The sequence below is a fragment of the Microtus pennsylvanicus genome, chromosome 18 (genome assembly GCF_037038515.1).
Source record: "Microtus pennsylvanicus isolate mMicPen1 chromosome 18, mMicPen1.hap1, whole genome shotgun sequence".
In the NCBI taxonomy this organism is placed as follows: Eukaryota; Metazoa; Chordata; class Mammalia; order Rodentia; family Cricetidae; genus Microtus; species Microtus pennsylvanicus.
In genome coordinates this window covers 486527-1063242 of record NC_134596.1, presented here as the reverse complement: position 1 = coordinate 1063242, position 576716 = coordinate 486527, and the positions used below count along the sequence as shown (strand labels likewise).

Genomic DNA, 576716 nt, shown 5'->3' with positions numbered 1-576716 from the left:
GGCTGAAGCATGGTGCAGTGTAGTGATATTTCATTTTATTTTAGTAAATAAAGCTTGCCTGAAGATTAGAGAGTAAAGCAACTGCCCTGATAGGCCTTACAGGCTAGGCAGTGGTGACACACAGCATTAATCTCACCATCCACACTAGTTTGCCATAGAAACCTGGCAGTAGTGGTGCACACCTTTAATCCCAGCATTAGAGAGAACTATAAGACAGGGAGAGACAGCTCCCGGCCAATCTCATTCTGAGGATTCCTGGAGACAGGATTGCCATTTCAAACTGAGGTAGAGGTAAGAGCAAGTGACTGACGGTTTTGCTTTTCTTGTCCATTTACCTGAAAAAAGAAAACAACTTGTTACAATTCCCTGTCACTGTCAATCCCACTCACTTATAACACAAGTCAGTGAAGCCCCCACCCTTGAGAACGACTCTCATCTTCCTACCTCACCTCAGTGTTTCATCACCTTTACTGATTTTCTGTGTGAAGCACGATTAATAAAAACTTAGAGACAGATATCAGGGTTCAACCTGAAGACCAGAAAAGCAAAGCAGCCAGCCACTGGCTCTTACCACAACTTCAGTCCAAAAATGCTAATTCTGCCTCCAGGAAACCTCAGAATGAGACTCAGACTGAGAGCGGTCTCCTCCTGTTTTATAAACCTCTCTAGTTCTGGGGTTAAGGGTGTGCACCACTACTGTCTGGTTTCCAGAGCCAGCTAGTATGGCTACTGGGATTAAATGTGTACGTTGTTGCTGTGTTGTTTATAAGGCTGGCGAGTGTGGCTATTTTACTTTTCTGAGCCTCAGGTAAGCATTATTTATTATAATACAAATGAAATGCTACTACAATGGGGTGCTGTTTAAAAGCACAAATGATTAGATGAACCCAAATTGCCCCCCTCTTTTTAGAATTAAGTCAATCTGCCTGTCTCCATGCCTCATGCCTGCAGTTCTGCCTGCCAGCCTACATGTTTTTACTTTGTATGTGATCCTGGTTTGAACTTGTAGGAAGCCTCTAGCCTCAGTTTGCCCGTGACTGAGTTTACAGGCTTTAGTCGCCACGAAAATAAATTTTTCTACCTATAGCATTGATGTGGAGGCCTGAAAATATGACTCTGTTTTCTTGTTGACCAAAGGTCAGAGAGTTGGAACTTTCCTCTAGTTCCTTTAAGGTTATTGTGCTTTTACCTCAAACAAAGATCCCACCTAGTTGTTGACCAGAGAGTTCTCTCCCAAGGTTAGTGCCTACAGGTGTGGCTAATATCCAGACCCCTGCTCTAGGAAGAGAGAAGTAGATTTGTTCCTACCCTAAACAAAAGTCTAAGGATCCAACTAAGTTCCAGTTCCCTTTATGGAGATGACTTGGTGGAAACCCAGGGAGTTTGCCTACAGAATGTTTTGGTCTAGGATATAAGTGTGATTTGTATTTTTTTCTAACAACAAAATATTTAACTATGAATGTAGTCCATGACTTTCAATTGGTATGTTCATTACCTTGTATCATGTTAATGCAGTCTTTTGTCTTACTCCTATCTTTTGGGATCAGGGGTATTTTAAGCAGGGGAATTTTCAGTACTCACTGGAATTCTCTCCTGATACTATCTTATATATTTCTCCATTTTATTATTTTCATTTATGTCTTCATAGTCTTTACTATATTTCTAAATCCCCACACCTCTACCCTGGCAAGAGATAATTTTTGTTGAGACTTGTCCCCAACACACTGAGGCAAATCGCTCAGTTCAAGGGACTCTGCAAAGCAACCAAATACAAAGTCATCAAATTCAAAGAGGTCAGTGTTATGGTTTAAATAAAATGTTGCAGGCCCCCAAAGTGGCTGTGGTGGACAGCAGGCCAGGAGACCACACCACAGGTCCCCGAATTGGTGGTGGGCAGTGAATCCTGAGAGCAGTCAGTCCCAGGCAGAGAGCCCCAGCCCCAGCAGGTGAGAGGCAGAGACAGATAGGCATGCCATGCAGAGTGACTTTGGATACTTATTTAGTGGGTTATGGAGGGGAAAGTGGAGAAGGGGAAAAGGGAGAGAGATGGGGAGAGAGAGAGAGAGAGAGAGAGAGAGAGAGAGAGAGAGAGAGAGAGAGAGAGAGAGAGAGAAACAACAGAAGGAAAGAAGGGGAAAAGGGAGAGACAGAAACTGCCTCTTCAAGAGAGAGATGGAAAAGAGACTCAGGGTGAAAGCTGAAGGTCAGTTTGCTTTGGCAAACAGGGCAGGGAGTGGAAGTCACTTGTCTCTTATAGGGACAGGACAGACTATTACAGTCAGTCCTTGTCACCTATGTTTCCTTCTGTAGAGTGATATGTATGGACTCTGGCCCTCGATAGGTTTTCTGGGAGTCCTGGGAGACAAGGGAGAAAAATCAGTCTCAGGTCAGGAATCAGTTTTCATATGTTTACCAGGGTACCATATAGTACACCACACATTTCTATTTGTTTTTTTTTTTTTTTTGGTGTTCATCCATGCAGAACAGAGGAACTGATCATAAAGATCCTTTGGAAGGGCCATAGGGCAGAGGCCTTTGGTGTTCTGAACTGCAATGGAAAAGAGAGAGAAGATTGAGGTTACAGGGCCTGGTGTCCCTGAGCAGAGATCATCCTGGTGTCCTAGAGGAAAAACACAAAATCATTGGGACTCTCTCCATGGTGGAACCACAAAGCAGACAGGGAGTGTCTTCTTCAAACTCTGCCCAGCAGAATGAGAGCTGTATGAAAGACTTCACTGTCAGCTTAAGTGTGTGGAAGAACATATTTCTGGGTGTGACTGTGAACTGACTCTAAAGAAATTTCTGTGTGGGTTCACAAACTCAGTGAGCAAAGTCTGCTCTCAACTCAGGTGGGTAACATGAAGTCATCTGGGAGCTAAACATGACAAACAGGTGGAGGAAAGGTAAATTTGCACTGTGTCTCTTCTGGGACAGACATGTCTTCTTTATCTGTGGTTCAGATCTGCAGATCTGCTAGCCTGTGGACTCTCAGGTATGGATTTTTGTTTCCCTGGGTCCTTGTGGATCTTGAGACTGGATCTCCCAAAAGTGGCTTCCATTATCTGTGCCTTTCAGACATTGACTGAATCAAACTACTAGTATCTAAAATTTTTACCTTGATGAAAACCTGTTGTGGGCATGCTCAGTCATGTAGACTATTTTCCCCAAGAGCTTTGAGGTCACGAGAAACCCCATCAAATTTTAAGAGGTTGCAGTTGCAAGGAAACACACACAGAGACTTTCTCAAGGTCATACAGTTTTGATTCAGCCACAGACTGACACTTCTGGGTTCACGTGCCAAAAACAAAGCCCTCAGGCAGAAGTGCCTAATGGCCCCAGGAACCTTAAAGGTTCCTGGTGTGACCCACATGCAGCATGGCTGCATCATCTACATATGATACAGCTGCATGAGCATTTGCATACATGCTTATGATGTAGCCATATCATCCCCCTGCACACATGCGCTAGGCAGCCTTTAAAACCTGGACACACCATCTTCAGCTCTCTGTCTCTGTCTCTCTCTCTCTGTGTGCACCAACCTCAGCAGGTTTGTCCACACACCCCCAATAATCTCCTAAGCGGGTTTGTTGCATGTTCCCTATTTCTGTCTCACTCGCACCAGGTAATTTCGCATACCACCATAGACAGTCACAATTGTGCTGGGATTAAAGGCGTGCACTACCGCGGCCTGGCAGGCCTCAAACTCACAGAGATCCGCCTGCCCTTGCCTCCCAAGGGCTGGTATCAAAAGCGTGCACCACCATTGCCCCGCCAAGTCATTTTGTATCAGACCAAATCTGCCGCTGTGGCAGCTTTTGTTGCAAAACCGCAGGTACTTGAGCTTCTGCTAATTCAGGCAGTGGGGTTCCGCTGTAAAACTTAGCCAAGGCAGGCAGAATGGGCCTGTGTGGCCGAGTATGTCTCAGACTTGGCACTGGGGCCGGAGTCACGAACTGAAAAACAGCACCCGGGAGGGTGCTGTGTTAGCTAGCGGGCTACCCGCTTGAGTCGGGGGCAAAATAGCCCGACGTTGGAAGCCAAAATGTAGCGGCGTAAACGAATGCAGACAGATTGTAAAAATATATATAGTTTTAATGTAGAAATAGACTTACAGAACCACCGTTCCAGTGGAGACGAGGAAAGCAGAAGGGCCAGCTGGGAGCACGCTCGCCAAATTTATAGGCAGACATTAGCCCGAGGCGAACACGCCCCCCAGGGGGCGGGACTTATCCCTACACAATAGGACACCTGTGGGTAGGGGAGACCCTAGAACTACAGGGCAATCCATGTGCACATACAACATAGATAAGTTGCAGCCCAAGACTCCAAGTGTGAGTGAAGATGCTTCATTAATTCCAACAAAGACCCAGGGACAGGTTGTTCAACTTAGCTGGGACCAGTCATCTCTTTCCTGATTGTTTCTCCCAGTCCAATAGGAACTGAAGAGTCTACTCCTACTCCTTCAATATACTGTGCAGATGTGTAGATTGCTGAGTGCACAGGCTCAAGGCTCGCAAGCTGACTCTCTCACCGGCATTTGGAAGTGTGTGGATTGCTGACTACACAGGCTCACAGCTGGGGAAAAGCTGACTCCCTCACCTGAGTCTAATTGAGATCCCTGAACTTCAAAGATGGGTGCGTGATATAGATATGCCATTTGGGGCTGAACACTCTAAGGTCTCTGATTCTCTTGCCCATTGACTAGTTGTGTGTTTCTGTGTTGGTTGCCTTATAATGTAAGAAGAAGCTTCTCTGATGAGAGTTGAGCAATACAGTAAACTTTGTAGATAGTAATCTGTCATTAGAAGTCATTTTATTTCTAAGTCAATAACAGCAGATTAATAGCATATTTTCCGTAAGTCACATATCTAGCCTCAGATTCTTGGCTCCATTTACAGTATCAGATATAGTGTCCAGATCATGGGGCAGACCTAAAATCCAACCAGAAAGTAGGGGTTACGCCCATATCATTTGTGCCCTTACTGCACCAATGGACACATCTTGCCAGGCAGGTTGTTGCTGCATTCCACAGCCTTGCCACTTGTGTTAGAATGACGACTATTTTTTTTTCCTTTAGAACCATAGCAGCAGCTTCCAGAACTATAAATGCTAACCAGAAGGCATGAAGTTTCTAGTTGATCAATGTCTCAATTTCTCTATGTGTTATAATGTAAGTATATGGCATCTTCAGCAATGGGGTCTTAACAGAAATTTCTGGAGAGTGGCCATGAGCACTGATATGAGTGTCTGTGCAAGTGTCAAGGACAGCAGCAAAACAACCTACAGAGAGGAGAAACGGAACTCACTTCCGGAGGACTTAATCGGACTGTATCAAAATTTTTGGAGTCTAGGCCCAAATAGTTTATTTTGTTCAGATTTAATCAGGGTAAAACATTGGAAGATAGTTTTTTCATGATAATTATCATGACAAATATTAAAGCATGGCTACATCGAAACTCCTTTGTAAAATACATCTCTTATGTAGAGAACCTCTGACCTCTTCCACAAGAATGGAGTCTACTGACAGAGAAACAATTCTCAGGACAAGGGCCTAGGGAGAAGGAGTTGGTAATAAACATAAGGATGGGTTCTGTTTACTAGGAAACAATGCTCATAATAGGGATCTAAGGGAGAAGTGCTTGTAATAAGCATTATAGCAAACTCTTTTCAAAGTACCTGGGCTGTCTTACATAAGGATGGGTTCTATTGACTGAAAAACAATGTTCAGGCATCTGGGGGATTTGGATGAGGGCTGGCAGAAAGATCACCAGCCTATTGAACAACATCCATTCCAGCCTTCTGGATGAACAGATATCAATTTCTTCCACTGAAGGAAATTGTCTGCATGTTCGACTATTCTGGTTTCTTCAGTGCTCTCTGTAAACACACAGAATTCATGCCCTCCTGCACATTGACAAGAGGCTATAATGTGTGTGAAGGGGGTTCTGTAGGTCCCCACAAGCAACAACTCAAATGATCATAACTGATTCTTAACACTGCAATCTTTATTTTGTAATACACAATATATAGTTGGGATATTGCCCCCTTATTCTAGATTAACTCTCATTTAAATTCCTTTTACATCTGTATATGTTTTAGGGAGCTTCTAAAATAGTAGTATCCGCATGTCTTTTTAAAAAAACCTTTAGTATGAATTATCCTTCCCCATATTCCTTCCTTTCATTTTCACACATTTCTGTTCTATTTCTCTCTTTATCCTTTATAACGTTTTTCTTGACTGTGCTGCAGCAGATGGCAGACAGAATTTCCTAGAGAGTCAGGAATGTCCTGTCCAGAGGTCAGGAGTTCTATTACATTTGACAGCATTTATGTAAGTAAAACTTCTCCCAAGGAAAACATTAACACGATCAACATTCCCTATGTCTTTTACTATGTTTTTGTATTAATAGTCATATTGCATTTATATAGTCAGCTAATAAGAACACTTCTTCCCTTCTAGGTTTCTTTGTCAAGTATTTTGTTACAGTACCAAGATAAGTAGCTACATGTCTACAAAACAAACATAAACCATTTCACCCCTTCCCTCTGTGGTTCATGTGGTGGGGAGCTCCAGTTATATGGGTATTTACTCTCCTGGTGTTCCCTGGGCATGTGGAAAGTGCACTTAAAGAGTCACAGGAAACAATACTAGTAAAGTTTGTAATTTCATCCTCTAGGGAGGCTGAGGCAGGAGGATCTCATGTTTGAGGTCCTCTTAGGATACAGTGGACTCAACCTTAGCCTGTGCAAGTAATAAAGAACTCATCCCCCTAATAAAACATAAAAGAACAAAAGAGAAGTGAATATATCTCAGTGGTGAGTGCTTGTCTGATGTGTGTGGGGACGTGAACTTGGTCTCCAGCAATGGGAAAAATAGAGAACAAAGGACAAGCACAAATAAATAATTAAAAAAAATCACAAAAGTCTTAAATGGACCATTAACATAAAACTATTTAAAATGAAATAAATCAATAATTAACTTAATTTTCTACCCATAAATAAATTGCTAAAATAAAATCACAACTGAGGTAACATTCTGTATTCTGTTTTCCTTTTCTCCTGCATCTCTTCTATCTGCCCCTGACAACCCTTCCCCTCCACTGACCACTATTTCAGCTAAGCATCTCAGGCAGTTTCTGTAGCCTCCCTTTCTTCATCTGCACATTTGGAAATGGAACAGAAGAAAGGAGGAGATGAAGGAAGGGACTAGGACCTGCAAACAGCACGTTGTTTTTCTCCCATTGAAGGATTGCTGACAGGACAGGGGAGTGGATATACCCCTCCTGGGAGTCTGGGGCACAGACTAAAGAAAACCCAGACAAGCACCAAAGTCCTTTGAACTCTTGGTGACATCAAAAGTAAGATTTGTACAGCATAGCTGTTATCCTGATTTTTTAAAAAAAAGTAATATTGAGTGTTAATTTGTTTCTATAGTGTTCCTAAATTAAATGTTAGACCCAAATTAATTCCAATAAGGCATTTGCATGCCTAGAATACCTTAAGTATTTCTCAAAGATGGGAATGTAAACTTCATATCTTACCTGACTAAATCAGAGACATGAGCGGTCTCCATGCTTCTGATGCACTGCAAATCACAGGCTCACTATGGGGAATATAACATGAGGTGAAATATACAGAGTCTAGATTTCCTACCCATATAATTAAGAGACATTTGTTTTTATCTGACATCCACAAAGATTAAAGAATAGTTTCAGCCCATCAACCTTCTGTTTTGTTCTAAAATTGCTCCAAATGGTTAGTCTTTGTTGTTATTAGATTCATAGAAAGTCATTATTTATATATATATTCAGATCCATCTTCTCTGGTTTTGGAATTTCTGTAACACTATTTTTATATCCCATTTATATTAAAATAGTAGTGACTGCTTCTAAATATATATATATATACATACATACATATATATATAACTTTATATATTAAATTATCTATTTTCTAAAATTTTCTTCTTTCCTGATTTTCATGGCAAGTAAGGAATAGATTACATGTATAAGCTTGTGAAACTTCTGCTAGTGTTTTATTGTGATTGTTTTAATTGTAAAGCAGGTAAGTCTCATTGTAAAGGCTGAATTTTTATGCTATCTTTTTTCTACATGGATTTGATCCATTCTCCAAGTTGCTGTATTTTTTTCATTTTTAATCTGAGAATGTCTAGATTGTTGTGAAATATTAGTTTAAGATGTTTTACATTTATTTATGCTATGGACTATTTTTTTTATGAAACAAAGATTGCTGTTGGGGACCAAGAAGCCCCCCGACCTAAAGTATTGGCCAATTTTCCTCATCCTCTCTGCAAAAACAACTTGCTGCCAAGACAGCTTGCTGCGCAGACAGCTGTGATACAGTTCTCAGAATGATCTGACCACAAGGTGCCAAGACACAAGGTGCCAAGACACGGCCTAACCACGTAGATGTTTCTAGAGATATATTGCTTCCTCCCTGGCCTAGGGCGCGATAGTTTCCGCTCCCCTCTAACCCTACCCCTCCCAATCAAAACCACTCTGTAAGAATAAACCCCTGCCTGCAATAAACGGAACCTAGACGCATCTCAGACTGGCTCTGTCATTCTTTATACGCGCTTGGTTCTCTTTCTCTTTCCCCCCATTCCTACCCAGGTGATCCTGAACTCGAGGCCCACGAATTACGTGGCCTGCTGAACAGGTCAGATTGCTGCATTCTCTTATGTTGCATTTATTTAACTCTGTGAAGCTGTGTTACTTCACCTCCCTAAAGCATCTGATTGGTCTAATAAAGAGCTGACTGGCCAATAACTAGGCAAGAGAGAGAAATAATTGGGGCTGGCAGGCAGAGAGAATAAAGAGAAATAAGGAGAAATCAGGACTCCAAAGAAAAGAGATGAGGGAGGAGCAAGAAAGCCAGGGTAGGAGGATGCCACCCAGCCACCAAGCCAGTCATGGAATGTGAAGGAAGGAAAAATATATAGAATAAAGAAAGGTAAGAAGCCCAGAGTCAAAAGATGGTTAAAGAGAAACAGAATAATTTAAATTAGAAAACTGACTAGAAAAAGCCAAGCTAAGGCTGTGCATTCATAAGTAAGAATGAGTTTCTTTGTATTTATTTGGGAGCTGGGTGGTAAGCCCCAAAGGAAAATAAAAACAACTACACTGGATTACACATCGAGATTAACTGGGAGTCCTGGGACAGCACATATACAATTCCACATGCATGGAGATTAACCAATATTTCAATTTGCCAGGTTTGTAACTAACTCATAAAATAATATATCACTTTTGTTATAGTCTATAAATGTGTGCGTGGATGTGTGTGTGTGTGTGTGTGTGTGTGTGTGTGTGTGTGTGTGTGTTTGTAATTTGCTATCTGGTCTAGATGTTTGGCACTAGAGGGGTTCCAACACATCAACAGAAAGTTGAGGGAATGGTGGGATTCATTGATTCCCTACTTAAATGCTTCTCATTTAAATAAAGATCTGCCTTTCGTAACAGGTTCATCTCTTATTATTAAGTAGCATTGTCATTAAATAACTAGATAGCACATGTTTATTACTTGGCCCTGAATTTTAATTAAGGATTTTTAATTTTGTGAAGTATCATTGCTCACTCTAGATCATAAAGCATCTTTTTCTGTGGCTATACAGAAAATGAAGGCTTTAATTAATGACTATCTTCAAATCGCAGTGCTCTTGGAACCTGCATCCATCAAGTACAGTTGTTAATTTGCTCTTGGGATCAATTCATAGCTATTTGTCATCAAACTATTACCTGATATTTTGTTGCTCATGTTAGTTTAGGACATTTTTACTATGATTTTTGACATGAGCTTTCATGTTGCTTGTATTATTTTAATAACATACATGTTTAATAATGTTTTAGCTTGATTATGTAATGTACTTTGCAGAAATTTTGGTATTTCATTTTGTGCATTGTTATTACTGATATGTTAATGTGCACTATCATTTTAAAGGTATTTTAAACTGCTGGTGTCTTCTCAGTGTTTTTGTAGTTTTCAAGATTATTTTTATGAGAATGCCCTCACTATTTCTGTTACTGATTTTTGTGGAATCTCATTGGAGATTAGTGTGTGGTATAAAGTGCAGCAGGGTTCACACATCACTCGGGTTTATTAAAACAGTGCATCTTTTATCATCAAAGTTCAAGGTTGATATGCCATATAATTGGTCTGAGATTAATTACAGGAGATGGATTAAAGTCAATGGTAATGAGTATGCCCACTACCTTTTCAATCTTTTCAGTAAGTGTCACTGCATTTAACAGGTTCCTAATAAGAATTCCCAAGCACCATCCGTTATACTTGTTCTGTTCCTGCTACACCAAGCACACCACTGGACAGGTTCCAAAGTTCTGTCTCAATCCCATGCACACAATGCCATTTCTTCATCTTCACTCCATCAGACAAGCATCTTCTCTTTGTCTCCCATGTGACACTAGTCCTTATTACTACAAATGTGGGGTCCTTCAACTGTGGAGGGATTCCCTACTTAAAGAGGTACAGCTTTCTATAAATTTCAGTTTACTCCTGCAGTCCCATCTCTGTCTCCCAAACAATCTACTCATCGACCTCCTCTATTTCTATCTCCCCAACCCTGTTCCCCTTTATCCCCAACTCCTTATTTCCCATCTCTCCAACCCATCTTTTCCTATCTCCTAGCCTTCTCTATTTCTATTTCTAGGTCCTCTGTATCTCTATCTCCTGACCTCCACTTTCTTTTTCCCTTCTCTCTACTGCCATCATTGAGTAAGCCCTCTTGGTGGGTCTTAGCTATGATTCAAAGCAATGATGTCAGCTAACCAGAAATGTAAATCATTGACACCAGAATCCAAAATGAATCTCTGCTACCTTAATGTGATTCTATCCAGGCTCTCCTATAAATACTGTGAGTTATTGATTCCTTCCACCCCCACACTAGTGCTTCTAAGAAAGTTAATGAGATTAGGACATACCTATATCAATAGAATAATCTTGGGACTATTGAATGTGGACATGCAAAGGCCATGGGAGTCTATTGACATGGAATGCACACACACACACACACACACACACACACACACACACACACACACACACAATTTTTCGAAACAAGATTTCTCGGTGTAACAGCCCTGACTGTCCTGGAACTCACTTTATAGACCAGGCTGGCCTCATACTTACAGAGACCTGCCTGCCTCTGCCTCCCAAGTTTTTGGATTCAAGGAATATGCCACCACCACCAGGCAACATGGACTATTCTTATGATGTTGCCCCCTACTAAGTTTGTATGTCTTAAAGATGAGAAAATGCATGTGAGCCAAAATTATATATCAACAAACAATTTTGAAGTGAATTAGAATAATTACATGTTACATAGCAAGCAAACCAAGTTATAGAAGAAAGCATTTAACTGGGGGTTTCTTATAGTTTCAGAGAGTGAATTTATTATTACCATGGCAGGGATTGTGGTGACAGTCAGGCATCGCACTGAAGCAGTAGCTGAGAACTTAATCTTAATCTGAAGGCAGGAGGAAAATAAAGAAATCAAGACTTAACCTGGAGTAAGCTTTGAAATCTCAAACCTACTTCTCCTCCAAAAAGAAGGAATGACACAGCTCCAAAACCATATCCTAATCTTTCCTAAATGGTCCACCAACTGGGAGTCCAACATTCAGGGTCATTCTTTATTTTATTTTATTTTTGAATACAAGGTTTCTCTGTATAGCTTTGCCTTTTCAAAGAGAGACTGAAGAACTGACATAGTATTGCCTAGAATAATACTCACACAACTGAGGACCGAAGCTAGCTGTCTGCTGTACCTGTTCTGTACCTTCTAGATCTCAAGAAAAGGGAACACATGATCAGAGTTATCCTTCTGGACTTTCCTTTCATAGTGCTGAGTCTATTAACACCAAGTTCCTGAGATTAAACACAAATTTGGTGCAGCAAATCTGGTGAAAGAGAACAAACCAGGTTTTCTTTTCTATCAGTGCTTAGACACCTTTGGAAAGAAATAAAGACAAACAAATTTGTCAAACCACAGGGGAGCTGTCTACTATTCCTTGAGTGAATTTCTTTCTTAGTCCCTTCTTACAGGATACAGACATCAATGGAAGAATGGAATGTATACATATTAGAGTACTACTCAGCAGTAAAAAACAATGACTTCTTGAATTTTGCATACAAATGGACGGAAATAGAAAACACTATCCTGAGTGAGGTAAGGCAGACCCAAAAAGAGGAACATGGGATGTACTCACTCATATTTGGTTTCTAGCCATAAATAAAGGACATTGAGCCTATAATTCATGATCCTAGAGAAGCTAAATAAGAATGTGAACCCCCCAAAAAAACATATAGTCATCCTCCTGGATATTAACCTTCATTACACGATGAAAGGAGACAGAGACAGAGTCCCCCATTGGAGCATCAAATGAGATTTTCCAACTTATCCACTATGCGAATACACGGCTCCGCCCCTCGATACTGCTCTTTTGTCCCTGCCTATATCAGTCTTGTTGGTTGTTAACAGTCTGAAGCCTAAGACTCAAATTCCTGTGGAAATCTCCAGGCACAAGGGAAGATCAGAAAATATTTTCCAGGCATAGATCTTGGCTTCATCTACAACTCCTTCTGACATTTAAGGTAGACCAGGAGCAGGGAGGTAATAAATGCTTTTCTATATTTACCCTCTCCTTCAGAAACACCATGCAGCTCTTAAAAGTCTAATAAAACACTACAGAGTGTGCTAAGCCACAATTTCTGCACCCTCTGCTGTTCAGTTTTGACTCTCTAGAAAACTCTGTAGACCTCTGTTAAAGGGTGGATCCCTAAATTCCACCCCAGGGATTGCATGCCCATGGTCTGCTGTTCTATGCATTGGAATCAGCATTTTAAGCTCCTTGCTGAGTGACCTGATGCAAGTACATGAGAAGGCATACATTTTAACGGCAGCATTTTTTGAATTTAGGATGACTTACATGCTTGAAAGATTGCTTAGGTGTTAAAAATGCACGGGCACCTACTGTGCTTGCAGTTGACCTGAGCTGGGTTTCTGCACCCACAAGAGCACGTTACAGTCTCCTGTAACTCCGGAGACACCACATCACTGCTTTCCATGAATACCTGCACTCACTAATGTGTAGAAAATATACACACATACACATAAAATAAATTTTGATAAACGACTGGATTTTATAAAAGGAACTTCAAGTCCAGACTGTGGGAAGATGGGGTTCAGCCTAACTCACTTGCACGGGGATACAGTGGTCATCTGGCTCTGAGGTTGCTGCTGCTCTTATTGTTACAACAAACAAATGCCTTAGGCAACCTAACTGTACAGAAAAGAGGGGGATTTCTCCCAAGTTTGGAGGCTTCAGTTCCAAGACTGGGGATTCCTACTTGTTTTGGCCTCTGGTAAAGTTTAAGCACTAAGTGATCACACAGCATGGGAACACATAAGAAGAAATCTCCTAAGAAACTGGAAGCCAGTAATGGTTGAGGGTAGGGGCTGTCTTCTAACAGGGGTTCACTCTAACCAACCCTTCTGATTGCAGCTCCCAAGGACTTCAGGAGTTCATGGTTGCTTTGACATTTTAAGCATCCTCTCCAGTCAGAGTTTTCACAGGATCTCCACATTTAACCCATATGCAAGCTATCACATCAATGAAAAATAAAAGATTATAGCCCAATGGAATGTTGTTGGAGGGAGGAAGGTGCTTGTTGGTTCCTGGCTTCCCGGTTAGCTTAAACCTGAAATAATCACTCAGAAACTGTATTAATTAAATCACTGCTTGGCCCATTAGCTCTAACTTTTTGTTGGCTAACTCTTATATTAATTTAACCCATTTCTATCAATCTTATATCACCGTGTGGCTGTGTTTTACCAACTAGGTTCCCAGCATCTGTCTCAGATGGCTCTATGGCTTCTCTTTGACTCCACCCTTCTTTCTCCCAACATTTAGCTTAGTTTTCCCTGCCTCGTTCTGTTCTGCCCTTGTCATAGGCTCAAAGAAGTTCTGTATTCATTAACCAATGAAAGCAATACATAGACAGAAGGACCTCTCACACCAGAATGTATTTATACATGAACTGTAAAAAGCTGATTAAAAATACATAAGGAAAAGATGCTTAATGTTAGCTGAATGTGTTTCTGACTGACAACAGAGAATGTGAGAATTATAGGAAGAAATGCATGAAATGGGATTAATACTGTTATCATTATAGTGAAGACTTGAAGAAAATAAGGGCAGAAGTCAGAGAAATATCTTGGACATGAATGCCCTGGAGAGAGACACAATTAACATAGATGTTGGCACATTCAAGAAATAAAATAGTAAGGCCTGGGGGTGGGGAATATAGCTCAGTAGTACAGTATTTACCTAGCACGCACGAGGTATATGAGATATAAGATCAATCATCAGTATATATATGCAGAGAACCACGAAGTTAGCTCGGCCTAGCTGCCTTGAGAGGCATGAAGTCATTGGTTTATGAGGTTAGAATCTATGGCCCTTGCACCACAATCTGCCTTCCAGTTCCTGAAAGACCAATGCACTCCCTCATGCTGTGAAGAATTCAGGTCAGTGTGTGTTTCTCTGCATCTTCCCTTAGTAGTCAAGGAATTATGAAGGCTTGGCAGGATAATTGGTCTTAGACATTAATCTTGTGGACCTTGTATGACTTGCAGGCTTCACTGTATCCTGGCAACTACAACTCTAGTGATTCTGGTAATTACCATTGTACTCTATTTCTGATAAAGGTATAAAAATCTGATTGCTTTCAACAGTCTCAGGTGTACTGTGGCCCCTCCAACCCAGTCTGTTTTTATTCCTTGAAGTAACTTGTGGGTACCATTGGCCATGTAAGTAAGGGCAAGTGTATGCCTACACACACACACACACACACACACACACACACACACACACATGCACACACACAAATTACTATGATCAACTTCCCACAGATTTACATTTTATCAAAAAAGAAAAGGTATTTCCTTCCATGCAACAATCTGGGCACAGAGTGACATGTAGGATGAATGTCACCAGCCTCACACGTGGGAAGACAAACAAGCTCACGACTGCAGTTGACCTCTTCGTGGTAAGAAGACAGCATCACCGGTGTCTACTAATCTGCGGCCATCTGTCCCTGGGTTAAGGCAATGGCATTATGCCTCTACAGGGTACTACCAAACCCTAGATGGCTGTGAGCTAATTTTCATGGTTGCTCTACAGCTGTTCCTTGTTTGCTTGTGAGTTTTATTGAAACGTACATCTTGAAAACAGTTTTCTCTCCACCCTGTTAATCTCTTCCTCACTTCTCTTGTCTTACAGGACTCAGCTTGTGGAGTTCCCAGCTGACCAGTGACAGAAGTTAGAGTGGGAGGCATGGGCTCCAGACTCCTAGCAGAGCCTCTGATTTTCAAGAGGAGAACCCTGAACAAGCCTGACCTCTCAGAGATGACATCACTGCCATGCTCTTGCATGGTCCAGGCCACTGCTCAGCAACTGAGTTCATCCCCACTCAGAGCTTACATTACCTTTTCTTAGCTTATAATTCTTTCCTAGCTGTAGAATTTCTAAACCCAAACAAAGATGAGAGAGAGAAGTGAGGAGTCCACCTTCTGGTGGGAAGTATTCCATCTTAATGATGGATATATGTTCTAGTAGAAGTTGACAGCAGGAAAATACTTCCCAGTTTGTAAATTTCTTTTTCATTATGAGTACATACAGTAATACTAAATTGTAATAGTCAAGAAATAAATTTTCTGTTAATCTTAGAAAGCCACTGAGCTTCTGCCTGACAAATAATTTCCCAGTTACGGAATGCACAGGGTTTTGTTTTTCCTCCTGCTAAGCAGTACAGAACTTCATGGAAAGACCTCTTCTCTGCACTCTACCTGTTGAAGGTGATGGCTCAACTATCCCCCTTTCAATTCCTTCTCCTTCTTAGCTCAAGCATTTCCGTGGTGACAGGCATCATTTGGAGATGTCTCTCATCACAGCCCTAAAGCATTTAAGGGTGCTTGATCATTCTTCATAGCACAAAGAACACTTTGCATTATTAACCAACCACCTTTACAGAGAAACTTTGTCTCTAACAAGTGCAATGCACTTGATGCCTCCTTCTGTATAATTTCTGCCAGTTCAAAAGGGATTTGTTCTTTTATTGTTTATGACTCTCAGCTGAATATGCTAATCTGTGTCAGAACTATGACCTTCAAAGCACAGATAAGAAATCTTGGAGGAGGAGAAGCTTATTCATCCCAGTTGCCCAGAAACAAAATAATCACACAGAAACTGTATTGATTAAATCACTGCTTGGCCCATTAGTACTAGCTTCTTATTGGCTAACTCTTACATCTTAATTTAACCCATTTCTATTAATCTGTATATCACCACGAGGTCATGGACTACCAGTTTCAGCATGTCTACCTCAGGCTGTGGATCCATGACAGCCCCTGACTCCGCCCTCCTTTCTCCCAGCATTCATTCCAGTCCTCCCAGTCTACCTAATTTCTGCCCTATCAACAGGCCAAAAAAGTTTCTTTACTCATTAATGGTAATCACAGCACACAGAGGGGACTCACACATCACCCAAAAAAATGTAATGTTCTTGAGTTTAGAAAATGAGTATTTGTTATAAGAAAACAAGAGTACATTTGTTCTAACATTTGTGATTCATGAGGATATAAAGCAGATCTCAGGATCAACAGCAGAGTTGGGGATGCAGGGTATGGAAGAGGAACTCGTGTGCACAGGATCCCAGATATAGGGGTCCTTGATGGCTCTGGGTTTGGCACTCCTGGGCCTGATGGAAGAGTGACAGCCTGAAATTCCTCCAAATGGCCAATTTGTGGGTATTGTTCCTCATAGTTCTAAGGTTGCCCCCTTGTGGCAATCCAAGGTATATGTTTGGAACATGCTGCTTCCAAAATCCAATAAAGGCCAGGGAAGGAATTTAAGACATGAGGTCTTTCTCTAGGAGGAATATAAGCATGATCATGCTTTACCACAGAAGAACAGTGGTTGTGGGGGAGGGGTCAGAGAAAACTGTGACCAAAATTGACATTTTGCTGCATTGTGTTGAACAATCATTTAGCTTCTCTTGTCCTTTAAGTTGTGAGTCAAAGCTGTTAACAGGGGAGCCATCTTTCCGCCCCCACACTTAGTGTCTCTAATCCAAGCCACAGCATCTGTAAAGTGTTACAATAGCACTTAATTCGTCTCATACGACTCTTGTGAGGAATAAGTGAATTAGCACGCAGAGACGGGAACACTCCTAGTCATATTTTAGCATGTGAAACAACAGCCCTCTGTAGTGTTCATCCTCTCAGCTGCAGCTCAAGTCTGTCCACCTAATGCATATTTTCCAGATCTTTCTGAAATAAGATTTAAACCGAAGATTGAGGAAGTAAGAGGTGTGTCTTAGTTCTGCATAATTCTGGAGCGTTTAGTGGTCTAAGGTGTGACTGCACAGTCGGTTCTGTGCGACATAGGCCCTGGGTGGTGACAAGGGCAGAGGCTGATTGACACAAGTGACATTCAGACATTCCACAGTGCCCCACTATCACTGCATCAGACCTCTTTGAATTGTGTGATTCAGACATTCCACAGTTCCCCACTATCACTGCATCAGACCTCTTTGAATTGTGTGATTCAGACATTCCACGGTACCCCACTATCACTGCATCAGACCTCTTTGAATTGGGTAATTACAGTCCAATGCCTTGGGAGTCTGCCACTGACATAATTCAGGTGTCTGTCCCAGGCAGCAGGCGTCCTTAGGAATCCAGATCAGAGCAACCACCCACCGCCCCCGAACAGTGTCAGCTGCAGATGTACTGCAGCAGGATGGGCCCGTGTCCAAGCTGCATGGCTCCCTAAATATGTTCAGTCAGTCTTTCTCAGACTGCAGGGACTCATGGATCAAAAACCATTATACTGAAACCAGAGAAACGAAGTCATCCAAAATACAGACATAAAATGAGAATTGGGACAAATATATTCTGGATGTAATGATTTGCCTATTTTCTTACTGTCTGTAGAGTAATAAAGAAAATTCAAACCATCAATTCCTATGCTTTGGGTTTTCCCTGTATCATATGTGGGATAAATACAGACTGCATTTCCTTTGATCTAAAATTACTACTTTTCTCCCATTTAAATGTGTTTTAAAATTATGCATGACATTTTAATGTGATAATGTTCATTTTTCTTTCTGAGTAAAGCCTGTTAATAATTCAAAGCTGCATTTATAATCATTGATAGCATTTCAGATTTAAAATTAGAAGAAGAAAAACTGACGCTGAGTATAACACAGTACGAGGGATCAAATGAAAGTCTTTCTGGGTATTTTCAGGTTATAAACCCAGCAAGAGATGTTTTCAATTTGTGGAACTCTTTGGGATTTTAAAATGTACACATCGATTTGCTCACAAATGTACACACGCAAGCACACACACACCAAGAAGTAGATACACTTCACATGTTCTCAAACCACTTCTATTGCTACTGATGCCAACCCCAAATCCTCGTGTGAGATATGCATGTCTTTGACCATGGTGTAGACCTTAGAGAGAAGAGAAACTAGACGAAAAGAAGCCGCAACTTCTTTTAATTTTCAACACATCGGGACATTGAGAAATCTGGCTAGGTGAGTCCTCTAATGCATATGAACAACATGGTCCAAGGTTTGGACAGTTTAGTTTTCTCCCTTATAACCTTTGGCCAAAGCTTGAGTTCCAGCGAGAAGAGTCAGACTTCTGAGAACTCTCAAGAGTATACTACTGCCTCTGACTCTTCCATGGACCTTTCCTCACTTTCTGAGTGAAGAAGTAATGACAACATGACAGTGTATTAGAAAGCAGGGGATGGAATGTTAGAAGTAAGTGAACATTTTCTCGGTTGCATGAACCTGTGTGGGGTATATTCTATATGTCCTTATGTGCCAGGAAGAAAAAGAAGGGACTGTCTCAAGATTTCCTGTCAAGATAACAACATTCATAACTTCGACTACTTGTACATCATGATCACCTTCAAGGCCAACCTCTCAATCTGACCAAGATGAAAAATAAGTTTACACTTGTGGTCTGTGCGGACCACAGACCACAGAAGGCCATACATGGGAATACCTCTCTCTTTCTCTCTCTCTCTCTCTCTCCACACACACACACACACACACACACACACACACACACACACACACATTCTTCTCATGTGAGCTACTGTAAAAGAATAAAAATGCTGGCTTGCCTGATGCTTTTCAGAGAGAAATGACAATATCCCAGACATAAGTTGCATGCTTACATGGCTGATGCCCTACTGTTGTTGACTTGAAATTCTTCAGCTGTTTCTCGAAACTTGCAGCTTTCTGCTTGGTGGTGGGTCAGTGTGCATGTGGCACAGGGATATTGCATACCCTGTTCCCACTTCCTGTAATTGGAATCTGCATGCATCATCCATGATGCTCTGAGCAACAGATTATGCCGGTTGATGAGGCCAGTGACCCCAAAGGTCAAGTTGTGTGTTACATGTTCTCAGTCTGTTTTGGATGGTAAAACTATACTTACTCAGAAAGAAGGAACAAATCAACTTCATGGGATCTATTGTTCTTCACTTGGTATTACTGTAGTAACCAACTGCTGATGTAGAAATAGTTATAGAGAAGAAAGAAAGAAAGACAAAAGAAAAAATGTCAACCAGAACTCATTTCTCCTCCAGAGATCAAAAAGTAAAAGAAATCACTAACTTAAATTGGTACAATTCTACCATTGCATAAAAAAATCACATAGGGATAAATATCTACATGTACTTGTATATACATATGAAAAGTATATAGACATTGAATCTATAGGAGCAATTTATATCGGCTTATAATACATGCTGTACAATTTCAGCGGTTTTGTATACACCTTGAATTTTCTAATTTAAAAGTACCATCAAATTTTTTAATTATTAAAATATGAAAGATTTAAGTTAAAGCACTTAAAACTAACACTACGTTACAAAGGTTGGTGGCAAATAAAATTAGTATTTTTACTTCAAATACTTGTAAGTAGCAATTAAATGCTAAAAAAAGAGAGAAGTAAGGAAAGTTGGTGCTCTCTTGCTTGCTTGTTTTTGTTTTATCTTTATTGAGGCAATAGGATCTCACTCTGTGGTCCAGGCTGGTCCTCAACCCTGCAAGATTTTTGCCTCCAACTCTCTAATGATACAGTTGCAGACACATGCCCCTCTGTCTAGCAAAAAAAAAAGTTTTCTAATTTAGTACACCTGACATACCTTTTTCCCTCCTGATGAACTCAACACTTGGCATTGCCATTTTTTTATTGTGCCCTGTAATTATTTTTAATGATGTTTAATTTACTGTTTTTAAATTTCATGCATTAAATTCAATGTACCTTGACCATATCCACTTCTACCCTACCTCTAACTTTCTCCAAGACCATCTCTTTGTGTGTGTGTGTGTCTCTCTGTCTCTCTCTCTGTCTCTCTCTCTGTCTCTCTCTCTGTCTCTCTCTCTGTCTCTCTCTCTCTGTCTCTCTCTGTCTCTCTCTCTGTCTCTCTCTCTCTGTCTCTCTCTCTGTCTCTCTCTCTCTGTCTCTCTCTGTCTCTCTCTCTGTCTCTCTCTCTCTGTCTTTCTCTCTCTGTCTCTCTGTCTCTCTCTCTCTGTCTCTCTCTCTGTCTCTCTCTCTGTCTCTCTCTCTCTGTCTCTCTCTGTCTCTCTCTCTGTCTCTCTCTCTCTGTCTCTCTCTGTCTCTCTCTCTGTCTCTCTCTCTCTGTCTCTCTCTCTGTCTCTCTCTCTCTGTCTCTCTCTGTCTCTCTCTCTGTCTCTCTCTCTCTGTCTTTCTCTCTCTGTCTCTTTGTCTCTCTCTCTCTCTCTCTCTCTCTCTCTCTCTCTCTCTCTCTGTTTCACTCAGGATAGAATTCATGATCAATATATAAGAAAGAATACAGGAATGCCAGAAATGCCAGAAGAGAAGTAGAAAACATCTATTGACTTACTTGCTGGCTCAGATGTCTCTGACTTCTCTGCCTCCCACATGCTCACCTATAGTCCTCTTGATGTTCTATCATCTCATCTGGCAACCAGTGATACTACTAGGCTCATGGGTTTTATGCTTTACTTCAGAAGACTTCGTGGTTATCTTTACTGATTCAGTCCCAGGATAGCCTGAAGAAGAGGTAGCCCATTCACTCTATTGAACCCATTGCTGATAACTTGCATCTGAAGATTTGTTGGAGGCAGACTAAGCAGTGTGTGACACCTATGTCTTGTATACACTTAGCTCCTTTAGTATCAGGGTGAGGTCAATGAAATCAGTGAAAACACTCAGTGCCCATTTGTTGCATCTAGACATGACGAATCATCACAGACAACTGTCATAAATGGGTGCCTTTGGCAACAGTGGAGATGACATGAGTTTGGGCATCATCCATGATTGCTCTTCTTAGGTAAGCTAACTATCTTCTGAGTACACTTCTTCCTTAATGGGGAGTAGAAAGTCTCACAGGACAAAGTCCTCCACTGAAAAGTGAAACACATTGTATTTACCGTCTCAACCTTTTTTACAATAAAGACATGAACCAGGACGCCTTCTTTCCTGCATCCATCCAGTATTCTGAGTAATATGCTATTCCTGTGAATGAATGAGCTGTATCCAGATTCTTTCTGCAAAGCGTGATCATTCCAGAAGTCACACTAATCAGCAGAAGCAAGAGTGGTGGTAACAATAAAGCCAGCTAACCTGACCTGAGGTCACCAGGGGACTGAGGGCAAGAGCCCATGCATGGTGTCAGTTGGGATGAAGGCTATAACAGAACTATGTACTAAGCTCTGACTGGTTCTCTGTCCCTCCCAGACTCTGAGAGCTGCCTGATAACCTTTGAGTAAATGTTCCGCTTACATTAGCTGGGGCTCTCTCTGACACTTTAGCTCATAACCCAATTGAAGCCTCAGTTAATGTGTGTATGGTGATGCCATCCCAGGAAGTCTTGACAAATGATGTGGAAACAAATAATAACTCATTTCTGAGAATGTTGCTCTACTCTTCTTGGAAAGGCCAGCCAAATCTTATTGATGACAGTGTTCTGGAGAAAGAATGATAGATGCTTATTTCATATTGTGTTAGAGAAATGACTATGGCATCTGGATATGCCAGATCAGCTACAAAGAGATAAGTTAGCATGAGGGGAAGAATATCCTTTGCTTTATATCTGTGTGGATTATAGAACAAATATTCATGTGTGAAAGCATCATGATCCCCAAAAGGCATTTAAAGGAGCCAGTTTAAGTTCATTAGAACTCTCAGGAAAGGCCATTTGAGTTGATTTGGTTTGATGAAGTATGTGTGGTAGCCAGCTAGGGCTGCTATAGGAAACTACCCTATACCAAGTAATTTATAAAGAAGAGAAATCTATTTCTCATCATTCCATAGCCTCGGTCTTGCCTCTCCTTGGGTGTGGCATCATCGAGTTGTGCTATTGCAGTAGAATAGAAAAGAGCTCCCTGAAGTTTTCCTTTCAGGGTAACACAACTAACAGCTTCATCTACCCACACATTCTAATGATCTCTCAATACCACACAAATGAAAATTAGGTTCCACATGCCTTGTTGAGAGACACCAACGTGTAAACCACACTGCACAGCACACTAGGATGTCCTATACATACTCTTGTCAAGCCAGTTACTGCGAAATAATGAGGGTTTGACTGATGTGATTCAAGAACAACCATGAGGTATTATGTTTGGAGGTATCAGAGACCAGTGAGCCTTCTTCCCAACAGAAATCTGTGTGTGGAGTATAAGACACAGACAAAGGGACACTGGAATTTAACAAGGTCTCCACACAGTTCTCATAAAGTCTGCTTTGATGGAAGAATTACTCCAAAAGCATCAGCCTCGAGTTCCTGGGCCTCTGCAAAGAATTTATGTAGCTTTCTCACTTGACCTTTACTGTGGCACTGGCTCCTCTTCCAGAATGGTCTGTGTGATCTGGAGAAATATCTATTGTTAGGCTTTATATATAGCCCTTGGGCTTTATAAGATGCTACTTACTTTTTGTTTAAAAATTAGAGATTTATGTGAGTTAGAATGATGCTCTGACCTTCGCCACCCAGCACTCTCTTCCCTTCTGCACTGAAAATCTCCACTTCCTCTGAATCAGCTCTTTATTGCCAACAGTTCACCAGCCAAGGTCTTATCTCTCTCCAAGGAACAAAGATGGACGGGAATGGCTCCACATTATCAGCAAGGGGGGATTTGCCTGAAAGGAAAGATATCTTCAACTATTATAGGTCTCAAAAGTAAAAACAGGTGCCCTGCATCATTGAATAGAAAAATTTTAAAACTCTTACCATCACTTAAAAATGTTAGGTATCAGAGTATAATACATTATATCTTCCTGCAGATCAGCCAGATCTAGAAATAAAAGAGTTTGCAGTTTCTCTCCTTTGGGTCTTGATATCTCAGACACATCTCCATGCATCACAGTTTCAGAGGACAGCATTCCACACTGGGAGGCAGAGAAGAATTAGATGGCCTTCTTTTCATATACCTTTCCATTTTTCCTAGGACTGGCAATCTTTCTCAAAATCTAAGAACACCACTTTCAATACATATCCTTCTTCCAGAAAGATCACTGCCTTCATGTCCTGGGACTGACTCCTTCATACCTGAAAAGCAATCTGTATTTCATAAACAAGACATAATGTGTTAATTGTCTTTTAGGAAAACATACCTGACTTCTAGAAAGACAGACACAAGTGGTTCTTTTTCTTATGAGAAAGCCAGAGTGGTGAAACCAGGCACTTGGAAACGTAACTGAAAGGATGGGAAACAAGACTTACTTTTCGTGACTATGGCATAAATTGTGGAACTCACTCCAGTACCATGAAAATGCCTCCCTTTGCTGTCTATTCCTCATACTCGGGCCATAATGACAAACGGGGCTGTGGAGATGAGACATTGCGAGAAGAAGGTGAATCACATCCATGGATATTTCTTTTTCTTTTCAGACCTTTAGATGACAGCAGGTAAAGGGTGAGGAACCCATGCAGAGACAGATGAGTGGGAGGCAACTGTAAACATTGATATCTGTGAAACGCTGCCCTGAGAGCCTGTGAAGACATGCCCCATGGTGATAATGTTGGAAAAGAAACAGGGATTCAATTGGAAACAGTTCACACTGCATCATAAAAAAAAAATGCTAAGGACAGACCATCTGAAAGAGAAGGCTAGAAAGAAATCTGAGATAAGATGATCCTAGCACAGGAATACCTCAGCTCTTAACATCAGTGACAATCGTGTAAATGGATCACATTTTCTTTATCCATTTTTCAGTTACTGAGCTGTCAAAAAAAAAGAAAGAAAAAATGACATTGTGAAATTTGCAGGCAAATGGACAGAATTAGAAAAAGTCATGCAGAGTGTGATAATTCACTCTTAGAGATAAGCATGGCATGTACTCACTTATAAGTGGATATTAGCTGTAAAGCACAGGAAAATTGTGCTGCCATCCACAGACCCAGAGAGGCTAGATTAAGGATTAAGAGGGGATGAATAGCCGGGCGGTGGTGGCGCACGCCTTTAATCCCAGCACTCGGGAGGCAGAGGCAGGCGGATCTCTGTGAGTTCGAGGCCAGCCTGGTCTACAAGAGCTAGTTCCAGGACAGGAACCAAAAGCTACAGAGAAACCCTGTCTCGAAAAATCAAAAAAAAAAAAAAAAAGAGGGGATGAATAGATCTCCCCGGCCCAGGAAGAGGGAATTGAATAGATTTTTGCAGGTAAACTGGTAACAGGTGGGGATGGGAACAGGTAGAGGGTAGGGAGAAAAGGTACTAGGAGAGACACATGGAATTAAAGGACATTTTGGGTGAGGCGGAAACCTAGTGCAATGGAAACCCCCAGGAATCAACAAGAGGGATTCCAATGAAAACTCCTAGTAATGGGGACACAGAGCCTGAACTGGCCATCTTCGGTAACCAGGCAAGGAGAGACTGGGACACCAACCCAGCCATGAAATCTTCCACCTACAATTTGTCTTGTCAGAAAGATGTGTTGGAGTAAGGAGGCACAGGGCTTGTGGGAATGGGCAACTAATGGCAGGTCCAGCCTGAGACCCACGCTGCAAGAGGGAGCTCATATTTGGTACCATCTGGAGGGCCAAGAACCAAGGGCTGAATAACCCAGAGTAGAACCAAATAGCTCCTGCAGTGTAGGAGGGAACCAATGAAATGATTTTTAATAATACTCTTATATACTTGTAGACCAGAACCTAGCATAATTATCACCAGAAAGACTAAATCCAGCAACTGATGAGAGCATGTGCAGAGATCCACAGGGGAATCCTACAGAAGAAGGGAAGGAGTGTAAGTGCCAGAGGTGTCAAGGATACCACAGGAAAACTCACTGATTCAACTAACCAGGGCTCAAAGAGACTGAATCAATAATCGGGGAGCCTGTATGGGTCTGACCTTGGTCCTCTGATGTAGGATATCCTTCTGTACGTGTTACTTTATTGTTCGATGTATAAAGCTATTTTGGACAATGACATAGCAGAGTAAAGTCAGGTGGGAAATCAGAACAGAGATAGAGAAAGTAGATGGGGTCAGAGACACCATGTATCTGCCAAAGGAGACAGATGCCAGTAAACCTTACTGGTAGGCCACAGCCTCATGGTGATATACAGATTAATAGAAATTGGTTAATTCAAGATGTAAGAGCTAGCTAGAAATATGCGCAAGCTATTGGCCAAACCATGTTGTAATTAATAGAATTTCTGTGTTATTATTCAAGTCTGGGTGGCCAGAAAATAAATGAGCAGTCTCTGCTTACAGTCATCTGCATATATGTCATGGTTGTTTCGCTTAGTATTCTTGTGGGACTCCTAACAATGTTAAAGGGGGGCTGTCTGCAACTCTTTTGACTGCTTTTCAGACCCTTTTCTTCCTATTGGGTTGCCTTGTTCAGTATTCTAGGGAGGCCTGCCATTTTTGAAGAGAAACAGAGGAGGTGAGGATCTGGGGTAGAGAGAGTAGGGGACGGGGTCTGGGAATAGAGGAGGGAGGGGAAACTGCAGTTGGGGTGTAATATATGAGAGAAGAATAATTAAAACATGGAGAAACAAAAATCCATAACCATAGCAAACCTTATAGTTCAATACATATACAAATAAATATGGTTATTTGGAACCAATCCCTAATTCCTAACAGTAGAACCCTTTTTGTGACATTTGGTTCTTCTTATTGTCTGCCTCAGAAAGCTTCTTGAACATTAGTCATAATCTTAATTATCTGTAATGAATAAATTTGAAAAAATATCAATGTGATGTGACTTGTAATGTTCAAGCAACTGATGTTTAAGGAATTGGAGAGAGATAGAACTAATAAAGCATAAGGAAATCATTATTGATGTTTTGTTCTCCTAGAAGATATGTATCATTTCTTAATTTTTTTTTTGATGGTTCAGAAGATTTTTTTATTGAGCTCGACATTTTTCTCTGCTCCCCTCCTTGCCTTTCTCCTCCCCTTCAACCCTCCCCCAAGGTCCCCATACTCCCAATTTACTCAGGAGATCTTCCTTTTTCTACCTCCCATGTAGATTAGATCTATGTAAATCTCTCTTAGTGTTCTCATTGTTGTTTAAATTCTCTGGGATTGTGATTTGTAGGCTGGTTTTCTTTGCGTTATGTTTAAAAACCACTTATCAGTGAGTACATGTGATAATTGTCTTTCTGTGTCTGGGTTACATCACTCAAAATAATGTTTTCTATCTCCATCCATTTTCCTGAAAAATTCAAGATGTTGTTATTTTTTTCCGCTGTGTAGTACTCCATTGTGTAAATGTACCACATTTTCCTTATTCATTCTTTGGTCAAGGTGCATTTAGATTGTTTCCAGGTTCTGGCTATGACAAACACACATTCCTTAATCTTAATCGAAGGATCTTACTTCTCATATATTACCACTAATGAAAATAAAGTCCATATCTCTAAATAACAAAATCGAGCCTTATTATAAGTCCTCAGAGTTACTTGACTTGCATTTCTAAAGCAACCCGGTAGAGAAAACAATGTGTCACACAGTACACAGTACACTTTGGGACAGTAACAGAGTTGTTGCTGTTTTCCCTGTGCCTCAGGAGTCCAGACATATGAAGCCAGGAAATCAGGGTAAACAAAAAATTAATGCTGCTCCTGATTCAAAGGATAATACAAAAAGACTATGTAGAAGACTGATCAAATATTTCCTGAAGAGTTGCTCCCAAGGGAAAAAGGAAAAACAATGGGAACTCTTTTTTTAAGTTATCTATCATGTATCACTCCATTATCTATATATTTAATTTCATTTTATCATCTATTTTCTGACATTTTCATTCATGTGCATCATCTATCTTCTGTCTATCACCACTCTAACATGGTATTAAGATATGTAGGAATTGGTTTTAAGTTTTCTGAACTTGACAAATCCCAGTATTGTAACACCAGTTGACAGTGGGACCATGTAGAGGTGATGTTACATCTCCATATTGTACTCAGTTAAGATCAGGGCTTCAGAAATGCATTCTCTCTCACTGGCTCATTCCTCATGAGGTTCACTTCATTATGGAAGATGATTCACTTAGCTTACAACACACGGACACACAAGGACTTAAGGTTTAGATACATCTAAAGACGACCTTCAGAGAAACATCTGGACCAGTGTTTGACAATTACTGGGTATCTTGGCTTAGCCAAGTGGATACATAAAATCAATCCTCATTTAACAAAAGGAAGTGGTAAATTACACACTGAAAAGAACCAAGTGATCAACTTTCCATGTTGTTGGGTCTTACCTTCTTCTGTGTAATCAATGGCCAAGCCAGCTCCTCAGCCTGGTTATTAGATGTCTTAAAACTGGTGAATATCCAAGTCCTTATCATTACATAGGATAATGTACCCATTCCTCAAGCATGTTTATATATACAATACATCAAAGCGTAGTTAGTCACATGGCACAAACTATCCCAGACTATGGAGTCAAAAGAGAACAGAATATAGGATTTAATCCAGGTGAAAAGAGAAGAGGCCAGATGTTTCCATAAAAAATAATTAGTCCTTTCCTAACTAGCTCCAAGAAATCACAACACAATGTTTCCATTAAAGAATTCTTGGCGATCAGTTGATAAAGGTGAAGACTGTTCTTCCTGTAAAGTCTTTTATCATGGATAATTCCTAGGGCACAAAAAAAGGATTATTACCAAAAGTCACACATAACATGAGTTATGGAGAGCTTATTACAAAATGGCATATTCATATTAGGAAAGGGGATAACAAAGTAAGTATTGATTTAAGCAAATTCTATCAATAGAAACTGCAACTAATGAACTAACATTCAGTTTTTAAATGTCCAAATATCACCTAGCACTACACAAATATAAGGGGATGACCATGCACAGCAGATTGAACCAGTCTTGTTGGTTGTCCAAAAAGACATCAGGTGGTTTTCTTTCAGACATAAATTCTGTGGTCTGCTATCACTAGAATTTGTGAGCTTTAGTAAGCTACTTGCACTGTGGAGTTCTGTTTATTTCACTGGTCATTACATAAATTGGTTTTCACAGTTTCCTTAAGGATTAAACATGATTACACATGAAAGAGATTCAGAGCTTAGGTAAACACAGACAATAGTTCTCTGTCTGAGAGGCTGTGAGACTATTGCTATGCTTGCCATTTTATGTCCTTCACTTGCCCATATGATCTAGCTTGCTTCTCCATTGTTATGATGAAACACAGAGCAAAAGCAACTCAGGGAGGAAAGAGTGTATTTTATCTTGTAGCTTAGTCTATCATCTAGGGAAACTAAGAACTCAAGAGAAGCTGAGGCAAAGACCACTGGGGAATGCTGTTTACTGGTTTGCTCTGCCCTTTCAGAGTCAGGTACCTTATACAACCCAGGATCATCTGTCCAATAGGGGCACCACACACAGTGGGTTTGGTACTCTCTCATATGACTTTAATCAAGACAATGGCCCACAAACATGTCCACATCTCAACCTCACATGGTACTGCACAGAGGTAAGGACATGACTGAGCACAGCAAATTAAAGCCGTCTTGTTGGTTGTTCAAATGGCCCACAGACATGCCCAAAGGCATCATCACTGCAAACAGGCTCTCTTTCTCTCTGTCTCTGTCTCTGTCTCTTTCTCTCAGGCACACACACATTCACATACAAACACACCATTTCTAGCATAGTATTACAGTTCTGTTGTCTTTATTAGGAAAGCCTATGTTAACAATTTATTCTTAATTAAAGTAGTCTTATATTACCCAAAAAAGGCAAAGTATGCCTGAAACGTGGAATTACTTTGCATAGGAACAACTAGGCCCATTGAAAACACAGAAGAGGCTGTTGGAAATGCCACACTAAAAAGGGATGGGGCAAGCAGAGATGGCCAGTGCACCTGACCTGTGCATTGTTCACTTTGTGGCTGTTTCCTTTCTCTAGTCATGGGTTTGAAATATTTGAGACACTATGACTGATTTATTAGAGATCATTGTGTTCTCTGAAGCTGAGCAGCAATAGATCTTCACTTCTTTCTGGAAAGCAGAACTCAAATTTGGATAAATGTTACTAGAACACTATGTGAGAATGAAGAGAAGAAGAGAGGGTGAGAAACTGAACAGCCAACTCAGAGCTTTGTCAGCTGATACCTTAAATCTTTGGAGATGGATGAGCCCATTAAGCCTTTTTCCTTCCAGAACTCAGGAACATTAGCTGTTCACGTAAGATTAAACTGATTTCAGAGGGAAAGACTAAAAAGCTCTTTTTCTCATCTCTAAATCTAGGGATTGTTTTATTAATTGTTCATAATAAAATCATAGTTGAAAAAACAAAAAAATATTTGTTTGAGGTCAAAACTTTTACAGGAATGGAAATGAAGCATATTTTATATATAAGTAATACTTTGTGACTTTTATTTTTAAATTTTTACAATTGACAAGTCACCAATATTGAAAAAATTGTCTTTATTTAATCTTATGAGAGAAATGTTGGCCATCCTGACAAGAAAAAAGATTAAATGAGATGAATTTTTGGAAGTTTAAAATTAGAAGCTTCCCTGTCAAGAGTTTTCATCAAGTATCTTTTATTATAATGTGTAATGTTCTATTTGTGAAATGCTTGAATATGTAGAATAATGAACTAAGCACAAGCAGAGCACAAATTGTGTGTGTGTGTGCACATACATGCGTGAATATCAACAAACGAAGAAGATAGAGTGCTCAAAATTGGTATGCAGTGGAATAACTAAACATTGGAAACCATTTTTTGTGGATGACTTTCATCTTCACTAGAAGCAGCTGTGACTGCTCACAAGCATCTTTTTAGAGCCAACCTGGTGGCATTCCCTCGAGGAAAGAAGAGATGGCATTGGACATTAAGCCCTCCACTGAGATCTTAGCCTCTCCATAGCATGCTTCCTGCTGAGTGTATGTAATTCTTTCCCAGCAGCACAAGGTCATAATATCTTGGGAGCTGTCAGCTAATACATACCGTGGAAGGCTGACTGAAGAAGAAACACTGTCTATAAGTCTATCAGTAAGTTGACATCCACACTGGGGTGATACTTTACAGTAGTGCAGCTTTTTGGGGTCACACACTTTGGCAAGTTTCCCCTTCACCTATGCAATAGAAGGAAGACTAATAAACTTATTGTTAGATCTTGCAAGACTAGGGTGGAATCATTTCTTGGGTCTCATCATTGGCTCTTTCCATTGTCAGCAGATGTCATTGTCTTGTCTCAGGAAACATTTATATAACCACAACTCTCTGACTCTGTAAGTACTGTTCTTCAGGTATGCTCCTGATATTATCCACCGTTGTCTCTCCTTCAAGGAGGAATTGCATCTATGAATTAACTGATTAAAATAGAAGAGTGCACAGTACAGAAGATCGCAGCAGGGTTGACAGGATGAATGTTCGTGCAGACCTGCGTGTTCAGTTCCAGTCAGAAGATATGTTAAAGGCGCTTCCCAAATGTACAAGTGCTATATTTAGTTTCAGATCGTGTGACTCAGTACTTATATTTCTTTCAAATTTTAGAATAATTTTAAAACAAGTAAACTCTGTATTCATAAAAAGTTAAAGTAAGAATGGAGGCAATATAAAAGTTAATTCATCCAAGAAAGTCATTTTATATTTACTAAGAAATAATGGACATTTAAAACACAATTAATATGAATTTAAAATCCCCCCTCTCTCTCTGCTGCTTACATGATACCCCACTAGCTAAATCCCATTTCCACTTCCACTTCTCTCCACAATGACACACTCCATATCCTCATTGACTTTGGGAGCCACATACTGTAATAAAAGCAGTGAATAAGCAATTAAGGAAGAAGGCTATTGATTGGCTCTGTCAGAAATTGAATAGATATTGGTCTACTGAGGTTTCTCTGGGATTTGAAGTTTTCAACCTTGGTTTTTCTAAAAATGAGTAAAGATATTCTAGAATTTGATTATCGGTTTTGAAACACAGGCATATTGAAAACATTAGGCAATTGTTAACTTTACATCCATTTAACACATCTTCTTGGAAACAACTGTGTGCTTCATAAACTGTGTGATGAGGGTTCAGGGCACCTTCTACAGTGGAAACTCATTGGAAGGTAAATCTTAGACACTCTTTTCATGAAAACCCAGTTTAGATTCCAAAACTGAACCTCGGGGATTTATTTAAGAAGGAAAATTAACTGAGCCTCCTTTCTTATTTTATGTAATAGAAAACCTTCCTTATATAATATCATATATATAGGGATATATATATATATATATATATATATATATATATATATATATATATATATATACCCATAGTCTCATTATCATTACATGCTGTGTACAAGGCAAATACATTCAGATCAGTCCCACCCTGCCCTGTTTGCCCTTGCAGTTTCATGTATAGTAACTATAATATCCCTAGCTCTTTCCACATTACCTAATAATGAGTTCATCTAAAACCTGTGCTACTCTTATTAACCCTAGATTAATACACTTGGTTATATAATCCCTGCCCCTTTATCCCTCATGTGCCCACATTAATTCTACTTTATTAATTCTATTTTAATGTGATTTTTAAAAATTCATTCTAAGTTGTACATAGCCTTCTGTTCTTGTATGATTAGTTTCATTTCCTATGATGTTCTCCAGCTGAATCTACTTTTCCTACAGACAACACAATTTCACCCTTCTTTGTGACTAAGGGAGCTGCACTGTGCATGCGCACTGTTTTCTTTAGCCATTCGTCCACTGACAGACACCAATGCTGACTGCAGAGGCTGCAGCTGTCAGAGATGCTGTGATAAACATGGACGTGCAGGTGTCTCCCATGGAAATGGATCTTGGTGTGTGGGTGGACACCCAGGAGTTATTACAGAGCCTCTACTTTTTTGATTTCGAAGAAACCTCTGTATCAATTTCTCTAACATCTCAACTAATTTACTTTCCCAAAATTGTGTGTAACAGACTTTATTCCCCTTGCCTTGGACAACATTTGTTTGTATTTTTTTTTTCTCTTGTCTAAATAGTCATGCAGAATGGAGAGAGAATTTCAGGGTGGGTTTGATTTGTATCTCTCTGATGGCTAAAGATGAAAACAATTTCATATTTTTATTGGCCATTTCACTTCATCTAAAGTGTCTGTTCATTTTCCTGCAATTTATTGGATTATTTACTCTCTTGACATTTAATGTTTCGGTTCTTCTCTCTGCCTGTTGAATAGCTGGCACAGACTTCCTGCCATTCTGTTGTCTCTTTCTGCAATTGGTTGAGATTCCTTTGTTACACCAAGCTTCTCAATTTGCTGTAATTCCATTTGCCAATCATTATTGCAGTCATTCAGATTTTTCCTTAATATCCATATTTATATACTATGCTTCTTCAAATCTCTAGGCTTTTTGACCTGGGTTTTGAATAAAATGATAGATAAGGACTTAGTTTCATCCATCTACATGTGTATACCCCGTTTTTCACCATATTTTTTTAAGCTAAAAGGAAGTTTTAAAGGTTTTAAAGAGCAATGTATATTTTGGTGCCTTTGTCAACTTCCAGTGTGTGGGCTGTTCCAAATCTCCTCTTCCACCATCTTCTTGACCACTTTTGTGACAGTAAATGTATGCTAGTATGAGTAAAATATAATTTCAAACCAGATATTCTGATCTGAATCATGAATCAGCATTTCTGATTGCTCAGGATAACATTGGCTATTAGGGTCTCTTGTGTTTCCACATGAATGTTGAGGGCTTTATATTTTTCTCCCAATTTCTTTAGAAAATTTTAACAGACTATAAACGGAGACCACTCCTATCTCTAGATTGTTCTTGGTAATGCATGAATTTTATCAATATTAACTCTGCTTAAAAGATCAGCTTTTAAAGTACAGTTAGCTAAAGCTTTGCTGGTCTTGGATGATTTATTAGTCAGAGTATTGAAACGGGTGAGCAAAGGCAAATTGTAAACTGAGAATTCTGCTGGACAACCTTGTGTCTGCCCCACTACCTCAAAATTACAAGAGTGACTAGAATTAAGGCAAATAGTCTGGTATAAATTATTCTAGACTGAATAATTCCTAGATTGCCCATAACCACCAAAGAACTTAAAACTCAATTTGTTATTAATTCATGTGGTATATACATGTACACACATATGTATATATTCTTATTTCCAGTTTGTCCCTCTGCATTCTCTATATCTATAATCTCTATATTAGTAGTTGGTTCTATGGTTATTGTGAATAGTGAAGTCTTCCAATGAGGAATTCCCTCTAGAAAAGAGCATAGTGTTTGCTGACAACCCATGTACATGTTCCATCTGTGTTTTTCAAATCATGTGGAAACTGATTATATATAATACAGTACAAATTCGAGGTGTATGGTTGTTATACTGTGTTCTTCAGAGTATGAGATGTGTGGGAAAATGTCTTTACTTATTTACACACAATTTATTTTTCTGAAAATTTTTTATCCACTCTTGTCTGACTTCATGGATGAAGACAAGATATTGAAACCTGATGATACTAAAAACATGCCTTTTAGTCTGTCCATATTGCAAAGTTATGCACTATTAAAAGAAATACCAATATTCCTTTTTTTTTTTTTTGGTTTTTCGAGACAGGGTTTCTCTGTGGCTTTGGAGCCTGTCCTGGAACTATCTCTGTAGACCAGGCTGATCTCGAACTCACAGAGATCCGCCTGCCTCTGCCTCCCGAGTGCTGAGATTAAAGGCGTGCTCCACCATCGCCAGGCAAATACCAATATTCTTAAATGTAGTAGCTCTTAAGGTAAAATGAAGTGGTAGGAAATACTTGCTTTGGCCTTCAGAGCTTAATGCAGATAAATTAATCAATCAAAACCAAGTCTTATAATTACAAGCCCTTGTCCTAATATGCAAGGCTTATCACAGGCAGAAAATAAGGGTCAATAAAGGAGTGTGTCCACAACTCCTGTAAAAGAACTGTTGTTGGCATCAAGTCCTTCCTCCACTTGATCACCACCATGCCCAGAATTTTCTACCACTTTTCTCTACCTTGGCCACATATAAAGTCAATCCTGGGGTAGGGGGCAATCTTTCTAGAAGGAAGAATAGAATTGTCAGTCTATTTATTGCTTAAGTAAAACCAGACATTCCATAGAGTGCTGTTTCAAGAATTTCCTCAGGTTTTTAAATTGCACTGTAGACTTCACCTTTATGTTTAGAGTTCTTACATCCAAGGTTCTTTTGGTATATGAAACTTTTCGTTCTTTGCTGCTCTTCTATTTTGTTGTTGTTTCATTGATGTTGTTTGTCTATTCCATGCCCGTTTGCTATTTAATTCTTTCCTGTTTTCTTTCTGTTCAGGGAGAAGCATTGGGCCTTTTATACCTGTTGAGTAGCTGTATCCTTCATTCAATCTTTACTCTGAGACTCCAGAACTCAGTCTCTGGGGTCTAAGTTCCCCCTCCACTTGGGTGTTTCTCATGATTTGATTAATGTCCTCATGGAAAGATGGTGAGCTTCCCTTACCTAAAGCCACACATAAGATGAAAACTACTTTTATGGATTAGTCTTGTTTACAAAGCACACCATAGATGCTACACCTGATCTCTGGGAGATTCCTATGAAAAAGCATGAAACATAAGAAGCAAGAACAACTGATGGCATCTTAAAGCTTTCCAAAGTACTGATTCTAATTTGGGGAGTATCAGCTACTTCTAGACAGTAAGAAAGCAGCCTAGCATTATTCTTCCAGAGACACATTTATATCAGGAGAAATAGAGTGCGTTATTGAACAGGCGTGGAGCAAAGTGACGCAAACAAGGCTGGCTGGAGTTTGCCATGAGTATCCAGACATCAGGGGAAAGTGTGGCAAAATGTTCATATACAGAGGGATTTGTGCTCAAGATTTCTCTCTATGTGTCTCTCTGACTCTCAGTGTCTGTTACTGTTTCTCTCTCTCTCATGCACACACACACACACACACACACACACACACACACACACACACACATCTTGATTCTCCTTCCACCAACTCCCTTGTGCTAGAATTATAAGCATGTACGACCTTTATCTGTTTTATATATACTAAGCAAGAATTCTACTAATAGAGCATAAATGGACAGTTTTATAACCCAGACCAAAGTACTTCTAAAGACTCTCAATTAGTTCTAGACCTAAAACAGTATTTTCATTAAATAATAAGAGGCTTAATAAAAATGTGGTAATTTTTTTATATATGACTTGCTGTAGCAATGCCCTAGTATGACTTTGTTTCTGAAGAATCTGTGTTTGAGCATGTGCTGGAGCTGCTGAGATTATTCACCACAGGGTCATGGGGTCACTAGAATCCTTTATTTGACTGTGACTTAACTTTACATGGGATGTCAATTGAAGGTTGAATATTAGACCATCTCTACTTCTTTGTTTTAAAATTCACCAAGTTTTATTTGATCAAAGGCTTTCTTGAGTATTCATCAAGAAGTAAACAGCCTGAAGCAGATTTGGAGAAAATGCTCTGTCTTCAACATCAAAACTAACATAACAATGTGATATGATTGGATGTTTTTACTTCTGTTTTACGTCTATGCTCCAGAGTGAAAAAAATTCTGAGACCAGTGCCTTTACAACTTCAAATATGAAATTTTTGGGACGTGGTTATAATAAGGAGTTGAAAAGAATACATTAGGGAGTATTTCTAGCCCTTAAAATTCAAGGTATAGGATCATAATGAGTCAATTTGGGAGTAAAATAGATATCACAATACCTGACAAAAATAGATGAACTGATGTGTACAGTTTTTGAGATATACACACAAAAACATATGTACATTTTTCTTTCTCATCATCTGCAGTAAGCATCAATATTAACTATGGGTGCTGAGCTATAAATATAAAGGGCCCTCCACTAATGGAATAGTCAGTTTAAATATCAACCTAACCAACCTCTTGAGCTCTTGAAAGTTCCCTAGTAACTGGTAGAGAAACATTATGCCTAGACAAAGTGGGCAGAACAGCAAGGACATGTCCAACATGTCCGTGGGCTCATGCAAAGAAGAGGAAAGCAACCTTCGGTCAGGGTTTTTTTTGTGTGTGTTCTTATTTATTTATTTATTTATTTATTATGTATACAATATTCTGTCTGTGTGTATGCCTGAAGGCCAGAAGAGGACACCAGACCTCATTACAGATGGTTGTGAGCCACCATGTGGTTGCTGGGAATTGAACTCAGGACCTTTGGAAGAGCAGGCAACGCTCTTAACCTCTGAGCCATCTCTCCAGCCCCATTTTGTGTGTGTTCTTAAGTTTTAGCACTGAAGGTCTCATATTTTGGAGACTACTGGCAGATTTTATTATAGAAAGAACTATAAATTTACAGATTACCTACTTATGTTTAATTATAGAAAATTATCTGGTTTTTTTTTATGGTGAGACAGAGGATACGTTTGGTTTCTTACACTCTAAACACAGGAAACAGGAACTATGAGAAACACACAGGAAGTAGAAACCATCACTTACATACAAAAAATAGGAACTATTCCCTCAGCATAGGAAGTAACAACTATGCCTGAAACTCAGGAGGTAGGAACTATGCCTCAAACATAGGAAGCTTACTCTACCAGCACATGAGTGTGGCCCATCAAGGCTACAAGAATAATGGTTTTTATCAGATGATGTTGGCCAACTAATCAGATATCCAGGAGGAGGCCCTCTTACAATGGGAAAAGTTGTCCAATGAGCCTGGTTTTGCTGCACATTCCTGTCTTCCCAAGACAAACCAAAGGAGACGGATGGCAGCAGGCTGCATAGGGAAGTCACATCCTACATCATTTGCTATTGAAACTGACCGTGTGGATAGCAACATATGTTCGTGTTAGAATCATGTTAAATAATTATTACATACCTTGGGTCTTATGGAGGAAGAAGGGGAAGCCTGGCACTGAATACGTGAAATGACAGGGGAATTTGGTAACAAAACCTACAAACGCTATCAGGCTGATGCTATTTTCTTTTCCTGTTGAAAACAGACACAGGCACATTGGATGAAAACCATACAGACTTGATACCTTTCAGTTACGAGCTTAGAGGTTCAAGTCGGCCTCACTCAGCTAAAATCCAGGCTCCTTCACGTCTGCTCTGTCCCAGGGACTCTACAAGATAATGTGCTTCATTAATCTTTTCAATCCCTAGAATTGATGGCATTTCTCTGCCTCATGGCTCCTTCCTCTGTCATCAAGCCAGGAATACAAAATCTTCCATTTTCTCCAGACCAGCCTAAGAACACATCTCCCAACACAACTGACTGTTCCAACTTTTCTCTCAGAAAGACCCTGCTGATTTTATCAGAAAATGTGGATCCAACCCTCAACCCCACATGCCAGGGTATTTAACCCCATCAATCCCGCCAAGTTCATATCACCATGGGAGTCAAACTAGAAATAGGTTTGGACATTCACACATGCATGCATATCTTCTTGTTCTTGTGTTGGGCCAGGTATACACATGAAGTTTCCTTCCTCTATTACCCTGTGCCTTTTTTTGGCAATTTTTTTTTTTTGCTGGAACTTTAATTTTGCCTGCAGCCAGTAAGCCCCAGATATCCTCCTGTCTCTAAGACCTGCTATGCCCAGATAACAAGCATGTTCATGTTTATGCTCAGATTTCACAAGGGTGCTGCAGTCTGACCTTAGGTCCTAATGCTTGTGTGTAAGCACACCTAACTGCTGAGCCATCTCTATAACCCTGTGTTAATCACTTGAGGATAAGACATTATGATATAACAGCATGTTCTTATACCAAAATTGCCATTAAATTAACCTTTTAAAATTTGTTTCATTTCACAAACACAGTAAAAATAGAAATCGGAGTAAAGATTTTATTTTATTTAGTTACCAATTTTTTCAATGTGCATTTTTAATTTTCTTACTTTCTGTGAGTGCTTTTGCGCAAACACCTATAGGTAAACAGAACATGCAAGCACAAAGGCGTGCATATACATGCATGTTATCAGATAGTATTGATTGTCAGTTTGAAGATATCAAGAATTACCTAGAAAAAAAAGCAATATCACTAGGGATTACCTACTGAGGGTGAGTCTCAGGGCATGCCTGTGAGGGATTATCTTTGTTAGATTAACTGAGGTGGGAGACTGCCTTAACTGTGGGAAGCATTATCCCACAGACTGGGCAGAATAAACTAGAAAAATCTAGCTGACCATAAACATTCATCATTATGTGTGTCTTGATTGAAATGCAATGTTACAAACTGACTTGACCTTCTACTGCTGTGATGTGAGGCAAAAATAAACTCTTTCTTTTTCAAGTATCTTTTATCAAGTTATGCTAACACAGCAACAGGAAAACAAACATGACACACACAGACACATACACAGCTACAAATATACATACAATATGTGCACATGCATCCACAGCTACAAATATGCTCACACACACAATGTATACATATGGCCATATACACATTCACAAATGCAATGAACTCAGATACATAAAAGCTAGATGCCTTACTACATATACATACACAGAGAAAAGCATACAAAATACTCATTCATACATATAGAAAAGCATGCACACAATACAAGCACCTAGACACAAACATACTCTCACATACAGATACATACACATGAATGCACAGTTCATTTCTAGACACACGCACATACAGCTCCTGGTTATCTCCTCAGATAGAGAAAAAACATTTAGAATGCTAAGGGATCAACGTATTTTTTAATGAAAATTTAAGCACCAGCTAGTAGAGATTATGCTTATTTTCAAATCAAAGCCTTGGTTCTATTATAAATATATTGGTTTACATGCTTTAGAAACTCACAATTATACCAATCTTCATTTAATTGTCTTCTAACCCCATAAATATCAGAACATGTAGATCAGGTCACAAGTCAACACATTTCAATTTCTAGACTACTAGCTTTACTAGCTTAGAATTTTTGAAAGATAGGTTTGGATCATGTCACAATATGAAATTTCCTTCATCAAAGTCTATTTGATGATCTCCACAGATAGATTTTCACAGTTTTCTCGGGTGTCTGTGGTACTCTGCCACAAAGAAGCTCACAATAGAGTCCTATTAATATGCTCCGATCTGCATCATTGCCTGGGAACCTATGTATTTCAGTTTCATGTGCTTCAACACACTGTGTCTTATTAATATATTTCAGAGATGAGAAAATTATAATTCTGGCAATTTGTCACTTGTGCCGTCTTCCTTCCCATCCTAACAATTTTCATGTGAGATGTCTAGATACGACAGTGTAAATAAACACAAACACTTAAGTGCACTTGCCTCAGACTCATTTGTGCCTGAAGCGGAATATAAAGCTGTGGTTCTTAGAGAAACAAGCAGGCTCCAACCCAGGAATGTGTTTCCATGTCAGAGGCATGTCAGAGGAAACCTTAGGTCCTAATGCTTGTGTGTAAGCACACCTAACTGCTGAGCCTAACATGCTGGGCATGATCAGAGTCTCTGCCAAAACCCATGCCTTTTGACTCATGGGAAAGAGGCTCAGTGTGAATAAACAAGTTCAGAACAGATTAAAGGGCAACTCTCCATGTAGTCTTGTTGGGTCAAGCACACTTTGCACAAAGATATAGTCATACAGACAGGAGGAAGCCCAACCAAGTTTATTTTGTCCAGCAATAAACATAAAAGTCACTCAAGAAAGCTAGAACCTAGGAGGTAATATCAAATTATATAAAGATAATAGTGAGATTATCCAGAGGAACAGATTAATAGAATGAGGATATATTAACAGGGAATTTACTAGATTGCCTTACATGCATGGTCTGTGTTATCCTACAATGGAGCTGATATCAAAGTATATAAGAATAATAGTGGGATTCTCTAGAGGAACAAACTGATAGAATGAGGATTTATTAACAGGGGATGCTAGACTGTCTTATATGTATGGTCCATGTGATCCTACAATGGATGTCCTCATACTTTTCACACTGCAGATGCTGAGACCTGGTAAGTGTTCAGTTTGTAAAGCTGGATGCCTCCGCAGTACCAATTGTGGGAGTGGCCAACCAATGACAGGTCCAGCCTCAGATCAATGACATGAGAGTGAGACCACCCCTGACAAGCCGGGAGTACCAGAACCCAGAGACTAGATGGCCCAGAGACCTAGGATAGAACCAAACATGACTAGAAACATAATCAATGCAATGATGTCTAATGATATTCTGCTATACTCATAGATTAATCCCTAAGCCCAATAGCCATCAGAAAGACTTTAACCAGCAACTGATGGAAACAGATGAAGAAACCCAAAGTCAAACATTAGGTTGAGCTCAAGAAATCCTGCTAAAGAGAGGGAGGAAGGATTATAGGTGCCAGAAGGGTCCAGGACATCACAAGAAAGCCCACAGATTCAACTAACCTAGGCTCATAGGGGCTCACAGACACTGAACTGCCAACCAGGGAGCCTGCATGAGACCCACCTAGGCCCTCTGCATATATGTGACAGTGGTGCAGTTTGTTCTACTTTTAAAACTGCTAACAGCAGGAACATGGGCTGTCCCTAAATCTTTGGTTGACTTTTGAGAACCTATTTTCCGCTGGGTTGCCTTTTCCAGCCTTCATACAAGGGGAGGAGCTTAGTCCTAGTACAACTTGATATGCCATGCTTTGTTGACACCCATGGGCAGCCTGCCCCTTTCTGAACAGAAACTGAGGCTGAGTGGAGGGGGTAGGGTGTGAAGAGAGGAACTGGTGGGAAGGATGGGAAAATAGCAGGTAGGGGAACTATGACTGAGATGTAAAACAAGTCCATAAATTAAGTTTAAAAAAAAGACAGGAGGTCATATCATTTATGAAGATCATATGAATTCTTTAATTTTAAAGGTTCAACACTGTAATGGTGCCCAGAAGATAATATCAAGGATATATTCAAAAGAACTAAGTCTCAATAGAGAAATACAGAATTAGGCTGGTTGAATTTTGACACAGATTACAAAGATATTCCAGTGGAAAGTGTAGCTGCGAAATGAAGCTGCAGCATCTGAACATGTTTGCTCTGCACAACGACCCATGTCTCAAAACCCAGACTAACAACTGAGAGAGCTTAAGCTTGTCTCTTAGAACCTCTGTCTCTTCAGGGAAAATGTCGACACATTCAAAATAGCTCTTAAGCACTCCCAATAGATAAAGGAAATTGATAAATTGGACTTCATCAACATTTGAAAGCTTGTAAATTTTGAAAGATGTTTTTGCAAAAAGGCACAAACACCATGGGAAAAATGCTTGCAAGTCACAAACCTCACAATGTGCTCATTTCAAGCCTCATAAAAAACTCTCAGAACCCATCCAGAACACAGGAGACCCAGCAGACAAGAGTGAATGACTGGTATAAATGTTTCGCTGAAGCAGCTCTGCAGAAGGCAAGTAAGAACAGGAAAGGTTTGGACACAAGCTCAATGGAATGTGGCCACACTCAAGGAAAGAATCGGGACAAGTAAACAAGCCTTGACTTTGGTATGAGGCATCCGGGAATCCTGTGTAGAAGGGGTCATGGCCTCTGAAAACAGCCTGGGCTCTTCCAGTGGCATTAAGGACATGCTCCCCCATGCTTCTGAGCAGACACATTCCGAGGTATTTTGTTAATAGTATTGAAGACTCATATTCACACAGAGCATAATGGAAAGCCTATGCAAGTCTACTCACAATCACTGCAGGGAAACCAAGCTAAACTCACTCTGTTGGAGGACAGACAATGTGCTGTGTAGAGACTGGAATACTTGTGCCATTTGCACAATTAGCTGTCAAAAAGAAGCAACTACTGATACAGTTTACCCATGTTTCCATCTAGAAGATAGTTTGAAGCATGAAATTAGAAGAAAACAGACCAGTGACTGCCCTGTCCAATATGAAAGGGGACTGCCTAAATATGGAAATGATGGGATATTTGCTATATTTGCTGCAATTACACATCAGCAATCATTTAAGTAAATTAATCATTTAGGTAAATTCAAAGATCCATTCACTAAATACAGTGAATTAATTTTATGAAGAACTTTTAAAGTGTTATGACAAAAATAATATAAAGACTTTACCCCAGGAGACAATAACATGGTGCTCAGCATGTTCATTCACTCATTTATATCTTCATTCAAGCCAATAACAACTGATTAACAAGGAACTTGCTAAGGGTTTGCTGACCAATGAGTATAGGCAGCTGTTAGAGAATAGTGAGGGAGTAGAATTAGTAACCTGGAAGCTCAAAAGATGTGGCTTTCTATATAAAATCAACTCATCAGAAACAGAATGAGAGATTTCTGTCTTGCGCTGCATATATCCTGGGCAGGCATGCACATTGTCAAGATCTCTCAAACTTTATCTCTCCCAGTTATCTTAAGTCTCTGTGTTCAGAGGGTTGAAACTCTTAGACTCACTACCACCACCTAGGTTTGACTTTTTTTTTCCTCTGACCGAGACACACATTTTATTATGTAAAAAGACACAATATTTGATTTCTGAATACAAAGTATTCTTTGGATAGACAGTTCAGTAGGTATGCAGGATATGTAAATAAACCTTGTTGACATTTGTCTTAAAAAGGGCTCGATTTACTGCTCACACAAACCCTCCTCACATCCCTTGCATTCTTTCCTGTTCCTGCCAAACTTCCCAGCAGGCCACTGGACCCCATTTCTTCTCCACACTCCAGGAAGTGAATTTCTCCATGTTTTGCAGCATCATTCTAAGCACAGACAAGCACTCTCCAGGTCTGCTCCATGGCTGCTCCTTCACATGGCATCTTCTCTGTACAGCTCCATGATGACCCGAGACACTCTCTTCTGTTGCAGCCATGCTATTCTTGAGAGCTCAGGAGTCCTGTGGGCCTCCTCCCTGTTTCTTTCATAAGTGTCTATTAACAGGCCAGATCTCATGGAGTCCTACAGGTGATAACAGGCCACTATGATTCCAGATGGTGGTGTTCAATGCCAGCTTCAAGGAAACAGCTACGCAATGGGAGAAAATGAAGCCAGGTGTTTTCCATCACTGATGAGTTCAGGCCTTTAGGATGCTCTGTGGAGGAGTGATAAGGCCTGTGGAGCCAGGAAAGAACCTGCTTACAAAATGTGCAGCAGGTAACGGTCCCAAAACTAGGTTTGACTTTTATTTGACTCTGGAAAGCCTCTTCCATTTTAATCTTAACGACTGAAACTTCTGTCCTATAGTCCAGCATTTTAAAGTTTGGGGATATTGATTTTAGGTTGAAGGGTCGACCACTGAAGAAGGGACATTAACCCACTACATCTTAAGACTCTAGAAAGCCTTGACCTTCTCCCCATTCCCTTCGCCTTGCTAAAAAAAAAAAAAAAAAAATGGTTAGTCATCAAGGTCTATTCCTGCTTTTAGCCACTTCCTCCTCCTGAGTTTGAATACCAAAGTCCAGCAATCAAAAGCCTCCTTTGGATCATCTAATTAACATGCCTTAAAATTAAACACCTCATTCTAACATGAGGTCTGCCCCATTACCTTAATAAACAGACATTTGCCTATGTGGTGTGTGGGATTCCTTTCTATCCAGAGACAGTCCTTTGGGACAAATATCCCTGCCCCCTTCCCTTGGACTCTTACCTTTCTCCCTTGTGCCCTATCTCCTTTATCACTACATCCTAGCCTATTCTAACACAGACAGCCCCTTTCCCTCCTCCTAAAAATTACACCTGCAAGCCAGGTGGCAGTGGCACATGCCTTTATCCCAGCACTTGGGAGGCAGAGGCAGGCGTATCTCTGTGAGTTCAAGGCCAGCCTGGTCTACAAGAGCTAGTTCCAGGACAGGCTCCAAAGCTACAGAAAAACCCTGTATTGAAAAAATAAATGAGACCTGCAAAGATCATTTGCTGCTGTCTCCTGCCTGAGTCAGAAAGCAGCCACTTCAGTCCAAACTGGCTAGGCTCCCACAAAGCCAGCACATTACGTAGGATCAAAACCCCGTGCCATTGTCCTTGGCTTCTCATCATCCCTCATTGTTCGCCATGTTCAGAGAGTCCAGTTTTATCCCATGCTTTTTCAGTCACAGTCAAGCAGGGGGAGAGGTGTGGGGAGAGGGGGAGAAGGGTGGAGGAGGGGGAGAAGGGTGGGAGGAAGGAGAGAAGGCTGGGAGGAGGGGGAGGGAAATGGGAGGCTGGGAGGAGGTGGAAGCTTGTTTTTTTTTTCTCCTTTTCTCAATTAAAAAAAAAAGAAAGAAAGCAGCCACTTCAACTTTGCTTCCCTACTTAATAAAGGATCTCTCTGTGAAAACAGGTGTTTGAATGTGGTTTGTGCCTAATCTGGGGTCCCAGAGCAACCCCCTCTTTGCAGGGGTCTCGTTTGGGACTATGTTTTCAATGAATATCCTTTAACGTCTTGTCTGTGTGCTCCTGTTCTGAGTGGGCTTTTAACAGTCTCTTCTCTTATTTAATATTTTCCAGCCCAGAAAAATATCTTCGTGAATTTTCTTTTCAATCAGCCCAAATGTAAACTCATCCCACCTCTACCAATCCACCCATCCTCATCCAAGCCTCTGATGCCAGTTATGGATGTGATCGTTAATCTGATAGCCATCTAGGGACAATGAAGTTTTCACCTGTGATCTGTGAATGAATGGGGAAAGAGAAGCACTGCCTCTATGTGTCTGTTCATTAACCACAGAGGGGTGCAGTGGAATCCTATTGCCATTAACAATAATAATATTTGACAAAAAAAAATAACTACTGACCATGTCTTACACTGTAAAATCTGAGAAAAAATACAAGCTAATAAAATAACATAAAATATATCATTTTCAAAAATTAAAAATATTCTGACTACAGATACAACCAAAGTCTGACATGGTGAACCATGAGTTTCACTGGATTTACTTTCAGGAGTATTGAGTGAGGGGTTGCTTACAGAAACAGAAGTAACTCAAAGACAACTGCATCACCAAAGCACACCCCAGCATGGGTGGCAGTTCACAGCGTTGGGACCTGGAGCACATTGCACAGCCTACAGGCAGCTCAGCAGGTTGGAGAGTGTCCTTTCTAGTTTTCTCAGTTGGTTAAAACCTCTATCAGCCAGCTTGGTTGGTTTCTGGTTCTTCTGGGTCTGGTCTCTGAGTCTTCTTTGCAGCTTGGCTTGTCTGAGAGAGATTCAGCTTCTATTGCTTACTCTGGCAGGGGAGGGCTAGTGAATCTGTTCAGTTTCAGGGACTTCCTGAAGCTATTCTGAGGCGTTTACTTTCCTGTTTGAAGATCTTCCATGCAGGGCTGCAGGATGATAGATTGTTTCAATTTGAGAGAACACTATTACACAACAGCATGATAATTTATATTGACTGTATAGTAAGAACAATAAATGAAATGGAAAGCGGATTTTACCCCATGACTTGCATCTTTAGGGGAGGGGTGACTTGTAGCATCTCAATGACATAGGACCCTCCATTGAGGAAAGCTGGGCACAGGTTCATTCCTATCCCTCCTGTGCCTTCTCCAGAGTAAGTTGTTCTGTGTGTTTCTAAGGAGAACAAGCATGGTTCTCAGGTGAGATTCATAAAGAACCTGAGAATACTTCTGTCTTAGTGTTTCTATGGCTATGAAGAGATACCACGACCACAACAACTCTTATAAAGGAAAACATTTCATTGAGTGGGCTGGCTTACCATTCAGGGGTTTAGCCCAATGTCACCATGGAGGAAAGCATGGCAGCAGTCAGGCAGACACGTGCTGGGGAGGTATCTTAGAATTTTTCACCTGGGTGGCCTGGCTACTGGAAGAGAGAGCAATACTGGGCCTGGCTTGGGTTTCTGAACCCAAAACCCACTTCCAGCGACACAACAAACTTCCTCCAACAAGCCATACGTAGTCCAACAAAACCACACTCATTCCCTATGAGTCTATGGGGCTATTTTTGTTGAAACCACCACATCTTCCTTATATAAGAAATGAAGATTCAGTCTATCAACACTGGCTGAACAACTGCGTGACTGACACCTTCACCATCCACTGCGGCCATTGGTTCACCTGGCTCAAAAGCCTTTCTCAGAGCATTAACACTACAAAGGAAGGAATTGGCAGATTAGGAAAGGAAATAAATTCGTGTTCTCCCTAGAGCTGAGGAAAGTTCAACCCCCCATTATTATGCTTTCTCCAAAATAAGGGTGAGTAGAGGATTTAAAAACTGATTATTTATCACATATAAAAACCTGTATACTCAGTGGAGAGCATAATGTCTTGTTGGCTCAATAAAGTAATTGATTATTAGCAATAGCATTCTTTAGTTGGCCAACAAGCAACGATACGGAAAAAAATGTACTTGTTATTTTACGTATTTTCCCCTTTGTTAAGTTAGAATGATGAGAAAGCAAGAAGGGTACTAGTAGGGATGGATTTGAAGAGAGCACAACATAGGAATAGAAGGTGCATCACAAAAGAAAACTCATCCATCAGTGCAATTAAGGATCTCTGTGAGTTCGAGACCAGCCTGGTCTACAGAGCTAGTTCCAGGACAGGCTCCAAAGCCACAGAGAAACCCTGTCTCGGAAAAACTAAAAAAAAAAAAAAAAAAAAAAAGAATTAGACAATTGTGACAGAAATAGAGAGGCTTTTATAGAGTTGCTATGGAAATAAGAATATACAGGTCTGGAGAAATGGCTCTAACTGTCATTGTAGAAGACCCTGGCTTTCTTTTCAGCAACATTGTCTCACAGGATTTGTAAATTCAGCTCCAGGGCATCCAAAACCACCTTCTTGTATCCACAGGAAACAGCTACCTGTACACTCAGACAAAACACTCCTAAACATTAAAAAAAAAAAAAAAGATTTTAAAAAAGCTAAGAAAATATAATTGCCAAAGTCCTTAGCAAACTGAGAAGGGAAATTTTTCACAGTGCCATTTTAATTTAAAGATATTATTTTGTAGCATCTTTCTAACAAACAGTTCAACATGTTAAGTTCAAACCCAGGAGAAACAGCAGAGGTGCCCATTTAACATACCAAAGCAGTCCTGGCCACCAGATTCTCCCAGAATCCCTCGGTCCCTATCTGTCTCAGGCTATGATTAGCATAATCCAAACCATACCCTAAACTTCTCCAGCCCAGGGACTGGGCTGCCCTTCCCTCAAAGGCTCTTCCTAATGTAATTCAGACATTTTGATTACCCTCTCTTTTTCGACCTTTGTCCTTCCGGCTGCTGCACCTGGTTCCCCTCTCCCCACTTTGACATGGCCCAGGTAAGTCTGTCATGTCCACTCCGGACTCTCTCAGACATCCCTGCCTCTGACTCTGTTTTGTTGCATAAACTTGTTCTCCACCACACCTAGGAGTAGTAGTGTTCTTTCCTTTTTATTTCTTTTTTCATTCACAACACAATTTCAAATTTTAAAAACTGGAATGTTGCTATTGAAATAAGCTTACTTTTGGTAATAAAATTTGCAGCCTGAGGGTTTCAAAATGAGCAAGATAAAAAGGAACAAAATATCTAGATTAATTCCGAGAAGAAATGTTCTCCTTGTATGCCTGCAAGTTTCTCAAAAATTCGAAAGAATTCAGTATTTCCAAGAAATACCGTATTTTTTCTTTTTGGATAGAAATGAACATGAGAAATATGTAGAAAAGAATATATAATTATTTCAGAAAAAAGTATAGAAATTTTCTTGATGTGAGGCCACTTGTTGTAAGTGCTTCATTATCTCTATTTCTTGGCTCGGTCATCTGTTTTTAATTCCCAAATTAAAAATCTACTTTGTGTGTGTGCCTGTGTGCTTTAAAGAAAATGGCTTCCAAAGGCTGTGGCCCTATTAGGAGGTATGGCCTTGTTAGAGTAGGCATAGGCTTGTTGGAGGAAATGTATTATAGGGGTGGACTTTGAGGTCTCCTATGCCACAGCTATGCCTGGTGTCACAGTGCACTTCCTGTTGCCTATGGATCAAGGTGTAGAGCTCTCAGCACCTCCTCCAACACCATGCCTGCATGAAGGCCACCATGTTTCCCACCTCGATGAAAACAAACTGAACCTTTGAAGCTATAAGTCACCCAAATTAAATGTTTTCGTTTACAAAACTTTCTGTGGTCATGGTGTCTCTTCACAGCAATCGAAACCCTATTTAAGACATACTGAATGATTGGAAAGTGCAAAAAAAATATTTTAAAATATACTTTTGTGTCAAAGCAAGCAGGTCACTATCAGATCATTTCCTAATATTGCAGAGATTCATTTAAATAGTCTTCATATTTGTGAACAGTGTGTGATACAAAAAGTTGTATGAATTAATGCATATACATAAATAAGCTACATATGAATTAATATACATATTAATTCTCATCACTGCATTTAAGTAAGCTACATTTATGTTTAAGTGTCTATATACATATTCAGTAGAAAATAGTGTTATTATTTTATTTAATCTATTTTTGGCAGGTAAATACCCTTTAGTATTATAATTAATCATGTATTTTAATTAATCTGTTCCTTTAGCATTCCTTGAGACCAGAAATCATCACCCGGAACTAGGGCTAAACATTGAACCTAAAGCAATTAAGAAGTAATGAATTCAAAATACCTGCTTTTTTCTAAATTTTTTTTTCAAATACTAGAAACAGACTTAAAAAGATAGAATTACCCCCACCTCACCTTTCTATCAGGGAGAAGAAAGAATGACCTGGAACGCCGATGCTAGACCCTTATTGCTCAGGAGAAATGTGTACTAATGAGAGGCTCTAATCAACTCTTGCAGTTTATCAGCCTTCCCCCAAGTCTCTAGCCTTAGAGGCTCATAGCTCCCTTTCTTTGTTGTACAGTCCTTTCTGCTAGCCATGACACCCATGAAACACAGTAATCATCAACATGGCACGGTAATCCTAAGGCTGTATTTGCGGCACATATATGTTAGTGGAAAGCGGCAGCTCTCTAATTGGATGTAAAACCTGCTCAAAAATAAAAAGATTATGCTAGGCACTGGAAACTGAGCCAACCGCACCAGGCTTAAACAAACAGTCATGGATCATGACGGAGAACGTCACGTCTGCTAAACCAACATAGCTGCTAACAACACTCTAAATAGTTGTCTTTGGACCGACAGCTAAGTGTAGGTCTCACCCCTCATTAAGGAAACTTCTCTTTACAGCAGTGATCATTATAGAAATTCACAGCCAGCCAAAATGTAAAGTTGGGAAGACTAAAACCAGTGGGTACATCTATAAAACCTTTCCATACCTAAGACTCAGGGAGCATCATGGAAGACTAATATCAGTGGGTATATCTATAAAACCTTTCCATACCTAAGACTCAAGGAGCATCGTGGAAGGGTAGAAAGGCTTGAGAGTCAGAGGATAAAGGAGTTTGTTGTGAGACTGTCTCTCCTAGGAATGTCAGAAGTTATGTTCATAAAGCCTCTCAGCATGACTGTTTAAACACTGTTTGAACGGGGACACAAATGAATTGCCTGGAGGACTACAGAAAGCCCAGGAGGCCTCAGCCCTCCATAAAGAACTACAGGCAACCAAGGAATTCTGAGAGCAAGGAAAATAGCCTTTCCCAGGGAAGAGGACACTAATTGGTTTTCCAATACCAGTGAGGTCAGCCCTGAAAACATACGTGCAAGTAACATTATATAGGCTGAACAGGTTGTATTTAGGAATATATATGCATACACACACACACACACACACAAATACTCATATAACAACAATTAATGAAAAAGGAGGCCATGAATTTAAAAGAGACCAAGGAGAGAGAGGCTTATGGCAAAATTTGCAGGGGAGAAATGGAAGAGAGAAATGATGAAACCATATTGCAAATCTCAAAAATAAAAGAAAACAATGCACTCTTTCAGGAGATCCTCTATTAGGCAGGCATTCAAACCCACTGACAGCTTTTGTATTTTGGCCTCCTTTGTCTTTATCATTATTGCTTCACCATTTGCTTTTATGGACTGTGACAACTGAAAACATATGAAGGCTAAGGAAAAATTGCCATTCTTTCCCTATAGAATACATTTCAAACTTAAAGGATGAGACAGCATTGATAATGACCGTGAGATTTCAGAAGACAGCCAACGTTTTAGCAGACTATTCCAAATAAGATTGCGCCCGAAGCTAAAACCATTCTCATCTCCATTTCTCATCATTAGTATTCTAACTCGAATGTCAAAGCAATGCTGATTACCAATGACTTTGGTAACAAAACTGATCAGAACAGGCAGTTCCAGGAACAATTATGGAGCTTGCTTAATCAAAGTATGTACACAGAATTTTTCTTTGGCCTATGATGACATCCGAGACACTTTAGATGTGGTAAAGCCCTATCGACAAGAGCATGGTCTCTCTCTCTCTCTCTCTCTCTCTCTCTCTCTCTCTCTCTCTCTCTCTCTCTCTCTCTCTCTGTCCCTCCCTCGCTCCCTTCCCCCCTCTCTTTCCCTCTCTTCCTCTCCCTCTCTCTCCCCGACTCTCCTTTTCTCTCTCACTCATTTTTATTAATAGAGTTGAAAGACCCCTGGAGTTGGGAGATGCTCACTCAAGTCTCAGGATAACATGACCCCCCAAGTACTTGCAAGAGACCGTCCTTGTAATCACACAAGGTTTACTGACAGAAACCAACGTGCTGGGGCCAAGACTCATCCCACACAGGGGTAGAGGAGTTCGACCCTGATTAGCTGGGAGAAGGGGTATTTAAGAGAAGAAACCACAACCCAAAGGGGTTAGGGAGGGCGTCATTGGAAGATTCTGAAAAATACCTGTGATAATCACAAGGGGGTAACTCTGTTTTTCTCAAGATTGTTCTCAAGATTATAATTGAATTTTGTGGTCAGCCAGTTTCTGGAACAAAGTCACTGAACCGGCTAACCTAGATTTTTGGCGCAACTCTTCCTGCAAGGGTGTCTGAAATTTTTTTTTTTTTTGGATTTTTTTCGAGACAGGGTTTTTCCGTAACTTTTTGGTTCCTGTCTTGGAACTAGCTCTTGTAGACCAGGCTGGCCTCGAATTCACAGAGATCCGCCTGCCTCTGCCTCCCGAGTGCTGGGATTAAAGGCGTGCGCCACCACCGCCTGGCTAAGGGTGTCTGAATTTATGTTGGTCTTTCAGAGTTAGTGCCCATGGATGTTTGTTAAAGCAATTGATTTTGTCATATGTCTTCCAAGATTCCAAAGATAAAACTATATTACAACATAACATTCTTGGGTTTATGATCCTTCTTGGTTGCTTCTCTAATCCCAAACATAGGGAAAAATAAGAAACAATACCTCCTTGGAGGTTGTGTGCCTTTTCCCACATCTCTTTGTTCTTAAGTTTGAATCTTTGCTTTTATGATTGCATTAGGAAATAAATCTTCTTCTACAGACAAGTAACAGCAGAGCCAGCTGATGTGGACCATCATGTTCTGGCTGCCTGTGCGAATGTTCGCATGACCTTGTCTGCTGTTCAGACATGACACTCATCGTGGTGTGCACAGGATACTTCATGCAGCAAAAATCAAGAAAGTGTGGCACCCTGTGCTTGACCAATTAGAAAGAAAATCTCTGTGACAAATTTAAATCTCTTCAGCTCTCCTCCTTATGTCTCTCAGAAACAGCACCCTGTCAGAGAGCTATACATCACATTTTATTTTGACACTGTTTTCCTCTTTATACAGAACTTTGTAAATACGCCAGCTAACCAGCCTGTATTCCTCAGACACCAAAGCCAGAGACTTCCTCTCCTATCCGATAGCTCCATCCAAACTTTGGAATCTGTATATCAATGCATTTGAAAGCTCAACAACACATTAGGAAGGATTCAAGTCTGTGTTTGACTCCTTCTGCCTCTCAAGACTGATCATAGACTGTGACACTGTATCTGTGGAAAGTTAATAGATGCAAATTCACATTTCATGTGGTGTACCATAGCTTATTTTTGATGCCAAAATTGCTTTCCCTAAGCAATGTGATTTCAGTAAGATATAAAAAGTAAGCACAGACGTTCATTTGGAATTTCAATGGACATAACAGTGTGTGGTAAACTGTGAGTTAACTGTGAAACCACACCAGCAGTCTTCAATGAATGCACTTCTAGTGTTAAAACCACACCAGCAGTCTTCAATGAATGCACTTCTAGTGTTAAAAAAAAAAAAAAAAAAAAAAAAACAGAAAGCAAGTGCTATATCAGTGACAGTCAAAAGCCCTCTACTTAGTTTGATTTTCAAGCTGAGTTTTAAAAATGTTAGGCAACCAAACACTGCCTTACAAGAGCATTTTTCCTTCTGAAATGGTTGTCAGATATCGAATTCCCAGGGCTTTTTGCATCTCAGTTTATGAGACAAGTACTCAGTACCCAAATTGGTTAATTGTGCCCATTATTATTCACCAAATAGAATTAGGATCTCAGACACAAACAAGAAAACACCACAGACAGAGTGTCCTCTCCACTTTCTCCTTCCCTGGGAATGGCAGCATTGTGATTTTAATAAGTGGGAATTAGAATAATCCTTCATTTCCCCCATTGCCATCAACACAAAGGTTTTCTTTTCCAAAGGTCACAGCTAAAAGAACAATTTTGGCTCCAACTCTAGCACCAAGGGATACACTTGAGTGGCTTTTAACAGAGCAGCTTGGCTGGGTCAGAATGCCTGAGTGTCCTAGCCTATTAAGGTATTCAGACCCACCCAGCCATGAAGGAAATGCTGAGCTGCTTCGTTGTTATATTAAAAAGACACCCAAGGTTTGTTTCTTTGAACTTTTCTCCTTTCTATACTTGATAATTACATCTGTAAATTATTCTGTTGCTTAAATGAGCAAAAGTCAATATGAGCACAAACTTCATGCCTTATTGTTATTTGAATTTTAAGACTGAATCAAAAATTATATAATTGGATTGATCTTTATCTTTACTGTGAGCAACTCCTCTGTTTTAGAGACATAGAAATGGAGACTTAGAGATAGAAAATGATCTGGTCATTGTCAAGTGGCAAAGACTCTGCAGGTTTACCAAGACCTACCCTGACCCACATGTCCTTAATTGCCCTGTGCCTGTTTTGAAGCTGTGGATCCTGAGAGCTATCTCTGCCCCTCCCTCTTAAAGAAGGCACCTCTTTCTCCCCTTTGTTATAGGAGGTCATGAACTTCCCTTGCTTCACTTCTCTAGAATTCATTGTTACCTTCCCACAATTTTCAATATATGTAATATAAAATTAAATAAGGACATTTCCTTAGGAAGAATATTTTAAATCAAGTTCTTGTCTATGTTTGTGCCTTGATTATGTTACCTTGGTATTGAACTAAAGTTACTACCAAACAAAACAAAACCCAGCCGTATTAAGGATTCTACATGTTCCACAATCTCAGTTGACTGATGAGAGAGCACTATTTGCTTGCTTGCTTGCTTGCTTGTTGTTGTTGTTGTGTGTGTGTGTGTGCATGTGTGTTTTAAGATAGGACTTCACCATATAGGCCAGGTTGGCTTCTAATCCACAGAGCTCTGCCTGCCTCTGCCTCCCACGGGCAGGATTAAAGTCATGCACTATCATTTCCAGTTTTATTAAAACATGATTGTAAAGAATTCGAGTGCTGCAGATACACAGTTGAGTCATCCTGAGCTGTCTCAGGTCCTTTAATTGTGGCATTCATTGTCCACCTCTGTGTCTGACCTAACACTTTGTGACAACCAGGTAAAACCAGGCCACTGGCTTATTCCAGCAGAAATCTAAGCACACCAGCAGACAGCTTTGAAATCTACTGGAAAAAATTGTCCTAATCTGCTGTATTCTGCCTGCCTAATGTTCCTAACAACACAATGTATTTGAAACTGCCTTGTGGATTCCTTTTTGGTTCTGTAAATATGAAACTTCATATAACCTGTTTCTCATGGGAGCTTGTTGTTTTGGGAAACTTGGACCCTGTGTTCCCAGGATCTTGGTACTCAAATTTATTCAAGAATAAACTATGTCTTTCTCTCTTATAGGAAAGGGAGTCTTTTTGAATAGGCAATACACAGTAAGTAGACAGAAGACTGGAGGAAGATACATGAAAGACAGACATAGATGCACATATTAAAACGCAGAACATCAATCTGTACAGCAGAAAAACGATAAGATGACAACTTAAGAAGATACTAATTTTAGAATACCTTATACTACCTTCAAAAGTATTTAATCCTCTGTTCATGAAGGAAAGAAAGCATAGGATTGTGTTACAGACATGGGTCTACAAATAATCCCAACCCCCTTACACACACATAGCTTTTTGAGTCACATTTCAGTACAGGCTGGCATGGAACTCACGGTGATCATGTGCCTAAGCTAATGATGGGATTTCAGGCTTAAGCTACCATAGCTATCTGCTTTTATTTCTAAAGAGATTTTAAATACTGACTTTACTATTATATAGTCCTCTTCACTATACTTCTCCCTCGATCAGTGCCTTCCAGGCTCTAAGAACTTCTATCTGCAATGAGATCTGAAGATACAAACTTTTCTGTCTTATGTTAGCAACATATCTACCCCTGGCATTTGGGCTGGATTTGCATGCCTCCGTTATTGATGCTGACTGTGACATAGTGCTCATTCTCTCTGGCTATTGTAACACATTACCAGAAGTCTGGTTGCTTAAAACAACACAGATTTATTATTTTTCAGTTCTGAAGGTCAGAAGTGTGGCATGGGACTCTCTGACCTGTAACAAACTGTCAGCAGGACTGGGTTTCTTTCTGGGGCCCTGGAGTGAAGTGAACTCCTTTTACCTGTCTCAGAACTTAATGCCTGTCTCCATCTATTGGTTTATGAGACACTTTCCTCTTCAAATCTGCAGAAGCAACTTAAGACCCCACTTTGACTCTGACCTCTTTCTTCCACTTTTGTTTAGTTATTTTTACTTAGTTTTCGCAATTTTTGTCCCATATGTTTATTGAGTTTTGCACGTCTGTGAAGAGTCAAACCCTGCTTGGCTTTTGAGATGTTTCCTTCTTAGCATTATCTTTTCAAGATTTCCTCTTAAAAGCTACAGGAATTGGGTAAATTTCATACTTATATAAATCCATTTTGTTCTCTAATATAGAAAGCAAGTGTGAATCTCTCTCTCTCTCAACCTCTTCCTGCCCAGGTGGGTTCTGATTCTTGTCCTGCTGTCTTCTCCTAAAGTCAGCACATGCAATAAATAAAGCTGGAGAAAAGTCCCAGAGGCCAGAGGGCTCCTGTGTGCACATTTGTCTGAAGTCCTAGCACTTCACAGTTTAGTGTTCCTGTAGCTGTCTGTCCCCTTTACAGAAGGGCTTTGTATTTTATCTGATTTTTATCATTGATTCTGGTATGCATTCATTTAAGAATGAATATTGGAGCTGGCTTTTAATCAAATTATAAATGGTCTGTATTGATTATAATATGTTTTTATTTTCATTTTTTGACTCAGAATTTCCTGTTAGAATATATTTTTATTTCCCTGGTAATTTTTTTTAGCTAGTGCTTAATTTTCATGAATTTTACTTTTATAATGTCACTTCTGATATTATTAGTTAACAACGTACATTTAAAACTTAAATTTCCTCTCTTGAATGTGAAAGGAGGAGGACAAGAATAGCCAATATCTTTAAGGTCACACAGCAAGAGCCAACCAGTCCCTAGTTTGAACATTTTCTAAGATCCTCCTTTGTTCCGTTGGCTGAGGAAGGTGGGTTAATCTTCTAATGAAATCAAAGTCCTCATATCAGCCATCTATAAACACTGAACACTAACCCACAATTTATGCACAGTAAGATCCTCAGTGCAGATCAGTGTAATGACTGGGTTTTCTCTTAATTAATGTCTGATCCATGAACATGAAGAAGCAGGCATGGGTTACTTGTTCCAGAAAGGGCAGCCTGATACAAGAAAAAGTATATATATTTGAAAAACATTTGCTCCATGCCATTGAATGGCACTGAACAGGCACAGCCCACCTCTCAGCACTCCCATACTTCAGAGGCAAATCTGGACTTCAAGCCCAAACAGACTGTGAGGAGGCAATCAGAACACCCACCTGGATGTTGTTAGACAAAGTTGAATGGGAAACAGAACACTTATGGCCACTGAGAGACACGGAAGGCATGCATGCCTGAGAAGTACTACTGAAGGTCCCCGCAGGAGCCAGGAATTGTTTCTCTTCCTCCGTCTGGACACTAATGAGATGACCTTCTCACGAAATCATATCAGAGGAGTTCAGTGACCGCAGGATTCTCAGTAATGCTGCTTGGTGTGATGGAAGACATTGTCCCCAATCTCACATTGTCAGCCCTGGACTGTGGATATAAGGAGCAAAGATGATTTATCTGCTTCACTGGAGGATTCATGGGAGGCCACATGGGGCAATGTCTACACCTGCCTCATGAAATTGCATTGCAAACCAGCCATTCAACAAATTGTGCTGGTGAGCTGACAACCCAGGGCAGTAAAGATGAATCTTGCATAAGCCTCAAACTTTCTATTCAGAATGGATACTAAAATTTAAAGTAAAAGATATTCTGTGCAACTTTGGAAAAAGTAGAAATTCTACAGTTCAAACCCTCAGTTCTTTTAGTAACACAAGCACTATGATACATGCTTAAAAAAATGTATTAGCTGATTTTAATTATAAACATTTTTAAGATTTACATATTTATCCTGGATGGAATAAGCAGATTTCATTGGTGGACTAGGGCAGGAAGGTGGGAGAGGCTCAGATAGGGAAGGAAGATGAAGTTGAGGGAGGAAATGAAGGGAGAGATAACAAGAATTCAAAGGAATTTGAGGGGTAATAGGGAAACCTAGTGTAGTACAAACATCCTAGTAAAGTCTCCAAATAATAAAGAAATGGGGCCCCAACTTGTCATCTCTTGTCACCAAACAAAATTTCCAGTAGCAGAATCAGGTTACATCCAACTTTGCTGTTGACCAAAGGGGTCCCATGGAGATTCTGACCAGCCCAGACTGTTGCCTAGACAATAGGTTGCTCTCTGTAAACAACTCATTGAACATAAAGAGCCTACACAGGATGTTCACCCCGCTCCCCTATTCTAGCGTCTTTGGTTCACGAAATGGACTCTGCACGCTACCAAAAGAGAAATGTAGGCACCAATTTAGCTGAAAACCCTTTGGTCTACAAGTCATCTCTCCTGAAAAATATGCTGGGGCAATGGTGGTGCAAAGATTGTGGAAGTAACCAACTAAAGTTTGAATATCCACGCTACAAGAATGGAACCCATACCTCACACTACCAGGGTGACGAAGAATCATAGCCTTGATAGACCTAGGTCTTTGAACCTAGGGTAAACCCAAATGCTATTGATCTAACAAACAAACAAAAAGGTAACAATATAATGACCCCTGATGATGCCTTGTTCTGTCATCATCAGAGAGGATCATTCCTGCAACACATGGGAACAAATACAGAGAACCACAATCAGACATGCAGAGAGAAAGAGAGAGACCTTGGACTGCACAGCTCTTAATGAGATGTCTCCATCAATCCTCTCCCTTCAGAGCTCAGAGAACCCTGAGGAAGAGGAGGCTAAAGGAATTTGGGAGTTATAGGGGCTGGAGGACACCAGAAGTACAAGACCCTCTGAATTCATTAAGCAAAGCTCACATGAACTCACAGAGACAGAAGCAGCAAGCACAGGGCCTACATGATTCCAAGTCTTCTGCATATATATTATAATTCCCAGTTCAGTACTTTTATGGGACTCTGCTTTCCTTGTGCAGCTATGATGGGATGGTGTTGGTTTTATATAGGGAACCAGCCTCAACAAAAATAGCTCTTGCCAGAGGCATGGAGATTTAGAAATATAGTAAAGAATATGAAGGTGCAAAAAAAAAATAAGAAGAAGATGGAGAAACATAGGATAATATTGGGAGGGAATTCTAGTAAGTACTGAAAATCACCCACATTTAATTTCCAAATGCTTGAAATATCTTTGATCCCAAAAGGTAGGAATAAGACAAAAAACTACATAAACATGATACAAAGAAATGAACATACCAACTTAAGGTCGCACACTACATTTATAGCTAACCATTCTGTTGCTAGAACAAAACAAGTCACGCTCATACCCTAGACCCAAACATTCTATAGGCAAACCACTCCCTGGGTGGAATCCAAAGTTATCTCCTTAAGGGAACTGGAACTTAATTGGATCCTTATACTTTTGTTTGGGGTAGGAACATATGTACTTCTCTTTTCCTAAAGTACAAGGTCTGACTATTAGCCACACTTGTTGGCAATAATTTTGAGAGAGCAGAACTCTCTGGTCTACATCTAGCTGGAAGCTTTGTTTGATGTAGAAGCACAATAACATTAAAGGCACTAGAGGTAAGTTTCAACTTTCTGAAGTCAATGTGGAAATAGGCTTACATTTTTGGGCCTCCACAGTTTTATCTTTTTATATTTAAAATAAAATTAAAATATTTACATTTAAAATTTAATATACTCTGGTCTTATCTTTTAATATTTAAAATAAAAATATAGACCAAACCCCCTTTTTTTAAATAAAAAAAGCAGGTTGTTTAAGGAATGAGAAGAAAATCAGCAAGCAACTCCTCATGTCTTTTGCATCAGTTCTGGACTCTAGGTTCCAAGCCCTGCTGGAGTTCCTGCCATGACTTTCTGAAATACAGTGTTACTTGAGAGTCCTAAGAATTAATAAACATTGCTCTCTCCAAAAAAAAAAAAGACAAAAAGCAAAAATATTTACATTTTAAATTCTTAATTTACTGTGTGTAGAGAGATAAAATGGACAGGGTATGGAGGGGGCTTTCCAGGAGGGAGGTTCTGAAAGGAGAGCATGGACACTGTTATTTTGTTCTTCATTCTATATTTATTTTTCTGAGAAACTAAGAATAGTTCACAGTATATGTTATTTATTACAACTCATTCTATATCTACAATTATCTCTAAATAAAAGACATTATACATTAAATTTCTATAGAAGTATAAACAATGGACCCATGACAAAGAAAAAAATAAATATTTCTCCTCTGGTAACCCACAGAAATGGAAAATATCCTGAAGCATAAGTCATTTTGAAAGCCAAGGCAAATGCTCTTCAGTCTTCTGACTAGCCCAAGCCTAGCATCTTTTCCTTATCAGATTAGGTTTATGTGATCCTCGGAGATGCTGTGACAGTGGGGATTTAGAACTAGTGCAGGGAATCGGAGATTGTTCACCTTATGCATTAAACTAACACAACTGTATGTCCAGGAGAATATATCCACACAGAAGCTGAGGGGAAAGAAGAAAACAGAGAAATAGGAAGAAGATGAGCATAAGGAGGAGAAGGAGGGGGAGCATGTGGAAGAGGAGAGGATGGGGCAAATGAGAAACATGAGCTAAAGGAAGAGTTGATGGAGGAGGAGCTTGGGGAAGAAGATGGACAGAGGAAAAGGGGAGCAGTTAGAGAAGAGGAAGAGTTAGAAGGAGGAAAAGAAGAGAAGCACAGAGAAGAGGAAAAATGTGAGGTGCAAGAGATAGAGGAGAGAGAAAGATGGAGGAGGGAGAGACGTGAAAAGCTTGGTTGTGTCAGCTAACACAATTGATTGACACTGGGAAACAACACAGACACAGAATGTGGGCTCAGGGAGAGAATCAGTGAGCAGCAATAGCTGAAACAGTATATCATAAAACTGGATCATTAAAAAGAGAGCAGTTCCCTTATATATTTCTTTTTGCCAGTGTTAGTGGAATCAAGCTATAAAAATCCAGTGCCAAATATCAGCTTATTTCTGAAGTCTCATTAATCACAGAGAAAGTCCTTTCACATCTCCTTCACCTTCCAGATGGTCTTCTCAGACCCGCTGTCGCGGTGTCACTGAGTAACACATCACTGTGACTCGTGCTCCTGAGGAATTTTCCTGACAGATCTCTCAGGCTGTGTAGCCCAATTGTCCTGCCTGAGCCCGTAGGGTGCTGCAGTTACAGCAGGTGCTGCAGTTGGGTTCAGGCTTTGCAAGAACAGCGATGCATGTAACTGGGCTACCCTTTAACTGACTCATGTCCCTCATGTCAACTCCAACTACTGCTTAAGATCCTTCTAACTCTTCTCATGTTCTGAATGATACACATTTCTTTTACATATGAAAAGGAGGCTTTCATTGAGTAAGGAATCATTCTTCAACATTGAATGATTACAAGTATAGAAGAAAAAAAACCAGAAAACAAAAACAAAATGCTGGAAATCGACCAGGTGAATGGGATTTAAAATCGGGAGCTACACAGGTCAGACTTCTGCCAGCACATTTCACATGTAGGAGACAAATCCCCCTGAGGCCAGACAGAGGAAGAAAGACATGCTAATTTTCTCCAAGAGATGCTGGTTTTCAATCAGTCTGTTCTTTACAACGTAGCTTTAACTAAAAAAAAAAAGTGTTTACAAATATAATACAATTTTTATACTTAGAACATCATTAGTCATTTCAGATATATCGAATAATAGCACATGAAATTTTTATAAATTATTTTTAGTCAGTGTCAGTTACTAATAAAAAATAAAATAATGAAGCGAAGGGAATAGTTTAACAAAGCTTGATACTCAATCACAAGGACCAGATCTCAGCAACCATTTTGTTGGCTCACAAATTCCTGCTATTTGATGTTTGCTTGAAGCCATTGTGATAGTCCCTCTTAACACTGGACTAAAATCTTTGACATTGTGAGCTAAAATGGACTTTTCCTCTTTAATTGTGCTTTTTCTTTGGATATTCTTTCTCACTGGCAATGAGTTAAGGTAGGCCCCTAGCTAGTCTGCCTTCCTTAGACTTTTCAATGCCTTCTTATATTTGCTTTATGAATGGTATTCATATTTTAGTTACATTTAGTGACAGAAATACTGATGGGGTTTTAAGATATGTATATAATCTTCCTTCTAGGTAGGACTTAGAATCTTAGTAACAGACGTCAGAGCCAGGAGACCCGGTGTATGGATGGTGTGCATATCCTGTGTCTTGTGACTTGTTCACTTTGTCTTTTAGGGACTATGGGCAAAGGTCACTTCTGGAGTCACCATCAGATAGTATTTGAGTGATGAGAAAAGGCTCAGACTGCAACCCATGGACTTCTATCTTTGTTTGCTTTAAGTAAGAGAAGGGTATTTCTTTTTCATTTTTTAAATTTTATAAATACAAAATTTTATAAAGCAAATATAATGTTTACACATATATTGATAGAGATAATTGATAACATTTTAATATTAGCAAGGCAATAGATGTTAGAGTTTTCAGCAGTACCCACATTGGTCTTCAAGCCCTGATGAGGCTTTAGGAGATTTAATTTATTACGTGTGTTTATGGTTAAATGTTTTATTTTTTGAATATTTTGATTTTCTTTTTTGTCATTTTATTATTTTTTTATTTATTAAAAATTTACACCTCTTCCCCTCCTCCCATTCCCATCCCAATCCCCCAACTCCCCTCCCCCTCCCTCTCCATTCCTAAGAACAGTCAGGGTTTCCTGCCCTGTGGGAAGTCCAAGGTCTTCCCCCCTCCATCCAGGTCTAGGAAGGTGAACATCCAAACAGACTAGGCTCCCACAAAGTCAGTCCTTGTAGTAGAATCAAAACCCAGTGCCATTGTCCTTGGCTTCTCAGGCAGCACTCATTTGTCAGCCACATTCAGAGAGTCCGGTTTGATCACATGCTCCATCAGTCCCAGTCCAGCTGGCTTTGATGAGCTCCCATTAGATCAGTTCCATCGTCTCCATGAGTGGAAACACCCCTCACAGTCCTGACTTCCTTGCTCACATTCTCCCTCCTTCTGGTCTTCATTTGGACCTTGGGAGCTCAGTGCAGTGCTCCAGTGTGGGTCTCTGTCTCTATCTCCATACATCGCCAGATGAAGGTTCTATGGTGATATGCGAGATATTCATCAGTGTGGCTCTAGGATAAGGCCAGTTCAGGCACCCTTTCCTCTGATGCCCAAGGAATAAGCTGGGCACATCTCCTTGGACACCTGGGAACCTCTCTAGAGCCAAGTCTCTTGCCAACCCTAAAATGGCTCCAGTAATTAACATGTCTACTTCCCTGCTCCCATGTCCACCCTTCCTCCATCTCAACCATCCCATTCCCCCAAGCTCTCCCCAATCATCCCCTTCTCGCTTCTCTCTCCCCATCTCTCCTTACCCCCACCCTATGCTCCCAACTTTTGCTGGCAATCTTGTCTATTTCCAATATCCAGGAGGATAACTATATGTTTTTCTTTGGGTTCACCTTCTTATTTAGCTTTTCTAGGATCACGAATTATAGGCTCCATGTCCTTTATTTATGGCTAGGATCCACTTATGAGTGAGTACATACCAAATTCATCTTATTGTGTCTGGGTTACCTCACTCTGGATAGTGTTTTCTATTTCCATCCATTTTCATGCAAAATTCAAGATGTCATTGTTTTTTACTGCTGAGTAAAACTCTGAAGTATATATGTGCCACACCTTCTTTATTCATTCTTCAATTGAGGAGCACCTAGGTTGTTTCCAGGTTCTGGCTATTACAAATAGTGCTGCTATGAACATAGTTGAACAAATGCTTTTGTAGTATAATTGGGCATCTCTTGGGTATATTCCCAAGAGTAGAATTGCTGGGTCCTGAGGTAGGTTGACTTCCAGGTTCCTGAGAAACTGCCACACTGATTTCCAAAGTGGTTGCACAAGTTTGCATTCCCACCAACAATGGATGAGTGTTACCCTTACTCCACATTTTCTCCAGCATAGGCTATCATTGGTGTTTTTGATTTTAGCCATTCTGACAGGTGTAAGATGGTATCTCAAAGTTGTTTTGATTTGCATTTTCCTGATTGCTAAGGAGGTTGAACATGACCTTGCGTATCTTTTGGCCATTTGAACTTCTTCTGTTGAGAATTCTTTGTTCAGTTCAGTGCCCCATTTTTTAATTGGGTTAATTAGAGTTTTAATGTCTAGTTTCTTGAGTTCTTTATATATTTTGGAGATCAGACCTTTGTCTGATGTGGGGTTGGTGAAGATCTTCTCCCATTCAGTAGGTAGCCTTTTTGTCTTAATGACAGTGTCCTTTGCTTTACAGAAGCTTCTCAGTTTCAGGAGGTACCATTTATTCACCGTTTCTCTTATTGTATGTGCTACTGGGATTATATGTAAGAAGGGATCTCCGGTGTTCATGTGTTGCAGTCTACTTCCCACTTTCTCTTCTATCAGGTTCACTGTGGTTGGATTTATATTGAGGTCTTTAATCCATTTGGACCTGAGTTTTATGCATGGTGATAGATATGCATCTATTTTCAGTCTTCTACAGGTTGACATTCAGTTATGCCAGCACCATTTGTTGAAGATGCTTTCTTTCTTCCATTGTATAATTAGCTCCTTTGTCGAAAATCAATTGTTCATAGGTTTGTGGGTTAATATCTGTAGCTTCGATTTGATTCAATTGGTCAACATCTTTGTTTTTGTGCCAATACCAAGCTGTTTTCAATACTGTAGCTCTGTAATAGAGTTTGAAGTCAGGGATGGTAACACCTCCGGAAGTACTTTTATTGTATAGGATTGTTTTGGCTATCCTGGGTTTTTTGTTTTTCCATATAAAATTGATTATTGTTCTCTTAAGATCTGTGAAAATTTTGTGGGGGATATTGATGGGGATTACATTGAATCTATAGATTGCTTTTGGTAGAATTGCCATTTGTACTATGTTGTTCCTCCCAGTCCAAGAGCATGGGAGATCCTTCCATTTTCTGGTCTCCTCTATTATTTTCATAATGTTCCATTTAAAGTCTATTTCTTCTACTTCTTCTGGAGTAGGATGTTCAATTCTTGTTGCGTGATCCCTGGATTCTGGTGATGTCTTGTTGGCTTTCAGGTTGTTAGAGGAATTCTTGCATTGGCACCTGCCCATCTCTTCCTTCAAATGCAGCCAGGGGAGTCTTGGCATCTTGGTCCAGTCTTTGCTGTGACTGATTCTCTGGGTGGATCTCCTCAGTCCAGGAGCAGGAACTGTTCCTGGGCCAAGGACCAGTCTGGATGGATCTCCTCAGCACAGGAACTCCTGGTAGTTCAAGGGCATCATCCCCCACGCAGGGCAAACTTCCAGGGAGGGCAAGAAGACCCTGCAGCAGGAGCTGAGGGTGCCCTGCACTCCCTTGCTGGGAACTTCCAGTCTGCCTTGCTGGCAGACACTTGCCCCTCTGGGTGGGTAGCCTTAGGGCAGAAGCAGGAACTGTTCCTGGGCCAAGGATCTTGCAGACAACAGGGCAGGCTTTGGGGATGCAGGGTCGTATATAACAAAGAAGCCCCTGCAGGAGGAGCTGAGGGGGGCCTGTGCTCCCTTCCCAGACTATCCACCCTAGGAGAAGGGTATTGGTGAAGAGGACTATCACAGATATTTTTAGCAAGGCACCGAAAAATAAAAAGAATTCAATAAAACTGAAAGTTGCTGTATTTTTCCTTGTGGGTTTAGGAGAGTCGTCACTTAAAAAGGGTGGGAAGCCAACAACAGTGAGAGTATGGTGAAGAACATGGTTAAAACTCACTGCCTGGGTTGTGTACTGTTGAGATCCTTTCCCCAAATCCTCCTCCAGTATCTATTTAATGCCCCTCATCTCATCTTGCCCTATATGAATAAATTTGGTTTCTACTTTTTGTTAGTAAATCATAAATAATTCAATAGTTTAGACATTCTGGGGACATATATTTTTGACACACCACCTTGCTGTGTAGCCCAGGCTAGTCTCAAACTTGTAATCTTTCTTCTCTCTGTCTCCTGAGTTCTGGGATGACAGCTCTGCACCACTAAGCATAACACATTTCAGCTGTGGAAAATACTTCACAGCATCTTTCATGTTCACCTTGGCTTATATTCTCCTTTCTCTTACAGCGGCTTCTGACTCTTGCTTTAATTGGCTGTGGAACAATAGCAGAGTTGCAGAATACTTAGAATATTTTAGGACCTGCCACTTCCTGACCCCAATTCCAGTGAAGATTGTACAATACTCCCCATATTTGTAACTGGGGGTGGCTGACACAGAACTCTTCATTAGAAGTGGAAGAAGATTGATGTGTATGGATTTATTGGTAAGTACACTTATGCATTTCCCACTTTAAATGCAATTATATTGCAGAAAGACAGCCTTGAAATATTTACATAGAGCTTACTTTAGAGCTATGAAATACTTGCATAGCAGGGCCTCTGACTCATTTCAAATAGCTGCACCAAGTATGTTCTAGAGGACCTCTTGGCACTTAGAATTCTTTTTTGTTATTTACTTCCTTCAGAGGCAAGTGTCAAAGGTGACTATGGAAAATCTCAGTAGGAGCACTCACTTCTGCAAGCAGAATGGCTCAGGATGGTGAAAGACTCTTCATAGGCAAGGCTTAGGGAAAAGAATACATATCAAAATCCTAGAAGTCACTGCTGCAAAAAAAAAAAAAATCACAGTTCTCACCTCAAAGCAGACAAGAGGCAATAGTTGGCTATTTATTTATTTTTTGAACCACTATGAGTAACCATAGCCCAGTAACACAGATTCACATTACACCAAACTCTGTGCTCTAACATAGTAAGTCTGATGGGGTTGTACAGAAAGAGAGCAAAGGAGTCACAAGTCAAGGCACCTCTCAAATGCTTCAGTTGAGGTATTAAGAGAGTGGGTTAAAGCAAAGTGTGAAAAACCTCTGCTACAGGCTTTAGATGTGACCTGATGTCATCCTTAATGTCTGCCTGATAGGAGCTATGTGTCGTTTTGTACATTCTGAAGGATATACATAATGTTCATAAGAATGTTATCTCACACATAGACCAAAACAATAAACAACTACTTAGGAGGCTAAAGATAGCACAAGATAGTTTAGTCCTGCACTTGTGATGTTCCAAACTCCCTACAGTCGTTGAGGTTGTAACCTTGTAATTCTTGCAGAAGGTACAGTAGAAGGTGCCGATTCTTTAAGAATTCCCAAATTCTACACATCACATTGTCTGTTAATTCTAACACAGAAGGTCAATTGACAAAAGGCATCCTTGATGTCAGCTTCAAATGTTTATCTCTGTCTTTCTGTTTGACTCTAGGCAGGTTCCTACATCTTCCCAAGGCTTACATCTTCACTGTCATCAAGACAAGCAGCGGTGACACCATCATTGCCCTGGAAACTTCCAGACAGCCCTGGGCACATATACATGCAAGCAATGCTACGAGGACAAGCAGCGGTGACACCATCATTGCCCTGGAGACTTCCAAACAGCCCTGGGCACATATACATGCAAGCAATGCTACAAGGACAAGCAGTGGTGACACCATCGTTGCCCTGGAAACTTCCAGACAGCCCTGGGCACATATACATGCAAGCAATGCTATATTAAATCATTGGGTTGTATATGCATGTGTGCATATGCATGTAACAGCAAAGCTTTATTAAAAATGAGGTTGGGTTCTCAGTAGTCCTCATTGTCTGCTATGAGGACTACTGAGAACTCAAGAACAATGGCAATGGGTTTTGGTCCTACTGCACTTACTGGCTTTGTGGGAGCCTAGGCAGTTTGGATGCTCACCTTACTAGACCTGGATGGAGGTTGGTGTTCCTTGGACTTCCCACAGGGCAGGGAACCCTGATTGCTCTTTGGGCTGATGAAAGAGGGAGACTTGATGGAGGGAGGGGGAGGGAAATTGGAGGCGGTGGCAGAAGACAGAAATCTTTAATAAATAAATAAATTTAAAAAAATGAGATTGGGAGGAGAAGAGAAATAGGGGAGGAGATGGAGGGTAGAGATAACAGGGAGGGTGGATGCAATGCTTATGTTTGAAGCTCACAAAACACGTAAAGTATTCTTAAGGTGAAAAGAACAAAAGACTGAAAAATTCTGGTATATACCTCCTAGGATCCTGAGTACAGAAGTTCTTTTTGTTGGGTTTCCTTTTGAGAATTTTTTACATTAAAAATTCTATTAGGACTAGCAAAATGTTTAGAACTGTACTAGAAAAAAATACCCTCACATTAAAATAGAGAAGAGGGGAAACTTGAAAATCTGGTTGTTTTCTTAAGTGCACTTTTTTTTAATGCTACAGATTTTGATTTCTCCTCACACAAGTCCTCCCATTTCCTCCCCTAAGCCAACTACATGTTCTTTCTCTCTCTTAAACAAAATGAAAACTCAAACCAAAGCAAGACAATAAAAAAAATATACCTCATACAAACATTAAGTCTAATTTCTATTGGCTTACTACTTCTAAACAAGGGGCCTTCCCTGGAGTGTGATTGATATACCCACTGATTTTTCCTCTTCCTATAGCTTTAAACTGTATACAAATTTCTTGTTTATGGATGAGACTTTGTGTCACCTTCCGTTCTTTATGCTCGGAGTTTTTCTGACTTGCATGTTTGTAGTAGGTGAAGCGAGCAGGCCTGCTTTCCGTCCCACCCAGCTCCCTCATGGCTAGCTTTACACCCAAAATAACAACACACAAATTGTATTCATTTAAACACTGCCTGGCCCATTAGTTCTAGCCTCTTACTGGCTAACTCTCACATCTTGATTAACCCATTTCTAATAATCTGTGTAGCACCACGAGGTGGTAGCTTACCGTGAAGATTCAGCATGTCTGACCTGGTGGCTGGTTCCATCGCATCTGACCTCACTTCCCTTCTTCTCAGCATTCTGTTCTGTCTACTCCACCCACCTATGTTCTGACCTATTAGGCCAAGCAGTTTCTTTATTAATTAACCAATGAAAGCAACAGATAGGCATATGACCTTCCCACATCAGCATTTGTGTAGGTCATGTGAATGATGTCACGGTCTCTGTGAGTTTTTATGTGTTTCCTGCCTGCTGTGTTTAAAAAGACACTGTTTCTTTGGAGTTGTCTACCACCTGTGAATCTTATAATCCTTCTCTTTCCTTTTCAGCTTTGATACCTAAACCTTGAGGGGAAGAGAACTGCCATGGTTAACATGGCTAACGAAGCCAGGAGCCTGAGACTAAATAGGTCGTGATCCTAGGAGAAAACCTAGACTACTATCCTGCTAATGCATTGCAGTGATAAAATGACTCCTAATGGCTTATTGCTCTACCTGTAGATCACAGAATTACTCAGCCATCATCAAAAAAGCTTCTTCATGCAGTAGATGGCAAATACCACAGAGCTTCATAACTGTACAACATTTTCAACATTTAATTTTTGTGAAGTATGCGCATGCATGTGGTCATATCATACCTTGGGGCAGGGGGCTTATTTTCATCTTTTATTGTTTGGATTCTAGGAATAGAACTCAGGTCACTAAGTTTGGTGACAAGCACCTTTACCTGCTATGCCAGCTAACCAGCCACCTATCATTAACTCTTTTTTAAATTGATATTTATTGAGCTCTACATTTTTTTTGCTCCCCTCAATGCCTGTACACTCTCCCCTTCAGACCTTCCCCAAGTTTCCATGCTTCTAATTTGCTCAAGAGATATTATCTTTTTTTACTTTCTACTTCCCATGTAGATTAGATCTATGTAAGTCTCTCTTAGTGTCCTCATTGTTGTCTAAGTTCTCTGGGATTGTGGTTTGAATGGATAAGGAAAATGTGGTATGTTTACACAATGGAGTATTACATAGCAGAAAAATTAATGGCATCTTGAGTTTTGCAGGAAAATGGATGGAGCTAGAAAACATTATTTTGAGTGAGGTAACACAGACACAGAAAGACAATTATCACATGTGCTCACTCATAGGTGGTTTTTAAACATAAAACAAAGAAAGCCAGCCTATCACTAACTTTTACGACCATATACATGAAATACATCTTCCTCAGTTAGGTTGTCATAACATATCACACAGAGATACCCTTTAAAAAATAAAAGTATATACCATAGTGTTGGGGTTTGTGGCTTATGTATAGAATTCTGGCACCCAGGAAACTGCGGCAGAAATACCAGGCATTCAAGGTCATCCTCGGCTCCATAGTGAGTTTGAGATTAGGCTGGGGTATAGCAGACTGATTCTGAAAACAGTTATTAATGAACAGCCACAACCCTGTGCTCATATGTTAAATGAGTGAGTTCATAGTCCCTGGGCCACTTGTGGCCCACAAACACCAGTGATAAGCAAAAGTATGAACCAGTTCCCACATGGAGACTCTAAGGCTTTAAAGAGGTAATATTCCTTGTTCACACTCACACCAGGGAAGCTACAAAGCTATGATCTAAAGTCAGGTCCAAGTACAAAATCTATTTTGTGAGCCATAACTCTGTGTTTAGGTCCCTAAGTGCAATAAAATCCACCTTTATTGTGTTCATATCTGCCACATGTAATTTTAGATGGAGTTAATTAGTGGTTCAAATGTTTCACGATTTCTCTTTAATTTTTAGTATTTGTTAAATTTATCCAACTTTCTTTTAGAAAAATATAAAGGAATCAGCAAAAGCAAAGAGACCTATCACTTTATCTTATGTATTGATCTTACGTAAAGAATTGAACTTCATGATCAAATTTAAACCATTGCACAATTTCAATGGCTGAATCTATATTTTCCTCCCTCACCCAATCTATGATTTTCATTCTTACATACCAAGTTTTCAAGTGTACTCTTCACACAGTTCACATATTTTGTCTCTACATGATGTGGTAACTGAGTCAGTCTCAGTGACAGGAATCCAACATCATTTTGGCTGTGTGTTTCAGGGAAAGACCTTAATATGACCAGAATGTACATGCTCTATTTAACTGAACACACATTAGATGCTCATCTGTCTATCATTGATCTTGCTATCTCAGAACAGGGCATGGCTCAGGGCCTGCCATGTACAAGGGAAAGAAGTTCAGTATAGTGGGCTGGCAAAGCCCAGTGTCCATTGTACCAAGTGCTACAATAAGAAACAACCAGGTTTTCTTTGTAAGGCCACATTCAGTTGTAAGATTGTGAGAGAGGAAGGAAAAGGTTCATGAGAGGAGATGTGTGAAGTGGAACTTGAAGGGAGGCAGGCCTGCCTGGTCTGTTTACCCAGGGGCATCAGAGTGGTGTGCTGCACTAGGAAGCTCAAACCCTAGGTATGTATCACTTGTTTTCCTCTGGGCAACAGCTGTAGTGTCAGTACAGCCTACTCTGTAGTGAGATCTCACTGGGCTTACAGATGACAGTTTCATTGGATGTTCATGAGGCCTTTCTTTCCCCCATGTCAGAAAAGAGGTGTTCTTTCTTCTTCCATTAGTAAGGGCATGGATCCCGTCATGTAAATATACCAACACACTCCTATAGGGTTCCACCTCTAAAGGTCATGCCATCATGTGAAAGCTTTAATATATTAATTTTGAGCTGACAGAGGAACTCAATCCACAACCCTGGTTGTAATATCAGCAATGTGGTACAGTCATGAAGGAAGTGATATGTGCCATGTCTGTATACAGAGCAGCTAGTGTGAAGTAGGGCTATGTAGCATTCCTGAATTAAGATATTAGGTATAGTTTACAAAAAATCATTAGTAGTTTTCAATATTGTTATTTGGTTTGTTCAGAGATGAGGTAGCCCTTTATTCAAGGAGTAAATAGTTACTTGCAGAGGAGAATAAAACCTAATGGGGGTAATAATTTATTCTCCAAGTCAGCAAATCATGTTCCCTGAAATGGATTTGGGGTAGTGATCAATATTAGGCAGAGCCCAATCTAGTCATGTGAGTAGCATCAGTGTGCAAATGCAGATTGTTGGAAGAGAACCGAGAAGCAGAGCCGTGTTCTGAGGACATCCTTAGTGAGTGTGGGGTAAGACAGTGTACATGACGGTGTTAGAGGAGCTGTGTTACTAGTGTGTCTGCCATATGATCTTAGGTCCACACTACAGCTGCAATAGTACAGCCTTTATGATTGTACCCCAAGCATTTAGGACAAAGAATGAAAAATCAAACTTTTAGAAGTAGAAGAAGTTTCAGTGTCTCCTATCCTGTTCTAATTAGCTTGAGTCTGCTTGTGATGTTGAGTTTCAAAACAAAGTATAATCATTTAGTGCATCAGTGAATCTTTTGGTGTACAACAAAGTAGAAGGAAACAGACAGTGGTCTGTATCATTACACATAATGTCTCCGTCACTGTGTGGATTAAGTGCTCCCAGAAGCTTAGGCAACATTGCTCCATTGCTGTTCCCCAGAAGTGATTAGAGTTTAGCATTTTTCTCAAAGATTGCAATGGCAACAGAGATTGAGACTTTCTGTACTAGGACAGGAAAGTTACATAAAGAGCAGGTTTTGAGTGTTGTAAGCTGAGTGGTGACAGGAAAATGATGAAATCAATTTTATCCTCATTAAGTTTTTACTGATGGTGGTCACAACTGCCCGAAACACTGTTTCTGCAGGCCAAATGAAATCACTGCAAATGAGGCTATCATAAAAATTATAATAGTAATTTGGAGTCCTTGTAATCAGAGCCTCATCCCCTAGGGGGACAGATGGTCTAGAGCAGTGAATGTGGGCTTAGAGAAGCTCCCACCTTACTCCAGCCGTGGCTCTTTCCTGTACTCTCACCGTGAAATCAGGCTTGCTGAGAAGCCCACATTTATTTGCAAACTGCAACTGATACTTCATCTTAAGGCTTTGGCTTTGCTGCTTTTCAGTGCGAATCTTTGTTTCAGAACTAATAAGTCAGGAATCAGGGCTGAGACTCATGGTACCCTCAAATAAGCTAACAGGGAGAGTGAATTCCTTAGATGACTACTTGAAACCATTTGTTTTTTCTTGTTACAGAGTTTTTGTTTAGGGGTCACCAGACAAGTCATCCAAGAGCAGAAAGGTGCTGAATTCGCCTTAGCTACTATAAATTTTAGTAACATCAGCTCCAATAAGTGAGTTGTATCAGAGGCTTCATCTGGACAGACCTTGTAGCACCAAGGAGACTTCTGCATGCCTTTGCATATTTACACTTGTACGGTTTCTTTGAGACTTCAATTTCAGTTTTTATATATCCTGTGTACTCATTCATGACCCCATTCTGTCTTCCAAATCTCCACTGTTTGGGGGTATCTATTGTCCCATTGGTCACTAAAAAGGCCTCATTTCTGAGCCCCTGCTTAAGCTGGTGACCACCATGAGAAGGCCTCTGCCTAGAGCACAGCCATCCAACTGTCTGCTTACACAATTCTGCTTCTCTTATAACCCCCAACCCCATTTTTTCTTTTCATTGTTTTCAGACAGAGTCTCATGTAATTCAGGCTGGCTTCAAACTCACTATGAAACTTCTCTTAAGCCAGCTCCTCTTGCCTGTGTTGCTCATGTCCTGGGATCACAGGTGTATGCCCTGGTGTCTGACTTTCCTTCTTCTTATTGCGTTAGATTTGTTACTATACTTATGTCTTCCTGATAGTCCCATATCTCATAGCATAAGTTTCAGAAACTGGCGTTTTTATACTCATGGTATAGCAGCTATTTTGACTAAATGTTAAAGATACAGCCTAGTTTTTAAATGTTTTTTAATTGTCCAATTTTCAGTGACGTAACAAGAAATAAGAAAAAAGAATCCCGGGAACAAAGTGACCTACTTTTGTAATTATCCCCTCAACTCATCAGAACATATTCATGCACAGGGCCTGCATAGGTCTGCACCAGGTCCTCTGCATACGTTTCAATGCTGTTAGCTTGGTGGCTTTTGTGACCCCTAACATGGAAGCAAGTATAGCTCTGTCCCTTTTCCCTGCTCTCAGAACTCTTTCCTTCCTCTTTGGGTTGCCTTGTACAGCCTTGATATGAGGGATTTTGCCTTGTCTATAATATCTAGTTTTGCTCTGCTTGCCTGTCATCTCTCAGAGGCCCTCTGTTTTCTGATGAGGAAGTGGATGGGAAGTGGATCTGGAGGAGAAAGGAGGTGAGGGAAGCTGAAAGAATAGAGGTGGGAAGCTGTGGCCTGTATGTATTGTATGAGATAAGAATCAATTTAAAAATTAATAGGTAAATAAATAACTTACTAGTAAATGTGTGTGAAATATATATATATATATATATATATATATATATATATATATATATATATCAGAGTGTATTAGCAGCCACTCCAGGTAGCATGAGATTTTCTAATCTTTTTGATTTTCTGCTAGGAATAGAACATATGAAAACTGCAAAACTGTGTGATTCCTTTGATCTCTCAATAGTATTTATGTTAAATTTATTTTCCAACTGTTATAATCTATTTTATGGAAAACATTACACTGAGTTCTACTAGAAGTTTAAAAGGGGATTTTACACTATGAACATATGTGAAAAGAAATAATGAGAAAGGCAGGCAGAACTGGAACCTAGAGAATAATCTGTGCAATGAATCATAGAGGCAGCAAAGAACAGGAGAAATGAGAAATGTGCTTGAAGGGGAATAGGAACTGTAGAAATAAATCCGGGTGGGTCAGTAGGAAAAGAGTATAAAGAAACATATGAATAAGCTAAAACAGGTTCGTTTGTAAAATCATCAGAGGTGTTTGGTTTGGCAGACACTTGTTTGGAGAAAGAATCAATTTCTTTATGGGAAGCATAAAGCCATCAGTTAGTGATGATGCCTGAATATTGGCCAAAACCATAATTTATTGAGGATCTTGATGCTGGGGCAGATCACGACCAAAATGTTACTGAAAGAGTTATCAGTCATATGAAAATTTTGTCTTAGTCATATGTGAAAAATGAGCTGGAATCTTTCAAGGCACACCACATAAGACATTTAAACATTTAACTGTTCTGAAACCGGTATCCCATACCTCTTCTTTTCCACTTAGAATGTGGACATGGACCTTCTCTATAAGCCTATTAGTCAATGTCTTACTCCAGTGGTTTGGGGAATCTCCCTTCAGCTATAAACAAGGCCAAGTCCATTGACCAATGTCTCCTGTCCTTCCACAGTTTCTGAGTTGTTGCTGATGTAGAAATCACCAAAGTTCTGCTTTGCCCTTGTTCACTCAGAGATCCAGGGCAGGAATGTTTCTAGGGAGGGGAACTTTGTTTAGTGTGGATATTGAGTCAGCAAATAAGCTACTTTCCTTTGTGACTGTGGCTAGAGAATTCTGCAAAGTAGTAGGCATTTCTACTTAAAAATACTTTCTTTTCTATTGTGCCAGAATATTCCAGACTCTGAAGCAGGAAAATTGCCAGATCAAAGCTAACCTGGAAAACATGGTGAAATGAAACCCTGCTTCATTTAAAAAAGAAAAGCAAAAAGCAAAAACGAAAACCACAGCACTTTAACTTATTCCTATCATCCAGGCCGGTAACTCAAAACCTAACATACTAAATAATATTTCTAAAATTTCTGATAGCATAATATATGATTTTAAAATTTGTGACATATTATCTATGATACATGACAGTAAAAATTACTAACCATTTAAGATACCAAGTCTGTTTAATAGATAAGTTCATATACCACAATAACACTTTGGATGTGCCTAAGGCACATTGCTCGTGATGGGATATGAACACCATTCTTGTCAGGAACACTTTAATTGAATAGCGTTGTTTGAAGCAGAGTGCTGTGGAATTTGAATATTTTGAGAACAGTTTTCTCCACCTACTGTCACTGTTCCTTGGAACACTTACAAGTGAGCCCTTATGGAAACGTCTTTCAAACATAACTGCCATATACGTTAAAACAAACTGAAGTGTAACACAAGCTGTTTCTCCACCCTGGAATAGCTTTGTGTATGTGTAGAGAGCAAAGTCCCGGGTTATTCTGAAAATGATGAGGTTCAAGTTTTCTTGTATGTTAGCTCATGACTAGAAACTTCCACATCTGGTGGAGGAGTGGACGTCCTACTGGGTGAAGCTATGGCAAATGATCAGTTTGTGTAGAATAATGGTTCATGTTTGGAGTGTCTGGATTTCCATTCAGAAAATACTCACTTATGATTGATCTCCTAGAATTCCTGAGATCGCCAAAGGTTTTCCTCACAGTTCTGTAGCATCAAGTTGGACTTATGGTAATGGTTGGGCTAGCTTCAACAAAACCAGAACAACCCAAGCAAAAATTACCTCTGCTTCTCCACATTTTTGTTTTGCAAACGATACAGTTTTGCTGACTAAGTGAGGCTGAACATGCAATCTTTACAATTCTGTGTCTTATAATTCGGATCTGCTGGTTACTCTGAATTACTCAGGGAACCACCATTGTGCTTCTGTGTCAGAGAGGTCAACATTCCACATTACACAGGGACTACTCACCCTCCTAGGTCTGGCTTGTTTCACTGACCTTAATATCTTCATATTCACTCATATTGTCTACAACATCAGGACTGAATGATAGAATATTGCACAAACATACTGTATATGAGCAGGACCTCACCAGTCCATGGAAAATTAGTTTGTTTTCATAACTTGGTCACTAGATGATCCACAGGGAACATGGAGGAGAGCTGTCCACAGACAGGTTACTAGAGCTGGGATTGTTGAATCATGAAGTGGTTTCATTATTAATTCAGAGAATTCTGTAGTATGCTCCATCATTGATAAAATAATTAACATTCTCAGTAGACGTGTTTAGGAATTCCTGTCTTCATAGCTCCCCACTGCTGGTCATCTCAAGTCATTTTACTTTTCTGACCTCATGACATGAGTGACATCTCACTGAGGCAAGACCACTGCTACCTTGCAACTTTTAAGACCTTTCCAGGTCATATTTATATGGTTTTGTTTGTGTTAAACATTTATTTGCCACTTCATCCACTTTTAGTCAGGGGTTAGTATTGGATTTTATGACTTCCTTACACAATACACGTGTGCAGCTGGGTATTTTCTCCTACAGGTTTAGTAGTCTTCAGCAATTTGTTTCTTTCATTGTGTAGGAAGTTGCAATAAAATGTAGTGCAATCCAGTGTTTGCTGTGGTTCCCTCTGCTTTGGTGTAACATTAAAAAAAAGATAATGTTACAAAGACCAGTGGTGGGCTCTTTTTTCATATTTGATTTGGGGTTTTATATTTAAATACATATTCCCTTTAGAGTCAATTTTGTAAATGATGTCAACCACAGGGCTTACTTTCCTTCTCTGTGTTGGGAGACTCCTTTTTCAACAACCATCCTTACTGAGGTACATACCCTGTCTCTAGTGTGTATTCTTGGTCCTTTGTAAAAGACCATTAACTATGTGTCACAATTACCCTCAGCTGTCAGTTGAGTAGAAACTAGAGTTACCTGGGAAGAGGAAACCTCAAGTGAAGAATTCCCTAGATCAGATTGGCCTATGACCATATATTTTCTTTTTGTTTTATTTTTTTATTTAATTGAAATTTTACATATCAATCGCAGTTCCCACTCCCTTCCCTCCTCCCACTTTCTCCACCTTTCCTCCATCCCCCTACCCCCCACCCATTCCTCAGAGAGGGTGAGGCTTCCCATGGGGAATCAAGAAGTTCTGGCACATCACTTTGAGGCAGGATCAAGGCTCTCCCCTCTGTATCTAGGCTGAGCAAAATATTCCTCCAAAAAGAATGGGCTCCAAAAAACCATCTCAAACAGTAGAGATAAACCCTGTCCTCCACTACCAGTGGACCCTCATACTGTCTCAGCCACACAACTTTTACCTACATTCAGATGGCCAAGTTTGGTCCTGTGCTGTTTCCCCTGATGTCAGTCCAGAAACAGAGAAGCTGTTCTGTGGGTATCCCCAGCATGGTCTTGACCCCTTTGCTCATTTTATTGTATTAGCACAGATAAGCTTTTTCTGTGGGTATTCCCACCTTGGTCTTGACCCCTTTGCTTATATTATCACTCCTTCCTCTCTTCAACTGGACTTTGAGAGTTCAGCCCAGAACCTTCATCCAGCAACTGATGGAAGCAGATGCTGAGACCACACATTTTCTAAATTGGTCAATGATGTAGAGGGCCCAGTACACATGAGGTGTTAACATCCCTAGGCAGATGACCCTGGACTTTATAAGAAAGGTAGCCAAGAAATTCAGGACAAGTCAAACAGTCAAGCACATTCCTCCATGTTCTCTACTTCAGCATCTCAGTTCCTGCCTCGAGAATCTGACTTGAGTTACTGCACTGTTTTTCCCTTGATGACGGGTCGTGACCTCGGTAGTATAAGTCAAATAAACACTTTCCTCCCTAAGATGCTTTTGGTCTCAGTGTTTATCACAACAACAGGAATCAAGCTGGAATGCTCAGTTTGTATGAGTTTGTATCTCAGCTCTCCACAGTGATCGTTATGTTTACGGTTTAATGTCAGTGGCATATTGATTTGATTACTTTAGCCTTTAGTTTGAAGTGTGAAGCACTGAGATCCCCTGTTTTATTTTGCTTCCCAATGGTTTGTTGAGAAAATTTCGATTTTTTTGGCAACTCCAACCAAGTCTTATGATCACTTTTCTATGTATCAGAAATACTGGAATGTTCACAAGGATTGTAGTGATCTACAGATTTCTATGAGATTAATGTAAAGAACATTCATCACTCAGACACATGGTCACAGCTTGTATTTGCATCTTCTTCAGTTACTATCATCACTGTCTAACAGTGTCTACTATTTAGAATTTTGCTTCATTGGCTTAATCTGTTCCCAGTAAATTATTTCTAATGATATCATATATTGATTAGTGTATATTTGTGTTTTGATAGTTCTTTTTCAGTATACAGAAATACAATCAGTTGTTTACTTCTTGATAATTTTGTAGCCTCCAATATTACTAAACTTATTTTTTTTAATTTTTATTGAGCTCTAAATTTTTCTCTGCTCCCTTCCCTGCCACTCCCCTCCCCCATTCAACCCTCCACCAAGGTTCCCATGCTCCCAATTTACTCAGGAGATCTTTTTTTTTTCTACTTGCATGTAGATAAGATCCATTTTTGTCTCCCTTAGGGTCCTCATTGTTGTCTAGGTTTTCTCGGATTGTGAATTGTAGGTTGTGTTTCTTTGCTTTATGTCTAAAAGCTATTATGAGTGAACACATATGATATTTGTCTTTCTGGATCTGAGTTACCTCATGCAGTATGATATTTTCTAGGTCCATCCATTTGCCTGTGAATTTTAAGATGTCATTCTTTATTTTCTCTTGTGTAGTACACCATTGTGTAAATGTACCACATTTTCCTTATCCATTCTTGAGACAAGGAGCATTTATATTGTTTCCAGGTTCTGGCTATGACAAACAAAGCTGCTATGAACATAGTTGAGCACATGTCCTAGTGGCACCATTGAGCATCCTCTGGATATATACCCAAAAGTGGTATTACTGGATCTTGAGAAAGGTTGTTTTCTAATTTTCTGAGAAATTGCCACACTGACATCCAAAGGAGCTGTACCAGCTTGAATTCCCACCAACAATGCATAAGTGGTCCCTTTTCCCCACTACCTCTATAGCATAAGATGTCATCAGTGTTTTGAATTTTAGCCATTCTTACAGGTGTAAGATGGAATCTCAGAGTTGTTTTGATTTGCATTTCTCCAATGACTAAGGATGATGAACATTTCTTTAATTGTCTTCAGCCATTTTAGATTCCTCTGTTGCTAGTTCTCTGTTTAGGTTTGTACTCCATTTTTTTATTGGATTATTTGTTCTTTTGGTGACCAATTTCTTGAGTTCTTTGTATATTTTGGAGATCAACCCTCTGTCTGATGTGGGGTTAGTGAAGATCTTTTCCCATTCTGTAGGCTGTTGTTTTGTTTTGTTGACCATGTTCTTTGCTTTACAGAAGCTTTTCAGTTTCATGAGTTCTCATTAATTAATTGTTTCTCCCAGTGTCTGTGCTGCTGGGGTTATACACTTGAATGCATTGGCACAAGAGACCACCTCCTAACCCCAGCATTTTCATCTTTTTAACACAAAGTAGGGAAACAGCTCTAGGCTGCTCAAATAGAACCTTCAGTATATTGATGTATGCTCCTTCTGAACATAATTTTATGATATTATTTTTTAATTTTTATTTTAAGATTTATTATAAAAATCTCCAGACACAATTTATAATGAAATTAAACTTAGAACCCATCACTTATTTTCCTGTAAACACTGAGAAAGTATTATTACCAGCTTTTACATCCTTCTCTGTCATATCTGGCTAACTAATGAGCTTGTCAAGCCACCTTTCATCCACAGACAAGTCCTACCAGATGTTCTGTGCTTTTTTCTCAACCTACTGTGGTACTTTGCTTGTTAGTCCCATAGTAAGGGCTTGTGCATCTGTGCTTTCCAAGGATGCTGCCCTATGATAGGTTTCCTATTGGGTTCTTACTGAACCTTAAGGTGAGTATAATGGATATGAAGAATAATATGAGGATAATAAGGATATGCAGCTTTGTAATATAGGTTTGATACCATTTCAACAAAAGCACTAGCAAACTTTTCAACAATTCTTTAAATGTGTAAAGATTTCACCAGTGAAGTCATCTGCATAACCCTTTTGTTTTCTCCATCGAAAGGAAAGTAATTAACAACTCAGCAATCTTTATAGTAGTTGGTCTATTTGGATGGTCTGTTTCCTTTTGATTTAATAGGTTGTACATCCCAGGAAATAACCTATTTCTCCATTTCTAACAAATTTCTCAATTCGTTGTCATGAGATTCTTCAAGGAAGCCTCTTAAGATTCTTCAGATCTGTCATATGTTGTAATGCCTTGTTTTACTATAATAACTATATTTATTGAGTCCTTGTTCTTTTTTTACAGCGGGCAGTTTAGTATAACCTGTTGTTTGTTTAATTACCCTTTACAAAGCCTGCTCTTTGTCTCATCTCACCATCCTTTCTCATTTTCCTTCTGGTTTTTATTTCATTGATTCTGCTACAGTTTGTGTGCATCCCTCTGTTATCTTCGAAATTTGTTTTCTCTTCTTTTCCTAGATCTTTGTGGTCTGAAATTAAACTGTTTACTTTGTAGTTTGTCTTTTGTTCTTATGCACGTATTTATTGGATTGAGTTTTGTTCTTAGAGTCAGTTTTTTTACATCCTAGAAATTTGCTATGTCATGATTTCACTTTTGTTCCAGGTTCTTTTTAATATCTCTTTATTTCTTCTTTGAGTCTCTTTTTTGATGAAGACTGTTTCCTTTAATTTTTATGTTTGTGTTTATGCAAAGGTGATCCCAGCACTTGGGATCCCATGACTTTAACCCTAGCACTAGGGAGGTGAAGATGGGAGTGTTACAACTGGTGTAGAGGGGACGGAAGGAGACACTCAGCTAGTCTGAGGTTTGGTGGAGACAGCCGCAATATGATGATTGACCCTTCGGTCAGTCTGAGCATTGGTAGAGGTAAAACGTCTCTCTAGTGGCTGACCACACTGCTTCTCTGATTCTTCCACTTTCACCCTTTTATATCTGACTCTGGGTTTTATTTATTAGGACCAATTACATTCATGCTACAGATAAAGGAATGAAAACTCTGAAATGTGTTCATTTTTTTAGAGTGCATTCTGTTTACCAGATTTTTGAAGATCTGCAATTCAATATATGTGTAGTGTTTATACTGCATGGTAGTAGTAATTAGAGAAGCTCTGAGCTAGCGAACACAGGCACTGCTTTCAGGTTAAACACTGTGGTATCCAGTCAGGGACCCACTTGTCTCATCCATAAAACAAGAACGTGAGCTGGATAAAACTCTTAAGTCTCTCTACCTAGAATCCAATGATTCTAACTCCTTTGTGTGACATTTTAAAAAATTCGTTTGCAGAAAGAGAAGGTTTGCTATGGTGGCTTCCTTCAGTGGTGGTGACAATATGCTTTTCAAAGACATTGAGTGCTAGACAAATGCAAAGTAGTTGCAGGTAGGATTTAGATAAATGATGTTTAATGCTCTGTTAGCTTTCATAAAACTATGACAATATCAGAGCATTTGTTGTATTTCTTAGTACACATATATGTGTTATTAAATAAAACAAGAAAGTATTTAAATATGTGTCTTCTTGAACAGGTGCAAGACATTTGTTTATTTTTTCTGGCAAAAAATATAGAGAAAAATAGAAATTAAAACACACTGCTAATTTTAAAAATTCATTGGTTGCAGTTTTTCTCTTCCTTTTCCTGCTGCCTTGTTGAAGTCTAGAGAAGACTTCTCATGCTGGAGGTAGATTTCCCCATTGTTCTCAGGCTAACTTTGTGTTAAAGCTTGCATGGTCCCCTTCTGTATTTAGATTCTCTGTGTCAGTGGATTACTGCCACCAAGGTTCCTGAGTGCTTCTTCGTCCAGAACAGTTTAACAAAACAGGCTAAAAAAATTATGTAAATACTGAATTATAGAAGTAAAATTGCCTTCTGTTCTATTTAGGGATTTTTTGCTTAAGAATGTTCTTTTGTTGTTATTTGTTTGTTTTTCTTTTTCTTTTATAACTGCCCTGGCAAGTCATTGTGTTAAAACATTTGCATAGCATTTGTGAATCAAAGATCTTTCTAAAAAATGTTTTCTAAAGTAACTGCATCTTTTCTGTGACGCAAACAAGGGGGAAAAACTTCTAGAAACTCTTTCTCTAATGTGATTGCTCTCCAGCTGGTCATTCTCACACCTCTTGGCATGGTTCACTTTCTGTTCCATTAAAAAAAATAGTCACTAAACAAACAAATGTCAATTCATAGACTGTATTAATCCTCCATTAAGTTTTTAGGCACACAGAGAGATCTTGTTCACTGATGTATTTTCAGCAGCAGGGGCAGTCTGCAGGCTGGAGTAAATTACATATTTATTTATTTATTTATTTTTACATTCATCAGGAATTATTTATTGTATTCCCAGTCTGTACCAGGTCCAAGAGACTTATTAGGAAATACAAGGGAAAAATCCATAAAATGCAATCCATAAAATACCTTTTCCCACCTGTAGTTATTCTCCTGGTGGTATTGATGTGTACTTGATATAAACCTTGGTGTATTTATTTATTTATTTATTAAAGATTTCTGCCTCCTCCCCGGAACCGTCTCCCATTTTTCTCTCTCTCCCCCCCCAAAATGGATGGAGATAGAAAACACATTTATTTTTTTAAATCAAAAGTGGTTTATAGCTATCTATTAAGATTTTTGTCAAGATTATTAAAACTGTCTTTAAATTAGAGTTCATATAGGTCTATGCATACAAATAAATAAATAACAATAATTAATAGGGTACTGCTTTTTCAGTTTTGAATGTCTCATATATGGTAGCAATATACTTATAGGTTTGTTACAAAGTTTCTACTTGGAGGAGATATCAAGCTACAAATGTTTTTTTCTATAAAACTACTAAAATACTGATTTATTATGATACTAAATTTTAGAAACCACAGTGTCCATGAAATCTTTAAGTTCTTGTCATTTTATAAGTACTATTCTCTATCCATAACAGGTAACAAACATTCATGTGTAATAAAAGGGAGCTGTTCAAAGACAGCCTGTCTCTTTGTCCTACTTCTATGATGCATCATGGAAGTAGTCTTTCCTACGTGTATCTTTGTGTGTCCATAAGATGAGCTGTGTGCCTGAGGAAGGGACAAAGTTAGGTATCCATTTATTGTACATATATCCTGGAGAAGTGATCAAACAAACAACTCAGTAATTATTATTCAATATAATATCAAGAATGATGGTGACATGGAGGCAGGGAGGTATGAAGAAAGGCTTTGGTGATGGCAGTGGCTTAGGGCATTTCTGTACATGAGCTCAATCTTAAGGCATAAGGGAGATTGAAATAGAAATAAGAAAAGAAGGGGGGCTCAGCCAGAATGACAGAATATGTAAGACAGAAAGCTATAAGGAAGCACAGAATTTTGAATGTTTCTCAAGTAGTTTTCTAGGGCTAGGAGACCACTATATATAGATCTAGAGTTTGGGAATGCGGAAAGATATTGCAGAAAGATGGATATCTACCATCCTCTAGTATGAATGTTTGTCTGACCTGCAATTTCAAATTTCAGGGTTTGAGGAGAGGTAGTCTAGAGATGTCCTCTTCATTGGTATGAAAACATACTAATAGAAGGCAAGTTATTTATTTCTGAAGCACAGGCAGATCACCCAAGTATTGATGTGTAGGTTCAAAATCCTTGGAATTTCACATAAAGTTTTATTTGGGTAGAGTAGTGCATGTCTGTAGTCATGGCTATCAGTGGTGTTGAAGCAGGGGAATGGACTAAACTGAGATATTTGAGGCCAGCCTAGGTGACAGAGACCCTGTCTGAAAAGGAAATGAGGACTAACAGTTGGAAGGAAAATTATGAATCACTATTGAGATCCATGTAAATTATGATCCATGTAAAAAATCTGACTCTGGGAATAAAAGGGTCTACTAGAGCTTCTGAGGGCCAATGGTTGCCAGGCAACAGCTCCCACACAAGTTGGCTCTGTCTGTTATCATGGTCCCCATTACAGGACTCTGTCATCTAATGATTGATTGATGTGGGAAGAAAATCATTGTCCCTTCTTACCTCAGTATTAGAAAAAACAATAAAACAAAACTAAATGGTTGGTGGACTTTTCAGAATCACCACTGAGCTCTTCCAAACTATGCTTTATGCCTGCTTTTCCAAAGAGAAATCCTATTTGTTCTGATTTCTCTTTTAATTGTTTATGCTATTTCTGAAAACACATTTTCATTTTTATATTACTGAGCAATCTTTGCTCTCAGAGAGTATGTTTGGTAATCATTTTGATAAAGCAGATTTTTATGGGCCTCAGCTAAATCATAACATCAGGGTTTAGAAGTACAGGTCCTTCAAATAGTGGGTCTCTATAACAGTCTAACTGAGGTGAACGAATCACTGATACACCATCTTTATGAACCAAAGTGACCTTGAGGTACATCCTAACATATCACTGTTAGTGTGTGAAGACACATAAGTTTCTATAAATCTAATAATTCAATGGACCAGTCTGATAGTCTCTCTCAAAGACTTTAAAAGAACAAACAGCCTAAATCATAGAGACATGCCATGTGAATGAATATTTCTACCATCTTTTTATTTCCGTTAGTGTATTCAAATGCTAGTATAATTTATTTTATATGTGACTTGTATCTGAGTGATTTATAATAAATTGAGACAGTGCCTAGGATCAGAAGTCCATCAATACTGCTTTCTCTAGAAACACTTAATTTGCTGAAGAATTTAGGGAGCAATACCCATTTGCTACTTGCATCCCCCCAAATTTTTCATACAATTTCCCTTGGATAATTTATGTATTTCCCTTAAACAAGATAGCTATCATTTATTGAAGAGCCATTTGCTCCTGCCTTAGAAAGATATATTGTGAAAAATGCTCAGTGGCAAGATTACCACATAAATAGAGGCCATGTGCATACATGAAAATTGTTGAGAATACCTTGTGGAGAGAGTGGCCTTGAAAACATGATCTATGTCCTCATTCTGTCACTGATTAGATGCCTTGGGTTGTTGCCACAGACCTTGCTTTTAGCTTGACTTTTTTGTGTTGATTCTTGATCTTACAATATTGATCAAGCATCTCTATAAAATGTTGCATGACTTGTCTATGCTGCTGAAATTTTCTCAACTATTAAATATCATTAGGCTACAATGAGTAAGAATGCCCATCTGTAGAGTTCCTCCTACATGTGACTTACCTGAAACACTCTGTCTAATCCCCAGAACTCTACAGTGCTAACATTCTGCCTCCATGAAGGACTGAGCAATTTCTTCAGGGTACACAGTTTCTGTAGTTTGGAGCAGGAGTTAGAGAACAATTGACCACAGACCATGGCATGTTGAATATCACAGCTATCCTCTAGCATGAAGCTACAGATTCATCCACATGTGCAAATGCCTTATTATCACCGAGTTTATCCTTGTATACCTAGATTCTACACAGTACTTGCACAACGTTGGTCTTTGAAATCTATAGATTGTGTTCTCTGACCTCATATGAATTGTAATAACAATTAACATGTCTTGATTTACCTTCTATTATTAAAATGTTTATACTGGCATCTCATTTTAGAATGCTTATCTTAGAACAATAACTGCAAAATAGCACATTTTATCTATTTAAGAGGTTTCAATAGCTTTACAAATGTTTTGACGATTAATGGTCTGCTCCTGTCTTCATCATTCAATCTATGTTTCAAGTAGACTACAGATAGTTGAATAGGTGATCATCAGAACAGGTGATCCATTCAGTACCACAACCCACAGCAAGAAAAAAGAAGATAAAAGATTTAATAATTTTCAATTCTTTCCTAAGATCTCCATGTAATTATAAACCTAGAAACAGAATTTTATTTTTATTTAACAGACTTTAATTACAAAGTCAGATCCTCATTTGATACTATGCCCCTCTGATTTAGTAATGATGGGAAATGTGTTTCATATTTCATACCTGATAACTCTTCAGTTATTTTTATTGTATCATTTGATCTTCACAGAGCCCAGCAGTATAACTGTCCTCACCATTCAAGTAAAAAGAAGCAGAATAATATCAGTGAAATGATGTATTGTATCTCTTTCAATTCTAAAAGCAAATAAAAGTCAATGCATTAAAAAATAGTTTCCCTCTTCTATAAAAGAAGCAATTGATACAATACTAAGTAATTTTCTATACTTGGCTGTCAGCAGCCCCTCTATGTCTCTATATACAACACATGCACACACACACACACACACTACTATTATCAAGATGATGAGAGTGTTAGAATGGTTTCCTTAGAGATAGGGTGAGGCAAGATGCTGGTGTGGATTTATTGGGATGAACTCAGAAGGGATAATCAAAAGGGAAGAGGAAAGGAGGGCAGATTGGAAAGGTGCCAGGGGAGGAACTGACCTGCAGCATACCCGGAGCTAAGTCTTCAGCAGGTAAATTGGGAAGTTTGTTTTGTGAGTGTTGTCTTGTAGAATCCTCCCCACTTGAGGAAGGAAGCAAAGCCTTTGTGTCCACACAGGAAACTGTCTCTGAGCAATGGATGTTCCTTGGAACAGGGAGTAACTGGGTACAGAAGCCTTCTGCCCACAAAACAGTTCTCTTTGGAAGGATGACTCATGGGCAACTGATATTTTCAGCAGAGAGGGAGGAAATGCAGACCTTGAAGAGGAATTCTGAACAAAGCTTCTAAGCACTCCTTACAATTATTAAGGCAGTAGGCAGGCATTGTATCTGATAGCTCCTTGTGGACTCTGTCTTCATTAATCCACACCCAATAACCTTAAGATGTGAATCATGTCCTTGTCATCTTTATAGCTGAATATAAAAATATTTGCTCAAGACTATACAAGTGCAATGATATGAACTAAATCATCATTTTGCCCTAACCCCTATACTTAAATATATTTCTCTGAAATTCCTCAAGAATATCCACACCTCAGAGGTGAGCAGGTTCAATTAAATTGATTGAGACAACAAATGTATTAAATGCTGTCTGGCAAATAGAATTGAGCCATCAAGGGATATTTCATTTTTGTATCTGTTTACCTCACAGGAGTTGGCTTTTATTATAGCTTCAATTTGCAAAACATGAAGAATGTCAACCAATGTTATGAAGGGCAAAAGATATTTTTAAGCTCAATGATGCTCACTTGTTTAGACTATGAGTAGCCCTGCGTTCCATCCTCAGCAATGCAAATACATTAGTAAACTCACTTGCTACATAAACAACTTTTAATATGTTTCTGGTTGCCTGACACCTCCGGAATATTTTCATGTCTGTGGAGAGGAGTAAACCAGAAAGGGAACTCACGAGTAGAAACTAAAATCTTTCCCTCTCTCCCCCTCTTATAGAAAACCTAATGTTGATTCCATCCTTCCTCTTTTCTCCATCAGCTTCATTGTGGCCTTGAGAACAGTAACCACTTTGCTTCATTAAAAGATTTTGATATGTGTAGTTAAATTAGGCAATATTCTCTAAACAGAAATTGAAACTGAAGATAGAAGTGTACTAATTAGGAAACTTTAGTGTTGTCTGTATGTAAAACTCAACCTAAATTAAAACTAACAAAGAGAAAATAATACAAGGAGCTTCTTGCTTCTAACTTTGAGTGAAGAAGCTGTCTTAATGATCCCTGTGTTCTCTTCATCAGAAAAACCATCCACCATTACCTAGTAGGATTCATCCCAGAGATACAGAGAAGGTTCAACATGCAAAAATCTGTCAACAGAATCCACTATATAAACAAGCTGAAGGAAACAAACTGCATGATCATCTCATTAGATGCTTAAAAAACCTTCTACAAAATACAACATCCCTTCATGATAAAGGTCATGGAGAGAAGAGGGATACAAGGAACATGCCCAAACATAATAAAGGCAATATTCTGAAAGCTAGCAACCCACATCAAACTAAGTGGAGAAAAACTCAAAGCTATACCACTAAAATCAGTAATGAGACAAGGTTGCCCACTCTCTCCACAACTATTCAGTATAGTACTTGTGGTTCTAGCTAGAGCAATAAGACAACAAACAGATTTCACGGAAATACGAATCAGAAAAGAAGTCAAACTCTCATGATTTTCTGACAATATGATAGTTTACATAAGTGGGCCCAAAAATTCCACAAAAGAACTTCTACAACTCATAAATACTTTCACTAATGTAACAGGATACAAGATTAACTCAAAAAAATCAGTAGCCTTCTTTTATACAGGTAAAAAATGGGTTAAGATAGACATCAGAGAAACATCACCCATCACCATAGCCACAAATAACATAAATATCTTGGAGTAACTCTAACCAAACAAATAGAAGACCAGTATGACAAGAACTTTAAATTTTTGAAGAGAGGAATTGAAGAAGACATTAGAGAGTGGAAAGATATCCCATGCTCTTGGGTAGGTAGAATTAACATAGTAAAAATAACAATCTTACCAAAAGTAATCTACAAATTCAATGCAATGTCCATCAAAATCCCTGAAAATTTCTTCACAGACATTGAAAGAACAATACTTAACTTCATATAGAAAAGAACAAAACCCAGAATACTCAAAGCAATCATGTACAATAAGGAACTTCTGGAGGCATCGACTTCAAACTCTTACTACAGAACTGCAATATTGAAAACAGTCTAGTATTAGCATGAAAACAGAAAGGAGGACCAATTGAACTGAGTCAAAGACCTGGATATCAGTCCACACATGTACGAACACCTGATTTTAGAGAAAGAAGCAAAAAATATATATAAAATAAAAAAGAAAGCTTATTTAAGAAATGGTACTGGCATAACTGGAAAATAGATCCATATCTATTGCCATGCACAAAACTCAAGTACAAATGAATCAAAGACCTCAATATAAAACCAACCACACTGAACCTCATAGAAGAGAAAGTGGAAAGTATTATTGAATGAATTAGCGCAAGAGACTACTTCCTAAATATAACCCTAGTAATATACACACTGCGAGAAATAATCAATAAAGGGGACCTCCTGAAACTGAGAAGCTTCTGTAAAGCAAAGGACATGGTCAGCAAGACAAAACAACAGCCTACAGTTGGGAAAAGATATTTACCAACCCCATATCAGACAGAGGAGTGGTCTCCAAAATATACAAAGAACTCAAGATATTGGTCATCAAAAGAACAAATAATTCAATAAAAAATGGGGTACAGACCTAAGTAGAGAGCTTTCAACAGATGAATCTAAAATGGCTGAAAGGCACTTAAGGAAATGCTCAACAACCTTTACCATCAGAAAAAAGTAAATCAAAGCAATTCTTAGATTCCATCTTATACCTGTCAGAATGTCCAAAACCAAAAACACTGATGACAACTTACACTGGAAAGGATGTAGATTAAAGGGAACACTCCTCCATTACTCGTGGGAGTGAAAACTGGTACAGCCACTTTGGAAATTAGTATGGTGATTTATCAGAAAATTAGGAAACAACCTACCTCGAGACCCAGAAATACCACTTTTGGGTATATGCCCAAAGGATATTCAATCATGCCATAAGGACATATGCTCAACTATGTTCATAGCAGCATTGTTTGTCATAGTCAAGAACCTGGAAACCGCCTAAATGCCCCTCAATCAAAGAATGGATAATGAAGTTGTGGTACATTTACACAATGAAGTACTGCATAGTGAAAAAATATTAATGACATCTTGGAATTTACAGGCAAATGGATGGAGATAGAAAACAAAATATTGAGCGAGGTAACACAGTCTCAGAAAGACAAATATAATATGTACTCACTCATAAGTGGCTTTTAGACATATAGCTAAGAAAAATCAACCTACATTTCACAACCCCAGAGGACATATACAACAAAGAGGACTCTAAAAGAGGCATACATGGATCTAATCTACATGAAAAGTAGAAAAAGACAAGATCTCCTGAGTAAATTTGGAGCATGGGGATCATGGAAGAGGGCAGAAGGGGAGGAGGGAGGAAGGGAGGGGAACAGAGAAAAATATATAGCTCAGTAAAAACAATTTTAAAAAAGAAAAAAATCTCTGTGTTCTTTACATTGCCTAAAAGATGCTTACATGGCCAGTTCTCAATTAGAACAGACAGGAGTCTGACAGGGCATTTAGAATACTCCACTTTCATGCATCATTCTCTACCAAATATCCCAGATAGCTTACTAGTGTCCAGGGTAACCTTAGATGTCACCTACATCCTTGTAGTTAGGTTTTATGTCTACCATAACAGTGGTGCTTGTTTTTATTTGCTGTGTTCTTGGAGAGATTCAAAGTGCTGTAAGACCAGGTTTTATTACCCAATTACATTTTTATGCAATTGTAACAAAAAACTTGTACAATCAGTTTCTTTCATAGAGGTATATTCTCCATTTGAATCTGATTGATTTTTGCAGTGAATGGCTGAGATCCCTGCATAAATCTGTACAGTTGTTTAGTGGGCAGCCTTATTTCCAGAGACACCATGTAAGCAGAGCATAGTGGATGTGAGCTGGAGATATATTACTAAATGGAAAGGAAAGATGCTTGAACTGAATGCTTGAGACTTAAATGTTACTTAAATTTAACAGTTCCTTTCACATTTGGGAGCTGAAATGCTAAAGTACAATGAAGGAATACACGCCTTGGATAATTTCAATGGGCGGTTCTTAAAAACAAAAGAAATCTAGTAGTTATAGCTCCCCCCCCCCCAAAAAAAACCCAAGAAAATGTGGATAAAATCTTAGGGAAACTGTATGAGAAATAGACTATCAGGGTGACTGAATGTGACTATCAACAAAATCTTCCACGAAAGAAACATTGCATTCTGTAGCTTCAGGAAAAAACAGCATAAAGGTGGCAATGCATGTCTCTTTGAAATGACATGAAACCCATAAAAAGCATGGAAAATGGAAGTTCAAATATGGTCTGGAATGGCAAATGGAAATGGGATGGGCTTGAGTACTGACTTCGTGTTCAGTTTCTTAGTATCCACAGTAGGCCATGCTTAAGCTGATTTTGTGATCAACATATAGCACAGGGTAGTCAGCCAGCCTTGAGGGACACGTTTGCTTTTAAGCAACAGTATGAATTCATCCATCTTCTTGACACAAATTAGTGGAGCCGTAGTGTTTCTCCAAGGAGGAAATTCAGTATTTGCTTACACGCCCAGCTCATAGAGTCAGTCAAGAAGCAAAGAGTAGATGCAGACTGAAAGTGAGCATGAACCCAGACATTACACAGGGGCCTAGATACTCTAGGCTCGAATCCATATTGACCCCTCCACAGGTGTGAAATACTGAGCATTACAAAATAGTCCAGTCATGCCTGATTCACAAAGTGCCTCTAAGCAGCAAATTGTTTGGTTGCTATGGTCTTTAAGTTGTTGCCATTAGATGTTTTTGGATATGAAATGTTGGCTTTGGTTTTGCAGGCTCTGAAGGGTGTATGTGACTGTTGGATAAGATATCAGCTTGTTGATGTGAGGGGATCATTGCACATTCCTCTTTTACTCTTTGGAAGCAATGAACATGTGAAAGTTTTAACTTCTGAGTCTAATGGAAGGGGAAAAAAAGCAAAGCAAAGACTGGAAAATTGAAAACAGGAATGTTTATGGATATGCATAATGGGCATCTAATTCTACTCAAGCAGTGTCCCTACTCTGTGGCATCTTAATTATTCTATCTGATCTTCAGGAGTTCCAGAAGGCTACACTGTGACAACACAGAAATGGATGGAGACTGGGACATATTAATATCTTTAACAGAAAAATTTGGGAAAGCTACGTAAGTTAAAGAGGACCTGTGAGAAGTCCTGGTCAGCCTAAATACAGTGGGAAGGGCCTCGGTCCTGTCTCAAAGTGATTAGTCAGACTTTGTTTACCTTGTCTGTGAGTAGATGGGGGTGGGGTTGAGGAAGATGGTGGGAGGAAGAGGAGGGGAGGGAGTGGGAGAGTGGGATAGGTATGTAAAATAAGAAAGGATTGTTTTTTAAAAATAATTAATTAATTTAATAAAAAGCACCTATAATACTAATAGCTTGTTGCAGTTCTAATATTTGAGATATGATAAGTTTGAATAAAATTAAGCTACAAACCTACAGAAATGAAAATAGATTATTGTTGGGGGAAGCTGATTTTTGGTTCCTGGTCACTTAGCCCTGAAATAATCACACAAAAACTGTATTAATTAACGCACTATTTGTCCCATTAGCTCTAGCTTCTTATTGGCTAACTCTTACATATGAATTTAACCAATTTCTATTAATATGTGTATTGCCACGTGTCTGTGGCTTACCGGCTAAAGTTCTGGTGTCTGTCTCAGGCTGAGCTACATGATGTCTGTCTCATTCCACCCTTCTTCCTCCCAGCATTCAGCTTGGTTTTTCCTACCTACCTAAGTTCTCCCCTGCTATAGGTCCAAAGCAGTTTCTTTATTCATTAATGGTAACCACAGCAGACTAGGGACTCCCACATCAGATTATAAATTGTTTATTGTTTTTAGGTAATGCTAAATTTTCAGTCAAGTGGACAGATTGAATAAAACAAACTAATTTGCTTCTGGAAAAGGACAGTGATGCAGAAAAATAAGAGAAAATAGAGATTAACCCCACTCAGAAACAGACCATTGCAGAGGAGTTCCCTTTAGTCAACCGGTGACTAAAGCTTCAGTAGACATGAGTGCAAACCCAGGTTCAGACTCTAGCTCTTGATTGCTGCGTAATTCAGGGAAAACAATTAGATTTCCTGCGCTAAGATTCCATATGTATCCATCAGAGAAAAAAAATCCCTGCTCCAAAATGTTATGGCAGATATTAAATACATTGTTTTTAAAAAATCACTAAGCAAATATTAAAACGTAATATAGCATTTAGGACTTCTTGCCCAAGAGCATCTGTCCTAGAAAGAGGTTAATACACAGACCACCAAAGTTTTTTTGTACTTCTAAAATGCCCAAAGTAGGGTTGAAGTGTGAAAAAGAGCTAAATTAAATAGTACAATCTGAAACCCAGAAGTTTTAAGCACACATAGAGTCATGATACTATTTACTAACTATTGAAACCTGAAAAATTAGCATATGTGAGTCCCAGTCTCAAGTAGTCCAGGCTGGCATCTGTCAATCTCTCTCTTTCTCTCTCATGTGTGTGTATGTATATGTGTATGTGTGTGTGTGTGTGTGTGTATGTGTGTGTGTATAGCATATACACACATATGCACACACAGAAAGAAAGATAAACACAGATATGGATATAATTTGAAAATTGTTTCAAACTTCCAATCCTCCTGTTCCACCTTCCAGGAGCTGGGATTGCCATCCCATGTATCATAGCTGGCCAGGTGCACAGTGCTAGGACCTGAGCCATGACGCCCCTAAGTTCTCTAACAACTAGCTACAAACACAGTCCTGTCATTTTGGACAATGATTTAAAGGGCCCATTGTATATTTTTGGTATGTTTTAAAAAACAACATATTTTAACATATTTTACCATTTCTTTTTTTAATATTCATTTTTAAGTGTTTTTTCCAAAGATAAAATATACTTTATATTTTGAAATATTTACAACATTTTAAATAATATTTTAAAACTAATTCTCTGGTGATTTCATATCAGATGTTTTGAACATATTCACTCACCCAACCCCTACCATATCTTCCCTCTCTACCTTCAACGCCCTCTGTTGTTCTCTACCTGTGGGTCATGTGTCACCTAAGACCTTCAGAAAACACAGATATTTACATTATGATTCATAACAGTAGCAAAATTGCAGGTATGAAGTAGCAAGACAAATCATTGTACGATTGGGGGTCACAACAACGTGAGGAACTATCTTAAAAAGTCACAGCATTGGTAAGGTTCAGAACCACTGCACTAAACTTTTTAAGGTTTCTGACCTGCAATCTCCATCAAGTGAAATTTGTATTGCTAAACTGTTCTTGGAAAAGGGGGCCCTGAAGTCAAAGCACACTATTAAACAAATATTTCCTCCTTAGAAAGTGACTGGATTCTGCGTCTACCTCCCCTCCTCCATGGTGGTATTACTGCAAGTTCATCTGTTTATCCACTCTGTTGTGTTCAGAAAACACTATTCTCTGTCATCCATCTTGCGCCTCTGGCACTTTTTATTCCTCCTTCCTTGATATTTTTCGAATTATCGGGGTAGAGTTCCGATATCTATTTCCCGTTTTGGGTTGTCCGCCCAGAGTCTTTCTTTCCTTGACTGTGAACCAGGTGAGGGTCTCATCTGTGGCAGCTTTTCTAAAGTGTCCTAGTGAGAGTTACTGTTGTTATGATGAAACACCAGGGCCAAAAAAAAGCTGGGTAGGAAAGGGTTTGTTTGGTTTACAATCTTTAGTGAAGAAAGGGCAGGATGTGGAGACAGGAGCTGATTCCTCATGCCTTCCTCAGCGTGCTCCCTATACAGAACCACTAGACTTGGGGTGTAAGCACCCACAATGTGATGGGCTCTGTCCTATCAATCACTATTTAATAAAATCTACCAAAGGCTTTTCTGCTTATAGCCAGATTTTATGGAAGTAATTTCTCAATTGCAGTTCCCTCCTCTCGGATGACGACAGTTTGTGTTAAGTTGGTATGAAAGTAGTTAGCAAGTGAAGGAACTCTTGCTCCCAAGTGGCAGAATACTTGCCGCATGTTTTCAGCTTTTAAGTTTAAAGTGTTGTGAGCTACTTTTGATGAATGCACAATCATATGGGAAAAGCAGTTAAGCATTCATCTTTCACAGTTTTAAATGTTGTTTTCTTTTATTTTTTCTGTTATTTCTCTTTTTATTAAAAAAAACAAAAAAACTATCTTTTTAAAAAAAATTTACATACCAATCCCAATTCCCATTCCTCCCCTCCTCCTGTTTCCTCCACCTTCCTCTCCCCACCCCACCCCCATCCACTCTTCAGAGAGGGTAAGGCACATTGATACTAGGCCCTTCCTACTAGATCTAGGCTGAGCAAGATATCCATCCAAAGAGAATGGGTTCTTAAAAAGCCAGAACAAGCAGTAGGGATAAATCTTGGTCTCAGTGCCAGTGGCCCTGCAGTCTGCCCCAGCCAACTGTCACCCATATTCAGAGGGTCTAGTTTGGTCCTATGCTGGTTCCTTCCCTGTTTATCCAGAGTATGTGAGCTCCCATTAGCTCAAGTAAGCTGTAAGCTGTTCCTTTTTTTTTTTTAAAGATAACAATATAACGACATCATTTCCCATTCCCTTTCCTCCCTCTAAACACACCCAATACATATTCTTGGTCTGTTTTAAATTCACGAAGTCATTTTCATTAACTGTTGTTATATAAATAGATGTATATACACATCTATATTACAAATTGTCTAACTTCTAGAATAATTCTACATCAGAAAATGTTATTCTATTGTCATTATTTTGCCACTCAAGGTTTTATACAAAACTTTTGACTTCATATTTTAAAACAAGTCTTATACCCAGTCTTAGCTGTATGAGCGCCTCTCATTCTCACTGATAGTCTGTGTTAAAGTTCGTCTACATTAGTGATCGTACTTCTTCCTCAGATTCTATTTTCCCTCTGTTTCTCTTACTATCTAATTTGCATTAATGTTTCTATTTCTGTTTCTGTTCGTATTTCATCTCTATCTGGAATATTTTTTGCAAGGATTTCACTTTGATTTATTATTTACTCTGGTGACTACGTCACACGTTCACAGTTTCACACTCTGTCTAGAGATGATGTTTTACAGCCATGAGTATAATTTGTTAACCCATTTCTGCCCTACTGCTGTTACACACCTGTGGTGCATATTCAAATCCTACGATGCAACATGTCTGCTTTGCCTCCTTAAAGAATGAAATATATGTAAATGTATGTTTGCAGACATATACACAATCTCTGAATTTATTCACCCTAATCCATCAAATGCTGTTTTTGAAATATATTGTGTCTTGCAGCCTGATCTATGTTAGCTATCTTAACACTGATAATTTTTTTGGAAATCAATCCTTTGGGGTTTACTTATTAGGGAATGTGTTTTTCTCGTTTTTGAAATATGCTTTTGTTCACCAAAACTTTCTGAAGTAACAGCCTTTCAACCATTTACAAATGCTTTCTATCACTCTGGCACATATTTTGTTATTGCCAACCTCCTAGGCATGAATGTGGAGGTGCTCGTCTTTTCGGGTCTGTAGCTACCATTTAATTTACATCCTTTTTGAAGACTGATTATGCTATTTCTAGAGTGGTTCCATAAAGAATAAGCCTGCCCAAGTTTGGTAAAACTTCTTCAAAATGAATTTTGTTTTGATTACTTTAAATATACTGGTAATTTACTCAAAGTTGCTCAAATAATTTCTGTATTATAATAATTTTACAGCTGGACAGTGGTGGCGCACGCCTTTAATCCCGGCACTCGGGAGGCAGAGGCAGGCGGATCTCTGTGAGTTCGAGACCAGCCTGGTCTACAGAGCTAGTTGCAGGACAGGCTCCAAAGCCACAGAGAAACCCTGTCTCGACCCCCCCCCCCAAAAAAAAAAAAACCAGCACTTGAGAGGCAGAGGCATGTGGAACTCTGTGAGTTCAAAGTCAGCATGGTCTACAGAGCAGAGCACATGCCAGGGCAGGTTCCAAAGCTACACAGAGAAACCTTGTCTCAAAAAAACCAGAAATTCCCCTATTCTTCTAGAATTCCAAATGTGTATTTATCAGACAGTTTCACATTTCCTCAATTCAGTCAACACTTTTAAACCATTTCCCCCCATATCTGAAAAAGGCTTTATGTATATTTCCCCGGATCCCTCACCATTCATTCTTCACTGTTAACATACACTGTGATTTTTCTTGTTTTCTATTCTGGTTCTAAAGTGTTTGTGTTTTGCCGCAGCGGTGTTACCTGCACTGTTTTCTAACTCTGCTCATTCCAAGTCTAGGGCTTTGGATTTTGTTCACTGTTATTCTCTTTGTCCTTAGAGTTCATCCCATTCTCTCCTTGTCTCCCACAGTTCACTGCATGTTTGACACTGACTGGGCACAACATAGGCATTCTGTACCCTGACAGCTTTCTCCAGGGAAGGCTGAATTTCTTCTGTAGGTGAGTCTCGTTGTTATTTATTGTTAGACTTACCTCTTTTTTCCTTTTACATTGTTTCTATGACTCTTCAGGCAGTTGTTTCCTTAGCTCCCTGATAGCTCCTTTACAATAGAAATACTTTTTGTTCTAAAAGAGTCTTTCCTGTGTTTTATCTCAGCACTTGGCAGGTTCACACCAGTTCTTAGATGTCTCTGTGGCTGGGGGAGAATTTCAGTTCAGCTCCTAGCATTGTGCACACTCGGCTGGTGTGACTCTGTCTCAGGCAGCTGCTGGCTAGCCTAGTGAAGCCTGCAGGACCCAGCCCTCTGCTCACACAGTATGTCCTTTGGCCAAAGACCAACAGTGAGTTCCAGGCAGGCCTTCGGGTATTTTCTGTGAAGTTTGTTTTCTGTAGTCATCTCTCCCCCTACTGTGTGCACTCCATAGATCCTGATCTAACTTTCAGCTCCTTGGTGAGAGATGGTGCTCTCCTGCTCCCTTCCTAAGCCCTGGCGGCTATAAAGCTTCACTAGGAATTGGGTAGAAATGGCTTTTCTGTGAGCTCATTATTCTGGTTTCCTAGAAATCACAAATTGACACCTCCTATTTCTTTTCAAATTTTTCATTTTGTCCATAAGTTGAGAAAAACCTGTTATTAATTATTCCTTTATGCCTAGAAGCATAATATTATCATTAATTTTCATTCAAATTAAATACGAGTATAGTTAAGAGGCTGTCTTTGACAAATCACGTGACCAGTGTGTCAGGTACAGCTAACAAGTAGGGCTAAGCTTTAATGGATTTTTTTCGTTTGCTTATTTTTTTTTTGTTTTGTTTTATTTTGTTGTTTTTGTTTGTTTGGTTTGGTTTGGTTTGGCTTGGCTTCTCAAGACAGAGTTTCTTTGTGTAACCATCCTGGCTGTCCTGGAACTCACTTTGTGGACAAGGATGACCTCAAACTCATAGACATCCTGCTGAGATTAAAGTTGTGTGCCGCCACCACACGGCTGGTGTGTGTTCGTGTGTGTGTGTGTGTGTGTGTGTGTGTGGTTTTATTCATCACAGAATGGGAACAGGGAGAATTGTAACTTTAATCACTAAGATAGAAAAATAGATATGTAAAAAAGAAAACACAGAACTATCCTTATGAAACAAGAGATATTATTGATTCATAAATGTAGGCATAACTTAATTATTCAAAAAAATGGATAGAACAATTTTCTTAATCAAAATGTTTAAAAAATGTTATAGTACTCAAAATTAACTACTAAAGAGCTCAAAAAAAGTCTTGTAGCAAAAGAATATTTATGTAGTAAGGCATTTCTATGCTTATCAAAAGATTTCCCAAAGAAGTTCTCATTGGGAGTGATGTGCCCTGAACGATTCTCTGTAAGAGTTTTGACCCAAAGCAGATTTAAATTTACAGTGCAAGCCTTGCATTTGGGCAAAGGCTTTCCAGTATTTTAAACACAACATCATAAATTTGAAACAGATATATGGTCCATCCTTGTAAATTTAACACTCTAAAGGCTGAACAGGAGGATTGCCAGGAGCTGGAGTTTGGGTCTACATATTAAAATCCCCTCTTTAGCTGCCACCATCTAAAAACTAGTTAAAGACATAATTTTGTTTGTGTGTGTTTTCAAGTGCATAAACTTCATCACAAAAAAAAAATTGCCCATAGTGCTGCTAGCAAAGGAAGGACCCAGGGACCCGGACAAGGGTCAACAGAGGTCTCCATGCACAGAACTGTCACTCAAGAGCTCCTGCATCATTCATATGGACTGCAAAGACTAAAGAGGATGAGATTCAACAGAGTAAAGTCATCAGAGACTCATTTGAAGACACTGCATTTGGCAGGCTTCAGAAGTTTCTATTTTATTTATATGTGTATTTTTTTGGTTTTGCATAGAAATAGCAGCAGTTTGTTGGAATTCCATGTCCCCTCATGCTTTCAGGACAATTTGGACATCTTTTTTTTCCAAATAGGTATTTCATCTCCTTTGACACTTTCTTGTCAGTCTTAATTAGAAGTAATAAAAAAAAAGTGAGGCCAAAATCAAGTTTTCAGGAAAACAAAGAAATAAATTTTTATTTTTTAAGCTCTCCTTTCCAAGATTTACATATTCAACTATAGAAAATTAATAACTGGCTTACAGAAATGTACCAGATTATAGGTTTCTATAATACCATCACTTTTCTTAATGCTTAGAATAATTAAGAATTTTTTTTGTCTATTTTTAATACATTGTTGTTTGGTGAGGAACAGGAAAATGTGGTGTAAATACAATATCAATTCAAAATACTGCATGATATAGAACTTAGAGGGACATGTCATCATCAGTCAGTGGGTTAGAGGCAGATTCTAAATAAAAAACTGTGGTCTTGATAAGACATGATTGTCTTTGCTCTTTGGTGATTCTCTTTGCTCCTCGGGTATAGAGAGGAGGGAAAGAGAAAAGGGGAGATAGAGAGACAGAGACAGAGAAATTAAAACGTTTTATCAGGAAAACTTCTACAGATCTATCAGGGGAAACATTCCTTAAAATGAAACAACAAGGAACCAAAAATGAAGAGAAAAGTTACACACATGGAATCCAATATTTGAGGACAGGGTCTGAGAGGCCCCATAACTACTCAGATGTCTTCAGCTAAGTGAGCTTTGGCCAGAGTAATACACTTGAGCAAATCCCCTTGAAGGCCAGAGGCTTATTTATAAAACTAGGGATGGAGAAGCCCTGGGCAGAGCTGTACTGACTAGATGAGCAGCATGAATTAATATGTATAACCTGCACAATTAGGTGATCAATTACCCAAGAGACAGGGGCCGAAGGAAGTCTTGAATCTCAGGTTTAGAACTTGGGAGACTTAGTTAAAGAAATATTAGAAAGTATTCAGTGATAGAGGAAGGTTCATAAAAGGTTTTCATGTGATTGAATTTGTCTCACAGAATGCCAGGAAATATGTGTACGGGGTCAGTGAAGAACTCTGTGATGAAGATAAAGTTCAGATCCATAGCCATCCTGTGCAGAATAAAATCCATAAAAAGTAGCAAGCCCAACTCAGGAGTAAAACTATAGAATTTAAATCAGGAGGTCAAAACTGAAATGTTAGAGGTTATTGTAGTTTATGATATGGCAGCATAACATCCATTCCATCCAAAATGTAAGAAAAATAAAGTTGTGAGAGAGAAGAAGTAACACAACAATGAAACTGGAAACAGAGTAACCCTTTCAACAACTGAATGTTGGATCACTGATAGTAACAATGAAATTTTCAACAAATGAATGTTGGACCACTGATGGCCATGTACCATGAATGACCTTGGCCACTCCCATAAACCTATAAAAGTTGACGCTAAAAGGAGTAGAGATAAATTACACAGAGTGGAATGAAACCCAGGCCTCACAAAAGCCAGATCAGCGTGCTACAACTGAGCTTCACCCTTAACCCTTTGTAGTTTGTTCAGAGACAAAGTCCTGCTAAGTCTCTCACATTGGTCTCATACTTATTATCCCCCTACCTCAGTCTCTTGATCTTCAGTTAAAGACCCAGGACACCACACCTAGATGAGCCTACTTTCAGAACTGAAAACATCAGAATACTCACAGAGATCTACTTGCCTCTGCTTCCCTAATGCTGGTATTAAAGGACTTTTACAGGTGTCCAATAAAACGAACCGCAGCACATGGAGACCCAGCCCAAGCATTACTCGTATAATTCACTTCCTTAGTGGATAATTTGAAAATATTCCATTATTGTTCATGTAATAAAATTTATGTTAGAAACTTACATTATGTTATCATAAAATATTATCCCTTAAGAGTGTATAAGCCATGGAGTGATGTCAAAACAATTTGAACAGCCACTGCTTTGTGGAAATGACTGGTGACTAGTGTCAGGGATTGACCACTCTTAATCAGACACCTGGGGAAGAGGCAAACAGTGTGAATGACCACGCTAGGTTCATGGGGTGAAGACATTAAAATACTGAATGTGAACCTGGTGTATAATAAGCAGAGTGACCTACTTCAGATGAGTGTTAATTCTTGTTATACACATTTTTGTTATTATTGCAAAGTGGCGTACCCTTGTTAATATACAACTTAGAAAGCCACCTTTAAAAATAAGCATGGCAACATTCAAGAGACTGAAACAGGAGGATTACTGCAAATTTGAGGTTACACAGCAGAACAAAACAAAACTCCATAGGTCTCTTTCCCATTGAAAGCTGATCTTTAAATTATCACAGGACTATTGTTGTTGTTGTCTTTTTTCCTCCTAAAATACAATTTTTGTGTCTGACTATAGCTATAACTATTGTAGATGTTCCTACTGCCTAAGGGTTGACTTTCATTGAAAATATTGATACTATATTTTAATAACTTGAGATTCCCACAATAAATTTCTTCAGTCAGTGCACCTTTAAGTTTAGCCTCATCAGTAAGAAAACTAGAATAAAACAGTAAATTTGAAGAAAATACATCGTAGTTCCACACTTTTTAGAGTAATAAATGTGCTATTTTATCATCAAATACGTCTTCAATACTGAGTTTATAGCAGGTTATTCTTTGGAATTTCCTTCTTAATAGCTTGCCAAGAGAGAACACGGGTCATCAACTAAGCCCCTCCACCCTCCATCCTCTGAGACTTGCATGTGCCTGACTCTTTTAGCTCAGACAAAAGACAAGTTGTGACATTTACAGTAGCAGCTAGGACTTGGGATAGATACCTAGTTCTTTGCTTAGGAAACAAAAGTCCCGTCAAGACACTGGCAATCCCTGTTTTCCTCACATTTTTGTAGGAAAATTGTAGTGCTTACTTTAGCACTGGCTCTTGAGAGGAATGTTATGTTCACTTTCTTATAAAACACACACACACACACACACACACACACACACACACACGCATGCCCTATTATGTGAAGACCTTGGAGTTTCAAAGCTCTGTAGGTGAAGTCAGTCTTTCTTTTAAAACTGATTTTTCAAAATGGTAGATTGCTTTAAAGTTGTGCTGTTTCCCTTTTCTGGCAAAATTCCTATATAAAGCTTGTTAAACACTCGATGCTTGGTATGCAACATTTAGAAACTTCACCAAACGCAGTGGCATCTAGAATCCTCTGCTCCCTCCCCTTACCATAGAGTTAATAACGATTGTCTCTGTGGTCTTGCTCAGGTGTTTACCCACAGGAAAAGGATCCTTGAAGGTGCATGAACTTGGGCAACCAGCTGCACACCCTTGAGCAGCTGACAGGCGCAGAGACCAGAAAAAAGAAAACCCGGACGCACCAGAACCTAGAGCCGCGGACTTTGTGTTAGTCCCGGCCCCTTTCCATGATAGAGACCTCCTAACCTCGTGTGGGTAGGAGCCGGCTTTCTGATCTGCACTGGCTGCTGCTACTCTCCGCCCGCAGCAGGCAAACCATTACGCATCTAATCAGCGCAGTATTTTAAGCTTACTCTCCAGGCAACATCTCTGCAAAAACCTTGCAAGCTGGTGAGAGACGTCTGCTCCGGACCCTGAAGAATCTGGAGTCCTTCCCAGCGAATTGTCTCTCACCCTGCGGAGCACGCCAGCTCAATTACTGGAGAACGAGATTGGTCCTTGCCACCGCCCTCCCCTCCTGTCTTCAGTAGGAGCGGGGAAGAGGAGATCTGCTTCAGTGCGCACGGGAGTGACCAAGTGCAACTGGCTACCGGAGCAGCCACCTGGACTCGGGTCCTTTCCTCCACCCGCGGATACACCCTGGCCGTGCGCCCTGAGCAAAGGCGCTGGACCATCCCGGCAGGGCTCGCGGGTGACATCACTCCTGAAGATACCCGCTCTCTAGTCCTTGCCTTCACAAAGCCTCTATCAGTGTGTTTGTGGGTCTCTGGAGAGGGCTTCCTGGGGAGAGAGGACCAACCAGACCAGAAGAGGCAAGAGTAGCTGGAAGTGAAGGAGTACCCCAGAGGACAGCGACATGAAATTCAACGCTGCACACTACCTGCTGCCCCTTCTGCCTGCACTCGTCTTCAGCACCAGGTGAGTTCTGAAACGTGAGGCCCCAAGCCAGAAGGCTGAGCTGGTCAGGGGACAGGCACCTCCCACCTAAGCAAGATGTTAACTGAGTGCTTAAGACTCAGAATCTTTGGAGAGAGCAGAGCTCTTCTATAGTTCCCCCAGGTCCCTGGAGAAAGTCTTAGGATTGACTCCCTTCCGATATCAAGAGCTTCCCTCCAGAGCAAATGAAGACACCCCACCCCCAGGCCCGGGGCTCTGAAGTCTGGAACAGTGAACCTGCTGAAGTAGAACACCATAAAGAGTGGGTAGGTAGAGGAGGGAATGTCCCTAGGGAGTGCCTTATGTTTATATTAGACCTCAAGTAGCCCTGGAATGAATTCTAAGGTTCAGGGAGCCAGAGAAAGCAGAAGGTGCTAACACTTGTGCAGTAGTCCTCAAACTGCGCTGACGGCCTGGCTGCAGTCTTGAGTGGGCTAGTGGCAGGTGACTTCCTTTGGCTGTGTTTAAAGTTAGAAGACAGTACTGAAGCAGAGGAGAACCTAGCTGGAAACAATGGGGCACTGTGCTCCATCACTGGCCGTGGATGAGAATTTCAGCCCCAGTACAGAGGACCTATTTTTAGTGGAGATTTCAAATGCACTGACAGAAGTGCTTTGTGATGGCTGCTGGGATGTATCTCAAAGTTGGTGATGGTGTTTGCTTTTTTTCTCCCATTAGCACAGCACAAGGGTGGCCTGTTTCAGTGCCCAGGACTGAATTTATTCTGCATGCCTTGAGCACCCCACTGGCAGCAACCCTTTCCTTTGGCCTCTGTGAAATATAAAAACGCACACAGGGTGTGGGTTCTTTCAAATTCACATGAATGGAGACACTATCTGATTGTGTAATTCACCAAAACTAAAGGACAGACATACAACCATACAAGGTTCAGATGGAAGGGGTGAAGCAGGCTCACACGCTCTTTAAAGTGAGATTTGAATCCATGCTTCTGTTTCGTGTTCATGTTTCTTCAGGCAGCATAACCTACCTTTCCTTTCCATGGAGAAACTGCTCCATTTAGCTCCAAAACTTGATAAATTTTGCATTTCTTGAACAGAACCAAGTGGCTTTACAAGACTGAAATCAAACTTCAGTTTTATTTCTTCTAAAGATTTGCTTGTCATGGCAATTCATAGTATTCTTATGGTTTTCACAGAAATCCACTTTGGTTCCCATTGCTTCCTCAAACAGTGAGCTCCTCTGAACAGTACGATAGGTGCCAACAGAATAATAATCTCAGTCTCCGGGTCCTTGTCATCTGCTCCCGCCTTCTGCTTTAATAATTGTTTGTGTGTTCTTTTGAAGTTCTGAAATTTATATTTAACTTATATGTCAGCATATTCATTAAACAGTTAATGGTGGAAGGGAAACTCAACCTACAGTGGCATGCAGAACGGTAAGCATCTCCTGAGATCCCTTAGTCCATTTGCTTTTTAAACTAACTGCCATTGGAGTACACAAACTCATCAGTCTCCACCCAAAGTTGTTCTAGTTCCGTAAAGCAAGAGCCATCACTTTCCTATCTACGAAAGTGTTCATTTTTATAAATAGTATTAAGACTGAAGATCAATACATTTATTATAAAATATTAAGTTATTCTGATTTGAAATTAGATAGGAACGTTCTACAGTATTGGTATTTGAATTTTGCAAATAATACAAGATGGGACTTGGAAAGTGAATTTCCATAATTAGTAACCATTTGCATGATTGCTGTGAGCAATTTTATTGGACTAGTTCCCCAGGTTACCTTCTAATGGTTTACATACTTGAAAATGAGTGTGACACTATCAGTGTGTCACTTGCCAGAAGAGAATGGGCTTTAAAGGACCCTCACAGAATTCCATTCTTCTTCCAGTATTCAGGAGTTCTTACTGTCACAGGGCAAGCTTAAAGGTTATAACCCAGACTGTAAACCTCCATGGAGACTGTCACAGTAGTCAGGATGGGCCTGCTGTACTGTAGATCAACACAGCATGGCTCAACCATGGTCACTGGTGACAGGATTTTCTGCTAACTTTCTTAGTGTTCTTTATATGAAGCAGTTGCATCTCACATGCTTACACTACGTTGGCTAAATCTACGGAGGGTGACAATCTCCACGTGTTGATTCTAAAGTTCCTTCGCACATTGGGGAATGTGGAGCCGAAACTCTAATGTGGAAGAACATTTGCCCTGTCGTGTGTCTCTCCCAGTGGAGTTCCTCAGAACTGCCTGCTTTGACTGCTGTAGGCCTGGTGTTCACCTCTGTCTGGAAGGGAAAGAATGACTTCTTTGAAACAGATGCTATAGTTGGAAGAAGAAAGGTTTTTTACAGTAGTGTTCTAGCTACCTGGGTGGCAATTTTCAGATAATTCTGCTTTTTAAATAGGAAGGAATGGCAGTTGTCTGTTCTGTTTGCTCTCCCCCTTGTCATTACAATTAGAGACCCCATAGACATCAAACAGACATCCTATAAAGCCATCCGCATGAACAATATCAACACTCCTATCTTAGACTTACTTCATTTGTTCTCAAAGAAACATGAATGTTCACCTTCCTTATGACAAGCTTTTTCCTCTATTTCACAGTGAGCCCCATGAAGCTTTAAAGAAAAAAAAAGACCTTAATTTCCTGGCATATTGTCTCTGTTGTTTAGAAAGCACATAGAAATTCAAGGGTACAGTCAAGCTAATGGTTTGAAAATGTAGCTAATACAGAGATCCATTTAATGCGTGCACAAATGCATGTGGTCTAAGAACACAAATGCATGGGAAGGTTGAAGAGCTTTGGAAGAGAATGGCTGTACTGTTCAAACAGTTTCATTCTGCAGGAGGATTGAATTGCTAATCCAAGGCATTACCTACACTTCAGAAACAGGAAATGTGGGGACTGAAAGGATGGTGGGAGGTCACTTCTTTGAAAGGATCTGAAAAGAATCCCTGTGTACTGGAGGAAGCTTGGGCATTAGCTGCTGAACCTTGGTTCTTTGATGCTGTGCTCATGCTCCTGATGCCTTTGGAATGTGAACTTTCAAGTGACTTGAGGAGCAAGGTGTAGCAGGGGAGGAGTGATGGTCTACCAACTTCTGATGGTTCTCCATGGTACAACTTTGAGCAGATGGTCGCTTATTGTCATCCCAGTAGGAGTCACTTGTGAGGTCTCCACTGGGCCCTGAGCAGCAGCTGTACCCCGTGCTTCCGTGGGAACCTATTTCCAGCAATGTACGCTGTGAATGCCCAAGGCCCCCACATCTTCTGTTCATCATTCCAACCTCAGCATGAAGCTGTTGTATATGCCATAGGAAGAGAGGACACCAGAAAACTCATTTGTACACAGACACTTTTAAGGAAATGTGTTTGGTGTAGGAAGGAGTCTCACTTTAACTACAGTGAAATGGTGTGAGAGACTATTAGTTTCCCCACCCAAGTCCTTCACGCAGGGAGTCTGATGCACACACTTCTAAAGAGTTGGATCCTTTTGCATAATGGATCACAAAAGTGTCTTTCATGGGAGAGTGTGAAGGAGACTGTATTTGCTTCTGAGGCTGCAGTTCCAGCCCTAAGAACCTATTTCCAGTAGGCACTCTTTAAAGTGCCAGTTTTTGGAAAATCTTTGTAGATCACATTTTCTCTCTGACCAATGGCAGCGAGAGTTCAAACCTTTATGTGTTGATTGTGCAATTGTATCAAAACAAAATCCACACAATTGAAAGAATGAACGTGACCTTCCTACTTGGAAGCAAAAGGTATGTGGGATTGCTGAGCACTGATGTGACATTTTCTCCTGTGTGATTGGTGATATCATGTGTATAACTGTTGCTGAGTAACTATTAGAAGAGTTGCTAAAAGTCACTTTAGTAGTTGGGGCTCAATTATTGAAGATATCCCATAAGACAAGTAGTATTTAAAAGTATGATTTCTTCCATTGGAAGTTCATATGAACAGAAAACATAAGAACATTCATTCTTTTTGTATTTTCTGTGAAGTTTTATTTTCATAAAATGAGTTTTCTGTCTGTCAGTCACTCAGCACCTAAATCATTTCACCAATAAGGTAGATTAGTTATAGCTATGTATCTTCTATAAAGACATGCATGCAATTATTATATACACAAAATTGAATAAGTAATAGTCATCATTTTATATAAAGTTCCAAGTGTGAATTTGGAGACAATAAACTATATCAATACAAAAGTTTCAGCTGTAATATTTTCTTTCCAATGACAGCAAAATGAAGGGTGTTTTATCTTCAGTGTCAACATCATGGAGCATGTGGTAACAGAAAGACTTTAGACAGTGTTTTTCTTCATGTGCAGACTCTTTTATGTAGCAGAGAGCACTAATCATAGAACCTGCTGAACAAAGTTGTGAAAACTGAACTAATTCATGAGAAGAGTTTAGGGTATTCATGAAGGAAAGTAAGTAGCTCATGAAACTATTATCACCTGCAACGTTTCATAAAATTCTTATGTAGTAACATAGGAAAATAAGGTAAATCTGAAATGCATATCAGTTGGATGGCATCCAGTGTATGACTCTTGTCATCTAAAACAAAGGATGGTAGGCAGAGAGAAAGGAATGGGGGCAGTGACTGTGACTTGGTATTTGGGCCCCTGTACTCAGGAGCACTCTATTGTCAGTGTGTGGCTGGTTCTGTGTTCTCTGCTGAACATTATGAAAATTAGAGGTATTTACTTTAAACATGCAGAGTGTGATTTAGCTCAAAAACATATATTGAGCTACTTGAGTTTCTGTTTACGGTGCAATTGCATGTACACTTGTAAATCATAATATCAAATCAAAGCCATGAGCATAGGTGTCAGTGAATAACTAAGATAGGTTGTTTTCAATTCATGGGCAGATAGATTTTAAAAAATTGACTTCATTTTCTATTTGTTCATTGCTTTCATCATCCATTATTAATATTTACAATGTATAAACATTCAGAAAAATTATAGAAACATCACATCAAGAAATAATCTATAATGTAGAAAACGTTTTGAAAACCACTAAATGAAAAGAAGCCCCGTTATTCCAGTTCCTCAAAACCACTGTCTGCGGGTTTCTACAGTGACCAGCCGTCTGAGAAGATTTAGAGCAACAGTGTCCTTCTTAGTTTGCATATATGATTACTGAACTATGCACAGCCATGCTTAAAAACAGACATGAAAACGTTATCTTTTTCAACCTATGAATGTCTTAAGTAAGTTCTTGTTGCCAATGGCATGTACCAAGCAAGTGGACCATTGAACCGGAAGCAATGTGTGAACAAGAGAAATTAAAAAGTAGAGTTCACATTAAGCCTATGACAGAGGAAAGGAGACAGTCACAAAAACTCACATGAACTTAGTTTCATGAGAATAGGGAACAGACACAGAGTTGTCAACAGTAAATGACTCCACTCATACACAAACCGAAGGTCATCTGAGTGTCTTCTGCGAATGTGCTCAAAGATGCTAGCTGACGTCCTTCAAGGAGGGATGGGGCTGCACTGCAATTATGTCTGACTTGTGTCCTGTTGCTTTAGCGTGTTTGGGTCTGTTCACGTGTACTTTAAGAAGTCCACTGTTGGGAGTAAAGGCTCTGTTCTACTTCAAAGCTCTACATTTTAAAGACAGAACACTGCAGCTTAGAGTGAGATTTCTCTAAGGCCACAGGAAAATAACACAGTCCCCAGAACTAAGGGCTTTCCTCTGTCATGTCTCTCTGCTCAACCACAAATCTCTTTTGTTATCAGGGAACAGGATAACAACTGGTTCCTGCAATGTGTTAGGAGGATTCTATTTTCTATAAATATCAAACAGTGTTGTAAAGAGGCTGCTTGTTTGTTCCTGGCTGCTCAGCCCCAAAATAATCACACAGAAACTATATTATTTAAATCACTGCTTGGCCCATTAGCTCTAGCTTCTTATTGGCTAACTCTTACTTGTTAATTTAACCCATTTATATTAATAGGTGTATTGCCATGTGGCTGTGGCTAAAGATCCAGCATCTATCTCAAGTGGAGCTATGTTGCTTCCCTCTGACTCCGCCCTTCTTTCTCCCAGCATTCAGTTTTTCAATTTCGTTTTCTCCTCCTAATAAAGTTCTGCCCTATTAACAGGCCAAGGCAGTTTTCTTTATTAATTAACAAATTGTATTCACAACATACAGAGGGGAATCCCATACGAAAGCAGTATTAAAGGTCTGTCTCTGACCACACATCACCCTGATACATAGCAGTCTATCAGCAAAGGAAATTGCAGCAAGGAGAAGAGCCTTCTCATTCTGTGTTCTGTTAATTTTAGTAATGAAAGCTATCTCCAAACTACCCCAGGTCATTAGTACTTTTTCACTGCTGGACACAATTGACTCTGAAAAGATATGGCCAAAGTGAGACCCGTTGACCCTTATACTATAATGTAAAGCAATATTTTTATGCCATTGAGATCTGTTTGTTGAAACTACTTCGTACAGGTTGGGCACCAGATGTTACTAGAAAAGGGGGGTGAGGACATGAATCAAAGAATCCCCAGCTTGTTTCAATTATATTTCTTTGCTATAGAGGGCAAACTCATGGAATAGGAACGAGAAGTCCAACCTCAGGTGTGTAACACAGGAACCAGAGAGAGAGAGTGAGAGAACGTGAGCCCTGGGCGGGCCAGTCATTTTCTCTGGGTGCCCAAAAGTTCATGCTATAACCTGGTCCAACCTCGCTGATAGAGGTTCCCTATCACCACAAATGTGGATCCTAAATATTTGCACAAGTATTCCTCAAGGGTTAAATCTAAGGTAGTAATATCAAGATTAAGTAAATGATGTTTAAATATATTTCAGGGCATAGCATGTAGTTACACCTTGTCCCTCAGTAAATATCAAGACAGAGGTAGCTTAGGCTGCAAATCCGGTGTGTTGGTTAGGACATGCCATTTAGCATGTTTATTGAAACTTAAGATAAATGCGTATATTAATTTCAAAATTCTAGACAAATATAGTCTAATTTATGCCCATATTCTGCTCCAGGGGAGGAGATGGTGGAGGGCTTTCATAGAAATGTGAAGTAAACCATCTGATAGCTCCAAATAAGAAAACTTTGGACTCTGGATTCTCACCATTGTTGAGAACTAAAAAATTGAAGATTATGATCACTTGGTCTCCCACCTACACCTTCTTTTCAGTTGTACATCTGTTTCTTAGAGTGTCAGGTAGGGACTTGATTCACTGCCGCACCAGGGCTTTGTATCCCAACAAAGTAAGATGTCAGTAAGGATGAATGCAGAATTTCTTCATGTCTCCTATGGGGACTGTGCCTTCCTCCACCAAATCTTACGGCATCATTCCCAGGTCAACAAACACTTGCTTACCAGTAGTTTATTCATTAAATGGATGGCAAAAGAGAATGGTAAAAGGAACCATGATGCTTGCCCTATTACATGGAATTAAATTCTTAGATTACAAAATCAGAGGCTTATAATCACAGGAATTTAGAATATCAGTTAACATCTCTTTGTCACCTTTCTCTGGTCCATGGAAAGGTGATAACAATGCCTCTCTCATAAGATTGTCAAGAGGATCAATTATGATAATGTATGCAAATAAAAGTGGCCAGCTCAGAGAAACACAGTTCAACACACCACTATCATTATTATTACATGATTAAAAAGTTTTGTCAAGGCTTATTTTACCAAAATGACCTTGTAGTTTAGAAAGGATCTTTAATAACACCTTTCATACACTTGTGTACACACGCAAGTTATAACTGATGAGAAAGATATTTTGAAGTTCAAGCTTACCTCGATCTATGAAGATGTTTCTACCTTATCAATTAAGAGAACTATTGGTAATACGGTGCAGAGGCCAACTCTTTAACATCAAAACAAGTCCCACTTGAGAAGACTAATTTAAATATCTGGGATATTCTCAACGTAAAAGAAATCAAGATCACGTTATCCAGTTCAGGTCTAGAGCCTCCAAATTGTGTTTGCAATATGGTTAAAATTGAAAAAAAAATAAAGTTATTACAAGTATCATCTAACAATGTCTCATCAGTGACTTTAAGGAGAGTTCATTGGACAGAGTTCATTGTTCAAGCTCTCCTGATAATGGCAGACCCACAGGGTCTCACCATCAGTGAGGAAAAACATATTGTCAAGTCTAGGCACAGTGAGGACACTGACCTGCTCCTACTCAGTAGTTCCACGGGCAAGGCCCCATCTGAGTGTTGTCAAATGGTCCAGGAAAGGCTGGAGTGTCAGAGAGGATAGGAGCCCAGCACAGGAGAGCTTTTAGAATGCTGTGTGCATGGTAAAGGGAGGTTTGAATCAAAAGAAAAATTCACAGCCAATGGTCTTTCTGCTTTAAAAATAGAAAAGTTACTCTTTCCCACGCTCACGATCATTCCTTGATGATCTTTGCAGTAGCTGAGCCTTTGGCACTGAGTAAGATTTGGGGGAAAAAAATCTCTGCATTACAAAAGAAACACGAAAAAGTGTGAAAAATTGATGTGACATCTTGGCAAAAGGCAGATATGGTTGAGAGACCCAGTTATTATGGAGAGTGTCGATTTTTTCTTTTCTTCCACAGAGAGAAATGGACAAATAAATTCACAAGGAAAGTGGAAAATTGCTCTTTTCCTGACGCTATAGTTTGGAATGTTATAGAAATGTACTAAATCCTTTCTTTTTAATGTCCTGCACACATCTTTATTTCAGCTATCCACTTTAAAGCATTGTGGGTCATAGGGCCAACCAGCATGACTGAGAATGAAGCAAACCTCTGGAGATGTTAAGTACTTACTTGCTATGAGTTAACCTTGTGTTTTAGCAATATTCAAGCGATGCATGTTATGCAATTAGGGTGATCTAGTCTTTGAATGAATTGCAATGATTAGCCCATTTTCTTCTAAAAGGAATGTACACAAATCTCAGTCTGTTCTGAGAATAACTCCATCAGTATAATCCCAATAATACATAGAATCAAATCTCCATATAAAAACACATACAACACAAAAACAAAGAATAAAAGTATATTAGTAACCTACTAATGGGAGTTAGAAAGATTTCTCTGTGCTTAAAAACACTGGCTGCTCTTCCAGAGGTTCTATTTCTAACACCCACATAGCAGCTCATAACCTGTTGTAACTCCAGTTTCAGGGTATCCAATGCTCTTTCCTGGTCTTAAAAGTACCAGGCATGCACATGATAAATATATATACTGGTAAATTACCAGTCCATAATAAAAAGAAGTATGCTTACTAATAAGAATTTTGAAACTACTTAGTCTAATAAGGTGGAAAGATGCGTGACATTAAAATATTCTTAAAGTAAATAAAAGAAATACATAAGTTTGAAGACAGGACAAATTGAAGCTTCCATTAGAAATCCAAAATTCTCCAGGCAATTTCATCTCTCCTTGTCAGAGAATGTATCTGTCCTCTGATGAGTGATTCCCACAATATGCTCTTCATTGTGTGAGAATGAGCATCTCCTGGGGTGAATCTGAAAGAAATGGCTCCAGAGTCCTGTTAGGCATATCAGATCAGTGGTCTGAGAGAGAGTGGACTTCTACCTTAATGGAAATGCCTCCAGTGAACGTGAAAGTCAAGACATCACCTCTTCACCGAGTTTGGAGCTCTACAAATTCATTGGCATTAACTAAAAGTGAACATTGTCTCTCAAATCAGGGGGGTTGGGTACTGTGTGACAAAAATCACCGTTTACTGTGGATAATTGCACTTAGTAAGTGAATAGGTTATACCACACCAAAAGGCATTTATCAGTCAAGTTGCATGAAGATATTCTCTTCCTTGTGTGCTGTTCTCCAAAGAGAAAAAAAATTGGTTAAACATTATTAAACTACTGAGATGACGTCTCAGGGGCACTAGAAAATGAATGCAAGATTTTAGGTGAAATCACTTGGGAGCAGTGAAAAGTGTGGGCTTCAACTTCGGCACCACAGTCTGCAAGAGGGAGGCAGGGCCTGCAGCAATACCCACTCAGGGCTGCACGAATCATGTGCTGGGGTCTTCTACGCACAAGACGTCTGAATTTTCAGATCAGGCGCAGATGTGACATGACCCTAGTGAACAAGGCTTTTATCTGTCACAGACACTTTTTTTGTGATGTGGAAATCGTTGTATGCATAAATTTGCTGAGTTAGCTAGCAAGTGAAATCCTGCTAGACCTTCATTTTGCATTGTCCTTTTTGTCTGCAGTATTTGTTTTCTTTTGTTGTGTGAGAAGTAAAATAATATAGCAATATAATTTATGTAATAAATATGCCCAATCAGGATAATCCTCACAATCTCTTATGTGGCTCCAGATGTTGCCATAGATTATAGGTAAGGTAGCTGAGGCACACATGGATGAGACTGGACTCTTTTAAAGCTAGTGATACATTTTAATCCCACTGGTGCTATGTTTAATGCTGACAAACCAGTGGAATGACTTTAAACTGAATTTGCATCATTTTATCATGCTGTTTCCTTTCCCTCAAAACCATGAAATACAATGAAATCATAAAAGCTGAAGAGTGTAGCATGGATTCTAATTGTTCTTAATAAAAACCCAGAGTCAGATATTAGGAGGTGAAAGCCGAAACATCAGAGAAGCAGGGCATTCAGCCACTAGAGAGACCCCTTACTGAATCCTCAGACCAAAAGGGCAAACCTGTCCTCAGACAGTATTCTCTGACTGACTCATCAGACTGCATCCTCAGACTACCTTGAATGCCTGTGTCCTTCTGCCTCGTCGTCCTCTCTCTATCCAGCCATTTCACCTCCATCTTTACTTCCCTAGTGCTGGGATTGAAGGCATGGAATCCCAGTTGCTGGGGTCACCTTTGTGTGAGCTCTGTTTCTCTTTTACACAGATTTAATCTTTTGTAGCCCAGGGTGTCCTTGAACTAACAGAGAACCCTCAGCTTCTGTCTTCTGAGTTAAAGGTGTATGCCACCACTCCCTGGCCTCTAGGGTCTTATCTCTGTACTCTGATCTTCAGGCAAGCTTCATTTGTTAAAACATAAACAAAATATCACCACAGAAGAGTATACCTAATAAAGGAAGAAATGAAAATACAGAATTTCCTTTGAAATATTCTCTACCATGTCTACTAAAGTTAGCGGAAGGTGCTTTTTATAAGTTTATTTTACTCTATTTCCACTGAGAAAGAAGATAACCATACATCAGTAAAGAACCGCCCTTTCATGAGTGGCCTATTTTGCATAACTACCAATGTCTGCATTGTCCTCTCTCCGGGTGCAAGCGTTGTCCTAACAGTGACCGAGGGTTTGAACGGGTCTCTCCAAACTGAGTTGACAATGATATTTCTAGTTCTTTGGGTTTGAGTGATGTGATTCTGGGCAGTGCTGAGATTCAAGTACAAATGCTTAAAACAGCAAACAACAGCTAAAGGGGTTTTGTTTTTCTTTTTTTTCCATGTGTAATAATTTTCCTATAAATTTCTCTAGGGTTCCTGTATTTAATGTTTCTTCAGTGCCTTGTGGAGTCCTTACCTTATAGATTAAGATGTTAACGATCAGAGAAATTAATAAATTTAAGGTCACAGAATTAATAAAGAGCTGCCAAGCCGGGCAGTGGTGGCGCACGCCTTTAATCCCAGCACTTGGGAGGCAGAGGCAGGTGGATCTCTGTGAGTTTGAGACCAGCCTGGTCTACAAGAGCTAGTTCCGGGACAGGCACCAAAGCTAAAGAGAAACCCTGTCTCGAAAAAAAAAAAAAAAGAGCTGCCATATGAACCCGTGATTTAATGGACAGAAGCACCACGGTAGGAGTGCTTAGACAATAATGGCTCCTGGTAAAACTCGTGGATGGGAAATGCGTGCTGACTGATGGAATAGGCACCAGTGCCAAGACTCAGGGACATCCTTGCTCTCAAAGTTGTGTCCCGCTCATCTAGGAAGAGATTTAGCCTTTCACTTTACACATGCGGAACGTGACAACACTGTTTTTTAGTTTCTTTGAGTTTGAGCCTGACCAGGTCCTCTAAAACAAGTTTAACAATAATATAACCATGATAGCAGCAAGATACATAAAGAAGCTTAAGAACTCTGGTGTTGCACTTCTGCTATTGACCAGGAGATGGCATTGCGAAGCATTCTAGTCCTCTGGGCTAGACTTGACACACTAATCCCATATTTTAATCTTATTATCTTATGTATGTCCATACATATTCATGACACCCACATGAGACTTAGTAATAACCTCATGTTAGAGATGAGGGGACTGCGAGTGATGACAGCTACCTTGCACACACATGAGCTCTGGGTTCCACTTCGGCAATGCCAAGCATGCTACACATGTAGACAGCTGGTGAATAAAGGGATCAGATTGCTTCAAGTCTGAACCCTGTGCCTCACAGACAGAAGCCAAGATAAGCTTATGGAGCAGAAATCATGCCGGCTTTCATCATGCTGACTACTACATTAACGGTTTAAGATGGTGCAAAGCCTATAGTCGCCAGCATTCAACTGGACAACACTGTGCAGTGTTGGTGTGTTTTTCAACTGGACAACACGGTGCAGCGTTGGTGTGTTTTTCAAGTGGACAACACGGTGCAGCGTTGGTGTGTTTTGACACTTCTGTTTTCCATCTGTTCATAAACTGATGTCAGAGCCTCTACAGCTTGCCTACTTGATTGTTTAAAATACAGCTTTTTGTATATCTTGGTAAATCTCAGTCTATTATTATTTTAAATATGTTATAAATTAATTTCTTTCTCATGAATTTCAAAACAAAATATAGATAATGAAGAGCCAGTTAGTTCTTCAGGGTTGGAAAGTGGGTGATCCATACAGTTTTTTAGTTTGCACAGGCCTGAGATATTTCCATAGTCATCACCCTTCTTCTACCAAATGTGTATATACATATACATTGTCCTTGAGATGATGGCAAGAACTTGTGCTATCCACCATCACCACAGGGCCAAGCTGGTATGCATTTAGCAAGCACTGCCCTTCAACACACATTCATAGCGGGTGCTCGCACATTGTATGTATTCATTTTCAGCCAAGCATTTAATAAACTACATGAGCTATTCAGCAGTTTTAATATAGGCTTGGTGTCAGGACAAATGTTTTATTTGATTTGTTGTTGAAAAACTACCTACAACTGCTTAAGGCTCAGCTGTGGTGTTCATCAGCCTAGGTATATTACAAGTGTCTTTATTTTAGGATACAGTTTTATCATACGTCAAAGAGCATCTGTGAGTGTGATTGTACGTGTGTGTACATATATACATACACACATGTTCAATGCCTGTTTTGATATAAAAGATAGACAAATTCATATTAGCATGCATATATAAACCTGAATCATCATTTTGTGATTCTAATTGTAGGAGAAATTTTAAAACATTCTGGACTCTTTATTTTGAAGATCTTTCTTAGGCTGCAAGCAAAGGAAAGGCCCAAACTATGTTGTACTATGGAAGATCAATCAATTAATTCTATCAGCACCAAGTACACAATAAATTCTAGGCAGAAATAATGAAATTTTTCTTTCAGGACATCAGCATCCATTGTGCTCCTGTGACCTTTCAGAGAATGATTGTCGACAGTGCTTATCCCAAAGAACAACGGGAAAGTGATGGACTGAGAAAATAAGAGCTTTCCAGCTGAATAATAGGTGCAGGAACAAATGCGGACTGAACTGAAGCAGTGTTTGATGTGTGTTAGAAATGTGCCTTGGGCGAGTGCAGTCAGGGTTCCTGGGCCAGGGGCTGTAATAACAAGCTCAGATGGCTGGGGAATAGAGCAGTCTTATGGAGGCAGGATGTTTTAAAGATGAGTGGTGAACACTGCACTCATCAGACGTGTGTGGTGTGTCACTGATGCGGAATACCAAAAAGATGCTTCTCTTCTTTTTGTTCTGTCAATAAAAATGACAAACTGGCAGAGGCATACAGGAATAAGACCATAAAGGCAGACAAAAAAGAACTGTCTCGGGTTCCTCATCCGCAGTATAGTAGAATGATAAGAACGGAGTGTTCCTTTTCCCACATTGCTATAACAAGGTTTCAGACACCTGAAAAAGCAAAAGGAATTCATTAGGTTAGAATTTTGGAGACTGAAGTTTGAGCACTGTGCATGGTTTAGTCTCTGGTGAAGTCTAACTGTGGGTGACTTTTTCAAAAAAACATGAGTAAAGGGAGATGGTTTCAAAGAACAGGGAGCTAGAAAGAAGGGGAAAGGCTTGTCTGTTTCATCAGAACCCTCATAAGGGGTAGAGAGCTCTGTTAGGAGGTCACACTCTTTGAAACATATTCTCTTACTACAATTTATGTCCAAAGCAATAAGATTGGCCCACTAGAAAGAATAACTTGGCCATTGATTGGTCTATAATAAGTAAGTACATTAAAATAATACTTACTAAGAATCTACTAAAGGCCAAATAAATATTCCAGAAAATAACTTTAATTGCCAGGGATCTGAGATACATAACCAAAGCCCTTCTTGATGGTGGCTGCCATCTGAAGAGAAGAGTGGAATCCCTACCACTGGAGGTATGGAAAGAAAGAAAGCTATGGGAGATGCCATAGAAGTAGATGACTGTCAGACTTAGCTTCTCTCAAGGCTAAGAAGACTTTTTTTGTTTATTTGTTTGAGAAATAAATTCCTCAGGAAATGTCCGCTTGTTTAAAAGCTTTAAGAAGTCTTAATAATGACAGTCCCCAGTTGTCTATGACTATTATGGGTCTTATTGACTTTTAAAAAAAGGCCACAGACCTCCTATCTCAGCGTGGGTTTACATCTATAGCAAAGTTTGAGATCAAATTCCCAAAGAAAAGTTTTGTCTATGGAAGTTGGCCCAAGCAGAGGAGGCTAGACCAAGGAAAGGCTGGGCTAAAGAGGAAGTTGGCCCAAGCAGAGGCTGACCCAACCAGAGGTGAACCACTTACTGATGAATCTCAGTCTTTCACATTATCAGTTACGCAGTCTTGGATGACCTGTGGGTGTTTATTTTACTTGTACTGGGAAGGTGACCAAGTTGAAGTCCTGTTGTAAAGAATAACAGATATGTTTTAAAACAAACAACAAAAACAAAACAAAATTTAAAAAAACCACTTGTACTTGATTGGAGTATGCTGCAGTTGTTTAGCACTGAGTTATAGAAATGGATGCAAAATAAAAAACTATTTCTTTCAAAAATTAGTAGTAATACTAGCAGTCATTGCAGGGTTTCTGTGTGGTTTCTGTGTGTCTGCTATATGTGTCTCTGTGTGTGTCTATGTGTATGTGTCTATGTGTGTGTGTCTGTGTGTCTATGTGCGATGTCTTTGTATGTCTATGTGTGTGTGTCTCTGTGTGTCAGCCTGTGTGTGTCTCTGTGTGCATAGGAGAGGTACCAAGGTATCAGGCTTGTACAGAAAGTATTTTATTACCCATTGGCCTTCTCACCAGTCCCATAAAACTATTCATGTAGGGAGAGTGCAGGTCTTACATAGATATGATATATGAGTAAGTTATAATTTCTGCTGTGAAACTGTGTGAACATTCAAAAATAAATAATAAATAAATAAAGCTCTATGGTCCTGTACAAGCTCCAGAGCTTACTTTTATTATTCTCCTTTCTTCTTTATTATTTCTCTTTTCTCTCCCCTTTACTCTCCCCTCTCCCCTCCCCATTCTCTCCCTCCATCTTCTCTTCTTCCTCTCCTTCCTTCTTTAAGTTGCCTAGGCTGTTGTCTGGCCTTAGACTTCCAAGTGCTAGGATTACAGTCTTGCATACCAAGCTGGGTTTAGTAACTTGAATTTTAAAAGAACACTCTGGGAATTGTCTTGAATTTCTCACATTTCCCATGAGACTCTACTGACTTGGAACCAACAGGATTGTGATGAGGAAAAGATTCTTTACAGTAGAGCAACTAAGCCTTTCAGGTTTCATAATTATCACTAAACAAGCTTTCTTAATAAGTGAGATCAATATTATTGTAATACTTGTAAATGCGAGATATTATCTCATTAAATTAGTATGTTACATAATTCATCCTATTAATGCATAGTTAAGAGACTTGCATTAGCTTGCTGGTTAATGGCAAGATATGAAGTTAAGCTAATAGATGTAAAACCCTAACATATAAGTTCCTTATCATTGAAGTAACCAATGTTAATATCTTTCATTAGTTTGGAAAGAATCTGACTTTCCTACTTCTCCTGAGGCAGTCTAAACTCATAACTTTGGTGCACACAGATTATCACCCTGAGGTCATCCTTTGTATCCATGGCCAGAGAAAACTCCCCCTTTCCCTTGACCAACATCCAGAAATGCACTAACTGCAACGAAGCACATGTGTGTTGAATGCGCTTAATAGATTTTGAGAGTATCAAGTTGGTGATTGGACCCTCAGGTGACTGGTGGATTTTGTGTACATTTGTTAGAAATTTTTCTATCTAGTCTGCACAGTGCTTGTTTGTAGCAGCAACTGTGGGTGTCAGTTTATCTTGAAAATGCTCTATTTTTATTTGATTTCTTTAGTTAATCACATTCCCTGGCTTATAATTTTACTTCAGAAGCTACACAGTTAAGTGACTTTACAGGACTCTAACAATAAAATCCCTATATCTGGAAATCTTTAATTTGGGGGGAATTTGAATTAGAGGACTCTGAAGTCCTGAGTTCTCATAAGTGGTGAATCTGGTATAAAGAAGGCTGCAGTGGGATTACCACCAGCAGAATGAAATGAATAGCACTTGCTACTCTGCTCGCTAGTGAGTGACTGGAAATGGAATTGCCAGCGGAGGAAAGGGAAAGCAGAGCACACTGATAAATAGGGATGGCTGTGTGTGGATTGGATTTGAACAGCATTGAGAAGTTACCCTGCAGGACAAACCAGATGTGACGGTGGAGTTCCTGCCAGAGGAAGCACACAATAAGAACTTTGTATCATTTTTGAATATGCACAGTATTGTGCATGGAAAGCTAAGTTTCTGTAAGTCACTGAATAATAGCAGAACTCTGAACACTGGAAAAGAGTTGGAATATTTGCTCCTCGTTCTCACTCACATTTCCCTGTTTGTGCCCTATTCATCCCTGTTGAGGGAAGTGTAATGAATCTGCTTATATAAGAATTAGAATCTGGGCCACACTAGGTTTAGGAAACCCTGATATTAAAGCTTGGTTGCTAATAGCTCAGAAAGCTAAGGCTTTGTTATTGTTGTTTTATTTTTGATTTTTTCCCCCAACATAAAGCTCACTAATGAACAAACCCAAAAGTATTACTTCCATCTTGCAGAATAACAAAAGCCACCCATGGTGTAACCCGCCTGGCTGGTCAGTTTTTCCAGGGTCCCGAAGAGGCGCTATCTGAAAAGATATGGGCGGGAAAGAGGAACGAGGCCAAGCAAGATCTGTTATCAAGGCCTCCGTTTCTTAGTGTAATGGTTGTGGCTTATATAGCCCCTGGATGAGGAATTTGGCTTGGGATGGGGGCAGGGGCATGGAAAGGGCAGGAAGGGATCTTGTAGCAATGGTCACTAGTCGACACTTGGTCACAAGTAGGTCACGAGTCGACACACCTAGTGTTCTCTATGCAAGCAAAATTGTTCCTTTTGTGATTCCAACCACAAACAATTCTTCAGATAGTTGGAATGTGGGGTGGGTTCTGCTAACAGATAGCTCTCAAGATAGTTGGGTGTGGGGTGGGCTCTGCCAACAAACAGTTCTCAGTACAGTTGGGGTGTGGGGCTCTCCACAAACATCCCCAGGACAATGGTCCCCGCTATATTCTTTGGGAAAATGGCTCCTGACACCATGGTAAACAGGAAAAAAGATGGGATACACTTGAGTTCATTGCATCCCAGATGACCATTCAGATTTCCATATACTAGTGACCTATCTTTCTGAGTAGTGGAAAAGACACACTGGCATGTAGGAGTTTTGTCAAATGAATTTGCTCACTTCCTCTAGGAAAAGAAGGAGAAAGTAACGCTTGTATTAATCATAGACTGGCTCCTCCCAGGGCATGTCAGATCTTGATTGCACATTCCCCTTCCTCCCCATGGAAATCCCAGGTGGAAAGGAACTAAGCCAGGCAAGCCCTTTCCTGGATAGTTTCTTCTTCAAGTGTGACTTTACTTTCCTAGGAAGAGACAAGAACAAGGTCAGGGCTGCACCAGGCAGTTCTACCCCAGCTTGGAATCCTGTGTTTATAGTGTATTCTACAGTTATTGAAGACTATAATCAACAAAGGGAGATGAGCTAAATTGCTCTAAGGCCAGATACAGTAACAGCCTCGAGTCAGCAAGCCCCAAAGTGACTCACATTGGAATGGGTAAATCACAGGAACTAAACCAAAGGAAACTGAAACACAGCCTAAGGTTCTAAGGTCCAGTACCAACATGGAAAAGAGAAGCAGAATCATAAGGATGCCTAATAGTGATGTTGTATAGTATCTTTCTTATCTCCTACAAAAAGACAGCAGAGATAGCAAAACAAACAAAGCACCAGGGAAACCTCCATTGGTCTTTGTACCACCTAAAATCTCCACATTATTGTATTCTCTTAGCAGAAAATCTTAGCTAGAAATCTACACCATTACATCTCCAAGGTGCTACATGTAGGAGATTTAGACACATACCTGTCTGCAAGCATTCTACTTAAGAGCCTAGACTCTTTCCAAGATCCTTACAAGCTTGGAAATGAGAAAATGGGTAGTCCCGAGGAGTGACTCATTCAAGATTTAATTATCATCACCAGTCCATTGTGTGGAGGAAATTCACATAGTTGCTAGTTATTCAAATTACATCAAATTCCTTTCCTGTTATTTTATCTTTGTGGCCTTTAGGCCTTTATTATGCTTTGATTATCCATTATCCCTCCATTATCCTCTCTAACCCCCTGATTTCTCCAAGTGAATCTAGTCTGTTTCCTACTCCCCTCCCCCACCAAGTATCCCTCCTTTCACATTTTGTGATCAGCTCACTGAATTCGAATAGGGTTTTCTGCATGAGAATGGGTAAGAAAGTTATTTGCTGGAGTAGAGACCATGCACTAGTAGTGTACCAGGAAGGCATGTGACTCTGCCTCCCCCACCAATCATTAACTGGTCTGCAGCTCCTCAGGAAGGGGTGAGGGTTTATAAACCATGACAGAATATCAACATCTCCTGTCTTGTTCAAGTCTTATACAGTTAGCAACTGTTGCTGTGACTTCATGAATACCATAACCATACCTTGTATTGAAGGGAGCTTTTTACAGCACTCCTCTACATGTTAAACTCTTTCTACACCCCCTCTATATGTTTCATGAAATTTAGAAGGAATGATATAGATACTCTGTTTAGAGTTAAGTAATCAACATCTATTTTCCCCAACACTTTGACCTATGATGATTCTCTGCATTAACCATCCCCCACTGCAAAAACAAGCTTATCTTGCCAAGACTGAAAGCAATATAAGCATGTATGAGTATATCATACATATTTAGAAGGCAATTTGATGTCATGTCACATAAGAATAGGCTCTCTTCCAGGAAAAAGCTCCAGTCATGAATCTTTGAACTGGTTTACAATACCAGGCATTAATTTTTGTCTTGCCAATATTGTACCAGAAGGTACATTTTCCCCAGTAGGTTGATATTATAGCTTTAACAAACCAAAGATGGGTAAGAACATTGATAGCATTTTCTTGAAATAACCATCACAATTACCTATTGGCTTGTTTTGAGTAGTGGATGCTACATTCCAATAATGACCATTTTCTCTCAAAATTCCATGTTTTGATACCCAACTGAAACATTATACATTCGTAACACATCTACTTTGGTAAGAGTGTTTTTAGAAAAAAAGTTTGATGTTTGATATTCTCTCTCTCTCTCTCTCTCTCTCTCTCTCTCTCTCTTTCTCTCTCTCTCTCTCTCTCTCTCTCTCTCTCTCTCTCTCTCTCTCTCTGTGTGTGTGTGTGTATGTGTGTACATGTGTGCATGTGTGTATGTGTACATGTGTATGTGCAGGCACATGCTCTCACACATGTATATGCATGAGTTTGTATGAGAAATTTGCTGTAGAAAATGGATTCTAGATTATGGAGGCCATGTGGTTCCTGAATCTGCCATTTGCCATCTGTCATGTCCCAAATAACCAAGAAAACTTATACAATTCACCATGATTCCAAAGGTCTGGTAATTGTGCTAGCTTGATATGCAGTTAGATGATTATCATTTTAAGAGGTAGGAGTGCTTACATTCAAGGCAGTAAAAGATGATGTGAAGGAAAAAAAAGTATAATCAGACATTTTTATCAGGCTCATCATCTCTCCAGTAATGACACAGTCTTCTTATTAATTATAAAAACTTGGCTGATAGGTTAAGGTAGTTTCAAATTAGCCTTTATAACTTAAATTATCCTATTTATATTAATTTACTTTTTGCCGGATGACCTTATTACCTCATCTTTGTAGCGTCCATCCTGCTTACTTTATATCTCATGGAATCTCTACGCTTCTTATTCCCAGCATCCTTTTTGCCCAGAAAATCCTGCTTAACTATTGACATTTCCACTTCTTATTAAACCAATCTAAATGACACATCTTCACAATTACAGAAAGATTATTCCACAACATTTCCCCCTTTTGTCTAAATAAAAGGAAAGCTTTTAACTCTAACATAGTAAAACTATATATAATAAGAGCAATTATCTGATATTGTCTAAAGAGAAATGAAAGTTATTAACTTTAACAATTGAAACGATATGTAATAAGAAAAATTATCAAGTAAGAATTATATTTACGATATACAGATCATTTACATTTTGCAAATTTAGAGAAAATATTCCATTACTAATCCTATCTTGGTGAGTCCAAAGTTATATACCTAATTTGTCTTTTATCATAACTAAGGAAAACTATAATTATATAGTATTCAATTCTATCAAAGACTCCAGAAGAACATAATATTACCTGAGTAAACAGGAACAGCAGTGTAAGCCACTTTCAAAACTATATAACAGACAGAAATATCTGGATGTCAGGAAACTCATCTAAATTTACTCTGCAATGTTGGGGCATCTATCTTTGGCCTATAGGCCTAGAATATCTTTTCTATGAAGCAGTAATTTTGAAGAACTAAGCTACCTTGTTTTAGCAAAGTTTGGCAGTCTTTTTTTTGTATCCTACCTGTCTAGTTTGTACAGCATACTCTCAGCAGTCAAGGCAACAGCAGTTTTTTTTTCTCAAATGACTAGTTTTGACATATTTAAAACAAGCTATATATAGTATTCCTTTTTTTGCCCATCATCCTTTCTGAAGTAAATTGGTGTTGTCAGGACCAGAAGAATCTCACTCTCATGAAAAGCCTTAAGTTATTAAACATCTTAAATGCCATATTTTGTAGATCTTTGAAGTATTTGAAGATCACCTATATTTTTTCAAATTTATCTCTGTGTGACCATGAAAACATACCTATATGACTACAAGTTTGATTATTATAAATGACTATTAACTTGCATTTTAAATTATGCATTACATTTTCAAATAAGCCACATATGCACAATAATACACCAATCAAGAGTAGAAACAAACATTTAGTATAACAAAAATAACTTTGAATTTATATCAATATACCAAAATTTATACCAATGTAAAATATCTGAGACTCGTAGTTGTTTCAAAAGTAGACTCAACAATCTACCATTTTATCTAATCATTCTTATATTATATTTCACCTTTTCCCTTTTGAAAGAGATCCTTGAATCTATTCTCTTTTGCTTAGTTTTCTTCTGACCATGACCCATAACAACTTGTAACCAAATCTCTGTACATGATGACAAATATCCTTAGCCTTTTAAATGATCAAATACCTATTCCACCTCCTGAAAATGTGGGTGTTGTGTTCTCTAGACTGCTTCCTGTTGTCTGGGAGCACTGGAATCTTTAGGGGACCCTGAGAAAATTGAGATAATGCTCAAGCCCTGGGAGAGATAGTTCTGTCATTTGTTGTCTGGTCTCCATATAATGGGAAATGGCAGTATAACCTGCAGTCCTGGATGGAGTATTCTATGAGACTGTAGTATCTCAGTCTTGGAGCTGTTCTGGATGTAGAACTCTGAGGAAACTGCAACAGAGGCATTCTGAGAGGCTGGATCCCCTGAGCCATCCATTTTCATTGGTATCTGGGTCCCTTGCTCTGAAAACACATAAACTTTCAAAGATAACATACATATCTACATTAGCAAAAGTATGGGTTGTATATTGTGCACTAGCCAACCAAAGATGATTTTTTATTTTACGTGTGAGCAGGTAAAATATATGTCATATGTCTTGTGTTTTTTCTAGGTTTATTTCTTTATGTCTGTAGCCAGAATTTTCAGGATCTCCCCTGATCAAATCTGTCTCTGTCATTTACAGCCTTTCATTATTTGTGGAAACAAAAGCACACACCTTTTCCCAATGTAACATATTTTTTTACTTCCATTTTGAAGTTAAGACATCTTTCTTTATGATTTGATGTTTATCTTTAATTATGCCATTTAATCTTTAAAATATATAGGTTGGTTTAATTTAGTAGTTTTTATAATCAGATATCTCTCAACAGCTATTCATTAGTAATAAAAATATTTAAAGTCAATATAATATCATAAAGGATACAGACTCCATGTGGATTTCCCATCTCTAAACAACTTATTCTTCTTTACTATTTTTTCTCTTCAAAGACTATTAATTATAAACTACTTATTTTGTTTTTTATGGTTGACTATACCCATTTCCTTTTCTTTCTTAAGCCTACATAATATTTTAAAAAAAAAAACACATTATAAGCTGCTTAAAGTGGATCTGTCTCTACTGAGCATCTGTAGCATTCATTTCTTTATAGCATGCCACAAATCTTAAACTGTTACGTCAGCCACAGGTGCAGCTCAGCTTAGCACGTGGCCCCTATTGCTGGTGGCTAGCCCCACCCCAAAGTCAGTCTCAGTCCTCTGAAGCTACCCAAGAGACCTCAGTCACCAGGAAGCCATGCCAAGAAGCTGAGTTTGTATCTGTGTTTTGAACCTTTTCCCCTTCAGTCTGTATGTGAACAAACATGACCACATGTTGGATGCCATATGTGATCAAACACTTTTTGTCTGGACCATCGGCTCCCCAAAAATGACACAGAGCCTTCTTATTAATTATGAAAACTTGACTGATAGGTTACACTTGTTTCTAAGTAGCTTTTATAATTTAAATGAACTCATTTCTATTAATGTACTTTCTGCTTCATGGTTTTATTACCTTATCTCTGTGGTGTTCATCTTATTCTCTCTGCATCTCATGGTATCTCCATCCTTCTTCTTCCCAGGGTCTTCTCTGCCCCCAAATCCTGCATAGCTATTGCCAGTCAGTTTTTTATTTAACCAAATTGAGTGACGTGACACAGCTTCATCATATACAAAAAGATTATTTCACAACAAAGAAGGATGTTGTCTCTTTTTCCCCTTCTGTTCTATCTGAGCTGCCAGAATATTGAATAATGACTATCTGTAATGGGGACACCAGCTGCTTTGCACACTCTTGTGGACACCTTGAAACAAAATATTACATAGTGTCAGGACATCCATAATTTAGTTCATTTGGCACACAGAAGTAAACATTGCTTATACCATGTTTTAATGGACAATGCAACCACATCTGTGTGATGTCTCCTGAAGAGTTAACTTTTTCCATAGTGTCAGAATTGTCAAGACTAAGTATAAGAGTCTGTCACAAGGGTCACATGCACAGAACACAGCTCTTCCCCTCAGACCACAGCTAAAATCTATTGAACTATGATCCTAGTGGGAGCAAAGAGAAATACATTAAAGTAAGACTTATAGAAAATTTAAATTGAAGTAATCCATATATGTATATCAGTATTATTTTAAGTATCTTTATTTTAAGGAAATATATTTGGGAAAACATGAGGTAGAAATGTCAAAGAAGCCAGTTTCTTGTTACTGTGAGGTTTTGTTTCATGGAAGAAGGACTGATTTAATAGATAGCATTTAATAAATTGCTTTTCTGCTCCTAATTTTCTTCTAAGAGATTGCATAATACTATAGTTTTCCAATAATAATAATAGTAATAATAATAATAATAATAATAATAAGTTTGACTAGGAAATTATTACTTTTATTCTAAAAGAATCATTCTTAAATTACTTTAGGTTTGAAGATAAAATAGATAAGGATCCAATGTTTTAGGGCTATGTAACCCAGAAGGGGTATTTGCTTTCCCAGTACCTATCTCTAGCAAACAAACTAGAATATCTGAGAGGATAGGCATCTAAAACTGTTACAACGGTGTCAAAAATAGAGCGTATATTCTTATATAGAAGAAAAGACCAATCCAGAAATCTTTTTTCAAGACTGATACATATATGTCTTGTATGTGTGAATGAATTGTATATATGTGTACATCTGTTTCTAATGTTATGATAATGCATATTTTCCTCTCACCGATTGCTAGAGAGCTATATCACTAACCTGATAATCCCCTGGATAACTACCAAGCTTTTCAAGACTGCAATAAACTGAACGGCAGAAGTGCTGACTCTAGCATCTATGTGGTTAACTTCAAGGAAAAGAGCCCTGTGCTAGGAAAAGATCACGCATTTGGCATGCTTGTGAATCTAAATACATATGTGAATGAGTACTGTGGCTGCTGTAACATTCCAGGGAAGTAGACTTGTCTACAGCAGGGCACTTGTAGATAATGACAGCAGAATGATAAACGGAAGCTAAGTACAGAATTTCTAATGCAATCTAGAAAAATAACTTTCCAAGGTTAAAGAGAGAAAACTTGGCCATGAACTATGAAATCATTGAGTCTACCTTCTTCATTAATCATTCCATCATTGATGTCCACCTTGCTCTTCCACTATTGTGAAAGTCTCCGCACATGGTTTAATTAAGAGGAAATACATTTGGAATTAGCAGTTTAATAACTCTGCTCCAGAAAAGCAGATTACAAAAAAAAAAAGCTGCTTGGCCATTCACAACAGATGGCTCATTTCTTCATTTATTCAGGTTTCCCTTTCTGAAACAGCTCATCCACTGAATACCAGAAAAGATCATGCTATCAGGAATTCTGAGTGATGAGAAATGATGAGACATGTTCCTGAATGGATCATACTAGGAATGTGTTGTGGGATGCCATGTTTCCACTTAGCACTGACACGTAACCAAATGCCTCTTTATGTTTGTGGTTTGATTTTTGTTTGTTTGTTTTCAATAAAACACAAAAAGTTGGACAGTGCATAGAAACCTGTTTGGGATAGTTTAACATTTGGACCAAATTTCTGGGAGGTTTTCTAACTGGTAAACTTAGCTGATGGCAGCAGGGATATATGAGTTCTGTGCAGAGACCACCAAAGAAGTACGATGGTATAAAGATGCAGAATCAATTTTTTGTTCTTGAGACTTCTACAACATGTCTTCCTGATGTCTGTGCCTTTAAGTTATCATCAGAGAAAATGACATCCTTAATCAGGAGACAGAGATTAAGCATAAACATACAATTTTGTGTAACATTCTTCTTTTCCCTTTTTAAATTAATTTTTAAAAATACAATCCTTTCTTATTCTACACAGCTATACCTGTTACCACTCCCTTCCCTCCTCCTGCTTCCTTCACCTTCTTCCTGCCCCATCTCCTCATCTACACCTCAGAAAGGTAAGACTTCCCCTGGGGAGTCAACAAAGTCTGACACTTTACTTCAAGGCAAGACCCCTATATGTAAGCTGAGTAAAGTATTCCTCCCAAAAGAATGTGCTCTTAAATGCCAGTTCAAGCACTAGGGATAAATGCTAGTCTCACTGCCAGTGGTCCCACAGACTGTCAAAGCCTCACAACTGTCCCCCAAATTCAGTAGGCCTAATTTGGTCCTATGCAAGTTTGCAAGCTATCATTCTGATATTACTGAGCTCCCACTAACTCAGGTCAACTGTTTCAGTGGATATCACCATTATGGTCTTGACCCTTTTGTTCATATTATTACTCCTTCCTCTCTTGGGCTGATCTCAAGTATCTTGACCCAACTAAGACTCTAAGCAACAGTGGAGAAGATGCCTATATTGACCTTCACCTGTAATCTATGATAACTACCTTAATTGTCATCATAGAACCTTCAACTAGCAACTGATGGAAGCAGGCACAGAGATCTACATTGTAGCACTGTGGAACTGATTCTAAAGGATACTTTCTTTAAGTTTGTCTTAGCTCACTGAATTGTTGTTTGTTTAGATTTGAATCTTGGCTATGGTAAACAGTATTCACAGGCACATGAAGCATAAATGAAAACATTTTAGTTAAGGTCCCTTCTCACATTCCTGAATAAGTCAAGTGTCTGTGATCTTGGCAACTATGAAAAGCCTACACCATGACTTTATAATGTATTCACTCTGTTTTCAACAAGAAATACAGCTTTCAGTAAATCTTAAGTCTATGGGCAGTGGAGCATAAAATACTAGAGAAAATAAAAAATTTACATATATATCCATATATATATGTGTATGTATGTATGTATGTGTGTAGGTATGTATGTGTGTGTGTGTGTTAAATAATGCAAAATAAAATAAAGGCTCTTGGTACAGTCTGTTTGTGTCGAGCCTCCTTGAAAGTCCTGAAGTTAGGTGAGTCACAGAACAGCAATGAACAGCTGAGTGAGGCTCTGCTACTATCTCATGAATGAGTCACAATTTAATTTACCGTGAATATGGCTGCTGTCCAGAGGCTGAGACAAAATAAGGGTCTATTGTTCAAGTTGACATTCTTGGATACTGGAACTATTTCAGAAACCAGGCTGGCCAATTCTCTCACTTCCAGCCAAATGATGAGCAGTCCAGAGCTGCTTTTCATTACAAAACATATTGTATTAAAACACATTTAAAGAAAATAGTTGGTGCATGCATATTATAATTTGAGTCATGACCACTCCTGGTACCCAACACCAGTCACTCAAGACAATGCACTGTGAATGAAATGTACAGTTCACCCATGAGGAATCTATGTCTAAGAAGCATGAGGGTCGATAAAGATTTTCTTTATAGATAAAAGCTCTTCTTTGGTAAGCATCCATTTTATTGACTCTGAGTCATCTAATTGAAAAAGTTGTTTTTCTTCTAATTAGGAACTCAAACCCCTCAGAAGGAGAATGGACAATAATACCAACCCTTTACCTAATGTCTGTGGCACAGACAAGCATGAATTTCCTGAATCAGGGGGCTACACTGCTCAGAATTCAGATGATAACTTTTCTGGATTTCCTGATTATCATCTGCAGTAGAAGCAACTGATAGTCTAGTTACAAGAGAGTAGAAAACCCCTTAGTTATGAGACATTAACTGACAGGAAAACCTATAAGTGGGAGAGGCCAGGCCATGTCAATGAGGAATGAGAGGCTGATGCAGTTTGAGCACCACAGCATCTTAGAACTATTCTGATACTTAATGGACTTGATTGCAAGTATGTATATGAGGAGCCACACATGTGGGCCCTGAGGAGCCGCCCTCTTTTCTGTTCCCTTTCGATTGCTTTCTCTGCTTGTGTTCACAATCTGCACTTGTGCCTGCTCTGAGTAGGAAACTGTGCTGAGAAGGAGCTGCCAAAACTCCTGTCCACTCACATTTCATGTGGTTGGCTCACTGTCGTGACAATGCCATTTCAGGGTTATGTAAATGTGGATTGGCAATCACAGGCTGTGATCCCTACCCATGCTGCCTTCTTCCTGTAATTCAGCAACTGCACCGATTTTAGCTTTGTTTCTTTTATGATTAGTGTCTCAGCTAGATGAACTGACATCACAGACATGTTTAGGTACACCTGTGTATATATAATTATGTGCATATGCACAGATAGATAGTTATTGTAGTCAAGAAATCATAGTATTCTCTGTCACTGAAACAAAAGAATGTGCTTACAAAGGTTATAAGAGATAGTAGATTTAAACGTGATAAACATGATTTTCTTAATATCCTTTAAAAAGAATGATCCATTTGAGAATGATGGTCATCTCTGTAGTCACAGAATTTGAGTTGTAGGCATAAGGACCATGAACTCCAGGCCAGCCTGGGCTGTATAATAAGCCTCTGTCTAAACACAGTAAAAATAAATAATTGTTGATTTCTGTCTTTGTAATGCTCAATATTAACTATATTTGAAGCACAATTCACTTAGAGTACTAATATCTAAGCAAGGACTTGATAGATTTGGCACCAAAAATCTCATTTCATATAAGAAAAAATGATAATAAGCCCCATATGATCAATGTCTGAAACTTTTGTCTCAAGAGATACAGGAGCTACAAGTAAAAGAAAGGACTTGAATATTACATCCACTAGTAGGTTAGTATCTAGACATATAAAGAATGTAATAGAGTTTTTAAAGTAATGGGGGCCTTGAGTTCCAGCCTCAGTACCCCCTCAGGGCTCAGAATAGGATGTCTATGGCAAGTGAGAATCTGAGGGTAAGAAGTTAACTCAAGCACGTTACCTCTGCATGTTCTTTATTTTTCAGGCGAGGTGGAAAAAGTGAGGGAAGGGGTGCAGAGAAGAAGGAGTGATCTCCATGTGGTTTCTAGTTTTTACAGACAGAGTTGTAAATCCTGTAGGCGAAGACAATAATAATATGCACATCAAAATCACAAAAAGGGCAGGTAGATCCTGACACAGCAGTTCTCTGGAACAAGTGACCCCACCCAGGAAAAAGCCAGCATTCAAAGGGAAATAACGGACATCCCAAATCATTAGATAAAGTTACTAAACGTCCCTGAGTCCTGGATTCGCCCATTCTTCTTATCCAATATCTTTTGATAACCAACTTTGGGGTTGCTCAGATTTGTTTGTTAGCAAAGGTGGGGCTAGCTATCTTCCTGCTCAGTGCCTGTCTTCTTTAGATATTTCTAGGTGGTCTGTTAGCAGGTAATTTTGAGGAAAGGTTTCAATGTAAATATGACTGTTAGAACAAAGAGAGGATATTACTGTTCTAAGGCCTCATGGTCTCAAGGAATGGAAAGGTCATTTATTGCCCATGCAGAAGTTACACTGGTGAGGTGTTTTGGAAATGAATCCCATTTTGAATGGAAGAATCATGGCTTCACAGGTTTTTACAGATTTGACAGTGACTTTTTCAAAAGACAAGTGTTCCCATAGCTCTGCAAAACTTGTTATTCCATGTGTGGACATGTTTGTATACATTTCCTATGGATCTGACTATTAGTCTGTCAGCTGTACATTTAACTGTATAGTCTTATGGGCTCCAACAATAAAGTTCTTCATGCACATATTCAGATACATAGATTGATGACTTATTTATAGACAACAGATTGATAGATGAACATAGATGCATAGATGCAGATAGATGGTAAATTAAATTATTAATGGATTGATAGATGATAGATTTAAAGACAAGGATAAGTGATTGGATAGATAGATAGATAGATAGATAGATAGATAGATAGATAGATAGATAGATAGATAAAAGAAGAATGAACGTTGACACAGCAAGGGAAGGGGATATGTGGCATGCTCTGTGAATACTGCAAATTTAGCATGCTGTAAGCACTAATCAGCTAGTCACCATGCCAATTATACATTGCTAAGTTGTCTTAGTAACAAGGCAAAACAACAGCAATAAATCAAATGATGCAATAAGAACAATAAGTGAAACACAGAGACCAAAACACACTAGAACGAAGAGTGATGGATGGCAAATGAGTACAACAAGACACTCAGCATCGTAATCTATCAAGGAAGCATAAAATGATAACACTACACATCACTGAAAATAAATGCAATTGCACCAAGCAACACCACCTTCTGAGAAGGGGCCAAGCAACTAGATCATGTGCATATCATTAGTATGAGTGTTAAATGGCTACTTTTCAGGAATATAGCTTCTCATTTTTTTAAAAAAAGCTATCTTATAATTATTACCTATCCTATAACTGAGAATCTTTACAATTGCATTTTTAGGCATATTTCACAGAATTTAGGACTCATACTCACCCAAAACCTCTCCTCCTCCCCCCCCCACTCCATTTCCCCTCTGTCTCCAGTCTGAAAAGCAGTCCGGATTCCCTGCCCTGTGGGAAGTCCAAGGTCCTTCCCGCTCCATCAAGGTCCAAAAAGGTGAGCATACAAACAGGCTAGGCTCCCACAAAGCCAGTTCATACAGTAGGATCAAAACCCAGTGCCATTGTCCTTGGCTTCTCATCAGCCCTCAATGTTTGCCATGTTCAGAGAGTCCGGTTTTATCCCATGCTTATTCAGTCCCAGTCCAGCTGGCCTTGATGAGCTCCCAATAGATCAGCCTCACTGTCACTTTGGGTGGGTGCACCCCTCACGGTCCTGACTTCCTTGCTCATGTTCTCCCTCCTTCTGCTCCTCATTTGGACCTTGGGAGCTCAATCCGGTGCTCCAATGTGGGTCTCTGTCTCTATCTCCATCCATCGCCTGATGAAGGTTCTATCATCAGTATGGCTATAGGATAGGGCCATTTCAGGCTCCCTCTCCTCAGTAGCCCAAGGAACTAGCTGGGGACATCTCCCTGGACACCTGTGAGCCCCTCTAGAGTCAAGTCTCTTCATAACACTAAGATGGCTCCCTTAATTAGGATATATACTTCCCTGCTTCCATATCCACCCTTCCTTTATCCCAACCATCGCATTCCCCCAAGCTCCCCCCATCCTCCCCTTCTCACTTTTCTCTCCCCATTTCCCCTTACCCCTATCCCACCCCACTCCCAAGTTCCCAGTTTTTGCCTGGCAATCTTGTCTACTTCCCATATCCAGGTGGATGACTATATGTTTTTCTTTGGGTTCACCTTCTTATTTAGCTTCTCTAAGATCACAAATTATAGGCTCAAGGTCCTTTATTTATGGCTGGAAACCAATTATGAGTGAGTACATCCCATGTTCATCTTTTTGGGTCTGGGTTACCTCACTCAGGATAGTGTTTTCTATTTCCATTCTTAATGAAATGTTGTTGGGTAAAAAAAAAAATGGTATTGAAAGGCAAAGTATGAAGGGTTAATATCAGTGCTTCATTTCTTATTTTGATAGAATTTAAAATTTTCCTTTCATTTGGTTATTTTATATATGATTTTGTTGAACGTTATCATGTTTATAGAACATTCAAGAAGATATTCTTATCATTCTTATTTTGTGACAGTTACTATGATGAATTAGATGTGTATGATAAGCCTGGTCTTCAACAATTTTCAAAGTCTTGTCAAAATAAAGTGTCAGTTTCTATTTCCATAAGAAGTCACACCTTGACATCCAGAGATCTCAAGAACACAAGAGAAAGAACCCAATGTATCTCAGTCTACTGCCTTTGTTCTCTCATGGAAATGACAAGACTGATACGGGTGCTTGTCTTGGATATGGGCCTCTGCTTTATGCTCTGTGGTCTTAGACATGCATTATTCTAACTGACTGGACATGGGGTGCTGTGGTAGTTTGAATAAGATAGCCCCATATGCTCACATATTTGAAGATTTATTCACCAGGAAATAGAATACCTCGGTAGGGTTAGAAGGATTAGAAGATCTTGTTGGAGGAAGTATGTCACGGGGTGTGGAATTTGAGGTTTAAAAGCCTATGGCAAGTTCAGTCTCCCACCACCCCTTTAAAGACAGATATTGGGGTTCAACCTGAAGACCGGAAAAACAAAGCAGCCAGTCATTGGCCCTTACCTCAAACTCAGCCTGAAATGACAATCCTGCCTCCAGGAGCCATCAGAAGGAGACTAAGCCTGAAACCTGTCTCTTTCTGTCTTATATTCCTCTCTAATACTGGCATTAAAGGTGTGCACCACTACTACCTGATTTCTATGGCATACTAGTATGAATGCTGGGATTAAAGGTGTGTATCACCACTGTCTGGTCTGTATGGCTGATCAATGCAGCTATTTTACTCTTTAATCTTCAGGCAAGTTTTATTTATTAAAAGACAAATGAAATATCACTACATTTCCCCCTTTTGTCTAAAATAAAGAGACTATTAACTAATATAAGAAAAACTATATACAATAAGTACAATGGCTATATACAATATATACAATCAATAAATATATCAAAAATGTCTAGTCCATTTGCATTTGAGGAATTCAAATAAATATTCCTTACTTATCCTATCTTATACCTGTATGTCCAAATTTACTTTCTATTATTACTTGCTTTCCATGTCAGATAAACAAGGACATTTATAAATACCTAGTCTTTAACTCTGTAGAGACCCAAGAAGAAAAATATATTAATGGAATAAGTAGGAAGTGTGAGTAAATTTCATGTGGAGTTTTTCGTTGCTCATTATCTTCTCTGAAGTAGACTGGTGTTGACTGGAGCAGACATTTCTCTTTATCATAAAAAAAGAACCTTTGTTATTAAAGCATCTTAAGGACCATATTCTGTAGATTTCTGAAGTGTTTAAAGGTGACCTGTCTATTTAAAATATGCCTTTGACCCAGAAAACATCCCTAATGTGACTACAAGTTCGATTATAATAAGTGACTAGTTACTAACCTGCATTTCCTTACTACGCTAAACAATTGATGACAGTAATAGCTTTCAAAGACTAGAAAATGCATTGCATTGTTAAATGAGCTGTAAAGGTACATTACCTTGAACAAGATTAGAATCATATGTACAGTATGTTTTAACAAAGTATATCTCAAATTTGTATCAATATATAAAATTTGTATACAATATATAAAAGTCAAGTCCATATATAATATTTAAAGCTAATAGTTGCTTTTTAAAAGTAGATAAATAATCTACCTTTTTATCTTGCCATATCCATATTCTCTCTTTTTAATTTATAAAGTAGTTTCAATAATCTATTCTTATCTTATCATATCTATATCACTTTTTTCCCAAAACAAGAACCTTGAATCTAATTTTCTTTATTTGGCTTTTTTTTCTGACCATTACCAATAATAACTTGTAGCCAACCCCTCTAAACAATGAAAAATACCCATAATTCATTGAACAACCAAAACCATTCACTCCACCTCTTGGAAATGTGGGCATCATATTCTTAAATTTTCTTCCTGCTTTCTGGTTATGATAATATTGTTAGAGGATCCTCAAAAGAAAAACTTGGGTTAATTGTCAAATTCTGGGAAAGGAATTTTGTCCAGTCTATGTGTTATGGTAAAGTGCAGGACTTGTCTCAAGTACTGGCTAGAGAAGTCTACTAGCCACCTAGAATGCTTTCTGAGCAATTTGTGGTGCAGAGCCCATCTTTACGGGGTGCTATTAGCTGAATGGCATCATATGAACCAGGTGGAAACATAGTTGTAGGGCCCCACTTTGTCCTGGAGACATGAGAGATTTCTGTAAAAGAATTCAGTAGACATTCATCCAAAGGAATTTACCATAGAGATGAAAATAGGTATGAAAAGAAATAGAATTTTTGAAAGCAGAGTTTTGATAATCTTAGTCCCTAGATTTTTATTTTTCTTCTGTCCCACATCAGGTGGCTCTCCTGATAGATAGAAACTCTGAGTTTTTCTTTTAACAACATGCTTGGATATAGAGAAGAGAGCCACAGTCCTAGTCTAAACCCAACTTTGATTTTCAGGTGAGTTGGGACACCATTATATTGAGAAGCAAGGAGATATGTACGTTTAGGTAGTAAGATTTTGCCCTGAAGATTATTCTGGTATTATATGTCAGAATTTATTTGCTTGGTGATTTTTTCTGGATAGCTAATTTTTCTTCTTTAGGCATCTGGATGTCCAAGTTCTCTTGACTTCTTAAAGATAGGTATTTTCTATTTTCCTGCAAAGACAAGAACAGAACCCTGCCCCAACTCTTGTGGGGTTTCCTTACAATTTGTAGAATTGTCACCTCTGTGAATGAGCTGACATTTCTTTTTATCAAGATGTTTCTCTATTTCAAACCAAATCTTGATTAATTTTGATAATATAGCTTTTTTTTCTCCTGTGGAAACAAGAGAGAAATTCCTTCCTCAATGTAGTACACCTGGTTTCCATTCCAATGTCAACACATTCTTGAAGTACACTGGCTGATTTACTTAGAAGTTTTTTCTATTGTCCAGTGTCTCTCTGCAGCTCTGTTCCTTTCTCACTAGCAATAAGAAAATTCAAGGCCAGTAAAGCATTATGTAACCTATTTCTCCGAGTATTTGCCATTCCTTTTTATTTATTTAACATATCCTTTATAGTTTGATTTGATCTTTCTATAACTGATTATGTAGTATACCTGTAATATACTTTATAATATAATATGCAAAAACTGTTTTATTTTCTTAGAGAAATATGCTTGAGCATTGTCTATTATTATTTGTACAGGTATACCCATGATGGCTACAGCTTCTAGTAAATATATGATTACTGAATCAGCCTTTTCCAAACTCAAAGAAGTAGGTCATTGAAAACATGAATAGGTATCAGTGATGTGGTGTACATATTTTAATTTTCCAAATTCTACAAAATAGAACACATCTATATTCTACATTTCATTACTTTGAGTACCCTTTGGGTTACTTCCTGCAATTAGTATTATTTGGTTGTATAAAGAACAAGTAACATCTTGTTTTTTTAAAGATGTAAGAGCTATCTTGAAATAAGCCTGATCAATAGTCCAAACAGTCTATTCTTAATATAAGTCTCTTTGTTTTTGTTTGGGATTGATGACTCTGTGACTGGACAGGACAGAAACTTCCATTTTTCTCTTCCTACAGATTAGAATGTAGGTCTCAACCAGTTCTTCGATGCTCCTTGCAGTGATGACAATTGACTAACCTCTGAAACTATAAGCAAGTTCCAATTAAATGAGTCCCTTTATAAGAGTTGGCTTGGTCATGGTGTTTCTTCACATCAATAGAACACTGACTGAGATAGATGACAACTCAGAGACACTTGGAATAGTTAGATTCTATTGCACTGGGTGGCATTTCTCCCAATTTTACTTAAGGAATTAACAAAATCAGAGACAACCCTAACTTATGACTTAGGATTGTAGACTGCCTTTTGGGTGGGTTACTCAGTCTAGGGTTAGTAACCCACCCGGCAGTCAGTTATTCCAGGGTCCTGGAGAGGCACTACCTGGAAGATATGAGCTAGGAGACAGGAAGGAGGCTAAGCGGGGTTTCTTGTCAAAGCCTCCGTTTATTAGAGATGGGGTACAGCTTATATATGGTAAAGAGTTGGGGGATGGGCACAGGGGCCTGGGCTCTTGCCACGTGGTTCACGTTGGTCACATGGTCCTCGTTGGTCACGTAGGCAGGAGGTTATCTTTGGTCAGGTCACTGTAGGCCAAGAAGTCACGAGTTGACACACCTAGCTCCCTAGATAATTTGGAATGTGGGGTGGATTCCGCTAACAGATAGCTCTCATTAACAGCCAATTTGGGTGTGGGGTAGGCTCTGTCAATAGAATGATTCCTAACACAATTAGGGGGGTGGGGTTCTCTGCAGACTCCCCAGGGTGATGGTTCCTGCAATGATTTTAGGAGGAAATTGGCTCCTGACATAGGATCCTGGAAAATATAAGTCTATTTTCTAATTGAAATATTAAAACAAGCTATTAATATCACCATATGAGGAATATATTCTGAAAGTGAAGCACAATTAGTAAAAACACAGAGAGGGATGTTGGGGTTAAACAAGAAGATCTGTAAAGCAGTCAGCCACTGGCTCCTACCATGATCTCAGTCTGAAAGGTCGATCCTGCCTCCAGAATTCTCAGAATGAGACTCAGTCTGAGAGCTGTTTTTTCCCACCTTTATTTAAAATTGTTTTTATTGAACTAAATATTTTTCTCCACTCCCCTCCTTTTCTACACCCTCCCCTTCTACCCTGAACCATAAACCCCATGCTCCCAATTTACTCAGGAGATCTTGACTTTTTTTTTTACCTCCCATGTAGATTAGATCCATATATGTCTCTTTTAGGGTCTTCCTTGTTGTCTAGGTTCTCTGAGGTTTTGAATTATAGGCTCGTTTTTCTTAGCTTTATGTCTAAAAGCCACTTATCAGTGAGTACACATGATATTTGTCTTTCTGGGTCTGGGTTACCTCACTCAATATGATGTTTTCTAGATGCATCAATTTGACTACAAATTTAAGGATGTAATTAATTTTTTTCCCACTATGTAGTACTCCAATGTGTAAATATACCATATTTTCTTTATCCATCATTCAGTTTAGGAGCGTTTAGTTTGTTTCCAGGTTCTGACTATTAAAATAATGCTTATCTGAACATAGACAGAACTACAGTAATGAAAACAGTTTGGGCATAAAAATAGGCAAGAGGACCAATGGAACCAAATCGAAGACCCAGATATCAATCCACACACCTACAAACACCTGATTTTTGACAAAAAGTAAAAAATATAAAAAGAAAGCTTATTTAACAAATGGTCTTGGCATAACTTATATCAACATGTAGAAGAATAAAAATGATCCACGTCTATCACCATGCACAAACTCAAGTCCAAATGGATCAATGATCTCAACATAAAACCAACCACACTGAAGAGAAAGTAGGAAGACACAGGAGACTATTTCCTACATATAACCCCAGTAGCACAGACACTGAAAGAAATAATTAATAAATGGGACCTCCTGAAACTGAGAAGCTTCTGTAAAGCAAAGGAAGTGGTCTATAAGACCAAAAGGCAGCCTACCGAATGGGAAAAGATCTTCACCAACCCCACATCACGCAGAGGGTTGATCTCCGAAATATACAAAGAACTCAAGAAACTGATCATCAAAAGAACAAATAATCCAATAAAAATGGGGTACAGACATAAACAGAGAACTCTCAACAGATGATTCTAAAATGGCCGAAAGACACTTAAGGAAATGCTCAACATCCTTAGCCATCAAAGAATCGCAATTCAAAACAACTCTGAGATTCCATCTTACACCTATCAGAAGGTACAAGATCAAAAACACTGATGATATCTTATGCTGGAGAGGATGTGGGATAAAGAGAATACTCCTCCATTGCTGGTGGAAGTGCAAACTGGTATAGCTACTTTGGAAGTCAGTATGGCGATTTCTCAGAAAATTAAGAAACAATCTACCTCAAGATCCAACAATACCACTTTTGGGTATATATCCAAAGGATGCACAATCATACCACAAGGACATGTGCTCAACTATGTTTCTCCCATTTTATAATCATCTCTAGTTCTGGAATTAAAGGTGTGTACCAGTACTGCCTGGTTTCTATGGCAAGCTAGTGTGGCTACTGGGATTAAAGGTATATATGGGGGGGTGTGCAGGTGGCTGACGAGAGTCAGACTGCCTGTAGCTGGAGGTAGAGGCATTTTTGTGCAACCAGACAAGGATCTGGGAACTGAACTCCAGTTCTCTGAAACAAGAACGCGTGACCCCTGAGCCCTCTCTCCAACTTTATATTTGAGGATATTTTAAAATATTTGACTGTATGGATGATTATTTTCAGTGTATTACTTTACTACTACTAAATTGTAATGTGTGAACTGGAATGTTTGTGTATCTTTGTCTGTGTGTCTTTCCGTTCTGCTGAAGCCTCACATTCCAATTTGTTGGTATTTTCTGGAAAGTTCTCCGTGTTCTTGGATGCTCTCTACTCTACAGTTCTGCCTTTCTTCCCATGCACAAATACACACAATCCACACTTAACTCAGCCTTGAGAAAACCGACCTTATTCAGGCACGTCCTTCGTTTCTTATGAATTGGGTCACTCAGCAGCTCTGTTTCTGGGTCATGGCTTCATTTCCTCCACAGATTCTTTACCTCCTTTGGAGCTCTAAAATTTTCCCAGAGAAGAGTCTTAAAAAAAACTTTCAACTGCAAATCTCAAAGTACAAATGAAGCTGAATAGGGAATAGTTTATAATTGGTCAGTCATAGAGGATTTGGGCTTCTGTCTGTAGAGATCTGCAGCAGGATTTCACAGATTGACCCTGCTGGGCTTCCGTTCCTGGCTTCAAGTCTTTGCTGAGATCTAGCTGATTGCTATTGAGAATATGTCTCAGCCCTCTGTTCTTAGTAGGTACAGGAACTTTGCTTTTGTTGACAAAATAGAAAAGCTTCCTTTCATAAAACCTCAAGGCTAATTGAAAATGCAAAAAAGGAGAAAAAATCCTACAGTCAAACCCTTTTTTCTCAGTTTGTTCCACTGGGCACTACTAGCTTCAGAAGGCATGAACAGATATTGAGTGAACAAAGTCATTCCCACAGGAGAAGCACTGGCTTGTGAGATCCACAGATTTCTTTACCCCGGAGATTTTCTAGAAAAGAATAAATACACAAAAATTAGCAAATTAATTTAGCCAGTAAAGATTACACTATGGAGAACATGATTCTTTAAATCATATTTTATAAACCCTGGTGACATGCACACATTTAAATAGTGATCATAGTCACCATTATAGTCTTCACTGAGACATCCAACGACTTCCTTGGAGACACACCCACCTCTCATTACTTTTCATTAGAATATTGCACTTAATTGTCTCCAGCACAGCTCTTTTCCTTCAAAATGTCTACCGCAAGGCAGCTTGAACAATCTGTTTCCTGGAAAGATAATCTAAAGAATATTGAAATTTTCACTCACAGTTCACATCCCAACATAGACCAATGTCTCACAAAGCTTTTCTGCTCATATTGTAATTGCTGCTAAAACCATCAGCCATCGCCTACTGTCATAGTGAGCACTTTCTCTGTGAGATGCACACCTCTTCCATGCTGAGGTTAGTTTTGCATGGCATTGATCACATATGTTTTGAAGGCCCCTGTGTTAAGAGACACTTCCGCTAGGATAGCATGGTTGAAAAGCAGTGGAACCTGTTAAGGGGTGGGGCCTTCAGTCTGTGGCAGACTTATCCTTGGCAGGATGCACAGTAGGACCAATCCCTTTCTCCTCTTCTCTCTTCTGCTTCCTGTTCTGAGCTGAGTGCATTTGCTTCTTCCTGGTTATTCTGAATCCCGGCTGCACCCAAAGCCACAGGAACACCCAATTCCAGACTAAGACCTCTGAAACTCAGAACTAAACAACTTTCTTCCGTAAGTCAGTAAGCTATGTATTCAGTAACAGAAAGATGGTGAGCATTGGTGTCTGCAACAGAACACCGGCTTGTCACAGTTAACCTGTAGATGTACTGAACAGTCTAGGATCAACATATACCTATTCTCCCTGAGTGCATCTTCAGAGATGCCTGTGCCTGCTTTGCCTATTGGAAAACAGCATGGAATCTCCATTCTACACCGTGGGATACACTCTCATCTATAATTGTGTTTGTTTATTAGTATAATTTTGTGGGGTTTTCCTTCTTTGCCAGACATTTAAATTTTTTCATCACTGTGTGTTTATTCATGAGAGCTGGCAAGGTAACAGGCATAGTGTAGCTAGCTAATGATCAGAGTAACAGAGTGATTGCAAACATCAGATGCTGCCCCCATCCTGATTCTTAGTTTTGTGTTCATATTGCCTCACTCCATCATGCAGCCTTGAACTTCTATTTGCTTTCCAGAGCCTGATCTGTGGCTGCTAGTCACAGTCATCCTAAAAGTGAGCAGGTGTGAAGGGAATGCCCTCAAGTTTCTGGGGTCAGTGGTCTCTGAGAAGTGGTCAGGTTATATCATGAGCACACACAATTATTGCTCACCATTGTAAAGATGCACGATTTCTGTCAGCTATTATCAGCTCCCTTCAACATGGTTAATGTATGTTCATCTAAAATTTTCAATCCATATGCACAAGGCTTAATCTACCCAAAACTGAATTATATATAAATAAAATCATTAGCTTTCTCAAAACTCACAGGTTCTACAAGTTGTGAATTTTCTAATTAATAGAGACTGCGAGTATGAACATTCTATAAATATAGCATATAGAGAAAAATAAGTTATTGAACTTCAACTATGGATACTACCAAATCTATAGAAATTGCACTTCTAAATGCTTAAAAATGTCTGACACTTTATATTCTTTTTGAAAATTAGCAATATTTGCTTTCATGTACATGCAATATGTTGTTGCAGAAAGTCAGTTTTCCAACAATTTTTCCAGACAGGGTTTCTCTGTAACTTTGAAGCCTGTCCTGGAACTAGCTTTTTTAGACCTGGCTGGCCTCAAAGTCACAGAGATCCACCTGTCTCTGCCTCCCGAGTGCTAGGATTAAAGGTATACACTACCACTGCACAGTCTCCATAGTCTGGTTTTAAACTTAATATTGTACCATTCAATTAGTAAAATAAAAAGTATTATGACTCAAATATGGGGACATTAAAATATCCAAGTACAGTGTACATGTTGTTAATCTACCAAGGAGAACCTCTCCACTTTGGAAATACCCTCATTAAATGTCAGTCCTCAGCATTAGCATACACGACCCTACTTTCTTTGCTTGATACTTGCAGCGGTTTTCAGGTATGACTGTGAACTGATTTTGATCCAATTATCACTACCGTGATGAAACACCAGTCCACCACAATTTATCTTAATCTTTCTATCTGTATACAAAAATATATGCTTATATACACTCATAAATATTCATCGATATACATGTATAGATACAAAATGAAAGGATAATTTATTTGAAGCATAAGCATATAGTACCTTGGACTATAAAGAGGCTATGTTTGTGACTTAGATTTGTATAGATTCAAGTCCATTTAATAGTATTTTATGGGACATATAGGAAAGGAAGTTTCTGTGCTTGGCTTCCCATCACTTACCCATTCTCTGCTGAGTCTGGAAGGGGCCTCCCTCACTGCTCAGGTTCTTTAGAACGGGGCATTCTGGACTGTTCAGTCACCACTTTGTAATGGTCCTCCTTGTTTTTGAGCACTGAGACTCTGTAGTTGCTAACCCATGAGATCAGTTTATAAACATCATCTTCCTGTCTCTCTGGGGCCTCTCTGACAACAGGCATCCTCATTTTGCTTTGTTCTGACCAGTCCCACCTCTTCAATATTCAATAGTGTTTTTCTTCTCCATGTTTCCTCTTGGTATCTTGGCATTTTGGGTAATGTAGCATTTTTGGTTTAATTAACCCAGTTCATACCTAGCTTACATAAAATCTATGTTCTTGATACTGCTGTATTCAACTTTCTCGGACTCCCCCTTTGTCCACATGATGGCTTATCAGGCTAACCTCTTAAAGCCCCATCCTGGATCCTATCTAGGAACTGCCATCATCAGATCACCCAAACTACCTGTCATTTCTAGAAATCATGCTAACAAAAAAGGACTCCTGTGATTAAGATAAAATCCTCAGAATCATCACAGATCTGTGCTTGCTTCTGCTAAGTTTCCTATTTAGTTCATTAGTCCCTTCAAAAAAAAGCTTCCCCAAAACAACCCCAAAATGCCCAGGTCTCTTCCCACCACTACCAAGGTTCCAAGGCACACAATTTTAAATTAAAATTGGGGTTTTAATGATGAATATTAATGCTGTGACATTCATAATCTAATTGTACAAGTAATGTTATTTGCCAATGATCTCCAGAGGGATAGAAGAGGGATAGATGAGCAAGGGTTAGACGGAGAAACTGACTCGTACTAGCAGACTTTCTGTAAGTCAGGGGCTGCCGTGCTAGGAATGCTCTGCAGGAATGCCTGTGCAGGAATTTCATGCAAAAAATGCCACACAGCCGTGTTCAGAGGCTCAGGACCGAGGAAGCTGAGGATGCAACTCATTAGCTCAAAAGAATGCCCAAGAGTGTGGGACTCTCCATGCTAACTTTAGTAGCTAGCAATAACTTACAAGTTTTAGCTATATCCAAATATATGCACTGAGCTCTCTAAAATCCACTGAAATATTTCATGGCAATTTCTAGGTGTTAAACATTACCCACTCATATTTAAAAATCTTAAAAAAGCACAATGCAATTATTAGTAGTAATACTTTCATATTATTAAGTATGTAATCTTTGTTTAAGGCCTTGAAGCTATGGAAAGCATGCATATTGATGTGTTAGTCAGACTCAGATACTATTCTTTCTTTCTTAAATATTTTTTAAACCTCAGTAGTTCCCTCACTGTATTGGTTGGAGTCATATCTTGTGCTGCCTCTTGGATGGAATCACTTATCAGTGGATTTTTAGGTGATTGGCTTAATATGTTTATTGTGTTTGTCTGTTAACATCTAATCTAATGTTCCATTAATACCTAATATATTGCATGTTAGCACGATTGATTCTTGTTTGATCTGCTGTTTCTCTAGAGATAGAAAATGATGGTCTTCCTCAGAAGTTAATGGTGAGGTAGATGAAGTCGATGAAGGCTTTAATTTAATGGAGACTAAATCATTGATTCCTTGTCATGATGTCAGTTATTTCCTGAAATACCTGATTCCTAAGCTTCAAGAATAGACCATTGAGAATGGTATAAAGATGGTGGTAAAGCCACTGGTTCCCACTTGTTGATCAGCTTTCATGTGATGATACTGTTGTGGCTTTGCTACTGTAATTAGTACACTGGCATTGTCAAGTACAGTCAGAATCAGATTGTCACCTGTGTCCTTTAATCATAACCATTACAATATTTAGGAAAACCATATACATGGGTGTAAGCTTGAGGCATCTTAATATCAAGCAGTTACTTTGCATTCATTCAATTGCATTTTTATTGGTACTTTTCTCTCCATTTGTTTGTCTAAATACTGACCTACAGGACTCATCCAAAATTTTATTTAAAATGAAACCTCTAAGCTACAAAATAATTTTCTTTCCTCCTCAGACAATTTTCTTAGGTTGTTTTATTCTGATGTAGTTTAAAAACTATTCCTGGAACTTAAAATATTCTGTCCTCCTGATATAAAATATATAAGCATAGCAGTGGTTCACAGTGATTTGTAATATATCTCATTTAGCTAGTTTTTGCTTTATTTTCCCAAAGCCCACAGCAGGAGCCTCAGAGAATACTTTCAAAACATAATCTTTTGCTGTTGTATAGATTCCAGAGCTATTATTTAGCAGCATTTGCAGCAATTTATTTTAATGATTTGTCTCATTTTTAGTATGCAAAGATAAATAATTAAGTATAATGCAGTCTACCATGCTGCTGTGGCACACAGTAGCTGTATAAACTCCAGCATCTATTAGCATTCCCTGCCCTCCAAACTCACAAGCTGCTCCTCTCCTGCTCCATATGTAGACAGCCTCATAATCACTCCTTAAGCTCCATGAACAATGAGAGTTTGTTCAGATAAAACAGCAAATAAACATTCTCTACCTGTAAACAAACCATCTCTGTGGGACAAAAATAAAGTGGTTTTCTCTTGTCATTTTTCCATTTGCTTGTTGAAAACAAGTTTTCAAGTCTTTGTTGTTACTTAGAGCCAGGCTCATTTTAAGATTTTGAGGTAATTCATCAATTTAGTCTATTTAAAAATATTATTTTCTATATATTCTATTTTTTATTGAAAACATCAGAAGGAAATACATAACTACATACATATGTATATACACATACATGTACATATATATAGATACTATATATATATTTATAGTAAACTTTTAAACAAAATATACGAGTTCAAAGTCATATAATGTATATATTTCTACAATAACTATATGATGGAGGAAGGTCATTGGTTAAGTAATAAAGAAACTGCTTGGCCTCATTGGTTAGAACATAGGTGGGTGGAGTAAACAGAACAGAAGGCTGGGAGAAAGAAGCTGAGTCAGAGAGTCGCCATGATTCTCCCACTCCAGACAGAAGCAGGTTAAGATCTTCCTGGTAAGCCAGCTCGTGGAGCTACACAGATTATTAGAAATGGGTTAGATCAATATGTAAGAGCTAGCCAATAAGAAACTGAAACTAATGGGCCAAGCAGTGTTTAAATGAATACAGTTTGTGTGTTGTTATTTCGGGGCTTAAGCTAGCCAGGCCACAGGGGTGCTGGGGACGCGGCCCCGCCACTCCTTATTACAACAAGTATATATATAATTCATGTGTGCGTAAATATACATAGAATAAGTTGCACACATGCAGCCAACAGGTGGGTGCAATTTCATTACTGAGTTGCGCTTTTGTGACTTGTGTCTCCACTACTGCCCTGGGGTTTGTCCTTATTCTCTTCTATCTGCAGCCTATTGTAGATGCTGGGAACACTTTCCTGGGCGATGAATTGAGGAAATATCCCCTTCCTAAGGCTTTGGTACTGTACTTTTCATCCAATAAACTACGTTTATTGTTCTTATTTTTCTTGTTTAGCCAAAAGCTTGTGATCCATATAACCATGGACTTGTTTAGAAATAATAGATTGCCTGTGCCAGAAGACTTAGATGGAAGAAGCCATGTAGTCAAGAACAAAGCAGAGGACCTTTGGATACCTGTGATGCTCTGTGAACTGAGCCTTGGTAATCAAGCAAAGAGAATAAAACCACAGACACTTAATTCATAACAGAAAATTTTTACTTTGGTTTACAGTTGTGAGGAGTTCAAAGACTGGAGGGCCAATTGGGTTCAGTCTCTGGTCTCCTGTTAAGTAAAAGTGACACCAAGGATCTCATTTAAAATCTAGATGCTAAACTATAACATTCTAATGATGTTAATTGTCTTCTGAGTAGTATACATGAAAAAGGGGTAAGATAAAATCACCGCTAAATCTATTTTCAAGGAAGGTAAAATTGTCCTCAAAGGTTAAAAGCACTGTATGTAAAATAAAATTAGAAATGATGATTTAAGTATGAGACATTAGATGGCATTTAGTTTGTAAATATGAAGAGGTTAAGATAAAATATCCTAATGTATTTCATAATAGGTAAGAGGATTTAAGAGAACGTCAAGAGGCATGTAACACACCCTAAACTCAAGCATACATCAGAGGAAACTGTGAAGAGAAAATGACAGAATATTAGAGAAACAGCATCAGAGAAGTCCTAACTTGCTCATACTGACAAAGAAATTAATGAACCAAGCCAGCATTTCTACATCCGTCAAGTAGAACTTGTATAATTAATGGTTTACATAGGCCTATCAGAGTATACTTATTAAAAACCATAGGGAAAATTAAAGCAAGTTATCTTCAAAAGTTGTCCACAGCTGGGACAACAGGTGTGTACCACTGCCCTTGACAATGTTGATGCATAGATCGTGTGAAAAAAATATTCTATCCACAAATAGTATGTGGAATGCAAAGAAGCAAAAGTTCAGGCTTCATAGCCAGGCAAATAATATAGCTAGCACTCTCTTAGCCCTTATTTGGAGACTAATCATGTCTATGTGAATGTTTTTGGTAGCTTTCTTGGTTAGTCATGAGTAACAATCATTCTCATTCTTAAAATAGATGGTTTGTTATCCTTTGAAGTGTCTGACATTTTATTTTCAATTGGGTTATTACACATTTCTGATTAAGATCAGTATAAAAGGCAATACTTATTAGTCAATGTTACTACAGGAAATAAACTTTTATTTAGAGTTTTATAATCACTCCGGGGATAATTCCCTTAAAGTAAAGAATGCTATTAACACACACACACACGCACACACACACACACACACTCACACACACACGTACACACATACAAGAGAGAGAAAGAGAGAGAGAGAAAGAGAGAGAGAGAGATGAGCAAGTAAAACAAAACAATTCCAACAAGTGAATTTGAAATTGAGAAAGTTAAAGGACGGGAGGTGGAAAATTACACCACATCTGTGCATTCTGAGCCAATAATTATGATCAAAAAAGAACACACATCACCTTCTTGCTTGTGACCTGCAGGAGAATTAAAACACAGAATGTGCTTTGTTAGACATCTCTCCTGGTTTGAAAATTTATGACTTTAAGTATTTTTGTAAGATCAAGACATGGTGGGGGATGCCTGTAATTCCAACCCTGGAGAGGCTGAGGCAAGGGGATCACAAGTTTCAGACCAACATGGACAACTTAGAAAGACAATGTGTCCAAAAAATGAGTAAAGGGAGGCTTAGCCCTTTTATTTTAGAATATATATTAATGCAATTGCCTGATTTCCTTAGCAGAATTTTAAAAACCACGATGTTAAGAAGAAAATGTGTTTGGTTTCTCCAAAACAAGAAGAAGGCATCTATAAACAGAATGACTTGATTCATTCTAACTTTCTCAAGAATCTTCCATCACCTGTATTGGAAGCCATAGAAAAAGACTCATGCCAAAGGTCTGTTCTTTCCTAAAACCTACAGCGAACCTTTGATTTGTTCTCAAATAGCATGACTGTGTCTACATGAGCTAAAAGATATCCTAGGATGTGTGCACTATATGTATGAAGTCATACAGAGGCACCCAAAGAAAATGGAGCGCTCGTTCCTTCATTTGGAAATGGGTTATGAGCATAGAGAGAGCCAAGGGAGAGCCTGTCACCGGGACTGCTGGATTTACACACGGCTATGTTCAGAAACTGCTGAAACAGAGAAGGCTGAATGAGACAAATTGCATAACATTCAGTAGAGCCACAGAATGTTCCTGCTGTTGCTGTGGTGGGTGGGTGCACCCATACACTAAGGCTTAATGGGGTTAAACCATCTTTGTGTCAAATGGAGGAGTAAGAAGGGATGGCCATGCTGTCAGCCAGAAAAAACTTATCTGCACATACACAGATGAAAACTCACCCTTTGTGAGAATCATCCATCCTTAATGACTGTGCTTAACAAGTCTTAGGAACTGAGTAGGGGCTGGAAAGGAGAACTGTGGGCACATGCTCATGAATTAACTGCACTTGTTTCAGAGAGAGCTGCCAATCTTACTTCAATAATAGACCTCTCCCAAGGCTAATTGCTATGAATGATAGACTGCTAGAAATATTTTAAAATAGACCCTTCCTCCACTCACATATTAAAATAAAGCTAAGGAATATATTCACGATTAATACTGAAGTCTCATTTTATCATATTTAATATGTCTAGTCTGGTTCAGTGAAGAAATAAAGAATGAATGCCATCCCAAAGTTGGCTAGAAAAACTCTGAACAAGAAATGGGTACTGATAGCCAGGTGGTGGTGGCACACGCCTTTAATCCCAGCACTTGGGAGTCAGAGGCAGGCGGATCTCTGTGAGTTCGAGACCAGCCTGGTCTACAAGAGCTAGTTCCAGGACAGGCTCCAAAACCACAGAGAAACCCTGTCTTGAAAAACCAAAAATAAAAAAAAAAGGATACTGATGAAGGTTAATATTCAGGAGGATGCCTATATGATCTCTCTTTGGGATGACGAGGGAGGGAGACTTGATTGGGGGAGGGGGAGGGAAATGGGAGGCAGTGGCGGTGAAGAGACAGAAATCTTTAATAAATAAATAAATTAAAAAAATAAAAAATAAATGGATACTGTTACCTAGTTAAGGTGCTAGAATTTTTTAGAGGAAATTCTTTTATGCACTACTTTGATAGCTCTAGTGCAGATAATGTCTAAATCTGATGCATCGGAATAATGCCACATGGGTAGAAGCCCGAGCACTTTTTTTTTTTAAATAATGGACTGAACAGGTTACTCTTTCCTGTGTTTTTACCACCTTTTACTTCCTGGCCCTCATTCTCTACCTGATATTGAAGAGGTAGACATTGATGTTTCATGTCCCTATACACTGATTCTCAGAGAAATTTCATCATTTATAATATATCTTAAACCTAAATGAAAATTGTATTATATGCATTTAAATGAAACAGTAATCAAACTGAGCGTGAAGAGTTGGATCAGCAGTTAAGAAATTTTACCGTTTCATTATAAGAAACTGAGTTCGGATCCTAGATCCACAAAGCAACCAAGCTGTCTCCCAAGCACCTGTAAATTCAGATTCAACAAATCTGACATCCTTTTCTGACTTCTGAGCACACACAGCCATCCATACCTGTGTGCACAAGTGTGTGCACACACATGCACACTCACACATGCATACACATGCACGCAAATAAATATATAAAACATATTGATAGTTGTTATGATTTTATTTCAGCTTTTACAACATATTTTCCACACAATAGTTTTGATCACATTCTTTCTCCTTCCCAAATCCTTACAACTCCTCTCCATGCCCAGAACCAACAAACTTCCTGTTCTTTTTCTCTAATAATGTAGCGGCGTAAATAAATGCAGGCAGATTGTAAAGAATATATACAGCTTTAATGAAGAAATAAACTTACAGGACCAAGGTTCCCACGGAGCACAGGAAGCAGAAGGAGCGCGGACTCCTGGGCTCCCGATTTATAAGTAAACATTCGCCCGAGGCAAGCCCGCCCCCTAAGGAGCTGGCTTAACCCTACACAAAAAGATGCAAGATAAATGACAATAGACAAAAATATAAAAAATAAATTCAAAACATTAGCTAGAACAAAGAAAGAAAATCAGTAAGACAAAATAAATTATGAAGCAATAAGAGTACACACAAAAGATTACCCAAAAAGAAAAAGAAAAGCAACTAGAGTCTATTATGTGTTGGTCAAGTCGTCCTGAGCATGGACCATGATCTGGGGTGTGATTGATCTATCTATTGGGGGGAAAACCTATTTTCTCTTTCCCAACAGTTTACAATAGTAGTGTCATTGTTAGAGGCTGGACTTGGTGTTCACTTTCCCTTATTAGTGCTGGGATTTGGACTGACTTGAACCTGTGCAGGTCTTATGAACACTGTCACAGTCTCTACGTTCATAGGCATACCAGTCCTGTTGTAATTGGAAGATGCTATTTCCCTGGATTCATTGAGAACCTTTGACATTTACAAACTTTTAAAATCCCGGAGTAGAGGAGATTGACAGAGATGTCTCATTTAGGGCTGAATGCTTGCTCCAAAGTCGCTTTGCACAATAACCAGTTCTGTAGCATCTTGTAATTTACCACCTGCTGTAAGAAGAAGCTTCTATGATGTGGGTTGAGTAAAGCGTTGATCTATGCATATTGCAATATAACATCCAAAGTCATTTTATTCCTATGTTCTCTAGCAGAATAATAGCAGTAGATTTTTCACTAAACATATGCCTCATCTAGACTCATGTTCTTGACCATTTTAGCATTGTCAGCTAAAATTCTTGACCATTAACATCTATCCCTTGGAAGAAGCCTTAAATCCAATCAAAAAGTAATTGTCTACTCTAACAGCATTTGTATCTCTTTTGTACTAGTATATTTGCCAGTAGCTCTTGTTGTGGTCAAAGAATTTGCTTTCTGGTGAGGTGATACTGATGATCAATCACCCTTCTCCTCTGGTAAGGAGTAAAGTATCACCTAGCACCATGAATACTAGTAAATAAGAGTGAAGCTTCTAGTTAGGCAATAGCTTGACTTTTCCATGTTCAATAATGTAAGTAAGTAATTTCTTCAGCAATAAGCCTGGCCACAAGGTTATGGAGAATAGTTCGCAGCCTTGATGAGAGCCTGATATTTGGGGGTTTCTAGAGGAGTCCTTTCGCCAGGGCTCAATACAACCTATTCCTGAAATAGAAATTTTTACTTAATACCATAATATGTCTAGATGTTATATTGTCTCCATCATTTGAAGTCCTGCATTTCAGGTCTTTGACCCAATTTCAACTGATTTCTGTGAAAGATGAGAAATAAGTCTTTAATTAAATTCTCTTGTAAGTATCTTTAAGTTTTCTATCATCTATCGAAGATGATATTCTTATTTCTGAGGCGTGAATTGTTAAAATTTACTTTATTTTTATCCCTGTACGTGTATATGCATTTGTGTTGAGCATATGCCACGTGTGTGTGTGTGTGTGTGTGTGTGTGTGTGTGTATCCACAGAGGTCTGAAAGGGGCTGGAGTTACAGGTCTCTGAGGACCACTCTACTTGCATTTTAGATACTGAACTCAGGTTCTCTTAATTAAGCCAAGCCACCTACTCAGTACTTCTGATAAGTATTTCATCACTAGTCTGTCATACTTATTTTGTTCTGGCATCATGCTGTTCTTGTCACTACGGCTCTGTAGTAGAAATAGAGGCCATGTATTGTGATGTCTTCAGTTGTGTTCTCTCTGTTTAGGATTTCTTTATCTACTTTCAGGCTTTCATAATTCTACATGAACTCTAGGGTATTTTTTAAATTCTATGATGGGGGTTGCATTGAACCTGTAGACCACTTTTGATAATCTAGATGTTTTAAAAATATTATCAATCCATAAGTCAGGGAGACCTTTCTATCTTTTAGTGTCTATATTTTTATAAATAAGAGACATGAAAAGTAAAATTAATCCTCATTTAAATTGGCTATGATTAAGAAAATGAATGTCTCAACATTATGGTGAGAATATGTGAACAGAAAAAATCCTTCTCTCTTGGTAGTAATATAAATTGATACAGATACTATGGAGTTTCCTAAAAATGATAAATATGGAAATACTATTTGACTCAGCTATAATACCTCTGGGGATATACCAAAAGACTCTTAAGCCATGCCATAGGGATAACTGAGCAACCATATTTGTAGCTGCACTATTCATGATGGATACAAATGGCACCAACTTGAATGCCCACCAGCAGAGAATTGGAGAAATAAAATAAACTGCATAAACAATATGAAATGTTATGTACCCTTAAAGAATGGTGACATCATGGCAAAACTGGTGCAGTGATGGGAACTTGAAATTTTATGTTACTGAAAAATAACCTCAGAAATATAAATACGACTTTTTACCTCTCGCATGAAGCTCATATATTTTTGTTTGTCCTTGTGTGTATGGGTGGACAATATAGTTCATGAAACTGAAAAGGCTTATGGAAGAGGGAAGAAAGAGATTTTATGGGAAGCAGGGGAGTGCAAAACCTAGTAAGATTCCTGTCACCTGCACACAAAGAGGAGGCTACTGAGAAAAGGAAGGTAACCAGAAGAGGGTCACACAGATAAGAGAAGAGAAGGACCAATAAAACAATGTGAGTTAAAAAATATACCCCCATGAAAACCATTACGTGTGTGTGCATTTAAAGCTTTTCAAATCAAATGTGTGTTGATGCTTTCTTTGCTCAGACAGCTCACTATCCCGAGTGGCAGCTTTTCTTTGCTTTATGGGAAAGATGGATAAAAGTATCATTTTCATGAGCATCCTCCTGCTCTCCTGGGACATAGAGAAGTTGAAAAGTTTCTCCTTACAGTTCTGATGGGGGTACGTCTTTGCTCAGGTTCAACAAGCGAACTGTTTGCCCCTGGTGTATTTTTCTGCAGTTCACAGAAACTGGGGGCTTGATGTCTCTTTGTGAGGGTGATGCCAAAGAGGCAAACCTGAGCTTCAGTTCCTCTGTGAAGTCGAAAACGCCAAGAGAAAAAATTCACTCAAAGGGATAATTTAAAAATGGTAGGAAAAAATTGTAATCCCTCAGGTAGATACAAGCTTATTTGCTAATATACTTAATACAAATTAAGGATATATTACTTTCACCTTTAGAATATAAAGAATAAAATTTAGCAATTCTATGAAATTAAAATATATTTTAGTTTATATATTTGTACGTGTGTATATATATATGTATATGATGTGATTTTTCTGAGACATGAAACCTGTGGCTTTAAATTTAATGTTTATGTCAAAATTTTGAGAGAATTATGTGTTTTCTCTCACATTTGATTTACATGTTTAAAAATAAAGTGTATCCTCTACTTAAACTGCAAACTACTGAGAAAAGTCTCAGACTTAGTATTACAATTCTCAGTAATGAAAATTGATTGATTGGATGAAAAATGAAAAAAAAATTAAGAAATTTGTGGTTGTATTGCATAAGCCATTAAACTTGGCCATGGGAGTTTAGAATATTTTAATTAAAGAACTACTGGAATATGTCAAGAATATGTGCAGTCAAAAATAGTAAAAAATGAAACAATTTGAAGTGGCTCCTTAAGTTCATCTTATTTTAGTACTTTGTTGGTATTTTAGTGATGTAGAAAAGTGGTGAGAAGTACCTTATAAATATAAATTCACAAGGAAAATCTTTAGTTCTAGCCAAACATGTAGGAAGACATTCATGAAACTGAGCTTCCTGGGAAATTCTAGTGTAATTATAGGACATGAGTAACTATGTTCCAAATAATCTCAGTGGCAGACACACTTGGCCCTTAAGCAGTCAGTGGTGTGATGTATGGATCTGGGCAAAACCAAATATGCAGAAGAGACCGAGAAGAATCCTGTAAACTCAGGGGAGGGCTGGGGAAAGGGTTGTCATCATTATCATGAGTATGGCTTGCAGGAAATACTCAGAGAGTTGGAATAAAGAAATAATCTATAGATAGAAGAAACACCGGCTATTCACAGAAGAACATTCTTACTACCCTTTTTTGGAGAAGGTACTGAAACAAGTGGGTGGAAAATAAAACCCCACACAGTAAAGTGAATGCTTACTGATACTGCAGTTCCACCACTGTTCATACCTGCCAGTAAATATCTTTAAAATCCAAAAGATCACATAGCTGGAATATTAATTCCAGTAATAAAACAGTACCATAAAACACAGATAAATCCAACAGTGAAACAAACCTAACAATGATGTCATCCTAAACCAGTTCCAAAGTCATCACTCTAGTTTCCTACATGTTCTTAACATGCATGTTATCAGATGTCCTGTCTGCTGGATAGATTCCGGAAGACTTATATACTATAATGCTTAGAAAGGAAAGTCGTGGAAACAATTCCACAGCTAGTGAAATGGATCATAGTTCAAAGAAAGAATTTTATTATCAACATGCATCAGAATAAGGAAAGATGAACTTCTGCTTAAGAGCTAAAGAATCCAGTAACAAGAACATTTTAAGTGGCATACAAATAAAAATCTTTGAGGCCCTTTGTCTTGATTCATCTATTTACCTGTAAATTTCAAGATGTTATTATTCTTTACCACTGTGAACCATTACCATTCTTCAGTTGAAGGGAATCTAGGTTGTCTCCAGGTTCTGGTTATGACAAACAATGCTGCTATGAGCATAATTGAACACATGTCCTTGTGGTGTGACTGAGCATCTTTTGGTATATGCCCAACAGTGGTATTTCTGATCTTGAGGTAGATTGTTTCCTAATTTTCTGAGAACTTGGTATACTGATAACCAGAGTGGCTCTACAAGTTTGCACTACCACCAGCAATGGAGGAGCTTACCCCACATTCTCTCCAGCATAAGTTGTCATCAATGTTTTTGATCTTCGCCATTCTTACAGGTGTAAGATAGAATCTCAAGAGTTGTTTGGATTTGCATTTCTCTGATGGCTAAGGATGTTGAGTATTTCCTTAAGTGTCTTTTGGCCATTTTAGATTTGTCTGTTGAGAATTCTCTGTTTAGGTCTTTACCACATTTTCTTTTGGATTATTTGTTCTTTTAATTTCAAATTTCTTGAGTTCTTTGAATATTTTAGGTAACCCAGATGCAGAAAGACAAATATAACATGTATGCACATCTAAGTGGCTTTTACATAAAACAAAGAAAATCCAGCCTACAGGTCACAACTCCAGAGATACTAGGCAACAAAGAGGAACCTAAAAGAGACATACATGGATCTACACTGGAAGGTAAAAACGACAAGATCTCCTGAGTAAATTGGAAATGAGGGGATCACATGAGAAGGTGGAAGGGGAGAGGGGAGGGAGGGAGATTGAGTGAAGAAAAACATAGAGCTCAATAAAAATGACAAAAAATTAAAATATGAGGCTCATGTTTGAGAAAATAAAGTCAACTAGAAGAACTCTTAAAATGGGGACAAAATACTGAATATAAAAATTAATGAACTTTGTGTTAGAAGTTATTTTGCAAAAATGGTAAAGGTCAGTGTTGTGTCTGAAGTACCCAAAAGAATTTACTGTGTAGATTCAACAACATATTTGCAAAAATCAACCAGTAAATATGCACTAGTATGAAATTGTAGATATTATTAAATCTTAACAACAGGGGAGAAATAAGGCCAAGAGAAAAATCAATAGTTTCTGAAGGAAGTCTGGAACCCAAACGAGCATACCATCACACAAACAATGCCAAGAACAAAAGAGTAAGCAAGATTTTTTCACCTATGATCATACATCTTGAAAATTTGATGAAAATATTCAATTATGAGTTTAGAACTAATGTTAATGTGTTCTAAGGAGGATGAATCCAATTGGATCACATCCAGACATATCATCTGGGTAATAACAGTCAAAGTTATGAGACAAAAATCCTCCAAAAAAAGCATTGATTTTGTTTTATTCTAGCCATCTACTTCTGTGTATGTGGCCTGGGCTTGTGCTGTGTGTATTCTCACTGAGACTCCATCAGAGAAAATTGATTTTCCTTTGTAAGTAGTTATTAATCAAAGATAGCTCCTGGGTTAGGAATGGGGCTTGTGTCAGCTTCCTCTCCCAATGCTGGGACCCTGTCTAGTGTAGACCTTTGCAGGCTGCTGCAGTCTCCATGTGTTCATAAGTACATCGGTCCAGTTGTGTCCAGAAGACCTGTTTCCTTAGTATCCTCTATCCCTTCTGGTTATCACTATCTTCCCACCTCCTCTTCTGCAGGGTTCCATGAGGCCTGAGGAGACAGAATGAGAGACCTTGGAATGCTCAAACACATTTGAATTACTGAAAAACTAGCTTAAATGAGAATTTGTTTACAAGACTTTTTTTTTTTTTTGTAAAGGCGAAATAAGGACACTCTGTGCCAAGATCTTGTGAAGTCCTTACCATCAAATCTGCCTTTAGAAATTCCTGAAGTGGGGCTGCAGTCAGTTCACCAGGTGAAAGCATTTGTTGACCTTGTAGAGAAACTGAGTTTGATTCCCAGCACCCACATGGTGGCTCACAACCAAGAGATCATGATAGTAAAGTGGCCCATGCAATATCTTCAGATCATTCAAAATAGTTTCTATGTTTTACAGAATTTTCAGAGGCAAGAGGAAGAGTTTCTATAAGAAACAGACACTTTTATCTTAGATTTTAGAAAATGCTTGACACCGGATAAACCCTGTCTCTTAGTCATGGCTAACACAATTGAACCAGTTTCATGTTGAACTTCATCTTTATAAGGTTAAATGGTCTTTTGTAGTAAAATGCTGTTCATCCTTGGACCCCGGTTTCAATGTTGACTGATTGTGACTTTGGTCAAGTCTCTTCTTGCATTTCAACCTACCAGCATGATTTTCCTAAGAGAGAGCTCAGAATTAAAGCCACGTTCAGCAGTGGGTACAACAGATCTTTTTCTTTAAGAAGCAACACAGAAATTTAGATCTAGAAAGCTATTCACTATCAACATTCTGAGATTTCTCAAATTCTAGTTAATGAGGCTTTTCATTTTTTACAGTTATCTATGCCTGGGGGCTTTCAATCTAAGGTAGTCAACAGGGAATTCAACAGTCCACGCTTCTCTTACTTTCCACGCATAAACTAATGCTTTTAAACAATTCATTTTGAAGATGTGGGATCATAAAGACAGGTAAGAAAGAGGCTTCCCAGCATCATTTATTGGGGGAAGAAATGAAGCATTGTATGGGAAACCTGTGCTCAAATATTAGAGAAGTCATCCAAGAGAAAGAAAATCTGAATTAGATTTCAGACATTGAAAATGTCTGCTCAGGTCCCTTGGCTACTCTTATACTGTAGAACTCACATTTGCTTATTTTATCACAGGAAGGATTTTATTTCGTGTACTTTTGAAATGCACATATTATCAAATCTTTCTTTGCATGCATAAATTGTACTGAATAATTTTAATGATCTCTTGTGTTGAAGCTGTCTTTTGGTTGAAATTTTAGACACATGCGAAGTACCATTGTCCTGATTGTTCTCACAGTTTTGGTACCTGTTGGTCAATTTAAACTATGATGATTTTTGTGTTGGTCTAAGCCAGGACAAGTTCATTCTTCTTTATGTGGTTTTATAGTTTTCTTAGTAACATTTGCTGAAGAGACTATAATTTTCCCATTGAGTGTTTTCCCCATTTCTTTTAAGTGTTGCTTGATTTCTGGACTATTATTTAGTTTCATTTGTTTTATTCATTTTAGCCAATACGACTATGCTTTTGAAAATTATGTCTTTTATTATAGGTAACATATATTATATGTAACATAATTACATGCCCTATTTCCCTCTTCTTCCTCCAAACACTTCTCTGTACCACTTCCTGATCTCTTTCAAATTCATTTTCCTCTTTCTTGATTAATTGTTCTCTCTCTCTCTCTCTCTCTCTCTCTCTCTCTCTCTCTCTCTCTCTCACACACACACACACACACACACACAATTCTAAAAATACAACCTTCTCGGTCTCTATAATGTTACTTGTATGTATGTTTTCAGGGATGACCACTTACTAATGAAGGACAAAAGTGTGCTTTTAACTGAGGAAATCTATTTGTTCCTCTTTTGGCCTTCCATAATTTCTTGTAGTTCTTTGAGCAGGGAGGCGGCATCCTGGGCTTTCCTACATCCATGTTCGCGTGCATATCTATCATTGTTTCCCTTGCTCAGCTCGTATCTAGGCACTCATGTTGGTGAGAATTTATGGGTGTAGCCTGTGACATCCCTAGGAGAAAATCTCAGCGCAAACTCCCTCACCTGCTTGTTCTTACAATGTCTTTCAATCTTAGGCAATGTTCCCTGAGCCTTAGGAACCAGACTTGTTTTGTACGTGTAACCATTGTGACAGGACTTCGCAACTCTGCATTTTGATTTGTTGTAGTTTCTGTAGAAGTCTCTGCCTGTTTCAGAGAGAAGCGTCCTTGATGAACGGTGAGGACTACACTTTCTGTCAGTATATGGACAGACACTGAGGATGTAACTCGGGATTCTTCTGGTATAGTCTAATAGTGGTCACAGATTCTTTGTTTGACTATTCCTTTTCAGTAGAAAATGTCTTCTATTTCTATCAGTATAATCATTTAATTGATTGATTTACTTGGTTTTTATTTATAATGTGTTGTTTTAGGTTGCCAGAATTGTTAAGACTCATGATCCCTATGTTATATTCTGCTAAATATTAGTAAATAACATCCATGAGTAATTTGGGTTAGTTAAACATTCTAGTAATTGCTTTAAATTCATTGCACATTTCTTACACAAAGTATCAAAGAACATTTCATAGTTATTTTTATTCATTTAGTTTTATTTTGCACAGTGTGTCATATATTCTTCTCTGGCCTGGTACTAGCTACATATGAAGGATAACCCTAACCTTCCTATGTGTCTGGCTCTGCCTTGATTCCATTCTGGGATTCAAGACATCACCATCATTCCTAATTTAACATGCTATTAGGGTTAGCACTCAGGATGCTATTCCACAACCATGTATATTCTAGGCCAGTAATGTACCAACCAAGCTACATCTCTTAACCCCAAGGACACACATTTCCCTCCCTTAATAAGGGTTTGTCAAAAGAAACAGAAAGATCTCATCAGGTATTAGTGTGCAACTGTACTCCAGACCATCTTCTTTGTCAGTCACTTTCCACCGGGATTACCACACAGTGTTCACCCAGTGCTTACCCTTCCAGATTTCTCTTTCCAACGTGACTGCCTTCCTCCTTATTAAATTATTTTTATATGCTTTATTTTTTTTCTGTGATTTTAAAAAATATTTCCCTATAATATTCTACTGGTTAACAGACTCTAATTCAATTGAACTAGTTTTTATTAAGAAATTAATAATCTCTCTATTTTACAGGAATGATGCATATATGTTTCCTTTTAAATTGGTTCATTGCAAGAAAATATTTCTGTAGTAATTAGTTAATAGAAATAAACTACACTTAACCTGATAATGATGTATTTCCCTCACTAGGTTTTCATCATTAATCACACAGGAACTATAATATATATCTTTACTCAGATTTCACTCTGGCTGGGTGTTTTGTATCTGATATATTGACTTTGTGGAATAAGTGCTGTGATTATATGTTTAGAAAAAATAGGGAGTAAATAGATTTGAATTTACAATAAATATATGTTAAAGGGAAATGCAGTTTTAAAGATGATGCTTAATTGTCAATAGCTAAGACTTTTGTAAATAAGTGACTAAGTGAAAAATCACAAAATATTTAACTCACAAGAGGAAATAGGTCTTCAAGTAAAGTTAGAAGGAGAAAGTGGTGGGAGAGAAGTGTCTCAATTATTTTAGAGAATTAACTTTTATTTTGTATTCTGTAAAGACAGACATACAGTAAGAGAGAACTGGAATGCGCCCACTCTGTATGGTAACTTGAATATTTGAGCAGATTGTTATTATATTACATATGAATATTATTAAGACATTGCATTTTAGTCAATTTACAGAACTTAATTAAACTAACTACTATTTAAATCTCAATCTTACACTATAAAACAGAAAATAATTATTGTGTCTTTAAAAAATTTATGAACAATGGACATGATTTACTTTTGCCAAAACATGATATGTGTCCAAATGAACTTAGATTTGCCTCTTATAATTATTATCAAATGTACTATGGTGTTTACCTTTTTGAAAATATGAAGAAAAAAATCTGCTGTATAAATCGTACTGCCTTTTCACAGAGTCCTGCAAAAATCAAACTGTATTGTAACATGCAAAGCTTGTTCATTTTAGGACAGCAAGTTCTCAAATAAAAGGATCATTTTAAAATAATCATTTCAAGGAAACCTTAGTTCATTTTATTTTAACAAAAACATTCTATTGTGAGATTTGAACTGAGGCAAGTGTTCACTTAAAAGCCTTCTCCAGGTCTTGCCATTAGGGCACATGGTTCTGAAAAATATTCCTTTTGGGTAAACACATTGAATACCTTCCAAGTAGACAAGAGGACACAGTGTGGCTTACATTCATTATTAAACATGAAAAGAATTGACAATAATAAAATATCATTAATAATATAAAGTTAACCGAATTTTAATATACCATGAAATGCTAGAACACTTTCTTGTGTCAAGTGTAAGACATAAGGAAACAGTAGAAAGTCTTTTGTGCCTCACACAAAAACAAATTAAAAAATGAGGTACAAATTCTGTGATAGATATTTTAACAACTACTTTTCTCATTAACTTTTCCTAGTTTATTTCACTTCAAAAATTGTATTAAATAATTACTGTTCATGCATCTACCTTATGAATGAAGATCATGAAATTGGCAGATAGTCTGACCTACAGCCATGCCCTGGACATTTTACTCATCTGCAAATAAAGAACTTAAAAGTGGCTTGAACAGAGAGATTCATATGAGAACTTTGGAATAAGTCATCCCAGACCTGGAATATTAGGGTATTAGCTGGACCTCTCTGAAGCAGCTGAATTGGGAAACTGAACTATACATATACACTAGACTTGCTTATAAGATGTGTCCAGTCGGTCAGCAATGACTGACTCACACCTGAAAGGTTGAAAATCTGATAATTGTTCAGTTCACGAATCTGGATGTCTCAGCCGTCCCAAACAGTCAGCGACGTTCTGGAGGATTCCTTGAAGCTGCTACTCGGATGAGAAGAGTAAACTCAGTTCTGTACAACGAAGGAATGACTCAGCGGTAGGATAGATAGACTCGCAAGCAAGAGAGAGGGTGCGCAGGCTAAGCAAAGTTCCTTCTTCCACGTCCTTTTATGTAGCCTGCCAGCAGAAGATGCTAGCCAGATTTAGGGCAATGGTCTTATGTTAGATAATCTGACTAAAACTAAAACAAACAAACAGTCCTCATAGGAATGCCCAGCATCTAGGGTTTTATATGATTCTAAAACTGGACTCTCTGAACATGGCGAACAATGAGGGCTGATGAGACGCCAAGGACAATGGCACGGGGTTTTGATCCTACTTAATGTGCTGGCTTTGTGGGAGCCTAGCCAGTTTGGATGTTCACCTTCCTAGATATGGACGGAGGGGGGAGGACCTAGGACTTACCACAGGGCAGGGAACCCTGACTGCTCTTTGGACTGGAGAGGGAGGGGAGAGGAGTGGGGGGAAGGGGAGAGGAGTGGGAGGAGGGAGAGGGAAATGGGAGGCTGGGAGGAGGTGGAAATTTGTTTTTTTTTTATTATTCTCCTTTTATCAATAAAAAAAAAAAAAGAAAAAAAGAGAAAAAAATGTGCAAACATAGAAAATCCTAAATCTTTCAGAGGGAGAAGGGATTATATGAGTATAGAGGTCAAGATCGTGATGGGAAAACCCACAGACTATTTACCCCAGCTAGTGGGAGCTCACTGACTCTGGACTGATAGCTGGGGAACTTGCACAGGACCAAATTAGGCACTCTGAATGTGGGTGACAGTTCTGTGGCTTGGGCAGTCTATGGAGCCACTGGCAGTGAGATCAGGATTTATCCCCACCAGATGAACTGCATGTTTGGAGCCCATTCCCTATGGAGGGATACCTTGCTCAGCCCTGATACTGGAGGTTGGTGTGGGGGGGGGAAGGGGGCGGGGGGGGGCTTGGTCCTGTCTCAACTTGGTATGCCAGACTTTGTCAGCACACCATGAGAGGCCTTACCCTTTCTGAGTGGATGGGGGGTTGGGTGGAGGGAAAGTGGAGGGAGTGGGAAAACGGGAGGGAGGGAGAACTGTTGTTGGTATGTAAAATAAAAAAGAAACTTAAATAAAAAATTAAAAAAATAAAGTATTGAAACTTTTCATTTTAACTTTTATATTATTTTGCTACTTTGAACAATAAAGAGCTTGCAACATAAAATAAAAACTTTATGAGTGAATTGCAACTTACATTTCAGATGGCAGCTTTGAAACTTCAAGAGTTGGGGGAAATGTACTTGTAGGCATGACATGGCACCCTGGGTACTTAATGATGTCAAATGCTACAGGGGCCTCCTTTACACCGAGTGTTCTTTGAGCTTCCTGTTGTTGTAGCGCACAGAAGGACAGAATTGTTGTCAGGGCCCAGTCAGCTTCCATTGCCAAGTTTTGGCTCTTTGTTCTTCAAATTCACACTGAAAAACAAAATCATTCTTTATTGAGGTCAGGTAGAAATAAATAATTTCGAGAATGATAATATCAATTGATGTCCTCATGCGAAGTACCTTAGGAAGAGGTCCTGTGGGAATTAGTTGACCATGCCCACAAATGTAAATAAATAAGTTGACAAAAATCACTTGTCTAGAACATGATGGTATAGTGAACACAGTACATTCTCCCTATTATTTAGAAAATTTTTGACAATATTTATAAATTTGAAGAACTCATCTAAAAATTCTCATTTTATTCAGACATCTTCAACATGCTAATTGTGTTTATATTTTGAACTGAGGAGTCCTATTTTGTTCCCATAAAGATTTGAGGTATTGCTCATATTGTTGCAACCTCTGCTGGCAAAAGTGATATCTGCCCTTTACACCTAAGTCATAACATTCCACATAAAGACCAGCAAGACACGGCAAAAGATTATAGGTAGGAAAATTAGTTACCAACGGAAACTAATTGAAATACACTAGAACAAATGTAAATCACTCATCTTTTAATGATTCACAAATGAAATGAAGGTGACCCTGGCTGTTCTTTCTGCATAGTAAAACTTACTACTTCCCAAGACCCCTGATTTTGAATGCTGGGATGCGGTCCATAGAACTGCCTGCGGCTGAACACTTATCTCTACTCAGTTCTGAGAGACCGCTTAACTCGCTGAGACAAAAATTTTGACTTTATCACATTCTTATTCAGCCTAAGAGAAACATTGTATAAGTCCTTTCTAATTGTTAAAAAGTTGTAGATCAGGGGATTAACAGCAAAGCGGCTGTGTACCTGCTTTCTGTAATGCCCAGAGATTCCGTTTCCTTTCTGTTGTTGTCCCAGCGTTCAAATAGTCTGAGAGCTCGTCTGTGGTAACTCACTCTGTTTACTTCAGTGGGACAGTTCCTTAATTTGTGCACCTCGCCTCCTGTCACTCCCAATCTCCTTTTGTTGATTTAATTAGATAAAGCTCCATGTTAATCACTTTACAATTAAACTTCTGGAGTCTCGCATTGGAAAAACATAATCCTTCTATGAAACAAGAAATAAATAAATAAATCGAGCTCAGTAATAAAATGAATTTGCATTTTTGCAAATGCGTTAAACAGCTGATGAATTATTCAAGACTGGATGTTGATTCTGCAGACCTAATGAGCCTCTCTAATTTGACTTCCATACAAAATTACAAATTTCATTCCATGTTTATGAATTGAAAAGTGTTCATTAGCAAAATGTATTCATCAATGTCCCATATATTATTGCAAGGAAAGCTTTTAAAAGTTTGGACTAGTAAATTTTGTTCTATCATGATAAGAAGAATTCTTTCATAGATAAAAGTGTTTCATTAATGTATCAATTTTTACTAATCTATATCTTCTAATCAAAATATAGGTAAAAGTCCATTTATTTTTGTTATGACTTCTTTTTTTCTTACATCATGCACCAGGCAACTGTGAAGAAGCCAGCCATGTATATTTCTTGCTGCATAGAGGTATTTTACTTGATCTCGGTGATGTAGTTTAAAGTTTTAGTAAACTGGATTTCATTAAGATTCACATTTATTCAAAAGAAAAACACTTCTTACTCCTTGAATGTATCTTCTTTTCCTAGGAAACAGAGCCAATAGCTACCACTTATCACTGAATAAAATTATCACTGAGGGACTGGAGCGTTGACTCAGTGGTGAGTGATTGCTGCTTTGGCAGAGGACCCTCTAGTTTCCCAGTACTCACAAGCTACCTGTATCTCCAACTCCAGAGGATCCACTGCCTTCTTCTTACCTGACAGGCATTGAATTTGTGTGCAAACCCACACAACACACACACACACATATTCATAAATAAAAAATCATTAAAATAAAAATAACAATCAAAATTAACAAATGATCAAAAATAACATTCCATGTCTGTGTTTTTTGAAAACTCCATGTAGCACTTAAATTGCAGCACATACAAGAATAATGTTTAAATAAGAGGATCTGGTAATAGTTACTAACCCTATTTGCCCTATATTTGACTTAACTTATAAAATCAAATGATAGCACGTGTTATTTGTATTGTATCATGTCATAAAGAGGAAACAGAGACTTAGAGTTGAGCTAATGTCCCCAGGGGTCGTGAGTTTCTAATGGACTTCCTTCAGAGTTGCAGCCACTGTCTCTTTGAGGGATTGCTCACTGAAGATGCAACTTTGTGCTCTATCACATATTATTTTTATGGTTATTTTTAGTGTTTTTTTAATTGAAATAGGATCCCATTCCTCCTCATTTTTGCTCCTTCAGCCTTTCCTAAATGGTCACCCTTGAACCCCTCCCATGTTCCTACTACTCTCTTCTTAGTTATTAATATTATTATTATCACATTTATTATTATATATTATCATATATTAAACTGTATGTGTATATAATACATGGTTTAATTATTATGATGTATATGTATTATTCCATATAATTGGTGTGTGTGTAAATATGTATATGGTTTTAGTTATTAATATGTATATGTTTTCAGGGCTGTTCATTCTTCATTAGACAACCAATAATGGCGGTCATCCTCATGTGAAATGCTAATTCCACACACTGACATTTAGATAAAACAGTCCAATGCTATCTTTCTGTTATCTAACATTTTCCTATTATTTATCATGTATCCATCATCTGTTCTCTCTCTCTATATATATATATCTATTTTTCATATCTTTTATGCACCTGTGCATCATCTATCGTCGATTACCTGTTATTTTTCTATTTATTTTTGTCTGTCTAACTACTTTATTATAACTATGTCTAACCTGTTTTCTGTGGGATGCATGAGGTTGAACTTTGCTGATGATGGCTATTAATGCAGTCCAACATAAAACAAGTAAATTTATTTAAAACTTTAAGTGATTTAATTTTAAGATTTTCTTTTGTAACTCAGTTATTTGTTTTGCAAATGCCTGATCTAATTTATCAATCCATCCATCTATCATGTATCTATAGCTTTTAATCTGCCTATCGTTTAAACTATTTACATATAGACAAATATAAAGAAATGTCTATAGTGAATCATCAGAACCAGCTTATAAGATGAAAGTGGAGGAGACTGGAGGACATGACTAGAGACAATTTAAAATAGTGTGGGCAGGCATTTGTGGGTGGTTCTAGCGAGAGTTAGAAGATAGTTAATTCAGCAGTAAAAGCTATGGCAATAGAATTTCAGATGCAAATGAAGATCCCATTGGATTTAACTGAAACTTATTCTGTGATGCTTTGGCACAGACTGCAGGTTGATGAGTTTTGGTTATACCCTGAGCTTTAATATACTGGACTAGTTGATTATTTGAGCAACAACTAAAGCAATGGTAAAATGATACTTTTTGCTTTCCCGTGACAAAATACTCTTAAGATGCAATTTAAAGGAGGATAGGTTCATTTGGCTCACACTTTTAGGAGATGCAGTTCATGGCTAGAAAGTCAAGGCAGTAGGAATAAACAGCTGGGACGTCCACCTTACCTCATGCAGTGAGCAGAAAGAAAGAAGCTTAGGCTATATAGACCTCAAGTTCTACTCCAAATGACGCTTGGTCCAGGCAGACACCTGCCTCCAGGCTGACCTCCTGGCGCAGATCAATGGTTTAACACTTGAGCCTCTCTGTTCACACGAATACTGCAACAGTGGTGGATACTGACACCAGTTAGCCGATTTTATAGTAAAAATCAAGAGAAAAGTAAGAGTCAAATTATTTAAAAATTTTTCTGGTTGGTCAGAAATGAAACATTTTTGGGGATACAGGCAAGCAAAGTGTGTTCTATAGCAGTCACTGAAAATCGTCTCCAAAATATGTATTCCATGGCAGCCATCACAGGTTCAATGTTATACAAATACAGATTTGCCTTAAAGACTTTAAATAATGGAACCATTTCAAAAGGGAACCTAAATAGGCCTAAAACTCAGTACTGCTTCAAGACCAATGCCCTCGCTGTCACTCAGAAAGGCAGAGGACAGGACAGTCATGATTCATCCTCATGCTGGGGATGGATCATGATTTCCATATGGTATTGATTTTTGGACAATGTAGAAAGCAAGAGTTAAGGAAAGAAGGTGGCTTCCCCAGCTGTGAGACTAAGAAGCTCGCAGCAAGGTTGGAAGCCTAGCAAATAACAGTGAGAGTGGAAATAGAGCTACACTACAGCTTAAAGAAGCAAAAAGCCATAGCAATGATGAATGGCTGCTGAGGGAAGAGAAGGCAGTGAGAAAACTAGCCACAGGATGAGGATGCAAGGGTATGCTTATGATGTGGGATTCCCCTCTGTATGCTGTGATTGTGTTTTATTGCCATTGGTTAATATCGAAGCTGCTTTTGGCCAATAGCTTAGCAGAATACAGCCAGGCTGGAAAAGATATATAGAGAGAGCAGGCAGAGTCAGAGAGAAGCCATGTAGCTGCTGGAAGAGAAAGACGTCCATGTGCAGGTACCGGTAAACCACAAGCCTCATGGTAAAATATAAAATAATATAAATGGGTTAATTTAATATGTTAAAGCTAGCTAGAAAATATGTTTAATCTATTGGCCAAACAGTATTGCAAATAATATAGTTTCTGTGTGATTATTTTGGGTTTGAGCAGTTGGAAACAAATGAGCAGCCTTTGCCTACAGGTCTGCTCATGTCCATGGGAGACAACATCTTGTCATAGTGTATTCTAGATGGTAGACCATACCTCTGACAGAGTTGAAGATTTTTCCTGATGTATTTTGGTCTTTGTTTGAGCAGCTCTCCTTTAATATTTATTTACATCTCCTTCAGAATACAGATGTATAATGCTCTACCATTATCTCTTGAAATTATATAATTTTCCTTTGTACTTTCATAGGGTCTAATGATGGAATTTGTCTTGAGTACCACAGGAGAGTTCTGGTTTGGATCTTTGAAAAAAGCTGGGGGCTCTTAGAGTTAGAATAAATGTATTTTCCACTGTTGGAGTAGCCTAAAATTGGCATCTTCTGGTAGAACGCTATAGTTTGGATTTTGGTTGTACTTCAGAGTATAGTGGCATTTCATTTTTAGTTTAATAAATAAAGCTTGTCTGAAGATCAGAGTTAAACAGCCCCAGTGGTCAGCCTTACACAGTGGTAACTCACACCTTTAATCCCAGTAGCCACACTAGTTACCATCAAAACCAGGCGGTACACACCTTTAATCCCAGAACTAGAGGGGATTAAAAAACAGGAGAAGACAGCTCTCAGTCACAGTCTCATTCTGAGATTCTTAGGGGCAGGATCGCCATTTTCAGACTGAGGTAAAGATGAGTCAGTGGCTGGCTATTTTGCTTTTTGGATCTTTAGGATGAACCCCAATTTCTAATTCTGAGTTTTATTAATTATGCATCATCCGAGAATGTGTATTACTGTCAGTGGTTCTTTGGAGAAGTGGTAGACTCTTTGGTTAGGTGAGGCTTTTGTGGAGATTCTTGGGTCATTGAAGACAGTCTCAAATGGAGCTGTGGTTCTTGAAACTTTGTGGTAGGTAGTTATGCCACTGGGGACCGAAATCCAAAGGGAACCTAATTCAGAAAGCTTTCAGGGAGATTTGGGTCAGTGCTGACCTAGACTCAAAGGGCACTTTGGTGGCATGGCTCCTCCAGCTTTCCCCTTGCTTCCTAGCCATGACATAAGCATTTTTGGTTAACTACTTGTTTCTTTGTTACCACTTAGTTCCCCAAACAGAGGCCCAGAGTAAAGGTGCACATGATCATGCATGAAATTTCTGAAGTTATGAGGCAGATAGATAAGTTTGTCCTACGAACCATCTGTCATACACACAACATCTGAACTTACCTGAACACGCCATTTTCTTTTGACCTGTCCTGTACCTGAGCCTGTTTCCTTCAGGCTGGTCTCATACCTTCCCACCCCATTCATCCATTAGCATAGATTCTTGTATGATAATCCAATCATTATTTAGTACTCATGATATTTGAAAGCTGTATTTTTAATATTTTACTATTAGCTTTGGTGTTACAGTCAGCCACCATGCGTTCATGCACAGGAAAGGAGGAAACAGCTGAATACCTTCCTTTCTGCAATTACTTGTTTGATTTTCTGTTTCCCTATGTGGTTACTTACAGAAAAATGAAGTAATGCCTCACATCAAGCACTGAGCACATTGTAATGTTTGGGGGTAACAGCTTTACAAAAGTTGTTTAGAACTCCTCAGGGAAAGTGCTATATTGTTTGTTTTAATAACAAATCTGTCACATATGTGTGTATATGACTGTAGTTTATGTGTGAAGATGTACTATGAGAGGGCATATATGTATGTAAGGATACGAATGTGTGTGTCGATGTGTGTATGAGAAGGTGTGTATGTATAAACAGAGGGAGCATGTGCATATGTGTGTGTGAGCATGTGTGTGTCCATTTATAAGACTCAGATCATTAATAATGCCTTTAGCCACTGCAATATCTATCACAACTTCTCTACTGCTTATAATTTTGCACATTGAAAGTGGCTTAGAACAAAACCTCTGAAAAACTATGAAAGGAATTGAAACCCCAACCCAGAACAGTAAGAAAGACATCAGCTATTGATTCTGCATGACCCACGACTTCATAACCACCTTTGGTATTCCACATGGAAAACAATCGATGTTGTTTATAGTAATGCGAAATGAGCTCAGACTCACCTACAGGACACAAAGGAATCTAGTTTTACCCTTCTGAAAATTCTGGGAAAGAAACCATGGTGTTTTTATTTGTCGAGGTCTTATTCTTCCAAGATCATACACAGTGCGGATTGGAGATTGTATCTGAAGATTCGTGATTCCTACCGGCTGTCACCCATAGCCACACCTTATGGGGCTTTCTCTGTAGTTTGTTTCTTTGTTTTAATAATTTGTGGATTATTTTTCTCTAATTTTTTTCATGAGGCTTTTGAGAATGAAGAATTCATGATATTTGACAGCTATATTCAAATACAGCTTTCAACATTTTATCCATTTCAGAATTTGTCTCCCTTAAGCATGGGACTACCTAGAATGTCTGCCTACCGCACATATGTGCTGGCTTATGTTGACATGATATTGTCCTGGAAGGCTTACATTATGTTTGTACATCGAGGGGCGGGGGGGCAGAACCTTGAAGGAAGGATCAATTTATTTCCCATTTATTGAAATACAGTATCCATGATATTTAAATGTTGTATTCATTCATGAATATCTTCATCACTGTCCCCTTCCTCTTCCAATCTGCACCTCCTTTTCAAAAATTCAGGATGTTTCTTTATTATCATTGTTTATTTGCTTTGAGGCAGAAGCTTAGAAAAGATAATCCCAGGCAGAACTTGAAATTGTCATCGTCTTGCTTCATCCCAAGCGATGGGGTTATAGGACTGTGCCAACACACCCAGATTCTATGTTGGGTCTTACTTCTGAAACATTACAAGACCGCTATGCTCCTGGGAACCTGGGGTGAATAAGAAGCTGTTGGCCTTTTTTCCCTGTAGTTCCGGCAATTTCTGACTAGTTGTCATTCCTCATCCATAGAATTATTTCCCCGCCGTGTCCATCCACGGAAACTGTACTTGACAGACTTGCTCAGTCACATCAGCACATCTCCTTCCTGAGCCTGGCTTGTGGATCAATACCTGTCATGTCCAAACCAAGTTCTATTGCTACCGAGTTTTTGAGTCATCATTTTATATCCCATGACATTGCTTAAATCAACAGAAAGAATTATACTTGCTTAACACCACACCCTCATCTCTGCCCTTCACATGATTTATTTATCAAGCTTCTTTTAAGATAGGTACTTGCCTTTTTATTTAAGGATTCTGTATTATCAAAATTTTTTTTTTATATTTCCTGGCCTTTGTTGAAAAAATATTCTTAAGAGTCCCCAGGGGTACTTTTAGCTGAGAGATGAACAGTAACCAAAACTTATGTTGCCAAGGGACTTTTATTTCTTTTTCTTATGTTCATGAGATTGTACCTTCATGATGTTTCCTAGTTAGTGTTTTTAAAACTGTAGTGATTAGTTGTCCATAGAGATAAATTTAAGTGACCTTTGTTTGTCCCTTGCAATGCATACCAAACTTTCGTCTTATTTTGTGAACTACACCTGCTAATTCAACATGATGATTCTTCATTATCCCTTGTTTTATTTCCACACCTTTTATGCATATGCAAAGTCCTCAACCTCCAGATGAACAATGTCAGAGAGGAGCCAGTGCTTCCAAAGTTAGTTCTCTTTACTTTAGAAATGAGAAGTTGAGACAGGAGCAGTTTCTAGGCTCTGCCTCACTACGATGAGAAACCTGACCACTCCTCCGACATCAAACCCAAGAATTTCATGCCACATTTTGGTCTTCACCTCTGTTCACCCATCTCTAAACCCTGGCGTGTCTCCTTCAGGATTTTTTATCTGTTAAATATACTTGTTTCTTTTTTTCTTTCTCCTAAGGAGGCAGTGGCAGGGAAGATGTCTGAGAATTTTGATTTTTTTTTTTTAAAACAAATACTCGGGAAAAAAGTACCCTCTTCTAGACATAATGAACAATATAAAAATGACCCCATACAATTAGGATAATTTTAATAACCTTAATTTCAAAACTTCTATACTACTAAAAGACACAATTTTTCTTACAATAAGTTATTTTTCCTGGTTTTTTTTTTTTAAATTGAGTCATGTATAATTCAGACTGGACTTAAATTAGCTGTGTAGCTGAGAATGACCTTGAACTTCTGATCTTGCTGCTGCTTCTACCTTCTGAGTTCTGGGATTATAGACATGCACTACCATATTCGGATCCTTAAATAAATCTTTCTCTTTTTATTTATTTATTTTTAAAAAACAAAGCAAATTATTATTTTTTTATTTTACATATCAATCCCAGTTTCTACTCCTTTCCTTCCTCCCATTCACTCCACCTAGCCCACATCCACTTTTCAGGGAGGGTAAGTCAAATTGCTTTGGGGAAGGTCCAAGGCCTTCCCTACTATATCTAGGCTGAGCAAGGTATCCATACAAAGAGAATGGGTTCCCAAAAAGCCAGTACAAGTAGTAGAGTTAAATCCTGGTGCCACCACCAGTTGCCCCTCAGTCTGCCCCAGCCATACAAACTGTCACTCGCATTCAGAGGAACTAGGTTGGACCTATGCTTGTTTCTTCCCTGTCCAGCTGGAGTTGGTGAGCTCCCATTAGCTCAGGTGGACTGTTTCAGTGGGTGAATACATCATGTTCTTGACTTCTTTGCTCATATTCTCACTCCTCTCACTCTTCAACTGAATTTTGGTATCTCAGTCCAGTGCTCAGATACAGGTCTCAACTTCTGCTTCCCTCAGTTGCTAGATGAAGGTTCTATGGTGATATTTAAGATATCCATCTGTCTACAGGCAAAGCCAGTTTGGGCACCATCTCCTCTATTGCTTAGAGTCTTAGCTGGGGTCATCCTTGTGGATTCCTGGGAATTTCTCTAGTGCCAGGTGTTAAGTTGGGAGCAAAGGCCCCAGCCCCTCGCATCTATCCCAGCCCCCATGCCTGAGAGTTATATTGGTCTGTACTCCAAATCCCAGCAGGCCAGGTCCTGACCCTTCCCTGGGGGGAGGTCAGGACCACTCCCACAGAATATTTAAATGAACTCCCAAAATAGGAACACCTGGTCTCTTTTCCTTCATCCTGATGGTCTCATTTGTGGCCTCCCGGCTCCCCCTCAGGGCCATCCGACAGTACAGGAATCCCATTAAACCTCAATATTTTTTAATTTGACTTGGTTTAATTTGGCTTGATTGGGGATTTTGGGTCGGTGGAGAGCTTGCATTAGGAAATATTCCTAACACCAGGTTTCTTGCTAGCCCCATAATGGTTCCTGAATCAAAATATCTCTTTCCTTGCTCTAATCTCTGTCCTTCCTGTCTTGACTATCCCATTCCCTCCTTTCTCCCTTCCCTTCTCTCCTCCTCTTCCTCTTCTGCCCTTTCTACTCCACCACCCCCATTCTCCAAATTTTCTCAGGCAATCTTGTCTATTTTGACTTTCCAGGTAGAACTATGTATGTTTTTCTTAGGGTTCACCTTGTTACTTAGCTCCTCTAGGAACATGAACTATCAGCTCAATATCTTTTGCTTTATAGCTAGTGTCCATTTATGAGTGAGTACATACCATGGTCATCTTTCTGGGTATGGATTACCTCTCTGAGGATGTTTTTTTCTAATTTCATACATTTGCATGCAAATTTCAAGATGTCATTGTTTTTTTACTTCAGAGTAGTACTCTAATGTGTAAATGTGCCACATTTTCTTTATCTAGGTTGTTTCCAGGTTCTGGCTATTAGAAATAATGCTACTATGAACATAGTTGAACAAATGTCTTTGTAGTATGATTGAGCATCTTTTGAGTATATGCCCAAGAGTGATATTGCTGGTTCCTGAGGTAGGTTGATTCCCAATTTTCTGAGAAAGCACCATACTGATTTCCAAAGTGGTTGCACAAGTTTGCATTCCCACCACCAATGGAGGAATGTTCCCCTTACTCCACATCCTCTCCAGAATAAGCTATCATTGATGTTTTCGATTTTAGCCATTCTGACAGGTGTAAGATGGTATTTCAGAGTTGTGTTGATTTTTATTTCCATGATGTAAATAATAGAGCTAAGGATGTTAAAAATTTCCTTAAGTGTCTTCTGGCCATTCAGGATTGTTTTGCTGAGAATTCTCTGCTTAGTTCTGTACCCCATTTTTTAAATTGAGTTACTTGTGATTTTGATGCCTAATTTCTTATGTTTGCTGTATATTTTGGAGATCAGTCCTCTGTCTCATGTGGGGTTAGTGAAGATCTTTTCCCATTCACTAGGCTGCCTTTTTGTCTCATTAACTGTGTCATTTGGTTTGCAGTAGCTTTTCAGTTTCAGGAAGTTCCATTTATTTATTGTTTCTCTTAGTGTATGTGCTATTGGTGTTATATATAAGAAGTGTTCTCCTGTGCCCATGCATTAAAGACTACTTCCCATCTTTTTTTCTATCATGTTCAGTGAAGTCGGATTTATATTGAGGTCTCTAATCCATTTGGATGAGTTTTGTGCATGGGGATAAATATGGATCTATTTTCATTCTTTTACCTGTTGACATGCAGTTATGTCAGCACCATTTGTTGAAGATGCTTTTTTTCTTCCATTGTAACAGGAGCAAGTGGGCTGCTTGTCATCCCAGCTGCCCTGCGAGCTTACACCCGAAATAATCACACAGAAACTGTATTCATTTAAACACTGCCTGGCCCATTATTTCTATCCTTTCATTGGCTAACTCACACATCTTGATTTAACCCACTTCTGTTAAATCTGTGTTCACCACGAGGCTTATAGGGAAAGATTCTGGCAGCTCCATGGCAGTTCTCTCTGACTCTCCTTTCTTTCTCCCAGAATTCAGTTCTGTCTTCTCTGCCTACCTAAGTTCTGCCCTATCAGGCCAAGCAGTTTCTTTATTAATTAACCAATGAAAGCAATATACAAACAGAATGACCTCCTACACTAGTATAATTTTAGTTTATTTGTCAAAAATCAGGTCTTCTTGGTGTGTGGATTAATATCTGGGACTTCAAATTTATTCCCTTGGTTCACCTCTCTGTTTTTATGCCAATACCAAGCTGTTTTCTTTACTGTAGCTCTGTGATAGAGTTCAATGTCAGGAATTGATTCCTCCCAAAGTTCCAGTAATGTACAGGATTGTTTTGGCTATTCTGAGTTGTTTCTCCATATGAAGTTGATTATTGTTCTTTCAAGATCAATGAAGAGTTGTGTTGGGATTTTGAAGGGGATTGAATTGAATCTATAGATTGCTTTTGGTAGGATTCTCATTTTTATTAGGTTGATCCCACCTATCAAAGAACATGGGAGATGTTTCTAATTTCTGGTATCTTCTTCAGTTTCTTTCTTCAAAGGCTTAAAGTTCTTGTCAAATAGGTCTTTCACTTCTTTGGTTAGTGTTACCCCAAGATGTCTTGTTATTTGTGGCTATTGTGAAGGGTGATGTTTCTCTGATTTCTTTCTCAGCTTCTTTATCATTTATATGTAGGAGGGCTACTGATTTTTTTTGTGTTGATCTTGTATCCTGCCATATTACTGAAAGGTATTTATCAGCTGTCAGAGTTTCCTAGTAGAGTTTTTGCCATCACTTATTGTATACCATCATATCATCTGCAAAGAGCGAAAGTTTGACTTCTTCCTTTCCAGTTTGTATTGCCTTGATCTCCTTTTGTCTTATTGCTCTAGTCAGAATTTAAAGAACTTCGTTGAATAGATATGGAGAGAGTGGATAGCCTTGTCTTATTCCTGATTTTAGTGGAATCATTTTGAGTTTCTCTCTATTTAATTTGATGTTGTAGAGGACAAGGGATTTCCTTGAGTATAATAGCAAAAGAAAGACAGTAGAGAGGACTTCTGGCAATAGATATACCTTCTTTTTTAAAGAAATTTCTCCCTCATTCTTATTCAACCACACAGATATACCTTCTTGTTGTATGTTAAGAGTCTTAGCTTCCTCTGACTTTGCAGAAGCAGAAGCAGTGGACTGCCATGCTTACTCTCTGGCTAGTGGCTATTTTTCTGCAGATGTTATTAATTTGATAATTGATGCATTTCCTTGTCTCATTTATCTGTCCCTATAAAATCCATCCATTCTGAATGCCATGTCCTTAGATGTGCCATCTCAGAACATGGGAGCACACTCTAGCATCTGAGTCAAACCTAGAAGTCCCTTGGTCTCTCTTTGGTCATGTCAAACACCTTGTTAGACAATTCTGTGTTTAAGGTCCAATGCCCTTGTCCTTCTTTTTGACCTTTGTCTTTATGATATGACCCATCATTGAGTGCTTATCCCTTGCTGTAACCTAGTCACCTATTCTTTTTCACTGTTGCGAGGGTAAAGTGATATGTGTACAGTTTCCTTGGGGACTGTAACACGCTTGCTGTCCTTCACAGTAAATAGTGAGAAGTAAACTGTCTTTTCAAGTGTTCTAGCTGCCATCTGGTTCCATTGTCTGTGACTTATTAACTCGTAATTCAAGATGCCATGATGTCAGACTCTAAGGACCTTGGTTTCTGGCCGAGGAGTGTAGTGGCATTTCATTTGTATTTTAAGAAATAAAGCTTGCCTGAGAATCAGAAAAAATAGCCACATTGGCCAGCCTTAAAGACAGAGAGTAATCACACATGCCTTTAATCTCAGTAACCACACTAGCTTGCTATAGAAACCAGGTGGTCCATACCCTTAATCCCAGAACTAGAGAGGATTATAAAACAGGAGGAGACAGGTCTCAACACAGTCTCCTTCTGTGACTCCTGGAGGCAGATTCACCATTTCAGACTGAGGTCAGCTGACTAGTTTGCTTTTCTGACCTTCAGGTTGAACCCCAATTTCTGTCTCTGAGTTTTTCTTAATTGTGCTTCAAGAGAGATTATAGTTGGCATTGTATGAACTAAAGGAAGAAAATAAGACACCCAGAGGAGCTAAAACTATTTCAAAATATTTTTAGTGATTTTTATTTCCTGTGTGTGTTGTAGGGGAGAGCATACCGAAGCACATGTGTGAAGTTTACAGGGAAATTGGGAGAGTGATTTTTTTTCCTTTTACCATGTTGGTCCCAGGGACTGAACTTGGGTTCTTAGTGTTGCTGGTAAGAACCTTTACTTTCTGAGTCATCTTCGCAGCCCCAAATACTATTCCCCCACTAAAAGTAAAACTTAAACCATTGATTTTTGAAAAGACATCTCATTTTCTTCAAAGTGTTTGAAGTAGACTTGTAATTTTAGGCTATCAACGATAAGATCATATGTAAAATTACACTGAAATTTCCTCTTCTTGTCTAGTGTGACCTTGACCTGTAGCCTCATTTTTTTCCAGTTCAGCTGATAATTAGATTCTTTACAAGAACCTTTTCAACTCATCCAATCCTGAATGGAACATTGTTTAATTCTAATGCTCGATCTCATGTGGAAAATGGCAGCAACCATATTCATAACTCAACTGACTGCAGTTTAGAAGTGTTGGATATTTTCTTCAAAAAGTCAGTGTTCTACTTAAGGTTCTCAGCATAGGACCAATTTGAGTTTGATCTATGTGTGTACAGAATTGTTCTGTGTTCTATATTGGTTCATAGGGTACACATATTTACTTTCCTACTATATATGCCCACAATCCAATGTTTGGCCAAGAAATAAAAACATTTTGAGATTTCAGTAGAATTATTTTCTCACTCCTTCAAATCAATACTTTCATATATGCACAATGCTAACATTCATATTATATAACAGATCTGAAGCTTATATAAGCATATGTGTTTATGCTGCTGATGGTGTCTTATGGCTTATCATCAATAAATAAAATGTATTTATTCATACCATATTTTAATCATAAACTATTACCATCATTGCCTTGTGGCATAATCAAAGCTTTTTGAAAAAAATCATTTATTGTATCAAGTTATAATGATTAAGTTTATTCTTTTAAAGGACTCATTTAAGATATGTGTATATGAACAATACTATTATATAAATTTTATACGCACCATCTTTTTTTTAACTAAATGTAAGTGTGGCTAAGTTAGTTTTCCAGGATAATGATGAATCCAGAGTGGAGAACACAGGAGCTGTGTTCACACCACCTAAAACCAATCCTAAAATGTACTTTTGTACAGGAATGTCTTAGGGACTACATTCAAAATTTCCAGTGTGGAATATACATGTTCAGTTTTCTACAGCATTTGATCTTTGGTATGTGCAGAGATTCAACATGTCAGAATGATCAATAAATCATTTTTGAACTTTATAATATGGATTCTTCACAGAATTACAATGTATTTGGTCCTCAAAAATAGATACCCAAGTACTTTTTTCATTTTGGAAATTGAGAGAAGAAAACCCAAATTGAGCAGGGTGATATACAGGAAAGGGGGTATATGTAAAAAACTCAGGTGTTCCAAAAATTATGGCCAGGTGCTTTAAAATTTCTCCAAACTGCCTACCTGCCCTCCAGAGTTACATATTGACTATGTGAAGTATAAGTGGTTTCATGTTATTTTCCCTCACTTCAGGAGATGAGGAAGCTTGGTAATAATCCCTGATTCTCTTCGTTTGGTTGCGCAGGTAACTATGAATTATTGTAATGAAAATTTGTAGAGACTATGGCCCTCTGACTGAATGCTGGTCTAGTTTTGGCTTTGCCATTTAGTTAATTCTGTGAAGTGGATAAATATGGAATTTCTAAATCTGAAGCTAGACCACAAACTCAGATCAATTTTACAAGCTCGGGTAACATGTAATTTCCAACATCACTGGTGCCCAAAAAGATGTGATAATAATCAATGGCATTCTGTGGCATTTGCTAAGTCATCTCAGAGGCAGGCTGAGTGCTGACATGTGGCATTCAATAAAACAAAAGGCACGAATAACTGTTTATTTCATGGGAAAAAAAACAATCACTCCTTGCTCAGGATGTGCTTGTCCTTTAATGACAAGGACGTTCAAGGACATTCAGTTCACTTTGGCCAGTGGCAACTGTTTGAAGATATTCTCACTTATTGCATTTTATGAAAATTAGAAAAGGAACATGGGAGAAAATGATCAGCCTAGACAGGATCTGGAAAACTCAGACAAAGCATTTCATGTGCACTGAAGCTTGAGTTGACAGCACGTTCTGCTGTGAATTTATTGGTTTTTCTCCGAGTAAACATTAACGGCCTTAATTGGGATATTGTGCCAAGATCTTCAGATTTCAGTCTGTCTGACAACAGCTCTTTTTGCTCTGCCACGCTATATTCCTCCCAGTCAGATTTACTCTTTTCATGAATCTTTGTAATTAGAATTCAAAGAGCATTTCACATCTAATTTGAGAGTTTCGTTTTTCAACAACCATCTAGCAGAAGTACCATAGGCTTTGAGATATAGTTACACGCAGCCTTTTATTCCGGGAGTCAGCACAATGTGATGAGCTCATGAGGAGAGGCTTGTATGTTGTGATATTTACCTACTCCCACTTACCATTCACTGACTCTCATCGTTGATACATAAGTATGAGTATCACCTCATATTATCTTTGCTCATATAAATCACCAAAGCTATTTCAGGACCATTGCTCTTCTCCAAGTTTATTACCCTTGCATACTTTCTGAATGTTAAACCTTAATATTTGTAGCAAAGGCTAGGTCACCTGTCTAAAGCAATGGGCTTTGCTGGAGAGAAAGCCAGCACCAGTGTTACTGCCCTGATTGAAAAGGGATCACAGTAGAAATAAAATAATTGAGAATATAAGTATCCGACAATGTGAAAAACAACAGTAAAATGTTCCTTGAAAACATCAGAGCCGTATGCCGTGATGATAGGCAAAGGGAACTAGAGATGCAGAGGAGACTGTCAGCAAAGTGTGCTGTGCCTTTAAAAGCTGAATCCTTTAGATATCCACAATAGTCAACAGCACCACTCTTCAGCGGCTACATCAAATGGACTTCACACCCCTCCACACACACCCTTACAGAATAATTGTGAGTCTGATACTTGACCACCGTAGACTGATTATCCCTGCTCAATATTTAATGGGAAAGCTGTTGGTTCAAATGAGTTCTGTGTTGGAGGTATGGCATGTCCTTAGTTCTAAGGAAGACCTTGCATGTAATAAACCCCTGGGATTGAACTGGACACCCTTTCAGAGGTTCCCTCAACTTCTCTTCTTGCTCCTGTTCAGGCTACACACTGGATAGATCACTCTCGCATCCTGGCCCAACACTCAGTTGTTGTAAGGGAGGCTGGTTGTTCTTTCCCTGCTGCCCAGCCTCCTGAAATAATGACACAGAAAGGAGATCCCTGCAGGTGGAAACCTCGTTTTCTCTCCTTCTTCAGCACACTTTAGTCTTTTCTCATACGCTAACTGTAATAAAACTGAAGACCACATTGGAGTTGCCTACTTGTATGTGCTAACCTCTCCTAACTAAAGGACCTTTATCTGAGTATTGAATTTGATCGGTTTTTTTCTTTTCTTTTTTTTTTATTAAAAATTTCGCCTCCTCCCCGCCTCCCATTTCCCTCCCCCTCCCCCCACTCCCTTCCCCCTTCCTCTCCAGTCCGAAGAGCAGTCAGGGTTCCCTGACCTGTGGTAAGTCCAAGGTCCTCCCCGCTGCATCCAGGTCTAGGAAGGTGAGCATCCAAACAATGAACTTGATCTTTTAAAACATAAATTTGGAATTGAATGCATAGATTTTGAATCTACTTACTGATCCCCAAAAAATAGCTTTCTGTGAGTGGAAATAAACCCCCTCTCAAATTCTCCACAGAGCCATTTTTAACCTTTGTCTGTATGTAAGGGCAATTTTTTCAGATTCTCAGAAAAAGTGGAGGTCACAGTTTGTGAGCAGCTCTGACGGTTTCCATTGCATGGGCGAAACGGGTTCAGCTCTGTTGGGTATTGACGCCAGCTCCCGTTTACAGACCGGCTTGCCTTCTAATTGCTTTCAAATGTCAGGTGCTCTGAGCAGGGGCCCAGAAGCACCCCACTGAGGAAATAATTGGCACCAGGACAGAAAGCTTTTTCAGGTCAATGCCTTACATTAGGCTCAGGTCAGTTTATGAGAACGTAGCCCAGACACAGTTCAGATTCTTCAGAAGGGAGAGCCGTGCAAAAAGCAGAGTGCAGCTGTCAGCTTCTTGGCGCTGGAGGTTGTTTGTCTTTCAGAGATCTAACTTCAGCATCGAAATGTTGCATTGTAGGAAATGAATCGGTGCTTCGCAAAAGTCAGTTAGGAAGACAAGAAGTGATACTGATAAATTAGAGAGGCCTGAATACGAAGACTGCAGGAGTTTCTGCAGAAGGAATAAAAGGCTGCAGAAGATTATAGCTTTGTTCCTTTCAACGACGAGATGGATGAAGGTAGCATTTAAATGGTCGATATTCTTATCTTTTGCTTTTGGAAAGCTCGGGTTGAGCCTTAGAAGCAGTTATGCGCCACGCTTTTGCGCCTACAGCACTTTTCTCTCCAGCAACACAGAACTGCTTACTAACGATGATTGCTAAGAACGTTGCAAATTTTCAGTGAAGTAATTGTCCAGGTCTAAGACAGGAGACTCCAGATCTATGCAGGATTTTATTCCGAGATCCACATCCTGCCTGGAGTCGGAAACGAGTCTCTGCACTCATTCTGTAATGGCTCTCACATACATTGGGGTGTCATTTCCTCAGGCTCCACACCCACACTGGGTGTTATGGAAGATCTCACGTCCATACTGGATCATTATTTGATGCTCAACATTCATGTTCCTGTGTTATTCAAGCTACATATGCATGCTTCAGTGTTACTGAGATCTCCCACACACATCTGCCAACTGTTCTGTGGGTAATTTATGAGAAAATAATAGTACTATAATCTCACAGGCTATCTGGAAGTACCTGCTTTTTGTCCACTTAGTTTCAAACACTAGAGCAGACTGTATGGAATTCAAGGCTGCAGTCCTGTGTTTCTTGAGGAATCAATCTAATTATCTCACATCCACTCTGAGTTTTTCTTTTCCTCTTTATATAAAAATGTTTACTTTGAAGCATTTTTTATTCTTCAAGAAAAAATACACAATCCTTTATAAAATTAGAGTAACAAAGTCAGAGTTCAAGTTCAATTGGCATCTTCAGAGAAAAAAGATGAATATTGGGGGGGGGGTAATCAAAAATGGTCCTCTGAATCTAGCATCTTAGAGAATGGGCAGGATTCTAAACCTGTACCAGGATCTGCGTGGTATTTGATATTTACAGTTTAGTGAAGGCCCACACCTTACTCAATGAAAACAGAAATGCTGCCTATGTTGTGATGCATACAATGTTGATTAGTGGGAAAGAGGAAGTTAATGTCAAGTTAATAAATGGCTAGCCAAAGTGGGTTGGTGTCTTATTACAGAGATCCTCAGATGCTATTGAGAAAATACGGTCAGGACTCCACTGATGAACAATAGGCTCAGAATCCTTCTGTTAGTGAAATAAGAATGTTTTACGAAGAATATCTGTTGCCTGGAAACTCTAAGAAATGATCAAAATTCTTACCAAAGGTTCATCAACCGCCAGGAGACTTCTGTGGCACAGATTGTAAAGCAGGAAATTGCAGTGACCATCACATCACAACATCACAAAGAATTGCTACTGGTACACGGTGCTGCCACCAGAGAGGAAATAGGCTCATAGGAAATGGAAAAAAAATGATTTTAATCTGTTGTTCAGTAAAATGTCAAGGTATTGGGAGACGTTGTACAGTTGTTTTCTGTGATCAAGTTATGCCAAATGAAGATGGGAAACATTGCTTGGTGTATTTTAAGTCAGCAGGAGCAAAATATCCAGAATACAATACACAAAGAATTCAAGAAATTAAAGAGAAGAAAAATAATCAACCAATGTGCACTTAACCTAAACAGAGAGTTCTTATAGGAAGTGTGACTGGCTACTAAATATATTATAAAAATAGTTGTCCACAGAGAAATCCAACGCAAAGCCACTGAGATTCCATCTTACTTGAGTCAGGACTGCTATCATCATGAAAAACAACCAATGCTGGTGCGGACAGAAGTTTATAAATACATTATTAACGATTGTTGAGAATCTAAATAGATATAACCACTTTGAAAGTTAGGGGAGCAGTTTCTCAAGAAGACTAAAAACAGGTCTATCACATTTCCCAACCATACCGCTCAAAATATATGTACATATATGGTTCTCCATGAGGATGCTTCAAAGATGCTTGCATATCCATGCTCATTGAAGGACTATTAATATGTAAGCTGTGAAGTTGGCTTAGGTGCCCTTTTAGAAGTGGCTGGATGAGGGGAGGTATACATTTCAGGGATGGCATGGTAATCTCACTGAAGAGTCACCATCATATCTGATATATTCTGAATATTCATTTATTTTGTGTGGACAAGGGAGTGCACATGTCATAACTGGAGCATGGAGGTCTGAGGACAACTTGCTGAAGTCTGGCCCTCTCCTTCTTCCACGTATGTCTGAGCATCTAATTTAGGTCATTGGGCCTGACAGTGAGTATCTTTCGGCCATGCCACCTTGCTGGCCTCACAACTGTTATTCAAAAGATGAAGTGGTAAAAAGGAAATTAATAGCCAGGAAAATAACATTTAGTATAAAGAAGTTGTTAAGGGTAGGCACAAAGTGAAGTGTCAAATGTAGGTTATGCTATCACATGGGCATGCATTCATACGCATAGATCTATATCTATAATCTTTAACTGTCACCAGTATTTTCAATAACTTACATAGAAACTCTGCATATATGCTTTTCAGTTGGATTGTCCCTTGGTTCAGAGGATTACCTTAATTCGAACACACTATTGCTGAAGCACATTGCTCCAAATGTGATCAGACGTGGTTTTGTTTTCTTTAATATAAATCTTTATTCAGCAGGTACCCTGTGTGTTCAGAAGTTCAGTGCTTCCTATGTGACATTGCACTCTATGACTTTGAACATGTCTGTGGTCAGGAAAATGTGTGCATGAAAATGCAGACAGTCTGTAAACTAGAGAATGACAGATGATATACTTCTGAAAGAGATAATTACACTCGGTGTCAAAAATTAGCAAAGTTCCTGAGGTGTAAGGAATGTGCTAAAAGTCCCATCAAGATGTAGAGCAATACAACTGCATTATTTCTGCAATATCCTTGTGCACAAACTCTGTCTACTTTCCCCTATGTACCGTGTGTAGTCTTATTAGACCTCAGCTTAGACTACATGAAATGCCTGCCTCTCCACTTACTGCCGTATGAATATTTATCACACAACTTTTGTGTCTTATTGATAAAAGATTTTGGATTAGACACGAGTTTGGGAAGGGAAATAATATTTTCTTTCTCTTTTGTTTTCTTTGATTTTTCAGATTATAATATAATCACAGCATGTCCCCCCTTCCCTTTCCTCCCTCCAAGTTGTACCATTAACCCTCTTTGCTCTCCTTCAAATTCATATCCTTTTTAAAACTGATTGTTATTCCTAAACACAACCACAAGTTTCTTTCTTTAATAAGTATTTTTTGTCAAAAATGTAAATAAATGACAACTATCAGTAGAACACAGAAAACCCAGATATCAAAGCATACAAGGCTCTGTAGAACAAGTAGATAAACAAAGCCAGTAGCTTCTTTACCTGAGATTTTATCCTGAAATTGCCTAAATGTAGAAGAGTTTCCTAAGCAGGAACTGGAAAAGCAGAAGGCGTGAGGAATAGCTTCTCCTAGGAACAGAAGTGTGATTTACTTCTTCAAGTAGAATTAGAAACGGATGCACATTGGCAGACTGCGTGGAAGAGAGAGTGGGGAGAGACTAACGTGGGAATGACGCACCTCTCATGTATCGGGGAAAACCATGACAATTTTAAACGCTTTTGGAAAACAGGCTGATCACGATCAGAGGAGTGGAATATTATTTTACTGGCAGGAGACTTCAAGGCAGATGATCCTGTCATCTTGAGAAATGGAAGGTTTTGATCCTCGGGAATTAGCCAGTTCTCTTTGTGTCGTTTTGTATGTCAGAAGCTAATCCTTAGGAAGCACAGAGAAGCCGCAGCTGATGACAACACAATGGGTTGTCTTTGTCTCCAAGGCAGCAATTCTAGAGACAGGCGTGCACGAACAAATGGAGAGATTGGCGCAGTAATTGCAGTCAAGACCAGAGTGTCCAAAGAGCCGCATTTTTTCATACTTTCCACCTTTCAGCACACTTGCACATCTCTAAGTCAATGACCCAAATGGCAGACAGTTAGCCTCTTCCTGTATTAACTGGGTTAGCCACTGTGTTTAGCTGTCCAATGCTGGGCCTCCTTCTGAGCTAGAATGTGGTTTTGGTTGTTGTTGTTTTGTTTTTTTCCATCAATAAAGTGATAAAGACACAAGAAATCCCTATCTCTGAACTTGAGGCTTAGAAAAAAGAAAACACAGCATTTCCAGTGGGAAATGGGTTTATTTTAGGACTGAATAAAGCAGATGAGCTTTCAAAATTATAAATGTGGAAAGTGCTAACAGTTCCAACTCCCACCCCCCAGCTTCTGAGCTAATTCCTACTGCTCATGCCACCGCTCAGAGGATAGCTGATTGTTTCTGAAAGGTTACTCTCTACTTAGGAAAAGCTTCATCTGTGAGCGGCTTCAGCCATCCTCCTTTGTGCTGCCTAGGATGTGGTCCTCTTCTCCATGATCCCTCTGCCCACTAGGTGATCTGTTTTCTCTTAGCCTTCTCCCTGTCCCCCATGGTATCAAGGAGGACTAGCCTAAAGCACATCAAAAGCCAAGCAGGCTACCACAAGCTCATGTGTGCTTTCTGTTTCCTTTTACACGGTCTAACTCAAGAAAGTTAAAATGTTCACTATCATGCTTTTAGTATTTTAGTGAAACGACTAAGTTTGAGAAGCGCATAGGGTAAGTGAAATTGCTTGTATGAAGTCTTTCACAGGTAAAATTATTGGTTATTTATTTTCACCTGTCAGTCTTGCTTACACTGCTCAGATGAAATCCAAACTGAAACACTCTTCTTTGTATTCAAACAAAGTATTGTATAAACACATAAGCCCAAGCCTCAATATCAATTTCCTGTGAATGACCTTATTTGAAAATGGGGTTTAAGTGTGATTAACATTCTGCCATAATACTATTAAATGAGATCCTGTTTGCACCTAGCTCTGTGCTGCTCAATCTCTGATCTGCAAACTGTAGTTAATAAATGGAAATTTTAGTTACTAAGTTGAAAGAAAAGTAAAAATTCTGGTTTTCTGTTTTACTTCTGAGTTTCATGATAGCTTAATCTATTTTTGAGACTACGAAGTCACAGTTTTAACTTCAGTAGTTTGCCCAGATTATATTATCTATGTAATGTATCTACCACTACTTATCACATAGCCCCTATTAAAAATTTAAAATTATGCTTTAGTGCATGCTGTGTGAAAAATTTAATGAGTCACACTCTCAATGGTAGAAGCACTGCTTGGAATGTCTTCAAGTCCCATGACGTTAACAAAAGTGTAAAGGTTTGACTGGGATAACAACACAAGCATGCTTATATAGAATTACAAAATAGGACAGAAATAAATGCTCCCATCTCCACAAGAATTTAAATCACAGCACTATTCTAAGTGTGGTTTTTAAACAGTATACAACTGTAGTTGAATTAAGTATATTTAAAAGTCATGTGGAATATTTCCTTGTGAGGTAAATCAGAATCCGAATTTAGAAATTAGTACCACAATTGTTTCATTTCAAATATGAGTGTTGGACTATGTGGGTGATATTTAAATTCTCTCTAACCCAGAATCAATTAAACTGTAAACAAGAAATGAAAGTATCAACTGTCATTGTCATCATTATACTAAAGCATGTGTTTTTGATATATGGGCATACCTAGCCCCTCTCTCCTCCATTTTCTCTGAGGCTGAAGTTGCTCCTCTCTAAATAACTAGCTCTTCTTCATTGTAGGAGGCAGGAAGTGGATTTCTGGAAGGTAGTCATCGATTTCCATTACCTTTCAAAGGACCAAGTATTATTTTATGCTAGAATATCTAGTTTAGAATTATCTATTTGGTTTATCAACCATAATATGGACAGGACATCTAGCTTCCATTCCCATTATGCATTACAGTGACCTCCTACTTTCTATAGTAAGAATTATATAATATAACATTCTGCGTAATTTCTGTGTTGCACATTTGCTTTCAAGCAAAATATTTCTATAAAAAAACAGGATATTTTGTTCCTAGTGGTGTGAGGAAATCCAATGGCTGAGATTTGCAGTCTGAAAACCCATGACAATGTGTAGGTAACATCTACCTTTTAGGAGATGAGATGTTCCCTGCCTGTCCCTGCACATGACACCCTATTTATGTTTCTAAGCTACTTCTGAGTGACCCCCCGAAAAATCCCATCTTGGCTCTCATTTTCTAAAGAGAAGACAGTTTCTCTAAGGCCGAATAACTCATTAGCTTCCATGTCAGAAGAATCTTTATCTGAGCCTTCCATATGGAAATGTATTTGGAATATTTCAATATCATCCAAGTGAGTAACAAAAATGTGACACAGGAACTAAAAAGAAAATGTAAAGTCGTGAGAAACACTGAGTCTGTGGAATTGCAGAATAGTTTCCCACGGATATGTATTTACAAAGAAATAGTTTGCAAAGTGCACAGTAAAAAAACATATTACCATATCAAGGTTACATAGATATGTGTGAACAGAGGCAAATAACTATTAGTATAAATAACCAGTGTCCTCTTGTGTTTAGATTGAGTTGATAAATGATGTGTAATGTGGTTTATAACAATATTTCCCCCTTTTATTAAAAAAATACATTTTCTTATATAGTAAATCCTGATCACAGTTTTCTTTCCCTCTATTCCTCCAGTTCCTCCCAACATCCCCTCCCACCCAGATCTACCCACTTCTGTCTTTGATTAGAAAACAAATGGGTTTTTTAGGAAATACTGTAAAATAAAATTAAACCCAACACATCAGAGTTGGACAAGACAAACAAACAGAAGGAAAGAGTCCAAGAGAAGACACAAGAAACAGAGCCCCACCCATTCACACAGTCAGGAATTCCAAAAACCAAGAAACTGGAGAGCATGATGTATACACAAAGGACCTGGAGTAGATCTGTGCAGGCCTTGCGAGTGCTGCCTCAGTCTCTGTGAGTTCATAAACGCTTTGATCACATTGTTTAGTTGGCTTTGTTTTCTTTGTGTCCTCCATCCTCTCTGGCTCTTACACACTTTCTGCCTTCTCTCAGCATGGTCAGTTCCCTGAACCCTGAGGGGAGGGTTTTAATGAAGACATCCCATTTAGGGTTGAGTGTTCCAAGATGTCTCATTCTCTGCATAATGTCTGGCTGTGGTTCTCTGTATTTTTGTTCCTATCTACTGCAGGAGAAAGCTTCTCTGATAATGTCTAGGCAAGGCAGTGATCTTTGAGTTTAGCAGAATGTCATTAGGAGTCATTGCTGCATTTTCTTGGAACAGTAATGTTTGGGTTTACCTTAAGTCCCTGGCTATTAGCCTCAGGTTCTTCATCACCCGGTAGTGACAGGCAGGGTTCTGTCTCATGGAGTGAACCTTTAGTCCAATCAGATATTGGTTGGTTACTCTCACAAGGTGTGTGTGACCATTGCTCTTTTATATCTTGTAGGCAGTATACCATTGGTAGTCCAAGGGTTTGTGTCTGGGTTACTGTTTACATTTTTCTTTTGGTGATGTGCACAGTACTTTCCTGTACTGAAGATACTAGAATATAGGGATGAAGTCTCTATGAAGACACCAATTTGACTTCTCCACCTTCAGTGAATTGGGTGGATGTTATCCTCCTCAGCAATGGGACTTTGCTGTCAGTTTATGGAGATTAGTTTACAACCTTGGCAACAGTCTGAGCTGTAAACCACTGTTGTTACAAGATTTAACAAGGTCTGTTTAAACTAGCCAAGTATTGCTTTATTTTAACATATAACTTATCTCTTCCCTCTACCCACGAGTGAGTGTGTGTGTGTGTGTGTGTGTGTGTGTGTGTGTGTGTGCGTGTGTGCCCAGATCGGGTTATTAAGTGTGCACATGTGCAGTAGACATGTCTGAATCAGGACTATTCTGTTCTTGTTACCTTCTCTGTCCATGGGTCATTCATGCTGTTGTAGCTCTATGGTCTTTCTGATGCTCAAATTTATGGAAACATCCCATGGAAAAATTCCCTGGCTGGAAGATCTTGTTTTGCCCTCCATAGAAAGCTCCAGATTCGGCCTCCTGCTGTGGGTAGGCCAAACCTACCGCTCATCTCTAAGAATATCTGAGATTACATCACTCTATCTTAGTCTCTTCTTGCATCTATCACTTATAAATACTTTCTTAATTTAATAACCTCTTCTCTAAATCTTATTTGAATGTAGTTTTCTATGATCACAAACTTACTTGCTTTATACCTGCTTGACCTCTTCCCAGTTGTGAAGAATAGAGTGAAATATATAAAATGGCTGTCAACAACTATGTTTCAAACTGAGAATTCCAACACTTAATGGATTTTCTGCTCTTATTCTTATCTTCAAGAGTTTATAACTTGTCAGTAAACACACAAAAATCTCAATTGCTTTTGTAATTTGGCTATTCACTGCCACACAGACACACACACACACACATACACACACACGAGCTGGATGTACTAGCATGTACACATAATTCCAGTGCTAGGAGATAACAGCAACATCCTTTTGGCTCCCAAGCCAATAAGGAAATCCTGATTATAATAAAGAACAAGTCCAAATGAAAGATCTTTCAAAAAATAAAAAGATGAAGACTGATCCAAACAGACAAGTTAGCTTTGTCTTCTACAGGCATGTTCATACACATGTATTACCACAGACATATGGACATAAGTACATACATTCATACAAATCATTTAATTTTGAAATGCTAATGGGTAAATACACAGAAATATAAAACACCAGTTATCTGCAGACTTGTAACTCTATAGTATAAGATCACCAGAGAGTGAGATCTGGGTTCCTGAGGAGACCCATCATGACCTTAATACTCATATCTCTTTGAGTTATGTACCCAGTCTTAATCCTTAACCATGTCCACTACTCTTCCATTTCCATTACCCTGTAGGGAAGTGGTATCGGTAGAATGACGCAATATTAAATGTTTGAATTTGTTTTTTTTTCTCAGCATATTTTTAGGAACACTCTTCCAAATTTTGGTTAAACCTTAGTTTATACTTCTTGTAGTTGAGCATTTGTATGTGTGGTAAGATTATGTAGCCATTTATTGTAGAAATATCCTTGGGATTTTCTCCATACTTTCAGAATTATTAATGTGCTACTGTTGCTATGATGACATGCTGCCACAATTTTTGTAGACTTAGATATTTATGTTGGAAGGCATGTTCACACAAGTGCCTTGTGTGGGGGAAACCTGTGTAGGTTTCAGCAGGTTCCCAAGAAGCTGCGACTTGTGACCTTCTGCCAACAAAATAGAAACCATAAATACAAATGGGATTTCTGCCTCTGAGGGTTGCATGCTGATGACAATCACAATAACCCTTGTGATGTATGTATAGGCACACGATTGATGCTTTTACTTTGCCTTTCCTGAATTAATGATGGCAACAGACATTTGTGTGTGTGTGTGTGTGTTTAAATCTATTGTTCTCACTGTGAAATATTAACTCCAGTTTTTCTAGGTTTATTTTATTTTCTATTTATTCGAGTTTTTAGTTTGATATTTCCTCTGTTCACTATTCTTCATGCTAAATGTGATTAGAAAATGTTTTATCTCGATCTACAATTTATCTTCCTAACATGATCAAATATAGAGGTAAAAGTTTAATATTTTTACGCCCATCTTGTTCATTTTTCCCCTTTTATGTATTTCAGGCTTGGTGTCTTTGGTTTTATTAATTTTTTAATTAATATTATTTTTTGTGTAGAACTTAACAAAGAATATCCCTCCCAATGGTTTTGAATTCCTTCTTTAAGGTGCTAAATTATATTTCTGAATACATTTTTATAATGATTCCTTTTTGTTTATTGCCAGATAGCATGTTAAATTTTATTGATTAATTTTTCAATATTAAATGACTTCTGTTTATTCCTTTCTTTCTCGCTTCATCTTTTCCTTGTGATTTCAGGGAAAGTGTAGTTTTATAAAATGTCTTATCTAAGAATCTATATATAGGCTAGCTGTTTTTAACAAAAGTATTTTTGAATGATTAACAAGAAATTCTCTGTCAGTATTTGCTGGGAAGCTAGCTAAAAGCTCGTAAGAAATCTGCAAACAACTATTAATTTGTGCAGCTGCATGGTTCTCAATCATGTCTGTTTCACAGACATGGTGGCATCATTTCCTCAGACAAAACACACCTCACCAAACTTGTGATTTATGTCACTAGCTCTGTCTGTGATGCTGCTGAGCTGCTCTCTGTGGGTTACCCCAGGCTCCCTGTCATGTCCCAAACTATTTATAGGGGTAACTCATGACTCTCTGTGTTTCAGGCTTCCTTGACTTCTGCCAATTCTACAAACCTTTTCAGAAACCAAATAACTACTGCTTTGCATTTCTGTCCTTGATATTAACCCAAAGGCCCAGAAAAGACCCCTTGCATCCAACTTTATTTATTGGCATGGAAAATTAAACTCAACGTGTCGTACATCTTAAGGATACTTTTGACCCTTTGTTACTATTTGGACACAAAGATTTGATGAGTAATTAGACAGGCATTGAACTTGCCACTTCGCTGCCTCGCCTTCCTAAAGGCAGAGTGTGATCATGGTATCTCCTCTGCCAGGTAAGGGTGGAAGTGCCCCCTTCTGTGCAGCCATTCCCTCCCATTTTCTCTTCCCTTTATGCTTGCTTTACTGTTTTTCTATGTCATCTTGGTGAAAATTTAGATTATTAGTTTAGGAATTGGTGACTTACAAAGCTTGGCATGTGATATTTTTGTTTTTTATTCTTTAGAGTTTTTTGCATCTTAGGTCTGCATGTTGCCTGCAAGTGTGTTGGTTCCTTTCCAATTATTTGGAGGTTTACCTTTGTCTATCTCGATTTATGCTTAGACTCAGTTGTTGTCAAACAATAAACTATAAATAATAAATGTCCTTCTAAAGCTACCTCGGAATATTTTATGGCATAGGGAACGGTAAGTCTTAGGATGCACTTATGAGTACTTGAACACATTGTGCTGATTTTTGTGCAGTGCCTGCCTAAATATTTAATAGGACCTGGGATATCTTGATGTTGATATTGTTTTTATTTGTTTAAGTTTGGTGGTTCTTTTGGATATGGGTGATTTTTTGATTTCAGAATATTTTCTATATTTTGCTTTGAAAATTCAGGGCAAAGTAATAGCATTTATTTTAGCCAACCTCCCCTGACAGTTTTTAAAAGGGACATACAATGTGTTGTCACTGGCAGAAGATGACGCACGTACCTATCAGTATTGACTTGACACCCAGGGATTTAGGAATGGGCCCCTTAGTCCTGTTGGGCTAGGTTGTGAGTTCTCACAGTCAGTGCGACTCGACTAACATATACTGGGGCACGAATGAAAGGTGACACGTTTACCATAGTGTAGTATAAATTCCTCAATCTCCAAAAGTTCCCAGGTGATAGATCAGAGTCAGGAATGAAGTATCCTATTCCTTGATGGGATGGGCCAATCAGAAGTATACCTGTCAGTTATCCCTAACTGGAAAAGAGGGGTTTAGTGCATATATTGAAATTTTATGAAATAGAAACATAGTTAAATTTGTGTTACTGATTACTGAACATAGGTATAATTCTATAAAAGTCTATGAAACTTGTAACTGTGGTTCCATGCAGGTTTCACTAGGTTATAGAATGCTTCAAATTTCAATTTTTCATCTATGCACATGAATATATATCCTCATTTTTTGCATTTGTAACCATTTAGCATGTGGATTAATGTCTTTGCCATGGACATAATTTCACTGACCTTCCTCACAAATATAATAATTTCTGGATCAGTGCTCATAGACTTGGTTCTGTTCACACTAAAAACACCTGGCTAGATGTTTATAGACTGGATTCTATTCCTGCTAATAACATCTGGCACATTGCTCATGGACTGGATTTTGTTCATACTGATAACACCCGTTCTTGTGCCTTAATTTTAACTCCCAACAGTTCTAGCCATGAATGAGCTATTTATTCTTGTTGACACACTATGAGAGTATATAAAATATTGGAAAACTTTAGTCCATATTTATGAAAACTGGTCTATAAAATTCATGGTGCTTAGGAACAGACATGTTAGTGCATGCTTCTAATCCCAGTACTCAGGAAACAGAGGCATGTAGGATCACAACCAGCCAAAGTAACATGATGAGATGCTGTCTCAAAAACAAACAAAACTGTGGGTATATGTATACAAATGTACTTTATTTGTTGCTTCAATACAGCTATAACTGGCTCCGTCCTCCAGCCTACATGTTTGCTAATGTCTCAGAAACTAATTCCCGTTCACACTTTGTATAGGTTCACAGTGTTCTGTCATTAATGCTCAGGACAGGTCAGAAGTCATTCATGTGCATTCTCCCAGCACATTCTTTAACACCTGCACAGTAGTGGTTTAGTGTTACTCTCCTATTCCTAGGTTGCCTCTTCTTCAGGGTAGATCCTAAATATTGATCAACTTGAATGTTGTTGTCCTTTTTTATAATTGATTTTTTATTGAGCTCTACATTTTTCTCTGTTCCCCTCCCTGCCTCTCCCCCCCTGCAACCCTCCCCTAAGGTCTCCATACTCCCAATTTACTCAGGAAATCTTGTCTTTTTCTACTTTCCGTTTCCTTTCCCATTCCTTGTAGATTTTATCTTTGTAAGTCTCTCTTAGTGACCTCATTGTGATCAAAGTTCTTTGGGGTTGTGATTTGTAGGCTAGTTGTCTTTGCTTTATCTTTAAAAACCACTTATGAGTGAGTACATGTGATAATAGTCTTTCTGTGTCTGAGTTACCTCACTCAAAATAATGTTTTCTAGCTCAATCCATTTTCTTGCAAAATTCAAGCTCTCATTATTTTTTTCTTCTGTGTATACTCCATTGTGTAAATGTACCACATTTTTCTTATCCATTCTTCAGTTGAGGGCATTTAGGTTGTTTCCACATTCTGACTATGACAAACAATGCTGCTACAAACATAGTTGAGCACATGTCCTTGTGGCACAATTGAGCATCCTTTGGATATATACCCAAAAGGGGTACTACTAGGTCTTGAAGAAGGTTGTTTCCTAATTTTCTGAGAAATCACCACAGTGACATCCAAAAGGACTATACCAGCTTGCATTCTCACCAGCAATGCAGAAGTGTTCCCTTTCCCCCCACAACCTCTCCTGCGTAAGTTGTCATCAGTGTTTTTGATCTTGGCCAATCTCACAGGTAGAAGATGGAATCTCAGTGTTGTTTTGATTTGCATTTCTCTGATGACTAAGTATGTTGAACATTTCCTTAAGTGTCTTTCAGCCATTTTAGATTCCTCTGTTGAGAGTTCTCTGTTTAGATCTGTACTCCATTTTCTAACTGGATTGTGTGTTCTTTTGATGACCAATTTCTTGAGGTTTTTTTTTTTTTTATATTTTGGAGATTAGATCTCTGTCTTATGTAGGGTTAGTGAAGATCTTTTCCCATTCTGTAGGCTGACGTTTTATCTTGTTGACCATGTCCTTTGCTTTATAGTTTCAAGAGTTTCTATTTATTAATTGTTTCTCTCAGTGTCTGTGCTGCTGGGTTATATTTAGTTCAAAGACCTCAACATAAAGCCAGTCACACTGAACCTAATAGAAGAGAAAGTGCAAAGTACAATTGAATGCATTGACACAGGAGATCACTTGTCATTTTTGCAGCTCATGTTTAGGCAGTCATTTTGGTGAGAATTTTTGTTATATAAATACAGTCTCATAACAAACTTACTGATTCTCTGACTCTTATTATTTTTTCACCCCACTGTTGCATTGTTCTATGATCCTTAATTGTGGGAGTGTAGTAACATGAGGGCCGGCTTTTCTGTAATATGTGAGCCAGCTTGTTGGGGTTTCTGTTATGCCCAGTATGCCTTAGCTGGCAATCACCAAAGAAAATCACATAGAGATCTCCATAAGACTATAAACTGATTGGCCTGTTAGCTCAGGCTTCTTATTAGCTCTTGCAATGTATATTAACCCATTATTCTTATCTATGTTAGCCATATGGCTCGGTCCCTTTCTCAGCCAGGTAGATTACATCTTGCTTCTTCCGTGGTCTGGGCAGGACTGGAGGGAATGGGCTTTCTTCTTCCCAGAATACTCCTGTTCTCCTTGCCCTGCCTCTACTTCCTATCTGGTTGACCCACCTATACTTTCTGCCTTGCCAATCAGCATTTATTTAAAATATGATTGACAGAATACAGACAATTCTCCCACACCACTTCCCCCTCTTTTTTAAACAAAAAACAAAGGGAAATATCCATAGTCCATTTTTTTTGGGAATATAGGCATAGTTTTTCAGGCTACTTCCTGCCGGTTGGGGGTGCTGATAATCTTATGGAGACCTAAAGAAAATTTAGAGTTATGATCAAGTCTCGACTGGAGTATCCTGTAAGGCTTGGTCATTTCAGGCAGCATCTTGTATCTTTTCTGGATGTAGAGCTAAGACATCTGAACCATCTGTTTCTATCAAAGATTTCTCAGGTAGTCTTCCTTGATCGAACCTGATTTTTCTTAACTCAGAATGAATCCATAGCCACTCATTTCCTCTCGAAACAAAAGCAAAATCTCTTCTCCAAAGTAACATAGGTTCAATTTTGAAGTCAAGGCATTTTCAAAATACCTATCTTGGATTAGTTCAACAGCATTTATAAGCAAATATCTTTTAGCAGCTGTTGCTCCTTCCTTGGCATTCAAACTATTCAAATAGAGCATAATAGCATACAGTATCAAAATTCTCTGTGTATTTTCCATCTTTATGTGGCTTTACTTTAACCCCTATTTCTTTTATTTTTACTTTTACTTTTTGAGATAGGTTCTCTGTATATCTTTGTCCTGGAATAACTCTGTAGACCAGGCTGTCCTTGAACTCAAAGATATCTGTCTGTCTCTGCCTCTCCAGTGCTGGGATTAAAGGTGTGTGCTACCATACCTTGAAGTCACAGAGGTCAATCTACCTCTGCCTCCCAAGTGTTGGGATTAAAGTTCTTTCTTTTTTAAGAACTTTAACTTTTTTTCTTTTAAGCCTGCACATATTTTTAACACAATGTAAACCATTTAGAGGTTTTCTTTGACTTTGAATCTTTCTTTTACTGCATATCTCTCTTTTTCTGACTACACGAGTCTTTAATTTGTTAAACAGTATGGAGAGGATTAAAGCTGTGGTTTTGATGGCTAGATCCAGCCAAGCCATGTTTATCACCACAACTCTATGGTGTTTCAAGGTCGCTGCCAGCAAGCAAGCTGCAGCATTCTGCTCACAGACCACACTCAAATCCTCCATAGTCAGACTGCCTGCCTGAAAGAGTCAGAGTTTGCCCTGGCAGGACAGCCCAGAAAGTCAGCATTTTAAAACAGCACAGCTTTTTTCCTGCTATGACTGAAAACTGAAAAGCATATGGTCAGCTTTTTATCAACACCATTTAAGTGTTTCATGGCAGGACCTCTTAAAGAGCTGCAGGTTTTTGCAGTTTAAGCTGAGTCAGGAAGCCTCTCTTAAATGAGAGCACTTGGTTGCCTCTAGCAAGCAGAGCAGACCTGAGAAATTGCTGCTCACAAGAAAACATGCTTTACTCTGTTCTTTCCCAAGCTTTCTCGGCCTTTCTGTGGATGCAGTTATCCACGTGGGTGCCATTCTGTAACATTATGTTGGGCGCCATTAACAGAGTGTTTTGGAGAGTTATCAATTGGGACTGGCCTTCACAACTCTATATTTTGATTTTTTTGTAGTTTTCTGTAATGGTCTCCTTTTGTGTTAAAGTACACAGGGAAAGACGAGAGAACCAAATACTATACAAAGAACTACATGCAACTAAGGAATGCTGAGGGGGAAAGGAATAGCCTTCCCCAGAAAAAAGCATACCAATTTGTTAGACAGTACCAAATGCCCAGCCCTGAAAACATCTATACAATTAACAATGTACAGAAAAAGAACATTTTATTTAGAAATACACAAACATACATGCACATAAACACATTCACACGTGCATGCTGCTAACAGCAATTAATGAAAAGAACAAGCTATGAACTTGATAGAGAGCAAGAAGCAGTATGTGGGAGGATTTGGAGAGAGAAAGGGGAAGGATTAGATAAGTAATTACATTAGAATCTTAAAAAGAAAATAGATAATTATTAACAAAACAGATGAAGCAAATTCAGTGTATAGGACTTTAGTTTACAACTAGTTGACTGCTACACAGTGATCAGCTTTAACTTTGATTAAGTTCTGATCCTGAAAGACAAAAGAATTGATATTTAGAAAAACAAATAAAACTGTGTCAAAACTAGTCATTTGTTCCTGGAGTTGAATTGGAGCCTGATCCTCTTCTTGTCTCTTAGTCTGCTATCACCGTCCTTTGGCTGAGACAAGTAGCTCTGCTCCCTGTTAAATATATAGGTATTCACACCTCACTGAGACACTCCTATTAATCTCTGACTATTTCTTTCCATTGAATGGCTCACCCCAAATGAACCCTGGTCAGGAATATTCTACCACTGGAATTCAAATGGCGCTGAAGTTTTAAGTTCTCTTCATGGTTGAACCCTTGGGATAATTTACAAGTGAAACTTTTCTGATCTGTTTTTCTTTTGGTCTTATCTTTATCCAAGTCAAAATTTTCCTTCCAGATACAGCTTTCTCAAGCATTCTTTTCAAGTGTTCCTGAAGAGAAGCCTAGAGAGGCTATTGCATGAATCTGTAAAGTTGAAGCCTGGATTGCTTTGGAGACCCCAAAATGTTAGCGAGGCCAGAGTCACAGGATTTGTGCTAAGAAGAGCTGCTAACAGAGAGTAGAACCAGCCCAAGAGAAAGAATTGTGTTTCAGTGAGAAGGCACTGAAGATCTGAAAAGCATTTTGGTATCAGAATTGTAGACCAGTATTTCCTCACTATACTCCCTTCCCTATGTTTTGGAATAATAATATATATCCTGTGTCATTATATATTGGAAGTATCTGATTGGTTTTCTGATTTTGATTTTATAAGGTATTACAGTTAAAGATAGTGCATGAATTACAGAAGAGACTTTGAACTTGGACTTTTAAACATTGTTGAGACTTTGATAGACTGTGGGTACTTTTGAATTTGGACTAAATGCCATTTGCATTATGATATTTTTGCAATCTTATGGAGTCAAGGAGTGTAATGTGCTAGTCTGAATGTAATTAGCTCCCATAAGTCAATTAGGAGTGGTACTATTAGGAAGTGTGGCTTTGTTTGAGTGGGTATGGCATTGTTGCAGAAGTGTGTCACTGTGGGAGCAGGCTTTGGGATTTCCTATGCTGAGGATACTGAGTCCACTTCTTGTTGCCTTCTGATCAAGATGTAGCGTGCACCATGTCTGCCTGTATGCTGTCATGCTCCCCACCATGATGACAATGGAATAAATCCCTGAAACTGAAAGCTGCCATGTCAATTAAACTCCTCCATAAGAGTTGCCATGATAGTGGTGTCATTTCACAGCAATAGAAGCCCTAACTAAGACACCAACTGATCCCCTGGTTTCAGCTCCCTCTTCTACGCCCCAGTCAACCCATAACATCTGTTCTTTTTTTTCCATCTCAGGGAGATCCATATATCTTCCCTAGTCCCTTCCTGTAAACCTAACCTTTTTGGGTTCTACTGATTGTAGCTTTGTAATCATTTACTTAAAAGCTAATATTTGCATGTAAGTAAACACACCATATGTATCTTTCTGGGTTTGGGTTATCTCACTCAGGATGATTATTTTACTGGCTATATCCTCTTGCCTGCAAATAGCTTGATGTCATTTTTTAAGAGCTAAGTATTACTCCATTGGAATACTGCAGCACATTTTCTTTTTTCCCATTCTTTGGACATCTAGGTTGTTTTTAATTTGGGGCTATTATTAAAAGAGTAGCAGACAACATGTTTGAGCAAGTGTCCTTTTGTTAGGGTGATATATTCTTTGAATTTATGTCCAAGAATGGTATAGCTGTATCTTGACGTAGATCAATTCCAACCTTCTGAGGAACCACCATGCTAATTTCTATACTGGCTGCAGATGTTTGCACCTCCCCTAGCAAGGCAGGAGTGTTCTTATTATTCAGCATCCTCTCTAGCATGAGCTTTCACTTGTGTTATTGATCTTGGCCATTTTGACAGGTGTAAGATGGAATCTCAAAGTAGTTTTGATTTACATTCCCTTGATGACTGAAAATGTTGAATGTTTCTTCAAGTGTTTCTCTGCCACTTCTCTTCTCTTCAAGAGCTTCTGCTATTGAGAATTCTCTGTTTAGACCTATACCCTACTTTTAATTGGATTGTTTGCTTTTTTGATATCTAGTTTACTTAATTCTTTATATATTTTTGATATTTGTCCTCTATCAGATCTGGTGTTGGTAGAAAATCTTTTTTCCATTCTATATTGATGCAGCTTTGTCCAAACGATGTTGGTCTTTGCTTTAAAGAAGATTTTCAGTTTCATGAGGTCCCATTTATTAATTGTTGATCTTAGTGTCTGTGCTAAAGATACTCTGTTTGGAAAGTTTTCTCTTGTGTCAATGAATTCAAAGCTTTTTCCCACCCTCTGTTCTAACAGGTTCAGTGTATCTGGTTTTACTTCAAGGCTTTTTTTATCTATTTAGAGTTGAGTTTTCTACAGGCTTATAAGTATGGATCTATTTTCATTCTACTATTTGCAAACATCTATTTTGGCCACAACCATTTGTTGAAGATTCTTTTTTCCAGTGTATGTTTCTGGCTTCTTTATTTAAAAATTGTTTTCACACATGTGGATTTATGTCAGGCCCTATAATTTGATTCCATTCATCTATGTGTTTGGGTTTATGTCAATACCATGCTTTTTTAAAACTATAGTTTTGCGGTAGAGTTTGAGATCAAGAATAGTGGGGCCTCCTATAGTTCTTTGATTGTTCAGGACTGTTTTAGGAATCCTGTGTTTTTTGTATTTCCATATGAATCTGAGTGTCATTTCAAGATCTGCAAAGAGTTCAGATACACAGAGGGTTTTAAAAGGAGGATTATCATTGCTGTTATAATATTGACTATAATTATGAACAGGAAGTAAATGATAGAGGCTTATGAGTAGCTCAGTGGGTAAAGGCACCTACTGTCAAGCTTGTACACCTTAATTCAAAATCTGAAACCTACATGGAGGAAGTAAAAGACTGACCATTTAATTTTCCTCTGACCTCCACATGTACATTGTGATACACACACGCACACACACACACACACACACACACACACACACACACACACTCACACACACACAATTTTTTCTAAAAAGTAAAATTACCTAAAAGTTATTGTTGTGAAATGAAAATGTGAGGCTAGTAGGATCAGGTCCACTGGAAAGGAGAATTTGAAAAGGGAAGAACTGGTTTCCAGGGTAAGCATGTGGTACAAGGTAATTCTAGTGTGAAAACCTAGGTACTCAGTAAGGAACAAGAATATGATACCTTTATCTCTCATTGATAAAACAGCAAATCAAATTGCATGAAATAAATTAGGACTTGAAACTGTGAAACCAACAAGAAAAAATAAAAGAGAAGACTACCAACAGTGTTTGAAACAGTGTTAGTTTTTTGGGTTTGGGTTTTTTTTTGTTTGTTTGTTTTTTGATTTGGTTTGGTTTTTATGACTTCAAATGTTCAAGCAACAGAGCTAAAAGGAAACATAAGAGTTCATTGAAGGAAAAGGCTTTTGTACCATAAAGAAAATAGGCAAAAGCATAAAAAGACAATACATAGAATAAAAACAAAACTCAATAACATTGCTTATGAACACTGATCAAAACAGCACAGGAATCTAATGTGTAAAGGGAGGGAGCATACACACTGGGTATAATCTTGTTTCATAGCATCCAGACAATTGGACAACAACTGTGTGAAAAACAATGGCAATTATCATGATCATCAGGGAAATGTAATTCAAAGCCCAGTTAAGCATCACCCCATACCCGATTGAATGGCTGATGTCAAAGTGTTAATGATTTTTCAAAGGAGGCCTGAAACTCACGACTTAGTCAAAAATGGACATTTTTATTGTCATGTAAAGAGCAGTGTGCCTTTCCTTCAATACATTGAAAATGGAATTACGTTGTGATTTAGTAACTTCACTTTTCTGTGTGTGTGAGAGAGAGTTATGTGTTTGTGTGTCTGAGTATGTGTGTGTTTGTGTGTGTATGATTGTGCGTGTGTGTATATAAGCATATGTGTGAGTGAGTGTATGTATATGTGTGTATGTGAGTGTATGTGTGTGCATGAGTGTGTGTATGTGTGTTTGTCTGTGTATGTGTGTATGAATGTGTGTTTGTATGTGTGTGTTTTTGTGTATGTAGATGAGTATTTATATGAGTTTTAGAGTATGTGTGTACATGTGTGTGAGTATATGTGTGTATGTGTTTATGTGTGTTTGTCTGTGTATGTGTGTATGAATGTGTGTTTGTATATGTGCAAATGTGTGTCTTTGTATGTGTATGAATGTGTGTGAGTATGTGTGTGTGTGTGAGTATGTGTATGCATGTGAGTGTGTGTTGTAAGAGCTACGGGCTGCATTCCTGCTGCCCTGCTCCCAGCCGCCTGGCTAGCTTATACCCTGAAATAACAACACACAAACTGTATTCATTTAAACACTGCCTGGCCCATTTCTATTAATGTGTGTAGCACCGAGGTGTGCTTACCGGGAAGATTCTAGCCTACGTCCATCCTGGGTCAGAGCTTCATTGTGTCTGCCCCAGAGAGGAGAGCTATTGAGTGTGAGCTCACTTCCTCTTCCTCCCAGCATTCTGTTCTGTTTACTCCACCTACCTAATTTTCTGTCCTATCAGGGCCAAGGCAATTTCTTTATTTAATCAATGACCTTCCTCCATCAAGTGTGTATATATATGTGTCTGTGAGTGAGTGTGTGTATGTGTGAGGGAGGGAGTGTGTGTGTAATAAAATCTGTCTCAAGGATTTCATAGCAACATTTTTATGATAGTCAAGATATAGAAACAAATCCACATCAATTAATTAATAAAAAATCTATATTTTATGCACACATATATTTGTATAATATGCATATTTACATATACATACATAAGTACGAAGACATAAAAGGACATTTTTCAGTTTAGTGGGAAGGGGACTTTGCGACAAGTAAAAGCATAGATTAAACTGAAAACACTGTGCTAAGAGAAATCAAAATACACAAGAAGAGAAGCACTGCCAAACAAGCAAAGTCAATGAAAGAAAGCAGAGTGGTAGCTATCAAAGAAAAAATGCAGAAGGGAAATAGAGCGATGTTTATCAAATAGCTCAGTCTGTACTTATGCAAACTGATAGCCTCTGGAAAAGAAAGGCAAGGTGTGCTAGATACAGTTCCAAGATGACATGCACTTTGGATTTGGCACAAGAGCAAATCATAAGAGTTCTCATTGAAAAATGTTTACATGTCCTGTTTTGAAGTATCAACCTTATCATCCAGATAACTGCAATAAGTACTAAGTGCTTAATGTGAAGGGAGAAAAAAGGAGGTGAAGGGAGAGAGGAGGAATGAGGAATGGAGGGACTGGAAATTATGTGAGATGAACAATGTCCACATTGGTTTGGTTGTGTTGATAAGGTTGAAATGCATGCATACATCAAGGCATTATCAACCTCTTCACTTTCAATCATTTCCTGTGTGAGCATTTGCAGGGGATGACAACATTCACATGTTCTGTCTCTTTGCTGAAGGGAAAGTATCAGTCCTTGAATAAAAAACAGAGAAGCCTTACTTTAACAGTAATTTGTGATACTCACGTACATACGAACATTTTCATGACCAGAGCTTTGAGTTGACAGTGGAAATAAACTTAACCCACACACTTATTGATGGAGGCACAGAGAGAGTTTATTACCTGGGTGGCATAAAATACAGAGACAGTATCTGTACACAGCATTTTGGCATGGGGAGCAATGAAAAGAGGCCTTGTTTTTGTGGAAAGATGACATTTCTCACTGACCCTGAAATGTATATAGCAGGAAATCTAGATATAATTTAATATATAGACTGCCATATGTTTATATGATAACATTGAATAATATGCTTCAGGCTTTCTAAGTCTCAGCTTCTCCTATTAGGAAGTGCCACCCCCCAAGGCCTGTGTTCTCATGCTGAACATGGGAGAGAGCTTTGTTATCTGTCAATGAGCAGGTGACAGCTTCCTAATCACTCTTCACAGACAATGCTGAGACATGAAACCAGCCTGGGAAAAATCTGATTTCAGTCAAGAAGGAAGCAGTTGTGTGCTGTCAATTGAGCCTTCCTATCACCTGCACAGAAATTCAGGACCTGTGATTACAACATCCTCAGCAATCAGCAGGCTGTAGATCACCTGCCTATAAGCAGGAGAAAATACATAAACTACACAGCTGTGAAGTCTGAAAATGCCTTCTTAAATGTAATGCCACAGTGTATTACAGCAGCATTACTGTGTAGATGTAACAAGAGTTTACGGCCTTGTTGCCCACAGACTTTCATCAATAACATGGCTATCTTCAGCCAGCTTTCAGGATAGAGTGGAGACCATGCCATGTATGACATAGCCTTCACAATTGTATCCCCCACCCAAAGAAGAGCACACCAATTTTCAATCAAATGGCAGATGGTCAGTCTTGGAAACATGGATACAAATAATATGACGTGGACTCAACAGATTATATTTAGGAAAACATATCCATGTAATAACAACTGATGAAACAGAGGTCATGAACTTGACAGAGAAGAAAGAGAGGATAATGGAAGAAGGAAAGGGAAGGGAAATTGTTGTAATTAAAATACAATATCAAACAAGAAGAGTAAACAAAAATATTAAAACTGTGTTCAAATATTTGACTATTTATGTCACTGGTTTTCCTTGATGTGAGGACAAGCTAGCAAGGAACATTTCGGTAGCATCTTGAGAGCCAGCATTTGGGGTCCAAGCATTCTCTTGTAGCAGACAGGTAACTCATGCTCTGGCTGCAGGCACTCTTTCCTGAAGACATTATTAATTTGCATTTTTGCAGCAAAATGGGATGGCTTTGAAGTTTTAGTGGTTTACCTTGCAAGCCAGATCTGGGGCTGAGGAAACCTTGTGTTGTCACATTTTCTATGGTCACACCCCCATTGGGTGAGACACCCTGATTATCTCTTTTCAGTATTCTAAACATAGAACCTGGCTCACTTCTTTCTAAATTCAGTGCAAGACATCATACGTCCTATACTAATACATGTATGCATGTTTAAGCAGACTTTTTAAATTATTTTGAGATATTTAAGTAATCTGTCCTTGAGCAAAGATCATTAAACAACTTAAACCCTGAATTATCTGGTGTCTGGAAATTTTCAGTCTTCGCCTTGTGGAGAGCTGATGATAGTTTGTGCTTGATGAAGAGGTACAGCAAAAATCTTCCTGCAGGAGAGGGGATGAGTAGTACATCTCTGCTGTATATTTTTACATAAAGGGCAAAAATAATTTTCATAAATCATCTTTCTCACACATAGGTACATGTTCTTATATATACATGCACATGGTAAATATGGCCTGTTTATGCTTGCATCTCATTCTTATTGTTAGGATGCTGATAATTGGCCATTTGTGCTTTTTTCTGCTGTGTTTAAAGCATTTCTTAAACTTAATAATGGACCATGGTTTCCACGGAAATGAGAACTGGTTTCTTTCTAGTTTTTTTTTTTTTTTGGAGGAACATTAATAGACTTAGGGTCTTGCTGGGATCACAGCTTTCATCTAGCAGGTGCTTTCTTGTTTTCTCAGCTGAGTGACAACTAAGTGCTCATTTACTCATTAATTATAAAAAGCATTTCCTAAGTAATTAACTCACATCAGTAAACGCTACACATCAAAAAGTGGACTGAATGCATTATGTGAACAAATATATTCACATGAATCCCTAAATATACTTGCATAAATACATATATATAGAAGAATCAATACATTTATTGTATATAACATATTGTATGTGTGTGACAATAAATACAACATTATATTGTATACAATAAACACTATATTGTATGAGTAATGCACATATATCTAAGATAATCACCTCAACTGGCAATTTAAAGAGTTTGTAAAGTATGATGTAAATAGTAGATACAGTATGATCACAACTAATTTGACACAGATACTAGACAGTATGAGGCTGGTCCTATGAAGTCAGTCATGATAAAAATGCAGCAGAGACAGCCTCTAACTAATTACCATGGAAGTCAGACATCTGGAGACATTCAGGAACCATATCAGTATCAGACGATAGTGTTCCATGACGGGAATGTGTTGTGGGAGCTGCGGGTTGCATTCCACCACCCAGCTCCTGCCACCGGCTAGCTTTATCCGAAATAACAACACACAAATTATATTCTTTTAAACACTGTTTGGCCCATTATATCTAGCCTCTTCTTGGCTAACTCTTGCATCTGAACTAGCCCGTTTCTAATAATGTGTGTAGCACCCAAAGGTGCGCTTACCGGGAAGATTCTAGCCTACGTCCATCCTGGGTCGGAGCTTCATCGCGTCTGCCCGGGAGAGGGGAGCATGATGTCTGAGCTCACTTCCTCTTCCTACCAGCATTCTGTTCTGTTTACTCCACCCACCTATGTTCTAACCCATAAAATGGGCCAAGGCAGTTTCTTTGCTAGCCAATGACCTTCCTCCATCAGGAATGTGAGAGAAAGAACCACTGATTGGTACTGTGGAAGGTGGGCATCTGAAATATCCATCCCATATGTCAGCATTACAGTAAGAAGCTATGGATGATTGGTATACACTATCTCATTGACCACCTTAGAATGTGTGTCACAATAACATTATCACATAATATAAAAGTGTACATGTGTCAGGGGCCTATGATTTTAAATCTCCCAGGATAATTATCTGTATATTCAGATATTGTAAGAAGTGTAAGAAAGAATAGGCATTTGGGCAATTATGGAAGGGCTGGCCATGCTCTGAATCTGTAGGCATTTTCACCCGAGTCAAAACTAAACCTGGAACAATTTTAGGATTTTTTTGAAGTGCATGGATTTTGTGTGTAGGAAAAATGAAGCTAATGTTTATGTACTCTCTGCCCAAATCATTATTGTTACACTACAAGGAATGATCAGTATGATCATGATAGATAATGAAAACATATACTTCACAGTTTGCTTCCATAATCTCATCCATGAATTGAACTTTTTGTGAGATTCCTAGTGTCTTCCAACAGCTATCAAAACTCCCTCTGTGGGCAGGACAGTTATCCCCACAGCGTTAGTCATAAATAACACCTTATTTCATAGCAGACATGCTCCAAGGTCTATCACATTCACCTAGCATAGACAAGTAAAGTTATCAGCTAAAACAAATGCACTCTAGTCATAAAAGGAATTTGAAAATTTCTATTATACAACAAAATTCCAGATGCTGCACAAAATACAGACCAGTAGCTGAGAGCTTGACATACTCAGATGGGTACATATCAGATATGTGGGGCAGTAGAACTCAACTAATTGAAGGAAATATGATTTTAACTCCTTCAGTGAAATGTCATAAAATGATTGAAATGGATAGAGAGATTCAGACTACAGGACTACATTCAAAGACTGCTGAGTACCACTGTAGTAAGAACAGTGGAGTCTTGACAAATGCCAGCGACTAGTAAGTAACCCGAAGCAGATAATGCTTAGACAGATAATGCTGTGCTGATTGATTTGTGCATGCCAGCCATGCTCATTCCTACAACTCTCTCATGAAAGTCACGTGTAGAAGTAGCTTGGTGTCTGTGTGTTTATGAGACATTTTACAGGTATAATTGCATGTACCTTGTCTTAAAGTCAAAGGCATTCTAAAGAAAAACACAAAACCCATCCCAAAACAAAAACATAAATCTGTCAGAATGTTTCATACATTTAAAATTAAAGCAAGGAAATATAGGTTGATGTGGGATTCCCCTCTGTATGCTGTGAATACCATTGGTTAATAAAGAAACTGGCTTGGCCTGATAAGATGGAGTATAGCTATGAAGGGAAAACTAAATTGAATGCTGGGAGAAAAAAGGTAGAGTCAGGAGAAGCCATGAAGTAACTGCCAGAGACAGACGCTAGAACTTTGCCAGTAAGACACAGCCACATGACAATACACTAACTAATAGAGATGGATTAAAATTAGATGTAAGAGTTATCCAATAAGAAGCTAGAGCTAATGGGTCAAGCAGTGATTAAATTAATACAGTTTCTATGTGATTATTTCGAGTCTGAGCTACCAGGTGTCCGGGAAACAAACAAGTGGCCTCCTCCTACAATAGGTCATCATTAATTAACCCAAATACATCTGGATTTTAGTCCTGCTTCTACAGTTTCTTTACCAACAAATATGCAAAAACTGCTGCCCAACTATCAAAGAAACATCTGAAAGGCTGGTTTTCTTGATATAATATAATAAGCCCATTTTAAAAATTTTAACTAAGGGATTAGAGCCTTACAACACGCATGATCATCAAAATGGAAAAATGGAAAAACAACTGTATTTTTCTAAGTTACTTCTTAGTTCAAACTGTAATTGCAATGAACTTTCCAATATCTAGTCAGAAAATTTCAGGTAAGAAATACATTTTCAATCGAAAGATGAAAATCAAAATTCCCTTTTGCTGAGGTTATATAAAATAGCTCACATTGGTAAGGTGATTGCTTCTTTCAATCAAGATTTATAGTATCTACATAAATTTCTTACCCCACTCACAAAATGAACCATTATCTTTTGTGAAAATGACCTATACAATCTTAAAATCACGTACATTCCAGCCATCAATGTTGACAACTTTCAAACTTTAAAATATGTTATTTTCTATTTTAATGGGTAAAAGTGTCTGTTTCTACTAAAATAAAAACTTTGGTTGAATTATTAGAATTTTAGAGTATTACAGTATTAGAGTGTGGAAATGTTAAGGCAAGGTATCTCATACAGCGAGATGCAAATCTCACCAGGCTTTGCTCTTACTGGAATGTGGTTACCGATTCAGTTTTCATATAGAAGTGATCTCTCTTTTGAGAGAATTTTGAATAAATGAAAAACTTAGGTTCAAGAAAGTAGTAATAAAATATTGGTAACATAAAACCAGCTAATATACACAGAGAGTTACAAAATATAAATGGAGAAACGAATCCCATGTTAATTGCAATGGGGCACTAAAGCAGGCTTTGGCTTTGGTTTATAGTTTATCTGTTAAATAATTGGTCTTCACATGATTTCTTTTAGCTGATGCAGTGGGTAGTTTTACATCAAGAATATCATGCTTTTTGGGAAGACTTGAGTAAAGCATTTATGCTTTAGTTTCTCAAGTTCTGGCTATCTATCATTACCATTGTCGTTGGCCCAAGGATTATCTTCAAGTTTCCTCTGTGTGTAAAACAACAGCATTTCAAAAATAAATGCTTTTGAGGGGTGAATTTATGGCTTCATGAAAAAAGTAAAATGAGAAGTCCACTGGTAACGTCAAAATATACATTTTCAGTACTTAGTTGTGTTTCTACATATGTGTTCCCTGATTGGTACTTAGAGGTATTTCAATTTGCAGATTAGACATGGAAGAGGTTCTCAAAATTCAAGATTTGATGGCCTTTCTTTCCATGTTTTAACATCAGAGTGAAAAACATGCTTAATGCATCCATAAATACATAATGCTTTATGCATTAGGATGACTGTAATAAAGATGAATTCCATTTGGTAGAGACTGAATGGAAATACTTATATTCACCCACTTAAGACATCAACCTCTCATGTAACCTCTCCTATTTACTATAGTAACTTGATATACAGCATAAAGACAACCTTGGTTACTCAGCAACTATCTAGAAAAAGTACCATATTCTAAATAGATCTTCCATCTGAACTACAATAACAAAGTTTAAATGTTTATATACTAATACAAGGTAAAATATTAACATTATATTTCTATCCCAATAACCATTGCATAACACATTAATAACAAAATTATTTTTGAAATCTTAAAGTACATGAAATATGCAGAATTTTTTAATGAAAATGTTTTCTGTGGAAAGCTTAGGAAAATGGTTGTTTGCAAAATAAACCCAAGCTATTATTACAAAGAGAAAGAAATAGAAATAAAAATTCAAAATTACTTACTATGTGACTTAAGTGTAGTTTATATGATAATAATATTCAGTAACAAATATTAAATAGTCTATATAACCTTGAACATGGGAGGTAAAGTTATGGGATCAAGTGTACATGCTCATCATTTTCCTAGGGAGCAAAAGAAGTCTGGGCTATGTGAGAAACTGTCTGAAGAAATAATCAATTCAATGAATTAAAATAATACACCTAAACAAGAAATAGAGAAAAGATACTGAATAAATATTTTGTTAAATTAGGTCAATAAAAGTAATTTAATGACATCAAACTGAAGGACTATATATACTTTATACTCATTGATCTATATTGTCTTATCATACAGCTCTCACTATGCAGCAAAGAATCTCATGACATATCAGATGGAAACAGGGTGGGTGTTTATTAAGCAGTGCTGAGTGCATATTTATGGAGTCAAGAGCCTTAGCAACTACTCAGCAACCCACTGGCTTCTGGAGTTACATTCTTCGAAGGATAGCATGCAAGTTAAGATTATGTGACGTTTAAAGACTAAGTCAAGAAAAAAGTTCTGAATACATGTTTTCTTATCACAGAATTTCCACTTACAAATAAACTTGCAGTGTTTTATGATATTCATTGTGTATGTTGACAGATGAGAAAGAGCTGCTGAGAAGATCCACACTAAATGAGTTTGTACTGGGGAGAAATTCTTATTATCTCACTAGTCATTTAAATATTCTTGACTGAGATGATAATGGTGGTGGTGATGATGTTCTTTGTGATGACAATATTTCCGAAAATGGATTATGTCTCTTCTTCAGGTAACACTGATATGGTCGAGTCCATTATGTTAGATCTCTTGACTCTCAGTCAGAAAGATATGAAGCAGATCTAGGAAAATGAGTTTATTCCTGTCTTTTTACCTTGTTTCAACTTAATTGTTTTTAGTTTTGTTTTTATGTTTTTCATACATTTTTCTCTCTCCAAAGAACAAGCACTAGTTAATTATACTAGTCATAATTAACATATCTATATGCATGTGCCACGAATTCTAGTTGAATTGTTCTAAGTTCATAGCAAAATCAAGTATATATCTTTATTATATAATTTACAGTTTTTCTTTTATTGCTGTGGCCATTTTTTGACGGACCATGTTGATTTATTTAAATTTCATAGACACACATTGTATTAGGATATTTCTTTGTGTTATATATTTGCTGCCTTCAAATGTTAAAGCCTGTTTTGCATTTATATTCTTACGATTTTATAGTTTTCTTTGTATCTCATTTGTATTTTAGTAATTTGAAGTTTTGTCCATGTATTGTTTTTGTTTTGTGTAAAACTTATATATGAGCATCTGTTTCCTGGATGATATTGTACATAAGTTCTCTCCCTCCCTCTCTCCCTCCCTCCCTCCCTCCCTCCCTCCCTCCCTCCCTCCCTCCCTCCCTCCTCTCTCTCTCTCTCTCTCTCTCTCTCTCTCTCTCTCTCTCTCTCTCTGTGTTTCACCTTCCTTCCCATCCCCGTCTCTCTCCCCTTTCCTTCGCCCCTCTCTCTTCCTCTCTCTGTATTTTACCCTCCATCTCATCTTTTTTCTCTCTCTCTCCTTCTCTCTATCTTTCACCTTCCTTCCCATCCCTGTCTCTCTCCTTCTCTTCCCTTCCCCCCTCTCTCTCCCTCTCTCTCTCTAATGTTACTTTACATGAACCCTCTGACTTCCTCTCACTGTCACCCATGAGTCCTTTCCTTAGGTCCTGGCTTGCAACAGGTGAAACCAGTTCATCCACAGTCCTAGGGGGCCTGATTTGAGGAAATGGGGCTGCTTTTCTTATGACAATGTTTAAATGTCTCCTCAGCAGTCATCATTGGCTTCAAAAATTGATTCTTACTGACACTGGGCTCTTAATTCTTCCTTATGAGGAACAGTGAAGGAGGGAACTATCACTTTTAATAATAACATTTTAGGTGGATGACTCCTAAATCGTTTCTGTATTGTAATTTAAATCTCAAGGAGGTAAAGAATAAAATTAAAATTGAACATGTTCAAAGGAAATTCTGGAAGTAAGACAAAGGAGGTAGGAAAAAAAATTGCCTGAGGTTAGTTCAACAGCTGAAAAGGAGTTTAGACTATCTTATATACTAACAAATAGACACATAAATAAATTCATTATATTATACAGCTCAAGAGGTTCGGAGAAGTAGTTTTAATTTTTAAAGTAAACTCATGTCTCCAACATGTCCCCTCTCTCATGACAAGAGGCTAAGATATCTTAGAAAGAAAAGTATATATTTGGCTTAAGGCTTCAAAATGTTCGAGTCCATGATGGTGGTGGAGCAAAGGCATGGTGACAGCAACAGCTGACACACCTCCCCCAACAAAGCCACATCTACTAATCTTTCCCAATATGTTTCCGCAACTGGAGACCAAACATACAAGTACACGAGCCTATCCAAGTCATTTTCATTCAAATCAACACACATGTCTAATGGTTTAATAGTTAACAAACACTAAGGCATGTATGAAATATATCCAGCTAAATAAAAGTTAAGTTTTATTTGCCCTGATACCTAAAGATTTCATTTTTTTGTACTTTAGGTGAGTTTCTAGCACATTAACTAAGCTGTGAAGTATCAATGTCATTGGTGTCAATGATGTAAAAGAGACAGTAGCAAACTGTAAGCGTCAGGTACTAATAAAATTGATTTTAAAATTTGATTTATAAATCCTAGGGATTTAACAGATAAGCTGGGTAATCAGGTACTGATAATAAAATCTTAATATAAATGATGTTTTACCACTTTCCAGTTGTAGACATTCTGAATTTATCTCTAATAAAGTGGGTTACCTCCCAGAGTTTCCTTTATACATTGAAATGAATCACTTTTCCTACTGAGATAAAAAAGTCTCTGCGTGTTCTGATTTAGGTGATCTTCACTTAGCTGATTCTTACCTACAAAATGATTGAAGTAATTTAAAGGCCATATTGATATTTTAACAACCTAATGACCCCAATTTAAAATTCATTTTGCCGAAGTATATGTACTTAATTAAGGAAATTGCAAGAAGATGTCTCAACAAGTGGTTTGAATTTGACAAATTGAGAAGAATTTATTACAAAGATAATGCAGTATATTAGATCTATTTTCTGTTTGGTTATATTTGACTTTTTAATCTTATTTTATCAATTCTTTGAGACTTTCATATATGTCTACAAAGTATTTTGATTTACCTCCAGATGTCCCCTAACATCCCTTAGATGGATACCTTAAGCCTTGCAGCTTTTTCCTAATTTCATGTCCTCTATTTTGTTGTTGTTTTTAAATAACTTACTGGGTCCAGTTTTCTCTGCTCATTGTTGCTTGAGTGTATGGCAATGGGGCCATCCATTGAAGCATTGGGGATCTATCAAGGGAGACCCCTTTCAACAAAACAAACAAACAACAAAATCCTGGCACTCCCTTTCTTTGTGGACAATAAATTTTCAAAGCTCCTTAGCTAAGGGGGGTTGGGGATGAGTCACACTTTCATGCTGAAATGCTGACTGCCTTGATGTTGAGTACTTAAGTAGGGAACCAGAACTGTTGTGATTTCAGGAGCTGGGTAATTCTGTAATGTCATAAGATTATTAATGGTATAGGAGGCTTCTTGTTTGTTCCTGGCTGCTCAGCCCTGAAATAATCACACAGAAACCATATTATTTGCATATTTCTGGCTAACTCTTATATCTTAAATTAATCCATTTTTCTTTAATCTGTGTATTGCTATGAGGCTATGGTTTACTGGGTAAAGTTCCCACGTCTGTTTCTGGTGGGGCTACATGGCTTCTCTCCTGACTCTGCCTTATTTCTTCTCCAAGCATTCAGTATAGTTTTCCCCACCTAGTTCTACTCTGCCCTATCAACAGGCCGAGACAGTTTCTTTCATCGTTAACCAATAAAAGCAACACATAGACAGAAAGACTTCCTACACCATTTCCCCTTTTCTGTTTAAATAAAAAAAAGATTTTAACTTTAACACAGAAAAATAACAGCCAGAAATTGGGAAGAATTGACCTTGCACTCAGCTCAAAGGATATTTTCATGCTAATGTGTAGTGTAGCTTTTTATTTTCCCTTGTATTATCTTCCTACCCTTTGCCAAAGATATTGGGTCAAATAATCATTTAACTGAACTGCATACAAAACTTGTCTCATGCAAGGGACAGAGAAATCATCCAAAGGTACTTTCTTAGTCAGTGTTCTCTTGCTCTGAAGAGATACAATAACCATAGTGTTTGATGTGGGAGAGTCATATATCAATCTGTTGATTTCATTGGTTAAGCAATAAAGAAACTGCTAGGCCCATTTGATAGAGTAAACAGAACGGAAGGCTGGGAAAAAGAAGCTGAGTCAGAGAGTCGCCATGGTTCTCCCACTCCAGGCAGATGCAGGTTAAGATCATTCCTGGTAAGCCAGCTCGTGGGCTACAGCAGATTATTAGAAATGGGCTAATCCAGGTGCGAGAGCTAGCCTAGAAGAGGCTAGATAGAAATGGGACAAACGGTGTTTAAAAGAATACAGTTACAGTTTCCGTGTAATTATTTCGGGGCATAAGCTAGCCGAGCAGGTGGCTGGGGTACTGGGAACGCAGCCCCGCCGCTCTTATTTCAACACTTCTCCCAGAATTGTCTTGTTCTCCTTGCCCCACCTCTACTTCCAGCCTGGTTACTGGCCAATTAGTATTTTATTAAACAAGTACAAGAAACAAATCTTTACAGGGTACAACCATTGTCCCACAGCACCATAGCAACTCTTGTAAAGGAAAGCATTTAAGTAGAGTTTGCGTGCAGTTTCAGAGGTTTAGTCCTTTATCATCATGACAGAAAGCATGGGCACATACAGGCAGACATGGTACTGGAGAAGGAGCTGTGAGTGTTATATATTTGGATCTGCATGCAGCAGGAATAGAGAGGCTCTGGGACTGGCCTGAGCCTTTGAAACCCAAGAGCCAACCCGCAGAGACACACTTCCTCTCACAAGGCCACAACCTCTAATCTATTTCAAGCAGCACCACTACCTAATGACCAAGCATTCAAATATATGAATCTATGGAGGCTATTCCTGTTATACCACCACAGACACTAACAACTTTGGTTTTATAAGGCAAATAGTAGAAGGCAGATGAGTTATAATTTTCTTAGCTCACATTAAATATACAAATTAGACACTCATTGGAAATGATACAGGTAAAGGTTCATACTATCATCTGTCTCTTCTGGAATTCCATCTTGGTTACTGTTGGGAACAGATACCTGGAAAGAAGCTGTATCTGCAGAGAATTATTGATTAAAACCACAGAACTGTGGAGAGGTAGACATGCTGCAGGTCCAGAAGCTAATTGCCTTGTCTCAGACTCTTTCGGACATTCCTTGCCAACCTCAGTCTCAGAACTAACATCTTGTGACTAATAGATAAAAACCCTTTCTGAAATCTGTCAGAGTAGCAGCCCACTAGCTTCCACCAACCCCAAAGCCAATGATGTCCCGAGATAACACTGTAGGCCTATGGAAAGCTTACTGCATTTTTCTGCATCTGCCTCTCTGATGTTCCCATGGATGTTTTTATGTTGTCTTGATTTGTGACTTTCTTTGTTCTGTAAAAACTTCCTGATTCTGCTTTCGATATGGATCATTTGAGGTAGCCTAAATATGTGATCTTGGTTCATAGTCACCCATACATACTCCAGAATAAGTTGAGTCTTTTACTCTTTTGAGGTGAGAGCTGTTTCTGCAACATTATCAGTGTTAGACAATCTTGTTCTTATTAGATTTTGTACATTTATTCTAGGATAATCTCAGTAAATGATGTTCTTTATAAACTCACAATGTCACTATCCTTCATTTACACAATCCATGCCATCTCTCACTAACCCTAGTGATTGCATAGTACTGGAAGGTTCCTCTCACATAAGGTGCTATCTCTGTTACATACAAGCCCCTTTGTTTGACTTTTGTGAGATTAGACATAGTACTTGTAGGGTTAGTAAATCCCACTTCAGGGCTAAGCATGGAACCAATGCTCCTTCCTGACAATACTCTTTGAAAATCAAACAATTAGCCTCTGATTCTCCAGGCAACCATAATTTCCAGACAGTACATTTATTGTTTTTCTACATCCTAGCGCCACTTGTCAGAGCGTGGGCCTGCATACAACCACTCTACTGTGATGTTTAGATAAGGATAGCAAGAGCGGCCAGAGGCTGAGTCCTAGGAACCAGGGAGTATCTCACTCACATGTTTGCATTTGTGTGGTGCAGAGTGTGGCCTCACCTGTTATAGTTCTGGGGCTCCTAAAGCATCAAAAAGAATGCTGCAGACCCTCTCAGCTTCTAGTACCCTTTCTGCACAGCAAAGAAAACCATCTGCAAGTAGCTAGGATATATGGCAAAAAAGCATAGGTTTATTTGCAGTGGATCATTTGTTTTATGAGTATTTTCCCAACATGTAGCTTATTGTATAAATGAAAGAGCCATCACATGGAGACATCAAGCAGGGATAGGTTTGTGCTATTGAGACTGATGGCAAGGTTCAACCCAGCCACATTAACAGACAATGTAAGGTAATAGGACACTCTCACCAAGGAAAGCAGGGGGAGCCTTTGAATTCTAGAAGATAACTCTTGAAATTATTTATTAGTTTGGTTGGTCCCCTTAAATTATTTACTTTTAACATTTAGGAGCTTACTAGAAATAAATAAAAAGAAAACCACAAAAGTAGCATCATCATTGTTGGGAAAGCATCTGGAGAACAGGAACATATTTTAAAGGCAGTTGAAAATGGTTCAGCATGCTTACTTAGGGGACAGTAACTACTGAATATATTAGACTTCATAGATATTGGTTCTTGTGTTTTTCTGTCATTTTTCCTTTTTATATCACTTTTTATAACATATTTTCTTATATATTTCAGTCCTCTCTATTTATATTATGATATTTATATTATCTTTTGATATTTCTCACAGAAATGACTTTTATCCTCGGTTTAATATCAACCTGTCTATTTTGACCTGTTGCAAATTTGAGAAAGAAAACATTTTCAGAGACAGAGAGACTATAAATAACTGTACTAACAGATAAGATACTGAGTGATGTCCGCTTCCTTTCTTTTCCCATTGACAACAAACACACAGAGAGAGATATTTATTTTTTAATGTCTTTTAACTTGGGCGATAGATTTGTTTGAAGATCCAGTATTTACTACTTTACACAATCTTGCAAAGAGGGACTTAAGGGAAGAAGGTTTGATTTGGCTCACATCTGAGAGATTGTAGTCCACTATGGTTTGGAGATTGTATTGAGACTGTGGCCACAGAAGTATGAGGCCACCTGCTCTTGACTTGGGACTGAGGAGCAGAGAGATGAGAGGAAGTACAGCCTCAATCTAAACCTCACCCAATGTCCTCCCCTACTTACCTGTGTTTTCCAGGGAAGCTCTATCTCCCCAAGATCCACAGCCTCCCAAAATAGTATCATCCACTGAGGACGAAGTGTTCAAACATCTCAGCATATAGGGAACATTTCTCCTTCACGCTAGAGCTGGTTCTCTTTTCTAGTCACAGAGTTCTGCCTAATTTTGTGGTACTTAACATGCAGTCCTAATAATATTTCTGTCCTTTTTAAAATGTAGAAAGAAAAAAGGATCTTGCCTACTGTGGACATTGGAATAAAGCCTTAGTGATCGGGGACCTTCTAAGAAGAGGATTCAACATCTGCCATCTCTGTGTTTAAATGTCCCCATCATTTTCAGGTTCCAAAGCAAACAGAAGCATACTGTGTCCAATTTATCTAATTATCAGACTACATGCTGGCTTAGCCCATTAACAATCTGCCAGTCCATATTCCCCATAAAAGAACTTGCACGAATAGTAAATACAAAGCACAGACACCCACAATATGTTCATACATATATACATACGTGAATATTTATGTGTTATATTACTTGATTGTTTTCAATTTCAATGCTTCTTAGCTTAGCAAGCACTTTTATTTCTCTCAGATGTTCCAGGAAGTAAACAAGAACATTTAATTTGGTTTTAGTCACTAAGACTGTGTGTATAACTGACATTCATTATTTCCTCCTTTTTCATTAAAAATGTGTGTGTGTGTGTGTGTACATATATACACATCAGCTTTTTCTTAGAAGCTATGTGTAATCAGTCACTCCTTTATATTAGGAGATTACAGTTACACTGAGCTGAAGTGGTTAAAATAAAAGATCCCGAAGCAGCCCAAACGTAACCTCAAACCTCACTGTCCCATTCAGGAAACTCCTGGCCTGTTTGTATTTCTGAACCCCAGATTCTGTGTCTATAAATATGAATTTGGATGCAGCTGCTTCAGTGGGGTGCAGGCCTGACGATATAGCAAATCTCTAAAGCGTGTCTGGCTCCTCGTAAGATGCTAACGAATGCTGTTCCTGTGTTGATTTTCACAAAACTGAAAGTCACTGCACTGAAGTAAGCATACTTTTCAAAAATGCAAATGTTAGGGGCCAGAGTGAGGGCTCAGTGGTGAAGAGCCCATATGGTTCTTGCAGGGGACCTGAGCTCTTCTCCCAGAACCCATATCCCTTTGTTCACTACTCTCTGCAACTCCAGCTCCAGTGAAGCCAATGCTTCTGGCTTCCATAAGCAATTGTACTCACATGCACACATATCCACACAGACATGTACACATAATGAAAAATAAAGATAAAGAGTTAGAAGATTTATAGCAATCACATTAATGACTTTAATGTGTAAGCTTTCTTTTAAATTTACACAAAACAATTAAACTGCGATATCTTAACACATAGGGTTTGAATTAGACAAGAAGTCTGGGTATGTACTGTAGGACCAAAGCAGCTTCCACCTCAGTGCTTGGCCACTTTGAATTCTGACCTTGACTTCCTAGTTTGCAGTCTCATCATTGCAAGCTGACTTCTTGCTGCTTCTGTGGAACCACCATTCCCAGGCATTTCAAGGGCTGACTTTGAAGGACCAATAGCTTTGGTTTTTCTTTGGTCAGGAGAACAAATGACTCCCCGTAAAAACATCTGAGACTTTTAGAATCTGTCTGGCTATATTTGGATCCAATAGTCCCTAAAAGTCCAGGAGAGGTGGGAAACTACACATTCAGCTGGGAACTAAGCTCTCCAAAACATTATCAAGGCTGTGCAAGCAGGAAAGGAAGATAAATGAGATCATAAGAGTAGCTTTTAGCTCATGTCAGAGCTAATATCATGGAAATAAAATCATATTTCCAAGACTTAAATATATGTACCTTTGTCTATTTGTTACTTTAGTACTCTTCCTTTTCATGTGGTGGGACTCAGAAGTTTAATTTCACTTTTCATTAAAGAGGTTGTTGATTCTGAAATCATGATTTGTCTTAGACAGTTATGCATGTATGTTTGCTTATCTTTTACCTTGGAAAATGAAGGCAGATATCTATTTATCTATATGTCTGTCTATTTATCTATCTATCTATCTATCTATCTATCTATCTATCTATCTATCTAGATACACAGATATATAGATACAGAGATAGGTATGTAGATGATAGATAGATAGATAGATAGATAGATAGATAGATAGATAGATAGATGATGGATGATGGATGGATAGATAGATTTATAGAGACAGATATGTAGATACATAGATACATAGATAGATAGAGATACAGATATATAGATACATAGATATGAAGAACAAGAAAGGAGTGGAAAAGGGGTGAGAGTAAAGAAGAATGATAAGCAGGGAAAGGAGACTAGAAAAAGAAGGGAAGGTAGATACGGAAGAAGGGAAGGAAGAAGGGAGGGAGAGAGGAAGGGAGGGAGGGAAAAAGGGAGGGAGGGAGGGAGGGAGCTTAGGACTCTTTCCCCAATATCACTTCACTATACCCCTCCCCCTAAGCACACTGAACATTTTCTTTCTGTTTCTTGGATGCGCCACGCTCATCATCATCCCAGGGAAAGGTGCATTTACTTCTTATCTGAGAATTTACTCTCTGTTTCTCTACAACTTTATTTTCCTATGTTCACTTGGTGACATGTTTGTTTACATGAATAAAATATATGACACTGACCAGGAGAGAAAGAATGCACCCTTCGTTCATCCAGTGATTACGTGGACTGCAGCATTCAAGGAAAAGTCTCTCTGTATAAAAAATTCGTTAAAACTATTAAAATTGCTTTTCCGAGACGTATGTGCCTAAGTAATACATGACAGTCCCAGTGAGGTTTGACTTTTCTCTCTTGGAACATAGAGTCTTTCCATCCTAATGAAATAAAGTGAAATGTAATTACACACTGTAATTTCACTAATTAGAAATCTCTCAGATGGAGAGAAACACATCTCTGTGACTTTGGGTGGATGGATGGAAATGCGATTACCTAACTTTCTTACAGTAGGGTTTTTTTTTTTTTGGTTTGTTATAGCTAATCATTCTTATCACAGTTTTCTCTAATAATTGCTAAGATACTTGGGTTTTGTTTTAAATTTTTTTAACTGCTTAAATCCTTATGTTGGCTCATATTTTAACAAATGGTCTCTTATTGGACTCACATTCCCCTCTTGAATACACTAAACACATGGTTCTCAACCTATGGGTCATGGCCCCCTTGACAAACCCCTGTCTCCAGAAACATTCTTATTGCAGTTCATAAGAGAAACAAAATTATAGTTATGAAATAGCAATGAAAACATTTTATGGTTGAGGGTCACAACATCAGGAACGTTGAGCTCATTGCACTTCATACAATCACCAGCAATTATTTTAACGACATGCAGAGGAATCTGTTGGTCTCACGAACCGATCTGTGCTTATTCGACTGTTAATCAAGAAGGCTCAATTCTGAATCTTCTTTCCGACTGGGGGATGCCAACCCCATTTCACTCTGAGAATCCGTTAGTTGCCATCAATTCCCTCTGCATGAGTTTGGGCTTCACTTAGCTTCCCTCCTCCCCCGTTTGCAGTACTCTGGATCAATCCAAAGACCTTGTGCATGCCAGGCAAGTGTTCTGCCACTGTGCTCTGTCCCTCCTCGCTCCTTTGAGGTAGAATCTCACTCTGTAGCTCAGGCTGGCTACTAACTTCCTATGTGGCCTGTGAAGACTGCCCTTGGACTGTGGTTCCTCTGCCTCCCAACTGTCAGGATCACAGGTGTGAGCCAGCATGCTTGATTTAGTACGTATGACTTCAAATCTATAAGGACAGTGACATCTTCCTAAGTTTTAGGGTTACATGTATTCAAGTGGGAATGCTATTTAACTGCATTCTGTCTTTTATTCAATATATCCAAAACCATTATCACCTGTCTTTATGTGCCTTGGCTAGTGGAGTTCTTAAATAGCTACCTTTGTCATAGATATTTACTTGGTTAATCATGAGTACAATCTGGTAGTTATTATGTTTTCTTGAACTTTTGACACTTTGCTAATTAGCTGTTTTTAATTACTTCCTTTTCTAATCATTGACTATCCCCCTCTTTTCCACACTTTCTCAACTCCTACCTTTATCACTTCCTGCCCTGTTTAAATCACACTGCTTGCTTAAGGTATTCATTGTAACTTTTGACGGTGTGGTGGCTATTCTTGTTTGTCAACTTGAATACTTCTGGAATTAACTAAAGCCCAAAAGATTACATATACCTCCGAGGGATTATTTGAACCTTTCGAGGTGGGAAAGTCCATCTTCAATCTGGGACACTGCTTCTGGTGGCAGCTCTTTGCCTGCTTGCCCTCACTCTCGCTGGCAGGTGCATTCCTTCCTGGTATTGGAGCCTACTTCTTCAGGATTCCAACATACACTGAGATGTCCAGCCTCACAGACTGAACAACTACTGGATTCTTGGCCTTTCCATTAGGAGACAGACATTGTTGTAATAGTCAGACTATAATCTGTAAGCCACTCTAATAAATCCTGTGTGTGTGTGTGTTAGCAAGAGAGATGTTAGGTAGAAAGATGATAAATGATAGACAGATGTTTGATAGATAGATAGATGATAGATAAATAGATATATTCATTTTATCAATTTTATTTTTCTAAAGCAACCTAAATAATACAGGCTGAGAGGCCATGTGGAGGTAGTGGTCTCTTTCTGATCCACACAGTAACACAGGGAACATGCCTAACTATCATGTAAAGCTAATGCATACATTTTTCATGCAAAACTTTGGTTTTTATGAGTTTATAAATCAATCTGAGGTGGTGTAGAGCTTCTAGAAGCTACTTTTAAAGTGGACCTCCATGATTCTGGTGGCGTGGAGATGTGGCATAGCAAAGAACCAGAGGGTAGTACCCACAGCAGAGGCTATGGCCAGTGGAGTAGAGTGTCTTAGAACTGGAGAGATATTAGAAACACATTCCAGAGAGTATTGAAGTAAATTTTAAATGCCTATGTTATCAAATTCTATCCTGAAAATTTGCTATTCTAGGAATATCTCAGTTTGTTTTCTATAATAAACTTCACTAGGAATTATTTTTACCAAGTCACTGAGGAATTGATTTTCAATGATTATTGGTTTTTTTTTTTTTACAAAGAGGACCTCTTGCTGCTTGTGCTTTAAGCCTGTCAAAAATCTTGCCCAATACACTGAAGAATAAAATCTGAACACTGGCCCTGAGGAAGCGCACATTATGAGAACATACATAGAACTTTGTATTATTATCTCCTTTGCAAAGTGTCCCTTTAAGCAAAGAAACGTTTCATCATGTGATGAGGAGTTGAAATGATAATCTTTCAGGAAAATGATTCCACACACTAAAAATATCTAATTTTGTTAATCATCAGGTGTTCATTAGGGTGTGGATTTATGTTTGGGTCTTCATATCAGGCTTTTCTTTGGGGCCACCAGCAAACTCCCAAATCATGAAATGGAGACTTAGGATTCATTATAAATGCTCAGCCTTATCTTAGGCTTGTTTCTTGATAGCTCTTCTAACTTAACCTGTTTATCTTCTTGTACATTTGCCTTGGGACTTCTTATCTTTTTTTCCTCTGTATGTCTCACTTCACTGCTTCTCATGTCTGCTGGAGGGTGCCTGCCTCTGGCCCTATGCATGTCCCTCTCTCTCTCCTTCATCATCTTCTTCTTCTCTCTTCTCTTTCCAGACTCCTCTTATTTATTCTCTCTGCCAGACCTACCTATTCTTTTTCTGTCTAGCTATTGGCCATTCAGCTTTTTATTAGACCAATCAGGTGCCTTAGACAGGCAAGGTGGAACAAATGCAACACATCTTTGCGTAGTTAAACAAATATAGTACAAACAGATGTAACACATCCTTACATCGTTAAACAAATGCAGCATAGACAAGTGTAACACACCTTTACACAGTCAAAGTAGTGTTCTGCAATATAAACAGATGTTATGCGTCTTTGCATAGTTAAAGAAATTCTCCACAACAGGCCAGTAATTCCATTCCATTGATCCACCTGTCTGATTTGAGGCCAATTCCGTGTGGCTTTTATGATTATATCTTTTCAGTAGAACTTGAAATCAGCAATGATGATACATCTGACAGCTCTTTTATTGTACAGGATTGTTGTAGGGGTTTTTTGTTTTTCCTGAAATGTTGAGTATTCTTTGAAGGTTATAAAGAATTATGTTGGGGTTTTAATAAGGATTGCATTGAATCTGTAGATTACTTTTGTTAAATTGGTCATTTTTACTATGTTAATCCTACCAATCTGTGAGCATAGATGATCTTTCCATCTTCTGATTCTTCTCCCGTTTCTTTTTTTACATATCTGAAGTTCTTGTCATAAAGGTCTTTCACTTGTTTGGTTAGAGTTATACTAAGATATTTTATATTATTTCAGGATATTGTAAAGAATGTTAATTCCCCAAATTTTTTCTCAGCTGGTAGTTGTTTGGTACTGGAGACTGAAGTCTCAGCAGTCGCAATCTGGTGCTGGATGCTTGGGAAGTCCTAGAAAGATGTCAGCTTTCAGTCTCTGTTGGAATCCTAATGCATTTATGTTCTAACATCAACGAAAAATGCCTCAGGCTCAGGACTTGCCAGTGAACATAAGGGCAAACAGGCAAAACCCAAAATCTTCCTGCTTCCATGTCCTTTTTGTGAGCTGCCACCAGAGGTATGGCTCAGATTTAGGGTGGATCTTCACACCTCAAATGAGCCTGATTTAGGAAGGGTCTTCTACTTCAAGCGATCTAATCACGATTACAATTAAACCCCCCACAGCTGTACTCAGCTGTTTAGGTTTTAGTTAACCACAGATGTAGTCAAGATTAGCTATCAAATCACAACAATAAATTGCTGCACTGGCCTTTTTTTTTCTCTTAACCCAAGTCTTTGCCCTCATCCTCAGCTATCCTAAAAGTGATATTTCAATGTTTTAATTCAGCACATCTTTCTTAAATCCCTGATTGTCCCCTGAACTAAATTAGTTGAAAGATTTCCCAGAAAATTAGAAGCTCAAAAATTGATTTCTAGTTTTGTTTTGGGAGGATAATTACCCTGTGGTACCTATAATAGATAGGAAACAAGTCACATGGTTATGTAAACAAGTTATTTCTGTATTATTTAATTTTTTGAAAGACCATGTAGAAAAATATAAAAATCAAAACCTCAGTCCTTTATTATGAAGTGGTAACTTGCCAAAACCAGCAAATAATCTTTCATTTTAACCTTTTTCTTTCTATTCACATTAGTATAGTTAAGATATTGAGTGTTTTGGGGCTTGGATGGATTTTCGTAGAGGATGAGATAAATACCTGTCTTTTTTTAAATGGAAACAGATGTCTGTAACTCTTATTTCTCATTTTATTAGCTGAAGCATGAAAAACTTATGAAAGACACTTGGGACACGTCTGCCTTTATCTCTCCTAACTTTGTGATAGACCCCAGGGCTATTGGAGTATATAGGCAAGGTTTATTTGGATTATAAAATAAGGTATGGCCTTGCCTTGTTGAGAGATGATCATGTGATCCTGAACATTCAGGGAATAGATACTTAAAAGACTATAGTTGTGACTTTAATATTTATAAATTATGAGTTGACTATTATATCCCAAATCATTAAGGCCCCAAATCAACTTTGCAGGGTAAAATGATACATCGTTTGAGCTGGATGGGTGAATGAATATGTTGCTCTTCCTACGTATGGTGGAGAAGTGTTTTATCGAAGTTATAGGGGAAAGAGGCATCTGCAAGAGTCCAGACTGAACACAGCCAGCAGAACAGACAGGGCCATGAGAGGACATAGAGAGAAAAACCCAGAGAGGAAGAGAGGAGAGAGGGGATCAGGACAGGGAGAAGAACCAAGAGAACACAGGGCCAAAATGGCTGGGTTATATAAGTAAAAAGAAGTTTGGGGGGGGGGGAGCAAAGCTCAGAAGGTGGAGAGGTTTAGGGTATGGGACTGGGGTGGGGAGTAGAGAGGCCAGGACACTCTAACCAGCACTTGTGTTGCTGAGAGAGCCTGGCAGCCAGAGGTGCACTTTGGTATGTTAAATAGGAACCACAGTTGCCTTTTGTACTGAGTTTCTCTGGTGCCTCACAGCCTGAGAGCTCAGGAGAAAAGACCTGGGGTATAAAGTGCATTACTGACTAGCACACCCCATTCCCTGGAGTTCACCATATCTTAAGGAATATTTTCCCCCTTTAACTCTGTGATGCTCTTTGGTATGCTTCTTAGCAATCTGAGACAAAGTGAGCACACCATTTCTGGATGCCTTCCAGAGAAAAGAGATGAGCCCATGAACTTGCTGTGGTCCCTTTTTTTCCTACGAGCATCTCATGGAAGAGTATGCTTGTTTTCCACAAAGGACTCTGAAACTCTGAAGTCTTAAAGGATGCCCACTGCTGCAAAACTGATAAAAACCAAACAGGTTCTACTCAAACCATGGGTCATCATCATCATCATCTTATTATTATTATTATTCTCCTCCTCCTCCTCCTCCTCCTCCTCCTCCTCTTCCTCCTCCTCCTTCTTCTGTACATACTGAAGTACTTGCAATCATAACGTGAAAGGTTCTATTCAAATTGCAAAAAAATAGTAAGATTTGAAATTGGGAATTTAAATATGTTTATATCAGATTCCTACTAATGCTCAGTAATATATTAAATTTCTAGGGCAAGCACGTGTTTGCTAACAATAAGAATATAAAAATACCAACGACACTAATTTTCCTATTGCTGTGTCATAAGTTATCATGCATTTATATTCTTACAGAAGATAAGACTCCTTACTACCAACGGTGAGGAAATAACAAGTTGGTAATTGCATTAGGAAAAGGAAGGCAGGTAAAGCTACCATATCTGCTAATATTTAGAAAGCCATGGCAGTGGTCAAGTTGAGAGGCACAGGAGAAGAAATCTGGAAGGAATAGCAGACTAATAGGAGTGTTTAAATTTGAGATGTTTCAAAGGAGAGCTGACAGGACAAACTAGCCAACTGAATATGGAATATGAACAAGAAGAAAAGATAAGAGGGGCTCTTCTATGGGGCTCAGTGAATCAGTGATGAGATGCTTTGGAATTAGGAAATTTAATCATATTTTGCTCTATTCATCAAGTTGGCAGCCTAACCAAGCCAGCAGAGTGATACTCAGAATGTCTTAAAGACAGAATATAAAGCATATAAGACAGACCCAGTTTTTGAAAGGAAGGCTTCAAAATACGTTTAAATGTGATACTGAAGATTACGTGCTTTTTATGTTAGTGGTTTTGTAAAATAGCAGGCAATCTAAGGTCCCAAGATTCCTACCTTAGCCTATCCAGCCCCTCCCCCGTAGTGAGAGCTAAGCCGCAAAGGATGCTGTTTCTGTGACCTGACGACTGTGTGGTAAAGGTAGGGAGATCCATTAGTTTTGTAATCATTTCAGTTTAATTAATTGAAGGGGTCGATGGATCGAAGTATGTTGTCTCTAGCTAGGCAAAGCTTTCCAGAGACAAAGTGGCAGGGACACTTTCTTCTGATAGCTTTGACAAAACTCCTGTCATTTTCAACACAACTGGGACTACAGACTCAGAAGCCACCAATCTCCCCTCCGGTCCTCTAGCCAGCTCACTGTAGTTTTCTCTGAGCTCAGCCATTAGTCAAGCCAAAAGCCTGTGCTCGCTCTTTTTTTCTTTCTTTCTTTCTTTCTTTCTTTCTTTCTTTCTTTCTGTTTGTTTTTCTATACAGGGTTTCTCTGAAGGTTTAGAGCCTAACTCACTCTGTAGACCAGGTTGGCCTCGAATTCACAGAGATCCCTTTATCTATGCTTCCTGAGTGTTGGAATTAAAGGCGTGAAAAGCACCACTGGCAAGCCTGGTTTTCAGCTGCTAAGATCCAGTTTCACATGTCCATAAGGTCTGTAATCAGTCACAGAATTTCAAATACATAGCTTCTACAAATAAACGAAAGCACGGTTATGAAGCCAAGATAGAGGGCATTTATGGATTTCCCCACACTGTTCTTGTAGCACCCTTACGAGCTGGAACCGCAGTCAGGCAAGGGTCTCAGGAGTAAAGAACACACAGAGACATGTGTCACTCTTGAAGCAATAATGCCAATTTTATTGTGTTCCAGAGCAGTTTATATAGTGTTCTCCTTGATTAGTGGCCACTCCCTAGCTCTCAGGATTTTCTACTGCAAGCCTACCAGAAACTACTTCCTTGTTATCAGGAACTCATGAGGGCTTTGTGCTCAGAGCAGCTGCATGCATAGGAAAACAAATTGCTTACTCTGGCACATAATAAGTCATAGAAAGTTCAGGGTCTGAGGGTCTGCAGCCCCTAACAATTCTTTTAACTTTTCTTAGAACTGTGAAATCCAGTCAAAATAATTATTTGAAGGTAAGCCAAATCAATCCCACCTCAGATACACGCCGCCGCAAAGGAGGATGGGGCAGCCTTCCTGGTAGGAGATGTCAGTCTCCACAGTCTCTTTGCTGTTCCATAAGCATTCTTGAGACTTCTCCCACAATTTCCAAATGAGGTTTATGTAACAAGAAAATAATGCCTACAGGCAGTTAAAGAGGAAGCTTAAATGCTAAAGTAAACAGAAACTCAGCCCTCATTGAAGGAATTGTGGGCAAACAACAGCAAATGCTTTAGGACAATAGAAAACACATGCCGAAGATCAATAATTTGGAGCATAAATACTGAGAGGAATTAACAAGGAACTAAGAGGTTTTAAACAAAGCCCTGCATTCAGCTTCAGAGACAAGAAAAGGCCCCACACTCCCATAGTCAACTATGCTATGATAATATACCCACATGCATTCTCTCCAAAGTTCAACATGTCTATTTATCACTTCTAAAAGACATACTTAAAAGGCTTATGTTTAACTACCTAGATTTTAAAATAAATATTATATATTTTGTTTTAAAAGTTCCTAAGGGGCTGAAGTAATTCAGCTTGAATCTAGGCTTACAAAAAGGAGTAAGCGACTGTTCTTTCTCTTAGAAACCAGCTACAAAAGGAAATCATGTTTCATAGTGGCATGAAAGAAGAGCAATAGATTTGGAGAATTTAAACATCAGTTATAACTTTTACTGGAGAGAAAACCAAAATAACTGAAGAAATAAAATATGCAACTAGATAGTCTTTCAAGAAATCACAGTAATGAACAAAGAGCCCCTCTTTGCAAAGGAAGTGTTTATATGCAGGGGTTGGTTGTGTGGGCACATACCTGTGATTCTAGCACTGGGGAAATCTAGGAAAGCAGATCAGGAGTTCAAAGCTAGGCCAGACTTCATGAAAGCCTGAATCAAAATAGCACTAATAACAAACAACAACTAAAACCCCCAAACAAACGACACCCTCCACAAATGTACTAAATCCATTCACCCAAAGGTTAAACTCCTTTACAAAGGCCACGTTGTAGATTTCGAGCAGCACAAAAGAAGTCCCTAACCTAAAACTATGTACCTACCACAGCATGATAATACAAAAGATAATTAAATATTTGAATAAAGGCCAATTTTGTTGCATTCTTGACTGATTGTCAAACAGTTGTGAAAGAAAAAAAAATCTCTGGAAAAATTTTAAATGTTTGAAGTTTCTAATATTATAAACAGAAAGAGTACGTTCAAATGAAGAGGTTGCAGCTGGATTCAAGAGCGCAAAGAGAAATGGTGAGATTGATCAGTAAGGGCTCTTGCTGCCACACCTGACAACCTGAGTTGGATCCCCAGTCCTCAGTGAGTAGAATAAGAGAACCAGCTCACACAATTATAACCCTGACACCTCAGACTGTGTGTACTCGTGCACATGTGCGGGCGCGCGCGCACACACAATTTAATAAAAATACTTTTTAAAAATTGCTACTCAACTAAGCAAGATTGAATGGATGATTACAATTTTGGCTGCAACCTCCCAGCTTTCAACATCAAAAAAGAAAAGAAAAGCCCACAATTTTCATTCAAAGGGAAAAGTTTAAGTCAAATATAAGTGACTAAGGAATGCAAATGCAGACTTTATTCAACCTAGATGTTTATCCAATTGTCTCAAGATGTTAGGTCACACACGGTAGGGGGCAAAAAATGACTATTAAGGGGACTAAGCCAAAGAAAATTTGGCTCAGGCTGGCAACAGTCCAGCTGTCCACATTCCTTGAAGTTTGAATCAATCGACTTTTTAGAAATTTTAATAAGATGCTGTTTTTTTGTTCCCTTTGAACTTTAGTTTACAAGACAGAGATGGAGATGTCAAGGTGATAGTCTTCAGCTGAGGGAGCCCTTGAAAGCAGTGTGTGCTTGACTATGACCGAGCCCTTCCTCTCTTGCCTTTTGCCTACCACCCTTGGACACGCTATAGAAATCAAATTCAAGTTAGGTTTTCCATTCCACCCCAATTTCTTCTCCCTCTTTTTTGACTCACCCACCTTCTACTTATACTTTTAACTTTTCATATAAGACAGAACTGGTATTCTCCATGATCATAACCCAAAGACAGAATTTTGATTTTAAAATATATGTTTTAGAGAGTTTGAGGTAGTCTGTTTTTCTTCCCTGTATATCAGGTGAAATATAAAGTCATGCTATTCTATTTAACACCTAAACTCCATTTTACCTAGAAATATTGTTCCTCTGTAACACATATTATGCCCTAAGTAGATTTTAGGCTGATTTCCAGAAAGGTGTCTGAGCTTTTGACCCTTGCCTCTTGCAGCTGGGAAATGTGATGGAGTCCTATCTTTACAGTAAAAACGACCTTGATGTTTGATTTTCTCCTCTGACCACATCGAGAAAATTGGGCTGTAGCTCAGGTTCAAGATAAATCAATAAACACTTTAAAGTGGAATTGGGTTATCTGAACACTAATTTTATGACCCGAACTGATGTCTCAGTGAAAAATAGATCTTGTTTTCTCTAGCAGACTTATAGAGTGAAACCCATTTGGCATTTCTGAAATTTGTAATGTCAGGCTACCAACACTGCTTGCTATTCAGAGAATGGAAAATATCTCCAGTTTTCTAATGACTTTAATGGCTGTTTTAGGGACCACAGATGATTTAGGTTATTATTACAAACCCATAAAGCAATCACAGAGTCAAACCTTCACACAGTTGTACTCCAAAATTTTTCTCTTACGTATAGCATGCCGGAAACGCTGATTGAAGTGCTCAATGGCAGATTATCTCAACATGGAAGATTTTCAAAATAGAACCAATATGGATAAACAGAATGCCACTTCTTTGTCCAGCATTCATTGTCAGTTCCTTACATGTGAAGAAAAATTACCGTGTTTTTTATAGCTAATTTTACCCATGTAGCTATCAAAGTAAGGAGAATAGGGAATGGTTTTCAGTCTTTCAGAGAGATGCTCAAAAACCATCTGAAGACATTGATGTATCAGTATCCCTGTTCCACAAATACTCTTATTTCCCAATGCATATTTATTTTATTTATTAATATTATTTGTGTATATGAATTGGGGTATTATGTGGGAGTGTGACAATCACACCGCAGTATTTCTGTAGAGGTGAATGAATCAGTGTGGGATACTGTGTAGTTAGGAGTAGACATGAATGAATCAGTGTGGGATACTGTGTAGTTAGGAGTAGATGTGAATGAATCAGTGTGGGATACTGTGTACTTAGGAGTAGATATGAATGTATCAGTGTGGGATACCGTGTAGTTAGGGGTAGATGTGAATGAATCAGTGTGGGATATTGTGTAGTTAGGAGTACATGTGAATGAATCAGTGTGGGATACTGTGTAGTTAGGAGTAGACATGAATGTATCAGTGTGGGATACTGTGTAGTTAGGAGTAGACGTGAATGAATCAGTGTGGGATACCGTGTAGTTAGGGGTAGATGTGAATGAATCAGTGTGGGATACTGTGTAGTTAGGAGTACATGTGAATGTATCAGTGTGGGATACTGTGTAGTTAGGAGTACATGTGAATGAATCAGTGTGGGATACTGTGTAGTTAGGAGTAGACATGAATGTATCAGTGTGGGATACTGTGTAGTTAGGAGCAGACGTGAATGAATCAGTGTGGGATACTGTGTAGTTAGGAGTAGACGTGAATGAATCAGTGTGGGATACCGTGTAGTTAGGAGTAGACATGAATGTATCAGTGTGGGATACTGTGTAGTTAGGAGCAGACGTGAATGAATCAGTGTGGGATACTGTGTAGTTAGGAGTAGACGTGAATGAATCAGTGTGGGATACTGTGTAGTTAGGAGTACATGTGAATATATCAGTGTGGGATACTGTGTAGTTAGGAGTAGACATGAATGTATCAGTGTGGGATACTGTGTAGTTAGGGGTAGTCATGCTATAGCATGCCAATGGAAGTGAGAGAACAATCAGTGGACTTGCTCCTCTCTGACCTTCTCTATAGGTCCCACTGATGGAACTCAGATGGCTCGCTTGTGTGGAAAAAGCTGCACCCTCTGAATCATCTAATTGGTCTTTATTCTAAACCTTACTGCATACAAAAACCAATAAAGTGTTAGCAGGTTTTAACTTTCTGTATCCTTTATCCCAAATTCCCTAACATAATTGATAGAGATTAACAAAAAAAAAGTAATACTGATTCATCAAAGAAATTTTAAGAGACGTCGTTTTGTAGTTTTAAGAGATTGCAAGGAAAAAAGGAGATTTTTCCCAAAAATGCAAATGGATCACTGCCATACTTAGGAAAATCTCATCAGTAACATATTCATGGATTTTTGGAGATCTTTTCCTTCAGTGGATGTCTTAGAGATTTGCTTTCAGATTCCTAAGCATCACCTATAATATAAGAACCTAAATGTTTCTGCTAATAATATGCTGTTCTTTTTTTTTTTTTTTTTTTTTATGGGGTATGTTGGAAGGCTATATGGAGGAAGATGGAGGGGAGTAATGGGGCTAGATATGGTCATATTTCCTTATAGCTCTATGAAATTAAAAAATAATGTGTTTTAAAAAAGATTTGTTGGCTAATGAACCTTTGAGACAAAGCAGACCATAAAACATACATAAACGACACAAATAGGATATATTAGTGTTTGGACATAGCATTTGCGGGGGGAGGGGCTGGCATCTTAAGCAATATGGAAGAATTTTTTAAAAGCATGAATACATATATTATTTACTATGTGCCCAGTATATTATAGCTTGCTTCCAACTTTTTATTTTTTTTTTTTTGCAAATTTTATTGATAAAAGGAGGATAAAGAAAAGAAAAAAAAAAAAAAAAAAAAAAACAAATTTCCACCTCCTCCCACCAGCCTCCCATTTCCCTCCCCCTCCTCCCACTCTTCTCCCCCTCCTCCCACCCCTCTCCCCTTCCCCCCACTCCTCTCCCCCTCCCTTTCCAGTCCAAAGAGCTGTCAGGGTTCCCTGCCCTGTGGTAAGTCCTAGGTCCTCCCCCCTCCGTCCATATCTAGGAAGGTGAACATCCAAACTGGCTAGGCTCCCACCAAGCCAGCAGATTGCGTAGGATCAAAACCGCGTGCCATTGTCCTTGGCGTCTCATCAGCCCTCATTGTTCGCCATGTTCCGAGAGTCCAGTTTTATCCCATGCTTTTTCTGGTAACAGTCCAGCTGGCCTTGGTGAGCTCGCAGTAGATCATCTCCACTGTCTCAGTGGGTGGGTGCACTCCTCGTGGTCCCGACATCTTTGCTCATGTTCTCACTCCTTCTGCTCCTCATTGGGACCTTGGAAGCTCAGTCCAGTGCTCCAGTGTGGGTCTCTGTCTCTATCTCCATCCATCGCCAGATGCAAGTTCTAGGATGGTATGCAATATATTCGTCAGTATTGCTCTAGGGTAGGGTCATTTCAGGTTCCCTATCCTCAGCTGCCCAGGGAACTAACTGGGGACCTCAGCTTGGGCACCTGGGAGCCCCTCTAGGGTCAAGTCTCCTGCCCACCCTAAAGTGGGTCCCTTAACTAAGAATTGTGGTTCCGTGCTCCCCTATCCAACCTTCCTTTATCCCGATCCTCCTGTTTCCCCTAGTCCACCCTCCTTCCCTTCTACCTTTTCTCTCCCCATCTCCCCTAACCCCCATCCCACCCCACCCCCAAGATCCCACTTTCCCCCCCGGCAATTTTGTCTACTTCCCTTATCCAAGAGGATAACTATATGTTTTTCCTTGGGTTCACCTTCTTACTTAGCTTCTTTAGATTCGCCTATTGTAGATTCCGTGAACCCTATTTATGGCTAGAAACCAATTATGAGTGAGTACATCCCATGTTCGTCTTTTTGGGCCTGGGATACCTCACTCAGGATAGTGTTTTCTATTTCCATCCATTTGCATGCAAAATTCGAGAAGTCATTGTTTTTTACCGCAGCGTAGTACTCTAGTGTGTATATATTCCATACTTTCTTCATCCATTCTTCCATTGAAGGGCATCTAGGTTGTTTCCAGGTTCTGGCTATTACAAATAATACTGCTATGAACATAGTTGAACAAATGCTTTTGACATGTGATAGAGCATCTCTTGGGTAAATTCCCAAGAGTGGTATTGCTGGGTCCAGGGGTAGGTTGATCCCGAATTTCCGGAGAAACCGAAACACTGACTTCCACAGTGGTTGCACAAGATTGCATTCCCACCAGCAATGGATGAGGGTACCCCTTCCTCCACAGCCTCTCCAGCAAAGGCTATCCTTGGTGTTTTTGACTTTAGCCAATCTTACAGGTGTAAGATGATATCTCAAAGTTGTTTTGATTTGCATTTCCCTGATCGCTAAGGAGGTTGAGCATGACCTTAAGTGTCTTTTGGTCATTTGAACTTCTTCTGTTGAGAATTCTCTGTTCAGTTCAGCGCCCCATTTTTTAATTGGGTTAATTAGCCTTTTAAAGTCTAGTTTCTTGAGTTCTCTATATATTTTGGAGATCAGACCTTTGTCTGTTGTGGGGTTGGTGAAGATCTTCTCCCAGTCGGTAGGTTGCCTTTGTGTCTTAGTGACAGTGTCCTTTGCTTTACAGAAGCTTCTCAGTTTTAGTAGGTCCCATTTATTCAATGTTGCCCTTAATGTCTGTGCTTCTGGGGTTATACCTAAGAAGCGATCGCCTGTGCCCATCTGTTGTAGGGTATTGCCCACTTTCTCTTCTATCAGGTTCAGTGTTTTCGGGCTGATATTGAGGTCTTTAATCCATTTGGACTTGAGTTTTGTGCACGGTGATAGATATGGGTCTATTTTCATTCTTCTACAGGTTGACATCCAGTTGTGCCAGCACCATTTGTTGAAGATGCTTTCTTTCTTCCAATGTAAACTTTTAGCTCCTTTATCGAAAATGAGGTGTTCATAGGTTTGTGGGATAAAGTCCGGGTCTTCTATACGATTCCATTGGTCGACTTCTCTGTTTTTATGCCAGTACCACCCTGTTTTCATTACTGTAGCTCTGTAATAGAGTTTGAAGTCAGGGATGGTAATGCCTCCAGAAGATCCTTTATTGTATAGGATTGTTTTGGCTATCCTGGGTTTTTTGTTTTTCCATATAAAGTTGATTATTGTCCTCTCCAGATCTGTGAAGAATTTTGATGGGATCTTGATGGGGATTGCATTGAATCTATAAATTGCCTTTGGTAGAATTGCCATTTTTACTATGTTGATCCTCCCAATCCAAGAGCAAGGGATGTCCATCCATTTTTTGGTATCCTCTTCAATTTCTTTCTTCAATGCCTTAAAGTTCTTGTCAAATAGATCTTTCACTTCCTTGGTTAGATTTACCCCAAGATATTTTATGCTGTTTGTGGCTATCGTGAATGGAGAAGCTTCTCTGATTTCCCTCTCTGCTTCCATATCCTTTGAGTATAGGAGGGCGACTGATTTTTTGGAGTTGATCTTGTATCCTGCCACATTACTAAAGCTGTTTATCAGCTGTAAAAGTTCTTTGGTGGAATTTTGGGGGTCGCTTATGTACACTATCATATCATCTGCGAATAACGAAAGTTTAACTTCTTCATTTCCAATTCGAATCCCCTTGATCCCATTATGCTGTCTTATTGCTATTGCTAGAACTTCCAGCACTATATTGAAGAGGTATGGCGAAAGTGGGCAGCCTTGTCGCGTTCCTGAGTTAAGCGGGATGGCTTTGAGTTTCTCTCCATTTAATTTGATGTTAGCTGTCGGCTTGCTGTATATAGCTTTTATTATATTTAGGTATGACCCTTGTATCCCTAATCTCTCCAAGACTTTTAACATAAATGGATGTTGAATTTTGTCAAATGCTTTTTCAGCATCTAATGAAATGATCATATGGTTTTTTTCTTTCAGTTTATTTATATGATGGATTACATTGATAGATTTTCGTATGTTGAACCAGCCCTGCATCTCAGGAATGAAGCCTACTTGATCATAATGGATAATTTTTCGGATGTGTTCTTGGATTCGGTTTGCCAGTATTTTGTTGAGGATTTTTGCGTCGATATTCATGAGTGAGATCGGCCTGTAATTCTCTTTCCTGGTTGAGTCTTTGTGTGGTTTTGGTATCAGAGTAACTGTAGCTTCATAAAAGGAATTTGGTAATGACCCTTCTGTTTCTATATTGTGGAATACATTGAGGAGTATAGGTATTAGGTCTTCTTGGAAGTTCTGGTAGAATTCCGCATTGAAACCATCTGGCCCTGGGCTTTTTTTGGTAGGGAGGTTTTTGATAACAGCTTCTAGTTCTTCGCGACTGACAGGTCTGTTTAGCTTGTTCACCTGGTCCTGATTTAATTTTGGTAAATCGTATTTATCTAAGAAAGTGTCCATTTCTTTTACATTTTCCAGTTTAGTGGCATACAAACTTTTGTAGTAAGATCTAATGACTCTCTGAATTTCCTCTGTGTTTGTGGTTATGTCCCCCTTTTCATTTCTGATCTTATTAATTTGCAAATTTTCTCTCTGCCGTTTGATTAGTTTGGATAGGGGTTTGTCAATCTTGTTGATTTTTTCCAGGAACCAGCTTCTTGATTCATTGATTCTTTGGATTGTTTTTTGTGTTTCTATTTTGTTGATTTCAGCCCTCAGTTTGATTATTTCCAGTCTTCTACTCCTCCTAGGTGAGTCTGCTTCTTTTTTTTCTAGAGCTTTCAGGTGGGCTGTTAAGTCTCCAATATGTGCTTTCTCTGTTTTCTTTAAGTGGGCACTTAGTGCTATGAACTTTCCTCTCAGGACTGCTTTCATAGTGTCCCATAAGTTCGAGTATGTTGTTTCTTTATTTTCATTGAATTCAAGGAAGACTTTAATTTCTTTCTTTATTTCCTCCTTAATCCAGGTATGGTTCAGTAGTTGACTGTTCAGTTTCCATGAGTTTGTAGGCTTTCTGGGGGTAGCATTGTTGTTGAATTCTAACTTTAATCCATGGTGGTCTGATAAGACACAGGTGGTTAGTAATATTTTTTTGTAGCTGTGTAAGTTAGCTTTGTTACCAAGTATGTGGTCAATTTTCGAGAAGGTTCCATGAGCTGCAGAGAAAAAGGTATATTCTTTCCTATTTGGGTGGAATATTCTATAGATGTCTGTTAAGTCCATTTGCTTCATTACCTCCATTAATTCTCTAATTTCTCTGTTAGGTTTCTGTCTGATTGACCTGTCCATTGGTGAAAGAGGAGTGTTGAAGTCTCCTACTATTAGTGTGTGCGGTTTGATGGCTGCCTTGACTTTTAGCAATGTTTCTTTTACATACGTGGGTGCTTTTATATTAGGGGCATAGATATTCAGGATTGAGATTTCTTCCTGATGAATTTTTCCTGTTATGAGTATAAAATGTCCCTCTCCATCTCTTTTTATTGATTTAAGTTTGAAGTCAACTTTGTTAGAAATTAGTATGGCCACACCTGCTTGTTTCTTAGGTCCATTTGCTTGATAAGCCTTTTCCCAGCCCTTTACTCTGAGTAGGTGCCTGTCTTTGTGGTTGAGGTGTGTTTCTTGTAGACAGCAGAATGTTGGATCCTGTTTTCGTATCCAGTCTCTTAGCCTGTGCCTTTTTATAGGTGAGTTGAGTCCATTGACATTAAGTGATATTAATGACCAGTGGTTGTTAACTCCGGTCACTTTTTAAGTAGTAGGGTTTGTGTGTTTCCCTTCTTTGAGTTGCCCTGGTGAAGGGTCTCTAGATGTCTGAGTTATTGAGGTCTTTGTTGGACTCCTTGGTTAGTGATTTTCCTTCTATTATTTTCTGTAAGGCTGGATTTGTGGCTACGTATTGCTTAAATTTGTTTTTATCCTGGAAAATTTTGTTTTCTCCATTTATGGTGAACGAAAGCTTGGCTGGATATAGTAGTCTGGGCTTGCATCCATGGTCTCTTAGTTTTTGCAGTACATCTATCCAGGACCTTCTGGCTTTCATGGTTTCCATAGAGAAGTCAGGTGTAAGTCTGATAGGTTTACCTTTATAAGTAAGTTGGCCTTTCTCCTTTGCGGCTCTTAATATTCTTTCTTTATTCTGTATATTTTGTGTTTTGATTATTATATGGCGAGGGGATGTTTTTTTTTGATCCAGCCTATTTGGGGTTCTGTATGCCTCTTGAACCTTCATAGGTACATCCTTCTTCAGGTTGGGAAAGTTTTCTTCTATAATTTTGTTAAGTATATTTTCTGGACCGTTGAGCTGCACTTCTTCTCCTTCTTCTACTCCAATTATTCTTAGGTTTGGTCTTTTTATTGTGTCCCATATTTCCTGAATGTTTTGTGATGAGAGTTTGTTGGACTTGCTGTTTTCTTTGATCAGTGCGTTTATTTTCTCTATGTTATCCTCAGACTCTGAGATTCTTTCTTCTATCTCTTGTATTCTGCTGGTTATGCTTGTTTCTGTAGTCTCTATTCGTTTACCTAGATTTTCCATGTCCAGCCGGCCCTCTGTTTGTGTTTTCTTCTTTGCCTCCATTTCATTTTTCAAATCATGAACTGTTTCCATTATCTGCTTGATTGTTTTTCCTTGCTTTCCTAGGGTATCATTCACTGATTTACTCAATTCCTCGAACTTTCTGTTATACTTCTCATCCATTTCTATAAGGGCGTTTTTTATATGCTGTTTAAGGGTGTCAATCACTGTCATGAAGTCAGTTTTTTCTCCTTCTTCATGATTAAGGTGTTCATGTCCTCCTGTTGTGAGGTCGCTGGCTTCTGGTGGTTTCGTGTTGTTCTTCAGATTGTTGGGTGAATTCTTGCATTGGCGTCTCCCCATCTCTTCCTTCCAATATTCTCCTATGGATCTTCTTTTACAGGATCAGGTCTTCTTGCCAACTGATGTACCTTCCAAGTGATGTCACTCCCCCGTGATGTTTCTCCTGGAGTCCAGTTCCGATCTCCTTGCTGCTTGGTTAGCTTCCAAACAAAGGCCCACCCTGCTTGCTGCAGGCAGGTTATGGAGACAAAGGAGCTACCACCTTCCCCTTTGCACTCACCTTCGGGTTCAGTCCCAGCGCCCAGGCAGGCTGAACAGGGAGGCACTCTGCTCCAAGAAGGGAGGGATGGAGGGAGGCAGGGGGTAGGGGGATCTGGATGTAAGCTGGATGGGATAGGAAGAGAGAGGAGGTACCGGGCAGTGTAGCCCTGTAGGTTGATCAGGAAGTGTAGGCGGGCTGTTCCCGGGTGCCGCAGCACTCACTCACCACAATGATGTCTCACTAGGTGCCCTGATGAAACTCCGTGCTGCTTGGTTCGCTCGCAGACAAAGGGCCCACCCTGCTTGCTGCAGGCGGGCTATGGGGACAAAGAAGCCCCCGAGCTCCCCTTTACCCTACGCTTGGGGTTAGGACCCAGCGCCCAAGCAGGCAGAGCAGGGAGGCTCTCTGCCACCAGGGAAGGGAGGGGGAAGAGCAACAGAGGTGGGGGGATCTGGATGTAAGCTGGATGGGATAGGAAGAGAGAGGAGGTACCGGGCAGTGTAGCCCTGTAGGTTGATCAGGAAGTGTAGGCGGGCTGTTCCCGGGTGCCGCAGCACTCACTCACCACAATGATGTCTCACTAGGTGCCCTGATGAAACTCCGTGCTGCTTGGTTCGCTCGCAGACAAAGGGCCCACCCTGCTTGCTGCAGGCGGGCTATGGGGACAAAGAAGCCCCCGAGCTCCCCTTTACCCTACGCTTGGGGTTAGGACCCAGCGCCCAAGCAGGCAGAGCAGGGAGGCTCTCTGCCACCAGGGAAGGGAGGGGGAAGAGCAACAGAGGTGGGGGGATCTGGATGTAAGCTGGATGGGATAGGAAGAGAGAGGAGGTACCGGGCAGTGTAGCCCTGTAGGTTGATCAGGAAGTGTAGGCGGGCTGTTCCCGGGTGCTGCAGCACTCACTCACCACAATGATGTCTCACTAGGTGCCCTGATCGAAACTCCGTGCTGCTTGGTTCGCTCGCAGACAAAGGGCCCACCCTGCTTGCTGCAGGCGGGCTATGGGGACAAAGAAGCCCCCGAGCTCCCCTTTACCCTACGCTTGGGGTTAGGACCCAGCGCCCAAGCAGGCAGAGCAGGGAGGCTCTCTGCCACCAGGGAAGGGAGGGGGAAGAGAAACAGAGGGTGGGGGGATCTGGATGTAAGCTGGATGGGATAGGAAGAGAGAGGAGGTACCGGGCAGTGTAGCCCTGTAGGTTGATCAGGAAGTGTAGGCGGGCTGTTCCCGGGTGCCGCAGCACTCGCTCACCACAATGATGTCTCACTAGGTGCCCTGATCGAAACTCCGTGCTGCTTGGTTCGCTCGCAGACAAAGGGCCCACCCTGCTTGCTGCAGGCGGGCTATGGGGACAAAGAAGCCCCCGAGCTCCCCTTTACCCTACGCTTGGGGTTAGGACCCAGCGCCCAAGCAGGCAGAGCAGGGAGGCTCTCTGCCACCAGGGAAGGGAGGGGGAAGAGCAACAGAGGTGGGGGGATCTGGATGTAAGCTGGATGGGATAGGAAGAGAGAGGAGGTCAATATGCTGTTCTTAAAATGGGAATTTAACAGCATATTCAAGGCAGTGATCCTTGCATACAGAAAGATGAATAAGGCTTGTTAATGTAATCAGGACCATGCAATTTTACATGAGGCTGTGTAGCTGTTTGCTCGATTTGGGAAATAACAAGGCCAGCGTAAAGATAAACAATTATATTTTTAATTGTTATAAGGGGAAACTCATGCCACAAGAATGGGAAGTCTGAGTTCTGCTGTGTCCTGCAGGAATCACCCAGAGAGAGCACACAGTTCGTCCCAGTTTTTCTTCCTGGGCTCCAGGTAGCCATGCCTTAACTGGGCTCCACTTCTTAAAGGTGATTGGTTAACAGAGCTTCCCCTATCACCTCCCCTTTTGTTTAAACAAGATCGATTCAAACTCAATACAACTATATACAATAAGAACAGATATCAAATGTAAAATTACAAACAATATAAGCAATATTAAGCAAGGAACATATAACAAAAGTTTTACTAAACATTCTATTTCAAGGAGTCTAAATCTTGCATCCGAATTAAGCTTGGCTAAATCATGAGGAAGGTAACTAGGTCTATCTAATCTTCAACCCCATTGATGATCTGAGAAGGGAAACAATATTACTTGAGTAAGCAGGAAGTGCAATCAAGTAACTTCCAAAATGTGCAACAAATGACAGAGACAACTGGCTATATGGGCAATCACCCAAAGTCTCATTTGTAATGTTGAAGCAACCAACTTTAGCTAAGGTCTGAAATGACTGACAGACCATTTTCAAAGGCAAGAAACTTTTACAAACTATCTTACTCTGTCTTGGCAGAATTTGACAGTCCTGTTTTATCCATTTATGGATACTATGTATCCTTGGAGGATACTATGTATCTTTGTCAGTGGTTGAGGCATGGGCATTTCTTTACCCAGAGGCCAGTTCTGCCAAGAAGAAAACAAGCTCCAGGTGGAGTGTCTTCTATGCTCAACATTCTCTCAGGAAAAGATGGGTGCTGTCAGGATCAATTATGTCTCACTTTAACTGAACTCTAAGTTATTTAAATGCCATTTTCTACAGTTCTTTGAAGTGGTTGAAAATTATCTTTCTATGTAGAATATAATCTCTATGTATCTAAAGAACCTGATTAGTCTAACTATAAGTATGACAAACATATATGAATATTGATCTATAATTCTTAATACCTATATAACTTAAAGATTAAGACAATAAATAACTGTGCAATAAATGAGGACAATGAAAATGTAAACAATGTATAAGTTTCTTGATCAGAGGTAGAAATTTACACTGCAATATTATAAATATATATCTATATAAAAATGTTTTAAACAGAGATAGAAGCATGCATACACACAATATTTAATATTATTTAATTTATATCAATATATAAAAATATATACCAATATAATTGTCTATAAATAATAACTCACAAATCAATCTATTATCCCATCATCCAATTTTCCCTTTTTTGCTTTTTTTACAAAAAATTCCTGAGCTTATAAAATTTCCCCTCAATCCTCAACCGTATACCAATTATAATCACCCCCTAAATGATGTCCCTAACCCTGAGGACAAACTTCACTGGGAGAGGTGAATGCATCTTCTAGAATTACTTCCAGCTGTCATGGGGGTAATGTTCTGTCTACGGGATCCTGTGAAAGTAAAATAATGGTTAAGTTTCAAGATTAATGTCTGGTAAGATTGCAAATAGTCTCTGAGTATTTTGTGGAGGTCTGGCCCGAACACTGTAAAAGATGTACACCATTTCAGCTAACCAAGTTGGAACCATCTTGTGCAGCTGGTACCCAAAACAGGTCTTGTAGTAGCGCTATCAATATCATGATATCATATCAATCATGTAGAGTTGTTGTTGTGGGGCCCCATCTTCTTCCTGGAAACTTCAAAGATTACTGCATAAAAATTCACTATTCATTGTGGAAAACTTAAGCATTATTTATATAGACATATACAGACATATATATTTAATGAAGGGTATAATAAAGACAGAAATAGATATGAAAAAAGTAAACATTTTTTTTCTAATTTTTTTTTGCCCCATATCATGGCTCCTGACATGAGACAGAATTCTAGGCACAGAATTCTAGGCTTTTCTCTTAACAACAGGCTTGGAATTAGAGAGGGACCAAACGAGTGTCTAACTCCAAAACCATATATATATATTTGACATCCATACTTACGGATCATTTTTGGTTTTCTTGATGATCCTTATTGGGTGGTTATTTTTTTTAACTATCAGTAGTCAAACATCCAGGGTCCCTTGAATTCTTTAAAGATGAGTGTTTTCCTCCAAAGATAAGAACAGAACACTGCCCCCATCCTATATGCTTTTCTTACCACCTGTACGGTTATCATCACTGTGGATGAATGTAAAGGGTGATTTTTGCCTCTAATTTCTAATCCCAGGGGAACTTAGACTAAGTTCATATGCCAACCCTCCACTGCTAAACCGCTTCCTTTTCACTGGGTCATAAAATAAAATGTGCTAGTTGAAGAGACTTTTTGTCACAGGGTGATAGTAGGTGTCATTGTTGCTAAGAGGTGAGGGCTGGCCTTGGGTTCAGACCTGAAGCACTGACCCTCTCATATGAGTGTACACTTTCCAGTAGGTGTTCAATCCCCTTGTCATCAGAGTGCCGTTACACCAGGGATGCAATCCAGTTGATTCTGATGAAACAGCAAAGGACTGAGATGGGGGCGCAGGGAGTGAGAAGCCTATCCCCTTTACTATTTTAATCCATTTATTGTTCCATTCAAAACTATTAATTAGCCTTTTCTCTAAAAGGGGCACTCACATCCCAGAAGGTTCTCGATTAAAACCACAGCCAAAACTCTCTTTATGCTGTTACATTTTGTTGATTTTCCCATTTTAAGGATTTTTTTTTAAGTAACTGTTCTAAATGCTTTATGTTGAAAGGTATACTAAGATCCAAGTTGCGTTTCCTCCATTCTTTTCATGAAGGACTTAACTATTAGATCTTGTGTCTGAGCCCTAAGAGAACTGTGAGATACTTGAAGTTACACTTGGGATAGCCATTCCTCAGCATGCACCTGTCATAACCTGCAATTACTTAGCTTCCCGACCTGCTGAGATTGCGATCTATGCTGCCATGGCTCCTATCACTAGGATGTCAGCCCCTCGCTGTAATGGTGGTGTTGATCTTATTTGCCACTGCATAGGCAGAGCACAAAGCTGCTGAGCCTCTGTTGTATTAATAACAGATTGGGAGACATCAGATGCTCATCTGCGTTTGGTTCCTAATACTGTGTGAAGAACTAGAAGCGCTTGACTAATTTTGATAAACTGAATGAGAGAGAGGGGGTCTACATTAGGGTTGCTCTAAATTCATGTCACTAAAGTGAGTTGAAATGAATAATGGAACATAAGATAGAAGTAGGCTGTCGGTTGTGAGCAAATTGTCAAGTGGCAAGCAGTTTTTAGAAAATCAAAATTTTAAGGTAAAGAGAAAAAGCCTAGTATGTCAGTAGATGTGACCTCCATACTACCTGGAGATGTGTGGCATGGGAATGGGATTAATTCCCCTCCAACATAATCCTGAAAATACTCAAATTTGTAGTTTTGCTCATGATGTTTAAAAGTCTGAGTAGAGAACTTCTGGAGAGGTAGGAGGGTGATGGCCTTTTTCATCCTTATGTCTTCTTGTATGAAAGTTAAAATCAAGTCTTTAAACACTGGTTACAAAATCAAAGGACAAGTCTTTCACAGTGTAGACCCATCTTTAATCTATTGCTTCCTGAAGACTGTTAACTGGGTGTGGTGCTGACTGTTGTAACCACTCATCCTGACCCAAACATAAGAAAGGTGGAACTTGGCTATAGGACACATCAAAGAGCAGAATTACCTAGTAATTGAGAAGCATTGCTATCAAGTGCCACACTTAGTAACTTCCCAAGCCACATTATGCTAGAATGGGAAGCCTCCCATGATCCCAGGCAGACCATGGCTTTTCCATGTTGCAGCCATTCACACTCATAAAATTCCTTTCTTAGCTTGTATGAAAGCCATATAAATCTGGACTAACCTCTGTGGGATTTTCACTTTTTCTTTGCACATGATGCATTATTCATGTGAACTTCACAGGATTTATGTAAAAGCTATCAAATATGCACTGTGAAATAGGTTAGAGCCATGTTCCTTTCTCATTAACTTGATGGTGTCTTGAGTTATTCTGAACTACTTATGATTTTATCATTTACAAAGACAAATCAGTGTTAGCACATGGAGACTCTAGCTTAAGAAAATTAACAAATGCTTTTACATGAAGTGCTTTGCCTCTTAATTGTAGTAATTGTGAGATTGTAGTGAGTTTTACTTATGTCAAAAACATAAATCATTTCTGCAAAGATTTAAAAACGTCACACTATAATAGATATTGTGAGGTGTTAAGATGGACTATGAGTTTTAGGGAAATAAGCATGAATTTTAAAGTATTTCATATTAGTATAAATATTGTATATATTGAATCTATCAGTTCAAGGTGCAATAATGATGAGGATAATTGTAATAATTATAAACTATGATTCATCCTCTATGTGGGGAAGAAAAGACATTCATAAATCCAAAACACATTAAGACTCCACTGGACCCAATGGCCTACATGATTTCACAGTAAGACAAAAAGAGGATGTCATAGGTTTGTGGGCAGTTGAGGATAAGGAACCTGAAATTGCCCTATCCTATAACCACACTGATGAATATCTTGCATATCACCATAGAACCTTCATCAGGTGATGGATGGAGATAGAGACAGAGACCCACATTGGAGCACCGGAATAAGCTCCCAAGGTCCCAATGAGGAGCAGAAGGAGGGAGAACATGAGCAAGGAAGTCAGGACCATGAGGGGTGCACCCACCCACTGAGACAGAGGGACTGATCTATTGGGAGCTCACCAAGGCCAGCTGGACTGAAACTGAAAAAGCATGGGATAAAACCGGACTCTCTGAACAATGAGGACTGATGAGAAGCCAAAGACAATGGCACTGGGGTTTGATCCTACTTCATGTTCTTGTTTTGTGGGAGCCTAGGCAGTTTGGATGCTCACCTTCCTAGACCTAGATGGAGGGGGGAGGACCTTGGACTTTCCACCTGACTGCTCTTCTGTCTGGAGAGGGAGGGGGAAAGGAGTGGGGGGAGGGGGAGTGGAGTGGGAGGAAGGGGAGGGAAATGGGAGGATAGGAGGAGGCAGAAATTTTTTTCCAAGAAAAAATAAATAAATAAAAAAGAGTGAAGAGAGAGAGAGAGAGAGAGAGAGAGAGAGAGAGAGAGAGAGAGAGAGAGAGAATGCCATAGCCATTGTGCTGTGACTACCATTACCTAAACGTAGGACAGGTAGGGACTAAAAGAACAGGAGACAATGATGGAGCCACTACATGAGTCTGCGCTAGGTCCTCTGCATACTTGCTGTGGCTGTTTAGCTTGGTGTTTTCATTGGACTCCTACAACAGAGGAAGTAGGGGTGTTTCTGACTCTTTTGTCTGTCCTTGGGACCATTTACCTTTTACTGGATTGCCTCATCCAGCCTCAGTATGAGGGTGTGCCTAGTCTTATTTCATCTTGTTGTGCTGGGTTCTGTTAATATCCCTGTGAGGCTTGTTATTTTCTGAAGGAAAAAGGGGAAATGAAGGAGCAGAGCATCTGGGGGTGAGGAGAGGAGGAGGTAGAGGAGGAGTGGAGGGAGGGGAGACAGGAGTCAGGATGTGTTGTATGAGAGAAGAATAAATAAACAGAAATAAAGATTAGGAAACACGAGGCATCAGAGAATGAGTTCTGCCTCCCTTTCACTTCTTAATCTGCTCTACATATTTATTGATTCCAGAAGTGTTCTTATTTCTAAGTTAGTCAACATAAAACCACTCTGTGAAGGAAGTAGAGAGGTTGGAGATCAAAGACTTTTAGAAGCATGGGCTTTTAGAGTAATGGAGAAATCTCACATTCAGAGAGTCCTTAACAGGATTAATCTCCTTATTTTTGAACGGCAGTTATTCGACGAGAGACATTTGTTGCTTTTTAGATAATTATCCAAACCTCAAAGAACACTTTAGGTATAGGAGAGAGCACAAAGTAACCCCAGATTTGGGTTCACCCCCAAGAACATGAGTGTAAACCATGATCTTAGACAAGCCACCATCACCTCAATTGTAATTTCTTCACAAATGGAGGTAAACACATTTTCCTCATGTTTTAACAATGCATCAAGAAGCACGGGAGTAAAGGTCCTTATCAGACATTACCACAGTGTTGATCATAGGTTTATTGTCACCCATAACCATTTTTTTGTAGTTTATGAGATAATTCACAGTCAAGAGCTGGAGCTAGTACCCAGGTAGTGATGGTGCACGCCTTTAATCCCAGCATTTGAGAGGCAGAGGCAGGCAGATCTCTGAGTTCAAAGACAGCCTGGTCTACAGAGTGAGTTCCAGGATGGTCAAGGGTAAAGAGAGAGAGGCTGTCTCAAGAAAAAAAAAAAGAGGAGGAGGAGAAAGAGGAAGAAAGATTCAGGTGGGGCTGGCAAGCACAACGAAGCTGGCAGGAAACATGTCCTCCATTCAGCCCACCTCTGGTCTGCCCTTACAACCCCTGCAGTCTAACCCTTACCACCTCCTGTCACATAACAATGTACTCAGAGGAAAGCTCACTACTTCCAGGTCTGGGCAGGACAACACTGCCTTTGCACTGAGGAGGCTCGTCCAGGGCGCTGTTTATTCTGCTCTGTGAAATCTCCACCTCGGGGCAATCCTTTAAAGAGATTTAAAAGCCTCTGACATGTTTGCCATTTAAGCAAGCTGAGTGCAGTTAAAGAGTCAGTATGGGTCCTGGGAGCAACTTTAGGAAGTATCACAATAATGAGTCTTGTTCCTTTTCTGCAAGAAGGGCTTCAGCAACTCTCTGCTCTTCCTTATACACACCTGCAGGCAAGGTTTTATTGGACAAAGTTACTCTCTTTGGGGCTTTCAGTTCCTCTTATATTTGCTATGTTCCCCTCTGCCTCTTTTTTATTTTTATTTTTTAATTTCTGTTTTTATTTTGGTTTTCCTTCTCTTCTTGTTGTCCTGTTACCAGTGAGGCAGTATGAACTGATGCCCTACTATTTGTGAATTATAAGAGACCATATTGTCCCATGCTCTGAAATGCTCAGGGTCCTGTGGCAGGAAGACACTGTGTTCCAGTTCAGATCTTGATCTCGGCAGGACGGAGCTTGGCATCATGCTTATAACTGGGGATATGTGACTTCTCTCCTACACACATCATTTTCCCCTCGGTGGTACCCTCACATCCCTTCCCACTCACTATTGTTCGCTCTTGTTCCTGTCCTCCACTCTTTCAGTTCACCTCCTTTAAGAGGTGCTGTGTTGTACCAGGCTTTTTCTTATGGGCCACCAAGCAGCATGCAAATCACGACATGGAGACTTATTATTAGTTTTGAATGATCAGCGTTAGCTTAGCTCTTTTCTGGCCAGCTGTTTTAACTTAAATCACTCTGTTTCTCTACCTTCTGTCTCAGAGCTTATCCTTTCTTACTTTCTTTCTGTACGTCTTACTTTCAGTGCATCTCATGTCCGGCTGGCAGCTGCCTAGCTTCTGGCCCAGTGTGTCTCTCATTCTCTCTTCCTCCTTCTCTCCTTCCTCCTCGTATTTATTCTTTCTACCTGGGAGCCCCACCTATCTGCCTAGCTATTAGCCATTCAGTTGTTTATTACATCAAGCCGGTGCTTTAGTCAGGCAGGGTGCAACAGATGTGACACACCTTTACACAATTAAAGTAACATTCTGCAGCACAAACCAAGGTAGTGCATCTTTCCTTGTTCAGATAGTGTTCCACAACACTGTGTGCGCAATCTCTCTTTTTCTATGTCTAGAGGGAGCACTGGCATGCAAGCCAAAGCCTCATACAGAGCCAATGTTCTCTTCTGGTTGTCTTTACTCAGTGTGGAAGATCTCGGCCTGAGTTCACACTCTGGGAGCCAGCCCCAAGAGTTTTCATCTCTTGTCTTCCATCCTATATTCAAACATTAGCCTAAGATTAGAGTTTATATCTACTATATTTTTGTCAGATTGTTTTTACATCCTCGCAAAGAAAATTCTCAGAACGTTTTGGGAGATGTTAGATGAAGATGTTAGAGTGATTTCACCAGCCTTTCCCCTCTCCTTACATTCCCTCCCTGATCATTAAAATCATCTTCCTGAAGTTTTATTTTCATCATTTTGCTGCTTGCTTCTGTCTGTTGCTCCTAGATACATAAATGATAATATTTAACTATGTTAACACAGACTCCAGCTTATTCTTTTCTAATCCTAGTTCATATGGTCTCCTGGCGCTCTTCATAGAGTGCTCATAACTATGTTCCTTATACTGCCTTCGCTTCTGTTGGACATGTTCTCTGTCCTAGAGAGTCCCCATCTGGTTTCCTTAGGCCATGTCAAATTTATGTAGTTATGGCTGATATTCTATTACTCATCACTTGTAATGACGTGGACACACACAGCATGATGGAACTATCAGGAAGCTGAGACTACAGGAGCAGCTGTTGCCAGCAAATAAGAGACATGGGCTCTATATCCTTACAGGAAGACACTCCAATGTGTTCTTTGCTTTATCACAAAGGTCCCTGTATTGGCTAGCTTTATGTCAATTCGACACAATCTACAGTCATTTAGGAAGAAGGTACCTCAGTTGAAAGCATGAGCCTACTAGTCTGGCCTGTGGGAAAGCTTGTATGCCTTTTCTTGATCAATGATTAATATAGGAGGGATAAGCTCGCAGTAGATGGTACCACAGCTGAGAAGGCAATCCTGGGTGCTGAAAATATGAAAGATGAGCAAGGTTTATGGACCAAGCTAGTAAGCAGTGTTCCTCCATGGCTTCTGCATCAGGTCCTGCCTCCAAAGTCTCGCCTTGATTTCCTACCCTGATTTTCTTGGTAATGGAGTGTGGCCTGAGGGTTGTAACATAGAATAAACCCTTTCCTTCCCAAGTATTGCTCTGTCAGGTTGTTTTATCACAACAGAAACAACTATACATGACTCACCAGGTCTCACAGTGTCCATCTGCTTCTTAATTCAGGTCTAGAACTCCTTCCCCACCCCCTTCTGACAAACTCCACAGCTTGACTTCAAAGGATCAACATTCATGTGGACTGGTGGGCAGACCCTGCTTCCTAAATCACAAAGCACAGTCATTCCTGAATATCACCTTGAAGTGATGTTCACTGATTTTTGTAGCCAAAAGAGAGTCCCTTTGTTGGAGAAGGAGGGGGCCTCTTGTTAGTTTCTGGCTGCTCAGCCCCGAAATAACCACACAGAAACTGTGTTAATTAAATCACTGCTTGGCCCATTAGCTCTAGCTTATTACTGGCTAACTTACATCTAATTTAACCCATTTCTATTAATCTGTGTATGGCAATGTGTCTGTGTTTTACTGGCTAAGGTTCCGACTAGCATCTGTCTCTGGTGGCTCCATGGCGGCTCTCTCTCTCTGCCTTCCTTCTCCCAGTTTTCCCCAGCTACCTAACTTCTGTCCTATCAACAGGCCAAGGAAGCTGCTTTATTGGTTAATCAATAAAAGCAACACATAGACAGAAGGAACACCCACACCATCCCTTATTTATTTATTTGTTTGTTTATTTATTTATATTAAACTGTGTCATTCCTGATAAGATTGTGTATTTTCTATCATATTTTGTTTTTTTTTTTTTGTTGGTTTTATTTTGTTTGAGAACTGGTCTGGCTGTGCAGCCCTAACTGGCTTGACCTGTGGCAATCCTTCCTCCTCAGCTCGCAGGTGCTAGAACTTCAGCATGATCATCACACTTAACCCAGGGTTTCTTCCTCATGGACGTGATGTGCATCATGGTCCTGTTTTCTAGTGTCTCTCTGCCACACTCACCGTGCCTATAGTTGTCACATTCATTGAGGCTTTACTAGCAGGGTGAGTGATCTGATTTGTGAGTAATTACCTGAGGTGTTTATTTTGTAGGTGTGAGATAACATGCCAGGCCTGTTGACAATGATTTTGTTGTGAAGGAACAGGAAGGCAGTGGCTTCTCAGATAATTACACTATAGTCTTGGAGCAGTGTATTCTCCTGTGCTGTGTTCATATGCTCTCATGCTCCCAAACAAGTACATGGCCGCTAGGCTTATTTTCTTCCTGTTTCTTTTTATGAGTGACAGAGACATTCATTCTATTTTTGAAAGGCAAATTCCATATAGGTCTAGAGGAAAATGATCTTTTCAGTGGCTTTAGAATATTGAACACTTCCCCATCCTGGCTCTAGTTTTAACTAACCTTTCAGATTTTCATTTGCCTCCCTGATTTTGCAGACACCAGCTTTATTCTGTCTCTCTTTACATGAAGTTCATTACAAGTATCTCAATCTGCTAGCCTCTTTCAGGTTGAGCAGTTCAGCATGGCTCAGCTTCCCTAGGGGATGACTCCCACCCTCACATAGTTAATGGGGCACACACTAACTGCCCCCATGACTTCCACTTCCTGGGTTACGTTTTATCATGGGTGTATATTCCAATTCCACACTTTCTTTATCCATTCTTCCATTGAGGGGCATCTAGGTTGTTTCCAGGTTCTGGATATTACAAATAATACTGCTATGAACAAAGTTGAACAAACACTTTTGTAGTATGATAGGGCATCTCTTGGGTATATTCCCCAAGAGTGGTATTGCTGGATCCTGGGAACCCCGAATTTCCTGAGAAAACACCACACTGCTTTCCAAAGTGGTTGCATAAGTTTGCATTCCCACCAGCAATGGATGAGTGTTCCCCTTACTCCACATCCTCTCCAGCGAAGGCTCATTGGTGTTTTTGATTTTAGCCATTTTGACAGGTGCAAGATGGTATTGGGAGTTCACCAAGGCCAGCTGGACTGGGACTGATGGAGCATGTGATGAAACCGGACTCTCTGAATGTGGCTGACAATGAGGGCTGATTGAGAAGCCAAGGACAGTGCCACTGGGTTTTGATTCTATTGCATGTACTGGTTTTGTGGGAACCTATTCTGTTTGGATGCTCACCTTCTTAGACCTGGGTGGAGCAGGGAGGACCTTGGACTTCCCACAGGGCAGGGAATCCTGACTGCTTTTTGGACTGGAGAGGGGGGGGAGGGGAGAGAAGGGGAGGGAAATGGGAGGAGGTGGAAATTTTTAATAAAAAATAAAATCCTATAAATTTAACAGCTTATTATTACATCATGACAAAGGAACCATGCTACAAACAACTCCACTGCCCTAAAAACAAAACCAAACAAACAACAATAAAAAAATACCCCTCTCATTTTCATTAAAAAAAAGTCTTTATATAGATAACAGTTTTTCTTCTTATGTGTTTAGTTTCCTATACTATGAAGTAAAATGTCATTATTGTCTGAAAGTGTGTTGATAAGAATAGGATCGTTGGTGATTTTACATGCTCAGTCACTATGTATGGTGTTGTTGCCATTAGCCCACAGACCACCTAGGAGACGTAAGGCTTGATTGGTGATTTTACATGCTCAGTCACCATGTGTGGTGTTGTTGCTGTTAGCCCACAGTCCACCTAGGAGACGTACGGCTTCATTGGTGATTTTACATGCTCAGTCACCATGTGTGGTGTTGTTGCTGTTAGCCCACAGTCCACCTAGGAGACGTACGGCTTCATTGGTGATTTTACATGCTCAGTCACTATGTGTGGTGTTGTTGCTGTTAGCCCACAGTCCACCTAGGAGACGTACGACTTCATGAGGCCCATTGTGCATTGCCACTCTGAGTCTAAGAGGTGGTGCACTTAATCAGGGACACAAAACGGCTGAGATACAGAAGATCACTTAGTCCTGATTGAGTTTTTCTGTGATCTGAGATCATGTTATGTTAAATTGCAACATAAAGACAGACTACTTACATACTTCTCCCCTACCTGAGCTTGTAATACATAACTCCTCTTTATATGTGTTATAATACATAACACACTCTTTACTTACATATGTGTCACAAATAATCTCTGAGACTCAGTGAATTCCAAGTATCTTTTCCAGCTGACCTGAGGGCTTAATGTATTTGACTCACTCAGGTTAATGCTAACATTATTAGAAACAGACATTACTAACTAGTAGGGTGTTGGGAGCGCAAAGGTCACAGACCTACAGGGAAAGCAGGAATGCTAAGCACACAGCAGCGTCTGCTCAATGGAACGGACACGTAACCTGTTCTTCCATCCAGAAGAAGGAGAAATTGGAGGTGATTAACAGCCTGGAGATCTGTGTTATCTGTTGGGCCAGGCCATATAAAGCTCCGAAGCCACAACCAGGACCGGAGGTGGCTAGTAATCTGACATTTACATTACCTGTACAGTTGGGGGGCTCCCCAAACTCCGCAAGCAGGCCCAGAGATGAGTAATAGCCCATTTGACCCCTACCGAATGTATGACTGAGACCAGGTCAGAACCTTCCCTGGGCCCTTAAACTAAGACAGACAGCTTATCTCGAGAACCCAGCTTTTTGGAAGAAATAGCACGTGCCTTGAATTAAGTTTCTATGTAATTATGCTTTCCTGTGCACTGGGGATTGTACTACACCAGAAAACTTCCACAGTGCATTGTGTTTAAACATACTGGCAATAAACTGCCTGGCATCAGACTCAACCTGAACCAAGTTTGCAATCTCACCTCTTTGGGGTTCTTTCCCTGCCTGACACCTGCAGGAACATCCTCAGTTGGGGAACACTGACACCCTTTTAAAAAAAAGCTTCCTCATCTGCATTCTCACCCTAAGTGTGATGACCCTTTTCTTTCTCTCTGGAGCTTTAGGCTCACCTCAGAGAAAATGTCCTCCTTAGTATCTGAGTGTTGGTTGCATTCACTATTTTTTTAAAAAAATTAGAAATATTAAGTTTTTAATAACAATATTTGGAGCTATAAAAACAAAAGAAAACATGAATTCTTTGCGATGTGTAACAGTCCCATTTATTTCTCTAAAATACCCATTCTTATTCCCTAGGAGAAATCTATAAAACACAGATAGAGTTCAACACTCCCTGGATGTAGGTATGGAAAGCTCTGCATTCAGAATTTGCTACTTCAGAATTGGCTGTGGAAGAATCACACCACAGAGAAAGAGTAGCATTTGTGTCCTGTTATTCTGTGCCTATCCTAGCAGTCTGATGATGGGATGTAGGCTAGAGAAGTGAGAATCTTCTGTTGTCCATCTTGATTTAGTAACTAGAGCCCTCTATTTTCCGAAATCTGCCTTTGTCTTTTAAATTCATGCTTTGATTGGTCTCTTGAGTTATATTCATTTCCAGGACAGAAATGACTGCCAAGTAGCTAACACTTTTCTCACTCCTTGCTTATTACCATTGTAGACCATCAACATCAGAAACCAATAAGATCGCCCGAAAGTCAACTGTGGTTTGTTGTGGCTTCCATCTCTCATGCACCCTGATTCCTGAGGGCTATGTTCTGTTTGCTGAGCATTACAGCTAAGGTTGGCCATGCCATCTCAGTTCCTAATTTTCTCCATCAACAAGAGGATGCAGTTCAAGTTCCCAGCATTTGCTTCCCTGATGTGATTCCACTGTAGTTAACGGTTCCAAGAATATTAACAAACAGAAGCACAAATGACTAGAAACTGTTGCTCGTTAGAACTGGATTATACTTCTAACACAAATTTTCTTTTTAATTTACTTAGCTTTCCTTCTTCAACCCCCTTTCTCTCCCCTTCCCTTCTCCCCCAATATCCTTCCTCTTCCCGTCTCCTCCACATCTCTCCTCTTTCCTTTCCTCCCCTTCCTCTTTCCTCTCCCTTAGCTTTCCTTTGGCCTATGCTGCCTCCCCTGTTCTCTTCTTCTCCTTTTTTTCCCTCCCAGTTACTGTTCCAGATTTTTTTTTCCTTTAGCTTCTAAACTGATGTCTGAATGAAAAAAATTCTCACAATATCTAAATCATACAACAGTTTTACCTCTGATCTTAGTAACTGTAAAGATGTATAGAACAAGGAATATTTCTCAACTGTTAGCAGGGATTCTAAGACACTGGCCTGAAGGGAAAACAATGTGAGAAATCAATTTTTTTAGCTTTAGAATCACAGATTTTCCTCAATAGAATTACAGTGCTTGATGTTGCTAAGTCTTCGTTTCTGTAGTGCTTAGATAACCATTTTGCTATAAATTAATAACTGCATCCCTTTTTAATTATTTATGGATATTAATTAAAATTCTGGTGACTTGCAACTTTCTTGAAAATAGGAGAATTTCATCAAATCTTCATGATCAGAGGACTTTTAGAACAGAGCCTTTGAAATAAAAATCCTTACCAAAAAAACCCCACTTCCAAAATTCTGGACTAATTTTTAAGTTTGTTTTAGATAAGTTATCAGCTATTGAGCTTCCTTACTTTGTAGAATTCTAACTCCACAGATTCTTTCCCAAACCACTATAACAGAACTAACAATGTGCTTAAATAGCTTTGGATTTTTGCAACATTAGCCAAAGTTAAAGCTTATAGCATTATTTGTCAAAGATTTCAATTTATTTCCTCTCTCATCTCCTTCAAAATTTCTTTCATTGATATCTACTTCTATGATATAATAAACTGTTTGGTCTATCACAAAGGAGAAGTAGAATAGGTGCCAATATTCAACAAGGGCTTTATGAACTATACATACATGACTCTGTTCCATTATATCATTTCATCTCATGCAGTGAAATTTCAGATATCAGTCTTCCGGATGCTGTTATATGGGGTACAAGGTTGGTGCAATCAGAAAAGTATTGTGTTCTTCAGGCTCCTACATCCCAACATAGTTGTAGAAAAGAGGCAAGACTTTAAATGTACAGAAGCATGACCAGAGAATGGAAACTTCTTTAACTAAGTAGGTGGTAAGGAGAACATTCCAGACTCACCCATATCCAAGAAGCTTCACACATATCAAAATGCTTTTCATTGTTTCCGTCGGTCTGTGTTTCAGATCATGTCATAAAGTTATACATGTCATACTCCTGCAAAGGCGAGGTGCTTTCAGGTCAAATGTCAAGAAAATGATGAGGGAAAACTGTTGCTCCCTCTGAAAGTGCATTAACAGATTTATCCCTAAACCAATACTAATAGCAAACTTGTATATCAGAGATATTATTATGAAATTTATTTTGAAACTATAGAATAGGGGGAGATAAGTAAAGTCAAAGGAAGCATTGTATTCCACAGAAATATAGAATTTTCCACTTGATAATATTTGACAGCCATTATTCCCTTCTGTCTTTAAGACTGGAGCTTCTACCTGGTATATCTGACGCAGAATATGTCCTAAAACATGACACATTCATACGTTTGACAACTGTGGTTCCATGTACAAGCGCCCTTATGATCTTTGTGACTTAAGACTGCATACATAATGTCAAGACAGCTTCATTTCGTAGTGGTGGTAAGCCTAAGAAATAAATCTCAGGGAAAAAGGAAAGCCATAGTGAGAGATCAGGGACAGGAAAATGAAACTATGTGTATATAACATACCAGTGAGAAGCTTGAGATAGAGTTACAAAGTAAGAATGGCTGAGAAAATTTTTTATCATCTTACACTGAAGTTATATCGATTATTTCTACCTTGATGTGTACTATGTGCACTGATGTTTTCTAAGTAGATGCATATACTATATGAATTGATGTTTGCTAACTTGATGTATACTATGTGCACTGATTTCTGCTAACTTGATCTATTCTATGTGGACTGATATTTTCTGAGTCAGTGTATACCATGGGGCCTGACTGAGAGCTTTTCTCTCCTAGTCTGGTTATTTGATACTTTTTAACACTCAGTCATATATCATCTTCATTCAATCTAACCTAGTATTTTTTCAGTACCATAAAAACTGTTTAGCTGTGAAGCCCAAATTGTTTCTAGAGCTTTTGTGACTTTCTACTTCCTTCTAGTTTATCATGACCTTTGAAAGCAGAATGAGAATATAAAACATGACGTGGGTACAGTCTGACTTCATGCCTCTACATGGGTACTAAGTACTGAACACATGGAATTCACAACAGTGTAGCTCTCAAGAAAGAAAGAGGCCATAACATCTATGCAGAGTTCTACACTGGGCACAAAGGTACCCACATCCTAACCTAGATTCTTGGAGACTAAGAAGGATGATACTGAGTTTAAGCCAGCCTGAGCAACCTAACCAAATCCTACTGAAAAAATAAGTTATTTGCATAAATAAATAGAAAAAATATGTTCTATTTATTATACAATTGATTTCTCATAATATTTAGGATAATGTCCTAAATATTCTCCTTACATTTGTTGTGGAATTATATATACAACCAGAAAGGTGTAGGAAACAGAACATCCTATAGGAAGCATTGGGTGATTCCACTTATTGCGCAATCACACACCTGGAGTCAGATTAAGTTCTGTGAATTTTTAGATGGTGGGCTATCACAGGAATAAATTCTTACAAAGGACAAGAGAGATTGGTTTAGTTATTGAAACTCATGGAAAATAAATATATAGTATGAAAAGTTTTGAGTTTTCTTTTATACTCCTCTTAATATTAAAAATGTGATTACTTCTGTGCAAAAAAAAGCATGGAATAAAATTACATGTTGATTAAAGTAAATTAATACAGTATTTATTTTAATAAAGTGGAAGCTGCATTTCTGAATATTTTATGATAGAAATCACAGGTTTTTAATTTCTTGGCTCTTGGGTTTCTTTCACCCATTATTCTTAATGAACATGGAGGTCTGTTTCTGCATCATATATAATTTAGACATTAGCAGCATCCAAACTTCACCAAGCAAGGACAAAACTGCTACATTTTGTGCTTTTGAAGAGGTGCTGATGGTTATATTTGAAAACACTTTAACAGGTGAATGTTGTTTGGGGATGGTTGATTTGGAACAAAAAAGATATCTCAGTTAATAGAGTGTTTGACTGGCACACAGGAAACCCTGGCTGGATTAACTTTCCAAGGCTTTACAAGAAAGAATTGTTGTAAACATCTGTAACCCTAGCTCCTAGGAGATGGAGACAACAGGATCAGAAGTTATCCTTGATCACAGAGAGGAAGAACTAGCCTGGGATGAGTTCCTGTCCCAAATACTTAATTAAAAGAAATATAAAACAAGAAATTTTATACAAAATATGTACCACAGGAAGTCAAGATTTAAAAAATAACCTCCTTGCATCTCCTTTTGTTCGATTTTGGACCTTGGGGTCTTTAGAACAAGGTGCTCCTGCCCCTTTAGACATCACCAAGAAGTGAAAGGCTACACAAAGAAGGAGCTATGAAGTAGCTTCAGAACACTTTTTCTTCGTTTTGTATCTTTAGCCAGCACCTGCTTTACCACAGAGCTTCTCCAAAGAGGGGATTTCTCCTCAATCTTTTCTTCCAACTTTTGTACATGACTTACTGGAAAGCAAAACAAATATTAGAGTGTTAGCCCAAACACACATTCTTTTTAAATTTATGAATTTAGAGAAGTCATTCATAAACTGAACACCGTGAGGACACTGATATCAGGGAATTTTGAGGCTAGGTTTCAAAACCTATATACAGTGACTAATCTGCTCTATATTTACCTAGACACATTGCTAGCGATAATAATAATAATAATATTGAAAACTTTCGCCTGTTGAAAATTCTTTGAAAATGCATTTTAGTGATACAAGAGAGATGTGACTTCAGAACAGAATGTTATGTACAAAAGGCAAGGAACTGTAGTTACAATATTGCCAGTGACTCCAGGGCTGGCCATGACCTCACCACTGAGACTACTCACCACGGCTAACACAAGTTTACTCCAGCATCTGTGCTATTGGGAAGTAATATCTTACTTTTTTCAAATTAGCTACTCATTTAAATATATGTGAGCTGAGACTCTTAGACTCCTAATCTGAAACAGGCTCGCCCCTACCTCAGGTGGGAACAGCAGATACAAATGAGAGGCCCAACTGGCTCCTGAAAACTCAGTCGTGCAAAAAAGGGCCTCATGACAATGAACATCAAGGGACAAAAAATGTGTCCTGAAGCCGTCGTCTACTTAGAAGGTTATTGGAAACTTTAAAGGTCTGGCCTCTGAGGTTTCCTCTTAGGGTTCTAAAGAAAGGCTCCACAATAAACGAAAAGAACTAAAATCTGAGCGTTAAGAAATCTACTCATGCTGGGCGGTGGTGGTGCATGCCTTTAATCCCAGCACTCGGGAGGCAGAGGCAGGCGGATCTCTGTGAGTTCGAGACCAGTCTGGTCTACAAGAGCTAGTTCCATAACAGGCTCCAAAACCACAGAGAAACCCTGTCTAGGAAAACAAACAAACAAACAAACAAAAAGAAATCTACTCACAATAAGTTCTTTACATCTATTTTTTTATTCTCTCTTCCTTGTCCTTTGTTCTAATTCTTCTGTCCTGACTATAACTTCTTAGCTTGAATTCTATGTCTCAATTCTAATTCCAACTATCTGCTACTTTCTTCTTCTTCTTCTTCTTCTTCTTCTTCTTCTTCTTCTTCTTCTTCTTCTTCTTCTTCTTCTTCTTCTTCTTCTTCTTCTTCTTCTTCTTCTTCTTTTCTTCCTCCTCCTTCTCTTCCTCCTCCTCCTTCTCCTTCTCCTTCTCTTCCTCCTCCTCTTTCGTCTTCTTCTCTTCATTTTCCTTTCTCTGCTAATTTCTGTGATACTTCAGCTTGAAATTCTGATCCAGCTTCTGTCAACTCTCTTTATTCTTACTCAGATATATAGACTCACAAAATCTTGCAGGCATAGAGAGTAACCAGGCAACTTATGTAAATAGACAAGGAAAGTTTTTGGCCCTTGACACTTTAGCACATTCTTCCAAATATAGCAAGTTTTGAGGGCCTTTTAGCTCTGAAGTTTACACCTATTGCTCTGAGTGGTTAAAACAAAGAAGAGACCCAAGCCTCTAAATTATCAGGTCTGGGGTTTGATGCTTTTCAGAGGTATCGGTGGAAGTTTTTCTTCCTCTTGGATGTGGGTAGATGATTAATTATTATTTCCAAGAGTAAGACTCAAGCAGTACATCTCCTGAATTAAAATCATCATAAAACTGAAGTGAAGGTGAGCATGGGAAGTTAAGACTTTTTTAATGCAAGGTTAGCTTTAAATCATTGCTTTTATGATCTATAAGATAAAGCCAGGGCATGCTTTTTTTCTATCTATCTGAGCAGGTATCAAAAGCTTTAGGCATGTTGTAATTCCATGTCCTTGGGTATCTGGGAATGTCTTAAATGGAATACTTTTACCTGGGTCTTAAACACTGACCAAATGCCTGTCAAAAAAAGATAATTGGAGGAAGGCAGATCTCTACATTGAAGAAAAGAACAGAGACATAGTAGTGGGTGACTGTTTGCACAGATAGCTCGGATGTAATCAGTAAACTACAATCGCATAGGGGAAATTATGCCCAGATCAAATAGTGATGAACTATGGGAGATAAAGCCCAAATTGTAACAAATGGGGATAAGTTACAGAGAAATCTACCACAAGAAACAACCACTTTATTTATAAGGTAATAATCCCAACATGCCTTGCATCTTGGCCTAATCCTCCAGCAAAGTCATTGGCTCTGAAGTATTGACCTCATGAAATAAGACTGATTAATTATTGAATGATCCTATTGCTCATAGCAGATGTTACAGAGTGTATCACCTTAAGCAGGCTTTATAACGGCAAGGGAAAGACACCTTTTTTGCTCAGTGCACCTATTTCCACTGTGAGTTGTGAAAGTATGGGCCATTTTATTTCTCAGGTCAATGGAGAAATTACATCCTAACGTACATAAAGCTAACAGGACACTGGCGCTTTTGTCTGACTCTATCTTTTTACAAAGTTGGGGAGACAAAATAAGGCACAGTATCCTAACTGTTTATACAAGACTTCAGCAGGAATAAAGTATCATTTTACTGTTTATTGAATGGAAGAACTTATTACTTTTGTTGTGATAATAGAACGTTAACACATAGGATTTCTAAAGCCTCTTCATATTCCCTTCACATGTATTTTTAACTTTTGTTTACTAATTTTGGCCACTGAGGAGCATTAGTTGAGAGCCTGCCTCTACTTGGAAGTTTCTGGAAGATGAATTCCATGCCGCCCCTTGCTGTCTGTTCTATTCCTTCCTTTTAGCAGTTCTCTTGTAACAGTGCCAGTTGCCATGGTGACCCTGCTGTCTTTGAATGCTTCCCAGAATGCCACTAACACTAGAAACTGGGCCCAGCAAGGGAAATGTGTAGGCACAGCTCTGAAGTCCTTTCAAAATCCAACAGGTGTCCAGTAGCCCTGCTTAGCAGAATGAAGCTCTGCCTACAGATGATATTTTTTATTCATCTGGCTTTTTTGCTTAGTTCCTGGTTTACACTGCTTTCTGGGTAGCATCTTTCTCCTCTTAAGCATCTTCCCCCATCTCCTGTTTTTAAACATCCTCACTTATTTAGAAGAAAATGAATGCCACAGGAGGTGTTCACAGTAAGAATGTAAAGGATCTCATCCTCACCAGTCATGCTTTAACATAACTCACTGGTAGAGGATATAGGGTAGAAAGGAAGGAAGAAATGCTGTAGTTCTATTATAATCTCAAAAATAGGAGAAGAGCCGGGCGGTGGTGGCGCACGCCTTTAATCCCAGCACTCGGGAGGCAGAGGCAGGCGGATCTCTGTGAGTTCGAGGCCAGCCTGGTCTAAAAGAGCTAGTTCCAGGACAGGAACCAAAAAGCTACGGAGAAACCCTGTCTCGAAAAAATACAAAAAAAAAAAAATAGGAGAAGAGTAAGTGGAAATAACAGTGACACAGGGAATGTATAAATAATTCTTAGAGATGAAACAACACTGGAGTTCCATGTATGAGCTAAATCTTCTGACTGTCTCCTTTTTTTACAATGTTTAAAATCAGCATACAGTCAACAAAAGAACTAGTTGAGGTTTTGACTTCTGACCTTTGACTTTTTAGAGGGGTGGTGAGATGCAGCATTGTGCTTAGAGATGCTGAATAGCTGGTAAGCCGGAGATACCAGGGTGAACCTCGGATGCTCTGCAGGGTACTTAGAGATGCTGAATAGATGGTAAGCTAGAGATACCAGGGTGAACCTCGGATGCTCTGAAGGGTATTTAAAGAGATGCTGAATATCTAGTAAGCCATAGTGAACTTCAGATGTTTTTCAAGGTACTTAGAGATTCTGAATAGCCTGTGATCCATAGAAACCAGGGAGAACCACAGACGCCCTATAGGCTACTGTGTTGCTAAGTTCCTAAGCCCTGACATTTAATTGGTCATGTGGACTGAAGTACTGAAAGCATTCTCTTTGACAGGGTCTTCATGTAGCTCATAAGGCTGGCCTCAAGCTGTCAATTCTCCTCCCAACATTCCTCAGGGCTTGGATTACAGGCGTTAACCACCAAGACTAGATCTAATTTCATTTTTATCTCATAATACTTTCAACTTACTATGAGTATTTGGAGGTTGTAACTCCACAGAATATCAAAAAGACACTTGTATAGAGAATTTGAAAGAAACTGTAAGGGATAGGAAATGGGAGACATACACATGTTTTGCCAATACACATATGGTTCCAATATAATACATTTTGCATACACACACACAGACACACACACACATTTTGGTAGTTATGTACATGTTCTGTTCACCACAAATTTATTCATTAAGAGTTCGTTTTAATTTTCCCAGGAGTCTTTAGAACTCTTTCTAGATAATCCTTCTTTGAAATAAATTTTCAATAAATAATGCATAGTTTATACACCCAAGTTTCCTAAAATTTAGATACAATCATATACAACTTTGTTGGTATTTTCTTCTCTTTGTCTGTGCCCTAACATTTATTTTAGTGCAACTGAAATGTGTCTAGAGATGATATGAACTGTAGGAGACGTTCGCTAAACAGGACTTCCTAGTCCCAGGATTACATCATGGAGGGGAGTCTCTGGCTCAAACCCTTCTGGGATGTCTGTCTTCCTCTTTCAGCTGCTGTCTGCTCTGATCCTGAGACAAGAAGGTTTAAGTAAATTGAGGCAGGCAGGATTCAGTCCTTCTATCCCCTTCTTCTCCTTTAAGGCACAGCTGCCAGTCACAACCCTCTCTGTTGCCTAAATTATGGTTATGCCCTGCTGGAGTCAGACCCAGTCAGCGTTCTAATGGGCCCCAGTCAAGGTCTTTAGGAGTGAAAATAAACGTGAATGGATGGAATTTCTGAGCCACTGTGAAGTCTAGAAAAGGAAAACATGGATACAAATGAAAGGTGGTCATTTCATTATTCCAGGGTTGCCTTTGGGAGTGTTGTCTGTGTAGAATCGAATGAGCCACAAAGGCCTTGAAGCTCATTTTACTTCTGGCTTTAGAGTATCCTCCTCTCTCTCTCTCTCTCTCTCTCTCTCTCTCTCTCTCTCTCTCTCTCTCTCTAAACACCGTCTTCAGAGGAGCTGAATCTAAAATGAAAAACAGGATAAATCAATAAAGTTCCCACCCATAGCCAGGCAGAAGATTAATTTCACATATCAGACAGAATTCGAAGCCATGGGTTCTTCTATTTACTGGGCAAGGTATTTTAGCACAGACATACAGCATTAATAAAAGAACCAGCACATCAATTCCGTGTCAACTGGGTTCTATTTCTCTGTGATGAATGGTCTGGTGATGCTGCAAGCAAGTTCTTCTGAAAATATTTATTACTTTTCAAATATAGGTAGATATTCTATCTCTGGTGTGAATTTTTTAATCACAAAGGATTTTAGTGATTGATTTATCCATGAAGACCAATATTACCACAATCTACCCCCTGCCAGTACCTCTGACGGAATTAGTTATGTTTTCTTATAATTATGTATTTTATTTACCATATTTTCAGCAAGCACTGCATTTAGGTATGATACATACTTTAGCTATGGCTAAATATCAGTCATAGCTATAAAACTGATTTCAAAAGGAGAAAGGAAAAGCAAGCATGAAGGGAGAAAAGAAGAGGAGCACATGTTTGCTTAACATACCTTCAAGAGGAAAAAACTCAAAATATTTTTAAAAGTATCGAGCATGTTGGATAGGTCCACAGCTACAAGCCGAAATCCCAGTTGCGGTCAAATATCTAGTGACTTCTCTTAATGGAGTCAGGTATCCGCTGAAGTCCACATTGGTCAGTAAGCAGGATGTCTGTGCTGTGACCTTTAGCTCCACCTGGGAAATGCCTCTCTTCACCTCACACCATTAACGCTCCATAAGGTGTCTTCTTCAGTCTGCCACTACAAAATATCTGCGAACATTTCTGAAGGGGATCTCTGAAATAGGCCAACAATAAACAAACAAATAGGCACACATGAATGTACACACACACACAACCCACTCATGCATACATAGATGCAGGTTCATACACACATATGCATGCATGGACATGCATATGCACACACACATGTGCCCAGATGTAAGCATGAGCACATACACCACATGCACACATACACATACACAAGCATGTGCAAGCACTATTTAAGATCTCAAGGGACTTTTCCCAGCACAGGCATTCTTATCAGGAAATAAGTAAATCTGTATTCAAGATATCCATTTCTTACACTGATTTAAGTGTCCTGTGAAATTATGTAATTTTGTAAATATGAATGCAACTGGAAGTTTTTCTTGGTGTCTTGTATATTTTCATAAGTATCTCAAAGAGACTAAGTATCTCATTAAGTTTAACAAGCGTCCTTTTTTGTGAGCTGTCATAGAAAATAAAAATATTAAAATATCAAAGATAAATAGAAGACAAATTTCCCTCTAAATTTTTCCAAATCTTCCACACAGATGGAATAGCTTCCTCAATTGTTTTTGTAGACAGAGTTTTACTCTTAATTTTTCTTTTTCTTCATACTTAATTTTTAAAATGTTACTTCTTCCATGTAAAGGCAGATACATTTACAGTCATGAGATTTGAACCAGCTGTTATTTGGCAGGGATATTGGTATAAACACTCTGCCTAGCACAGTTGTATTAAAAAAAAGACATTATGAGTCCCATCTCACATCTACCTCTGGTACATGCTCAGTAAACAGCATGTATAATTGCTAGCTACTACTGACTTTCTCCAACATGCTGTTTTTGCCATACTTCCAATGGTAACTGATTACATTTGAAATAAATCCTAGTAACCCAAGAGGAACACAAAATCAGGGGGCAGGGCCTTGGTCCTGTCTCAAAGTGATGTGCCAGAATTTGTTGACTCCCTACAGGAAGCCTTACCATCTCTGAGGAGTGGATGGGTGGGCGTGGGATGGGGGAAGGTGGGGCAAGCCAGAGGGGGTGGGAGTGGGAACTGAGATTGGAATGCAAAAGGAGAGAAGAGTGTTTTAAAATAAATAAAATTTGGAAACCTACATGACTTGTCAAGATATGACCGTTTTTACATCTTTGTTGTTTTCATACATTGTGTTTCCTCTGCTCTGAATTGCATTTCTGTTTACTATTTAGTAATTGTATGTGCCACTCAAGGTCCAACACACACATCCTTAGCTCTGTGAACTGTCTGTGGTAGCTGCTGTGAAGTGACTTCTCCTCACCCTTTACGCCCATCAGGGTTGTGCTGTGTCATCCTCGAGTCATGTCTGTGTGTGTGCTGTGTTAGCTACATATTGACTAATGATGGTGCAAGTCTGATAAAATTTATTATTGTAAAAATGCACACATGTAGGGATGTGATAGATAGACAGATAGATAGATATAGATGATAGATAGACACATATGGATGATAGAGAGAAGGAGAGAGAGACAGAGACAGAGAGAGACAGAGAGGATAGACAGAACAACCTAGATAATCCTCTAGTTTACTGGTCACTTTTTACTCTAAGCCTGACACAAACTAAAGTCACACAGCAAGAGATAACATCAACTGAAGAATTTCCTCCATCAGATTCATCTCTGGGATTTCTTTGGGGGCATTTTCTTGATTATAAAACAATGTGGGAGGGCCCAGTCACCATGTGCGGTGCCAGCCCTGAGCAGGTGGGCCTTTCCTTTAAGCAAGGCTGCTAAGTGTCAGCCTGAGTCCAAGCCAGTACGTTGTTCTTCCATGGCCTCTGCTTCAGTTCCCACCTCTAGGTTCCTCACTTGAGTTCCTGTCCTGGCTTCCTTCCATTTCTGATCGCTGTTTTATCAAAACAGCAAAAAGCTAACTAAAACCAATTTCTTTATTGTAGAGGTATTAAAACATTGTAGCAACTTTCAGTCAAAGATATCTACAATTGAAATCTCGTTTCTTATCTATTTAAACATGCAATTTTTAAAAAATAGATTTATGATTTATTATTTATAATATCGCTGTAATCCACTTATATTTCTAAGATAATTATAGACTAATGATATATGTGAATTTTCTAACATATACCTGATACATATACATGATATATATTGGACATTTGGGGTTTAGATACAAAACTGATCTAAGTCTATGGTTCCCATCGTAGATGGCTTTTTAAATATAGTGGAAATGTTTCAAATTGAGTAAATAGAATTTTGTACTTCCGTAGTTGTTGTCATTATTCTATTTCTCTGAGAAAAACAAAGCATTTTATATCTTATATATCTACCCAGAACTTTGGATTTTATTAATAGTAAACTCAAAGATATGTGACTAATCTTCATATATTTTTCTTAGAAACCAAAAACAAAAGCAAAACAGAATCCAAATGAAATCAAATCTTAAAAAATGACCCAAAGTTTAAAACATTAAAGAAAATTGAGAATATCAATAGAATAAAAAAGCCTGCCTGGGGCAGCTACTGTTTTCCCCAAAAGAGACAATTTAAAACATCAAATTCAATTATGACTTTTAGGGAAAAAAGAAATTAATTATATAAATTACTATATAGTCATTCTTTAAAAATAGAAAACTTGGCCAGGTGGTTGTGGTGCATGTTTTTAATCCCAGCACTTGAGGCAGAGGCAGAGGCAGGCGGATCTCTGTGAGTTTGAGGCCAGCCTGGTTTACAGAGCAAGTTCCAGTACAGTCGGGCTACACAGAGAAACCCTGTCTCACAAAACCAAATACATGTATGTATACATCTGTGTGTATGTGTGTGTGTGTGTGTATTCTAACAAACATTTACAAATTATAGAAAATTTATAGTATGCTTGCTTAGGAAAGTAATGCAGTCCATAGGTTAAAAGCTGGAGTTTGTGGAGCTGAACACAGATGTAAGATCACTGCTGTAAGATGATGTTTCCATATGGCTTGAGAAACAGGCTGTAAATAAGGCTGCCATGACAGATGTCTGAATTCAAGAAAAGTGTAAGTGATAATTCCTTCAGTTAGCCTGAAATTATTAGACCTTTCACGATGTGATATTAAGTTGAAATATCTGCATTTTAATTTAAAATATTACCCCAGATGTTGTCACAGTAAGGAAAGCCCTTTGTCCTCAAGTCTTTAGGATTTCATAGTGAAGGCATAAAAGGTTTTCTTTCTTTTTTTTTAAGTTTAGCACATTTTTTATCAGCAAATTGTACTGTATAAACAAGAAATATAAATTACCAAGTTAATTCTCTCCCCTCAAAATTATAAGCATTTTATATCTAATAATTAAAAAAGTAGTAGAATTCAATGTACGATAGTTAGAACTTTAAAGAATTTTCTGTTTCCACCAAGCACCATTAAATTGTCAGTTTTATGTCTCTGAATATGATTAACATTTTGAGATCTGGCATCGGAAATCTTTCTTTGTTAGCTCCCAGGGAAGCCCCTCCAGGTTCCTGTTTCTCTCCGTCTCACAGACGGTGACTCTACTGGGCTCCAGCTACGGAGGCTGCAACTGCCAGGTCCAGCTGGAGAGCAGAAACAAATGAACTTTGGATAAAAAAAGTACAAGGAAGATTTAGCTCATCCGCCACGAGGAGAAGAAGATGTGGCAGAGCAGCGTCGAGCATCCAGGAAGAAGAGTGTCCGAGTTAGCAGGCTTTCCTTCCATCCAGGCCGGTGCTCGGCTACACGTGTTTAGGATGGATCTTCAAATCTTTCTGAATGCAACCTCAGAGGGATGATCAAAATCTCCGAGATGCTTCTCGATTAAATCAAGCTGACCCTCAAGATCCACCAGGACAGTGACTTTGCCATTCTGTGCTTAGGGTACAAGGGACGTTGGATTCTAACCATTAAAAAGGTTTTCTTTATCATACGAAAGGAACAAGAGCAGGCAAACCTCACGGAAGTGGGTTGGTGGGTTGGCAGGGATTCTAACCGACAGCTGAAGAGGAAATATGTTTGTAACATCAACTGTCTGTAGCAAGCAAGGTTAAAATACATAATCCATTGTTTGCTTCAGATCTTGAATCCTGAAACACATAAATAAGTATTCTTTAAAAGAATACTGTAGAATGTTTAAACATAAGGTAAGAAAGCCTTCAGGGCCTCACAGAAAAATATAACGTCACGATGTTTAACTAGCAGTGTGTCTATTCTATTAGCATGCAGATATGCTTCCTTAATAATACTGTATATGTAATTCACTTGTTGTGAAATAACGTTTTATGATACATGAGCAATAGTTCCATGATTCGTACATGTACTTTGCATACTTCTCAGCCAGGATTACAATAAGTTTATCTAGTGAAAAGGGAAAATTTCTCAGGCAGAGAGGCTGTGAATGGAAAGTTTCAGAAGCTCTAATCTAAGAGAATTTTTCTCATATGTCCGACAGCTTGTGAAAAATAGTAGAAACAGAGTGATCCAAAAATTGCATTCTGGTGACTCTGTGAAGCACAGTTGCATTGGAGTAGGGTGTGACCAGAGAATAGGGTGGGGCTTGTAATCTGCTGTTACAGACAACTCAACAAAGACAAAGAATGAGAGAATTATAAAGAAATAGCATCTACAGAATGGAAAACACAAACTGTGATGCATCCATTAACAGCTACAACAAAATGATCAAAGAATCTAGGAACACATATTTTGTATTTCAGATAATTCAACCCCCATAAAAAAATAAAACAAGAGAAAAAAAGGTTTATCACAAACATTTGTGCAAAGTAATGAAGCTCTCCACTGCAATCTGGAAACAGCAAGGTGATATGCAATAAATTCTATTATTTACTGAAGAATAAATAGAGCATTGAGTTTAGCAATAAATTAAGGTAATAAAGAGAAATTATCATTATTTAAAATGTTATTGTTTCTTATGTAGTAAATTTAAAATACCTTTCAAATAAGTGTTTTAATAAATTTTCACTAAGAACAGAATCATGTAGAATGGGTGTTTAAAGCGATAATCTTCCTAACCACACTAGCATATTCTCAATATCTCCCAGCTGAATCTACGTGGCAAAGAGCCATATCAGTGGTAAGGAACCATGACTTTATCCCAATAAAATGTATTTGAGAAAATGTATTAAAGGCTGTAAGTATTTAGTAATACATGGACTATTAATAGAGAGTAAGTAAGCATCAATTAAAAATCTGCAATGAAAAGCATACTCGTATTGAAAAAAGCTAAAGTTTGTGGGAGCATCTTGGAGGGGAAAATATGTAAATGCCATTTCTACAACGTGTTCAAATTATGAACCACATTGTCATGCACACTATGGCTAAAATAAGATGCTATTCAAAGCCACCTAACTTGCTGAATTTAAACAATAATCTTGAAAATACCAGTAGAGATAAAAATAGGAAGTGACAAAAATTCTCTACCTGTTAACTGACCTGTGCAGTTTGTTGGCCATGGTTACTAAACAAATGTATGACAATGAAAATGTTCTCTGGAACACTTATTTCATTTATAGGCATTTAAATGTTTTCTGGTATGATTATATTCACATCTTAACAAGACAAATCACATGAAATATCTATTATTCATGCCAGTCAAAAGCACTATTTATATACACACAAATAGTAGAATTTGAAGCAAAGATTGCCAAAATATTGTAAAGAATGGATATCAACAACCTGCTCATGATTCTTTGGGGGGCGGTGGATGCGTTGGGGGGAGTGAATCTGATAAATGGGTGAGTGTAAATTGATGTTTCTCCCATATTTTCAATTTCTTAAATCTATGATATATGCAGTGTTTAATGGATCATGAATTATGTCTATTTTTTTATTTTTCTGTGTGTATCCAGTAACATGAGAATATCCGTATTTACAAATCTCTGTAGTCAAGAATGAACCCTACATAACACATTTTTTTTGTAACGGATGAAGAAGGGCTTTTCTCATTTTCTCTTTTCAACATCCCATCAAATTACCTCAAAGGGAGGAGTCACTGAATACATGGTGAAACCAATTATGGAAGTGGATAAAGTCACATGGCTCAAAGAAACATGGTTTCCCATGCAAATCAATTGAAAATCAAGATGGCTATAAATGGATGACACAGTGTCTGGAATAAAAGATCAATTTACATAATTCATGGTTTCAGAAATAGGAGTATCCTGTCACGTCCCACCTTGTCCAGCAAGGAGGACACAATACCAGAGCTCTTCTTGCAGCAGTTTTATTCCAGGACTTTATTCACTTTCTCTTTCTCCTCTCTCTCTCTCCCCGGGCAAACCTCTCCCAGCCGTTAAAAAGGCACAGGCCTTCCAACCCCAGATTGCCAGGTGGGCACTGCCCATAGGCCCACGCATATGCAAGCAGCTGACAATCATTTCGTGATAATAGCATAAGTCAGACTTTAGCCATAGGAGTTGATTATACATCTCCATCAGGTGTGGCTTCATGCAGCTCACTACAGTTCCCCCTTTTGTTTTGTAAAGCAACAGGTAAGAGTAGAGGTCTGATCTCTGTTAAAATGAAACATGTTTGTCCAGGTGTCATCCACTCAGAGAACACTAGACCTGTCCGGTGCCTTTTTACAGAGGTGGGAGCTAGACACCAACCCACATGCAATCAGACTTGCTCTTACTTCTCTAGCCAAACTTTGGGAGACTTTCCTGCTTCAATGGTCATGAAGGCTTGAATGATCATAACTGCATTGCAAAGCTGTGAAACCCTTATGTGACAAATGCACCATAGGCATACCAGAGAGGCAAGCACCATTAAGCCTGTTAGGGCTCCTATCCCACCCACTCATTCAGATGATCCATGGAGTGATCCAGGAAGATATAGTTCTTTTGCCAGGCTGGTATCCATGCGTGTGGAGTTCACAGTCACAATCTTTACTCGCAGCTTTTCCAGTTGTTGTTCAAATTCACCAGACCAATTACCTAAAAGATAGCTAGACAATTCTTTAGACAGATTAGCTGCATGAGTCATATTGAATGTTGGTCATACATAGCCCTGGATGGATAGAAATGTCTGACAGACTAGGGTATAGACTTGCCTCTAATAACATACCCCAGCTGCCATACCCCCGTGGCTCATTTATTCCTGTCATCTGAGTGCATGGAAGACACCTTCTCCCTCGCGTACCTCTTTGACTTCCCTAGCAGCTCAGCTGATCCTGCTTCTGCTAAGTGACCATATGCTGCATTCTCATGGGTTGTCTGATCTTACACAGGATTCAAAGATGGATGCCCATGGCAACAGGCGTTAAGATTGCTAGCAATAGGGTCCCCAATCACCACTGGACCCAACCTCCCATTTGGGCTATGGTATTCTACCAACCCTTTGGCTAAAACAGAGCACACAGGTACCTGCTCCTACAATAGGGCAGTTCTTGATTTAAATTCGCTCTGCTGCAGACTCTTCAGAGGTGTGCAGAGCCTGAAACTGCCATTGCCTTTTCCTTGCCCTGCGGCTTCGTTTCGTTCTCAGGCAGCCCTGTAAGGTCTGTGCTCCAGCTAGTCTCAGCTCCAGCACTTGTTGTTGCGTTTGCTGATACTCTTGGCACTGCTGTGGCATCCGCCAGGCTAGGCACCAACTGGCCTGAGGCAATGTGCTTCCACCACAGCCACCTAGCAAAGCTCTGCTCCAGCTGCCTTCTCCAAACTGGTGCGTGGAGTGGTGCGGAACTCAGGAAAGCAGGCTAATCTGCAACCACTGAAGGGTGGAGCAGAACTCAGGAGAAAGCAGGCTTGTTGCTCTGAAGGGACCGTGCTTAAATTATCTTATAGGGAATTTGGGCTTTGTCGACCTCTCTGGCTACTTCCTGCTGAGCGGGGACTTTGCATTCTTAAAGGTATTTACTACAATTTACTACTATTTTCCAGTTGCGCTTGGACTCAGGTCACAGCAACAAGGGGAGAGGCAGAGACTCCACTTCCCCACCGAGCTGGAAGGTGGAGGCATTGCAGCTCAGAGCAGCTGGCCCCCCACCCTGTCCCGCCAGTTGCCCCGGGCTAGAACAGAGGTCTAAGCCAACAGATCTTATCAAGTGCTGCACTTCTATGCATAGGTAGATAGATATATAAACAGATAGATATTTTCTACATAGAACAAGTATCAAAAACTATATTGAATAATGAGTTCAGAAATAGATTAGAAAGCTGTTGTGATTGGATTATCTTTCTATATATTTATACATTGATACTGTAACCTTTGATATATTCAAAGTAAACTCATTTCAGATAGGATATTTATAAAAAACAATAAAGTTAAAATATGTTTGTTATGGTGGGATGTAAATAGGATTAGATTCTTATAAAAAGAAAAAAAATGAACACAAAATCACAGAAAAAAAAAACGATGTGCATGAAATTGGGAGTAGATAACTCTCCACATTGTGAGGATATTCTGTCATAGTCTCTGAAGAAACCAAGCCTGAACCAGCTTGAATTTTTAGCTCAAGACTTCAAAATTGTGACTCAAAACCATATTTTCATCATTACCCATTCTGTGTACTTTGTTGTGACCGTATTAACAAATGCAAGATCTAACCCTACTTAAAAGTGAGTAGAACTGATACAGAGAAATGGAAGCAAAAAACTTATGAAAATGGCGCCATTATCCGACAGAATACCTGAGCAGTATTTTAGAAAGTAGCTGTAATTTCTGTGCTGACTAATTTCTGTCAACCCAGCACAAGCTAGACCTATGCAGAAGAGAGCACCACCATGGCTGAGAAAATGCCTCTGTAAGGCTGGTCTGAAGGCACACCTTTGGGGCCTTTTCTCAACTAGTGAATGGACTGGGAGGGTCCAATTCCCAATAAGCAGTGCTTTCCCCAGTGTTAAGTCCTCGGTATCATCAGAAAACAGTCATGAAGGACAGGCAGTAACCTCTTCTGTGGCTTTTGCATTAGTTTTTGCTTCCTGGTCTCTGCATTGAGATTCTGCTGCTTTCCCTTGATGATAGACTAAAAGCTATAAGAAGAAAGAAACTCTTTACTCCCCAAATTGCTTTAGGTCATGGTCACTATCACAGAAATAGCAGAATAACTAATACAGATTTCATTCCTGAGCCATCCACACACATTTTTGAAGGGTAAAACAGTAATCTCCTTACCTAAAAGTGTGGGAAAATATCAAATATAAACTAATATATTTTAGAGAATTCAAGCTGACTAGTACATATTAAAATAAACTTAATAGTTTCATTGTACTGCCTTTACCAATGAGAATAATGTATACCACAGAAATAGTCAAAAAATATATGTATGATGAGCATAAAGAAGGAAGAAGCAATAGATGATAAATTTTATGGAAAGCACACTGGACATTTAGCTCTACACTCATAGCCGAGTCAGCATTCTTGTTCTGATGTCAGTGTATTTTTAGAGCCATGGCTGAGACAGGGATCATGGAGCTGACTGATAGACCACTTCTATAATAGCATCTTGCCCTTGGAAGTGATTTATTATCTTATTGACTTAGATATGTCTATTGGAAAATAGAGTGACCAGGAGCACTTACCTCCTGGAGTTCTTGTGAGTACAAAATGAGTTATAAGATCTCTCATGCAAAACATGGCCAATGTGTTTTTTTTTTCATCAGTTTGATTTATAATGTATATGATATTCTGGGGACATGTTTATTGTACAAGAGAAACCAAGAAATCACACTGTAGTTTTGGATGAGAAAAAGGTGAACCATTATTATTATTATTATTATATGTCATTTAACTTTTTCAGTGTGACCTATGAACTTTTTAAACAGTCTATTGATTATTGATTAATAATTAATAGGTTATTGATTAATTATTATTGATTGATGGTTATTGATTGATCCTTGTTGGACTGGGTCTTCTGCTTCAGGGCCATTGTAGAATAGCATACTTCACAGTTACATACCATTCCATGCAAGAAGAAGCTAATGGGTGGCAAACACCTGATCTTAGCAACGATATCACAAAATCAAAAACAAAAGTAGTCACTGAAGCCTACTCTAAATGAAATAAATTTATTAACCACTGATAAACTCCACAGTGCAAGTTATTCTTTTATATTTCTGCAGAACACCCATCAAATTCATTAAGTTTCTCAGGAATAAAGATGCTACTCGTTTTGAAAACCTTATTATTTACATTGAGATCAAAACTCTCTATAAAGTTACAATTTAACACAAAAATGTGGTTGAGACCAGTATCTCACATTTTATTTTATTTTTTGCTTTTTAGAACTTTATTTGAATGTAACTATATGCATAAGAAATACACTCATATTGATTAATAGAATGCAATTATGTTTAGCTTATCCTACACAGTTTTGACCAGAAACTTGGTACATGGTTTACAATTAAAAATAAAAAAAAGGAAATGAAAACGGCAATCTGGTTTATTTCTGTCTATTACAAACGTATAAAAGATCCTCCATCAAATGCTGCAGAAGACAGTAGAACCTTGAGAAATACACCTTTGGTTTGCCTCAGAAAAGTAACACATATTGCACTGTAAAGGTTTATAAAATCGGCGCAAAACATTGTTGTAATGTTACAATACTAGTTTTAGGAGTTCAGTAACTAATGGGAGCCTAGGATACACGCAGAACTGTAAGAGCTATCTCACTTAAGTTTAGCACCCTTTTCTACAAGCCTACAATGGAATCCAACCACCTTTCACTTTTCTTGGTGAAGGGCTAATTAACGATTGCTGAAATCTTCTTTTTTCCCTTTTTTTATTTTTCTTTTTTTTTAAATTAATTTATTTATTTAAGGATTTCTGCCTCCTCCCCGCCACCGCCTCCCATTTCCCTCCCTCTCCCCCGATTTGAGCAACTGAGGAGATTGCTGAAATCTTAAACATGGCAACATCACTAACCACCGTCTCTATCCAAAGAGCACACAAATAATTTACAAGAACCAGTTTCTTATTCATTTTATTTTCCATGATGGAAGAAAATCGATCGCTGTGTTTTCCTGTTTATTTATCATGTAGTTAGGCACTCTGTCATCTGGACCATTGTAGGTCGGCTTCTGTGCCCGTGTTCTCCACACCTTCATGCTAAACCTTTAGAAAGGGAAAACATTCCAAACTTTCAATCTGGCCTTGCCTTTGCCCGACTAGAACATTTTCAGTTCACTATTATTCTCCAAACAGGGTCCCAAGTCCTAAAGGTCACTCAGAAGTCTGGCATGTCTCTTCCCCTCTTCCCACATTTTTTTTTTTAGTTGTTGAGAAAAAAATTCCGCCTCCTCCCCGTTTCCCATTTCCCTCCCCCTCCTCCCACACATCGCCTCCTCCCCCACTCTCCTCCCCCTCTCACCCCCCCCACTCCATTCCCCCTCCTCTCCAGAATGAAGAGCAGTCCAGATTCCCTGCTCTGCAGGATGTCCAAAGTCCTCCCACTTCTATCCAGGTTCAGGAAAGTGAGCATCCAAACAGGCTAGGCTCCCACAAAGCCAGTTCATGTATTAGGATCGAAACCTAGTGCCATTGTCCTTGGCTTCTCATCAGCCTTCATTGTCCGCCACGTTCAGAAAGTCCGGTTTCATCCCATGTTTATTCAGTCCCAATTCCTCTGGCCTTGGTGAGCTCCCAACAGATTAGCCCCACTGTCTCAGTGGGTGGATGTACCCCTCGTGGTCCTGACTTCCTTGCTCATGTTCTCCCTCCTGCTCCTCATTTGGATCTTAAGAGCTCAGTCCTGTGCTCCAATTTGGGTCTCTGTCTCTATCGCTATCCATCGCCAGATGAAGGTTCTAAGGTGATATGCAAGATATTCATCAGTATGGCTATAGGATAGGGTCATTTCAGGTTCCCTCTCCTCAGTTGCTCAAGGTACTAGCCGGGGACATCTCCCAGGACACCTGCGAGCCCCTCTAGAGTCCAGTCTCTTGCCAACCCTAAGATGGCTCCCTTAATTAGGATATATATTTCTTTGCTCCCGTGTCCACCCTTCCTTTATCCCAACCATCCCATTCCCCCAAGCTCCCCCCATTCTCCCCTTCTCACGTTTCTCATCCCATTTCCTTTTAGCCCCATGCCACCTCACCCCCAAGTTCCCAGGTTTTGCCCTGCAATCTCGTCTACTTCCCATATCCAGGCAGATGACTATATGTTTTTCTTTGGGTTCACCTTCTTGTTTTGCTTCTCTAGGATCACAAATTATATGCTCAATTCCCACATTTTCTTGACAGCTACCAGATCTCCCACTCCTTCATTGGAGCTTCACAGCTGACATTTATTCGCTTAGAATAACTTTATTGACACTGGCAATTTACAAGTACTTTCTCCCTTTGTCTAGCTAATTCATATTTACCTTTAAAATGTTTTCTTTCTTGTCCCAGTCCCACATCTCAACCTCACATATACACACAGGCAAATCTGAATTTACTGCAGGCTGAGCTTTTCCTTGAAAGTCAACTTCATCTTTCTGTCCAAGTTCGCTGCAATTGCTGTATGCATTGTCGGCCTTTCAGAGTGGTTCTCCTTTCTCCCGCCTGCTTTTAAAACCAATAGTGGTTCTGGGACATATGTAAAAGGGGATTCATTTCTCGCCGGGTTTTCTTCTCTGTGGACCCAGGATGAAAACAATGCCTCTGCTTTCTATTTGGCTCTACCCCCAAGTGTATTCTCCAGTAGAAAAGCCTACCTAAGCTTTTGGGATATTTCTCCAAAGCCTGTCTCTTGCAACAGATACCGAAATGCCTAGAAAAATATAGTGCTATTACAGAAATCATCTACTTTCTCAACTATACCGGGTAGACTACATTTGTACGTTGAAATTGTCCCGTGTTGGGGACCCTCGGTCTGCCTAGTTCTCTCTGTAAGGAAAGTACTTCGCCAGGCAGAGTGTGTGCAGGGCTCTCATGCCTTTCTTCTGTGTTAGACAGGACTACGAAGAGCTAGAGAAGCAGCTGAAGGAAGTGTTTAAGGAGCGCAGCACAGTCTTGCGGCAGCTGACAAAGACATCCCGAGAACTGGATGGGATCAAAATCAACCTTCAGGTGAGCAGGAAACTGATTTTGTCACCCACTGGACAGATAAACATTTTTAAACAATTTTCTCTACATCTCTGGGCTTTACCACTCCAGTTAATATTTATTATTGTTTTAGCTTTGAAATAAAATGTCTTTTGATATGCTCTAGAGACCTGCAGTTTCCAAACAACAAAAGGAGTAAACTGTGTACTTGGCAAAGCCATCAGTTTCTCCAAGCTTTCAAAATCAGTTTGGTCCCTGTGTTCTTGACAAACAAAATGAAGGAGAGGAATTAAACTGAGAGTCGAAAAATGTAGAAAGGATATTTAGAAGAGAAATTTAGATTTTTTCCCCCTAGGCTAGTTCTAAAGATCCTTTAAGCAACTTTTTTATAGAAATGTATAAATGTTTTACTAAGGAGACTATCATGTTTAAAACATGAGAAAATAAAAGCAAGATACATTTCAGATGAAAAAAAAAAGCTTTCTAAAACATTTAGTAGTACTTTTTTTTCCTATGAAAGTACTTTTTTATTTTAGTTAAAATAGAAACTCTTTTCATACGTTATGTTCTAATTATGATTTCTTCTCCCCTGATTCCTCCAGGTTCTCCCCACCTTCCTTCCCACTAATATCTACCCCTTTTTTCCTCTTGTGAGAAAACAAACAGCATCCAAAGCATAATAATATAATATAATAGTATAAAACAATCAGAATAGGACAAAAGCAACAAACAGAAGGTAAAGAGCCAAAGAAAAAGCACAGCAAACACATAAAGACACAGAAACACCCATGTTCACACCCACAGGAAACCCATAGGAAACATAAAACCAGAAGCCATAATGTTTACACCAAGGACTGTAAGGTAAATAACTTCATGGGACACACATTGTGAGACAAAGAGTGACACCTTTTGATGTCCGACTTGGCACATTGCCTTCCCTTAGTGCCATTGTATGACTTAATTCTTTTGAATAAGTAGAGGAAATGGTTCTTTGTGATATTTTTTATGGTACATAAGTAATATATTCTAAAGACAGCAGTTCTAAAAGTGAGTAAAGACTCCAGAGTTTAAATGTAAGATAATTTGCTCCAGAGACTTTTCACACGCCACAGAACTGAGACTGTCTGTATGTTGTCTTGGGCCTCAAGGTCTATATGTTACACTGTTGCCATGACGACACTATGGGGAAGATGATGGTGTGATGGGGAACCTCCTTTAGTCAATAGCCTTTGGGAGCTGGACCAGGTTGGGGTGTGACCTTTGGATTCCTGAAAAGCTCCTATCGCACTCAGCTCTCTCTCTGCTTCCTGCACTCCATACCTTGAGGTTGGACCCCGTTCTGTTCTGTGAGTTTTCCCCCTTAATAAAGAAAGGCATTAAAATATACCATTTTGGAGTCAGTATGGGATTATTTGATGTGCGTTCCTGCTCACTTTTACCGTTCAGCTTCAATGGTGGTGATGCAGTCAACCACTAGAGCATTGACTTTGGTCCAACTCACATGCTGGGTTAATTAATTTCCACATGACAGCTTTATTGTGGTTACTAATCTTCCCTTATAGCTGCAAATACAAAGTTTAGAAAGAGCACACAGGTAAGCAATGAGTAGGACCGGCATGTGAATTTACTGTTTGCGCTCTGGTGCAAGTTGTGCTATGCACAGAGAGAGTAAAGCGAACCCCCACCCTCCAGGAGTGGGAGGCGCAATAGAAGGATTAGGAAGTGCATACAGAACAGTGCTGTGCATCTGGGCATCAGATTCTGGAGAACAAAGAGGAGGATTCATGAGGCTACACACTGATCTGGTTTTATTGGGGAAAGCCTAGGCAGAGATTACTGAGAAGAACGTTACCAGGTAAACAAGCCTGGGAGGAATATTTATGACATCTGCCTGTCCTCACTGGGAAGGGACACCTGGTACAGGAGCATATCGTCAGCAGATGGTGAAATGCCCCGGAGACATCAGTGATTACTGTGTTCCCACGACACTTTTGTTTCCTTAGTCAAGGTGTCTCCTTTTACACCAGAATGCTGTTTAAGAAAAATGATCATAGAGCCATGATTTTTAAAGGGGAAAATTGTCCCTGAAATATTGTTGCAAGTTTGAGAATGGCATTTTGTTTTGTGGCACATAATAGACAAAATATTTCTTCTTGTTGTTTTAATTTTAATAAATCCTCTTAGTAAATTTTCCACATAATTAGCATGGTATTATTTTCATTATAAAGTGAAGAGCAGAGACTTAAGTAGCTCACTGGATGTGGGTAAGTCATTCATATTAAAAAAATGTGGGATCAGATTTCAAACATAAAGTAAATACATATATAACTACGTGTTATGGAGCTTTTCCTGACAAAACATGAACAAAATGACCATTCATCCCAGATGGGAAACTAGTGACACCTCACAGGAACTATCCCACCTAAGTTCAGCCTGGTGAACTGGTGAGTTTACTTGGAGTTTGTTAGGGGTTATGGGGGAGCTGAGGCTTGGGCCACAAGCAGCTACCCCATCTCACCAACTTCCAGCAATCTCTGTTGGGACTCCATGTTTCATCTGTTTGCTTCAAGACAGGCCCTAATACTCAAGCTTGTCTTGAGCTTACTTTGTAGTCAATGATGAACACGCACATCTGGTCTTCTTTCCTCCACTTCTTTAGTATCAAGACTATACATGCCTCCTGCTATGCCTACTTCTTTATACAGTACCAGCCTGTGTCCTGGAGGTCTCCACATGCTAGGCAATCACTCTATTTGCTGCTGAGCTGCACTGAAAAACCTATCCTGTCTTCAATAAGGTGATATTATTGGGCTCAGTATGGGGAAAACCAGTTGGAAGTAATCAGTCACTCTGATTTCAAAATAAGTGGCACATCCTGACCAGAGGACAGAGTTCCTTAATACATTCAATAGGTTTTCTTATCTATTTAGTTCATTATTTTATTTATCAATGCTTCTCTTTCTAATTTTTTTTAGTTTCTTCCTTATTTCTTAAAAGTATTTATTTGTGCATCTCTTTTCATTTCATGTGAACAAATGTTTTGTCTGTACGTGCCTGTGTACCATCTGCATGCAGTTCACGTGTAGGCCAGGAGGATGCTAGATCCCTTGAACCAGGTGTTATAGACAATCAGTATGGATTCCAGGAGGGTGTTAGATCCATTGAACAGGGAGTTAGAGACATTCAGTAAGTGTGGAGGCCAGCAGGGTGCTAGATCCCTTGAACCTGGAGTTACAGACATGAGTATGGAATCCAGGAGGGTGTTAGATCCCTTGAACCCAGAGTTACAGACATGCAGTAAGTGTGGAGGCCAGGAGGGTGCTAGATCCCTTGAACCTGGAGTTACAGACAATCAGTATGGAATCCAGGATGGTGCTAGATCCCTTGAACCTGGAGTTACAGACAATCAGTATGGATTCCAGGAGGGTGTTAGATCCATTGAACCGGGAGTTACAGACATGCAGTAAGTGTGTAGGCCAGGAGGGTGCTAGATCCCTTGAACCCAGAGTTACAGACATGCAATACACATGCAGGCTAGGAGGGTGCTAGATCCCTTGAACCTGGAGTTACAGATATTTGTGAGCCTCCATGTTGGTGTTAGGAACCAAACCTGTTTTCATTCCTTAACTGTCCTCTTGTCTGTTAGGGGAAGCTATTTTTCCTAAATATACAGAGCACTACTTACTGAATTCTTCCTACAGGGAGTCTCAGTTAACCCTTGTCAGCCTCTAGGTACTTCTGGTAAAGTTAACAGTGTATTATTCTCTGTTGAATGCCAGGCTGAAACTGTTCAGGCAGCACCATGCTTTATAAGTCATAACTCAGGCTAGGTGTCGGTTAAATAAACATTAAGGAACAATGCACTCACTGCTAGACTGCCGTCATTCCTCTACCTTCACAGCTACTCTGTAGAAACCGTATTGCTATCTAAACTTTTAATATCAAGTATAAATCTTACTCTATTAAACAGTTTACTGAATATTAATAAGGACATTATTAAGAAACATTTTATATGAAAGATCTATGTAGAAGAACTTGGGGGCAGGGGGCTTCTCTCTTCTAACTGATGGCTTCTGAATCCTGAATTTGCAAGTATATAAGTAATGACTACAGAGGCATATGTTATTTTCTTAATAGCTGTGTATAGTGACAAGGGATAAAGTTACCTGGCCCTCTGTCTTTTTGTATCCTAACACATTACTTAGAAATGACACAGATGTGAACGAAGAAGCTTTCAACTCCCATCAGGTTATTTCCTGAACTGTGCAGGCAAGCTTTCTTTGAGCCCTTCCATTTGCTGGAACTACACAAGAGCTAATTCAAAATACCTTCTGTGGACACACTTTAAAGGAACGGAAGAAGGTATTTTTTAATTTATTTGTGAAGAGACTGAGAAGCACATGAAATAACTCAGTGAATGAAGGTGCTGTCCAGGCAAGCCCAGTGGCTGGAGTTTTATGCTTGGGACACACGTAAATCTGAAATAGAAGGATTAACTCTGCAAAGCTGTCCTCTGACCTGCATATCTGCCTGATGACATGTTTGGCAACATATATATCACATGTATACACACACACACACCACAAACACACCAAAATAAAAAATTTTAAGATTTTTTTTGAAAGAAAATACTTATAGGCTGTTTCAGTGATCCTCTGCTCAAAGATGTTTTTGTATTAAGAGTTTAGTAGGTCCTACCGTGTCTTGTGAGCCCTGTGTGTGTCCTTGGCACCATCAGTAGCTGAGGGGCTTAATTTTTATATCTTTGTCCAATAAACTAAGTGCCTTAATACTTGGCACTAAATATAGACAATAAAGTGAATGACAGGGATTTATCTAAGACTCCTTTCCCTCATTTCTCTTTCAGTATTTGAAAAATGATGAGCAATCTTCCAAAACCGATGTTCAGAAGCTTCTGGAGTTAGGCCAGAAGCAAAGGTAAGACTGGAGTTCTATATTCCTTTCTAATCTTTCTTTTAGTTTAAGATTTCCTCCCCACCCCAATTTTTGCAATACTGTAAAAGTACAGCCAGGGAGTTTATCAAAATCCATGTACTATAATGTGTAAACTTATCTTCTTGTGGACACTTGCCTGTATATTAAATTTATCCAGTGCTTTGTGTGAAGAGTTCCTCTCATTCAGGAGCTCTGGATGGGATGTGAGAGTCTGCATTTCAGGCTTGGTAAAGGTTAGTTAAGCTCAAAGCAATCAGGTGTTTGAAGGTTTTTTAAAATGGTCAAATTTAAAGTCCATGTCATTCCATGTGGACTCTTTGATCCACAGGCAAAATGCTGTTAAAAAATATTACCACATTGATGTGGGAGTGTCATATATCAATCTGTTGATTTCATTGGTTAAGGAATAAACAAACTGCTTGGCCTTATAGCTTAGAACATAGGTGGGTGAGTAAACAGAACAGAATGCTGGGAGGAAGAGGAAGTGAGCTCAGACTCGACAGCTCTGCTCTCTGGAGCAGAGACATCATGCTCCCCTCTCCTGGGCAGACGCATAGCTCTGCTCTCTGAGACACACGCGATGAAGCTCCCACCCAGGATGGACATAGGCTAGAATCTCCCTGGTAAGCCACCTCGTGGGCTACAAAGATTATTAGACATAGGCTAGTCCAGGTGCGAGAGTTAGCCTAGAAGAGGCTAGATAGAAATGGGCCAAGCAGTGTTTAAATGAATACAGTTTGTGTGTTGTTGTTTCGGGGCATAAGCTAGCCAGGCGGCCTGGGTGCTGGGGATGCAGCCCCGCCGCTCCTATTACTACACCACATGTCAGGTAACAGAATGACATGCTGTTAATCACGAGTCCTGTCGTCAGCCTGTGTCTCCGCTGATGACTTTACAGACTGTCTCTGAAACCTGTCCTTGACATGCTTTCATGTGAGGTCACACGGTCATGCATTACTCTTCCTTGTTTACAGTGATCAGTAATTGTTTTTAGCTATTAGATATTAATCTGAAAATAATTTCATAGTTATTTGTTTATTGTCTTTTTGTGATTTACTTTAGCAACAGCAGTGGGCTACAGGCATGACAGCCCCTTAGCCATCTACGGTCTGGTTAATATTTAAACCCATTTTTTTCTTTTGTTTGTTTTGTTTTTTGCTTTTGTTTAACTTCTGTGTGTTTTGGGTTCCTCGTTTGCAAAATAAAGCTAATTATCTTAATGATTATAAAAAGGCAAGTTTGAAGGAATCTAAAGACTTTGACCTCTTACAATGGGAGTTTCATAGTCTCCCCTTTCTACTGGGGCACTTGAAGTGTTGGAGTTAATAAAACTTGATAAAAAAAAAGATTTCACTTAAAAAGGAAAAGTTTGGAATATCTATTGAGCAACACAGTAACAATTTAACAAAGCATATTTTTCTAAGAAAATATATGAACAAAAGGATGATTATCAGCCAAAATAAACTAAGATTTGTGAAAATTATTTCTTTAAAAAAGGCTTTCATCTCAATCAAAGCAAGTGAAAAAAACACAAAAATAGTATCTGCAAGATTCAAGTCAGTTATCAAGGATTAGAAGAGGCCAAATCTTTAAAGGGATGTCCCAGAGGGGATGGCCTTCAGTGTCCAGCATTGAGACCTCACAGTGGGTAGCTCTGCAGAGAATGGAGCAGTTCATTTCAGGGGAATTGTTATGCCGGCTATGTTTAGGAAGAAAAGGAGATGTAGGCAGTTGGGAAGCCATGGTTTCAAGAGGAGAGTTTTCTGTCACTCACAGATATCATATTTTGGTGTGATCTATTGCATATGATCATATTTTATATTATATTGCATTTCATATTTACAATATTTAATTATTATGTCACAAAAGCTCTTTTGTTAAAAATCTGGTACTCCAGATATAAATCTCCATATATGAAAATCCCTCATGAAAGCTGAAATTTAGCTTTAAACCATGGATTATGGATTTGTCCTGGACCACAATGATTCCAAAATTTATTCTCCCTCTTCTACCTCCCTTTTTCTGTCTCCCCTAAAAATTAAATTTGGGTGATTGCAGTACCAAAAGTTAAGATCTAGAAGGCACAGAGTGCTCCTTCTAGAGGAAAGAGCTTGTCATCCTGATCAAAGAGTATACTTATGGTCTCTATTGGGTTGGGGTTTTTTGTTTTTTTGTTTTTTTTTTTTTTGGTTTTTCGAGAGAGGGTTTCTCTGTAGCTTTTTAATGATTGTAGAATAAGTAATTTCCTTTTCTAAGCTCTCTATTAAACAATTTGTTTATTGTGTCATTTAAACCTTGCCACAAGCCTACAAAGTATTTTTATTATTGTGCCCAGTTTTGAATGAGGAAATTTACAAGGAGGTAATTGTACTATTTGCCCAATTTGCCAGAGATAGTTTCCTAGCAATTGATGGCCAAATTTAAACCAGTTTTGATTCTCATGGAATAGAACAATACTCTGCTTGTTTGTTGGTGCTCTTAGGCAACTTTTCTAGGCATAATCACATATCATATATGTGTTCTCTATTACACATGCATGTGCTCATATACACACACACACACTAAACTTTATAATATAATATTTTTGAGGTGATAGTTAGGGTGACAAAAATTAAAATCAAATCAATATCATCAATCCGCTATGCACAAATTGTAAATCATTAAGAGGAATAAGTAAGCACATAAATTAATGGCTTTCATCATGACATTCACACATACGCACATGCACACACACACACACACACACACACACACACACACACACAGTCTTCACATGGTTGTTATTTGCTCACTCCCCTAACCCTTACACTGAGAACTTCTCTTGACTTTCATTGTGTCTGTAAGAGACAATGTGATATTTATCTTTCTCCACTCCCCCATCAAAAGAAAACATAGTGTGTGCATATTAATGGTCTTGGGACACAATTTTCATGCATTTATGGTCACATATTTTCTTTCCTGTGCCCATTAAGTAATAGTTAGAATTAAATCAATTTTCTTTGTGTTTTCATGAAAAATTCCCAGGTCTTATAAATTATAGCTAAGCCACAATAGTGCAAAATTAAGAAATTAATGAGGATCAGAAGGTTACAATAATTTCTTTCAGAAGTCTTTCATGACTTTTAACCCAACATGTTCATGCCCTACATGTCATCAGTGAAATTAGCTTTCCAACTCGAGTTGGTATATTGAGCTGATTGAATACATTCATTGTTCACAGTGATTCACACTGTGGGATTCTTATAAAACATAATAACAAGGTAATTTACCTTAAATATCACCTGCTTTACGTGTGTGCAAGGAAAGAAAGCCCTTTGTATCACAGTATTTAGATATAGCCTTTTGTATTGCTGTGGATTTTCATAATTATAGTTAGCCGTTCCTTAAATGTAGATAGATAGGCAAACTTCTTTTTGTAAAGTTCATGGAAAATAGTGGAATCATGTGGTATCTCTTCTTTGTTCTTTTTTCTACTAACCTAGGGAAGAAATGAAGTCTCTCCAGGAGGCCCTGCAGAATCAGCTTAAAGAGACATCTGAGAAAGCAGAGAAACATCAGGCTACGGTGAGTGTGTTTGTGTCTCTTTGTGTAATAGCTTTGGGGTTGAGAATTTATTTCTTCCTTTTCTCCAATCACAATGGAAAAATACACCATAAAAAAATGAAGTCTCCACAACAGAAGCTTCAGTCATTTTGATCAGCTTAATACTTTGCCACAATTTCCTATAAGAAAGGGTTGAACATTGTGTTTAATTTGGCAATCTTCTAGCTCCTACTGAAGAGGCAGACCAGGCAGGGAACTGGCTCAGGCTCCCTTTAGTGGTGCCTGGATGGGGTGGAAACTGAACTGAAAGCCAGTTAACCTATGCAGATCCTTAAGCTGGCCCAGACAACCATGGCGTGGGAATCACTCAGGGACAGGGCCATGCTATTTGCTTGGTCATCCGTTTTACAGATTATCCATAGGGTAAAACCTACAGTTGCAGGAACCAACTGCCTCCCAGATCTTTGCAAGATGATGTCCTTTTGACACTTGCACTGTGGATCTTATCAGTGATACTCACCAGAGACAGGAAAATTGGCTCCTGAAGCAATGCTGGGATATTAGTCTCCAATTTATTTCTCAGACTCACTTTTGTACCTCTTGCAAATATAAGACTTCTATATAGTATCATCTCCTTTTAAAAATAAAATATATAATACCAAACTCTGTTTACTAGAGCACAATAGATTTGAATGTATTACTGAGAAGACTGATGGTAGGTTTTACCCAGGGCCCCCAAGGGGAAGGCTAGTGCTGACCAGAAAGAAATGGACAGTAGATCCCATTATGGCCACCAGAGAGAACTGGACGGTAGGTTCCATTATGGCTACCAGAGAGAACCGGACAGTAGATCCCATCATGATTTGAGAGACAGTGCAATGCTGAGAGAGCTAAAGAGGCTCAGGATGGGCAGTGAGAACAACTGCAGTAACCTTGGGACATAGAAGCTTCCCCCACATTGTGGGTATCCACCCCTAAGGTCACTAAGGAAGGTCTGAAGTGGTCTGGAGTGGCACTAGAGAGTGTTATTCTTCAGCTGATTGATTGTTATTTGAAAGTATGGTCCTGAGAGTACATGACTTATTGTGGCTCCAGGGAAGAAGGCAGGAAGAGAGAGAAGGGTATTTCAAGCACATTATCAGGCTAGTGAGAAAGAAGCTGGTCCAGCACATGGTTCTTGGATCAGTCTCCTTCCAGAGTGCCAATAAAATCCAACCTCAGTTTTAGAAACCAGACACAAGATTAATGCAGGTATCCATCTTGTTCAATTACTGGAAGCCCAGGCTCTCCAGAAACTCTGGTGAGCCTTTTATGTGCAAAGCTTTTATAAACATTGGTTGGAGTGTGGGGTTTTGATAATGAACCTCAGTTCAGTTTGTCACCCAGGACTGCTGAGTCCTAAGGGCAGTCTGCTTTGCTATCTTAGGAATGTTTCCTGGTAAGTTCTCATTATCTCTTCCAGATAACACGTGATTATGCCAAATGAAAACACTAATTGATTTTATCTAAGACGTCATAGTACTTGGCTATCTAGGAACCAAACCTTCTGTAAAAGAATGGACAGGTTTTAGTGTCTTCCTAGTCAGCATTTCCCCCAATATGGACTTAGAATGTTGGATATCTGTCTGTGATCTCATTTGTGCTTTGCCCAATATGACTTCATTTGAATTTATCTTGGGGAATTTAATCTGATAGAGTGGTGGCCTTGAGATCAGATATGCTGTATTCACTATTTTCTCAGACCCTTGTCACAAAGCCATGTTGTTTTATCAATTGATTCCTAAGAAGCTGTAGCTCAGAGGAGGTAAACTCGTGGCTGCTTTACATTGCTAGTGGGCAGAGCAACCAAGGCACACACCACAGAGATAACCACACTATATACAGACGAGGTCCAAAAAGAACACTGTCACTCTTGAAAGAGCACAGGCCCAAGATAGAATATCCAGGTGTAAAAATGCCCTGGGTACAGAGTACGACCCCTGTGCCCCACCTAGCATGCTCTCTGTACCCTTTTGGTGGATTTCCCTCAGAGCTGTGACACTCCTATCCCCACTTCCCTCACATTTCTCCTGAGCCTAAACCTGCTTGTGGAGACTGGCTTAACATTCTGTACTTCATGTTCTGGCTTTGTGGGAGCCTAGCCAGTTTGGATGCTCACCTTCCTAGACGTGGACGGAGGGGGAGGACCTTGGACTTTCTACAGGGCAGGGAACCCTGACTGCTCTTTGGACTGGAGAGGGAGGGGGAGAGAAGTGGGGAGGGGGGAAGGGTGGGAAGAAGGGGAGGGAAATGGGAGGCTGGGAGGAGGGGGAAACTTTTTTTCCTTTTCTCAATAAAAAAAAGTGTTTAATTTAAAAAAAAAAAAACATTCTGTTCTGAGGATTCTGAGGATAATTCCTAGAGGAACAGGATTCTGTGGACTTGATCAGGTTCTGACAGTTTGCTTATTTATCCAATTAAGACAGTGTATCACATTAACATAATAAGGGCTGTTATTGTTATTAAAATAACAATAATATACTATTAAAATATGATATTATTATATAGAAATAAAATAATATTATTATAATTGAAGGTATAATTATATCTGGCTTATAGGCTATAGTAGACATTAAAGTGATAGTCTGTCCTTCCCTCTCTGCCCACCATTTTATTACAAATTCATATATGGTCATTTCATTTCCCCCAGGCTGTCCTATTGACTACTTACAAAGCTCTTCATTGATGATTATGATTCTGTGCACACAAAGTACTAAGCAGAAGGGATGATAAATTGTAGCTAACTTCAAAATTGTAGGCTATCATTGCCACTACCACCCACTAATGTCACGGTAAGCATTATCAATGATGACATAGGATTAATGTCTGACAAGGGGAGACTTACATAATGTAGTCTGCTCTGAATCATTAGGGATGTTCTTCGTTTCTATGTTAAGTCATTGCTAATCAAAACCATTTAGTTACACAATCAGGACACTATCATGGGTCTCCAGCAGCTCTTCCTACAGGTTGACGATGAGATGTGTGAGATTGATCTGAAGTTCAGAATCACTAAGGTTCCTGTCACAGACGTGAGCTGTATCACCAATCTGACAATGATCTCTGACTAAACACCGGAGACTTCATTCTATTTAGTAATTGCAAGACAACTCAATTTTGGTAATGCTTTGTATTTTCTTACCTACAGATACACTATCATTGTTATTTAATATAATTGTTTTAAATATTTTTAAAGTCACATGTGTGCCAATATTTAGAAATATGCACATATACAAAAGTGTATGTAGACACATGGTGCTGTTTCAGAATGATCGTGTGTTGGGAAACAAAGAATTATATTACAAAATAAAACATATGTCCTTTATGCATTATATGTGTTAGAAGATTATAATGAAGAAAAGCAATTCTCAACCTAAGCTGTCATCATTTTTTAATATTGCTAGTTCTAAGGCAGTGGGATGATGTGGAGAAGTACCATACGATTTGCTTCATTCCTGAACTGAAGTTAAAAAACTCGTCACATCACCCAATGTGACAGCAAAAACCATAAAATGTATGCATTACAAAAAGAGCAGCTCATAGAATAAAGCAAAGATTCCAAGTGACCAACTTCAAAGAAAGCCTCTCCTGAGGTGAGTCCAGGTGCGGAAAGGGAAGGACTCTTTTCGTTTTCTTTGATCTTCCCTGCAAAGAACTAAGGAGATGAAAGGAAAATTGTGGGTATAACAGCAAGTATATAATTCAGTAACTTTCGGTGCAGACATTGGATTTCCATAGTGGGAACTCTTGATGTGACAAAACTTTCATGGGAATGGACTACTTGGAACTTCCCGGGACAGGGGATGATCAAATATCTACGTGAGTTGTGTTAGCCCCACACACATAACAGCAGAACTAGAACACTACTAAGAAAAGCAAGCAAGCTTCCAAAGTAACAAAACTCCTGACGTATTTGAAATCACAATGAAGCGAAATAGTTTAACTATATTAACACAAAATCTTAAAATGGGACATAATAAAATTTAAAATATTGGAAAATGTATATAAAGATGCTAAATTTGAAAACTGAAACTTTTACATCACGAACAACTTAGGAAAATAAACACAAAATAACATTTAAGGAAAACAGCTGCCAAGATACTAATGTTTTCTAAGGAAAAATCTTTACAGAACAAAGGTGTTACTAGCAATGGCTTTGCAAACCCCAGGAAACACTGAAATTATCACACTCTGCTCTGCCCTAAGCAGTAAAACTTCACACACACAGCTTCAAACCCATCAATCTATAAGTAAGAGCAAAGCAGAGCAAGTGACCAAATATTGTTAAAATACCATCGATAGTGTAAACTGTTACAAATATCTGAGAAATCTCCAATAAAGTTATTTTAAAAAGCAAATAAATAATCACAATGGAATTTTTACAAATGTGCCTGGCAAGGCCACTTAATGGCACCAAGAGCAAATGGCAAGCAATGATCTTCACGAACAATGCTGCAGTTACATTAAACAAGATGATATCAAACTTGTTAAATCAGTTATAAAGGATTATTTATGACAGAGAAGTGAATTCATATAAAAGAATTCAAGGATGGTTCAAAATTTTTTTTAATAATGGAAGCATTCTGTATCAATAATATGAAGATAAAGAATACATGATCAACAGATTTACAAAAGACACTTGATAAAATGCAATCACTTCATGCAAAAATGAATGAATTAGGAAACAAAGGTCTATATCTTAATGCACAGATCCCTTACAGACTCAAAAGGCTAATATTATAGTCAATATTGAAAGTTTGAAAGCTTTATGACACTTAGAGCAAGAAAAAAAATTCTAATTTGTCATGACTTTTAGACATCCAAATTGGAAAAGTGAAATTCAGGTCATCACTTCTGCAGATGCTATGATCAAATATATCAAAACCAAAAAAAAATCTTTACCAGAAAGGTCTTTTAAAATCACGATTGAATTCCTCAGTGCTTAAGGGTACAAAACTCATAAATGTGAATAGTGTTCTCATGTCCTGATAGTGAACTAGCTAATATATATACTGGTTCAATGTGCTTTACAATGGCTACAGATTAACAGGAATGCATTTAACAGAATAGAGGAAATACACCTATCATAAAAATTATAATAGCATTACTTTGATAATTAAAGAAGTACACACCACACAACCACATATACCACATACACACACACCATACATGTACACCACATAAACACACACAAAATACACATAACACATACAAACAGAACACGCATACCAGACACACACACACGGCATACATACTCCATACACAGAAACTGTGTTAATTAAATCACTGCTGGGAATTTTACCTGGTAAGCCACTGCCACATGGCAATACACAGATTAATAGAAATGAACTAAATTAAGATGTGAGAGTTAGCCAATAAGAAACTATAAATAATGGACCAAGCAGTGATTTAATTAATACAGTTTCTGTGTAGTTATTTCTGGGATAAGCTAGCTGGACAGTCAAGATGGACAAGTAGCTCTCCTCCTTGCAACGTGTGTATGGAGTATGTATGCCTTCTCAATAAAACCTCTCTGGAAACTCCTTTACAGATAGCTTTATGAGTGTTTCCCTGGATTATCTAGATCTAATCAAGCTGGAAATGAAGATTAACCAGCCCAGAAAGCATGCTAAGAAATAATCCTTGTGTCAAAGAGCTTTCCTCACTCTTGTGTTCCCTGAAGGCCTGCCAAAGAAGCCTATGTGAGTATCCTGGTGTTCATAAACAGGCCAATAAAGAAAATCTGGGACAAACATGCAATGCAAATTTTTGATCTTTCAAGTGAGTGAAGTTTTACCTTTTACTCATTTGGGAAGACATTGTAAGAGCAGATTGATGAACCTCTAACTTGGGATTTTTCTTTCTACGTAAACACCCTATGCTAAACATTGAATGAATATGTGTGCTGGACAAGTATACTGTTGCAAATCAATCACTAATTATTTTGCCTTCTAATACTACTACAGTAATTAAAGTTGTGCAAGGAAGGGAGGTTTTTATAATTGCCTTGCTCTCGTTCTGATGGGAGATTGTATTTGATTTTACAAATATTGTTATACTCTTTCATATTTAAAGGAAAGATACTTTTATGGTGACCTTGATTGAATTTTGAATTGTGACCTTTTTATACAAATGAAAGATTGTACAATTCTTCTTAAAAGAGTTACAATAAGTAAAGTATTTTCCAGGTCCAAAATAAAATTCTGTGAACTACAATAACAAACCTGTTTATTAAGTCATAAAATGTGAAAAAGAATATATTTCTAAAAATTTGTATTATGTGAACAGTCGATGCCCCTTGAAATGATCATGTTCCAACACACTTTCTATGAAGACAGAAAGATCTGTTTTTATCTTTGCATGGACATTGCAGTAGGAAATCATTAAGCTTTGGGTCCTCCTTGCCAAAGCCTGGCAGACAGCAGGGAGAACAGGTAGCAGGTGTGACGATGATAATTAAAGATATTAATGGGTGTTCGGAAGCATTTCATGACTCCTGTTAACTTTTATAGCTCAACTTGTCTTGGATGAGACATTATTCTAAGGCAAGACTTGCCTCAAAGCTTCTAGCCTCACCAAGCATAAAGACGTTCCTTTCTTCCATGCTTCACACACAGCACATACTTGGTATTCTTGTCTCTGAAAACCGTTATTGAAGTCAATACCAGGAATACTTATTTCTGCAGGGAAGTTATATCCTTCTGGGATTCTAAACCAGTGATCTCAAAATGCTAATATTTTAAAATATTCTGAATGTATTTGAGTTTCATATTCTCATATGGCTGTGTGGAGTATTTAAAGAATTACAGGCCTGATACTGAAATCTATTTTAGTATAGTCCTAATAAATGTGAATATTAGCAATGCAAGCACACTGAATCTATCAATAAATGAAGGTTTGGCATCAGAATAGATTATGTATGTAACTAAGATTGCTTCCAAATTAAAGTTTTTGTTACCAACAAAATACTTATGTGTAGAACTAGCTATGAAATTCATCTATCCGAAAGCATGCCCTGATTTTGCAGATATATAAATTTTAAATAGCATATTGCCATTACAGGTAATTATTTTGGATTACCAAAGGTCTTGAATTCCCCCATGTAATGGGACAGTGATTGTGATTAGTGGTATTTCCTTGACAAAAGCATCCCCATAGTTTAAATTTGCCTCAAGAATTAATGATCGAAATAATAGACCTGGTAGTTCTTAAGCATTTTCTGTTTTATATATGCCATCACTATCAAATGATTTGGCTTGAGTTTTAAGTGACAGATGAAGCTATTTTGTTCATGAATTCTCTAAGGACAGGGTGCTTACAGGTAACATAAGGCTCCAGCAACCCTTTATGGAAAGCAAAGATCAGGAGTCAGGTGCTAGAGTCTTCTAGAAAGTAGTACAGCTGTTTCAGCTCTCAAAGACAACAGAGACTGCATCTGGAATCATTCTTATACCTCTCTACCTATGTGACTCAGATACCTGTGTATACTGACTTCATTACATCTCTCTGCAACCTGCTATTGTCTTCTTGATAATCATCTGAACACGTCATTTGACTTTCCTCAACTAAATGATGTCAGTAACATCTTCTACCTATGTGAGCTAGAGAACAGCTGGTTCTCTCTGGATGCCTTAGCTGAAACACCACAGAAAAGAAAATAGATGCTTCTATAGTTTAGAGTCAAAATCTCGGGTATCTTTTACTGGGTTGTGGATTTCTCATGCATGCTACCTGGGAAACAGTCATAATGGAAGCTGCCATGAAAAGATGGATGTAGACGGTGGAACTGAATGCTGGTCTTCTGCTTCCCTTCAAAAGAACCAAAATTATTTAATTCACTATATTTGGAGTTATATCAGTTACTGTAATCTTTACTACCTTGATTGAGTTTTTTATATCAGTAGCCCTAATTTAATCAGTTCCATAATTAGTTGAAAACAAATGTAGATTAGCTGGTATTAAAAAGAACATGAATACATTTCACTAATATAAAATTGTGCCTTTGAAAACTTACATAAGCTTTAATGTAATGAAATATATATGTATATATATATACATATATATCAAATTGAATAAAGATCTAGGAAATTAAGGTTTTGGTTAATGAAACCTTTGATCTTTTCTTTTTGAACGTTTATATTAAAACTGTAATAATTTCAGGATACCTCAAAATAATATAAAGTAAAAAACATAGTAATATATTGAGAATGTATATGCATACTCTTCTATTTTTTTCAGATTAATTTTTTGAAGACTGAAGTGGAAAGAAAGAGCAAAATGATTCGTGACCTACAGAATGAGGTAACTTTCATGTTACAGGAAAATTGTACACTAATCAAAGAATACACAAAGAAAATGCACGTAGATTTTTAACCATAAGTTTGGAGAATTTGAGTGCTCAGCTGAGCCGCAGTAATATAATAACAGAGAACAAAAATGTCGTGAAGAATTACTATCTCACAGCTGCAATGGGCTTAGGAAGTAGAAAGAACTTTATTCCACTGATTTTTATTATTCAAGATGATTGGAAACTACTTCTAGGTTTGAATATTAAATCTGATTTTTAATTTATCTTTCTCTACATGCAGAAGCCCCTGTTAAAGATTATCATCTGATGTTTCTAACTGCCCTAAAATGATAAGAAATGATGCATGTGGATATTTACTTTATGAACAAGCAGTTTTAAGTTTCTTGAAAGGAGTCTATAAATGAAGTAAACAACAAAAGAACTAAATGTCAATGGTCAATGAACATTGTTGTAGAGCAAACTCTAGTAAATTAAAAAGAAAACCCACTTCAGTTCAACTCTGAAAATATGTGGCAGTAAATATCTCTAAGGTAATCATTCCATCCTCTTGCCTCAGTGAACACAGTGCTATGGAGGGGATAAGGTATTTCATAATGTAATGGTGTGCTTCGCGTCACTGTTCTTAATGGATTCCTGTACTGCCCATAGATGAACAGGTGCTAAGTTTTGCCTCACATACACCCTGAGCCCAAGATGCACTTGGGATATTTTAGTAATATTTCCTCGCATCATTCTAACCTTATTTCTGGCGACTTGCCTTTCTTGGGATGACTCTTGACCAGCCCTTTGTTATGTGTAACTCTGACATAGTCTTTACGACGTACTATGAATCATCCTCTCGAGTCCCTAGAGCTACTGGGGACAGTGCCAATGACCAGGCAGCTCAGCATGGCAGAACTTAGCTGCCTCAGGGATCTGGAGGCAAGATGTCAGAAATAAAATCAGTGTAGCTCAGGTCTGTCTGAAGGTTTAGGACATGATCCCTCCCAGTTTCCTCCTAGTCTTAAGGTAGCATCACTGCCTGACCTGGAGGAGTACCACTCCAGTTCATGCCTGTGGCTCCATAGGGACTCTCTTCCATGTCTAAAGGCATTATATACTATCTTCTTTATGTATAAAAATCCATTTCTGAGCTTTAGTACCCACTCTACTCTGTTATGACGTTGTATTGTTGTGATTGCATGTGCAAACCTCCTAGCTGTCAAAGTTGGCCTTCTGAATTTCCAAGTGGATGTGAATATGATTTGGGTAGTTTTCAAATCATTCTAGTAGTTTTGGTCTCTGGTGTATTAACAAAAGTATCTTTGCAACTTTTAATAGGCAAGGATCAGAAATATTGAGTGTAAGGCTGCATGTCTTTGGAAAGGAATAAAGAATTCAAACTTTGGGATGTTCACCAACCACAAAAAACAATGCTTTATTTCTTATAGTGAAAATGATTGCTAGTTACATATTCATGTGAAGAAAGGGGTTAATTTTGATGGTTTGTTGTTTCTGGGTGCAATTTCAAGCAAGCTAACTAGCAAAGAATACGTTTGCTTTCTGAATCAAGGCTGGAAGTGTCTCTTATAAGAGGCTTTACAGTAAAGCTAATGTGTTTGAAATGGCCAAAGTGTAATACACAGAAGAATAAATATGAAAATGGCCTCTATAGTATATAGCTATAGCAAAGAACTTTCTATTCAGCAAGGGAATTTTGACTTGGCATTTCAAAGGTAATACTCACTTATTGTAGAGATACTCGTACTCTCAGAGGAGTTGACGGCCTGCTTAGACACCTTCTTATTTCAAGTTGTGAGCAACTAATTCCACTATGTAAATTATTATTGAAAACACTGGTGAGCTACTTACATTTGTGAAAATTTAGAATCAGTCAAATTGGGAGTTCATCCATGTTCACAGCCATATCGGCACCATTTTTTTCTTACCTGATGGAGGATTTTGCCTGTAATTCTCCATAAAAAAGTAAATGTGAATTTTGGTTTTATGTCATTTGTTAAAGTCACTCTACCATTTATCTACTTTGAGTTGTTGGCATTTTAGAACATGTGAAAACAATACACATTAAACACTTGAAACTTGTTTAAACCCCAACAATGGTAAGCAATTACATTCATCATCATTATTAGATTTTGAGGTGATTAACTCATTAATCTGTATGCTTACGTATTGCATAAGTACTTTCTTAGTAATGGCTTAAGCAATCAAAACTTGACAAATAAAAATATCAAAGTATACTTGGCCTCTATCCTGTACTCACAGATATCATAGATATCCTCATAGTTTCTCTGCAAAGTAAATGAAAGCCCCAACCTTCACTTCACACACACTCGATCATAAGAACAGGGAATAATGATAATTTTCTTGACTTGTTTTAATAGAAATTGCCAGAGAAGATTCTAAATTACTGGCATGCCTACAGCAATCATTACAGCCAGGGAAACAGGAAGTTTAGTTAGTCATGTCTTCTTCATACCTCTGTTCTTAGGTTGTGTAGGCTTTATTCAACTTAAATCAGATAGATTTCCCTTGAGAAAGGAGGGTTTACTAGAGAAGAAGATAAGATACCAAAGCGATAAAAGAAAATATATCTTGGAACACACTGACATTTCTATTACCTCCTGACTTCCAAATTCTTTCCTATGGTGAGCTCCAGACCATAGAGCGTAGGTAGATCACAGTTTAATAATTTGTGAAGCCCAAGGCAAGCCAAATAAACTGAAGTACTGTGACTCTCTCAGAGTTGCTCCTTCATCTAGACTTCTTCCTCATTCTAAATATGTTAGGAGTCTACAATCTTCCTGTTGTATGTATCTTTAATGTGTTTATCATCTCCACATCAATGGTGGCAGAAAGCATCTTCTGACATAACACAAGACAAACAATCCCCTCCGCATCTGTGTCTTTAGAGAAATAGAGAGCTGCTTTTATTTTAGTCTTCCTGGGTTCCTTACTCCATGACCCTTGTTTCCCATCTCCCCAGCTCTATGCACCCTAGAACCAGCATCATCACTGCTCGATGGGCCCACATAGCTCTTGAGTGTCAGCTTGTCATGGTTTCTTCCTCTTAGTAGAACCTCATTTAGCCATCACTCAAACACATGGACTGAACACAGAAGAGTTAAGAATTTACAAATTATTAGAGATTTAAGAAAAGGATATTTATGAGAAATTCCATTGCAGAAAACCTAGAAAACTAAAAAGAATGCTTCTCACATGAGAGGGCAGATGAATGAACCCCATGTGTGAAACGTTAGAGGAAGACGGTAAAAATTCCAAATATAAAAATATTACTTAGAGCAACCAAAGTGGAAACCAGAGTCCCCCAAAGGTCATTATTTCAATATCATAAAAATAATTCCTCTGTACTATACCTAAATAAAAATCCATGAACCTCCCTTTTAAGACCATTTGTAGCCTCATAAAATTAATGCATAACGGAAATCTTCACATCTTACGCTTCGACTCCTTCTAGCATTTAATGTTTCTGGATTGGATTACATAGCCACTAATCTACTTGTCATTCGCACTCTGCACTTTTCAGTAGTAAAGGCCATGATGCATAAAATCTGCCTGTTAATATACAGTAAGTGTGTAGTGCAGTTATGTTAACAATAAGAATACTGATTATTTTTTAAATTACACAAATAAAAACTAACTTTTCAGTATTATATCCTCCATGCATTTTCTTGACCATGTGAGACTTTTGATCAATTCTTGTTGAATAAAAATAAATAATTCATGAGCAAAGAAGTCAAGACCATGATGGGGTTACCCACTGAAACAGTCTACCTGAGCTAGTGGAAGCTCATCAACTCCAGCCAAGCAAGGAAAAAAACCCACAGAGGACAAAATTAGTCCCTCTGAATGGTGATGACAGTTGTATGGCTAGGGTAGACTGTGGGGCCACTGGTAGTGGCATCAGTATTTATCCCTACTGCTTGTACTGGCTTTTTGGGAACTTGTTCTCTTTGGTTGGATACCTTGCTCAGTATAGATATAGTAGGGAGGGCCTTGGACTTTCCCAAAAGCAATGAGCCTTACCCTCTATGAGGAGTGGATGCAGGGTGGGATGGGGGAGGAAATGGGAGGAGGAGAGAGAGTGGGAACTGGGATTGGTATGTAAAATAAAAAGATAGCTTGTTTTAATAAAATAAAATAAAAATAAAGCTATAAATGAATAAATAAGTAAATATGCCTTAACTAGTATGTATTTTTCACAATTTGAGTAGAATGGGCAACTTTCAATATCACATAAATTGAAACTATGGAGTTATGAGGATTATTTCTTTTCACATTTTCCATATTCATGTATGTTTCTTACACATGCACATACAAGTAAATAAAAATAAAATACATTTCATAGATAGAGATTAGAGTAGCTCAAAATCATCAGTGATCGTTTGAGGCCAGCCTGGTCTACAAGAGCTAGTTCCGGGACGGGCACCAAAGCTACATGGAAACCCTGTCTCGAAAAAAACCAAAAAAAAAAAAATCATTAGTGATCAGCAAGGTGCATGCATGTTAATCAGTGCTGCTAAAATGTACTCCTGGTTTGTTTTTCTTTAGCAGAGAGACAGATCTTACATCAGCTACTGATTTACTTTATTGAAAAAGCAAAAAATAAAATCACTAGAAATAAGGAAGGGAAGAGAGGGAAGAAGAAAATAAGCAGGGAAAGATTTTTTTTTTTTTAAAAAAAAAAAGCATGATCTGTTCCTGCTCGCATTTTGATTGAGGTAACCCAGACGCAGAAAGACAATTATCACATGTACTCACACATAAAGGAAAGAAAACAGCCCACAAATCACAATCCTAGAGAACCTAGACAATAATGAGGACCCTAAGAGAGACATAAATAGATTTAATCTACAAGTGAAGTAGAAAAAGACAAGATCTCCTGAGTAAATTGGGAGCATGGGGACCTTGGGAGAAGGTAAAAGGGGAGGGGATTGGCAGGGAGGGGAACAGAGAAAAATGTAGAGCTCAATAAAAATGAAAAAAAAAAGAAAAAAGAAAAGAAACAAAAAAGTAAAAACAAAACAAAGAAAGCTTGATGTGGGTTGAGATTCAAAAAAAAAGGAATTCCTTTTAAGATTTATTTTTATTTGTGTGTGTGAGTGTGTGTGTGGTGTGTATGTGTGCATGTGAGCATGTGGTAGGTATGCATGTCTGTGTGTGCATGTGTGAGCTTGTAATATATATGCATGGGTGTATGTGCATGTGTGGGTGTGTTTGTATGTTTGTGTGTGGGGTGGGTGGATGGGTGTGTGTGTGTCTCTGTGTGTGTGTCTGTATGTGTACATGTGAGCATGTGGTATGCGTGTATGGATGTTTGTGTGCATGTGTGAGTGTGTGTGTATGTGTGTGTGTGGTATGTGTGTATGGGTATAATGTGCATGTGTGTGTGTATGTGTGTGTGTTTGTGTCTGTGTGACATAAATAAAGGTGTCCTTGGAGTTCAGAAGATTTCAGATGCCTTGAAGCTGGAGTTACAGGTGGTTGTAAGCCACTCACTGTGGGTGATAGGAAAAGAATTCAGATCCCCTGCAAGCGAGATACATTATCTGCTAAGCCACATCTCCAAGTCAGGAGAGAATTTTGCCAACATTACTTTCACCTGTGAATTTCACTAGTAATATAAGGAATTTGGATTTTAAGGTCCTGATGATTCTTTAAATTTCAGCTGCCAGAGCCAGTAATTTTAGACATTTAGTTTATAGAAACGACCATATGTAACCCAGTGGGTGTCCCCTGAGTGCAAACAATCTCAGTGAGAATCCACTGAAGTGACCATAGGTATAGGAGCAGTTGCCTAGCTTACTTTAAATTGTGTTTTGATTTACCTGGAGCATTTCTGAATATTCAAGAAATGTTTCTGTTTCCTTGTATTTGTATAAAACAACTGTTAAGGTTTCCTGCCATGTCCTTAATACGTGTCTTAGAAAGATGGACCGTCTGCAGTTATCAAGGTCATCAACCAAGCTACTTTTATAATTCTATCATTGAACATACATTTATGGCACTAAAATATTAATTTTTTACAAATATGTACAGGATTTTGATTTATCTCCCATTAGTATACAATATTGGAAATGTTTTTAAATAATTACTTAAAATTATAAACTCTACGTTCCTTCTTCAAGATATTGTGAACTATCAGTATTTGGAAGGAGAACAAGGCCTGAACTTAGGAATAGGAAGACATAGTAGTTCTATCTACTTATCATTCATTTGTCTGTCCATCTATCTACCTTTCTACATGTATAATCAATCTATGTAACATTTCTCACCATCTGCCATCCTAATAGTTTATACTCTAATATATCTATTTCAGTTTTAGCAATTAAGTGTTGTTTAAACATAGACACTAATGCCAGTCACAAAGTTCTTTTGAGGATAAAATTTTACAGTTATAAGGATAGCTACCATTGATTTCTTCCTTTTTCTTTTCTAACTAATGTAAAATGCGATTCCATGGATTTCTACATATTAACAATTATGTTACCAATTATACACTGTTCAATCAAAACTGCCTTAATAATACACACATTTGCTTGAAACATATACCAAAACCATATGCCACAGTTAGCTTTAAACATATTTATTCATGTAATAATTAAGAATTTTAAGATGAGGAGTTGTCCTGGATTAACACTGAGAGTGATTTAAATCACTCACAAATGTCTTTATAATAAAGAAGCAGAAGGCCTGTAAGATAGATGTAGATAAAGGAATCTTCATGCTTGATGTTTTGAGTTCCCTCTGTGGACCCACAATGTTGAAAGGGAAGCACCCCTCTAAAGAGTTGTTTCCTGACCTACACAAGAGAGACTGGGAGATTGGAAGACAGAAAAACTTCAGCTAGAGCCAAGGACTGCTCTCAATACAAAAGAGGCAAGGGGCAAGTCACTTTGGGAAGCTCTGGAGGAAACTCACCCCTTGGAAGAGGAAAGGGACAGATTCACCCGGGGATCTCTGGGGGGAATCTTAAACTCTATGATTTTGCCCAAATGATTTCTAAATTTTGTCTTGTTTTTTTTCTAGGACTACAGAATGCAGTTCTATTGTTACCCCCACTGTCTAAATTGCTATTCTATTGCTGTAAAAAGACACCATGACCAAAGCAACTCTTACAAAAAAAAAAGAGCATTTAGTTGAGGATTGCTTATAGTTGCAGAGGTTTACTCCATTATCACTTTGGTAGGAAGCATGGCAACATTCAGGCAGATATGGTCCTGGAGAGGTAGCTGGGAGTTACACCCAGTTTCATAGGCTACAGAAAGAAAGAGGTAGGCACTGGACCTGGCTGGGGGTTTTGAAATTTCATTTGGTACTAGGAAGCTGGGTATTCCTGTAATAGTCTGACCATGCTTCTTGTTGCAGAACATGGACTTTGGGACTCTGGATTAAGAAAGCAGTTTAATTTGTTTTGGAGGGGGGCTTAATGAGCCATATTAGTGGAAGCATGGAAGAGAGTGATGCTGGGAGCAATGTAAGCAATGATGGCCCCGTTCAAGATGTTGCAGAGGACAATACTAGTAAGTGGCCTAAAGAACATCCTTGTGATATTCTGGCTTTCTCCCTTGGTCCTAAAAATCTGTCTGAGGCTAAATTGAAGAGTTTTGGATGAAGAACTTTGTCAGGAGAGGTTGACTGGTATTGACTGTGTGATACCGTTGTTAGTGGCCACTCTTATACATATCTAGAATGAAAAGGAGCAAGCTGAGCAAGTAAAAATGTAAAATGTACACTTGGAGGAAATAGGGAGTATAAGGAAATTTAATGAGCTAAGTCCAGTGCTCAAGAAGATAAAAGTTTAAAGAAAAACCTGATGCTAAATAGTGTAAAAGGAGTGGTAACTTCAGGGCAGGACCCCACTCCTGTAAGCTTCCAACTTGTGAGAATAAGTTAAAGAAAAGTGAACAGGGATTAAAAAAAGACACAGGCAGTAGAAGAAACCATAGAAAAGAGAAAGCTGATGAAAATGTATTTGAAAGAGGGGGCTTCATGGTTCTGGCTCTAGAGTCAAGGATACAGACTGGGGATATGGAAAGTAAGGAAAGCTACTGAGGCCAGGTGTGTGTCAGTGATGACCCTACATAGGGGCTCAGAGAGGCCACTTTGCGAAGCTGTGAAAAGGAAGCCTGGATTTTGTTAGAAACTTCAAGATATTGGAGATGCCAGAGTCTTGGGAGACTTGCCAAGAAAAGCTGCTACCAGGGAGTGAAACCAGCCCAAGAGAAAGAAGTGTGTTGTATTGTAGTCAAAAGAGCTGGAACAAGTTAGCAATCCGAAATGCATTTTGCCATCAGACATGGAGATGCAGAGTTTGGAGTTTGGCCAGCTGTTTTTCAGTCTTGTTTTAGTCCAGTATTTCCTTGCTATACTCTCTTTCTTCCCTTTTAGAGTGATAATTCACTTTTTGTGCCAGTGTATGTTGGAAATATGTAATCTGAATTTTTATTTTGATTTTATAAGGGGTTACAATTAAGAATGTCTTAAATCTCAGAAGAGACTTGAAATTTTAGTTTTGTTTGTTCATTTGTTGTTTTTGTTATGCTTTGTTCTTTAACATAATTTCTTAATTGAATCTTTGGGAATTTCACATCATTCACCCCAATTCTACCCACCTCTCAGTCTCTCCATGGTATAGAAGGTCCTTCTGTCTATGTGCTGATTTTATTGGTTAATGAATAAATAAAACTGGCTTGGCCTATAGCTTGGAAGGAGGAAGGCAGAGTCAGGGAGAAGCCATGGATCCTCTGCCTGAGACTAACATGCTGAAACTTTGCTTGTAGGCCACGACCTCATGGTGATGCACAGATTAATAGAAATGGGTTAAATTAAGATGTAAGAGTTAGCCAATAATAAGCTAGAGCTAATGGGCTAAGCAGCAATTTAATTGCTATAGTTTCTGTCTAATTATTTCAGGTCTAAGCTACCCAAGTGTCTGGGAAGAACAAGCAACCTCCCTCCAACATCTTTGCATCCTCCCCTCACCCCTGCAGCATCTACCCAAAAGAAAATTTTTTTAAAAAATCAAACAAAATAAGCAAATAAAAAATTCATAAGAAAAACAACAACAAAAACAAAAACAAATAAAAAAAACTAAGAGCCTCTTTTCTCTTCCATCTTTCCTGCCTCACCAACACCTCTTCATTCGTACTGGCTCTGGGTAAGGGAGAACTAACCCTGATGGCATGGGCATAGAGGAGCTGGCTCCACCCCTTCCCTGAGTAAGGTCTCCCAGTGGCCTGGACTGACCAGCTTAACTACCAGCCATGCCCACAGCCATGCCTGGGGATGGTGCACACTAACATCTACCCCATCTAGCACCTGTTGTGGCTCATAAAGGGACTGGTCCTATTGAATGATAACCTCCAGATCTTGATGCCTCTGGATCTCCATGACTTGTGGTAGCCACAGAATATTTGAAAGGAGTTTCTTTGAGGATCCAGTGATGATAGGGTACCAGAAACCAGAGGCCTTGAACCAGACTAATGACTCATTGCAAAGCAATGAACATTTGCAAGTAAGCTTATTGGACAAAAGGGTATACTGTGTTACACAGGCAGCTCCCAATACCATCAGGACAAACTGGACTTTTGAGCACTGTTGAGACTAAAGCAGGCTATGGAGACTTTTGAAATTGTACTAAATGTGTTTTTGCATTAAGACATGGCTACTAGCCTGTGGGGTCCAATTAGTAGAATGTAGTGGTTTGAATAAGAATGCCGTCCATGGGCTCTTAGAGGAAGTGAGTCACTGGGGATGGGCTTTGGGACTTCCAAAGCCAGAGTTAGCCCCAGAGTCTCACTCTCTCTCTTCCTGCTGCTTTTGGTTCTGGATGTAGAACTCTCAGCTACTTCTCCAGCACCGTGCCTGCCTTCAACCCACCATGTTCTCCACCATGATGACAATGAACTATTCCTCTGAAGCTCTAATCAAATCCCAATTAAATACTTTCCTTTATAAGAGTTGCCATGGATTTGGTATCTCTTCACAACAGTAGAACACTGACTTAGCCACTAATTTTGTTTATCTCATAAGTAGCAGGAGGAAAATCAGTAGGGAGGGATTGGATTGACATAATAACGAGGCTGTTGTTAGTGCAAATAATTTAAGTGTACTGTATGGTGCTGGAACATCATGTTTCCCAGGGAATTTTTTCCAATTCACTCCAGTAAGACAGGACAAGTGCAGGGGGAGGGGGAAATGTTTGTTTAAATCCAGCTTGTGGAATCAGTGATTATGTCTAGGTTGCTTCCACAACCATATAGGCAGGATTTGTGCATAGGAGAATTTGTAGCTCGGGCAGATCAAAAAAGCCCAACCCAGCATGAGTAATGACTCACAATAGCCAGTGTTTCCTCACCAACACTGGGGATGCTCCACTGAGTTTTCCTATTCTTCAGGAATTTCTTACTCTCTGTATGTTCACAAGACCATGGCATGGCACTTTCTCTGGCTTGTGAGTTTTATGCTGAGCTTTCTCCTTAGGAGGAACTTTCTTCAGTATAGAACAAAGATCCACAAAGCAAAGGCCAATTTTGTGTACTGTTATTATGAGACTGAGCAGAAATGCTAGCAAGCATTCCATTTCTTCAGGATAAAACTTAAACATTTTGGTACAATACACATGTATTTTTCACAGTTTTCCAGGGTCTTGAGCACAAACCTATATAGGGAAGAAATACTATGAAAAGATTCCTTTAAGCCCTCTCTGAAATCTTTGTCTGGTATGGGGGAAAAAAAAAACTCATAAAGCGAGTAAACTAACATAGTAGCAGAATAGTATGTAATAGGGGTCACATAGTTTAATCCTTGACTACACACACACACACACACACACACACACACACACACACACACACACGCTGGACAATAAATTTGCTCCTGATTTGTGATAAAATATCCAAGTGGTCAATGCTTGCATTCAACTCTCTTCCTCCTTGTTATTCAGAATCCAGGACCATAGTCCACAGAGAAGCGTGACACAAAATCAACGTGGTCACTCTGAGTTTGGTCATCACAGATCAGCGACATACAGTCAGGAGGGTGTTCTGAGCTGCATCATCACAGATCAGCGACACACAGTCAGGAGGGTGTTCTGAGCTCAGTCATCACAGATCAGTGACACACAGTCAGGAGGTTGTTCTGAGTTCGGTCATCCCACATCAGCGACACACAGTCAGGAGGGTGTTCTGAGTTCGGTCATCCCACATCAGCGACACACAGTCAGGAGGGTGTTCTGAGTTCGGTCATCCCACATCAGCGACACACAGTCAGGAGGGGGTTCTGAGCTGCATCATTACAGATCAGCGACACACAGTCAGGAGGGTGTTCTGAGCTCAGTCATCCCAGATCAGCGACACACAGTCAGGAGGGTGTTCTGAGCTCAGTCATCACAGATCAGCGACACACAGTCAGGAGGTTATTCTGTAATCTAGGTGTGTATGTGTGCATGTGTTTTGTACAAAAAGATACTAAAGACACCAGCAAAGAAAATAATTTCCATTTCCACTCTTGCTTCCCTATTTCTATCTTATTACATTGTGCTTTGTATTAATCATCTAAAACTGATATTAACCATCATGAACAAGCTATTTTATAGGAAGGACACTGTGTGCATGAAGAAAACCCTTGTCTTTCCTCATGCCATGGGGGAATTATACTTATCTCACCATCTCGTGGAATATTATAGCAGAGCACGGACTTCACAAAAATAGATGCATAACTTTCTTTGTCCAATAGCAAGAAGTATGTTTTAACATCATATTTCCCAGATTTGTATAAAATCTGACATATTCATTTAATTTTTTCCCTCAGGATTTAGTTCATAACTTTAGAATTCTTATCAATTTCCTTACTACAAATATTTATAATACCTGCTAATTCTTGATTTATAAAGAGAGTCTTTGAGGCTTTCCTTTCTATTCTCAAGGCAGCGATTGTGAATTTCAGGGCACCCCATGCCTGTTTGCTTAACGCTCTTATCCCACTTAAATTTCTTTAAGCATCATTTTGTCCTATATTTTGTAAGCTTCCATTGACTCTGTCTCTCAAAAGTCAAGTGCTGGTGTTTTCATTTCATATCTTATCCAGCTGTGATGAATGAGAATCTATGATAGGTTTATCCACTCAAACCACAACCAAGTTCATAGTCATTGAGAGACAGCGACAGTGAACACTCTCATGCAGAGCAAAACTTCTTGCAGCCCACGCTGCTACCCCTAGAAGTGTGTACTCAGCAAAGTCCAGGGGTTTGTCTTTATTACTTATTTATGCAGTATTTTTGAAATATGTGTGTGTGCTTGCACATATATTACATGTATATACTTACATACACATGTGTATCCAATCTCCAGATGTTAGAAAGAACTTCCCTCTAATCAGCCCTTGGGGAAACTGTTTAAACTCCCAGTTCTATGTGAAAATGGAGAATCACCTCTGCTTTTCAATCCTTCCTGTCTCATACTAACTTCCTCCTTGCTGTTTTCCACCCTTCAATTCTCTCTCCTCTTGGAATGTGTTGTGCTGCTGTCTAGCTCCTCTGGGATCCTTCAGACTAGGCCCATTCTTTATCTTTATATAAGCCCCCATTGCTATGGAATCTTTATTTCCAGTGCTACCAGGTAGGCCCTGAACCTCCTGCTCCTATAGGCCTCCTGACCTCACCATCACAAACCCTTGTGCCTGAGCTGCCACTGGTAGGGCAATGAGAAGGGGACAGCCACACCCGAAGGCAACAGAGGAGAAGATCAGCAAGAGGCGTGCTAACTCTTGGATTGTGTTTGCTCATGCAGACAATATAACAGCACAAACAACTCAAAGAGAATACGGTCATGGTTCAAGAGAACAAAAGTCAAAAGCTGAATGACTTGAGGAAGTTAATCTAAGATGTAAAAATAGAATATGACAAAGAGCATTACTAAAAAAAACTCAAATTGAAATGGTGCTGAAAATTAAATACCAAATAGGCCAAGTTAAGATCTTAGTGGAAAATGTCACACAGAATAAAGCATATGAAAATCTCTCTCAACTCTCTGTCTCTGTCTGTCTGTCTGTCCGTCTCTCTCTCTCTCTCTCTGTGTGTGTGTGTGTGTGTGTGTGTCTCCTAAGTCTAAGGGAAGGAAGGCTGTCTGCACAGGCACGGGCAGTCTATAGAACACAAAAATTACAGGACCAGAAAAGAAACTTTCCATGACATATAATGTTTACCCTTTTCATGGTTTTATGTGTCTCCCTAAGTACAGACGCTGGAGAATTGTTCCCTAGAGCAGTAGTCTAGGGACCTGGGGGCCTGAGAGTATGGTCCATGTACTGATGCTCTGCTTCATGAGTGTTGCTTGGCAGTTAGAAAAGAATTGAAGCTGTAATATCTTTTGTACTCTACTGTTTTTTGGTCCCTCCCTTCCTCCTTTCCTTCTCCTCTCTTCCTCCCTCCCTTCTTCTTTTTTTCTTTTCTCCTCTCTTTCTTCCTTATTTCCACAAGGGGATTTCACAGCATGGAAAATATGGAGAGATGTTATATTCTACAAACAGGTTCTTGAAACTCTGATCTACAAACTTTCTTTCTGATGTGAATGTTTCTTCCAGTGAAATTTTACAGCATCATTAAATGAGTCAAAGTCTCCGTTTCTTCAAATCATGCATAGAAATTTGAAGATGTGAGTGGGCATAGTCAGATATGGGTGGAAATTTTCACTCCCCCACTCCAAAAAAAATAAGGCAAAGGAAAAAGAGAGTCCTTAAATTCCTACATATGCCAGTCGACCATTGTGTACGGAAACTGGGCCAGAGCTTAGGAGAGGTGACCTTGCCTGCCTAAGAAATGCTTTTATTTTTAATATTTCTTAGAAATAGTGTACCAACTCAGAGGTATTGTGGCCTAATTTGAGATAAGATAAAAAATAATTGGTTTGCAGTCATTACATTCCCTCTAGAAAAATAGCCAAGCCAGATCCCTGTGATAGAGAAAATAGAAATCTCAAAGGCATTGCAGTCAGAGCACATCTTCAGAGTTGAACGAGGGCTGTAGGGCAGGCTTTCCACAGATGGGCCTGTTTGGGTGGGAGACCTATTAGTCTCTCACATATAGGATGTCTGATTTTAAACTGGTTTCAAATAACGTCTCCAATATGAAAATCATACTTGAAGAAACAACTAAGTGAACACACAGAAATGAATGTGTTCTAGCTTAGGCAGTTTTATTTTATCCTCAGTTTCAAATGTCACATGAGAAATGGCTGTTGAGCCTTGTAGAACCTCCACGCGAATGAACTGGTGTTTAATGGGGTGTCGGAAATGGCCACCGAGCTAATTTCCGTCTGGAACTGGCAGATATGTGAGCATTTCATATCACCTCACTTAAGCCCTGCAACCAGCGATTCCAAGGACATCAGCTGTGGGGAAAAGTCACGTATTTCCTTAGCTGGTGAGTTCTTGAGAATGTGAGAAAAATGTGGTGCAGCTTTTGAAATGAGGTGAGAGAAAATGGACAGGGTCAGAGAGGCACCTGCAGAATAACACTGAGTTTTTAGTTGGTTTCCTGTTGTTTGAGACATGGTCTCACTATGAATCACAAGTTGCTCTGCAAATCAAAGCCTCCTTCCCCAGCTTCCTTATTGATAGGATTACAAGGCTTGGGTCTTCATGCCTGACTTCAAAAGTATTTTTGGAGAATGAGGCCATTTTAATTATAATCCAAAATATATTTTAAATTAATACCCCTTTCCTAGTATAAAAATGAACTATATTTTTGACAGGTATATACTCATATTTGTGTGTATCATGTGTTTTATATATATAGTATATGTGTATATATGTTGTTATATATGTATAGATGGTAGTGGTTTAGTGTGTGTATGTTTGTGGTGCATGTATATTTGTGACGTGTGTGATGTGTGCGTATAGTGTATATATGAGTATGATGTTTATACATTTGTGTGCATATATGTTTGTGTGTGTGCTATGTGTGTTTGAACTATATGTGTGAGTATATATATATATATATATATGTTTTGTATACTTTTGTCTGTCAATTTGATATGTGTGACATGTGTAGGTGTGTACAGATATGCTTGTGGTATGTGTGGGGTTGTTTGAGGGGGAATGAGTCTATTTATGTGTGTTTTTTTTCTTTCTCTTTGTGTGTGTGTGTCTGTGTGTGTGTGTGTGTGTGTGTGTGTGTGTATTTGCTTGTACTAACCAGTGTGAAAATGATGCTGCTTAGGGAACCACCATATGAGTGATTCACTTTGATATAAAGTGCAAATAAAATGGCATTTAAAAAAATTATTCAATGCATTATCTTGAACTTTCTCCTCATAATTTTACAGCGTGGAAACATGGCTTTAAATAACTGTCTTTTCTTGACTCTGGAAGATCACAGAGCAGTGAGGAAGCATGCCTTCCCCACAGAAGCATGGGACTCCAGCAACTGACTGCAAGGAAACGCAGAGGGTAGCTGGGTTCACAGGCAGCTGTGTCCTGGCTATGGGAAAGATGTCCAAAGCATAGAGAGTGATCGAAAGTGAGGTGGAAGCCATGAGCGGGTCTTCAGGAAACTGAAAACCAGGGTATGGTGCCCATTCTTCTACAACACAAGGCTCAGTACCCATGTGCACTTCCGTTATCAGTGCTGGTCACAGCCAGCTCTGTAGCCCCTGTGTTCCCTCTTCCATCAGTTCTGAGCTGAGTTCCATGGCAGTCAGTACCATTCTTCTTAAAGGAATATCACATTAAAGTTAGAAGTGCTCAGACAAAGCTTGGTGAATTGGTCTGCCCACATCCATTCCAGTTTGTGTTTATTGGCCCATTGTTTTGTCTGGGAGTTCTACTTTGCCATCACTAACCTTTGTTCCTTCCAGCTTTGCTTTCTCCCGACAGGCCTACTGTGGTTTTAGAATTAATGTCAGGGTCAGATCGGTCTTCATGGCTCCATTCCTAGCTCATAATTCGGAACGTGTGAATCCCCAGAATACATTACATCTCCTGTGTCACCTGCTCTGTTTTTCCCTGTTCGTTAATGGCTTGCACACAGATAAGAGGGCTTCATTAGTTGCTGTTTGTATATTCCTAAATACAACAGTATAGCATGCTCAATCTGTGCATTACTTCTATGTATATTTCATGGGTGACCACTTGGAACTGAATAACCATTGGTGTGCCCTTCCCTAGGGAAGGCTATTTCTCCTACTCTCAGAACTCCTTAGTTGCTTTTAGTTCTTTGTGTGGAGTTCGATTGAGAAAAGGGAAGAGGGAAACTGTATAATCATAATTCAAAAAGTAAACAAAATAAATTAAAGAGAGGGTTCACAGATGTAATACTTCTATATCTCATCCTGGATGCTTTCCAGCCCAGGCTTGCTATGCTCACATCACTATGGAACTGTTAAAGACAACACTATCCCCTTTGTTGTTAATACATAATCATGTATTCATCTTAGATGGTTCTGTTTATATACACTGCATTTTGGTGTTCTAGAAACTCTGGCAGCTCAGCATAAGTCAGGCACAGGAAGGATGGAAACAATGAAGAAAGGACAAAGAGGGTAGAAAGAAATTTAAGCAAACATGGAATCTAAAAATCTATGTGAACTCAACAAAGAAGACATAAGGCAGAAAAACAATCTATCTCTATCTACCCAGTAGCTGATGACTTATTTTACTAACAAGATGGCTGTTCTAACTTCTCAGGGTACAGAGAAGACTCGGCAGTTAACACTGGTTTAGTGGATTTGATGATATAACATTATGACATATATTTTCCGTTACATTAGTCTGAATCATTTCTGAAAAAATATAAAGTTTTACAGTGACAATTCAAAGCATAATGGGAAATCTTTTCTGTGAATTAAGAGAAAAACTTACTGCCTTGAAAATACCATCTTAAATTTCCTTTCTACTTTGAGCTCATTGTTTTGCTGGGCTCTTAAATGTCACAGACAGTTTGCCAGATGCAATTCCACACACAGAGCCAATGGTAGACACTCAGCTTCTATTTCTAGTTCCACAAATCAGCCACTTAGCCTCTCTTTACCCTTTAAACATATGCTTAATTTGTTTCTTGATAAATGCCATGAAAATAATGTTAATATTGGTAAGAAAACATCTGCAAAGCAATTAGAATGACTCACTAAAATGGTAGAATTAGATTCTGCCTGTGGGTCTGTATGAATCAGCGGTGAAATAGTTCCTGTGTCTTATTTTGCCTGCCAAGTAACATCCACATTCAGAAAAATCTATATTGAATACATTGAGCTTTTGTCAAGATTAATGAGGTATATACATATGTTTAAACTGTTCACAAAACCAGTCATGATGAACTAACCTGAAACCTCAGTACTCCAGAGACTGAAGCAGGAGAATCATGAGGTCAAAACTACACTGAACTACACATGTGACACTGACTCAAACAAACAGAAATAAATATACAGAATAGAGATCGAGTTCTTATTCACTATACACCTGAAGATATGGGCAGTGAGAGAGCTCGGCAGGGAAAGGCGCTTGCTGTCAAGCCTTGCAACCCAAATCCATTTTCTGAGACCTACCTAGTGGAAGGAAAGAACCAGTAACACAAAGCTGTCCTCTGATCTTTGATACCTAAACAACTACATGTCAAATGTGAATAATAGATTAATAGAGGATGATAGACAGACAGACAGTCAGACAGACAGATAAATGATAGATGGATAGATAATAGATGGATAGATAATAGATAGATAGATAGATAGATAGATAGATAGATAGATAGATAGATAGATAGATAGATAGATGATAGGATAGATAGAGAGACAAATTGACATATGCAATAACAATAAGGCAATCCTGAGGGTGTAGCTTCTTGACAATCACTGCCATGCTTTTACCCTTGTCCTGATAAGAAATTCCATACCATCACATATGAGCACTGAGCACTCACCACCTATGGATGATTTGATTCCATACGTATTCCCTCTTTACATTCTATCCTTCTTCCTTCTGAACATGTGGCAGTAATTCTGTCCTAGAAGCCATCCTCTCCCCTGCTGACATCACAGGTCCTTTCCCCTCTCCTATCCTAGATTATTGTCTCTGCCACCTCTTTTTTTTTCTCTTCCCTGTGGTTGTATTCTGCCTTCTCCGATGGAGACTTTGACCAGACATGCTGAGTCATTCTGTATTTCGATGGGCCTCTGGGTTTTGAAAGGTTATAGTCTGAGACACTCCTTGCTTCTACATCGGAGGCTTTTTTGTGAAAAGATCAAGAGCAAAGGCTTTGTGCTATGCCCAGGCCCTAGTTCAAGCCTTCAAGACATGGAAAGATCTTCTACGCTTCTCCATACTTCAGACAGCAGCACCTATGTCAGTGCTTATTACTGAAACAAAAGACATGGTCAATACTGTAAAGCTCTTACTGTGTCAAGCATAATAAGTCAACTTCTATTATTGGATAGTCTCATGTTTAGGCCATTTTGAAAGCATTTATTGTATAAGTTAAAATTTGCAGACTTATTGCTGTTGAAATTTTCCTATTCTATTTTTCTCTTTATCTTCAGGAAAATGAATTGTTTCTCCTTTTCCATAACCTTAAATATTGCAGGTAGCCATCCTGCCACTTAATTGAAATATTTTTTAACTATCTACCATGTTCACTGCACAGTGAGAATTTATTTCTGGACACTTGGTTCTTGGGGTCAATCTTGGAACAAAGGATGTTTGTTACAAGCTTGCACAGAAGCAATGGATACCCATTAAGTGATGTTTGCAATTTAAAAACAAAAGAAAACACAAAAGAGCACTCATGAGCACAACATCCAACACTGCTAAGCATGTTATGTCATTCCTCCTCTTGCATGTGGCCAGAGAGGTAAAAGCAGATGACAAATGAGTTTGACGCCAGACTGTGGTAGGTGCTGAAACATTATATTTAAAATATGCCTAGTAATAAGATGTCTCCTCTATCCCTAGAGAGAATATTTATGAACCTCTAACCTTTCATGGAAGAAATGGGATTTTTTTCTGATTCATGCAAATGTCCTTTCTTTGCATTCTGAAATGAATTTTTCTGTACAAAATTGGGATTTTCTTTCAGTTCTGCCCCTGCAGAATGCCCTCTTCCAATTATAATTGATTTGGTCACTGACCCAAAAGCCATATTATCTTTTTCTGTTTAAAGTCTTTGATGGTTTGTGTTAGGTGCAGCTTGGTATTTTTCAGGAGAAAAACTTAAATCCCAGAATATTAAGCTTTCTAATCATTATTAAAGAATTTATTGGGAGAGCAAAATAATAAGTATTTTTCAATTACATTTACCTAATTATTGATTTTTAGCTTGATAAAGGTAATTTCTCTTTGTTATTAAAATTACAGGCTTTAAACTAAAGTGGAAATGTGTTTAACTCTTCATAACTAAGTCCCTAACTTGTCATATATGAGCAAAATGTTTGCATATTCTAGATAGATTCCTCAAATCAATTTTGCAATTGAGTGGGCAATGACATTCATTAGTATGACTTTTTTTCCTCCAGACAGATTATATAAACTCACTCAATTTGTGCTCAGAAAAATGGCAGGCACATATGGCAACATGACCTAATAAAGATATTTAGACATGGGCAAAGAAAACTCTTCAGTCCCCTTCAGTGCCAGTAACTTAGACTCATAGCTCTCAGGATATTAGCTAGAGAGAGTTGGCAGGCAGTGGGAAAACTTTCAAGACAACCTTGTCAAAGATGTCAAGATTGTCTGTCTTGTAGGAAATGGTATTGGGCTCTTGGTGTAATGATTTCAGTTGACAAAGATGAGTTCCTCTCAATGAAAGTTCAAGTATAATGCTTTGTTTGCTTTTAACGAATTAAATATATTAGCCCAGTTGAACACTTCAAGACATGTGTTGCTTCTATATCAGGTATTACATGAGATTTTATAACTGGCAGAATAACGGAAGCTTGACACATCATGTATATTTCTACTATAGTAACCAGCCTCAAAGAGGGAGATGTTTTCTGTGTGTGGAGTCATGAGAACCGCACAATTCTACTCTAAATTAACTGTAGCAGAAGTATAGATTAAATGTTTGATAGAATAACTGGAGTTGTCACAAATCCTATTTATTAAAAATATTTTAATCTTATATATTACATGGAAAGTTAAGTGTTTATTTCATCTTTTAACTATTCAGTAAATATTATGCTGCTATTCCTAACATAATAAAATGGGGGTTGAGAGACATTCATTCCATGTTTTTTTATGAGTTCAACATGAATTTCACTGTCACAAAAATGTCCTCCCTCACCCTTGTACCTGGACTGACTCTCTGCAATGTGTTTTTGTAGATATTTCCTGATTCTTAACCATAAACTATGTAATTATTGATTGTATGATGCCCATTTTCTCCACAAACCTGTAAGCTTGTAAAACTAATATATGAAAGTGTGAAGATCTCACCCAGGACTCAGATAAGATGTGTTTCTGGGAAGAAGTGAAGAGAAGAGAGACTGGGCAGTAAAAGGTTTCATTCCACCAAATTAGGTTCAAGGAATGGGCTTGAGTGGGCTGAAACATGCCTACTATGACTTCTGAATATCCATGTTAATTCAAGGGTTTTATTTTTAATGATCTGTTTTATATTAAAAATTAAAAGTTTTATTGAGCTACATATTTTTCTGATCCCCTCCTTTCCTCCCCACTATCCTTCTACCTTCTCCCATGACCTCAATATTCCCAATTTACTCAGGAAAACTTTTCTATTTCTACTTCCCTTGTAGATTAGATCCATGTATGTCTCTCTTAGGGTCCTCTTTGTTGTCTAGGTTCTCTGGGGTTGTAAACTGTAGCCTTGTTTTTCTTTGCTTTATGTCTAAAAGCAACTTATGAGTGAGTACATGTGATATTAGTCTTTCTGGGTCTGGGTTAGCTCCCTCAGTATGTTATTTTCTAGATCCAATCCATTTGCCTGCAAATTTCAAGATGTCATTTTTTTTCACTGTGTTGCATTCACCTGTGTAAATGTACCACATCTTCTTTATCCATTATCAGGTTTAAGGGCATTTAGGTTGTTTCTAGGTTCTGGTTATAACAAATAATGTTGCTATAGACATAGTTGAACATATGTCCTTATATGATTGAGCATCCTTTGGCTATATACCCAAAAGTGGTGTTTGTGTGTCTTGAGGAAGGTTGCTTCCCAGTTTTCTGAGAAATTGACACACTAATTTCCAAAGTGGCTATACCAGTTTTAACTTCCACCAGCAATAGAGGAGTGTTTCCTTTATCCCACGTCCTCTCCAGTATCAGCTGCCATCAGTATTTTTGATCTTGGACATTCTGACAGGTGTAAGATGGAATCTCAGAGTTGTTTTGATTTGCATTTCTCTGATGACTAAAGATGTTGACTTTTTTCTTAAGGTCTTTTATTCATTTTAGATTCTTCTCTTGAGAGTTCTCTGTTTAGGCATACTCCAATTTTTATTAGATTATTATTTTGATGACTAATTTCTTGAGTCCTTCATATATTTTGGATATTAGTCCTCTGTTTGATGTGAGGTTGGTGAAGATCTTTTTCCAATCTGTAGGCTGCCATTTTATCTTGTTGACTGTGTCCTTTGCTTCACAGAAGCTTCTTAGGTTCAGGAGGTTCCATTTATTAAGAGTTTCTCTCAGAGTCTGTGCTACTAGGATTATTTTTAGGAAGTGCTCTTCTGTACCAATGCATTTAAGTGTATATCCCACTTTCTCCTCTATGAGGTTCAAAGTGGTTGGTTTTATGTTGAGGTCTTTGATCTATTTGGACTTGAGTTTTGTGCATAGCAATAAATATGGATCTATTTTCCTTCTTCCTCATGTTGATATCCATTTATACAAGCACCATTTGTTAAATATGCTTTTTTTTTCATTTTATATTTTTTGCTTATTTGTCAAAAATCAGGTGTTCGTAGGTGTGTGGATTGAGAACTGGGTCTTCAATTTGGTTCCATTGGTCTGTTTTTATGCCAATACCAGGCCACTTTCAGTACTGTAGCTCTGTAGTAGAGTTTGAAGTCAGGGATTGTGATGCCTCCAGAAGTTCTCTTATTGTAAGGTATTGCTTTGGGTATTCTAGGTTTTGCACTTTTCCATACGAAGTTGAGCATTGTTCTTCTGAGGTCTGTGAAAATTTTTGCTGGGATTTTGATGGGCATTGCATGGAATCTGTAGATTGCTTTTGGTAAGATTGCCATTTTTACTATGTTAATTCTACCTACCCAGGAGCATGGGAGATCTTTCCATTTTCTGGTGTCTTCATTTTTTTTTTCTTCAAAGATTTAACATTCTTGTCATACAGGTCTTCCAATTGTTTGGTTAGAGTTACTCCAAGATATTTTACATTATTTCTGGCTATTGAGAAGGGTGATGTTTCTCCTATATCTTTCTCAGCCCATTTATCATCTGTGAAAAGGAGGGCTACAAACTTACCCAGGAAAACTAGATGGCAGGAAATAATTAAATTGAGATCTGAAATCAACATAATAAAAACAAAGAAAACAATGCAGAGAATAAATGAGACAAAGAGTTGGTTCTTTGAGAAAATCAGCAAAATAGACAAACCTTTATCTAAACTAACCAAAAAGCAGAGAGAGAATATCCAAATTAACAAAATCAGAAATAAAAAGGGGGACACAGCAACAGACATGGAGGAAATCCAGAGGGTCATCAGGTCATAGTTTGAAAACCTATACTCCATAAAACTTAAAAAAATGGACAATTTTCTGGGTAAATATCACTTACCAAAATTAAATTTGTGCATTTATGGTAATGTGCATTACTGTAGGGCCGAAGGATGCTATGAGAGACAACCAGAGGCCTTCTTTGGTCCTGGAGTCCCAGGAGGCTCTTGACTATCTATTGATGTTGGGAATCAATCATAGGTCTTGTGCAAGTTCATCTAGTGCTCTTAACTACTGGAATATCTTCCCAACTCACACCCAACAGATTTTCATACACCCTTGTATAAATAGGGAAATCTTGTGGACCTGTGAAGAATGGAAGAATTTGAGTTTCATAGGTAGAGAAGCTTACAGTGCATTGCTTAGGGAAGGGTCCTTCTGACCTCACATCTGCACTGTTCCTCTTGATGATTGGTACCATACAATTGTCCTCATATTCCTTTTGACATTGATATCTGTCAGCAGAGCCTTAAAGGAGTATACAGCTATAATAGTGAATGAAGTTTGAAACTTTCCCTTTTCACTGTATTTTATTCTGTGTGATTTTTCAATTTGCCACGTTAAATTCCTCTCCCTACGCTACACTTTACAGACCATCAAGCATGGGCAGCATACAGTGTAATACTGACTGTAAATCACATTCCCGTCACCAACCTGGTGGCTGGAATTTCCCTATGAATTCATCACAGAGATTGTCTTATCAAAATGACTCAAAAGAGAACGGTTTTTATTACTTTTGGTAAGCAACAGCACACATCATAAATTCAAGTGTTATGGTTGTTTAACATTTAGATGTTTCTATAGTAAAAAGTTCCCTTCATGGAGGTATATCATTATCTCTGAAATACAAAGAAAGACAGGCAAAAGACATTAGGTGTGATAATAGAAAAAGGGACACTTCTTACAATAGGCACTAAATTAGAATTATTCATAAATTTTATTCAGCAATGAAGATGGAGTCTTATTGATGGAGTCATGAAAGCTAAGAATAAAATAGACATATTTTGTTCATTTGACATTTCCTTAAGACTGTCTCTGAAGTTACCCATTGCAAAGTGACAGGGAAGCATTCTGTAAGATGCACCATGCATCAGTGCACTCTGTGCAAATACCCCAGAATGCATTTCCTTTAGCCATGTGCTACGTGCCAAGGCTTGATCTATTTGTCATACAGGATAAAGCTGTGTCTCCACAAGAAAAAAAATCACACAATATTCATTAAAATACCAGACAAAGCACTGTAGTGAAGAAATGCAGAGGTGAACACGTGGAGGTGTCTCCAACAAACATAGAATTGTGGTTCAGGAAAAACTGTTTTATATTATTAATCATATTTTGTCACCAAGCCTACAAGTGAAATTTCCCTTATAGATTCATCACAGACAGTGTATTTCATATGTAAGCCAATAGCAAAGTCATGATCATTGTCAAACACTGCATGCTATGTAGAGTTGTATTGTGCGTTTTATTTCCTCCCTCACCAACCTGAAAAATTAGACACGTGAGCTAGTTATTCCACAAAAGCCTCCTGACTGTCCCTTCTTTTGAAACAGATTAGTATCAGAGAAGACTCTGGTTTTCAATATATTCCAATCTCAGCATTGGTTAGAAAGAGTAATGCAGTCCCACCGTCAGTGAAGTGTAGTTCATGATTCTAGTGAAGGTTGTAGAGAAGAGGTTCATTTTTGCATTTAATATGCCATTTCTTCTCTGTATTAACATACCACCAAGGCTCATGTTGTGAAATCAGTTTCATACATTTGAATGTGTGATGTTCTCTGGGTTCCACTGGAATTTGAGCTTAAGAAGGGGAAGCCACACTGCCTGCAATGAGCTGGGAGATGATGCTATGCCCACATCACCAAAAGTCATAAAAGAGGGCACATACTCTGATGTATTGGACTTCCTCCTAGTGATAATTCACAGAGAACCATGTAACATTCCTCCTAGGAGTATGTATAGCTTAATTTACTCTCCACTCACAATCTCCTTCTAAATCGTTGGGAAGGTCAACTCTGACTTGTTGCTTTTGGCAGTAGCGACAATAATAGAAAATGTTAAAAAAAAAAAAAAGCAGTTTCCTGTAAACATTAAGACATTTTAATTAAAATAGAATCATATCATTTCTCTCTTCTCTTTCCTCTCTCTAGTCTGTCCTATAACCCTACTCTCAAATGTATAGTCTTTGACTATACAAACACACACAGAGAAACACACAATATAGCCACACTCTCACTCTCTCACACACATATATGTTTACATACATATATATATGTATATATAAAATATATACATATATTACAACCTGCTGGGTCTGTTTTTGTTGTTTATGTGTCTGTATGGCTTTAGGGCTGGCTCTTTGGCATTTGATAAACAATAAAGAGAATCATCCTTGAGAGAGATTAATTCTTCTCCCACAATTTGTTAGTTGTGTATAGTTCTTTCTATAGGAGAGGGCACCAAGGAATTTTTCCCTTTCATGTTGGTATGTCTATTGATACATTATTGTTCTGGAATTTTTTATGCAGCCATATCTGGGAGAGACCATTTCATAGTAGACTTCTTATAATTTTTCTCTGATAATCTTGTCACCCTTTCTCCCATGATGGTGCCTGAGTCATAGGTACAAAAATGGTAATGTAGATATAGTAAACAATTGTGAAAGGATTGTGTTTTACTTAAGGTAGAAATATAGAAACTAGAAATTCCTGACCATTACCACAAAGATAAGTCCTATTGATAAAACAGAGTCTAAAGCACTCAACACAAAATAAATGGAGATAGCAATAGATGGAGGCACTTAAAATGACATTAGGTGTTCTGTTTAGAAGCTTTGGCTTTTCAAGAAATGAGTGGAAAAAATCATCCTTAACCAGTTTAACCATCTGGCCGTGGAATCAGATCTGAGTGTTAGAAATACTATTGCAGCCCAATACACTCAGGGCACATTGCAAATAATGCTCTTATAGCTAGAGTGAGCATTGAGCAGAAAAAAAGTATCACAGCCGAGTATGCTTATGGCAGAGTAAGACCATGTCAGCAAACAAGGCAAAAATTGGGTAGAAATGAAACCGTTGAGTGAGATTTTTGTCTCCCAGAAATTTAAGAGAAACAACATCCATGAAATTTTATCAGCACGGCTGTATGAGCACAAACTAAACCAGCACAACAGTAAAATATGAGGGAAACCTCATGGAACTTTAATACTAGACAAAGAGCTATAGGACAGCAAAGAAATTCTGAAAACAAGAGAAATAGTTTTCCTAGGGAAGACTGTTCTTCCCCTTCCCTAATAGTTATCTGATACCAAGTGGTCAGCACTTAAACTGCACACACACACGCATGCACACCTTTGTGCAGACTAGACTAAGCAGGAGATATTAATATATTTAGCAGTGTACACGTGTGCAATTAAAGAAACAGATATCATGAATTTGAATGTGAGCATGTGGCAGTATTCAGGAAAGTATGGAGGGAGAAAAGGGAAAAGTGGAAATTAATGTAATTATAATTAATTTAAAATATTTTAAAATACCCATAGATCTCTGGATATCTTATGGGATCAGAGGTTATTTGTCTGCATTTATAAATGAATTCTTACCTGTGTTAGTTATGTTTGAACGCTTTGGCCTATTTATTATTATTGATAATTGTCATTAATAAGCCATGCTTTATTGTGAGATAAACAGAGAAGAAAACAGTGGAAGGACACTCTCTCACCTGCAGTGGAGTCCCACAGACACCTTGAGTAAACAAATTAGCTGGGAAACATCCAAAGTTTCTGCAGAGCTGAGGTCTCTAGGTTTGAGTCAGTTCCACACATGCAGAGACATTCTTGCAAGCACACAGACAAACAACAAAAAATAAAAATCAAAAAAATCTAAAAGGCAAGACAAGTGAAAAACAGAAAAGAAAACAAAACCAAAGTTTCCCTGATGACTTGTTTGGATGAAGGCCAAAGATAGAACTTAATCCCCAAACCAGAATCCCAACAATAACCTATATATTTTTGTGCAGAAGTGTGATCAGAGTTGGTATTTCTCCCATATTATGTTATTATGACAGAAGTTTTATTTATTCAGTGGCCAAAGTGACAAATCATTGAGAACCTCTTTCAGTTAGCTTTCAAAATAGATTAAAATTAATATTTTTTCTTTCTTTTTTCTTTTTTTTTTTTTTGTTCGTGACAGGGTTTCACTGTAGCTTTGGAGTCTGTCCTGGAACTCACTCTTGTAGACCAGGCTGGCCTTGAACTCATAATATTCCTTTTATTTAAAAAATCTCTTCACATATTATTCCACTGAAGATAAAATTTGCTCTAATTATCATTCCACTAAAATACATCTATAAAAATATGCATATTATGCAGATATACAAATAAAAACAATACTTTTCTGAATTTATAATGGGGCTAATTCTTCATTACTCTAGTTACTAGTTATCTAGTTCTAGATATTGTGTGCTTGTATCCTGCTTCTTGTAGGAATATGTCTGTTGGTGACACTCACCTTTCTGTCTGATACAGTGTGTTTCTATAAACTGCAGACCATTCTACACTCTGGGTAAGAAACAAAGTCCAAAATTGATGAAGTAGAGGTGGAGAGGTTGATGGGAGGCCACTGGCCATGAATGGTCAAGCTGGGCTGGAAGGACATTTTGTGGAGTTCGAGCAAAGAGAGCCATTAACAATGTCAGTTTGTGTTCGACTTGTTGGTTTGCTGTGTGCAGCTTTCCATTAGGATTTATCACCAACAGAAAGCAGGAGAGGAGACCTCTGTGATCTCTGCAGGTGGAAGATGGGAGAAAGTGGGGAGTCCTAGGCTGCAACATCAAATCAGAGATGGAGAACAGGCGTGCTGCTGTGAGAAGGCAGGCTGTGAGCTTCCTGCAGGAACATCTAGCCAACTGGTACAAAAAATAAAATAAAAAGAGCCCGTGCCAACAGCTGTATTCTTGTAGGCAGAGGATCAGAAGTGAGCAGAGAGGCTTCAGGACACAATGAAGATGTGAAGAACCCAGGGAGCAAGCCTGACAGACGATGGAACTGCAGAGCTGGGGCCACCTGAACAATATTTGCAGAAGATCGAGCCAGGCAAAATTCTAGAACAAAAGAGGAAGATGATCTCTAGGATCACCTCTTACTGAGGCACTGTCAGCAGTTGGTAGCTGTTAGATAAAGTAGCATCATGCTGAAGACGTGGCCACCAGTAGGATCCCAAAGACCCAGTAGACAACCGATGTGCAGACCTGACTGGATTTGGTTGGTGGTAAATAATTTTTTATTGGAAAAAGAAAATGACATGAAGTTGGAAGTAGAACAAATTGAGGCTAACATGAGAGAGTTGGGAGGGGAAAATGAGTCATGTTTCACGGTATATAAGTATGAACTTTTTAAGAATAAAGAAATATTAAACAAAGTCTGTGAAAATACCAAAGAAAGGGTTGCTTTCCCACTTTTCTAACTGCTAATGAATTGTCAAGAATGAATAAATAGTTAAGAAGTCAGTTCTTCTAAGGACTGTATCCACCTATGTTTGCTGAGTGACAGGAACAAAGGAGACATTAGATGCTAAATGAACAAGTAAATACCTAAGGAAACTTTTGTCTCTATCCCCTAGGAGCTTGTTATTATGCTTTATTTTTAATTATATGTTTGTGTTTGTATATGGACATGGGAAAATACACTTGAGTGCAGGTGGCTACAGAAGCCAGATGTTGGATCTCTTGGAGTTACAGACAGTTGTGAGACACACATCATGAGTACTGGGAATCCTGGATCCCTTGGAGTTTAAGAGAGTTGTGAGACACACATCATGAGTACTGGGAATTCTGGATCCCTTGGAGTTAAAGAGAGTTGTGAGACACACAGCATGGGTACTGGGAATCGTGCATAGATCCTCAGCAAGAGCATTTGTTCTTTTAAACACTGAGCCATGCCCCTAACTCAAGAGATTTATTTTTATTTTTGATATTATAATATAATTATATTTCTCCCTTCCCTTTTCTCCCACAAAATTCATATGTCCCTTTTCACTCTTTTCTATATCTATGGTCTCTTGCTTCATTAATTTGCTATAGCATGTATGCATAGGCATATTATATATTATATATACATATGTCTCTTTTAAGTCAATATAATTATATATAACAGAAAAATCTTGTTGTATGCAAGATAAGAAAAGGCAATGCATATTTAACCATAGAGGAAGAAAAGTCATTGAGAAAATGACCTTGAATGCAAACAGAATGAAAGTGATTTCACATCAGCATTTTAATAGTCACATTTGACAATATATATATTTATTAAATGATCATATTATCCTTTGTAAGACTCCTGACCCTCACTCAATCAAAAGAGCCATAAAGTAATTCATAAATCATCTTGCCCTTCTATGTGGGGATTGATGTTGCTTTATGACAATAAAATAAAATTTATAATAACTATAAATTCTCCACTTTTTCTGAGTAACTGCAGCCTGCTTCCTAAAGTTTAAGAAAACCACATGAACTATAGCAGCACATCCAAACACAGTTTCCTTTAATGTTATGATAAAGATCCATTCTGTCTTTCACCGAGCGTTAAATCAAGACAAATTAGAAAATGTGCTAAACTCCCAAATTATGCAGAATCATTAAGAATCTTATCAACTAGAGATTAGGCAGCACTTCAGACGAACAATAATTCATGTATAATTACAAAGTCCTGGGATTCTAATACAATTGTGTTTTACAAAGTTCCCTTTGTGTGTTTTGAAAAAGAAACTTCAGAAGTATTTACAACAGTGCTTGCAAAGCGTGTCCTGCTGGAAAGAAGACCGACCGTGATGATTAGGTAAATGTATCAACCATACAACAATTTCTATGAAAACATGAACACTTACAAATAAATGACATGCTTCCTTTGTAACTTGGAATCTTGTGTGTGGAGCAGATCAGAGGAAAAACACTCAACTTGAAAGTCATATTTAGTTCTTACAAAACACAGGTGGCTTTTAGATTTTAAATATACACATAAAATATATATGCATGGAACAATAATTAATGAAAAAGAGGCCATAATTTGAATGATAGTAAGAAGGGTTATATGGAGCATTTTGGAAAGACTAAAGGAAAGGGGAAACTATCTGCTTATATTATAATAGCAAAAATATATGAAATCTTAAAAAGTCTTACTTAGGTCATATTGCTTTCCAGAGAGGACTGAGATTTTAAAAAGTAGTATTTGCCATTTCTAATGTCTGAAATCACAAGTGTAGTAGATGTGACATTGTAGCAGCCAGTGTTGTAGAGTCTATAATGATAGAAGAAAACTGGTTATTAATTACTAAAATATAATATGTTCATATTCAAATGTATAAATTATAATATATATGTATATATGAGTATAAACTTTATATTGGTATAATATTGAACAACTCATTTCCTACCTCAGTGAACAAAATAAAGCAAGAATTTTGCTAATGAAAATGGGTTTCAGTGTGGTATGAAATATCACAGTAAATAACATGATATGATTGAAAAATAACTAATTTCATGGTTGGCATATGTAAATTATCAGATGACTCCAGAAAAAAAAGCATTCCAGAAGAAAGTCTAATTTTTAATACTGAAACTGTGATTAAGAAATAGAAAAGAAAGAAGATAGCAGCCATATGAAATGTCACCAAATCCCAAGATGAATCTATCACCAAATCAATATAACACTGAAGAACAATGTGTTGAATAAGGAGTGAAGCATGCATTGAAAATTAGCAAACATGAAATCATAACAATATAAAAAGGGAAAGAGAGGAGAAGGAAGGAAAGGAGGAAGCAAAAGAATTTGAAGAGCCTGAGTGAACAGTAGTCCCTTCGTGCCTGTCCCTATAGCTTACCCTTGCTTTACCTTTTCTCCCATCCTGAGATTATTTTTTGACATAGAGTAGATTTTCTGGTAAAATGAGCCAATTTTTAAATTAGTGTTATATTTTTCAGGTTTAGTTAAGCAAACAAAAAAACTGCAGAATTTTATTTAACCAGATGCTAAATTATATAAAGTAAGATATTTATAGCTATAAACAAAGAATGATTGAATTTCCAGGCTCATGTAAACGGGGGCCAGTGATTCATGAAGATGTTATGTAGGCTAATATTTTCAATGTGTATAACCCAGTAAGCACAATTACTGCTAAAATTATGCACTGACAATTTTCTGCACATATAAACAGTGTTCTGGTCATATTCAGCCCCCACCCACTATTTTTCATTCCTCCACAACTTAGCAAGTTCCTCCCCCCGCAATAAGCCTCCCCCCCACTATCATGTCTTTCTGTTTTTGTTTGCTTTTGTTTCAAAGCCAACAAGTTTAATTAGGACCACTAGAGCATGCATGACCACCAGCATCTGTCTAACCCACTGATAAAAATTACTCTCCTTAATCCTGTAACCATCAACCTCTCTAGCTCTCCAGGACAGGGACAAGCCCTATGAGCCCTTCCCCTAGCCATGTCTGAACATTGGTGGGCCAAGTCTTGTCCAGGTGTGGTGCAGGTAGACACAGCTGCTGTAAGCTCATGGGATACAATGTGTATGTTGTCATTTCAAAGAACACCAAATTGTTCACCTTTTACATTCTTCTTCTTTCTCTTCTGTAATGTTCCCTGGATCATGGAAGATATGAAATGGATATTCTACCAACTGCCAAAACTCAATTTTCACTCATTCTCATCACCATTGTGAGTCTTTCTCATCCTTGGTTCACATGTATATTCAGTGCAACAGCATATCGGACACACACACACACACATCACCACCATACCACATACCCCCTAATGCCTTTATTCATAGATTGTCTGAGTCATGGAGTAGCTAGAGAAAGACTTCAACACTCATCACCAGCATCTAGAATGAGAAACAAGGTGTAGATGAAATATATACTTTTAAATGGCTTGTGGTAAACTTGTCTCCTATGTGAAAATCCTTCATCCTAGATATCCACACTGATTTCTTTTACAATAACTGCCTTGGATATTAAGAGCATAGAGAATTCTGAATTTCAGATCATATGAGATGTTGCTGTTTGCATGATGTGTTTATCTGCATCAAGATAGATCTTGTTATTTGCTTTAGAAGGAATAATTTGCACTGTGGGTAATTTTAGCATCTCTAATTATGTGCTCCTAATATTTTTTATTGTTTTATTCACTATCACACAATAGTTATTCTAAAAGAGTAAAATAATAAGAAATAAAATTGTTTATCTGATCATCCGTGCTATATCCTCATAGGGAACTTTGAGTGGCAAAAATAATACTTCCAAATTAATTAAGTCAGCTGTGGTGGTACTTGTCTGGTTCCCAGCACTCAGGGGGTAGTGACAGGAGGATCAGGAGTTTAAGGTTACCCTTGTCAACTTAAGGCGTCCAGTATCGTATTGCTGGAACTAAGTGGGGCCAAGATGGTTCGATCATATCCGTTTGACAGTCATAAATCCCAGTAACATTGTTCTGCACTTGTTTGATTGGAAAAAATGATATTGCCTTGAATACTTTCGCAATTGCTCTTTTTATATAGGACTTAATAAGGTATAAATTGCTCATATCTCTGCTCTTACTGTATTGCTACACTCTTGTCAGCAAGAAGGAGGTCACTTTACCAGCATGTGAACATTTTAGAGACTTTGTAAAAGTTTGGGACCAGTGATATTCTGATAATGAGAAAGGACTTAGACCTGTCTTCCAACAGTAGATCAGGGAAGTAGCAATATTTTAAATTGTAAATGCTGAAAAGCCTCTTCTTGAAGTTTTTAATATGTTAAAATATGAAAAGCTTTTATTCGCTTTTAGGCATTTTGAGTTTTCCACAAAGTGTGTGCTTTTATCCCAAATTAAAAACCACTTTCCTTTTTCATGTACCTTTTGTATTTGTAGTTCAGGACTTTTTTTCTTTATCTAGTATCTGAAATTATCTTAATTATAGCCCTATGAAATTATAAAAATTGTAATTTCAGATATGAGGAAATTAAGCTCTAGGTTACGTTCCAATGCCATTCTCTCTCCTAATTACATCATCTGAGTCCCCATATCTATTTTTCACTTTGTACATATTCTTCAAAATAATCAATTAATGAATGCCCCAAGCCATGTGCTTGTCATCAAGCACCTGTGAAGTGGAGACAGGATGACCAGGAGTCAAGACCACAGTTGGCTACACAGACAGTTTGCTGCCACGCTGAGATATATTAATCCCTGCCTTGAGAAAAAAATAGAAATAGCAAAACCAAATTATAGAGTGAAGTTGAAGTAGACTCCAAACAGAATCAAGCCTTTCGGAATGCCACTGTGTGTGTTTCTTCAGCAGGGAGAGCATTTCCTTAGTTACGAACACTATTTTCTTTCTTCTTTTTTTTTAATACACACGATTTTCAATCACTATTATTGTTCTATAGACAATATTCCATGCTTTCTTAATAGATGGCTCCCATCAGTGGCTAAGCCACAATCTATGTTAGCAGCCAGAAATATTTAGTCTGTGCTGATTTGGATACTATTAAAATGGTTTCAAATTAACAAATCAGTATATGAATCATTACTGTCCCAGATCACAGGCAATGCTGGTTTGTATGTGATGCCATCAATATTGATGATAACAGCAGTCTCTTAGTCTTCTCAGCTCCATGGGTCTTTTGACACCAATGAATGATCACTGCAAGGCTCCTAAAGGAAGCTTCATGACCTTTCTACTCATTGGCATCTTATCATTACAACTTCCTTAAAAGAATATGAATTCTTGTGAAAACAGCAGAGCATAAGATAGTAAAAACTCTGGGGTGCATTTGTGTCAAACTGTGTCTTTCTCCATCTTTCTGGTCTTTTATGTTACAGATGGAAAAAACAAATTGAGAGTGAGTCAGAATAAAAATGAGAGGAAGACTTCCTGCTTCTGCTCCTGATGATACAGTCAATTAATATCATTAGACTATTTCTGGATGGAATCCATGCTCTGAAATTTCTATATATAAACTGTTGGCTCGAATATCATGCCATATATTCTGTCATATTTTATCACAGAAGGAGGAGAAAAGTAGCTCACTGCCCTACTTTTAAAAGGCCATAAAGGAAATGAAGATGGCAAACACTTCTAAAAGGGATGGCACCTTGAATCATAGTTAGAGTAGCAACTGCTCCCTCTGCCTATACTGAAATACCAATTTATTTTTAACCCATCAAAAGCTAATAGCTCAAAACCAAAGATTGTGGGAATTTAATGATGCTTTTGAAACACTGTTACTATTCTTTTCTCTTTAATTCTTTCTTCTTGCATCTATGCCTCTGCCTCTTAAGTTTAAAAAGGTACTTTTTAAAGGAAGAACTGAATCATAGGGCAACAAAGAATTACATACAAATACAGGGATGCATTACAGAGCTGGCTACATAGCCAGCTTCTACCACTTTGAGATGTATTATATGAAATCTTCCTCATAAACATAATCTAAACCAAAATGATAAAGAGAAATACAAGTAGATACAAGTAGTTTAGGACAATTAGACAAAAAGTCCAGGTTTTCTTTGAAAACAGTGGTCCTGTACAACTGTTCTGGAAAAAAGTCAATCAGGATATCAGACAATCTGTTTCAATAATTTCATTTTATTTCTGAAATGGCTAGAAGTGGTTGGGAAATGTCATATAGTTTAAAATTGTTGTTAATTGATTTATTTCCAAAGTTTGTCAAAGAACCAAATAAATGACATTAAGAAAACCCAAATGCTAGTAGCTTGTTATTTAGGTGAAGTCTTATCCTATATTCGTTAAATACATAAATTCTTAACATAATTATATTTTCCAAGAACAATAAATTTACTAACCAAAATGTTAGTTTAAGGCTAGCAAAAATTCAGTATTGGTTCAGACTAAGCAGGGGTTTTACAGGACTTAAGTTAATGTTAACTAAATTTATTCATGAGTTGTTTATTCCAGAACTGTCATCAGATAGTATATGGTGCTCTTTTCTTATTTATTTGTTTGTTTGTTTGTTTGTTTGTTTGAGACAAGGTTTTGCTGTAGCTTTGGAGCCTGTCCTAGAACTAGCTCTTGTAGACCAGGTGGTGCTCAAATTCACAGAGATCCACCTGCCTCTGCCTCCCCAGTGCTGGGATTAAAGATGTGCACAATCACCGCCAAGCTGCCACTCTGTATTGTTAATGTTTGACTACAGCATGAATCAATCACTCTTAAGTGATACCTTCTGCTGCAGTTCTATGTCCCAGAAATCCCCATGTGTGACCCCAGCTTTAGAGGGTTAGCATGGAAAGTAAAGTCTTTCTGAAATAATTCAGTCTAACAAGGTCAGGAGTGTAGAGATGCCAGACAATATGCTTTAATATGGGTTACTGTTGTGACAATGATACACCAAGACCAAAACAACTTGGAGAGGAAAGAATCTATTTGGCTTATACTTCTACATCATAGTTCATCACTGAAGGAAGTCAGGACAGGAACTCAAACAGGACTAGAACCTGGAGGCAGGAGCTGATGTAGAGGCCATGAAGGGGTTCTGCTTACTAGGTTGCTCCTCATGACTGGTCAGCCTGATTTATTATAGAATCCAGGGCCAGCAGCTTAGGGGTGGTATCTTAGTTAGGGTATCTTATTGAAAATGGATTATTTTCTCATACAATATATCGCCTCCCTCTACTCCTCCCAGTCCCTCCCCACACAACTTCCCCTCTCAATCTACTCCTTCTCTGTCTCTCATTAGAAAAGAACATGCTTCTAAGAGATTATAACCAAACATGACAAAATAAAATATAATATGATAAAACTAAACTTTCCCATCACGCTTGGACAAGGAAACCCAAACAAAAGGAAGAGAAGCCCCAAGATCAGGCACAGGAATCTGAGACCCACTCATTCACACATTAAGGAGTACCATAAGATTACTAATCTGAAAGCTATAATACACACACAGAGGACCTGGTCCAGACCTGTGTAGGCCCTGTGCTTGCTGCTTCAGTCTCTGAGTTCATATGGTCTTTGTTCAGTTGTTTCAGAGGGACTTCTGGTGTCCTCCATTCCCTCTGACTTTTACACCATTTCTGCCTCCACTTCTGCAGGGCTCCCTGTGCTCAGAGGGCAGGGAATTCATGGAGATACCCCATTTAGAGATGCGTGTTTCAAACACTCTCCCTCTCAATATTGTCTGGAAGTAGGTCTTTGCATCTCTTCCCATCTGCTGCAGGAGAAAGTGTTTCTGAAAACAATTAGATAGTGCACTGATCCCTGAGTATATCACAATGTCATTAAGAGATATTTTATTGATACTTTTTTTTGACCAGTAGTATTTGGTTTTACCCTAGATCTCTGGGATATCTACTGTTTGTTTCTTGCTCTACCAGGAAGTGTCAGGTATGGGTTCCATCTCATAGAGTGGGCCTTAAGTCAAATCAAATGTTGAATGGTTATTCCCACAAATTCCGTGCCACCTTTGCCCTAGAATATCTTGCAGGAAGAACAGATTGTAGGTTACAGGTTTTGTGGCTGGGCTGGTGTTTAAGTTTCTCATTTGGTATCCTGCAGAGTACCTTCCTGAACCGAAGATTCTATAACATAAGGGCAAAGGCTCCATGTAGGTGCTAGCTCAATTTCTTCACAGTCCGTGAATGGGAGTGTTGTCGTAGGCAAAGGGGCCCTGCTGTCAGTTTGCAGAGAGGAACCCATTGCCTTAGCAACAACCTGGACTATTTGGGGAATTTCCATGGGACCTCTTAGCCAAAAAATCAATTGAATGTAACCCAGTCCTGGTACTGAAGTCTCTTTTCATTGTTTTTGATGACTCAAAGCACAAAATCTTTTAACTAATGTGTAAGTTGAATAATAATAGTGATTACTATTCTAAGATTTTCTGATGGTCTTGGCCAGTACACGAACTCTTGGTAAAAGTTAATAATGAGTATTTCTAAATGTGCTGCAGTCAGAAAGGGAGTAAATTTGAATTCCACTTACCATGATTTTTCCATATCACGGTCATTTGACTTGCTGATGGCCATCTCCAGTCTTGGTTCCTCACAATTCATCATGCCTTGTCTTAATATTTCTTAAGTTTAAATTCATAATACATTTAACATGTTCATGTATTGTTGATTAGATTCAGCAGTTTTACATTTAGCTCTATCAAGGTAAACCCTAATTCAAGCCTTTTGAACCCACCATACATGATTCTTTACCGTGGACCAGGTGGGAATCGATGGCGAAAACAGTTCTCATCCCTGTTTTCAGGGGATAAACAAATGACTAGAAATTTATCCTAAAAATAAAAATTCACAACTCTTCATTGATCCTGTATTCAGATTGGCTTTGCCAACTCCTCTGAGGCTGCTTCTCCAGTGATTGTTGTTGAGACTGCTCCTAGAGACATTTTTTTAAAACACACTCTCCAGGCTTCCTGAATTGAACATTGCTATGTATACCTTGTCTCCTCTCAGAATAGAAAGACTAATTACACTTATGTCTTTCTTCTTTATCTTGATAAATCATAACAGTTATATTGAAGGATGCTGTCCAGTTTGAAAGATGAAACTGTTGTTTTCAAAGGGCATAATGGTTTCCCAGGTAACCAAATAACTAGATATACTTATATTTTTCCCCTGGTTGAAAATCTGAGTAGTTGCTACCATAAAATTTAGAAAAGAACAAAATGTAGAGCAATATCAGCTTTTCCTGTAGATCCAACTGAGCAGCAGCTTTTGGATAAATAAAAGTGCTATTGCCAGATGATTTAAAAGAAAATCCCTTGAGAGCTAGAAAAGCCTGGCTGCAGGCTTGCCTCCGAAATGGTGACCTGGCTGCAAGCAAAAGAGAGCTGATGTGGAAGCAGCCAGGCTATGAAGGAGAAGCAGGAAGACTTTGAAAGACCTGGGAGGGCACAACTGAGAGGAAACAAACACTTAATTCCAAAAACAACATTAGGAAACTCTCTCAACAGCCTTAGGCTGGTTTCTGCTTTTCTAATTTTTTGGTAATTCTTTGACCTGTCTAATTCTGTTTACAATGCAAACTTTTATAACAATAGTTCATGCTAACAATTGTAATGACTAGACCTAATCTCTTCTTTGTGGTTTATTATAATGCATAGGGATGTCTGTATGTATCTTCCTTCATCTTTTTCCTGTTAATCAGACAAGGTTGGAGAAATTACTTTCTCGATCACCCAGCACACCTACTTCACTTATGAACCATCTACAGCAAAAGATATTTTAACAGAATACAAAGATACATTAAGTTGCATTGATAGTATCTATATATATGCAATCCTAATAAAATATGATTGATTTAGCATAAAATGGTGCTATGCTAATTGCAATGAATCACTCATTTTATTTAATTTTTAGAACCCTAACCATATACCTTATCATTGATCTTAGATTATTTGGTCACACAAAGCTAATTTTTCTGAATCTCTGGCCTATTCTCCCTGTCTTTACACACACTGTTCAGCTTTTCATTTCTTCCTACTCAATTAGCAAGGGTCCCTGCTACACTGTAGGTATTTCTTATTTTTGAAGATGTATATTGGGTAGATTTTGATTAGGGAAAAATGAGACAAGAGATTCACTTGTTTTTGAAAATTTACAATTAAAATATACCAATTGAATTCTACAACAAATTAATTTAAATAAAATAATTTTATTATAGATTTTGGTGTATCCTAATGTTTTAGAACTTGCATAATCACATTTGAATAGTTGGAAACTATAATTGTTTTGAGAAGTAGAACTTTCAAGGGTTTGCACAGTGCTTACATGGATAGCTCCTTCTTTTGACTCATGATGGTTCACTATTCACTAAACTCAAATTACACATTCATCCTCTGTGAGGACAGACATCACACCTACAGTCTATACCAATTATAAAAGTTAAGCAAAATGCATCAGAGCTGTCAAATAGTGCCAAAACTTGAAATACTTGGGAGAAAATACTGAGGAAACATTTTACAATACAACTAAATTTAAAAAGATAAAATTACCACTGTGAGAAAAACTGGAAAACTGGAACCTTCATTCAATCAACCACATCGGGAAATTCAAACAATATACCAAACTAAAGAACAGTTTGACCTTTCTTCAAAATGTTAAACTTGAAAACCAGGAGGCCCACAAGTCTTCTCCCAAATATGTGTGCAGCAGTTACTGAAACACATGTATTTCATGGGACTGTACATAAATATTCATGCCAGCATTTAGTCCAAAATGTCAATAAACACAAAAAAGAGAACAAAATGTGGAATGCTTGTTAAATAAAATGCTCTGCCACAGAAAAAAAATGAATCACAACAGGGGTGATCTCTTGGAGAACTTGGAGATTTTATTGTACCTACATTCTTATTGGCAATGTGTCTTGCTTTGACAAACAAGTCACATAATCCTAGAATCTAATAAACGATTAAGACAATAGATTTGGTTTTACTTGGACATGTTTATCAGTGTTCTCACTGGAGCTAAGTTCCTCCTTCTCTATTCCTTACTGTGCCTTTTGTCTCTGGTGACCTGTCTCAGACAGCCAGTGTCCTCACACTCTGGGCAGGGACAGTAGTGGTTATTCATATCATTCAATGGTTCAATGGTAGTAGAAAAGAGTAAATAGTGACCTGAGAAATCCCCATATTCTCCCCAGGAGTTCTTTCTTTTTTTTTTCAAACCCTTCATTATAACCAGCCAATGTCATTATACTCAGACAACATGAAATATTAACTGGTTTAGACTGGCTCATAAGTTTCACTTTTCAAGACAGGAATAACTGAAAGTAATGAAAATGTACATCTGTTCCAAAATTGGTGATGTTTGCACAAAGAAAACAGACATGGGCAAAACAAACAAAATGTGCTCATCTTCCATTTCAAATGATCAAACTTCCCTCCAGGAAGAAACCACTCTGGAGTTGTATACCTGTATTAAGATATAATACTACACCACCCAAACAGATACAATCAATATGAAAGTTAAAATAAATTTAGAAATAAGAGGTAATATTAAAATAATTGTAGATTTATTTAAAATCCCACATAGGGATGTTAACAGTAGATTTTTGGAATCATAACTTTCCCTTCTGGCTTCTCTATGTCCCCTCACGTATGCTCACCCTGTAAGAACAAAGTGTAGACATTGTAAACAGGATCAGGTCTTGTGTTAACTTAATAGTTGGTTTGAAATAGGGGAGTGATAGCTAAAGTTCTGGGAGTCAGAACGAGCTCAACTAAGTAACTCCTTTGCTAATTCAAAAAAAGATTCTACCTCCCTCCTCTACATTTGAAAATGCTAAAAAATGACTAGCCTAATTTATTTCATTAGAAACCTGCTTTTTCTAATAAATATAGAGTTTGATTTTGTTAATGTTATTTATCATCTCTAAGTATCATGTTATTACTAAACCCCTGACTAAAGCAACACAAGGAAGGTGATGCTTATTTTTGCAGCTCACACCTCAAGGGTCCAGTTCAACATAGCAGGGAAGACCTTGTAGTAAAAACATGAGGCCACTTGGTCATATTGCTTCCTCAGTCAAGGGGTGTCAAGGAGCAGTGAGATTGGTGCTCAGCTTGTGTCTCATTTGAGTCTAAGCTCCCAACCCATTAGCTGCTGTTGCCCACATTTAATATAGTTCTTCACACCTCAGATAAGCTTCTCTGGATATATTCTCATAGATACAACTAGTCAACCTGACCATGGCAATTAACTAGGACACTTGGTGTTCACTTTCTGATGCACGATTAATAAAAACCCAGAGAGAGAAATTGTGGTTCAACCTGAAGGTTAGAAAATCAAAACAGCCACTGGCTCTTAACTCTGCCTCAGTCCAAAATGGCTGTCTTGCCTCTAGGAATCCTCAGAATAAGACTGAGTCTGAGAGCTGTCTCCTCCAACTTTATATTCCTCTCTAGTTCTGGGATTAAAGGCATGTACCACTATCGCCCGGTTTCTATGGCAAACTCTTATGGCTACTGGGAATTAAGGTGTGTGTCACCACTGCCTGGTCTGTAAGGCTGACCACTGGGGCTATTTTACTCTCTGATCTTCAGGCAAGTTTTATTTATTAAACTACAAATGAAATATCACTACAACTTTCAAAGTAGAATAACAACATTATTTAAACCTTTGTTTAAGAGTGTAAATAACTTTAAGCAGACAAACACCTGGCCTGGTAAATTTGTTCATGACGAGTACTTAATAAACAATGATTTAGAAGTAGAATATAGAGGAGATTGGGTCACTGCACCTTCTCTTGTAGCTCCAATAACTGTTCCTGATTTGTGAATCCAGAGAGGACTGTGTGGAAATTGAAGGGAAAAGAAGGACCATTCTTTATGGTCTTCCAAAGTCAAACACTGTTGTATGCATTATTTCACGTTTATTTCCTCAATAGCCCTTGACAGGTTTCTTTTGTTCATACTAAATGTCTATCTTCTTCTTCTTCTTCTTCTTCTTCTTCTTCTTCTTCTTCTTCTTCTTCTTCTTCTTCTTCTTCTTCTTCTTCTTCTTCTTCTTTTTCTTTCTCTGTATGTATGTTGTATGTTGGTGTGTGTGTGTGTGTGTGTGTGTGTGTGTGTGTGTGTGAGAGAGAGAGAGAGAGAGAGAGAGAGAGAGAGAGAGAGAGAGAGAGATAAGTATAAATGTACGTAGCATTCTAATATAAAAACCCCAAGCCTCATGTACCCTGAAATCTGACAGACTGTTTGAAATTTAGGGATTTGGGGATTAGAGACATCTATCCAGTAAATAAAAGTATTATAAACTCCAAAATACACAATGTACAGATGAATAAAACGAACGTTTTTAAATGCAAAATTTGCTCCTTGTGTTCCTCAGTTAGACTGCCTCCTAGTTCTGTGTGGCAGCTCATTAAATGTCAGTGTAACAGGAACCTTAATTGATTCTTTCAAAACAATCCATCCCTAAGGAGGACTGTGCAGACTCCAGATGCCCCTATGTGAATGTGCAACATCCTCCTTCCCACTAAGCTTGCCTCATGACCCTCCTCCACAGTGCTGTCTTACTGCCCTCCTCCTAGACTTCTGATTCCACCATCACAATCTAAAAAAATAAACAATGTAGATTACAACACTATGCCAGTGGAATCCAGCCATCGGGAGCCTCCACTGGGGTTTAAGAATAGTAACTTTAGTGCAAACTAGAGAACTGTTCACAAGGGATATTTTTGCTTTAATGTGATTTGCTGCAGAACATTTCATGTGCCTAAAATTCAATGCTTCCAGTTCCTGTGTGCGTAGACGAGCCTCTGCTCATTCACAGAGCCCTTACCAAAGGCAAACTGTCATCTGTGAGAACCAAGGTGTCTACCTAGTAAATCTTCCTTCTATACAGAGCCAGGTGTTCAGAAGAACTGCAAAATAGGGGCTGTTATATGAGAACAGTTAGCACACATTCCTTAACTTCTTTCTTGGGAGTGTTTCGAACTTGCTAACCCTACAAATGGAAGAGAATTTCCTCTTTCCTATGGGAGTTTTAGAGCTGATCGTCAATTTTGAACAGATATAAGATTAAAAATACCCAGATTTGACAGCCACTGACAGATACCACTAAAGCAATGAGATGTCACTTGAGCTTGAGCAGGGTGATGTGTACGGATGCTGGACAGAGGCAAACAACTCAAATTGGTCTAAGCAGAAGATGATGTGTCTCTATATGAAATGTTAGTGTCCTAACTTACTTCTAAGGAAACAGCCCAGCATGTTCTTTCTGTCTTGCCCAAGGTCAGGAGTCCACAAGTGATTCCACACCCTCATGTGTGCCACCTTTCTATGTCAGGATTCTATTAAAGACCATTTGTCCTTAGGGTTGCCTCACAGTGGTTTCTCCTGTCTCTGATTCACTAGTCAAAGGCTGTGCTTCCACAAGGATCCTGGAGCCACTCCCACATGCTGTGAAGATACATCTAAATAGCAGTGTTTGCTTGTAATTGGAGTATGCTTCTTCCTACCACTTCTGGGTGTGATAGAGACAGAGAAAGGCAGAAGAAAGGAAAAGTCTTTACCTAGTATGGAATCGAACATCCCCACATCACAATATGAGTAGTAGGACATTTTCAAATAATCCTCTGAGGAAACAGCATGTGTCACCCATCTATACCACTTGCAATCACAGGAAGTGCAGAGTCCAGTCTCAGTTTATATTCCTAGAAATAGGCACAATTATAGGTAGATTTAGGGATGTGTGCCTGCCCTGTGGCTTTCCCTACATTTGTTGTCTGTAGGGAACTTTTTTTCCTTTATGTGGCTTTTCATAAGGATTGTAGAAAGTTGTGCTGTGGGGAAGAATGGGGTGGCTTAAAGAAGCTAAAGTTACCTCTGAAGAGGTCCTCATGGGTGAGAGAAGAAAGAAAATGGCTTTGCCTCCTACAGATAATACGCCTTGGACTCAGCAACCCATATTGCTATTGAGACAGCTAGACAAGGACTAGAACAATAATGCTAATACAAAAGGGTAAAAGTTAAAGAAAACTAGGTTTTATCTAGCGTATAATAAAATCCTAAGAGGACCCATCAGTCTGTTGTTGGAAACACAGGGCACACTTGCCTGAGCTTGTTTGGTATTTATGTTTGTGTGGGTGTGTGTGGGTGTATGTGTGTGTATGCATGTAGGCGGCGTAATAACCAGGCTAGCTTAATATGAAACAGCAAATTTTAATGAAGGAATAGCTTACAACACCAGGGATCCAGCGATGAGAAGGAGAAACAAAAAAAAAGAGAGAGATTTATATGTAAGCATTAGCCCAAGGTGACCACGCCCACCATTGGGTGGAGTTTCCCCTACATATGCACTTTAATCTCTTATATCACCTTTTAACCATCAGGCAGCTCCCTACTCTTGCAGCGATCTCCTATTCTGTTCATTTATTATGTATGATTTCCGGACTGTACACATTTTCTTCTATATAATGGACATTACCCTGGTCCCATCATTTTGCTCAGAGCTGTTATATTTGTGCATCAGCATGGTTATGGGGTGCCATTGTTTCCTGCTCTTACACACAGTTCCTGGGAGCTCACCTGTGCTTCAGTGCTCATCCAATTCAGTAGTTTCTCTCTGAATGAGGGGTTTTCTCCCTGAGCGCTCAGTCACTAGCCAACAGGAAGGACTTCCTATTGTGTTTTCTTGCTATGTTGCTGCAGCCTCAGCTCTGTTCTCACATCTAAGCATTTTGTTCTTAGCTCCACTTTTAGTAACGCAGGAGTGCAACTATTAATCCCTTCAAGTGAATTAAAATGTTTGGAAGAATCGACAAGCACACTTAAAATGTTAATTGCCCATCAGTTTTCAACAGTCCTTTTCTTCTGCCTTCTGTTTGTCCCCTATTTGATTCTCACCAGAACAAAGAGTGACTAAGCATCTGGGAGAATCCGAAGCACACCAAAAATATTAAACTCACAAGACAACTTTGTATGTGAAGAGAAGCCTCATTCTCTGAGCTTTAATTTGTAGTAGAGGTCATTGCCGTATGGTAATAGCAATAGGAAAATATGCCACATGGCTATATGACATGTAGGAAATTGCTTGTTCATAACACATTTTCATGGTCATTGTTTGGGAGACAGGCATGACAAAAGTAAGAAATGAGACTTGGGACTATCACAATAAACCAATGTTCTTGGTGACAGCTTGTGAACAGCCAGGCTATACCCAGAACACACTTTTGAGCTTTGTCTCATGGACTCTCATCCCTTATGCCAACTTTAACTGTTAAGGATGATATTGGGACAACTTCTCTTGCTCTTTTTTAATTGATCAGGTGTAGGTGCACAAGGCCTTGAAGATGGAAGTGCAATTAAGACAGATGTTGTAATGGACCATTTACAGACTTGTGCTCTCAGGCCCTGTAGTCAGTCTAAGAGCACAGATCGAAGCAGGCATATCTCAGGGAAACCAAACGTAGGCACACACTGAAGCAAATTAAAAGGCCTCCCAAATTTCAAAAGCAAAATAGTATTTAGTGATTGCAACACCGTCCACACTGAACAGCTTACAGAGAAGATAATTTCCTTGTTTTGAAAACAACTGAGAAATCATAAATATAAATGAAATTCATGGACCATTTAAAGATAATAAGCCTCACTCTCACAGAACACCAGTGCAAATGGAAAAGTATTTAAGAGCTGGATCACTGAGCCTGTATACTGTTCAGTGGGCACAGAGCAAGAGCTCAGCTGAACTCTCAGAGAAGCCACATGTTGGCCCTCCATCTTCCCTCAAAACAATTTGAGTGCTGAGTATTCTCTATGATCAGGAGACAAAAGGACCCACTGAGGAGAGTTATGTTAAGACGAACACCTACTGGTTCCAAGAAAAGGCTTATACTCCTGGAGGTATCATTCATGAACTCATTACTATGTAGATGATTACAAGAAGACAAGAACACAGTCTGGGATTAGGTGTGAACTCACACACCGTCTCTGCCCTTTATGAGCTATATGCAAGGCTCTTCCACTTTTCTGAATTTTGTCTGCTGTTGAATAGAAGTGCCATGCCTTTCTATACACCTCACTGGCAGTAAAGAAGAATAACTCAGAAAATACAGAAAGACCTGCAGAATCCTGTATCTTTTCTTCTTTTAGCAATTCAAGTCTCCTACCTGACAGACATAAAATAATCAATATGTAGAAATTGGAGAATGGCAGTGACTATGGGAAATAGAGGTAAGACTGAGAAACTCCTTCCAGATATATAGTTATTCTTAATGTTCTAGTGTAGAAGAGGCTTTCCTAGGATCCAGGATGAGATGGAGATCTTGGGACAGATAGAGTCTGATTCAGCTAGTTGGGGCTAAAGCTTAAATTCTGTCTCATGGTTATCCATCACAGACAACTCTGAGGAACTCCTAGGACCCTTCCACCAGACATTTCTTCTATGTCACAGCAGCCTGCTCAGCAGGTGGATGATAATTGTCTTGGGAAAAATACTAAATTTAGTCCTCATAATAAATTTACTCCTGTAGACTTGCAGAGTGTGAGGTAATGGTATGGCTGTATTCAGCTGAAGAAGTACTTCTTAAGTACTTGTTAATTAGCTTAGTTAACTTCAGCACTGTTACTTCCTACTTTAGGCTTTCCCGTTTCACAATTAAGTCCAGGCTATGAATCAGGATACAGCCAATACCACAACAAAGAGCAAAATTTCTTCTCAAAGCCTGTTATTTTTGTCTAGGTAAATGATCACTCAGAATGACTTCCTAGAATTCTATGCCTGACTTATGGACACCAGTATCAAGAGAAGAAATGATGGCAACTTTAGTTTTCTTACAAAGAAACAATGTTCACCCTCTTACTTTTCACCTTCCCTCGTAGTAAAGAGAACACTTAAAGATGAAACTTCACAGAAGCAGCAGCCAAGAGTCATGTCACAGAAGCAGCCAGGCATAAAGAATGAAAAGGTCAGTTATGAATTCTACAATGAACATCCAAGGACCTCTAATTTCTATGACAAAATTATATTGTTTTAGGATTTGGATGTTTTGTGGCAAATCACACAATAAAAGTCTCAATTGAAGATGTAGGATTTGGCCTATGTGATACCATACCTGCCACACAGAACCGCACTTACTTCACTTGCTAAATTAACTCACAGCAAATGAGGCTGAGACAAGAGCCTCAGACAGGTGTTTGGTGAGATACCTACCTTCTACTTTGTAGGTCAACCATTTTATTTATGTTTTTTTTGCTACAAATGAATAATTTTACAAAATAGTGTTTATTTCTCTAAGACTATGATAAAAAACAAAGTCACATAATTCTGAAGGAAAGGTGTATCCTCCACCTCTAGACTTCATGGGAACTTCTGCCTTAAAGACCTTGAGAGAGATAAACATTCACAAAGACTGTATGTCACTTAAAGACCTTGATTTTTGCCTGAGAGCAATGAGAGGAGGACACAGGGACAAAGCTATGTTCTAAGGCCCTTAAAAATGTCAAGGGAATGTCTGTGCTGTCGACATTAGGAAGGAGAACCAGGTAACAAATTTATTATTCATGAAGAGTGCACAGCCAGGCTCCTGATAAAGGGTCTTTGAGTCATAGTCTCATCATCATGAGAAATAGCCCATCACTGTACTGGAGATAGGAAGATTCATGGGTTGTGCTTTCTTGTCCTTGAGAGTCCTGCCGAGGAGTGATACTAGAGTTGCATAGAAAGTGAGTCTCATGGACCAGTCAGATAATTTGTTTTATTTAAAAATCAAGCAAGGGAGCAATGAAGGTCTGGGAGTGGTTAGTTTAAGACATTTGCAAGTCATGTGAAGGGTTTACTTTAGCTAGGAGCATAAAACCAAGCATGAAATGTTGATTGCATTCTGAAGGTATAGCCAGGGTTAGTTTTTAGTATCTGCTGTGAGCAGTATTCCATATACTTAAGTGAAGAGGAGACTGAAAAATTAACCACAGCACTTATTTTCTGACTCAGTACAGGCAAGTTGCCTTGAGCCCAGTATTTTGCATTTGTAATGATCTCCAGTTGAAATGGAAACTATTGATCAAGAGATGACATTTTCAATCCACGGAGTTCACAGGAAGTTCTTAAGTAAATTTGTCTGTTTTTTTTTCTATGTCTTTGAATGTATGGTGTCCTATACTCAGACATTGGATTATATATTGTAGAGTGTAGTCTATGCCTATCTGTTGTTGTTACTCAGGGCAAAAAGTACATAGGTTATTCAAACTTTTCTTTTTTGTCTTTGTAAATAAGTTCTTCTTCTCCTTTTTCTCCTCCTCCTCCTCCTCCTCCTCCTCCTCCTCCTCCTCCTCCTCCTTCTTCTTCTTCTTCTTCTTCTTCTCCCCCTCCTCCTTCTTCTTTTCTTTTTCCTGGCACATTGTTCTAGATGAGAATGTGTCCTTTTGTAATCATCTGTGATGTAGAAAGGGTATTACAACCATACTGCATGGCAATACTGTGGCAGAGACAAGTACCCCTCCTCAAGAGTATGTTTAAGAACACCGGTGTCCCAGGGCCATGGTGACATCTGGACCCAAGCTGCTCTGCTGTCCATGTCGTACTATGATCCTGCCTGTAATCCTGATCTGTGTTGATGTCTGTTGACCATGTTAACCACATGGGTTGAATCATATGTTGAAGTACAAACACTGTGATGAGTTGGCCCTGCCCTCACTGCCCTGGGGAAATCACTCCACCATACCAGAGAGCTGAGCCTGCCCTTCACTGGCCCTGAGATCGAGTCCAATGGGCTCCAGCACAGGAGAGTTGGCCCTATCACTAGTAGAACTGCCTCTCCTCATCACAAACTTGACACTTGGGCTAGCCGGTTCCACCCCTTACCACAGGCATAGCAGAGCTGGCTTTGCTACTCATGGGAAGGTGGTGGTCCCAGCAACTAGATCATACCAAGTCAGTTACCACTCAGATACACATACAGGGCTTTGAGTTGTCACTCCCCAACATCTACCCTGTTCTTGTATCCTGCTACATTACTAAAGCTGTTTGTCAGCTGTAAAAGTTCTTTGGTGGAGTTTTGGGGGTTGCTTATGTAGACTATCATATCATCTGCAAATAATGAAAGTTTAACTTCTTCCTTTCCAATTCGAATCCTCTTGATCCCATTATGTTGTCTTATTGCTGTTGCTAGAACTTCAAGCACTATATTGAAGAGATATGGCAAAAGTGGGCAGCCTTGTCGTGTTCCTGAGTTAAGCGGGATGGCTTTGAGTTTCTCTCCGTTTAATTTGATGTTAGCTGTTGGCTTGCTGTATATAGCTTTTATTATAGTTAGGTATGGCCCTTGTATCCCTAATCTCTCCAATACTTTTATCATAAAGGGATGTTGAATTTTGTCAAATGCCTTTTCAGCCTCTAATGAAATGTTCATATGGTTTTTTTCTTTCAGTTTATTTATATGATGGATTACATTGATAGATTTTCGTATGTTGAACCAGCCCTGCATCTCTGGAATGAAGCCTACTTGATCATAATGGATAATTTTCCTAATGTGTTCTTGGATACGGTTTGCCAGTATTTTGTTGAGGATTTTTGCGTCGATATTCATGAGTGAGATTGGCCTGTAATTCTCTTTCTTGGTTGAGTCTTTGTGCGGTTTTGGTATCAGAGTGACTGTAGCTTCATAAAAGGAATTTGGCAATGACTCTTCTGTTTCTATATTGTGAAATACATTAAGGAGTATAGGTATTAGGTCTTCTTGGAAGTTCTGGTAGAATTCTGCATTGAAACCATCTGGTCCTGGGCTTTTTTTGGTAGGGAGGTTTTTGATAACAGCTTCTAATTCTTAGCAACTAACAGGTCTATTTAGGTTGTTCACCTGGTCCTGGTTTAACTTTGGTATATGGTATTTATCTTAAAAAGTGTCAATTTCTTTTACATTTTCCAGTTTTGTGGCATACAGACTTTTGTAGTAAGATCTATTGATTCTCTGAATTTCCTCTGTGTCTGTGGTTATGTCCCCCTTTTCATTTCTGATCCTATTAATTTACATATTCTCTCTCTGCCGTTTGATTAGTTTGGATAGGGGTTTGTCAATCTTGTTGATTTTCTCCAGGAACCAGCTTTTTGTTTCATTGATTCTTTGGATTGTTTTCTGTGTTCTCTATTTTGTTGATTTCTGCCCTCAGTTTGATTATTTCCAGTCTTCTACTCCTCCTAGGTGAGTCTGCTTCTTTTTTTTCTAGAGCTTTCAGGTGGGCTGTTAACTCTCCAATGTGTGCTTTTTCTGTTTTCTTTAAGTGGGCACTTAGAGCTATGAATGTTCTTCTCAGGACTGCTTTCATAGTGTCCCATAAGTTTGAGAAGGTTGTTTCTTTATTTTCATTGAATTCGAGGAAGACTTTAATTTCTTTCTTTATTTCTTCCTTGATCCAGTTGTGGTTCAGTAGTTGACTGCTCAGTTTCCATGAGTTTGTAGGCTTTCTAGGGGTAGCATTGTTGTTGAATTCTAACTTTAATCCATGGTGATCTGATAAGACACAGGAGGTTACGAATATTTTTTTGTAATTGTGGAAGTTTGCTTTGTTACCAAGTATGTCAATTTTCGAGAAGGTTCCATGAGCTGCAGAGAAGAAGGTATATTCTTTCCTATTTGGGTGGAATTTTCTATAGATGTCTGTTAAGTCCATTTGATTCATTACCTCCATTAATTCTCTTATTTCTCTGTTAGGTTTCTGTCTGATTGACCTGTCCATTGGTGAGAGAGGAGTGTTGGAGTCTCCTACTATTAGTGTGCGCAGTTTGATGGCAGCCTTGAGTTTTAGTAATGTTTCTTTTACGTACGTGGGTGCTTTTATATTAGGGCATAGATGTTCAGGATTGAGACTTCATCCTGATGAACTGTTCCTGTTATGAGTATAAAATGTCCCTCTCCATCTCTTCTGATTGATTTAAGTTTGAAGTCAACGTTGTTAGAAATTAGTATTGGCCACACCTGCTTGTTTCTTAGGTCCATTTGCTTGATAAACCTTTTCCCATTCCTTTACTCTGAGTAGGTGCCTGTCTTTGTGGTTAAGGTGTGTTTCTTGTAAACAGCAGAATGTTGGATCCTGTTTTCATATCCAATCGCTTAGCCTGTGCCTTTTTATAGGTTAGTTGAACCCATTGACATTAAGTGATATTAATGGCCAGTGGTTGTTAACTCCGGTCACTTTTTTAGTAGTAGAGTTTGTGTGTTTCAAAGCAGTCTTTTATTAACCAATGGTATTCACAACATACAGAGGGGAACCCTACATCACATCCTGACTCCACAAACACTAGTAAATTGGCATACATTAATGGATTTTTGAAATAAATATACCTGGCTTAGATCTAAGCCTGGAATACCAAGGACTGTGTAATATTTCTTCAAGTAGGTAGGGCAGTGGTGTGCATGTTCATAAGGTGACACTTAATCTCTAATAGGAGATAATGGGTCCCTCAGGATGCTAAGAATGCAAACAGATTATCAGAGCAGATATATCAACAGGGGTTCCTCATCAAGTGACAAGTCAGCTAAAACTTTGATCTAGAATGTTCCAAACCCTAGAACCATTAAAAAATTGAATATCCTAGCTGGGCAGTGGTGGCGCACGCCTTTAATCCCAGCACTCGGGAGGCAGAGACAGGTGGATCTCTGTGAGTTCGAGGCCAGCCTGGTCTACAAGAGTTAGTTCCAGGACAGGCACCAAAGCTACAGAGAAACCCTGTCTCGAAAAACCAAAAAAAAAAAAAGGAAAAATTGAATATCCATTGATTGTAAGTTGCCTTGCCTATGGCATTTCATGACATCAGCCTAAGTTGATGCAGTCACAGGATTTTTTAAATGTTGTATCAAACCAGGGTTTGAGGAGGGAAGTGTTTGTGTTCACATATTCACCTAAACATTGTGGCTTCTATGATGTGCAAGATTTCCATTTTAATATGACATATTTGAAAGAGCAAACCCATTTTGTAGCCATTTAAAAAAAGAGAAACTTCTAAGCAGAAAGAAATATGAGCCTATAGCCATTAATGTTGCCTATGCATGTCCAGAGTTAAGAGACCCTAAAATAGAAGATGCTTTCCCCAGAAAGACACAGCAATGTCTATGTTTATTTTGGATAAAGCACTGCAGGTGTTTTTTCTTAGTTTAGATTTAATTGCACTCAGGAGAAATTCATGTACAATTCTGCATATTTTCAACATCCTGGCAACAGTGGTATATTTCATTTTAATTGAAAAAGAACTGTGATGAATACACTTACATACAGTTTTATTTGATGATATAAAGTTTGCTTAGCATCTAATTTTCATCATGAAAATTCACAGAAGCCCCATCATTCCACCTTGTAATTAATATACAGATTCAGTGCCTTTCACTGGTTGCCGTCGTTTCTGATTGTCCTCATTTCAAGCCTATTTTTTGTTAACTCTCTCTGGATTTCTATCTATTATATACCAATCCCTCCCTAAATTTTCACTTGTGAACTGTTTAATCATTATTGGCGGCCTTCATATCTGTTTCACAAGTCAGAGAGTGTGTACCTCTAAGCTACTCTGTGAGCTGTGCTGAAATCTCACCATCAAAGAGGAAACCCAGATTTAAAGGATTTTATTTGTTAAAAATATGTGTGTGCAGGTCTGGAGAGATGCCTCAGTGGTTTCTATGCAGTGATTTCTATGCAACAATTTGTTATAGAGACAGAGGTTCAGCTTACATCATTCAGATGGTGACCAACGACCCCCTCTCATGCCAGTTCTTCAGCATCAGATACCATTTTCTCGTCTCTGCAGACACTGAATACATATGGTACATTGACACATATACAGACAATACACCCGTAGACATGAAAATAGTGAGAAGAATTGCATACACTATAGCATATTTGGACTTAAGCTTTAAAACACAGATGGTATGTATCATTAAAGAGCATCTGCAAGCTGGATTGCTAAAAAATAGTGTAAGGATGCTTTTGTTCTTAAGCCATTTCTCTTCTGAGCACCACCCAGTGGAAAGTCAATATCTCAATAAGCAACTCACAGGGTCTGCTTTCTACTCCAGAGTCATACAGTGCAGTGGCTTCAGCCTGACATCCAGGAACTTCACTTTTCATTTAGAAGAGCTGTAGATCAAGGTCATGATATTTACTAAATTCATTCTTGAGGACCTAGTCTATGCTGGCAAGTAAGGCTGTGGTAGATAACAGCACAAGAATCGCAGATTTGACCTTAAAACAGATGCCAGAAGCTGCCCGTGAGTACAGAGGAAGTATCAACTGTCCACATTCCTTGGCAGTAAATGATAATTTGTGAACATTGAATAACATGCTTGTAAATCACTGTCTTCCTGTCTCGCGATAAGAAAACAATTATGTCCTAACTTACTGGATATTTATGCTATTACTTCCTTTCCATTCCCAAGACTTGTCACAGCAGTCAAAAAGGAATGCTGTTTTGAGAAGCTGTGTTTAGGATACTCAGCTGTGGTCAGATAAAGAAATAGGGCAGGCGTGCCTCTTTTGGTGATGGATACTCAGGGTTACCCTCAGCAATGTCACAGTCCTCACCAGCAAGTCTCCTCCACTCTTCATCCAGTCACATATTATTTTATGTAAAAGAATGCTGGAGGCTACGCTTCCTGGCATTGGAAGCATCAAAATATTAGGCACAGATTCAGTTTCAATTAAGACTCAGAATACAAAACTGAATGTAAACAGCAGGGAAAATGAAAATCACAATATAAAATAATGATCCATCTTATAATAGCCAGGAAACTTTGTAACTTTTGTATCCACACACTTGCATGTGCACAGACTGTCCACAGCTCCTGTCATGTGGCTTTACATACTGACATTCTTTCACTTGAACTGTACTTGGCTCTGAAAGATCTCAGTGAAGTACTAAATACCATCAAAGTAACAATGTAGATTCCGGAAACAGCACATAACCACATCATATAATCATCTGAAGTGTTCATTTCCTTTTGGATTTAAGTTCAAACATGTAAATTTTATCCACTTTAATTAAAAGTTAATAATTAATATTATTTCTTCATTTTTAGTTAATATTACATTAACACAGCCAAAAGCCTTACAGGATTTGTCATATCCATGTAATCTTATGCAAGCACATGAACATATACATATGTATATTCATACATGTGCATGTATTATTGTCATATTTTCTAAAATTTAGAGCAGAATTTTATATATTTCCTTTCAAATTTTATTTTCCACATAATCAATATGAATATATATCACAAAGATGAGTTGTGGATCTAAATTATTGTTTGTTAGTCCTATGTAATGAGCATCTGTATTGCGTTCGTTTGTCTTCGTATCTCTTGTCTTCCCTAACTAGGAAAGTGGAGAATTTCAAAACATTTAGCACACAATTCATGTTTTCATTTCCAAGATGAAAAACAGAGCCTGAAAGACAAATGTCACTGCATAACTAAGAATAAACTTAACACTCATTAGTAAGTGAAAACTTTAATATTAAAAAAAAAACCCTTTGTATTGATCACCTACTCCTGAGTGTGGGGGCTGTTCAGGAGTGTGCTTAAGATATTAAATGACATCCATTGGAAAAAACAGCTTTTGCCTTTGACTACGGATGTCAACCGCAAATAGCTTCTTGGTAGGGAAGGGACTCTGTCCACCTCCCTCTCTCAGTACTGGAACCCGTATTTCTTTTTTAATTTTGTTTGGTTTTGAAAGAGAAAGAGGGGGAAACATAAATTTGGTTGGGTAGGGAAGTAAAAAGAATCTGGGACTATTGGGGGAGGATAAAACCTGATCAAAATATATTCTAATAAAAAATATTAAGATTTATTTTTTCTTTTATTTTTGAGATTATAACATGATTACAGCATTTCCTCCCTCTAAACCTTCCTTGCTCTCTTTCAAACTCGTGGTCTCTATGTTCATTAGTTGTTGTTACATGGATATATGTACACATATACATATACATATACATATATCCATAAATAAAACATGCCCAGTCTGTATAGAGCTACTTGGATGTATGCTTTTAGGGCTGACCATTCATTATTGGCCAAGAAGCTGATGTCATCTCCCGTGGGGAAAATTATTTCTCCTACTCCTAGCACCCCTTAGTCGTCTATAGTTCCTTACATAGGGCTGAGGCCCTGTGGTCTTTCTCCTAATGCACTTGGCATGCCTATCATTGTTATCCTTGTTCAGCTCACGCTGTAGAAAGTCATGTTCATGAATCTTCATGGGCCTCATAGAAGGTATTAGAAGACGTAGTCTCATAGCAAATTCTGCTATCCTCTGGCTCACAGTCCTTCCATCCCTTCTTCCGTAATGTTCCCTGAGCACTGGGTGTAGGAATTATGCGCTATCTGTAGCCACTGACACGGAGCTCCACAATCTGTCTTTTCATCGGTTGTAGTTTTATGTAATAGTCTCTGTCTTTTTGCAAAGAGAAGTTTCCTTGATGTGGAGAAATGACTACACTTATCTGTGGGAATAAGGACAAAATTTAGAATGTAGTTAAGATTATGCTGATCTAGCAAAATCATAGCTGCATGTTCTCCAATATTTATAACTTTACACAAATCTTGGATAGTTGCCGAGGTTTCCAGTATCAAGCATGATGTGCTTCTTACTGACAAGGTCTTAAATCCAAATAGGGAGTTCTTGGTTATGGACAAGGTTTATGCTCCACCTCTGCACTCTTCATGTTATCGTATTGTGCTGGTTGTTCTTGTCCACAGGTGTGTCTCCTAGTCAGTGTTCTGTCGCTTTGGAGAGACACCATGACCTCAGCAACTCTTCTAAAGGAAAACATTTAATTGGGACTTGCTTAGTTTCAGACGTTCAGTCCATTATCATGATGGCAGAAAACATGGTGGTTCATAGGGAGACATAGTTCTGTAGAAGTAGCTGAGAGTTCTACACCCTGAACCACAGGCAGCAAGAAGAGTTAACAAGGCACTGATCTGGCTTGGATTTCTGAAACTTCAAAGCCCACCCCCAGTGACACACTTTCTCCTTCAAGGCTACACCTTGTACTCCTAGCAAGACCAAACCTCCCAATCCTAAGTAACACTACTCCCTGATGACCAAGCATTCAAATATATGATGTTATGAGAGCCATTCTTATTCAAACCACCACAGTGTCCTAGCTGGTAGGACTGTTGGTTGCTTCCCTCCTTCACAAGCTTGGATTGTACCTTCTAATGTTATGAAGACTAGCCCTTATGGAAGAGGCATTCATGTCAGCTTCAGCTTAGAGTCCCCTGAGCCCTGTGTCTGAAGTGCATTCTTGTTTTCCGGAATAGGTACATTCTTAGATTCAACATCTCTGGTAAAAGCAAGGGCAATAGCAACTCAAAAGAGGAAAGGCCATGCTTTGCCAAGGTCAGCATAGTTATTAAGCAACACAGAATGTGGAAAGGAAGATATTGGTAGACAGAAGAACAAGACTTGGGGTTCACTTGAAAAATTTAATAGGTTTTAATTTTTTTCACTGTTTATACTGATTAACATATATTAGATATGTAATGTTTATTATACATGCTTATACACACATACATATATTTATATACACACATATGGAAAGTATAGAAATAAATTAACAATTACATATTTAAATTGAGAAAAAATTATTGAATTCTCTGTTAATTCTAAGAAGGTGTACCTTACTATGAAGGTTAAGCGTCTAGATTAAAATGTCATTTCCCTATATATCAATCCATTCATTTTCATTTCTTTGTTTCTTAATTCAACAAACATTCATTTATAATTTTCTGTATAATATATGTTGAACTAAGCTCTGCCGTTGCATAGAGAAGGAGAAGGGACAAATAGAGCTCTGCTTCACAGCATTTGCATTCCAGTTCAAGGGCTTTTCTAGTTGAAGTGTGGGATATCCTAGCCCTACGCAACGTCTTTAGGATAAAGGCATAAATTATTCTAAGTTAGGGTGTCCACATAAATTACTCTAACTTCATCACATCAACGTCTTTGCTTCATTATGTTTCCTTTATTGAAAATATATTTTTCCTCACATAATATCCTGATTAGTTTCCCCTCTCTCTACCCTTCCCAGTTCCCTGTATCTCCCTCCCATCCAGATCCACTCCCTTTCTGTCTCTCTCCAGAAAAGAGGCTTCTAAAGGATAATGATAAAATAAAACAGATAAAACAAAAACTAACACATTAAAGCCAGACAAGAAAAATGAACAGGAGAAAAGAACCCAAGAAAAGGAACAAGAAACTGAGCCCAATAATTCACACATTCAATAATTCCATAAAAACACTGAACTGGAAGCCATAATACACTTGCAGAGGATGATGCAGACCCATGCAGGTACTGTGTAGGCTGCCTCGGCTTCCATATGTACACATTAGCTTTGGTCATGTTTTTTTAGATGGCCTTGTTTTCTTGGTGTCCTCCATCCACTCTAGCTCTTACACCCTTTCCTCTTCTTCTTCCAAGGGATTATCTGAGCCCCAAGGGGAGGAAATTGATGGAAACATCCCATTTAGGGCTGAGTGTTGCAAAGTCTGTCACTCTTTATATAATATCTGGCTGGGGATCTCTGTATTTGTTTCCATCTGATGCAGGAGGAAGCTTCTCTGGTGATGACTGAGGAAGGCATATGAGTATAGCCAAGTGTCATTAGGATTCATTATATATTAGAATGGTAGCCCTGGGCTGTCTAGTCTCTGGTTCTTGGTAACCCTACCAGTGTCAGCTATAAGTACCATATCTTGGAATGAGCCTTAAGTTAAATCAGTTATTGGTTTGTTACTCCAGCCAGCTTTGTGCCTGTGCTACCATTGCCCTAACATATCTTGCAAATAGGACACCATCAGGGATCGTTTGTGGCTGGCTTGGCGTTTATGTCTGTCTTGTGGTGGATTTAAGGGATGAAAACTCTATGTAGGTACTAGCTCAACATCTGCATCTTCAGTGGGTGGTGTAGGTGTTACTTTCAGCAATGGGGCCTTGCCATCTCCCCTCTCTTCCTCTGCCTCCCCTGGAAGACTCTTATTAATTGCTTCTGTTTCACTAGATGTTATAGATCTGTTTAAATTTCATGTCTGACATTGATTTATTTCCTTTGGTAAGTGGTATATATGTAGAAAAAATATCCATTTCTTTTGGTAGAGTACAGGTTTTAAAAGTATAACCTTATGATTCTCTGGATTTCCTCGCTGTTTATTTTTATATTCTTCTCTTCATTTCTAACTTGGATTCTCTCTCTCTCTCTCTCTCTCTCTCTCTCTCTCTCTCTCTCTCTCTCTCTCTCTCTCTCTGCCTGTTATTTGGTTTGGATAAGTGTTTGTCAATTTTATTGACTGTACCAAAGGACTAACTCTTTGTTTCATTGATTCTTTATAGTCTTCTCTTTGTTTCTATTGTTTTGATTTCACCAATCGATGTTTTTATTTCTACTTGCCTACTCCATTTGGGTGTGAATTCTTCTTTTTGAACTAGAGCTTTCAGGTGTGGTGTGAAGATCTCTGAACATCTTATGTTGGTACTTAGTGTTATGAACTTGCCTCCTAGAATCTTCTTCATTGTGTCACAAATTTGTGTATGCTGTACATTCATTTTTATTCAATTATAGAAAGTCTTTAATGTCTTTTCCGACTCATTTTCCACTCAGTAGAGAGTTGTTCAGTTCTTAAGAGTTTGTAAGCCTTCTGTTGCTCTGTTGCTGTTGATCTCCTCATTAATCCACAGTGGTCAGATAGGATGCAGTATATCATTCCAATTTTATTTCATCTTTTGAGATTTTCTTTGTGCCATGAGAAAATGACATGAGAAAGTGCCATGAAAGTTCCATGAAGTGATGAAGAAAGTATGTTCTTTTGTGTTTGGGTGGAATGTCCTGTGGATAACTGTTTCATGTATTTGGTTTATAACATCTGTTAACTCCAGCATTTCTCTGTTTAGTTTTTTGCTGGATGACTTGTCTCTGAGAAGGGTAGGGTACTAAAGTCTCCCACTAACCATATGTGAGGGTCAATACATGACTTAAGCTGTAGTAGTATTTCTTTTACAAATTTAGGTGCACTTGTGTTTGGGACATAGATGTTAAAATTGAAATGTCCTCTTGGATTTTTTCTTCCTAATAAGTATGTAGTATCCTTCTCCATATCTTTTGATTAGTTTTGGTTTGTGAGATATTAAAGCAACTACATGAGCTTACTTCTTAGTTCCATTTGCTAAGACTATCTTCTCCATTCTCTTATTATGGGGTAATGTCTTAATGTTAAGGTATGTTTTTTTATGCAGCAGAAGAATGCATCTTCTTTTTTCTTTTTTTTTTTACATTCATCCTGTTATTCTGCGCCTTTTTATTGGGTAATTGAGACCACCAATATTGAGTGATATTAATTTTTATTGGGTAATTGAGACCACCGATATTGAGTGATATTAATTTTTATTGGGTAATTGAAACCACCGATATTGAGTGATATTAATTTTTATTGGGTAATCGAGACCACCGATATTGAGTGATATTAATGAGCATTGTTTGTTAATTTCTGTTATTATTTCGGGGTGTTTTTGTGTGTCCCTTTTGATTTGTGGGTCTGAGATTATTTATTCAGTGGGTTTTCTTTAATAACTTTATTTATTTCTTCTTTAAGAACCCCTGTCACATTTATAAAGACTATTTTAACATCTTTTTTATTTCCTTCAGTGATGCTGGGAAACTCAGGATCTACTGTGGTGGGCTGTTGATCTCTAGTGAACACATTGTACTGGGTGATATTGAATGTGTTTACACGGGCATTTAGGATTTTGAAGATGTGATTCTAGGTGCTAAAATCTGATCTTGTATTTGTTAGATGGGCATTTTGGCCCTTGGTTTCTGTTGACATCTCTGGTAGAGTGGAGAGTTCCAGGTAAAAGACGTGTTCCTGGGTATTAGGGGCTAACACTTAGAAATGGATTCCAGGTGGGGGCGGTTGTTGACGGGGATCAGTTGGAGAGAGAAAAGCATCAGGATCTGCTTAGTTCCCTGGGAATGGAGACAGATAGTGAAAAGACCACAGCAGAAGGTTTATTACACAGTTGGGATGAGATTGCTAACTGAACATGGAGAAATGGAGGAAGACATGACTCTGCAGTCAGCCTGCCTGCTTCCCAGTCCAGAATGTCCTGTGTGTTTCCAGGGATTGCCTGTCTGAGTTAGAAGATAGTGTAAAGCAATGGGTGGGGGGAAGGGTGGTTAAAAGGGGAAGATTTGTGTAATCCAATGAAGGTAGGGCCTTGTTGGGGAGCTCAGCAAGTGTTCCACTTCAGAGTTGGGGATGAGGCTGGAGATTGGATTGGAAGAAACAAGGGGAGAAATGAAATAGGAAGTTAACCTACATGCTTCTCTGGCCATCAAAAATCAATTATTTTTATTTTCCTCTTAATACTTATCTAGCTGCTAGAAATAGCTTTGCAAGGAGAGAATGACCAAACAGGAGTTTTCATTCCTCACTTCAACTTTTCTTTCTGCACTTCCCTGCAAACAATATCTTTACCTCTGTTACCTGAGTTCTTTATTCTGCAACCGTGCCCCTTGGGCCTTGTTTTGCCCTAGGCTTTGTCTTGTGCCTGCAGTTTTTCAGGAAGGAGGATACATCTAGTTCAGGGCTTCTGCTTGAGAAAGGATCTACAGACCTTCTGCGTCCTAGCATGTTGATGGTTTTATGGGGTGATCTTTGGCTGTTGGAGAGAACATTGTCAGCTCAGATGAGAACATTTCATTTAAACCATATATGTACATTTCTGCACAGACTTACATTATTGTGTTGCTTTTTAGGTAAATAGTTAATAATATGGTACCTTGCAACTTTTCAGACATCTTTACTGTTATTTTTGCCACATTGCCTTCCTCTGTTTTGTTTACCTCCCTCCCCCTAATTAAAGCTCTGATTTTCCCATTTCTAAGACCACATTACTTGTACCTTGTTATCTCCCTCTCTGTTGCCTTCCTATCCTCTTATCCTGCCATATTTCCTTTTTATCTTCCTGTTTTCTAAATTTGCTCCAGGACCAAAATAAATTCTATTAAAAAAGTTTAATAAAAAGATTACCTTATTGTCACCCCCCCCTCTTCTCTCTGCCTCTCTCTCTTTGCCTTTTGGTGCAAAAAACAAAGTTGGAATGAGGGTTGCTTTCACCATGTGCAGAAAATTTCACGGACACTAACAGAGATGGAAACAAGAGTAGACATGAGGTGCACAGTGGCAATTTACATGCTAGGGCAACTGGTCTATGAAGCTGTCTGAATGAGGAACCATAGCAGCAAGCCTCATTAAGAAAGAATAAAAACTGGTGTGGAAGTGTCAGCCTCTCTCTGTCTTGATAGCTGCTGTGCCTATAGTTCCTCATCTCTTTTTCAATAGAAAAGAATGAAACTCTTGTCTTATTTTTTGGAATTTCTTCTGAGCATGCCAAAGATACAGTGAGAAAGTAGAGAGGGATTGAAACTGGCTCGTTGATGAACTGTCAAATGGAGTCTCAAAGGAGAGGCAAAAAGATTAAAATTTAAGGATGGAGATTAAATACTTCATTTTCATTTGGATTTCTCTATACTTTTCAGAAGGAAATGAATATTTGTGAGGCCTGTATTTTAGTAGTGAAGTATGTCCCAGCCCCTGTGCTCAGTCTCCATCACTGTCTATGGCACACACACCTCTGATTTTCCTAAGTCAGGAAGACTTAGAGAAACAAATGCTCACCTCCCAGCCTCTGCGAATGTTAGATTTATAAGGTTAACAGGTCACTCGCTTCTGAGGCTTGTATCAGAACTGGCTTTTAAACATGAAAGAACTTTTAAGTATAATACTTATCCGTAAGTTATAAGATTCTGAAACTAGTCTTCAGGGGAAAATGAGATGTTCTTTGAAATGTGGCTGTATTGTAATAGACAATAAGGTGCCCTTTGTGTAGGTGCCATGAGAGAGATGCTTGCAGGTCATATGGAGTGCTCACGTGGGGCCAAGTTTAGCTTGTAAAACTACACTAACAGTGAAGAAACATAAGTGAGAAAAAAATCTATGTAGATTTTTGTATGTTAATTTTTTTCTTTATATTTGTATGTGTGCCCACCATGTGTGGATGTGTGTGTTTGTGTGTGTCTGTGCAGTGTGTGTGTACCATGTGGGTATATGTATGTGTGTGTATCTGTGTCTGTCTACGCAGTGTATGTGTGTGTATGTGTGTGTTTGTGTGTGTCTGTGCAGTGTGTGTGTACTATGTGGGTATATGTATGTGTGTGTATCTGTGTCTATGTGGTGTATGTGTGTGTATGTGTGTGTTTGTGTGCATGTCTGTGCAGTGTGTGTGTGACTTGCAGTATGTATGTGTGTATCTGTGTCTGTCTATGCGGTGTGTGTGTATGGTGTGTGTGTGTTTGTGTGCATGTCTGTGCAGTGTGTGTGCGTCTTGCAGTATGTATGTGTGTGTTCATTGTGTGTGTGTGTCTGTACAGTATATGTGTGTCTCTGTGCTCTGTGTGTATGTGTAGGGTGTGTGTGTTGTGCCCAGATTACGACCCACAGAGAGGCCCAGACTGTAATAAGCAAGGTTTATTTAGCATAATATGAACTAGTTCAGAACCCCTGTCTCCAACACCCTGTTGTAGCAAGGTAGAGAGTGGAGAAGTGTTTCCTTTGCGGAGTTAGTCTTTTAAAGGTATAACTACAAAGAGGCCTTTTGAAGCTGCTTTGTCATGGGTCTTTTGCTCTGTCTCATCTTACTATGTCACTTAATTCTTTGTTCTTAGAGCAAGGCCATCTTTATCAGACTGTACCAGGTGGCGAGGCATAATTTCTCAGGTAGGAGGGGGGAAGGCCACTATCTTCTTCGGAAAACATTCTGCTAGGAAATTTCTTCTTACCCCTTTGAGAATAAGGGGTGAGGGTTTTACAGTGTGTGTGTATAAATGTGTGTGTGTTTGTGCCTATGTGTCTGTGTGTGTATGTATATGGTGTGTGTGTGTGTCTGTGTGGTGTGTGTGTGTACGGTGTGTGTGTTTGTGTGTGTGTATGTATGTGTGTTTGTCTGCATGTGTCATGGCATACCTGTGGCAATCATAAGATCACTTTTGGGAGTCCATTCTCTCCTTCTATCATGTAGGTCCTTGGGATCAATCTCAGGTCATCTTGGTGGCAAGGACCTTTACATATAGAGTCATCCCATTACCCAAAGAGTAAATATCTTAATAATAATTAATAATAATTTTAGCTGAAAAATGGTTTTAGAATGAGTAATAAATTCTTTAGATAATATGTAACTTTAATCAGTGAGACAAACAGAGTGATATGGCTGAATTAAATGAGGAAGTTCTTAATAACTTACCACCTTTTGTGTAAAATTCTCTTTCCTTCCTCAGAATAAAAGCTTGAAGAACAAATTGTTGTCTGGAAGCAAGCTGTGTGGGATGCATGCAGAAGAGGTGAGTAAATATGACCTTTAACAAGGGCACCTGGTTAAAATTATTATTGAATTAAATCTTGTGTAATCTAAAGAACTAATGGCTTTTCCCCTAACACAAATGAAATACTGGATGCAAAATAAAATACATTTTTGTTTTAGTTTTGTATGTATCTAGTTATTCCAACATTACACAAATGAAAAAATAAAAATGTACCCAATGCCATGTTCATAAAATGAATTTCTAACACCTATCTCATTGTATGAACCAATTCTTTCCAGGAGGAAATTATCAGATGCCCACTGTATTTTTCTTAAGCTTTGTGACATTTATATGCTACCAGCCAAGTTCCTGGGATTATATTAGTTTACCAGGTAAACCTACCTGCTTGTTCTATTTTCTGTGCAACTAAATTTTCTCATATATTACTCATAGATTTCTCATAAAATATTATATATTAATAATTAAGTAACAGTGAAGTTTAAAGACAAGAGACACGAGCCCCTATATCCCAGGGATACTTAGATAGCATACATGAAGAAAAGTCACCCACTGAAAATCACATAAATTATAAGGAATAGACAAAGAAGCATTTCCATTTCAGGAAGACCTGATGTCTATGAAAAATGGGACGGAATGAAGCTTAAGAGGAGAACAATGACTTTACAGTTTGAAAGTTGAGTCCCCCCCCCAATGGGTCCGGAAGGGAGACTGAGAGCTGCACAAACAGGTCCATCATTGCCTAACTATGAAAATACTTCACTTCCCTTATGTTACAAATGCCTTTCCCACCACCTTTCTATAGATGGAAAAGGGGAGTTAGGAAAAACACAATTTCCCTTACTCTCCTGCTTGTAAGAACAAGGTCACATGCTTAGGCAATATGAGACCTCAAAATATATTCTAAGACAAAGCCATTATCAAGAACTCTATACCTCAAGCTTGCATGTGATATGATCATTTGGAGACTAAGTTTCATATATATAAATGTATATATAATAGATATATTACTTCAATATATATATATTTGAATGAAATATGCTGTGATTTAGCATATATATACATATGGATGATATATGGATATATGTATATATCCATCCATATGTGTGTATATATATACATGCATACATATATACATAAATACATACACAATGGATGGAAAGCTTTAAGACATAGAAAGTAAGTGTTGATTCTCTATAAAAAGGAAAACAGAACTGGTTCTTTTGTAGATCTGACACAAAGGGCTTCATTTCATCGCATTTTGCTCTGTTCGGACAGAAATCAGCATAACCTTGTCCATATTATTGGGATTGTTGAAACAGGATAAATGAGCATTGGGATAGTTTTGAATACTGTGATATAGAGTGGTGTTTTGAATACCAGCACCTGGGCTATAGGACAGAAAGATCAAGAGTTTAAGGTCACTCTCACCTACAACACTGATTCTTGAGGGAGAACTGAGCCACTCAAGAGTCTATCTCAAGAACCAACAACAGAGAAGGGGAAATATCTGTATAACAGTTACATTGAACATGTTATCAGATCCCCACAAAACTCAAGTACAGGAGAGAAAGGAGCACTAAAAGTATGACTGATGTTTAGAAAATTAAAGAGTTCCTCCATTTATAGTTTATCCTCTTCATTCAAGAATGTTCCTAATTTCCCTCAGCTCAGTGAAAATTAAATCCCATTTGTTCATAGCTGTGTTCTTTATGTTATTTCCTTAATGGCTTAATGGTTAAAATTCAGTTAAGTTCATATAATTTATTCATTTTGCCATATCTTGTTAAATATTTATAGAATAATATCAAAGTTCAGCATTCTGGATTAAAAGGGTAATGTTTATACTGTCAAAATAGTATTTTAGAATAATATGCACAAAATTTTATTATTTGATGCATCGTTATTTCTTAAAACAAAATAGCAATCTTTTGTGCTGGAGACTAGCTAAAAGCAGCTCATCATTTCGGCCACGGGCTCTCGGCTCTGTACCCACACAGGAACAAAACACACTGTGATTTGGCATAGAAGACCGTGTAATGTGGCTTTTCCTGGGGAGACGTGAACAAATATGTATTCACTGCACATAGAGAACTAGAAGCAGAATGAATAGAGGCAGCTGCATCTCTGGAATCCTCACCACAGCATGGGCAACAGCTCATGAAAGCTGCATCTATCTCTCTGGCTTTGCTGCACGACCAAAGACAACTTAGCGAGTTAAGAGATTCCCCTCTACCCCGAAATCACCACTGTTTCTATGACCTTGCTCGACACTGCCAGGCGTCTTCTAAGTTCCTGGGCTTCCTGGGCATAGTGAACGATAATTAGCTTCCTGAGTCTTCAGAGCCTGCCTCCTCCCAGAGCTAATGTTTCAATCCAGAGAAAATAGTTATACTACAAACATTAAAAACTGCAAACCCAACACCATCTGCCATAGCTACCATTATTTTTTCATAAAGGGAAAGTTATTTGAATATAAATGTGTAGGAAAGAATCTCAGATTAGACAATTATCTCCTAAATGAGACTGAAGAGCTAAAATGTTCTGTCATGGCTGCCTACATCCCCCTCATTGTTTCTCCTAGCTACCATTGTCATTATCTCAGCTTTAATTAGTTCATGCACATGCAGACACTCCATGACCTTCATGATCTTCATGACCTGATATTTGGAATTGCATTTACAATTAGCAATATAGTAAAAATAAAATCACTGAGATTACAAATGCTGTATCATTTTTAGAGGCTTATTCCTTTTGATAGTTTTAATTTATCAAAATATTTCTGACAAGCTAAGACAGCATGTTATATGTTTTCAAATTAGCACACATTCCACAATAGATATATTACTTCAGATGTATTGTTTCTTAAAAATCTTTGTAAAAACCTAAGAAAGGATTTTGCTGATAGTCTGGATTGTGAAATACAGATGACGTGGGAGTAGAAAGAATTCATATCTTCATGATAACAAAGGCCAAGAAATCTACTATGAATCTACCATGATGTGTTCACTACACAATATATACTACATACACACACCACAATAAAAAATAGGAAATAAAATCTCAATTTAACTCTAATTTTATATACTAAAAACACTACCTATTGCTGCTTTAAATATTTGTTGTTATAACGAAAAGTTTAGATCCTAAGGCACACTGTCTATGCAAATAGATTATAAGCAGATATCAGAAATAGTTGACATTAGTCCTTGACCTGTCCTGATAAACTCCAGCACTAATTATCAGGACTGGAGATGGCACTGGATGGGTCACTTGAATGCTTAGTATGAGCTGCAGTGATCAGCTGCTTCCCCCACAAACTTGTCAACTCTATTGAGAGAAAGACTTTCCCTGGGAGGCTCTTTGGCTTTGTTAAGCGTCCTGAAGACCAGGTGGAACAGGACTGTTTAGTAAAGTGAGTGGCCTAAGTGATGATAGCCATGTAAATCAGAATTGCCATAGAGATAAACTTAGTGTGAGACAAGGGTCTGAATTGGTTATCATTAGTGTGGAAAATTGGGAGAGTTTGTAGTCAGTTAGAGGAAGCATTAATTCCAGCAAAAAAGAAAGTACCGAAGAGTGGGAGGAGGGGGGGGGGAAAGCGGGGGCTGGGAGGAGGTGGAAATTTGTTTTTTTTTTCTTTATTCTTCTTTTATCAATAAAAAAAAAAAGATTTTACTTTAAAAAAAAAAAAAGAAAGTACCAGAGGTTGCCATGTTCTCACTAGTAAGCTTCAGTCTTCTGATCATGAGTTTAGGACATTTAGCTGCCCCTATCAGAAAAACAGAATAACTTTTGGTTAGGCACAGGATGCTTTGGAAAATAAAAACAAAACAAAAAAATCAAATAGTTGGCTTTGTTGCCAAATCCTTTTTTAAATAAATATATTAATTAAAATATAATTATATCATTACCCCATCTCTCCTGTTTTTTATTCTTCCCATACTCCTAATCCATGCTTTGTCTCAAATTCACAGCCTATTTTTATGCTTACTGTTACATATGAACATAAAATATATAAATACAATCCATTGGGTCTGTTTAGTGTTTCCTGCATGTATATGTTTCTAAGGCTGACCAGTTGGTATCTGGGGGTTCATCCCTGAGGAACACTAATTCTCCTCTCCATCCTAGAATCTGGTCTGGCTTGGTATTGAAAGGCTTGGTGGGTGCTATCACATTGCTGTGAGTTCATAAGTAGACCTGTCCTGGACTCCTTTCGGGAATTCTCATGTAATTTCAGATCATACGGCATGCTTTTCTTCACATTATCCTACTTTAACTATGGGCTTAAAAAAAGGAGCACCTACTATTCTTCATTATGTTTTGTATCTTTGCCTTACCATGTGTATATGTGCACATATATGTATGTATATGTCCATGTGAATATTTCTCCCCAGTGAAGTAAGAGGATCTATTATTTCAAGGGTGGAACACAGTGAGCTGAGGTAATCCCATTACAGTACTGAGAAACGTGTCTTTTTTTAGAAGGTTCAGAAGACACAGTCTCCTCTTCCAAATTACAGATAAATTATGAGGACGCAGGTAAAGGCATGTAGCAATTTGTCACTGGGAACAACTGAGTTTGTTAAACGTTTTTATATTTATAAGGATCCTGGTATAAAGTGTGGTCTTCTGTAGCCCTGTTTACCCTTGACTGTAGTAATAGGAGTGGCGAGGCTGCGTCCCCAGCACCCTGGCCACCTGGCTAGCTTATGCTCCAAAATAACAACACACAAACTGTATTCTTTTAAACACTGCTTGGCCCATTTCTATCTAACCTCTTCTAGGCTAATTCTCACATATTAATTTAGCCCATTTCTAATCATAGGTGTAGCACATCTAGGTGCGCTTACCGGGAAGATTCTAGCCTACGTCCATTATGGGTATGGGTCGGAGCTTCATCGAGTGTGCCTCAGAGAGCAGAGCTATCACGTCTACCCGAGAGAGGGGAGTATGGCGTCTCTGCTCCAGAGAGCAGAGCTGTCGAGTCTGAGCTCACTTCCTCTTCCTCCCAGCATTCTGTTCTGTTTACTCCACCCACCTAAGTTTTAACCTATGAGGGCCAAGCAGTTTCTTTATTGCTTAACCAATGAAATCGTCAGATTGATATATGACACTCCCACATCACTTGACTAATGGAATTTTGCTGGCATTTTATCTGTTTGTTTGCTAGTATCTGTTGAAAATACAGTAGATTAAATCTTTCCATGAATTTATACTTACCTATCACATATCTTAAAAAGTAATTCAGTAAAAACGAAGATAACAGCATTCATACACATGCCTTTGTGTTGTAGGAGGTCTCATGTTTGTTTCCTAGCTGCCCAGACTCCAGAAATAATCACACAGAAACAATGTTAGTTGCAATACTTTTGGCCTATAGCTTAAGCGTATCTCTGGCTAACTCATATTTTAAATTAACCCATCTCCAATAATCTGTGTATCACCATGAGGCTTACCCGGCAAGGTTTTGTCCGTCTGCCTCCAGCTGGGCTACATGGCTTCTCTCTGACTTTCTCCAAACATTCACTTTAATTTTTCTCTGCTTAGCCCTACTCTATCCTATCAGACCAAGCCAGTTTCTTTATTAACCAATGGTATTCACAGCATACAGAGGGGAATCCCACATCACCTTTGCCACTTAAAATTAGAATTTTTTATCATGCCTCATTAAAGGTATTTTGTATGTTTGTGTGTAGAGTAGAAGACAGAAAGTTATTAAATAACACCTTTGTAAACATATGATTTTTTTAAAACAGACTGAAATCTTGCTTCCTGACTCAGATGTCTATGTATGTAATGTCAAAGCTAAATTTAGTCTTCTCTGTTGATTATCCAAGTTATAGGCTATTGCTTGACTAAGCTAAAGCATTTACTCCTGTGGAGTTTGGAAAAATTTAAATATTCAAGATTGAAAATAAAAGTTAGCATAAGCACTAATGCATATCTCTGCTTTTGCAGTCAAAAAAAATCCAAGCCCAACTGAAGGAGCTCCGTTATGGGAAGAAAGATTTGTTATTTAAGGTAAGCATCTTGTCCACTTTTTCTCCCAAATGCCTGCCCAACATCTAACATTCTCAAAATAGTACTTTGACTAATTGAAATTTCTGGACATTCTAATGAAGAATTACTCTTGGCTGAGTCGGGGTTCCCTCCATTTTCCTACCTCTTAATGAAAGCGTATAAATAAATCACTAGGTCCTTTTATTGCCCAAGGCAGATTTGGTTCTAATGTATTTAAAGCTCCTATAACTCTACCTACGGTTTAACAGGGTTGCCTTTGATATATGTCCAGAGACTAGAGGATATATTGAGGAAGTTTTTGCACATAGAGTTGACTGGTTACCTTGCAGTCTTCACAGAAGTTTACTGACATTCAGTCGTGGGTCAGTCTGATCAAAACCTGAACTTCAGAATTCTGCACCCACTGAGAACATGAAGAGAGGAATCCTTAGAAATTCACGCTTCTGAATTTCTGGACTTTAGGAGGCTTTGCAGATATGACTAAATTAAAAACCTTTAAAGGGAAAGATTAGGTTTATTAGTGCTGAATGAAATATTTGAATTTTTTTAACAATGATGCAAGAAAATCAAGAGAGGAGTGTATGTGGTCATAGAAATTACAGAATAAAGCATTCTTGATTTAACCCTGTACACTAACTTTTTTTTAATCCCACCAGTCCACTCCCAAATAACCACATGGGGACTTCTTATTAATTATAAAAGCTCAGCCAATACATTATAATTGCTTCTAATGAGCTCTTACAACTTATATTAACCTGTTTTTATCAATCTATGTGCTGCCACATGGCTCACATAATTTACCTGTCCTCTTGAATACCTTGTTCCCTCTCCATCTGGCTAATGTCTCTGCCCTTATTCATCCCAATGAGCTCTCTCCCTGTCCAAAAGTACCACCTAACCTCTTCCTGACTACCTAATGGCATTTAGTTCTTCATTAAATCAATGAGAGCAATGCATCGTCACAGTGTGCAGAAAGATTGTTCCACAACATAATATCATGACATTCATTTCAGATTTGCCATCTTGAAAACTATAGAACATTTTGTGTTGTGTTACTAAGTTCATGAGAATTCCTTACAGCCTGTTCATTCTCACATAGGAACAGAAAGTAAAGACCCTTATCTTGTATTCTTTTTCAACCTGCCTTTTCTCATGGAGTACTGGAATAATTACTTAGGCTTTCCTAACTATACTAATATTCAGAAAAATAAGATTAAATTATATGTAATATTTACTTTTCAACACATTTCCACTGTAATGATCACCATAAGTGAAAAAATTGATTTACTTTTAAGATATAAATCTTTTAGTAAAATGTGGGAGTAAAGTGATTTCTACTGGAAACAGTGAGAGATGACAGAGTGGTGTGCTCTACTTGCTTTTGGCTTTAGAATCAGAGGAAATGTTCTGATTTTGCTAACAGGTATTTGCACATAGCATGTGATTCTGGCACATCTTAAAAAATGCTCTTCCTGCCGTTGCTTTGATGCCCTTTAACCCACAGTCTCCAAAGCCCTAAGAAAGCTTATGGAATTGTCTGACATGAAGGCCCAAATATCCGAGGAAAATTGTCATTGTTTAAGAGTAATTTCAGTAAAGAATAAACAACGATATGTAAATTGGATCGAATAAAAAACAAGAGCATAACTGACTAAAGAGAGGCTCGAAAGGACTTGTCTATGACATCACCTCTCAGCATTTCTGGCATTCCTCCCTGCGAGGGAGACTTGGCCTGTCACCTCTGGAATGTTGTGTTTATGACCTGCAATTAGCCATTGGAGATCCGAGTATGCCCTTAGTGCTAGCCTTTCCAAAGAACCACAGAAGACAGGGTTTTCTTGGTCAGCGTCATGGCTGCATTGAGGAAGAACTAGTTTCTATGACTCACTGTGGGAAAGAGAAGGCTGGGCAAGTTCACATAGCTAATATCTGAGACTCATCCAGCATTGTCCAGTTGAAAGCAGTCAGCACTCTAAGGTGACCAGTTTATTATCAAGTATTTTAAAAGATAACATACTTTTGTGTGTAGAAACTTGTCTTCTTCCATTCTGAGTACCCTTGCTTGACTAGAGGGTCTTTTTATGGTGGCAAACATGTCAAGTCATAGTGGAACTGTAAGAACACATCACAATGCTGAGCCTCTACATATTTTATAAATTTCATTATGTTTGTGTTTTCCCCGATTCCAGGCTGTGTCCATTCTGGACATTACTGATAACTCTATTACCCTTTCCCATTGGCTTCCCATCTAGATTCAAATTCTCATTCCAAATTTTGATATAGTTTTCAAAATTCACTCCTGTCTGCTATTCAAATGTAAGGCTTTATGCCATGGTGTTTCTGCAGAGCCACCCTGTTCAGATAAGATTGGGTCATTTCTGTCCGAACACTGTGGTGATAATTGAAGACCATTGTAATGCACTATAAAAGTTAGATCTGTGAAACCTATAATATTTCTGCATGTTACAGAAGTCAGTCAAAATAAAGACAGTGATGTTGATAGCACACTGCCCTTTGGATCTGAGGGATGAGTTGAGCCTGGGATTGCTGCTTGTCTTTACAGACTCTTGTCCATCCCATCATGTTAAGCTTACGACTTGGCCTCCCAAAGAGCCTTCTCTCCGAGAAGGCCTTTAATTTACAATACATGAAGGTGATTTCATATTTCTATGGGTATAAATAGAGCAGTCAGCTATCATGAACCTCTTGGGGGAAAATCACTTGCTTTTAGGAACTGTCTGGAAGTACTCTCGCTGCACAAATGAGATGCTATGGTTGGGGAGGATGTTCATAAATGTTTACTCATCCTATTTTTCTTAGTTTACAGATGATTAAACCCATATTCCAAGTCAGACATGTTCAGTTTAGTTTCTGGAATTGTAAACTAGATATCACAACACATTTTAGGTACATAGGTGAGCACTTTGAAGTTGCTCTCCAGGAAGAGTCCATTCATCTCAATCCTTGTAGTTAACCACTCTCAAATAGCTCTCATTTCCAATTAAAATAAGGAAAAAATACAGTAATATCTCTATTCCAAACATATAACTTATTATTACCATAAAGTAAAAGAAAGAGAAACATCCAACGATCTGACCCTCTATGTAATTTTTAAGGTGCTTTGTTTACCTATCCTTCATCCTAATGGTGATGAAAGTGGATTCAAATGACAGGAGCAAACTGCTGTTCTTTGAAGACCCTTTTGCTTGCACCATTAGATGCTTGTCTTGAACTAGGTGTGGTGCGTCCCTTTAAACTTGAACTCTGGGTGCAGAGGCAGGCAGATCTCTATGACTTCCAAGACAGCCCAGGGCTGTGTACTGGGACCCTGTCTCTGAAAAACAAAGAAACAAAGCTGAATCTGCATCTGTGAACATGGTTCGTGCTCTTTGTTCACTTACAAGGGCGTTCATTAATCTTTGTGTAACAAAAGAGAAGATAGTTGCTGCACAAGGTAATTGCATAAAACATTGAGCAACAGACACTATTTTTAGCACTTTATAAAAAGGAGAAACAGACCACTGTAAATTTCATCCCTCTAAGGAATGGCCAGAACAGAATCCTTAGGAAGTTCATATTGTGTGTGTTTTACCAGTGATAATACATGCAGTAAAATCAGTAGACTTGACTTTATCCTATTGAAGAAGTATTTGGTAATATGCTCATGTGAAAAAACAGGTCACATTATTTATGCTAAGATGAATGTATAAGAGAGTACAAGGGAGTAGACTCTCCACAAGAGAAGGCTCCTGTCAACATTACCTGTTTCAGGTTCCACGTAGGTAACATCCAAACATACACACCTCAGTTATTTATGAAATCGAAATCACATTCAAAATTAAAATGCACTTAGATTACAAGGCACTTAATAATCTCTTCAAGTATCTGTGAGCTGTCTTCCTGAAAAAAATTATATTTACTAACAAATTATCACCTCATTTGGCTTTGTTCATTTAATATATGAAATACATTCTACCTAGTGTCTGGGGTATATACAGTTATATTCCATGCTACACTTTCCATTTCATCTTATGAAAACACACTGAAAAAACACAAGAGAAGCTGTTTGTCTGCTTCACTTTGCACACAGACATACACACAGCTTAGCACACAGACACAAGCACTCCCATAGAAGCTTCAGGAGAGAGCTTAGCTCATTTTACAGCACTTATAGAGCAATCAATGTACAAAATTAAATTATTAAATATATATTGTTTTATTTCCTAATAAGATTATTAACAAATAAAAATAGAATAACTGTAAAAAGAAAAACAGAAATACATGTAATTACTTTGTATGTGTGCCTGTGTGTGTACTTGTCAGTTTTTCTCATGTGGCACAAATGTCCATATGGGCACACACTCATATGGGTGTGCTTGTATGTGGATGCCCACAGTTGGCATCTTCCTCAGTCACTTGGAATTTTTAGTTTTTCCTTTATTTGTAAAAATGCATACATTTTAATTAACATATTAATTTAATTAAAGCATCATTTTCCTTTTTCTTTCCAATCTCTCCAGACTCTTCCAGTTACTCTCCCTCTAACCTCTCCCTTGTCCCCTTGGTCTTAAATTAGTGGCTTTCTTTTTCATAAAGTTTTATTGTGACATGTATGTATGCACAAATACATAAAATTCAATCTGTGAAGTCTTTTTTTATTATTTAAGTATATGGTGTCAAGTTTGACCACCTTGCATTGGATGGCCAATAAGGGACTCACTAGGAGAAAATAATTCTCCTTCCCCCACCAATGATTAGCTCTCTGCAATTCTTTGTTTAAGCACAGATCCTGAGAAAATGTCCCCCTAAAACATTAGCATGTCTATTCATATTACTACTGTCCTGGGTTTTTTATGCAACCATTTCTAGAATAGGTTCTTTCATAGCATACTTTCTGATATTCTGGATCTCACAATGTTTCTGCTCCTCTTCCACGATGTTCTCCAAGCCATAGATGCCAGGGCTCTGATGCATATGTAGTCACTGGAATTTGTTTCCCCTTGATCTGTTGATCTCTATATTGTATCTAAATGTGGTTTTCCATAACAGTCTCTATTTGCTGTAAACAGAAACTCTTTGAGGGTGGGTGGTTGCTACACTTACCTGTGAGTGTAAGGGTAATATTTAGAATGTAGTAAGGAATTATGCTGGTCTAGCAATGTGACAGTAATAGATTCTTTTCTAAGATCCATGACCTCACTAGTCTGGGGAAGCTGGCTAGGTTCTAGTACCAGGCATGATTTTACTCCTGCACGTGATACAGTGTAGAAAATTGATGTAACATGTATCATGAGATAAACACATTCAGCTGTAGAGTCATGTATAATATCACTGCGTAGTATCACCAGTTCTGAATATTGGTACACCCTCAGGCAATGCAGGATTTCCCACAAAATCATCACAAGCATGCATCCATAAGTTATTCTGACATATAGTGAGCTATGATATCACTAGGTAGCAGGAAGCTTCAAAGTCATTTCAGCCTCAGAACCACATTATCTTGTACAACATCTTCCTTGAATAAAATTCTTATTTGGAAGTGTAACTATACTCTCATTTATTACTACCTTTTTGTTTCACCAATACAGTTGATACATTTTAGTGAGAATAGAGAAAACAAACACATAATACAGATTTCCACTTTTGATACAGCATAGTTAAATGTTTTGAAGCTTATTTCTGCCATTTGTGGTGTGAATGATCAGAGAAAGGGATTTGGTAATCAGGTATTTTATTAATGCCTCAGAATTAGCTTCACATAAGGATCAGCTTGGATTAGACCTTGGAGACATTATATCAATTCTGTAAAGGTGCTGGACTGTATTTAGACAGAAGAAATGATGATGATGATGATGATGATGATGATGATGAAACCAAAGGGAAAAAAAGAATGCCATCTGTATCGAGAAAGAAATTCGACTCAAAAGATAGTAGTGTGAACTTGAATCATTAGTGCACAGTGGTAGCAAGTGCTGAAAAATGTTATGGTCATGAAGAGAGTCAGAACAGAGGTTAAGGAGAGATGCTAAATATAATCAAGACGTACATTGAGAAAGACATATTTAAAAACTGCCTGTGGAGAGAAGGAAATTGATATTGCGTGTAATTCTACTCTTTTTGATAGGAAAAGAACCAAGTATCTACAGGCTTGCAGATGCGGTGATGAACCTTCTTCTCTTGTTTATCTCTCCTTTTATATGGTTGCTGGACATTTATTGTTTGAGACCATGAAGACTATGCTAGCAAAAGCTTGGACTCACACAGGGGCTCCCCACTCAGCAACAGCTTCCTTGGTTCTAGTTTACTTCTCTTCAGTAGTTCCCAACTACTGCTGCAGTTTTGATACTTTATTTGTATCATTTATTTTTGTTGTGTGTGCGTATGTGCAAAGGTCCAAGGTTGTCATCATGTGTTTTCTCCACTGCTCTACACTTTTACATATGCTGAATCTGCGTCACTTTAACCTGATATTCTCTATATCTGCCTCTCTAATCCTGGGATTAGAGATGACTACCATGCTCACCCAGATTTTATGTGGGTTTGAGGTTTTGATATCTGGTACTCACATTTGCAAAGCAAACAATTTATCCACTAAGTGTTCTCTCAGTCTCTCGTTATGTCATTATAATTGATGCATAATAATTGCACATATGTGTAGAGGCATGATGGCCTGCACTAATATAAAGAAAAAATTTCCTCCCAACCATCCTGTAAGTACAGTTTTTAAGAGATAAAATATTTAAAATACTTGGAAGAACATAGAGAAAGAGGAACTCTTACACACACACATGGTGGGGTATTAATTAGTATAGTAAATGAAGCAAATAATATGGGTCTTCCTCAAAAATCTGAAATCTTTGAAGCAAGACTGTCTGTTGGGGAAGGTGACTATGGGGGCAAGGGATTGAGGGAGGGGGAGCACAGCACAGGGCAATATGCATAAACTACATTTCATTCTATACAAGCATGAAACTGGCCTTACAAGATTCTGCAAGGGCAGACAAAAGAAAATAAACAGAATCAAAATAAACACAAATAAAAAGAAATTTTAAGCCAGAACTTCATATTCCCAGAAACCCCACTTCTGCATCTATCCCAGGAGAGTCCTGTTCTGAAGAAGAAAGATTAAATTCTAGTGTTCACAGCACACTAAAATTATAGCATTCCACAATAACACATTATGCATTAAAAGTACACAGAAGAGAGCATCTTCAGAATAAATAATGCAAAGGCAAGATCAGTGGCTGAGCAGGGTAACATGCTAACTCAAAGGACTTTGGCATTAGTATGTGCGTAAGGCAAATGAAGACAGAAAAATTAACCGATAGTATAGAAGCATTGTACCCATAAGACAGAATAAATTGTCAACTCATAATCTATTATTTTCCTATTTCTTTCTAATAAGAAATTTAATGAGGATGGAAATTTTATGACTACTCAATGGAGTATGAAACTTTTCTCATTTAAACTAAATACTTGACTGTTAAAAAAAGAGAAAATAACCTGAATAAAAAGGTTATTATTCAAGGTTCTCTAGAGAAACAAAACATTATGCATTCCAATAATTCTGTGGTATTTCACAGTAACTCATCCACATATGTGTGTATGAATGTATATGTATGTTTAGATAGATAGATAGATAGATAGATAGATAGATAGATAGATAGATAGATAGATAGATATAGATATAGATATGGATTTATTAGTGTCTTGCAGGCTGTGGTCCAGTTAGTCTATCAATGAATTTCTACTAATAATCAAGAATTCGAATTCAAGAATCCAGCAGTTGTTCAGTCCACAAGGCTGAAATCTCAGCTGGTCTTCAGAATCCTTCAGAAGGGGGCTCTAATACCAATGAAGAAATGAACTTGCTAGCAAGAGTAAGGGCATACAGGCAAAGAGAGAGTAAGCTTTCTTCTTCCATTTTCTTTATATAGAATGACACAAGAAACGGTGGTCCCAATCTTCATCTTTATTCTTCAATAAAAGTTAAAGATACCAATCTTTAGTTTTAATTAGCTGATCTTCCCACCTCAAAAAAGCCTGATTAAAAGTGGGCCTTTCCACTTCCAATGACTGAATTAGTAAAAAATCCTTCACAGTTGTACCCATCTGCTTGGATTCTAGTTAATTCCAGATGTAGTCAAGTTGACAACCAAGAATAGCTATCACACAGGGAGGTGTCCAGAGACATTTTTACCTGTCTTAGGTGGCTTCCAAGCTTGTATTTCACTTAGAGCTGGACCACTCTCTTCATCATTGATCTCTAAAGGAACCAAGATAGCTCAGTGTTTAGAAACAGGGACTATTACCCTCACGTATGTAATATACTGTTAGTTATGGTATGAATTTGAACACAGGTGAATTTTTACGCTCTCGTCTACAAATGGCAGTAATGGTAGCCTTCCAATCAAGTAGTTCTTTTGAAAATATGATGAATAAATTTAGCTGAGTTGTCAACTCATTTTCCTACCTAGCATGTAAAGCAGAGGGAGAATTGGCTTTTATTGTTCATAAAAAATTAGAACTTTTATTTTTTTCATAATATTAGCTATCCATTAATCTTGAGCTTAGATTGAACCCTGGGTTTTTCTCCTGTGCGATCTCACTTTGTTTTTTCTGAAATTGTCACCATACTGCAGAAATTCCAAATGAACCTAATTCTAAGTGCAATCTGCCTTCTGTTCCTTCTCCAGTTTACTTTCTCTTTTCTTTTCTTTAATATCTGCAGATAAAACAGATTTTATCTTTTTTTCCACATTTTCCTTGCATTATTAGGCATGGGGAATAAAACTTGTGACTCTAGTGTTTTGATGGGAAGGAAAAACATCTAATCCATAGACTACAGTAGAGGATGTATGAGCCCTCTAATGCATCATGAATTGTACAGAGCTAATTTCCTTTTCAATGTAATGTACTTTTAGTGCTTCACAACTGTGTGAGTATGTGTGTGTGTGTTGTGTGTATGTGTGCGCATCACTAAAGTAGGAAACTTTCTCTGATACCCATAGCTGGACTTAACTATTTTAAAATTAGCATAATTTTCAAAAACTGATAGTATTATAATGTGCAAGTACATTATATAATCTTTGTGTATGCTTTCGAGCTCAGTCTCTGTTCACAGAGAAATATATGAATAATAAACACTAATTATTACAAATTATGAAACTAATCCACAGATGTGAATTTATCACATGGATCAATATGAAATTGATCTACTCAATATATGTTTCTCAGGGTTTTAAGCATTGGACTGGATCCAGGCCATGGCTAAGGAAATTATTTGAATCTAACCCTTTAACAGATCACCATCTCTTGCAGAGGAGTGGAGGCCCTGAAAACCTGTGTCCCCAATACACCTACCCACACACGCACTGTATATGTATATATACACTTATATAGTAAAATAAGTTTTACTGAGTAAAAATTTGCGTCTAATACTTGTTCTGTTGTTCTGGAAACTTGGTGAATCAGTTGTTTTAAATGTTTCCTTTCTTTTATGTTTATAGTAATGAGAGTATATTACAATTTGATTTTGTTAAATTGATAGTGAGAACACTTTTCTGTTCTCAGTTCTGTTTGAGTATCAGCTCTATGGAAATATGATGAAGTGTTTTATCCCTTTAAACACATCTTATTATCATACTAACCTGCTCTTACATATATTTCAGGGACAAGTTCATTGCCAGGTGTAGTTATGCAGATGTTTTCCCCAAGTATTTATTGTTCCTTTTTCTTACATGGGATTTTCAAAGTTAAAATGTAGTTTTTGTGAAGTCAATTTTTTTTAATGTTTCCTAATATTACTGTTCCTCTTGTTACTGGGGAAGACTTTGCTCAGCCATGTGCACAGGGGCTCACCCCTATGTCTTTTTACAGATGTCTGAGGGGTCTAGAGAAGTCATCAGCACAGGTTTAACCATCATATCAAGTGTGAGTGAATCACTCAGATTGATTTTCTTTGTTAGTATCTAGTTGTTTCAGAGCAAGGTGAGAGCTGGCTGAGAAGAACACAGAAGACAATTATCCTGACTAGTATTCCCCTTCCCCCTATGCTGTATAACTCCTGTGTCATGGAATCAAATCTTATGTCATTATGAGTAGGATTTGGTGATGAGGCTTTGTCTCTGAAGCTATTGCAAGACCTAAGTACTTTGAATATGAAACAGAAAAAGAAAATTGAGATATCTGATTTTGATTCAGATTTCCAACTTTCAAAACTTCTGATTTAACCTGTGACAGAGCAATTTTCATCATATTATGTAAATTTTTAGTTTTAGCTTCAAAATGAGGGAGGTTTGCACTTTTGTGGGATGCCCAGAAAAGACTCAAATGCATAATAACTATTTGCTCCTTTTCATGTCTGTTACTTCCCATGCTTGATCTTATCCGACTGTGTTGTTCTCCTGGAGAAGAACACATTACATTCTGCATGCCTCTGTCCTCCCAGCTCAGCGTCTTTTTTTTGCATTCCACCACGGCCACATTAATGACAGTCTGTTTTCTCTGTTGGATTGTTTAATGAAGTCAAGCTAATACTCATCTATTCCATTTTACTTAGCTGCAGAGTTCAGAGCAGAGCAGGTGGAAAACTTGCTGTTGCTCTGGGGATGTCAGAGAGGTGCTGTTATTATTGGAAACTTTCCATAACATTTTTAGAAAGAAAAAGTTTGCCCTTGACTCCAAGCGAGAAGTCATTATCCAGATAAAGGAATTGGGGAAGGTGCTTTTGGAGTGGACTGTGTAGCTCCACAGTCTGTGGCCCAAGGGCATCAGAGGGAGTGGAGAGCAAACCTGAAAGCTTTAATTGATCAGGTGCTGTGTTTTTGTTTGTTTTGTTGTTGCTGCCGTTGTTTATTTTGGTTTGGTTTGGCTTGGGGGATTTGTTTGTTTGTTGTTTGTTGTTTTGGACTCAGAGTAGCAGCTTTAACTTCAGTATTTTCTAAACTTTACCTAAACTTGTGTGAAGGTTAATATGGATAAAATTAGTCTTCATGCACATTTCTGACTCCATTTATACACAATTGATTTTAGCACAGTGCAGTAGAAAACTGAGTGTGCGCCAACTCTCTTTAAATCCATGCAGAGAAATCCTCGGTTCCTCGCACTCTGTAAGCCACATTTCAGCATTAATTGCCAGCTGCCGCTGGCAAGAGCAACATATTCCTCAAATAGGTTCCTCTCTGCCAGCTCTAGAGATTAGAACTACAATTGGTTGTCAAGATGCATTTTTTTTCTGCATCTCTCTCACTCCGCCCTATTGTTTTCATAATGGAGCAGCAGAAAGGAATAGTGCATAAGAGCATTCTTCTTCTGAAACTCAGAATCCTAGGTAAGATCCGTGAGAGGCTGCCAACGCGGTGCCCATTCATTCGCTTACCTCAGAAATGTTTGAACCCTTTCCCTACAAGCTCCTCTCCAGTTAGCTCAGACCCATCACATCTCCAAGCACTTACAGGGATCCCAAGGGTCTGCCACTGTGAATGGAGCAAACTTTTGTTTAAAGGTCTCAAACCAGATCGCTTTGTACTGTCCATTTTCTCATTGCCTGGACAGTTCTTATACAAATGCTGCCTGTCTCTATGTAGTTTCCAAGGCTGTCCTGGAGCCACCTTCAAACTCTTCATTCCTCTATCATCGGACACTGGGAACAGGGTCTCACTTTCTTGTAGTCTTTCGTTCCCCATTTTAGCTCTCCCTGGGGCTTGTTTCCTTGCCATACAATGTCTTCACAGGCATCCCTCACTTGGCTAATTATGACTTTTGAAACTGATTTTGTAGAGCTAGAGCTGTTGTTTTTAAAGAGTGCCTCATATAGTCAGATCAAGCCCAATTTTCCTGCCAGGATTATAGTAGTACTCCTACTATGTCCAACTTGAGATAGCTTTAATAATGTAAAATCTGTCCATTTAATGCATGATGCAATGTTTTCTTTTTTTACTGATTTTTGTTGAGCTCTACCTTTTTCTTTGCTCCCCCCTCCCTTGCTTCTCCCCTCCCCTTCAACCCTCTCCCAAGGTCCCCATGCTCCAAATTTACTAAGAAGATCTTGTCTTGTTCTACTTCCCATGTAGATTATATCCATGTAAGTCTCTCTTAGTGTCCTTATTGTTGTCTAGGTTTTCTGGGATTGTGATTTGTGGGCTGGTTTTCTTTGTCTTATATTTAAAAACCACTTATGAGTGAGTACATGTGATAATTGCCTTTCTGTGTCTGGGTTTTCACTAGTTTCTTTGGTATAAGCAGCTAACAATGAATTAAGAGTCTCTGAGCTGGATGTGTATTTGGCCAGCTAAGAGGAAGAATGTGGGATTGTAGATTGCCTTTTGGGGGGTTACTCAGTCTAGGGGTTGTAACCCACCCTGCAATCAGTTATTCCAGGGTCCCGGAGAGGCACTACCTGTAAGATATGGGCTAGGAGACAGGAAGAAGGCCATGCGAAGTTTGTCAGAGCCTCCGTTTATTAGAGATGGGGGACAACTTATATAGAGTAAAGAGTTGGGGGATGGGCACAGGGGCCTGGGCTCTTGCCGCGTGGTTCACGTTGGTCAAATGGTCTGAGTTGGTCATGTAGGCAGGAGGTTACCTTCGGTCAGGTCACTGTAGGCCAGGAAGTCACAACTAGGAGATGACACACCTAGCTCCCTAGATAGTTTGGAATGTGGGGTGGGTTTCGCTAACAGATAGCTCTCATTAACAGCCAATTTGGGTGTGGGGTAGGCTCTGTCAATAGAACGATTCCTAACACAATTAGGGGTGTGGGGTTCTCTGCAGACTCCCCAGGGTGATGGTTCCTGCAATGATTTTAGGAGGAAATTGGCTCCTGACATGGGATGATAAGGTAGATGGTTTATGAATATAAAGAATCATGGTAAATGACTGTACTAAGTAGCAGCTGAATGGATAAATAGAAAGATGGATGGAGGAATAATAAAAGACATACAAGGTAATTCCCATATTCAGAAATAAACGAGATGCATAATTAATGTATTCCCTGTCAGTTACTTGGATTAGACCAAGATCACCACATTCTCAGCCCTGACCAACTGGATTAAAGGGAGTGCAGATGCAGGAGAGGGGAGGAAGTACATGGCCCCTCCTGGGCACAGTCTGAGGCCTGCAACATCCCTGGCGAGGAATTGGTGGCACATGAGACAAACGAACAGAAACTAAATTCTTTTGGCCTTCGTAGAAGCAAATTGAGGTAATGAATTGAGTTACAAAAAGCCGATTTTGCTAAAACCAAAACAAAATCACAGTGGTAATTTCCAAATAATTATCTCAAAGGCAAAAATGAATACTTCTTTTTAAATTATATAGAGAAAATTATGTATATCAGGTTTTTGCCTTTCTTTTTTCTTTCAGAATTATTTTTATCACATTTAAGCCCAAGGACAAATTTTTCATGCAGCTAAATATTTAATACTCTTTTATTAAAAAGGAAATTTCATAAAAGATTAAGTTAATTATCTTCCTAAGTTTCTATAACTGTAAAAAAATCTGCTAATGAAGACTTCCACTAGAAGCTTTCTGAGGAACTATGAGCATAGCATTTACCTAGCATGCTAGAGGTCCTGGGGTTGACACCAAGGTTGGGAAAAGAATCTTTATCTTCCTTGTTTTCTGTGGCAATTCCATGAACTCCTTCAAGTGAAGTCTGGCTTGTATTCAAGTATCTTCAGTTGGCCCAGGAGGGACAGAATAAAGATCACATGCCCTGGCACTGGCTTGGGATTCAGGCATCCTACTGGCATAAAACCCATCCAACGCTTCCTAGTTTACTGCCTTTGCACAGGTGTGTGTTAGCTGGGGCAAGGCTTCCAGATGAGGTGCGTGGGCACCAACTACTACACACTAGTGAGTTCCTGAGTCTGTGGACTGTCAGGACTTATCAAAGCTTTCTTTCCTCCTTTCCTAAGTGCTAACAACAATATGTGTCACATTTTAGGATGGCCAAAGTAGTCAGCCCCTCCACACAACCCACATATTGGCATATAAGCGATATTCTACAGATTCCTTGGGGGATTTATTCCATGTTAAAGAATAAAGGCCAAAGCCTTGAAAAATAAGAACCTTTTCTTAATTCTTAAGGCAAGTAAATGGGAGGGGGTAGGAGCATGTCAAGACTTTTACACTAGGTCCCGTTGTTCTTTCTGACAGCTCTAATAATGAGCATTTAATTAAGTCTAAGCCATTAAGTGTGAGTAAATGTTTCAAACAAGGTTGTGATTGTTCTTTGTAGATTTCTGCTTTGGCTCCAATTATGTTTTATCTTTTGTTGAAGCTTTAGTCATTAACCCAATTAACTCTAGTAAGACACACTTCAGCTATAAAAATAAAATTTGTATTATCAGACCTCAGAAAATATTCACACAACCTCTTCAGTCCAGTACCACACTTTGGGAGTTACTTTTTCTAGGGTAGAAGGAGATTCTTTCTTAGAACTTGACAGCATCTTTTTCAACTGCAGCTTCCCCACCCACCCAAGAGCTGCCCTCCTACCACAGGGCAGAAGCTTAGGGGACATGATCTGCTTGGTTTGCATTTGTGTAACTCTCAATTTGCATATTTACTGGCCCATAGGAAATTATTGGTTGTGTATTTAGAATCGACCTGAAGTGGTTGGAGTGACACTTCCCACATCCTCAGTAGGTTTTCCCATTTATGTAAAGCTCTTCTTCCAAAGGTCCTGAGTTTAATTCCCAGCAACCACATGGTGCCTCAGAAGCATCTGTGATGAGATCTGCTGCCTTCTGAGGAAAAGAACTGGTTAGTCATCCTCATCAACTTAGACCATGAAACCCAATATGGATAAGTTCAACAAATTGCCACATATAGGCTGCCCATTGACAGGGCATAAATTTCATATTTTTTAAATTTTATTGTGACAGGGATTATTTCCCTGATTTCTTATCCAGTCTGTCATTGTATGTAGGAAGCCTACTGATTTTGAGGGGTTAACTTTGCAACTTCTTACTTTGCAGGAATTATAAGTTTTTAATGGAGTCTTTAGGGTTTTTTTTTTCGAGACAGGGTTTCTCCATAGCTTTTGGTTCCTGTCCTGGAACTAGCTCTTGTAGACCAGGCTGGCTTTCGAACTCACAAAGATCCGCCTGCCTCTGCCTCTGCCTCGCGAGTGCTGGGATTAAAGGTGTGCACCACCACCGCCAGGCTTAGGGTTTCTTATGTAAATAAGGTGATTCACTATTGCCTGCAAACAGAGATACCTTTATTAGTTCCCTAACCTTTTTATTTCCTTCTCTTGTCCTATTACTCTATGCCCTCAGACAGAGTGTTGAATAGAGAGAGTGGATCCAATTGCCTGTTCTTGCTCTTGATAGGGATCTGAGTTTGACCCATTTAGCATGACCATTAAGCATGTCATAGTGCCTTTATTAGCTTGAGGTATGGTTTTCCTGCCTCTGATGAGATAATCCTGTGGTTCTTGTCTTTGAGTCTGTGTTATGCCAAGGATAGCATACTGATCTACATTCATTGAACTTTCCCTTTGCTTCTAGAATCAAACCAGATTGGATGGGATAATGGTCTTTTTGAAAATAGTTTGATTCAGTTTTCTAGTAAGATTTTGAGAACAGTCATTTCTCTGCTTATCAGGAATATCCGTCTGAAATTTTCATTTTATTTTCTTTGTCTTCTCTGCATTTGAAATCAAGGTAAGACTTCATAAAAAGAGTTTGGGAACCTTGTACTTTTCTACTTTGTAGATTAATCTGCATAGTATAAGTATTAATTTTTCCATGAAGTTATGATGAAATTCTGTGATAAGCATCTGGTCCTTGGCTTCATTTTTGCTGGGAAACTTAATTTTTGCTGGTTATGAATCTATTTATATCATATTGACTTAATTTTGATTTGTTATGCACATCTCATAACTTGTCTGTTTCTCTTAGGTTTTCTAGTTTTATGGGATACAAATTTTTCTAAACATGTCCTTATGATTTTCTGAATTCTGTTGATACCTGTTATAATATTTGCCTTTTTATTTATAATTTTATTATTTTAGATATTCTCTCTCATGAATAACTTTCTTCTGCATTTGTCAGTATTGCTTAGCTTTTCAAAGAACCAACTCTTCATTATACTGGTTCACTGTATTTTTTTTGTTTTATTTTGTTTTTATTCATTAATTCGAGCCCCAGTTTTCATCATTTCTTCCCATGTATTATTTAGGGTTTAGTTTTCTCTTGGCTTTAAAAATCTGCAAGTGCACTTGCATTATTAACCTGAGAACTCTCAAATTTTCAATAGATTCTGAGAGACTGACATTCACTTTTTAGGTGTTTATGTGAGTAATCAGTGAACAGACCATGCTAGCTATTTTCCTCACCACTGTAAAACATTTAAATAAATAGCCTTAAAGAAAGGAAAGGTTCAGCTGACTCCCAGTTTGACAATGGACCCCAGTATGGTGGGGTAGGTGCAGCATCAAGAGAGCCAGGCTGCTGCCAGAGTTCTCTCTGCAATCAGGGGGCAGAGAAACTAATGCTCATGCCTCACAACCTAATTTATCTTTTCCATGTGATCCGGAACCCCAGCTCATAGGATTGCACTGCCAACATTAATATCCTTTCTGGAAATATATGCCCCGACACACACATGGGACAGTATTAAACCAGTCTGTATTATGATAGCCATGGAAATTGTTCAAATGGTGGAACATTTTCATATTTATTGGTGAATAAATATCAATTTATTTATTTCCACTCATCCCCTGGAACGCTTCATATCTTCTTGGCACTTAGCTGTCACTTGTCAATAAATGGCAATCCCTTCTATCCCACTGGCTTGGTTGCAGTGTTTTGATAACTTGGAAGTGTCTATTTGGAGCAGCTATGTGATGTTCTCATGTCCTTTATCTCAAGCCTGGATGGAGTGCTGCTTACTCTTCCATGGAATTTATAAGAGTAGGAAGTATTATTAGAAGGCTACCATAGAAACACTTCTTATATATTACATGAAAGTACCGAACATTTCCCATTCCTCTGCTTTTGGGTACAGATATAAGCTATGATGTTATTTGGCAATAGTTTAGAGTTTGATTCACAATGACAGTAAGACCCACTGCTTGTGTTGTCTGTCATGTGGCTCCCTTGGTCCTGGTTTAATGCCAAGAGAGAATGAAAATGGGAGTTGCCAACATCATCCTAATCTTTATCAGGCTCAAAATGTGAGCTTAAACTGTCCAACTTGAATTGAGCTCATTGTCTTTGTTTTGGCTGAATCTATGGGATTCAGCAAGTGTGTGGCAAGCCAACTTCTGAGCGAGTGTTCACCAGAATACTGATTAGAAACTGTTTGACTGTTAAAAACCCCTGTCTTGGAGACCCACATGGGAGCACTGGACTGAGCTCCCAAGGTCCAAATGAGGAGCAGAAGGAGGGAGAACATGAGCATGGAAGTCAGGGCTGAGAGGGGTGTGCCCACCCACTAAGACGGTGGGGCTGATCTAATGGGAGCTCACCAAAGCCAGCTGGACTGGGACTGATGGAGCATGTGATCAAACCGGATTCTCTGAATGTGGCAGACAAGGAGGGCTGACTGAGAAGCCAAGGACAATGGCACTGGGTTTTGATCCTACTGCATGTACTGGCTTTGTGGTAACCTAGCCTGTTTGGATGCTCACCTTCCTAGACCTGGATGGAAGGGGGAGGACCTTAGACTTCTCTCACACAGGCCAGGGAACCCTGACTGCTCTTTGGACTGAAGACGAGGGGGAGAGGGGAGGGGAAGGGAAATGGGAGAAGGGGAGGAGGTGGAAATTTTTAATTAAAAATAAGTAAATAAATAAAATAAAAATAAAAAATAAATAAAAAGTCCTGTCTGTTAGGAAACCTTTAAAAATTTCCTGTACCCAGGACAATGTTATATACATTTTTAGATCATGTCTGTTCTTTAGAAAATCATTTTATAATTTGAATATTATATAATAGTATGAGAAATAGTAAGAAAAATATAAAACATTGCCTTGAAGAATATTATAAGAATGCTAAGATTATATTTGTAATCTAGTAAAGATATTTATGAGAACTGCCTTTTAAAAATATCTTCAAATTTCCAAGTGTTTGTATGTGTGTGTGTGTGTGTGTGTGTGTGTGTGTATGTATGTTTGAGTACATGAAACTATAGAGTTTCCCAACATCCAGAAGATGCTGTGAGATTTCCTGTCAGTGGAGATTTAGTTGGTTGTATGCCACTTAATATGAGTGCTGAGAACCAAGTTGAGACCTCTACAAGATCAATGTTTGCTCTTAACTACTGCTCCATCTCTCCAGCCCCAGAACTAGTTTTTCATCTGTGAATGAAGGAGATTTAGAAACTAACCAGTCATGGATGAATGAAAGGTGTTTCACATGATCTGACACAGAAGGACAGATTCACATGCCCTTTTTATTTTATGTAACCTTAGGTATATAAAAGTTTGCCTCATTCAATGAACTATAAGGTAGGCTAAAAGATTAAGAATGCACCTAAGTAAAAAAAAAAAAAATCCCCACTCTTTTCTTTCTAGTATAGCAAACCACTGCAATTATACCAGTAAAGATTGAGTTCCGATGCTCAAATTGACCGCCAGTCTAATTATATCATCTCAATATGTACATAACAAATTGATAGTTCTGGTGATGAATGCAGAGCTATTGAGAAAGTGCTTAAGCATTGTTACATGAATATGAGCCCTTTGCATCACAGCTCTTGAGACTCCAGTCAGGAAATGGGTCCAATTAGAAGACAGATGCCCTTCAAGGGTGTTTCTTGTTTCTAGTATCAAAAGCTCGTCAGACACAGCTGACTCAGAGCTATTTGTGGGAGAACGACTATTCTAGTACTGCTTACTCTGCCATGTCCAGAAGAATATGATTTGAACAATATTTTAGTAATATAAATGAACCATGTATATTTTGAATATAAGGTTTTCAATTTAAGAAACTGCTTCATTCTTGTTAACTTACAGTGTAAGAGCTGATTAAAGGCTTTGTTTGAATACAAAGATTTTTAAGTCTCTGGTGAACCCACACTAAATTAGGTATTAGTTTCTGTTTTGCTTTCTTCCATGAGAGTAATAGTCTCATGCTGTTACCTTTTGTTCAAGAAACAGTGAATATTTAAGTTTTTAAAACTTAAATATATTCATACTGCACTACAGAGAGGAAAAATATACTTTATTTTCATTTTGTTGTGGGAGGAAGAGAGAGAGGGAATAAAGAAAGAGAGAAAGAAAGGAAGAGAGATAGATGATAGAGAGAGAGAGAGAGAAAGAGAGAGAGAGAGAGAGAGGGAGGGAGGGAGGGAGGGAGAGAGAGAGAGAAAGAGAGAGAGAGAAGGCCTTTATTGTAATAATGGCCAGCACCTGCAGATGAGTACTTATCTACCAACAGCTCTTCAGCAGTACCTATCCTCCTGCACGTGCCCATCAGGACCTACATATTCACAAGCAACTATCTACAAATACTTATCCACTCTTACCTGTCCACCTCTGCCATTTCATCGGTAACTATCTACTACTACTCATGCATCAGCACCTGTCTACCAGCCACTATCTATTCATACCTGTCTAGCTGGAATGTGTATTGTTCACCAGTATTAATCCATCAGCACCTATTATCATCATCTGTCTACTGGTTATGTGTATCCTTCAACATCTACTTGTCCATACCTATTTACCACTCTCCATTTAACTCTTCCTATCTCCATGTGTCTACCCAACAGATCTATTGACTTCTCCTCACCTATCTACCTAAACTAATCTTAACTAAATATTTTAGCATAATCACAATAGTTGGTCAGAGGATTGGGGTTGAGTGATTTTTTTTAAGAACTCAAACCCCAAAGCAATTATAATGGTTCTTTATTGTAATACCAACATTTAAGAATCTGAGACAAGAAGGTTGTCATAGATTCAAGGCTATCCTGGACTATGTAGTGAGTTTTGAGGCAGTCTGAATATAGACTGAGACCCTCTCTGATAGAAGAAAAGAGATAATTTATTATATCCTTATAATTGGAATTGAACTTTTATATGTCATAAGAAATAAATCACTATAAAGCAGACTTTCTTCCTGAGGTCTGGGAGTTCATAAATTTCAGGACCATAAAGATATTTACTCAGGTATAATAGCTGATCACATGCTAGTCACTTTTGTATGAGGAAAAGAGATGAAACTAACAAAAAATGTGAAGTAAAAAAGTTGTACATGTAAACATACTTCTTGAAGGAAAGTCTTCTTAGATTTTATAAACTGAAGTGTTAAATTTCCTTTAATAGCTCTAAAACCCAGAGCAATGCTGAGGTGTCTCGGTGTGATTTGAGAACTCATTTTGGTTTCATACATGTATTAGCTAAATCTCTCAGACATGTTCCCAAGTTATTAATGTTGAAAAGAGCATCGAATAATCCAATCACCTCAGTTAAGAGTGACAATAAAAAGTCCTTCTGTTAGAGCAGGTTTAAACAGAAGAATGACATTTGTGATTTGCCTGCTGTATAACTATCGGGTAAATGTGACTTAGAGATAAAGGTAATGAAGCGATGCAGTATGGTGTGCTGTGTGTCCATAGAATGACCAACAAATGCTACATTAGGACTAATGAGCAAGGGATGTGTTCTTATATGCTAATGGATGAAGATAATCTGCATAAAACACCATAGTGTGTTTTCATGAATCTATTCGGTTTCTAGTTGGCAATTAATAGTATCTCTTGGGGCTGAAGCAATTGTTCAGCAGCTAAAAGCTTTTGTTCCTCTTCCAGAAGACAAAGATTCAGTGGTTAAGTCCAGTGCAGTCTAGATTTGTTGGCTCAAAGCTGCCTGCAGTTTCAGTTCCAGCGTATCCACTACCCACTTCTGGCTTCTTTGGACATCTGCTCATTCATATTGAACAAAACCAAGCTGGCACATGCACATACACATAAATGAACAGCCAAAAAATTATTTTAAAAAATCTTAAAGCCATATCTTTCATGGTCTTATAATTCTCCCTCTGAGAAAAGAAACATTCTCCCAATCATCTATTCTTTCTTGAAACATTTTAAATTATATAGCATATCAATAAATTTTGAGCATGTACCATTGAATATATGCACTCGATTTAGTCATGAATTCTATGCGTGAAAATCTTAAGTGATTATGAGTATGTCCAAGATCCACATAATTCAAATTCTAAATCTGCTTGTCTTCAAATTCTGCAACTGTGTTATGGTAAACAAGATATTCATTAATCTCTCTCAGCTTTTCTCATTTTGAAGAGAATTTGTTGTGTTTGAAGAGAACATTGTGTTGTGTTCTTCTGTTGAGTTAATTTATTTGATTTTTACCAACTAGGAAGGACTAAAGTTCAGAGAAAAGTGTTAGCTTATAAATCAGATTATAAAATTAATGCCTTTAGCTTTATTTTAGTTAATCTTCTTCAGAATGTGATAAGAGAGTTGCTGTTGTTCATGCCCTAAAGAGAAACTTCAGTCTTAGGATCCCTGCACTGTTTCTGTGTTGTTGTGTAGGTAACCACACACACATAACACAAACACATATACACATAAACAAACACACACCAAACATATGCATGTATACAGACACACACATACAAAACACAAACACACACAAAACGTATGCATTTATATAGAGACACACACAAAAAACACAAACACATACATGTATATGTACACAATCATGATGTTTGAACTCACACAATATATATTCTAGATATTTGTTTTTAATTTAAAATTACATATAGACTTAGATTTTATTTTCTTGGCTTCAAAAATCAACCCAACAAAAAAGGTTTCCCCTGTAGGACATAACATTTATTAACAGTTTACCCGAGGATCTATTACTTGGTCACGACGAAAAGTTTTGTGTCTCTTTTATTAATGAGGATCTTAGTAGCAGCAAATGGCTGCCAGAATTACTAAAACAAAATTCACAGCTCAGACCAGACAAAAGGATGGAAGTGATAACCCCTTTATCAGTGGTGCCTCTTTCTGATTTGCCCCCCAAATCTGATCTTTACATACCACACACACTAGACATATTACCATGCAGGTTGCCCTAAACCTAAAATGCCTAATTTGTGTTTAAGACTTTATAGTCTTCAATGTTAAAATTATTCTCTGCAGAGGGAATAAATCATAACATCCATAAATCATTGTACACTGTGCACACTTCAGAGAAGCCTTTTAGAGAAGACAGAGCCAAGACTACTATTACCTTGGAGGACAGAGTAGAAATAACCTACCAACAAGATTTTCAGAAATGTAGATTTATGTATTAATGTGTGATGGATTAATCCCTCACAGACTTAGTCATGTGCAAATACTTCATAGAACAGTTCCATGAAAATTCAGACAAGATGTGTCTGTTTGTGCACAGCTGAACCTTAATGCTCTCAACAGGAAAAAATCACAGCTTATGCATGGAACATCAAACTGATGTTCTCCTTTATTGTGTAGCTGATGTGAAGGTGAATTCTTAAAACAAAACTAACAGGAAGAAGAAGAAGAAGAAGAAGAAGAAGAAGAAGAAGAAGAAGAAGAAGAAGAAGAAGAAGAAGAAGAAGAGGAGGAGGAGGAGGAGGAGGAGGAGGAGGAGGAGGAGGAGGAGGAGGAGGAGGAGGAGGAGGAGGAGGAGGAGGAGGAGGAAGAGGAAGAGGAAGAAGAAGAAGAAGAAGAAGAAGAAGAAGAAGAAGAAGAAGAAGAAGAAGAAGAAGAAGAAGAAGAAGAAGAAGAAGAAAAAGAAGAAAAAGAAGAAGAAAAAGGAAGGAAAAATGCAGCAATGAGAATTCTAGGATAAAGGTCTTGTTCTCAGTGTTGCTGTCAGCTGGAACTTCATAGTTCTGTGTGGGGTTGGAAAGGACAGTTTTAGAAAGTGAATTAAGAGGTGATACCAACTTCAGTGCCCAAACCGTTGCTTCTTTCTCTTGATTTGAGCAGATCATACCGAAAAACACTGTCTTTGCATCATGTGTAATTCTTTTCTCCCACTTCTCCAGCTCCTCCCTTGCCCCCATCCCATCTTCACGACCACTTCTACAGTCACACACACACACACACACACACACACACACACACACACACACACCAGTTAGTTTTGCCCTTATTTGCTGAAAGACCCTACAGACCCCCTCCTCAAAACCCGTAGCTAGCATGCTCCCGGGGGAATGTCCTGTTTGCTTTAAAAAAAAAAAAAAATTCTCCGGATCAGCAGCCAGCCTGCTCCCGTAAGAACATCCCATGTGCCTGAGAGGGCAGGAGATCTATGAGATAGAGATAGGAAGACTGCAAGGCAAGATGTCAATAAGATAGGATGTCAACAAAGCAGGTTAGCTATAAGATAGGAACAGGATGATTGTTGCCAGGCATCCATGCTGAGAGAGGAAACCATTCATGACCCCGCCTCATTCCAGTCGACCAATAACCACGCTTTTGCTTCTGTAAACTTGCTTTTTGCTCTTCCCTATAAAAAGCCCGCCCTCCAGTTGGCAGGTGCGCAAATCTTCCGAGAGGCTTTATGTTGAGTTCTTTGATACATTTGGACTTGAATTTTGTGCATGGTAATAGATATGGGTCTATTTACATTCTTCTACATGTTGACATCCAGTTATGCCAGCACCACTTGTTAAATATGCTTTTTTTCCCATTTGATATTTTTTCTTCTTTGTCAAAAATCAGGTGTTTGAAGGAGTGTGGATTAATATCAAGGTCTTCTATTTGGTTCCATATTAACTCCTGTCTGTTCTTATGCCAATGCCATGCTGTTTTCAGTACTGTAGCTCTGTAGTACAGTTTGAAGTCAGGGATTGTGATGCCTTCAGAAGTTCTTTTATTGTATAGGATTGTTTTGGCTATCCTGGGTTTTATGCTTTTCCATATGAAGTTGAGTACTGTTCTTTTGAGGTCTGTGAAGAATTTTTCTGGAAAATTGATGGGCATTGCATTGACTCTACAGATTTTTTTTGGTAAGATTGCCATTTTTACTATGTTAATTCTACCTACCCAAGAGCATGGGAGATCTTTCCATATTCTGATGTCTTCTTCAATTTCTTTCTTCAAAGATTTAAAGATTTTGTCTTCAAAGACTTGAAGTTCTGTTAGTTGAATTTAAATTCAACTAGCAGGCTATATCCCCTTTCTTTCTTTTTCTGTGAAGAACAAATATGTAGAGTATAGTGTTTTCTCAAATGTACTGCTTTTCCTCTCTGTTACAGGCCCAACAGCTCACCGAACTGGAACAGAAGTTAGCTTTCGCCAAAAATGAACTTGAGAAAGCAGCTCTCGACAGGGTAAGTTGCCATCCAGGAGCCATCACGACTTGGCTTTCAGGCACACAGTGTGTGCTTGCTGCTGCCTGTGGCCACCCAGCACGATTCTAGACACTGCACAAAAGCTGGTCCTCAAACTCCTGAGTGTGTGATGGCTTCCTTGCACTCATTTTTTTTCTGCCACTGTCAATTGAGGGAACTCTGGGTGTTTGTGACTCCATTTTTCATTTATCTTCCTGGCACATTTATTCCATAACACCGTGTATAAACGTACTTAATGTGTAAGCCATACTGTTCTGTGAAAACTCTGGAAGTAAAAGGGAAGTAACCATGAGCTGTTAAAAATGTGTCTTAAATGCCTGTGCCTTAGCACTGTTCCTCCTGTTCGAGAGCTTGGAAATTTGCACAAGGATACTACATGTTTCAATAATCGAAAATGTAGGACTTCATATATATTGTATAGCCATACTTTGGAATGCCATTTCGAACATAAAAATTACAAATAAAATACATTCTGTCTATTAGTAATAATTGTTCAAACACATGAAATCTGTTAACTATTTATAGAGGTAGAATAAGTGAAAGAACAAATATTCAAATTATGGATTTAATTGTTTTCTGAGAAATTTAGTGTAGATGGCTGTGAAGTACTCTTGCATGCATGTGTTTCACCCTTCACTCATTGAATGGATGCAAAGTAATAGTCTGCGCTAGTGCTGAATACATAAATATCACATGTATGTTAAGCATGCAATATATATGTAGACACCGGGTACATGCTGCTTCTATATTTATTTGTATTACAAATATTTGTCTGTCTGTAATTTATGCATCATACATTTGGGTTAAGTAGTTATTCAATTCAGACTACTCCTAACCTTGTACATAATATTATTTTCTACATAGCCTTGTAATTCTCAAAGTCATCTTGGCTAAACTTAAAGTGTTCTGCCTTCTGCCAAGAACTTTCTATATTGGTGATCACAATTTAGTAATAGTTTTATAGAAAATATTGAACAGGGACACCAGTTCATTTGGGAGCTTTTTTTTTTCACTAATTCATTATATGAACTTGGAGAATCTGTAAAGAAAAGAGGTTACCCTTTAATCACCAGAATTGAACTGTGGGCATTTCACTTTGGAACAGATAGGAGAGAGACCATGTGGGGGATTGGTTCCCTTTGAAGATCTTCAGGTTTTCCACTTTAGGAAACCCGATACTGTATGGATACTTTGATACTGTGCTGCACACTTTGCACTGTATGGTAAGTTTAAGCCAAGGCTAAAATTTTACTTCTTAGGAATGAGACTCTGTCTCTCTTAAGAATATATCTTTGCTCTGTTATGATCCAAACATCTTCACAGCTGACAGAGTATGTAGACTATGTCACAATGGAGAAATTAGAAAGAACATATCCTTTGTAAGATTTGGAGCTCTAAGTCAAATTAAATATTCAGAGAAGTAGATATCTTACTAACCTTAGTTCTTTGGAATTACCATTTATTAATTATCCAAGTTATTAACATTTAATAGTTCAAGGCAGCCTAGCTTCTATTCGTTGGGGTAGAACAGCCATAATTTATTTTATCAAAAATTAGTTTTATAAAAAATTTAATTTTATGATTTTTTCCAGTGATGTTCACCTCATTTCTTCCAGCTCCTACTCTGTCACTTTTTACAAAGGACACAAGACTTTTGTAGATTTAGTGGAATTAGAAAACCAAGAGGAACATACAATCTTAAATTTTCCTAGATCACATTTAAAAAATTATTCTCTGTCCTTGCTGCCACTGTCTCTGAAAAACGTATTAAATCCTAAGAAGACATTGAGTCTTCAAGGTCCTGAGGCAATCTCCCAACTTTTAAGACTATTATTTTTGGCCATTGAATTATTCTTTCTAAAATATTCTTCCTGATCTCACATGATATAATTATTTAATTGATAATGTTTACTGGGTTTTAAAATAGCTATCGTGAGATGTTATTATGTCGGACATTACAGGAATAAAAAAATGTATCTGACATGATCTTTGTTCTGATATCAAATACAATGGATCAATCAGAAAATAATACTTTTTGACCCACAAGACAATAGAATGATAGAAAATTAATCTTGCTTTGCAAGTACTTGTAAATAACACTGAATTCTGGAGCCACAGCACACTAATTGGTTAGAAACAGCCTGTGGACAGAACTCAAGCTACCGTAGAGTTGTTTCTTTACCTGTAGTACCATGCGTTTGTTCCACTGTCCATATCCTTCATGTGCACTGCTGTGTAGTGAGCCCATACCCTGCCACAGCATGGACTAGTCTGGGAGCAGTGGCTAATCTCCAGGGACTCTCCTCTGGTGTTTAGGTAATGACTTTTGTTGACAGGCCATGTTCAAATTTCCCTGGTGCTACACTACATAGCCATACCATTGAGAGCTGAGGGGTGATTGAGTTGTTGTATGTCTAACTAGACTGATAGGAATATTTCCTGCCATGCAAAAAATACTCGGGAAGCTTGTCCATTAGTATTATCAGTGATTGAGATAAGATTGCTTTTTTATGATGAGCAGTTTGTCTTTAACCCTCATAATTCTGTCACCTCTTTTTTGTACATAGAACTTTAAAGACTTTTACATGATTAGAGATCGATTTTAGCAAATATCAAGCAAGAAGCATATGAAATTTAAAAAGTAGCTCTAAATTCAGATGAAAAGGTTATCTCAATCTATAATGGAAAAAGTACAGTTTAAATAAAATGTCCTTTACCTCTCTCTATTGTTTCTATAAGAAACATTTTTATACCTTGTGCATGTTTTCCTTTTAGATATATTTTGTCTCATGTTCAAATACCTTAAACTATCACATAACTACACCCCAACTTTGTTCTCAGTGTTATTTCTAATGAATGAAGTGTCAGTTTATTATAACAAAATAACCAAAGAATCTCAAGATCTATGAATCAATTGTGAGCTCCCAGAAAGCTATTGTTTATTGAGCTACAATTGGAATATACTAAAAAAAATTGGGGCATTTTAGCTACCAAATTTACCACTTCAAGAGTGGAGGGGAAAACAAATGGGAAAAATAGTTTGGGGCTAAGAGGGAAAGGGTAAATCAAGAGTTATCTGAGAAAAGATTAGTTCTTCAGGTTCAGAGGAAAGCATGCTATATATGTTGTCTCCTACTTCAGTAAGGGACATCTGGTGGTAGTGAGCTTCAAAGGAAACAGTCGCCTGAAGCTCCAGTACAGACAACACTTGACGTATAATGGTCATTGATTCTGACCCAGGGCCTGTGTGATCACAACACTGGCAGCATCAGAAACAAGCTTGCTCCATTAAGAGCACGCTCTTTGGGTGTAGGAAAACAATGGCACTGATTCTGGTGACAAATCGCACACCATGGTCACTGGTAGTATCTGTCTAGACTATCAACAAAGAACTGTACCCAAACGTATGACAGGAGATCCTGGTGCAGGGTACAGTCCCAAGAAGGAAACACAGGAAGGAAGATGTGGAGAACAGCCTGAAGCAGAATACAAATCGCTCTCTACACCCTTTTAACAGTTAAAGACAGAGAGCTGATGATATTAACCTGGAGATTTCCTGATGAGGTTGGGGCCTCTGCGTACATACATGTGACACCGAATTTAAGGCAAAATTCAATATATGTGCACTGTCTTTCACAATATATCAGCACATTTAAAACCACCACTTCATGGCTGGTCATTACTTTTAGCTTCTGAGTTGAGTTATTGCTCTGATTTAGAGATTAATGTACCTAATCTGCTAGGTGTATGGTGTGAGCAGTATGAAAGAAAAAGAATCATGCAAATGGGAAATAGTGTTGCCTTCTGTCAGTTCTCAGTATCGAAACCCTCCATTATAGATTTTTACCTCTATATTCATACCCATCTCATACTGATAATTGGTCATCAATGTCAAAAACCATATAATCTTTCATATGCCCAACACTGTTCAAAAGTGCAAAGGCCAATGGCAATCTTTCATTTTAAGATAGATTTTTCTTTTTAAATTATGTGTATAGGTGTGGTGGGTATTTTATATGTAAGCACAGTCCTACCAAAGGACAGAAGACAGGGTTGGATGTGGTGATGCTGGAAACCAAGCTCCAGTCCTGGACGGGAACAGTATATACTCTTAACTGCTGAGCCATCTCTCCAGTCTCAAAGCTGTCAAAAAGGCAACATGGAAATCCCCTGTGTTGGGCACTCTCTTTTCAAAAGGATTTACACTGTTCCCCCTAGAACCTTCCTGTAGTTAGGGTTTAGCCTAAATGTACCTTCCTATTGTCCTCATGTAGAGTGTGCAATCACACCTTAACTGTACCAATAATTTTATTAGCTATATGCAGTTTATTATCTGTCCCATGCCTCCCATGTTAACTACACTATAATGTGTTTTCTCCATTAACTACTTACATGTCACACCTTCTGCTCCAGATTCTGCTTTGAAGATCTAATATAAACTTCACTAAGCACAATAAACAACATCCTGCAGCTTGACTGTTATGCTCTCTTGAAACGCTCTCCATCAAACCAATCAGTCCACTGCTTTATAATTCATCACTATGCTCATTTCATTGTCAGAGAATTTGCCAGGATGTAGCATATGTAACCTCTTAACCAATGTCTGATACAATTCTTCTCACCCTCTGAGGCTTCCTGAGCCAAGGTTCATGGTCCTCAGTTCTGCTGGGATACTGGTCTCCATACTCCCTCCAGAATCACCTACCAAACAAATACTGCTTAAAGTTTCTCAGAATAATCTTACCTGACATTTCAAACTGTTCCATATCCTCTTGTAAGTCAAAGACTTATAGATAACATGATCAGGTCTACAGTAGCAAGAGACCCATATTTTGTCATCAGTTTTCTGCGTTAGTTACTTTTCTCAACAATGCAACCAAATATGTGGTGAAAAGCCGCTTAAAGATAGAAGGACTTAGTCTAGTTCATAGTTCGAAGGGTTACATGGGTATCCAAACTGTTGACAATGTGAAATGACACCATGAATACCAATATATGGGACCACATTCATAGTTCATGACAATGCCTGAGACACTCCTGGGTCATCTTATGGGAGAATACATGGTAGCGGGAATGGCTCTCAGATGCAGCGGCAGTAGCTTGGGATGCTTGATCAAATCTCATCAAATCAGGTAGCTGAAAGAGATGAAGCAAGTGGGAAGAGAAAAAGGAGGGAGAAGGAGAAAGAACAAGAGTGGAGAGCAAGAGACAAATCAGAGATCGAAAATCAGCTCAGAAGTATGCTTATTCTATTTTCAATTAAGGCCTGTCACCCAGTGTTCCATTCCCTCATCCTAGGTTCCACAGCCTTAACTGTGCCACCCGCTGGGCAGAAGGTGTTCAAGTACAGAAGCTACTGTAGGCATCATATTGAAGCAGAACAAGAAATTTCATTTGAAAACCTGTCTCTATTTGTATGCAGGGAATGGTAACAAGAACTATAGGTAAAAATATTATTCTTCCCCTTGCTCTCAGGAATCCCAGATAAAAGCAATGAAAGAGACTGTACAACTCTGCTTGACGTCAGTTTTCCGTGATCAGCCTCCCGTTCTCGGTCTCATCCCATCAAATCCATCACAGATGTTGCATCCGCCCAGAACAATTGCTTCCAAGATTCCAGATTCGAGGACAAAAAGCAAGGTACGTTTTTTCCATGTGTTAGCAGTGATGACTACTAACATATAGTCTTTAAACTTCGTTGTGTATACTCAACACACTGGGCCCATGTAGGACAGCCAGTTCACTGAATGGTTATTAGGCAGCTCTCAGTAGACTATCTCAGACTGCGGTTCCCATGACCACACAGGGAAGGCTGTCAGAAAGCAATGTTTTATCATCAAAGAGCTTGGTTCATAAGCGGGAACTTTTAATTGTTTTCATTACAACAACAAAAATAGAAAAACAATGAGTTATTAGTAATTTTAAAACAAGTATTTGCATTACGTTCTCATAAACAGCACAGATAAGAGCCTTCTTTGGAGGCTTAAGCTACATCATCACAGAATACATGGATTAAAGCTAAGTATATTGCATTCAGTCCATCAGAATCCTTTTACAGTATGTAAAAAACTTGTAACAAGAAGGAGCCCACCACATAGCTTGTCAGTTAGATTGTATTGGCTTCCATTTGTTTTTTTAATTATATATTAAGGAATTTTAATGTGCCTTCATATTTCAAAGTAAATGATGTGAAATCTGTCTTAACAAACTTCCCAACAATCGATTCCCATCAGGGTTCAGTGGCTTCCTCCCCACTTTGTTTTGGTCTGTACAGAAATGGCTTGGTGGGGTCTATATGTAAATAAACCCAGACAGCCTGAAAGGTCGTTTGCAATTAGGATGTATGCTATGCCCAGCAGCCTGACTTAGACCTGCAAGGCTGTACAGGCAAAAGGCATACTGCATGAACACTGTGTTGTACTACAGATGAGCCCAATTCCTATTCATATCTTACTCTCCTTATCCTAGCATTGCTACTTGTGATTGTGGGAATAAAAGATTTAGTAGTTTATGTAATCTCATGATATATTAACATATTGTCGTGTAAAAAAATCATGAAATCGTATTTCCAATGTTTCTTTTTATCACCTTTGCTCTTATTGTGTGTTGAAGAATACTTATAATTTCAAAGTAAATGTTTTCCATACATTTTTCCTGTTCTACTCATGAAAATTCTAGGTTTAAACATTGGATTATTTTTATCCCAAACAATAAAAGTACATGAAACTGTACTGCTCCATGTTCATCAGCAAGTTTCTTAAAATGGCCAAAACCACACTTTCCACACAACACAATACTGATGAGTAAGCCATGGCCTCTTTCCTCTAGTGTTATGTCTGGAGCAGACAAAAATGTCATCCTAAACTGATGGCTTCCAGCCAAGTAGCCTCCATTCTGGGAGCATGTGACTTTTGTCTCCAACTCAAACTATATTGCTTAAATGAATTATTAGAACCAAGTTCCTTATGACCTTGTATATATTGAGGAAATTACTAAGGGTTACTTTTATTGATTTTCTAGGTCTAAATGTATTTCCTGTCATTGAAATTAATAAATATTTATTATCTGTCATGGTTTATCACAGAATAGAGCAAGGAGTATTTAGCCAAACAGTATTCAGACTGCTTATTTTTTAAAAAACAATAATAAAAAATTCAATTGTTTAAGATGAGTTTCAATAAATCTAGGGTAATGTAATATGGAGTTTTAGAGATTAGCATTAAAAGCTTGCCTAATGTTTATGTTTCATCTGTGTTCTTTGTCTTTTTAATAGTGGCAGAAATTGTGATTTATGTGTGCTCAGGGCATAATCTCTATGCAGGCCCCAGCAGTGATATTGTTCTTAGTCCCGAATCATATAACATCGTGTAGTGTATATAAGAAAATCAAGCCCATCAGTCTTGAATGACTCTTTCTCTATAAAAGTAACATGCTTTGTGCATGAAGGTAGAGATTGAACACAGGGCCGTGCACAGCCTAGGCTAATGTTCTTCCATCGATCAACAGTCTCAGTCCACAATAGTTTGTTTGTCATTTACTTGTTTGAGGCAAGCCTCACTACCTGGCCCTGGCTGGCTGAAAATCTCCACATAGACCAGGTTGGCCTTGGATTCACAGAAATGTGCCAGTCTTTTCCTCTTGAGTACTAGAATTACAGGCTTGGGCCACACATAATTTTTAACTGAACTGGTTAACTATTAGAGAGAGTTTGTTGTAGCCCAGGTAGTATGCCTGACACAGGTGCCTAAGAGTCACTCTGCTCTGTCACTTTGGAATCGTGTCCTCTCAAAGTGTCTGAAACAGCTATAGCAATATGAACACTTAAAATAAGGTTCTCTTTTCCATTCTGCTTCATCAATTTTCAGTGAAAAACAATGTGCAAAATGATGTTTTTGTTTTGATGTTTCCATACATCTAAGTCTTTGTACACTGTTAAATAATCACACATTATAAACTTCCTTCCCCCTTTCCTCCTCCCGGTAGTCATGCTTCTCCATATAGCCTTTTCCCATTTATTTCTATATTTATAACTGTATCTATATATCTGCATCATTATTTATCTAGCTGTCTGTCTTCTATCAACACCAATCTGTTTTCTATAAGACATCTATCTATCTGTCTGTCTGTCTATCTATCTATCTATCTATCTATCTATCTATCTATCTATCATCTATCTATCAATCATCTATCTATCTATCTATCTATCTATCTATCTATCTATCTATCTATCTAATCTATCATATAATACTCCATCATTATCTATACAATATTTAAGAGGACAATGTGTTATTTTTTCGTACTAGGTCTGCCTTTTATTTGTTTAACACAATGAGATACATTTTTACATATTTTCCTCATGATAATATAATCCTGCTTTTTGTGTCTCAGTGATTCTCATTTTGTTTAGGTACCACATATTCTTTTGATGTTCATCTGTTAATTGGCATTTAACTGACTATCCTGACTACGGTGATTAGTTCTATAATTGGATGTGATGCTCATGCATCCCTGTAGTATGTAGACATCATGCATGCATCTCTATGGTGTTCAGACACAGAATACTTGGGGGGTAAACCAGGAGAGTTTTTCTGGCTTCAACTTCATGGGGAATTTTTATTCCTATCTTCATACATTGGCTGCATATATTATATTCCCACCAGCAATGAATAAATGCTCTTTCTTCATATTCTTACCAATGTTTGTTTTTTAACTCCTGGATTATAGCCATTCTGACTGAGATGGACTTTCTATGCATAACCTTTAAAAATATTTTAAACAAGTGTATCTCTCTCTTTTCTTTTGATTCATGTTTGTTTATCTTTGCGGATTAATTTTTTGAATTCTTTATATATTCAAATTTTAATCCCATGTTAAATAGATATCCAGGACTTTCTCTCATTCTGTCAGCTATCTCATCGCCCTGTTAATTGTTTTCTTTGCTGAACAGAAACACTTCTATTTCATGCAGTCTCATTTGTCAATTAATGACGTTGTTTTCTTGTCTGTTTGGAGGTCCCTTTCAGGCTGTCTTGTCAAGACTCTGTCTTGAAATGTTTTCCCATGACAGATTTGATGCATTAAGTCTTACACTAAGCTTACTGTTTCACTTGGTTAACTTTGTACAGGGTGAAAGAAGGGATCTAGCCTTGTTCTTGTTCATGCAAATATCCGTTTTTCTCAGCACAAGGTTTGAAATGGCAGAATTTTTTCTAATGTGTGCTTTTTGATATCTTTATTGGAAACAAACTGCTTGTCACTGTATGGATTTATTTTCAGTTCTTCTGTTCTCTTCCACTGTTCCACTCTCCTGTTTTGGTGCCAGTGCTGTGCTGATTTCGTTACTGTAGTTCTGCATAACAGTTAGAATAAGGTCTTGTTTTATCTTCAGTATTTTTTTTTTACTCAGTATTGTGTGAACTGTTTGGAATTACCTATCCTTGTATGTTAATTGGAGCATTTCCCCCTAGTTTTGACATCAAGTTTTCATCAGGGTTGCCTTCAACCTGTCAGACACTTTCAGTTTCAGTAACATTGCCGTTTAAACAGTATTAGTTCTGCTGATCCTGGACCGTGGGAGCACTCTGCGTCCTCCAGTGCCCTCCTCCATTCTTCCTTCAGTCTCTCAGTTCCCATTTTAGAGTTCTTCCCTCTTGGCTGTATCTATGCCTTGCTATTTTATTTTTCTCTTGAAACGTTTATGGATGTGATTTTCTTCCCAATTTCTTTCTCAGCCTTTGAAATCTTCCCCCATAGTGTTTTGTGGGGCTCTCCATGAAATTTGTGAGACATACCTAAAATAAGCTTTTAAGCCTATATAGAGAAAAAGACAAAAATAGCTCAAATGGTAACATTTGATATTACTTTATTCCTCATAGAAGGTTCAAGATGTAAGCCTTCTGTTTCTATCGAAGCACATTCATATGTGTGTTCTGTATGTGCATATATTGTGCATATGTGTTATATAAGTATATGTTTACATATTTTAAAGCCAAGTGTTTGTTACACTACTACAGACTTGTAAGTTTTCTGGAGAAAATTTGTAAAATAATTCAAATGCTTTCTCCTCATTTTGTACTTATCTCCTCTGCTACTGTAGCATGTCTGGTCTGTGAACCATCAGTCCCACAGCTCATGCCTGCTCTACAATGTTCTTGTTGCCTGTACTGTAGCAGGCCTGTTCTACCATGATCCTCCCACCTATGTTTCTCCCGAGTAGATAGTTATATTTTTTTTGCCCTCTATTACCTCTATTATTGCATCCTCCACTGTTGTTAATATGATTCTCTCTGATATGAAAGCTTTGTTAACCTTCTCAGGAGGATGTTTTTATGGCACCCCTGCTGTGACAGCAGAGGTCTAGAAGCTCCCACCATGGTCTGTTTTGTCCTCAGGAAGGCGACTAAGCTTATCTTCTTGACCAGCCTGGCATGGTGTTTTCAGAGGATTAACTTGAAATGGAATTTAATGTGTTTCCATTTTCTTACTCGACAAAGAAAATATGCTTCATCTAACTAGATTGCCTTCTACACATGGATGATGAGTGTACTAGACTCTCCAGATAGCATTTGAAGGTGTATGGATCCGCATAAGGCAGATGACCAAGTCTTGTATGGTTTTAATTTTTAAATTTAATTTTAGTGTTTAGAATCCCATGATCAAAATGGCTTTCATTAAAGAAAAAGATTAAGGATATCATTGGTTCCAAATGTGTCTCAGAGAATGTATTTGATCTCTAACCATTTGTTTTGTACATCGTAGTGCAAAAGTGTAAACTAGAGCCAGGTGGTGGTGGTTCACGCCTTTAATCCCAGCACTTGGGAGGCAGAGGCAGGTGGATCTCTGTGAGTTCGAGACCAGCCTGGTCTACAAGAGCTAGTTCCAGGACAGGCTCCAAAATCACAGAGAAACCCTGTCTCGAAAAACCAAAAAAAAAAAAAAAGTGTAAACTAGAAAATACCATTTCCATTTTGTACAAAGTAAACAAACTGGAGTGAGAAGAAACAAACCATGGGAGCTTGTACCATCAGAGGTCATTATAGCAATGCTATAAACAAAAACTAAAAGAAACACACATATACTAGACCAGGAAAATGCTGAAATTGTGTTAAACGGACTCAAGTTTTAATCCACCCCAGAATATATAATTTTGTTGATCCTGGCCTTTCTGCATACAGTTCACTATCTCTGTGTCTGCCATATTTACATGGGTGAAGGTCACATTTATGAAGCTCCATAAATGCAAGAGGATGGCATGCTAATCTATAAAACATAATTCTTTATTTATTATTTGGAAATTTTACATAATGAACTCCAATTCCACTCACCTCCCAGTCCATCCATAACCACCCCCTCACCCCTGCAGAATGCCCCACAAATTAATTAATAACAAAATAAACAACAAAAAAGAAGACTTTGTTCCTCCATCTTTCCAACAGCCTTCATTTATCCTAGTGGCATCGGGCGGGAGCTGCAGTGTGTCAGGTAGTATATACCCCCCTTGTCCAATCAACCCCACCCACAAAATGCCCATTGCAATGACTTATTTGTCTGGTTCAAGACCTCGGGTTTCTGGTACACCATCATCACTGGGCCCTCACTGAAACTCCTCTCAGGTATCCTGTTGTTGCTCTGAGTCATGGAGATCTTGTGGTCATCAGTCCAAAGGACCAGTCCTCTCATGCACTCCAGCAGGTCACAGATGAGGCAGCTGTGGGGGTGGGACATCCTATGGTCCAGAATGTGGGTCTAGGTGGAAGGTTGCTGATCAGGTCAGTTGGGACACTAGGACTCCCTACCTCAGGCCCAGGGGCAGAGCTAGCTCTTCTCCTAGATCCATGCCAGCAAGTCAGCTCTCCCATGGCTGTGGTAAGTGATGTAGCCATCTATTCCGAGAGGCAGGGTCAGCTCTCCCATGGGGAATGATGGAAGAGTGTCTCCAGCTCCCCTACTACAATGTCCAGGGAAGGGCAGGGCCAACTGTCTCAGAGCCAGTGAGAGTCAGGGCTGGATCAGCAAGGCCCTTGGATTTCAACATGGACATGCTATTTATTTTTTATCACCAAAGTCATTTATGCTCAAGGGATCTAAGCAGGAGTTTCCTGGAATCTGAATAAAAGCAACGTACTGCTTGGTACCCAGAGTCTTAGTTAGCGTGGGTTTTTAATTACCTTCCTATCTGCCAAAAGTCTTTGGCAAAGTGGTTCTTAAGAATAATCAGTACAGTGCACCTGCAAACATCACAGACCAAGTTTCTCACATTGGATCGTATTTTCAAATTACTGGGTGTTTCAAAAATGCCCAGTTTGACTATTAACACTCTAGATTCCAATGCAATTCAGGACACATGCGTGTTTGGGAGTCACTTGAAATGCCTAACATATGGTCAAGACCAGGAAGTAATTAAGACATGGCCTCTGGAATTAAGAAAGGATTCAATGCCAATATAAGCATGTACCTTCTTCTACCCCACTGCTGATAGAAGAGATTTTTTTTGACCCCATCGAAGTGTTATGTCTTAGACATTTTTCTTTCTATGTGATATGTTCGATAGTTAACCACTTAGTTATACCTCACACCTACTGTCTTTGCATGCGACATATGTAATGCATTCACACCTACTGTGGGGATAAAAATGAAGAAATAAATATACATATTTTTATGAAAAACATCAAAATGATATAGGAGACATGAGAAAATTTATTTATTATATTTTGAGCATGTGAGGTCATAATGCCTTGCTTGATGACTGTTCCCCATCTGTCCCTTCTCTGACAATTAATGTATAGTGGTATGTATCACATGTTGCAATCAAAACATGTATATTGGGATTCTGGACATAGCTCAATGATAGAGAACATGCCTAGAATGTCCAAAGCCATGTGTTTAGTCCACAGCACCACAAAAGATTATATAAATGCATGCATTGTGTATAAATAAATAAATAATGTGCATACAATAAATTATAGAATATGTATTTGAAATGGGGGGGTGTAAGGTGAGACCTCTGGGATGCCTTGTTTGCACATAGATGCAGATGTGTACTGCTCAGAGTAGTACACATTTAAATCTTCATAAATATTCTTTCTTGGTAGAAAAGTTGAGAAAGGTATGGATCATGACCACTTGGGAATCTTGAAATATTTCAGAGTTTGTTAACAACAGAAGCCTAGAAACCATTTAATCCTTCTCAAATTAAATCGGAACAAAGCATAATTGGTGAGAATATTGCCTTCAGTGCTTCTCAGAAGTCAGGTAATATTTGGAGAAAAATCTTGTTACCTTGTGCAAAGAAGACAGTGTCTTCTTTACTTCCTGTTTCCACTAATATTTTATTCCTTTTCAGTTTGTTTATTATCTGATAATTTTATCCAGGTGTAAAATGTTTTATGATCTTATCCACCCTTTGTTCCTTTCAGCTCTTCCTGGACAGCACTAAAATGAATGCCTTCCTAATTTCCTGCCTTCATTTAAATGCATTATCTCATGTCTAATTAATGCTGCCAATACGCACATAAGTGTGGGCCACTTACTGGCACATAGGCATCTTGCCAGTAGCCAGAATTTGAAAGAAAAGTGTGTTTCTTTAATTGCTTAGTGAGGGGTGAGGCCTTTTGAGCTCACACCCATCATCAGCTTGGTACCATAACAGCACTGACAAGGAAACCTGTCAGAATCTGCAGTTAAATGTTAGAAACTAAGCCCCAAGTGTCATGCTCAAAAGATCCACTCTCGAGTTTAGCAGACCAATTAAATACTGTTTTGCTCCAGTTTCTCCATGCACAGGCTTCTTGAGCAATTAGACCCAGACTGTGACCATTCTTTGCGGATAAGCTTGTAGCCCAAAGCAATGCTCCTGATAAACCTGTGTGCATATGTGCTCATTTATCACAAGGAACCAGATATGGAGTATGGCAGTGTTTACAAATACTGAATCTAAGACTGAGCTTCTGAGTCTGAGACAAAGCTACACAATGCTAATTATCTGTGAGAAGTCGGTTTCTAAATTGTTTCTTACTGATAACACGAGATTAAATTATTTTGGCTGGAAAGGCTGTTATGAGAATTTATTGAACATTATAGTTTCAGATGCATTTTTAGTTGTTTTGTGGAAGGGATTGTTTAGTGTGCATTTGCATGTGTGTGTGTGTGTGTGTATGTGTGTGATTCTCTCTGTGTGTCTGTGTGTGTGTGTGTGTGTGTATCTGTGTGTGCTATCAAGTGAATATGGAAGCTGAAAGACAATCTTCAGGAGTCCGTTCTCTGCTTCTGTCACGGGTCCCGAGGATTGAACTCAGGCTGAGGACTTGCGCTTTCACCATCTGAAGCATCTAGCCTGCCTCAGACTTATTTTCTGTAATAAATATTGTTATATGGAAATCTTTGAAGAACTGTTCACCAAAGTTCTCTAAACAGAATTTAAAAATAAGGAAGTATTTTAGATGTCCGAAGTGAAGCTCTACAGCTGCTATCTCAGTTACTTGGGAGACTGAGGCAGGAGGATCTCAACTTCTAGACCTGCCTGGAGTATATAACAAGTAACAGGCCACCTGTTCAACTTAATGAGAACCTAACTCAAACTGAAATAAAATCATCAATAATTAAATGGGTTCTGAATCTACCACAGTAGTAAAGTACTTGACTAGTTAGTGGAGGCAAAGCCTTGAATACAATCCCCAGTAGAAATGAAGGAAATGAAAACAAAAAAAATGCTGAAAATTGTTTATTTTTGCTCAAAAGTAAATGGATTCTTGAATAAAACATGATTAGGGAATTTTTGTGTTTATTGGCTTTCTTTGTACTGTTATTGGATTAAATTCTGCAAAGACGGTTACTAGTAGACCTTTAGCTTTTCATCAATCTATGGACTGCATTTCAACCCATAGTTTTGAGGAATCATGGGTAACAGTATTTAGTTCTCTACAGGGCTGGCCTTGGGCTTTCCTATGACCTGTATGCCTTTGTTTCCTCTTCCCTTTATGAAGGCAAGATTGATTTCAGAGCTAGCTAACGTTAGAAAACATTTATAGTAGTCATATTCTAAGTGCAAATATTTCCTGGGATACTGTGGATCATCCTGTTTTAAAGGATAAAATATAAACATATAATTTCAAATTTATGACATTTTATGCATGTAGTGGCAAAAGCCTAAATAAACACAATATATAAATAGAAAGATATCACAATACAAAAATATGATCCTATCATCACAGGTAGATAGAACAAATCAGTCAGAAGAAGAAATTGCAATCTATTTGCAGTTGCTCAGATGTAATTTAAAGTTTCCTATTCCCATTATCTTTCAGCATAAATAAGTAATTTATTTATGATTCTATCATGTAGCTAATCAAACTGCATATAAAAATATGTTGATTAATCTCTGACTATACTCCAGTCAGTATGGCAAGTTTCTAAGAGACTAGTGGAAGCATAGTGGGTCTTAAGAGGAATATTTTATCCATTCTTCCATTGAAGGGCATCTAGGTTGTTTCCAGGTTCTGGCTATTACAAATAATACTGCTATGAACATAGTTGAACAAATGCTTTTGACATGTGATAGAGCATCTCTTGGGTAAATTCCCAAGAGTGGTATTGCTGGGTCCAGGGGTAGGTTGATCACGAATTTCCTGAGAAACCGAAACACTGACTTCCACAGTGGTTGCACAAGATTGCATTCCCACCAGCAATGGATGAGGGTACCCCTTCCTCCACAGCCTCTCCAGCAAAGGCTATCCTTGGTGTTTTTGACTTTAGCCATTCTGACAGGTGTAAGATGATATCTCAAAGTTGTTTTGATTTGCATTTCCCTGATTGCTAAGGAAATTGAGCACGACCTTAAGTGTCTTTTGGCCATTTTTATTAATCAATGGTATTCACAGCATACAGAGAGGAATCCCACATCACCCTGCTTAGTTTATTCTGTGGGGCATGCTCTGATGTCATCAACCCCTCTGATTCCTATAATCCTTCTTCCTTTTCCTACAGCTCTGCTTCATGTTTGGTTTGGGTCTGTGCATCTGTTCCCATCAGCTGATGGATAAAGCCCCTCTGATGATGATTGGGCTAGGCACTGATTTATAAATATAGCAGAATATCATTAGAAATCATTTCATTGAGATTTTTGCTGCTTGGCTTGGTTTTAGTTTTCATTTTTATTTTCCTTTGGTTAGTCTTGTTTGCTTCTAGCCTAGGTCTTTAAGCCATCCTGATTCTGGTACCTGGTCATTGGCCTCCCTATTGCTTGGGCCTCAAGTTAGCTCAGTCATTGGTTGGCCACACCCACACACTTTGAGCCACTGTTGACCCATCTTGCAAGTAGGACAGGTTCACGGTTGAACATTTTATGCCTGGGTTTCTGGGCTCTTATAGCATGGAATAAATCACATCAGCAGAAACGTCAAAACACAATTTGATTTTGCTGAGACAATGAATATTCAGTCCCAGTACCTTATTTAAGAGCCAGCATAAAAACTCCCTTCCTTGGGGTCAGGTTGCAATAAGCCAGCATTTTCCTATATTGCCAAAAAATAACAAACTTTTTACTGCTGTTGGCCTTGATGACAGATGTGAGAGATTTAGAGAAAATAAAAAGACATTGTCACAGACTTTAGAATATCTTTTTTCCAATCTCATTGTTGGTTAAGGTTCACAGGAACTAAATTAAGATACTTAAACAAAGTGATAGATTCTGTCAGAGCAGTCATCTCCACAATCCTTAGTTGAATGGAAGAATTTTCCCATTGTGTGCTGCTCTGACAATCCACCTCATTGGAGAAATTATCTCCCAAAGCTAGTCTTGACTCAACATTTCTCAGTGTCTCAGTTCTTCAATGTTCTCCTCCAATTGCAATGACTCTGTATAGCATCTGTGTCCACCTCTCAGGAAGCACTCCTCCTCCTTGTTCAATTCCAGTTTCCTAAAAACTAACCTTTCATTCTTTTCCACATTTTTTCATTACCAAAGATTAGGCAAGAAATGTTGAGGGTGAGAATGTGGGTCAAAGAATCCCTGTGGCAGCTGGCTGGAGCTGGGTGTGTTCTGAAAAGAGGGTGTACCAGTCCCCAAGCCCCACATTGGGTGCCAAATGTTGAGGGTGAAGACATGGGTCAATGAATCCCAGGATAACTCCAAAATATCTCAGTTATATTTTCTTTATTATAAGGAGTGAACTCACGAAACAGGAATGAAAAGTCCAAACTTAGCTGTGTAGCACACACACACACACACACACACACACACAGAGAGAGAGAGAGAGAGAGAGAGAGAGAGAGAGAGAGAGAGAGAGAGAGAGAGAGAACCCTGGGTGGGTAGTTTTCTTTGGGTACCCAAAATGTTACTCCCTTAACTGGTCCAACCTTTTAAAGATCATAGGCAGAGCTTCCCCATCAAACAAATATGACTAGTGTTATTTTATCACCTCTTTCAAATGTAATATACTTAATAAAATAGACATAAACTCTAGAAAACATCTGCTTTATCTAGAGCTATATTTTTGTGATAAATATTTTTGGCTAAGTAAAGCACAAGGTGTATGTTCAATCTTCAGAGGACTCTCATAAAAACAAACATCAATGAGAAACAAGAAGAGAGAAAGAATAGTCCAGACCGAACAATAATGAAACTTGATTTTAAAAAAAAAAGATCAGATCTGGAGTGTGGAACCCAAGGCAACAGTATCAGTACTCAAGTACACCTAAGAATCCACACCTCCCATCCCTGGTGTTATTGTGTGGAAGCACATAGAGTCTCCCAAACTGTTTTCACATAGTGCCTGCAGCTCTCCTTGGTAGACACTTATATATTCTAAGCATCTCTAACATCCTGGAATCCCCATTGGCACTTTGGATTCACGTTCACAGTTGTAGAATGAACTCCTCTGGGTTTCCCATTGGAAATCCAAACCTGGTCCTCAGTGACAAGCCTTATCTGCTTCTCTCTGAAACTATGGTGAAAAATCTGATGGCCCCATAACTTTTATTCTATATCCTGGCAAATGCAAGATTTTGTACATGATTAAAAATTCTGAGACCAGCTCAAGACAAACACTAGATCTTCTTTACAAACATTAGGGAAGCCTCTGTGTTCCTGCATGGTGAACTGAGAACATTTCATTGTGTGATCCCATTTGAAAAGAGCACACTGCAGGTTCTATCTTCACAGGCTTTTTCTTTACTAAAGAAACTCCTTAAAACAAATATGCTGAGTTACACACTGGAACACTTAATGGGAAGAATCTTGTCCTTACAATATCATTTCTGAATGGGTTCTTCCTTTTAAGACTTTTTAATTTTAATTACATATAGATGTGTGGATATGTGCATGTCAGTGCAGATGTCTGCAGTCCCCAGAAGAAAGTGTCAAATTTCCTGCGACCTGCCCAATGTGGGTGCTGAGAATAGAAACTGAATCCTGAGGAAAAGCTCTTAAGTGATGAACCATCTCTCCAGTGTAGGGCTGCACTAGATCATAATATATATATATATATATGTTATGGTTATTAACTTTATGTTTATGTAGGACTCCTGACAGGTGGAGTGGGAAGATATATCTCTGACTCTTTTGACTGCTCCTGGGCCCCTCTTCTTCCTACTGGGATGCCTTGCTCAGCCTTGATATAAGGGTTTGTTCTGTCATGTTCAGTTGATTTCCTGAAAGAAAACAGGAGGAGAAGTGGATCTGGGGAAGATAGGGTTGAAGAGGGAGCATGAAGGTATGAAAATCTATAGTCAGGATGTATTGAAAATAAAAAAAAGAAAAAAGATCATTTCTGTCTTTCTTATCAATTCTTTTTTCATTTCCTTTTTTTTCATATTTTTATTTTAAAAAAATTACTTTTCATTTTACATACCAACCCCAGTTCCCTCTCCCTCCCCTTCTCCCACCTCCCTACCTCCCCATTCTTCCCACCTTCCATCCACTCCTCAGGGTGGGTAAAGACTTCCTTGGGAAGTCAACGAAGTCTGGCATACCAACTTGAGGCAACACCAAGCCCTTGCCTTTCCCCCTCATCCCATATCAAGGCTGAGCAAGGTATTCTATTAAAGTATTTGTATAGGGTGGACTACTCATCCTGTCGGTGTTGTCTTTGTTTGGCTCATGTTTAGGCAATCACATTGGTGAGGCTTTATGGTTGTAGCTTCTAGCATTCTTAGGAGACAAAGACTCACAGAAAACTGCCTGATCCTCTGATTCTTTTCCATCTTTCCTCCCTACTCTTCCTCAATGATCTATGAACCCTAAGTGAATAAGTTGTATTATAGATCTATGTTTGGGGACTAGTTAATGCAATAAGTGGATGTGAATTTGAAAATGAATGGGGAGAGGAATGTGAGTAGACTTGGAAAAGACTGAGGTAATGATGTTATTACTTTGATGTTATTATCATTTATATATACATATATATGTGTATATATAGTCTTAAAAATAAAATAATTGAGAAAAGCAATACACAAAAGATGCCAATTCTGTTGTCCTGGTACACAGTTTCACTTTGGGTCCTATTTCATTCCTGTCTACAACAAATTTATGAATACCTGTGCTATTATTTAAAATCATTTGTACTCTTCTTTTCACTAAAATACACTTTTCAAAAACTCTTTATGTTGCGTTTTTTATTTTGATTTTTACTGTAAGTCTGGCTAAATGTGCTATAATAGTTTTAAATATTATCTGCAAAGTAAGTAGTTCATTGCTTTTAAATTCAGCAGCACTAATTTTTAAGACACTATTTAGCAGATTGTATCTAGATTCTTATAGTTATAATTTATCACCCAGAAGATAAATAGTCCTTTTTTTGCCTCTGAAGACTCATTAGCAAAGTCTTTATGCCTAAGTTTTATCAGTTGTCTGTCTCTGTCACGTTCACCAGCCCACTAAATACTACTTTATTCATTCTGGAGCTTCTCTAGCCTGAAACTCCAAATTCTTCCATACTCTTTGGAAAACTAATTCTGAAGCTCTATGGCGCACATGGTTTTGTTTACTCTGACAATATTCTTATTTTTATACTTTTTGTATTTGGTATTGTAATTTCTATATTAGTTTATTTTATCATTTATGATAGAAGGAACTCATTGCAGCAAAAATTCATGCTGACACCCATTGCCATAAAGCATGCAAAGTTCAAGGCAGAAGGGTATAGCTGGGGGCAGCTTCAGTTCCTGGCAGAGCAAAAAAATCATTAAACCAGAATAAGGAGTAAGTTATAAATACAAATTCAAGGTCTGGTCAAACTGTCTATCTTTGCCTGGCATGCCTTTGCTCAGAAATGTTCTACAAGTTTTTAAAACATCAGCTAGAGACTATGTATTGAAACACATAACTCTGTACAGGACAGACAGGTGCAAGGATAGATGATAGATAGATAGATAGATAGATAGATAGATAGATAGATAGATAGATACATACATACATACATACATACATACATACATACATACATGGATACATAGATAGAGAGACGATAAATAGATAAATAATGGACAGCAGACTAGAAGGATAAATAGATTAGATAGATAGATAGATAGATAGATAGATAGATAGATACATACATACATACATACATACACACATACATACATAGAGAGATGATAAATAGATAAATAATGGACAGCAGACTAGAAGGATAAATAGATTAGATAGATAGATGATAGATAGATAGATAGATAGATAGATGATAGATGATAGATAGATAGATAGATAGATAGATAGATAGATAGATAGATGATAGATAGATGATAGATAGTTAAATGATAAAGGATAGACAGATGATAGGTACATGATAGATAGACCTAGTTATATTTTAGTTAGATATATATAGGAGGTAGATAGTATAATAGAGATCTATGGTAAACAGATTTATGATAGATATAATCTAGATAGTAGGTAGATGCAGTTCATAGCAGATGACAGATGATAAATGATAGAGGCTAGAAAGATGACAGAGAGATAGATAATAAATCAAAACTTTCATTTAATTCATTTTTTATTTGTCAACTCAACTCCAAATATCAGAATAAGTCTTAAAATATGATACCTACATAAAATATAATTAATCACTCATATTATCATATTTAGGAATATAATGAATACACTAAAATTAAAGTTTCAGTTTTAGATATCAGAAATAGTAACATAAGCCATATTAAAAACATGTGTTGATACAGCTGCAGAAACAAGCCTTGGGAAGATAAAAGCCAGTGTTCTAGAAGACATGGCACCTTGACTATGAAATTGAATTTCTTATGAGAGAGTAGAACAAAGCCTGCCAGAGATTACACATAACTAAGTGATTACAGCCTGTTTCTTCATCTGGCTGCAACTGTTTCATCATGAAGCTACTATGAAATGACCTGGGTGTGTGCCTCTGTCTTGGATCACTCAGGGACTGACACTCCAAACAATTACATACCATAGAATTAAAGGAAGGACACTATTACTGGTACAGTAGAAAAGGAAAAGGAATAATGGCTATTTCTTAAGAACCAAGTGGTGCTTCTAGGAATAAAATTAAATTAAATTAAGCTGTGCGCTCTTTTAATTGTAATTATATTGTGATACATACAGTGTATGTAAACATTTTCACTCAGAGCTGCTAGACATAATTTAAATTGCCTTTGAATCACTCTCATTCATTTTGCTAGAATTTCTTCAGCCTTACGCATGTCTAGTCACTCTATGATTGTATACTTTTCTTCAGCTTTATTTTGTTTCTATTTTAAGTATAAGTCATAAAAAAGCTGAAAGAAAATGACAAACAATAATTAGTTGATCGCAAAATACCTACTATCTTCCAAAGACTCAATTATGAATATGCTTTCCTCTGGAGACTGCCCTCTGATGTATAATAGAATGTATTATAGATGATTAATAGAGCCACAAGAGAAGGCTATGCTTCCCATGAAGTCTGATGGGAACAGACGAAATTTTCCAAATACATTCTACAGAGTTTTTAAATTTTTATCTTTAGATTTTATTTTACATTGCATGTATGAAAGCTGTCATTGCATATATCTACGTGTACCACATTCATGACTGTGAAATACCCTGCACACAGGGTTACAGATGGTTGTAAGACACCATGCACGTGCTGCAAATCAAACCTGGGTCCTCTGAAAGAGCAACAAGTGCTGTCACCCTCTCCAGCCCGTTACAGATTTCTAACCTGTACATTTTATTTATGAAGCATATATTGATAAGGCCTATGAATACAATATATGTCCTAGGAACACCAAATGTAGACATGTGGGACCTCTGCGCATGTAGACATTGACAGAGGCTGAAAAACATTAACAAGTAACTTAATTATTGCTTTTACAGTTATAACTGCTGCACACTGAAATAAAATTGTTATTCAGTTATCTGTTTGCTCAACTAAAAGATACTATTGGAAACCCATGGGGAAATTACGTGTCATGTAATTTAATGCATTTCTTTATGTTTTTCAGCTCTTTTCCTCATTGTGATGGTCAGGGACAGTCACTTTCAGTATTAATGTCTGTTACAGCCTCTTTAAATCTGTGTCTTCATTTCATCTGTGAGTTGGAGGTGATGGGAAGAAGGTAGTGGGTACACTCCTGATTTTTCCTGAAACAAATACGTGTTTGGCTTTTGTTAAGGATGTGTTTATTTGACTGGATAGATGTCTCCAAGTTAGGAGTATAACTGAGCTTGAGGACTTGAGATTGATCCTTTGGACCCACATGATTGCTCCTAACCATGTGTGACTCAAGTTTCCAGAGGACTCAATGTTCCTTTCAGACTCTTCAGGTACCAGTTGTGCATGTGATAATTGGGCACACGTGTTTTGTATTGAATCAAGTTACCAGATGACTGATTGCATAGATATCATAATGATAAAAACAGCATGTTTTACTCTTCACATCCCCAAAGGAAATTACCCCAGAGCAGAAATTGGGGCCATTTGTTATCTGCTATCTTCAAAGTGTATCAAAGAGATTGATGAGAGTGTAAGAGTATTATTCTTTATTTTATTTTTATTGCTTTATAAATAATACCATTCAAAACTTCCACTTCCATCCTCACACTCCCCCCTCACCCTCTCCCATCCCCTCCAGTCCTAAGAGAAGGCAGGGTACCCTGCCTATCTTAAACAGATAAGATTTTTAATTTGCCCTAAAGTCACTGAATCAAAACAACACACAATAAAATATTTCTTTACAACCCCCAATGAAAAGAAAAAAGAAAAAATATTTATAGGAAAAAATGTTTTCATACATGAGATGAAACAATATAAACTCAAAATGTACAGGTAAGGGTTAGGTCTATCACTCATCTTTTAAAAGTTTATATGAATAACTGGTCAAAGCCAAAAGGGTACCTCTCTCAAAGTGTAATCTATATGGATTCCAAGTAGCCCACATAGTTACATACTATATTGGAATGTCCTCACAAGGCTCTGTCACAGAACAGGTAGCAGAGAAAACCCCAGAGCCCTTTATTTCAAACAAAGAGGAAACAAGTGGGGTTGAAGAAACTGTTCAAACTTCATTTTAGTTCCTGGCGACTTGAAGTTTCTCCCTTGTCCTCTACCACCTGGGAATAAATCCTCCTCTACTTCCAAAGTCTTATGGTTTGTGCCAGCAAACTTCCCTAGTCCTCCTTGACCCCCTACCTCAGCCTCCAAAACCTCCTCAGCATCTACCTAGACAACCAAAGTCGCCTTCACCATTACGTCTGGGCCAGTCCCATGTTTGTCTCCATCTTCTGTAGCCTCCTTGGCAGCTTTTGTGTCTTCCCCGGTATTGAACTCCACAAAGTCAAACTCTTTGGATGAACCAGTTTCCCAATCAGTGACTATTCTTGTTTGAACAGAACCCTTAAATGATACTTTAAAGTTCTCTCTAGTGGAATCTTCTGACAGACCTTTGACAAACAGAAGTTTGGGTGGCTGACTTCTTGCAATAGGCAATACCGTGGTTCCTTGTAACTCCAATCTGATTCTTTTGCCCTTGATTTCCACTTTTTCCCAAAAGTTTACAGATTCTTTAGCACCTTCAAATGAAGCAAATTCTATAAATGTGTGCCCTTTAAATTTGCTCTTTGAGTTATGGGCACTTTGATAAAAGTTGCTTACTCAAGTACTTCCTACTCTTTCCATCTCTCTCTTGCCTTTGTCCTTTCTCCCATCCAAGTACTAACCAGGCCTGACCCTGCTTAGCTTCCGAGATCAGACAAGATCAGTGCGTTCAAGGTGGTATGGTCATAGAAGCCTTTGGGGTAAAGTGAAACATATTTCCCATTAATTTCTGCCCCCTACTTTTCTTTTTTTGTTTGTTTGTTTTGTTTTTCGAGACAGGGTTTATCTGTGGTTTTGGAGCCTGTCCTGGAACTAGCCCTTGTAGACCAGACTGGTCTCAAACTCACAGAGATCCACCTGCCTCTGCCTCCCAAGTGCTGGGATTAAAGGCGTGCGCCACCACCGCCCGGCAACCCCCTACTTTTCTTCATAGTTTTCCTTTGCATAAGCTTCTGCCTTAAACTCAATATGAACAATTCCTCACTCTTCCCATCGTTGCAGACATATCTGATCTCATGTTATCTTCAAACACATCTTATAATTCATTTCCAATGATGGTGAAAGAGAGGTTTTTTTTTATAAATATGAAATGCTTCAGGAATTTGTGTGTCGTCCTTATGCAGGGGCCATGCTAATCTCCTCAGTGTTTTACCAGTTTTAGTATATGTGCTGCTGAGATGAACATAAGGGTGTCACTGACAGCTTTTATATTTTCTGTTCCTTAGAAAGCGCAAAAGGAAGGAGTATATTTATGTCTTTTAAACAAAGTTAGAGGAGAAAAGATTACAACTCTCAATTCCTTCTAGACTTCAATGAAGTTAAGCTTAGGTATCAAGGGAAATTACTTAATTACTGTTTTCAGCCAAAGATCAACACCTTGTTAAATTAATATTGGAACTGTTAAATAAACTAGAGTGCTTTATTTTCTATGAATTTGTTAATATTCCATAAACTTTATTAGTCTCACTTGCAATAAGCATTCTACCATGTTTATTAAAAAATTTTCAATAATTTTTAGCACACTATTTTTGTGAGAATGCTTCCTTATGAAGGAGTGCAGTTATTTGTAGACATCTATGGGAGGACCACATAGAATAACTGAAGATCCTGTCTGGGTTTCTTGTACTCTGCACAGATTCTGTTCCACTCTTGGGCTTCTTGGAACCCAGAAGTTAAAATCTTCAAATATTTCTCCTATGTGGCCCATTGCAACCAAAGCTTTAAACTCAGGAAATCGCACTTATGACTTCGCTAGATTTATGAGGACAGCATTATATTTAAGTGAGTTGTGCCTAAAAAACTCATGCCCACACTTCTTAGTGGACAACCATGAACCTTTCCATAGTGAGATACATGTTACTCATACCTGTCTTTCAGCCAGGGTATTTTTCTCTCTTAGTGTTCCTAATGATATGAATGTTATAATGATATTTCAGTTCCCTGAGGTAAACAGCTTGCTCTTTGAAAGAATAGAAATCATGTAACCTTCTAGGTATCTTCTGTAATATTGCAAGGTATTTTCTGTCCAGTTGAGAAAACGTATGTTTATTATATCTCAAACAAGCTGGGGATTAATATAAAGAGGAAGGGCAAGATTCCTGTCTTTTGAGAAAAGGAAATCAATAAGTAAAAGCTTAGTACTTGAGAAATGTTCATATGCAATGGGAAAATTCCATTAGGCCTCACAAATGTAAAAATTTAACAAATTATTGTTCTTAATTTCAAAGAAAAGAATTATAAGGCACCTTTTAAAGATGTATTGTATAATAATGTCTATTTTCTTTATTAGAAGATGAATTGTATTTTATATCATATAATCACATAAATTCATGTCTGTGTGAAAACCTATTTCTCTTATTGTTAATGATATGTATCTTTTCTTTTTTCTGTGCATCTCTCTCCAGTCACAGAAAAGTTCTCCAGGAAACCATGAGAGCTCCCAAGTTCAGTCAACAAAGGAAGAGACGAGGAGAACCTCTGTGTGTGGTCCTCAAGATGTAAGAGTAACCTAAAGTGGTTTGGAAAGGACCCAACATTTGGCAGTGGTAGCTCACACCATGATGAAATGTTCTCTGTGGTGGGGGAGTCTTTTTTCTAAGCTCTATAGCTTTCCATGTGATGGCATAGGTGTTGCCTAAACAGCATCAGGTAGATACTCTTCTTGATTTTATAGTCAGATTCTGCTGTGCAACCCGTGGTGCCGCATCAACCCCACATCATTCTTACAACAAGATAGATAGCAATCACGGGGTTAAAGCAGAACAAGGAAGTAAACAAAAAGATTCCATAGTATTCACCACCTAAGAAAAGCTAATGTGCTCTTAGAGAACAAGATATCGGACAAAGGGAGATCCTCCACCTTCATATGATAAACAGATAGGAAACTGAACTGTTGGGGGATGGTGAAGGGAAGAGGGATCCCTCTTAATAAATGCAATAACAAATAAAACATCAACCCTTGAATTCTGTTAGGATGAAGGTTTTAGATCTGTTGTGATGGCTCTAACAAATGATATTTTTGTTAACCAGATTTAGATACAGGCTCTAATCCAAATAGAAATTATATATTGAGACCACACATGGCTGAAGAAAATTAGTCGATATTTAAGGTAAATAAGTAAGATGGAAAACCAAATAAATTGGTACTTGTATTTCTTTTCTGCTAGATCCCAACATTCATTTTTTGAAAGAAAAAATCAGGCTGTAAATATGACTCAATGGTTAAGAGCACTGACTGCTCTTCCAGTCAACCTGGGTTCAATTTCAGTACCCTCTTTGCAGCTTACAACTGTCTGTGACTCCAGTTCCAGGGTACTCAAGACCCACAGCAAAACATTGATGCACATGATATAAAAAAAATAAGTAAATTTAAAAAGTTTTGTTCAAAATGTTTGCTACTGTATGTTTGTTTATAGAACCATATATCTAAACTATAGAATTTAGGATATGAAGCTGATCAGCAGTGGAAATCAACAGTCTGCAATTGACTTCCCTAGAGTCCAGAAGACGATGTGTCAGAAAGGATGCCTTTGCAGTGGTCTGGAGTAAGGATAGATCTTAGCCCATCAGAGGGAATTTTCACAAACAGAAAACATGCCAGAGCACTGTGCCTGCAGTATAGACCACAGCAAATGGTGGGAAACTCACCCATAAGTTAATCAAGAACCACAAAGTAAGGACTTGGATTCTCTCATTAGAGAATTTAGTTTCAATTATACAATGTTTTCAAATGTTTGTCAACTGATACACTAGACAAGTATCATTTGTAGGAAGGTATTCATCTTCTATATGACAAGTTGAAAAGCTCTGCTTTGTTCATTGTTTTCTGGGCACCATTTTGGCTTATCTTCTTACAAAAAGTTGGACCTGTCAAAATTGTGTCTGTGTTTGTGTGCATGTCTCTGTGCATATGTTATTATCCCCCTTTCCTACTACTGGATTTCTCCTTCATAAGCTTCTCTCCCTTTGACAGTTCCTATAACCATGTCCTTTTCTGGCACTGTCTTCACTGGTACAAACATGAATACTGTCTCTAGCCTTACTTCAGTAGCCTTATGTTGAGGGACGGCTCACTTGTTTGCCCCCCCCCTCCCCCGGCTGCTCAGTCCCAAAATAACCACACAGAAACTGTATTCATTAAACCACTGCTTGGCCAATTAGCTTTACCTTCTAATAACTGGCTAACTCTTACGTCTTAATTTAACCAGTTTCTATTAATCTATGTATCACCACGTGGCTGTGGCTAATGTTTCGGCATGTCTTACTCTGGCAGCAGCTCCAAGGCATCTCTCTGACTCTGCCTTTCTTTTTTCCAGCATTCAGTCCAGTCCCTTCTCCTACCTAAGTTCTGCCCTATCAACGGGCCAATACAGTTTCTTTTTTCATTAATGTTAATCACAGCACACAGAGGGGACTCCCACATCAGCCTTACTTTAGTACACATTGGTGATTGGTGTCTCAACCTTCCAGAAGCTGTAATTCCTACTGTAGAGAGTGCTCAGTCAGAGCTACAGACCCAGAGAAAATGTAAACTAGGCAAATGCTTTAGGTGTTAAAAAGTGGTACGGTGTGATTATCCATTTTCAAGTTTTGGATCAGAGGTTCTAATCTGTGACTTCAGAATGCATCACCTAGAGAACACTTAGAAAGATGGTTGCACAGGACTGAGCAGAAATGTTACCTCAGCATTTCCACTGTGGGATCTGCACAACTGATGTGTTCATTTTATATAACTCCAGGAATTCTGTGCTTTTTACAGTGGCTTTCAAATAGAAATAATTACAAAATTATCTGGGGACATTAGTCACATTTTGAACAACTATTTAGAGCATTCTAAATCAATAAAGCTGGGGAATTTTGTAAAAGCTTTCGTTGTGCCTGATGACTGTTATGTAGGAAGCTTAGCAATTACTGAGATCAATGTAATCTTATTGGAGCCTCACAGCCCTTAATTACATGCCTTAATTACATGCATCCAGCTATGTATATGTATGTATGCTCATTCATATATGAATGCATATATTAAATTATCATATAATAAATGTCAAATTCTGGAAATAGATGTCCTGAACCCATTATCAAGTTCATATAAAATGTACCACCACTACTACAGGAACTTACATAGGAATTACCACTATAGTATCTAACTAGAACAATAGAAGAAAAAGATAACTTGTTACTGAATATACCATGAAGCTACGCTTTTTTTTAAACCATTGTTCTTTAAACTGTATTCCATGAGCTACACCTATTTAGTGTCCTCTGTGTTGAGTGTAATCTGATCACCCAAATGCAAAGCCTGGGTACCGTTTACCATAGCACTGAGGTTTACTCCTTTCCGCATGCTCACATGTGGGGACGCTACATTTCTGGTGCTTTCCCATTAGCCAAATGAGTAGTGGAGGACCACTGCACCCACGGGAACTATTCTCCAGTACAACTGTCTAAATTCATAGTAACAGCTGGGTAAGCACTGTGAAAATGTTACAGTCATTACAGTCTAGCAATATGAAAATACTTTCAGCATCATTGTACATGCAGATAAAGAGTCAAGCTCCTCTCTTGTTTCTTTCATTGAATATATAAACTGACAGAAAAGAGAACTTAATTTAAATGATTACTTTAAAAACACAAGAATTACTTTGTTTCCTTGTATTCCAACATTTAGGCTTTCAATTCCTGATGAGCCTTCTCTTTTATTCTTTATTTGGTTATTCAGTCAAGTATCATAAATATCACATTTTTTATGCAATGGCTACCTTTTATACATCAAATATTTATTCCCTTTATCAAAAGATAATTGATGAAAAGTATGAGTTAATTTTTCTGCTTTCCATATTGCTTTGTATTATATGTCTATCATTTATGTTCCTCCAAAGTATCTTTTTATTACTTCATATAACTGTAACTATGATTAATACTCATTATTTTTTGAGATTATAAAATTTTTATAATATAGCTCCTTTCTCCAATATCACTTATAAATCCCTCCATGCTCTCTTTCAAATATGCATTTATATTCCTACATACATAAATACAATCTGCTCAGTCTGTAATGTTATTTGCATGTAAAGCTTCAGGGTTTACCATTTGGTATTATATAACCAGTTTGTGTGCTCAACCCTAAGGAAGAACTAAATTATCTTAGTACCTATATCTTTACATAAGTTCTGAATAGGAGATTAAAATCCTGAAACTTTGTCATCACATTGTAATGCCAAATGGATTATTCTGAGCCCATTGCAAAGTCTTGCAATTTATATGATCAGCCCGATTATTTCAATAATCCTGCCTGCTATCATTTTGGTAGGGATTGTATCTATAGACCATATTCAGGGCAAATGTCATCTTCATAACAATTATTTCAACTCACTGATTGTTTCTATAACTATGTTCAAATTTCCAAATGAAATTATTTATGATCTTAGAATTGTATTAATTCTGAGGTGAGAAAACCTAAAATCTGCCCTTAAAAGACCTCATAGTCTGTAATTTTCAGTAAGTGGCTTTATTTGTTATTAATTCACTGTAACAAAGATAGGTAGAGTTGGTTAAAATACCAAAGAAAGAATAAAGTTTCAGTCAAATATTAACAAAGAGATTCTAATCAAAGGTCTTTGAAACACAATTAGCAGTTAAAGTGAGTAGCTATGTGGGATCGGAAAATGAAAACTCACATTCTGGAGTGAGGGTAGGAGTAAGGTATTGAGGGGAGAAATCCTCATGATCCCTTGCACTCTAGAGAGAAGTGGGGGAGACACATGCAGTTTCCCAGTGTGTCATTAGGGATTGGTTTTGTGAGTGGTTGCTGCTGATCACAGCTCACACTGTACAGCACAGAGCAGAATACAGAAATCAAAACCTGCCTCTGAGTATTACCAGTGCTGTTCTTCAGATTGACTTTAGCAGGTGGCTTCTTTTCAATAGAGGATATAGCAATAATTTTCTAGTTTCCATATAGCCAAACATCCCTGTATCAGCCAATAAGGTGCCCAGGACACAGTTAATCTATAAGAAGATTCCTCAAATGTATTATATTTGAGTAGATCCAGTCAGAATGTCTCTTGTCAATGTTTTGTCCTAAACACATTGTTTAGGACAAAATTCCCCTGAAGCTAAATTTCAGGCATTTTTCTTTATTTTTAAAATAGTTTCAATTAGAAGATAATATTAAAAAATTGGATAAAACTGAGGCAGCAAAGCTGGCTTTCTCTCCATCTCATTTTCCCATGGCCAGCTCCTTCTACACATGTATAGATTGGGATAAAGATGGAAATAGAAGGTTACATGTATGATCAAACATACTGAGAGATAGCTGGTATTATTTATTTCTCGGGAAACCAAACTTCAGAACTCTCTTGAGTCTAGCCTCTTCAACTCAGTCCTGTGCTGCCACAGCTCACATGATCTCAGAGATTAGTGGTTTACACATGTCTGCTTGGCACTGTTGTGTAAAAAGCAATAAGATTTCCTCTTATAGTTTCAGTTTACAGATTCTGCAGAGGTAAGCAAACATTTCCTTATCATTTTCTTTCATTTTTCTATTATTTATTAAACTTCCATACTTTCCTACAATCACTATTTTGCTTTCTTTCTTTTTTTCTGCTAGCCTGTGTCTTTTTATTTTTTTATTTTTACTTAAAAATAAAATTTCCACTTCCCCCCTCTTCCCATTTCCCTTCCCTCCCCCAGTCCCTTCCCCAAATCCCCTTCCCCCTCCCTTTACAGTCCAAAGAACAGTCAGGGTTCCCTGCCCTGTGGAAGTCCAAGGTCCTCCCCCCTCCATCCAGGTCTAAAAAGATGAGCATCCAAACAGACTAGGCTCCCACAAAGCCAATTTTGCTTTCTTTCTTATGAATTATCAAAAACTTCTCCCCATTTATTCTCACTATTTTGTTTTGATTCTTTTGGAAACATGATTTCTCTACATATCCTCTGATGACTTAGAATACACCATGTAGCCCAGAATGACATCAAACTCACAATAATTCTCCTGTGAGAATAAATTCTAGCCACTGTGCATGACTAACTCATACATTTCTATGGTAAATATCATTCAACCTGTTCTTTGTACATTTTACATTTGGAAACTGAGCCAGTCTATGACCCCAAATCTACATTCTTTCTCCCAGGAAGTATAATTCAGTACTACATAGTGCCTCCCCATTTTTTAACCACTGTTAATTTCCTTAAGAAAAAAGGAACACGCTATGCAATTATTATTTTCTCACAATGTCAAGATTAATATTAATTTTTAATTTATTATTGGAACTGTGCACCCCACAGAATTTTGTTGACACGTACGAAGGTACCAAACGTTAGTCTGCCTCCCATATTGGCACTACTTTATAATTGGTTGTTAAAACTCAATCTTCTCCCTGGTTAGTTTTTCCTCACTTCTTTGGCAATTAAGAGTCCTTCAGGAAATGTAAATACTTCATTATGGTCTTTAACTTTGAATGATGTCTTTAAAAAGTAAACCATTGTGCAGTAGCAAGTATAATGTATGGTGTATGAAAATTACATTCTCAGGTATACTCAATTTTGTGATCTTCCATTAACTGCCCTCTAGGCCTTGCTGGGGATGGTTAAGGGTAACAATATGTGGAAAGCTGACTGACAGCTTGACAGAGATATATGCACATATTCCTGTTCTGGGATTCTGCTCAAGTTAATGGGGATGGTTTTTGATCCTGAATCTCACTTCCCTCTCCTGCAACTTGCTCCTTGCCCTTCATCCCTTTGAACATTTGGTAGTAGCTCTACTTCTACCCTTTTTGCATTTTTTTGGATAGATTGTTAGTACTTCTAACTTAAAGAAGAATCAATTTTACACATAAGTATTTGTAGGAATTATACAAGGCAGTTAATTAAAGCCTTCATCCAAGGAACTTCCAGAATTACAGCAGCAATGAAAGTGATAACCATGAGGGTGAATGTTCTAGGCACACATACACACATGTGCACATACATTTTACAGCAGCAATGAAAGTGATGACCATGAGGGTAAATGTTCAAGCACACATACACACATGTGCACACACATTTTGAAGCACATAAATGCACACATGGTGCACACATAAACAATTACATATGCACATATATACTCATATATATAATAATTGAATGCTGATTGAAAATAAAACATCTTTTTTAAACAGGGTTTATCAGTGTAGCCCTGGCTTCCCTGGAACCTGGAACTAGCTTTTGTAGACCAGGCTGGCCCCAAACTCACAGAGATTTGACTACCTCTGCCTCCCCAGGGCTGGGGTTAAAAGCATGCTCCACAATCACCCTATGAAACATCATTTTTAAATTTTGAAGATTTGTAATCCATTCGAGCTAGTCTCATGAAGAATTACAGGAAACATTGTATCAGCAATAACTCCAAATATTGTTGGAATATGATACACAGAATCAGTGTGGCAGATATTTGCTGTGCTTCTGTATGTAAATAGTCATGATGAAAAAGAAAATCTATGCATAGACAACAGCAGGAATAATGCAAAAGAAAATAAAAACAACGCAGCTTCATATACATGATTCCCGAGTCATGACATGCATGGCAGACTCCCACTGAAGAAAGAAAATCATAATGACTGTATAACTGAGAACCCATTCCACGGGATAAGTTTTATGAAATACAGTTTATACATCAGACATTTCCCACATAGAGAATGCTTCTGTCTGTGAAGTGTCATTAGAAACAGAAGCATGGAGAAACAAAGAACATAGAATGGAATTTTCTCTTAGTAAGGACGAGATTCCTCATAAACATTACTGTTTGACCTGTGAGATTCTTCTCTGTATATTGCAAATACCATTGGTTAATAAAGAAATTCTTAGGCCTGAGCAGGGCAGAATATAGGTAGACAGGGAAGACTATAGTGAATGCTAGGAGAAAGAAGGCAGAATCAAGGAGAAGCCATGGAGTCACCACCAGAGACAGACATGCTGAGACTTTGCCAGTAAGCCACAACTATGTGGCGATACACAGATTAATGGAGCTGGGTTAGTTTAGTATATAAAAGTTAGCCAGAAACATGCTTAAGCTATTAGTCAAACAGTATTGCAAGTAATATAGTTTCTGAATGGTTATTTTGGGTCTGATCAGCTGGGAACAAACAAGCAGCCTTCTACTACACATGACTTTCACAGTTTCTGTGGCATCATCTACTCAAGAGTATTTTAAATGACAGCATGAAGTTAAATGAATCCCTGACTTATGTTTTTCCCCTAGGAAAGAAACTGCTTTATTGAATATCAAGAGATGTGCACTGTCCATTTATAAAACTCTTAGTCTCTGTTTTATGTGTGGAAAAGACTACAGGAAGTCAACATGTGGAACACTGGCACACTCCACTTTAACATCGGTTTTGAATCTGAGAAAAAGGAGAAGAGGAAAGAGCAAGTGGACAAAGAGAGGAAGAGGGGAAAGGAGGGAAGCAGTCAGTGTCTTAGCATTCATTAAGACAGAATAAAAGCTAACTGGAGCTGTTTCCATTGACAACAGCTTCCTTTGCTCACATCTCATAGAGCTAAAAGGGAATGCCTGGTTTCTTGCTTTATAAAATGCGGGGATATTTTAGTTATGGAAATATTGCCTTTTAAAAACATACTGAGGTGTTTTGCCAGACATATTTATGATAATATAATTAAAATTCCTTCCTGTATTACAATATTTAAAGATTTTTATTTTTATTTGCAAGTTCATGTGGGAGTATGGGTGTATTTGTATATGCATGTTTATGAGTGTGTGTGCATGCATGTGTTTTTGTATGTATGTGTGTGAGGGGGGGTTAGGTATGTGTGAGAGAGAGAGAGAGGAAGAGAGAGACTGTGTGTGTGTATGAGAGATAGAGATAGAGAGATAGATAGAGATAGAGGGAGAGAGAGAGAAAGAGAGAGTGAGTGAAAGAAAGAGAGAGACTTCTGTGCACATGTTGGCAAAGGTTAGGAGAGGTCATTGGATTTCCTGGAGCAAGTATAATAAGTAAGTATCAGTTTTCCTAACATGGGTACTTGTAATTGAATGCTGGTTTTCTGAAAGAGCAGCAAATGCCCTTAACCGCTGAGGAATCTCTCTCCAGCCCCCTGCCTGAATACTGATGCCCCTGCAGGTACACTTACCACTGATGAGTAATTTAAGTGTGAGAGTCCAAATGCATCACAGATATCACATTTCTTTAATCTTTTTCTTCTTTTGGCTATTATACAGAGAAGGAATTTTCCCTTAGAACCCAGCTTATTAGTAGCCAGTGGTAGAGAGAAAGGAGCTCCTGTGAGATACAGATGACTGAACACTTGCCAGCTCTTTGTTGAGAGGATTTTGCTTTTAGTTTTTAGTATGCATTGAATTGATAGAAACCTTTGAATGGGAGTCAACCGCAATGAATTCTCTATCACTTTTCTTTGTTCAATTTAAGTAAGCTGACCGGTTTTAATTGTTCTATAGGAGGGTATTCCTTGCTTGGTGAAGCATGAGGAGGGTCCCCAAAGAAATCTCACTGCAGAATCAGAGCCTGCAACACAGGTATTACCTTGTTAGTCTGTTTGATTTTTATTATATCCAGAAAGTCCTTCTAGAACCCTCTGGATTGTAGGGCAGTTCTTCTTTATTTTGTTTAACATTAATTTATTTTGTGTGCATGGGGTGAGGAGTGTGCCATGGCTCTTATGTGGAGGCCAAGGTCTAATTTGAGGGTTTCTCCTTTCTCTTTTCATCATATGAGTTTCAGGAATTAAACTCACCTCACCAAGCTTGGTAGCAAGCACGTTTACCTATGAGCCACTTTAAAAGATATGGAGACCTTATAGGTTGTCTAAAAGAATGTGTCTAGTTCCTTCAGCTGGACACTAGAACCTTGCTTGTCTGCTCTGCCTACCAGTAAATATTTTAGTGTACCTACATGAGGCCCTGCAAAGATAAAGGACAGATTCCCCCTCCTCCTCTAAGTGCCAACCAAAAAAGTAAAGGAAATTAAACAGAGAATTTTTTTAAGAAGTGCCTGTAATTCTTATGAGAAGAAACCTATTAAAGATGATTGGGAACTGGAGTAGGTGCAAAAAGTAGTCAAATTCCTCAAAAATAATTGGAAAGTTTACCTGCAAAGCTTAATTATGAAAATATAATATATTCATGTTCAGGACTTTTTTAGAGTTAGCTGACTTTACATTGGATGGTTTGGTCAATTTTCTCATGGTATTTTGAAGAACTGTACTAGTTGCAAACCCAGTATTTGCATTTGGTAAAAATCTTAGTATTTGTTTTGTTTGTGGCTACCTTGTGGTCTAACTGCTATTTGGTTACTTTGTTGGACTTCTGTTGCTGTCCTACTGAAATTCTGAATTTTTGCCGTACACATGCCATCTTGTATACTCCTAATTGTCTTTTCTGTATTGTTTGGCAGAAATTGCAAATGTCTCCTTGTCCTGAATGTGAGGAGAAAACAGACCCAGAGAAACAACCAGCTGGTTTTGATGGTACTCCAGCTAAAGAAGAAAAAATACTGTAAAACTGGAGGCACCAAGTCTGGAGTTTCTCTTTCCTGCCATCTAATGTTTCTAGAGTACAGGCTTGATGGGAACACCATGTTTCTAAAGCATGCAACGTTTTTCAAAATTTTATGTAACTTTATAAAGTGGACTACACAATTTCCAAAAGTTTCCAGGCCAATTGTGAACTTTAGCAATAATCGAATGGAAAGGATTTCTTCACTTATACATATCTAATTGTCCTCCTTAAAATTACCCATCTAAACTGATCCCTTTGGAGCTAAAACACAACCTGAACATTTCTTGGTCTTTGGGTGGTTATGTAGTGCTTCTGAAGTCTGGTTGCTAACATCAACTATAGGATGCTCAAATTTAAGTCCTTGGTCTTTGTAAATCCAAGTTGCAGACATATGAAGGTTTTGGTCCACAGTGGCTGCCTGGTGTCATTTCTCCAAAGTTGGAATTTGCAGACAAGAACACATTATTTTAAATATTTATTGCTTAACTCCTTACATTGACTTCATAACCATTTGATATAAATTATGCCCAGTTAATTCTGTCAATAATAGGTTAGTTACTAGAATTCATTAGTTAGATTTAATATGATATACATACAGAGTTTTGGTTTTTTGTTGTTTTGTAGAATGAATTATAGATATCTTTAATACTATTTTTTAAATTTAAGGCATTTTTATGCATGTATGCTGATATTGTTTCAAGATGTGAATCAAGGTGTCTGAAGGATCAGTATTATTTTTTCTGATGTTAGATGATAAAATGTAAGGGGGGAAAATTCTAAAATAGTACAGGCAAGGTGTCCAAAGTTATTTTAGAATGGACATTTGATGAATAAAAAATATGACGGAATCATTTTAGAAAAGCAATGGGGTTTTAGCTTGAAGATAGGATTCTATGAGAATATTACTGATTGAAAAAGCCAGGCTCATCATAATTAGAGCATAACTCAGAATCAAGAAAATGATATATAAATGATAACCTACTCAAGATCCCACTTGGCAGATAAAATTGAACCACCGGATGAAGTCGGGGAGTCCACACTGACTGAGTGAGTGCATTCACTCCTGTTGAATAAACACATTTTGAAAGTTCAGAAAAAATGATAAAACCATTAGCAGAGAAAGGAACATCACCATACATAATTCTACATGCAGAGTAGTGTTGTAGATTTTATCAGTATTTTCACTCTTTTAAAAACAAAAATACATAGTTCTACAAGTGGCCCATGAATCTTTAGATGAACTGACCAAGATGAAATATACAATCAGGATGCTAAATTTCTACTCATTGCATCTCTTGTTCCATCCCACTCCACCCCAGTTTCACCAAATATTAGATTTTATTGATAGAATAATGGGCTTATAGTTTTCTATTTCTTTTTCCTTTTTAAGAAAAATCTCATATGTGTCAAGTTAGACTCACTTACTACAAAGTAGAGGGTGACCCTGAACCCTGTATCCTCCTGCCTCCACCTCTCAAGTGCTGGAGTTTCACCCACTCAACACCACTATAGTGATGAAAAGAAAATGGCTTCAGTTTTAATTTAGGATTGCTTTTCGTCTCCTGTATAGGTCACTAACATCCCGCCTCATCTATGGGGGATGTTAGTTACATGTTCTGCCTAGTATGCAGGTTGTGAAATTCCTGACCCCTTGGAGGAATAACAAGTTTGAGCAACCTTGTTTTCCAGTTGTATATCTCCTTTGCTTTGACTTTCTGTTCTAGAATGTCATAATATAATCAGTTTGCTTTTCTTAACTCTTGGAATGATAAGACAGGTTTGAGTCAAATGGTAAAACTTCCTCCGAAAATGTGTGTGATCACTTGTACCTACAAGTTGTCTCAGTCTATCTGTCAAAGTACTTACTCCTATATTTGAAAGAAACAGGAGGGGGTTTTTGGAACAATTTTTAAGGAACACTGTGAAAGCTCTTTTAATAACTTGATAGGGTTGCTTTTAGTATGATTTGTGGTTATTCTTTAATGTGTTTTGTCTCTCTTTGCCCTTTCCTTGCTTTGAGACTGGACCAGAGATGTTTAAACTATTTTCCCTACCCATGTGGGTACTTTATAGAAGAGATGCCCATCTCCTACACTTCTGAACTATCATCATTATGCTAGACATTATTTTGAATATGACTATTTAGACATTGGTCATTATCAAATGGAAAAAAATATTATCCAATATATTGAGAATACATGGTGTGATTCTGTTAAATACCTTGCAAGGTTAAGTGAAGAAATACAACTTTAGATTTCACATCTGAGTATTAAATCACTGTTGAGGACCCCCCTGTACTTTCTAATGGAATACTAAATTTAATGTGTCCTTCCACAACTAAGAACAATTTTCTCTATTTGATATTATAACATAATAATTCAATTTAAAGTGTGAATCAAAAATAGTGCATTCATTTGTAAATTAGAAAACTTTTTGAATTTTGTCTTTCTTTGTCTGTACATAAACTATGTTGATTAAACTAGTGCCTATGACCTGTGAGTCCTGAATGAGCACTGACCGTGTTGAATAGGACATGCCCAGAAGAGGACGGTGTCAGTCACTCATCTGGATAAAGATTTTCTTCACAGTTTCAAATATCTGAACACTGAAAATACCAGCGTCTGACTTTGCTTTTGTCTTTGAGGAGCTAATCAGCAAGCACTGCTGCTTTACTCCCCATGCTGTTTTGTAAAACACACCAAATTACAAGCTCAATCCAGTTTTCTTTACTGCTGTTTTGTTTTTCATGGAGCAGACTTGCTGCCTTAGACGGACAAGGTGTCTAGCTGGACTGAAATTAAATCTGTGAATTTGCTACAAGGGAATCTTTTATTTTTATAGCTCAGGTAATGCAATTAGCACTAACTGCACCAGAGGTGAGAATAATAATTGACACACTAGAGTAGGGAGAGCTGGCAGAGTAAAGAACATGATGCTTGTTTACATAGGGGACTGTCCTGTTGCAAGGTCTATATCCCCAAGCTATGTATTCATCTGGACTGTGTCACGTAATATTAGTGGTCAAGTATTGAAAAATAAAAAAGTGCTGGAAAGTAGCCTATTTTTCTCCAATAAAAATTTGTTACAAAGCTGATAATGTATTATACCTTGTGCAAATGGAGTGGAAAAGCAAATACTGGTCAGCCATTGCCCAAAAGAACCCGATGGCTCCTTTAAAATGTCAGTTTCTTTAATTTCTTCAATGATTCCCCAGAAATATTTTTTTTTATTGAGAAAAGGAAAAAAAAGTATCCGCCTCCTCCCAGCCTCCCATTTCCCTCCCCCTCCTCCCACCCTTCTCCCCCTCCCCCAAACTCCTCTCCCCCTCCCTCTCCAGTCCATAGAGCAGTCAGGGTTCCCTGCCCTATGGGAAGTCCAAGGTCCGCCCCCCTCCGTCCATGTCTAGGAAGGTGAACAACCAAACTGGCTAGGCTCCCACAAAGCCAAAACATGAAGTAGGGTCAAAACCCCGTGCCATTGTCCTTGGCTTCTCATCAGCCCTCATTGTTTGCCATGTTCAGAGTCTGGTTTTATCCCATGCTTTTTTAGTCACAGTCCAGCTGGCCTTGGTGAGCTCCCACTGGATCAGACCCCTTGTCTCAGTGGGTGGGTGCACCCCTCGTGGTCCCGACTTCCTTGCTCATCTTCTCCCTCCTTCCGCTCCTCATTGGGACCTTGGGAGCTCAGACCAGTGCTCCAGTGTGGGTCTCTGTTCATAGCAGTATTATTTGTAATAGCCAGAACCTGGAAACAATCTAGATGCCCTTCAATGGAAGAATGGATGAAGAAAGTATGGAATATATACACATTAGAGTACTACGCTGCGGTAAAAAACAATGACTTCTCAAATTTTGCATGCAAATGGATGGAAATAGAAAACACTATCCTGAGTGAGGTATCCCAGACCCAAAAAGATGAACATGGGATGTACTCACTCATAATTGGTTTCTAGCCATAAATAAGGGTCACGGCGTCTACAATTGGTGAACCTAAAGAAACTAAATAAGAAGGTGAACCCAAGGAAAAACATATAGTTATCCTCTTGGCTATGGGAAGTAGACAAAATTGCCGGGGAGAAAATTGGAATCTTAGGGGTGGGGTGGGATGGGGGTAAGGGGAGATGGGGAGAGAAAAGTTAGAAGGGAAGGAGGAGGGGAACTTGGGGAAACAGGAGGATTGGGATAAAGGAAGGTTGGACAGGGGAGCACGGAACCACAATTCTTAGTTAAGGGAGCCACTTTAGGGTTGGCAAGAGACTTCACTCTAGAGTGGCTCCCAGGAGCCCATGGTGATGTCCCCAGTTAGTCCCTTGGGCAGCTGAGGATAGGCAACCTGAAATGACCCTATCCTATAGCAATACTGACGAATATCCTGCATACCACCATAGAACCTTCATCTGGTGATGGATGGAGATAGAGACAGAGTCCTCAGAAATATTTTGTGCTATTTGGAGCATTTAAAAAGTTGTATCCCTGATGTTGGGACTTAGACTTTAGAGAGCACTATTAATATTTATTATTGTTGTTTACATTTAATTGACAGTGGCTACATATGGTAAACAGGGACACTTTGGTGCTCAGTGCAGCCACCAAATGAGGAATGATTACCACAAACTTCATAGATAATACTCATGTGTTTTCTAAGAATTAACTCCAAAGCCTAACGTAATGGGAATGATCAACAGAAAAAATAAGGAACACATACTGCCATAAAACAATCAAACACAGGCTTTGACTGAGGGCAAAAAACACATTTTGTTTTTGGGTTTCTCTTTTCTTTATCCTGCTACTCTCTGCCTATTTCTGAAATAACAATTTGTGACCTGCATTTGTGGTTTAAGTCAGGGAGGCTGTAGAGTAACTTTCAGGTCAATGTGGTAAGCAGATGACACACCATTTAGTGATAGGGATATCTTCTGAGATGTGAATTGTCCTGGATAGTTTTATGTCAGTGTCTCCGAAGCTAGATCACTGGAGAGGAGGGAGCATCAACTGAGAACATTTCCATAAGCCCGAGCTGTAGGACATTTTCTTAATTAGTGATTGATGTGATAGGGCCCAGTCCATTGTGGGTGGTGCTATCCCTGAGATGGTGGTCCTGGGGTCTATAAGAAGGCAGGCTGAACAAGTCATGAGGAGCAGCCAGTCAGCAAGTCCCCATCCACGGCCTCTGCATTAGTTTCTGCCTCTAGGTCCCTGCCCTGTTAAGTTCCTGTCCTAAATTCCTTTAGTGATGGACAATGCTGTAAAAACATAACTTGAATAAACCCTTTTCTCCCCCAGTTGCTTTGCTCATGGTGTTTTTTCACAGCATTAGCAACTTGAAGTAAGACAGAAATTGGTATTTTTGTGACAGTCCTGAACATGTTGTTTTGGGAAAAGCTGTGGAAGGACTTTGGAACTTCGGGCTAGAAAAGCCACTGAGTGTTGAGAGCTCAGTGGGCTATTATGTATGAACGTGGACTGAGGACAGGTGGGGACAGGAGCAGAAGGGATCAGGTGGGGGTGGAGGGAGAGGGTGCATGGAGAGGCAGATGGAATTGGGGGACATTTGGGAGGGAGTGTAGAAATCTAGTGAAGTGGAAACTTCTTGGAATCTATTCAAGTGACCCTAGTGAGGATTCCTAGTAATGGAAGATATAAAGTCTGAGCTGGCCGTCTTTTGTAGCCAGGCAAGGTTTCCACTGTGGGACTGTGTTGAAGTCAGTTGATATGTTGGCTGAGGAGGTTCAGTGGAGATCTCTAAGCAACCTGGACTGGTGCTAGGACAGAATTTTGCTTTCTAAAATCTGACATCAGGACCATGTTTCTGAGAACAACATCCTTACAACTCATTTGATATAGAGAGGTCACATTGGTGCCTGCATAGAGCCTTCACACATAAGTTTTAGTCTCTTCGGCATGTGGGAAGTTACTCTGTAGGCTACCAAAAGAGAAAACTGGACACCAACCCAGCTACAAAACATCTGCCATGTCTAAAAGATAGTCTGGGGCAAAGGTGGTGAAAGATTTTGGGAGTGACCAACCAATGTCTGGTTTAAGTAAAGGCCAACTCCTCAAAAGGAGGCCCATGCCCTGCACTACCTGAATGACCAGGAATGGGAGAGTGAGTAGCCCAGAGACCTTGTAAAGAACCAACCATGATTGTCAAAATACATACATGCATACATAAATACATGCATACATACAATTATTTTTAGGATATTCTGCTATATTCATAGATCAAGGCCTTGTCCATTTGTCATCAGAGAGGCCCTTTCTGATAGCAGTTGGATGAGAGTGAGTCTCTTTCAAGTCCCTCCTCTTTATGATGAGGTAACCCCACAGAAAAGGGGGAAGAAATATTGCAGGAGTTAAAAGGTATAGAGGATACCAGGTGAACATGATCCACTAAATCAGACCACATCAGGGCTCATATCGACTCACAGAGACTGAAACAGCAAGCACAAAGCCTACAGACTCATGTAGACCAAGTCCACTGCATATGCTGTGCCTGTTAACTTGGTGTTTTTTACAGTTCTTTTAAGAGTGAGAACAGGTGTGTCTCTGACTCTTTTGCCTACTCTTGGGACTCTTTTCTTCACATTCAGTGGCCTTGGCCAACCTGAATAAGATGGCTTTTGCCTTGTCTTACTGCATATTGCTTTGAAATGTTTGATTGCCATGTCTCAGAGGTCTGCTTTTTTTCTGAAGAGGAAATGGATGGGGAATGGATCTGGGGGAGAGGGGAGGTAGAGGAAACTGTGGCTAAATATTTTGTATGAGAGAAGAATCCATTTTGAATATTAAAAAATGGCCAGAGAAGTGCAGACAAAGGAGGCTTTGTTTGTGAAGTTTCAGAGGGGAGCGAAGACTCTATCAGGCCGTTTACCTGAATAATCTGTGAATCTGGTCAGCTTGAGCTAGAATCAGCTGTGATTAACAAGAGACCAGAAAAACCTTTGATTTACCAGGAAAATTGATGAGAGAAGTTGAGGCCTTGCACCATAAAGACAGTCCAAGAGAGGCTATTGGTGAAAATGCAGGCCAGGTGTAGCAGAAGATCCCAGCATTTTGACAATGCCAGTACCATGGGACAACAAACAAGAACAAAAGTTGCAGTTGAGTGGAGTCTGCCCGGGGTTAGAAGACAAACTGTGTCTTCTGTGTGACTTCTGCCTAGCTGGAGAAGGACCTAAGCACTTTGCAGAATCTCTGAAGATTGTGAGTGGACACCACGAATAGGACATTGTGACATTTACACTGCTGGGGCTTGGTTTGGATTTGGTTTTATTTGATTTGTTTATGACTGTGCCCCAGTTATTCCTCCTTGAAGTAAGAATGTACTTAATTTTTTTTATTTTACAAAAGCCCACAGTTGAGAGTCTTTAAACTTTCGAAGAGGTTTTGAAGTTTTAGAAACAAAATGTGCTTTTTTTCCTCTGATAATATTTATTACTTTGTAAATAATAGGAATCAAAATTTCTACTTGTCCCCCTCCTCTCACTCTCTCCTGCTCCCCCACTCACCCTCCAGTCCTAAGTAGAGGGTAGGGTACTCTGCCCTGGAAGTTTGGATATGCTGAAAAGACTTTGCACTTTTAAGTATTTGAGATTTTAAAGACTGTTGGACTTTTACATTTTTAAAATATTTTGTATTGTGATTTTTGTATTAATGTAAGATCTTGGAGAAGGGTAACAAAGAAAAGGTTGTGGCTTAATAGTAACCTGTCAAATTGACAACGGGTAAGTTGTGCAGGCTACTTTTATGTCAACTTGATGCAAACTAGAGTTGAAGGAGGGGTGAGTCCAGTTGCGGTGATGCTTCCATAAGGCAGGGCTGTAGCCAATTCTGTATGGCATTCTCTTGATTACTATTGATAAGGGAGTACCCAGTACACTGTGTGAATGTCCACTTCTGGGTATGTTGATCCTGGATTCTATAAGAAAGCAAATTGAGCAAGTCATGGAGAACAAGTCAGTAAGCAGGACTCCTTCATGGTCTCTGCATTAGCTCCTGCCTCCAGGTTCCTTCTATGATTGAGTTCCTGTCCTTTCTTTGGTGATGAACAATGATGTGAAAGAGTAAGTCACACAAACCCTTCCCTCCACAAAGTGCTTTGGTCATGGTGTTTCATCACAGCAAAAGAAACCCTAACTAAGACACACATCACTAGACATTATCTCTACATGAATAACACAGTGTGTGTGCAAACAAGTGGGCAGTAGAGCTTACACATACATACAGGCAATGGCATGCATTCAACACAGGGTACATATGAAAATCAGAAGATAACATGTAGGTATCTGTCCTCTCCTTCCACCAAGAGAGCATTGGGATCAAACTCAAGCTTGGTTGCAAGCACTCTTAGGCCTTGAATCATCTCTTTGGCCCCTGGCTACATGTATATTTAATAAAGAAAGCCTAAATTCAGAGTGCTCTGGAAATTAGAGAATCACATGACCTCTGAACCTCACTGTCTGCTCAGTTTCTGTCCCACCCGGGCTTATAGTTGTTCAGTCGCCAAGAAAACACAGTTGTCTACATTAGTTATGAAATGGTGGGCCTAATATCTCAGGCTTCTTATTAACTCTTACATCCAACATTAACCCATAATTCTTGTCTGTGTCAGCCATGTGGCTTGGTACCTTTTATCAGCAAGGTATTCTCATCTTGCTCCCTCCTTGTCTGGGCAACAAGAGCAGACTCAGCCTTTCCTCTTCTCAGAATTCTCCTGTTCTGGTTGCCCCACTTATACTTCCTGCCTGGCTACTGGCCAATCAGCATTTTATTAAATTCAAGTGACAAATCTTTACAGGGTAGAAGACCATTGTCCCACAACAAGACAGTCATGCTTTCATCTGATAAATATTCTTTTTAATTTAGAAGTGTGCTTGTGACTCTAATGATTAAAAATTTGACAGTAATTCTTATGCAGAAAATGCAGCAAACAGATGACCCAATGTTTATTATTTGTTGTCTGAATACTCTATGGAGTATTTGCAAAAAAACAGTGCTGATACTGTATTCAACTTATAAATAAAATGAAGGAAAGACATATTTGAATTATGCCTTTCAGTTTACACACAGAAAAAAAAATCCACATGCTTAAGTGTTACACCCAAAGCCTTTCTAGAAAACAATAGCAACAACAAGGCTCTGCCTTCATGGCACCTCTAATGTGGAGAAAAAGTGTATCAGTGAACAAATCATGCAGGTAGATGTATGGCTGCTTCAATACAACAGTATAAATTTCTTTTTAGTATCTATCACAGAGTTCAAGGTGGGGTATCATAACGAAGCTGAATATGGTAAAGCTAAAAGGACTATACGCTGCACACATTCCTAAAAGTCACATAACTAAACACAAATCAAAGAATCTTTGCTTTGCTTCCCAGTTGATATATGTAAGGCATAGATGACGCTCAGATACATTTCTTCCATACAAGGGCCCTTCTCAAATTTCATGGCCTCTTCCTCATCCTCCATCTCCATCACCTCCTCCTCCCCTTCCTCTGTTAAATTCTTTCCTTACTCCAGTTCTCTCTCTAATATGTCTCTCTCTAATATGTATGTATGTATATGTCTCTACTACAAATCATGTCACAAATATTTAGTTGTTTTCTCTCTCATATTCTTACTTTCTTGCTATCCTGACTGGTATTTAATTAAAACTATTTTGATCTATGTTTTTTTTAACCAAGTAGAATATAGTTATTGCATCTTGCCCAATCAAGTAGATGCTCATGACTGAGTTTCTTATTCTTCCCCTTCTGTCCTTTGCCTCTCAGGTCACCTGACCCCCTTTCAAGTAGGCTTTTACTCCTTGCTATATGCAGGCTTCTTGGGGATGAGTTAGAAGGAAGGTGTTCAGTCCCAGAAAATCAGATAGTATTTGAAACCTCTAGAAGAAACAACTCCCCTTCACTTAGTCAGTGCTGGGGGAACTTCCTTGAAATACTTTCTTTATGGAGAAAGAAAGGAGCAGAGGCAGCTCTCCAACTCTTGCTTGTCTGTAGCATGGTTTGCAGTAAAGACAGGTGAACTCACTTGTAACTTATTTGTAACATGGCTTGCAGTAGAGACAGGTGTCAATCAACTCTACCACATTTGTACCTTGGCTTCCAGGAGAAACAGGCAGGTAGGTGTCTTTCAACCCTAGCAAGTTTGTAACATGACTTCCAGGAAAGGTAGGTGTCCTGACTACTGTGATTTCCAGGAAAAAACTCACAGAAAACAACTCTAGACAGATGCTCAGCAGCTGGAGCCAGTTGAAGTTTAAAGGATAAATTATATGTGAGGATGCCTGTTACATTTTCATATTTATGATAATGGCATAGCAATTCTTGCAAACCTCAGTTTGACTTCTTTATAGTTCTTCATTCTTTACCCTCAGTCAAAAACAAAATTATTTAAATTAAAGACTTTACCAGTGGTACAAACACAAATATCGGGATGCTGTCTTTCGCACATGAATAAAATATTCTACTGACAGTTTCTTTCTTTCTTTCTTTCTTTCTTTCTTTCTTTCTTTCTTTTTTTTTTTTTTGGGTTTTTCAAGACAGACTTTCTCTGTGGTTTTGGAGCCTGTCCTGGAACTAGCTCTTGTAGACCAGGCTGGTCTCGAACTCACAGAGATCCGCCTGCCTCTGCCTCCCAAGTGCTGGGATTAAAGGCCTGCGCCACCACCGCCCGGCTCTGACAGTTTCTTTATGGAAACTACTAGGAGTAAATTAGTTCATGTGATTTTTAACATCCAAAAGACTCAACATAATGAGGATCAGGGAATAAGGAATGTGTTTTAAATCCAATGCTGTAATCCCTGAAACACATGCTGCCAGAGTGGTATAACCTTAATAAATTATAATCATTTACTGGATTTCCTCTCCAGTTATTTGTTACATATAAGTTGTGTGGATAATGACTATCACTCAACATTGAAAGTCTCGAGAGGTATGTGGCAGGTGGTAATTGTTCTTCAGTCATCAACTTGAAGAAATTGACTCAGGTATCCTTAAAAGATGTGACTTTTTTCATTAGTTATATTTCTGTTCACATGTTCTCAACATTTTTACAGAGGATTTCAGCAGCACTGGAGACCACTCTCCCTGTGGAGTGAGCTTCCAGTACTGTTGGCTTGAACCTGTCATGCTAATACAGTCAGTCCAAAGGGATATGACAAAGCAGAATCAAAATTCAGGCATTTGGTTAGCAATAACTTAGTTCTAAAGATGCAGACGTGGGGCACAATCTGTTTAATCCCTGCAGACACATTTACAGCTAGGCCTTGACTCAGGAGGCATATTTGGGGAATGTTAAGTGGATGGAGGGGAGCAAGGTCTTCTTTCGAAAGGCTCTATGTGCGTGAAACCTCAGAACAATTATACGAATTACAGTGTTTATAACGAAATTGTTGCATAAAGAAACTTAAGTGATTACCATATATGGTATCCTATGGGACTGAACAGAAGTCAAAGTGTTCTAAGAGACTGAGAATGTGATCACAATATCCAGAAAGGAGATATTTCATCTTCCCCAAATTGCCGTAACGATTTCCTATGACAGAAATTTGCTCTGATTTTCCAGGCATCCACTACTCTGAAATCAATACCCTTATACAAATCAACATCTGCCTAAGGAAAAAATATTTTGTCAAGGTCATGCCTTCTTTTGATTTTCTTAAGTCAAAAGATATACTGTTACGTTGCCTTTTTACCTGTTTTATTTGGAAGTTGTATAAACACAAGATCAATACCCTTATACAAATCAACATCTGCCTAAGGAGAAAATATTTTGTCAAGGTCATGCCTTCTTTTGATTTTCTTAAGTCAAAAGATATACTGTTACATTGCCTTTTTACCTGTTTTATTTGGACGTTGTATAAACACAAGCCATTTGAACCTATAATTTGCAGAACATGGTCAGAACACCAAGCACAGCAGCCAAGGCTGTCTCTTTCTTAAGGACTGGAGCATCTTGGAATTTCTAGACAACCTGAGAAATGATCTGTCTGCTGGCTCCCTTTGTGCAGTGGAATCCATAAACTTCCCCTGCCAACAGCGATAAGGTGGAGAAGCAGTGTTGCATAAGTCATTTTTATTGCCCACTTTGCCTAAGATGTGTGCAATTTGTGTGTGATTTGTGTAACCCCCAATTCTCTTATGCAAATGGTCTAGCTTCCTTGTGCTCCAAACAGTTTGATATTGTGGCGGTAAAAAGATGTTTTGTTTTGTTTTTTTAAAATTGGGGAAGGACAGAAGGAGAGAACAAGGAAAGAGATATCTTGATCCAGGGAGCTGTTATGGGGGTAGCAAAAATTCTGGCACTAAGGATTTTCACTCAGGAGAATCCACAAGAATGATCTCAGCTAAAACCCTAACCAATAGTGGAGAGGGTGTCTTAACTGGCCTTCCCCTATAATCAGATTGATGACTTTCTTAAACGTCATCATAGAACCTTCATTTACCAACTGATGGAAGCATATGCGGAGATCCACAGCTAAACACTGAACTGAGTTTCTGGAGAGCAGTCCAAGAGAGGGAGGAGCAATCATATGAGATAAGGGGTCATGACCATAATGGGGATGCCCACAGAAGCAGCTGACCTGAGCCAATGTAAGCTCACTGGATCTGGACTGTTAGCAGGGGAACCTGCATAAGACCAAACTAGGCCCACTGAATGTAGGTGACAGTCGTGTAGCTCTGGCAGTCTGTGGGGCCACTGTCAGTGGGACCAGGATTTGTTCCTAGTGCTTGAACTGGCATTTTAGAACCCATGCTTTTTGGAGGGATACCTTACTCAGCCGAGGGGGTGAGCCTTGGATCTCTCTTAAAGTGATGTGTCAGACCTTGTTGACTCCACTGGGGAAGCCTTACCCCCTCTGAGAAATGGATGAGGGGGCTGGAGTTGGGGGGAAGATAGAGACAGCAGGAGAAGAGGAGGGAGTGGGATCTGGGATAAGTATGTAAAATTGAGAAAAACTGTTTTAAACTATAAATTTAGTTTAATAAAAGAAATCCTAAGCAGCCTTACTGAGCCAGGTTTCAACCTGCCTTAGAATATGCTATTTCTAGGGCAGGTTTTCCAAAAGACTGTGGGATATACACATCTACCCATAGTGTGCACAGAATGATGGAATAGTCAGAGAGTTTGTAGCGAAGGCTCCACAAACCGGCTCCAGGTTTAGCACTGTGTTGTTTGTGTTCTTTTTTTCTGTCAATAATAAATAATAACTAAATGCCAAAGACTGGGTAGCATATAAAAAAGAAATTCTTTTTTATTGATTTTTATTGTGTTCTACATTTTTCTCTGCTCCCCTCCCTGCCTCTCCCCTCCCCTACAACCCTCCCTCAAGGTCCCCATGCTCCCAATTTACTCAGGAGATCTTGTCTTTTTCCACATCCCATGTAGATTAGATCTGTGTTTTTCTCTCTTAGGGTCCTCATTGTTGTCTTGGTTATCTGGTATTGTGATTTGTAGGCTGGTTTCTCTTGATTTATCTTTAAAAACTGCTTATGAGTGAGTACATGTAATAAATGTCTTTCTGTGTCTGGGTTCCCTCACTCAAAATAATATTAATTCTTACTTAGCTAATGGTTCAGAGGGCTAAGAATTCAACATCCGCTGAGGGCTTTCTATTTGTGCCAGTATGAAAGTCAAGACAAGGCTCAGTTGGGTATCCGTCTTCTTATTAACTAATGTCCTTGTAGATGCCCAGCTTCATAACCCAAACTAATCATGGCTACCTCTCGTAAATGTCAACTTTTAAGCACTGTTTAGACAAAGTCTCGCTAGGTCACACTAACTAACCTGAAATTTGCTTTTTAAACAGGCATTTCTTGGACTCATGGAGATATTCCTGATTCTGCCTCCCTAGTCCTGGGATTAAAAATCTGTGTATATCAATACGCCTGGGAGAAGCCTAATTTTTAAGTAGTGTTAACCTATAACTTTGCACAAGTTTCAGAATATTGTGTAGAGGACAAACACCTTCACTGTACTAGATCATGACTTCCAGCTTCCACGGATTGGAATTAACACCTCATGATACATAGGTATTGCCTTCAGTATTGAATGGGACTACATAAATAAGGAGTAATAGATATTTAATAAATACAAACTGTTTTAAACATATCTATACATATAGGCATACATTCAAAATGAAGCAGGAATACTCCAACCATGTCTGTTTTAATATTTCCATATTAAAATGTTCTCTGTCTGCATCACCTCTCTCTCTCTACATTCTTTCTTGGTGAAGTTTGGTGACTGCATTCACTCTGTAGGTCATTGTTTCTCTTGCTTCTAAACAACCAAATTTAATATTTATTGTCTCCTAAAACTTCGGGTTTATGTAGATACCACAAATTTGAACTCAGATTTCAGTTTCCTCTCCTTTTTAGTGAAATAATTTTAATTGAGATTATGGCATTTGTTAGGCAAAAAATTAATAATAATACAAAATATTTCCCTATTTTTGATGTGAACAATTTTCTAGATTCATTTTCTCATTTATTTTTTTATTTTATTTTTATTTATTTATTTAGTAAAGATTTCTGTCTCCTCCCCACCACCGCCTCCCATTTCCCTCACCCTCCCCCAATCAACTCCCCCTCCCTCATCAGCCCGAAGAGCAGTCAGGGTTCCCTGTCCTGTGGGAAGTCCAAGGACCACCCACCTCCATCCAGGTCTAGTAAGGTGAGCATCCAAACAGCCTAGGCTCCCACAAAGCCAGTATGTGCAGTAGGATCAAAACACGGTGCCATTGTTCTTCTCAGCAGTCCTCATTGTCTGCTATGTTAAGCGAGTCCGGTTTTATCCCATGCTTTTTCAGACCCAGTCCAGCTGCCTTGGTGAGTTCCCCATAGAACATCCTCATTGTCTCAGTGTGTGGGTGCACCCCTCGTGTCCTGAGTTCCTTGCTTGTGCTCTCTCTCCATCTGCTCCTGATACGTACCTTGGGGTTTCAGTCTGGTGTTCCAATGTGGGACTCTGTCTCTGTCTCCTTTCACTGCCTGATGAAGGTTAATATCCAGGAGGATGCCTATATGTTTTTCTTTGGGTTCACCTTCTTATTTAGCTTCTCTAGGATCAACAATTATAGGCTCAATGTCCTTTATTTATGGCTAGAAACCAATTATGAGTGAGAACATCCCATGTTCCTCTTTTTGGGTCTGGCTTACCTCACTCAGGATAGTGTTTTCTATTTCCATCCATTTGCATGCAAAATTCAAGAAGTCATTGTTTTTTACTTCTGAGTAGTACTCTAATATGTATATATTCCATATTTTCTTCATCCATTATTCCATTGAAGGGCATCTAGGTTGTTTCCAGATTCTGGCTATTACAAACAATGCTGCTATAAACATAGTTGAGCATATACTTTTGTTGTATGATAGGGCCTCTCTTGGTTATGTTCCTAAGAGTGGTATTGCTGGGTCCAGGGGTTGGTTGATCCTGAATTTCCTGAGAAACCACCACACTGCTTTCCAAAGTGGTTGCACAAGTTTGCATTCCCACCAAAAATGGATGAGTGTGCCCCTTACTCCACAATCTCTCCAGCAAAGGCTATCGTTGGTGTTTTTGATTTTAGCCATTTTTATAGGTATAAGATGGTATCTTAAAGTTGTCTTGATTTGCATTTCCCAGATCGCTAGGGAAGTTGAGCATGACCTTAAGTGTCTTTTGGCCATTTGAAATTCTTCTGTTGAAATTCTCTGTTCAGCTCAGTGCCCCATTTTATAATTGGGTTGATTAGCCTTTTAAGGTCTAGTTTCTTGAGTTCTTTATATATTTTGGGGATCAGACCTTTGTCAGTTGCAGGGTTGGTAAAGATCGTCTCCCAGTAAGTGGATTGCCTTTTTGTCTTAGTGACAGTGTCCTTTGCTTTACAGAAGCTTCTCAGTTTTAGTAGGTCCCATTTATTCAATGTGGCCCTTAATGTCTGTGCTGCTGGGGTTATACATAGGAAGTGCTCTCCTGTGCCCATGTGTTGTAGAGTACTTCCCACTTTCTCTTCTATCAGGTTCAGTGTGTTCAGACTGATATTGAGGTCTTTAATCCATTTGGACTTGAGTTTTGAGCATGGTGATAGATATGGATCTATTTTCATTCTTCTACAGATTGACATCCAGTTTTGCCAGCACAAATTATTGAAGATGCTCTCTTTTTTCCATTGTATACTTTTAGCTCCTTTATCAAAACTTGGGTGTTCATAGGTTTGAGGGTAAAAGTCCGGGTCTTCTATTCGATTCCATTGGTTGACCTCTCTGTTTTTATGCCAATACCAAGCTGTTTTCAATACTGTAGCTCTGTAATAGACTTTGAAGTCAGGGATGGTTATGCCTACAGAAGTTCCTTTATTGTATAAGATTGTTTTGGCTATCCTGGGTTTTTTGTTTTTCCATATAAAGTTGATTATTGTCTTCTCAAGGTCTGTGAAGAATTTTGATGAAATTTTTATGGTGATTGCATTAAATCTATAGATTGCTTTTGGTAGAATTGCCATTTTTACTATGTTGATCCTCCCAATCCAAGAGCAAGGGAGATCCTTCCATTTTCTGGTGTCCTCTTCAATTTCTTTTTTCAAAGACTTAAAGTTCTTGTCAAATAGATCTTTCACTTCCTTGGTCAGAGTTACCCCAAGGTATTTTATGCTATTTGTGGCTATCGTGAAACGTGATGCTTCTCTGATTTCCCTCTCTGCTTCCTTATCCTTAGTGTATAGGAAGGCAACTGGTTTTTTGGAGTTGATCTTGTATCCTGCCACATAACTAAAGGTGTTTATCAGCTGTAGGAGTTCTTTGGTAGAGTTTTTGGGGTCACTTATGTATACTATTATATCATCTGCAAATAACGAAAGTTTAACTTCTTCCTTTCCAATATGAATCCCCTTGATCCCCTTATGTTGTCTTATTGCTATTGCTAGAACTTCAAGCACTATATTAAAGAGGTATGGAGAGAGTGCACAGCCTTGTCATGTTCCTGATTTTAGTGGGATGGCTTTGAGTTTTTCTCCGTTTAATTTAATGTTGGTTGTCGGCTTGCTGTAAATAGCTTTTATTATATTTAGGTATGACCCTTGTATCCCTAATCTCTCCAAGACCTTAATCATAAAGGGGTGTTGAATTTTGTCAAATGTTTTTTCAGCATCTAATGAAATTATTATATGGTTTTTTTCTTTCAGTTTATTTATATGATGGATTACATTGATAGATTTGTGTATGTTGAACCAGCCCTGCATCTCTGGGATGAAGCCTGCTTGATCATAATGGATATTTTTCTAATGTGTTTTTAGATTCGGTTTGCCGGTATTTTATTGAGAATTTTTGAGTCGATGTTCATGAGTGAGATTGGCCTGTAATTCTCTTTCTTGGTGAGGTTTTGGTAAAAGGGTGACTGTAGCTTCATAAAAGGAATTTGGCAATGACTCTTCTGTTTCTATGTTGTGAAATACCTTAAGGAGTATAGGTATTAGTTCTTCTTGGAGGTTCTGGTAGAATTCTGCATTGAAACCATCTGGTCCTGGGCTTTTTTTGGAAGGGAGTTTTTTAATAACAGCTTCTAATTCTTTGTGACTAACAGTTCTATTTAGATTGTTCACCTGGTCGTGGTTTAACTTTGGTATATGGTACTTATCTTAAAAAAATGTCCATTTCTTTTGCATTTTCCGGTTTGGTGGCATATAGGCTTCTGTAGTAAGATCTAATGATTCTCTGAATTTCCTCTGTATCTGTCGTTATGTCCCCCTTTTCATTTCTGATCTTATTTATTTGCATGCTCTCTCTCCATCATTTAATTAGTTTGGGTAGGGGTTTGTTGATCTTTTTGATTTTCTCCAAGAACCAACTTTTGGTTTCATTGATTCTTTGCACTGTTTTCTGCATTTCTATTTTGTTGATTTCAGCCCTCAGTTGGCACATCTGCTTCTTTTCTTTTCTAGAGCTTTCAGGTGTATGCTTTCTCCATTTTCTTTAAGTGGGCACTTAGTGCTATGAACTTTCCTCTTAGCACTGCTTTCATCATGTCCCATAGGTTTGAGTATTTTGTCTCTTTATTTTCATTAAATTCAAGGAAGGCTTTAATTTCTTTCTTAATTTCTTCCTTGACCCAGGTGTGGTTCAGCAGTTGACTGTTCAGTTTCCATGAGTTTGTCAGCTTTCTGGGGGTAGCATTGTTTTTGCCTTCTAACTTTAATCCGTGGTGATCTGATAAGACACAGGTGTACACTGATTTTTTTTTGTATCTGTGGAGGTTTCCTTTGTTACCAAGTATGTGGTCAATTTTCGAGAAGGTTCCATGAGCTGCAGAGAAGAAGCTATATTCTTTCCTATTTTGGTGGAGTGTTCTATAGATGTCTGTTAAGTCCATTTGCTTTGTTACCTCCAATAACTCTCTTAATTCTCTATTAGTTTTCTGTCTGATTGACCTGTCCATTGGTGAGAGAGGTGTGTTGAAGTCTCCTACTACTAGTGTGTGTGGTTTGATGTCTGCCTTGAGTTCTAGTAATATTTCTTTTACATAAGTGGGTGCTTTTATATTAGGGGCATAGATATTCAGGATTGAGATTTTATCCTGATGAATTGCTCCTGTTATGAGTATAAAATGTTCATCTCAATCTCTTCTGATTGATTTTAGTTTGAAGTCAGATTTGTTAGAAATTAGTATGGCCACACCTGCTTATTTCTTAGGCCCATTTGCTTGAAAAACCTTTTCCCAACTCTTTACTCTGAGTAGATGCCTGTGTTTTTGATTGAGATGTATTTCTTGTAAACAGCAGAATGTTGGATCCTATTTTTGTATCCAATCTCTTAGCCTTTGCCTTTTTATAGGTGAATTGAGTCCATTAATATTAAGTGATATTAATGACTAGTGGTTGTTTACTCCGGTTATTCTTATTGTTTTTGGTAGTAGAGTTTGTGTCTCCCTTCTTTGAGTTGTGCTGGTGAAGGGTCACTAGATGCCTGAGTTATTGTAGGGAGTGTTGGCAATGTTGGATTCCCTGGGTTGTGATTTTCCTTCTATTACTTTCCGTAAGGCTGGATTTGTGGCTACGTATTTTTTGAATTTGTTCTTATTCTGGAATGTTTTGTTATCTCCATTGATAGTGAATAATAACTTGGCTGGGTATAGTAGTTTGGGCTTGCATCTATGGTCTCTTTGTTTCTGCAGTGGGCTTTCATAGTTTCCACAGAGAAGTCAGGTGTAAGTCTGATTGGTTTACCTCTATAAGTTACTTGACCTTTTTCCTTTGCAGCTCTTAATATTCTTTCTTTAATCTGTATGTTTTGTGTTTTGATTATTATATGGTGAGGGGATTTTTTTTGATCCAGTCTATTGGTATTCTGTATGCTTCTTGAATATTCAAAGGAATATCTTTTTTATGTTGGGAAAATTTTCTTCCATAATTTTGTTAAAAATATTTTCTGGGCATTTGAGCTGTGACTCTTCTCCTACTTCTAGCCCTATTATTCTTAGGTTTGGTCTTTTTATTGTGTCCCATATTTCCTGAATGTTTTGTGATGAGAATTTGTTGGCTTTGCTATTTTCTTTGATCAGTGTGTTTATTATCTCTATGTTGTCCTCAGAATCTGAGATTCTTTTTTCTATCCCTTGTATTCTTGATTATGCTTCTTTCTGTAGTCTCTGCTCATTGACCTAGATTTTCCATATCCAGCCGGTCCTCACTTTGTGTTTTCTTCCTTGCTTCCATTTCAGTTTTCAATTCTTAAACTGTTTCCATTACCTGTTTGATCATTTTTTCTTGGTTTCCCAGGGTATCATTTATGTATTTACTCATTTCTTCAAACTTTTTGTTATATTTCTCATCCATTTCTATAAAGGCATTTTTCACATGTTGTTTGAGGGACTCTATTGCTTTCATAAAGTCAATTTTTTCCACTTCTTCTGTGCTAGGGTGTTCAAGTCCATCTGTTTTAAGATCATTGGGTTCTGGTGTTTTCATGTGGTTTTTCAGATTGTTGCATGAATTCTTGCCTTGGCACCTGCCCATCTCCTCCTACTGATACTGTCTAGTGGGTTTTCCAAAACAGGATCAGATTTCCCTGATGGCCAGGGGCCCCGCTTACAAAATGTCCCCACTCCGTTTCCTGGCTCCCGCCGTGGGCCAAGATCCCCCTTACCACTCAGGAGGCTCTTCAGGAACAGGACCAGGCTCCCCATTCACCAGGGACCTCGCCAACAAAAGGGTTACCACTCAGCAGGCCAGCCACCAAAACAAAGACACTCCCGCTGCCCTCTGCCCCGAGCACCCAACCCAGCACCCAAACAGGCTGAACTGTGTGATCCTGTGGCCCCGTGAAAGGGAGGGAAAAGGAAGGAAGCCTCTGGGCACAAGCTGGGATGGGCCAGGGAGAGAGAGGCCGCAGCAGAGGAGGAGCAGCCCCAGCAGAAGGGAGAAGGCTGACCGGGAAGTCAAGGGGGTTGGGGAATGCCCCTGCTCCATTTCCTCGGTCCTGCCGTGGGTCAAGAACACTCTCACCACTTAGGAGGGTCTTCAGGGACAGGACCAGGCTCCCTGTTCACCAGGGACCTCGCCAACAAAAGGCGTACCACTCTTCAGGCCAGCCACCAAAATACCTAATTGAATTAGTTGTAGTGGGACGATCTGCTCTCAGTGTGGGCTTCACTGTTTCAAGCTTGGACCATCAAAAAATATGTTAGTGTCTGTGTCACGTCCGCTGCATCTGCTGCCATTTTTATTATTTTTTATTAAATTTTTTTAATTAAAAATTTCTGCCTCCTCCCTGGCTCCTTTCCCCCCTCCCCCCACTCCCCACACCCCACTCCCCTCCCCCCTCCCTCTCCAATCCAAAGAGCAGTCAGGATTCCCTGCCCTGTGCTGCAGTCCAAGGTCCTCCCCCCTCCATCCAGGTCTAGGAAGGTGAGCATCCAAACTGGCTAGGCTCCCACAAAGCCAGTACATGCAGTAGGGTCAAAACTCAGTGCCATTGTCCTTGGCTTTTCAGCAACGCTCATTGTCCACCATATTCAGTGAGTCCAGTTTTATCCCATGCATTTTCAGTCCCAGTCCAGCTGGCCTTGATTGTCTCCTAATAGATCAGCCCCACCTTCTCAGTGGGTGGGTGCCCCCTTGCGGTCTTGACTTCCTTGCTCATGTTCTCCCTCCTTCTGTTCCTCATTTGGACCTTGGGAGCTCAGTCCATTGCTCCAATGTGGGTCTTGTCTCTATCTCCATCCATCTCCAGATGGGTTCAACCACTCTGATGGGTCCCCCGGCACAGAATCTCTCATTTATTTTAATAGATAAATGAAACCATGATTAGGACAGAAATTTATTTATCTAAGCTTTTATCTGTGATAGTTGAAATATTATCTATTACTGGTTGTAAGCCAAAAAGACAGAGAACAGCTATTGAAATATAAATATTATATTAAAAATGTACTTCCTCAGATGATTTCATTATAGAAAACAAAGCAAATACATGTATTCGAAAATGTTTCTTTTTTATGTTTTAAGTTGAAATAGTTTTAGTATTAGTTTTAGAAAAATCTTTGTTATTATTATTAACTAATTAAAACTTTTCATTTATCTTATATCTCCATCACAGTTTCCCCTCCCTTCTCTCCTTTCATTCCCTGTCCTCCTCTTCCTCTCTACTCCCCCCTCCCACGGACTCCTCCCTCTAGTTTTGAGGAATTCTTTAAATGGTTAATCAAATATTGTTCTAAACCATTCTTCGTGTGATGTGCTATGCTGGGAATGAGTCTACACGCACTCATTGCTGTTTGAAATTGGGTCTGTGTTCACATTTGAGCAAAGCGGCATCCACTCTCCATTAGAGTCTTTTTATCCTCTTACATCCAAGCTTCAGAGAACGGTGAACATCGCTTTTTGTGTGAAAATGTGTGAATAGACTTCTAATGCCATGAAATGTCATCCAAGAGAGTAAATGACATTCTCTCCCCAAACCCAAAAAGCCCTTGAAGTATTTGGGATTCATACAATGGAAGCTCTCTTTAATCAAAGTTTTCACATTTTGAACTTCTCCCGTAGTCCTGGTTGCATTTACTGTCACCTGGTCCCCTACTGCCATTTGCCACAGTGTCCAGACTGATTCTTTAAAAAGAACCCCTTATAACCCAAACCCAGAAAGTCTCATAAGTGGTTTTTAAACATAAAGAAAAGAAAACCAGCCCACAAATCACAATTCCAGAGAACCTAAACAACAATGAGGACCCTAAGAGAGACACACATGGATCTAATCTACATGGGATGTAGAAAAAGGCAGGATCTCCTGAGTAAATTGGGAGCATGGGGACCTTGGGAGAGGGGAGAGGCAAGGAGGGGAGCAGAGAAAAATGTAGAGCTCAATAAAATCAACTAAAAATAATAAAAAAAACTTGAACATGTATGTTGTACTACTGTGGTCTTTTCTTTAAAACCCACCTGACGACTTCCAAACTAATAAAATTCTCATCATTATTAGAGGTCTTACACAGCTGACCCAAGTCTTCTGGATTCTTTAATCAATGTTCTTGAGGACTTCTCTCTGCTGAATCTTTCCTGGGTTGCTATTGTGATCTACATTTGCAGAAAAGTTCCTGTTTCAGCTCCTTGGTGTTTTTTTATCTCTAACAGTGATGATTTTCTCTGATACTATGCAGCTGTTTTTTGGGTTTTTTTGGTTTTTTTTATTGATTCTCCCTGGAAACAAGAAGGGCCATCCACCGTGTGTTCTCCTGCAGTGGTACCACAACACAGCCCTCTGCTTCCAGCTTTTTTCTTATGTCTTAAGTCACAAAGTGCATTGTTAACCCATAGCATGTTACGGGGACCAGAGCAAACAGCGTCTAGTGACACATCACCAGGTTTGGAGGGTAATTTTTTTCTTTGTATCTCCAGGCTCCACTCCTGGAAATTTGATGGAAATTATTTCAACAACAACAACAACAAAAAAAAAACCCTGTCTTTCTCAGGTACCCTTAGCACTTTCTTTATGCTGGAATCTGAAATCAGAAGTTGTTAGTTCAAGCTACCTGTGAGCTACATCAAGGGCATAAGCTCAACAGATCAGAGTAGGTCACTTGCAGAAGGACAGGAACCACTTGGGTGTGAGTGTTTGATGGAACCAGAGCCCTGGTGTCCATCCTTCCTACTCAAATCACCACAAACACAGATGAAAACAGAACAAAACTGTTTAAGTGCAAATCTTGTGTAGCTAAAGAAGAGATTACCTTTCCTAAACAAAGGAGAAACTTTCAAGTAAGGTATGTGCTTCTTAGCTAAAAGATTTTTCTTCACCTAATAATTAGTTTTTCAGGTAATGTTGACAATCAGATTCATTAGGTGGTTTATCCAAGGCACAGATAACCAGAATTTATATAAGTCATGAAAAGTCATATTGTATTGTTTTTAGCATTTAACATACCTTCTATATCTGATCTTATTATGGTCAATTTCACACAGAATCCTAGGTCATGCTCAAAAATCACTCAAACTTAAGAAAACTGCATTTCTGTTTGCACTAGGATTAACTCAGGTAAGTTACAATGGTATGGGGGCAGGAGCACATTACCTGGGTATTGTGTGGAGTTCCAAGGAATTTCCTTTCAAATGCTTCCCAACACATTTTTCTTTTTAAAAAAAATTAATATTTATTTATTTATTATGTATACAATAGTCTGTCTGTGTGTATGTCTGCAGGCCAGAAGAGGGCACCAGACCTCGTTACAGATGGTTGTGAGCCACCATGTTGCTGGGAATTGAACTCAGGACCTTTGGAAGAGCATGCAATGCTCTTAACCACTAAGCCATCTCTCCAGCCGCCCGACACATTTTTCAACACTGTATTAATCACTAAAGGATTGTGGACAGTGGTGAAATAAACGTGAAGCCCTGTTCCTGTTTTATTTCTAAAGCAAGAATCAGTGTGCCACACTGTGTCCGCTCCACTTGGTAAGGACATCGCTGGACTTTGTTTACTGAACATGTCAACCAATGGTGGATGATATTTATTATTCGAAGAGCAGTTTTGACTTCCATGACCGAGGGGTGCAATGGGGTCTCCATGGTAACAGCCCCTTTTGGAAGCTACTAGTAATTTCTGTGTATTTGTGTAAATTGCTTTGACCTAAGCTTCACTTTCTCTCTTCGGGATAAGGAATTTGAAGAACTTGACCATGAATTGTAGATGTTCTAGTATTTTTTGGATGTACTTGAATCAAAAAATATAATAATTTTGCTAGCAGTGACTGTAGAGGAGAAAGGATAGCATCAGACTCCAGGAGCGAGCAGTTTGCCTCTGCCAAGGTCAGAGAAGTCACAGAAATAGCAAACATACTGTTGTCAGTGACAGAGCAAGGGCTTACAAAGTGAGCAATTCTTAACAATCTGGAGACAGAGTGGGTTATTAAGAAACCTGGGCTTGAACCTCTTCTCAAAAACATTCTTAACCTCAGGTCCTTGTATGCCTTCAAAGGAGTGCAGAGAGTGAAGCTGGTCACGGAGTCAGTAAGTTACCAAAAACCTCAGTGAGCAAGAACTCAACTGCACTGGTTTTTCCTTTGCACATAAAAACAAAATACTAGCTTAAAACTTTAAGAGAAGGGCTCTCCCAGAGCTTAGAATGTAAATGAGGACATTTCATGCCCTTTTCAGCTTTTCCATATTTAAAGCCTTAATTTTGGGCCAAGAGCATCAAAACTCAGCAAGTCTGATTTCTGCTGTTTTGCAACTGCTTTTAGCCTTGCCCTTCATCACTCCCTCATAACTCCATGTCTATGTATTTATGACACCCTCTGCTAATATTCTGGTAACAGTGCTTGTTGTCACAGCTAACAGTGATGTGCTTACTTGCAGTATGAGACATTTGACACTGGAGAGAAAGCTGAGTCTTTCTCAGTAACTTAGTATGAAGTTCCATTGTCTTACCTGGTACTTACTGTTCAGCTACCCAGTCACTATAATGTGGTGATGATTACTCTAACAATGCTGCTTTAGTCTGCTTTCTTTTGCTGTGATAAGCACCATTATCTAAAACAACTTGGGATAGAAAAGATTTATTTTATAGTTTTCTGTCCATCCTGAAGGCAAGCCAGATTAGGCATCTAAGGTAAAGACATGGAGGTAGAAACTGAAGAACAGAAAGTGGAGGAGTACTGCTTACTGGCTTGCTCTCCAAAGTTTGCTCAGTCTGCTTTATTTTATTTTATTTTTGATTTTTTGAGACAGGGTTTCTCCGTAGCTTTTTTTTGGTTCCTGTCCTGGAACTAGCTCTTGTAGTCCAGGCTGGCCTGGAACTCACAGAGATCCGCCTGCCTCTGCCTACCCAGTGATGCGATTAAAGGCGTGCTCAGTCTGCTTTCTTACACAACCCAAGACTATCTTCCCTGGGGAGGCACCACCCATCCAGTAGACAATGCCCTCCCACATCAGTTATTAATCAAGAAAATGTCCTACAGACTTGTCTAAAGGCCCATCTGATTGAGGCATTTTGTCAGTTGTGGCTTCTTCTTTGTAGACAAACCTAGCTTGTATCAAGTTGACTAAATAAATAAACTATGTTTATGAACCTGCTCCCAACTCAGTCCTCTTGATTGTTAGTATCCTTTCATAAGAAGTCTATAGGAAGGGTCAGTTGACCTGTATATGATCTTCTGTGCTTCCCAGGTGGTTGTATCATAATTCTTCCCTAACTGTGTGCAGCCTCCTGATCTCAGGAGGTACTAAAATTTATACACCATGAAATAGTAACTGAATGGAGGGGTTTGTCTTTCAGCTGTGGGGTAATCATCATCCATACTAGAGTGAGTGACACTTTTTGGTAGAATGGCTGCTTTGGGGCCATACCCAGTCCTTAAAATAACCCGTCACCCATGTTCTGAAGGCAAGCTCAAGAATCTCATTGGTTCCCAGAAGCGGAATGTGGTAGAACCATACTTTGGGTTGTCATGAGCGCTTCTTCTTCTTTTATTTTTTTGTAAGGAAGATGTAGACATTTGTTTCCTCCAGGGAAAGAGTTCCATTGTCAGTATATCACAATCCCTGACATGTTTGATTAATTAGTCTGTAAGAATTTATTAGCTTCTTGTCTACAGCACACTACAAAGGCACGCTAAATGACACCAGGTTGGTTGTTTCTAGTGATCAAGAGCTATAATTACAAAAGACATATCTGTAAGATATTTGCATGTTCAAAAAACTAAAAAATGAGATCAACAAACACTCAGTGGCCTTTCTTTAAGTAAAATTTCTGGGAAGATCATGTTATGCAGGGCATGTTAAAATACCCCTTCTTTGATGAAGGGTGAGTACATAAGCTTCTACACACAGAGACACACACAAGCATGTACAGGTGCACATATATATGCCACCTCATCGTTGATGATGAATGAATGCATAAGTTTCTATACACACATACACACATGCACACACACATGCATGCATCCATGCACACTGAGCAGCCAAATTTCTTGTGAAATCCAAATGATTTTAAAGACTTCAGAGTCCTCTTTTCTTTGTGCTAACTCTGGTCAGTTTCCTAGGAATCCTGAATGTGTCAATTTATAATGACTAAAATAAGAGAACATGCCTCAAGAGGGCCACTTCTGGATCACACAAGCAGTTCATAGCTGATGTAATGGGGGTTGAAGTGTTCCCAACAGGTAGAGCGATTATCTTGAAAGGCTGCCTGTGAATTACAACATATCAGTGGAAGTTTGTGAAGAAAATGCTCCCTTACTTCTATTTGTCTTTTGAAAAGAAACTAACTAGGCTCTGAGAGCCAGAGCCATGAAGTCAATTTGTAATCAAAGACTCACAGGAAGACACACACTGGGATTCACACAGCAGCCCTCCATTTTCTAATGAGTGCGGTAAGTACTGAGTGAGACAGCTTGTCTCAACAGAGCAAGAACCCCATGATAAAGTGGACCAAATGCTCATTCCCTCACTACTGTCAGACCATTCTCCTTCTCAGGTGTACAACTGTGGTGTGTGGAGAGTTCTTCTCTGGCCAAATACCAGTTTCTTAGATGGTTCCGCCAATATGCAAAAAAATGATAGCTGTTGCTATCACCTGTTTCTGGAGCAATCACAAAGAATAGTTACAGGCAAATTCTTCCACTTAGAAGAACTCTGAGCCATAAATCATGACATTTGATTTACATGAAAAAATGACAAAAGATTAATACATGTATATGATGTAGTTTGATTACTCTTACCTCAACTCTCTTTTATCTCTTTTCCCACATGTCAATACACCCACCCTGCCTTGCCGATTTCCTTCTCATATATTTTTGCTTTGTTTTATGGCCTATTGAGCTCAACCAGGGCTTTCTATGTAAGTCTGGGTATTGCACTATCCAATGCCGTTCAATGGAGTTCTGTCAGTGAGTATCTAAAGATAATGACTTCCTCTCACCCAGAACACTTCAGCAGGAGGGATGGGACCCCATGAGGCCCCGTACCATCCACAACTGGTCCCTGACAGGTACAGGGTTATGCTGACACAGTGCAGATAATCATATTTTCTGTGACTTTCACAATTGCTATGGCTATGCAATGCCATGAAAACACCATTTTGTCACCATTCTCCCTATCTACCTTATCTTACAACCTCTATACTAGTTCCTATTCAATATCCCCTAAAGCTAGAGGGGATAGTATAAATGACTTGTCTATGGCTGAACACTCAAATGTTCAGTATCTCTAGTATCTTGCAGCCTGAAAATCCTGCCTTCACTGCTATTCTTTGTACAGGGAAGGGCCTAAGCAATGAGAAGGGCAGTGTGCATGAAGATCCTACATGAGAACCTATGACATCACAACCCAAGTAAATATACAATAAAAGGGGGTAGTGAAACACATGTTATATGAAAAAATGGGGGGAGGGGACATTGTGGGAGATGAATGTTTAAGTGGAGCTGAGGGAAGAGGGCAGGGGAAATGAGGCACACAAGTGGGTTAAAAAACTAAGATATATGAAGAAGCCTTATGAAAGCCAACTAGTTTGTAAGCTAATTAAAGTAAAATGCTTCAGGAGTCTCAACAGAGGTATCCTGCAAAAACAAGCAGTGCTGTTCCTAGAAGGCGCAGGTTATTAAAATGAAAAACTCAGCCAGATACAAGTTACTTCTCTATGAATTATTGATCAAGGAGTTCCTGGGGGGGGGGGTACAAAATACCAGAGTTTATAGCAGTCTCTCTTGGTTGCACTATCATAACTTGATAATCAGCCTCTGCTGCTGGAGTCACTTCTGCTGTAAGTTGAACATCCAAGTGACCAGGAAATCTTTTGCTGGCTGCTTTTCATGGTGATGGAAAACCCTATCCACTCTGCTGGGGGAAATAAATGAATGATCTTATCCTGAGTTAGGTCCTAGTTATTACCATATCAACTTGCCAGACATTATTTGTCCACTAATGTAACAACATCAAGAAAGTTTATGTGAAACAAACCACTTCTTCACTGTAAATTTCTGTCCAGCCTGGCCTCACAGCCGTTCAGTCCCAAAGTAACACACAGAAACTTATATTAATTGTAAATGGTCTGGCCTATTACTTAGGCTTGTTACTAACTACCTCTTACAATGTAAATTAACCCATACTTCTTATCTATGGTTTCTTTTACCAGTGCAGCATTCTTATCTTTCTTTATCTGCATCTGGGTAAAAACAGTGTCTGACCTTGCCTCTTCCCAGAGTTCTCTACGTCTGGTTACTCTGCCTATATTTCCTCTCTGGCTACTGGTCAATCAGCATTTTATTAAACCAGTACAAATGACAGATACAGGGTATAAGAGCATTATCCTACAGCAATATCCCACAGCCCAGCTAGCTCAGTCAGTAAAACATGAGACTCTTAATCTCATGGTTGTGGGATTAAGCACCACATTGGGTGCCAAATAATGTGTGATTAATTTAAAACTCAGAGACTGAAATTAGGGTTCAACCTGAAGATCCAAAAAGCAAAACAGCCAACCATTGACTCTTTCCTTGACCTCAGTCCAAATACAGTGATCCTGCCTTCAAGAATCTCAGAATTAAACTGAAACTAAGAGCTGTCTCCTCCTGCTTTATAATCTTCTTTAGGACTGGGATTAAAGGTGTGCACCACTGGGATTAAAGGCATGCACCACCCAGTTTCTATGGCAAACTAATGTGGCTACTGGGATTAAAGGTGTGTTACCACTTCCTGGTCTATAAAGCTGACAAGAGGGGCTCTTTCACTCTCTGGTCTTCAGGCAAGCTTTGTTTACTAAAACACAAATGAAATATCACTGTACTTGATGATTTCAAGGATCTACTTTCTTGACGATTGTATTTGAGGCCTGTCCCACAAATGCTGTACACAGTTAAAATCCATACCTAATTATGCCATAGTCTCTAAAGAAAAACCTATCTGTGGTGACTTGACTAGGAATGGTCTCATAGGCTCATATATTTGAATGCTTGGTCGTCAGGGAGTGGCACTACTTGAGAGGGATTACTAGGTGTGGTCATATGGAAGTAGGTGTAGTCTTTTTGGAGGAAGTATATCACTGGGTGTGGGCTTTCAGGCTTCAAAGACTCATTCCAGGCCCTGTGGCTCTTTCTTCCTGTTTCCTGCAGTTCTGGATGTAAATCTCCCAGTCTTCATTCTCCCTGCCATGATGGAAATGTACTAAACTTTTGAACCTGTAGGCAAGTCCCAGTGAAACTGTTTCTTTTTAAAAAGTCTCTGTGGTAAAAAAATGTTTCTCAATAACAATAGAATACTAAGACACTATGGATGCTTTTTAACAAAATGTGCATGCTCTCAAACTCTCTTCTAAATATCTAGATTTATATACAAAAAAAAGTGCTATCAATCTATGCCAGGTAAGCATCTTATTGCAAAGAGTAATGGTTAATTCAGAGGGTCATAACTATGCAAATTGTGGCAAATAAGCAATTATGAATGCCAAGTCATAGATAGGACATTTATATATCCTGTTTACTCCAGGATTCTGGGAATTTCTGGGAAAATGTAAGATGAAGGGGATGAGGAAGAATTCTGTAAAAAAATGCTGTTCTCTAGACAATGCAGAGCTGTTTCGAACATGATCTCATAGCATCTGGGGTTACCTGCACAAGATCTACACAAAATCAAGCCAGTTAAAGATTCGAGCAAAGAATAAGAAGGGACTGCCTAGACTCCAGTCCTAGTTGGAGAGATAAATGTCACTTGATCTGTACTAAATTCCTTTTTCTCTTGAGGGACAGCTGGTTTGCTTGCATCCCTGAAGAGAATGCCATGCACATGTGCATATGGGCAGCACTGATTGGACTCAAAGGTTATAAATAAAATCAGAGGACATGAGGTTGAGAAGGAGATAGGAGATAAGATGTTGAGCATTGTGGAAGAGAGGAGCTGAAGGGGAGACTGATTAACCTTGTTTAAAAGCATGAGAATCTTCTACATTCTCAGGGTGGTGTTGGGCAACGAGTCCTGTGGGTTACTTTTATAATGACCTCACTTGGAAGACTGAAGTTATATTATCCTTAGACACTCTTATAAAATTTTACTTATTTTTTTGTATTTGAATGTACTTTGGTTTTCTTTTTCTCTCTTCAACAAATTCAATCAGATATTATTGTGTGGCATTGCCTGAACCACATAATTTCTAATTTAAACAATTTATATTGTTCGAAAGTATAAGAATTTTATAAATAAAATGGGAGAATAATTAGTGCTTTGAAGTATGAGTATGAATTGTAACGTAGAAGACTTATTATGAAAGACTTTCTCTGAGGTCTGATAAATCTGATGAGTATCACCTTCCCATAATTTGAAATACTCTGACATTAGCATTTAGTACATATCAGATCAAAGGTCCAGTAATTGTTCATCAAATATAGTCTTCAGTTATTCCTCTGGGTTTCATTCCTGTTCACAAGACACATATTGATTATACGTAATCTAGAAGAAACCAAAGGAGAAGGATTGTCATGGCAAACACTAGAACTCTAGTATCTTGAGGTTTTACAAAACTTTTTTATAATTCAACCTTAATTTATGTGTAATTTTCATGTTTATATCAATGCAATGTAATTTTTAATTATGAAACATCATTGCTTATTATTCTACTAAGCTGCATATATGGCTGTTATGTATTTTAGGAAAAATGTTAAAATGTGTAAGTTCTGCTTGGTAATGAGGGAGCCAGTGCTTGTGAATGCTACTGTTTTGAGTGAGACACCCCTAATGCTCCAAAGAGGAGCATGGATACCTGTGCCATGCTAAGTAGCAGAGACTGTAGCTTCATTCTCCACGTGAGCACACGAGCAGTCAGATAAGGATACACAACCACAGTTTTAAAACTGCATTTAAACTCATCTGCTGCAAACTATAATCTCTCATTCTAAGAATATTCTTATAGAACTTACTCATTTGGTAGTTGCAGCTGATAAATGCATTGAATGCTGCAGAATATTATGTTTAATTTTGAAAATTTTGGCTTCTGGAAATTTTGAAAATGAATATTATTTGAAAGGAAAACATAAAGAATGATTCTTGAAAGTAATTTCACCCTACATTTGACAAGCTACTAAAAAGCAGATAAAAAGATAATACACAGAGAGCACACCCTCAGAATCATACTGAAATCAACATTGATAAATCGGTTCCAATTTATTTCTTTTTTATTGTCATTGTTCATTTGCTTGTTTCTTTCTTGAGCCTAGGAAGTCATGTTATCTCATAGTACATTTATGTCTTGAGATATTGACATATTCATAGGGAAAAATAAGCATGGATCATTGATCAGACCACAGACTAATAGAAAAGAGCCTTGTTTTCTATTAATAGACATTGTCACCAACCCACAAACATTGAGTCTACAAGTATTCCCAGAGTTAGAATAAAGGAACTGCTTAGGAATAAGAAACATCCCTGAAGGGTTCTGTGCTGAATGCTGTCTCCTCAGATAGGGGCCCTATTTGGGGAGCTTATGGAAACCTTAATATTTGAGACTTCAAGGGAATTAGGTCACTAAAATTGTGCCTTTTGTGCCTTTCAAAGTCTCCCACCTGTACTCCCTTAGTCTTAGTCTCTGTGCCCCCACCTCCTTGCTCTCTTCCCTGCCTGCCCTCAGTTGATTAACCTCTCTCACATGGGCCTACCTTACTTTTAATTTGAACTAAAGTGTGAGGGAACACCATCTGCTGAGGGTTCTCATACGTCAACATTTCTAACAAATCTAAACTGTTTGCAGCTTACCTTAGACAGAAATTAATGGTGTCTGTGCAATTCTGCAGAGACCCCTATTTAACCTTGTAGCAATTCATGTTAAGCTCAGACAAACTTAAAGTGAAGAGGTTGTTATTGAACATTTCTTCTCCCCATTCACTGTACAGATTACACCTGCCGAAAATGTGCCTGAGGGGGTTTCTGTTTAACATTGTACTACTTTCAGAATAGTTCATTTCTAGAACATCTACTAAGTCTGGAGCATGAAGAAAAACCAATATCTTTTAATTTTCATTTTTGAATGATTCTTTAATTATGACACAAACAGAATGTTTGAGAACTGTGAGGAATTACTAAGTAATTTGATTACTTATAAAAGCTATAATTATCACATGTAGGTCACTAAGAATGATTATAACCAATGCTTTTAGCATTTACCTTGAGAAAGCTTGGCAGTATAAATAATGTGACCTTTAGTAGCACTGGTTTTACTCTGTGTAGATAATTTCATATAAAATAGGGAAGATGATATTGCAACTAAGAAACTAAACCAGAATGGAGTGTTCCCTAGACATCATTCAAGGTAGTGTTGAACAATGATGTCTGTGGGTTACTTTGTTTATAGTGACCCCACTTCAGTTGCTGTGAGTTAGTAAAATGAATTGCTGTGGGATAATGTTCTTATATACTGTAAAGATTTGTCACTTATATTGGTTTAATAACATGCTGATTGGCCAGTAGCCAGGCCAGAAGTATAGGCAAGGTGACCAGGCTAGGAGAATTCTGGGAAGAGGAAAGGAAGCAAAGATGTAGTCTTCATCCAGAAGCCAAAGAAGCAAGGTGAGAATTCCTTACTGAGAAAAGGTATCAAGTCAAATGGCTAAACATAGATAAGAATTATAGGTTAAATTAAGTTGTAAGAGCTAGTTAATGACAAACCTGAGCAATACGCCAACCAATTTATAAATAATACAAGCCTCTGTGTGTTTCTTTGAGACTGAATGGCTGCAGGACTGGGCAGGACAGAAATTTCTGTCTACAAATGGTGCCTAAACATTTGGCTAGAATTTTCCACATAAAGTCTGAGAAAGTTTTTTTTTAAAAAAAATTCTGGACAGATAAGAATATATTCAAGTACAGCTTCTTTATAACCATCTTTACTCCTGTAGGCTCTGTTTGCTGGTGACAAGCAGATGCTCAACTCCTTTAAGAGAGACTTCCCGGTGGTCTTAGGGCCAAAACCCACATGGTTCTTTGAAGAAGCCCTGCCATCAAACACCAGAAGCATTCTTCTTGGTGGTGACAGGGACCTAAAAACTAAACAGTGTTGTATCAATAAATGTGGCTTCCGCCAGTATATCTGCCATGAAGCTAGACCCTCAAAAAGCTAAAGAATGAGGTGAGGCCAGCTGCCAAAGCCACAGCTTTAATATTAGTCATTATGCTCAGCATATTAAACACTCGTGTGGTCAGACAAAGATAGAGATATACAGTAAAGACTGATCCAGACTAAAAAGACCTTTAAACAGTTTACAGTATGTTTAAAAATATACATAGGCCTGGAAAATAAATGAAAAAGGATAAGAGAAAGTCCTTAAAAAAAGAAATAAAATAGTTAAAATAGTCAGATGTGTGGCACACACCTCTAATCCCAGCATGTGGGAGGCAGAGGCAGGCAGATATCTGTGAGTCTGAGGTGTAATGGGACAGTAAAGAAGGGATCTTTCAGGTCCTGAACAGTAAAATGGGAGGTTGCAGGAGAGACACTAGAAAGGAGATTGTATGGGTTGTTAACCACTGGATGAATTAGAATAACTACCTCATTTACGGTCTTGAACCAAGGAGTAAGTACCAGAAGGTTTATGCTGAGGAAGAATGGGAGTGTTGCAGGGTGAGTCGATAGGAATTAAAAATCCTTGAGATAGGAGGCAGATGATAATGGGCTTAAGGCCTCAGTGGTGAGTTTCAGAAATAGGCAACCAGACTAGGAGAATTCTGGGAAGAGGAAGGAGACAGAGACACACTTGTAATTTAGAAGCCAGAGGAGCAAATGAGAATTCCTTACTGAGAAAAGGTACCAAGCCACATGGCTAAACGTAAATAAAAATTATAGGTTAATTTGTAAGAGCTAGTTAATTAAAAGCCTGAGCAATAAGCCAACCAGTTTATAAATAATAATAACTTCTATGTTTTTCTTTGGGACAGAATGGCTTCAGGAACAGGCAGGACAGAAACTTGTGTCTACAGTGAATATTATTTTTCCTTTTATTTTATTTGTATATGTGACTGCATGTAAATATGCATATGCAGGTGCCAATGAAGTCCAGAGAATTATTTCAGATACCTTAGTTTTTCACTGCTAAGCATAGGTGCTGGGAATTCAACTCAGGTCCTCTGGATTACCATCACATAGCACACTTTTAACCACTGAGCCATTTCTTCAAACCCCCAAAAGGAATGTTTTTAAGAATACTATTTAATCCATGGTGAAAATTTAAATACTTTCTAAGAATTTACTTTCTGTATATTGAAGAACTCGAGGACTCTTAATGTAAAATACTATTTCTCAGGACTCAAAGAAAGCACCTAATAAATCAACAGGATTCTTTAAAAGCAAACATATGCCAAGAATCCTTCATTTGTCTCATTATATGGATACGTGGAGTGTGGGAGGATGTGCATGTGCTTCTGGGTGTGTGCCCATGGAGGTATCTGTAGGCCAGCAGACATCAGGACCCTGCTCTTTCATTCTCCACTGTGACAAGGACAGCTTCTCTCTACCAGAGTTCTACAGTGTTTGGAAGATTGGAGTTATATGTATTATCCTTAGGCAATATCTAAAATTGTATGTTTTTATATTGAATACACTTTGGTTTCAGATTTTTCTCTTCAACAAGTTCATTGCATATATTATCATGCTATATAGCCCAAACAGCCTAATGTTTAATAGAGCAGAATATGACAAAACACTTTTGTATAGTTTTAATTTATCTGCTTAACCTTACTTTTGATCATTTAAATACACACACACACACACACACACACACACACACACACACATCTGTTATCTGCTTGAAGAATTGGTAGAAGAGCAATGAAGAATGAAAATCCACACTGAATTTCTTGTCTTCCTAGAACACACAGTCTTTGGTCAATATAAATAACTAGGGAAAACAAACAATGTATATGAGTGGAGGAGCCAGGCACTGTGTGTGGTCACATAGACGGAAACTGCATTGGCTAGATCAATGTTGCCTTTGAACTGTAGGACAGCCTTGACTCTTGAAACTGCAAGAACTAATCTCACTACACACGTGAAAAACAGTAAGTTTTGTGGAACATGTTACTCACAGTGAGATTTTTAAATAATCTATTGTTTTGGTTACATCTCTGTGAAGATACACAATCACCTTAAATTCAACAGAGCATTATTGATGAGGAGTTACATAGTGTTCTTGTCTCTCAAAAAAGAACTTTGAAATGGTTTCCAAAGATCAAATAAATAAACCTGTAGATATGATTTTCAGTAAATTTGCCACAAATATAACATGCATCTGTATAATAACAGTTATTTGTGTTAAAGCTGATTTTAGCATGAGAATATATACCTTTTTTTAATTTATAATTGACTTTTATTGAGCTCTACATTTTTCTGTGCTCCCCTCCATTCCTCTCCCATCCCCTTCAACCCTCTCCCAAGGTCCCCATGTGCCCAATTTACTCAGGAGATCTTGCCTTTTTCTACTTCCCATGTACATTAGATCTATGTATGTCTCTCTTAGGTTCCTCATTTTTGTTTAGGTTTTCTGGGATTGTGATTTGTGGATTGATTTTATTTGCTTTATGTTTAAACCACTTATGAGTGTGATAATTGTCTCTCTTTCTAATAAAAAAAAACTGCATCTTTCTCAGTTTTGACTACAGCTGGATCCTCCAATGATTTTACTGAAATGCTGTCTACAGATGGGAACTTTGGAAGATGATTACATCATGAGGGGAATTATCAATAAATGTAATTATAAATATACATATATATCTATGACACACACATACATAAGTGTATAGTCCACATTAATAATTTAAAACATGCATCTGCCTTTCGTGTGTTCATCTCTCCCTGAATCGTGTTCTCTTTTCCATACCTGTTTCTCTCCCTATATCTCTCCAACAGAAAACAATCACCATCCAATAATGTTAGATAGCTTGAATAAATGTCATATTACTTGGCAATTAAAATTATACCCTACACACAAGTCTGAATTCTGTCCTGAAACTCTAGGGCATTTTTGTGAAATGAGGCTTTTACACGCATTTTAAAAGAAGTAAACACAGTGCATTTTTTAGGATATTTTCCTATAAAATGCAAAATGAGAGAGGTTAGAGAATGGTTCTTAATCTATGAATTTGGGTAATTTTATCATTCATGTGTGTTTGATGATATTTTGTTCTTTCAGCTACTGTGTATCATAGAACAGCAAATGTGGGGTCCTTCATTTTTATCCCAGCTGTCAAGTTGAGCACACTTAGAATGTACTGCAGTGCTATTTTATCATCGTTTCCTTGACATTGTTCTTATGTGGAAAAGCATACACCATTTCTTATAATTTCAGTTTGCTATGGTTGACTTGATGGGGTAGGAATTTCAGTTTGCACTCCCTGGGTTGATACCCATCAATTTGAAATCTGTATGATGAATTAAACCTTCTGGCAGACAATATGTCAAGGTCAGCATAAGCCAAATGCATGAACATTGATGTTCTTTCCTTGATCTAATTGACCAATAAAATAGAAAGAATTTCTAAATCTATGTCAATGTAAGAATAGCTTTCCTGGGAAAAGTATACTTCAACATTTGTGTTTGAAATGCAGATACAGCAAAAGCTTTTTGTAATAAGAGACAAAAACACAGTTACTATCAGGCCATCAGGTACTCAGATAAGCATCAACTCCACAATTTCTCTGAGGCAATGCATCCCCAGAGTCCAAGGTCCATTCGGGAGATGCTAAGGCAGTTACAAACTTATGTCTGTTAAACTCATAGCTTTGGTTAGGGTGTTCTAGGACTATCAAGACTTGCGGCTATTTCTCCTGCCAGATCGTTGGGGCACTAGTCCATGAGGGAAAAGGGAGCAGAAGCAGGGAATGGGGTTCAGAAGGCTGTGGCTATAGTGAAGACAGCCCTCTGGGAGATGACTTTAATAAATCAGCTCAGCTTTATTCCAGAGTATAAGGAATATATAAGATTGGGGAGCCTGAGGACACACCCTAATTTTCATTAAGTGGCACACTCCCATCCTAAGGCTTCATAGGTGGCAGCAGGGTCCCACAGCAAAGCTCCTAGTGCAAATCGTAGTTACGACATCACAGCTGGAGAAAGACTTCTAGCAGAAAACTGCCAATGGTCATGCTAAAGTTAAATCAGGCATCCAGGTTAAGACATAGCTTTCAGCTGGGTCAGTCCTTTGACCCCAGGGATATTCTCCACATAAGGGCAGGTAGAGAGCAGAAAGTTCTCACTGGGGAAGGAGTCCCCATGTGGCCCAGCTTTTGGAAAAAGCTGTCAGGCTATGGTTGACTGCAACCTCTGACCAGCAAGACCTCCCCAAAAAGGCTGATGGATGACATGAAGACAACATGGAGGTAAAACACACCTGGTTGCATCATTTAAAATGTAGCAAAACAAACAATAGCACTGTTATCATAGAATCAGGACTGTCACAAGAGTTAAAAGCTTTCAGCTCCCCAAATGATAACAATACATACGTGTGTGTGTGTGTGTGTGTGTGTGTGTGTGTGTGTGTGTGTGTGTGTTTCAACTATTCCTTTTAACTGAATACTTTGCACCCTTGCAAAGTCAGAAGACTCCTGGTTGAGAGCAACTGGTGTAACTGCACAAGAGCTGCCGAAAAAGACTTACAAGAACACCAAAAAAGCTGGTTATGATTTAACTCCTGGTCCTTTATCGCTCTTATCTTTCAAAACTCTCTCATTCATATTGAATTAAAGAAGGCAACATTTGCATTACAAAATGAGTTTTAACTCGGTCTAATCTGAAGAAATACCCATTAACATAGTAAAGATCAGCAAGGAAAAATAAGAAATTTAGGAAGACAATATTATAGATAGAAACATCACTAATTCGTATGATATACCAAACAACATCTTCAGTGTCCATCCCACTGAATTATTTAAATTTTCTTTGTCAATTAGTCTTCACTGTCAAGTTGATTTGATTTATAATCACCATGGAAACACACCTCTGCGATGTATCTGAGCATTTCTGGAAAAGTTTTACTGAGGAGGGAAATCTCATCTATCTAATGAGCTGAAATCTCAGATAGAGAAATCCTGTTGAGCACCAGAATACATTTCTCTCTGCCTCCTGACTGTGGACACAGCACAGCCATGCCTTCTCTGGTATGACTAATTGTAACTTCTCAAATAATAAGACAAACAAATGCTTCTTTGAATTTATTTCATCTGGTATTATGTTATAGAAAAATATCACCTGAAAGTGGCTTTGTTTTAATAAATATCAGCTGAGTAGAATAACAGGAAAAGATGAGATGCTGTGATTAATAAGGTAATGAAATGTTTATTACTATTATCAGTGAACTGGTACTCTGGGCAAACCCTTTACTTTTAAAAATTACTTTTATATTTGAGAATTTTATATCACACATTTCTGTTATCCATCATGGAGATGAGTCAGTAATAAACAGGAAACAATCTTCTTTGGGGTCGTTTTCATGCTAGCAGAGGTGTTATTCCCACTGCCCATCAAACAAGACAGTCTTCAGCAGTCTTACCCACTTGCGAACTCTGTGAACTGGGGCAAGAATAGGCATGGCGACAATTGTGGAACCCTTTGCCTTAGAAATGTTTGCTGTGTCGAACAAAACCTTGCACAAATCAATACCTTTACTGATCTTTGCTCTTGTTTAGAACATAGTTGTATAATTCAATAGTTATATTAATATTTAAAAGTTTTTTCAAATACATTGTAGGTTAAACTAATTAATTTTAAATTAGTGGAGACTGAAAATCTTGGGGGAAAGTTCCTGTCCAGCAATTCCATTATCCCCATACAGGTAATAACTGCATGGTGTAATGGAGCGCTGGGTGTGATTGCCACCAGCAAAATAGTCTTTTATTTTTCTTTTTAAGTACCTGAAAAAAGGAACACACTAAGTACATGTGGTCACGCATGTGTCAATGTATTTGTTTTCAGACACAGAAAAATGCAATAGTTAGACATACAGAGCCCTCTGTGGCACATTATAGACATTTTCTTAACATGTGCTTTCTCGGTTTCTTTGATTTTGCAAAAATAAAAATGCATCTCACTTGTTTTTATTTTCATTATCAGTTGAGAATCAGTACATATTCATTTGCATATCTATAAGATTCACTTTGAGGTATTAATTCAGCAGTATCATTATAAATTTGTTCTTATAATTAGTTTCTATCAAGAAAGGCCATCAAAATGGCATACTTTAAAACTTTAGAATATTTGAAGTTTTCAAAAAGGCTTCAAAAGTGTTACTAAATATTTCTGTATGCCATTCACTCAACTACCTAACCCTACACTTTATATGACCATGCTCAGCCTTCACCCAGTTTTCAAAATCCTGCCCTCGGTGCAACCATAAGACAATATTCAAAGACGAAGGTAATGTTGAGATAGTACTACTAACTCATCAAGTTTAACAAGTCATCTCATCCCCTATGTTGGTAGAGTTCAGGGTTTAACTCCACCCACCACACTCTGAGTAGTTTTGACGTTTTGTTTACTTGCCAGCCATCTGGAACTAAAGCTTCCTTCCCCATCACTATTGTTACAAAGGCTTTGACACATGATTCTCTATTATTTCTTTGAATACATCTAATGTTCACTTGTGTTCAAACACATATTTAAGAAGCACTGAGGAGTGTACACTGTAATGTGTAGCTGTCTCCGGCATCCTAACAGGAGGAAAATGATACCGAGTGTCTGATAATTCCACGACTTATACAGTGGAAGATGCTGCCTTCTGGGACTGTGAACTGCAAAATTAGCAGTTTCCAACTTATGATTTAAATATACTCTCTGGAAACAACATTAAGGAACATATGGTTATCATTTTTGATTCATAATTTTAGCACCTTTCTGTGATGTTTGATAAACAGCAAATTTCTATGTCTGTTACTTTCTCCACCTTTATTAAAACTTAGTAACAAGCCATTTTGCCTGAACTTATTGTCATATAGTTATTTATTTATGCAAGTATGAACTTATGGGCAGTTTTTCTATGAATTACAATCTAATACTATCATCATTAATTTTACTGCTTGTCTTATTTGGGACCAGCCTTGAAATCTCTTCCAGCTGTGTGCCATGTGACCTGCCTATTTTAAAGACAGATCTCTGTATCTTAGCTCACCCTGTACAATGCACCCGATATCTTGGTAACAGTCTTTCTAAGGATATTGTTCCATTTTATTGGTGAACATGATATGAAAACATAGTATTTATGTGCTACAGATATGTTTCTACTTCTAATTTCTCTCATTAAAATCTATTGATCTATTTCAACAAACACCTGCACACAATTATATATTTGTGATCACATCCAGTTATACTAAAAAAAAATCACTGTCAGAAAATTACAGCTGGTTCTGATTCAATCATAAATATATTTACCCAGGTTTTGTTTTTTTTCCACTGATGATCATTTTCTCCAAAACTTAGAAATGGCTTTCGTATACAGAATATTCTTTGTTTTTTCGACCTCAGAACAATAACTGAAAATCAATATCCTTGTAGGAGACATTTTTTCTTAACAGACAAGCCATTCTTCAAGCTGACTTCATCATCGAGAGACAAGGTGGTTTCTTCTTTTTGCCAAGAGCACCTCAGATGTGGTGTGCAGCCTGAGTGTGCAGCACAGAAACGACAAGAGGACTGTGTTTCACACATGGAAAAACATCTGAGGAAAGAGAGCATGTGCACCTTTAAATAGAAAACTGGCCAGTTGATCTTTCTTCCTGAATGATCCCTAGAGCTATTTCCCTCACCAGTTAAGATCTCTACAGACAAAAGGGCTATGGCAGCACAGTAAGGCACAGACCATTGTTCTAGGGAAGCTAAACTCATTTCAGCTCATTTATTGTACAAGTTCCTTACGGTAAAACCAACAGATGCATTCAATCGTGGTATTGGATGATAACTGGAAAGAAACAGTGGAACATTTTCAAAATTTAAAACAAAGTAATTCTGGGTGCACTAGAGATAGCTCAGGGGTTAAGGGCACTTGCTGGTCTTTGCGAAGGACCATGTTCTATTCCCAGGATCCACTGGGTAGCTTATGACAGTCTGTAACTCCAATTCTAGAGGATCTGTTGCCCTCTTCTGACTTTCTGGGCACCAGGCACACTCCTCTCGCAGTCTGCTCCCGTGTGCCAGGTTTACAGAGGGGCTGATGTGAAAATAGCCCTTGGGCACGTGTGCAATAGAAGGAAGTTTTTGCTTCCTTTTTTAGAGAGATAGCTCTCAGTTCCAAGAGATTTTGTGTGAAGTCTGTGGGGGCTGAACTCACTCTGAAAAACAGGAAATAAGAGAAGTTTAAAATTTGTTCATGGAGGGAGGCTCTAAGACAGCTGACTGAAACTGTGTTTAAAATCATCAGACTCTGTTACAAATCCAAAGAGGGTTGGAACACTCCACATGGTCATTTATTCTGATTGCCCTTTTGTCTGTGCAACTGCTAAGGATTATTCTGATCTCTCTCAGAGGAAAGAACAGTTTAGTACTGGCATTTATATCTTGTATTTTACATCCTAGAAAATGGAGGTTATTCTTAAAGAAATATATTAATTAGACCTTTGAATGACTTACATAAAACAGTAATATTTTGCAAGTAATTTTAAATTTTGCAAGAACAAGATTATAGACTTGCTATAGCAAATTCATGTAAGCTTGGCACTCCAGCTAGGGAGAACCCTCAATAGTCTCTTGTGCTCCATCCAAAGACTAAGATACAACTACCCCGTTCTTCCCTGCTGACCTTGTCTATGATAAGCTTACAGTGACAACAATCCTACCTTTTCAACTAGGAGTGAATCTGGTGTCTTTTTCTTTGCACAGTGAATTTCTATGTTGAAAGAGAGCTAAATCTATTAGTGGTTGAGAATGGATATTGTAGACTATTTCCCAGAGAAGAAAAGGCCTGAGAATTCTGTAACAGAACAATAGACAATGTATGCCTTATATTATAAATGTGAAGTATATCACATAGAATGTGAGGCGCAAGAACATACCACATCAGACAAATAGATCCTGAAAGATATTCCAGATGGAGTTTCCAAAATTTCACAACAGTGTGCTACTTTTGAATTCTAATCTGTACTGATACAGTTCTAGAACCTCAGAATTTATGTCTGTTTCTTCGGGCCATGATTTATCCATTAGTAATATGTGGAAACCAGAGAAGAGTTCGCATGGTGTGCAACTGGACACCTGCCTGTTCTCAAAGAAGCTTCTGGCCATTATAGGCGTCAAAAGCACGGCATGAACAGCTGCAAGTGAGAAGAGCAATTTTACCTGGGTTTTCCTCCCATCCACCACCAAGGATGATAAATGCATAGTGAATGTGATGTGCCACTTGTAGAATTGTCTCCAGAGAGGAATACCCACACAGAAACTGATGCATTGGGACTTCCATGGAAGTCTTGGGGCTAGGGACTGAGATTCTCATTAACTACACATATGTTCTTTTCATCTGTTGTGGGCCACTATGGTGATAAATATGCATTGTTCTGAGAGGCCTCAAGTAGCAAATTGTAGTGAGGAGCTGTGGGCTGCGTTCCTGCCACCCAGCTTCCAGCCGCCTGGCTAGCTTATGCCCCAAAATAACAACACACAAACTGTATTCATATAAACACTGCTTGGCCCATTTCTATTAATGTGTGTAGCACCACGAGGTGGTGACTTACCAGGGAGATTCTAGCCTACATCCATCTTGGGTCGGAGCTTCTTCGCATCTGTCCCAGAGAGGAGCGGCATGGCGTCTGCCTCACTTCCTCTTCCTCCCAGCATTCTGTTCTGTTTACTCCACCCACCTATGTTCTAATCTATCAGGCCAAGCAGTTTCTTTATTAATTAACCAATGAAAGCAACAGATTGATATATGACAGATAGCAGACGAGAAGTTGCCCTATATGCAGCCATCACTAATTCATTTTACCATAATTTTTTAACAGTTGTAGCCGAGTTTCCCCAAACATGGGTATGCACTGATGAAATCTTTCCAGATGTCTCAATGTGTACCCATTAATTTAAGAATTTTCTCTAACTTGTAATGATGCTCATAAATATCACTGAACTGCCCAGCAGTGATGGCCAGTCCCTCTTTAATCAAAGCACCTGCTTTTCATTTGAGGCTATACCCTGCAAACAGTTTAAACATTTGTCTCCCTTCTGTCTTCCCTTCCTCTCCTTTCATTTTCTACTTATTCCCTCTCTGAGTGCCTTTCTCTTCTGTCCCCATTAATATTCTGGTTTATGTGTCACGGTTTTTATTTCCTGCCATTAATGATGCCATTGCTTCTACTCTAAACTTTCATAGGCAGAGCAAATGTGTAACCATATGGCTTATATGCATTGTAATTGTTTCCAAAATTGAGCTACATAAGTTTTGCATAAAAGTTTTAATGAATTCTCATATAAAGAAAAAACATGAATTTCAATGTATGGCTTTCATTATGTCTGTGTTAACTCTATAGAACACAGACACAACGGATCTGATTTCTTATTTCACATAACTTATACACCTTGATTATTTACTATAAAGAATAAACATTGCATAGAAAACATATATACACACACTTTAAATACATCACATAAAGAGCATATATACATTTTCTTAGATATGTTCACTCTCTTTGTAATTAGACGTGCATATATAATATATACATTCATATCTATGCATATGTATATTTAGATATGAACTTCTGTGAGCCTGAATTTTTCAGAACTTATTTTTGAATAGAATCTCATATCTCATGTATATTTCTTAAACTGGTGAAATTGGAACTGACCTCAATCTCCTGGATTCAAGTAGTTCTACCATCTCAGCTTGTTAGGTGGCTGAAAATAGTGTCCCCATTCAAGAGAATTACATAGACAATTAATGATTACAATTACTAAACAGACTAACATTGATACAAATACTTGAATATACACTAAGCATGGCTTAGTCAGTAAAGTGCTGAATGCATGAAAATGAGGAACTGAGCTCTGATCCACACTAAAGCAAATATGGTAGCACATGCTTGTAACTTGGTGATGTGGGATTCCCCTCTGTATGCTGTGAATATCAATGGTTATAAAGGAACTGCTTTGGGCCTATAGCAGAGCTATATGGGAACAGATTTAAGTGGGGAAAACTAAACGGAATCCTGGGAGGAAGAAGGCAGAGTTAAGGAGATGCCATGTAACCCCACCAGAGACAGATACCAAAACTTTAGCCGGTAAGCCACAGCCACATGTTCATACACAGATTAATAGAAATGGGTTAAATTAATATTTAAGAGTTATCCAATAAGAAGTTGGAGCTAAGGGGCCACACAGTGATTTAAATAATACAGTTCTATGTGATTAGTCTCGGGGCTAAGCAGCCGGGAACAAACTAGTGGCTCCTTCCAACTTTGGCACTGCAAGAGGAGAGAGTATATGTAAGCAGATTTCTAGAACTCAAGAGCCACTAGCCTTCCTAACTATTGATGATGTTCAGGTTCTTTGAGAGGTCCTGTCTCAAAACAAATGTAACCAGAACCTGTCTTGATGCCAGCTTCTGGGCTTCATACATGAAGGCATGTATCTGCATATACATGGTCTTAGTTGCATTTCTGTGACAAAAGACCATGGCCAAGGTATCTGATAAAAAAGGCATTTTATTATATTTATTTGGGGGATTTAGGTTCCACAGGGTGCTAGTTCATGACCACCAAACTGTGTTGGGGATGTGTTCCATCTCATCATGTGGACCTTAAATTTAATCAGATATTGATTGGTTAGTTCCACGGTTTTCTTAGCAATGTTGCACAAGTATATTTTACATGCAGATCGCCATTTTAAATAGAAGCATTTGCAAGTAGTTTGGTGTTTTCCTTTCTCCATTGACAGTATGCAGAGTACTTCCCAGTACCATGAACAAGTCCATAGGGGTGAAGGTTCTAGACAGGCAGCAGCCCAGTTGACTCTGTTTTCAATGAGTTGTACTGGCACTGTCTTCTAAGGATCCTAGTTTTCTATCTGTCTACGTAAGCCTAGAATCTTCATGCAAAAGATTGTTCTTTAAGAGACAAATGAGGGACTGAGAAGAAAGGGAACTGGGCTATCTTCCCTTGTATTCTAAGCTCAATATACCTCTAATACAGTGGTTCCCAACATTTTGTTGCTACTTTTCGAATATAACTTTGCTAATGTTAGGAATATAAATGTAAATATCTGATATGAAACACTCAAGGGGGCAGTGACCCAGAGGTTGGGAATCACTGCTCCAATGCAAGCTTACATAGTAGAATTCCTGAATCAATCACCAATTCTGTACTTACCATACACTATTTTACATAATAGTTACATTTTACTACCTGCCTTTGTAAGGTGACTACTATAATCAAATGAGTTGTTTTTTCTAGATAATTTAATTTGTAAGCACAGGGATCTAACATATCATAAAAACCCTATTTCTCTAGTACGGCAAGAAAGTAGGTTCAAAAGCAAATTTTCAGTAAGTGCCATTTGATTCAACATCTCAGTGAACCAATCAAGTAAGGTTTTTACCCAAATCATTTGATCATTTCCTTCATAACATTGCTATCTGCTTGAAATAATATCTTGTTAGTGCTAAATCATAACCATCCAAATATATCATATTTTTATCCTATTTAAATGTAAACCATACATCACATTCCTATTATTTGAGGTTTTTTTAAAATTTTTTTGTTCTTTTCTTGGTTTTAAGAAGTGATTTATTTCATCTACACTCAGGATAGTAGATCGCCTACCCACTATGAGTTCCCTGGATTTATGTACAGGCTGTACACTTTCCTAGCTTATACTTTCAAAGATGTAAACCTTTTCCAGTGTGAGTTCTTTAGAATGTAAACTTTCTGGGACATAGACTTTCAGGAATACAGATTTCTAGAACAAGAATCTTACCAATTTGAACATTGTAGAACTTTCGCCTTTCAGAATGTAGGTCTCCCTGCATCACTGAGTGCTGCAAAGAGCAACTTATGACTGAAGGCAAAGAGTGAGAAGCAGCATGGTACCCTTGGGCAAAGTCTGAAAAAAGACAGGGTTCTCTACCTGATAAAAGGAGCTGGCACATCCAGCCCCTGGGATAAGGCTGTGGAGGAAAGCCTTTGACATAGTCCAGGGGAGCTGGTGTCTCTGGCTAACAGTAGCTAGCACCTCTGTGCACATGTGTTGAAATCTATTGATGAAGTTGAGGTCAGGGTTTGTTGGCAAGACCGATGACTGTCTGGATTAGGGAGAGACAGAAGAACTAACATTTGCCTTCTTCCCCTGTTGGCAGAAAAAAAACCAAGATTACTTAATAAAGCTCTATTTACATTTATTGATTACAAGTTCCATAGAAGTGCCAATAAATCTGTACACTGAGAACAGACAGGGAAGTTGTTCTGGGAAATGTAATACACGTCTTAACCATGTTGATGTTAGCAAAAGTCCAAGCTTCCAAGTTTAATTATACCTTCTGAGATCAGCAATGATACATCTGAAAATATGTATGCCTCAGAGTTTTGTGGATCAATTTAAAATAAGGATACATATGTGTATCAAACCCTTTAATCTAATTTTCCTCCTTAAATGAATATTCTTCCATTCCATTCTATTAAGTAATCTCTGCATTAAAAGCATGCCACACCTCAATTGTACTTTATATTCAACTATTAACCACATATCTGGAAATAGTTTATAAAGTTCCTAGACATCATTTTTGACAAGCATATTTTTTCCTTGTAAGTTCTCTCACAGTTTTGCTGATTGTATCAGGCTTCTTATTCAGGTAATGATGGTCCTCTGACTTCTATAATTTAGATGTTTGAAATTGGGACCCAGATAAAACCATGCCATTTCGACTTTGTTCAACAAAGTCAAACACATTGGAACAACCTGACTAACACTGTGGACCAGAAGAGCAAAAGATCTGATCTGAGAATGAGAACAATGAATTTAAAATAAATTCGTTGGGAGATGTTTACAAACACAAGCATTGTTCAGTAAAGATTCTGTGTTGGTTTAAACATATTCATACCCACCAGCCTAAGAATTGTCCCTGTTTTAAACTTTGTTGGATAACTCTAAGGATTCTGGCGCACGCCTTTAATCCCAGCACTCGGGAGGCAGAGGCAGGCGGATGTCTGTGAGTTTGAGACCAGCCTGGTCTACAGAGCTAGTTCCAGGACAGGCTCCAAAGCCATAGAGAAACCCTGTCTCAAAAAACCCAAAAAAAAAAAAGGACTCTGGCTTTCTAATTTCTGACTTCTAATTTCATGCTTTGCATTTAGTGTGACATGTGATTTGTTTTGTCTTTTTCCTTGATAACTAGAACACATGTCCTGGGCAAAAGTGTTTGACATAGATAGACTTTTGGACATACTGTTATAGGATATAGGGGAGGAGAAGGGCTCATATAGCCCCAAGAGAAGGGCTCAGTCCTATAGCAGGCATACAACTCTGAATTGTGAATCTTGCAATCACAAGGGGTTTTGTACTTTTTGTGGTTGTTTTGTTTTATTTGCTTGCTTGTTTTAAATTTTTGTGATGTACAGTTGCCTCAACTGGATGGCATTGTTTCTTTTCTTGACGGTACCTATGAGACCCTGGCAAAGGACCCCAGGATAGTTTCTGGGCTCTCCTGAGAGCAACACTTGTTAGGCTGAATGGAGCCTTCGCAAGTGTTTCAATTGGTTCCTTTTCCCACATCGGAAGCAGAAAATGATTTTTCTCCAACACTAACTGTGAAAACCATATTCAGTATCTAGAAGGAAGCAGAGGCAGCTGTGACTAACACCTGAACTTATGGTTACCTACTTTCTGGGCATCAGAAAACCATGGGTAAGGCTTCCATGACACTGATTCCTTGGTTATATCTCTTCTGTGGGTAATTCTTTGTATCCCTCTGTCAGAATCTTGAATAGGGTTTGCAATTTCTCCTCTGACTTTGCTTCTCTAACAAGGTGTACTGACTTTCCATTTTGTTAGCTTTTTACTTATTATGGGACAGAGTGACAATTTCAAGCCACTTACTTGTGAAACTGGAAACGGGAAATCAGTCTTGTGCTTTGTTAAGAGAAGGATAAACAACTAATTGAAAACCAGCTCATGAAATCAGTATCACCTGGCATTGTATCCAAAAAAAACTTTTAAATCCATTTTTTGGGGCAATCTTATATCGATGTTCAACTGGTATTTGGGACTGTGTCGTAGAAAGCAACACTTGGCCGGGGCTAGTTCAGAGAAGACATTAGTGAGCATACCAAGCAGTGGTAGTGGCCCTAAGAAACCTACTCCTTTCCCTGGGTCATTCCTGTCAAAATAGTATTCCCCACAAAGTTGGTTTTAAGCAATTAAAGAAGAGTTTAGGACTATTATGTGTGGATAACTCAGATAAAATGAGTTATTGTTAGCATGAAGTATATTTAAATAAAAAACATGTTAAGACTGTATTTGATTCCAACCCAATCAGCGTTAGGTGTAGGTTACAACCAGATTCTGATGCTACAAACAATTCCAGTGACATTTGGCAATAATATTGATCCAATATCCATAATTCTCCTTTTCAGTTTTTTAATAAAAGCATCCAAAGAATCCTATTTTGATCCATCTATAGTGACATATACCCATAGCTTTTATACAGATGCATGTATTGGTACACATATTTCTATTTGTATGCACCTGTCACTATTTATATGGCTTACATATGGGTGTATACATCTTAGTATATGCAGTAGTGCTCAGCTGAAACAGAGGGATAAGTCCTGAGTCACTGATACGCAGACACCACAGTGTAGACACATGTAAACCGAGATGACCATGGTACCACCATGTAATATTTGGAATCACTGTTGTATGGTTTGGTCTGTATGATACACAACTTTTCTCTTGGTTTTCACATCTGCCTCTGTCTTCAGATACATGTGTGTCACAGCACTTTCTGCACCTAATTCTGAGACATGTCCTTAGCCTCTTGAGGTGTTATTCCCTCTAATTCAGAGTCTACTTCTGACTCAAGGCCTGATCTTCACTGAGCCTCTGGTGAGGTCTACAGTGGCTCTTTGATTGTCTCCTGAAGCAGAAGTATAGATGAGCTAACACAATGCTGTGTACTTAAGATGATTATGTTTTTATTGCTTAACATCTGAGGCCAGATGGAAAATGCAGTTTAATGTTCTCCAAGTACGCCACCTACATTACCACAACTCAAATATCTCTTTATCAAAAGCAGGAATCAATTTTGATTACTCAGAACATAAAGTCTGAACTTAGCTGTTTGTTTTATTATAATTTATATGTAATCAAAAGAAAGCCAATTAAGATTAGTTCATCTGTTTCTCTTGACTATTAGACATGCTGGAGACTTCTATAAAATTTAGAATCTTTCTTCTATGTCTTTTCCATCTTTTAGTATTCTAGAAAAACAAACCCTATCAACTTTTCATTAACCTACCAGAATTCTTGTATACTAGTATGGAGATTTGGAACTGCACTCGAGAAAGAGCTCTTCCTTTCCTAGTAGTTGAAGTCTCATAATATACAAAAGGAGAGATATTCGTTATTCTTTCTCTTCTATGTCAGGTATAGAAGAGAACTTTTTTAGTTATTACTTTTCTTGCTGAGGATTCCTAATAGTGAATCACACAGAGGAAAACTGAGCATCATTTCCGTGTATGAACCACGAAATTTAATGATCACAAAACTAATTAGCATCCAAAGTCTTGCAGGTTTATAAGGAAATGTTTCTCAGACAATCTTTCTTGGGACATTTGCAAACGTCACCTACTCTCCACAGATAAGCTTGCAGAGATTTAATTAGTCTTTGTTACAGCCGGACAATCAATCCAAAGAAATCATGTAAAACACTAGAGAGTTAAAATAGAGTATTCTGGCCTTCCACTGCAGCCTCTAAACTCTCTACAGCAGTTTATCTAAGTAAGGTGTTTCTACTCCAAGATGAAGGAGAGTAGTGTGTGGAGACTGGGTAATACACAGTGAAGTAGCCTTTGTACTGAAGGAAAGGTTTGTATTCTCTTGTCGTAAACCTTAATATAGGAGGTAGAAATGAGTCGGACCTGTGCTGCCTCCTCTTTCCTCACCTAGGCCTTATGTCATTTTATCGCTGTACTGTGACAGAGATCATCGCACCCATACAGCACCTTACCATTGTGCTGTCTAGAGAACACAATCCTGGTGACTTAGAAAGAATATTCACAACACCTTTTCTAACCCACAACGACAATGAAAAAAATATAATTTGGCTGTAACTTTGCTTCCCTGAATGTCAGAAGTGTACCAGAGGCACAGACATCCAGGAGCTACCCAAATAGTAAGACCCTCTTTACTGCTTCTACTTTTCCAGAACCCTGCTGGAGAGTGCCATGTCTGGCATCTGAGTTTGCAGTTCCTAAGTAAATAGAAAGCTTTGTTACTCTGCTGACCATGAACATCTTCCTCATACCAGTCAATTAGACCACACTTTCCTTTTTGTGCCAATCTATAAGTTCCTCTACTACAAAAAGGCCTTTCAGACACAGTATTCCATCAGATCCCGACTCTCCTCCAGTTCCCCTAGCCTGTCCTCACATTATAAAATGACTCTTCTCCTATCAGAGTTCACTGTCCTACGTTGATGACTCAGTCTACTACGTCCCCATGACCAGTGTGAATATGAGCAAGAGTACTCACCCATCTCTGCATCCCACACAATTATCCATTTATTAATCCTGCCTGAAAACTTCACTTGTGGGGCTCAAGGAATGGAGACACAAGCTTGATCTGGAGAATAGCAGTCTCTAGCACCTAAGTTCTGTGGCCATGTGGTTGCAAATTTTAAGACAATAGAAACCAATTCATTGCTTTGAACTTCAAATCAGAATCTGCCTTGGCCATGATCACCACAGTTCTGAACCATTTTTCCTAGAAGCCTTTCCTGCTTCACTGAGCACACTGTCATTTGAACACCATTTTTCAGTGTTTCATGTTTATTGTTTACCTGATGTAATGACGTTGACATTTCTTTTGATCATGATTAAGACACAGAGATTATAATTTCATTTATCCGGTTACTATGTATACATTTCTCTGTGTGTTTGCACAGAGAATTTTTCTTCTGTATTGTGTGCTCTATTACAGCGGCAAATATACACTCAAAATCACACTGCGTGTTTGTCTTGTGATTGGATATTCTGAACCTGTATTGAAACAAACATTTCAAAAGCTCTCAAAGATATTTGAATAGTTTCACCTTAACCCGCCTAAGCCTCAACCCTCTAATTGTCAATTAAAAAACACAGTATTTACCTAACAAAAAGATGGGAAGGCTAAAAGCAACATTCAAATTCCCATTGCTAAGTAAATGTTATTCCCAGAATTTAAATTCTTTTTCTAATAGGGGAATAAATACGAGGGTCAGCAAAAATATCCAGTCATGAAAAACCATTGAAATCTTTTTTTCCCATTTCATTTTAATATTATAAAAATTGCTAATAGTTAGAAAATTCTTATAATTATTCTACATTCTACAAATGATGTTTACTCTCCCCAATCAGCTTATCTTTACTGGAAGTCATTTTTCTTACTCTTGCTTCTTAAGTTAGTGATTAGGAGGTGGTGAGGAACAGTGCTGAGCTCTGCCCTGCAGGAGTTGGAGACCTTAAAAAAAAGTCAGAGCCTTTGTTAAAGACTTCCTGTGAACACATTGCCCTCCATTAAGCACACAAAAAAAAAAAGTGGAGTCGGGGAAACAAATTGCTAAACTATTTTACCTGTTTGAGAAAACAGATGGAGAAATTATAGTTAGAAGTAAAGAGAAAAAAACTTTTCTCAGTTGTCTTATATTTAAATTGGATCATCGGTAAATGTTTTAAAATTTATTTCTCTATTAGTTGATGTTTGAATATATTTGCACATGTTCTAATGTGAAAACACCAAAAGAAAGAAAGAAAAAAGAAACCCCAAACTCTATCCACATAGTATTCATATTTTTGAGTTGTGGTAATAAAGCCATTCATGAATGATCATGTTGTTTGTTGATTTGATGTAGTTTTGTGTTCTCTTGGGCATTTCCCTATCTTCTCATTTATGTCAACTATGGTTAATATTTATTTGCTCATTGTTGAATCAGTAAAAATGTAAAATATATCATGAGTAAGGGTAGCCAAGAGAGTGTGTGTGGTTGTATGAAATTAGGGGGAAAAGAAAAAAATCCAAAGATGAAAAATACTGTAAATTTCAGTGGCAAGTTCTAGGACTCCAGAAGGGGAAGCACTTCAGCCTGCCACTTCCATGTTTTCATATTCTGCAGAGTCTCTTATTCCTTCTTAAAAGGAATTTTGACTGTTTTATTCTGTTTGGCTTGTGAATTTAATTAATCCCCTCAACATATATATATATATATATATATATATATATATATATATATATATAAAATGATAAAACAAGGATTTGTTTCTGTCTTATGTCAGAAAGCCTCTCAAGGGTCTTATTATGGAATCGCCTACCATCTCAATCTTACACATTTCTAATGTAAATATTATGTGGCCTTTTAAGCACTTGTGCAACTTTGGTTTCAGATTTATTTAATATCTTGCTAACTATATGGTATAATTTATTATACTAAGGAAAGATGGCATCAAGGAGTTGGAACTTCCTCAACTTGAGATGCCCATGATGTTATATACACCAAGACGAGAATAATCAGATGTGGGCCACTAACTCTGGATTGCTTCACCTCCTACATGAGAGTCAGTACTACATTAATTAAACTTGCTTTTATCTGATACTATCATGGTTGTTTGAATGAGAATGGCCCCCATAAACTCATACGGTTGAATGTTTGATCTCCTGTTTGGGAAGAATTAGAGTTATGACCTGGTTAGTGGAGACGTGCCAGTGGGGATGGGCTCTGAGGTTTCAAAAGCCCATCATCACCTGTTAGGTCTCTGCCTTCAATATATGGATCAAGATGTGAGTTCTCAGGTCTTTGTGTGCCAGGCCTTTGCTCCACCATCATAAACTCTAACCTTCTGAATCTCTAAGCCCAATTAGCTATTTTCTTTTATTAGTTACCTTGGTCATGGAGTTTTGTCTCAGCAATAGAAAAGTATTAAGATAGTTTTGATGTATGATCTGGCTTAGCTATACAGAGCAGGACACTTCTTGTTAGCATTCCCCAGACATCTGTTACTTCTCAAGGATAAACTATGTGCCAGCCTTCTGGTCAGTCAAATCTTTTAGATGACTTATGATATCATAGGTGGCTGAAATTGAAGTATAGGTGGTCGGGAACCGTTGAATTATTCAAGGCAAATTGCATAGAGATGTATGTAGTTGTAGGTGTGGTTTGCACCAAAGTTTCTTTTAATGTATTTAGGATTATAAGGAGAGAATTCTTTGGTAATTTTATTAGCAAGTTAGAGAAATGAGATGTAAATTTTATTCATTACATTATTGAGGCTGTCCTAGAAAGTTTGGAGGTCTGACAGTCATGTTAATGACTTGTGGCCTCCTGGATTCAGTAATTAATCAGCTCTGACTGCACCAGCAGGGACTGACTTTGAAGCAGGGACCAAAAGGCAATCACAGGCACACAGATTTATTGTTTTGGATTATTGCATTTAAGATTCAAACAAGCTCAGACTTTTTATGTAAAATAATTAAAATTAATATAATTTGTTTTACATATGAATTAAATTTTTATAAACAGAATAGCTTGTTCGGCATACTATTTCCTAAAGAAATTTACCACATAATAACATGAGATGCATTATTGATTAGCATGAAAACTAACAGTACAATTAAATCAATGACAGAGTTCTGTAATGACAGACATTATGAGAAATATTAACAGCCAATTGCTAGAGGCTGGGAAGTCATGTTTAAGCATAAGTTTTAATTATTTTAACCAGTTTGTGTCCTTTTGCACCTAAACTATAATTCCTGTAGATAAGAAACTGGTGTTGCTATGAAATTTAGGTAGAATGTTGTATAACTTGAAAGAATTTCCAGAAAATCTATTCGGAGCACTGGCCCAAGAAAATACAAAGACTCACCTCCTGAACACAGTTGTTAATGATTGAGGGAAGTCCAACCTTCCTGAAAAAGAAAAAAAGAAAATAGGTAAGGAGGGAAAGACTCTTCCATGTGATTATCTTACATTTTTGAAAGCAGAGCATAAACAATTAACAAAATCAAAGCTAATAATAATGAAATGTTTTATCAATTATCGATGTATTATATCAAAATTACAGAGTCTGATGAACTGTAAATTCCTGCAATATAATGTGTGCTGCCTCACAGGGTGTGACTTAAAAACTCCCTGTAGGAAACATGATGTCTTTGGCTAAGGCTGGTGAAAGTAGACTTGTATTTGAACAGTACTCAGGACTTCTTTGGTCTTCATTTAAACTTCTCTTGGAGGAAGTAGTAGCAAACACAATGAGGCACGTATTTTAACATCTCTTTACAGATGGTAAAGAGAGAGACTGGGAAAGATCTAATGTGGAATTGTGTTCAGCCAGGGAAGTGAATAGGTATCCTCACCTATGCACTAACACAAACTCCGCTTTTGTTTTCAGATCTGAAGTCTGATTCATACTGTGAGAGATGGGTTTATGTTTCCATGCAGTCTTTGGTGCTTCATTATGTTGACATGATTGTGACAGCTTGATGAGATAAGAATTGACATTCTAAAATCTCAAATATGAAATAAACAGAAGCGAGATGTTCCCACTTTCCTAGAATTAGGGGCTTGAGATGTATGAGAGATGTGAGCTGTGCCTACAGACTGAACTCAGAGTCCTCTGCTCTTGATACAAATATCAATCACTGTACTCATGTTTAGAAAAGCAAATTTACAGATGCTCTGATGTGGAATTTCCCTCTGTATGTTGTGATTACCATTGATAAATAAAGGAACTGCTTTGGGCCTATAGCAGAACTATAGGGGAACAGAGCTAGGCAGGGAAAACTAAGCTGAATGCTGGGAGAAAGGTGGCAGAGTCAAAAAGAAGCATGTCTGGAGACAGGCATGCTGAAACTTTGCTGGCAACTCTTATAAAGGAAAATATTTAATTGGGGTTGTCATACAATTCAGAAGCTTAATCCATTATCATTATGGTGGGAAGCATGGAGGCATGGTTCTGGAGAAGGAGCTGAGAGTTCTACACTGATCCACTAGCTGATTTAGTATTCCTCATTATGGTTTTATACATAATGTGTAACTTAAAACACTTTAAAACCTACCTTAACATTCTAAAGTTTTCAAAAATAATAGGATTATGTTTGAATTCTTTTCCAGGACAGATATACATTGAATCTGATGTGATCCTAAAGCATAGTGAAGTTTTAATGCGGAGGTGGAACGATTGCCAAAACACAAATTACCAAAACTGAGTAAAGTTTTGACTGTTCTGATGAGGCTGGAGGTTTCATTTAGCATGAATGTAATTCCTGAGAACACTGTGTGAGAGGAAAGTACAGTCTCAATAACTAGAAAGCTGGGAAGGTTTTAAGACATCAGCAGAGTAATAGGCAAGTATAAAAGTACTTGAGAGCAACCTTCGCATGAGTTCTAATGAGCATAAAAGAAACTTCATGTCCTTTATGAATAACTCCTTAATATTCCTTGGATTCTTAATAGACATCTACATTTTGAAATATGAACATTTTATGTGTGACTATTATACAGTAAGCATTATATCATATGCACATATGCCATGAGACAAAACTCTTGTACCCTGTAAAGATTTGTCATTTGTATTAGTTTAATAAAATGCTGATTGACCAGTAGCCAGGCAGGAAGTATAGGTGGGATAACCAGATTAGAAGAATTCTGAGAAGAGGAAAAGCAGAAATGCAGTCCCCAGCTAGACACAGAAAAAGCAAGATGAGAATGCCTTACTGAGAAAAAGTCCCGAGCCATATGGTTAAGCATATACAAGAATTTTGAGTTAATTTAACTTGTAAGAGATAGTTAATAAAAATCCTGAGCTAATAGGCAAAATAGCTTATAATTAATATAAGCCTCTGTGTGTTTCTTTGGAACTGAATGGTTACAGGACTGGGCAGGACAGAAACTTTTGTCTATGTGGTTGTACATCTTCTATGAAGTATTCTGATTTTTCTATAACCATTATATAAATGTTTATCGAGACTTCAATAATTTTTGCCTTTTAGCGATTCCAAGACCTTATTTTTTATTAATATCTTTAATGATAAACAGCAGTGTAGGGTACAGCTGTTAGTACTGTGACATTATAACCTCAGAAGAAAATCCTGGTCATCAGAAAGTCTCCACAAATATGTGGTAATAACCAAAGCTGTGTATTCACATTGCTATTTTAAGTTTTCCAAGATTCCTAAGATTTATGAATAATACTTAGGATCCTATGTCATGGGGTATTTTTTGTTTGATTATACTGAAACTTTCGTTTCCATATGCATTTTGATTGCGCTTACATTTCTCAAATCTACCCTAATGAAAGTAGTAATTTGAAAACATTTTAGTAGACATGCATCTGATCTACCCCCAAGGGGAACTGTTTCCTGTGTCCATAACAACTCTGCTTTGTCTTTGGACTCTTGACTTTTTCCTTAATTTTAAAATCAAAGCAAGAAACATGGAAGGTATCTTAGCCTTATCTTCTCTTGGGAGTATGCAATCCCTGCAAGGCCAAGAGAGAAAAGCAAAGAATACCCTTTGACATTTATACTCAAATCAGTGTTGATCCATCAGCTTGAGTGACATAGCATGTCACAATGAGTGATGCCTGGTCGATAATCAGGAAGCTTGGAGAACAGAACTCCTTAAGTCAGGCTTAGAGTTTCACTTCCTAAAGCTTCCAGAATGAATAAATTTGAAATGCCTAGGAGACAAAATAAAATAAAAGCAAAACCCAATGGTAAATGAGATTGAAAAGGCAAAGTCAAGGATATAAACAGGTAGCATTTCCCTTGAAACCCTGTATTTAAAAGACAGACTATAACTCTTCTGAACTGTGTGATATAAATAACCTGGAAGTTGGCTTAAAATTGATTGCACTCTTTATAGGAAACGATAAATCAAGAACTAAGCCCCAAAAAAGGATGCAATGTATAAAAAAGAACAGAACATGGAATTACAGTGTGAGAATTATGACAGGAAGCTGCTCACATTTATTTCCTCATTACTGATCACTAAACCGATTAACCCTAGTTCATGAAATATCTATAATTCTTCAGTGCAACTTGCATTTGGCTATAACTTCACAATCCCCTTTCTTCCAGTAAAAGAGGAAGATAGAGGGTACATGCTAAGGAATTCTTCTGAAGATATGAAGAAGTACCTCCCAGTTCTGCTGATCCAACATTTGTGAAGTTGGTGAGTAGTGAGGCAGACTCTTGCTATATAGCATCTTAAATATTTGAGAAAGAAAAAATGAGTTCTGATTTAAAATTACTTTGGAAAATGAAATTGTGTCCCTTAGACACCAACCCAGCCACAAAACCCTCCACCTATTATCTGTCCTGCATGCAAGACATGCTGGGGCAATGGTGGAGCAGAACCTGTGGGAGCTGCAAGCCAGGCATTATACAGAGAGACAGTCTAAATTGGAGGGTTTCATCCAGTCACTCCCTTTGGAGAATGGGGAACACAATAATGGCCCACATATCTAAGTAATCAGGGCTCACCGTGACTAAAGTATCAAGCACTGGGCATGCATTGGTCTGCTCCAGGCCCTCTGTATAGATGCTTTGGCTGTTAGCTTGGTGTTTTTGTGAGACTCCTAACAGTGGGGCAAGTGGATCTCTGACGCTTTCCCTTGCTTTTGAGACCCTTTTCCTCCTATTGGGTTGCCTTGTCCAATCTTGATTTGAGGACTTTTGCCTTGACTTACTGTATCTTATTTTGTCCTGTTTGGGTGTCATCTCTTGGAGCCCTGTTCTTTTCTGAAGAGGAAAAGGAGGGGAATGGATCTGGAGGAGAAGGGAGGTAGGGGTAGCTGAGTGGAGTGGAGGGAGGGGAAACTGTGGTCAGGATGCATTTTATGAGAGAAGAATCTGTTTTTGATAAAATAATAAAATTAAATTAAAAGGTGTCTTCCCTTTGATGAAAGTTTCCATGGTAGGTACAATATTTTAATATCATTTATTCATATTTTTATTAATGGTATTAGTGTCAAGGCCAATTTTTACAAGTAGTTGCTATTCATGGACACAAAATGTAATTCCCTATCAGAATTTGTTAACTGTCACCGAAGGCTCACACATTTTAACATTCTGAGTTGCAGATCTTGAATGACCATGCAGTGTTAGCACAGGAACTCTTAATATTTTAAATATTATCACAACTCACTCCTAAGGCATCTACAGTCACACATTATTTTTCAGAACTAAGAGATAATTATAGCCATGCTTTTTAAATTATGAGATTCCTGATCATCTGATTTATAAGGTTTTTAATTTGATCATCATCCTGTAGTTATGCAGCTTGACTGTTTTATGTAGGTTCACAACCAGAGGTAAAGATAATTGGTAAACAAACACAAAATTACCGTGAAAAGTAGTGTCATTTATCCTTTTCATTCCATGGAAATTGTTTTTTTTTTCTCAAAACACCATTTGCCACATAATAACTGAACATCAACTCTTGGCCCTGTTATTTTGCTAATTGTTTTTATCATTCATAGTTAAAAAGAAGCATATACTTGGAATGTATCCTGGGGTATTTTAGACAATTTTAATTTGATACAAATTACTTTGTCCTCAAGAACATTCATTTTGTGTGCATGCATGCCTTTAATTAACAGCTGTGTAGTATCCACAATAAAAAAAAAAAGAAGTGGCATTACTTCCTGGACTTCAGGCTGTGGTGATGTCACCATGGGTAATTTATTAGCTGCATTGTTTTACATCCACATAGTTCAATGTACACCACATTTCCATTTCAAATTTTATGATAACCAGAAGAATATTGTGAATGTCAAAATGTATGTTTTATAAATACTTTAGTCATTCCTCACTTCACTTAATATATTTCAACAGTCTTCAACTCAACAATGTTATCGATGTTTAACCCAGGCTGGCATCAAACTCAATCTGTATGCTCTTTGCCTCTAAAAAGATCACTACGTTTTGTACCACCGTGACTGACTTGGTATCACTTTTTCATGCTTTTGTTAACATCTATTAGTTATAGTAAGTAATAGGTTTCATTATGACATTTTCATATGCACATATATAAAACATTTTGATCATATTTAACTCAATTATTCTTTCTTGTTCCCTTCCCACACCCACTGATCCCATTTCTTCTTCAAATAGTTCTCCTTATGTTTTCATGACATTTTTCTCATTTAGCCATTTATCTATGTTAATGTATGTATGTATGTATATGTATGTATGTATTTTAGAAACACTACTGAGTTTCATTACAGTGGCCATACTACTGTGAATAGAGTTGCAGATAACTTGGATGTAGAGATGTCTATGTCTTATGCTAATTTACTTTTCTCCTAATGAATGCCCTCAATGGTATAGATAATAATGTGTTTGTCTATTTTTAGTTCCTTTAGAGATCTCCATGCTTTATTCAATAGTGCCAGCACTGATACGTTGAGCCAACTTCTCAAAAGAGGTACACAAGGCTAATAATTCCAGAGTAGGGTATTTCTGAAAGTTAACTAAATTCATATGACATCAACCTGTTTTTTGAATATGTGTGCTTATACCCATATATAAAAGTCACTCCTATCCTCAACCAGGATCTTTGCAATGAACTGTGTTGAATGTTAGGACTCATCTCTGCCCAAGATGTCAAAACTAAGACAAGGATTGGGCCCAGACCAAAACAAGACACCCCCTGTAACGCTGAGGAAACATTGCAATAGACAAGTTAAGAAATTATAAGAACCAGAAGATAGGATGAAATGTAAAGAGACACATTCTCTGTATTTGCTGTTGTAACCAGTAGGTCACATCAACTGTGGTTGCCTGCAGTGGGTCAAAATAGGACCAGCCCTGTAATATATCAGCCCAGGAAAGGTGACATGGCTCTCAGCACCCTTCCTTTACTCTGAACTTAGCTACCAGTAGAGTCTGTGAGTAAGGGGGATCACTGTCTATAGCCATGAGCCATCTGCTGTAGTAATAGGAGCGGCAGGGCTGTGTCCCCAGCACCCCAGCCGCCTGCTAGCTTATGCCTCGAAATAATTACACGGACACTGTATTCTTTTAAACACTGCTTGGCCCATTAGCTCTAGCCCTTACTGGCTAATTCTGATATCCCAATCAACCCATCTCTAATAATCTGTGTAGCACCCGTCTTACCGGGAAAGATTCAGCATGTCCGACCTGGTGGCTTGCTTCATCGTGTATGTCTGCCCGGGAGAGGGGACCACTAGGCTTGAACAGATAGGCCCATCCATACTTGTGGTCACAGAGACAGCCCTGTCTGACCTTGCTTGATAACAAGACAAATAGACATGAGCATGAGAGAATTTATGGGGAGCTCTGGATGAGGATGGTAGGGAAGTAGGAGGTACTGAGCTCCCAAGGTCCCAATGAGGAGCAGAAGGAGTGAGAACATGAGCAAAGATGTCGGGACCACGAGGAGTGCACCCACCCATTGAGACAGTGGAGATGATCTACTGCGAGCTCACCAAGGCCAGCTGGACTGTTACCAGAAAAAGCATGGGATAAAACTGGACTCTCGGAACATGGCGAACAATGAGGGCTGATGAGACGCCAAGGACAATGGCACGCGGTTTTGATCCTATGCCATGTGCTGGCTTGGTGGGAGCCTAGCCAGTCTGGATGTTCACCTTCCTAGATATGGATGGAGGGGGGAGGACCTAGGACGTACCACAGGGCAGGGAACCCTGACAGCTCTCTGGACTGGAAAGGGAGGGGGAGAGGAGTGGGGGGAAGGGGAGAGGGGTGGGAGGAGGGGGAGAAGAGTGGGAGGAGGGGGAGAAGAGTGGGAGGAGGGGGAGGGAAATGGGAGGCTGGTGGGAGGAGGTGGAAATTTGTTTTTTTTTCTTTTCTTTATCCTCCTTTTATCAATAAAAAAAAAAAAAAAAAAGAGTATTGGGTATGCAATGTATACTAGCTAAGTTGTAAAATGAAAATTTAATCAGGTGGTAAATACTTTAAAAAGTCAATTGTCTCTTCTTGCATATTCTTCTTAAATTCATTCCCCCAGTTTTCAATGTGTTGTTTTTTCTTTCCAGTATTCTTATATTCTTCATATAATTGCAGATAAATATTTTTGTCAACATTGTATATGTTTCCATGTTTTTTATTAATTTAGTTTCTTTTTAATAAACATTGTAAATTCTGAGAGGCTCCATTAACTTGCCGTTTTTATGTCTTCTATACTTCCTTTTCAAATAAACAATAAATACCAAAATGTTGCATTAATTTTAATACTATGTTTACACTTATTCATTTTCCTTGAGAAAATATTAAAGAAGTAACAATTGAGGAAGTATTTACAAAATTTGACTGACTTCTAGCAAAGGATAAAAGACTTCTTAGAAATAAGGATTCTTTTTTAAAATATTTTTTGTTTTTCTTTTACTTTATTTATTCTTCTCTCATACAATACATCTGGACCACAGTTTCCCTTCCCTACACTTCCCCCAGTCCCACCCCAACCTCCCCTCTCCCTCAGCTCCACTCCTCCTCAGTTTCCCAATAGGAAAGAGCAGGCCGCCCAGGGATGTCAACTAAACATGGCATAACAAGTTACAATAAGACTAAATACAAACCCTCATAGCAACGCTGGAACAGGAAACTCAATAAGAGGAAAAATTTTCCATGAATGGGCAAAATAGTCAGAGACATCCCACATCCACTGTTAGGAGTCCCACAAAACCCCCAAGCTAAAGAACAACAGCATATATGCAGAAGTTCTGCTGTAGACCCGTGCAGGCTCTATGATGGCCATCTCAGTTTCTGTGAGCCCCTGTGGGCCCTGCCTAGTTGATTCAGTGGGCCGTGTTCTCATGGTGTCCTTTACTCCACTGGCTGCTTGCAATCCTTCCTCCCCCTCTTCTGCAGGAATCCCCTGGCTACATCTAACGTTTGCCTTGTAGGTCTCAGGATCTGCTTTCATCAGCTTCTGTGTTGCAGGATATTTGACCACACTGTATGAAGATGTCTTTGTTTCACATCATCAACTGGCCAATCGCTAGACAACAGAAGATAGTAGGGACTTCCTGGGAGAGAGAGAAACTCAGGGGATGAATCAGAGAGAAGGCGTTTTTGCCAGCGGGACATGAGAGAAGTCAGAAATACAGTACTGAGAAGAGGTAACAAGCCATGTATAAGCTGGTAATTTAAGTTTTAAGAGTTAATTGTGAACAAGCCTAAGCTAAGGCTATGATTTCATAACTAATATGAAATAACCGTGTCATTATTTGGGAGCTGGTGCTACAAAGAAAGACCTATCTACATTGCTAGATGAAGTCTCTGATGGCAGTTTGGCCTGGCCTGGATCTATGAGTATAGCAACATATCATTAGGAATCATTTCATTGAGTTGGTCTTTCTTTTCTTTTTTGCATTTGTGTTTGGCTCTACACTACATCTGTGGGCCATCCAGATTCTGGTTCCTGGCTATACAGGCAATGTCAGGCATGGGCTTCCTCTCATGAACATAGACACTTTAAAAACATTTCCAGCCTATAATACAAGCTTGTATTCAAATAACATTCTTTATTTCAATGGTTTTCAAAGACTTATTTCAAGTGTTATAATCTAAAGTATATTTTTCATATGGTTCTATGTGAGACTAAAGCAATTTGCCTATTTTATACTGGTAAAACGGGTCTAACATTAGCAGCAAGGTGAGCCCCCACACCTTGGCATTCTTCCCACCAGCAACATTTATGCTTAATTAGAACAACAGCAACAAACCCTCTCCCTGAATGGCTTAGATGTTAGTCATAGCTGGAAGTGTATGCTATTTGAAAAAACAGATCATAGTGTTTGTGTGGGACAGAGACTGAATTAACCAGAGTGTGCATACATGAGGAAACATTAACTTCTGCAATGAGTGGGATCAATAATACTCTTGTCTTCAAAGCTAAAGAATGACATCTTGATTTCACAGTTTAAAGACATTGAAAGCAGTTAAATTGGGGATTACTATAATTCAATCTATATTTTCATACACTAAGTATCAAGATAATAAATCCTGGATAGTCATGAGGTAAGGAACAGAAAGCAGACCCAGTATGACCTCATTCTTCCCTAGTCAGAATGCTTTGGCACATGATGGTCTCTATACTTTCATTTAGTCAACTATTGTTTTTATGAAAGTTGCTCAGCTCTCAAATCTTCCTGTAGTTTTCTATTTATAAACTCAGAATTGGCTACTTGGTGTCATCTCTCACAGAGGCCCCTCCTCTTTGTAACATTTGATGCAATAATTGTTCATATATACATAGTTATATTGTATATTACACATATGTCTATATTTAAAATAGTACATTAGCATAAATATAAGTTCATAAATGTGTGAATGGAGAAAAACAAAGACAAACACTTGAAGAATTAGTACTTTCAATCGGGTATAAATGACAGCAATTAACAAGGATGTAAATATTTTCTTGAAGAATGAGTTAATGATAATTATATGAAGAACAGCCTTTTATTTTGTGGGAAAATAAGAAACAATTTGGTGGCCTTGTGGTGGTGGCACATGCTTTTCATCCCAGTACTCAGAGGCAGGCAGATCTCTGAGAGTTCAAGGACAGCCTGGTCTACAAGAGGTAGTTCCAGGAGAGGCTCAAAAACTACAGAGAAACCCTGTGTCCAAAAAAAGCAAAAACAAACAAACAAACAAACAATTTGGTGGATGCAGAAAGAGAAAAAAATTAATTTGGACTCTAGGATGTGGGATTCTGGTATAAGGACCCACATCATAGACATATTCAAAAATATATTTGCAGAAGAGATACATTTTCCAGAATTCATGTTAATATAAATTTCTGGAAATAACTACTTTGCTGGCTTCTTGAGAAACTGGTGATCTGAACCATAGAGAAAGGCTAGGAAGACAGAAATCAGCAGAGGACATGCCACCAAGCCTTTCGCCTCATGTGTTATACACATCCGAGTTTGGGACAAAGATCTTGAAAACTACTTTGCTGAGGCTTCTGATGTAAAGATCATAATGGTAAATACCAGAACCAGGTATAATGTAACATTTAATTAAAGTTATATAATACTTCAGAGCATTTCCAATCAACTTCCAAACTGCTGTAGGGTTATAAGGTGCTGTATGTAGAACAGTTTAGATATGACTACTCCCCTAGACTTCTCTGTACAAGAATAATGTTGTCTAGTTTATTTCATAGCTTTTAAATTACAAAGTGTTCATGCTGTCAAAACTGAATTCCCTGAGTTATAACTTCATACAAGCAGGAATTCAAAGAGCATAAAAAGCTGCACAGCAAAGCTTGGCTTCATACTTAATGGATTACTTCAGCAGCAGAGCACAACCTCTACACAGCACACACCCTTTGAAAGCCAGCCTATCCATATCACTTACTGCCTGTGCTAACTGCTTTTCATCCTTCTCCATATAAAGAAATGGGCTGCCAGGAAGAAAGGCATGACTTTCATGGGTTTGTAAAATGTGGCTCCAATAAAGCTCAGATGAAGTACTTTAAACCACCCCTTGCTGCCTGTCTTTATTTTCTCCCAGGCTGAACAGTTTAAAAATCAAGGACAAGTTTTCCTAATGTTTTTAATGAGAGAGTAACCGCTTATGTTTATAGTGTGTCCTACAGCTTCTAAGTATTTTTATATAAAGAATGAGGGGGTGGAGGGAGAGGGGAAACGAGAAGGTAAAGAGAAGGGGTGGAAAAGGGATGAGGTAGAGGGAGGGGAGTTAAGGAATAAAAGGGAGGAAAGGGAGAGAAAGGAGAGGGTAAACAGTGTGTTCTTTTATTTAAAAGTTTTTTTTTATTTTACATACCAACCATAGTTCCCCCTCCATCCCCACCTCCCAACCTCCCACTTTCCCCCTCTTCGACTCCTCAGAAAGGGTATGGCCTCCTATGGAAAGCCAACAAAGTCTATCATATCTAGTTGAGGCAGGAACAAACCTATCCCCTTGTATGGAAGCTGAGCAATGTATTCCTCTTAGGGAATTGGTTCCAAAAGCCAGTTCATGCACTGGGGATAAATCCTGGTCTCACTGCCAGTGGCCCCACAGACTGCCAAAACCACAGATCTGTCATCCACATTCAGATAGTCTAGCTCAGTCCTATCCCACCATGATCATTAGACATAAAGAGAAGGATAACCAGGATAATTACACAAACCCTGAGAAGCTAGGTAACAAGGAGGACACTAAGACAAGCATGGATGTCCTTGTCAAGGGGAAATAGATAAGATCTCCTGAATAAATTAGAAGTAGGCAGGAGGCAGGAGTGAAGGGTATGGGGAGGAGAACATGAGGAGGGATGGGACAGTTGAATTGGGGGAGGTATAGAGAAGGAGAGCAAGGAAAGAGATATCTTGTTAGAGGAAGCCATTATGGGGTTAGGGAGAAACCTGGTGCTAGGAAAACTCCCGGGAATCCAGAAGAAAGACCCCAGCTAAGACTTCTAATAATAGTGGAGAGAGTGACTGAACTGCCCTTCCCCTGTAATCAGATTGATGACCACCCTAACTGTCATCATAGAATCTTCAACCAGTAACCAATGGAAACAGATGCAGAGAGATACAGCTAACCACTGGGCCAAGCACCCGGAGTACAGTCAAAGAGCAGAGAAGAGATTTTACAAGCTAATTGGTCAAGAACATTTTACCATTTATACCATTTTGTCATAGAAGAAAACTGAGACTTAGAGTTCCCATAAGTTTTCTGAAATCTCACAGGAAACATATCCAGCCAGCATACAGTGCCAAGGATCATCAAGAAAAATGTTTTCAGTGTGGGAGATCATCATATACTGATGAGTAGAAAAGTGTAAGACAACTTAATACAACAAAGATTTATAAAAATCTTCTTACCAAGCACTGCAAAAAACAATACCTGCTGTGGTTTGAATCCAAAATGACCCTCCATACCCTTCCTCTGAAGTCTTGTTTTTGGCTGGTGACACTATTTTTAGAAATTGGTGAGGTGTGGACCAGATGATGGAAATACTTCTAAAGGTTATTTATACCTTGCCCATGGTTCCTTGGTCGGTAAAGTCCTTCTTTCTATGTGATGCTTTTTTGGTTAATAAATAAAAAAACTGATTTGGCCTGTGATAGGGCAGAGTAGAGCTACGCAGGAAAAACTAAACTGAATGCTGTGGGAAAGAAGGCAGAGTCGGGAGAAGCCATGTAGCCCCACCAGAGATAGACACAGGATGGAAACTTGCCAGTAAACCACAGCCCCATGGTCATACACAGATTAATATAAATGGATTAAATTAAGATGTAAGAGTTAGCCAATAAGAAGCTAGAGCTAATAGGCCAAATAGTGATTTAATGAATATAGTTTCTTTGTGGTTGTTTCAGGTCTGAGAAGCCAAAAATGAGAAGGCGGCTCTCCTACAACTGTTCCTCTAGTAGCATTTTCTGCTTCTTAGTTCTCTGTGATGTGAATACACTCTCTCACTTTTGGTAGGTATTTTTCTAGTCTTTAGAAGTTGTGTAGACTGTGTGGTTGGAGCCAATAGTCACAAATGATGGGATCCTGACTGCAGTTTCCCTTCCCTCTTCTTCCCCAAGTCTCTTCTCCCACCTTCATTATTCAACAGATCCACCCCAGCTCTACCTCCTCTCAGGAAAGAGCAGGCCTCCCAGAGATATCAATCAAACACAGTATAACAAGCCACAATAAGATCAGGCACATACCACATATCAAGCTGGACAAGACAACTCAGTAGGAGGAAAAAGAGCCCCAGAAAGAAGCAAAAGAGATAGAGATAGCTTTCAGTCCCACTGTTAAAAATCTTACAAGAACTGGAAACTACTCAGGTTTAACATAAATACAGAGGACCTAGGTCAGAGCCCTATAGGCTCTCTGATCTTTGCAAGTTTTTATGAGTCAGTTCCCTGCAAGCTCTGTGGAGACCAATACTTGGTGGACATAGGAGGTGAGACAACAGTGGTCCTGAGATGCCAGAATCCTACTTCCTAAAACCTTCACATGGGAGAAAGGCCGGGGCCCCCTCCCCAGGTGCCATCAGCATTCCTAGCACCAGCAGGGAGTCGGTCTGCTAGACAGCCATCTACCCCACCCCACTGCATCTTTCCCTGCAAGCTCCATGGAGACCAAATCTTGGTGGATATAACAGACATAGGAATTGAAGGAAGAGATGGGAAGTTGTCAATACAAGAATGCCTCCAACATCCTAAAAAGCAACATGGTACCATCAGAACCCAGTGGACACACAAAAGAAAGACTTGATCATCCTATCCCAGAAGATATAGAAGAAAACAACTTTAAATGTTACTTAATGAAAACTCCCTTAAAGAAATGGGAGAGAAGACAAACATAAAGCTGAAATAAATAAATAAATCCTTCACAGAAACCCAAGAAAACAAAGAAAAAGCAATCAAACAGATGAAGGAAACAGTTTAAGACTTGAAGATTGAAATAGAAGTAATAAAGAAAACATAAACCAAGGGAACTCTGGAAATGGAAAATATGGGCAAACCAACAGGAACTACAGAGACACGTATAACCAACAGAATATAAGAGATAGAAGAAAGAATCTCAGAGACTGAAGATTCTATTGAGGAAATAAACTCAGTGGTCAAAGAAAACACTAAAACCAACAAATTCTTAACACAAAGCATTCAAGAAATCTGGGACACCATGAAAAGACCAAACCTAAGAATAATCAGGGTAGAAGAAAGAGAATTCCAGCTCAAAGGCACAGAAAATATATTCAACAAAATTATAAAAGAAAATTTTCCCAACCTAAAGAAAAATATACCTATGAAGGTACAAGAAGCATTCTTCTGTTTAAAAGAAACAAACCTCAGAGTAAAGCATTGTGGAAAAGATTTTCCAATCAAACAGACCTAAAAAACAAGCAGGTATGGGTATTCTAATATCTAACAAAATTGATTTCAAACTAAAATCAATCAGAAGAGCTGGAGGACATTTTATACTCATAACAGGAACAATTCATCAAGATGAAGTCTAAATCCTGAATATCTATGCCCCTAATATAAAAGCACCCACATATGTAAATGAAGCATTACTGAAACTTGAATTTCACACCAAACCCCACACACTAATAGCAGGAGATTTCAAGATTCCTCTCTCAACAATGGACAGGTCAAACAGACAGAAACTTAACAGAGAAATAAGAGAACTAACAGACGCAATGAATCAAATGGACTTAACAGACATCTATAGAATAATCCATCCAAACAAAAAAGAATATACCTTCTTCTCAGAACCTCATGGAACCTTTTCTAAAATTGATCACATTCTTGGTCACAAAGCAAACACCCACAGACACAAAAAAATTAAAGTAATCCACTGTGTCTTATCAGATCACCATGGAGTAAAGTTAGAATTCAACAACAATACTACTCCCAGAAAACCTACAAACTCATGGAAAATGAACAGTCAACTACTGAACCACTCCTGTGGTGTAGGAGGTTCTTCTGTCTATGTGTTGTTTTCATTGGTTAAGTAAAGAAACTGCCTTGGCCTTTTGGTAGGACAGCACTTACGTAGGTGGAGTAGACAAAACAGAATGCTGGAAAGAAGAGTTAGAGAGAGTTGACATGGAGCTGCCAGGTCAACTATGCTGAATCTTTTCTGGTAAGCCATGACCTCATGGTGACATACAGATTATTAGAAATGGGTTAGATCAAGATGTGAGAGTTAGCTAATAAGAGGCTACAGATAATGGGCTAGGCTTTGATTTAAATGAATACAATTTCTGTGTGACTATTTTGGGTGTAAGCTAACTGGGCAGCTGGGATGAAAAACAGGCCCGCTCGTTCCTGTTACACTCCTGGGTCAAGGAATAAAGAAAGAAAGAAATTAAAATCTTCCTTAAATTCAGTGAAAATGAAGGCACAAAATATCCAAATTTATGAGACACTATGAAATCAGTGCTAAGAGGAAAGTTTATACCACTAAGTGTCTACATAAGGAAAATTGAGAATGCTCACATCAATGGCCTAAGAGCATGCCTGAAAGCTCTAGGGGAAAAAAAAGAAGCAGACTCACCCAAAAGGAGGAGAAGACAGGAAATAATCAAGTTGAGGGCTGAAATCAACAAAATAGAAACACAGAAAATCATACAAAGAATCTGTGAAACAGAGAGCTGGTTCTTTGAGAAAATCAACGAGACCTACAAACCCTTATCAAAACTAATCAAAGAGAAGAGAGAGAACATTCAAATTAAGAAAATCAGAAGTGAAAAGGGGGCTATAACAATGGACACTGAGGAAATTCGGAGAAGTATTAGGTTCTACTACAAAAATATGTACTGCACAAAACTGGAAAATGTAAAAGAAATAGATAATTTTTTAAATAGATACCACCTTACCAAAATTAAATCAAGACCAGGTGAGCAATTTAAATAGACCTATGAGTTGTGAGAAGAAAGAAGCTGCCAAAAAAAAACCTTCCAACCAAAAAAAACCCCAGGGATTGATGGTTTTAGTGCGGAATTCTACCAGAACTTTCAAGAAGAGCTAATACATATACTCCTCAAAGTGTTCCACATAATAGAATCAGAAGGCTCACTGCCAAACTCTTTTTATAAAGCTACAGTTATCTTGATACCAAAACTGCACAAAGACTCAACCAAGAAAGAAAATTACAGAGCAATCTCACTCATTAACATGGATGCAAAAATTCTCAATAAAATTCTGGCAAACTGAATCCAAGAACACATTAAAAAAATCATCCATCATGACCAAGTAGGCTTCATCCCAGAGATGTAGAGCTGGTTCAACATACGAAAATCAGTCAATGTAATCCACCACATAAATAAACTGAAAGAAAAAAATCATACAATTATTTCATTGGATGCAGAAAAAGCATATGACAAAATTCAGAATCCCTTCATAATAACGATCTTATAGAGATTAGGGATACAAGGATCATATCTAAATATAATAAAAGCAATATACAGCAAGCTGACAGCTAACATCAAATTAAATGGAGAGAATCTCAAAGCCATCCCACTAATATCAGGAACACGACAAGGCTGTCCACTCTCTCCACATCTCTTCAAAATAGTTCTTGAAGTTTTAGCACTAGCAATAACATAAGGAGATCAAGGGGATTCAAATTGGAAAGGAAGAAGTCCAACTTTCATTATTTTCAGATTATATGATAGTCTATATAAGTGACCCCAAAAACTCTACCAGAGAACTCCTATAGCTGATAAATACCTCCAGTGATGTGGCAGTATACAAGATCAGCTAAAAAAAAAAATCATTAGCCCTCAAATATACAAAGGATAAGAAGCTGAGAGGGAAACCAGAGAAATATCACCTTTTATAATAGCCAAAAATCACATAAAATATCTTGGGGTAACACTAAAAAAGAACACGAAAGACCTATTTGACAAGAACTTTATGTCTTTGAAGAAAGAAATTGAAGAAGATACCAGAAAATGGAAAGATCTCCAATGCTCTTAGATAGAAAGGATCAACATAGTAAAAATGGCAATCCTACCAAAAGCAATCTATAGATTCAATATAATCCCCATCAAAATCCCAACACAATTCTTCACAGACCTTGAAAGAATGATACTCAACTTCATATGGAAAAACAAGAAATCCAGAATAGTCAAAACAATCCTGTATAATAAAGGAACTGCCAGAGGCATCACCATCCCTGACTTCAAGCTCTATTACAGAGCTACAATAATGAAAATAGCTTGTTATTAGCATAAAAACAGATACGTTGACAAATGGAATCAAATTGAAGACCTGGATATTAATTCACACACCTATGATCACCTGATTTCTGACAAAAAAAAGCAAAAAAAGATACAATGGAAAAAAAGAAAGCATCTTCAACAAATGGTGCTAGCATAACTGGATGTCAAGCTGTAGAAGAATGAAAAGAGATCCATATGTCACCATGAAACAAAACTCAAGTCCAAATGGATTAAAAACCCCAATATAAATCTGGCCACACAGAACCTGATAGAGGAGAAAGTGGGAAGTAGCCTTCAATACATGGGCACAGGAGACCACTTCCTAAATATAACCCCAGTAGCACAGACAATAAGAGAATCAATAAATAAATGGGACCTCCTGAAACTGCTGATGGCAAAGACTGAGCTGAGAAAAAGCTTCTGGATAAGAGGAGGTGACTCTAAGATGTCATCAGTCTCAAGAAGTGTGCTATTGCTAAAAATGAAGTGAAGGAGGGTGATCACATGTATCTCCAAAAAAAAAAAAGGCACCTTCGGTCAGTCAAGTCATAATGAAAGATGATCATTAGCAGGGCACAGGGTTCTTTATTTCACATCAGAAAATAAAACAAAAGGTCTGGATGGTTGATTTGCATTAGCAATGTGGTCTGATGGGAAATAAAATCAAATAGGTATTTAAAAATCACATGAACTTTTTATGTAAGAAAACAGAGGGATGGAAAAATGAACCATTTTCTAATCTAAGCAGATAACACATCATAGAGAGACTGACTTGCTTAAATGCAACTGTGAAACCATAAAAATTTAAGACTCACATTTCAATAAGCCTGTTGCTCTTCATCTTTCAGCACTGAAACTGTTAGTATAGAGACTATTTCAGATGTTTGATATAAAGGGTATAAAGTTCATCTTTTTCCCTGGGAGAATGCAAGCTGATTTGCAGCAGAGAAACAGCAACCATCTCCTACCCATGTCAGTAGACCTTGTTTTACAAAACTGTTCTTAAGCTTGATAGTATCTGAGACAACTGTGGTTTTGAATGATGTTTCTGTCCCCTTGTCTTTTATGTTGCAAAATCTCATTCTCTCCATGCAGTTAAAACATCTGTGCCCTTTGTTTTCAATCAACAATAAAGAACTCATTTGGGTTCAGCACAAAGGCCCAGGATTCATTTATCTTTCCTTTCAGTGATGGAGGATGCCAACTACAGTTTGCATTTGCAATAGTACTTGAGGATTCTGGCCTTAATTGAATAAATCTTCAGTACTGGATGGGGTTATTTTGATTCAAAAATCCTTCACCCCATCAGAGGAAACTTTCCAAATTATAACACAATTTCTTTGTGAAAACACAGAGAGCCTTTCAAAAATGGGGTTCTATCCAATGCATTCTGCATCACGTTATTTCCTAGTCATTTTATCTTTCTTCCACATAATTTAATAATCCTTTATGTTAATGCTGATGATGATGTTCAGGATTAAGATAAAGGAAATTAGGTAACTGGAGGTGAAGGGCATATTCACACATCAAGGTATTTTGATGGAATGGAAGGAAAGAGAACTAAGCAAATGGACCCACGAACATACTCTGAAGAGCAAAAGCTACCCCTGCTGAGCAACAAAGCACAAACCCACACATGCCTTGTGCTCAAAAATCTCAGAATTGCTTCATATCATTCTGGTATGTCCCAGACACCTCCTCAACACCGAGGTAAGCAAGTGAATCAATTTAGTAAATGCATGTTTTAACATAAGATTTTAGTCTTGGTGGGAACATGAACATTATAAAAATAATAATATAAATGCAATTGTAACTGAGGTAGTCAACACATGCTGTGATGATCCCTAAGACATTCATCCTTCATAGGCTGATACCATATGTGTTGGGAAGCCCAAACAGTGCTGTTTGTCTTCAGTACAACTGTTTTGACAAATTAATATTATATATATATATATAATATTCACAATGTTCATCTTTCTTCTGGACTAAAAAAAGAAAATTATAATAACCACATGAATGACTGTGTGGTTATTAAAAAAATGGCCCATTCCTGCAACCATAACTATAAAAGCCCATATGTTCCAGATTAGCAGAAGAATAAACATTTTACCCTTAGAAAGATATGTAAAATTATTCTACATTATACTGGATTTGGAGAGATGGCTCAGCATCTGACCTCCATTAACATGACCTCATATTCACATATATATATAAGCACACACACTCACATATACACAACTAAAAGTAAATTAAATCTTTAAAAACTATATTATATCTAAAAACAAGAGTCAAATTAAATAACTGATTCACTGTGACTAATGAAATTCTAGAACTATTAATTTATCATTTTTTTCTATGGAAATGATGGATAGATATTATGGTAGAAAAATGATATCAATGCAACAATACATGTTATATGAGAAGATAAATTTTATGGCAATGAGTTTCATCTATAAATAGCAAGAATTGTGAATATAGGGTGGACATATGCTGTGGGACAATAGTCTTATACCCTGTAAAGATTTGTCACTTGTACTGGTTTAATACAAATGCTGATTGGCCAGTAGCCAGGCAGGAAATATAGGCAGGGTGACCAGAGTAGAAGAATTCTGGGAAGAGGAAAAGCTCAGTCTGCAGTTGTCACCCCAATGCAGAGGAAGCAAGATGAAAATACCTCACTGATAAAGGTACCAAACCATGTGGCTAATATAGACCGCAATTATAGGTTAATGTAAGGTGTAAGAATTAATTAATAAGAAGTCTAAGCTAATAGGCCAACCAGTTTATAATTAATGTAGACCTCTGTGTGTTTATTTGCGACTGAAGAGCTGCCGGACCACGCAGACAGATATCTATCTCTGTCAACAGACATATAACAAGATTAATTATATTTGTGATTTAAAAGCAGTGAACATTTGTATGTGTGCAGTGTCCAGATAGAAAATATAATAGTCTCAGAAATCCTCATGGACAAGCATAGGAACATGGACAAGGTCTTAATTCCAAAAATAAAAAGTGAAAACAAAAGCCAACAGTCATTAGAAGCTAAATACAAATTACTACTAATTGCAAAATGACCCCAAAGAGAAGTGCTGCATAGAAAACTAGAAATTGTAAATCTGGGTAACCATAATACTGGTCAATTTCCATCTTTTTCATCTCTTTTTGCAGATACTTGTAATTGCTCAGTAGTATCCAATGACAATTGAAGTTAACTGTGTATATCAGGTTGTTTATCACACAAACATGATGGGTACCTTAAGTGAGTTCATCTTGGCTGTTATTAATATTAGCAATGTGTATGGTCTTAATACCTACAAACCTCAAATGTCAGTTATTTCATTTCCGAAATAAGAAAAACATTAGAATTGTTCAGAGATGCATAATCATAAAGGTTATATGTGCAGATATATGTATGAAGATTTGTTATAAGAGCAAAGCTCACATAATTATGGAAATAGATGTGCTCTAAGATCCGTAATGCTGCTCCACAGGGAAGAGATACAAGAGAGCTAATGTGTAGTTGTAGACTGAGCAAAGACAGGAGAATAAGAAGCCCAGGGTCTTCTCCCAATCCAAAGACTGATAGGTCAAGACCTATGAAGAACAATGCTCTTATTTAAGTCTAAAACAGAAAACAAAGATTATTTCTTAGATAAAGTGAATGAGATGAAAAGAAACTCATACCTAGAAGAGATTCAGCAAACACTTGTATCCCATTGGGCTTTCAAATGAATTGGAATGACCACCATTATTAGGACAGAACTGTGAGCTTTATTACAGATATATGTTAATTTCATAAAGATATAGCTAAAATAAACTAAGAGGGTTTCAAAACTATTTGAACACCTCTTGATTCATCTCTGTTGAAGCATGAAAGGAACCGTCATAGTAATTCCATTGTTTCCCCTAAGATTATAGATGATATGAAAGGTTTAGTTCACAGGAACAACAAAGTCTTACATAAAAGTGGCTAAAGACCAGTGTCTTTATCATAAAAAAGTGTACCTTATAGGTGAGGTGTTGAGGTGTCATTGATTGCTGTCTGCATGTTTAGCATGAGTCTGGATCTTCAGATCAAATACCAGCACAAAAGAAAGGAGTAGAAAAGAAAAAAAAACTGGTTAGGTATTTGTCATTATATTTTCATATATTTATATTTTCTGATAGATACAAAGGTTTATTCAGGAAGCAAACTAGAGAGAGGGTCGTGCCCACTGAGCTCCTTTAAGCAATATTACTTAATATAGATTCTTGAAGTACTGTTCATCACAAATACAAAAATCCCCTAAGAAATATCCTGTGTAAAATATCCATATTAAGAAATATGCTTTGATTTCTAAATCCATTTCAATATTTGAGATAATAACCAATCTTGTGAAAGATTATTTTGTAGCAAGATCTCAGATAATATTCAATATCATACTAGCAATGACCACCAAGCAAGACCACCATTATTCAGTCTCACTGATGATTTCAGAACTAGTCTTTGGTCTTTTTGCTACACATGATGCCTTATTTTGCTCTAACCAGCTATTATTTTTTCTTCACTGATTGCATAATATGCATATTATAAGATAAAACTGCCTTTTCAATTTGCTATGGTAATAGTATTTACACAAATGCACTCATGCAATCACTGTGATAGTTATCATGACAAGTTTATCTTTAACCTCAACAGATAAATATGCAAGCTGTGTTTAGTTGTGTTTTCTCCATGAAACAATAATGGTTGTGTAATACAGTAGTCTAAGAATAAGTTATTAAGTATGCACTATGAGACAAAATCTTGTTTCCTAATATATTTGTTTATTTAAGTAATTAAACAAATTAGGCAAAAGTGAATCTTTCAGATTTGGGATGGTTTGAAGAAATTAACTACTTTAAACAATACTGTCTTCAATTACTACAGTGATTTAAGTGTTTTTACAACATTAGCCCTTGGTATAAATTGCATTAGCACCTGAGTCTTTGGGAGGTTATAGACTAATTGAAGGACAGAGTACTTATTGTCAGCACTGAGAACCTGAGAGATGTAGAACTAAAGTCCTCTTATTCATCTATTATCCAGATATTAGCTGATGTGGGAGTGTCATATATCAATCTGTTGATTTAATTGGTTAGGCAATAAAGAAACTGCTTGGCCCTCATAGGTTAAAACATAGGTGGGTGGAGTAAACAGAACAGAAGGCTGGGAGAAAGAAGCTGAGTCAGAGAGTAGCCATGATTCTCCCACTCCAGGCAGATGCAGGTTAAGATCATTCCTGGTAAGCCAGCTTGTGGGCTACACAGATGATTAGAAATGGGCTAGTCCAGGTACGAGAGTTAGCCGAGAAAAGGCTGGAACTAATGGGGCAAGCAGTGTTTAAATGAATACAGTTTGTGTGTTGTTATTTCGGGGCATAAGCTAGAGCTAGCCATGTGGGCGGCCAGGTGCTGGGGACGCAGCCCCGCTGCCCTTATTACAACAATTAGCACAGACACTGAAGAATGTTCCTTTTTCAGTCTCATGCAGGTAAAGAGATGCAATGCTGTGATCAAAATTGCACAGAATGTTTTTTCAAAAAGAGCCTTAAGAATATTGACAAGTTTGGCACACAAAGAAGAGACAAGGTCTTTGACATCCTCGCCACCTTTATGAAATAGCCAAGATCCAGTATTTACTGAGAAGGGAATATGACATATTTTTTGTTTGCTTGTTTGTTTGTTTCATAAGATTTAGGACTTGGCGAGGGAAGGCAGAAATATAGAAGAAACAAAAGCAACTATAATAAATCAGAATGGCATGTGACATATCGGACAGCAGAACCAAGAAGGCACGTATGTTGAAGAATGGATTCCACGGTTCCCTCACAAAGATCAGAGTTGAGACTCAGTAAAAGTCATGTAATACAACATTGCTAAAAATGTAATCAGCAATGCTCTAAACACTGATAGAATTATTGATTCTGTTCTAATGAGTCAAATAATTTCTCTTTCATAATTTTTACCTAAGTATATGATTTATACATTATTATTCTATTAATCCTCATGTGCTTAATTTTTCAGGAAAATAATAAATACTACATTCCCTGGAATTACAAATAAGAGGGAGACACAGGCATCCATCACAAAGTAACTGCATGCTAAATGAAGCTTCTTTAGTCTCGCAGGATTCTGTTTTGTAGTATCAATAGAATTCTGAGGGCAGTACAATGGTTTCCCTTTCTACAACCAGCAACCTGCCTTCAATTATTATAAGACCATGGCTCTCTTTCTTGAAAGGAATAGTCATCTCTAGAATACTAGGTCTTCTGAACTCAAAGGACTCCCGACTTTAAGAAGAACTATAGTCCCCTCAGGACCAATTCGGTGGATCATCAGTGACAATTCTTGTTGTCCAGCTGCTGTAAGAGGATAGGAGGAAGATACTTAAAAGGCAAGCCACTGGTGTGGGAAGTGCTTCTGTACATGTGTTGCTTTTATTGGTTAATGAGTAAAGAAGCTTCTTTCAGCCAATGGCTTAACAGATTATAACCATGCTAGAAAAGATATATACAGAGTAGAGTCAGTGGAGTCAGGGAGAAGCCATGTAGACCCACCAGAGACAGATATCAGATAGAACCTTACAGGTAAGTCACAACCTCATGGTGATACACAGATTAATAGGGTTAAATTAAGATGTAAAAGCTAGCCAATAAGAAGCTAGAGCTAATAGGTCAAGCAGTGATTTTATTAATACAGTTTCTGTGTGGTTATTTCAGGGCTGAGCAGCCGGGAACAAACAAATGGCCTCCTACAACACACCACATTTTATAGATTGTGTGGTGATTTCTCCCAGGGAGGACTATAAACAATTTCCAGAGCTGTTTCCCCCAATCCATGAAATAAGCTGTTCTGACTGAAGAGGTCTGAGTGAAGCCCACTAACTTTTAAACCAGGCAGGCAACCTCATCCATGTTTGTAAGCACAGTGTACAGAATCTGTTTCGTGTTCTCTCATTTTGCCCATTTGGATTTAGATTCCGGTTATTCTGATACCATCATTATCTACTTTGTCCTCCAACATCCTTTATTTTTTTGGTTATTAATTTTAAAATTATTTCATCCTTTCATTTTGTCCTACCAAACAAAGCCTTAATTTTTAATCTACCCACCCCTCACCCTGGGAGGACTTACTGATAGTGAGAGAACAATGGGGATATGTCTTCTGGCATAAAAAGGAAAATGGGGGCTTGAATCCAATGGTCCCAGCTCTGTCTGAACTTGTTGAAAGCCTGGGTCTCTATCTCAATAGTAGATCCTTGCTTATAGCTGCTGTACTTTTAATGAGATTGGTTAGCTCTCAATACTGGATATGTTCTGCTCTCTCCCCCAAAATTTATATAGTCATGTGTTCTGGATGACAGGTGTATCTGTTCTGTACTTACATAAAATACAAACTGCTCTTTCTGTCTGTCTGAGTCCCATGGCTGAGCACTGGTAAGCCAACATGTTTTATTACATTAGGATAACATTTCTCTAATTTCTTCATTCTAAACAGAGTGGGTCAGTTTGCTAAATGAATGCTGAAGGTCTTTATCTGTGTTTAATCTAAACAAGATGTGCAATAAAAGTAATAAAATTTCTTTCAATAAATTAAACCTTCTATAGAATTTTTTTCACTTTTGCTGATTCTTTGTAGATTTCATATCATGCATCCCAATTCCAAACATCTCTCCATGCCTCACTCCACACCAGCATCTGCCCTCTACCCTAGCTACCTTTCCACAAAACAAAACAAAATTTAAAAGAAAAACTAAAAACAAACAAAAGAAAGCACAACAACAACAAAAGAAGACTCTTGTCATGGAGGCTCTTGTGTGGCCTGGTGATTCATACAGCTCACCCTTTACTTACAAGTGTTTATTGCCGTACGTTATCAGCCTGGTGAAGGCCTCAGGCCTCTGCTACACCTGTTGTTGTCCCATGTCTAAAATTTTGGATCTGTAGGTTCACCCACTTCTTGTGATTCAACAGTTCATAGATGAGGTAGATTTAGAGGTGGATCAACTGATAGCCCTGGTTCTGGGCCTGGGTGATAGCTGAGTTGGTCAGTCCATTTGCTCTCCCTCATTCTCACTACCTGGGTGAGCTCTCCAGCACCGCCTGAGCCAACACCCTGAAGCAAGTAGCAGGCTGGTTCTGCTCTCAGGCACTTGGTTCTTGCTCACCCACCAGTGCTGGGTTCTAGACCAAGACTTGGCCCTTGTCAACAGTTCATACTTTGGTCTTCGGTAGCAAGCTGGCCATTCTTCTCAGCGTGATCCACAGCATCCTCCCCTCTTCAGAACTGCCTGTCTCCCCAGTCCAGAAACTGCTCTGCCTTTCTCTTTTCCACCTCCCCACTCTGAACTCACTCACCATAATGGCACCCAACTGCCTGATTGGTGAGGAACTCTTGTTCTCCTAGACACCTGGGTCTTCTATAGAATTTTTTCCCTTGTTCCTGGAGCTGGACATTGAACATTTTCTTTGTTCTCTTCTTTGTATAAACCTATCTTTTTTTCCTGAATCTCTGTCCCATGCTACCTTTTTTTCCCCAATTACTATTGTTATAGGAGCAGGCCCACAGTTCCTCTCTTTGAAGCTTGCCATTTATATACACAGCATTCCTCTTCCATACCCTAGGAAAGGGTGGATAATTATACCAATGTTGTAGACCTCAGACCTCCAGTGAGTGGATTCATCTAGAGGCAACCATGTGATTGACCTCATCAAATGTGCAGCCAATAAACTTTCTAGAGGGAATGGTTTTCTTTTGTGAGTTTGTGCATTTTCGAGAATTCTTCTGCTATTTATTCCCTGAATTATTATACTGTGCTAAAATATGAAAAAAATATTTTGTACATATTTGTATGGACAGTCTCTTCATACATGCATCCTTAAATTCATAAGGTGTACTTGGCAACCTAAGATTGTTATACTGTGGAGTATATTTTATGCAGACACATATTGAAATGAGTGTGTGTTCTACTGGGTTGAATTTGATGTCTGATGCAGATTAGTATCTGTGGCATCTTGTGTTTGTTTTCTTCCTCGTCTTCTGCTTATGTGGTCTATCTATTATTGAAAATGCTTTATCACCATCTCTACCTTTATTCTTCGAATGTCTGCTTCTCCCTTCTGTTCTGCCAGTACTTGGAGACCCATTAAAGAAAAGCTCCCGTACTAAATAGATCATCAAATGGTACCTTCTCTGGGAAAGACTGAACAACTGAAGGTCCCTCCAAAATCCTATGGCTTTGTGTCAGGGGAAAGGGCTAGTGGTGCCTCAAATACTCCTGCTGAGTCAGTCCTCGGGCAAGCCAAATATAGGGATGTTCTTTTCAACAGCCTCTATCTTTCACAAAACAAACTGTCCGTGAACCATTGGGTGTGGCTTGGCCACATTGCTGATGCTTCTCTTGCTGAAGAGGAAATGCTCATGAAGGGCCTGTGGGTCATTAATGCTGATATCAGCTGGTCCATCGTTATTTTTGTTAGAATATTTTCCATTTTGTGTTTTTGTTCTACAAATACAATTTGCACAAGGACATTTTAGCACAGTGTATACCATAATTTGAGTACACACTTCTGGACTTCCTGCTTAGTACCCTTCTTCGTTCCCCCAAGACAGCCTTGCTTCTACTGTCATACCTTTCATACATGAGTGATTTTTAATTGTATAAATTCTAGGACACTCAGATGAAAATAAACATAATTTTTCTTTCTGAGTCTAGTCTAGTTTCCTACTATGGTTATCTCCACATGCATCCATTTTCCTGCAAATGATATAACTTTGCTCTTTCCAGTAGAAACTTTTCTATTGTGTATATATAACACATGTTCTGTATTCATTCATCTCTTGTTGGATACCCATATCATTTTAATAAAATAGCTATTGTGAACAGTACTGTAATAAACATTAATGTGTAAATATCTCTGTGACTTATTGACACACCACTCTGCAGGTAAATATCAAGTACATAATTATTTTTCCAACTCATATTGAATGCTTAGTATGAGTTTGTTTTTTAGTACATGGAAGCTGTTATATATGTTACTTAAAGAAAAAAATAATGGCTTTCAAAACATTAAGGAAAATGTCTGTTGTTGACTTTATTTAGAAAAACAAAGCCCCACAGTAAATGTTTTATCCATAAAGATTTTTATATTTTTGATAGTGTGTTTGGATGATTTGCATTGCTAGATGGGCAAGTTCTTTGAGATCTACTGAAGCAAGCAGAAGAACTCAGAATATGTAACAGGAGTGTTTCGGCCCCCAGGTCATAGGTATATCAACCCAAAGATGCTGAACATACAGCTTGGTGAAGCCATGCCCAGAAACTCCAGACCTTTATCACCCTTCCTGGAAAGGAGAAATTAAAACTCCTACTTCTTTACACTATTATCCCCTAAGGGAAAACAAGAATAAGAAATGCAGAAATGTAATTTGTAAACAATTCATTTGTATGACAAAAAGTGTCAGGTTGTTTTAAATGAGAACTTTTTATTCATGCCTGGAAACTTTAGAAACTTAAGAAGCTGGCAAACACACTTTCTTCCTCCTCTGTGAATAGGGATAAAGGTTGGGTTCCAAAGTCCTGCCCTGCTTCAGTGAGTTCTAAAGTGACAGAAATCAGAGATTCCCGCTTAGGGGAATATACTGAAAGCATGCAAAATCCCCTAACATAACTGGAATGGTTCTTGGCAATGAAAAACAAGGTTAATATAAACAGTGATAACAAATCATTACTATTTAGGAAACTTTATAATAAATCAGTCATGCCCACGGACTGGAGGCCTGATTGAAATGCAGATTGTAACACGGCAGACCTGCAGCGGGACATGGACTCTGCATTCACAACTAGCTCCCTAGCAATAGACAGTCATTCACAGATTCCTTCAGCATTCTTTCAGGGATATTTCTAAAGTATGTTGCTAAGCGGTGATTAAAAGTAGTCAGGCAGGAAATATTCAAAGTTGGTATAAATCTGAGGTTTAAATTTTGTCACTTTTCTTATAAGCTTTCCAGTCCTTAAGAAGTGAAAAGTTTAGAGTATTTCCTCACCCCAGAATGGGAGGGATCTGGGGAAGCTTTGCAGTGAACTCAATTTGCCTTCTGAAACTTCACTTTGAAATCTTTAGAATCTATTGAACTTTTAAAAGAAACGAGTATTCAGGAGGATGCCTATATGTTTTTCTTTGGGTTCTCCTTATTTAGCTTCTTTAGGATCACTAATTATAGGCTCAATGTCCTTGGTTTATGGCTAGAAACCAAATATGAGTGAGTACATCCCATGTTCCTCTTTTTGGGTCTGGCTTACCTCACTCAGGATAGTGTTAACCTTCAGCAAGCAATGAAAGAAGACAGAGACAGAGACCCACATTGGAGCACAGGACTGAAATCTCAAGGTCCAAATCAGGAGCAGGAGAGAGAGCACGAGCAAGGAACTCAGGACCGCGAGGGGTGCACCCACACACTGAGACAATGGGGATGTTCTACTGGGAACTCACCAAGACCAGCTGGCCTGGGTCTGGAAAAGCCTGGGATAACTGGACTCTCTGAACATAGCGGACAATGAGGACTACTGAGAACTCAAGAACAATGGCAATGGGTTTCTGATCCTACTGCACGCACTGGCTTTGTGGGAGCCTAGGCAGTTTGGATGCTCAACTTACTAGACCTGGATGGAGGTGGGGGTTCCTTGGACTTCCCACAGGACAGGGAACCCTGATTGCTTTTCGGGCTGATGGGGGGGGGACTTAATTGAGGGAGGAGTAGGGAAATGGGAGGCGGTGGCGGGGAAGAGACAGAAATCTTTAATAAAAAAATAAATTTAAAAAAAATAAATAAAAGAAACGAGTATTACATTAACACTATTTTTGAAAAAAAAATGTTTGACTTCACAAGTAAATTGACTTTAGTGTTTAGGTGTCCTTTATTAAATTGGTTTTACTAAGTAAGGCTTTTAAAATATGTATTTCATTTTCATAGAAAATGTAATATGTGAGTTTATTATCATCAGAAAACTGTTACATCACAATGCTTAATTATAGCAATTCTGCATTCTACACCTCCTGAGAGAAACTCAGCACAGACATATGACTCTATTTTTCTTTTATCAAAAATGGATTCTTTTGTCATATAATCTCTCCTTATTAGAGTTTCCCCTCCCTCTGCTCCTGTCAGTTCCTCCTCTCCCCTCTCATCAGGATCTACTTTCTTTCTGTCTCTAACTAGGAAAGAACAGGTTTCTAAGAGATAACCACCAAACATGACAGAGTAAAATATAATAAAATGAAGCAAATCATTTCATAGTGAAGTTAAACACAGAAACCCAACAGGAGGAAAAGAATCCCAAAAGCAGCCAGAAGAGTCAAGAGACTCCTCCTTTTTCATGATCAGGTGTTCCATAAAAGCACTAAGCTAGAACTATAACACACACATAGAGGACCTGGTGTGGGCCCATGTAGACCCTGTGATTGCTGCTTCAGTCTCTGTGAGTTCATTTCTTCCTTGCGTGGTTGTTTCAGAGTGCCATGTTCTCACAGTGTCCTCCATCCACTCTGACTCTTACACTCTTTCCTCCTCCTCTTCCTCAGGGTTTCCTGAGCTCTGAGGAAAGGGGTTTGATGGTGACATCTCATTTAGCCTCTCTCTGTTCTGTGTGTGTGTAATGTCTGGCTGAGAGTCTCTGCATCTGTTCCCATCTGCCTCTGGATGGAGCTTCTGTGATGATGAATGAAGAAAGCACCAACCTATGAGTACAATAAAGTATCATTTACAGTCATTGTATTGATACTTTTTCAAAAAAACAGGTAGCATTTGGTTTACCCTAGGTCTCAGGGCCATCTAGTACCTGGTTCTTTGTCATCCAAGCAATGTCGAGTACATGTTCCATCTCATGCAGTGGGCATTAAGTCCAATCAAATATTTCTAGGTTACTCCCACGAGTTCCGTGCCACTGTTGCCCTAGCTAATCTTGCAGACAGGAAATATTGTAAATCAAGGGTTTTGTGGCTGTGTTGGTGTCTACGTTTCCCTTTCATAGCCTGCAGTGTACCCTCCCACACCGAAGACATTAGAACGCAGAGGTGAAGGAGCCATACAGGCACCAGCTCGAATTACCTATGTTCAATGAGTTTCTTCCTATTTTCATCTGCTCACAGATGGTTTTGACTATATCTTAGACCTACAGTCATGCTAGCTATGGGGCAAAGGGATGTTGATGGATATTGACAATGGGAAAATACCCTGATAACAAGCAACTAAAGAAGACAGAACTAATTTTAGTTCACAGTTTCAGGTACAGTTCTTCACTGTGAGGGAGTCAAAGCAAAACTTTAAACAACTGTAGGGGGTGGGATATGGGAGGCGGTGGAGGGGAGGAGGCAGAAATCTTAAATAAATAAGTAAATAAATAAATAAATAAATAAAGCTTAAACAACTGTTTATATCATGTCCCAGGTCAAGAGAGTATGTAAAAGCATGTATCCATGTTGACTACTCCGTGCATGGGCTCAGCTTCTTTGCTCCACTTACACAGGGCAAGACCCACTGCTTAAAAAAGGATGTTACCCAGACTAGACTGGTTCTTCCCAGTTTAATGAAATTAATAAAGACTACTCCACAGACATGCCTACAAGGCAACAGAATATATAAAATCTCTCACTAAGACTCTCTTACTAGATAATTCTAGTTAGTGTTAAGTTAACAATTAAAATTTTCCATAACAGTAACTAAATGTAAAAAAACGCAATGGAAAACTTTATTTCAAAGATCACACAGACATACACACACACACACACACACACACACACACACACACACACACTAATGCAAAGGTCCTAAAAGAAAAAAAAATGTTTAAGTACCACAAAATAAGTAATTTATTAAAATGTTGATAAAAGCATAGGCTCAAAGTAGATCAAATACAAAATGTTCTACTAAGATGGCGTATTTGGAAGCAAAATGGTGTCTGGTGGCTTTTGTTGGCTTCAAGGGAGCAAGATTGTGTCCTATAAATATAAAATGTAAAGACTGCCCAAAGTTTGGAGCCACAGTTTTCTGTGACCTTCCAATTCATGGATATCTAAGACTCACTGGTGATTTTTCCATTTATTTATTTTTCTTCAGAAAGCAAGCCCTATGCTGGAAACTGGAAATGTCATACAGCAGATAAGAGTGGAAGGAAGGCAAATGGTGGTGAGGTGGTACTCACAATGTCTAAAATTCAAAAGTAAAAAGTCAGTATAAGATTAAAATTCAATATGGCATGAATGCTGTTTTCCTGGCCATCTCTTGAGAAATACCCAAAGCGGAGCTCAGCACTGTTCATAAACATGACTATATAGCTTTTCTCCAGCCCCACGCCTCTGTTCAGCCTGCTGTGGATAGTACTTTACACATGTAGCTAATGCAGATTTGCTGTTCTCAGCCATCTGTAAACACTGCAGGGTAATGACTACTTTCACAGAATTATGTTTGATCTAAGGGCCGTGTCCAAACTTTTGACATGGCAAAATTTCACTACTGGTTCTATCAATTTGACTCTCAAAAACTATGCAATTGAAATCACAAAGTGATTTATACTGTAATGTATAAATCACTTTACATTTGGGGGGGGGCTGGGCTGCATCCGTTACTATCCTTACAGGTTGCCCATACATCTGTGGGAGGATGTGAAAATACCATTCCATTTTGATAGGAGGTGTAAGTATCTGCCTGTTGGTGTTTTTAAGGCTGCTCAGTACTGGTCGTGCATGGACCGTTAAGTAAAACTGCATGTGAAGGGACTTACCATCATAAGAAATAGGCTTACGAAATCAAGGAGGCTGACAAGGTCTTCAGGCAGATGTTGTGAGGAAAGCCAATTGAACTGTAGCCACAGGAGCTCAAAATCAGCATTTCAGTTTGAGTATTAAGATATGTGTGTGTGTGTGTGTGTGTGTGTGTGTGTGTGTGTATACATACATACATACCTGAGTTGCATTTGTAGAGTGTTAAGCAGGGACACCTTTCCTGTATTCTCAGGAGAGTTATATCATTTTTTTATTTGGTGAGGCCACAGTCTATGGGAAGAACAACCTACTTTTTCGTCAACCCAAGTATATGTCAATGTATACAGAAACACACTTACCAACACACCTGTAATGTGAATGATTGTTAATTAGCATAACCTGAAAATCTCTGTCTCTCTGTCTCTTTGTCTCTCTGTCTGTCTGTCTCTCTCTCTATATATGTGTGTGTGTGTATTTATTTGCATACATGTGTGTGAGAGAGAGTTAGCAAAGTAAATATCTGTTCAAATGCTTAAATGTAGCAGTTGCCAGTGCAATGCTACTAGACCCCAAACTCATTGACTGTAGACATTCTAGTGCTCTTTCTTTTATAGGAACCAGTTACACTCATGCATATATTTTATTCTTCCTGTTTCCTAGATTGGCCAAACATATTAAACGAGTGTTAAAATTTTGTTGAGGTACTGTAAAATAAGCAGGTAAAGTAATATTCAATCATATTATCTGGTGGTACAATATCCATATACTTTCCATGCCATAGTCAAACCTTGGCATGGAAGAGCTGAAGGGAAATGTTGAGCAATGTATCTCAAGTAGATGATTATTGTTTTCAAACTTACACAGAAAGACACCATGAGTTGGAGAGGTAGGTAGAGAAGGCATTCCCAAAACCATGCTGTACTATTAACTTATTTATTATCACTTGAAAGTTCATTATTTCCTATTTAATTTTAAAGAGTTGGTGGAGTACACCCTAGTAATTCAATGATGTATGCAGCAAAAACTCCACCTCCTTAAATACTATCTTTAATGTTTGCCTAACCTGCTTTATTCCACATACTTGTGGGGTGCAGTGAGCTATCTCAGGGCATTGCACACCCGTGGGGTGCAGTGAGCTATGTCAGTGCATGTGCACACTGGTGTCTCTTTCTCCATCTGTCTCCTGACAAAGATTCTATGGTGATATTCAAGATAGTCATCAGTCTGACTACAGGACAAGGCCAGTTCAGGCAGGCTCTCCTCCACCGTCCAGTGTCCAAGCTAGGCTAATCCCCGTGGACTCCTGGGAAGCCCTCCAGAGCCAAGCCTCTTGCCAGCCCCAAAAAGGCTCCCTCAATTAAGATAACTCCTTCCCTGTTCCCATATCCGTCCTTCTTCCATCTCAACTTCTTGAACAGAACACCAACAGTGCAGGCACCAACAATTAATAAATGGGACCTCATGAAACTGAAATGCTTCTATAGGGCAAAGGACATCAATAGAACAAAATTGTAGCCCACAGAATAGGAAAAGATTTTCAACAACCATCTTACAGAGTGCTGACTTCTAAAACATAGAATGAACTCAAGAAACTAAACATCAACAAACTAAATAATCCAACTGAAAAATGAGGTGCAGATCTAAACAGAATTCTCAACAAAGTAATTTCAAATGGCTGAGAAACACTTAAAGAAATGTTCAACATCTGTTGGGTCCAGCCTTAACAGGTTTTCACATTCCAGGGTAAAGGCATGTAGATTAGAAACATTAAGCAGATAGAACAAAGAGGCAAAAGAAATAACAGGGACACAGAAGAGAGTCAGGAGTAATCCGGTGAATACTGAATTTGCTCTCATTCCAAAAACCGGGCAGGGAGAGAATGTAAAAGACTGCTTTGACATAATATAAAGAACAAACAGAGCAATTGTGTTGTCAATACCTGAAACATTAAGCAACTATACCCTGAGTTAAGTATTCTGTTGTTTAGGCAGAACGTGCAGCCACCAGACATTAAGCCCAGCATCCTGTAGGCTGCCATTCCCTGGGTCAAACCTTGTGTAATGTTCTTGAAGGATCAGGGATAGACCTGAACTCTCTGCCCTTTGGTCAAGGTGAGACAGATCCACCTCTGTGAGTCATATTAATATCAAAAACACCAAGTAACCACACTCTAGGTCAAGTTACACCTCAGATCAAAACTCTTGTCAATAACCTTGATAAAGCAAGAATAGGAACTCTCTGACTGTTATTCAAGGTGGAACAAACCCACTTCTGTGGGCTTCACAAACATCCTTAACCACAAGAGAAATACAAATCTAAACATCTCTGAGATTCCATCTTATGCCTGTCAAAACAGCTAAGATCAAGAGCACACATGAAAGCTCATGCTGATGAGAATGTGGAACAAGGGGGATATTCCTCTACTGCTGGTGGGAGTGTAATCTTGTATAGTCACTTTGGAAATCAATATGATGGCTTCTCAAAAAATTGAAAATCAATCTCCCCAAAGACCTGGCTAATCAAATTCTGGGCATTTAACCAAAGGATGCTCCATCTTATCACAAGGTCACTCGCTCAACTATGTTTATAGCAATCTGATCCATAATAACCAGAATCTTAAAACAACCTAGATATTCATCAACCAAATAAAAATGAATACTTTAAAAGTCCAGATTCTAAGGATACCTCTCAGGGTTTAAAAAGGACTCCACATTAAAAATAAATAAATGAACAAATAATTTTTTAAAAAAAGAATAGAGACTTTCAAACATAAGTGTAATAATGTTAAATTTTTTAACATTTAAAAATTCCATTATTATATATTAATATTTAAAAATAAAACTTCATTAGTTTGAAATTCAAGACTTGCTTATTTGCCAATGTAAATATTAAGTTCTATACATGTATTGTACATATCAGCATGTATAAAAATTTCTGGGTAATTCACACTTTATAAAAATTGTAAATCTAGTTGGCTTTATAAATGTATTATAAATAATATGCTAATTTTATTTACTCCAAAACCTACAAACTAGAATACAAACAATTGAAAATGTCTTTAAGTATTTATAACTTGGAACTTATATTTTTAAACATATGAATCAAAAATTAAAAGTCATATGATTAATCTAAAATAAAAAGGATTCCTGTGGGAGGAAAGACCAAAGGAAAGAGAAAGATCAAGAACACCATGAGAACACTGCTCATAGAATCAACTGTCTGGGATTCATGGGGGCTAGCAAAGATTAGGGAGCCTATAGGGGTCTGACCTAGGTCCTCTTATATATGCTATGGCTGAATAGCTTCCTGTTCTTGTAGAATTCCTAACAGTGGGACTGGGGGCTGTCTCTGTCTCTTTTGCCTCCTTGTGGGACTCTTTTCCTCCTTCTGGATTGTCTCCCAGCCTTAATGTGATGGTATTTGCCTGGTCTTGTTGTGGATTGTTATGCTGTGTTTGATTGATGTCCCTGGAAGGCCTGGCCTGCTCTTTACTGATGAAATATGGAAGTGGGTAGATCTGGGGAAAAGTGGCAGTAGGGACCAAAAATTGGTTGGAAGAGAACTGCAGTTTATATGTAATGTATGAGAAAAGAATATGAAGAAAAGAAGAGAAGTGATGAAAGAAATATGAACAGAAACAAAAACCTGTGTGTCCCCTTTACATCATGCAAAGAACTTTTCTTACTCTAGCATCAATTTCACAAAGCTACAAACAGCACACACCTCATTCTAACATGTTCCCTAAACATGGCATCTGGAACATCTATCACTCTGCAGTGGAATTACAGATGGCTGTGAGACTCCCTGTATGTGTGTTTGAATCAAACTCAGGTTCTGTGCAAGAGCAGCAATTACTCTTAGGAATGAGCCACTGCTCCGTCCTCACATATGAGGAACATTTAACTGTTTTGCTTTCTTTAATTATTTTGAACTATAACCTTATACTTTAACAGGTTAACTTGAGATAAAATTCATTATGGGAGTAAATATAAAACTCACTTAATTATAAAAAATCTTCTTTTAATAAGTTAAGAATAAAGTTTTTGGTAAATTTTCATATTGCTTTGGCTCAATATTATTATTGAAGCAGCTGGTGTTGTGATATATACAATTTTCTTATAATTATTTTATGTCCTGGGATTGAGACAAACAAAATGATAAATTTTACATTTAGAAAAATTTTTCTCTTCTTCTATGTTCAGAAAAGAAAAATCTTTTTTGAACAACAGAAACACTCAAAACAACCCTAGTTGGGATGGTGTTGCTGACATTACCCACAGCTGTGATTCTGGGAAATTACTAGCCTTTCTTGATGATTTCACATCATGTTTATTTTATATGGATTCTCTGCAGGGAACAATGGTGCTTTTGAAATCATAATTACTTATGTTGCCTTCTCAGACAAGTAGAGTATTGGTTAAAACTGCAGTTTTATGGGAAAAAATGCTCATTAATGATCAAACTTGCTGGATAAATAACTTCTGTTCACTGAGATTTAGCAGTTTTTTTGGATATGCAGTGTTAGGCCCAAAAGAATTAACTTTATTCTTTTTTCTCAATAATGAGGAATTTGGAAAAATTGTCTATTTAATTTAAAAGGAACTTGTCTTTGCTGTTAAGTCCCAGCTATTAAACATAACATATGACAAACAATATAAAAAACTGTCAACAGTTTGATGCTAAGATTTAACATAAGACAGTGTAATATGTGCCTTATAGAAAAATGGCATAGTATTTACATGAAAGGACATACATTATGTGGGAGTCCCCTCTGTGTTCTGTGATTACCATTAATGAATAAAGAAACTGCCTTGGCCTGTTGATAGAACAAAACTTAGGTAGTCAGGGAGGACTGGACTAAATGCTAAGAGGAAAAAGGCTGAGTCAGGGAGATACCATGAAGCCGCTGCCACGAGAGATAGACATACTGTAACTTTGCTGGTAGGCCACAACCTCATGGTGATGCACAGATTAAAATAGATGGATTAAATTGAGATGGAAGAGTTAGCCAATAAGAAACTAGAGCTAATGGGCCAATCAGTATATTAATTAATATAGTTTCTATGTGGTTATTTTGGTTCTAGTAGCCAGGTTGAACAACCAGTTCCTCCTCCTACATCTATGAAGCATTTAGGGCTGTTTCTGTATGTTTCTGTATTGTTTCACACCAAGAAATGCACACAGGTTGTGCACAAAATTTCATAGACAGTGGGCATGTTCTTGTACAGAGTCCATACATCTGGTGGACCCATATGCTCTCGAGCTTATTCTTGAGTCTGTGGTTTGTTGGCAGGGCTGTGAGTGTCACCTGACTTTGTCAATCATCACCTAGCTATATGGTACATCTTACCATAGTGATAACAGTGTGGCTAGGGTAGGCATCAGAAGGCCCATTGAGACCTCATGTGAGTATACCACACAGTTATCCCTGCTCCCTTCTTCTGGCTGAACAAAATTATTATCTGGACAGCTCTGAAATATAGAAAACTAGACTTATTTCTTAGAAGATGTTTGTTGTACATTACCACCAACTGGATGATGGTCTACAAGTTTAAGTGAGTGGGTCATGGAAAGATGATGAGGATCTCAGCTCTCTATTGCTGTTTGAGCAGGACTTGAAGTTATGGTGACATGTCTCTGACTGCAAAATATTGTAAGCAAATGAAAAGGACAATATAGCACACATTTTATATACACGTTTTTAAAGCTGTCTTTGCTCAAAAAGGTATCTATTTTGACAATATTCCTTCTCTTAGCAAATCCTAGAAAAGCCAACAGTACTAGTGAAATGAAGGTCAGAGGAAGGGAATAGGAAAGATGTGGCCTGCAACACATTCTGTGGACATGTGAACAGTTTGCCAAGTGTAAGAGACAATCTTGAAAAAGAAAAGAATTCAGAGTTGACACAGGTTCTTAAACGACTAGTTATCTGCCACTTCCTAATGTTGGAACTAAACTTCAAATAGCATATTGAGCTCTAAACCAGGTACCAATTGTATAACGGGTGTCTTAAACTTTGTTTGAAATTTAGGATATACTACCTAGATAGCCAGGAACCAGAGACTGGATAACCCAGAGACCTAGGATAGAACCAAAGACAACTGGTAAAACATAAGAAATAAACCAATGAAAAGATTCTTTATGATACTCTGCTATACTTATAAATATATGAGTTTATGTATTGAGTATATGTGTGTATGTACTCACACACACACATTATATATATATATATATATATATATATATATATATATATATATATCCATCCATCAGAGAGGCTCCCTCCAGCAGTAGATGGGATCCAGTGCAGAGATACACAGAAGGACATTATGCAGAGAAAGTCTAAACTCGAGTACTCTACCAGGTCCCTCCTCTTGCAGAAGAGCCGGAAGAAAGACGGTAGGAGTCAGGGGGGATGGAGGATGCCGGGAGAACATGGTCCACCAAATCACCACAGCTGGACTCATGTGGGTTCACAGAGACTGAAGCAGCAAGCTCTAGGCCTGCAGGGATCAACATCAGGTTCTCTGAGTATTTATAGTTGTTAGCTTCGTGTTTTTGTGGAACTCCTATCAGCGGAAGTTTGTGTGCCTCTGACTCCTTTGCCTGCTCTTAGGACTCTTTTACTTTTGCTGGGTTGCCTTTCCAGCCTTGTCCAGACTCAATATGAGGGTTTCGTCTTGTCATACTGTATCTTGTTTTGTCTGGTTTGGCTGTCGTTTCTTGGAGCCCTGCTCTTTTCTGAAGATGAAATGGAGGAGGAGTGGATCTGAGGGGATGGGAGGTGAGAAGAACTGGGAGAGAGATATAAGGAGGGGAAGCTGTGGTTGGGATGTATTGTATAAGAGAAGAAGCTATTTTCAATTTTTAAAAAATTATAAAAATAAACTTAGTGTATAAAATTTTATTGCTAAAGCAAGTTTTAAATAATAAAATCAACAATTCCTTGAAACAAACTCATCAGAGTTTTTTAATTCAAAAAGAAATTTGGTCTTAGAAGAAAATTAAAGATAACATTGAAAGTTCCCAGCACATCTAGCCACAATTTTACTTATTATTTCTTTTACATTTTATGATATATTTGTTAGAGTTGGTTGACCAATACCACTACATTATTGCCTACTAGACCCGTTTTACCAAAATGTCTCACTACTTACCTTCTAGCCATTCTATTGAGAAACTCATTAAATGTTGCCACTTCCTGTGAGAGATCACAAAACCCCCTTGCTTGAAATGATACCTTTCCGGCACTCTCAGATGTTAGTAGAACACTTTCTAATTAGGATTAAACTATTGAACTTTACCACTGGGCAGTTTTTATGGAGAATGTTGACTGAAATATTTGATATTTCCCTTAACAAATATTTTATAAATATTATCGTGTGAAAGTATGAGATTCTTCTGAGTGTACAATATACAATGTTCAGGTTGAAAAGTGCATGCCTCGCTGGTAGCCATCATCCACCCCTCACAATAATGAGCATAGCTGTCTGTTAGTTCTCCAGAAATTGCTTGGAAAGATTGCAAGGAATTTTTCTGGCAAGGCCATTTTGGCTGTCAGCAATTCCTAGATGGCAGATGGGCCAGTTCGGTAGGAGTGCAAATCAAATTAGCACAGAAGGAGGAAGACTTCATGCTGACACTGGTAACTTGCATTTAATAATAGTCTTGGAAGCCAGAAATTCAATGTTAAAAGACAGCAATTCTGGGTCCAGAATCTCATTTTAAAGAACCACTTCACAGTCATGGCTCTTGGCTCACGGTTTTGAAGGAATTGGCAGAGCTGACTCTGTATTATAATGATGATCCTCCAGTTGAGTGTTCCCTTTCAAATGCCAGCATTCTATCACACAGACACAATGCTACCTTCTTGTATTCATAGGCACCGAATCTGCTTTCCTTTTTTAATGCATAAAAAGATGACAGCAATTGCAAGACCCAGCAATCCTGACCTTTTCTGCTTAGATTTGCTAGCTCTCATTGAGGAAAGAAACAACTGTGGTATCACGTGATCACAATGAATCACTGATGAAGTCCTGATGCTGCAAATGGGGAGCTAGCAGGGTTGGATTACAACAGTTATTTCCCTGGGAAAATGTGCCAACTCAGTATCAAAACTGAGTGATACAATTCACTGACAATATTTCCCAGTTTATAATAAGAGTAGGTCTTAGCCTTTGACATTGACATTGGAATTATGGAGTTTTTACAACAAGAACACATCCTTAAAACTGCACAAATGCTTGGATATTAAAATTTTCATCACTATAATTTTATTATAGAAGGAGTAAGAATCAAGATTCCCCAATGGCATCAAGAATTAAAACAGAAAAAAAAACAGCCTTCAGTAGAACTTTCTTATCTGAATGGTTAACATATTTTTCTCAGCAAAAAGAAAAAATTGCATGAACATCTTACATCCATTTCTGCAGTGTGTTCCAGTCACTCTCAATTTTCTTACTCAGTTATAGCAATATATTTTTATCTCAAATGCCTTTTTTAATATGGAAAATCCAGGTCTGTAATATTTACATTATAAATGAAATAGTCTTGTATTTTAATTATCAGATGTTTGAACATAGAATTAGCAGCAAAATTAAGATTGTGTTCAGTCCAACGGACCTGTCCCTGTATCAGCAAGTATGTGATTATGTTTCCTCCGGACACGGCTTGTGTGAATTCACTTCTGCCTTAATGAATGAACATACAGCAGCTTTACATGCTTTCTGTGTGATTTCTGTCCAGATTGCAGTTTATGCTTTATTTGACTTTTCCATTTTTCATTATGCCATTGTCAGTTGAAATATTCTATGCTTTATCTCTTCCCAATCATGAGACAGATGACAGGCTTCGGGCACTGTGCCCATACAATGATTTCTCTAAATATTTGGAAGACATATCAAGTCTGTTTGACCTGGCATCCCAGTGTCACTCCATGTTATTACTACTGACATGTCCTAGCAATCAAGTCAGTAAAGTGTCAGATTATATTCTAAATTTTCTATGCCACCTAAGCACAGAATGCCCTAATGGTCCTTGTGAACTTTAATGCCATTTTTGGGCATCTGTGTCATCCTGATGTTTTAACCCACATCTAATGAATACACATGGGCATTTTGGATCCCAGTGTTTTGCTGGAAGTTTTATTTTGTCTAGCTTTAAATGAGTTTTAGGTCTAAAGAAAAGGCTTTCTGTAGAACACATTGGAATTTGCGGAATTATGTATTGTAATTCTTTATGTTTTGATGGAGCTTTGCAGTTGTGCAAATTCCTTCTCTTCCCCTATGGTCAGCTTGCTCTATCATAATCTCTTGAGGCATGAGGGGTGTGGGCAGTTTCACCTCCTCTCGGGAAAGACAAGAAGTACGTTAGTCAGAAAAGCTTCTAATGCCGTAGGGTCCGCAGTGGTTGTTTGATTCCATAACCAGTCCCTTAACATTATTTTACCTCTTACTTGTGTGCACTACCACATCAGTATAATTACAGACATAAGCCTTCATAAGTAAGAAACACTTGGAAATATTTACTTGATAATATCACAATTATTCATAATAGCTACCTGAAAGCAGAATTAATAAGAAAAAGCAAAGACAACACTGGGTAATGTACCTGGAATACAGAGGTACAAAATCTATCCAGACATCCACCTCACTCTTTCTTCTTTTGTGCTTCCTTCTGTTCCTTCTGTCTCTCTTTATCTCCCTTCCTAGATTCTACCCCCCCCTCTCTCTCTCTGTGTGTGTGTGTGTGTGTGTGTGTGTGTATGAGAGAGAGAGAGAGAGAGAGAGAGAGAGAGAGAGAGAGAGAGAGAGAGGGGAGAAAGAGACTTGGATAAACAAGTTCATTTAAGATAAATGCAATTTTCTATTAATTTATTGTCACTAGTTGCAAAACTGTATGACAGGGGAAACATGGTAAACTTAAAGCAACTAGCAAAAAGGTGTTTCTGGCAACTTCCATGTGATCTTATTGCATCACTAATCATATAAAAGAGCAGATGTAGAGGCAGGGTGAGATAATGTTGAGAATTATTCATTCTCAGAATGTAGGCTAATCCAAATTTTACCAGATGTGAGTTCAGTTACTTAATTTCCAAAGTAGTTCTATACTTGTTAGTTAAGTTTTGGGGAACCATTATGGCTAAGTATCATCTACTAGCTGATAGTTGTGCTTTGGTAAAGTCTTACAGCAAACTGTCTTGTCATAGTCTCCAAAAGTACAAAAAGAAAAATCAAAATATTTTTTTTGGGATGCTGCAGCATTGCTCTTGGAGTTGATTTCAGATATGCCCAACGTAAGAGGTACTTCTTCTAAATTGTGCCTAAATGATTTACTGGCACTAACTCCTTGACACCTGTTACTTAATTTCTAATGTGGGACCACATCAGACCAATCGGGAGAAATATATTCCTAGCCTAACGGAACAGTAGAGAACAAACCCGTAATTGGTGAGCCAGCAATACCTTCAAGGATCGTTGTTCAGAGACAAGTTGTTGGACTTGAAATAAAGCCACACTGGGCTTGCTCTCAGCTGCCTCTAGTTCTAGCACTTGGGATGCTCAAATAAGAGAACTGCGTGATGAGACCTTGTTGTAGAACAGCAAGATGGGGTTGTTTATAATAGACCTTCCAAAAGTTAATTAAGGCAAAGAAGTTAGGGAAAATAAATGATTCTTATATAGACCTACTTGAAATAACTAAATGTGTCCCTAACTTGCATTATGCTAATTGTGTTTGTTTTGGGCACACAACCTGAATCAAGATTGAAGTGTGAAAACAGGAAGTTGGAAATTGTATCAGGCATGGCAGGAAAGGATATATTCTAAAGAAACCTGTATATCTCAGTCTACCAGACTGCTAAAACAATGGATGGCTCCAAATGGGTATCTCTTTATGTACTAAGTGAAGACAACGTTAAGTCTAATTGCTATAGAATATGTTTAATTTTGTCTGTGAGATGGAGCTACCTGAAGTAGTTGCGTTCCTTGACAAGGCACTTTCCCTCACATGTTAGCATTTCAGCAAGCCTACCTGCAATGTGAACCACGTGAGTGGACCAGAAGGGCTTTTACCACAGCTCTTCAGGGAGAAGTGTTTAAAGAAATCCCGTCTTGAGTGCTACCCAGCAACAGTGGGTATATGCAAGGACTCTTTTCTCTGAGACAATAAATTCCAACTTTGTAAATATACCTTTCTGTATATTTTTTGTATATTACTTTTTTGTAAATATACTAAACTGTCAAGAACAGTTTACGTAGCTCAAGCAAACAGAATGACCAATACAACTAAAATAATCTTACCCTTAACGTTATAAGTTTAGAATATATTCATTAAAATGAATTCAAGAATGTTTTAACTGTAACTTGGTCATTTACCACAGTTTTTGAAAAGGCCTATTATCCCTCAACAGAACACGAATATCTTGCGATATGTATCTTCAAATTAGACCTTCATTTTTATCTCTATAAAAGAAGAAAAGAAATGGCAGTAAGAAAATAAAGATGATTTCTCCCCATTTTTTGTGAACCTCTTTTTTTGTTTGTCATATCTTATTAGCAGCACAAGCTGCAATGTCAAAATACCAGAGCAGGAGTTTTTTCTTCTTGGAATACTTTTATTCAGCTAAAAGGAAATTTTAATAACCTACCAAGTTTCTTTTTGAATATATATCTTTAAAATTATTCTATTCATTATAATTTTCATAACTATTTTCAGGTACTATAGAGTTTTCTAATCTACTAATAATAACTAAAATATCCAATGTGCTTCCGAAGGTGCTTAAATGTGATGATACAGCGAAAGGCAATACCTGATACTGATGACTTTAAAAACAAGAGATTTATCTAGTACAAATTTAACTCATAAAACCAGAGTAGAAAACTTTCTTCAGAATAAGGGAGCTAGCAAGCACCATGAAGAGAAACCTATAGAAAATGATCAAATATTTGCTAAGCAAACCTTCCACAAACAGGATCTATAGAACCCTGGAGAATTTAAATACTGTAAACAGATCATTTCAGAACTGGGAAAAGGATGGATCAAATATTTCTCAAAAAGAAATATAGGTGATCTATAAATATGTTCAAAAATGCTCAACATTCTGAACCATCAGGTGAATACAAATGAAAAATGAGATCCTATTCATATCCATCCAAATGGCACCCATCAAAGAAAGAAAAAAAACTGTTAATGGGGAGATGGAGAAAGAAGGAATTTGTTTATTCATGGTGCAAATGTAAACAATGTGGTCACTAGGGAGTCATTATGGAGGTTCCTTAAAAGCCTAAAAACAAAACTTCCATAAAACTCCTGGAAGTACTCTCAAAGTCACTATCCAAGAGAAATATCCATACATCAATTTTAACCATAGGACTCTGAACAACAACCAAGAGGACTCAACCTGTATGACCACCAACTGATGAATGAATATATTATAAATAATATTATATATATAATTACATGCATATATTACACATACCTGATGAAATTTTATTTAGCAATAACTATTATTAAAATTGTGTTCAGGCAACTTTACAGAGAAAATGAGGGTGGCACTGCAATAAGAGCAAACACAAGCAAAATACAATTATATTCATTGATGAAATATAATTATTTCCATAATTTTGTATGTAAATCAAATTTTCTTAAAAATGAAACAGAGCAAGTCCTGTCCTCTTGATTTGAAGATATATCATATTAGTCAGTACTATTCAGACATGCAGTATGATAGACAGGATCTCTTTAAAGTAACATTTCTCGGAAAAAAATTATCACATGACTTCTGCCAGGAAAGGAGGTCGGCTAACTACAGATCTTTACTCTACCTCCATTCCTCCAAGTCCAATCCCTAGCTTTGTAGCAGACAACCCGATTTGGCCCCTCTGCACTCTCTGCTCCATTCCTACTGGACTAAGAAGATTCTGGTGAAAGACCCTAGTTTTCTCCCTCCTGTGGATTCACCAGCCACCTCCCCCAACACAGCAAATCTCCACTCCTAATTGCCAACTCCCAATTCCTAGAAACACATTTTACCTGGAATCCCCAGTAGTCATGTCTACCAGGATCCTAAGAATTTCCAATCAAGCAACACACAGACACCACATTCTCCTAAAAGACAGAGAGGGCAACAGAAACCAAGGATCAAAACACTCACCAAATTGAAGATAAGATCAGATAACAGCACCTAGAATTGCAATCTTTCCAATTCCAGAGGCCTAGATGTCATCATAAAAACACAATCAATAATAGCCAGGACAGCAGTTCGTGACTAGAGTCCAGCAGTCTTACCACAGCAAGTCCTGAGTGTTGTAATGTAGTAAAAGAACAGACAAAAAGAGCTTAAAATGGCCTTTCTGAGTATAATAGAGGTCCTTACAGAGAAAATAAATGAATTCCTTGAGGAAATTTATAAAAAACCACAAACAACAGAAGGAAATGAATAAAACAATTTAAAATCGAAAAGTGGGAATAGAATTAATAAAGAAAACACAAATAAATGAAAATCTGGGAAAGAGAAGTTTAGGAATTTGAATAGGAATCCCAGAGGTAGACTCACCCAATAGAATCTAAAAGCAGAAAGAGAGAATCTCAGGCATTGTGGACAGCTAAGAAGAAATGGATACTTCAGACAAAGAAATTGTTGACTATAAGACCACAAAATATCCAGAGAATCTGAGGCAAAGCTACCAATAATAGAAATCGAGTATGAAGAAGGAACTCAGTCAAAGGCACAGAAAATATCTTCAGTAAAATGATAGAAGGAAATTTCCCTGATCTAAAGAAGGAAATGCCTATAAAGGTACAAGAAGCACACAGAACACCAAATAGACTGGACCAGAAAAGAAATTCCTCTCAGCGCATTATAATGAAAACACTAAACACACAGAGCAAGGAAAAAATATTAAAATATTCAAGGAAAAAAAAGACCAATTAACATATAAAGACTGACCTACTAGAATTATACCTGACTTCTCAATGGAGATTCTAAAAGAGAGAAGGGCCTGGACAGGTGTTATACAAGCTCTAAAAGATAGCAGCTGTTGCCCAGACTACTGTACCCAGCAGGAGTTTCAAACACAACAGATGGAAAAAAGAAATTACATGATAAAACCAAATTCGAGCAATTCCAGCCCTATAGAAAGTACAAAAAGGAAAACTCTAACCTAAAGAGTTAACCACACCCAAGAAAATACAAGGAACAAATAGTTCCAGACCATCTAATGAAAAGAGGGGTAACACACATACACATCCCACTAACACCAACAAAATGTCAGCAATCAAGAAACATTGCTCATTGATATCTCTGAACATCAATAGAAAGACACAGACTTACAGAATGAGTGTGAAAGCAGAATCCATCCTTCTGCTGCACCCAAAAAACATACCTCAACATCAAAGACAAACATCCCCTCAGGGTAAAAGAATGAATAAAGATACTCCAAGCAAATGAACCTAAGAAGCAAGCTGGTGCACCCGTTTTAATATCTGGCAAAATAGACTTCAAACCAAAACTAATCAGAAGAGAGAGGAAAGAGGACATTGTAATTTTTAGCACCTATGCAACAAACATTAAAGGTGCCCAAGTTTGTAAAAGAAGCAATTCAACAGCTTAAATCACATATTGACAGTCACACACTGATAGAGACTTTAATACCCCCACTTTTACCAATAAACAGGTCATCCAGACAGAAACTAAGTAGAGAAATTTTGGAGTTAACTAATGTTATAAACCAAATGAAAGTAACAGATATTTGTGATCATTTCATCCAAACACAAAAGGATATAGCTTCTTCTCTGCACTTCATGGAACTTTTTCCAAAACTGACCACACACTCAGACACAAAGTAAGTCTCAACAGATGCAAGAAAATTGAAATAACACCCTGCAATCTATCAGATCACCATGGATTAAAAGCTAGACATCAACAACAACAACAACAAAAAGTAAAGCGCTTACAAATTCATGGAAACTCCTAAATGCCCTGTGTAATAGAGCTAGGGGAAAACAGAAAGATGTTAAAGGTTTTTTTTTTCGTTTGGTGTATGTGTGTGTGTGTGTGTGTGCCTTCCATTTGAACTTCAAGTGATTAGTGAGTAATTACTATCAAACCACATGGCATGCGATTTATTTAAATCCCAAGAATTATAAAAAACGGATGCAAGTGGAAGCGGTGAGTGTCTGAGCTACAGCTGGATAGCCCTGCTCTCTTGGCAATAGCCCCAAGGGGTACATACTGTGCCCCACCCCCACCTACTGTACCCCAAGTGACTAGGCAGTGGCATCCTCCCTTTCCACTCCCACCAGCCCCTGCTTCATAGCAACGACTAAAGGTCCCACCTGCAACAATTGGAGGAAGAGATGGGTAGACAACCATGTAAGAATACATCCCTTGTGACCTCAGCAGCCCCATGAGACACAAACTGTGAATGCACAGAATAGACCAGGATCTCTTCTGGACAGTCCAGTCTCTAGGCACTAGGCCATGGGGCAAAACCCTGGGTCCACCGCCCACATGCCTCAGCCAGAAAGGCAAGCCTCCTATGGGCAGACTGCCCCAGCAACACAGACTGTGAATACACAGAAAGGACCAAGAGGCAGGCTGCACCAGCAACCTCCGATAGGATTTTATATTCTACAAGTCCCAACAAACCCCTAAACCCACCCTTCTCCTGAGACTTCAGTGACTCCCTGAGATCCTGGCAGTGACTAAACAGGGCAGACCATGAGCAACTTACTGAGACATAGTGACTGCAACTATCATTCCAAGAGAGGATCCCTGAGACACAGATACTGAAAGCAATGGCAGGACAAAGAGGCAATAACACTTCCTGCATCAGCTGAAGATGGGTAGACATCGGTGCAATAATATATTAGAAACATAAAGAGCAATATAGCACCCCCAGAACCTCATAGTCCTACAACAGGAAGACCTGAACAGTCCAACCCAGAATAAGCAGTAGAAAATGACCTCAGAAATAACTTCATAAAAATGATAGAGACACTTAAAGAGGGAATTTAAAAATCTCTAAAAGAAATGGAGGAAAAGACAAAAATATTGGAAGGAATCAATAAATCTTTTAAAGCCAAGAAAAGCAATTCAACAGATAAAGGAAACAGTTCAAGAATTGAAAACTGAAATAGAGGCAGTAAAAAAAAGAACACACACACACACAAACTGAGGGAATCTTGGAAATGGAAAATCTTTGTAAATGAACAGGAACTACAGATGTAAGCACAACTAATAGAATGTAAGAGATGGAAGAGAGTAGATCTAGCATTGAAAATAGGATAAAGGTAGTAGATTCATCAGTCTAAGAAAAAATTAAAACCAATAAAGGCAAAACTCAAAATATCCAAAAAATCTAGGACACCATGAAAAGATCAAACCTAAGAATAATATGGAAAGAAGGAGAAGAATGCCAGTTCAAAGACACAGAAAATATATTCAACAAAACCCTAGAAGAAAACTTTATCAATCTAAAGAAGGAAATGCCTATGAATAGACAAGAAGCTTACAGAATATCAAATAGATTGAACCCATAAAAAGTCCCCTCACCACATAATAATCAAAACACAAAATATTCATAATGAAGAAAAATATTAAGAGCTGCAAAGGAGAAGGTCAAGTAACATATCAAAGTAGATCCATTAGTCTATTGCAATAGACCAAAACAGCTTTATTTATTAACCCAAAAAAGCAGCACATATACAGAAGGACATTAATTCTATATCATCTCCTCTTTTTTGTATAAGTAAAAAGGAAGGTTTTAACTTTAACAAAGTAGAATTACATGTATCAAAAAAAACCATAAAACAATAATTGCAATTACAATATTTGGTCTATTTGTATCTGGAAAGTTTTATATCTAATTTATCTTTTATCATAACTAAGGAAAATTATAACTATCTGTCTTCAACTCTTTAAAAATTCCAGAAAGATATAATATTACCTAAGTAAATGGGAAGTACATTGTAAGTAACTTCCAAAGTTCTAGAAATGACAGAGAGATCTCACTGCCTGGATGGTCACCCAAAGTTCTTTTGAAACAATGGGGCATCCATCCTCAGACTATAGGCCCATAATATTTGGCAGACTTTTCCATGAAACAGAAAATTTGAAAGATTATTTTGCTTATATTGGTGGTTTGTCAGTCACTTTCATCTGTGTCTTGCAGAATGTCTGGCAGTTTTTTTTTTTCTGTAAAAAAGGAACCCCGAAGGACCACACCATCTTTGGAATGTTCTGCAGTCAGTTTTCTGTGGGTCGTGCATGTCCAGTTCATACAGCATACCATCAAGCAATCCAGGCAAGAGCACTTTCTTACCAAAATGCCTAGCCTTGTCACGTTGAAGGCAAATTTCATAACAAGTTTTTTCAATGACCGTCAACTTCTCTGAAGCAATAGATGTTGCCAGAAGCAAATAAATCTTGACTTTTGTCAAGGAAAGTCTAAATTCTTAATGCATTTTAAAAGCTATATTCTGTAGGTCTTTGGAAAATTAGAAGAATACATATCCATCTGAAATATTTTTCTGTACATCTAGAAAACCAAACTAACATGACTACTAGTTTGCCTATTATATATTACTATCTATTAATCCCTAATTTTAATTGTACATTATACTTTAAATGAGCTGTATAAATACAATACCTTAAATAAGAGTAGAAATACACATATAACAAAATTGACCTGAAATTTGTATCAATAAACCAAGGTATTATTCATTTGTATATAATATCCCCCTTTAAATGAAAACAAACATTTATAAGCAACTATTTTGGGAATTTGGGTGTGCTTTTCTCCAAACTGCTTCCTGCTGTTTATTGAGCAAGGTATTTTGGAGGTTTGTGGAGACCTTTCAGGGGCTTTTGTTCCATCAAACCATATTAGCCTAGAAGAAATCCACAGATTCTCATCTTCCATGGAAACAAAGCAGAACCTCTTTTCCAAAATAACATATCCATAGAGTCAATATTTTGTTTATTTTATTTTTTCTTCGTTGTTGCAAAAAAAAATTTCTGCCTCCTCCCTGTTTCCCATTTCCCTCCTCCTCCTCGCACACATCCCCCCTCCCTCTACTTCCCCACCCCTCTCCCCCTCCCCCTCACTCCATTCCCCCTCCCTCTCGAGAATGAAGAGCAGTCCAGATTCCCTGCCCTGCGGGAAGTCCAAGGTCCTCCCACTTCTATCCACGACCAGAAAGGTGAGCAACCAAACAAGCTAGGCTCCCACAAAGCCAGTTCATGTGTTAGGATCGAAACCTAGTGCCATTGTCCTTGTCTTCTCATCAGCCTTCATTGTCCGCCACGTTCAGAAAGTCCGGTTTCATCCCATGCTTATTCAGTCCCAGTCCCGCTGGCCTTGGTGAGCTCCCAATAGATCAGTTCCACTGTCACAGTGGGTGGGTGCACCTCTCGTGGTCCTGACTTCCTTGCTCATGAACTCCCTCCTTCTGCTCGTCATATGAATCTTAAGAGCTCAGTCCGGTACTCTAATTTGGTCTCTGTCTCTGTCTCGATCCATCGCCAGATGAAGGCTCTAAGGTGATATGCAAGATATTCATCAGTATGGCTATAGGATAGAGTCATTTCAGGTTCCCTCTTTTTAGTTGCTCAAGGTACTAGCTGGGGACATCTCCCTGGACACCTGCGAGCCCGTCTAGAGTCAAGACTCTTGCCAACCCTAAGATGGCTCCCTTATATATTTCTCTGCTCCCGTGTCCACCCTTACTTTATCCCAACCATCCCATTCCCCCAAGTTCCCCCCATTCTCCCCTTCTCATGTTTCTCACCCCATTTCCCCTTAGCCCCATGCCACCTCACCCCCAAGTTCCCAGGTTTTACCCGGCAATCTTGTCTATTTCCCATATCCAGGTGGATGACTATATGTTTTCTTTGGGTTCACCTTCTTATTTAGCTTCTCTAGGATCACAAGTTATATGCTCAATGTCCTTTATTTATGGCTATAAACCAATTATGAGTGAGGACATCCCATGCTCATCTTTTTGGGTCTGGCTTACCTCACTCAGGATAGTGTTTTCTATTTCCATCCATTTGCATGCAAAATTCAAGAAGTCCTTGTTTTTTACTGCTGAGTAGTACACTAATATGTATACATTCCATACTTTCTTCATGCATACTTCCATGAAGGGCATTTACGTTGTTTCCAGGTTCTGGCTATTACAAACAATGCTGCTATGAACATAGTAGAGCACATATACTTTTGTTGTATGATAAGGCCTCTCTTGGGTATATTCCCAAGAGTGGTATTGCTAGGTCCAGGGGTAGGTTGATCCCGAATTTCCTGAGAAACCACCCCACTGCTTTCCAAAGTGGTTGCACAAGTTTGCATTCCCACCAGCAATGGATGAGTGTACCCCTTACTTCACAACATCTCCATAAAGGCTATCATTGGTGTTTTTGATTTTAGCCATTCTGACAGTTGGTATCTCAAAGTTGTTTTGATTTGCATTTCCATGATCGCTAAGGAGGTTGAGCATGACCTTAAGTGTCTTTTGGCCATTTGAATTTCTTCTGTTGAGAATTCTCTGTTCAGTTAAGTGCCCCAATTTTTAATTGGGTTAATTAGCATTTGAATGTCTAGTTTCTTGAATTCTCTATATATCTTGGAGATCAGACCTTTGTCTGTTGCAGGGTTGGTGAAGATCTTCTCCCAGTCAGTGGGTTGCCTTTTTGTCTTGGTGACAGTGTCCTTTGCTTTACAGAAGCTTCTAGTTTCAGGAGGTCCCATTTGTTCAATGTTGTCCTTAAGGCCTGTGCTGCTGGGGAAACGCGTAGGAAGTGTTCTCCTATGCCCATATGTTGTAGAGTACTTCCCACTTTCTCTTCTATCAGGTTCAATGTGTTCGGACTGATATTGAGGTCTTTAATCCATTTGGACTTGGGTTTTGTGCATGGTGATAGATATGGATTTATTTTCATTTTTCTACAGGTTGACAACCAGTTCTACCAGCACCATTTGTTGAAGATGCTCTCTTTCTCCCATTGAATACTTTTAGCTCCTTTATCAAAAATCAGGTGTTCATAGGTTTGTGGGATAAAATCTGGGTCTTCTACTCTATTCCATTGATCGACTTCTCTGTTTTTAAGCCAATACCAAGCTGTTTTCAATACTGAAGCTCTGTAATAGAGTTTGAAGTCAGGGATGGTCATGCCTCCAGAAGTTCCTTTATTGTATAAAATTGTTTTGGCTATTCTGGGTTTTTTTTGTTTTTCCCTATAAAGTTGATTAATGTCCTCTCAAGATCTGTGAAGAATTTCGATGGGATTTTAATGGGGATTGCATTGAATCTATAAATTGCCCTTGGTAGAATTGCCATTTTTACTATGTTGATCCTCCCAATCCAAGAGCAAGGGAGATCCTTCCATTTTCTGGTATCCTCCTGAATTTCTTTCTTCAAGGATTTAAAGTTCTTGTGAAATAGATCCTTCACATCCTTGGTTAGAGTTACCCCAAGATATTTTATGCTATTTGTGGCTATTGTGAAAGGTGATGCTTTTTGATTTTCCTTTCTGCTTCCGTATCCTTTGTGTATAGGAAGGCAACTGATTTTTTGGAATTGATCTTGTATCCTGCCACGCTACTAAAAGTGTTCATCAGCTGTAGGAGTTCTTTGCTGGAGTTTTTGGGGTCATTCATGTACACTATCATATCATCTGCAAATAATGAAAGTGTAACTTCTTCCTTTCCAATTCGAATCCCTTTGATCCCCTTATGTTGTCTTATTGCTATTGCTAGAACTTCAAGCAATATATTGAAGAGGTATGGAGAGAGTGGACAGCCTTGTCATGTTCCTGATTTCAGTGGGATGACTTTGCGTTTCTCTCCATTTAATTTGATGTTAGCTGTCGGCTTGCTATAAATAGCTTTTATTATATTTAGGTATAACCCTTGTATCCCTAATCTCTCGAAGACCTTTATCATAAAGGGATGTTGAATTTTTCAAATGCTTTTTCAGCATCTAATGAAATGATCATATGTTTTTTTTTCTTTCAGTTTATTTATATGCTGGATTACACTGATAGATTTTCTTATGTTGAACCAGCCCTGCATCCCTGGGATGAAGCCTACTTGATCATAATGGATAGTTTTTCTTATGTGTTCTTGGATTTGGTTTGCCAGTATTTTATTGAGGATTTTTGCATCAATGTTCATGAGTGAGATTGGCCTGTAATTCTCTTTCTTGGTGGAGTCTTTGCGTGGTTTTGGTATCAGGGTAACTGTAGCTTCATAAAAGGAATTTGGCAATGTCTTTTCTGTTTCTATATTGTGAAATAAATTACCGAGTATAGGTATTAGGTCTTCTTGGAAGTTCTGGTAGAATTCTGCATTGAAACCGTCTGGACCTGGGCTTTTTTTTGGAAGGGAGGTTTTTTTTATCAACTTCTAATTCTTCGCGACTAACAGGTCTATTTAGATTGTTCACCTGATCCTGGTCTAACTTTGGTATATGGTACTTACCAAAAAAGTTTCCATTTCTTTAACATTTTCCAATTTTGTGGCATATAAGCTCTTGTAGTAAGATCTAATGATTTTCTGAATTTCCTCAATGTCTGTGGTTATGTCTCCCTTTTCATTTCTGATCTTGTTATTTTGTGTATTCTCTTTCCGCCGTTTGATTAGATTGGATAGGGGTTTATCAATCTTGTTGATTTTCTCCAAGAACCAGCTTTTTGTTTCAATGATTCTTTGGATTGTTTTCTGTGTTTCTATTTTGTTGATTTCCGCCCTCAGTTTGATTATTTCCAGTCTTCTACTCCTCCTAGGTGAGTCTGCTTCTTTTTTTTTCTAGAGCTTTCAGGTGGGCAGTTAACTCTCCCATGTGTGCTTTCTCCATTTTCCTTAAGTGGGCACTTAATGCTATGAACTTTCCTCTTAGCACTGATTTCATAGTGTCCCATAGGTTTGAGTATGTTTTCTCTTTATTTTCATTAAATTCAAGAAAGACTTTAATTTCTTTCTTTATTTCTTCCTTGACCCAGGTGTGGTTCAGCAGTTGACTATTCAGTTTCCTTGAGTTTGTCGGCTTTCTTGGGGTAGCCTTATTGTTGAATTCTAACTTTAATACATGGTGATCTGATAAAACACGGGTGGTCACTAAAATTTTTTTGTATCTGTAGAGGTTTGCTTTGTTACCGAGTATGTGGTCAATTATCAAGAAGGTTCCATGAGCTGCAGAGAAGAAGGTATATTCTTTCCTATTTGGGTGGAATGATCTATAAATGTCTGTTAAGTCCATTTGATTCATTACTTCCCTTAATTCTCTTATTTCTCTGTTAGGATTCTGTCTGATTGACCTGTCCACTGGTGAGAGAGGAGTGTTGAAATCTCCTACTATTAGTGTGTGTGGTTTGATGACTGCCTTGAGTTTTAGTAATGTTTCTTTTACGTAAGTGTTTGCTTTTATATTAGGGGCATAGATATTCAGAATTGAGACTTTGTCCTGATGAATTGTTCCTGTCATGAGTAAAAAATGTCCCTCTCCATCTCTTTTGATTGATTTTAATTTAAAGTCAACTTTGTTAGTAATTAGTATGGCCACACCTGCTTGTTTCTTAGGTCCATTTGCTTGATAAGCCTTTTCCCATCCCTTTACTCTGAGTAAATGTCTGTCTTTCTGGTTGAGGTGTGTTTCTTGTAAACAGCAGAATTTTGGATCCTGTTTTCATATCCAATCTCTTAGCCTGTGCCTCTTTATAGGTGAGTTGAGTCCATTGATATTAAGTGATATTAATGACCAGTGGTTGTTAACTCTGGTCGTTTTATCTTTTTTTATTTTTTTTGGTAGTAGGTAGTAGAGTTTGTGTGTTTCCCTTCTTTGAGTTGTGCTGGTGAAGGGTCATTAGATGTCTGAGTTATTGTGAGCATTGTTGGACTCCTTGGGTTGTGATTTTCCTTCTATTACTTTCTGTAAGGCTGGATTTGTGGCAACGTATTGTTTAAATTTGTTTTTATCCTGGAAAATTTTGTTTTCTCCATTTATAGTTATTGAAAGCTTGGCTGGGTATAGTAGTCTGGGCTTGCATCCATGGTCTCTTAGTGTCTGCAGTACATCTATCCAGGACCTTCTGGCTTTCATGGTTTCCATAGAGAAGTCAGGTGTAAGTCTGATAGGTTTACCTTTATAAGTAACTTGGCCTTTTTCCTTTGCAGCTCTTAATATTCTTTCTTTATTCTCTATGTTTTGTGTTTTGATTATTATATGGCAAGGAGATGGTTTTTTGTTTTGTTTTGGTCCAGTCTATTCGGTGTTCTGTATGCTTCTTGAACCTTCAAAGGAATATCTTTCTTTAGGTTGGGAAAGTTTTCTTCTATAATTTTATTAAATATATTTTCTGGACCATTGAGCTGTACTTCTTCTCCTTGTTCTACCCCTATAATTCTTAGGTTTGTTCTTTTTATTGTGTCCCAGATTTCCTGAATGTTTTGTGATGAGAATTTGTTGGTTTTCCTGTTTTTTTTTTTTTTTTTTTTGATCAATGTGTTTATTTTCTCTATGGTATCTTCAGTGTCTGACATTTTTTCTTCTAACTCTTGTAATCTGTTGGTAGTACTTGTCTCTGTAATTCCTGTTTGTTTACCCAGATTTTCCATCTCCATCCTTCCCTCGCTTTGGGTTTTCTTCATTACTTCCATTTCATTCTTCAAGTCTTGAACCGCTTCCCTTACCTGTTTGATTGCTTTTCCTTGTTTCTCTTGGTTTTCTTGGGTATCCTTGAGCGATTTATTCATTTCCTCTACCTTTTTGTTTGTAATCTCTAATTGTTTATGGCAGTTTTTCATCTCCTGTTTAATTTCCTCTATTATTTTCATATAATTCACTTTTGAGTCGATTTCTTCTAGCTCTTCTGGAGTAGGGTGTACAATTCTTCTTATTTTGGGATCCCTGGATTCTGGTGATGTCATGTTGCCTTTCAGGTTGTTGGAGGAATTCTTGCATTGGCGCCTTCCCATCTCTTCCTTCAAATGGAGCCAGGAGAGGCCTGGTGTCTTGGTCCAGTCTTTGCTGTGACTGACTCTCTGGGTGTATCTCCTCAGTGTAGAAGCAGGAACCGTTCCCGTCCAGATGAAACTCCTCAGCACCGAAACATAGATGCCTGGTAATCCAATGACCCACGGACAAATGGGCAAACTTGGGGGACAGGGCTGGGTCGAGTAGAACACAGGAGACCCTGCCGGGAAAGCTGAAATTGCCCGCCCTCCCTTTGTGGGTCCTTGAGGCCTGCCCTGTAGGCAGGCACTCACCTTTCTGGATGGGTAGCCTTAGTGTAGGAGCAGAAACCTGTTCCTGAGCAAAGGACCTTCCAGATCAGGCAGGCTTGGGGGGGCATCGTGTGTAAGAAAGATAGCCCTACAGAAGGAGCTGGGGGAGGGGGGCTTGTGCTCTCTTCCGGGACACTCCACCCCTGGATAGCACACATTCACCTGTCCAGATGGAACTCCTCAGCACCTAAACAGGGACGGCTGGTAGCCCAATGAGCTGGGGACAAAAAGGCCTTAGAGTCAAATTTCAAAGTCAAGATTCCTTTAAGTTAGACGTGTTGGTTTAGCATAACAGCCTGTACAATGAAATGTCTCTCTGTACTTGGCTCATTCACAGTCAAAAAAATAAAAAAAAAACGTAATAGTATATATAATTCAGATTCTCTGTGTGTATTTTCCATCTTTGTGTATCTATTCTTTTACTCTATTACTTTTAATATTCAATTATCTTTACTAATTTTATCGATGACTGTCTATACTTTTTCTCCTCTCTCTCTTCTAAGTCCATGTACATTTAGAGGTCTTTTCCATCTGAATATGCTTTATTATGTATCTGTAATCATTTTCTGACCTTTTTAAAAAGTAATCCTAAGCAGGCATAGTTTGGACCAACTCCATGGTCCTGCCAGTTTGTTCCAGCTAATCCAACATGATAGAGGTATGTTCACCACCTCTGTGAACCATGCTCATGGCCCCAGCTCCATTGATGCAATGGGTCTAATGTTGCCATTAAGCAATGTGCGACTTGCTGCTCACAGACCCCATTTAAAGGGTCCATAACATGACCACCATGAACCAGGAAGCTAGTTATTAAAGGAGTAGGGCAGTTTTTGCTGCTAACACTGAGTTGAGAAACCTTCTCTGAAAGGAGTTGCACCCCTGCTTGCTTCTAGCAAACAGAGCCCATCTGAGAAATTGTTCTTACCAAAAAGCCATGCTTATCTTTGTTCTTTTGTGTCTAGAATTCCTTCCCATACTTTCTCAGGTTTTATGTGAGTGTAGTTAGTCCCCATTGGTGCCATTTGAAAAAAAAAAAAAGACTGCTCATTTGTTTCCTGACACTAAGAACTAAACAATCATGCAAAGCTATTTTAGTTGCAACACTGTTTGTCCAGTGACTTAAGCGTATTTGGTAGCTAGCTTTTACATCTTAAATTAACCCATTTCTATTAATTTGCGTATCTCCATGAGCTTGGGACTTACCAAGTAAGGTTATGGTATCCTTCTCCTTCAGCAGCTACATGGTGTTTCATTGACTCTGCCTACTCTCTATATTTATTTTTGTTCAGGTTTCCCACCTAGCTTTACCCTTCTAAGTCATTAGACAAAACAGCCTTATTCATTAACCTCACATATCATCTCCCCTTACAACCACACAAGTTCATATGGATAAACAAAAAAACAAAGATAGCCAAAAAAAAAATCTCTACAAAAAAAAGTACTTACAGAGGCATCACCATCCCTGACTTCAAGCTCTACTATAGAGTTATAGTAATTTAAAAAAACAGCTTGGTATTAGCATAAAAACAGGCATGTGGACCAATAGAATCAAATGAATAAAATCCACACAACCATGAACACCTGATTTTGACAAAGAAGCCAAAATTATACAATGGAAAGAAGTAAAGCATCTTCAACAAATGGTGTTGGCATAACTGGATGTCAACATGTAAAAGAATGCAAATAGAAATGTAACCCCAGTAGCACAGACACTGAAAGGAATAATTAATAAATGGGATCTCCTGAAACTGAGAAACTTCTGTAAGACAAAGGACATGATCAAGAAGACAAAACGGCATCCTACAGAATGGGAAAAGAACTTTACCACTCCCACATCTGACAGAGGGCTGATCTCCAAAATATATAAAGAACTCAAGAAATTAGACATCAAAATACCAAATAATCATATTGAAAAATAGGTACAGAACTAAACAGAATTCTCAACAGAAGAAATTCTAATGGTCAAAAGACATTTAGAGAATTGTTCAACATCCTTAGCCATCAGAGAAATGCAAATCTAAATGACTCTGAGATGCCATCTTACACCAGTCAGAACAGCTAAGATCAAAAACACTAATGACAGCTTATGCTTGAGAGGATATAAAGTAAGAGGAACATTCATCTATTGCTGGTGGGAATGAAAACTTGTGTGATCACTTTAGAAATCAATTTGGCAGCTTCTCAGAAAATTGGGAATCAATCTGCCTCAAGACTCAGCAATACCAATACTTGGCATATACCTAAAGGATACACAATCATACCACAAAGACATTTGCTCAACTATATTCATAACAGCATTATTTGTAATAGGTAGACCTGGAAACAAACTAGATGCCTCTCAACCGAAGAATGAATAAGGAAAATGTAGTACATTTACACAATGGAGTATTACTCAGTGGTAAAACAATGACATCTTGAAATTTGCAGGAAATAGATGGAACTAGAAAAAAAACATGCTGAGTGAGGTAACTCAGACCCAGAGAAACAATAATGGTATGTACTCTGTCATAAGCAGATATTAGACATAAAGCAAAGGATAACCAGGCTATAATCCACAACCCCAGAGAAGTTAGGTAAAAAGAACACTAAGAGGGAGAAACATAGAGGACCCTAGGAAATAGGAATAGTTAAGATCTCCAGGGTAAACTGGGAAGGGGAGTAGAAAAGAAAGGGTGAGGGATAGGAACATGAGCACCTGAGATGGCCAAATTAGGGGAGGAATTGAGAGGGGGACCATTGAAGAGATATCCTGATAGAGAGAGACATTGTAGGGTTGAGTAGAAATCTAATGCTTGGGAAATTCCCAGGAATCCACAAGGATGACCTCAGCTAAGACCCTAAGCAATTGTGGAAAGGGTTCCTGAACTGGCCTTCCCCTATAATCAAATTAGTGGCTACCCTAATTGTCATCATAGAACCTACATCCAGTAGTTGAAGGAAGCAGATGCAGAGATCCACAGCCAGGCAGTAGCCTGGGCTCCTGGAGCTTAGCTGAAGAGAGAGGAGGAGTCAAGATGAGGATGGGGAAAACAACGAAGAGAGCTGACTCAAGCTAGTGGGAGCTCACAGACGCTAGACTGACAGCTGAGAATCTTGCATAGGACTGAACTATGCCTTCTGAATGTGGGAGACAGTTATATGGCTTGATCTGTTGGGGAGAGCCTGGCAATGGGGCTATGACCTATCCTGGGTACAAGAATTTGCCCCCTTACTTTTCCATGCTTCACCTTCTTCTGTGTTCTTTCCTTTGAAATTTCACATACAAAAAGAAATGTGGTGTTTTTCTTTCTGGATCTGGTTTATTTCTGTAGACATGGTGGTCTCTGATCTCAGCAGTATTTAATTCTTCTTTATAGATTATTGTTATTATCCTACTGTGTATATAAACCACATTTTCTTTATATATGCATTCTGGAATAGGCACCTACACTGAGACTACCAATTATGTACTGTGAATGAAGCACCAGTAAATATAGGCGTTTAGTGTTTCTCATTCATCCTGGCCTTGATTCTTTGTGCATATATACACAAGAGCATACAGGTGACTCATATGGATGTGCGTGTTTGGGGTGCTGAGGAACTTCAAGATGTTTTCCACACTGCTTGCTCTGTTTTATAATACTTACAATTTCCTTTCATACTCTCATCAGTTTTGGCTGTCAATTCCTGGCTGACACCATTCTGCCTGGGGTCAGTTGGCATCTCAGTATAATTTTATTTCAAATTTGTGTTATGCATAGGATGCTGAACGTGTGTGTGTGTGTGTGTGTGTGTGTGTGTGTGTGTTGTCATTTGAACTTTAACAAATTGTTTCCATTAATTTGCCAGTTTGTGAACAAGATTATTTGCTTTTCCAGTGTTTAACTTTTGGAGGGTCTTTGTATTTCTTAGATATTAATCCCCTGCTAAATCATGAAGAGTGTATATTTCCCTGTTCTGTAGACTTTTTCCCCAGATAATTATTTCATTTGCTATGCTGATGCTTTTTTAATCTTATTAAAAATCCTTTATTGAATATGTATCTGTAATAATTTTCTTCTAAACTTTAGCTTAACTTTTCTTTCCTTTATCATTCCCATTTGAAAATCTGATTTGGACTTAATTCTGATGAACAGTACAGTTAATTCTTCTTGGGTAATCTTTTTTGAGTTATAATTAGGCACCTTTTATGATCTCAAGGTTAAGAGCATGTCTATGTTTTCCAGAATCATCAGACTTTTTAAATTCCTTGCTTACTTCTACAAGTCTTTATGAATGCATTCTAAGCTATGAAGAAGCAAATTGACTTTTATTTACTATTGCCCTTCCTCGGCTGACAATATATAATTGTTCCAGCATCCTGTAATGCATATCTATTGTTCACTACATTTCCTTTGATCAGTTGCCTTCCCCAAAATATATTTAGTAATTAAATTAAAGCTGTCTTTGAGCTCACCATCCTCTTCCAAAATATATTCATACCAGCTGAATTTGAGCATTAAAAAGTGCACATAATAAGAAGATATTTCAATCATTCAAATAAATTGGTTCATACTAAAGAAAGTAAGGTGAACAAATGAATCGTAGAAGTTTAAATGAATCTAAAACCCAGGCTATTACTGAAATCTTAAATTACCTACAGAGGCAAGGAGACAGATCAGGATGATATCTGGAATTTCAGAATGGTTCAGCTTCAGCCAATGGTCTTTTCCAAACGGTAATTATAATACTGATGGGAGCTTCATACCAGTACTGCCTGAGTTTATATTTTATTCCATTTTAATAAATACCATGATTCCACAAAGTTGACAGATGTGTAAAGGCAGCATTTGTGTGTAAGTTGATGGGGCTAAGTAATGTTTTTAAAACAAACAGTAATGCAAGTGTTCTATAGAGCATTTTGTAGACTGTGACTAGCATCTAAAATTTTGACTTACATATTCATATTTATTTTAATGTAGTGAACAAGAATGTAAAAATGGTTAAGAAACTAAACTGATTTTTATTCAAAATACATCATTGAGAAATGAAGCATGGCAGCTTCCTCATTTCTGTGACACCCAAATATTCTCATAAACCAAAAGAGAAAATAATGCAAAGTTTATATTAGGAAACTATTCATCATTTATGTTGTGCACATAAATGCTACACACATATATGTATATTATATAATATGTATATACTCCTCTAAAAACATTCCAAAATTTAAATATTTATTGCACATAATTATTATACTTTTATAAAAATTCAATTTACCTGCTTCTTCCCCAAAGGAGGCTTATATAGCTTAAATATATTAAAATGAAATTCATTTTGAACAGTACATTAACCAGATGTTAAACTAAACTATTACCGCATAATTTAGCAGCTAAATTGGATCCTTAGACATATGTTGGATATTCAAGACCAATTTGCTCCATGTTAATGACAAAGATTATCATTGGTAGGAACAGGTTCCATAGCCAAAGTTGATCTCAACTTTGATGTTACAGAGCAAGCATATTTTTCAATGGAAGTAATTGTCCTTTGGCCTCTGTGAAAGACACTAATTTGGTATGTGGAGAATATCTGCATGCTCTGTTTGCCAGCTGCTTACCAAACACAGAGGTCAGGACTGCTGAACCAAATGCAAGTGCTTAACGAAAGCCTCAAAAAACTGCTCAACCATAATAGCAATTCAATACCAGCTTTGCTCTCCTGACACCTTCAGACTCCTGTTCATTAACTCTTAAGCCCGTACTGATCAATACCTGTCCTTCTAATAGCCTACATGGCCTTAAATGTTTTCAGTCACTCATTCCTTTTAAACTTTAGGAATACACACCTAAATATACACATCTCTGTTTGTTATTAATCATGAAGTATAATGGTCTCATATTTATGGAATCAAATAATCAAGATTTGAACTGCAACTTTTTATCCTCATCAATTTATTCTGTGAATACCATACTAACAGATAGGTAATGACAGCATGTACTTTAGGGTTGTTGTGAAGGTGAAATTATTGAGTGTATGTTATATTCTCTAAGAATGTTTACCCCACATGAAATTAATAAGAGAAAGATTTATATTATACTCTTTATTGGTGTTATACAACCACAACAAAAATATATCCCCTAAAAGTTCATCATATACAGGCATACATGCACATCTGCACACACACACAAGCGAAAAGAAGGGGTAAGGAGGAGAAAGAGAAGGAAAATGAAATGGAGAAGGGAAAGAGAAGCAAGCAGGAATAGAACCAGCAGCAGAAGGAGAAGGAGGAGCATGAGGCAGAGCATAAGAGGAGGAAGAGGAAGGAAAAGAGGAGGAAGAGGAAGAGAAGGAGGAGAAGGAGGAGGAGGAGGAGAAGCAGAAGCAGAAGAAGAAGCAGAAGCAGAAGAAGGAGAAGGAGAAGGAGGAGAACAGAACAGTAACTAATAATGCTCTTTGTTCTTCATAATGTTATTAGTATTTTTCATGACTTTAATGTAAAAATTAATACAATTAATCCTTCTCTTCAGTAAGGTCATATCCTACTTTGCTTTCTGCTTCTGTGATAAACAACACAACCAGAAGCAGTTTATTCGTCTTACAAGTGACACTCCAGCACAGAGGAAATTCATGTCAGTAACTCATGATGGGAACCTCAGTCAGAAACCACACAGGAATGCTGCTTTCTTGCTTGCTAACTTTGTCTTGCTCAGCTGCCTTTCCTATACAGCTTAGGCCCACCCACCTATGGATTGTTCTGTCCTCAGAGGACTGGGCCCTCTTACATCAATTAACAATTAAGGAAATACCTGATATACATGGCTGCAGGCCAACTTAAACCGGGTACTTTTCCAACCAACTGGGTATCTCTACCTTCATAGATGTGTCAAGTTGGTTTACACTACTAAGGGCATCACACTTGTCAAATTCAGTGGCCTTATTCAAGGACAGCAGGAGAGAGAGACATGCCTCACATGTCTCCCCCTTGTTGGAAAGACATAAATCATACAAAAGATGGTTCCAGGAAGAGACAAAGTGATACATTAAATTAATCTGTTAATACCACACTAATAAAATTTATGAACTCTAATGATAACCTGAAAACAATCACCTGCCATATTTTAACATCAGGCAATATTTAGAAAGTTCTCTGAGGCCCTGTACCATTTAAGTGGTGACAGCCTTGGGAGCTCACAGCTCCATGGTTTTACAGAGCAGTTGTTTCAGTGGAGTACATTAGTCTTGTCTGTTATTAGCATATATAATCAAGCAGAGTATGAAATAGTAGCAATGGTCGACATTTTATATTAAGCATGTTTTTACTTAACACTGTACCATCTAATATTCTGAGGGCCAGGGTTAGAAAAATAGTGTTTATGGCAATCATGTTGTCTTCAGTTTAAAAGAAAACATAGCTAGCAGAAAGCAAATCAGTATTTAAAATTAATATCTCTCTTTCAAAATCTCATCTCCCTCCAACTCATTTCTGCCATCTTTTCGTGGTCGTGACGTCATTTGCAGCTCCACAGATTGGAGGAGGAAGTTGGAAATCTAGCCCTCTGTGAGCAGTTCAGCAGCCATTGTGGATGGAAGAAGGCAAGAATTTGTTGAACAAGGTGCCCAAGGAGCCTGAGTTACCACTTGCAGTTACTGCTGGCAACATCTTACACAGAACACTGTTTGCACATTCGGGAGCCAGCGATGGACGGGTTGTATCTAGCCACAAGCCACACTTTAATGTGTTTTTATTTTTAAAACAATTGTATTTTACATTCCAGTTACTGTCCCCTCTCCCTCCCCTTCTTACTCCTCCTACCTTCCCCCACCCCCTCATCCACTCCTTGGAGAGGGTAAGGCCTTCCATAGGGAGTCCCATGCAGGTTTTCCACCTGTCAGTCCATAGTTTATGAGCTCCTACTAGCTCAAGTCAGCGTCTCTGTGGTTTTCCCTATCGCAAACTTGACACCTCCTAGCACATATGATCCCTCCTCCCTCTCTTCAACTGAACTCGAGGAGCTCAGCCCAGTATTTGGCTGTGGATCACTGTGCTTCCATCAGTTTCTAGATGTAGGTTCTCTGATGACGATTAAGGTAGTCATCAATCTGATTACAGGGGAAAGGCCAGTTCAGGAACCCTCTCCACAATTACTTAAGGTCTTGTCTGAGGTCATCCTTGTGGATTCCTGAAAAATGTCCCTGGTCCCAGTTTTCTCACTCACCCCATAAGGGAGTACTCTATGAAGATATCTCTTCCCTTGCTCTCCTTCTCTGCCACACTTTAATTTTACTTTAATTTTACCGACAGCCTTCAGTTCTTGCTAATGATCTCTTACAAGAAGCCGTATTATGACTACCCCTTCAATCTACTTAGGTTTCTCTTCTCTGGGGCAGATTTTTTGTTTCTTTACTTGGTGACAAGACCTGCTTTCTGGAGGACTGATTAGGATTATTTGATCCTCTTTTCGTTATGAGACTAGAATTGTTATTTGAGGAGAAAGACCAAAGATGCAGTACATAATTCTTAGTGTATAATGGAGAGCTCTTTGCCCACAACACAATTGGCCATTTTTTTATCCTGAGCTTGACCAAATGTCTGTGATTTCTCCTCTGAAGAAGGTTTATTTTTCTCCAATTTCTGTTTGTACCTTTTTGGAAATTGTTGTTGCTTCATACAAACCCTGAAGAGATGTGCAACTATATCCCTGATAGCTGCATGTGACATTATTTCTGGGCTGTTCTTTTGTTCTGAGACTCAGTGCTCCGGCTCTCAGCTTAGCAAGCTGTAATATTTATGATGTTTTTATAACATCAATTGAAACTGGAAACCACGTACCCTCTAGCTTTGTTCAGGTGTCTTTTTGTGATGGTGCAGATGTGTCAGAAAATTTCAAACATAATTATTTTCAGGGTTGGCTTATGTTACCTAGGACATCGTACTTGTCAAGTTCAGTGAGCTGAGTCAAGAGCAGATGGAGAGAGATCCTACCTCACATTCTGATGGAAATGCATTTTTCTGTACTAAGAGGTGGTTTTGAGGGAGGAACAAAAATTATGACAGTAAATTGATTTACTACATGCGAGCCCATTTAGTAACTTCATATTCTTCATAGCACTTACTGTATTCTGGGATCATCGATTAATATCCACATGCAATTTTAAGTTGCTCCACATGACACAAAAATTTCCTTATCACTGTCCTTCTGAATTATGTAAACATAGCTGTTTTTGCATGCTAAAATTAAGAGAACATGTATAAGACATAGCCATTGCTGAACTCTCCCTGGTAATCCTTAGCACCATTGATTTAAAACATAAAACATTTCCTATGTTGATATGAGCTATGCAAGTCTAACTGAAGATATCTCTGTTGATTAGTCATGACAGGTAGCATGATGGATATGAAACAATTCAGATGTAAAAGAGACTAAAAGATGAGAAACACAAATTAAGTCAACATATGCAATTCTGTCTGAGTTCATCTGTCCTGATCTGCATTATTTCACACCATGAAAATAACTGGCTTGCAGGAATTCCTTTGTCCAGGGTCACTGTGCTATCTTACTGTCTTAAAGATGAACTCATGTTCATGCCTGCCTATTCCCTGGTTCATCCTCTCATTTCCTGTTAGCAGTCATTTGTCCCAAACTGGTGAAACTGTGGAGAGGTCTTGGGGATGGAAAATTTCAGATGAGTGGGTAGAGGAGGTGGGCCCTTGCTGGAAGAAGTGTGCAACTACAGACTTAACATTAGGTTATTTATTGTCTCTAGGGCCCACCTCCCTCTTCCCCCTTCCCCCTCTGTCTATATATTTGTCTCTGTTTCTCTGTCTCTCTCTCTCATGTCACTGTATCTCTCTGTGTCTCTGTCGGTCTATGTCTCTATATCTCTGTCTCTAGCTGCCTCTATTGCTCTCTCTGTCTTTTATGTGTATGTGTTTTCTCCTCCCCATCTCTACGGTCTTGAAGTGAAACATTGATCTACATGTGCTTTTGGACACAATTTTTAGCTAGCACACAAGATTTGAGAAAAAGAAACTCATAACACCTTGACAAGTGAGACTCCCACTACGGAACTGCTCACCAATGTCCATTCAGACACTGGACTGAAACTAACAAACTCATTAAACTTTTCTGTGATCTGCTTATCTCTGGCATTTTATCACAGCAACAGAAAACTTAACACAACTTTCTGGCTGCACTGCTGATAATCATTTCTACCTGAAATGTGTTTATCTCCATGAAAATACCATGCTCATTCTCCACACTTTCAACCCAGCCTGTTGCTCCATGTTTACAAATTCTTCATAGTGATCATGATTCTCCCATATCACTCACAAGCTGTTTCCCTCAGTTTAATAAAGCTGTATATTTTCTCCAATAATCTATAGTTCTTTTTAATGAGAACTACATTAATAGCTTGGAAAAGTGATTTTAGTATCTTCTTCAGGAAGACACATGTGTGCATAAGTCGATGCTCACTATTCTGCTTCTATTCTTGAATATGTACAAAATGTAGTAAATAAAGTTTATGTTTACCTGAAAGACATTTTATGTATGTGCAGACAAATTATTCACAACTAATTTAACTTATAAGTGAGCTATCATTGACAGAAATGTTAATAAAAATGAAGTAAAATAAATACAATGAAGGTAAATATATTACAATTATCATCAGCAGATCAGCTCCACTGTCTCAGTGGGTGGGTGCACCCCTCGTGGTCCCGACATCTTTGCTCATGTTCTCCCTCCTTCTGCTCCTCATTGGGACCTTGGGAGCTCAGTCCAGTGCTCCAGTGTGGGTCTCTGTCTCTACCTCCATCCATCACCAGATGAAGGTTCTATGATGATATGCAAGATATTCGTCAGTATTGCTATAGGCTAGGGTCATTTCAGGTTCCCTATCCTCAGCTGCCCAAGGAACTAACTGGGGACCTCGGCTTGGGCTCCTGGGAGCCACTCTAGGTTCAAGTCTCTTGCTAACCCTAAGGTGGCTCCCTTAACTAAGAATTGTGCTTCCGTGCTCCCCTATCCAACCTTCCTTTATCCTGGGAGCTCATGAAGGCCAGCTGGACTGTGATTGAAAAAGCATGGGTTAAATCTGGCCAGGCGGTGGTGGCACACGCCTTTAATCCCAACAATCGGGAGGCAGAGGCAGGCGGATCTCTGTGAGTTCGAGACCAGCCTGGTCTACAAGAGCTAGTTCCAGGACAGGCTCCAAAACCACAGAGAAACCCTGTCTCAAAAAAAAAAAACAACAACAAAAAACAACAACAACAACAACAAAAAAAAAAACTAGACTCTCTGAACATGGCGAACAATAAGGGCTGATGAGAAGCCAAGGACAATGGCACGGGGTTTTGATCCTACGCAATGTGCTGGCTTGGTGGAAGCCTAGCCAGTTTGGATGTTCACCTTCCTAGATATGGACGGAGGGGGGAGGACCTAGGACTTACACAGGGCAGGGAACCCTGACTGCTCTTTGGACTGGAGAGGGAGGGGGAGAGGAGTGGGAGGAGGGGGAGAAGGGTGGGAGGAGGGGGAGGAAAATGGGAGGCTGGGAGGAGGTGGAAACTTGTTTTTTTTCTTCCTTTTCTCAATAAAAAAAATAAATAAATAAAACAATTATCATCAGCAAAGTATGACTGCAGAAAATACGGAGAGTCAAATATGATATTGACAAAAATGTGACATAAAGAGTACATAAGTATGCCATATGTTACATTATGAAATATAAAACATTAAGGAACAATGTAAAAGTATTTTTTAAAAGAGTTTAGACAGATGTAGACAGCATGGGTTGATAAAGTTGCCCCAGAAACTATAAAATTATTAAAAGAAAACTCCAGTGCCAACCAGTAGGCAACCTCCATAAAAGTTGTTGACTTCAGAGACACCTTTGACTCTTGAAATGATACAGACATTGACACTAGTGTGTCCTCACAAAAACTACATAATAGCATTCTGTTGTCAAAGGTAGCACATGCCTTAGTTGTAGGACTTAGCGAAATCAAGCTGAAGCTGAACTGAAAGCTTTCTGCCTTGGTGGCTAGCTTTCATAGTGCTGGAATATTGCTATGGAAGTCGCTAGGGAACAATGGCCATCAACAGGCTTCCTGGGTGGTAAACACTGTGTGTACACTATCAGCCTTCCCAACCAGATGTACCCAGCAGTGGCAAGTCTGCCATAAAGGTAATCCAACTTTTCCTGTCTTGAATTGAAGAAGGTTCTCAGGGGATTCAAGATGCACCTGAGACTATAAACAACCCCTCCGCCATGCACCTGCAGATTCTGTGCTATTGTTCATGCTGTTCTGCTTGTTTCCGGTGTTGCGATATTTCATGAGCGTCATTGAGTGACAGACTTGTTCATGCAGCATCTTATTATATTTAAATTTTTTAAATGCAAAGAAAAATTTCAATCTCATCAGAAATCTAGAATATATACATGATGGAGGACAAGAAATTAGTTTCAAAATGGCATGGAAAGCTTCATGCTTTTTCATACGCTAAAAACAGTGTTGCCATGGAGTCATTATTGGTGCAATAGCTCTAGAGAAAACTTGCTCAGTACTTGTGGTTATATGCACATGCATAACTAAAGGAGAATATTTGTCGTTGTGGCAATGTTTAAAGTAAAACAATAAGGATATTATTTGGTTAGATTCAGATAAAGTTTCAGTGGCAGAATTAAATCTTCTATATAATTTGAAGCCAATGGAACCCACATCTATGCATTATTACTGACTTTTTATTATGTAATATTGAGAAAAAATCAGGGCATTGTGTATAATGTAAGAATTTAAGTGTATGTATTAAAGACTCATTTTTAGGTTTCAAATTTCTCATAATTTGTGGTCATGGAAATCAAAACAAAAAAAAAAAAAGAAAAGAAAAGAAATGAGTGAAATGATTCCTGAGCCAGAGGCTAGGATGGCAGAGGTGAGGAAAAGGACTTGTGGAATTTCTCATTAAAAATATTCTATTGATAAAGGGAAATCTAATCAGCTTTAAAGAACTAAGAGTAGCATGACAAAAATAGACAATGAGAGAAATGATACCTTCAACATAATAACCCTGTGTAAAACAGATAAACTGTCCGCTTCCCCTCTTTTGCACATTGGCTTATTCTCCAGGCTTGCCATAGGGGTGTTTGAACCCAGACCCTCACACGTGCAAGGCAAGATCCCCCCATTTAGTCACATTCTCAGCTATGCTTCATTTGTAAATGGACATGGAGTAAGAAAGGTGCAAGATTTATTCGATACAAAGCGCTTGGAGCGACAGAAATCCTACATGGAGGGTCATTACTGAATAAAACCAGAGGGACTTTGTGCTCAGAGAAACATCCCTCCCTAAGTTTTAAAAGCATCTGATTGTTCTAAGTCTGTGAGTGTACAAGTGTAAGTTAGGTGTGAGGTCCTCAAACACAAGCCACAAAACCAGGATGTGCTAAGCTGACTTCATAATGAGAAAAATCCTACTTTAACAAAGTAGACGTGCATGGCTTCCAGTTGGTTACAGAAGTAACCTACTATCTCATTATGTGTATGCAGAGGGGACTGTATGTGGGTTTTAAATACTTAATGGGTATTTAGAAAACATATTAACATTCCAGAATGACGTTCCACTTCTGATTTCGTGTGTGCAATGGTGCTGTCAGGTCTAGAAAATACTGTCTGCTGCACATGTTCACAACCTCTGGTTTTACAGCTTTTTATTTACTCTTTATAATGATGATTGCTGATCTTTACTTGGAGGAAGTGTGAAATCGATGTCTAGTTTAGAGTTGAGCATTGCAGAGTCTCTGATTCTCTGATCATTGGCCAGTTTGGGTCTCTGTGTTAATTGCTATTGACTGCAAAAAATAGTTTATTTGTTAAAATTTGAGAAAGGAATTCTCTATGAGTGTAAAGATTAGGACATAAACGCATTTTAAAATTACGTCCACTCAGCAGAATAATAGCCTCAAGTCATTGCCTAACGTCTATGACCTAGGCAACCATGTATTTTTCACCCAGATGATGCTAGGCATTAATTTAGTCTTGAAAAGCAAGTGTAAGTTCAATCAGAAAGAAGTTTGTTGGGATGATATCATCCATGGCACTGTTATAATATGTGTGTATATTGGCAGCCTTGTCATTAACCTCCAGAACTGGATGGCAAGACTCTTTTGTTGAGGATACTATGTTCTAGAATCATAGGACATGGAGAAAACTAACAGCTGCCAATGTGGACGTTTCAGATGTACTTGCTTACTTACTTAGTGCTGGAAGATGTTAGGTCTGCTACCAGGGAGAAGAGTAATCAACAATTCTACTCCTGTATTTTATATCTGAATGAATGTAGAGAGTAACACAATGTCAGTGTCGTGATTAAAGTTAATGCTGTGCATAGCAGGACATTGTTTTCCTTAAGACACACAGTACGACACTCTTGGGAGCAGTAAGCATGAATGAGCTGCAGGGTTTTGACGTAAATAATTCAATGCCATTTTATCTTTCACACACAGATTTCTGAAAGAAAATCCACTATTCTGCATTATGCCATTTTTATTGCTAACAGCCTCTTGTGTGTTCATCCAACTCAGCTGTAATTTCAAGCTAAGAAAACTACTCTGAGATGTAAAGGAAACAAGCAAACTGAGCTTTCTCCTTCTTTCAAAGCCTGAAATTGCATGATACTCTCTACTGTCTATTTCCTTTATGAAATCATCTTAGTGGAACCAAGAAAGATTTAAAATCCACAGAAAGAGTTGGAGAGATGTGGAATATAATAGCAATATGCTTTTTTAAGGTCTCCATAGCAACTGGGAGCCAATTATCTACAGTGGCATTAAACATAGATATTTATATTCAGACTCATAAAACATCTTCCATTTTTCAACCATGTAATCATGAAAGATTGATAAGGCAATCTCATATCAATTGAAGATGACTTATCTCATTCCAATTCTTAGAGAACTAAATTATTTGGGTTTTGACTAAACATTCTAGTATTTTAAATTTTTCTCAAATGTTCTGGTTACTTGTATCATCTATAACATCATTTTGTGAAATCCAATGAATCATATCAATATGAAATAATTTGATCTACAAACTATTTATAAAAATCATGTGTTCTGTTCACATGACATAGAATCATCTAGAATGTATATGTGTACTTAAGGCTTTATAGGTGTGATACTAGCTTCCTAACCTGAAAGACCTGGAGATGAGCTCAGAAAACCAATGGAGAGATTCACCAACTGTTTGCCAGGTGGGGCTGCTGTGATTCAAAAAAGTGGGTGGAGCTTCAATTGTAAGATTCTATTTATAATTAGTTTTACATTTTTTGTAGGTTTTTATTTATCCTTTAAATGTTTGTCATTAAAATAGAACTACATTACTACATTACTTCCTCCATCTTTTCTACCCTCTAGCGCTTCCCTGGTACTTGCCCCTTAACCCCATCACATGTCTCTACTCCCACTCCCAAGTTGACAAACCCTTTTTTTATTATTATTGTTACATTTATTGTTCTCTTGTTATTATTGCCACATACATATATGTAAATACAACGTGGTGAATCCAGTTTTGCTGTTTGTGTATATATAGCTTAAGAGATGGCCACTCTGCATTGGGCAACCCATAAAAAGGGATAGATAATTCCCGGAAAAAGCTAATTCTCCTTTTTCCAGCAGGCATAAGTTGCCTGTAGTTTTTTGTCTGAAGGTGATGCAACCCAAAATCTTCTACCTTTCACATTAACTGTCTTATGATACTGCCATTGTCCTAACTTTGTTTATGCAACTCTTTGTAGGCGATCTTTCCATCTTTCTGCCTGTTCTTTCACGATGTTTCCCAAGGTCATAAAGATGTAGAAGTTGTGATATAGTTGGATCCACTGGGGCTGTGTACCCCTTGATCTGTTTATCTCTGCATTATGCCTAGTTGTGGTTTCCTGTAGTGGCTTCCGTTTTCTGGTAAGAAACTCTTCTCTTTTTAAGGGGAAGTAGCCACATTTATCTGTCAGTATATGGTAAGATTTAGAATATAGTGAGGAATTGTGATGGATTATTAAATTGGTGGCAGTATACTCCTTCTAAGGCCATGGCCTCACTAGCTCCAGGAAACTGGATAAGGGTACCAAACTCTGTTGAGTAAACCTTGAGTTCAATTTAGACAGCCGTTGGTTACCAGTGACATATGAGTGCTAATCGTTGCATCTTTATGTGTATCTTTCTGTTCTGGGCTTTGTTGTAGCTCATAGGTTATACAACCAAGTAGGACTATTTAATTCTTTCCCTCTGTTGGCAGTTTGCATATTTTCTGGTATTATGGAAGCTAGATGATAAGATTTTAACACATAGAAATAATAGAAGAACACCTTGAGTAAAGTACTATTCCTTTCATTAGTTTTTAGTGAAGTTGACTGCACTTGAGTTCTGCAAGGTGGCTGCAAAACTTCACACTTTGAAATACTTCTCTGCATGTTTTGAAATCATGAGTTTTTGTTAAAAATGTTTCCATCAAGGGATCTGTTCAAGCAGAGGCTTCCTGACAGTGGGTATAACAAGCCGAGCTGCCTCCAGCTCCTGCCAGTGTGGAGGAGCTACACACTACACAGGCTTTGAGTCAACTCAGACCCTCCCTTCCTCAGGTTCTCTTGGTCATGTATGTGCTGCAGCATAGAGAAAGGTAACAGGACAGGGTGTGTATATGTGCTTTCACTCCATGTGCAGATATCCTTGGAGGATTTCTATGAAATTATAAAGGACTTCATTGAAATGAGTCAAATTCGTCTTGTTCACTAAGAAACCTTAAGTATAACTACTTCTAAAATTTCTAGTTCTAATTTTGGCATGTAAGAAATGTAAAAAATAAAGGCTACATAAATTGCAGTATTGCCTTTTGTACCTCCAAACTCTTCGAGAATATTATTCACGTTTGTTAAATACAGTTACCTATATTGAAAGCTACAAATAATGTTTATCTCAAAAGGTACTAATTTTCCTGTAAAATTGATCATTTGGCCTCAGGTTTATAGATCAATACAACCTCATATTTTTCATGCAGTTTCTTTTTCCCTATTTTTTTTATCAAAATGTGAAATTTTATGTACAGGTACAGAATAAAATAAAAAGGGACCTCATTACAATTGAATTTGTCTCAGAAATGAAATAACAGTGTTCCAAAGAATACTTTTGCAAACCTGTTTCTAGGCAATGCATAGCTGACTGACAGTTGTGGTTAAATTCAGCTTGCAGCTTTTCCATTCTCTTAATTAAACAGAAAAGGAGGACTTTGGATGTTTTTAGAGAAAGATGTGAGGGTTTCTCCTTTTAAGATGGTATTTTGTTGTTGTTTTGATAATTGTTTTAAGGTCTTACAGGCAGACTTCAGAGAGACAGAATAATGAGCTTTCGCAATGAAGCATCAAAGAGAACCGTCAGATCGTCGTTTCAGAGCACAAGCCTTCCCCATGCTTCACCTCTTGAAGTTCCTTATTTTTCTATTTAATTCTAGGCAATTAAAGGATTAGATTGCTGTAAGAAAAACATATATACTAGAGACACTGTGATAATTTTAACCCAAATAAAGAACCAGGCGGTGGTGGCACACACCTTTAATCCCAGAGTTCGATGCCAACCTGATCTATAAGAGCTAGTTCCAGGACAGGCTTTAAAAGCTACAGAGAAAGTCTGCGTCGGGAAAAATAATATTTATTTATTTATTTATTATTTTTATAGTAGTATGTGGTAATTAGAGTATTTCTACTGCATTTTCATACATATACATAATGGATTATGGTCATACTAGCTTTGGTCAGCCTCTGCTGCTCTCCCTTATGATCCATTTCTCATCAACCCATCCTCTTTCAACTGCCAATGACCTTCAGCAGGGTTACTTACATGAGCGTGCACTGGAAGGTGTTTACTAGACCATACCAATGGTAACTCATCGAAGTTACCATTTTTAAAATGCCTTTCCCTCCCCCCCAGAAACCATTAGATGTCTGCCTATAAATGATCAGGGAAAAGTGGAACCTTTCTACACCCCATGACAGGACTTCCAGGTCTAGTCTTGTGCAGATTAATCAATCAGTCACCTCTGGTGAGTTCAAGAATGTATCTTCCTTGTAGTTCTAAAATTATCCTGAGTGCTATGACTCGGTCATTGTAATGACACCAAATATTGCAGAGACGTAAAAATAAAACTTTTTTTTCCATTTTTAAAACAGCAGTGAGGATAATGCAAAAATAAGCAGTAACATCTCCCACAGTTCAAAAAGTGGAACTTTGAACTTGTAAGAGCAAATGGGGACGAAAGGTGCCATTAATCTGTTTCTATTTGTCTACAGTCTGAGATGTGGCTACGTAAGAGTGCTTGCCCCACACAGTATGCCCTACCCACGTCGCCAAAAGCAAAAACAAACAAAATTTTTCAATTTCTTTTTATCCCTTCACGTGTAATATGCATCATTGCCTTATATTTTCTATGTTTTAGATATTAACAAGAAGAATTGCATTTGCGGGCTGGTCTGTGTGAATGTCAACTTGTGTTGGCAATCTGCTTTTGCAAATGGCACTTAATTTTACTATACCATATACTAAAAAAGATGAAGACTCCACAGATTTAACCTTTCCTAATTTTCAGCCATTAATAGGTAGAATTAAAACTTGTCTAGACAAATACTGCAGATTTGTTTTTATTACTGGAAAAACAAGCCAGTATAACAATGATTCTCATCCAGGTCAATGATTATTTTCATAAAAAGCTTAAGCAATTGGAGGATTTACTTATCTGGAAAGTTTTAGGTGTATCTTGATGCTTTTCTCTCTAGATTATCATATTTTGGCAGATGGAAGATTCTTGTCAAAAAAGGCCCTAGGAAAACTGGCCTTGCCTCACCTTGGATACTGCAAAAAGAGAGCTGGCCCCTGCACCTGGGAGAGATAACCTCCAGAGAGTGAACCAACCCTGAGGGCATGGACATAGGGGAGTTGACTCCACCCACTTGCCCAAGGTGGGTGGCCCCAGCGGCCCAGTCTGACCAGCTTGGCTACTATCCAAACCCCCATCTAGGGCCTGCTGGAGCTGGTGAAGGACTAGTCCTGTGGAATGATACCGCAAGATGTCCCAGACTAGTGGAAGCCACAGGATAATCCATAAAAGTTCTGGGGAGAATCTAGTGATGACGGAGTACCAGAAACCAGAGGCCTTGAAGCAGCCCAGTGACTCACTGTAGCAGACACTTGCCAAGAAAACAATGGGACAAAAAGGTGTAGAATATGGCACATTGAAGCCTCCTTTGTTACCAGAACTAACTAAGAAGAGTTGGAAAAGCAGGAAAGGAGAAGCAAAGAGGTTTCTCTGTTGTTGTGTTTTTTGTTTTGGTTTTTTTCCTTGGTTTTGTTTTTGTTTGTTTGCTTGCTTTTGCTTTTGTTCACTTGCTTGCTTACTTTGATTTGTTTATGGGGCATAGCGGGGATATGAAGAGAAGTGGGAAAACAGGGAAGTGAACTGAATTGGGGTCCATGATGTGAAACTGCCAAAGAGTGAATAAAGAAGTTATGAAAAGAGAAACAAAACGGTTACATTATCATTTTAATAAGGATGCATTCACAGCTTGTCCCTCTCCATAACGTGCAGCCCCACAGTCTCTCCCTTGGCCGCCTGTTTAATTAAGCAGTGAACTGCACCCAAAAGCTGCCATATTTGCACATAATCACTGAACAAACTTCATGCTTCAAGCTGAGTTTTCAGGCATGCATATATTTCTAACTCGGCTGAATTTTTCACTAATGAAGAACAGATAATGATTCTGAAGATTTAGCTAAGCTTTTTTTTCATTCCTTTCTTGAATCTTCAAGTTTTACCATTTCTTTTTTTCTGTTTCCATTGATGTAGAGCATATCTCCCTGAAAATAAAATCAACCACCATTTTATATGATAGATATATCAGTTATTTCCAAATTGCAATTCAATCCCTTTACATTACGTGTGAAAGAAGGGAGATCAGATATGAAATCTTCATTGTTTGGGGAAGATAGTACATGGTTTAAAGCTCTGCAAAAATGAGGAGGTGTTCTTTTCTGGGGAACTGCAGTGGTTTAGCTTCAGTGCTTGTGCATGATTGCACGGATAACCTTGGCATGCATCCTGCTATTTTACATGGAGGTGCTTCCTCTCAAAGTGACAGAAAATCTCTATTTCCCATCAAAGTACCATTTTAACAAAGCTAAGGTGACCAATGTGAGTTGGTATAAATCAAAATTTTAAAAACATTTTGAAACAATTTTGAAAAAAGCATTGAAGAAAACAGGAATAAGGGACAGAAAATGGCAGAGACAGAGAGTCAAAGGGAAGATGTAAAAACAGAGACAGCTGCATAAATTAGTTCTGTTTAGTTTGCTTTCCCTCTTCTGTCTTCCATCTCCCAGTCTCTGTCTTTCTCTGTCTGCCTCCCTTCTTTCTTCTAGTCCTTCTCCTTCACTGTCTTCTTTTGTCCACCTAAAGCATGCCTTGACCTTGATTCTAGTATTCTACATTATCATCATCATTATTTTACCATTTAACAATTTCATCCTTAATCATTATTGCATACTTCTTATTATGTTAACATAGTTACTTAAAAGAAGAGATTGAAAAATAAAAAGTAAATGTGAAAAAAAAGAAGAAAAAAAAAGAAAAAAAAAGTAAATGTGTGTTTACCCTAGTAAGGATATTTGTCAATTGGTTACTTTAACATTGTTACAGGAAACGGGATTTCCTTTATCCATGAAAGTAGCTTTGATGGTTATTTAACAAGCACATTTGTGATGTGGGTAGTGTTTTTAAAACTGAAAACTTTTTTTGCAGAAGTAAGTTTATAAATCATTCAAGTCAACTTAGTTACACTAGTTGCCATTTATTGAATTTGTGTGACCAAGTATGTGTAAGAGAAATAGCTAACACACTTTGCTGAGAACATACCATACTCTAGAGTAATTCAAATAATATTGATTAATAACTAAATTAATTTTTACATCAAGGCTATGAATTAAGTATAGTTTTTATGAAAGTATGGGAAATGAGAAGCAGTGCTCAAGGGTATTATGTACCCAGCCCAACAATACAGCCATAGCTGTGGAAGTTTTGTGATAACCATGGTTCAGGTAACTTGATATATTAAGGAATTATATGAAATTTATATCCAGACCCATATCTTTTTGTTACTAAATCCACTGTGATTGACTTGTGGTCATGTCTGAGCTATTTTCCTAGCTGCTAAGGGATGTAGGAGGGTCTAGTCCATGTGAGCCATTTTGCAACCAGGAAGATGGGTCCAGATTGTATGAAAAGGTAACCAAGCAAAGCAGAAGAAGCAAGCCAATAAGCAGCCTTTCTCCAGGGGTTCTGCTTTAAGCTCCTGCCTTGAGTTCCTGCCTTATCTTAACTTTTCTTGGTGACTAACCTATAAGAAAATAAAATGATGCAACAAAGCCTTGACCCCTCCCTAAGTTGCTTTTGGCTATGGTGTGTATCACAATAAGAAAAAAACCAATGATACCAATCATCAGTGAGGGAAAGAAAGGATGCTATCTTTTTTATTGATATCTTTTAATTGTTTTTATTGAGCTATACAGTTTTCCCTATTCCCCTCCTTTCCTCTACCGTCCCCTTCAACCTTCTCCCACGGTCCCCATGCTCCCAATTTACTCAGGAGATCTTGTCTTTTCTACTTTCCATGTAGATTAGATCCACATATGTCTCTTATAGGGTCCTCATTGTTGTCTAGTTATGCACAAATCAATCCCACACCAGTTATGATTTAAAGGGATATTTATTTAGGGGGGTAAAACTCACAAAACACCAACCGTCAGGAAAGGAGCCTAGTCACTGGAGCAGGAACCAAGTATCGGAACCAAGAGAGAGGGCCGAGGCTTGCTGTTCTTTTTTAAAGATAAATAGACCACGCCCCAGTGGGCTGGTATTTCAACAGCTATTGGCTGAAGGAGCGGAAGGCGCTGCTGCCGCCCAATGGGCTTGTACTTCAGCGACTGTTGGCTGAAGGAGTGGAAGGTCCTCCCACAACAGTCTAGGTTCTCTGGGATTGTGAATTGTAAGGTGGTTTTCTTTGATTTATATCTAAGAGCCACTTGTGAGTGGATAGATATGATATTTGTCTTTCTAAGTCTGGGTTACCTCACTCAATATGATGTTTTCTAGATCTATCCATTGGCTTCATATTTCGAGATGTCATTTTTTTCTGCTGTGTAGTACTCCATTGTGTAAATGTACCACATTTTCCTTATCCATTCTTTGGTGGAGGGGCATTTAGGTTGTTTCCACATTGCTGGTGGGAGTGCAAACTGGTACAGCCCTTTTGGATATCAGTATGGCAATTTCTGAGAAAATTAGGAAACAACCTTCCTCAAGACCCAGCAATACCACTGTTGGGTATATACCCAAAGGATGCTCAATAGTACCACTAAAAGCCGGGCGGTGGTGGTGCACGCCTTTAATCCCAGCACTCAGGAGGCAGAGGCAGGCGGATCTCTGTGAGTTCGAGACCAGCCTGGTCTACAAGAGCTAGTTCCAGGACAGGCTCCAAAACCACAGAGAAACCCTGTCTCGAAAAACCACAAAAAAAAAAATAGTACCACTAAAAGGGATACTATTAGTGGGAGTTCCTGAAAAGATTTTCCTAGGATGGAGAGATAGAAGATATGAGAAGCCAAATCTAGTTATCCACAAAAGAAACACCTCTTAAATTTAAGTGTATTCATATGTTCAAAGAGTTTTATATTAGACAAACAGTGGTTCTGGACTCAGCCAAGGTGTATGCTGTCCCAAGATAGGCCTTCCTAAGATGGGAAATTTGAACTGAGACTAGATGGAATTATGTTTAGGATTGCCCTTCCCTAGCTTTGTATATTTATATCAGTGGGTATTTATCAGCCCCTTACTATGTCCTGAGTATTTATTATTTTATTCTCAGTAATTTCATTTTAGCTGCAGAACCATTTCTTTAGGAAAATGAGACACTGATGTTATGGTAAAGCTATTATTAACTGCCGCTATCACACAGTGTGCAATAGTTCTGACATACTCATTTCAGGATTATGTTTGCAGATATGCAATTTTACATAGGTAGAAATGTGAGGTGTTTTCTGCAATGATTACAGATCTGTATATGAATAAGTGCCTGTAGTTTCATATGCCCATACATTCAAGGTGATGATGTGCAGACAAAAGTAAAGATGTTGTGGAAAGATATGCACACAGATTTTCATAAATCAAACAGCACCAGTAAATGTCAGCGTGTATGAAGCACAGGCATGTTATTTTCAAAGAAATATTCTTACTATTTTCTGAAAATTAGAAAGAGGATAAATTCCTTTCCACAATTCTGCATTGGGAGGTTTTATGTGACCTCCCTTTGCAAACTTCTAGGCCTGTGACAGCAAATTAATTGACAATTATTCATGGCTGCTATCACAAAATATTTCATTGCACAAATCAGTTTCTATTCCTGATAGAATCGCAAAATTTAACAAATATTCTGTTTACTCAGATGAGTTATAAAAATGTAATTATGTTAAATTATGAGCTAAATTATATCCTATAAATTGTTTGTTGGTGCTAATAAGTAATATATATTTTAGATTATTTTATTTTATGTGTATGGGTGTTTTGTCATTCATTTCCCTGTTGCCCTTAGAGACCAGAATCAAATTCTGGTTCACCTGGAACTGGAGTTATGGACATTTTAATACATCTTGTGAGTGGTGGAAATAGAACCTAGGTCTTCCCCAGAACACCCAGTGCTTTTAACCACTAAGACATCCCTCCAGATCACTAATAGGTAATAGTAAATAAAAAAAGTCAGGTCATAGAATTATTTTTTAAACACTGTAAAGAACATTTTGATAAAATATGTAGCAGTGTGTAGTTTAAATGAGAAAGAGATTCTAGGTAAATATCTAAAGTAAATACATAGCCTTTTCCTTGAGTAATATTTTGAGATGACTGTCAATTTTGTATTTTCCAGAAATGTTACAAAAGACTAATTTTTGATCATCTTCTGGTCTTCTGAGCTTTGACCCTTTTGCAGAAACACCACTGCAGTGACCCTTAGAGCATTTAAGTTCTGGTGGCATTCACTCATCAAAGCAACAGCAATCACAAAGCTATTGTAGGAAGCATTCAGTTCTCAGGCATGCATGTTAAGTCCTGGTTTTCTTTTGCTAACTTGGGAAAATGATGCATGAATTTTCAGGACTACATCACTGCACTGGGTTAACAAGCCCATCTTTTAAGTACTGCCTAGCCACTCAGATCCATTTTAAAGGAACGCTTTGGAACAGGATAATCTCAGTTGGGAACTGGATGCTTTCTGTTTTATTAAATGCCCCTTAGAATATTTAGACTATAATAATACTACCATATCAGTGAAAATTTCCAGTTGTTCAGATAAGAAACTCCTTATGAAAGGAGATTTTTATTTTCATCCCCATTCCAGAGATATTTCATCCATGAAGGCAGGTATGACAGGGTAGTCTAACCCCATCCATGTTGGCAAACACATGAGGCAGCTCGTTGTTCACATGTTATACACATGAGGCAGCTCTTTGTTCACGTCATACACATGAGGCGACTCTTTGTTCATGTATACACATTAGGCAGTTCTTTGTTCACATGTCATACACATGAGGCAACTCTTTGTTCACGTCATACACATGAAGCAGCTCTTTGTTCACATGTCATACACATGAGGTGACTCTTTGTTCACATGTCATACACATTAGGCAGCTCTTTGTTCACATGTCATACACATGAGGCAGCTCTTTTTTTACATGACATGGGCTCAGAAAGCAGGGGAAGTGGACCATAAGCAGGAACAGATTGAACGTTCCAAATCCTTCCTTTGTGACCTACTTATATCACCCTAAATCACATCCCAAATCCACTGCCATCAAAACAGCAATGTTTGGAAACATGGTTTCAAAACATGAGTAGTGTTTCTGATTCAGACTGTACCATTTTCCCTGCCACCAAAGACATTTGACCTCATAATGCAGGACACACTTACAAAAATGCCAGTTAAAGAGGTAACTGGACCTCTGGGATCATAACTGTATTGTCTGGACTTTGGTAGCCTTGAGGATGATGCTTAATACTGTCTTTTTCCAGAATGGAAAATCATCATTTCTCTATTCAAATGAAAACTTTTTGAATGTTATTTGCATTTTTATATCCGCTATCATCCCGTGGCAAGGCATCTGACTCTCAATCACCTCTCCTATTTCCCATTTCAAAGTTCATAACTTGTCTTAAGTGATGCTAAACTGCTTAGCAATTTTTGCTGCATCAAACAAGCTCTTTTCTTGGCCAAAGTGTTCATTTTAATGTCTTTCTTCTCTAGTTATTGGCCTATATTCTCAATGTAAACTTGACTTAATAGTCGTCATGAATAACCATGCTTCTGCTTGAATGTTTTGCTGTCTAGAAATGTCCCGCATCAATTAAATTGGTCTACTACTTCAAAGTCAGACCTATTTCATTTTAAGTACACAGGCAAAATCTATCTAGTTTCATGTCAGAATGTGATAGGAATGAACTCCAATTCCTAGTACTGTCCCATTCTCATCTGAAATTTTGTGAGCAGTGTTTACAGTTTACATTTTTTTTTTTGGCATTCCAGCCTTCTACATTCCTCCCACACCAACACAAAACCTGCTTGCAATATTCTGTCTTCTGAAATCCACATTCTCTAGAAAACCACTTAGAAAATGGCCTGTAGCATCACATCTTCACCCCATGTCTCTGGTACCAAAGTTCTGAATTAGTAACAGCTAATTTGTGAAAAATTACTGAACAGAATAAACTTGAGGGGAAAGATTTTCTGTTCTCTTTCATGGGAAATTCAGCCTACTGTGAGCTGAGGAAGGCAGGTCTGAGCAGCTTCACCTATGGCAGTGGAACATGAAGTTTGACTCCCTCACTTGTTGAAACAGATGAAACAGGCCAGAACCAGGAGTGAATATGACCTTCAATGCCCTTCTCTAGTGACTTCCATTACCCAGGCCCCACCTCCTAAACATTAACAGAGTAGCAATCACAAGCTGGAAACTAAGGATTGGAGACATGAGCCTGCAAGGGATATTTTATAATCAATACATAAAAGCTGAGGATTGAAGACATGAGCCTACAAGGGACATTTCATATTCAATACGTAATAACTGTCAATTTCTTTATACAGAAAAGTTTAAACGTGTGAACAACTCCAGCAGCTTGGAGTTACATATGTTTGTGACACTTCTTCCTCACCCTGCTAACCTCCCAGTAGCCACCATGTATTGCTTTTCAGTTCCAAGCCGAGTTATATTATTCTCTTTGACTCCTTAACATCACTCTTAGTTACATATTCCTGTCAAGTACACGATATAAGCAATTAAGAAGAAAACTGTTTATTTTCACTTGCGTTTCACAGTTTCTAGATCCAATCAATTTGAACTCATGGTGAGGCAGAAACTCACAGCAGCAGAAAGCCATGCTGCAATGACACTGGTCACTTCCTAACAGCTTATCAGCGAGACCCATAAAGAACTTTTCTTTTGCAAAAATAAACATATACACCCTTCAAAGAAAAATCCTACTGCTCTATACACACCCCCAGGTAAAGTTCATCTCCTAATGGCACAATTAGCTATGACTGTATTGCCTAATATTATAAAAACCTCTCATTATTAACACTGAAACAGGCTTTTAAGATGCAGCTCTTGGGTGAGAAACTTCATATCCAAATTATAGCATTCTTCTACTAGCCTCAGAAAGTTTATGTCTACCTCATAATGCAAATGGTGTTTAATACACCTCAAAAAGTTTATTGTGTTTGTAGTTAGGCTAAATGCCAAAGTTTCCCCAGTGAATCAAGTAAACTCTGATATTCATCCTAAATAATTCAAAGTCTAACTCGCCCATCATCAACTAGCATTGATAAAAGGGTAAATGTTTCCTTTCAAAATAAAAGAGCACAATAAAGTAAAAGATGGGCCCGAAGTAAGATGGAAATCCTACAGTGATTAGGATAGCTGTTTCTGAGAGCTGTAAGTTCTTGGCAGTTCATGAGATACAAAGGGTTATTACAAGCCTCGTCACTATGCCATTGTTAGGTTGCAGTTTACATAGTCTTTCATTTGAGAAAATGTCTCTAATTTTGGGTTTCTTCTGGAGACAAACCATGTCCCTGGTAGGCTGCAAAATCACACTTCTAGCTTCGCACACGCTGCTTTATTGGAGGCTTTCCTCTGTGAGCCCAAGCTTGACCCTCAGAGACTCTTCAACTCTCCTTTGAAATCTGAGTGGAAGCTTCCATGACCTTGTAACTGTGTTCTTGTCACCAAAATAAATAAAAGAAACCAAGGCATGGAACAAAAGGGGCAGTCCTGTGGTCACTTTGTACAATGGCTTCCTCAATCTCAGAGTACCTGGTTGTCAACCTGCGTCTAAGCACTGTCCTTAGCTGGCACGGCTAGAATAGATAACCCTGGGGAGACCAGTTTACAAGCTTATATTCATGAGACTTTCTTCTACATTCTCACTGATTGCTGAGAAGCCCTAAGACATCTTTTCTATTACCCTTTTATGAATGTCTGGCTTAATTTTAATTTTTGCATCACCACAACTGCCTTGGCATGCACATTGCTTATTCTTGTCTTCTGACAAAACTCCGAGTTTGTTGAATACCTGTGTACTAATTTTTATCCCTTCTATTCACTGTAAATCTCATTAAATGTAACCAGAAACATGTAGGACACTGTCTGAAGTTGCTCAGCCTTGAATGTTTCACTACCACACTAGGCTCTTAATCAGTTTTTAGTTCAGAACCTCGGATCACAGGGCTTCCTTTCTTACAATGTGTTTTGATGAAATATAAGCTAAGAAATACTGAACATACAAATTTAATAGTTAGAAGGATGCTCTATGTTCAAGTGAACCCAAGGACAAGTGTGAAAGTTCATGCTTTTTAACAACATTAAATCAAACTAAAAAGATTAGACTTGCAATATAAAACAGCACACATTCCTGTGGCATATCTTAAATTTGCTGAAATAATTTTCTGGATAAAACCCCCAGGACTTTAATTATCAACTTCCTTATCAGAATCAAAGGACAATATTATTTAATAAGCAATGTGATGCTATAACACTTCTGAAAGTTAGACTCTTAAGTTTATGTTTTCCTGATGTGACCTCTGCCTAGTCTGCTATGTGGCAATCAAAAATTAATATGCCTGTGCTTCTTCTTACCAAACCTATGTCACCTGGTAAATCTCCCTGGATTTTGTCCAGTCTTCTTTTTTTATTGATTTTATTTAGCTCTACATTTTTCTCTGCTCCCCTCTCTTCCCCTTTCCTCCCCTTCTACCTCTCCCATGATTCCCATGCTCCCATGCTCCCAATTTACTCAGGAGATATTGTCTCTTTCTACCTCCATGTATGTCTCTCTTAGGGTCCTCATTTTTGTTTAATTTTTCTGGGATTGTGAATTGCAGACTGGCTTTCTTTGCTTTATATCAAAAAGTCACTTATGAGTGAGTACATATGATATTTGTCTTTACGGCTCAATATGGTGTTTTCTAGATCCACCCATTTGCCTGCAAAATTCAAGATGTCATTATTTTTCTGCTGTGTAGTACTCCATTATGTAAATGTACCACATTTTTCTTATCCATTCTTCATTCAAGAGGCAAGGTTGTTTCCAGGTTCTGCCTATGACAAAACAGTGCTGCTATGAACATATTTGAGCTCATGTCCTTGTGCTACAATTGAGTACCTTTTGCATATACACCCAAAAGATACTCAATCGTCCAGTCTTCTAAGCCACTGTTGCCCCAACTCCAGCCCTTCCTCTTGCACAGTGACCACTTACCAGGTTACCAGCAAATCTTCAGACTGATCCTCCAGGTGAGAGCCACCAAGAAGTTCTAAGACAACTGTCCTTAGCAAACCTGTTAAAAAAGGCTGGCTATTCTGAAGAGCAGTCAGGGAGGGGGAGAGGAGTAGGGGGAGGGGGAGATGAGTGGGGGGAGGGGGGAGGAGTTGGGGGGAGGAGTGGGAGGCTGGGAGGAGGCAGAAATTTTTTTTCTCAATAATAAAAAAAATAAGTATTAATAGAAAAAAAAGGCTGGCTATTGATGGTGGCTGGAAATTGGGAGGAGGGAAATGTCAATGGTTCCATAACTAGAAAGAGAAACTCACCCCTGAACCTGTGTTTGCACAAATAATGTGCTTCCCACAACACATTCACTGTCCTCTAGCAATCTGGAGTTTTCACTCAGCATAAGAAGATTCAGCTTCTATGTGACTAGCTCCATAATGATCCCTGAGCGATGAGTCTCAGTTGGGTTCAAGAGTGGATAACATTAGTGCACATCATTCATTACTAGAGGGAGCAAGTGTGTTCTCTGTGGCTCTATTAAGTAAAGTCTTCAAGCTGTGAAAGCTTATGTATAAAAAGAATTGTACCAAATGCCTTTTCTGGGTTCTGACTTAACCTTGTAATAATTTGCCATCATAAATCCTATCATGAGTCCTGTGCATCCCTCTACGTTCACAAGAATTTGCAATTGACCTTGGAGATACCTAGAACAGCAAAGTGATGCTTTCGCTCTTTTTTTCTGTAATAATAGAAAGCAATGAACAGCAGGAAATGAACATGGAGAGTGCAACTGTGTTCTGCTTGCTGTCTGATTACTTTCTGTATCCAGTGCCTGGATGAGGTTTTCTAAGAACTGCTCTTTCAAACTTGCATTGCATTATTTATCTGTAGATATTATGGACTTTCTTCCAGTACCACAGAAGTTGTAGTTGTAATGTTATGCTGGTTGGTAGATATGGGGGCTTCTAAACATTTTCCTGAGTGAGAAAATTGGGCATTGGAATTGATCTTGATTATTAAAAATCATGAAAAGAGGTTGTTGTTTTAAGCATTGCTCTACAGACCTAGCAATACCACAGCCTTCTGCTACTGCTTTGGGGTCTATGGTGAGGAAAGATATCATGATGGGAGGACACGATGGGAGATATCTGATTCAGGATGAAAGGAGTGGTGGGTGTAGTATGTTGTGTGTGTGTGTGTGTGAGAGAGAGAGAGAGAGAGAGAGAGAGAGAGAGAGAGAGAGAGAGAGAGAGAGGCAGAAAGAAAGGAAAAAGAAACAAAAAAACAATGAATGAAATCAGAGAGAGAACGACATAAAGGGCTATACAGATTAATTTACTAATCTTCCTCAACATTTCTACTTAGTCAGAAAATTCTACAAATGCCACAGCAACCTGATATCTGCTAAGACCTTATCTTAGTCAGAAAATTCTACAAAGGCCACAGCAACCTGATATCTGCTAAGACCTTATCTCTTAATGCTCCATCATCTTCATTAATGCCACAAGGAATGACTTTTGAGTGTGTATTTAGATATAAACTGTAACAGAAGTAAGCTTAAAGATTATGTTCACAATATTTTGTGATGAGCCAAACAAGCCAACTAAAGTAGTTTCACTATTTATAGGAATCAGGTAGTGAGTGCTCCAGTAATAAATGATAGCTAAGAACAAAAGAACTGAATTTGGAATATATTTAGCATTGTTGAACTACTTTTGCATATGATATTGGTATTAGACACTTCTGGGTCTACAGAGACCATCCTAACCCATATCCAGTGCATGGGCTCCTGTCATACTTTCTTACCCAAGGGACTTGTAGAACTTCTGGTCTGGGCAAAATTCCTTATTATTTGAAGTTGCTATTGTTTGCAGTTTTTCACTTGAAGGTTCTCCCAGGGGTTTCCCTGCACTCATTCCTGTCTTTAATCTGTCATCTTCCACCAAATAAGGCTTTGATCCTTGATTTAAATTGGAAATCATTCTCACCTGTGCCCCTCAAAGCCTTCAGTCTAATGTTTCAGTCATCATGTGTTCATTCCCTATTTATTTCAGGTAAGCAGGGATGATTGAAAGTCTGTGTTGGAAAAATAATGGATTTTGAAATAAATAGTAAACTGAATTTTGAGGTGATAGAAAAGATTAGAGTCACTTTCATTTGAGTTTCTCTACTCCATTTATGTTCTGAAAACAAGATTAATATAAAACATATAAATGATGTTTAAGAAAAAGTACTTAGTGTTTTTGTTTTTTGGGGGTTTTTTGGTTTTTCAAGACAGGGTTTCTCTGTGGCTTTGGCGCCTGTCCTGGAACTAGCTCTTGTAGACCAGGCTGGCCTCGAACTCACAGAGATCCACCTGCCTCTGCCTCCCGAGTGCTGGGATTAAAGGCATGCGCCACCACCGCCCGGCTAACTTAGTGTTCTTTTTTAAAGTTCAAGCAGAGAAAAAAATGTAGAGTTCAATAAAAATAAAAATAAAGTTCAAGGAAGTTAAAGAACTACCACAAATGTCCATGTAAGGACTCCCAACATGAAAACAACCAGCCCCAGTATTCTATAACCAAGGACAGCTATCAAACTGTGAAAGGAATTCAGTCTCCAGTCTAACCCACTTGTCTTCTCAGAAATCCTATCTGCACTTGGTATTCTGCTTCTAAGCTCCTGACTACTCGTCTGCCTCGTCTCTGTCTACATGCTATTACATAATCAACCACTGGCATAGACAATGATGAAATATCCTTGGTTTGTTTGACATTATCAAAATTTATTTCTTATAATGAAATGTTGTTTTGGTAACCATAGAAACTCAGAGAAGATGGAACTTCCTGTAAGAACTCCCTTCAAGTCTGAGTAAATAGCCAAAAGTTAACGGCACAATCTTCATTTTGTTCTTAGGATATAATAACCTCATTTTCATTAAGCACCCTTTGAAGGAAAATGATAGAACTCTCATGGTGTCTTGTTAATTACTTATTTTTCTACAACTGCTGAAGCAATGCAAGCAAACAAGCATGTGGTGCGAAAGTGCATACAATGCAGATGTTAGAGGGAACAATAAAATATTTAAGGGATTACTGTTTAACATTGGTTGACTTATCTACTGAATGGGATTGAGCAGAGGAGAGAGTATTCTATCTGGATTTTCTCTTTAGAAATTATTTTCCAAGATAGACTTATAAATTTCTCCTCAACTGTAGTGGATCTCCAAAACAGAGTATTTCTTAGAAGTGGTGTAACTCTTTGTGGAAGTGATATAACTCTCTGAAAGAGGTTAAATATTTAGCCAATTGATCTGTCTCGGAGACATGTCTATTGTCTGGTAGTTGATATCCAATTGCAAGGGAGTTCATATCGTGAGCTTTGTTTCCTGAATGGGGTGTTTTAAAGATTAACCGCAAGCATGAATTTCTGGGAGCAATAATGCCCCCAATTGACTCTCCTGAGTTAGGGAGACTATTACGACATAGTCATGCCACCCCTGTACATGAGAATCTACTGACCACCATGGCTCAGCATTGCCTCATTGTCTATACTACAAAGCTTATAATACCAATCTCGAAACTCATCTTTTGGGTTCTCGAGTGCTGTGGGAAGAGATGTATGGAATGACCCTGCTCTATTCTGTGATGCGACAGGAGCCATGATTGTGGGGTCTCTTTCCACCTCATACTTAGAGACAAAGACTTCTTTGCTCACCTCTGATCCTTCTTCTACAACTGTGTTTTCCTGTCAATAAGTCTTGTCAGACTGACTTCTCAGAAGGTCTTAGCGCTGTTCTCTGAAGTGCATCCCAGCTATTACAACAGAGGTGTTGGTCCTCCACGAACACTGCTGCGATTCTTCCAGCTCTGCAAAAGCTCTTTTGACCTAGATCTATACAGCTTTGTTCATCAAAAGTCCTGAGATTAGTTGGACTCGGTTGCTCGCTTTACTACTGCAGGGAGCATAAAAATTACTTGTGGAAAGATCCTTCAAGGTAGACTGACAGTTGGCAGAAAATTTTGGCTGACTGATTTTATGACTTTTTGAGAAAATTTTACTTTTCTCATGAGCAAACACAAAAGCTGTTTTAATATTACAGTCATGATTAACTTATCGGAGGTGTGATAACTAATACTTTAGAAAGAAAAGCAAAATTTGAGGTGACTACTTTGTACCTTTCTAAAATATTTTTAGACCCTGTTGTTCTTCTTTTTTAAGACTTAATTTTTAGAAGAAACCTCAAAATCTTGGTGACACTTAAAAATGACATACATATTCCCTACGCATTTGTGGCATAATATTGGCTTGGAAGATTATTTGCTATAAACATAGGACTCACCAGGTTTGCCGCTATGCCGTTCAGTAAGTATGATCTGCCTAATAAGTTCATTTTGAAGCCACATAAGTAACATTTGCTGGAGGATGAGACAGTGGCTCCTCATCAGCAGCTTGATATGATTTAGGATCTCAGAGAGGCTTCACTGAGGGTGGAATGTGTACTGCGCACTACCATCACTAAAGTCCCTAGAAGAATAGAGACAAAATAGAGGGAAAGCTGAAGACAAGCGTTCCCGATAGGCGGCGCAATATGTACAGCTATCTCTTGCATCCGTTGCATTGGCTTCCTTCCATAACAGACCGTATCCCTTCTCAGTGTGTAAGCCACAATATACATGTCATGGCCTAATCTGCTTCTTTCAGGTGTTATCTCACAGGGATGAGAAAAATGAGCAATGCTCAGTTTTGAGGTATGAATCATTATTGAATTTTGTTGAAGTTACAGAGAATCAATGAGAAAATATAATTTGGGGGTGATTTCTATGTTTTTGTCTACTTTACATTAAAATAGAAAGTGGCTCCCCTTTTCATATAAGTGATAACTAAAGTATATATTACCTACACAAGCATATGTATCAAATGTATTCATGTGTGTGTATGTGTGTGGGAGCAAAATAGAATAATAAGAAACATACTTTTAGAAACTGTAAATATAACCATCCTTATTTCTTTTCCTTTTCCTCTCTTTTTTTTCATTTTTGGATTTTTGAGACAGGGTTTCTCTGTGTAACAGTTCTGGCTGTCCTGGAACTCGCTTTGTAGACTAGGCTGGCCTCAAACTCACTGGGACCTGCCTGCCTCTGCCTCCTGAGTGTTAGGGGATTAAAGGTGTGCACTACCACTGCATGAAGACAGTTCTTTCTATAGCTGTGTCGTCCACTGATTGTTACATGTTCACTTGGGCAACAAATACTTTAGTTAGTTATGAGTCACATCACACTAAGACAGTTGCTCCTGATGAAAAGGGAATTCATTAAATCAAGCTTTAGAACTTACCAAAGCAAACCATTTTTCATTTTCATAAACTCATCTTTTTAAAATTCATACATGTGTGTGTTTGTGAAGGATGATATGTACGTATTGCAGGCGTCTGTGGTGTCAGCAAAGGCTGGATCCCTTTGAAATGGAGTCACTTGAGGTAGATTCTAAGAACTGAATTCAGGTCCTCTCCAAGACTGCAAATGTTTTTTAACATTTCCATCCCCTGTAAACTTGTTACATAAAGTCTCTAACATCTACACAAGAATATCCATATTCGTGATCCTAGAGAAGCTAAATAAGAAGGTGAACCCAAAGAAAAACATATAGTCATCCTCCTGGATATTAACATTCATCAGGCAATAAAAGGAGACAGAGACAGAGTCCCACATTGAAGCACTGGACTGAAACCCCAAGGTCCAAATCAGGAGCAGAAGGAGAGAGAGCACGAGCAAGGAACTCAGGACCGCGAGGGGTGCACCCACACACTGAGACAATGGGGATGTTCTATCGGGAAATCACCAAGGCCAGCTGGCCTGGGTCTGAAAAAGCATGGGATAAAACCGGACTTGCTGAACATAGCGGTCAATGAGGACTACTGAGAAGTCAAGAACAATGGCAATGGGTTTTGATCCTACTGCATGTACTGGCTTTGTGGGAGCCTAGGCTGTTTGGATGTTCACCTTACTAGACCTGGATGGAGGTGGGCGGTCCTTGGAATTCCCACAAGGCAGGGAACCCTGACTGCTCTTCTGGCTGAGGAGAGAGTGGTAGGTGATTGGGGGAGGGGGAGGGAAATAGGAGGCGGTGGTGGGGAGGAGACAGAAATCTTTAATTAATAAATAAATAATAAAAAATATCCATAGAAATTTTATTAAAAATAATTGCTCTAATTGAACAAATTGTAAGTTGATACTACACATTCCTTTCCCTTTTTAATTCCACCATGCCCTTAAAAAGAAACTTTTAAAACATTTCACACTAATGACACAAACAAATAAGTATCATTTCAATTTTTCTGTTCTGTCCAGTGCATTTCACTAGTCTCCAAACTCTCTGAAATTAATTTCAGTAGAATTTCAGATCCACACGATCTGATCTTCCTATAATTTCCCAGGGTTCCTTTTGGTTCAAATGACAACTTTGCTTTTCACTGTGTTTCCTATCCCTTCCTATGGGTTCTTTCCCTTCTAGCACTTGTCCTGAAATCTGCATTTCACCATAGCAGCATTTAGTGGTAGGATCTGAAAGGGGTGATTAATTCATGAGAATCTTGCCTGCACAAGCGAATCATATTATCTTAAAGATAAGTCACTCACCTAGGGAATTGGTTGTTTTTGAGGGAAATGTGTTCAGTCAAACTTCCAGCTTGCCTTGGCCATGCCTGGATGTCTCACTAATATCCTAAATAACACACTACACACACTGCAGTGTGGGTCCCCATTCCTTTCTCCAGGGTTTCACAGCAAAGGACATGTTTGTATACATATTTATCCTCTCTATTTAGGAATTTAGTTCCATGACACTAGACTCACAGCAGCTATAGACACTTACACAAGACTTGGCCTTCCTACTCTTCACTATGGGGAACACAGGAATCTATGAGGCCACATCCCTTGTTGGGTACCTAAGGGCAATTTTTTTCTGAGGGTGGGTATGTCATTATCTCTAATGGTGCAGCCACTGAGGGACTGAAAGAAGGAGCATGAAGTGAGATAACAGAGAGTAATGGAATTATAAAAATAATAGCAATACATTTCATAGATGAGACTGTCAGAAGTGAAAGAAAGATTATCCTATTGTGTTATTTACCTTTTTCCAATGCTGAACATCAAAACTATAGCTTTAATCATGCTTGCTAGACAATCACTGTACTAACAAAGTAGTCTCATCTCACAACTGTGTTTTCAGTCCTTCTTTTTGCAATGCAGATGATAAATCGTTTTTTCAAAATAAATGGTCAAATGAGTCAGTAAGCAAATAAATTGCCACATCTTTGTTTCTTGGTAACATTTGTTCTCTTGCTGAAAAGGCTGATTTTCTCCCTCGGTACCTCTCCAATTTCTCATCAAGCCTCAGCACTTAGATTGCTTAAAGACTCATTATTTTACTTCTTAAATATGGGCTATTTCTTTCACAGAAACTAAATTGCTTCTTGAGTCTCTGCTGAATAATGTAACTACACTCATTTTATATCTTTTGCAAATATGCAAATAGGTAATTAGAGTAAAAGGTTCATTTCTTTTATTGATTCCACTTACTTGTAAAATCTAAGAATCTGAGTATTTAGTATTGATTTCATGAATACGCTCCACAGCTAAGTAATATTATAGCACAAATAAACAGTCCGCTCAACGAGTAAGGGTTTGAGTTTCCAGAGTCTGAGGGAAAAGAAATAATAGATGGTGAGACATGAGCATGCGCCTGCTTCCACCAGTTTCTAGTGTGTCTAAACTCATGTAAGCATAGTGGTGACCTTTAAGAAAGTCACTGCTCTAATTCAAAACTTTATGTATAGTGAAGAACTGATTTATGTATAAAACCAAAGATAAAGGCTAACCAGTACCAATGCATCTTAAAAAAGTAAAGACATAATTTAAACAACATTATAAAACCAGATCACAATTATAACAGGGCCACCTAGGACTGAGCTACAAACCATGAGAAACAGCAGCATGCTAAGACCCATGTGGGCATCTGTATTAAAACCTCTTCTCCGAGGGCTCTGGAATCACAGTGGAAGCCAGAGGCAGTAGATGTCTACAAGGAAATGTGCTTTCCAGACATGGCACAGCAGTTGCACATATGATTGCACAGCAGTTGTGACAGCATGCACAAGACATGTGCAGTCTCACTGCTGATGAGACCCCAGCATGGACCATGAAGTTAGGCATGAAGCCTAATCCCTAGCTGAGTAGCTGTTGACAACAAATAGCTCCTGGGAGAAGAAATGTCAATTTCCTTTAAAACTGTAACCCTTCATATATGGGTCTACACAGGGCCCTTTGCATGCATGTGTGTGTGTGTGTGTGTGTGTGTGTGTGTTAGCTTTATTTATGGTTCTTCTGAATGTGTGAACAAGTGTGTCATGATTCTTGTGCCTTTTCTTGGGACTCTTTACCTTCTGTTAGTTTGCCTCTTCAATTTCATTCTGATGGCTTTTGTTTTATCTTCTTATATCTTATTTTATTGTGTTTAGTTGTTATCTCTTAGAAGCCTGTTCTTGTCTGATGAGGAACAGAAACAGAGTGGATCTAGATAGGAGGGATGATGAGTAGCAAGAAGGATAACTGTAATCAGGATCAATATTGTGTGAGAAAATAAAACATTTTCAATAAAGGGGAAAATGACTTCCTAAAAGTTTATGATTTTAACTCTCCTGTGAAGGGGCACCTTCCTTATGCTACATGCTACTCACCTAACTAGCAATTGACAGTACATGGAACATTTTGGAACCGTCCTTTCAAAGCCTATCCTATTCTTCACCTTCTTTTTTGAAAAGCGTGTGTTCTTGGGGATAAAAGCATCCGGGTAAAGGGAGCTCTCCAAACTGTACCTCACAAAGACAGAAGAGCAGCACAGCTTCATAAGTAAGCAAAGAGCCTGAAATAAAGAAGGAGAGATGATAATTACCCTTGAGATCATGTTGGTGGTTCAGATTTTAGAATTAGAATATTGGCTATTTCCAGAAAGTACCAGGAACATGAGTGTGTCTCTATGTCACCCTATTACCTCCTTTTACCTTTATCACATCTCTTTCCTAGTTTTATCCACATATGCTTCACAGAGATGGACTTTTTGTTATTTCACATTAACCTGACATTGCACGCATTTCCTCTACTGATGAATTGTTTGTGACAGTGATTCTTAGTAATTCTGAGAATAATATCCAAAATGTATGTTTGTGTGTTTTGTATCCAAAGACAATATTTTACTCCATAAAATATCTATTTTATTTGAAAAAAAGGGATTGTGGCCCTTGTAGATCTAGGATGCTCCAGTTGGAGGCTACATATCAAAGACAATATGTGCAACACAACTTGGATTTGATGTATTTAAAAAAGAAGGAAAAAGAGGACTGTTAACTGGATAGGTAGTGATATTTGACTATAGAATGAGTTGGGGTAGAGGATAAATATCATCGAAATAGATCAAGTAATATTCTCAAAGAACTAATAAAATGGAAAAAAATAAACTCCTCTCCCCAAAAAAAAAATTTTTTTAAATTTATTTATTTACTAAAGACTTCTGCCTCCTCCCCACCACCGCCTCCCATTTCCCTCCCCTTCCCCTGATCAAGTCACCCTCTCTCATCAGCCCAAAGAGCAATCAGGGTTCCCTGCCCTGTGGGAAGTCCAAGGACCACCCACCTCCGTCCAGGTCTAGTAAGGTGAACATCCAAACTGCCTAGGCTCCCACAAAGCCAGTACCTGCAGTAGGATCAAAAACCCGTTGCCATTGTTCTTGAGTTCTCAGTAGTCCTCATTGTTAGCTATGTTCAGCGAGTCTGGTTTTATCCCAAAAAATTTTAAGGAAAAAAAATTCAACTGAAAACTCTTATTCTGAGGGAGAGTGGGCATCTATGTTTTAACCATTCCTTTTCAGAGGTTGGAGCTCTTATTGCTGAAAACATCATGTATTTTAGCAAGACTGTGAGGCCCTGAGCTGGATATGACCCGAATATCTTCTTCCTGAGAACTATCTTTCATGGTACCAGTAGGCACCATGTTAGTTCTCAAAAAGGGAAAAACCCGATAATCACACAGAATTATGATGTCTATGAACTAAAAATAATAACAATAATCATGATATTCCCTGGGGATACAATAGTAGCATTCAAACTTTGAAGTAACCAACATATCTTTAATTCAAAGTCAAGTCCATTCAACATGAGGGAAATCATGCCTGTTACAGGAAACTTAACTGACTTACCAGTGATAGTGAAGTCATAGATCTTAGAGGAGAACTCAAAGCTACCACTTTATAATGCCACCATAATTCCCAACTTCATTCTAAATATTTATCTGTATACTCACAGACTGATTTATGCCTCCATCCTTATCCAAAAATATCCCCTTGCAGCATAATCTGAAAATTACACAAAGTAAAGTTTATCAATGTTCCAACAGCATATGACCATGTGGTTTCCAGCCACAACTGATACATACGCAATACAACTCCTCCATCTCTGGGCTAATAGTCGAAAAGGAAGAAGAAAGATTGTAACAGCCAGAAGAACAGAAACTTTGTAGTGTGATTGTGTCTCCTAGAAATATCAGAGAAGTTACACCCATGAAGTTACATCCACATAACTACCCAAACAAGACCTGAAAACAATAATGATAATAGACCTGCTAACATGAAAGGAGAAAATTTCATGGGACTTCAAATCTAGACAAAGAATTTCAGGCAACTAAGGAATACTGGGGGTAGGGAGAAAAGGCTTTCCTAGAAAAAAAAAGCTTTCAAACTGGTTATCTAATACTAAGTGGCCAGCCTTGATGGCATATACATATAAGCAACATATAAGCAACATTATATATACTAGATAGATGATAGATAGATAGATAGATAGATGATAGATAGATAGATAGATAGATAGATAGATAGATAGATAATAGATAGATAGATGATAGATAGATAGATAGATAGATAGATAGATAGATAGATAGATAGATAGATAGATAGATAGATAGATGTAGGATTCCCCTCTGTATTCTACGTGTGTGTTTTATTGTCATTGGTTATTAAAGAAGCTTTTTCAGCCTAATACAAACAGAGATATAGAGAGAAAAGGTAGAGTCAAAAAGAGACCATATATTTGCCAAAGGACACAGATGCCAGAGAACCTTACCTGTAAACCATGAACCTTGTGTCAATACATGGAGTAATAGAAATGGACTAATTCAAGATGTAGGAGTTAGTTAATAATAAGTCTAAGATATTGGCCAAGCGGTGTTATAATTAATATTGTTTTGTGTATTATTTCAGGTCTGGGTGGCCAGGAATGAACAAGCAGACACCGCTTACAAAATGGCACACCAACGTTGGCTGACTACATTCACATAAATCCTGGGAAAGCTTAGGAAAGAATTCTAGACACACAAAAAACAGTTAAGCGTGACTTCTTGGTAGCAGTATTTTTTTTTCAGATTTGTTCTGTTTTCTAGAAATAAGTAGAGGCATGATTCCTTTAAGAGAGGTTTCATGACTCAGTGGTAGCAGCAAAAATTGTATGGCTCCTATAAAAAGGCTTCTTGCTAGTTGTATGAACAGCTCTGGCTCTTTCAGGAGAATGAACACTTAAATGGAATTTGTGGGCAGTGTGCTGCAAGTTACTTGGTTGTTGTAATAGGAGCAGTGGGGCTGTGTCCCGCCACCCAGCCGCCTGCACGGCTAGCTTTATACCCGAAATAATTCCATGGAAACTTTATTCTTTTAAACACTGCCTGGCCCATTAGTTCCAGCCTCTTATTGGCTAGCTCTTACATATCCATCTAAACCATTTCTAATATCCCTGTAACACCACGAGGTGTCTTACCAGGGAAGATCTTAACCTGTGTCTGTGTCCAGTAGGAGAATCATGGCGACTCCTTGACTCAGCTTCTTTCTCCCAGCATTCTGTTCTGTTTACTCCACCTACCTAATTTTATGTCCTATTAAAGGGCCAAGGCAGTCTATTTAACCAATGAAATTAATACAAGCCAGAAGACTCTCCCCCATCACTTGGTGGCAGCATGAGCCATCTGTTTCCCAGAGTTGAGGTGGTGAGCTCGGCTCCCACCCTGTGGTCCCAGAACTGGAGGTAAAGATATCTCTGCCATATTGAAAGGCTGAGAGAGGCAGATCCAGCATCCAAGGCTGTTGAGACCAAGATACATACCATTTTAAAATGCTCCTTGTCATAAAAAATTTTAGATACACAATAGGAGAGATTCAGCCATAAAAGACCTATAAATATGACACTGTGTTTAAAAAGTGTGTGTAGACTTGAGGTTGGGGAAAGAATATAGACATCTATAAAAATTAGTTTTATAAAATAAAACAAAATCTTTAAAGAGACAGAGTACATAGAGTCAAAGATTAAAGGAGTAAAGATAATAAAATAAATATTAAAAAGTATAGAGTAAAATATAAGCCATGTAATGATAGAAAATACACAGGGAGTCTGGATTATGCATATAATTGGGCTTTTTAATTTTTTGACTGTGAATGAGCTAAGTACAGAGAAACATTTCATTTCTTGAATGTTTTGTGATGAGAATTTGTTGGATTTGCTGTTTTCTTTGATGAGTGTGTTTATTTTCTTAATGGTGTCTTCAGAGTCTGACATTCTTTCTTCTCTTATATTTTATTAGTTATGCTTGTTTCTGTAGTCTCTGTTCATTGACCTAGATTTTCCATATCCAGTTGGCCCTCAGTTTCTGTTTTCTTCCTTGGCTCCATTTCAGTTTTCAATTCTTGAACTGTTTCCATTACCTTTTGATTGATTTTTCTTGGTTTCCCAGGGTATCATTTACGTATTTATTCATTTCTCCAAACATTTTGTTATACTTCTCATCCATTTCTATAAGGGCGTTTTTTACATGCTGTTTAAGGGACTCTGTCACTTTCATAATGTCAATTTTTCCCCCTTCTTCTGGATTAGGGTGTTCAAGACCTTCTGTTGTCTGATCACTGGGTTCTGGTGTTTTCATATTGTTTTTCAGATTGGTGGAGGAATTCTTGCCTTGGTACCTGCCCATCTCTTCCTTCAAATACTATCCTATGGATCTTATGAAACAGGATCAGGTTTTCTTGGTGGCCAGGAACCTCGTTAACAAAGGGCCTACCTTGCTGCAGACAGGCTATTGAAGCAAAGCAATTCCCGCCAGCCCCTTTGCCCTCAGCACCCAGTCCCAGCGCCCAAACAGGCTGAGCTGGCAGATCCCATGGCCCCGCAAAAGGGAGGAAGAAGGGCGGAGGTTCCTGGGTGCAAACTGGGATGGGTTAGGGAGAGAGAGGCCCCAGAAGAGAGGAGCAGGCCCTGCTGAATCCTTTATCAGTTTTTATAATATGTGATTCTTTCCCTCTATTTTTTTTAGACTAACTGACAATTTTAACAGTTTTGACATCTTTTCTTGTTTTCAAGTAGGTTAACTCTGTTTTTACAATTTTTCTTTTTTTTGTAGACTCTGCATTTTATTTCTGCTTTAATTTTGTACTTTTGTACAGGATCTTCCTGCATAGATCTGGCTAGCATGGATCTCACAGTGCAGGTCGTATTTAGCCCCAAATACAGAGACAACACAACGATTTTTACATACCATGAGGTTAAAAATCATTCAAGTTTCAAGGCATAAGAGACTACAAAACACTCAGCCATAAATAGAACTTCTATCTTTTCCCTTTCTTTCAAGTCTCAGGCACCATCACAGAAGAGGCTTAAACATTTTAAGAACTGGAGGCAGTGGATGACTGCAAGGAGGTATTATCTTCTGGACACAGCAGGACAGCTATGAACTCACTGAGTTCTTACAGTTTCATATGACTATGTGTTCCTAAATCAGACAAAATCCTAGTGGGGAGAGAGGAGATGGGAATACAATCACATCCCAAACTTTGTAGCTATCAGCAGTTATTAGCTGTTGGAAAAAGGAAAATCAGTTCTAGCTAGGTGTATAACTGGCCAGTACATCAATGGTTGACGCATGGAGGAGCACAGATGGAAGAATATTTAAGCAGTACAATTGGTCATTAAGGGTTAAAAATGGGGAGGGATACGAAGTAGGGTGGCTGAACCCGGGAAGTGATGAGAGTGAATATAAAGCACACTGTATGAAATTTTATTTTTTTTATTTGTTTCAAAGAACAAATAACAAAATCTCTGTTACTCCATTTTCAGGGGCCAGAAACTTTCCATGGCAAAACACTAATGACATAAAAAGAAGGGGAGAGAGGTATGTCAAAAAAAAATTTTTTAAAAATCTCATTTAGCTTATGTGATATTTTCATGAACATTACCTCTTTACTATTTGTGTTCTCTTATTCTTCCATGAACTTCAAAAGAGTTGATGCCTTGAATTCTATGCTAATCAATTTGGGAACTTCCATAATTCTAGCCAGGTCAATTCCTGCAGCCTTAGTAAGTTCACTTGGTGTTTTCATGCGATTCTTTTAGGAAAATAGATGTTCTTTTGTCTTTTCAAGATGACTTTGACAAAGAAAATCTTTTAGTCAATTGGGCAGAGTTGTAGGAAGGTTAACGTGTTTGTGCGTGAATCACCTGCAGTGTCTGGGGCCTGTGTTGTGTGAGACAACTCTCATGGGGCATAAGCAGACAAGACTGGTCCAAGGATTCATGTGTAATGCGGACTGCTAACCACAACAAGTCGAAAAACGTTTGGGATTCTTGCATCAGGTGGCTGTTACATGGAAAATGGCATTAGGTAGGCTGGTAAAATGATCCCTAAGCAGTAGGCCTACTGTTTTGAAATGAAAACAGCTAATTGTGTTTTTATGTAGATGAGTCTCCTACAGTCTTTGATTTTTATTAACATATACAACTAATAACAAAGACTGCTAAATGGGGTGCTGAGAGTCTGGTGTGTATTTGCCCATGACATTTAAACATTTTACACCATAGTAGTTATAGCAATTCTTCATGGTCAACCCACTTAGGTTTGGTCTACTCACTTAAGTTGCGTCCAGCTGTTCTTCTCTAGTTTTGTAAATATGTAAATCCCATATTTGAATGGAAATATAATGATAAACACATATGATACTTTTTTTCCTTTAATAAACCTGCAGATCTTTTTTTCAACACACCTTTTGAATTACTTTACACTGCCTCCTTCTTCATTAAATGGTCATTTAGAGGAGGAACATTAGCTTAAGAACTTTCTCGCTCTCCACCATCTGCTCTCCAATTATATCCCTGTACTCCATCCAAAACATGGAAATTTGCTATAGTTACATGACCTCCTGCTATTCATGTATACATTTTTGATACAATGATGAGTAAGAGCCAATGAACTCAATCAACTAAAACTATTCTAAATCACACAGTTCTGCTCCCTTGTCCCTTGGGGTTTGCATTGACATGTCCAGGTTTTACTGTTTAATTGTGTTTAGCTATAAGCCTCTTTAAAATCTTCTCAGAGGGTATTTATTCTGTGTCCAGGTCATATAGCCAATGAATACCTGGGGAACGGTAAAATATTTATTGGTGTAGCTAACTGGCAAAAGGCAAGCTAAGTCTTAGACACACTAAGACGGTTCACCTCACCTAAGCAAACACTGTGCTATCTACATCATGTGTAAAATGCCATATTAGGGAGGGAGGGGAGAGGGAGTGAAAACCAGGGAAAATAATCTAATCAAACAAAATGCTCCAATGAAAATAGATGAATTTTCTGTCCACATAGTTTGCAGTCCCATTACTTTCTGTAACATACTGAGAAGTAAACCCTCAGCTTTTTCTGCAGTGACTTTATACTAAAGATCACCAGTACACCTGAGACATGTCTCATCTGCTGATGTTATTTCTCTCATATAACCATTCAACTTTGCCCCTCTTAGACTCATAATTTATTTGTTTTAAGTATATTTGCAAATACATTCAAATAAGTTCATCTTC

At 38.4% G+C, this 576716-nt stretch overlaps 1 protein-coding gene and 1 non-coding gene across 5 annotated transcripts; one reads left to right on the top strand and one right to left on the bottom strand.

Moving 5' to 3' along the window:
* The first annotated feature begins 101764 nt into the window (after positions 1-101764).
* Positions 101765-424660, top strand: LOC142837413 (leucine zipper protein 2). Of its 4 annotated transcripts, XM_075952469.1 has the most exons (13): positions 102313-102705; positions 128240-128321; positions 275678-275791; positions 280635-280705; positions 284206-284287; positions 292544-292606; positions 355133-355195; positions 361139-361201; positions 385417-385491; positions 390988-391152; positions 411452-411544; positions 420502-420579; positions 421457-424660. In XM_075952469.1, the coding sequence occupies exons 1-13, from the start codon at positions 102644-102646 to the stop codon at positions 421559-421561; spliced, it is 1116 nt and encodes a 371-aa protein (XP_075808584.1). In that variant the 5' UTR covers positions 102313-102643; the 3' UTR covers positions 421562-424660. The 4 variants fall into 4 exon arrangements, with proteins under 4 accessions (XP_075808585.1, XP_075808586.1, XP_075808584.1 ...); XM_075952470.1 differs by lacking the exon at positions 128240-128321 and having other exon boundaries at positions 101765-102705; positions 275674-275791; XM_075952471.1 differs by lacking the exon at positions 128240-128321 and having other exon boundaries at positions 102067-102705.
* On the bottom strand, positions 410126-410232 carry LOC142838023 (U6 spliceosomal RNA). Its single transcript, XR_012908470.1, has one exon. It is a non-coding gene; the product is annotated as a U6 spliceosomal RNA (small nuclear RNA).
* Positions 424661-576716: the final 152056 nt, after the last annotated feature.

What these genes read in the sequence shown, in the direction of transcription:
- LOC142837413 (XM_075952469.1), top strand. Translation starts at nt 102,644, where the DNA reads ATGAAATTCAACGCTGCACACTACCTGCTGCCCCTTCTGCCTGCACTC. An exon ending in GCACTCGTCTTCAGCACCAG is followed by an intron (nt 102,706 to 128,239) that starts GTGAGTTCTGAA and finishes TATTCTACACAG; the next exon opens with CTATACCTGTTACCACTCCC. An exon ending in GAGTTAGGCCAGAAGCAAAG is followed by an intron (nt 280,706 to 284,205) that starts GTAAGACTGGAG and finishes CTACTAACCTAG; the next exon opens with GGAAGAAATGAAGTCTCTCC.